Source organism: Myodes glareolus, chromosome 25, assembly GCF_982192425.1.
Source record: "Myodes glareolus chromosome 25, mMyoGla1.1, whole genome shotgun sequence".
In the NCBI taxonomy this organism is placed as follows: domain Eukaryota; kingdom Metazoa; phylum Chordata; class Mammalia; order Rodentia; family Cricetidae; genus Myodes; species Myodes glareolus.
Genome location: NC_142050.1, coordinates 33,071,155 through 33,647,870, shown reverse-complemented (window position 1 = coordinate 33,647,870; position 576,716 = coordinate 33,071,155). Strand labels below are relative to the sequence as shown.

General features: G+C 42.2%; 7 protein-coding genes and 1 long non-coding RNA gene across 22 annotated transcripts; 5 read left to right on the top strand and 3 right to left on the bottom strand.

The window, feature by feature from the left end:
* Positions 1–89,105: 89,105 nt before the first annotated feature.
* Positions 89,106–122,798, top strand: Mtpn (myotrophin). Its single transcript, XM_085683906.2, has 4 exons — positions 89,106–89,391; positions 105,325–105,438; positions 106,153–106,236; positions 119,611–122,798. The coding sequence occupies exons 1-4, from the start codon at positions 89,320–89,322 to the stop codon at positions 119,695–119,697; spliced, it is 357 nt and encodes a 118-aa protein (XP_085540032.1). The 5' UTR covers positions 89,106–89,319; the 3' UTR covers positions 119,698–122,798.
* A 146,134-nt stretch (positions 122,799–268,932) lies between these two features.
* Positions 268,933–281,281, top strand: Fam180a (family with sequence similarity 180 member A). 2 transcript variants are annotated; one of them, XM_085683620.2, is made up of 3 exons: positions 268,933–269,283; positions 279,361–279,461; positions 280,789–281,281. In XM_085683620.2, exons 1-3 carry the CDS (start codon positions 269,208–269,210, stop codon positions 281,131–281,133), a joined length of 522 nt encoding a protein of 173 aa, XP_085539746.2. In that variant the 5' UTR covers positions 268,933–269,207; the 3' UTR covers positions 281,134–281,281. The 2 variants fall into 2 exon arrangements, with proteins under 2 accessions (XP_085539746.2, XP_085539747.2); XM_085683621.2 differs by lacking the exon at positions 268,933–269,283 and adding an exon at positions 269,653–269,768.
* Positions 281,282–287,464: 6,183 nt separating this feature from the next.
* Slc13a4 (solute carrier family 13 member 4) lies at positions 287,465–326,766 on the top strand. The gene is made up of 16 exons (XM_087901870.1): positions 287,465–288,260; positions 293,164–293,292; positions 305,137–305,273; positions 307,156–307,328; positions 307,729–307,783; positions 310,141–310,180; positions 311,670–311,750; positions 314,389–314,576; positions 315,232–315,351; positions 316,345–316,446; positions 317,983–318,084; positions 318,794–318,891; positions 319,104–319,228; positions 322,035–322,196; positions 323,643–323,780; positions 325,636–326,766. The coding sequence occupies exons 1-16, from the start codon at positions 288,162–288,164 to the stop codon at positions 325,771–325,773; spliced, it is 1,887 nt and encodes a 628-aa protein (XP_087757996.1). The 5' UTR covers positions 287,465–288,161; the 3' UTR covers positions 325,774–326,766.
* A 5,869-nt stretch (positions 326,767–332,635) lies between these two features.
* Stmp1 (short transmembrane mitochondrial protein 1) lies at positions 332,636–345,977 on the bottom strand. Of its 2 annotated transcripts, none has more exons than XM_087901871.1 (3): positions 345,429–345,470; positions 334,275–334,332; positions 332,636–333,234 (listed from the first exon to the last, which is right to left on the bottom strand). In XM_087901871.1, exons 1-3 carry the CDS (start codon positions 345,453–345,455, stop codon positions 333,125–333,127), a joined length of 195 nt encoding a protein of 64 aa, XP_087757997.1. In that variant the 5' UTR covers positions 345,456–345,470; the 3' UTR covers positions 332,636–333,124. The 2 variants fall into 2 exon arrangements, 1 of the variants encoding a protein (XP_087757997.1); XR_015736704.1 differs by having other exon boundaries at positions 333,117–333,199; positions 334,279–334,332; positions 345,429–345,977.
* Positions 345,978–353,539: 7,562 nt separating this feature from the next.
* Positions 353,540–421,150, bottom strand: Nup205 (nucleoporin 205). 6 transcript variants are annotated; one of them, XM_085683732.2, is made up of 43 exons: positions 420,946–421,150; positions 418,244–418,386; positions 415,291–415,462; positions 413,358–413,502; positions 412,879–413,038; positions 411,523–411,751; positions 409,767–409,931; positions 402,017–402,192; positions 398,924–399,040; positions 398,617–398,754; positions 398,002–398,152; positions 396,571–396,776; positions 395,151–395,333; positions 391,488–391,538; positions 390,762–390,971; positions 388,260–388,359; positions 387,598–387,735; positions 386,571–386,760; positions 384,896–385,016; positions 382,833–382,914; positions 382,400–382,564; positions 381,975–382,099; positions 379,668–379,782; positions 375,798–375,947; positions 374,993–375,064; positions 374,526–374,683; positions 373,928–374,008; positions 373,268–373,459; positions 372,340–372,607; positions 372,147–372,245; positions 369,655–369,803; positions 368,264–368,455; positions 367,348–367,469; positions 365,793–365,931; positions 363,746–363,908; positions 361,654–361,730; positions 359,417–359,545; positions 359,114–359,240; positions 356,832–356,998; positions 355,953–356,076; positions 355,415–355,543; positions 354,833–354,906; positions 353,540–353,890 (listed from the first exon to the last, which is right to left on the bottom strand). In XM_085683732.2, exons 1-43 carry the CDS (start codon positions 421,124–421,126, stop codon positions 353,738–353,740), a joined length of 6,228 nt encoding a protein of 2,075 aa, XP_085539858.2. In that variant the 5' UTR covers positions 421,127–421,150; the 3' UTR covers positions 353,540–353,737. The 6 variants fall into 6 exon arrangements, with proteins under 6 accessions (XP_085539858.2, XP_085539859.2, XP_085539861.2 ...); XM_085683733.2 differs by having other exon boundaries at positions 363,746–363,872; XM_085683735.2 differs by having other exon boundaries at positions 420,936–421,043.
* Positions 420,963–428,074, top strand: LOC146889491 (uncharacterized). Its single transcript, XR_015736694.1, has 3 exons — positions 420,963–421,091; positions 423,956–424,137; positions 426,271–428,074. It is a non-coding gene; the product is annotated as an uncharacterized LOC146889491 (long non-coding RNA).
* A 2,441-nt stretch (positions 428,075–430,515) lies between these two features.
* Positions 430,516–470,173, bottom strand: LOC146889490 (uncharacterized). Its single transcript, XM_087901745.1, has 4 exons — positions 470,077–470,173; positions 469,668–469,972; positions 442,959–443,077; positions 430,516–431,250 (listed from the first exon to the last, which is right to left on the bottom strand). Exons 1-4 carry the CDS (start codon positions 470,171–470,173, stop codon positions 430,872–430,874), a joined length of 900 nt encoding a protein of 299 aa, XP_087757871.1. The 3' UTR covers positions 430,516–430,871.
* Positions 469,737–574,620, top strand: Cnot4 (CCR4-NOT transcription complex subunit 4). Of its 8 annotated transcripts, XM_085683986.2 has the most exons (13): positions 469,746–469,874; positions 508,639–508,696; positions 509,804–510,068; positions 513,710–513,907; positions 521,411–521,497; positions 522,248–522,349; positions 523,054–523,179; positions 526,567–526,700; positions 537,114–537,171; positions 543,149–543,398; positions 545,000–545,497; positions 572,355–572,567; positions 573,261–574,620. In XM_085683986.2, the coding sequence occupies exons 3-13, from the start codon at positions 509,895–509,897 to the stop codon at positions 573,560–573,562; spliced, it is 2,142 nt and encodes a 713-aa protein (XP_085540112.1). In that variant the 5' UTR covers positions 469,746–469,874; positions 508,639–508,696; positions 509,804–509,894; the 3' UTR covers positions 573,563–574,620. The 8 variants fall into 8 exon arrangements, with proteins under 8 accessions (XP_085540113.1, XP_085540111.1, XP_085540114.1 ...); XM_085683987.2 differs by lacking the exon at positions 508,639–508,696 and having other exon boundaries at positions 469,737–469,874; positions 526,567–526,691; XM_085683985.2 differs by lacking the exon at positions 508,639–508,696 and having other exon boundaries at positions 469,737–469,874.
* Positions 574,621–576,716: the final 2,096 nt, after the last annotated feature.

The following is a 576,716-nucleotide window of genomic DNA, read 5'->3' as shown; positions in this document are numbered from 1 at the left end:
TCAGCAAAAATATCCTAAGAGTTGTACTTAAATTATAGTTAAGTACTTTCACAGATGTCATTTGATGCTAATCACTGACAGGAAAAGAATTAGTCCTAAAGAATTCCTTTTAATTCCCAAAACTCAGTGCGTGGTTGCTTTTGCAGGCAGGGTACTTTTACAGGCATGAAAGGTTCTGGCCACATTTGATGACAGAAGGGAAGAAGGAAGGGAGGATGAAAAGACAAGGCTTCAAAAGCCATGGCAGAAGCCAGGAAAACACAGAGTCTGCTCTGGAAAGAGCAGTCTGCTGAGAACAGATATAGGTCATTGAGAGAAGGGGACCCAGACAGAAGGACCAGTGAGGAACATGTCTGTAGTGTGGAGGAGGAGTACCAGATATAGAAGTGTTGTGATTCAATGGGAAGTCAGTGAATCTATCTATGCAAGACAATTGCCCATGGACATGAGAGATGGCCCAACAGTTAAGAACACTTACTGCTCTTGCCGAGGATCCAGCTCCCAGCACACACACCAAGTGACTCACAATCACCTAACTCCAGTTTCAAGAAAATCTGATGGTCTCTCCTGGCCTTCGTGGGCCCCTGCATGCATAAGACACGTATGAACCCATGTAGGCAAGACACATACACATAAATAAATAATTTTACAATAATTACAGATCTTCAGAACTGACTTTATGCTTCATGGAAACTAGTGTGATTGCAGTGTCCACAGGCTATCTGAAAATGGAGAAGGTCATCTAAGGGAGGTGCTTTGGAGAAAAGTTAATGAAGTGATAAATACCATATTCTCTCTCTCTCTCTGTCTCTATGTGTGTGTGTGTGTGTATCTCTGTCTCTGTCTTTTTGTCTCTCTCTCTCCCTCTCTCTCTCTCTCTCTCTCTCTCTCTCTCTCTCTCTCTCTCTCTCTCTCACACACACACACACACACACACACACACACACTATCATCTCTACCCAAAGCTATTTTTGAAAACTACGTTTCCTTTCCTTCTGGATTTGGATCATGTCAGCCTCTGCCCCTGCATAGCTGCCTATGCAAAGCCTGACTATTTGAGAAAGCCATGTACAGAACACTTAAGGGACCAACACGCTTCTGCAGCAGCTGCCCAGTATCCCCACAAAACAAATAAGTGTGGCTGTTGACAGAAAGCAATAACCCTCCCTACAGCTATTGAATAAATTGCCCATTAGCAGTTCCCAAACCATAACTCACGTCAGATCGTGTCGATTCAACCCTTATGAGTGACGAGAAAAAATCTTATCATTAAATGAAGTTCTACACCATTTTCTTGTTATTTTCTAAAGCTGTTCCTCCCGCAAGCTTCTTCAGGAACTTTGTGAGAGCTGGCAGAATCAAAGATAAGCAAAAAGTTCCTCCTCTCTGTGCAGCGCTCCTCTGAGGCAGGGCCCTCTGGGCCCTTCAGATCTATATTTTAGCATCACAATTTCAATGCAGATTCTTAACTCCCATGTTGAGCAGTCAGGAAAGAGTTTCTGACTTGATTAAAATACTGATACATACATTTTGTACTTAACATTTCTCTTCGATAGCATGGAGCCAGTTAAGTGAGAAGAGAGAGAAGAGATGTTTTAATGAACTTTCAAGTCATGCATGAAGTCTCAATTTTTATTTTATAGAATAACTGCGAAATCTTAAAAGAACTGAGTCTTGTCACTTTTATGTAGCATTTTAACTTTGTTACTGGCGTAGACCTCCAGGCTGATGGGACATATGACCTCTGGTTCTTACGTGGGTGAAAAAGGCGGACCAATGGGGAGGCAGGAAATGGAATGTGGGTTTTGCAGTTCAGCTGCTGGGTGTTCTGAACTCAGGGCTGTGAGAAGATCCTAGACATTTTGAGCCTTGATCTCATGGTCTAAAACAGTGAGAATGACCGTCATGATGAAATGAGCCATAACTATAAGATCTGAAACACAGGAAGAGCAGGCCCTTGGACCTTACGCTTGCTCAGTCACATCGAAATGAGACTAATAAAATCCAGATTAAACAATCTCATCCAGGTCCCTTCTTGCCTTCAAAACAAATCATCCCTGGTCCTATTCCATGAGCCACTCCTACTAACCACTGTGAGTCCAGACACTATCCATGCTGGCAAACAGCCGCAGCAGCAGTGAATAGCTGAGTACACAAGCCAATGTGGAGACAGAAGCAGTCTGCTAGGTTAAATACAATGCTGAGAGCAGGGAGGAGACAAGCAGAAGTGGGCGTTCCTTCTAGCTGCACATAGCCTTCGATTTAAGGAAAAGCAAACACAAGAATACCCAATTGGGAGCAGATGGATAGAGAGAGTAGGGAAAGTCAGTGGGGAATTAAAGCAGGATTTGCACTGCATGCAGCTTAAACAGTCTAAGCTTTGGCATTGCATAAAACAACACAGCCAAAGCACCATGTTAAAAGCATCATCTTCCTATTAGCCACCTTCAAAAGTCAACATCTTTTCCTCCCTTTCTCAATTTAAGCCCTCGTAGACATGAATACAACCTTTGGGTCTGAGCATATGCAACTGAGCAAACACAGACTCAGCTCCATTTGAGTTGGCTCGCTATGACGAGGCAAACTTAAGTGGCAAGGAGGGGAGATGACATCTGCCCCCTACCAAATGCCAGGAGGAGGTCTGAAAGGACTTGAAACAGGTGAAGACCGTCCACTCTGACTCCTAGGCAAGTCGGAGGCCATTCCTTGAGTCTTAGAAGTTCAACAAGAGGAAACATTAACCACAGGTAGCAGCCAGAAGGCCAAAGGCAAGTGGCATTCTAGAGAGTTCACCAAAGAGATTCTAAGAAATTCTAAGTTTTTGCAGCAGTGTTTGAGATTCAAATGACAAGATGGATTCCTGAATTTTTTTTCACTTCTCCGATTAGACTTTTGGGCTTGGAGTTTCTTTTATTTACAGTTTATATATACTTTGTGTTGGTCATTTGCAAAGTGATGAATTGCCAATAAAATCTAATTTGTAGGAGAAAAAATATATTCTTGGTATGTTATTACTATTACAGGCTGGGAGAAGATGAATGTGTTAGTTGTAATGAATTGAGGTAAGACAGTCAGGGAACATTCTTGACACTCTTCAACTTTTTCCTGGTTGGCTTTAAAACGAGTAACTTTTTCTTCCAGTGATCGCTTGAAGTGTGTTGAGATTGTGCTCTGATGTTTTAAGCCACAAAGATACATGATTTGGTTCCTAAAATAGTCCCTAAAACATGTTTTCTAATGACATCATAGGTATACGTATAATAATCTTTCTGTCTCCTTCTTGGGGCTCTGTGGACCTTACCAAAGGCCACGCTCTCAGAGAAGAACCATTCTTCCTCCCCAAGCAGCTACTGCTAAGAGCTCTTCGGTTAAGGGTGAGATGAGGCCTTCCTCCATCCATGCCAGAATTTGGGGTGGCTTGACCTTGTGAGGTTCTTGTTCAGGTAACCGCAGCTACTATGATTTCACAGGTACAATATTCATGTTATGTTCAGAAAACATTATACTGTATTCCTCACAATTCTCTACTTTTTTAAAAAAAAATAACTCTGTAGGTTCAAATATAGAGTAACGAGTTTTATCACAGCACCTTCATACACATATGTCATAATATATTGTTCCCATTCATTCTCCTCTTCCACCCCACTTCCTCCCCAGGCTGATTCCCTCTCTTTAGCTACTCTCCCCTTCTGCTTTCCAATTACATCCTCTCCACTCCTTCTCTCTCACCGCCCAGGAGGTCTGTTCCTTTCCTCTCATTAGCCTTTTTCAAATTCATGACCTACAAGCACACATACACATAAATACAATTTAAGCCTGGACTCAACTTATGAGGAAAAAAAAAAATCCGTCCTCATTTTTCTGGATCTTTCTATTTCACTGGGCATAACAATCTGCAGTTGCATCCATTTTCTTGCAAATGCCAAGATTTCATTTCTCTTCACAGTTGTCTAAACTGTCATTGTAGTCTATGTGACACTTCCTTTGCCCAGTCCTCTGCTAATGGACATCTAGGCTTGTCCCATCTCCTGGTTATTGTGGGGGTGCATGTATCTCTGTGGTATGTTTCCTTAGAACCCTTTAGAGATATAACCAATACTGCTCTTGCTGAGTCACATGGTAGCTCTGTTTCCAGTATTTCCAGAATGTACATACTGGTCTCCATAGCAGCTGCACCAGCTTACATTACACTTCCCTATATGCTACTATCTAGCACTCCACTTTCCTAATGGGTTTGTCAATAGCTGTGTACTGCTCTAATTTCATGGGTCATATATTTGTAGTCTATGGGTTCTGTTTCGTTTGTCTATGTGTAGATTTGAATTCTCTATAGTGAAACTCAAACTTGCAGCCCTGCCTACCATGATGAACTGAACTCTCTGCAACTGTGAGTCAAAAGAAACCCTTCCTTCCTTCTTTAAATTGCTTTGATCGGCTATTTTTAATATCAACAAGGCAAGATCAATAACTAATACAAACTACAAGTGTTTTTGAACAGTGGCTTAGCTGCATGATGGTGGCACACACCTTTAATCCAAGCACTCAGGACATGGAAGCAGGCAGAACTTTTTGAGTTCAAGGCTAGCCTGGTCTATGGAGTTCCAGCGCAGCCAAGGCTACACAGAAAGAGTCTTGGAAAAGCAATAACAACAACAACAACAATGTATTTCTTGGAGGCTTTAAAAAATCGCTTAAAGTGTGAGGATTCTGAGGATGGATCTATGGTTCAGCAATAGGCTTTTACCAAGTGCATGTGAGGTCCTGGGTAAGACCAACAACACAATGAAAAGAAAAAGGAAAGGAAGGAAGGAAGAGGGGAGAGAAGGATGGAGATAAGGAGGGAGGGAAAGGAGTAAAAGGGGAAGAAGAGGATGGGAGGGGAGGAGACCAGAGCAGAGATCCTACATCAAAAAGCCTGAGAACTGCTGCCTAAAATGACTTAAAATCCAGGTCTTCAGTCTGGAAAGATTTTCCTATCTCCATCTGCCTCAGTTTCCTTTATAAACATACCAGCTCTGTGACAGGCTAAGAATCTACATGCTTAACTAAGTCCTCAGATCTCTGTCTCTGTCTCTCTGCCTCTTCCTCTGATTGTTTGTCTTTGTCTGTCTTTCTCTCTGTGTCTGTCTGTCTGTCTCTCTCTGCCTCTGTCTGTCTTTCTCTCTATATCTGTCTCTCTCCTCTCCCTCTCCTCTTCCCTGATCACTGAGAGTTCATTTCAGATTAATGATATAGATGACATGCTGAAGTCACTTCATCAGAAGGGCACAGTTATCAAATACACAGTTTTTTCTAAAATCGTTTCCATTTTAATTCATTTTAGACCCTTTCTGTCCTGCTTGTGAGAACAAAATTAAATTTAGAAATAATTTAAGCTCAATATTTTATGCCTTTGCTCAATTTAAGTTATTATAATTTGCATAGACAATTTTGTACGAATGTTTTTTAATTTAAGATGCTATTAACTTTGTCAAGCAATCAAAGCAACATAATAGCCTAGAAATTAATATGATACTTTTAAAAGAAAGACAGTTTTAAACTGTTTGTGTTTTGTTTCAGTTGTTAGAATGGATTCTGTCTTATAAGAAAAACAAATGACCAATTAAGAAACAATTTAAAAGCATAGAAAAACTAAATTTTGAAATATATGTATAATAAAATAATCCTATTGTACTTATAGTTATAAAATAATTGTATATATAACACATATAATAAAATGATCCCCAGAATAATCTTTTACTAATTTTTTAGTATCTCCCTTTAATAGGCTCTAAGTGCACAAATGTATAACTTACATATCATAGCATACAAACCCTTTTTTAAAACATCTTATTATAGGTGATTTGCATGTGGATGTGTGTCAGGGCATGTGGATGTGTGTCAGGACTCTTTTCCTGCCATGCTCCATCTTACTTGAGACAGAGTCTCTCGCTGTCTGGAGACCACTGATCCATCTAAGCTGTCTGACCAGTGAGTCCCCGGGATCCTCCTGTCCCTACCTTCCCTGTGCTGAGATTAGACTGTGCACCACCATGATCAGCTGCTCTTACATGGATGCTGGGAACCCAAACTCGAGTCTTGATTCTTGAGCACCGAGCACTTTGCCCACTGAGCCATCTGCCCAGCACCCTGCCTGCCTCTACAACATAATCTCATTCTGCTAATGTATTACCTAGAGTCCAACCATGCTTGTGTGTTTTCTCTGTGTCCAGTTTTTCTGCTTCCGAAGCTTTACAATCACTTGTTACTGCTGTCAGGATAAACCTTCCTCCGCTTTTTGATGTAACTGGCCCTTTTCATCCTGTGGTTCTTAACTAAAAAACAATTTTCCCAGAGATCCCTTCCCTAACCACTCAGTCTAAAAGAATGATTCCCCTAGCCCTCTCCTAAAAACTCATCGCCTTCCACTTATTTTTTGTTGTTGTTATTTATTTCCTATTTCTTCGTTTCTTTATCTTGTCCTATTTGCCCATCTACCACCCCTGATAACATAATAAGAAGGTCCTTGTTTACTGCTGCTTCCAGATACACAGTTGTGTCTGGCCCTCACCAAGTGTTTGTGGATGAGTAGTAGATGGACAGATGGGTGGATTTATTATTTCATATTAATCATTTCAATAAAAACCATTTTATTATTCCATCATACAGGTATAATATGACTGTCTAAAATCCCATATTAACAGATCAGAAAAGAGAGAAACTGGGTTCACACAAAACTATAAAACATAGGAACTGTGCCACTGTGGAACTCAGAGAGGCCTAAATTATTTGGGGGTTTGTAAAGACCCCAAGTGTATATTTTTGAGGTTATACTCACTGATCAAACCCACCTTGATACCCTGTGGATTCCCCAGACCCATTCATAAACACAGTTAGGTAAGCACATGGGCTTGAATCTGCAAGCTACAGGAATCATGGTCTTCAAAAGGGCTGTAAACTCCACCACAAGGTTGGCCGCTCTCAGCATGCAGGCAGCTGAGCAATACTTCCCTGAGAATACTGTCTGTAAAACTCATACTTAATAAACAATATTAAACTGCTCACCAGTCCTGCCCCAGGGGTTCCAAGTCCTTAAATGTGCCCTAAACAGCCCTTGCCAGCTCCTGCTTTATCTCCTAGAACATTTTAATTAACCTTTCTCTTAAGTGCCTTCAACACCAAGACCAAGCACCTCCAAAATGTAGCTTCATACCTGCACACACCACTGCCCCCAGAACCTTCTCCTACAGAGGATGTGTGCTTGCCTTCAACCCAGAGCTCTGTCTTTGTTTAGATTTCAAATAAGCTTCTCCAGAAGGTCTGAAAAGACCTCTTGCCTCTCTATTAATAATTTCTTGAAACTAGGATTTTTTTTTCCATTTTACTCTTGCTGCTAAACTAAAGCATAAAAACAACATCATTTTTTATTTATTCTTTACCTCGTTTGACCTGCAATTAAGGTGTCTCTTGGCTAGTTCCACTTTTCTCAGTAGCGCATGACCAGCCAATGCTGTTCTGGTAGGAACTGAAACAAAACTGGGGTGGGCTTTTACACGTTTTTATTAATATTTGTCTTTGATAATTTTATGCATGGATACGGTGCGTTTTGGTTACTTTCAGCCTCACCCTCTCATATCTCCCTTCTACCTTCTCAACACCCCCTTCCAATCCTATTTTTCGCATTTCTGTTATTTTGCTTTGTCTAGTTAACCACAGCCAATTGTGCGAACATGAGTTGTGAACTATGCGTTGGATCCTGGTGATACACAGGAAAAGACGATGACTCCATTTCCCCTAGAATTCACCAGTACCCAGTATCTCATCAGGATGGGCTATGGCCCTGTGAGCAGCTCCCTGAGCAGTAACTAACTCATGACATGTCCAGTCTTGCACAGCCCAGTGCAGGTAACCATAGCTGCTAGGAGATCATGATTGCATCAGCTGTGTCCTGCCCAGAAGATAGCATTTCACAGCCCTTCTGCCTATCCTATGACTCTTACGGTCTTCCTACATTCTCTTCGACAAGGTTCTCTGATCCTCAGAGGAGGAGATCTACGTGTCCTTTTAGGACTGAGCACTCACCTGTCAACTCTTCTCACACCTGGAGCAGCCACAAGTCTCTGTTTACTGCAATTCACTGCAAAGAGAAACTTCTCTGGATGGGGCTAAGTGTAGCCTTCATCTATAGGTATAAATATAAATATTTAGGAGGCAGTTTGGTGCCATGTGTGTTTAACTAAATAAATATAGTAAGTTCCCCTCTAGGGCCAAAGACATTCTCAGCTATGGAGTTTATTTAGTTGGGTTTACAGTACCAAGCATGAATTCCCAGAACAGGTCTCAAATGCAATCAGGGAATGACTGGTTACGAGAATAACAGTCATGCCACTATTGTGCAAGTGGTAATTTTTCTAACCAGGTCATTATTATGGTTCAGAGGCTTCACAACTGGGTAAAACTAGTAATGTCTTCTCTTATCTAGGAGCCTGCATAGTATCTTTGTGTACTATAAAAGAATAATCCACGTGAAGAAAGTTTCCAGCTCAGTTTACGATGTCTTCAGCAAAGGGTTCTAAAAACGAGTTCTGGTGGGCAAACATGAGGAGTAGCAAGCACCTATACTACTTAGGGGTTTGGGGGAATCATTGACCAACAGCTATTCCTTCCCCTGGAGGTCTCTGGGCTGAGTGTGAATGATAGCCAACTCCATGTGCGTCACAACATCCCAGAAGAGGCTCTCCCTGGAGGAGCTATCACCCACATACTACATTCCTGCTGCTTTTAATCTTTCCAGTTTTTAACTTGCAGATTCGTTTAAATTTCTAAGGAAACGGGTAACGATATTTAATTTTAGTTCTATGGCTACAGTGGATTCTGCTGATTAGAAACAGGGGCTTCTTGATGCCGCGCCTTAATCCTCTTTAAACACAGCTCCTAGGGCTCTCTGCAGCAGTAAATGTGAAAAACTAAAGCAGGATTAAAAAAATATATGTGTGTGCTGTGCATAATTATTTGAGTTTTTAAACAGGAATACGAATGCATCCTTGGGAGAACTGAGGTAGCTCTAGTGTAAGTCTTGATTGTTGACTCTGCGTTGATTGTATCATGTGCTAACAATACAAATCACTCCACGGAGAGAAAAAAAAAAACGCCCCTACCTCTCTCTTCTTGAACCTAGAGATAGACAAATACTAAACATGATGGCTGGCTCCCCCTGGCTCTCCTGTTACTTGTCAAAGAAACTTCTTTTTCCTTTCATATTTACTTGCACTTGTAACACCCAGGCAACGAATTGCTACTACCTGGGGCTGCCAACCTTTTGACACTGAAATATGATGGTGCTCTCTAGAGATGTGTTGAATCTCATTCCTAGCTGTGTGGAGACACAACCTGCCCATGGGTTACAGATTGCACACAACTTTTTGACTAACCCCTACGTTCTATAACGGAAAGCCCATGCTTATTTTTATTGCAGTCAAACTCACAGCACAGGGCAGCAAATGGCCTCACTTGCCTTGGTTTAGACATGTCAAATTTCTGCCGCCACATAAAACTCTCCAGGCACAGGGAAACTGAGATAATTATCCTTTCCCCCTTCCCCCCACCAAGGTCCTAGTTCTGTGAAGAAAACGTTTTGAATGAAAAAAGCAGCCAAAGGAGCAGCACATATAGAAGTATATTGTGAAGACAGAACGAAGCAATGAGTAAGCACGGGAGCAGCCCAAGATGGAAGCTGAGCCCTTCACTTACCAGTCATGTGACCTTGGATTACTTAACCGATATCTGTCACTTGCTCTATAAGATGGGAAGAACAGCCTACCAACTATAAAGGTTTTGTGGCAGTTTGAATGTGAATGGCCCCATAAGCTCAAATGATTGAAAGCTTGGTTCCAAATTGTTGAACCATTTAGGAAGGATTGGAGGTGTGGTCTTATTGGAGAAAGTGTCACTGGGGGTGGGCTTTGAGGTTTCAAAATCTCTCTCTCTCTCTCTATCTATCTATCTGTCTGTCTGTCTGTCTTTCTATCTCTATCTCTCTCTGTCTCCTGCTTACGGATCAGATGTAAGCTTTCAGCTACTGCCCCAGTGACACGTATGCCTGCCTTCTCCCATGATGGTCATAGACTCATCCTCTGAAACTATAAGCAAGCCCCCAATTAAATGCTTTTTTTTATAAGTCACCCTGGACCTAGTTCTCTTCGTATCAATAAAACAATAGCTAAGACAGGAAAATGTTTAAAACTCAAGTCAATTAATATTTGTAAAATATTGTGCAAGTGCCCAATAAACAGAAGCTTTAAAAATTATGACATGTGACACACTACCAGGCACGTAGTAGATATCAACATTTATTTAAATTATTATGAGTAGGACCCGCTCTATACCAAATCCTAAACTGTAGGAAATGGTCCTCCAATTCCTCCTACCTTTTTTTCCAAGTCCACAAGCCAGACCATGTTCTTCCTTCTCTTGCATCAGCTCTCACTGACTCAGCCACTCTGGTTTCTATTCTGTGTGTCCTCCCTAAGAGGAGTGGGGAAGACTTCACTCCAACCAACCTTCACCTTCAACCATCTCTCTTGACACCTTGTCCTCTTACACAAAGTGACCCTATTGAATAGGTGGCGGTGCAATAGCAACCATGCTTTCCAAAGTAACTTTTTGAACTTGCTTTCCTTGCACGTCTACCCAAGAATGCAAAAGCAAGTTTTTTGGATGCATCCCAGTTTTGCTCATTAATAGTCACTGTGCATCCACAACTGACTTTGTCCTGTTTGGAACTAAGTTGTTGATACAGACAGATTCATTTGTGCTGGAATGTCTCCCCCTCTTCGTATTTCACTTCCCATGCCCGGGGATTTAATTTTCAAAGGGGACGCTCTGAAACTTTGTGTCTTTTAATCTAGGGAAACTAATCTCTAATGATTGGGACTTAAGGCTATGTGGGAGGGAGCAGAGAATTTGGGAGCAGGGTCATTTCAATGGCATCTCACAAATCATTAGGAAGATGCCTGTGTGGTATATCGAAAGTTCATTTTGCTGAATGTTCTTTTCACAAATGCTGGCTTTGAGATACAAATTCATCACTGATTATTTTATGTGTTCTGATGCCGATTGTATTGGAAAGCTGCTAACAAATGGAGACTTACTTCTCATCCTTGAATGGAAGTGCAAGGAAAGCAAGTTCAAGAAGACACTTTGGAAAGAATGGATGCCATTTCTCATCATGGCATGATGAGAAATTTCTCATGGGGAAACTTTATATAAGAGGACAAAGTCTCAAGAGAAATGACTGAAAGTGAAGTTCAGATTGAAGGAAGATATTTCTATTCCTTGAACTTCACCTTTACCTGGGAGAGAATGAAATGCTCAGCCAAGTGGAAAATGCAAAATGGCCAGAGATTAATTCATCATTTGCCTTTTATTGCTAATCTTCCTCAGACCACAGTAGTCTGGACTTGGGCACTCAATTCTAACAAAACCCACTTTCATGACCTTTTTAAAAAGATGCATTTATTTTATATGTATGTGCCTCTCTCTCTCTCTCTCTCTCTCTCTCTCTCTGTGTGTGTGTGTGTGTGTGTGTGTGTGTGTGTGTGTGTGTGTGTGTGTGTGTACATGCAGGCAGATACCTGAAAAGGACAGAAGAGAGTAACAGCTTCCCTTAAAACTGCAGTTCCATGAGGTTGTCAACTGCCTAACATGGGTGTTAGGAACCAAACCTGGGTCTTCTACAAGAACAGCAGGTGTTCTTAGCCATTGAGCTATATCTTCATCTCCAAGCCTTCTCATATCTTCTTAAGTCTGCCTTTCTATATAACAGCCCATATTTCCAACTCTCCCCTCTCATTAAAATTTAAATGTCCAGTGTCTGACTCCTTCAGGACCTTATTTTAAGGTAAAACTAATTTTAAAAAACAAAACAAACTAATAAGTTGTGTTAACAGGTGATGGATATTAGAAAGCATGTGACCTTCTCATTTGCTTTGTTAGAACCTTAACCCAAAGGCAGACTTCAAGCCCAGTAGGAGCATAGAGAGGAAATTTTTAACAAAAAGCATATATGTTATACCACATTCCCACAAAAAAATTCTAGAGCTTCCCACTGGTAATCAAACGAGGTAGAAATTAAAGCTAACAGTTACTCAACCTTTCCATGGCAAGATCTTTATAAAATACTATTTTATTTTTCACTTGATTTCTTCTTAAGGATTAACTCTATTTAGTTTGGGGTTTAAATTTTATTATAAAAGAAGAATTTTTTTAAGATCAAGGCTGGCCAGGTGTTGTAGCACAAGCCTCTAATGTCATCCCTCAGAAGGTAAAGGCAAGTTTGAGGCTAGCTTAGTCTATGAGTGAGTTGCAGCCTACTCTTCTTAGTGAGGTCCAGTCTAATCTCATTATGTAATGAGACTCTCTTTCTCTCAATTAAAATAACAAACAAACAAAACATCTCAAGGCTACAGTTGCATCAGCCCTTGCTTCAAAACTCATACAAACAATAATGGACCCATAAGACCACCCTCTCCTCTTAATAAATTTGAACACCTTTCACCCACAGCCTTGACTACAGACAACTGTAGAAATTTCAAGTTCCAAAGTTCAAGGTTAATACTATGAACCTCAACAATACTATTGGTAAGAACCAATCAATAATCTATGAACTTTATTTATAGTATGTCTCTGGTATACAACCCAGCTCCTTGGATCAAAAGGCAAGTCATTTTTATTCACCTTTTAGAAACATGAAAAACCAAGATGGTACTCAGACCACTGCAGGCAATTCTTCCTAGAAGAAGTCATCTGGGAGCTTTGAATTATTCCTTCAGCAAAGCCTCTTCTTTCCCCAACCATCAGAGAAGCTGACAGGTCTACCTGGTCATCTCAGTTGAGGCTAGCACTCCCCCTGAAAGGCTAGAATTCCTTAGAAGTTTCTCAGAACAAAACATGAACCCAATACCTGTAATTAACACTGCTTTTTACTCTAGAGGATGGAATGAAAGAGAGAGCATAGTACACATACGTGAAAGATCTATTACATAAATAAGTACATGAAGTAGTATGTTCTCAAACAGATGTACATCATTCTTTCAAAGTTGAATTATATACAACATTTATGAGGGAATTGTGCCCCCCAAATTCCTATGTTCTGAACCCCTGATAACAGAATAAAGTTATATTTAGAATCTTACTGTGTATCCTCAGCTGCTCCAGAATCTGAGAAGTAGACCAGGCTAACCTTAAATTCATAGAGATGTACATGTCTCTTGCCTCCCAAGAGCTGGGACTAAAAACATACACAACTACACCTGTCTTAAGGGGTATTACATTTAGCTGATGCTGATGAGGTAGAGAGGGCACAAATCCATTATAACTGGTGTTCCTCTGGAGACAGCAGTGATGTGATGTACAGATGTAGAGAAAAGTTTTGCAAAAATAAAGTCAAAGAGAGAGGCTCCAAAGAAGTCAGACATAGCGACTCCTCAATCTTGGACTTCTTGCCTCTGAGACTCTGAAAGACTAAGCCTCTGTTGTTTAAACAATCTAAGTAATAGGATTCTATTATGTGAGCCCTAACAAACCAACACCACAAGGGCACACTTACATTCGGAGATGACAATTGCATTTTTACTTTACTTCTAAATACTCGTAACCCTATTGATTTCAGGACGATGTTTCAGTGCCCAGAAGTACCTGTGGTGGGATATTTGCACACTATGTGACAATGTATTGCTGTGATTGGTGCAATAAAAAGCTGAATGGTCAGTATCTAGGCGGAAGGTATAGGTGGAATTCCCAGGGAGAGAAAGGAAGAAGAGGAGGAAATTGGGTGCCCAGGAGATGCCAGCCTGATGCAGAACAAGTAGGGCACACAGAATGGGCTAGAGGTAAAAGCCATGTGATAGAATGCAGATTAATAAAAATATGAGCTAATTGAAGTCATTATTTGGGAGCTGGTTAGTGGGATAAAGAAAGATTCACTGTAAGTACCCTCTCCAAATGCTTGTAAGCCTAAGTGAAATGGTGGGGAGACAACTAGGAAGATGAGCTGATGACATTAAGTATATTTCAAACATTGCCAGACTGAAAGATAAGTAGTAGAAAACAGAACGTGTAAACCCCTTTTCTGATTGGTTGTTACTCTCGTTATTAAATTTGCATTGGGTAGCAAGTTTATCCTTATTTTCTTTGCCTCTGCTGGGGTTGGGGATTCGTGCACCATCTTACTCTTTTTCTCCGTTTCTCCTGCCCCCCTTCTCCTCTCCCCTCCTCTCCTCCTTCACCATCATCATCATTGTTACCATTATTATTATCATTATTACTATTAATCTCCCCTCTCCCAATGGATCCTCCTTCCCTTTCTGTGTTTCTATTAATAGCAGAATAATTGCACAGAAATGAAGACATAGTAACAAACAATCAAAACAAAACCTCATGGTGGTGAGGCTCAGATAAGATGCTCAAGTTGACCAGTTCACAAGCTTTGAATCAATTACTTTAACAAACCTCAAGAAAATCCGCTGTCAACAGCTCACAGATCAAATGATATTTTATTACTTGAGAAACTACAGAGGGCTGGATAATTAATCCCACATCATAAATCCCACATCCCCGTCTTCAGGCTATCTCCAACCAATAGACAGCAGAAGCTGTGTACACATCCCATTTCCCTGACCCTTAGATGAAACAACTTTACAAAGCAGATTATAGACCAAGTAGCTTGCTAAATGTGTTCTATTTCCTTCTGTCTCCGTATCTCCATCTCATCTCAACTAAACTACTTACAGTGAGTTCTTTTCTAAACTGAGGTCTTATTCCAGGAAAAGCCAAATTCAACAGGATGAGGCAGGTCTGGCTTAGAATCCTGGTTCTAGATAACTTACTTCCATCAAACACAATTTCTCATTATTAAATGAAAACAGTTAACAGCGTCTGTGGATTTAAACAAAATAACATATCTGAAGCATTGGGTACCACATCTGGCCAAGGACATACCTGACCTCTGTCAATTCGATGAGCTATGTGACAAACCACTCCCAACATAGTAGCCCAAAACAGCAATGTTGTTTAACTCTCCATTTGACGAGTCAACAGGTAAAACTGGATTCATTTGGATGGCCTTTTTGCTGGCCTGAGTGGACTAACCTGTATAGAAAATAGCATTCCAGGTATGGTATACACCTTGGAAGTTAACTGCTTGCTGGGATGGTCAGGGACATTGCTCTGTACATCTCTATAAGCTAACACAGGCTCCACATCGCAGCTCAGGGGCCCAAGAGCAATGTGAGGATTGCTGATGTTTTGCAAGGATTTGTTTATGTCTTTTCCATTATTCTCTCTATGGCCAAAGCAAATTCTATGGCCAGGCTTAGGAACAAAAGATAGTGAAATACTCCAGTTTCTTTTTGGAAAAAAATAATGCAAAGGTGTGCTCAGATGAAGAGCAGGAACTTGTGGCCATGTTTGCAATCTACCACAGAGAATATGAAAGAGAAAGAGAAAGACTAAAATGAGACAGGGCTTCCATGTGGTGTGTAGGGACCACCCAGTATTAATAGTGTCATCTCCCAGTGCTTTGCATCTTGTTAAATAATTGAAAGACCGATTGGCGGCATTCAGACTGAGGTTTCAGAGAGGCAGTGTTCAGTCTGAGGATTCATAGGGACAGGATCACATCTTTGGTCTGAGGATGCAGTGGAAGTAAGGACTAGTGGTTGACCGCTCTGCTTCTCTGATGTTTCAGCATTTAGGACCAGCTCTGCGGCTTTTTATTTTTTGAGACAACCTCACTATGTAGCCTTGACTGGCCTAGAACTCAGTATGTAGACCAGGCTGACCTTGTAGTGTTAGAGATCTGACTGCCTAAGAGGTTCTTGGATCCAAGGGTACTACCATGCCCAGCACAGGATTTTTATTCCTATTCATGGCATAAAAGGCTGAATGCAAGCTCAACTTAAAACTATAGCAGAGAAGCTGGGAGTAGTGATACAGGCCTTTGATGTCAGCACTTGGAAGGCAGGGCCAGGAGATCTCTGTGAGTTCTGGGCCAGTCAGCTAGGGCTATAGAGTGAAACCCTCTCTCTGTTTTTGTTTTTTTTGAAAAAAAAAAAAGAAAGAAAAAGAGACAGATTGTCTCTCAGTGACAGAAAAGTGATCCTTAAATTGCATTTACTAAGTTTAGAAAGCAAAATGTGTCATTTTTTGTCTTTGATCGGAAATTTTCATTGGAAAATGATAAAGAGGTTTTAGATACAAAAATCTAGTTGTTATGAAAAAATTGTCGTCATCTTGTCATTGCTACTGATTTTTTATTTTGCTGAAGCATGCATGATATGGTGGTTCTGTTGAACTTATCCATATTGGGTTTCATGGTCTAAGTCATCCTGATGAGGATGACTGGCCAGGTCTTTCTCAACAGGGCAGCAGATCTCAATACAGATGGTTGTGATCCACCACGTGGTTGCTGGGAATTGAAGTCAGGAACTTTGGAAGAGCAGGCAGTGTTCTTAACCACTGATACTTGTGTAGAACTCTAGGATAACTCTGAAGCCATTTCTGACAACTCTGAGGCCCTTTCTGAGGTCTCTTAGCCTTAGTGCTTCCCCCTCACTGGGAACCTAACAACTACATATGGACGTATTGGAAAGTTGGAGACTCTCCATCTCCCTGTGTCCTTGTGGATATTCTCCAAATAGAGCTCCGCTCCTAGAATTGGGACAAGATAATCCACAGATGTTCACAGATGTTTTGACTCAGTCCTGGGAAAGGGGTCAAAGTAACCCTCAAATATTTCCTCTTACCTCACCTGATCTGGCAACCGCCCTCCAGTCCTGACTCAGACCAATTATTATTAATAACCCTTTGAATAAGACCATCCTAATAGTTAAAGAACAACCTCCGAGTCCCCCCCCCCTCTTGTTTCTATGACTATTTTACTTTTAAAGTAGCTTGTGACAATCATTCAGGGTCTTTTGGCTTCTCAAATGGTGAAAGACCCTGTGGCGACAGAATTAAATCCTCTTGTTTTTACATCAACCGCGGTGTGAGAGTGGTCTCTTGGGACCACTCCTCCTCAGTAATTGGACTTTAGGGTCCAACACTTGAAAAGTTTTTGCATCCCAATAAACCTAGGCCAACGCAATAATTGGAATCAGACCAAATCAAACCAAATTAGAAAAAAAAAACACGTTTTATGGATAGTAGTGCTCCCTGGTGGCCTTCCAGGCCCTTATAGAGGAGATGGGGAAGGAAGACCAGAAAACCACATGTTTGTTCTCTGGTGGTCAGTCTAAATACCCTGTGGAAGTGGTCATGAACATCTCTGAGGAGGAGTCACCGTTTGGGGACTTTCTCTGAGTTGGAGTCTGGACCCAGACAGCTCCCAGGGGAGGGGACTTGGGATGGAACTTTCTACCCAAACATTCCAGACTTTTTGGATATATGGATGCCAGGGACTGAGGTGAAGCCTTAACCCAAACATTCCAGACTCTTTGGGTATAGAGTTGCCAGGGGCTGAAGTGAAGCCTTAACCCAAACATTCCAGACTCTTTGGGTATAGAGTTGCCAGGGGCTGAAGTGAAGCCTTAACCCAAACATTCCAGACTCTTTGGGTATAGGGGTGCCAGGGGCTGAGGTGAAGCCTTAACCCAAACATTCCAGACTCTTTGGGTCTAGGGGTGCCAGGGGCTGGGGGGTGACACTTCTAACCAAACAATACTGTTGTAATAATCTCTGAAGTTGAGGTCTGTGCCTCCAAAGTGGATATCGAATACATCCTCTAAGAGTCTGTCTCAGAATGTAACCAGCACCAATCCAAGATGTAAATGTTAAATATCTTAGACTTAAACAGCCCTTCCTTTCACCAAAGACCAATTACTTCTAAACCCAAAGTAAATCAGTGCAAGGAAACCAGTAAGAACCCTAGCTTCCTCATGAAAGTAAATTACTTTTCTAAGTTGATTCAGGGCTGTAATTGTTCATCTTAATTTCAGCAATAATTATCTTTCTAAAATGTTTCATAAGACCTCTGCACAAAACTCTTCTTTATGGAAACTTTTCTAATCGAAGAAGAAAATATTATAAGTAACCCCGGGGGGAAAGAGTACAATGGGTTTGGTAAATTGCAAACGGCATTGCTGGATGCTGAACAAAACCTGGTCTGTTCAATAAAGCCCACAGATACTTGAGGCATAGCCCTGAGTTCAAAATGAGTTTGAACGAATCATCATGTTGCCGTAATTGCATTTATTCCTATTAGACTGCTACCGATGCCTGATACTGTATTGGTACTGTATTGGACGCTGTGTATAATTAGGATAAAAGAATTAAGGCTGAGATTGTGCCTCCTAGGAAGTCACTATCCAGAAGAAGGCTGGAGTGGTGGGAACAACTCACGCTCTTTCCTAGCCTTCATCTAGGAATATACACTGAAAACATAAACAAAGCTCTTAAAGCTTTTTTTTAAGAAATGTAAAAGGACCAGACTCAGAGTAATGGGCAAGGTATTCTAACTCTCAAGTACATATACAAAGAACAAGCCAGTCGCCTACCAGGCACACCACAGCTCATTTGGAGATGACCTAAGGGATCCTTGGGTCCAGCTATCCCATATCTAGAGACAACTGACTGCATCGTGAGATGAGACAGTCCTAAAAGACAAGACCCTAGGATTTATCATCCAAACCAAGACACTCTTAACTACACTAGGGCAATCAGAATGATCCAGAGCTGTCCCCAGTTCAGATGACCTCTGTATGGGAGATTGACTTATTAACTGATCATTTAAGAAAGTTTTTTTTTTTTTTCCTGGTGTTATAATCACACCGAGCTACGATAGAGCAGCAAGCATCTCTAACATAGTACAGAACTGGCTTAGCATCCAGTAGGGCCTCAAAGGCTACATACACTTAAATGACTTGTCATGTCCAATGTGTGAGTGTGGCTCAGGGTCACTCAAGCACAGCTCCTCAAATCTGGAAAATAATTGGCAGCTGTTTCTCTTGCAGCCTTGTCCCTCCCTCTAGGTTCCACACTCGTAAAAGAGAAGAATTTGCATTGACACCTAACGGGGTCACTCAGTGAGCCATTCATGATTTGGTGGAGGCACCAAAACATTCAAACGTCCTCCAAGACCGCCATAACTCCGTCCTCTGACCAGTCTATGCAGATGTTGTGTAGCAAGGAATGCATTCTGAGAAACGTAGCCATCTTGTCAATGAGCAAACACGGACTATCTCAGCTATGACATCACTGGGTGGTCCAATTTTATGATGGTGGGAAGCTAAAGGACGGCCTGATTCTGCTGTGCCCCTTGACTTGTTTCACCGACCTTTAAAAGGATCTAACAGCACTCATTTGCATCTTCTAGGGCTCAGAGCTTAAAAGCGCAGGCATATAAATAGCTCCATCAATTATTCCTGGAGCCTACCCTCTGCCCTGGAGCACCGACCCCGGGGGGCTCAGTCAACGGAGAAGGCTGCGCAGTCGTTTTATGCTTCGTTCACTTAACAGACAAGAGAAGGATTAGAATTTTAGTTTTCCTTTGATTATTATAGAATTTCTTTTCATCTAGACACTTGGTGAAAAGAAAAAAAAAAACACCCTCTCCTGCCCTGTGTGAATGCTTATACCGCGGATGACAGTCGGAAGATCTTCCTGGGTAAGTATTAAAGTATTAGAATTTATCTTGTTTGAAAGAGAGCTGACTCACACCGTCAGCCTGATGAGTTTCTTTTTTATTACAGATATGATTATCAAAAGCCAGGTCTTCTACATGATACAAATTGCTATGAAATCTTTACAGCTTACATTCATTTCCCCACTACCAAGCACCGATTATTCTGGTCACACCACTCATATTAACAGCGATCACGGGGGACAGCGTTTTCTATAGTCTTTCTCTCCTTCTTACCTTAAATTCCTAATGATCAGTCCACTTCCCCAGCTCTGTTTACCACCCTTGGTCTTGTACCAGAACTGTAGCCACAGACTTCTATCTGGGCCCCCAGTCTCCAGTCTCACTGGACTCCAGTCAGTCTCACCTATACATCACATTTCTCCTCCAGCAAGCTCCATAGAACATGTCATCCCCCTGGGGCAAATTATTAGTGAGGGCGTCTCTTGCCTTTCAGAGAATGCCTAAGTTGTTTGGCTCTACCAAAACCTGCCGTCGGTCCAACTTCGCCACTGTTGTCTCTTGTTCCCAGGCTGGACCCCTTGGCTGCCCCATTTTACTGCTCCACTTCACCATGGAGCTCTAAACATTTACATTTCAGGGCTCAGACCACTTCCCACTAGAGATGCTACCCAACCTTCCTCCTACACCCCTTCCATGGCCCAGGTCAGAGGTCAAAGTCATGGCTATGTAGATGAAGGGGGAGCCAGTCAAGGAATGCAGGTAACCTCGGGAAGCTGGGAAGGGCCAGGAAACAGAATCTTTCATACAACCTCAAGGAAAGCCACAGCCCCTCTGTCACTGGTTTCAGACCAGGGCCATTCACTTCCCATGTCTGACCTTCAGGGCTACAAAGCAATACTATGTGCTTCCTTCCAAATCGAATTGAAGCCCAACATGCCTCTCTCACGCTGTACTCCCTAACAGCTCCCCTATCCCGTAGGGAACGCGTTTTCTCTCCTGGAGCAGCATTCGTCACGTCTCCTGATGGTCTGGCACGTGGCAGGCTCTCTCCAGAGTTATTAATACTGCTTTAGTGCGGGCATTCTACCCCTCACCAGGACTGAAAGCCTCTGAAATGAGGCTGTGTGTGCACCTACGGCACTTTCCCAGCACAGCACCTGTCAAGCGACTCCCAATATTTTTCTGCCCAAAAGCTTTAATGGCTTTCCTTCACATGCTGTCAAATGAGGTGGAAACATTCCAGCAGCAAAGCCTGCACCTTCCATGGTTTGAACCAAACCTTTAGCTTTCTTTCTCACCTCTTCCTGCCATGTCCCCAAACCCACCCTGAGCTCGCCATCCCCCTCTTCTATCAACGATGCGTTCCGTTTTCTTCTGTTTTGCTCACCACAGCACCGCTATCCCGAAGCCACCGCTCGGCTCCTGAAACGTGGCCAGTTCCCACTGAGACACGCTGTGTGCTCAGAGTCAAAGGATTTTGAAGACTTAATTTAAACGAGGGAAGTGTAAAGTATTTCCACTGTCTCGTTATATTGTAATATTTTGATTATCTGGGTTAAACAAAATATATTATTAGAATTAATTTCATCCATGCCTCTTTTGTTTTCTTGATAGGGTTACTGAAAAACTGAATTATACTTGGCTAATGTTATATTTCTACTGAATGTGACATCGGGAGCTTCTCTCTCCACCATCTCTCTTGGGCCCAACCTGGTCTCCTCTCCAGTTCTGATCCAACCCACAAAGGCCTAACTGTCCTCATTCTTGCACGGTTGCTTTCCTGACTCACGAGCCTCGTGACCAAGTGTGAGCCTCCCTTGTGAGCCTCTCCCACGTCACTTACGTCATCCATCAAGCCCTGTGCTGCCTGGCGTCAGCAGGCATCCGTGGATTTTTTTCCTCGGATCATTTTCATCTACTCGGAACAAGCTCAGCCACAGCTGTCTGTATTAAACTCCATGGAGGGCAGGTTAACAGTTCCCCAAGATGCCTACATCACAATCCCCAGACCTGTGATCTGTCTCCATCCGTGACAAGGAGGGATTAAGGTTGCCAATCAACAGGCCTTTGAATAAGAAGATTATCCTGGATCATCCAGGTGGGGCCAAAGTAATCCAAAGGGAATTTCCTGTTTTGAATGTCCACATTCCCTTTAGAATTCATGTTGAAACTTTATCCACAAGGTGATTGAACTTAGAGGCAGGAAGGTAATTCAGCTTTGGGCCCCTCTCCCCTTGTGGAGGGGATTCATAACTTATGAAAGGTCTGGAGAGACCCTTTCTTCTACCCGAGGATGCAGTGTTAGTCCCTTCTGGGGGTGAAGCAACCACTGCCTTTTTGGCAGCGACAGAATCATCCTTGACAGACACAAAACTGAACTAGTGTCCTGACTGTGGGCTTCCCAGCCTCCAGAAATGTATGACACCGTGTTTGGTGGTTGATTAATTCTCCAGTCTCTGTACAGGGTAGAAGGTACTTGTTGTGGAGGAGACAGGCAGAAAAATCAGACAAAGGGATGTGTGGCAGAAGGAGAAGCCAGAACGGTACTGCTGCTGGCTTTGAAAATGAAAGGACCACCGCATGAAGAATGAGGTGGTCTCCAGAAGCTGCATGGGGCAGGAAATGTCTCTCAGCGCTTCCAGGGGCAGCCTCGGCCTGGCTGCCAGCTTGACCCTATAGAGCCATGGAACCTTTTGTAGTTTTCGGGCCTTCAGAAGTGTGCAGTAATAATTCAATGTTGTTCTGAGCTGCAGAACTTCCCCCATTTTGTTCTAGCACAACATCCCACGATAGCTTAGCATCCATGGCTGCCAGCTTGACCCTATAGAGTCATGGAACCTTTTGTAGTTTTCGGGCCTTCAGAAGTGTGCAGTAATAATACAATGTTGTTCTGAGCTGCAGAACTTCCCCCATTTTGTTCTAGCACAACATCCCACGATAGCTTAGCATCCATGGCTGCCAGCTTGACCCTATAGAGTCATGGAACCTTTTGTAGTTTTCGGGCCTTCAGAAGTGTGCAGTAATAATTCAATGTTGTTCTGAGCTGCAGAACTTCCCCCATTTTGTTCTAGCACAACATCCCACTATAGCTTAGCAGCCATCAATTGAGGTGGTCCACAAACAGCCCTCCAGGGCAGTTACGACTTTTGCTCTATCTCACGGGTAAGCAAATGGAGCCTCAGGGAAGCGACTCAAGGTCCCACCACACCCAACCGGTAATTGGTAAAGCCAAACGTCAGACTGGAGATGCTCTGATGCCAAAGCCTACCCGAGGAATCATTTCAAACCTGTCTCAGTGTGAGTGGAGAAAAGGCTCACAAGAGATTGGAACTAAAGAAGTGAAAGAAACAGCATCGTTATCTCTTGGCTAGACAACTCATGGGAAAGAAAGATTTAAAAAAACAACAAACTGAACTTGTAAAGTACAGAAAGTACGGGCTGTGCTCTGCCATCCCAAAGCAACTAGGCAGCATGTGGGAGCCTCAGAGTTGTCTCTCTGGTGCCCACATATATTTTTTTAAATCTCTTTGTAGGTCATGAGAACCGGGAAAGGAGGGAAGGAGTGAGGCTTCTCTCAGCACACACCGACTCTTTCTCTTGCTTATGTAGCCTCCCTGGATAAGGCAGCAGATCAACTGAAGGAAACAGAGCGCCAGCTGCACCGGGACATCACTTAGCGAAAACAAGTCTGCCTTTATGCCCTTCAGCCAGGCAGTCTCGTGCAGCGGGGCAAATCTTCCCCTTGAAATACCGCTGTGATGCAATAGTTTCCCAGTTTTTTTTTTTTTTGTGGGTATTATTGTGTATTAAAACTTGTTTGCCTGATCCCTATGATAATGTCTGTCTTGGTTCACGTTTGTCCCCAGCGAATCATCGTTGATTATTTTCTCTCTTAAATGCCCCATCCTACACACACATGCAATAATGAGGAGGGGAGCGGGAAGGGAAAATTGGAGAAAAGAGAGAATGAAGGAAAGAATATGAATATGAATACATAAATATCTTACTGACAAACCGATCAGCTCTGCCTGCAAGTTTGTGTTCTGAGTTGAGTCCTGCTCTTCCTTATTGCCGTCACCAGTGCCCAGGCCTTCATGCCTTACATTGGGGTTACACGTGTGGCTTCCTGCTCCTATTCTGCTATCCGTAAATTTGTCTAATACATGGAAAGAATGTGTGCAGGGTCTGTGAGTGGAGCTGAGTGGGGAAACACATGCTTAGCATTCTGGAGTCCCTGAGTTGAATATCCATCCATTACTACTAAAAGAATAAAATATATATGCAAATTCTTCCCATGTCATTTACTCCTCTGTCTACTTAAGGGGGAAAACTGGATTATGTAAATTGGATTTGGGCTAAGTATAATCTCTTTGCCCTGGTCTCTGCCACCCTCTTCTGTTTATTCTTCCTGTACAATGTCACTGCATGGCTAAAGGAGTCCATCTTAGCTGCGTACTCTACCTTCTGTTCCTCATGAGACATAAAGGCTGATCCACTCAGATATGAGATAGAAGAGGAAAGCAACCTTTGGGGGAAGGGTTCACCTTTCAAAAGCTAAAGACTATTCTTTGTATTTTTCCTAGTTGGGGAAGTTAATCAGAATACGTAATGTTCTGGCACCCAGCGAACCAATAAACAATATGTTGTCTATAAGAAGATTTTTAATCAGAAATAAAATTTCCATTCCATCCTGTAAAGCATGATTTAAAAAAAAAAAAACAGCTTGTGTAAAGCTTACAGACGAAAATAATGTAACCCTAAAAAACCCAGTTCCGTTTATGATTACTAATGAGATCATTTATGAGTTCCACGTGTGCGTGTACGTTACGCATATGAGTGTGCACGTGTGTGCACCAGTATGCACACATGTCGACACCAGAACAGGACTTCACGTGTCTTCTTCTGTTGCTCTCCACTAGTGCCTTGAGATGGGGTCTGAAACCGAGCTGGAAGCTCACCAGCTAGGAGAACTGACCAGCAAGCTCTTGGGACCACCCTGTCTCCCCACACCCCGATACTGGAGTTAGAGGTCCGTGCAGCCATGCCCGGTTTTTATGTGAGTACTTGGGATTCGGATTTGGGTCCTCTCGTTTGCGGAGTAAATGTTTTTAGTCACTGAGTCATCTCCCCAGACCTTGAATTCTAAAAATGAGATTGAGAATAAAAGTAAATTTGAAAACAAAGTAGATTGCAGCTCTCAATACAAAAGCTGAAATGGTATTTTATTTAACTTTCATTTTTAACACATCATAGCTGAGACCACATCTCCCTAGTGGTGAAGATCACTACATTATTTTTCTATTTAAAATATGAAGAGTTTCCAAGCAGCGTATGTCACTGACACAAGTACATCTAATTTTAGCCTGCGGGCATCCTTGGACACCTCCTAATTCTTACCCCGCCATTTTACAAACTAATGCCCTGCATATCAGGGAAAACGCTATCCAAAGAAAGAAATGCAACCTGTCCCATGGAAGATTTAAGGAGAAGAGCAACAAGCCTGGTAAGAACCAAGGCATGAAGCTAACAATGGACAGAATCTGCAGAGTCCACTTGTCCTCCTCCTCTCAGATCCTAAGAAGTGATCTTGAAACAAATTATCTACTAGAAGTCAAGAATGGAATGGTGGTTACCAGTCTGGGAAGCGCAAGCACAGAGATGAATAAACAGAGGTTTGCTATGGGAATAAAAGTAAAGAGAAGAAAGAAAAGTTCTAGTGTTCTATAGCAAAGCAGAGAGGTTGCAGTTAATAATTCATTATGTATCTCGGAGTAGCTAGCTACATTTCATTTCAACATGCCCAACACAAAGAAACGTTAACTGTTTGCGCTGATAGATATGGTGATTGCTCCCTCTGGATCACTGCACTGCGCATTGTATGCATGTACTGATGTTCCACAGGGCACCCCACCAATCCATATCGTGTTTATGTGCCAATTAAAAGCATAAAGAAATTGTATAAAAAAGTTGAGTAGGCAGCAGAATGCGCCTCAGAGATGGGGTTCGCCAGAGGGTCACTCCACAGAGATGGGGTTCACCAAAGGGTCACTCCGCTCGTTTCTCTCTTTTTATTGTGTAAGCAAGAAAGTGACCTTGCAAACAGGAGCAAACAAGCTCAGAGACCAAGCAATTCGAGTCTGTCAGCTGCCAGGCATCCAAGGCAAGACCTGAGAGAAACAGAGCCTGGGACACTGCAGGTCCTGCTTTGAGAGGGAGAAGACATTGCCTCGTGAAAAGTTGAGCTCAGGACCATTCTCTGTTTACCCCTGTCTTCCATTGCCATAGAAAGCCCTCTCCGTTTCACTCCCAGAAACAAACTGGGATGGCCATTTGGACTGGGTATTAGAAAGAAACTTTCAAAGATCAGGGGATCACACACATCCCTCAGAGAACAGATTCAAGGAATCTGACGGCTACCTATCACAACCATAGTGGCTTGAGTATGGAAACCCACCTGGAGCAGAGTAGAGAGTTAAGAAAGGACAGACACGTGTACAGAAAGCTGGGGTTAGGCTGACTGTCACACTCTGATGGAGTGGCACCGGTGACCACAAGAACCAGGGACCCGTATACCATAGGGCAGAGGAGTTAGTCCTAGCAGGAGGTGTCTGTGGGCAAACAGTCCCGGGATGTAAGCATCCAGGAGGAGGATGCAGCAATTGCTAGGTTTTACGTACACTGGCCACTTGCACTTGGACCAGAGGAGGGCTTTGCCTTTCCTAATTGACCTGGGATAAAGGTTTACCAACTTCCCATGAGTCTAAGACCTTGGTCTTTGACAAGGTTGTGCCCAATTCAAAAACTTGGTTCACTATTTATACATCCACTCAAAACTTCCTCAGCTCCCCACAGCAACCCTAGCCCAAAAATTCAAACCCTGACATGCTCTAAAATCTAAAATGTTCTGAATTCTGAGGCAACGACATGGCACACTCAACTGTAGATTTCTGTATCAAGCATGATCAACTGGTAAAGGCCATACAAATGTCTAAAATCCAAAACCCTCCCAATCTGAAACACTTCTGATCTGGAGTGCTCTGGGTGGTGCCCAATCTGTATATATACTTACCTTCAATTTCAGGCAATGCAAGCATAGGGAATATCTTTTAGTTGTTTTTGTGACACCTAGCTGCATGTCAACCATAAGACAGATTTTTTTAATACACACTTACTGGTCAAATAATTTGGTAAAGGCTTCTTTTCAGGTTTCCTAAAACATGCGTATGTGATTCTGTCAAGTCCAGCAGCCTCCCAAGAGGGAACAAGAAATAGAGACCAAAATCAAGGAAATGTTAAATTTCATGATGTTAGATTCCATCACCTGAACCTGCTGCCTTTGTTCTCAGACAGCTCTAAATTGCAAATTATTATACTGCTGGAGATGAATGGAGACAGAACGCTATCCGTCTTGTGCTTCTCAAACTGAACCTCTCTTTCCTCAAGGACAATTCGTGTCTGAATGAATCACATTTTTGCTCCGTGCATGAGGCACCCTCTGTGTTCCACGACTGGTGGGGATGAGAAGAGACTTTGAATGAATGTTCAAGTTCGTGTACTGAAATAAGCAGAACAAGTGTTCGAGTTCATTTACTGAAACAAACAGAAGTTCACTTCAGGTTCTTTTGGCTGAGCCCTACATGCTAATGATTTTGGTCAGACCTGTCTTGTTTTTTTTTTTAATTTGTGCAGTATGCAGAACTTTCAAATTACTTTGAAAAACCACTGACTCCATCTGCTTTGTTCTTTTTCAAATAACTGTTAAACAGTTTCCAGCTCATTTGGTTCCTTCAACAACAAACCACATTCCTCTTTCAGACAGGGTTATGTATTGCATGTTGAGAAGTTTGTTACTATTCCTTGAAATGTTTGGATAACCTTCCCTATGAACCCATGACTACACAGAATAAGACTTGGCACCTTCTGAGTGTTTGTGCCTACCACTGGGGACAATCCTATTGTCTCCGCTGCTCTTCTCCAGTAGCAGATGCCAGTCCCTGTAGCCTTTGGTCGCCTGCCTTTCCTCTCTCAATAGGAAGTGTTCAGTCAGTTTCTTGCTCTGAATTTGCAGAGTGTGTCTGTATAGGAAATCCTTCAGCATTATTGGTTAAATAGTCTTAATTGAACTCTCCCAATTAACTAGCTCCCAATTTTTAAAGCAAGTATTTTTTGATCATCAATAACTTTCTGGCCATTTCTGGACTTTCATTTACTTTATGATATTTTAGAGTTGGACAAACTCCAATCTGATATCATATTCACTTCCTTCTTTTTGTTTTTCAGTTTGTGATAAAACTTTTTAAAATTCAGAAAATTTCAAAGGAACAGTACAATGAACTTCACGTACTCTCTTCCCAGATTCAGTGTTTATCAACATGTTACTACATATTGGTGATCTATTTCTGCATGTACACCTATACACACACAAAACCGGGACTACAGATGTAGCTTGAGTAGATCACTTGCCTACTATACAGAAGGGCCTGCGTTCAAAAGAAAATGTTAATTTTTCAATTAGACGCACGTATTTATCTGGAAGGCAGAACACATGCCATGGCGTAGTTGTAGTAGTTAGAGGACAACTTCTGAGATTTGGTTCTCTCCTTCCACCGTGAGGATCAAACTCAAGGTCTCAGGTTTGGTGGTCTGGTGACAATCACCTTTATCTGCAGAGTCATCTCACTAATCCCATAAAAAAAATGAAAAAAAAAAAAAACTTCTAAAGGAAGGTAAAGGAGTAATGATTGATACTTCATCCAAAAATATTTCAACTTGCATCTTCTATAAGATAATCTCTGTTCTCCCAATCACACTCAAGAAAGTAGCGAAATTCTACTATAATAATTTAACATTCCAGGGCTGGAGAGATGGCTCAGCGGTTAAGGGCATTGCCTGCTCTTTCAAAGGTCCTGAGTTCAATTCCCGGCAACCACATGGTGGCTCACAACCATCTGTAATGAGGTCTTGTGCCCTCTTCCGACCTGAAGGCATACATACACACAGACAGAATATTGTATACATAATAAATAAATAAATATTTTTTTAAAAAAAAATTTAACATTCCAGTCGGCCTTCCATGTCCCATACCTACTTAGTCATTACAGACTTAACAATTTCCTTAATGTCTACAAACTTCAACTCCCTTATCGATAAAATGGGATCAATAAACCTACCATGACAAGTAGTTGCTAAATTATAAAATGTCATTCATTCATTCAACAAATATAGAGTACCTGCTATTCAAACCAGATGCTGATGTAGGCGGGGAGAATCAAGTGAAAAAAAGTTGTTGTATGCCTCCTCTGCTCAGGGGGATGAGTGACAAGCTTAGGACAACAGCATGGGCCTTGTGACTATCATAATTCAGGCCAGCAGCTGGATGGTAAGACAGAAAAGTCTGTCAAAAGATATGTGGATTCCCCATACATTTAACCCAAAACATGTGTACATATGTATTATTAATCTTTTGGTGTCAGAACAAAGGCTTTTTTGGAGCCTGAATCTGCAGGATGGATACTCAGCATACCCGGAGGACGAATCATCTCAGACTCCCGGTTTCCACCTAGAAACAATGGAAAGATTCTTGTATGTGATGTTTACAGTGGCAGCTCAATGACAACAATGACATTGAGCTGGGGGTAGCACCATCTTCCACCCCAGCACACAAGAGGCTAAATCAGGAGGAGTGCACATTCAATGACAGCCTGAAATATTTCTATATCTGTATCTATAATTTATATTTATATACATATGTGTGTATGTCATACATATATTTGGACATATATACATATAGATAGATGTAGATAGATATCAAGATCAAACATATACATATCGTGGCTGGTCCAGAGCCTTTCTGAAAAGCCACTGACAATGACACTGGGACTTGTTTCCTCTGCATATACTGGATTTTTGGGATCCAGTCTGTTCGGATACTCACCTTCAGGGACCTGGAAGGAGTGGGGAGGAACTTGAACTTCCCACAGGGCTGGAAGCCCTGACTGCTCTTAGGGATGAAGAGGGAGGAGGAGGAGGGGGAGGGAGGAGGGGGAGGGTGTTGGGAGGAGGGGCGGAAATGAAAACTTTCATAATTTAATAAACTTTAAAAAAAAAGATAATAAAAAAATAAATAAAATTACCTAAGGAAAAAAAAACATATACATACCGATATCAAGTGAAAATTTTGTACTGGTGAAACCAGCAGCAGCAGCAGCACTCCTCACATCCCAAAGCAGGCTTCCTCAGCCACCTTTGCCTCCCTTGGGGCAGAAGACTAACCCTTAAGGGAAAACCCATTTGAGAAACTACAGACCCCAGAAAAGCAATTAGTGCGCTTACTTGGAGAGGCTGTCTCTTGATAAAGAGATCCGAGGGTCAGCTGAGCGGTGTAGTGGACTGCCTTCCTTTCTGCCAGCCCTTCAGCCTTCAATCCAGGGCCTCATCTGCGTACATACAATTGGCGACTTTGTGTAATATATGTCTGAAAAGAAAGACTTCAACATTAAAGGGTAACTTTTCGAAGCCCATAGCTCCTTCCCCTCAAAGAGTTCTTAGGAGAAATGCAGACAGTTGGATAACATTCAAAAAAGAGAGAGAGCTTCCAAGATGTGTTAATAAGGAAGAACACGGAGGTGTTTTAAAGAAGCAACAAGCAGGAGAGGAAACTGAAAGGAAACTAAAGTAGAATAATCTGGGCCAAAAGCTTCAGAAAAGGAGAGGAAAATAAGGCCAGGGAAACCTCCCTACTAATAGGAAATAGAAGAGAAAAGAGAAAGATTGAAAAAAAAAACAAAAAACAAAAAAGGACAGTACCTGAATACAGGGGTTCTGAAATGGAAAGAGAGACCCAGGTGAGTGGAAGCTGTGCTTGACACAATATTAAAAGGTTTCTCCAGTTAAGTCTCAACATTCAAAATGCCGACCAAAACCCGGTAAGGTTTAGTAAATCCTCCAAAGCACATAATCTCGCAGTTGGGGAACAGCAGGTGTGAAGAGAGGAACAAGATCTCATTTGTCAGAAAAAGCCTGAGACTCACCCCAGTGCAGCCTCTGGATATAGGAGAGCACAGCGAAAAGCTAGCTCAGCTCTCCCAGGGTTGTTGGGGGTCTAAGCTGTTTCGTTGTTTTGTTGGTTGGTTGCTCACTTAATTGGTTGGTTGATGGTTTACTGGTTTTGCACTGCTGGGTCTCAAACCCAGGACCTTTTACATATTAAACCAGTGCTCTACTTATATGTTTACATTTAAGCCCCCAGAAAATTATTTTCTACCTGCAGTTCTCCCATACACTCAAAAATAATTGCACATCCTCAAAAGATGACAGTAACTTACATCATCATTCATGGAGTAAAAATTATTTCCTATAATAAATTTCTAAGGAAGTTCCTAGACTTTGTAGCTTAGTAAATTAAGGAAGAAAATCAAAAGAAGGCTTTGAATCCAAAATGTACACATTATTATGAAATGTGTCTTTCCTTCTGAAACCACCACTAGGAGGAAGTCTCTGGACCACAGCAATGCACCTGGTCTCCAGAACTGATAACCCAAACAACTCAACAGACAGGGACTATGGAAGAGGGCATGGGGATGACAAGGAGTGACAAGATTTGTAAAATATGCACCATGCTTTTCTGGATGGTTGACAGATATGGGAAAAAACACATATATCGCAATTCCTACATAGAAAACTAAAAAAACAAAACTAACTCACTATTGATAATGAGGAAAATCAAAATTATACAAATAAGATGCTTAATCTGAGAGCAACGTTTGGTTTAATTGTAAATAAGGTTGATAAAGTCGTCATACTATGAACCACAACTCTTGGTTTAGCCAAGTACCGTAAGGTAACCATAAAGAGTAGGAGTGGGGAGTGTGGTATGGGGTGGGAGGAGCCTCAGTCGCTGTAGCAGGAAGTTAGTGACTGCTACTAAAATCAATCACAAAACTTGATTATAAATGGGATCCCAGGTCCAAGGAGAGATCCCCAGATTGTTCTCTGGACAGAGGAGAGGGTGCCTGAACCGGCCTTGGCCCATAACCATACTGATGAATATTTTGCTTATCACCATAGATCCTTCATCTGGCGATGGATGGCGATACAGACGGAGACCCACATTGGAGCACCGGACTGAGCCCCCAAGGTCCAAATGAGGAGCAGAAGGACGAAGAAAATGACGAAGGACTGCGAGGGATGCCATCACCCACCGATACAAGGGGTCGGATCTAATGAGAGTTTACCAAGGCCAGTTGGACTGCGACTGAACGAGCACGTGATCCAGCCAGATTCTCTGAATGTGGCCGGATTCTCTGAATGTGGCTGGCCTGGAGTCTTTCTGAGAAGCCATTGACAATGACACTGGGACTAGTTTCCTCTGCATATACTGGATTTTTGGGATCCAGTCTGTTTGGATACTCACCTTCCTGGACCTGGAGGGAGGGGGGAGGAACTTGAACTTCCCACAGGGCTGGAAACCCTGACTGCTCTTAGGGACAAAGAGGGAGGAGGAGAGGGAGGGGGGAGTGGGAGGGCGTTGGGAAGAGGGGCGTAAATGGAAACTTTTATAATTTAATAAAATTACTTTCAAAAAAAATAAAAAAAAATAAAATCAATCACAAAACCTCAGCTGAGGCGTGTTGGTCAGATACACGGAGAAAAATATCAATAGCATCGAGTAAACCTTATTAAAAGTGGCTGTCTCTAGGAACCACGGACAACAGCGCCCAGCACATTGTGTATTAATCAGAATTACTTCAGGTGCAAGTGACAGAAACTCAAAAGGAGCGCAAGCAGGGAAATGAATGCTTTTGTTTATACGGCTTAACAAAACATGAATCACCCTGGGTAGGACCCAGATTTTCAAACAGCGTCCAGCCAATATCTACAAGAAACTGGCTCTGACTCTCCGACCTTCAGCCCCGTATTCTTTCCCTGGGACTTGGCTGCATTTTCAGGGCACCTTTTCCACGTCAGGACAGATATGGCACTCGACAGCTCCAGGTTTCTGGTGGGCCCTTGGCATCCAGGATCTAAGCGGGAGACAAACCTTCAGCCCTGGCAGTTCCAGCCCGATCGCCAGGAGAAACTGATATTCATCTGTGCTTGGTCGCTGTTCTAGCTACTGTTCCCATGGCTTTGGTAAATTAATAAAATACCTTACAAGTGCAACGTGAAGGATAGGAAACTTAATTTGCCTTGGGGTTTCCAGAAGCAGTAGCATCCATCCTGGCAGGATGGCAGAGTCACAGTTCTGACCAAAGGGGAAGGAGTAGACTAATATGGGCAGATCAAGAGGCAGAGAAATCAAGCCAAAATCAGAAGCAAACACAGCCTTCAAAGGCCTTCCCCTAGCCACCTACTTTCTCAAGTTAGCCTAAGCTCCACATCCAAAATAGCACCGCCTGCTGGACAGACGGTGTATGAACACACCAGCCCATGGGGAACAAGGCTTAAAAGTCAAACCTTAACAGTCATGTTCCTATCCTTAAAGCAGTCTCCTTGGCTGGGGAATTTGAGGCTATGACTAGTTGGGCCTGGCTCACAACCATCTGTAACTTTAGTTTCAGTGGATCCAATGCTCTCTTCTGGCCTCCACTACAACCAACCTTGCACAGGCATACATGTAGGCAAAACACCCATACACATAAAAGTAAAACAAAATATAAATAGATATCTAACTTTAAATTTTTTATTAAATGAGACAGAAATTTAAAATCAGTAGATTTTGAGTAAAATCTATGATTCTATGTAATGTAGATTCTCATCAAATCGCATAAAAACCTTGTCTCCAAGAAACAAGGATTTGGGTAGACAAAAGCACTTGCCATCAAGCCTTATGACCCGAGTGTGATACTAAAACCCACATGGAAATAGTCAAATCTCTGGAGCTGTCCTCTGACCTCCACAAGAACACCTGAAACATGCACATGTATAGACACACATAAATATATATATACATGAATACACATATACATATTTGTAAAAAGAAAAAGAGGAATGGGTTTATAGGCAGTTACTTGATATGGCGCATGGGCCAACTGCTTCTGAGAGTTGGAGTGGTAAATGGACCTCTGTCAGGTTGGCAAGCCAAGCAGGGTGGAACCAGCAGCCAAAATGGCCGCTCTGGTCCTAGTCATGCCTGCTTAACAGTTTACAACAGTGATTAAAAAAAAATTTCAGATATATAATAAGACTAATTCAGACAAAAATAAACCTCTGAATGGGTCACAGTGTGTTTAAAAAAATGTACATAGGCTTAAGAAAAGAAGAAAATGGGTCTATGCATTTGTAGAAAGATACAGTTTTAAAAAAATAAAGTCTTTAAAGAGACAGTAGAAGTAATATAAAAATATGTAAAGATGGAAAATACACAGAGAGTCTAGATTATGTATATTACTGCATTTTCTTTGAATGATTTGACTGTGAATGAGCTAACTACAGACATTACATTGTTCAGGCTGCTAAGCTAAACCAACATATATCTTCTAAAGGTATCTTGACTTCGAAATTTGAATCTAAGAATATATTACTTTGGAAAGGAAGTTCTGTTTTTGTTTCCACCTGTGGATTCCACCCAGGCTAATGTGATTTGATGGAACAAGACCCACTGAAAAGTCTCCATGTACCCTAAAAATATTTCATCCAACGAACAGCAGGAAGCATTTTGAAGAAACAATGCCCAAATTCCCCAAATGATTGTTTATAAATGTTTGCTTTCATTTAAAGGGTGTTGATTATAAATGATTAATGGTCACAGTCAATTTCTAAAAAAAAAAATAATAAGGGGGATATGATATAAATATGAACATTTTACATTGGTAAAGACTTTGGTTTATTGATACAGATTTAAGGTCAACTTTGTTATATATTTCTACTCTTGTTTAAGGTGCTGTGTCTATCCAGCTCCTTTAAAAATGCAATGCATAACTAAAAATTACAGATTAATAGATAGTGATTTATAATGGCCAAACTTGTAGTCATGCTAGGTTTTCTCGATATACAGAGATAGATTTCAACTAGATAAATAATTGTTAACACTTCAAAGACCTACAGAATATGGCATTTAAAAGGTTTTAAGAACTTAGACATTTCTCAACAGTGAGACTTGTCTGCTTCTGGCAGCACCAGCTACTTCAAAGAAGTTGATGGGTGTTGAAGAAACTTGTTATGGAACTTGCCTTCCGTGTGACAAGCCTCGCCATTTGGGGAACACGTTGCTCTTGCCTGGACTGCTTGATAGTATGCTTTATAAACTGGACATTCCGGACCCACAAAAAATATGACTGCTGAACTTGCCTAAAGAAGGTGAGACAACCCTTCAGGGTTCCTGCTTCATGAGTCTGCCAGACATTCTGCAGGACACAAAAGAAAGTGACTGATAAACTGCCAAGATAGGTGAAACAGTCTCTCAAATTTCTTGCTTCATGGAAAAGTCTACCAGATATTATGGGTCTATAGGCTGAAGATGAATGCCCCAATAGAAGAACTTCGGGTGAGTGTCCAGACAGTGAGATGTCTCTGTCCATTTTAGAGTTTTGGAAGTTGTTTACAATGCACTTCCTGTTTACTTAGGTAATATTATATTCTTCTGGGGCCTTTGACTGAGTTGAAGACAGTTATAGTTATAATTTTCCTTAGTTATGATAAAAGATAAATTAGATATGAAACTTTAGACTCACAAAGAAATACTATAACTGTAATTCTTGCTTGATATCAATTTTGTTAAATGTAATTTTACTATGTCAAAGTTAAAACCTTCCTTTTTATTTAGACGGCAAAGAGGAGATGATGTGGGATTCCCCTCTGTAAGCTATGAATATGTTTCATTACCATTGGTTAATAAAGAAGCTTCTTTGCCCTAAGGCAGTACAGAATATAGGTAGGCAGAAAACCTAAACTGAATGTAGGGAGAAAGAAGGTGGAGTCAGGCAGATGCCATGTAGCTGCCAAAGGAGAAAAATACCAGAACCTTACCAGTAAGTCACAGTCTCGTGACAGATACACAGATTAGAAATGGTTAATTTTAGATATGAGAGCTACCTAGAAATATTCCTGAGCAATTGGTAAATAATTGTTATAATCAATCTAGTTTTGTGTGATTATTTGGATGGCCGGAAAAATGAAAGAACAGTCTCCACTTCCAGGGGCCATGTTATGGAGTTTCTGGGGGTATGGAAGAGGGGAGTTGGGTTTATTATGCTCAATATGCGTCACATATATACATGAAATTCTCCAAGAATGAATAAAAGATTTTTACCAGCTGATCTTCATTACCTTAAGAGGACACAGAAGCTCAGAAATTCTCAGCAACAAATGCCTATTGGAAGGGTAAAGGCATGAATCATTCAAAGTGACTAAACAAGCATTTATCCGTGAAATGTAATCTTTTTTCTCCAAACACAGAAGATAAAGTCTGTTTACAGACTTCAGAAAGTGGACAGAAGTGAAGTAAAAGATGACTCACAATGACCAAAGGACTATAAATAGCAGGCAACAGCTGGCATTTTATAAAAGCTGATGTCATCAATGGGGTTCCCAGCCATGGCTGAGCACTAAGTGGTGATGCCTGAAAACACTCGCCTTCATTTCAGGAGTCTCTCTCAGCCAACAGTGACATTGTCTTCGGCAAATTTTCACCTGTCCTCATTCTCCCATGACCTAAAACATAGTCACTGTCGGGGCTTCCTTTGCTTAGAAAACAGGATTCTTTCAGTAAACCTTGCTCAGGATCCCTGCAAGTGAAACAGGTATCAGTGTTTTGGGTACCACAGAGACAGACATTTTTTTCAGGCCCTTCAACAGTACCTAGTCTAGTCTAAGTAAAATATCCTTAAAACTTAACTCAGGAGCTGAGAGTTGGCTCAGGAAAGAGCACTTATTGCTCTTGCAGAGGACTGGGGTTTGATGTGAGCCACCGTGTGTGCAGCCAAGAAGACAGTCAACCTTCCTTATTGCCCATAGATACCAGTAATAATTTAATACTATATACAGACTTTTTAATAAGACATGGAGTTTTCAGTAAGAAGGGTTATTTCTTAGATTTTACGCCATTGGCTCACAGGTCGCATCCCTCTGTGAGCCCAGTCTATACTGAAAAGTGTTGACAGACCAGTGACATGCCACCATCACCTCAAGAGAGCAAGTTTATCATAAAGCTTTCTGAGGGAAGCAGACAGTGAACAGTGTGGATTTCAAACAACCCTGAAGTAAAATCTGTTTCTTACTAAGAAAGTACAAGTCAGAAGTTGAGACAATCATAAAGTATATCCCCAAAACAAGTACAATCAAACCACTGGAACCAAAAATCATTTTCCTATGCTAAACAGGAGTGCAAACGCTTCACTCCAAATTAAATTTCATTGCTTACAAAACATCACAACTATGAAATGACCAAAGCAGATACAAAAAATTATATATATATGTGTGTGTGTGTGTGTGTGTGTGTGTGAAAAAGTAAACAGAAAGATACTGTGGTATAAAATGAAACATGATAAAGTGGAACATTAGACAAAGGATAAATTAGGAATCTCAAAAAATGATGAAAATAGATAATATTAAGTGAAATACTGTTATAAGGAAATAGCATGAAAATAAGGCCTTATGAAATATAATAAATCCAAGTGTGAAAAAATGAGGCAGTTCTGTAGTTAAAAACAAATAAAAATCAAATTATAAGAATACAAGGAAGAAAAAAATACAGTTAGAAGCAGTTTGAGAAATTCAAAAGCCCTATGATTCACATCCCATTAAAATGTAAATAAAGTCCCTTGAAGCTTGATGACTAATGATTGTTCCCTCCAAACTGAACGTTCTGTTGCAATTTTATGGGGCTTATTATCCCTGACAATTATCCCTCTTTATTGACATTTCACTTTCTATAACTTAAGTTGTCTGCAGTCAAGCATGGTGTGTCTTAAACGAAAATGGTTCCTATGGGCCCAAACTCAGTCCCAGTTGATGGAATTGCTTTGGAAGGATTTGGAATTGCTGCCTTCCTGGAGAAGGTGTGTAACTCTTGGCAGGCTTTGAGGTTTCAAAAGCCCACACCAGGCCCAGTCTCTCTACCTTCTGGCTACTTGTGGACCAGATACAAACTTTCGGTACTGCTCCAGTGCCCAGCCAGCTCCTCACCATGATGGTTGTAGACTCCACTCTTTTGAAACAGTGAGCCCCAATAAACTCTTTCTTCCATAAGTTGCCTTGGTCATGATGTCTCACCACAGCAACAGAAAGGTAACTAAGATACATGGTCAGAAAATATTAAGTAGAAAAATCCCAGAAATAAACAATTCATAAGTTCAAACATCATGTCATACTGAATACCATGAGGTGATGGCACTACCTGGCCTCTGGGATGGAAGTTATCCTTCTTCCCAGTGTGCCCATTGTGTATACGCTGCCTGACTGTTACTTACCTAGGGGATGTCTCAGTGATCGAATTGACCTCCAAAGCTTTAGTGTAGAGACACTGACTGGCAATTGGGGTGTGCCAAAGAGAAAGCTCCAGGACTGTAAGTGCACAGGTGGAAGTTGTTGGCTCTCTAAGGAAAGGAGGGGAAAATGCCAAGATGCCTGGGCTTTCTGGACAAAATGTACTTATGCACAACCTCAACATCATTCTCAGTTTCTGTCATCTCCCTACCTCCCCCAGGTCTTGAGGAATGGTTCTTGAGAATAACTGGTGCTCAACATTACCACATCAACAAACATTTGAAGATGGTTCTCAGCATGACTTCAAGCAAGGTTTTCACACAACACTCCTAACTACTGGTCAGTAAACCCAAAGATTCACATCGTTAACAGTACATACCACTAAGTCCATCAGCTTCTTGGTAGACTGAAGCTTCCAGAGCGACTTGCCTAAAACTCCGCTCTCCTTGAGGTCTGGTTCCCAGCATGAGACACAGAGCCTGAGAGTAATTAGCCACTGAACAGAGAGAAATCTCCAGTCTTACGGAAAGTGCATGCTAACAGTGTCATTAGACTGTCCCTTTCATCTCAAAACACTCTGCCAATTTAATCATTTCTCCACGCGCATCCCAGGATATGGCTTATCTTGGGCTATAGACTGCATGGCGCTTCAAGCTTTCGAGACCCAGAAGAAAGTGGTGGGGACAGAATGGAAATGGGTCAAGGTCACGCATTGCAGTAACCATAAGCCAGGCATCGTAGCAACATAGTTGTCAGTGTTTTTCACATCAGGGTCCGTGAACTTCCCTTCTCGCACTCTCTGGGAGTTGTAGGTCAATCAGATCTCTAGACCTTCTGCCTCAAACCTAATGAGGCAGAAGACTGAGGTGTGACCCCAGAATCTGCAAAACTCCTCACCCTCACCCCTCAGTTTGTTTGTATGCTCTCTGGCAGTGGAGATGCAGTAACGTAGGAGCAAAAGAAATGGGGGAAAGTTGAGCTTAATCAGCCAAAACTGTCTAGTCCAAGCAGGAGCCGTGAACGTAAAGCAAAGACAAAGGGCAAATCCAGCAGTCATGGTGGGAGCATGAGGCTGTAGGCTTGGATATATTTCCTGGACTCAGAGCTTCCTGGAAGAGCTAATCCCCTCTCTTCTATAGGCATGCCTCTGTGGTTATTAAAAGCATGGTAGTCTAACAGGTCACGAATTCTTGCTAATTAAACTGTAAATCTTCTTTTAATTGTTAAAAAAAAAAAACCAAGGACATTAAATTGCAGGCGTCTTAAAGACTAGGCTAACACTGTTAATCTTGAAAACACACAGTAAAGCAACAGATTCTGCATCAGAGGGAGGTAGAGACGGGAGTCACCAACCTGACAGAGTATAGTTGCGTGTTACCAGAACAGTGTGTGCTGAGTGGGCTTAAAGCTTCAACAACAATGAGAGCCTTCTTTCACGGAAAACCTACTCAAAAGGCCACTCATGCCTCAGAGTCATTCCCCCATGTCTGTGCCTGCTTACGGAGAACTCTGGTCAGTCTCTGGAGGAAGTTAAGGCCTACCAGGCCAAGAGAAGCCAGCCTGGATTCTACAAGGTTCTGTCAGAGGTCCTGATTGTGCCCAGCCAGTGAGGGGCGACCTCACACTGTCAATGGATCAGAATGGCTGAGTGCTGGGAGTGTAGATAAGGTTTCCCATTGCAAAATAAAGAAGTCTGCTGTATCCCTTTCACCAGACTCCCGGCTCTGTGTCTGTTGATGGTGTGCCTTCTCACCCCCTCCTCCGAGGAAGATGTATTGGCCCAGCTACAAGTCCCCATCTCATCAGGAAAGTGGAGAGGCCATTGGTTTTCTCACCCTGTCTATAACAAGATAGGTAAAGGCTCTAATTGTGGGGAAGGACCCAGGAAGTTCATACTGCCAGGAGCAAGGCCTAAGCAACAGTCTCACAGTCATTGTTGTTGTTGTTGAGAGAAGACATTTGGGATTTGGTCAGTCTTATTCTTCATCACTGTTTACTTGGTCCGGAGCTGTGGAAAGGAAATTGGAGCATCCTACAGTCTCCTCTGAAATGCCAACATGTCGTTTCCAGGTCCAGCTTAAGAAAAAGACAGCGTGAATGTCTCTGGTCGTAGAGGTCAGGAGCGCCCCATAACCCCTGATTAAGACTGAGAGAGAGAAAAACTTCCCATCAGGACTGTCTCGATCCGTTTCAGAGTGGCTGCTGCTAGGAAAACCACAAGCCGAAGGAAAGGTGTACCAACCGACTTTGTAGGTCGCTGGTCACAACACTGGGTAGAAAGCAGCACCGCTCAGGTCCTCCTTTCAGTGCTTTCAGTGCTCGGGTGTCGCGACCTTCAGAGCTTTGCACAAACCCCTCCCAGGGGTGCCTCTCTGTTCCTCTGAGAGAAACTTTCACGACTTGAATCTGTTTCAGCATCCTGATCTTTTCAGACACAGATAAATACTTACTTCCCTTTCGTAAAACTTTTTTTAATTTTTAAAATTATGCTGTGTGGTGGTAAGCGCGTAGGCGCCGGAGTGCAGTGCTCGTGGAGGCCAAGAGAGAGTGCGGGATTCCCTGGAGCCGAAGTTCCAGGTGTCTCCAGCCCTCTTAGAAGAACAGCACAAGTTCTCATGAACCTTGCCAGAGCTCCAGCCCCAACAGTTAAATACTTCTTTAGGGAGCCTGACCTCATAACTGTTTTCTTCCCTCAATTCCTATCCTTGCTTTCCCCACGTCTTTTACTTTCTCTCCCGCCCTACCCCATTGGACTAGAAACTCTGGACCGTGTACGGAACGACTTCATCGTCTTTGCAATCCCCAACTCTTAGCTCAGTGCCAAACATACGATGATGCGAAAAATGTGGGGAGACCGGCAGATGGAAGAACAAAACAGACAGAACGGTACGGAGACGCAGGTACAGATAGTCAGATACAAGGCAGAAAGGGAAATACCAGACAAAGACATCCAAAGGCGGACCAGGAACGAGAAGAGGGCTGGAGGACCAAGGAAAACAGGAAAATGAAACTGTTGGGGATCTCCAGCTCGGGGGCCCACACCAGGAGAATCTTCTACTTAACCAAAAAGGACAGACCAGTTAAGGTGTTAATGAATCCCAATCTTTAGTATTTCTAGATGGCAAGAAATGGCAGGACAAAGGATAGCACAATCGAGGACAATGGGAAACAGAAATAATTGAGAAGCACAAGTGCTGGCTCTGGAAAACTCTAGAATTATCCAGAACCTGCATTCTCAGACTACAGCAGGGAGAGAGCTGCAAGCTTCCCCGAGCCCTTGCCTTTGTGGAAGCATTCAGTCTCAACTGTGTCGTGAATAAACGGCTTGCCCGTTATTAATAGTGCGTCCCAATCCTTCTTGTCTTGGTGTTTAAGTAAAGGAGAGATGAGTTTAAACAGATTCATTTTTAATTGTGATCTCTAAATCATGCTGTTTACTTGCCTATTGTGGGGCTTTTAGGAGATAATTTAAGCCTTAAAGTTTGCATCATGAGGCGCTTTTTCTGTAGGCATGCCATAAATCTGCGAGATGAGCTGTGATTCATTCCTGTAGGTGTTAGTATGTGATTATGTAAGCACTGCCAATAATGAAGAAATTTACTAGAAATGTGGCAAAGAATAAATAAAAGCAGAAATAGCTGTGGAAGTGTTGCTTCTCTGGTATTATAATAAAAGACGGGTTGTGTGTAGAGAAGTAATTTATACCAGTAATTTATAGCATTTTTCAGACGATCATCCGTCTAATAATTGTGGACCAAATAGGAAAGCCATAAAACAAAAACACAGCCTTCTAAACAAAAATAACTAATCAGGGGTTCTCCTTTTCACACTGTTTCCTCACGACGAGTCGGGTTATGCCCCCACAAAGACACAACCCTGTGAGCACGAAGGCGCACGCCCCACACAGGCATTTCAGCGGCTGCCAGCGCTTTCCCCTATTTACGCAGGAAAGTTCGCGTGGCAGAGGTGTAAGTGATCCTTTGTTTGGCATTTAGCACGGCAGCACATGCAAATGGACTTCGGATGCCTTTGCGGGTCTTTGCTGAAATTCTCTGCGAGGCCCCATAGAGTTCCCGGCACTCGGCAACTGCTCCAGCCATGATGAATTTTATGTAACTGGGAATGAATTAATCTCAAAATGAAAGGAGAGGAATTGAGCCTCCCCCTCGCTGATGCTGACCGTGTCCTAGGCGCTGGAAATGCTTGTTTGTTCATTAGTAACTTTTGCCATATCTGACATGAAGCAGCTTAAAAGAGAAGGGTTTCTCTTGGTTCGTGGTCTGCGTGGAAAGTCTGGCCCAACTGAACACGAGTTCGGGGGGTGGGGGTGCGTAGCTGTGACTGCAGGGACAGTGAAGCTTGCTTGCATTTCAGAGTCGCAAAGCGAGCTGTAACTCTCAAGACACACCTCTCGATCCCTACAGACCTACTTCCTCTTGCTAGACCCCACCTCCTAAAGATTTCACAGTCACCCCAAACAGTGTCACTAGCTATGAACCAAGTAGATGAGCCCGAGAGGGACATTTTACACAAAAGGCTTAACGGTGGATAGAATTAATGAGTGAAAAAGAAAGCCCAGAGGGCCTTTTTCTCAGCTTAGCATTAAGAAGCCTAAACACGTATTCAGGCATGCTTGTATCTTACAGATAGAAATTTTAATACTTGGACTTGATACTCAAATCTGTGGCCCCCAAATGAAATTAGGAAACCACTGCTATAGAACAATCTTAGCCCAATTGATACCTTTCCCCTAAAATATCACAGGAGAACTGTTTCTTATATGATTAAAGTATGTAGGAAGAGTTTTGCACCTGGGGCAAGTATCATCATTCACAAAAACCCAAGAACTAATTATAAAAATTAGAAAACAGAACTGAGGCGGGGGGGGGGGGGGGAGTGGGGGGAGAAGACTTTATACCCAGAGGTACAAGGCAACAATGTGCCCAACGAGACAGACAAGTTCTGATGATTAAAATACAGCACATGCTTGCCATACCACCTGTGCTGAAAATATATTAGAAATAAATGTCATTGCAATTAATAACCTCCTCCCTCCTGCCCGTATTCATCGGGAGGAAAATAAGTAGAAGTTCAGTGACTGTGGAACTCAGAGGGCAGAGCGAGGGTAGTTCTGGAATAAATTCCACGCTGTTAATGAAACTACCAGCGGCCAAAAGATAATATAACGGACTCTTTCTGACAGCAGTTCCCGAAGTCTGACTTCAGCCATCTGGTGTCAGGGGCTGGGAAGAAAACACAGCCCCAGAGCCACCCAGCCAGCTCCACTCACCGCTCCCCACCGCTTCCTAAATGCTAAGTCATTTAACAAGTCCTAATACAGAAAAGGAAAAGATTGCTGCTGTTATAGGAACTAGCTCCTTCAAAATGTCTTATTCATTCCTAAGGCAAATTAAGCTGGGTACCAAAATAGAAGGCAGAAGCAGAAAAGCACTGCCATAGATGTTCTCTCTGGCATCCGCAAACAAAGAGAGGTCTGAGGGAGGAAATCCGGTAAGTCGAAGAGTTTACGTCATTGGTTATCATCGCGGGGTTTTCCGCTTTGCTTTGCACTGTGTTGTTCTATGGCGATCCCATACCTGTACGCAACACATTAGAGGCATTTTTACCCTCCTGTCACCTACCTCTCTTATCTGCCTCCCATTTCTTTCTCCCGGGACTCACTCCTATTTTTATGTCTTTTGTTGTTTGCTTGTTTTCGTTTTCTGTCTTTTGTGACTCACAGAGTGTAATTACGGCGGCACGCTCGAGTATGGCTGTGGGGCTATTAGCTGGAGCGTGCACAAATGCATTGGCTACACCACTGAAGAAACAGACTCCCAGTCTCCAGGCTATTGCCTCCCATAGCTCCTGGGGGCAGCTAGGTCCTACGAACCCTTCCCCCACCCATGATAGAACGTTGATTACACATTATGTTTAATACCTTTATAAAAACAAGCCAGAAGTTCAAGTTTAAAATGACAGAAGCCCTTATGGTAGATAGTCAAAAATAGATCTTGAAGAAATATCACTAGAACTAATACTTTTGTGGCGGGGGGGTGGTGGTGGTAATGGTTTTGATTTTTGTTCTTTAAAGAGCAATGGTTGTACGTAGAATGAAAAAATCCGTAATTGAGGAAAGAGCATGCTCAAAGACTGTTAAGTTGTGAAAAACATGACATTATTAAAAAGGAAAGGGGAGAGTGGGTGAATTCTGTCTTTAAGAGGGGAAAGTCTCAACATTCAGTTAGAAAGAAGAGCACAGATTTTCAGATCCAGGAGTCCATGGGTAAGAGTTCGGACTGTGGGCTCAGTGCAGTGGCAAATCACTGAAGGGTGTGCAGCAAGGACATCATCTGTGCAGTTTCTATGTCAGGGTAATCAACTTTGCCTGGAGCCAGAGCTCAGTGGCAAAACATTTGCCTTACATACACATAACTAGATCTCTAGCTCCAAAGAAGAAAAAGAGAGGAGGAGGGGAAGGACCAATCCCATGGATAGTAGCATGTGAAGGGCTAGTGTGGAAAAATGGAACGATGCTGAACGACAAACAAATGGTAGCACTGGGTTAGGAGAGAAAGCAATTGTAGTATATTTGATAAGTAAGCACCATTTTCTGATGAACTAGAAATGTGAAAGATGGGAGGAATCAAGTACTCATCCTTGGATTCTTGGGCTAATCAATAGGATAGAGGGCCATTTGCTGAGATTAAGCTTAATTTATAGGCAATGTTCCACACCCATTTTAAACCTGTACTTCTTGTCATGCCTGTGAGATGTTCAGTGGAGATATTAAGTGGAAAGTTGGAGTTATGCTGGAGAAGTAAACGGAGTAAGCATCCTTCAGCATTGCATTGCTATTAGAACCTACGGGGCAGATGAGGTCCAACCCAGGAATCGCCGGAGAAGGGAAGTAAACCTTAGAGGGCCAGCTGAGGGAAGGAAGCTACTGAAGGAGCGTGGGAGCAAAGGAAGCAAAGAGCTCTGTCAGCAGAGTGTGCTCCAAGAAAGAAGAATAGCTGTGTGTACTAGATGGTACCAAAAGGGGAAGTCGGGTTGGATTTGTACCTTAGCTTTCATGGCAATAATTTAAGAGATGGTGACAGGTGTCCGATTATTTCAACTTAAGAATGAAGTGAAAATAAAGAAGCCAGAATCATGTCAATTGACTGCCCATATTGTGAGCAAGACCTCTAATCAACTGTGTGCTATTGATAGTTAAAGTTTTAGGGAACCATAACTTTTGTGACAGATTTTTGACTATGTGGGAGGTTATCACACCAACTTCTGCTGTTTAAAGATCCAGTTGAATATCTTAAGAATTAACAAAAGCTTTTGCCTATTCATAACCAATTAAATACCACTTTTGTCTCCATAGCAATACAACCACCAAAATTGTACAAATTGTCTTACAAAGAGTAACAGTAATTCCGCCTAAAGACAACTCAGTGACAAAGTACCTGCCTAGCATAAAAATTAAGGCCCTGAGTTTGAGTCCAGCACCATAGAAAGTAAATCATCACCATCATAATTGGTGTTACTTTGGATCATAATGATATTCTGCTTTTTATTTCCTATGCTTGTCCTCTAATAGGCATGGCAATTTTAGGACTGATAATAAAAATTAACGGATCTTAAATTCATGGGCCTTGCTTCTTTAATTGCATTGCTTGATGTATGGTGGGCAGTCCTTGCATGCAATTAAAGACATCAAGGAATGCCAAGGTATATAAAACACATCGTAGAAACTTCAAAGCTGTGAGAAAGAGGCAAGGTGAGAAGCAGTTTTGTAGAGGTCTACCTCTCTAGCACAGAATACCAGATAAGAACTACTAGCTGACTTTCCAAAATAAACAATTGGTTATTTTACTCAAAAATCCTGTAAGTATAACCAAAGAAGCAATGTCCATGAGTTTAAGAGCATGTTTAAAAGCATTTTTATTGCCTCACAATTACATTAAATCTAATTAGATGGTAGGCCCATATAGCACTACCAATGGCACTAACACCTACTTTCTATGCCTGGCAAGTTGACTCATGCATGGGCATACCAGGTTTTCCAGCTGCTCTGTGGTGCTCTTGAAAGACTTTAAGACACAAACTGGCTTCAGAAATGCCAATGCATCAGGGCCTGGATCTTGTAATTAAGTAAATATGCTATGCACCACAGTTCCTCTCCAGAAAGAGACAGGGAAAAGAACATAAAAGGTATCCCAAAACGTTAGGCCCAGGTGCCATTCAATGTAGGATTCTGCCTCAGGAAGTGGCTCCAAGGAATGGTCCTTGTCAAGAAATGACAAAGAGTCCCTTTGTCAGAAAACAGTGAAGCTTCCTGCTCCAAACATGCCAGGGTTTGGTGACTGTGATGGCTATTCTTGGTTGTCAACTTGACTACATTTGAAATTAAATAAAATCCACAAATGGAGGACACAGCTGTGAAGGATTTTTGCTTAATTTGAAATATGAAGATCCACTTCTACTCCAGATCTTTAAGGTAGGAAGACATGCCTTTACTCCAGACCTTGAGGCAGGAAGATACACCTTCTGCTGAAAGCTTACAAAAGGACATGGAAGAAGGAAGCTTGTGGCCTTTGTCTGCTTGCTTTCGCCTTGCTAGCAAGTCCATTCATTCCTTCACTGGCATTAGAGCCTACTTCTTTGGGATGTCAGCAGAAACTGAAGACCAGCTGAGACACCCAACTTCTTGGACTGAGCAACCACTGGAGTCTTGGGCTTTCTGTTTACCATCAGCCATTGTCATTCTAATAAACCCCCTCTCTATAGATAGAGAGAGATTTATTCTATAAGTTCTGTTACTCTGGAGGACTCTGACTAGTCCAGTGACAAAGGTGAGACTATGCCACCCAAAATGAGGCAATACATAAAGAGCTACAAGAAGATCACACTGGTCTCCCTTATGTTTCTTGAAAGGTATCGTGCTCTTACCACTTAAGAGCAGGCCTGGAAGCTGCGGGAAAAATGCATCAACAAACCTTGTTAAACTAACCATGTCCTCCTAGTTCCTTCCCTAACCAGTCATCCAAAATAGGCAAGGCCCCTTGACGTTATTACATTTTCACACTTGACTACTCTGTCAACCTTAGCACATAAGTTATTGGTTCCACCTCTCTGGGTCTTCGTTTTCTTATGAGAACAACATCCTCTGAAGTTTGAACTAAATAAATTTGTATAATCTTCTCCTGGTAAACTCTCCTATATCCATTTAATTCTTGGTCCCAGTGTGGAGCCCTAAGAGGATGGAGGTGGAACTTTGCCCCCCTACACTAACTATCACTGTAGGCAGATAGAAGAAGGCATAGAGCCAGGCAGCACCAGTTACTCCCCACTGAGGTCCAGAGTTGTCCCTTTGTATAGAGATCAAACTTCTTGCCTGTTGAGTAACAGTAAATTAATAAGGCTCCCAGTTAATGCTCTGAACCCAGCAGGAATACCATTTGGACTCTGGTGTGGCAATTCATCTAGGGCACCAGGAGGCTCATAGTATTTGGTCCCTTGATGCTAGGGAACCCTTCCTAAAAGCTTCATTGACTTTCCAAAGACTGTGGTTGTGCTTTCTCTAATAGATTATTTAATGAACGGAAGAAGAAACCCATCATTATTGTTCACAGAACTAAATAGTAGACATGAAAGCCTCTATGTGTGGGTTTAAATGTGTTTGCCTTGTTTCTCATTTCCTTCTATTACTTTCAGGCCCAAGATTGTTCTAATCTCCAATTTCCCCATCTTTATGGTTTCATCTGCATTGACTTAATTTTCTTTCCTTGGTGCTGGTCACGTTCATCTGTGTGGCTTCTCTTAAAACTCAGATCTCTCTCGTTGATTTACCCTTTTCTTTCTTTTATTTGTGCTATTTGTTCATTTGTATCACAAACATTTATTGAGCCTTTCCTATATCCTAAGTACTGCTAAGTATATTTTTCTTTGTTATTAGTTCACAGAGAACACTGAAATCATTTCAAACAGATACTATTTTTATTTAAGAACAAACATAAAATTCAGTTCTATTCTCAGAACTCTACTCAATTGCTCAGTTCCCTTTGGGGCATTTTAGAGATGGAGTCTGGATCTGTTCCTCTGTCATCATCCTTGCTGTTCCTGGGGAATATCAACAGTTGGATGATTGTGGATTTGGCATTGACCAAATGTAGTCCAAATTCTCTACTGTCTATTAGGTTTGAGTTTAAAACAAGTTTTGCAAATTCTCATATCTACATTTGGTCATTGACTAAATGAAACAATCATGCTTATCTCAGAGTTGTTCGAAGGATCAAATTGGTTATTGTGAGCAAAGTCACTTATGTTGGCAGTCAATAAACGCAGTTCTCCAATACATGTCATTTTACATATATTTTATGTGTGAGAATGTTTTGTCTGTATTCATTGGATCCTCTGGAACTAAAATTACTGATGATTGTAAGTTACAGTGTGGGTGTTGAGGAACAGAACCCTGGGCCTCTGGAGAAACAAGTGTTCTTAACTTCTAAACCATCTCTTCAACCCATATCTTTTTCATTCATTTGTAGATATACAGAGATATATTTATGATCGATAATCTTTAACACTTCAAAGATACAAGAAGGGAAATAATATTACCTGAGTAAACAGGAAGTACAATCAAACAACTTCTAAAAGGTGCAAGAAATGACAGAGTCAATCGACTACCTGGGCAATCACTCAAAGTTCTGTAACATTGGGGCATCCATCTTCAGCCTATAGGCACATAGTATCTGACAGACTTTTCCATTTAAAAGACTGTTTCACCTATATTGGCAGTTTGTCAGTCACTTTCTTCTGTGCCCTGCAGAATGCCTGGGAGACTCTTTCATGAAGCAGGAACTCTGAAGGACTATCTCACCTTCTTTTGGCAAGTTCAGTGGTCATTTTTCTGTGCACATCCACTTTGTACAATATACCATCAAGCAGTCCAAGCAAGAGTAGTTTGTTGCCCAAATGACTAGGTTTGTCACATTGAAGGTAAATTCCATAATAAGTTTTTTTCAATGTCCATTAATCTCTCTGAAGCAGTTGATGATATCAGAAACAAACATGTCTCACTGTTCAGAAAAGTTCAAGTTCTTAAAACCTTTTAAATGCCATATTCTGTAGGTCTTTGAAGTGTTGAAGATTATCCGTCTAATCAAAATATATCTCTATATATCTAGAAAACCTAACTAACATGACTAAAAGTTTGATTATTATAGATGACTATTATTAATCCATAATTTTTAATTATACATTATATTTCTAAATGAATTATATAAACATAATACCTTAAACAATAATAGAAATATACATATAACAAAATTGACCTTAAATTTGTATCAATAAACCAAAGTCCATATCAATGTGAAGTATTCGTTTCTATATCATATTCTCTTTTTTTTTTTTTTTTTAGAAATTGACTGTGACCATTAGCCATTTATAACCAACCCTTTTAAAAGGAAAATAAACATTTATAAATAATCATTTGGGAAATTTGAGTGTAGTTTTCTCCAAACTGCTTCCTGCTGTTTGTTGGGCAAAGTATTTTTAGGATTCATGGAGAACTTTTCAGGGGCTCTTGTTCTACTAAACCACATTAGTCTGGAAGGATACCACAGGTTTTCATCTTCTGTGGAAACAAAAACAGAACCTCTTTTCCATAGTAGCATAACCTGAAACTCAAATTTTGAAGTCAAGATACCTTTAAAATACATATATGTTGGTTTATTAGCCCAACAGGCACCAGAATCAAATACTTTTCAGCAGTTAACTCATTCATAGTCAAAACATCCAAAGAAAACACAATAATATACATAATCTAGATGCAATGGAAAAATTTTAAATGCTGCAGGATCCCTGGCAGCAGTAGGCAGCAGAAATGCTGTAGGTCCCCAAATGGTGGTAGCGGGCCATGTGGCGGTAGACAGCAGGATCTGAGATCAGCTAATCCCAGGCAGAGACGGCTGCCAGTCCCTGAGCAGTGGCTGGTCCCAGGCAGGGAGACACATGGCGAGTGGGCAAGAGACAGAGACATGGATAGGCACGACATGCAGAGTGAGGTTAAATATTTATTCAGGGGGTTATGGAGGGGGAAGGGAGAAGGGGAGAAGAACAGAGAGAGAGAGAGAGAGAGAGAGAGAGAGAGAGAGGGAGGGAGAGAAAAAGGAGAGAAAAGACAGAGAGAGAGAAAGAAGAGGGGAGCAGAAAAAGGGAACAGAGAGAAGCCAAGATGGCGAGGGAGGGAGGGACTGCAGGGAGTGGGTGTGACTTGTCTCTTAAAGTGATGAACAATCATAACACCAGACTCTTTGTGTATATTCCATCTTTATAGGGCTTATTTTTTTACTCTATTACTTTTTAACATTTATTTTATTATTTTTACTCCTTTATGTTTGACTGTCTGTACTCTTTTGGTATTACTTTTGCTGTCTCTTCAAAGACATTGTTTTATTTTAAAAAACTATTTCTTTATATAACTGCCTGTGCCTATTTTCCTTTTTTCTTAAGCCTATGTACATTTTTTAAACACATTATGATTCATTTAGACGTTTCTTTTTGTCTGAAGCTGTCATTATTGCATAATTGTAATCCTTTTTTGATCACTCTTTAACCTGTTAAAGCAGTCATGGCTAGGACCAGAGCAGCCATTTTGGCTCTTGGTTCTACACGGCAGGGGTCCTTTTACCACCAGCTCTGGAAGCCTTGTTTATTACCCCAACTCTGGGAAGCAGTTGGAGCATGCTGCCACCAAGTAACTTGTAGTATACTACCTACAAACCCCATTCAAGTGCTCCATAGCAGGACCTCCTAAAAGAGCCAGCGCCATTTGTGCCACGATCATGAACCAGAAACTGTCTCTTAAAAGAGAGAGCAGTTTTTGCTGCTAACATTGGGTCAGGAATGCATCTCTTAAAGGAGTTGTGCCATTGCTTGCCCCAGCAAACAGAGCATATCTTAAAATATGCAGCTGCCAAGAAGCTCCAACAAGGCTCCTGTTTTTGTGGGTCTAGAAGCCCCTTTTTTAAGCTTTCTTAGGCTTTATGTGGATGAATGTTGCTGAATGTTGTGTACCATTATGTTATCTGAGGCTGTGTTTATATATACTGGCTGCCTAGACTTGAATAATCACACAGAAACTATATTAATTAGAACACTGTTTGGCCTATTGGCTCAGGCTTCTTACTAACTAACTCTTACATTTTAAGTTAACCTATTTGTATCATTTTATATTTTACCACAAGGCTCATGGTTTGTTATCTCTTGCTTCTTGGTCAGCTACTTGGCATCTCCCTGACTGCCTTCTTTCCTCCTCTAGTTCTGCTTGGATTTCCTGCCTTGTTATATTCTGTCCTGTCATAGGTCAAAGCAGCTTCTTTATTAATCAATGGCAATGAAAAATATTCACAGCATACAGAGGGAAATCTCACATCATGTATTTCTTTTAATTATATTCCATTGTATACCAATCCCATGTATATTGACTCTATACCAACTACATAGCAGACACTGTGCTAGATTCTAAGGACACATGGGAAACAAAAATAACAGGAAGCACATTCCCTTAAGCTTATAAACTCTTGACAAAAATTACAAAGAATATAAGAGGTTTTCCTGGTTTTAAAATAGAACACATAGTGGTGGTTCAAGAATATGCAAGTAAGAAAAAGTTAGAAATGATGCCAATTAATTAGGATTTGCATGAAGGCTATTTTGGCCAGACAAGGCAACCCTTTTATGAAGACTCTGTAAACGTATAGGATGGTTTTAGTGGGGTGTTGGTAGAAGTATATCCTACACACAGAGAGAGCCATTTCTTCCTTGGAGATCTGAATACCTTCTTCTGCTGACCTGAAGGGTGTGAGTACCATACACCTTCCTCCTGAAACTGCTCCTGGGTCTTCTTCCAAACTAACTCCCTGCTAATTAAGCTCTTCTTTGTGGTTCTGGATGGTAATTGTGACTCTTAAAGTAGCTTCCTCCTAACACCATATTATATTTTCTCCCTTCCTACTCAAATTGTTCCCTTATTAAACCATCTTGGTTTTTGTTTGATTGGTGTCAAATTTCCAGTCTGCAAGCATATTAATTTATGCCCTGGGTATATAATACTTTCATTGTGTTTTTAAATACAAATACCCTTCATTCATACTATCTCATTTAAAACTGGCAACCATGAGATGTAACTATTACTACTCCTAATACTTTTTTTAAGATTTATTTATTTATTGTGTATACAACATTCCATCCATGTATGCTTGCATGCCAGAAGAGAGCACCAGATCTCATTATAGATGGCTGTGAGCCATCATGTGGTTGCTAGGAAATTGAACTCAGGACCTCTGGAAGAGCAGTCAGTGCTCTTAACCTCTGAGCCATCTCTCCAGCCCACTACTCCTAATACTTTGAAGGCTGAAAAAAATCTTAGAAAGACTAATATGCAGAGATTGTTTTCAACTGCAGGTGCTCTTCCTATGATCTAGAGATTGAAGAATTATTATATTCTGCAAAGAAACTCACAAATTTAATAAAATATAAAAAAAACAACCTTTAGGACTGGAGAGATGGCTCTGTAGTTAAGAGCATTGGTTGCTTGTAACATGAGGGGGCCTGTTTGTTGGGGGTTTTTCTGTCCTGCCCCCCCCCTAGATGTTTAGTCCCAGGAAAAAATCACACTGAGATCTCTATAAGTTATAAAGCTGATTGGCCCTTTAGGTCAGGCTACTTATTAGCTAACTCTCTCATCTTGATTAACCCATTTTTCTGATCTATGTTAGCCATGTGGTTTAGTACCTTTTTCAGTGGGGCAACTTACATCCTGCTGCTTCTGTGGTCTGGGCAGGAGTGGGAGGAATCAGCTTCCTCCTCCCCAGAATTCTCCTGCCCTCCTTGCATCATTTCCATTTCCTGTCTGGTTTTCCCACCTACACTTCCTGCCTGGCCAATCAGCATTTTATTTAAAACATGATTGACAGAATACATACAATTCTCCTGCACCAGTTGCTTTCCCAGAGGACCTGGGTTCAATTTTTAGTACCTATGTGTCAGCTAACAACCAGCTGCAACTCCAGTTCCAGGAGATCTGATGCCCTATTCTACCCTCCATGGGCATTACACACACACGTCACAGACAAACATGCAGGCAAAATACTCATACACATAAAATAAAAATAAGCCAATAATTTTAAGTTAAAAATCAAAACAACCTCTTCCATTTCCAGAATTATTATTATTAGACATATATTAGACTTGATTTCTTTTTAGTCTTAAGTACTTGGATAGTTTCTAATCTATAGGAAAAAGCTGAATTTAAAATTTGAAAGGCAATTTCTCAACTGATTTATTCATTTCAAGGGGTTATTTGGTTATCTATATTCTCAAATACAGATAGGCCAGATTGTTGGCTGAGGTTTCTGTTCCCCCTGGTCCCACAGCCATTCAGTTCCAAAGAAACACACAGAGGTCTACATTAACTATAAACTAGTTGGCCTATTAGCTCAGGGTTCTTATTAACTCTTATATCTTACATCTTAACCCATAATTCTTGTCTGTGTTGCTCATGTGGCTTGGTACCTTTATCAGTGAGGCATTTTCATTTTGCTTCCTCTATGTCTGGGTGACAGCTGCTAACTGCAGCTTTCCTCTTCCCAGAATTCTCCTGTTCTCATTTCCCCACCTCTACTTCCTGCTTGGTTGCCCTGCCTATACTTCCTGCCTGGCTACTAGCCCATCAGCGTTTTATTAAAAATACAAGTGACAGGGTACAGATCATTGTCCCACAGCACTCCCCCCCTCCTTTTTTCAAAACAAGAACTCTGAATTGAAACTCCTTTGTTTAGCTTTTCTTCTGACCATTATCCATAACAACTTGTAACCAACATTCTAAACAAAGGCAAACATCCATAATCCATTTTTTTGGGGAATGTAGGTGAGGTTTTCTAGGCTACTTCCTGCTGATTAGGCGCACTGATAATCTTATGGGGACCTAAAGAAAATTTTGAATTGTGGTCAACTCCTGAATAGATCATCTCAGCCAGTAGTCTTGAAACTGTTCTGGATGCAGAACTCAGAGGAAACTCCAACAGAGGTCCTCTGAAATGTTGGATCATCTGGATCATTTGCTTCTATTGGAGGTTCTTCAGGGGTCTTCCCTGATCAGACCTGATTTTTCTTAGCCCAGAATGAATCCACAGCCTCTCATTTCCTGTTAGAAACAAAAACAAAACTCTTCTCTAAAGTAACATACCTTTTGACTTAAATTTTGAAGTCAAGGAATTTTCAAAATATATATGTTGGATTATTTCAGCAACATTTATAATCAAATATCTTTTAGCAGCTTTTGCTTCTTCCTCAGCCATCAAACAATTTAAAGACAAGACTATAACATACAGTATCCAGACTCTCTGTGTATTTTTCATCTTTATATGCCTTTATTTTAAACTCTATTTCTTTTATTTTTATTTTTAATTCTTGTTTTCTCGAGACTAGGTTTCTTGGTGTATCTTTGGTTGTCCTGGTACTCACTCTGTAGACCAGGTTTTTCTTGAATTCACAGAGATCTGCCTGCCTTTGCCTCCCAAGGATTGGGATTAAAGGTGTGTGCCATCATACCTTGAGCTCACAGAGATCTGCCTGCCTCTGCTTTCCAAGTGTCAGGATTAAAGGTGTGCGCCACTACACCCAACTACTCTCTTTCTTTATTATTTTAAGGATGTTATCCTTTTCTTTGCTCTCCCAAGCCTATACATATTTTTAAACACACTGTAAATTGTTTAGAGGCTTTTTCACCTGAAACTATCTTTACTGTGTCTCTCTTTTTCTGACCACATGAGTCTTACATTTGCTAAGCAATATGACTAGGATTAAAGCCGTGGCTTTGACAGCTGAATCCATTGAAGCCAAGCTATTCCTTGGCTTCCTGAGAGTCTAGCCTCATGGCAGAGATACCTGCCAGAGCCATGTTTATTGCCACAACTCTATAAAGTTTCAAGGTCCCTGCCACCACCAAGAAACAAACTGTCAGCTACTCATAAGCATCATTTAAGTGTTTTCTGGTGGGTCCTCTTAAAACAGCTGCAAGGTTTTTGCACCTAAAGCTAAGTTAGGAAATCTCTCTCAAATGAGAAGCACTTGCTTCTAGCAAACAGAACCCATCTGAGAAAATAATTCCTTCTCAAACTTTCTCAGGTTTTTGGTGGATGCAGTTGTCCACGTTGGCGCCATTTGTTGGCTGAGGTTTCTGTCCTCCCTGGCCCCACAGCCATTCAGTCCCAAAGAAACACACAGAGGTCTACATTAATTATGAATTGATTGGCCTATTAGCTCAGGCTTCTTATTAACTCTTATATCTTACATCTTAATCCATAATTCTTTTCTGTGTTAGCCACATGGCTTGGTACCTTTATCACCAAGGCATTCTCATTTCGCTTCCTCTGCATCTATGTGACAACTGCTGACTGTGTCTTTCCTCTTCCCAGAATTTTCCTGTTCTTGTAGCCCCACCTATACTTCCTGCCTGGCTACTGGCTCATCAGCATTTTATTAAAATACAAGTGACAGTGTACAGACCATTGTCCCACAGCACCAGAAGACTTGTCAAAAGTAATAGATTCCAATTATCACGGTATCCATCAATTCTTTGTGTCTTTTTTAAAATTTACTTACTGAGAAAGGCTTTTCCTCTAGTGTCAGCACTATACATTTAATATAGCTTTAGAAGAGAATTGTAGCCTGGTCTGACTCATATATTACTAGCAAAATTACTAGCAAGATGCAATTCTCAGTTACAAGCACAAAAATGGTCCTACATTTTATCATATAGAAAGCCCATCCATTCCAACACCTATTCTCCCACATGTACATATTTCATCAGAATGGATCAAGCCACTAAAAAAATTCTAGAAATTTTCTCCCCAAAAAATCATATTACATGGTGATATTTTTCTTGTATATTTCAACTTGTGCCTCACATCATAAAAGTAATGGTAACCAATTATAAAGAAGTTTTACTTACGTTTTATATATGCTTATTTCATGCTGAATTTATTTCCATATAATAAATCTGTTTCTCCAGTTTCCTCCAGGTTATCTTTTTTTTTTCTATGTAAAACTTCCTCTTCTGATTTGGGAGTAATTTGTTTCTTTTCAGTGAAGAGCATCTCAACCCTGCAGGGGCAGTTCCTATATGAGTTCGTCCAACCACAAACTCTGGAATGTGTCTTGGGTGCCTGATTCTTCTAGATGATATGTCCAAAGACTAGAGAGAAAGTTCAGCATGCCTTTCCATTTTAAAGCATTTGGTATTAATTATTTCTTTCACTGCTATGACCAAATACCTAACAGAAATGCCTTAAGGGAAGAAAACATTATTTGGGTTCCAAGTCTGTGAGAGATGCCAATCCATTGTGGTGTGAAAGGTACAGTAGAGGGAGCAGCTTTATTCAAGTTGTGAGAATGTATAGAAGCAGCCCCTCACATGGCAGTAGACTAGGAAGTAGAGAGAACTAGACAGGAACGAAGAGAGTAGAACCTTCAGAAGCCCATCTCTGGTGACCCACTTCCACAAACTAGACCCCCACCTCCTAAAGACTATACAGTCTTCAAAGTAGCACCACAAAGTGGGGATCAAGCACTCAAAACAGATCCTGAAAGAACATTGTAGACCTGAGCAATACTTTTTGGCCACGAACCCTGTGTCCAGTCTTTTCGGCCTAGAGATACCTAATGTTCCACTATTGTAATGATAGCATGGTACACAGTTATTGTTGAGTTCTAGGTGCCTCCCAAGCCCATGTTAGTAACTATAAGATAAGCGTGTTTTATTTGTGCATGACGATCACTATGAGGAAGCACACCGTAAACACAAATTTCTGCTGTGCATCCCTGTTATCTGAATGGTGTTCTGAACTCTTGGGTCTGAGGAATTTCAACATTTGGAAACTGCACTTTGTGATGGCTCTCCCTCTGTGGTCGTGAGCAGAGAGAGTCACTTGTACTCAGTGAGTGCTCATTTGTACTCAGTGAGTGCTCATTTGTACTCAGTGAGTGCTCTTCACCAACTGATAAACTTAACAAGCTTCTTCCTCAAAGCAGACCTCTCCTTCAGTCCAAACTACTTGGACAAATTCTGATGTTATCAGCTTTACACATTCTCCTAGACATGAAAGAAAGGAACAGACATGGTGCAATCGATCCTTCATCATCAGAGTTCTGAAAAGTTCCTTGACAACATCCCTGGAGGCCTGAAGCCTTTCCCTGACGTCATCACTGGGGACCTGGAAACAGTCCCTGGGTTTCCTCAAAGAACCAAGCAGCGTCATTTCCATCCTGGAATGCTCTCATTGAGTTCATCGAAGAAATACAGACCAATAAGAGTTACATAGGACACCAGAACCAAACCACATAGAGGGTAGGTAGAATGTCTGAGCATCTTCGGTTTTCTTCATTGGAGTTTGATTATTAGTCTTCAGTCCCTAGTCTGGGTCCACTATTCCACAGGCCTCTGCTTGTTAAGCATGTATTCCTTTAAACATGAAAGTACAACATCTATTTCTAGACAAGGAGAAATAGGTTCTTCTTTCAATTATTTTTTATAAGCCATTGGAATTGGAGTGTACATTTTCCAGTGCTCATAATTCATAAATTCGATTGTTATTGAGGTTCTTGATATATTAATTCTGCTGTTTAATGAACTAGCTTGCTCTAAAGATATTAAAGCTTGCTATTGAGTCTCGCATGGCGTGCTGTGTTCACCCTGTCTCCTGCCTATATATGCATTCGCCCAGAGAATTAACTTATTAAGTCAGAGTCCCAGAAGAGGAAAACATTTAATCCAACTGCTTATAACTTGAAACAAATGTAGTAATTGGCTTGGGCATAGAACTGAAACAGCCAGCTATAATATTAACAGATAACTTGACAAAATGTATGTGAAATGCTGTTATAATATGCTGCTTATTGCTGTATTAAAATATTCAAATATTAGCCAATATGATCATGTTTGCATGCATTTTAAATCAAACATCTGTTTTGCACTCTTTTAGGGAAGGATTTGTATAATTGATTCCCTTCTTTGTTTTGAATTAGGCTAAACAGACAGCAGAAAGCTCACAGGAGCTGTTCAGACACCTGGGGTAAAAACAAAAAAGAGCTCTACTTTTTGATGTTCATTAAAAACCATTTCCCAGAAGTATTTTTGCGGGAACTGTTTGAGGAGCTGCAGCAGTTTGGTTGTTCCAGCAGTGAGGTCTTGTTAAAATGGGAGAGAACAGGCGAAGCCAGGGAAGAAATGGAATTCAAAGAATTTTAAACTAAAATGCAATTTTATCCTGACGCTCACACTATCAAAGCCCTATGCAAGCTTCCATAGTGACCAAAAATCTAATAGGCCATGCTCCCCCATCCCTGACCCACCAAAAGCTCCATCTCTTCCACAATCAGGTTCACAGGGTCATGAGGGAGACTGTCTTCAAACGGGAGCTCACCAAGGCCAGCTGGACTGGGAGTGATGGAGCATGTGATCAAAATGGACACTCTGAACGTGGTGGGCAATGAAGGCTGACTGAGAAGCCAAGGACAATGACATTGGGATTTAATTCTGCTGCATGGTCTAACTTTGTGGGAGCCTGGTTTGTTTGGCTGTTCACCTTTAAAGACCTGTATGGGTGGGGGAGGACCTTGGACTTCCAAGACTAGAGAGGGAGGGGGAGGTGGGGAGGGAAAGATGGGGAGGGGGAGGTGGGGAGAGGGAAGGAAAAGGGAGGCGGGGAAGAGGTAGAAAATTTTAATAAATAAATAAATATAAGCCATGACGATAACTCAACAGCTAACAATACTGTTACGTGAGTGATGTTCCTTTCCAATAAAGGGAGCTTAACAAACTCTAAAAAAAAAAGAAAAGAAAAGAAAAGAAAAGAAAAGAAAAGAAAAGAAAAGAAAAGAAAAGAAAAGGAAAGGAAAGAAAAGAAAAGAAACACCCAGGAACGTTTCTCAGCATTTTGGTTCCCTATACCTAATGGCCTTTATAAATAAAACAAATTTTAAATTTTATATCCAGGAAAGAAGAAAAAACAAAGGCTTTACAGACAGGAAGGAAGGAAAGGAGAGAGAGAGGAAGGGAGGGAAGGAGGAAGGAAGGAAACAAAAATTCTAAATTTGTCTAGAGAATTTGGACATGCACAGAAGGTTAGGTCAAGGACAGAGCATGGTCACACAGTATTACATCTATTATATTAACAATAGATAGGACCAGTTGGGTTAATTATGTAGACATATGCAAGGGGTTCCCCCATGAAAACACAGAAACTCTGCCTTCTACTTAACTTGTCCACCAATTTATTTTAAAAATAGACCACATATTAAGTCACAAAGAAAATCTCAACCAACCTAAAAAATAGTAACTCTAAATCTAACAATCTCATCTCTCAGTACAATGAAATTGGAAATAAATAACAATAGTAAGCAAAACCTATAATATTCAGAAGTATTTAATTTCTCATGAAAAATTTGGTGATCAAGAACAAACATTTCAATTGACTAATAAAAAAGCTTAATGTAAATATTAAGTGATAAAAGCAGCATGCAGAGGAAACATCATAACTATAAATAAGTATTAAAGAAAAGGAGGTATGGGGAAATAGCTCAGTTGGCAATGTGCTTGCCATGTAAGCATGAAGAACTGAACTCAGATCTCCAGAACTCACACAACAAGGGCAAATACACACAGTCGAATGACGATAAAACAGTCACAAATAGCAAGAAAGTAAAAATAATCACAGGATAATGATCTAGCATGCTTTCTGATGCTGTGTTAAACACCATGGCCAAAAGGAACTTGGGAGGGAAGGGTTTATTTGCCTTACACATCTGATCACAGTCAATCTTTGAGGAAAGTCAGGGTAGGAACCACAGAGGTCTGCTGCTTCTCAGCGTGCTCTCCATGGCTTTGCACAGCCAGCACAGAAAACACTTAACCTCATATAAAATAATACATTGAAAACGGTGCAATCATTTTATAGATCAAAAGTTAAACATTTGCAATTTCGTATGTTTTAACCCATCTGAAATTTTAGGTTAAATGGAGATATTCAAAACTATGATAAGGAATAATTATAACATGAGCTAAATGTTAATATATGAGGGTTTTCACCTAAGACCATGATTTTTACTAAATTCCCTGCAAAGAATTTCCTGGAAACCCTGGTCAATACTATAAATAATCACAGTGATAGTTAATATTTGCTCAATCCTATTTCTGGGCACTGTTATCAATCTGTTATACATGTTACCTCATTGGATGCCTCCAGAAGTCTCATGGACCAATATTCATACTTCCAGATTACAATGGAGATATTAAATCTCAGAGAGGTTTGGTGACTTTGTAGCATCACAGAATCCAAACTGAACCCAGAAACTTACTCCTTCCTACTATGCTTATACTGTAAGAAAATAGGTAGACACATATGGAGGATTCAGAGATAAAATTGTATAAAAATCTTACATCTGAAAAATAAATAAACCAACCATACTTACCCGGCAGGGGTAAGTAATCATAAAAAAATCAACCAAAAACATTCTAAACCATTAGAAAAAAATCATAATTCAGTACGTGACTGCCACAATAATGTATCAAAGTCAATGACATCCTCGTACAAGTCATATAGATAGATATCAGTACACACAAACACATGCACACACAGACATACACACGTACATTTTGACATCAGACATGGAGATGCAGAGTTTGGTGTTTGCCCAGCTGCTTTTCAATCTTGCTTTGGTCCACTATTTCCTCACTATGCTCCTTTCTCTGCATTTTGGAACAATTATATGTATGCTGTGCAATTACATGATGAAAAGATGGGATCTGTTTTTTATTTTGACTTTATAGGGGATTACATGTATGTGCACGCACATGTAGATGCATACACATACTTGCAAACATACTATGTAGGAAGGATTGGAAGTGAGAAGATTCTTCATCAGGAAGGTTCTGCTCATTTCTGGTTTAATCTTTCTGTTCATAATCATTTAAATAAATAAATAAATAATAAATTCTAGATTTTAAGATTATTTTATAAATAAACATATACATATTATGCAGTTATCACAACAGAAAGATATTTTTAATATCTAAGAATAAATGCAACAGAAAATCAGCAGTTGAGATGCATGAAAGAAGACTTTAATTTATTACAAAGTCTTATTCTTATGAGATAATCGCCTCTGTGGGAGCAGGCCCAAGCCAGTGACCTTCTCAGGAGCGGGCCTAAGCAAGCGACCTCCATGGGAGCAGGCCTGAATGGCTTCTGGGACTACAGATCAACTTCTGGGATTGCAGAGTAACCTCTGGAAACACCAAGCAACCTCCATGAATGCTAAGCAACCTCTAGAGTAACATAAATCATGGTCCCAACTCAACCATGAGGAAAAACCATCTGAGCCTTGGATCCACTTGCATCTGGAAGAGTGATCACCAGGGACACATCACCAACTACACCAATCAGAGGAAAAGATGGATAGACAAGGTAAGAGAACACTTAGCACCACAAAGAGCAACATGGCACCACCAAAAACCAGTGGCTCCACAACAGCAAGACGTGAACACCGTAATACAGATGAAACAGAAGAAAATGGCCTAAAATAACTTTAGGAGAATGTTTGAGGCCCTTAAAGCAGATATGAAAAATTCCCTCAAAGAAATGGGAGCAGAGACAAACAAAAAATTGGAAGAAATCAACAAATCACTTAAAAACAAGAAAAACAATCAAACAGTTGAAAGAAACAATTCAAGATTTGAAAACTGATATATACACAATAAAGACAACACAAACAAAGGGAATTCTGGAAACGAAAAATATGGGAAAATAATCAGGAACCACGAATGCAATACAGGTGATGGAAGAGAATCCCAAGCATTAAAGATACCATAGAGGAAATAGACTCATTGGTCAAAGAAAACATTAAATCAACAAAAAAACTTAACATAGAATATCTAGGAAATATGGGACATCATGAAATGACCAAACCTAAGAATAATAGGGGTAGAAGAAGGAGAAGAACTCCAAGTCAAAAGCACAGAAAATGTATTCAACAAAATCATAGAAGAAAACCTTTCCAACCTAAAGAAGGATATCCATATAAAGATACAACAACCTTACAGGACACTAAAACAGACTGGATCAAAAAAAATCCCCTTATCACATTAGAATCAAAACACTAAACATATAGAATAAAGAAATAATATTAAGAGCTGCAAAGAAAAAAGGTCAAGTAACACATAAAGGCAGACCTATCAAAATTACACCTGACTTCTCTATGGAAACAATGAAAGCTAGAAGGTCATGGTCAAGCATTATGAAGACATTAAGAGACCATGGATGCCAGCCCAGATTACTATACTCAAAACTTTCAATCGCCATAGACAGACAAAAAAAAAAAAAAAAAAAAAAAAAAAAAAAAAAAAAAAAGATATTCCAGCAAAGTTCCTTTTGTAAAAGGAGATGGTTCCAAAGATTAGGACATGTACTTTCCAGGAGCTTCCCAGGGAGTAGGGTATGTCTGCCTACCACACTGATAAAGAAGAAAAGAATAACATAGAGAAGGAAGGATGAACTGAGAGCCAGGACTTCTGGAGCGCCTCATCTGAGGTCAGAATCATCACCTGACCGGAATGCAGACTCCCAGCCCTGGCTATATATTGGCATGGTAGTTTGAATGTAATTGGCCCCCATAAGCTGACAGAGAGTGACATTATTAGGAGGTGTGGCTTTGTTGAAGTACGTAGGCCTTATGGGAGGAAGTGTGTCACTGTGGAGGTGGACTTTGAGGTCTCCTGTATGCTCAAGTTATGCCCCATTGTTTCAGACACTTCTGTTGCCTGAAAGATGTAGAACTCTCAGCTACCTCTCCAGCACCATGTCTGTCTGCATGCCACCATGTCCCATAATGGACTGAACTTCTGAACTGTAAGCAAACCCAATTAAAGTCTTTCCTTTAGAAGAGTTGCCATGGCCCTGGTGTCTCTGCACAACAATATAAAAACCCTAACTAAGACAACCAGGAAGCTCTTAAGCAGCCTAACACCCACTCTAACCCTCAAATCAGATACATATGCGAATTTCTGAAAACAGACACAACAGAGTTTGTCTGGGGTTCTGGGATTGACTCCAGAGCCTCCCACGCATGCGTAGAACAAATGCTCTACCAAGCTACACTCTAAAGGCCAAGGTCATTTCAGTGATTCCTAGGAAACTCCACGCTTGAGAACCTCCGGAGCAACACTTGGTGATTGCTGAAGACCTCTTCCGGTGGTGGTATTATTTTTGAATGGGAAGGGAGCAGGATTTCCTCTACCGGGCTGACTTCTGCTTCCAGACCCTTTCCCACCAGACACCGCTTCCTCCACCCTTTCTCCCCAAGCTCTTGTGTTAGGAACCAGACCACCGTCTCCAAGCTGTCGGGAGCCAGTGCATCATCTGAATGAGCTCCCATCCTTCTGGGAGACATGAGTTATTGCCAGACTGTGGCACAATGCCCAGCTGACCTGACACCACAGGGATAGCAAGCCACCTCCACTAGCCATGAAACCCCATTGGGTTATACCTGACCTGGTTCAGGAGTTTTCACACAGCCCCTAGGCCTTCCTTTGTGTTACAAATACCTTTTGTTGCCCTAAGTGAATCATCACTGAGAGTTTCCCATGGGTACAAAGCCTATGTAAAACTTGGTTTAGAGGAACCCCAGAAAACCATGGTACCTCAAAATCAAGTATTTGCACCTGGTATTGTATTGTCTGGAAGCTTCTCTCAGTTTGTTTGGAGATATGGAAATCTACTAGCTAAAGTGTCAATATAGGACAAAATAAAGATGCTGGGAGGTGAAGGCAAGGCGCTTCAGTTCACCAAGACTAAGACCCCGGCAGCCGCAGAGGCTAAATTCATTCTCAATGTGTCTCTGAATCTTTATTTCTCGGACCCGTGTGAACCAACACATTCGCGCTGAAGTATTCGCGACACTAGACCCTCTTCCGTCATCATCCCTAAAGTGTGGCGATCCCCTCTCCTTTAGCAGCCCTCCAGAAATCAACCAGAGCAATAGAAAGAAACGTACAAATATCGATAGCACACCTCCAGGTGGAAGTAAGGTCGTGGGGTGGAAGGAGGGAGGTGTACAGAGGGCTATAAAAATTGAAGAGTTAAAACTGAGCACTGTTATGTCCAAATCCACAAGGTACCCGCAAAAGTCAAGAAGGAAACCGAGTTCCCGTATGTAAAAGCAAAGAGCCTTTATTTTAATCAAGTCTTTCTTTTAACGCAAACTCGATCTCTCTGTGAGTCCAATATATTGGAATAAGCGGAGAGCCCCGAGCTCAATTAGAATTGGGTTTTTATAATAGTAAAGGTGGGGGTGAAGGGTCTCTGAGGTTTAGGACCCCTGATTGGCTGGCATTTGTCTAGGGGTGTCCTGGTGAGGTGCGATGACAGGTGGACCTATCTACAGCAGTTGGAGTGTTAGGCATTTCCTTTAATGGTCTGCTCTTCAGCGGTGGTTGGGTTATCTCAGCTTGTGGTTCCTCTGGCAACCAGGTATTGCCTCGGGGTAAACTACTGAGCCTCAGATCTCTTATTAAATTTATCGAGGGCCGTGTTCTACTCTGGCAGATGATAATGGTTGGAAATAAAGAACTTCCTTTGGGTGACCTGTCCATACTTAGCTTATCATGGCTGGCCCCCACAAGCCCCGTAGTTCATACCTGTAATCCCAGCACTTGGGAGCCTGAGGCAAGAATATCTCTGTGAGCTCAAGGACAGCCTGGCCTTTTAACTAAAACTCTGTCCAGAAAGAAAGAAGAAAAGAAGGCAGGCAGACAGGGAGGGGAGGGAAAGAAGGAGGCAAGAAGGGAGAAAACTTTGAGGAGTTACAGGGTTAATTTCGAGTTGAGTAAGTATGTGTATGCGCTTGTGTCAAACTGGGTGAGTGAAAAGTGATGATAATTTCATCATTGAAGAACTAATTTAAAATACTAGCATTAAAAAGTAGTACCAAGTAAGTATTGTGAGTCACTTATTTATGTATCAAAAAGATGATTATTTTACCGCATGAATGCACATACACGTGCATCAGTATGGATCAAATTGATTTATAAATTGCATCTGATAGGGATTCTTATATTAGTCATATGAAATATTAGTAATTCAGTGTTAAAAATTACTCTCATCTATTAACATCTTAAAGAATTAATAAAAGAGTTTTATTTAGTTAAACATATCTATAATGATTATATTACATGTATCCAAATATCATTGATAATTTTTAATCTAAGAGCCTCGAACCCACTGCTTGTCTATCATATATTTGTCTGCTGACAACTGAATCCTATGGCCATTCCTAACAGTCTTTTAACCATACCTGACCAATAAGATGTGGCCTCGTAATGAGTCATAAGCTGAAAGTATTGTCAGGACGCAGCGTATTGCTATGGCACACTTAATATCCATTTTTCCAGCAGGGGGCTCTCTCACCATTAAAAGTACAGATAGGAAAAGTCTGAACTGATACAGCCTCAACAATTCATTTGCTCAAACAAAAATATTACTGAATTCCACCTAACTGCTACACTGTTATTTTCTGGAGATGCAATACAAAGGCCTTTGTCCCCATGGAAATCAGTTCTTGCGGTGTCTGAGTCTTGGCTACCTCCACCACAAATCATCATTGTTTCCAAAGTAAAAGCTGTTATAATGAGAACATCCATTTGGGGAGAGGGTGATTTGGATTGCTGGGAAAGTAAGTGCTTTGGAAATAGCTTTGGGCACACATTACATTTGGCCCTGTGCTCTGTGCTCTGAAATGTGTTGATTCATGAAACTAAAAGTGAGATTGCCTCGGTTCCTCCGGTGCCCTCTTCTGAGAATCAGCCGGTATTAGGTTCTGAAAGAAAACTGATCTAGAAGTCGAAGATTCCTGGGCTAATGACGTCAGGATTCTATGCCTGGGATCTACAGTCCTAGGTGTAATAAGTGACCCTGAAACCATGTTTCAGCTGCAAAGTCTAGTAAAATTGCAGCGCAACGAGAAATTCCAGAAAATTTGAAAACTTTCAGATTTTAATTTTTTTCTTCCAAATGAAAAATTAGTCCTCTGTGCCTTATGGTTAGATCCATCTTACAATGCAGATCATTTGCTTTCATAATAAAATGTCAGTGAGATTGGTGATGTTGTATAAATCACTAAAACATGGTGGCAAAAGTTCCGATCTTTCTTCTTAACTTTTCAGGCCAAGCTATTCAAATGCCAACGAATATGCATAATTGATCTAGGACACAGCATCTCATTCCACAAATCCAATGCTTAGAGCCCAGGAAGAATTCAGGATTGTCCTTATATCATGTAGTGCATACTTAAGACATTGTCTCGGGTTCAGGTCTTAAAGATCCAAAACCAAAGCATCTTGGGATGAAAACTGAATCTTGAGAAGTCACCAATCCAAAGTCCTGCCCAAAGTGAAGGCCGCTTGAGTGCCACCTTTGGAGGAGTACCATCCAAGTGGTGCCAGCACTGATTTCTCTCAACCCTGAAGGTGTCTGCTCCTTCCTCAAGACGTTCTGATCCTTAGGAGCCTAGAGAGAGATCATTTCTCACTGCTTCCTGTTTAGTCGTCTGAGGCCATAAAGAACTGTGCCACAGTTATTTGAGACTGATCATTATAAATCCCAGTTCTCAACTTATCACCCAGTCTCCAAAGGGTATACAGGGTTTCTCTTGACATCTCCCATTGAATTCGACCCTAAGCTTAAATGTGTGCCAAATGTGTGGGATTATCACAGCTTAACCCAGCAAGTATGGAGTACAATGGGATGTACAGAGACCCAACCACAAGTCTATCCATTCCTGTCCCCCTCTCTCTCTCTCAATCCCTCCTCCCACCTCCAGCTAGTGCCTTTTGTTTTGCTTTGTTTGATATTTTTGTCTTCTGAGAAAGGGTCTTATGCTGTGGACCCAGATGACCTGAATTCAATTCACTGTGTAGACGAGGGTGTCCTGGAATGTGGCACTCCTCCTGTCTCAGACTCCTAAATGCTAGGATTGCAGGAATGAGCTTCTACTTCTGTTTCCATTTCTCAAAAAAGCAAACCTTACTTATGGATCAGAATGGACATTATTCTATAGCTGGGTAATTTAAAGCAAAACCACCTCTCATGCCATTTCAGTCTTGTAAAGACTTTTCACTGTAGCCAGTTCCATAAACTAGAGAAAATCAACCGCACTGGGGAGATGGCTCTGCAGATGGAAGTAGTAGCCATGGAAGTCTGATGACCCGAGTTCAATCGTAGGATTGATGCTGAATGCAGGAGCCTACATTTGTATCCTCAGGACCCCTAGAGAGAGATGGGAAGTGGATACAGGAGAATCACCCAGAAGCCCCCAGGCCAACTAGGCTGTTGGTATGCAATGCAGCAGCAGAAAAAAAGAGAGACTAAAGTTAATGTGGTGGAAGGGGACAACTACTCCCAAAAGTTGTCCTCTGATGTCCACATGGACACTGTGGTACCAGGTCAAACACACACACACACACACACACACACACACACACACACACACACAAAATAGGACGCAAAACTGAGAAGGTAAAGAAAATTCATTTGTTTATATCACAGCAACAGAAATCAACTCAGTAGTTTCAAATGTCAGCATCCCCTAAAGGAAAAGGGGGCTCAAGTTAATTGGGTTCGAGTAGATCAATGTATACTAAGCAGCTTAGGGCTTTCTTGGAGATTAATCATTACCAGAAGGGAAATACACTCCAAAGTTGAAAGATAGAACTAAAAAGGATCTTTGGACTCAGACAATAAACATACCAAGAAAACATCCAAGAAGTCTTCATTCAAATCACTTTGATTGATAAACACAATGTGAATGCACTGATGCAAATAATGTTTTTTTGAAAGACCCACTGCAACAATTTCCAAATAATGTTCAGTTCCTAAAACTAATTTTAGCTAATTAGCCATTCTCAATCTATCTAGCCGACCAGACAGGACTGTGTCCTTTAAGACACACTAAGCTGCTCAGCAAGCCCTCAAAATAGCCCTGGGTGGAAAGCCACAAAGTCAAGATTGGCAGATGTGCAGAATTAAGCACCAGCCCCCAGCAGCACACATGCGATGGTCTCCTGTATCTTCTCAGCAGAAACCGGCTGCGTGCTCCCCTACTGTCTGAGCATCAGAAGATGACTTCAGAGTCAAAAATAATTGATAGGTTTTGGTACCTTCAGAAAATTTTTGTCAAATTAGCAACACTCATGCCCCTTCACCCTGGGCGTATTCAATTTGATGAGATCCCAATCTTTCCTTCACCCTCCACTTCCTTTGAAGGCATGAGACACTAAGATAATTGCTAATACTATACCTACTTGACTGGAATGGCTTCTCTTTAGCCCCATCCTCCAACCATTTCCCAATGGGCATCTTATTCACCTCCGCTCTGCAGATGAGAAAACTGAGTGCCGGAGAAGGGAATTCACTTATTGAAGGTCACTAAGCTAGGAGATGACAGAACTGGAATTTGAACCCAGATCTGACATCAATGTTTAAATGAGGTAGTTATACAGAGTATGTTAATCATGAGGAATAAGGCATCTCCATAATGCTGGACTGGAAGAAGAGTACTCAGCCTGGAAGCAACTCTTCCTCTTTTGGACAATTTCCTTGAACCCCAACCAATTATGAATATCTAACTTACTAAACTCTTTGGTGGTTTAAATGAGAATGGACCCCATGGATTCACATATTTGAAAACTTGCTCCCCAGTTAGTGAAACTGTTTGAGAAGAATTAGGGAGTGTGGCCTTTTTGTAGCTGGCATATCTCTGGGAGTGGACTTTTAAGTTTCAAAAGACTCACACAGTTCCCATTACTTCCTCTGTCTCTCTGCCTCAGAGTTGTGTCTCTCAGCTACTGCCCCAGCACCATGCCTGCTTGCCTGCTGCACTGTTCCCACCATGATGAGCCTAACCCTTTGACACTGTAAGCCTCAACTAAATGCTTTCTTTTAGAAATTTCTTTGCTTATGCTGTCTTGTCCCAGCAATAGAAAATAACTAAGACACACTCGTTTACAAAGTCTTAAAATCTTTTCACATTCAATGTTGAGATCCAGATCCATTATCTTTCCTCTACGAAGGTCGCATTATGGATAAGTCGGAAAATCGGGCCCTGTATCGGTTTCACTGGCTAGACCATTGTAGTTACTACTCTCTCTAACTCCACTCCATCAATGCTAAAGTAAAAAACATAATAATAATGCTTCCAACTTCATGAAGTTGTCCTAGGTTGTAAATGAGGATACAATACATCTTAATCTTTGCAAAGTATTATGCAAACCCTATGTATTCTATGTATTCGTTGTGATTGAGTGGTGAATAGTGGCTGAGCAGAGAATCTTGGTAACCCATCCTTTCATGACTAAACAATAATCAGATGCAAACAGAGAAAAGGAATTTTCCAATGTAAATTTTCAAGATTTGGCAAACACACACTGTAACATCTTAAACTATATTGTTCCTATCATTTTATTTTATTTGTTCTAACAAGTACAGCAAACAATGACTTTGCTAAGACTGATTCCCTATTAACCTCGCTAGTATAAAGCACTCAGTTTTTAAAGTGTATATGCAGCAGGTAATAAGCACAGATATATGCAATTGTTTCTTAAGAAATGTTTGTTTTCAATTTAGGCTTTGAAGTAAGGTGGAGAACTAAATTATGTTATTTTAAACGGCCTTGGTCAGGTAAAATTCTCAGTATAGGTAATGTATTAGGTAATAGAAGCATAGTTATAAAAAAAAAGAAAATGAATTTTTATAAGCATTGGACCTGAATTGTTATCGTTTCTCTATAATCTACAATGAGGACAAAGACGATTATGGAGATAAGAGATTGTCACCCATATTAATTGCATAGCATTTTATCTGCAGTTAGACGAACTTTGTTATTACATTATTTTTAATATAGGACTTAATTCTATCTTCTTTTTTATAACCAAGAAATAAGATGCGTGAGTCCAAAAAGATACAAACTTAAAATTTAAATTCTTTCACCTCTTCATATTGTTTTGAGATTCCATGTTTATGAAATACTGTTTAAGGATATGTTTGAGGCTCTTGGCCCCACACATAATCCACATATGGGGTGTCCCACTCAATCTCCTTTTCCTTTATCCTAGTACTGAACTACAATTTTGGAATTTCCTTCACTCCAAAATCTGCAGCTATCTCCTGTTTCCCTCTTATCCACCCAAATCTTCCCTAGCTGCATCCCAACTATCTGCAGATCAAATCACTTCCTTCATTCAGGAAAGGACAGGCAGAAAGAATATCATCCATCTTCATCTTCAAAAGAAAAATATAATCATGGAAACAGGCTTAGCATGTTCCTTGTCTACAAGCAGAGATGCCAAGTGGTCATAAGCAGCCATCTATGTGTGTGTTCATTCATTCAGAGGTTTATGCATTCATCCATACTCCAGTCCCAACTTTGTCTCTCACTGGCTTTGTTGCCTTCAGCGACTTAACCTCTCCATGCATTTTTGGATTTGTGAAATATACAAAATCATTGAATCTGTTCTAGAGGATCATTGGAAGAAGTTATTGAATTAATGGATATGATGTTACATACATGTCTATATAAGTGTGCTTCTTGTTATTACTTCTGCTGTTGTTGGTTTATTATTCATTAAACATTTACTGATCTCTACTAGTATTGTGATGCCAGGCCTTATAGAACAGCATTGATCAAAGGAACACAGAAAATCCTCATGGAATCTACAGAATCTACATAAAGTAGATCATTCCACGGAAGTATTAAGACAGAGAAGCACATACAAGTATGATATAAATACCTAAAAGATGACTATCCTATCCTCACACAAAAAAAAAATCTTGGACCTGCCCACCAGGTTTCTGAGCACCTGCAGTGCTGTTTCTCCCAAGGAAGGCACCGGCTCTGTGACCAATCAGTAACCGAATCCTGACTTGCTCACCTGAGGCCTCTATGTCCTAATGCCATTGATTTGATTCCTGCCCTCTGCAGTCCTGCTTCTGATTACCCTGTTGAGCAACCTCCAAAGCAGCATCATAACACTGCTCCTGGGAAGTCACATCTCTGCCCTGATTGCTCAAAATCAACAGTCTGTCCCCTGTGCCCTTTGTCACCCGTGGTTTAAAGCCCCTCTCTCCTCTATACCCTCCATATATTCTTTTAGACACCAGTGTCTGGTTTTTGACGTTTCCAGCACAGCCTCTGCTACTTGCAGCTGTATCCACTTACTCCACCTCTCTCAATCTTTACCATCTCACCAGTCAAAGGGAAACCAAATGTATCATAGCATTGAGGGGCTTAAATGGGATTAAGCCTTTCAAACAACTTACAGAATCTTAGGACTCAATATATAGACTCATTCATTCAGTAATACTTATTTCCAGGCACTGAAGATATTTATGCAAGAGATAAAGAAGACAAATTATTTCTTCATTGGTAAGGTTTATACCCTATAGTGTATTAGCTACTTTTCTTTTGCTGTGATAAAATCTCATAACCAAGGAAACTTAATGAGAAAGAGTAATTTGTTTTGGCTACAGTTCCAGAGAGTCTGTAATGGCAGGGGAGGCATGACAACAGGTGACTGGAGCTTACGTTTTTCAACCACAAATATAAAACAGAGACAGTAAATTGGAAGTGGGGTAAGTGTTACAGCTCAGAAGAAAAGGTATCCTGGCAGCCGGGAGCCAAGGAATACCACATGGTCACACCACACAACAAACCTCACACAGAGGTTTATTGGGAGGGAACAAACAGGCAGGTGGCCATCTCTGCTCTGGTGACAAGCAGCAATGAATTGAACAGGATACAGGGCTTATATAGAGTTTTTTGGGGGAAGCGGTAGAACTTTGGTGGGAATCTATGTTCAGAGATTGGGCTTTTTAGTCTATAGGGTGGGAGCAGTGTCCAGTAGTTAGGGAAGTTACAGTAGTATGTGGGTGGAGCCTGGCAGTTAGAGGTCCTCAGGGGAGGGGCCTGACGACTTGTGTGACTCGAGGGACTTACAAGTAGAACAAGACTATGATCTCTCAGAGCCTACCCAAGTCACATACTTCCTCCAGCAAGACTGCATCACCTCCCCAACCAGTGCCACCACCATTAGGAACATTTCTTATTCAAACCACCAAAAACAGAGAAAACCAGCTATCAAGTTAATTACAAATTGTAATGAGAGCTATACAAGAAACAATACAAACTGATGAGATAAAACACTTTTTTTTTAACTGTAGATAGAGTGGTCAAGAAAGAAAGAGAATAAGAGGTAACTAGATGTTTATAGAGGTGCTTACTAGGTGTTTACAGAGATCCTGACTTGGGAAGAGCTAACATGCTGGACAAACTTCACTGCAGCTAGAGCATACGAGGATAAGAACTAAGACACATGTGAGGTTGTAGAGAACCTTCTAGCTTTCCACAGTAAGTGATTCGGATATTTGCTGTAATCTGATCTCTCCCTCCTATCACTACCTACAGACCTTAGTTTTGTGTTTTGGATGCCAAAGAACTGTAACTGCACAAAATCTCAGGGATCTCTGCTTTAGGAAGTAGTCTTAACTATTTTGTTATGCAATAATAGGAGAAGGGCAAAGGTTACACATGATGATCTTCAGTTTTCTTCCTTCCCTTGCAGGGTAACTCTGAGGTTCAGCCCTATCTCTGTGTCTTTTCCTAGAGATGACCTCCAGTACCGTGGCTCTATGTTGTATTTATATGCTGTGACTCCCAGTTCTGTTCCCACCTCTCACTTCCATGAGATCTAGCCCACTCTTCTGGCTATTTAATTGTCTAAAATATATGTTCTACAAGTTGGATATGACGTTGGTTGTTTTGAAGAAGACGGGTTGTGGTGAGCAGCAGGAGATCCTTACAATGTCTTGTCTATCAACACTCCCTTGTGGAATGAAAAGCAAGGCTCACAAGACTCACAAGGATCATGAGACACCCCCCGCCCCCAACAAGCACATCATGAGGCCCTTCTTCTCCATCAGATTTCAATCGTTATATAAGAGGCAAACAGTTGACTGGGATGAGACTTCTTAGAGGTGTAGCTTCCCATGAGTCATCCATACAGTGGCGTGGGTGCCTATGAGTTACCCTGGCTCCTGTACGATACCCCATTGGGCCTTTAAGCTGGACTTACAAGGAATCCTCTCTCTCTCTCTCTCTCTCTCTCTCTCTCTCTCTCTCTCTCTCTCTCTCTCTCTCTTTCTCCTCTATCTAGGGTGAATAAATAGAATCCAAGCTCCTTAACCTGGGTCCCCTTTTACCCTTACTCCTGTATAACTCCAGATATACGATCTTCAAACACATCATAAGGGTTGCCACCTTCCACTACATGCGCCTGTACCCTCAGCCGAGCACAAACTATCCCTAGGTCTTCAGAGATCGAGTATTCACTCTTCTCCTTCGGGTCCTGCTTTCAAATACTTCTCTGTTAGAGACATCTCCCCTAGCTCCTCATTTTAAAGAAACCCCTTCTGTTAGTTAGAGTTTCTATTGCTGTGATAAAGCATCAGGACCAAAAACAACTTCGGAGGAAAGGATTTATTTCATCTTACACTTTTAGATAGCAGTCTGTTACTGAGGGACATCAGAACTGGAACTCTAGCAGGGCAGGAACCTGGAGGCAGAAACTGGTGCAGAGGCCATGGAGGGCTGCTGCTTACTGGACTTATACAAAGGGTTATTTATTTGAGGGGGAAAAAAACTTACAGAACACCATCCTACACGACCAGGAAAGGAATTTAGTCACGGGAACCGGAATCCAAAGCGCGTGCACGCGACAGGGGGGGGGGGGCTGCCACTGATTTTTAAAGAGAGAGAGACCACATCCCAGTGGGCTGGTATCTCAAAAACTATTGGCTGAAGGAGCAGAAGGAGCTCCCGCAGCATTTCATCATGGCTTGCTCAACCTGCTTTCTTATAGCATGCAGAACCACCTACCCAGGGGTGGCGCTGCCCACGGTAAGTTGGGCTCTCCCACATCAATCCTCAATCAATAAAATACACCACGGGGCTTCCCATAGACCCATCTGGTAGTGGCATCTTCTTAATAGAGTTTCTGTCTTTCCAATGACACTAGATTGTAGCAAGGTGACATAAGATTGGCACTGAAACCCCTCAGTTTTTCCACCATTCTCACCAATAGCCCACTATTACTTTCTGTGATGACAGTCATGTACCAGAATCAGCACTGTTCTATACAGCGGCCATAAATAAGTCAAGCCACTGGTGGCTTCAGAGCTCTCAAAATGCAGATACCCTAGCTAAAACCCTGAAGTCTTTATCTTTGTTTATTCCTCTTAATTTTTAATTTTAAATAATCATGGGTACATGGTACAGGCACAGCTCTACAAGATCACACATTTAGTCTCCCCAGAACAACAAATACTACCTGAAGTTATCGTGTTCACTTCTGGCATCAGTCCCATGAGGATAAAGACCTGGTCTCCTTAGGAAAGTGGAAGACACACTGAAGATTTTATATAGATTATCCATTTTCTCGTAACAAACTACAACAAATTCAGAAGCTTAAAACAACACATTTGTTATCTTGCAGTTTATGTGGGCCAAGAATCCTAGGTATGGCTTAGCAGGTGTCATTTCAGTGTGGCTCACAAGTCTCAACGTGTTGGGGAGATCTTGGGTTTCCTCTGAAAGCTTGACTGACAAAGGACCTGCTTCCTTCTTACATGATTGGTGACAGAGTCCAGACCTTCACTACTGTCCCAGTGAGGTCCTCTACTTTTGGGTAGCTGGGAGCAGCCTTTGGCTCCTTGCTCCTCCAACATGGAAGCTCGTTTCATGATAGATTGCTTTGCCAACATGTGCAAGAAGAGAAGGAAATGGCTTGTTAACAGGATAGAGGTTACAGTCTCACCTAAACTAGTCATGGAAGTGTATCTCGTCACTTTTGCTGCATTGTTGGTTACTAACAAGTCATTGGGCCGGCTCCATTTTGAACGAGATAACTACTCAAAGAACGGACTGCCTGGAGGGCAGGCTCCTGAGGGTCCTCCTTACGAATCTGCTCAGCAAGGCTATTCTAAAACACATGTGCTAAACGAATAAATAGATGGATTAATTAGTGAATACCCTAATCTATCCTGAGTGAATAATGGTGTCCATGTAACACTTTATTCCTCCATGCATTCAGAATAGCTAAGACAGAGGCTCTTTCCCAGTGAAATCTGTCTTATTCAGGGTTGCTATCACTGTGAAGAGACACCATGACCATAGCAACTCTTTATAAAGGAAAACATCTAATTACAGTTTCAGAGGTTGGAGTAGGAGGGTCTTCTGTCTATGTGTTATTTTTATTGGTCAAATAAAGAAACTGTCTTGACCTTTTGATAGGACAGCAGCTTAGATAGGTGGAGTAGATCGAACAGAATGCTGGGAGAAAGAAAGCAGAGTCAGGCAGACACCATTGTCTCTCCTCTCCGAGACAGACGTAGGTTAGACTTACCCCAATAAGCCACAGTCACGTGGTGATATACAGATTATTAGAAATGGGTTAACTAAGATGTGAGAGTTAGCCAAGAAGAGGCTAGATATAATGTGCCAGGCAGTGTTTAAATGAATACAGTAATTATTTCGGGTGTAAAACTAGCCAGGAGCCAGGTGGCAGGAAGCAGTCCCCCGCTTCAACAAGAGGTTTAGTCCTTTATTGTCATGGCAGGAAGCAAGGCAGCATGCAGGCAGATGCAGTACTGGAGAGGTGGCTGAGAGTTCTACATGTTGATCTGCAAGCAACAGAAAGGAAACTGTCACCCACACTGGGTACAGTTTGAGCATATGAGACCATAAAGGCTGCCCCCACAGTGACACATTTCTTTCAACAAGGCCACACCTACTCCAGCAAAGTCACACCTCCTGATAGTGCCACTCCCTGTGGGCCATAGATTTAAACACATGAATCTATGGGGGTCATACTTATTCAAACCACTGCAAAAATCCAAAGATTCCTAGCAAAATAGGCTGACCTTTACTTGACAACTGTTAGGTGCATGGTCCCTGATGTCAAAATGCTTGTACTTAGCCGTGCATTTCTATACCAGCTGTCTACTTGGTGAGTTAATGAACGTGATAAATGCAGAACCATGCCTGGCACAAGGTTGGCCTTCAAGGTGCATTAACTATCGTTAGTATTACTACTGCTATGGCTAAATTTAATGTGGAATACAAATTTTCTGATTCTGTTACTGTGTAAAGTAACTTTCTCAAAGATGATCACATCCCTCTAGTTTCTTAGAAGCAACACAACCTTTTGCTGATGGACTTAACAAAAAAATAGAAAGTATTTTTTAAAGGGGGTAGGTTACAGAATTCCCGTGAGAGCTGGACAGAGGGGTACAGACTCCTGACTTGTGTCACCATGGCCTAAGGCTTGTTCCACCAACACCCTGCTCCCACCTACTGCACACAGCCAGCTGCCACTGCCTCACATTGCAGTTCACACAGTTCCCATATCACCGACTCCATCAGACTGGCATGTCAAACAGAAGCTGGATTGGATGTAGTTGTCATTTTAGTCTTCTGTGACTGGAGACAAGCTTGCTTTCTTCCCTTTCAATTTTTCAAAACATAAAAGAGCAAATGTCCACTACAGTGGCCAGTAATGATTTCTCCTTGATGAACACTTTTTTTTCAGTAGAAGATTAAAAATTCATTAAGTTCCTGTGGAGTTCTCTCAAAGATTTACATCCATCATTATATTTCTTTTCTAGGTTTAAATGGTAATTATGGAGCTGAAATAAAAGAATGGTCAAAATACTAGTTGTTTGGCAGATTTACTCTGTACTTCCATTTTTTTTAAATGGCTTTTCTTTCACCAGAAAATCACTGTGAAAATATATTTTTCCTCCAAGCCTCCTGCCTTTTCATCACCCACAGACTCTTCTAAGCTGTACATAATTATACATATTTGTGGGACACAAAGTGATGCTTTAATGCATGCATACATTGTATAATGATATAATCAGAGGATTCAGTGCATCATTAACCTCAAATGTTTATTATTTCCTTACTATAAAAGCATTCGAATCCCCTGTTCTAGTGACTTTGAAATACACAAGTTGCCTCCCTTTCAGGAGAGATTCAAAATCCTATCATCTGGATGCTTGGACTTGTCTCACTTTCTGAGAGACATTTTTCATCAGACGCTTCTGAATGGGTGGCCCTGGCTGTCATGATGAATCAGCTAAAGAAGTGACTTCAGATGCCATGTGTAAAGACAAATGGCCTTTCAAAACTGTAGCGCCATTGTACCCACCATGGGGCCTTGCTTATTAAAGGGAGGGACTTGAGACTTTCTGCTTCTACTCTATTGGTAGTATTTTAACAATCTGGGGTGTTTCTTCAGAGTCTGTTTTCTTGAAATCGTGATTACCCTCATTTTTTTTCTGATGTTCCTCGCCTGTAGAAGAGCATAAGTTTGGCAGTTTGATCTCATTGCTTTAAAAACAAACACACACTCACCTCCATATCTAAGGGTTCTACATCCACAGATTCAACCAAGCCTTGATCAAAAATAGAATTTTAAAAAAATAGCCAGGTGGTGGTGGTATGTGCCTTTAATCCTAGCACTTTAGAGGCAGAGACAGACAGATCTCTGAGTTCAAGGTCAGCCTGGTCTACAGAGCAAGTTCCAGGACAGCCAGGACTACATGGGGAAACCCTGTCTCAGGAAGAAAAAAAAAAAGGACAAGCCAAGGAAACCGCTCAGTAAGTAAAACATTTGCTATGAAAACGTAAGGAGCAGAAGAGTTGTGATCACCAGGACCACGTGAAAGCCAGTTAGGCATGGTGGCCAGCCTGGAATTCCAGCACACGGGGTGGAGTCAGAGCAAGCTAAATAAATAGACTAGCAGAAACGGTGAGTCCAAGTTCAATGAGAGACACTGAGTCAATTTATAAAGTAGAGAGCAATGAAGGCAGACACCCAAAGTCAACCCCGGGTCTCCACAATGTACATGCATATACACCTACCTGCCCACACACATGAGGACACATACACCTGAGGCATACCACACACATATATACATACACACACGTAAAAAAACATGCACAGATTTTTTTCACTATTCCCGTAATAATTATGTAGACCACATTTTTATTAGCTGTGATAACAGGCATGTGAAACTGTGGACAACAGCTGCCTGAAGCAGAAGATAACCGTTAATGTGGTTCAACACACAAGCTGTAAAATTAGCTAAAATATTATGAGGGTGGTTTGCGCACTTTTCTGTGGCTCATTTGTGCATTGTTCTCAAGCATGAACTTCATAGATGATGATCTCATGGTTCAATGTCAGAAGCTTGGGCACGCCTGAAAAATCAACCGTGGGAGGACATGCCCAGAGGAAGGTGACTACTATGACATTTTACATAAGGGACTGGAGCATGCATGCATTTTGTTATCTGAGGAAGGTTTTGAAACCAATAGCCCACAGTTACAGAATAACTATACCTTAATCGTTGAGGGGGATGTTGAGGTACAATCTGTGTATCAGGAGGTAAACTCAAGGCATGCTATCTTGGCTACTTAATTCAATTTTGTTTGTTTTAAATAATGGCTCTGCCTCTTTAAGGGCAATAGCTAATGTCTGGAGATAGGACGCTGAGGATGAGAGGCAATGCCCCTGGCAGCTAGTAGGTAGAGCTAGCAATGTCTCTAAACACCACACAGTATATATGACAGCTCCTTGAAACAAGCCATTAGCTCCCCTAAGATACTGGTGATGCTTCTAGATTCCCTTCTTCAGTCCACAGTTCAGCTCTCCCCTTTTTGGCTGAAAGACCTGTCTTCTAACTCCCAGGTCTGTAAAGATTTGTCTGCCTCTGCCTCCCAAATACTGGGATTAAAGGAATGTGCCACCTCCGCCAGGCTTAAAAAGCAAGATTGATCCTGACTGTTCACCCTCATCCTCCTGCCTGGGGCTGAACGAGATGAAAGCGTACTCTGATCTTTTGTGAACATTCTAAAGCATTTGTATTTGTTATGTGCACTAGAACCTGGGATTTTAACAAACTCAAACCCTGTTCCCACTCCTCCATAGTTGCCCGGCCCACTTTTCCCTACTACAGTACTAAAACCAAAGCGAACATCCACATCCACCACTGGGAGCTTGGAGAAGTGAAGGATCTCCCACTGCTTCATTTCCACACCTACAAGATGACACAATGACACAGGCTACTTCAGGAACTGCAGGCCTGGTGTTTAGGTAAAATACTGTAAGAACATTTGACAATCTATAAAGCAATAGAATATATTTAGCGTCATTCTTTTCCTTCCCACCTCCTTTCCATACTTTCCTCTCATGTAGTTAACATATCTAAGCCTCTGAAACAAAGGCACTAGACAAAGTATCAGTCAAGTATTTGTTCACAACACCACAATGTCCTACTATAACATACATTATTTATTTCTCCTGGCCCACCTCTATGTACAGTAAATCTCTTCAGGCATGTCTAGAAGAGCAGAGACCTAGTTATTATACAATTGGACGGTCTTCAAATTTATCAGGGAAAAATACATATTTTGTTTAGAATTTTTCTATGTGGTGCCTAGGAATAGAAAATAAAATGAATCATCATAAAATAAATTTCTCAGGAGAACAATATTATGGTGTGTGGCTGAGCAAAATTTTATATCAAATTGATCAAAGAAATAACAAATAAAAAGAACAAACTCTTATAATATTTAAAACACAAATATGTTCCTTATAAATATATTATACACACTGATGCATTTTTCCTGATTTTAATATTTATGAGACATTTTTATTGGTGACTTGGACAGTTTGCTTCATAAAAACAAAATTCATGGAAATTTGAACTGCTATCTTGTTTTTCCATTAATAAATCTCTCTGAAGCTTCCAGAATCATCCAAACTCTTCCCCGGAACACTGGAGCTCAAAATCTTTCAGTTAGAATTCAGTGCAGAATCTAAACACTTGAAGATTTTCCAAGGAGCTTCATTTTTCTCCATGTCCTATAGCATTGACTAGGAGAAGAACATGTTATAATCATGAAAGAGGGAGCAATCCGAGGTCTCTGCTGTTGAGCATGGGAGGGCATTGATGAGTTGACATGAAGCTTCACGGACACCCATTCTTCTCTCCACATCGTACTGCTCCCCTGGGTTACCTCCCAAAACAAAAACAAGAAACAGCACTTCAGAGGCTATGGAATGGATCAATCTACTCAGAACCAGGCGAATACAGTATTGATTACCCGGCTACACACATTAGTGTCTATTTGCCCACATTTCCTAGTAGCCTACCTATCGCTTTTATGAATTATGCTTCCCCTGCCACATGTGTGTTCTTTAGTAAGTAAATAAAAAAGCAAGACATTGCAGAACTATTATGTTCAAGAAAGGTATGGATATATATGGTTTGCTGTATGTGAGTTGAAAGTCCACTTCATAGAAAGCCCACTTCCCTCCAGCTACAGACTTGTTTGGGGGAAGTTATTCCCGGTTCGTCAGAGCAGCTTTACCTTGTCTCTCTACTGCTACTGTGGTTATGGACTCATGAAGGGAGATGGCTGTTTAATGGCACTCACATGATAGTTTAGTTTCCTTAAAGAGACCTTTAGTTGTGCCCGAGACTCAATTCAGCATGACAAACCTTGCCAGCTATACCTCAGACTTTTAAATCCACCATGTGGTTCTTCAGGGCCCATTTCAGTCATCCTTGTCACCTGTATGAAACAGCTTCACATTTGGCTTTTCAGATATAAGTTCAGGAATGCAAATTTAACATTTTAGAGATAATTTATTCCGACCCAGACTGTACCCAAAATTCAGCACCAGCAAAGGTTAACACTGGCATCTATGTGATTCCACATGGGTGTGGGTTAATAACAGAGAAAACAGTTTGCTTTCTAGTTTATTCAGTTTTCATCTACAGTAATGCATTTGGACCTCTGCCACTTATTTTTCTGTTGCTGTGATGAACACCTGGCCATAAGCAGCGCATGAAAGATATGGCTTAGGGTTCCAGAGAGGGGTCCATGGTGGTAAGGAAAGCATGGTGGGGGTCATCTGGAGCAGAAACTGGATGATCACATTTTGTCATAAAGGAATCCAAGAAAGTCAACTGGAAGCATACTGAGACTGTGTACTCTCAAAACTGTCCCCAGTGATGAGCTTCCTTCAGCAAGATGCCACATCCTAAATGTTCCAGAGTCATCTTAAACAGTGCCACCAACTGGAGATGAGCTCTTCAAATACCTAAACCTATAGGAAACATTTCCCACCAAAACCACTAAAACTCTTAACTCTCCTAAAACCTGAAATTATTAAAATGCTAGATGATCAGGACACTAAGCCTACACAGTAATATATGTGACTTGAAGACAATTTAAGATGAATGAGCAGCTAAAAGCTATATTCACATAGACTTTCTACATGGTCTTAGTGCTAGATCCGCACTGAGGTTGTTCTCACTATGTTGGAAAAGTATCGATGATACTTTATTATCTTTGTTATCTTAGAACAATTCAGCAGGTCCAAATTATCGTCACACTTTGCCTTGACTCTTCACTTGCCCATTTTTACCATTATAGACAACCTAATCCCTGACTCCACCAAGCCTATGCTTACCTTGACCTTTGAGATTAGTGTTCTGTCTGCCTGGAACATTCTGCTGCAGAAAATTGAGTGAGTTTCTCTTTGTCTCACTTTAGATGTTCCCTCTCTGAGAAGCCTTCTTTATTTAACTTCTTTATATAGCTAAAGTTGACTTCCCACAAATGATATTCATTATAACCACACATTCTTAATCTTCATCCTAACACTTAGCCTGACCTGAGTTATCTTAGGAATTTATTTTATTCTCTGTTTCCTCCAAGCATGTCTTAGTTACTGTTCTGTTGCTGTGAAGAGACACCATGATCAAGGCAACTCTTATAAAAGAAAGCACTTATTTGGGGCCTTTAGAGGTCCATGATCGTCAAGGCAGGAAGCAGACAGGCATGGCGCTGGATCAGTAACTGAGCTCTCAAGCAACAGAGAGATAGAAAGGCGGGAAAACAAGGCTTGGTGTGGGCTTTTGAACCCCAAAGCTTATTTTCAGTGGCAAACCTCTGGCAACAAGGCCACACCTACTCCAACAAAGGCATGCCTCCTAATCCTTCCCAAACATTTCCACTAACTGGGAGGCAAGAATTCAAATATGTGAGCCTAGTGGGGGAAGGTGGAGCTGTACTGGCTAGTTTTATGTCACTAGTTTCTCAATTGAGAAAATGGCTCCATAAGATTGGGCTCTAGGGAAGCCTACAGGACATTTTCTTAAAGTGACTGATGGAGAATTAATGTGTTTGCCCATTGTCCTTAGGTCACCCCTGAGATGGCTCTACTAAAAAAAACAAAAAAAAACAAAAACAAAAACAAAAACAACAAAAAAAAACAGGCTGAGCAAACCAGGAGGAACAAGTCAGTAAGCAGCACTCTTCCACAGCCTCTGCATCATCTCCTGCCTCCAGGTTCCTGCCCTGTTTAAGATCCTGTCCTGAATTTCTTCAATAGTCATTGAAGGTGATGAGAAAGTGTAAGCCGAATAAATTCTTTCTCTATAGAGAAAATTTATTTATTGATTATTTATTAAACCCTGACCACAGGCCAAATAAGTTCTTTTCTCCCCAAGTTGCTTTGGTTATGGTGTTTCATCAAGCAGTGATAAGCCTAAGACATGGTCATCCTCATTAAAATCTTCACACAGTGCTTATTCTCAATCCTACTTTCTTCCTGATTCCTGACACAGTGCAGGGTGATGTAGGAGGGTCTTCTGTCTGTGTGTTGCTTTCATTGGTTAAATAAAGAGACTGCCTTGGCCTTTTGATAGGAAAGCAGCTTAAATAGGCAGAGTAGACCAAACAGAATGCTGGGAGAAAAAAGCAGAGTCAGGCAGATGCTATGGCTCTCCTCACCGAGACGGACGTAGGTTAGACTCATCCCCATAAGTCACATTCACGTGGTTATATACAGGTTATTAGAAATGGGTTAATTAATATGTGAGAGTTAACCAAGAAGAGGCTAGATATAATGGGCCAGGCAGTGTTTAAATGAATACAGTTTCCGTGGAATTATTTCGGGGGTAAGCTAACCAGGATCCAGGCAGGAACACAGCCCGCCAGGAGCTGGGTGGCAGGAAGCTGCCCACTGCTCCTTTCACTACAGCAGGGCACTAAATAAAAGTGTGTGGATTATTTGTTCTAAGTCTCGGTTATGTTGAAGAACAAACAGAATAAGGCCTGTTTCATTGCTTCTTCTTGCTCAGTCATTATAGACGTAATGTAATTATCATGGTCCTTCAACTAAATTGAACATATTCTACCATAAATATATAATAAATATAGTTTATTTATAAAATTTAGGAAGTTTATAAAAGTATAAAGAAGAAATCAATTACAAGCCCACAATTCAGGGATGGAATATTATAGTTAACACATTAACTCTCTCTTTCCCCTACAATGGGGAGAGACCAAAAAATCATTATTGAGTAATCAACCATTACTCAATAATGCTCTCATCTGATCTTAGATTTCCTGTCTTTAAAAACTACAATATATTTTTAAACTTCTATCCTGTAGTATATTGCACTGTAATTCAAGAGATAGACAAGAAATACTTGTATTATTGAAGATGGACTGTGTTATTTCACTATGGCATGCAATGCCTGAAATTTTAGTGACGTTCAGTATAAAACATTCCTCCATGATATTACATGTCTATTATGGGTAAAAGTGTTGTTCAGTATAAAACATTCCTCCATGATATTACATGTCTATTATGGGTAACAAGGAAGTCTTCTTGACATGGTTTCTCCAGAACCTGGGTCGATGGTTGCCACTATATCTGGAAAAGAGTACTAGAAAAATGCACAACGGCTATCAAATGCTCAGCTGTTTTCTTCAGTGTTAAATGTTCACAGCTCACTTGCCAGAACTAGTCACAAGGCCACATGTAAGCCCTAGGGACCAAAAAGTGACCTCCCCATAGGAGGAAGCAAGAGCAAAAACTAGTGATAATCAGTTTGCCCTTCTGGTCCTTAGATATTGAGATTATTATGCTTTTTCCCATATGCAAAATAAATGTAAAATGTCTTCTGAGGAAAATAACCCCAGAAGTTTTATGCTATTAGAACATCAAGCTTGCCGGGTAACGTAGCTCAGTGGTAGAGTGCTTTCCTAGCATGTGAAAGGCTCTAGGTTCAAATCCTCAGAACCACAAAAACAAAACAAACAAACCACACAGGGCAGTGGAGCATCAAGCTCAACATCCAGGGTCTCACGGTGGGGATTTTATGCCTTTTGTTGACCTGGAGACAGAGGAACTGAGCAGCAGAGAATCCTTCCCTTGAACCTAGTATGCAGATGTATGTGGGAACGTGATAACCACAATAACCACTCCCATTCAGAAAGAGGAAGAACGGGATAGAGGCACCAATCATAGTCTATGGCTATTTTGCAACCTTGCACAGCTGTTGCAAGTAGCCCCCTTGGGGGAGGGGATGCCTTTTGATTAGGCCCCAGTTCCAATCCATAGTGCCTTCCTCCTCCAGTTTATGGCATGGGCAGTTCTTATCTATACCCTCCTGAAGGGTTCTTTCATGCTCTTACCTGTCATCTTGAGTAAGTATTGGAGTTTGAGCAGCAACTTTCTCAAACTACTTTCTGGAGACAGAGGAAGAGACCCTGGGTCATTTCAAGACTATCCACAGTTTCCTATAAATGTGACCGATAGGTATTTTGGCCTCATTCTCAGAACTTCAGTCAGCTACTTCTACAGTTGATCCAAATGCATTCCAGCCATTGTCGTCCCTTGCTTATTTATTTCTTGTTTCTTCCAGCCTATAGGCTAGCAATACATGTGCTATTGTGGACTGCTGAAAAGTTTCACGGAGATACCACTTTAATCTAGAATGAGATCCTGTCTTCAAGTCTACATTCTAATCAACCCTGTCTCTCTCTCTCTCTGCCTCTCTCTGTCTCTGTCTCTCTCCCTCTCTTTCCTCACTCTCTCACCCCTCCAGTCTCTTCTCACTTTCTCCTCTCATTTTTGCTTATTTTTAATAACTAAAAGTGAAAATCACTTGTTTCTTCTAGTTACTTATATTTCCACATTTTTGGCTCCCTATAATAAATTTTGTTTTTCAAATATTCTATTTTTAACTATGTATACATACCTGTCTCTGTGTGTGGGAACGTATGCATGAGAGCCAGTGACAATGAAGAACAGAAGACATGAGATCACTGGAGTTGCAGGCAGTGGCTTACAAGCTGCCCATACTTGGATGCTGAGACCTGAACTCCCTTCTCCAAGAGCAGTACACACCCTTAAATGCTGAGGCATCTCTTGGGCTCCCTTGCATTTTTATTTGCAAACTAGACAGTTATTTTTACACTGAACTTTTCCTGTACTGTTTTAGATAATCACTATTTCCAACACGGAGAATGGAGCCTCCAGATCCAGCCTCCTCCGCTCCTGCTACAAGTTTATGGGTTACATTATCTGCTCCCAGGCTGCGCCATGTTCCCATGATAGTCTTTCCCAACCTTTTGTTCCTGCGACTATGAGTCAATGTCTTCATGACTTCTGTCCCTTCCGTTTCTGTGTACTAGCTGGTCCTTAAGACGGAGTCATTTATACACTGGTTTTGTTCCAGCCACTTCTTCAAACTGGAAATTAGTTCTGTATTCATCAAGATTGGCTCAGTGCTGCTCCAGAAATCAAATCCAAGTCTCATTGGTTTAAACCAAAGAATTATTTCATTCATATTACATATTCATCATAGGACGGGACAAACTCTGTGGTTATGTTCCTTCAGGACTCCTGGCTGCCGATGTAGTCACTGCCCTGAATGTTGTCTATTGCTACAGCAGAAGGGGAAACTGGGTGCTAAAGTCTTGAACCAGCCAGCCTAAAAGTGGCCTTTATTATGTGTACTCATAGTAATAGTCCAAAATTAGTTACATGACATTACTCAACTACAAAGAATCCAGGAAGAGCAATCATCTCTTGCACCTAGAATGGTATTGGCATACAAAAGGAAGCATTTATAGAATACCATAAAGATCTTCCAACATAGGTAAGTAAAAAAAAAATAAGAAAATCTTTAGAATAATCATTGTGAATTGGAAAAAGAGGGGGGCTATATGACTGAAGTAAATAGTTTTAGAAAACTCTCTTCAAGGTAACATCTGCAAGCAAATCCCAATGATTGAAAAGAGGCAATAAGAATTAGACAGGAAATAACACACATGAAGCCCACAGGCTGGAGTGTGCCTGGCTTTTCCTGAAAATGACAGAAGGCGAGATATGTGGAGACTCAAACAGCAATGGTGGCGGGGAGGGGGCTGTCATGGAATTGAACTCTCCAGGGGAGATCACAGCAAGCCCTGATCTGTGGGGCAGAGAAGACAAGACGTACAGTAGGAAGCTGCTCAGCACTTACAACAAGGAATGCTTCCCTTGGGCTTAAAACAGTGACTCTATATGAAAAAAAAAATGACCTGCAACAGGGTGAAAGTAAAACTGAGATCTTCTACAGGGATCTCTTTTGCAGACAGCAATAACATCTTGGGCAAATGTAGGGGTCAGTGCTGAAATCTCCAAGAAGTCAACCAACTTCAAAGTATTTTGTGAGGCTTTAAAGGTTGGGGTAGGGGAAAGTTGGGACTGGCCGGAGCTGTCGTGACTTTCACGTTTCTGGTTTTGGTGAGCAGGTGATCGGTAAGGTCATTTATAGAACAGGAAGACTAGAGAATTATTGAAGTCCAGAATTTATGCCACAAGAGTCTATTTTAAACACGCCAAGCTTGGGACAATCAAGTGAGACACTGAATGTAAAAGTAGATCACACAGAAGTCTCGTGACGAACCAAGAGCTGCCCTGGCCTGTATCTCGGAGATCTCTCAGAAAGTCTGTGAGGAATCAAAATTGCCTCATCATTTTTTTTTTTACTGAAGCTTTCTTCCAGAAAGAAGCTGTTGTTGGGCATATAGATTCATATTCTCGACCATCAGAGCTAGAATGAACAACACTGTAAGCAGCTGTTAACAATTCACAGGTTTGCTTTGTGATGAGAAGTCTTTTCTCAATTGTTACTAAACGACAGCAAATGCACACATACTCACCAAACAGCATCGTTTTGCTGCGAAATTTGAAGCAAAGGGGGTTAAATAACTTGGGGAAGACACAAAATCTGTCAGAGTGCATCATGTACTTAAAATCCTATGGCTTCCATTCTACTCTGTGCTATCAACCTCTGGACTTTGTAGAACAGAAGTAAACTAGTTTGGTTTAATTATTTACTGGATAATAATATTCTATATGCATAATAGTTTCAGTAAAATTTTTTTTTGCTCAGTGTTCCTGGGTATATACACATGTTTGAATCATTAAGATTATAAAATAGCAACCACCAGGTAATCGTATTATAAGATATTTCAGTCCAATCCTAAGAACACAACTAACTTCAGAAAAAAATGGTTCTGTAGTTATAAATCAATTAAAAAATAAGTGGTTTTTAAACCACACACATTTTTAATGCTAATTATACTGAACATGTTAGTTAGATGTCACTTGCTAGCTAGGAAATCACACACTGAGTTTTAATCCCCATCAGACACTCAGTGTCCCCACCATGGAACACAGTGCACAGTACCAATGCCCTAAATTCACATTGTTGACTTAGCAAGACGTCTCAAACGGTAAAGATTCGTGCAGTGAAGTCTGATGGTGACCTAAGGTCAGTCCTCAGGACCCACAAACTAGAAGAAATGAACTCTTTCCACAAGTGTCCTCTGATTCTCACGTGGAGACAGTAGCACACCCGTGCCCATATACATAGATCTGTACTTTACGCACCGAAGTATACAATTTAAAAAGAAACAAACTGGCATTGTTGTCTCAACTGTGTGTTGAATATTTCCTTCTGGACAAAACTTGCTTGATTCTTTCGTTTTTATTTCCTCCTGGTGGGTAGTGGGTTCACCAATCTCAAACAGTACTGCATAGTTGAGGAAAGAAAGGAGAAAAGGCAGGAGTGGTAATGGGGACATAGGAGAGAAAGGAGGCTAGAGACCTACCCAATAGAAATTCAGTATGAGGCCTCAAGGCAAAACAAAGCAGGTCCTACATGTATACACACACAGGAAGCACTAAGTGGCCTCGGTGGGCTCAAAATGAAAAGAAGTGTGGGAGAGATGACTCAGAGGTTAAGAGCACTTACTGCTCTTGCAGAGGACCCAGGTTTGCTTTCCAGCATGGTCTAGATGGAGGCTCACAACTGTAGCTTCAGCTCCGAGATCTGATGCCTCTCCTTGTCTCCTCAGACACCTGCACACATGCAGTTTGCATAAGTACATAGACTGAAGCAAAACACTCATCCACATAAATAAAAATAAAGTTTTTGTTTTGGGGGTGGGTTTGTTTTGGATTTTTTTTTTGAGAGGGAGTATAAAATTGGGAAGGAAAAGTGGTGGAAAGGACAGAATCTGGGGTGAATTTGATCAAAATACATTGTGTGTATAGATGAAATTCTCAAATTTTTTTTGAGAGTGAGTTGTTCAGTTTGTTTTTCTTTGTTAATGATTTAAATGGGAGAGAGACGGAGACGACCTAAAGTAGACACTTCTTGGCATTATTATAAAGTGAGCTCTCGAAAACTAACATTTTCCCTTCTGTAGAGGACTGGGAGTGTCCTAATCTCACCCCAAACTTTGTAACTGTCCCAGGTTTGGTTCCTGACATTCGGAACCTCCAGGATCTCTGTCACTCAGTCCCTCGGTCCCGCCCACTGGACCACGCCCCTCCTCTTCTCCGCGTTGGCAAGCCCGGACACCGAGCCTGCGCACAAGTGGCCCTCGGAGGTAGGCAGCCCGGGCGGGGTACGGAGCGGGGCGTTCCGTCGAGAGGAAGAGGAAGAGGAAGTTGGAGGCGGGTCCTAGCGGGGCGTGAACCGGAAGTGCAAACGTCCTGCTTCTCGCCACCAGCCAGGCGGAACCTGTTCGGCTGGGCCCAGCGGCTGCAAAAGAACTTTCTCCCGCCCCAACGGTCGTCGCAGCTCACAGCCTCGCCCACGCGGCGGCCCGAGGCGCGTCGTTTCCTCGTGTCCCCTTGTTGGGCGTACCCGCCACTTGTGCCCGGCCTGCCGGCCCAGCCCGCTGCAGTGATGTGCGACAAGGAGTTCATGTGGGCCCTGAAGAACGGAGACTTGGACGAGGTGAAGGACTATGTGGCCAAGGTGAGCGGGGATGCGCGGAGGTGGCGGGACCGTGAAGCCCGGAGCGCGCCGGCAGCTAGGCAGGCGGGAGAGACGCTGCTGCTCGGTGCCAGGTAACCGCCGCGTCGCTACGGCGGCTGTGGCCTTGCTGGCCCCCTCGGGTACCTGGCGCCTTGGTCGCCCCTCTCGGTCGTTAAGAGACCCGTTACTGCAATCTTTTCTTTGAATGGGACAGTTCTCCATCTTGGACTTGCGGGTTACTAAGAAGTAACCTTAGCAGTTAGAATCCGGAACGATTTCTTGAACTTGGGGCCTGGTGGGAATAGGAAGAAGCCGGAGACATTCGTTAACCGTGAAATAAAGTGCTCAAAATAGCCAGAGTTCAATTTCTGAAACTTGGTGTCACTTCACTGTGAAGTCTTAACTTTGGGTGTGGCCTTTTTCCTCCCCTCCACTACACTGTTGTGTGTGTGTTTATTCTCTTCGAGTGATAAGGTTGTCATTTGGCATCTGTAGTGGTTAGGAAATCTGAGGAGTTTTTCAAAGGCATTTTAACTTTGGGTCCTCCATTGATTTCATTTGGAGCCCGTGTGCGTATAGGAAGTGGGACTGCGGTCTACTCATGTTGTATTTGCGGGTAAGAAAATATGATTAAGAACGCCAAATTCAAAGCGAAACCCAAATTAATAGAAACAAATTCACCTTGTGAGGGACTTGAAAAGTTTTAAGCTGTCCTGCCTTTGGATCTTAAAACTGCAACTTTTTTTTAATCTTAAGGAGAACTTAGTAGTTTTTAAAGTGATTTTTCTGGAAGTCTTAAGTTTTTGACCTCTGTGAGCATCTTGGTCGTCTTCCAAAAATGTGAACCTGTGGTCAAGATTTCAATTCAAAGGTGTGAGCCGTGGCATCCTGCTTCATGGGCCTGTGGTAGAAAAGCAAACAAGCAGGTTTATTTAGAGGGTGGGGGTGTTGTTTGTGTTTTGTTTTAAAATAACCACATGATTATACAAGGCTGATAGTCTTTTCTCCCCTTAATGTCATTACAGTTTAGACTTTTCCCATGAATTTGATCCGCTTAGCTGTGTGCAGTGGATGTTTAAGACAGGCTACCTTCTGAACCGCCTTAGCAGTAGACTGAAACCTGAATCACCACCTCTTTGAATGCTGGGTGAAAGAAAACATCAACCAGTGGTGGATCACCACACTGCTCTCTCAAAATGAGTGGCCTTGGTTATTCCTAGCCTGCTCAAACTTAAGTGATTTGAAATACAAAATATTGATGAGACTAACTGAACTTGGTTACAAAATAACATGCTTGAAATTGTTTCTATCTTCTCCAAGTTAAGTTCCTGACTAAACCGTTCAGCCCAGGTGGAAGCTGGGGGATTCTCCTGAAGAGCTGAGGGTTGTCAGAGACTCCGTTGTCGCTTTCTAGTTGGCTCCTGCAGTTCTCCAGCCCACACTCTGTTTTCTTGACTTAGTTTGCCCAACCCCATCCTGGTCATCTTAGATAGTTAGCTGAAGGGATCAGGATTTATTTAAGCATGTTATTTTTCTCAGTGAACTTCCTTCTCTACCTTAATGGTAGACTCTGCATCTTAGACTCTGCTTCACTTGTCTTTTGGTTTACTGGACCATTGTGATGTGTTGAGGGCCTGTTTTTCTCGCTTGTCTGGAGGCTCTGCTCCAGATCCTGCCTTGTATTTCTTGCAGTAGATTTGGCCGTGTGCACTTACATCCTGTTCGGCCAAGTCAGCTTCACAAGTTAGCCTCCAAGCTAACTTCATATTTGCCCTCTTAGCCTAAGTATCACCTCTTCCAGGAAAAAAAAAAAAATTCAACTTGAAAGGGAACTCAGCTTCTTAATGTTGTTTCATTTGCAGGTCACTGTGATGTTGCTTTGTATTTGTCCTGCATTAGGCCCTGAGCCTCTGGACGATAGATGCTATGTTCTTTTTCATCTTCGGATCTCCAGTGTAACCCTAAGGAGTTTCACATATTAAAAGTTTATCTTCCTAGTAGAAAGTTCTCCCTTAGCTATGGCTCTAATAAACTTCACTAGCTATGTGGTAGTGATTACCATCACTAGGTAGTTTATGTTGCACAGTGGTAGAAAGCACTTAGATTTTTTTACTCATTTTCTAATGTATTTTTTACCACCCTCTTCCTTCCTTCCTTCCTTCCTTCCTTTCTTTCTTTTTCTGAGACAGGGTTTCTCTGGATCTTTGGAGCCTATCCTGGAACTAGCTCTTGTAGACCAGGTTGGCCTCGAACTCACAGAGATCTGCCTGCTCCTGCCTCCCAAGTGCTGAGATTAAAGGTGTGTACCACCACCACCCGGCCTACCATCCTGTTTCTATATTCCCATTTTAAGAACGGGAAAAGTAAGTTTTGGAGAAGTTCATTTGACAAGGTTGCAGACTAACCCAACTTGGATTTAAACCAAAGGCTGTCTATATCTAAAGAAAACCCTTTTTTCAAAGCTGTATCAATCTGCTTTGAAGTAGTTGTGGTTTTTTTTTTCCATTTCCTTAGCTTCCTAAGGCTTAGAGTCAACTCATTAAGAAAATACGAGGCTTGATAGAAGAACGTAGTCCTGACTGCATGAAGACAGAGAGGGCTTTTTTATTACACACAACAGTTTAGAAGTAATTAGCATAAAGACAAGTATCTGGTAAATTTACATTCTCATCAGACTGTCTTTTACAGTATGTATCTGTAAGATGATTATTTGGTAGCTTGTGAAAAATTTTTTTTATAATCATAAACTTAGTACTTATGTTTGTAGTTGTGATCATCCAGAAAAAGGTAATGGTGTATGTTAGCTTTAGGAAGAAATGGATAACTAAGTTACTGAAATGTCTATTCGTAATTGCATAAACACTTTTTAAAAAAAGAATCTTAACATTTTCTGTATTTGACCTTTGTGGTGTAATATGTAGATATTATTATCACATCAACCCATGAGTGTAATTTTAGACATTTAGAGGTAAAAATAAGTAATTCACCCAAGATCTTGAAGTTCTTGAGCGGGTAGTAGGAGTGAGATTTGAACTCACTTTCACAGGCTATGAAGGGCTTTCAGAATTCCTTGATATTAACTACTTCACATGCTCTTGGCCTTCACTTCTAAACAGTCTCAGATAACTAAGGAGATGTGTTACTACTGTGTACATAAAAATTAAAGATTGGGCAGGGTGATAATGGTCCCTTGAGTCTATTTAGAGGTAGACTCTACCGTAGCCTTTGAGAATCCAAGATTCCTTCAGTGGCGTGCTGGTGAGGAGTCTGTAGATTCTCCAACAGCTCTAATATGTACACTCTCTGGTTGATGTGTACTTCTGTTTCTCTGGCTCTGAAACACTATACATTAGGTCTCTAACTTCCTTTCTCTGTGGTTTTTCTCCAACCCCCATTCTAATTACATCTGGCTTTGACACTCTAATAGGCTTAGCAAGCAACAGGAGCTCACCATGTGAAGGATTGGATCTCTTGAGTCAAAAGAGATATATCAAGTCTAATCTTTCAAAATTGCAAGACTTACTAGGATCTTTTTCCACTTTTCTAAAAAGAGAGAGAGAGGCCAATTTTAAAGTGGTCCAGAGTCCATCATCTTCTATTTATTGCTTTATGTCAACTTGTTTACTTTTTTAAACATTTTTAAATTAGCAGGGTGTTTTTCTTACAACATTTTATCACTTGCCTGTAAGAAAGCTTTTATCAGCTTTTGGAAAATAAAGGTGCTATCAATGAAATTTAATGCAGTTTAAATATTTATCTTTCTGTTATACTCTGTCTTTTTTCTTAGATGAAATAAAAACAGGATCTTTAAAAAATATACAGAAAACAAAAATTAGGTCGTAATCCTACTATCCTAGTAATCTTAAGAAGTAAAATGAGGTGCTTAGGGAAATGGCCCAGCAGATAAAGTACTTCTTGTCCAAGCCTGAGGACTGGAGTTCAGCTCTTCGGCCCCCAGGATGCAGAAAAAGAATCTCTAGAAAAAGCTGGCTAGCTAGATGAGCTGAATCAGCAAATTCTGGGTTTAAGAGACCCTGCTTTAGTGAATAGGTGGACAATGATCAAGGAAGGCACCCATCAGCTCCTGGCCTACACACACATACATACACATATACACAGGGATGGGGGCATCAAAGTCAGATTACTTCGGACACAGATCTTGAAAATGCGGCAGTTAGGACTAAAAGTTGAAGACCTCTCATCCTAGCCTCTGAACTGTGAGCACAGCTAAGCATTCTAAAGTGGTGTGTATAGTTAATCTCAGAAAAACTTTGGAAATTCATTTACTCGTCCATTTTCTCCACTTAAAAGTTCTTTAAACAATGCTCTTGCTCTTAGTTCCTTAATTTATCTAAACATGCTATATATTGAAATTAGGTACTCTGAAATGGTGTGTGATATTTCATAGTATGGGTATGGTATAATGAATTATTTATGATAAGCCTTTTATTTCTAGTTTATTTTTGCATTAAACAATATTAGGGTGATCATGTTTGTATTTTAACAACTTTTGAGAATAGATCCACATTTTGAGTCTAAAAAGTTTGGTGTCTTTAGGTGCCCAGAGACAATGCACTGTGAACAGCCCTAAATATCACTAAACTCTTTGATTTCACCATTGGATAAGTAAAAAATGGTATGTTGCTTTAATTTGTATTTTGATTAAGGTTGAACACTTTAGGACATTATTAGCTATTTGTATTCTTTCCCTGCTTGTTTTTCTTTTTCTTCCCTGTCCTGTGCTCACCCCTTCTTTGTTTTGAATCTTTTTCTTTAGTCCAGTCTGTCGTGGAACTTGCTCTGTAGCCTAGCCTTGCCTTAAACTGACTAACCCTTTCTGGTCCTACAGTTAAGATGTGTCCCACAACATCTGATTCCCATTTCTTACTTGTACATTTTTTTCGTTTTATAAAATTATATAGTTGGCCCATTTACAGATTATATGAATCCTATAAATTAAGAGAGTTTTTTGTCATGTCAGTTTTGTTCCCAGTGTATCTCTTTGAGTGTAGTTTACTGAATTATATAATATTGTGACTGTCATGATGTCTTAGTTATGGTTATTGTTACTGTGTTGGAACACCATGACCAAAGGCAACTTGAGGAAGAGGTTTATTTGACTTCCATATCCCAATTCACATTCCATTGAGGGAAACCGAAGCAGAAACTCAGCTAGTGCTGGAATCTGGACGCAGGAGCTGATGTAGAGTCCATGCAGGAGTGCTGATTCCTGACTTGTTCCTTATGGCTTACTTAGCCTGCTGTATTTTATAGAATCTAGGACCACCAGCCCAGGGGTGACACCACCCATAATGGGCTGTGCCCTCTACCACCAATCACTAATTGAAGAAAATGTCCTACAACTTGATCTATGGAAGCATTTTTCTCAATTGAGTGTCTCTCCTCTCAAATGATTGTAGCCTGTGTCAAGTTGACATAAAACTAGCCAGCACGCATGGTAATTTTCATTGCTTCTTAGCTGTTGTTAATATTTGTACGTTTATAAGCAAAGCCACTTAAAAGACACCTAATTGACTTGAACATCGACGGATGAATGGATTAAGGAAATGTGTATTTTCAGAATAAAATTTATACAGGCATAAAGAAAAGTGAAATTATAACATTTTCAGAGAAGTGGATGGAACTGTAAGTTATTATGTTAAGTAAGCAAATCTTAGAAAGACAAGTACTATTTTCTCTCATATGTAAACATTTAAAAATGTGTGTAGGCCATGAAATCAGAAGGGAGATCTTGAGAAGAAAGGAATCTGAAGGGAATGGGGGCAAAGATAGGGTAATAGGATCCATATGACATGAATGCAAAGGGAGGAAACTGAGTAAAGGAAGAGAACCTGTGATCAGGGGAAAAAAAAGGATCAGTTAGAACAGAGTATATTGAGAGATGTGTGAAAATCCATGATTCAGATTATTACTTGTGGGGCGCTGACAATTACTTTGTATGCTAAGTTTTTAAATTGTTTTAGAATAAGAACAACAAAAAGTAACATCTAGTCCAACACTTACATAAGGAAAACTTTCATGTTAAAAGCCCTAACTAGGACCTTGCTTCTACAATTGGGACTTCAGTTTGGTTTTTCTAAATCTGAAATGAATATACTTTTTCAAAATCAACTACTGTGTTTTCAAATGAAGTACTTTATACTAATATTCCTTCTATGGGAATATTGGGGGTTTTGTTGTGCTCCATCTGCTTGGTATAAATTTCTGCTTTTGTCGGTCAGCTTTTTAACATGCTACAATGAACTATCTAAAGTATACAACTTAGTATTATGAGAAGTGGCTTAATTAGTTCATGGCTCTCTGCAAGTTCAGGAGCATGGAGCTGACGCTGCCTCAGTTCTGGTGAGGTCCCTGTTGGCAGTGTCACACCACAGTGATGGCAAGATTCAGAGGTGGGATGTGGGAACTAGCCACAGGACAGGGAAGCTAGGCTAGGGAGCTGAGAGGTCAGAGTCGGGCTTTGATAGTTGGCCTCTCCAAGAACTACCTAAATCCCTTCCCAGGGGCAGCACCGAGCCTTAGATAATAAAGTAGCAACCACACACACACCTAAAATTTCACCAGCTTTCACATCACCACCTTGAGAACCAAGCTTTCGGCACATGAACCCTTAGGGAACAAACTACTTCCAGATCCTGTCACTGTGTATATTTGAGTTTTGGTTCATGTGTTTTGTTAAACAAAACTCCCGGCTTGGGCAGTTAGACCAGAATTGCATCTCAGCATCTCTTACAGAACTTTCTTGCTGAGTCTGTGCTGTAGAGTTTTTTTGAACTTCGGGGAGCCAGAGTTAACTGACAAATTCTGACTTTGCAGAATAAATCCTAGTAGACTGTAGACAGAGAAAGGAGAGTGAGAAGTAGGAGAGAAAAATGAGAATTCAAGTTTTGCCTTAATGGCTGCTTTAAAAAAATAAAGAAGGAAACCCAAAAGGTGCATTTATAGATGTCAAGTAGTTAGTATTACATATATATATATATGTATATATATATATATATATAGTATATAGTTTGTGTGTGTGTGTGTGTATTTATATAGTGCTTCTGAGAGCTAGGCAACCCTCTTTCCCCAGAAACATTCAGTGAGATACTATGGCTAGTGGAGCATTTGTCTCATGAGGGGAGTCTTGCAAGCAATTGAAGCCCCTTTCTGATTTGGTGGAGTTAGTTCCCTGCAGTACAATATGAATCTTGATGGAATGTGAAGCCTGGCCCACACCACAACAAAATCCAAGAAATAAATTGCTTTCTCCTGCCCACACAGGAAATGGCGCAAAACCCAAATATGACTAATTGGATGCTTCTGACTGTAGCTGAATATAAAAGCTTAAGCACAGTGAAGGGCAGTAAAGGATGTAGTGCGCAAGACAACACTCAGTTTAGAAAACCACAGCAGTGCATCTCCTGTCCATACTCTTCTTATGGCCAATTTTAATTTTTATTTCTTGACTGAAAGCCTTATTTCTTATGCATTTCTTCAACCTGCTCAGCAATTCTGAGAACTACATTGGTGCCTTGTTAGTGTGTTAGACTTGTTAGTCAATCCAAATGGGCTTCTATTGCTCCTTTTTAGTTGCCAACTCTTCCTGGGTTTTTTGTATTTTTAAAGTCAGAAATCATCTTTATTTAAAATAAAACAAATTATCTTTGTATTCCCAATTATTGTCACAATTATCTACCATACAGTTTAGTTAAATTTTAATTGAATTGGGTTGATATTTGAAGAAGCTAGCCATTCCTTGTTTTCAAAGTTGGTTTGCCATACATACCTCTAGTTGGTTTAAGTGATATTTTTTTTTTCCTTAGAAATAGCCCTTCATATTCAAACTCTTGGTTGTTGTAAACTTGGTGAACTTTCTGCAGTTTCCCATGATTTTAGTGACAATAGTTGTCTACATATCTTGCCAGTTTTGACTTGACTTGTGTCCACCATTTTGGAATTGTAGTTAAATGTTTTCAAAATTTGATGTTTTATGAAAAGTAAGAATCATCAGTAGGTTTTTACTTACTAGTAACCTAAAAGAACTTGTTGACGCTTCAGCCTTCTCATCTGAAACAGGATCATGATGCTGCCAACTCGTATTTTACACGGTTTTTAGACAGCAAATGTGTCTAAAAAGAGCAAATCTTCACTGCATGTTGCAGCTGTGCAATAATATTTGCTATTTATGTTGTCTGTGCAGATTATTTACTAAGTGAAGGCTTAGAGAGAAGGCTAAGGCAAGAAGCTGGCAAACTTGGCTTTGTTTTCATAAATGACCAGTTAGTACATATTTTAGATCTTGTCAGCCATATGGTCTCTCTCTCTGTTGTTGTGCAGAAGCAGGCACAGATAGTATGTAAACAACTGAAGACTTGAATGCGCTATTTGTGTTCCAATAAAACTTTATTTACCAAAAATAGGCAACAGTCTTGATTTGACCCATTAGCCATGGATTACTCATCTTTACATAAGACTGAAGTTGAAAAAAATGAATTCATTCAGTAGACTAAATTTTCTTCTTTATCAAGATTTTGACATCTAAAATAAGTAAGATACATGATAAAATAGAAGTTTTATTTTGAGGGTGTTTCTGAAAATCCATTTCAGAAATCCTTATGGTTTAAAGATACTGAACTGTAATGAAAACCAAAGCATGGAAAGCCATATGTGAGATGTTAAACTAAAATTCTCTAAGCAAAAAAAGCATAGTTTCCAGTGAATTTGAAACTTAGACAAGAGATGTGGGATCATTCTATAAATTGAGCATTAGAAATCTTTATTCACAAATGTGCAAACAGAAATTAACCTACGTTCTTAAACTGAAGGAATTTCTAGAGACTCTTTTCAGCTGTCAAAGTGTTCAGCAAGATATTCTAGAATTCTTTCCCTAGCTCTGGTGCAAGTCCCATGACCTGGTTTGAGTTCTAATTCCAGCAGTGAAAGAGAAGGCTGGTTAGCACAGTTTTCACTGATTCATTCATAATTCAGCAAGTTGAGCACCTACAGTGCCAGCCATTGTATTAGATAAGCGTCAACACAGCAAAAGTTAATACTTCTAAGGATATGTGTTCAGTGGGGGTTCATTTGCGCGTCCAAGAAAACAGCAAATGCAATGACTGTGTGAGTTCCAAACAAGTTGTTTTTCTTAAGTACTTGAAATATGGATAAAACTTACTAGTAGCTTTAACATTTTATCAGTACAATACAACTCTAAAAAAATAGGTGTTATAAGATCCATGATAAATTTGTATTTGCTTCCAATAGAAAGAAAAACCAACACTAAAATATCAGATTTAAATCAGAATTCCAGTAATGAGCAAAGGATGTCCTTTCTTTGAGTACTGTGTTGTATGTATATAGTCAGCACAGCAATATATACATATCGATCCATGTGTTATTTAACTAGGCAGGTAAATCAGTGAAGTGAGAACTGAGTAACTTTCCCTAGCTCTCACAGCTAAGTCACAGGAGGCCAGGATTTCAGCTCTGATCTGAGTCATTCCAAACGAACATTCCTGTTCCTTTCCCATCATTATGCTTTGAATGTGTCAGGACTACCAATGATTGGATGGGGGGGGGAATAAAGTCTTCTTCCTCCCCACTGCTTCCTTCTCTTGTCACAGGTTTATTTACAAATATAACCTTTGTATCTGTAATCCACTGAATAAAATAGCAGATACTTTCTAGACCGCAATTGTTTTCAGAAGGAATTCCAATTATGGGTCACTGAGTTTGTATCTTGTAAATGAAGCTACATTTTTGTCTTTTTTTTTTCCAAACTGAGATAAAACCGTAGTATTTTGCATGTGTTTCTTAATTTGCTAGGCATTTCTTCTTATTATATACACACCTTTAGCCACTAAACTTTTAGTTTTATACCACAAATAAAAGTTTTCTTTAGAACAACTTAACTATTTTAGTTGCAAAATATATGTTTGACTAACAACTTTCAGACCTTGGGGAAAAAAATTAAGGGTCATTTAGCAAACAAACTAACTGTATAAAAGTTAAGGATTTTCTGTAATTTGAATCACTTAACTGGTTATTTTGAACAAAAAATTGCTAAGTTGAAGTAAATGCTTGAGTAGGGGAATACCATTAGAGGCTTAACTTCATAGGTTCTTCTTCAGACCCTTTTTATTATAGGTCAGAAAGGTAGATAGCTAAAACTGTTGCCTTAAAATACTTGACAACAGTTAGGCATTGCATTTCCTTATGATTAAAATTTTTTGTAACACATTGTGTTTTTCACTCTATTAGTACTGGTATATAAATAAGAAAACCCTATAATGTACACATATACCGATATATACACACGAATCCTGAAGTACTTGCTCACCAAATTTTGTAACCTTCATTCTTAAATGTGATTTTTTTTTAATTACTGTGAATAGTAACATTTTTTTTTTCTGTTTTTCCTGTAAGATCTTTAGTAGAAGATCTACAGCCATCACTGCCCACTACGGAAGTGTTCCTTAAGTAGTTTGTCAGTGAACTACCTCTCAGTTAGTAAGCTATCTGAGATGAGTGCCCTGTTCAACTGTAAAGTGATCACTGTGGTCTTGATTTTAACTAGTAATAAGTAGTTTAAGAGGTTATATTATTATATATTAATTGAGCATGTGCCTATTAAATATAGTTGTGGGAATTGCTATTCATTACTTTCAATGAACTTTATGTTATTAAATAATATCAGTAACATTGAAGATTTATAGCTTATTTATATATCAATTAACTTTTTAGAAGGCGGGGGAAAGGTCGGAGATATATATCATACCTTTTTACTTTCTGTTGTCAGTTTTTCAGTATTAGAAAGTTCCAGATAAGGTATCAAAGCTTTTCTCACCTTTTGACTGCATTGCCTTCACAGGTAGATTTGAACCCACTTCTCTGCTGTAGTTTGTAATTCTGGAACTGCTCTACACTCTTAATGTCACTGGTACAGTGATGTAATTCTCTGCAAAATCGCATCCTCAGGTGAAAGTTTTAACTAGTGACGTGGGTGGGGTGAGAAAATAGGGTGCATGTGGGAGAAGGTCGGAAGCGGTGGCCAGAATAGTCATCTTAGAAGGGTCTTACGACCTTAAAACTCTGATCTATTCTAAAGAGACAGGGAATACTTAAGACTGACTGAACATTGGCTCAACTGTAGAATTTAATACATTTGTTGTTTGCTTTCTACTCAGTCAGGTGTCTAGTGTTAATTTACATGCTGTCCTACAAAATTGTCACACATAGCCTGCTTTTTAGTAGCTTTGGAGGACATTAGTCTCTTGTGACAGTACAATATGAACTCATGCCTTAGATCTTGGTTTCACAAACTGCTTATTTGGAAATCAAAGGAAGAGAAATACTTGTTTCTTTTCATCTAAAGAAAGTTATCAGCAGGAGTCAGGTGGCCATTTAATTTCAAACGTTTTTATGTCTGTATTTCTGTTGTACACATGAACCTAACCTAGTGTAGTTTAAGATCCATAGAAAAGATCTGGAGTTAAAGGAGAAATCTGTGCCTCTTAATGTATGCCACACAGGATTGGAGTGGGGTAGTCTTAAACAAACCGTACAGTGTTCTGTTTATATTACAGTAGTTTTTACACATACGCACGCATGCACATGCATACACAGTCTACAGATTTCTATACATGTTTCTATTCCATGGTAAGACCAGCTAAGAAAATAGACAAAGATTGAAGAAGAAGACTGGGAGAATAAACCTGGTAAATGTTGCTGTCTTTGACCTTAGCTGCAGAGAACCGAGGTGCGTGCTTCTTGTCAGTGCTTTCATCAGTTTTCTTGCTGTTGTCCACATAAAACACATGACTAACTTAAACATGTTTAAGCACAAAATTAATATCTCTGCTTTTTGTTTTGCATTCTCCTTTATCATTTGTTAATATTCTTAGTTTTGTGGTGAAGCATGCCTAGAATATGCACAGTCATAAGCACAGTCACAGTAAACTCTGGCTGAGGTCTGAAAGTAATAGCAGTCGTGGTGTTGGAAGTAAAGTTGCAGTCTCCGGCCCTATCTGTGGGCCTTCAGAATCTAACAAGAAGGGATGCAGATATATGAAAGTTAATTCACAGTAAAAGGGAAGCTGCCAGGGAGGGAAGTTTTTGATCATTCTCTTGGTTGAATTCCTATAATTTTGCTGTTCTTAGGACACAAAACTTAATGGCACTCATATTTGCTTACCTCAAAAAGCAGTTAATTCGTTTATTCAGTCAGGACTTCCTGTTTCATTTCAAGCAAATAAAAACTGCCTAACTTACACTAAATATTTGTTGAGTTAAATCAAGTTAGGTAATAGGTCTTTTTCTGGTACCAGGTTTTATCTTTTCTAATCTTTGTCTGTTTTTATAAGTACAATTCATAATAACAGTGCATTTTAAACAACATTTTTACTTTGAAAATATTTTTTTCTATTTTATTTGGTGTTGTGTTAAATCTATTTTGTTGAACCTGTTTATGTCAGATATTAAGTATGTGACCATGGCCACTTGTAGCACTGTCTTTTTGCGAACTGTTTTTACAGCCTTGTGTGCATAAAAGTCTTTCCTGGTCTAGGAGGTGAGAAAGCAGAGAAGTTATAGACTAACATAATAACTGGGGACCTTTACCTGGGAGAGAGAAAAGGGAGCTATAGATGATTTAGATGCAACCACCAACTAAGGCCCACAGCTTATTGCTACCCACATGCTAGGTAGCAGTAGTTGCCTGAAGCCTAATGCTTCTGCACAGAGCTCTTTTTGCACGGTTAAATACCCATCTCTTCACAGAAAATAGGAAGTAAGCACATAATGAAAATTTAAGATTTAAATAACCAGGGGAGGGTTCCTAACATCTCAGAGGGTGTGATTCTGAAAGCAAGCTTTTGGTAATGTCTTCCTCTTCCTTAGAAGACTAATGCCCACCCCAGAATTAGTTGATAAATCTTCCCATCCCTTCTGTTTTCTGAAGTGTGTAGAACAACAGGTCCAAAGACTTCCGAAAGTATTTGTAAGTTTCCTTGTGAGGTCATCTGTAGAGTCTGGGGCTGGCATTTATTTAGTATGCTTTACCCTTCTTCTATTCATGTTTCGGAATGGCTTCGGCTGCATTGGTCTTCCTGAGTCACCTTTTTACTGCTCTCCATGGTGTCCTGCCTTCAGCTTACTTGATGTTCACTCTGACCTTCTTTCTATTTTTTTGTCCTTTTTGCTTTGCTTTAAGTTACTTTTTCTAATTTTATTTTGGTGAATGTAGAAAAGACATTATCTTAAAGACTTCCCCTTTTCTAGTACATTTAATGCTGTATACTTCTCAGTGCTGCTTTTCAGAGAGAATCCTGTATTTTTGGTCACTCACAGTCTTTGCGGTGTTGTCACTTGTCAGCTAGAATAAGAATTGTAATGCAAGTGTGAAGGGATAAAGGAGGAAGTATGAACATGGCTGTTTCATATGTATCTTGCAGCCTTGTATTAAGAATCCAACATGATTCAGAGGATTGTCATTTCAACAAAAGCAGCCTCCTTGGTACTTATTAAGGGTATTTATTTACTGTGTTTCAATATAATGGTCCATACAGATAATACTGATATGAAAAGAAAATAATAATAATAATGGGAGGAAAACTTTATCAGTGATCTCATCAATACCCCTTGTCGACTTGTGTTTCATTTGACTAGAATCTAGGATGGTACAGCAAATCATCTTTATTATTTAAATTTGTTTCTAAACTATATATTGTTAAGCCATATGTTCATATTTCAACCATTCTGCAGAAACTTGCATTAACTTGGCTTTGGATAGTCTTTTAGTTCAAGTATAAATTAATATCAGGACTATTTAGTGGATTTTTTGCTCAGCATACTAGGTTCTGTCTTCAGTGCCACATAAAACCAGGTATGTGTATGCCTATGGTTCCTTCATTCTTAGTGAGTTCAAGGCCAGTCTGAGCTACATGAGACCCTGACTCATTAATTAATGGATAGGATGGATGGATCGATGGGTTAAACCAACACCAATGCTCCATAAAAATGATAGTTAACTTTTATTAAACGTTTTGCTCTGTGTTAAGCGTTATACCGCATGCTCTGTATTTATCCCTGCAGTTGAACCTTAATGTGGAGCGTACAGACATTTTCACTCTAGCTTACTGTTAAGGATCTAAGGTTTAGGAAGTGAGTAGTCTCTGGTCCTGGAACTACACGGAATAGTTGGAACACTGTCCATTCTCCTCCAGGGGTCTTAAGATACTATGTGCCTGTCTTTATATGTATATATTTTAAGTCTATTGTAACATGTTACCATCAGGTGTCACCTATTCCATTCAGAAACAGCTCATATGTACATGGTGGTTCTGTGACAGAACACCAGTGAGGTGGCAGCTGTCAGAAGTTTTTAAATAAACTTGATTTTTAAAATCTATTCTATGATGTGTGCACAACAGCAAAATCATTCAACCACAAAACAACTCAGAAAATCAGGGAATGTCCTCACAATAAACTGTTTGGCTGAATTGGCTTTAAATAAACAGCCTGTTGGAAGTCACTACTTTCAATTGCCATACTAATCTTAACTTACAGAAAGGTTGTTTTATCATCCATTAACTCGGAAGAGGAAATTAATTTCTGGTGAAATTTGCTCTTCTAAAGAGACGGTGTATTTGCTCTATATGTTTGGGGTTAAGTGCTTTGCTTGGCTCATCCTGTTTAATCTCCACAATAGTTCTGTGAAAGCCATGTACTTCAATCTTTCCATCTTAAATTATGAAAGCACATACACACAGAGCATAAATAATTTGTCTAGTGTCTAGTGGTGATGAGGTGTGTATTCCTAACCTACACATCATACTGTAGGAAGAGGTAAGGAAGAAAAATATGATTTCTGTTCCTGGAATTTGCATCCCATTGAGAAAGAAAGAATATACATGTGAAATGTGGCAAAAACACTCTATACCTAAATGATTGCTGTGGTTTTGAGGGAGGGAAAGCTTACCATATCTGTAAAAATGATGTGGATAAGAGAAATCTTGAATTTGCATGGACTTAGGGAATCTATCATACTTGCATTAATGAGAAGGAAGGAAAACACTGATCTAAGTAAAAAGGATGGGAAATTGAGGCGCTTGAAAGCACGGCTGGTAATGGCTATGGAATGTTAAGGCTTTGACGTCTTTATCCAGGGTTTGGTGAATTGACTAATCTAAGCTAAGTGAATAGCATTGTTATTGAGAAAATAAACTTTTAGGTATTTTGCTTCCTTTAATGAAGCAAATTTGAATTAGAAGTATCATGGCACTGTATATAGCACGATACCAAGAATACAGAAGTTGGTCACTAGAAAAGTTAATGTCTTAACACTGCATCCCTGTTATCAAGATTAACTCATCATCTTCTGGTAACCATGCGATGATGAGTTATTGGTTTTGGTTATAGAACACTAATATTTTCAAATCAGGTCATCTCCACACACTAAGTGGTAAGTTGCATTCACTGGAAACCATGCCTGCTTTTGTTCACCTTTGTCTTCCTAATGCCTGGCAGTGTGCTTGCTTTACTGCACCACTTTAGTAAATACCAAAAGAATTAAATGATTATAAGTTTAATTTCTGATAATAATATAGTCATAGAAAATATAAAATCTTAGTACTTGAACTTAGCGGTCTTCTGTGGTTGCTGACTGAACTCATTTGAGGTCATGAAACAGTGGTACATCTCGTTGCGTTTAGCATTATTACTTCAATTGTTTTCAGCCTAATCATGAGTTGAGTGCCATATGTTATTATGCAGACGTGACTTCTTTACATTTTCATTTCACTTTGTAAAAAATAGAGTTTTCGTAAAACTCAAGTTTTTATATAAATTTAAAAAAATCAGATGCCTCGTTTTGTTTCCCTCTTCAGTCTCTTATCCATATAAACATTGTTTTTATTTGGCTGCTCTGACAAGGGAGAAGATGTCAACCGGACACTAGAAGGTGGAAGGAAGCCTCTTCATTATGCAGCAGATTGTGGACAGCTGGAAATCCTGGAATTTCTGCTGCTGAAAGGAGCAGATATTAATGTATGTATTACACATACATTAATACTTAATGGTATATGTATAATAGGTATCATTCTAGAAAAGTCTGTCATGCTTCAAGGAATTCTTTGCTGTAGGTTTATGAGTTACTTTAAATATATAGTCCTACACAAACCATTCTTTTTTAAGTTAATGAACTGTTTACTGTCTCCCCACTTGGCTATTGCTTTTCAAGTTCTAAAGCTTGGCGAGTTACCACTGTAGGTAGTAGATGCTGTCTATCATGTAATAGAGCATAGGACCCGGAAGTGGTAGGCTACACTAGCCTGGACCATGAGATAAATGTGACAAAATCATCAGTCAGGAGTTGTCATCTCCTGACTTGAGCCCCTCTTTAATTTCAGGATTTTAGGAAATTGTTTAGATGATAATAATAGTGAAAGAGATAACTTTTTATCATGTCAGTTGACCCAACTTGGCTGTCTAGTCTTGCCTCCTTATTGGTATTTTTACCTCCTCCTTCCTTTCTGAACCACACTGGTGTTTCTACAATAGTGGAGAAGCTAGGTTGCCAAGAGAAGACACTGTGTGTACTTTTGCTTCTTGATAACTTTTAAATGACTGGAAACTTGTAATTTTTTACAGAAAGAAAAATGGTATTAATTTTGAAATAGTCATAAAAATTCCCTAGTTAGATATAGAAAGAAGATTTAAAAAGAAGAAAAGTAGATAAAATTATCTCTTCGATGTCTACAGGCTCCAGATAAACATCATATTACCCCTCTTCTGTCTGCTGTCTATGAGGGTCATGTTTCCTGTGTGAAATTGCTTCTGTCAAAGGTAAGGTCAATGTTCATTTTATCGCTTATTTTAAAACCCTTATTGCTTTAGAACTAAACTAAGTGTGACTGCAGGAACAGAAATTGCGATCTAGAACAGTGTTAGTTATAATTGCTGGTACAGACTGTTTGCTTCCAGTCTGTGATGGTTAAAGTGCTTGGCCTAGTTTCCTTCTTTAAAAATCTTGTTAAGTAAAAGAAGTCAGCTAAAGTAAGCAAGCATTAATGGCATAAAAATGTTATCACCATGAATGAGTAAATTTGCATCCTGGTACAGGGTGATAGAGCACACTTTAAGTAACAGGGGTTTGGAATTTTACATTTTATTTTCTGTAGTATATACTGAGAAAGATCAGAAGTGCTTAAGAGCTCTCTAGTTTGTTGATATCATTGAGGCAGTGATGAGTCTGGGAGTTTTCTGATGTTTCTGTCTTTGTTAATACACAGTAAGAGTACAGGATCCAACCTTGGGTAGCTAATTACTAGAAACCATTCTGGCTGTGTTATATTCTATAAGGGAAGAAATCTCTATAGAGTAAGTCACCAAGCTTGCATTTTATGACCATACACTGACCCATTTCCATTTGGGATCTTAGCTTACAGCCTGCTAAAAGAAAGCAGTAAGGAAAAAGAAAAAGAAATTAAATTAGTAAGTGTGTACATATAAAGATTTGTCAAGTCCTGATGCAAAATATTTATGTACTCCGTAGAGAATAGTTTTTATTGTAACTAAGACTGAAGGTGGGCTTTGCACATGCTGCTTGAGTTTCAATATAATAGAGAGAACTGGGGAAGGTAAACACTTTTGTCTTAACACTTATTCACTACCTCCTTAGAGCTCTACAGTGCGTCCTTAACACTGGTGTTGAGTTCTACTCTTAGATCCATATCAAAAAATAACTACACATATCTGTAAATGTGTGGTTTTTATTCTTTTATAATAAATTCAATTCATTCTCCCCTTAGCCATTTCTTGAACTACAGATAGAACGTTTTTTCTTTCTAATATACTTGTTTTTCTTTATACGAAAACAAAACAAGACATAGTTATCTTAGAAAGGGGTCAGTCACTGTTCTACATTCTTTAGTGTCAAAATATTATTCTTCAACTCATTTAGACCTGTATTTATTTATAAGTTTCCATTGTTAAAGAATCTTCTACAATAAAGAATTCCTAGCCAGGCCGTGGTGGCGCACGCCTTTAATCCCAGCACTCTGGAGGTAGAGACAGGCAGATGTTTGAGGCCAGCGTGGTCTACAGGAGCTACTGCCAGGACAGACTCCAAAGCTACAGAGAAACCCTATCTCAAAAAACAAAAACAAAAAGCTGCAGTCAGTATTTATATTCTAAGTCTGACTTCCACCAAAGCTGGAATCCTTATAGAGTCTAGAACCGTTCACATTTGTTATTTCTTATGCAACTATTATACTGTTAGCATAAGGATAAAATAATAAGCAGCAATTTAGAAACATTCAGTATGATCACAGCTAATAGAACATAGAAATAAAGAAAATTGTTGGAATCAAAACTGTGTGTGCCAAGTAATAATTTACTCACAAGTCAAATACCACAACCATTCTCTCTCTCTATGAATAAAGAGACCATATATCTCAAGGAGATTTAACTGCCTGAAGGCCTGACAAAATTTAATGGATTCAAAATCTGTCCCAAGATGTAGGTTCAACAGGTGTGTTCTCTCTACCATTTAAAATGCCTTTGGAATTAATCAGAGCAGTTGAGAGGCATGGGACGTACCTATATCTATAGATAGAAAGAGATGCAGACTTATGTTTAATTGCTGAGCTGATAAATTAGAAAAATACAGAGATCCACAGATATCAGGCTTCTATTTCAAGACTGAGATTTAACCACATGTGTTTGCTTCCCAGTTTTTTTTGGGGGGTGGGGGTTATTTGGAGGTTTGTTTGTTTATTATTATTGGGGGGAGGTGTTTCTCCCAACTGACAGAAAAGACTTTTTAAATTAATGAACCAATGCCTTGTAGTGGATCATACAAAGGGGATTCATTAAACATTAGATAAGAAATGGTAGTGAAGTCTTAAAACATAGAAAGCAAAGAGAGTAGATTCAAAGAAAACATTTTCAACTGTATTCTAGATAGGATTTTTACAAAAGGTAAGAGCTGATCCAAGGCTGCTCCAAGCCCAGAGGTACAAAATGTTCACTAAGACCAGAGAATTGGTAAAGTGAGTGTGTGGTATTGACACCCATGAGAGAATAACACAGCATTGAGTGATATAAGGGCCAAGCTCACTGTGCTTCAGCCTGTTTTTATCAAAGCAAAAATAGACTCTGTAATCATGTGTCATTTAGAATTATAATTAGCTCAGTTGAATGAAGTTCTCCTTTTTGCCCTAAAAAGTCCTTACCAGGAAATTCTTTGAATTGTAAGCACTGACTATCAATGCTATAAAAATATAGGCCAGTCTCCTGTAATCTCAGCACTTGGGTAGTGGAGGCAGGCTAAAGAGTTCATGTAGCCTGAGCTACATGAGACCCTAACAAGCATACCATGGGTTAGGGATAGGGTGCCAGTGTTCTGTGCCTTTGCAAACCATGTGGTCTTAGTCATAATTTTGTGATAACAGCTCCATATATTCCATCGAGTAGGAAGTAAAATATCATTTACAAAAACAAGTATTTAGACTGTAGTTTGCTGTCCAGTCCCCACTGTAGCTCACAAGTACTTTGGATTTTATAGTAAGCATCATTTTAAAGCCTTAACTTTAGTGGCAAGGTGGTTCTTCCAAACTTGAATGTGCATCAGCTTGGACTTGTTAACACTTAACCGTTAGAAACAAATGTAGCCAAACAAGAGTTCACAAAACACTGATCTGGGTCTCCATGGATCATTACCAAACTCTTCTGATTCGTATTTCAAGTGCCAAAGTGATCGCATGTGTACAGTATTTGAAGAGGATCGATGGTAAAACCATATATTTTTTACCTCTGCTATTTTTAGCAAATGGGCTTTTAAGGTTAAAAAAAAATCTCAAGAGAAATATTACTAGATTGCCGGTAGCAGCTTTATGATGTTACATTCAGCATTTCTTACATCATTTACCAGGTACTAAATTTTCTACATTATTACTTGTTAAAAATCCCTTATAATTTATATAATTTCTTATAGTTTATATAAGTGATAATAAAGGATTTTTAAGTAGTGCAGTATCCTTGTTTTTTAATCCTAAGGAGAAAAAAAGTCATTTCTAAATCTGTTAGTATAGGGTGTTATAAAAAAATACCCTTAATATACTTACCCTAAAAATACCCTACTTCTGTTAGCGGTCACTATTAAATGTTACTTTTTTGTGATAAACAGATAGTCAGCAGACTACATTGCTTATGTGGTATGCACTGCTGTTAAAAACAATAGGAGCTAGACATGGTGGGTTATCCCTATAATCCCAAAACTCAGAATGCAAGCTGGAAGATCTGAGGCCAGCCTGGGCTGTCTCAAGCAGCCAAAACAAATAAATAAGGTAGGAATAGGAATCCCTTTAAATAAACATGTTACATCCCAGTAACGTAAGTTTCAAAGCACTATATTTTTACTGTATCTTAGATTATAAAAACAGACAGCATATTTAATTTGTTTTCATAAACCATCATTCTGTTACTAATTATATTTAACATTTTGGGAGCTTTATCTTCCAGGAAGACATCCAAAAGAAACTTTGTTTTCCTTTCTTTCTTTGCTTCATACTGTGGCAAAGAACTTACCTCCTTAAGAAGTCTACTTGTAAATGGGGTGGGGCGAGGGAGGAAATCATAGCAATCCACTATGCAATACACCAATCATACAATAATCCACAAATTATTGTACCACTCTAATTTTAATGATTCATGATTATTTGGATCACTCTGTAATCTATTTCTCTCATTTGTTAAGATTTAAACAAAATAGTCTGCTAAGAGAACCGTCTTCTCTGTTAACAAGAACTTTTATTGTTTTTATTGAGCTATACATTTTTCTCCACTCCCCTCCCTTTTTCTCCCATGATCCCCCCATGCTCCCAGTTTACTCGGGAGATCTTGTCTTTTTCTCTCTTGTAGATCCATGTATGTCTCTCTTAGGGTCCTTTTTGTTGTCTAGGTTGTCTGGGGTTGTGAACCTAGGTTGGTTTTTTCCTTTGCTTTATGTCTAGAAGCCATTTATGAGTGAGTACATATTATATTTGTCTTTCTAGATCTGAGTTACTGCACTCAATATAGTTTTTTCTAGATCCATCCATTTGCCTGCAAATTTTGAGATACCATTATTTTTTGCTGCTGTGTAGTACTCCATTGTAAATGTCCCACATTTTCTTTATCTGTTCTTCAGTTGAGGGGCATCTAGGTTGTTTCCAGGTTCTGGCTGTTATGAATAATGCTGGTATGAATATAGCTGAGCACATGTCCTTGTGGTAAGATTGAGCATCTTTTGGATATATATCTGGCAGCAGTATTGCTGGTAGGTTGTTTCCTGATTTTCTGAGAAATCACCATACTGATTTCCAAAGCAGCTGTACAACTTTGCACTCCCACCAGCAATGGAAGAGTGTTCCCTTTACCCCACATCCTCTCCAGCATAAGCATAAGTCATCGGTTTAACAAGAATTTTTATTGTTGTTGTTGTTGTTGTTTAAACTAGCTTATAAGTAAGTGTAGTGGGTCTCCATATGGTACTTTCCTATGTACTTGTTGTAGTTGTCACTCTCCCCTACCCTCTTCTCTCCCTCTCCATGTTCCTTGTCCGCACTTAATCCCTTCCCCACCAGTGTTCTCTGCTTCCACTGTCATCACCTGTGTTCTGCTATTCTTCTCAGCCTTTCTCCCTTAAATTCTTTTTGTTCTATCTTGTGTCCCTTTGTAGTTTCTGGGCCTCTGTACATACGCATTCTCACATACAACAACAGAAAACTGTGAGCCAGGAGCCACATTAGAGAAAGAACATTTCCTGTTCATCTTTCTGAGTCTTGGTTCCATCCCTGGACTTTGCAGTTTCTGCTATTGATATTTCAAACAATGTGGCTTTGCTTTTTTTTTTTTTTTTGGCAGCCTCTTGGGCATAAAACTTAGGTCCATTTCAAGTCCCTCACAGTGTTGTCACCAATAAAGCATCAGGTGTATTTTGTGACTTGAACTGAGAATTAGATATATAAGATTAAGGAAGGACTGGGAATCCTCCCATTGCAGCATAAGCAAATAGGTGAGCCAAAATTATTCACTAACTTAAGCCACAGTTAATGATTATTTGAAACCTAAAAATTTCTGTAGAAGTGCTAACGTTTGGCTTCATATAATATTTAGGGCCTCTGACTCTCAAAGAATCCAACATTCCCTTCTCAGTTGCCTTATTTTAAGAGGAGATTGCATCATAAAGAGACTAGCAAAAATTGACCCAATAATAACTAAAGAACTGTTATGATAGGTTTATTAATCTCATAAACAAATGTACCATTGTAAGTTCAATATTTTCATCCATTCAGCTCTTTGCCGCTGGAGCACATCATATTTCAGATGGTTTCTGCTGGTGACAGGTGCTGTATGTTACAGCATCTCCTTCTCATTCCTGCTTCCCAGGAGATCTGGTTTGAACACATTCTTTAACATCTCATTATAAGTTTACTCTATTGGAACATGGGCCAGTATAAGAGCATAAAATAACTCACAGCTAAGTAACACTTTCAAAGTGCAAGTACTGTTTTTAAAATTTAAAATAGATCAGACCACCTAATTTATCCCAACAATCCTGTGAACTAGGAATGTGGAAAGGGTGGGTTTTATTGTTAGGAAAACTGTACATAAGAGTGAGTAAAGTTACCCCAGGTTCACACAGCTGGTGTAAACAAACTGACATGAGCTAAATTACTCACTGATAATGAGTAAGAATTTAGTTGACTCTTGGCTTTAAAGGCTAAGAAGTATGAACATATGCTACAAATAACTTTCAAGAGCCATTGTACTACATCATCTTTTGTCAAATTGACAAACAGGAGTGACCGTCACAAGGCCACACATTCAAGCCATATCAGGGGTGTGGACATTGAAACTAGCCCAGCTCCAGTGACCCTCTGTAACCGCCACATTACAGCCAAGTAAGTGTGCTGTGTGTGTAAGCTATTTGCTGCACTGTAATTTGTCAGTAAATACTGACTACTAAGGATTGATAGACTTAGCATGCTAGAGAAGACTTACTGCTGCAAGAATGAGGGTCCCTGAAACATGCTTCCTGAAAGACCTTTGTTTCAAGGATCAGCACCTTTAAAACTGAGGCTGTTCCGGCTACTAGAAGAGCTCAGTACTGCATGTCTGGAGAAAACAGTTGAAAGATGATTTTGTACTTACTCCATCCTATTTGTGGGGGGAATCGTGAAACCTTCAAATGTTCTTTTTATTCTTCTTAACCAAAAAAGGTTTAGAGACATTAACATCTAATTTCACAGGGAGTAACGGAACAGATACACATCATTATATCTGCAACTAGAAATGGATAGTAGTCATTTTGTTCAAATAAGAAATAAAATCAAATGTAAGGTTGTGCAGCATTGCACTTACGTGTTTGTGGACAGGGGAGGGCCCTCCAGGCATGAGCTGAGGTAGCTACTTGGAAGGCTTTTGAAATACTTGACTCTTGAAAGCTGAGTGAGGTTGAAGCTAGAGGGAATCATCAGTAAAGCACTTGCTGTGCAAACATAAGGCCCTGAGTTCAGATTCTCAGTACCCACATAAAAGCTGCATATAGCAGTGCTCAGTTGTAGTCTCAGTTGCTGGGAGATGGACATAAGAGAATCCCTAGAGCTCAGTAGCCATCCAGACTAGCCCTTTGGTGAGCTCCAGGGTTAGTGAGAACTCTGTCTCCATAAAATAAAGTAGGACACAGTTAAGGAAGACACACAACATTGACCTCTGGTATTTGAACATGCGTATACATATGTAAAACATACACACACACCAAATTTTAAAAGTTAAGAGTTTGTTGGAGTTGATTAGGTAGGAAGAAAAAAAAGAACAGCTGAGACAATAGCAACAACACTTCGCCCACCAGGTAAATCAAAACTTTGAGCTAGTACTGTACTTAATGTGTGTCATTCTCCATTGCACAGTGAGTATACTGTTTCAGGGAGAGTACTGCAGATGGAGACTCTAGCCATAAAATTCAGAGACATACACTGAAGTTCTGGATCCATAGTTTAAAAACCAGTAGTTTAAAAATCCATAGTTTAAAAATCAGCCGGGCAGTGGCACTTGGGAGGCAGAGACAGGCAGATCTCTGTGAGTTTGAGGCCAGCCTGGTCTACAAGAGCTAGTTGCAGGACATCCAGGGCTGTTACACAGAGAAACCCTGTCTTGAAACAAAACGAAACAAAAAAACCCAATAAATCAGTGAACAAATAAACACAGTGGGATTCAGAGTCTTCATGCACTGGAGTACTCTGAGGGTCAGAGAAAGTAGTGACCGTTCTGTTTTTACTGTAGTGCTTGCTCCCTGGTAGATGTGTACATTTGACCCTTTCCTGTGCCACCTAGATTGTGAAGTAGAAGAAACTCTTTCCCTCTCCTCAGTACCCTACAACATAATAAACAATTTCGATGAAGGGCCAGATAGTAACGTATAATCCCTGTCATGAACCGAGATGACTCACTCATCTCGGCCACCATAGCACCAAAGCAGCCATAAACTACTTACAAACAAGTAAATGGCTGGAAGTTTTAATTAGCAAAACTACATCTGTCACTTAATAGAAGAAGCTCAGTCAATGTTTGTTGAATTAACTTACAAATTGTCTTTAAATTTTTTCCTGAGCGCTGATGATGTAGTTCAGTGGTACAGCACTTGCCTTAAATAAGCAGGTCTTTGAGTTTGATTACTCACACGCACACACACACACGGAGGGGGAGGGAGGAGAGAGTATGTTTTCCCAGGCTTCAACAGATGAAATGATACATCCTGTCTGTGCATTTTACAAGGTTCTGTACTTCCTTATAAGACACACAATTAAAGTTGCAAATATCTCAAGGGAACTATGTCTCATCCTAACATTTTTGCAGAAAAAAAGCCATGGGTAATTTTCAACTAAATATGGCACAGAATACAGGACTTCTAATCAGAAGCTCTGACTGATCCTAAACAAGTTTCTTATCTCTCTGAACTTAAGAACCCCAATATATAAAATCGTTAACAGTGCCCCACTTAAAAACACTGGTGAAAGAAAAAAAGGTAACACTTGTCTATGATATATTAAAAACCCAAAATTACCAAAATGTAAGGGTCATAATAATGTTTAGTATTAAATTAAAAGTCATGGAACTACTACTGTCTAAGCTGTCTTTACATCATGTATCTAGGATTAATATGCAACTTAAATGTGCTGTCAAGTCCTGTACCAGTAAATATAATTTTACAATGTATGTAGTTTACGTATTTGGACAGTTTCTAATGTCACTAAATACCAAATCCATTTTTAGTAGTCTCCAAAATGGAACATTATCTGTAAGATCCTTGGCAATGGTAATATTTAAATACACATTCAAACAGTTAAAAGTTTCTCTGATTTGCAGTATTCTGATACAGTAGGAAATGGTGGCACATACTTAGATTGGATGATAGGAAAGGGAAGTTGGATGCAGATGTTCACTACAGTAAGAGACTGATGTGACTAAGTATATATCCAGCAAGGGTACAGCGTTCCTAAGTATGCAGTTATACCATGAGACAGGCATAATTTTTTTTCATTAAACCACTATGTAATAAGCATTAGTGACTATGAGTCACTGTCCAAGGTGTCAGATTCCAGAGATGACTACAGTAAGGACCCTGTCATAATGGAATGGCGCCTAAGTCTGAAAAGTTGTCTGTTACTCCAGTGAGTAATAAGAGGAGTAGGGCTTGGTTGTGAGTAGCAGAACCTCCCATTACAGGACTCTACACAAGACTGTGTCTCAAAATGAGCTGTCTAATAGTTAACAGTCCAAGGCCCAGCCACTGGCTCTACTTTCTATATATGAATGTCATCAACCACCTTCTGTACCCTTCCAGCCCTGTATAACCTATTATGATTACAGAATGAGTATTGCACCTGCAGGGATTATCTAAGTTTGGAAAGGAAGAAGGGAAAGAGGTGAGAATGTTCTTCTGGGCTTTTACTGAAAGAAAGGAAGTGATGCATGAGCGAGGCTTTAATTATATCAGATGGTGACCTCTAGCTTGAAGGGAGCCTGAGAATTCCATTTCTTTTCAACTCTGAGTAAAGAAAAAACAGAGATAGAGAAGTTTTACTGGCCTTCGAGAGAGCCAGAATATAGAGTTCAGCTCAGTATGATAGACAGCATGCCATGGACAAACAGAAACAGAAACCAACTGCCTGGGATATTTAGAAAGACTTCATAGAATGTAATAACTGAATAGGAGTTAATTATTGAGTAGAGAACAAACAATTTTTTTGTTCCTTTGCATTTTTCAACTGGTGTGATATTTAATAGCAAATAAAGGAAAATAAACGGTTTTCATTTAAGCACCAGGAGTATATAGAAGAACCAAGTGAGTGCATACTCAGACCTCACGGACCCCATGTTCTAAAGGCAGAAATGTTAATTTCAGATAAGCACAAGTACTTCAGAAAAGAAAGAAAGAAAATGCCTCTGTAATGTTAAAAAATTAATTATTTGAGAGAGTATATGTTTCTCTTAGGCCAAGTAGACATAGCATGATTAAATATTTCTTTGAAGATTTATCATCATCCTTTTTGGGGCCTTTTCAAAAATGCAAAGACTAATAAGATTGGCTCCCGCTATCAACATATTTACTGTGGTAAAGGAACTAGCATCTAAGAAAAGATGTCAGATTGATTTTAGAGTATGTTGAATTTGGGGTATTTGTGAGGCTTGATATAAATTTCAAAGCAGATAAATAGGGAGGGAAGGTGAGGCTTAAGTTCAAGGTAGATGTTCAGGGCAGAGATAAAGGAAAACAGATACATTAAACAGCAAGTGTTATGAAAATGTTTTGATTGATTGCTTAGACAAGAGCTCATACGTAAGAGAGGGGGGAACTGAACAAAGAAGTCAGATATACTCTTGAAGTCCAGGGAAGGGTAGAAAGGGTAGCGTTAAAATACCATGTACCACTAACAGCTCTTAGGTCAGCCAGCAGGAGCTGGGAAGCTTAGAGAGTGTCATAAGAATCTTTATGAGGGAACTGAGGTGTCGTTCAAGCCAAAAACATCAATGAAAGAAGTCTCAGATATATGATGAAGACACCAGGAATTGCAATAGGTTTTCTGGAAGCTACAGTGTGGGCTAGAAAGTATTTAGCAAGAAATGAAAGCTAGGTAATGTTGTAGTTTGCTTTCTATTACTTTGATAAGCACCATGACCAGGAGCAACGTAAGGGAGGAAATGTTTATTCAGCTTCCCCTTCCAGGTCACTGCCCATCATCAAGATGTTGGAGCAGGCTTAAAAGCAGGAACTGAAGCAGAAACTGTGGAGGGAGGAACACTGCTTTCTGTCTCCCTGGCTCATGCTCAACTAGCTTTTTTGTACAACTCAGCCCCATCAGCCTAGGAATGATATCACCCAAACCAGTCAAGATAATCTCTCACAGACATCACCACAGGCAATCTGGTCCAGGCAGTTGAAGTTTCCTCTTCCCAGGTGACTCTAGGTGTGTCAAATTGACAAGATTAAGCAGATTGCTTGCGGGGTTTTTTTTTTGTTTTTTTTTTTTTTTGTTGTTTGTTACTTTCTTCATTCTCATTTATGAGGATGCCACTAAAGACTCTTAGGAAGGTGAAGAGAATTGTCAGCATTGTATTTGAGAAAGATCACCCACATACTGTATGCTGCAAGATAAAGAAGTTAAACCAAATAAGAAACTATTGCATCTAAATGTTGAGAAGATGCTGAAAATACGGGTAGCAATGGAGAAGGTAGTTGGGAAATACTAAGATAGGGCAGCCTTAACAACTGGTTAGGTGGAAAGTCTACAAGAAAGGTTCATGGTGTGCTCACATTGAAAAGGAGTGCACGTGTAAGGAGAGATTACAGGCTTGTTTCGGGATATGTTGTCCAGCATGGGAATAAAGGTTGGATGTACCTGAGATAGCTAATGAAAAGACCTGAGCAAGTGTTGCAGGTCTATAATGAATGGGGAATATATGCAGGACAACCAGAGAAGGTGGAAGGAGTTGAGCGAAAGGAAGGAGGGGCAGGCCAAACAGCAGAGAATGTAAAGATCCTGTCTTGAGAGTGGGTGTATTGAGTTAGGAATTTCTCTCTCCTCACTGCTCAGATACATTAACACCCAGAGAACTCAGCATTCAGAGAATAATACTACCTTATTCCAAAGTATTTTTGAAGCAATTTAGTTCAGTTGCCAATTGTGTGCTATGTCTTATTTTTCCTCTTCCTTTTTGTCTTAGAATTTTGTCTTCTACTTTATTGTACCGGTTTACTCTAACAGTAACATAAAGGCTCAGAAGTTTGTTGTTTGAAAATGAACAAGTGAGATTGAGAAGCCCCGAGCTGTTGGGTGTAGCGCTGTACTGCACTCTTTACAGCTCCTTGTTTGGGAGGTCTGCACAGAGTTGCGCTGTGGAATAACAAAAAGGTAGCAAAGGATAGTAGTTGCTGCATGCCACAGTAAGCAGTGCTTACCTCAAATAACTAAACATTGTTAATACATTTTAACTTTGACCATCAACATACACACAGGTTTTACAGACCAAATTTGGCAAATTAAAAGATCCGCAGGGAGAATGACAAAGTCAGGAGGTTATCTAATACTGCTACTTTATGGAAAATGATACACCATCTAAATGTATGAAGAAATCTAGATTCAAATAACTTTAAGTTTGCAAAGCAACAAAATGATAGTATAAGAAAGTGGGAGTCTGAATGAGGAAGGAAGAGGGTGTGTGGTAAGCTCAGACTCCTCTCTCTCTGTAGCAGGAAATCAAAAGATAAAATTTAAAGCTGGTAACTCAAATAGGAACAGGAATATATTATGTAAAGCTATGGAAATTATAACTAAAAATGAATGCACAAAAATGGCTTGCTTCCTAAAGATTACCCAAATTCTCCAGTAACTTCATTAGTCTTTAAAAAAAAACCACTTTCCTTAATATTCTCACCCATGTTGACAAATTGGTTTATTTTTATGTTATTTATTGGTACATGTTTTGAGTAATGTTATTTTTATTTTAATTTATTATTTTAATTTTATTTAAAATATTAGCATTTAGTTGTATCTGACCTATAGAATTGTAAGTATTTTGTCGACTAAATGTTGGCATAATAGAAATTCACTCTAATAGGAACTTTTTGAAAAGCTGTTGGGCTGGAGAGAGAATTAATGAGAGCCTGAGAAGTGGAAGCTAGGTATCTTGGGGCTTTAAGGAGCAGGGATCTTTCAAGTGTATGATCTAGGTGAGGCCACAGTTAAGTGAGCTTCAATTCCTCTTGGTCACCCCCACTGTTCCCCCTAGCTCCTCTCGTGTGTGTGTGTGTGTGTGTGTGTGTGTGTGTGTGTGTGTGTGTGTGTCCCCGTCCGTCCGTCCGTCCATTCCACAGAGTCTAATTGGTGCTGACTATATAGTCTACATATGAGGCCATCCACTAGAAAGTAGCTGACCTACCAGGAGCCATGCCCTGTAAAAAAGACTGTCTCTCCCTTCTCCAGAAACCAAAGGATAGTATGGTTTTGAAACTTAGTCAGTTGGATAAATATGATAAGTAAAAGCTGGTTCACTATTTTTAATGCTGATGCTGAGTTGTTGTGGTGGTTTAAATGAAAATGAGAATGTTCTCCCATAGGGTCATATTTGAATACTTGGTTGCTTGTCGGTGGAACTGTTTTTGGGAGGATTAGGAGATGTGGCCTTGTTGAAGAAGATGTGTCACTGGAGTTTGAGATTTCCAAAACTCACACCATCCCCAGTCTCACTCTCACTTTGGGCTTATGGATCAGATGTAAGATCTCAGCTATTGCTCTCGTGGCATGCCTGCTCTTACTGCTCCCCACCATGATGGTCATGGACCAACACTCTAAGACTGTAATCAAGCCCCCAGTTTAATGCTTTCTTTTATAAGTTGCCTTGGTCATGATGTTTCTTCACAGCAATAGAACAGTACCCAAGACAGTTATTTTGTTTCTTAAAATATCTAACTCCTGGAAAATAATAATGCATTTTAAATTTTTTATCTTACTGTGTATATGTTAGTGTGGACAACTTTCCAGAATTGGTTCAGTCCTTCCACCAAGGATTCCAAGAATCAGAGTATAAAAGGCCTGTGCCACATAGCCACCCACCTCTGGTACTCATTGTTCTCTAGTGTGAGTTCAATTGATGGTTTCCTCCTCTCTTTTCCAGGGTGCTGATAAGACTGTGAAAGGCCCAGATGGACTGACTGCCCTTGAAGCCACTGACAACCAGGCAATCAAAGCTCTTCTCCAGTAATGGATGGATGGACTGATAACTTGGGAAGAATGACTCTCCTGTGGCCTCACACTGCTGCCTGTCTGTCTGTCACTTTCTATCTGCCAGCTTCTTCAGCTAAATACTTTAAGAGGGGTGAGAGGAGAGAGAAATTCATAACAAATCAGACTACCAAGGGGGGAAAACATGTCTTGGAGGAGCAGTGGGGAATATGATCAGGCTTTTACTGGGATTCCTGATCAAACCAGCCTCTTTTCCATTTCTAGTAAAATATACAGCTTATACCCAAGGGAGAGCAAAAATACAGTGTATGGGGATCATTGGACCTTCTCAGCTCCCTAGCTAATTTATTAATTAGTGTGTTGAAGGTCTGATCGTACAAGGCCAACTCTACTTATTGGGCAGCCCTAGCTGTGAGCAGTAGTGACTGCTGTTATGTCAACTTAGGGTGCTGAGATAAGCAATTAGCTACAGCCTTCTGCCTTAAGAATGCACTCTCCTGGGGGTTTCTGGCTAGGTAAGAGCGCTGCTGTGGTTAGTGACCAAAATCTTGAATGACCTTAATATTTCTGTGAAAGCTCAGATAAGTGGCGCACCCCTAAATTGCTGGATGACTAAACTTTGGATTTTCTCTCCCCTTTCACATCAATTTTATGTCTTGTTAGATAAAACTGACTAGTTTTATTTATAAAATGTTAAATTCTAGGAGCCTAAAGGAGGAATCATTCCAGTATGCTTATTTCTTTTTTTTTTCTCCTTTAGACTTAGACATTTATATAACATTGAAACACTTTGAGACTCCTGCTGGTAGTAAAAGGAGATTTAAAAATAAAATCATAGCCATAAACGTGTTAGTATCTTATAAAGAGAGAACAGTTGTCTTAGTACTTACGGATTGTCTTCATTTGCTGTTTGAGTGAATCAGCCTTAGTTGTGTTTGGAGAATGAAGAATATTCTTTGGGATGCCTCTCTGAAACCCATCATGGATGCCGATTTTTTTTTTCTTTAGTGCACCAAAGCTATCACTGGGGTGAGATGCACTATTTGGATAGATGGAACCTCATCCCTTCAAAAACGTGCTCGTTACCAGGTTTCCCTGAGCTGTTGATTGACTCTTGCCGGGCCAAAACTGCTTCACCTCTGTAGTGTTTTTGTTTCTCTTAACAATCATGCATTGCATACATGTGACAACTTCACAATACAGTCTGTGTTCTTAGAATACAGTGCCCTAAAATGGTGTTCTTAGGACCTGCAGAAAATTTAGACTTATCTCTAAATTTTAATTCATGAACAATAAAATGATTAAAATATACCTTAAATTTGATATCCTACATTTAAAGTATTAGGATTTCTTTGACTTGCCATCCATACAGGCTTACAAAAACTATTACAATCTTTCCTTAGCCAAGTCATGCAATAATTGAATGTACCTCAAATTTTTAAAGGGTGGGTGGGATAGGGACTTATATTCACATTATGGATAATTAAAAAACTAATAATGATTTTTTTTAAGGCAATGTAGCATTCTATAGCAGGGTTAAACTATTACCACAAACAGTCAGCCTGGCTAAATAACTTTTGATCAGTTGATGATTGGTTGGGGTGTGTGTGTGTGTGTGTGTGTGTGTGTGTGTGTGTGTGTATTCTCCCATGAACTCTTTTTTATCCTGTGGCTTTTTCACTTTCAACTAGCCTGACCCTGTAATTTTTCTATGTCCAAGAAAACAATCACGAAACAGTAGTTTAAATATTTTGGTGTATTTGGCTAACTCTGCTGTCTTAATGCAACCTACTAGAGTTGGACATCCTACACTTGATCTTAGCCAAAAGGCCACAAAGCTTAGAGTTGGACATCCTGATAGTGGAGGACACTCATCAGTCTGTAATATCAATGTAACGGAACAGGGTGTTTTTGAGACCTTGGTTTTTCACCTCCTGGCATACTGCTATTTTCAAGGCTTGAATTTTAACCCTTTACACAATTTTCGGTTTTTCTTTCAGAGTGTTTTGTTAGAGTTGGCTATTGCAGAGAATATATTGTCTTATCATTCCTAACCTTGGGTCTGCTTTCTACGGTCATTATGGTACTGAAACCATAGGATTCTTTGTACAGTTTATCCTGGTGTTCCTTGTAATGCAGTAGAGGCTGTTTTGCCTCCCCCCCTTTGTTGGCCATTTTGTAAACCATAGCTATGAAGTTATTGCTTGAGAAAATAGCATATAAACATAGACTAGGATAGACTGACCAGGATGGTTTACAGTTTCTTTAAAAAATAAAAGAAAAAAATAAAAAAAACTAGGTTATTTATAATGTATTTCTGAACCACTTGGCAGAGAAATTCATGACACTTAATGTTAATATTTTTGAATAAAGGAAGCTAAAATGTCTGTTTTTGGTACTACACGCATTAATAAAAGGTTAAGTTTTGTCCTCCACTGAAGTACTATTTAACATCTAGAAAAAAAACTGCATGTTCTATAGTTTTATATCAAATCCATTTCATATGCACTGTATCAAATAAAAGCAGATCATTTGCCTATTGGTGGTTAGCGTACTAACAAACCCCCACAGCTTCATGCCGGCATCTATAGATTTGAGTTCTAATACAGCACTTGCATATCCCAGCTCACCGTCTAGAAGCAGCTGCGCACGAAGAAAGGAGTAACTGCAGCATGTGGAAGCTCAAACAAGTAGCCTTCTAGTCATTTCTTTTCCCCGGTAACAGAGCTTCAAATTATGTGTACTTGATTTTTTTTTAACTTCAGCTCAGCTGCTGTTTTCTTCATGTAATATTGTATACTTGGTTGTGTATAGAAGAAGCTGGTAAGAGTGCCCTCCTACATAAATAAGCAATTGCAGTGTTTTGCATGCAAAATTTAAAAATTTAAATTGTCCTGATTCTATTTTGTAAATGGAGAAACAATCAATCTTTCTAAGCAGTATGGAGGAAGACTAATGCTTTGTGCATTTTTGGTATATCATGGTTACACAATGTCATTCCTTTGACACAGTTGGGTTTTTCATAAGTATCCTAGTTCATGTACATCCGAATGCTAATATTGTGTTTAAGTTTCGTGTTGCAAGAACAAATGGAATAAACTTGAATTGTGCTACAGATAACATGTCAGCAACATGTTTATCTCCCAGTCACTGTCGCCTTCATTCCCAGACTTCCTTCAGCTATCCAAAAAACTTGCCTGACTTGAGGTTTTAATCTGATTTTATCCCACTTCTAGAAGAAATAAGTGGAAAAAGAAACCAAATATTAAAGACCTAATGGGTGTAGATTTTACTCTCGTGAAGAGATCACTTAATTAGTCATCTGATTCCCAGTGTTGTTGTATACAAGTCCAGGAACCCTCCTTACTGACTGAGAACAAGACATTGCCAATAGAGCATCAGAGTTATTGATTGATGTTGAAGAAAGTAGGGCCGTAGGGCTATCCTTGCAATCCTTTCCATGGCTCTCTTAGGTTATTGCTTGTTACTTGAAGATTTATATTTCCCAAATTAAATGACCACTCATATGTTTTAGAGTATACTTTTCTGGATGAGTGATCTCTTTGAATCTCAAAATTAGCCACATTATATATGAAATCAGTTTGTTTCTGTTGTAATCCTTGTTGATACCAGAAAACTTTTTAAAGATATCCATTAATAAAAACAAGGAAACAAAAACATTACCAGTGCTAAGATACAGCAAACCCTGTTATTGACTAGAATATAAACAGATACCTGATATGGCTTTAGGTGAATGTGTTCCCAGAAAAATTTTCAGATAATTCTTATTTTAAGGTGTTGGTGGCACACACCTTTTAATCCCAGCACTTAGGAAGCATAGGCAGGTGGATCTCAGTGAGTTCAAGGCCAGCCTGGTCTACAAAGTGAGTTCCAGGACAGTCAGTGCTATACAAAAACCGTGTCTCAAAAACCAAAGAAAAAAGGGTCAAAGTCCATAAGAAGAGGCTTCAATCTGATTAAATGCTATAAAGGAATGGAGCCCCGCAAATAACACTTGAAGGGCAAACTAGTAAATATGGGTGGAAGGCATGCCTGCAAAGGGGTGAACTCAATAACCAACTTGTTTTGTCTTTAGAGTGCAGCTGGCAGAACTTTTCCACTGCACAGTGGACCACACTGCTCTGACTTCATCTGTCTGCAAGATCAGTGCTCTCTGAATATGGTCCCTAGACCACATTGCCCTAACTTAGAAAGTTTGTAGAAATGCAAATTTGTCAAAATCTAGGCTGGGCCTTTGGGGTATTTTGATGTACAGGTTCTTTCAGGGAAAGAACCCTGAAAATAGCCATAGAGAAAGAAAGTATCAAATAGGAAACTCACCAGGCATGGTTTCCCAGAGAAAAGAGAATAGATGTTCGTTGTAAAATGAAATTCTCAACACCCAAAAAAAATCATCATATGAGATTGAAGAGTGTGCTTTGGCTGAAAGAAGATTTAACTGTGAACCTAGGGATGCAATCTGTTAGATGATCCTTGGTTTGTTCTTGTTTTTTGTTTTTTTAAAAAAAAAAAGTATGTCATACCAGTTGTTCTAGACAGTATTTCTGTGGTTCACCAGCCCAGAGTTATCATCTCCACAGCTAAATTCCTAGGACCTATGCTTTATCCAAGCCCCACCCCCTTTTAGTGCAGTCCCCAAAAGGAGAGTATACATGAGTGGTCGGAAAAGACTGTGAACCGGTGTCGCGCTTCCTGCCGTCAGGTCCAGCTGGGATTGCTCTCGCAGCAAGCATTTTATGGCCACCAGTCTGAAGGGCACGAAGGCTGAGCTCTACCCTGCAGCATAGAGAGTGGAGCCCACTACAGTGGATGCGCGTCCACTGCCCGGGATCTCCAGGATACCCACGTTGTAGAATCGCCTTCTCCTCCTGACTTGATGATATCATTCTCATCCAGTGATTTTGCTAAGGCATAAGTCAAGGCTTTTTTACTTCATTGAAATACAGTTGTTGAAAGAAAAAGTTGTCAGCAACTTGAATAGTGCTTGACCATGGCAGACATTCACCCTGTCCTGAGCTGAAGCTGTCAGACCATTACACATTAACATATGAGAGACGTTTTGATTCACTGAGTACAGCTGAAGACTGAATGTTTGAGCCATGACACTACCTGAGAGCCAGTGTCCCTGACCTTTGACCACGAAGCCCCTGCATAAACCTAGTACAAACCCAGATGGATGAGATGGAAATACACAGGGAACTGTCACATTATTTCATTGAGATTCTGACCACCAGGTCAAATGCAGGTCACCCTGCCACTGTGGGATACGCTGAAACACAGCTGTGAAGGACAGAACGGAACAAAAGGTCTACCCAGCCACCGTAGCAACTTCTGTAGGTCAGCTGCTGCCACAGCAAGGACAGTCCTGATCTGTACAGTTCTGGATAGAGCTCTAGGTCACCTGTGGCAGTATTCATAGCAGCAGTGTCTTGTATAGAAGAAAATAATAACTTGTAGCTAATGGACACTGATTTTGAGACTGCTCCTAGGTAACTACATTTTTAAAGAATTTCCAAGTTTTTGAACTGAAAAATGTCAAGGAGTATTGTGTACTTCCTGCCGTCTTCCTAGTGTCTGATAACCATCACCATTCATCCCCGGAGCAAGCTACCAAGTCTGGGTTGCTGTGGCTTGTGACTTGCTGGTCAGGTTTCTCAGATCTGAATCTTGTGAGAGTGGAATAGATGCCTAAGAAATCCTCTAAGGGAATGGCCTACTCACCACTGGCAGGCAGCGAGGGTGGGAACCCTGGGGACTTGTGCTCTAGAGCTCTGATTGTCCTAATGGAACCAAGCAGAAGCTCAGCACTCCTCTTCAGGGAACTTAAAATGCCTCTGGACTCGGGGACAGGACCATGCTTGCTTAGCAAAAATGGTTTCCGGTATTTGCTCCGCAAAACAGAGGGCATGGAGACTTGATTTTCATCTTTTTCCTCCCTCTTATGACTGTACCCTTGCGTAAATCCTGTAGTTTACCTCATCTTCTGTAACTTTAAATGCCCCACGTTACTATAATTCTTCCAAAGGACAACAGTCGATTAAAAACCCCAGTGCAAATGTGGACAGTTCCCACAGGCAGAAGAGCTCACCAGGGCAGTGTTTAATAGTCCAGAGAGAAACAAGTAATTCCTCCCCAAGACAACTGTCCTAATGTGTTTTGGTTGCCCGACACAAGTAGATTATCTTAAACCCTTAAATTCCTCCACATCCAAAGGTTTAAAGGAAGAAAAATATATAAAAATAAGTAAATATGAAGCATCTTTTAAAATGAGTATTACCTCTAAATTTCAAAGGACATGACTTTAAGAGGAAGTCTAGCTGTTCAAACATCAGAGAATTTTTTTTTTAATCTAATCTTTCTCATCCAGGACAATTTCATTTGCTGAAGTATATTTTCTCTTTCAAGATGCTCATTATTTTTTTTTTTTTTTTTTTTTTTTTTTTGCTGAGTCAAAGGTATGTCTCAACAGGCCTGCTCTTAGTACTGAGCAAAAGGAAGGTAGCTGTGGTTATGAGTTTCTCTTGCCGGAGTTATCAGGGTTGAATTTGCCTGGTGCTTCCTGATGTGCTATGTTTAGAGTTTTGTCATGCTGTCAATCAACCCTTGCGATTGTTTTCTAAAACTTCCATTCAGGTTTTGACTCCAGTCTTGTCTTTGAAATTGCCTACTCATGAGAGAGGATATATGTTTTCTTCCTAAGTCTCTGGGCTAATTATGTCAGAGGGGGAGGTGTGGAAACATTCCAAATAAAGGATTCTGGACCACGCACCTTCAAATTGAGCCCACAGCTATGGAGCCGCACTTCCTGTTACCAAACCCAGAGGAAATCCTGGCACCAGTGACCAAGTTACTTGTATCTACAAACACCCATGCAATAAAAACTAGAAGGTTCTCTTTGCTCAGCTCTGCTCCTCTCCCTCCCCTAATGAGTCACAGTGGTCTCAGAAAGTACAATGAGGTCTTCCAAATATCCATGAGATAATACAGCAACTCAAGATACACAGCTACCGGTGACCCCAGCTCCAACCATATTTACTAAGAGGATCAAAAATGCTAAGAGCTCCTGTCCTTGAACCCGAAGGAAGTTCTGTGACCTGATCACAGGTTGGGCACACAAAGCAGAAAGTGATTTTAAGGCTGTTTCCAGTGATGGATTTTGAGAAGGCAGTTGTGCTGGGTTTTCAGAGATCTAAAGGCGGTTTGCTTTCCAGCCTAAGGAAGGCTTCTGAAAGTGTGAAAACTGGAACTGTTCAAAAAACAAGGATGTTGGACCATCTGGCTGACTCCTCAGGTACTTTTGTCCAGAGAAAGCCCTCCAGATCACATCTCACCCAAGTTCTGGGCCCTTACCCCCAACTGCCTTATATGTCTGGGAAATCTTCGCCACCCAGCCACCTACACTAAACATTGCTTGTTTTCCAAATAAAGTGCTTATTACACTTAATTTAGATTCTTGTAATCACCTAAAATTAAAGCCTGTATTAAGTCTTAACTACAGTCACAGTTACTTTTCAGTCATTTCCACAAAAAGCCACCAATGTCAAGCTGAATAAATGTCCCATTCACACTGCTCCCCCTGGTGCAGGACATGGTACTGTCCCAAATCTCAGCAGGAAGTCTTTCCCACCTCAAGGAGTCTTCCATTCAGCCTCACCAACACCCTGCTTTTATTAACTCATCCATTACAGTTTCACTTGGGTCCTCCATAAAAAGAGATTGAAGTCCCTGATTCCAAGACCTCAGACTGTGACCCCGTTTGTAAACAGCTGGGGCCCTTATTGTAAGACAGGTAGGCGTGGCGACGTTATTACCAAGTGAAGGTGGAGGCAGACACTGCAGTGACTCCGCTGTCAGTCAAAGTCAAGGACTGACAGCCACCACAAGAAGTGAGGAAGAAGCAGGGAAGGATTTTAGGCTGGGAACCCAGCCCTGCCAACATCCTCCTCCCTGACTCCCCCCACCCCGCCCCGCCCCTTCGGCACCAGGAGGCAAATTCTTGTGGTGGTAATCCACCCAGGCTCTGACCTTCATCTTCTGCCCTTGACTCCACTGCCCTGTTTTCTGCCTGCCCATAAGCCCCTGCCCGTCATTTTGGACACTTACAGTCTCATGAGAAGCACATAAATTCTCTAAAGCCTTTCCCTGGGCCTGGGGAGAATGAACTACTCTTTGGGACTACCACTGTCCTCATTTTTGTGTCCCCCATGCCTAGACAGTGTCTGGCATTCCGTGGGTGCTCAAATACTTCAGTTAATTTAAAAAAGTACCAGTACCCAAGTGTATGTCCCAGGTCCATCCCAGGTAGACAGTGTCTCCACCTTCTCTGAAAGGATTTACTAATGAAATACCTTTAGTTTCTCTAAACAAAAAGTAGCAAAAGAAAGGGAAAAATTCAGTTTTCTTCCCTAGTAGCCTCACTAATAAGTCATTAGAGCTGGCCTGGCTTGAAGCTCCAGGGAGCCCATTAGTCCTTGGTGATCCCTCTTGGAAGAGAACCTGCCTCCCATGATCAGCCTTCCTGTTTATTAATACATGACAGGCTCGTTCTTCCGCCCATTGTTACCTGGGCTTCCAGAGTCCTTTGAAGGCATAAATAAATGATGGTCAGCTGGTCTGTTTACCCCAGGAGGTTGTCAGTGCTGAGAACTCTTTGACAGCTCTCCTAGACATGATTTGCCACTGCAAATGCCAATTGAGGGAGCCCTGTCTATCCCCCTTCACGGAGATGCTCGGTGATTCAGAGAACCAACAATCAAACAGGACAAGTCTTCAAAGATGACGGCTATGCAGGCTGCTTTTCAAATCATTTCTACCTGAGCAGGGCAGAGGACCTTAGTTCATCAGGTAAATAGATTCTCAATGATGCTAGCACCCAGAGGTCTGGGGGAACCACAGTGACTGGGGTATCAAAGTCAGGCAAGGGGCCCAGATGATGATTGCCCTCCTAACTGCCAAAGCCTCTTTGTGTCCCTACCCACGTCCCCTGCCTTTCTCCAACACTGGGGTATTTCTTTAGCCGTAAGTAACACTGAAGAGACAACTCTCACCATTCACTGAATAGAGGAGATAGAGGGAAAGAGGTATAGGATGGGAAAGTCTAACCTTGAAGGGAAATTAAAAGCCAAAGAAGGGCTGGCAAGATGGCTCAGTAGGTGGCAACATACCACCAAGGCGAAAGACCTGGATTCTATTCCCAAGACCCAAATGATGGGAGGAGAGAACCAGCTCCCACTAGGTATTCCCAACCCTCATCACATATGCACACATTGCACAATAAAACAAATTTTTAGAGCAAAAGAAATATATATTATCAGAAGAGACTCTAGTCGATAAGGGCCAGCAAGAGGCTTTGTTTGCTGTTAAATGCACATGCCACCAAGCCTGCTGCCCTGAGTTTAATCCCCTGGACCCAATGGAAGGAAAGAACTGAGTTCTGCAAGGTATCCTCTGACTACACTTGTGCTGTGGAACACACATACACACCTCTTTGGGGGAGTAGAGAAATGAATAAATGATTTAAATGAAGGAGAAGAGTACAGTAGGGATCAAAAAATGGCACAATTCATAGAAGTAAGTCAAATCTGGGATGGAACTTTAAAAAGAAGCTTTATAATGTCAGGGTCAGGAGACACCATGACCACAGCAACTCTTAGAAAGGAAAACATTTCATTGGGGCTGGCTCACAGTTCAGATGTTTAGTACATTGTCATCATGGTGGGAAGCATGGCAGTGTGCAGGAAGACTTGATGCAGGAGAAGGAGCTGAGAGTTCTACATACAGGTGGATCAGCAGGCAGCAGGAATTGAACTGTCAGCCATTGAGCTTCTGAGACCTCAAAGCCCACGCCCTAGTGACACACTTCCTTCCAACAAAGCCACACCTCCTAATAGTGTCACTTCCTATGGTTCTATGAGGGCCATTTTTATTCAAACCACCACACCATTCTTCCTGATTTTTCACAAGAACAAGATGCTAAAACCCTGTTACCTGAGACAGGATATTCTGGTACTGAGTTGGAAGCTTCCACTCTCCTAGAAGGTTTTCACAGTGCCAGTAGGTGCTATTAATGATCCTGGGAGAGATTAGGTATCAGTGATCTTAATTACTCAATGAACTACAACACCAACCTGACAAATAAGATGCGCCTAATGGTACAATAATAGCACAAATGTTATGAGATTAACCGACCACTCTGCTTGGATTTAAAACCCACTCCCACAGGAGGGAATGCACACTTAGATATTGTAAATGTCGCCAATGCCCATAGCTGGGTAAGCTGCAGACCATAGAGGGGCCGCCACTATTGTTGATGAGCTAAACTGGTATGCACCAAACTGCTCTCTATGTATGTTTAAATCCATAGACAATTCTCCGCCTTAATCAGAGAAGTCTCTCTTTTCAGTGCATGGCAATGAATGCAGAAATTCCTGTTCAAGATGCTGAGAGTGGCAGCTGAATGCTGAGTGCTAAAGAGGACGTTTACACCACCCCTTTTAAGGCTAAGAGAACTCTGTAGAAGGTGAGGCAGAAATAAGAGTTAGCAGACGGGGGGAAAGCTGCAAAATGCTATCTTCAGCCGTTGTTAGCACAATCTCACAACAGCTGGACCTGCTTAAGACGGAACCTATCACTACCAACCACATAGCTCATGGGACTCTACCTCTCTCCCTGATCAACTAGCGAAAGAGTCTGAGGAAAGAGTGGTCATTGTCTTCAGTTGTGTATCAAAGAGTGAGCCCACAAGACTCTAATAGATAGTTTCAAACCCATGGCCATACAGATAGTCCCAGTTAAGATCTGTGGGTCCCACAACAAAACAAAAAGGCATGAACCTGGAAAATGGACGCATAGAGAGTGAGGAGGAAGGATATTATTATATTCTATTATTATAGGTGCGGGAGGGAGATAGTAAGGGGCAGTCAGACTAAACAGAATTTACTATATACATGTATGAAGTTATCAAAGAACAAATTGAATCAAGAAAAAATGTGCGTATACTTTATATAATCTAATTATGTATGCTTTAGCCTGGAGGAGCCAGCCCTCAGGACTCTCAGTAACAAGATTCTGCAGCCTGGGTTCCTTGAGCAAACGGTCTAAACAGAACTTAGAGTTAATAAACCCACATGCCAGCTCAGGGCTTCTCTGCTCATTCTGTTGTTTGTTTTACCTTTTGTGGATATACAGCATAAAATGTACCATTTCAGCTTATGCTTCCCTAGCAGGAAATACATTCGTGAAGTTGTGCAATCACGATTACCACTACCTGTTTCCACAGGTTTCCATCACTCTGAACAGAAGCTCGGCAACCATTAAGCAATGCCCTGCCCCTGGCCCCAGTGACCCATATTCCGCTTTCCTTCTCTCTGACTCTTCCTACACCGGATGCCTATTACAGATGGGACAGTGCAGCTCTTGACCTTTTGTGTCTGGCTTATTTCACTTAGTGCGTTTTCTGATTCATCCAGGTTGTAGCATGTATCAGAATCCCATGCCTTTTATGACTGCCAAGGAGTTTATGTAGATAACCTATATTTTTATTGTACCTTTATCAGCTCACAGACTTACTTCTACTTCTGGCCATTGTGTGAACTTTCTCACTGCTACGACAAAATGCATCTCCAAAAAAAGGGCATTAGTCACTCATGATTGAAGGGGATCAAATCCACCCTGGGAGGGAAGGCATGGCAGCATGGGGCTGAGGTGCCTCATGTCTCAGAGGCACAGGAAGCAGAGAAGGGAAGACAGGCGCTTCACAGGCTTTCTCCTTCTCCTTCTGCTAACCTGAGCCGGCAAGCCTAGGGATTGATCTACCTATGTCCAGGACAGACCTTCCACCTACTCATCCTCTCTGGAAATGCCCTTGCAGACACTCCCAGAGGTATGTCTCTAGTGACCTAAAGCTATTCAAGATGACAAGTGAAGATGAAGTGTCTGAATCCCTCTACAAGTCTTTGAATATTCTAATCACGTTTTAATTCCTTACAATCCGCTAATGAAAACCAGGGCTCAGTGGACACTTGAGGAATACATTTTTAATGAAAGACAAACTACAAATGGGGGATGGGGAGGGGAGAACATCAGAAACAAAGACCATTCAGAATGAAGGAAGTACGACAAAACCAAAAATAGAAAAAGGTGTGGTCTAAGAAATATAAAATACTGCATCTATGAACTAAGACTTTGCCCTAAAACAAACATACCTAGAACAAAAAAAAAATGACCTCTATAGAAAATAATCTTATGGAAACAAAGTAAGCAGTGTAAGAGATACAAATGTTCGAAGTTGAAAGGTCACCCAGGAAATACAAAGGAAGACCAAGGTGAGAAATAGGAAAGAAAAGAAAAGCAGAGATGACGGGAAAGAACTGGCATCTGACACGAAGTGCCTGCCACACAAAGGAGAGCAACAACAGCAGCATCAGGAGCACAGCAACCACATCAAGAGAACAACAGCTTCAAGAGGGTGTCCTAGCTGACGCCAGTGAGCAGGGGCCGCTGAGGGTCAGCTCAGAGGGCGCACACTCAGCCATTCTCCCAGACTGCACAGCGCTGGAGTCTGGCAGGAGACCCAGCTGACTTCCAGAGGGAGGAAAGGAGTCACTCCCTGACATCATACTGAAAGAGTCTGAATTTCTTGTGTCTGTTAAACCAACACTTCACTAAAACTACAAGGAAAATGCTTCATCTCCCTAACATTGTCTCACTCTTATTTCCACATTTAATATTTATGTGTCTTTCATTCATATAGTAATTTTTAGGATGTGAAAATATTCTTTGAATTTTTCTAGAAATGTATGGAGGAAAAGAACTATAGCATTTACATTTATTAAATAATATATTACATGTAGTAAAAAAATGCTAGATTTTTAAATTATAGATTTTTTTCATACAGTATATTCTGATCACATTTCCCCTCCCCAAATCCTCCAAGATCCTCCCCACCTCCCTGCCCACCCAAATCTCCACACCTTTCCATCTACTCTGTCCTTAGAAAACAAGCAGGCAACCAAAATGAGAAAGGAAAGCAAACCCAAGATAGGACAAAGAATAAAACAAGGCCCTGTACATGCTACCACAGCCTCTGTGAGTTTATAGATCTGTCAGCCCTGTTGTGTCTAGAGGGTCTTGTTTGTTTGGTGTCTTCCATCCCCACTGACTCTTAACAATCTGTCTACCTCCTCTTCCCCAGAGTTTCCTGAGCCCTGAGGGGAGAGATTAGATGAAAACATCCCATTGAGGATTAAATGTTCCAAGGTCTCTTACTCCCTGCAAACTGTCCAGCTAAGGGTCTTTGTAGTTGTTCCCATCTACAAAGCTTCTCTGATGATGGCGGATCAAGACACTGATCTGGGAGTATAGTAGGATGTTGTGAGGAGTCATTTTATTTCTACAGTCCTTTATTTTGGCCACCCAAGCTGTGCCAGGCATGGAGGTTCATCTTATACAGTGGGCCTTAAGTCCAGTCAGATAGTGGTTGGTTACTCCCACAACTTCGGTACCACTACTGTATCAAGATATGATGAAGGCAGGCCACCACTGTAGGCTGAAGGACTTGTAGGTGGGTTGGTGTTTACTTTTCTCCTTTGGTGATATGAAGAGTACTGTCTTTGTTAGGGTTTCTATTGCTATGAAAAGACATCATGACCATGGCTACTCTTATAAAGGAAAACATTTAATGAAGTAACTCACAGTTTCAGAGGTTTAGTCCATTATCATCCTGGTGGGACATGGTGGCATGCAGGCAGACATGGTGCTGGAGGAGCTGAGAGTCCTACATCTTAATCCACAGGCAACAGGAAGTGAACTGACCTAGGCATATCTTGAGCATAGGAGATCTCAAAGCCTGCCCCCACAGTGACATACTTTCTCCAACAAGGCTATACCTATTCCAAGGCGACACCTCCTAATAGCGCTACCTCCTATGAGCTTATGGGGCCCAGTTACATTCAAACTACCACATTCCACTTCCTGGCCCCCATAACCTTGTAACAATATCATAATACAAAATGTATTTAGTACAACTTCAGAAGTCCCCATAGTCTATCACAGTCTCAACAATGTTTTAAAATTCAAAGTTTCTTAGGAGATTCATGCAATTTCTTAACTGTAATCCCCTAAGAAATCAAAATCAAAAAACAAATCACATACTTCCAACATATAATGGCATAGGATATGCATTATCATGCCAAAACATAAGGAAAGGATTATACTGAGGAATATTGCACCAAAAACAAGACCGAAAACCAGCTGGGCAAACCCCAAACTCTGCATCTCCATGTCTGATGTCAAATGCACTTTAGATCTCCAACTCTTGCTGCTTTTTTGATTGTAGCACACTTCTTTCTCTTGAGCTGGTCCCACTCCCTGTTAGCAGCTTTTCTCAGCAGGTATCACATGGCTGTGACATCTCTAACATCTTAGGGTCTCCAAGGCAATCCAGGCTTCAGCTTCACACAATGGCCCCTCTAGGCCTCCATGCAGAGACACTCCTGACACACACCTGGCCTCAGTGACTTTTATTAGTCACAGAGAAATATTCCATAACCCCATTCTTCTATCCTTAAAGCCAGAACCATGTGGCCAAAGTTACCAAGTTCTGTTGTTTGCTGAGCTGAAACATGGTCCCCCATTCAATTGCAACTTCACTAACTTTCTGTTTTCAATGGTTTCCTTCACTGCCTAAGCTTACCTATTTTGAAAATCAATCTGTAGACCAGGCTAGCCTCAAACTTAGAAATCCACCAGCCTCTGCCTCTGGAGTGTTGAGATTAGAGCTGTGCATCACCACATGAGGGTCTAAACTTTTCTTTAATTCCTTTTCACGAATTGTTAATTTAGCTGGGTGAGATCTTGCCCTGAGGTCACCACTCCCTTTATTGAAATTTTTAATCTGTTTATCTCCTTGAACACAGGATTTAGCTCCATTCTACTCCCTGTTGCTTCTTTTCTTCTCAAATTGTACATTTTTCTTGTTCAGTTTGCTCCTTTTTATTATAAATCTTCATTAGCATTAACACTAATAACCACTATTAAACACTACCCTGGTGAGCTCTTCTGTTGTCTGTGCTAGACTGTTCTGAGATTTCTTCTGCCAATGGAATTAATCCAAAACTCTTCATTTTAGCCTCAGGAAGACTGTTTGGACAAGGACAAAATCAGCCACATTCTTCACCAAAATGTCACAGGAATGCTCTCTAGGCAACACACTAAAATTCTTCTCCTCTGACAACTCTGGAGCCAGGCCCCACACTTCATCAAGTCACACTCGGCACTGCTGTCTTCCATGCTCCTACTAGTGTGGCCCATTAAGCAGCACTTAAAGCATTCAACTGCTTTTCTAATCCACAGTCCCACAGTGCATATTCCTTCAAACAAAAGCATGGTCAGGCCTATCACAACAATACCCCAGTCCCTGCTACCAACTTCTGCCTTAGTTAGGTTTCCATTGCTGTGAAGAGACACCATGACCTCAGCAACTCTTATAAAGGCAACGTTTAGTGGGGTGGCTTACAGAGGTTTAGTCTGTTATCATCAGGGTGGGACATGACAGCGTGCAGGCAGACATGGTGATGGAGAAGGAGCTGAAAGTCCTCCATCTTGATCCATAGGTGACATAAAAATAAACTGACCTAGACATAGTTTGAGCAAAGGAGACCTCAAAGCCCACCCCCACACACTTCCTCCAACAAGGCCCCATTCCCTATGAGCTTATGGGGGTCAATTACATTCAAACTACCACAAGTATCTTCCAGTACCATGAACATTACTCAGTAGGGATAAAGGCTCTGGGTAGGCACCAGCTCGACTTATGCATGCTCAGTGAGTTTGATAGGTGTTGCCTTCAACCTGACAGCTCTACTTTCAGTTTGTGGACAGAAACAAGTAGCTTTGGCAATATCTAGGTTGCTTGGGGGTTTCCTTTGGGCCCCTTTGGCCAACAACTTAGTTAGATGTCACCCATTCCTGGCACTAAAAGTTTCATTTGGTGACAATAAATGTCTAACTGGGGCTTTGTCTCTTTTGTTATTTTGTGATTCCTTTTACATTTCTTTCATAGATGTATATATTTTAAGAAGTTTCTACTGTAGTGGATTTCCACATGACCCCTCAAACGGCCCTTAGTTTTAACTGTCCTTACCCATATTCCCTCCGTTTCCTGCTCTTCCTTCCCCCTTTCATTTAATCCTCTCATTTCAATCCCCACAACCTCACTGCCCTGTCCATCATAACTATATATTATATTTTACATTCCCTCCCTTACTCCATTCCCTTGCTCTATACCTAACCTCTGTGGCTGTACAGATTGTAGCTCAATTTTTAAAGACTTAAAAGCTAATATCCACATAAAACTGAATCACTTTTTACCCTTAAATTGCTAATAAAATTCTTTGTGGAAAATGAGATATCACTGGGGATAAACAGAATAAAATCAAATAAAGCAACGATACCAAGTATCACTGAATTCTACTGGTATCCCAAAGCTTGTAGGCTAGAGCCTGTCTCTAGATCATAAAAGACGATTCACCTGGATATTAAAGACCAGAAAATCTGATGTGGTTTTTTTTTATGTAATCAAAAATAGATTGAAAATGATTTGAAAGGACTAATTGTCTGTGTGAGTCAATGGTGTGTACAACCACCCAGCACACCACACACATATCCTGGGGTCTCTATCCTTACCAGCTCCTTATCTTGGAAACCCCTCAATGAAAAGATTTACTGAGACCATGTCCTATGTTAGCAAGTCTTGGGAGTGAAGAGGTGCTCCAAGCCTCTGTATAGAAAACACTGGATCCTTTACACCTTATCAGCCTTGATGACTAACATTAAACAGAAATACTATAAATCCTGTTTGAATTTTTTAAAACTTCCTCTCTCTGTTTGGGTTTTCCTCAGAATTTCTATACCTTTATAGAATTTTATTTTCATATCCTCAAACACCTTCCTCATTTCAACTGTTTGTGGATTTAGTTTTGTTTTTTGTTTGCTTAGTTATGTTTTGTTTGTTGATTGTTTTGTTGCTGTTTGTTTTTGTTGTTTGTTGTTTGTTTGATGACTATTCATGCACTCTGGATTCCTTGCATGTAATTATAGCAGCTATGCACAAGATCAAGCTAGCCAAAATTCCAGTATAAAAAGAAAAGAGCTGTTGGCACTCTGTGATTGCTAGGAAAGGGGAAATCAGTCTTCTTCAGGGATGAAGCTCCTGGATGGTGGCCCCTGTTCCAGTGGTTGGCCCTAAGCTTCCGTCAATCCTTCACCTACATCTTCAAGCTGACTCAGATCATTCCAACTTGCTACCTCACTGAGTGTACTCAACCTCTCTCTCCTTGCAGGGCTGGATTACATGTACATAGAAGTGTCATGGTCCTCTGCAGCCTGGTAGCACCATTTGTGTTTTTCCTGTGTTAACCCAGTCATCAGCCTGGGCTGTAGACTGATGACTTATTAGTCCCTGGTTGAGATATATAACTCCTTAATTACTAATTCTTTGCTTAGAATTCTCTCAGTGGTGTGAGGCCAATAGTCTTCAATGTGATATCAGCTGTTCTGTGTGCCCACTGTGATCCACTTGAGCCATGAGTCTTATGACCAGGGTATCAGAGATAGCTGGCAGTAGTTATGTTAACTCAACAAGAAAGCACATCATCGGTTCTGGCCTACCTAACTGGTGTAGGAGGTCCTTGTGTTTATGTGTTGTTTTCATTGTTTGAATAAAGAAACTGCCTTAGCTTTTTGATAGGGCAGAATTTAGGTAGACAGAACAGACAGAACTGAATGCTAGGAAGAAGGGCAAAGTGACAGACACCATGGATCTCCTGCCTGGGACAGACACTGGTTAGAATCTTGCCGGTAAGTCACAGTCAGGAGGCAATACACAGATTAATGGAAATGAGTTAAATTAAGATGTAAGAATTAGCGAATAAGAGGCCAATAATGGGCCAAGCAGTAATTTAATTAATACAGTTTCTGTGTGGTTATTTCAAGGGCTAAGCTAGTCAGGCAGCCGGGAAGAACAAGCAGCCCTCTCCTCCTCCTGTTACAGCTAACAGGCTAAAACTTGTAAGGGAACCCTCAGTGAAGGTGATCCCCCAAAACCCTTCCATTGGATATTTTTTCTATAAATGTTCAAGTGACATCATTAGATGATCTTCTATTTTTCCATTAACCCATCCCCCTTGTCATGTCTGCCAGTCTTAGCCCCTAGTGCTTCAGACTGTCACTATATTTAGTGATAGGATCTATGAAGAGGTAATTAAGGTTAAAAAAATAGGATGCACTGCATCCTGACGTGGCTGGTGTCCATATAGGAAGAGGAGATTAAAACACAAACAAGGAAAGAAGGAAGACTATGTGAAGACAGAAGACAAAATCTATGAACCTCCAAGGAAATCAACCCTGCAAGGCACTTCAGCACCTAGAAGGGAGAGGAAATAAGTTCCTGTGTTTTCACATACCCAACCTGTGGTGTTTTGTCACAGCAGCTGGGCTGACTGATACATCAACTCTTACACAGTTCAAATGATGTCCCAAGGCACTCAAATCATTTTCAATTATTTATTATTCTCTCTCTGGAATGTGTTACCTTAATAAATATACAATAAGTTTTTTTTTTTAATTCGGTATGCCTCCACTACTAGGATACAGTTAACTTGGAACAGTAGAGATTTTTATGTCTTTTTCCAGCCTTTTCACATGGTAGGTACTATGTAACTGTTATTTATAAATGGACTGCTGCCGTGGCTCTCTGTAATGAGCTTGTGTGTGCTCTGCACATATACATGTGTCTAGACAGTACTGACTTTGACCATACAAGGTTTGATGAACTCTACTTTCTAGAAAATAGGCATTTTGATTGAACATTAAAGTAAAAAATGAACCCAATTTAGTGGAGAGAAGGAAGCAGCCTACCCAATAGATAAAACTGTTGATATATACAATAAAGAGTATGCTTCCTAGATTCTGATGATGTATTCATTACTTTTCACATTGCTGTGACAAAATGTGAGACAAGAGGTAACTTAAGGAGGAAGAGTTTATTCTGGCTCACAGTTTGAGGGGACACAGTGCATTGTGGCAGAGACTTTGTGACAGCAGGAGTGTGAGGTGCTGGTCACATTGAGTCAACAGTAACGTTGCAAAGAAATGTGAACATTGGTGTTCAGTTGGCTTTATCCCTTTCCCCTTTTTATTCAGTATGTGGAATGATAAAGCTACATTCGGGGTGGGTCTTTCTTCTTCAGTTTAAACCTCTATGAAAATGTTCACACCGACAAACTCTGAGGCATGTCTTCTAGGTGATATTGAATCTCAGTGAAGATGCAATTAAGATTACTCATCATGGGTGGGAATAAATAACCCTGATTAAGGCACAGGCCTCCTAATCACTCACTGAGGTAAGCGTCACTACTGGTATTCTGATACGCACAGGAGGAACCACGTTTAGCATGGAACAATAACTTCCCTTATCCAGCATCACACACATAAGAAATAGCGAAGTCAAGTGTTAAACTGGTGTATATTTTGTGTCAATGACTGCCTAACCACTACTCTAGGAAGATGAAATCGACTCTTTGTGGGTCTTACCTTACTCTGGGGGTGGTTGGACCACTTCCTTGGGCTCTCCCTGAATAGTTCCCTCAGAGGAACTCATCCATCCTTCCCAGCCCCAGAAGATAATGGAGCTCAACTCCAGCTCTGGGAACAGTAGTCTTCCATTCTCTCCTACGCACTAGACCTCAATCTCAGCTCCTCACGCCAGGGCAAGCAATGTCCATGTTAGCAGCCTTTATCTACTAGCATCTAAGATTGGTAAGCATGGCCCTGACAGAGCCACCATCTTGTCCCAAGCATGCACCATACACTCATAGCCAACATCCAGCCCTGAGAAGAGGCAGAAGCGGGCCCACTTGTGAATTTTGTAAGGACTCTGGGGAAAAAAAAGGGGGGGCTCCAAAATTACTTTGAAACATTCATTGGTAATATCTATAACTAAACTGTCAGTCATGAGGGGTGCCAGTCTTCAAGGCGCTGTGGCTTTTCGGAGCTAATCAGGACTGTTGTTTGACAACTCTGTGCACAACTCAACAGTCAGAGTACGTGGTGGCTAGAAGTGGGAAGCAATACATGTCACGAAATGTGTATCTTCTCACTAATGGACTCCAGGTGAGCAGGAAACTGGGGTTTAGTGAAGTGGCAGACCAGGAGCCTTCCAGTAGCCATGATCTCCCTCACACTATGATTGGACATTGGCAGTTTCCTTGCAAACGAGAAAACAAACTCAGGGAGCTACTGAGCAGGGAGACCCTGCTCGACTGGAGCCTGTTTTCCTAAGTGCAGACGTGAACCCACCACTATTCAGATATGCCTTGTAAGAAGAGACCAGCCCCTCAAACTCCAGAAAAAGCTCCTACCTCGGGGAAGTGAAATGTGTCAAGTCAGGCATGTCCATGGTGCAATCTAAGCCACTGAGACAACAGTAATGCTCCTATCTGGGAAAGGAGGGTGTAGGGTAAATAACGCTGAACTGGGAATGGAAGAATGGCTGGGTGGTGAGTCTAGGGGGTGCTGCCACCAGGGGGTCAGCAAAACCCTTTCTTATTATCAGAAGCTGTTACTAATGTGTTCCCTGGATTAAGGAGGTAGGTAGTCCCTAGGTGAGACTTACGACTGCAAAAGTCTCCTCAAGGTTCTCTGCTAGCGTGGGCTCTGGGAAGCGGTGCGTGGATGTGGTGCTGGGTCTTCCGGCATCATGCGACTGTGGGCAGACTGTGGATCAGCCTCAGGGACGGAGCAGTGTGCCCTGCAGAGACGGGAAGTATGGCCAGCGTCATAAAAATGGACTTCTGCCTCTGATGACCATACACCAGCTACCTTTAGATCTCAACCAAGGCCATGAACCTAAGAAACCATCCATAAAATGGGAATAACATAAAGATCCCACGGGTGGACCATCTGACAGCAAACTGCTCTGGGGCTCACCGGCACTCACCCTCTCTCGTTTCCTAGCTCTCTTATGACACCCCTGGAATCTCCTGGTCTGTAGTTAGGTGTGTTATCCATTGTGCCCCCTGGCCCTCTGCTGACACCCCTGGCATCTAACCATCCCACACTGAACTTCTGTTTTGAAATCTGACTTTAATTTCTCTAGGGAAATTCCAGGTCATGTAGAAAGATACTCATTATGGGTGTCTTTTCAGAGTACCAAGTCAGGGAAGGAAGGCTTGTAGAACACTCATGCATAGACCGACTAGGTTACCTTTGTTTTAATTTCTCTAGATTCTCTTCCAGACTTTAGCTACATGTACACATATTCACAATAAACACCGCCCTAACCTGGGTACCACTCAGCACTGTCGCTCTTTCTCATCAAAGCACGTCTTTGCAAATAAGCTGCCATCTTTGTCTTTTGGGGAAAGTCCCTCGTCAGACTGCTCCTGAGAGCTTTATTCACACTTCAGAAACAGGATGAGTATGCTTGCATGCAAGGGTGGAAGTGGTATGTCAGCCCGACCAGGTCATAGAGTATTCCGATTGCACATTATCTGGGGGCATTTCTGTAAAGTTGTTTCTAGAGGAACTTTGCATTTGAATTCATTTGGATGCATGATCTAAGTGAGTCAGGTGACCCTCCCCAGTGGATAGTCACCGCTCAGCCCATCTGCAGCCTGAAGAAAACAAAGGCAAAGAAGGAATTCATCTATTTTCCCCCTGCCTCATTGCTTGAACTGGGTCATCTCACCCCATCTTCCCTGGTTCTGAATCTGGGATTTATTCCATGATCCCCCCCGGTCCACAGGCCTGCAGACTAAATTATTCATTGTCTGTCATGAGTTTCCAGCTAGAAGACAATAAATCATGAGACTTCTCGCTCTCAATAGTTCCATGAGCTCTTTTAGATAATAAAGTGTGTGTCAGTGTGAGTGTGTATAGAGTGTGTGTGTGTGTGTGTGTGAAGATGGATGTACAGGAGCACGCATAAATAGACAGATGACAGAGAAGGTATATCTTACCAGTTCTAAACCTCTGGAGACCTCATGTGTCTATCCACTAAGAAAATGAAATGTCCCAATCTTTTCCATCTTGTCTGCTTAAATTACCCTGAGCTCCACAGCATTCACCTGTAAGACTGATGCGTGAAGCTATGTTCAGTTTCCTACCTCTGAGTCTCTTTTGCCAAGGGAGGGTCCACACCGCTACACAGTGTGGAAGTCACTAAGGTGGTAAATTTTCAGAAAGGGAAGTTTATTGACGCTCCAGAAACAGGATGAGTATGTTTTGCATGCGAGGGTGGAAGTGGTGTGTCAGCTCGACCAGGTTTAGAGTGAGGGTGTAGAGGTACTCATGGGACAAAACAGCAAGGTGATCGGAGACAAGGGACTGAAGGCGGGGGAAAATTGACGACCTCAGCATGGAAAATTAAATGTTATGGCTCTTCGCAGAGCGATATAAAGAATCCTGGTGACATTCATGCCATCTAACAGTCACCCACGGCACACTGCAAATGCCCAAGTGGAAGGTCGGTATCTCCAGCCAGTTTTAACCAACAGTGCCCTCCATGTTCCCGGCAAACTATGTTGCAGCTGTTACCGGCATGCCCGCTCACCAGAGCTGCTGTCACTAGTAAAACGGACAGGCAGAAACAAAATTAAGTGAGCTCTAAAACTGTGTGTGACGGCACGTAACTCAAAGCAAAGTACAGCTTGCGATTTTGATCCAGGTCACTCCCCAGTGTCCCTTGGTCCCTGCCCCTTCCCTTTCAGTCAGCCTGCTGTGGAAGCCTTATGCCTCTTCTTGGTGTCCAAGAAGCCCCGACCGTAAACCTTAACCCAACGCTAGCCTGGAATGGCTGAACTGTGAGTCAGGCCAGATTCCCGGCCCATCGCCAAACCCTCGTGGTAGGTCCTGTGACCTGCACAGCCGGCTTTGTGCCGCCACATCAGCTGAGCTCTGGGTTGAGGGGTCCCTTGATCACACGGGGGACTAGGCTCCATCTGGCATAGATATCCACATCAGAAGACAGCAGTAGCTGAGGGCACGCTTTCTACTTGAGATTCTCATAGTTAAGGAGCAATCGGGCATTGACCAGATGAGTTCATCCTCAGTAAAGCCCATTGGCTGCTGCAGAACTAAACCCAGGACCCTTTGTTATGCTTCCAATTATGGTTAAATACGAGTGAAATATGAGTTCATCTCTGAGCGTGTCTTGGAAAGTAAAATATATTTTTCTCTTTTTTTACACAAGCAGAAACATTAAAGTATTATTCCTCAGAAATAGTAACAAGAGATGAATCTCTACCTATAGAAAGGGGAAGCCAGACCGGAATCAAAAGATGGCTTCGGGTAATGAATTCAAGACTACGCTGAGCACCATTATCAAACCTCATTCTACTCCCGGAGCGCTTTCCATCCACTGCATGAGAAGGGAGTCTGTTTCTCTGCTCGCGACAGCCTTTATTGGCAATCCACTTTCTGAGTATCATTGTGTGCCCTTCTCCAAGCAGAGAAGAATGATGACTCGCTGGCCAAAGGCCCTGAGGAGTTGTCAGACATCTTGATAAATAGGGATCATCCGTGTTTTCAGTGTTGGACTGCACATCCCAATGCCACCCTTGTGCGATTGTCTGATATATCGACAATGACATCCCAACATCTAGGCAGAGAGCCAAGATGATGAGGGAGCATCCATGCCCTTGCTGTACTGGTCATGCTGCTCTCTCAAGAGCATACAGAGAGGCTTGCTCACCAAACCCTGCTGGTGTCAGTTCATGCCAGCTCCCTAAAGCTAACTGCCAGATTTCCAGAAACACTGGGAAGACTTTCCTATCTCCTTGTTGCTGCAGCCAGCGCAGGCTGGATAGCCAAGACTGGCGTGGGTGCCGGGATTGAGACACAGAGGCTTCTTTTCAGGTGGAAGAACAGCCACCTTTATTTTGCCCAGCAACCGTTTATACCTCTACTCCTTCTGTGGAGACCCACCGGCCAGAAAGAACACACACATCCTTGTCAATTACAGACCACAAGGAAGTTCCCCTGCCGGTCACGGGGAGTGAGGGCAGCTGGATCACAACACCTTGTGAACTTGAAAGTGGCTTGTGTGAAATTGAATTGTGGTGTATTATTTACACCATGGAAATTGGCAGAGTCTATGCACCAGCATTAGTGGCTAAGCATTTACTAACATACTCCATCTATTACCGAGTACTTGGGATTTAATAGCTAACTCAGTGAGGGTTCCAAACTTGAGCCAATTCGTTTGCTTTGTTTTTTGAGACACTGTAGGCAAGGCTGGAACACACTACATAGACCTCAGATTCATTCTCCCCTCCTACCAGAACCTCCCAAGTACCCTTCCTTCAGGCATTAGAGATCTCTACCAGACTTGAGGACAGAGCAGCCAGGTCAGCTGGTAGCAGAAAGTAACTATGGCCATGTCTCCCTGCACATCAGCAGTGCTCAGAGAACCCTGTCAGACTGAATTCAGAGCTGCCTTTCGGGTAGTAACCCCTTAAGATGTCAGAGCCTGTCCGCCATCTAGAGTTAGGAGTCCACCTTGCTGAGCGGGCTTCCTACTCAGTACGATGCTTCCTTCTTCCTTGGATATCTTGATGGATGCAGGGAGTGTATCTTTTCCATGAAGTATTTAGAAAATTCACACACACACACACACACACACACACACACACACACACACACACACACCATATTGGGAACTGAATACAGGGCCTTTCATATTCCCAGCAAGTGCTCCCCCACGGAGCTCTAGTTCAGCCCACAACTGAAATATTCAGTGTCATCTGTTTCTCAGGCTAAGAAAGCAAGTCAAAGTGGGAATACATGCATGAGCCATAACTCCAATGCGCTTTGTAATTCTCCCCCGAAAAGAACAAGAAAAGCAGAAGCAGAGAGGTTAAAAATGTGGGGAACAGATACTAGCAACGCGCCTGGAGAAAATACTTGACCGACAGTGGAGGAAACAATGTCTCCCTGCCCAATACAGAGGGGGAAGTGATTCAGGGACTCTGTAATGCTCCAATACAGAGGGGGAAGCAATTCGGTGACTCTGTAATGCTCCACACAAGTGCTCCAAGAGCTACAACAGCCAGAGGGAGTTAACTATTTTTACTCCATCACTCCAGGAATGAGTTGTCCACGATAAAAGCTGAACATCTGCACTGTGTCAAAATTTCCTCGACCTGAGAAATGGCTACCTCAAGAATTTAGCAGATCCAGGCTAGAGATGGTGCCAGGTTAGAGCTTTGCCTACCATGTGTAAATCCTAGGTTCCATCTCCATTGTGGGGAAAGGAAAGTCCAACAGTTCATTGGAAAGGGCTACTTCCTACATCTCTCAAGATTTGGGGATCTGTGCTGAGTAGGAAACTCTCCACCTCCAGCCATGTAAGTCCCTGCTTCTAGATGATAGGACACTTCACACATCCGGACTCTTAAGGGATCATAACCAAAGAAATGGCTCTCAGTTCAAGCAGCCTAGGGTACCCTGAGCATAGCAAAGGCTGACAGAGACGTGTCCGGCATGGGTGTCCTCAGGGTCTGGTGTGGCTCCCCATGTCTGAGAGATATTCAGTAATCACAATAACTAGGAAGACATCCCAATACCTACACCTGACATCCCTCAACCTTCATCACCCCCAGGGGCTCTCAGAAAGTGGGAAGGGAACGGACTGTTGGTCCCATTTTGTGGTATGTGTCAGACCAGATACAGTAACTTGCTTGTGTTTACAAGAGAGATATCGCAACACTGAAAAGTTTGGGGCTAATAGATACTTGCTAAAAAAATGAAAACACCTCAAAGACTAACAGCAGAGCGTTAATGAGCTAATGAACATGAATGAATCGCTTCTTAATAGTGTACATGGAGCAGAGGACCTGCCTTTGACACTTAGAAGTTTGTTCTTAACACTTAATTAAACACAGTGCTGACTATCCTATCCAAGGAAAAAAGCTAGGTGTTATATTGTATGCGTGACTTTACAAGAAATTAGGGAATGTTCTTTAAGAAAAGTACATTTGATCTACTCTGTTTTGAAATCACTAATGTCTTTGCTTCCCATGTTTGAAGTGAATGTGCCCTGTGTATCTTTAAATAGGTGTTCACAGTTATGTGGTGAGAGACACCTTCCAAACATCCTAGTCAAGAGACACTTTCAAAATATCCTAGTCAAACTGACTTTGTGACTTGGATTTGCTTGAGCAACTCTCTCTCTCTCTCTCTCTCTCTCTCTCTCTCTCTCTCTCTCTACCTACCTACCTGCTTACCTATCAATATCTACTATACACACACACACACACATATATATATGTATACACACACAGACACAGACACACACACACACATATATATATGCATACACACACAGACACACACACACACAGACACACACACACACATATATATATATGTATATATATATATATATATATATATATATATATATATATATGACCAAGGGAGCATAGTTTGATTAACTAGTTCTGCGCAATTCAGTGTTCAGCGAGTGCTTACTGTATGCCAGCTTTGGGGATTATAAGGTGCAAACGAATCTCTTAATAGTCTTGCTTCCAAGGGTCTATAACCAGTCAGTCACCTTCACTTTCAATTCTATTATCTTATATTTGGAACATGTTTTATTATTATTGAGTTCTTTCTTTCTCCCTCCCATAAGCTGAACTATGTGACAGTAGAGACTTTCCTTTGTTTATCTCTGTACCCCACACCCTAGAACATATAAATATTCCTAAACGTTGTTGAGAGAATGCATTTGTTGGAGGTAAGACAAGCATAGGAAGAACTACTGGAGACGTTTGAAACATCCCAGAAAGAATAGAGGACACCGGCAGTAGAGCATTGGTCACAGAGATGGAGAAATATTTAGGGGTAAATCGGACTTGTTGATTTGAAAGAAGCAGAGTATGCGAAACCAAAATGCCTGAATGGCTTCCATCTTACATAGCCGGTGAATGATTATATCTGAGATATGGAATCCCAGAAAGAGAAAACAATATTTGGGTGTAGATACGATAAATCTGCAGCCCCTTTGGAACTTCTAGATGGTGAGGGAACATATGGATCTGGGACTCGGGAGAATCGTCCGTGCTGGAGGCAGTGGTTGGAGAGATAATGGTAACAAGATCGGGGTTAGAAGCCCAAAGAAAAGTATGTATAACAAGAAAAAGATACAACCGATCTTGAGGTACACCAACAAAAAGATGAGGTGTGAAGAAAGCAGAGGCCACCAATGAGATGAGAGGAACCAGGACAGCTATGCTCCTGCATCATGGAAACCGGAGGAACGGAAGAGTTCCAAAGAGGCAGAAGTGATTCACGGGGTTAAATTTAGCAGAGGGGTCAAGGAAGATAATGAAGAGGACTTATCTATTGAGTTTGACAATTAAGTGTTCACAGGCACCTCACTTTCTGTAAAACTGTGTGGGGAGAAGTCAAATGCATTATAACGAAGACTGAATCAGAAGGGCGGGGTCACTAATAAACATAATTCTTTAAGACATTTGAATGAGACGAGAAGGAAAAGGGACATTGAGTACAGAAGAACTAGAATGCTTTGTGTGACAATGTCTTCGTTGATAAGAGAGACTGGCAGGGTTTGTGCTGAGGGTAAAAGCCCGTGAGGACGGAAAGGTTGAAAACAAGAGCCAAGAGATTAAGTGATCAAGTGGAGACGGGGCAGGGAGGACAGAGAGGAGAGGGCGAGCCTCCATCCGTGAAAGGGATACTTCATCTTCTGAGTCAGAGGAGAAACAAGGGAAGACTGGAAAACTGTAGATGACTTTATCAGTGAAAGAGAACGACCTCAAGTTTCCTGAAAAAACAAAACAAACAAAAACAAAACAAAGCAAAACAAACAAACAAAAAAAACCTAGGTGGTCAGAAGTTCAAGATCTTTAATGCCATAATGGCCACTTGTATTGTTTTCATGGGAGCTGAAAGGTCCCCGAAGTGACAAGTGGCTTAGAGCACACAAACTGCAAAAACTCAGTGTGGCTGGAACCAAGCACCCGCTTTCCTCCTGGGGACGTGGAATTCTGACAGGAGCTACACAATGGGCGCCTATGAAACCAGCCACCGATGAAAGCCCTGGGCACTGAATAAATGGAGCCCTCAGGACAGTCACACACATGTTGTCAGATTTCCATTAGTGGGGGAAGTGTGAGCTCTGTGTGGCCTCTCACAGAGGAGGGAAGGAGAAAATCCGAAGGTAGACCCCTTCAGATTCTAGATGCAGTTCCTCCAGGTCTGCCCGCCTCCTGTCTTATGGCTGGACATGTACTCACAGCGCAGGGAGTGACGGCTGCTAGCCATGTTTATCACCCTGGCCTGTGGCTCCTTCAAACCCCATCTCTGTCTGCTTCCCACTTTGCTCCCAACCCCAATAAGTCCACTACCAACCTCCAGAAACACAAGCTAAGAAAACCTCCATTCTTTATAAATTACCTACTTTTAGGCATTTTTGTTATAACAACCAAAAATGGATGAAGAGGTTTCTAAATGTCAAAAACAAAAGCAAAAACAAAGGAATCATTACCGAAACCCCCAAGTAGAGCTTCCCTGGCTTCAGCAGTGGATCAAAGCCTGGAACAGAAGTAAACAAGCCATGGTCAAATCAGTCCACCAGCTACATGTGGAAGTAAGTTTTAACAGAGCTCAGCATGTCCTTTGTTTACAGAGTTTGACAGAGTCTGGGTGCCTTTCAGTTTGTCCTCTGGGGGCGCACGGGTTGGACATTTGGTTCCCAGGATGGTGATGTGAGAAACGGAAGAAGTTTTAAAAGATGGGCCTCACAGAAGTTCTTGGAGCATTGAGAACACTGCCCTCAGAAGAAATTAGTGTAGTTCTCACAGGACACCCACCCTATTACTTCTCAAGGAAATGACTTGTTACAAGAATGAACCTGAGCCAAGAGGCGGTGGCACACACCTTTAATCCCAGCACTCGAGAGGCAGAGGCAGGCAGATCTTCGTGAGTTCGAGGCCAGCCTGGTCTACAAGAGCTAGTTCCAGGACAGGCTCCAAAGCTACAGAGAAACCCTGTCTTGAAAAAACAAGAACAACGAACAAACAAACAAACAAAAAGAATGAACCTGACCCCAGTCTTGGCCTCTGGTGTCAGTCTTTGGGAATGAACCCTTGTGCCTGCTTACTCTCCTGTTGTAAAGTCATCTGTCTCTGGGCATCCCAGGACACCAAGCTGATGGGCGCACTCAGTCTTGGAAATTCAGCTTCCTGAACTATGGCCAAATAAGAAATGTGTGTGTGTGTGTGTGTGTGTGTGTGTGTGTGTGTGTGTGTGTATGCATATATGTATGCATGTGTGTGTATGAACATATGTATGCATGTGCGTATGCATATATGTATGCATGTGTGTATGCATATATGTATGCATGTGTGTTTGTGTGTGTGTGTGTGCTGTCTTCTTTGAGTAGTTCATTGTTGTAACAAAGAAAGAAAGGAAGAGAGAAACTAATCCAGTATTCCTGGTCCCTTTAGTTCTCCAATAAGACTGAGGATTTTTGAAAGAAAAGGAACCCAATAGCTCAGAAAGCCTAGAGAATTCACCAACTGGGCTTCCAGAAAATGCTAGCTGATTCACTTTTGTAGATAGATCCCAGCTTTGCACACTAAGACAAAGTAAAGGACACTGAAGCTAGAGACTGTCTTCTCCTGTTGCCATGTCCACCTCAACCTGGATTTTGAGCTCTTGAGTTTATAAGAGGTTGTCCGTACAGCAACAATAGTCTTTCCAAGGTGCCCCCAAAGTAGGAACTCCTTATCAAATGTGACTTTCTTTCCTGTCTTGCTAGTTTGCAGAAACGTTAACCTTTTACGACTCCTCTGTAAAGCAAAAGCAAGCTTGTGTCATGCTTGTATGAGCTCGAAATACCTGCTGTAAATTTCTCCACTCAGAGTTCTTTGGGAAAGAAAGAATTTCTGGGTTCAGAAGTCAAACTGATTTGATACCCTCCCCCGAAATTCAAATTTATTTCATCACCTAAACAGTGTGTTCAGATCTGGCACTGTGCCGCCTTACCAGCTCTCAGTGATAACATGAACACGATTTCTCCGTGGACGCATCCTGACCCTAGTAAACAGATGAAATGCCCATTTCCTCCGGCTGCAGACAGGCAACTGAAGGACACAGCTCTGCCCTCTGGGGGTCACTTCTTCCCCCTCATCGGAACACGACCAACCTTGTATTTGATTGGGGAACGGGATATAAATCCCCAAGAAGAAACCCTTCCCACCCAATGGACCATTCTCATTCACAGACTGCTCTTTCAGGTTTCACACCTAGAGGGAAAGGCTGGGAGTGCAGGAAAGCACAGAGGGTTCGTGTGACAACTCATAGAATCCCCAGGAGAGCTGCCTGAGGACAGAATACATCTCTGGGCAGTTCACATCTTCAGAGTGGGGAAGACACCTCCCTGTGCTTCTCACTGCCCTTCTGGGTCCTGCCTCCTCATGCCGTGCTATGGACTGGCCCCATGTTTCCCTAAAGACAAGGCTCCAGGGCATCCGCAGTCCTCCCTGGACCCTCACTCGTCACTGGTGCCAGTGCATCTCATTATGCCCATGTGCCTCTTAAAGCGCAGTGCAGATCCATGCCTAAAAGCCCCAGAAGGAGTCTGGTTCCTACCAAGGGGTAGGCTTGGGGCTGACACTTTTTTCAGGCGTGAGATTATTTTCCTATGACGGTCTCCTGATGTCATATTAGCTTCCAAAGGCAGTCATATCCTGTCATCAGTTCCACATGTCCTAGCAAATCAACCCACATGTTAAGTAGTGGTCCTTTTAAGATGAGAACACCTCCGGAAGAGCTCCTATCTAACATGCTAGAGAAAAACCTCACTGTGTGAGTTAGGTTCCAGTCTACTCCCTTGTTGAGACATATGACAACTGGGCATCAAAAACCATCAGCGAAAAGGGAGATTTTTTGTGAGAACATGGGAGGCCAGGTCGATTGAAGAAGACACATTCATGGGCTTCCCTATCCGTTTGTCCCATCTGGACACACTCCTACAGACACACCCAGAAGTGTGCACCACCAATGTTTTGGGTAACTCTAAATCATCCAGGTTCAGAAGGAAGATTAATTTTCAAACTTCTTTCCTTTCAATAAAACTCCCCCAAGAAGAAAAATCCAGACATCAGTCTGCCTTCTCAGATAAACCATCCCCCATGCTGTATTCAGCTAATACAACTCTCACGTCTTCTTCTGGAAGGTTCTAATTCATCCTCTTTTCCCTTTTTGCCTTTCCTTTCTCATTACGTAGTGCAGCTATAAATATCTACACGACTCTTTAGCCAAAGACTCAATCATGGCAGTGGTGACAACTGTAGCATCTCTCCTCTGTGTGGAGCTGGAAAGCCATCGGAAAGCTGGTCCCCGTGCTTCACACTGAGTTGGGACAGTGAGGCAGAGAGGAGGGTGACCGCGGCTAAACCTGGTCTATTGAATAATCAGAGGGAGCAGGAAAGAAAAGTAGCTCGGGTAAGTGCCCCATACCCAAGGTGTGTGTGACCAGAAACCTTTGATATTTCAGGGTTTTTGTTTTGTTGTTGTTTTTGTTTTAGCTTTGCTTGGAATATGTGGAAAAGAGATTTTATAAGGCTGGGCACTATTAGCATTCAGGCATCTGTACTGGTCTGTCCTTGGGGTCCTGACAAGATACCTCCTCATCCTCAGCTGCAGCCACTGAGAACACCCCCTGTGCACATTTGCTATGTTCCCTTTTAAAAGGTGGGCCTTGTCTACCTCCCGTCTCTCTCTTTCTCCTCTCTCTCTCTCTCTCTCTCTCTCTCTCTCTCTCTCTCTCTCTCCTCTTTCTCTTCTGTTACTCTTGTCCCCAGGGATCAGCCTCTACCCTCTTCTCTGCTCTCCTTTCTGCCCCTTCTCTTTCCTCTTCCAATAAACCTCCCATGCAAGTTGAATGTCATGACTTCTCTTCCTATCATTTTAAAATAAATTATGGCAGGCATCCCTAATCCAAAGACTCCGTTAAAGTTTTTGAGGGCTAATGCACAAAAAGTTCTGTATTTTTAGTATATTATGTTAGCTTTGGTGGTCAACTTGCCATGAGTCAGAGACATCTGAGGAGACAGCCTTAGCTAAGGAATTGCCAATGCCAGATGCGGGTGTGCCTTGATTATTAATGGATACAGAAGGGCCTAGTCCACTATGGGTGACACCATCCTTAGGCAGCTGATCCTGGACTATATCTAGCTAAGCATGAGCTGAGGAGTGAGCCAGACAGTGAGTCAGAAAGCAAAATTCCTCCATGTGTCACAGGAATGGAAATACACAGCATATGGCAGTTAGTAAGTCAGGTGGAAACCACCAGCAGCGTGACTCGGATGAAGGTTAATCCTGTCCAGGCAAGGCCTGTAGGATCATCGACTCTGGAAACTCTGCTCACTTTTGCTAATGCAGTTTGGTGTCTCCCCAGTACCTGCATTGTAGTATGTAATCTCATGTGATGTGCATATGGAATCTCATGATTACATCTCAGTCCTATGGGCACATATATCTGTGGGTGGTCAGAAAGATGACTTTTCACTTAGCTATATAATGTTGATATATAGAGTACATGTTTCATAACTAAATCTATTTGTCCCATGAGGACTGTAGACACTTAAAAGCCTGCTTTGTTTCTTTTGACTACTAACTACACACAATTAGCTCACTTAGTTCAAACTAGACTAAAGTCTTTTTGTAGATAGATCATAAGTTTAAACTTACAGCTATGCACAAGGTCAGAGTCACAGATGTCCAACCAAGGTTGCTACATGAAACACCCTAAAAAAGCATGCCAAATCTTCACTTGCCAGTCTGCTGACAAGACCTATGTCTCAAAATTTATCACTGGGCACTGTGCCCCCAGTCTGGTCACGGTCTTACTCCTGTAAACTTGGAACTTCATGTTGCCATGACCCAATGACTCAGCTCCCTGTTGCTTACCCAAGGAATGTGCATTTGACTAATGAGAGGTAACTCTTGTAATTTTTTTTTATCACTTCAACGCTTCTGTACAAAGAAGAGGGGTTTTAGGCTAGAGAAGAAGAAGAGAAGAAGAAGCTAGGAGGAATTAGAGAGAGTATTGTTCTTTTTTAAAAATAATATGATGATGGGATGTCCCGGGCAGCTCGCAGAGCAGCTGCTAGTGGCTGTGGGTCCCCGCAAGATCTCCAGGGTGGCAGCGCCATGCGGCCGGAGGAGTCAGGGTCCCCGAGCGAGCGGCAGAGTCAGGCGGCTGGATGCGGTGGACGGCAGAGTAAACGGACATAAGGCTATACATAAAGCTAAACATTTATTACTTAAAGAAAGGGAAACATAGACAAACATAGAGAGAACAAAGACACATACACACAAACACACACATGAGAGAGAGAGAGAGAGAGAGAGAGAGAGAGACAAAGGAGAGAGAGAAGATGACGGCGAGGGAGGTCCGAAGTGGCTGGGGTGGGCGTGGTTAGTTCTTAAAGTGACCCAAATGAATAACAGAGAGGACAGGAGAACTCGAATAGAAGCAGATGAGCAGTAAATGAATTGATTTGGAAAAGCACAGGTGAGAGTTCATTCGCTTGCCCTCAGACACCCCAAGAAAAAGGCCCTTCCGCTTGCTGTAGCGTTCAGTCTGAACCCTGAAGACAGTCTTGGGACTGGACCCTGAAGGTTCTCATTATTTATGGGTTCTGCTTTGAACTCCTGTTTAAGATCCTGGCTGGACTTCCCTCAATGATGAACTGTGACCTGAAGCATAAGCCAAATAAATACTTTCTCCGCCAAGTGGCTTTTGGTCCGAGTGTTTTATCATAGCAACAGAAAGGAAACCGGAACGCAGGCCATTCCAAAACTCTGGGTTTTGTGACCCGAGTCTCAGCACCTCTGTGTTTAGGCTTAGTGTTGTGTTTGAATCACACACCGTGCTACTTTGGACTGCACCTGGTATACAGTCTGTTAGTCTTCTGCTGCCACTTTAAGAACTAACCACGCCCACCCCAGCCACTTTTGGACCTCCCCCGCAGCCATCTTCTCTCTGGTGCTTGTGTGTATATGTGCGTGTGTATGTGTGTGTGTGTGTGTGTGTGTGTGTGTATGTGTGTCTTTGTTCTCTCTATGTTTGTCTATGTTTTCCTTTCTTTAAGTAATAAATGTCTAGCTTTATATATATAGCCTTATGTCCATTTACTCTGTCGTCCACCGCCTGACTCTGCCGCTCGCCCGGGGACCCTGACTCCCCGGCCGCATGGCACTGCCACTTGCAGCTGCTCCGCGAGCTGCCCGGGACATCCCACCATGGTATTATTTTTAAAAAGAACAATACAGTCAGTCTCTGCTCAGGCTCATTCACAAAGATTCTCTCACAGGTTTTGCTCAAAGGCCCACAGCTAAATGAAGATTTGGACAACCACCAAGATCATCAGAATTTTTCAGTTTACTGCATGTTCTCCCTCATAGTCCCCCAAAAGTCAGGGAGTATCATCTGATTCTTGGTTTGCCAGTCTTTAATGTCACATGCTGAAAACTCAAGATGCTAACTATTATAATCCTGCAGCCCAGAGTCATAAAGAGGTGAATGTTTGTGAAAATCTCCAGTTTTGGTTGAAATCTGTGAGGCGGGATCCCAAATGGCTATGAAGCCTGAAAGTTAGTTTTTATTAGCAAGCTACAAAAAAAAATGAAAAATAAAAATAAAATGTTGGATAAGCAGCCGGGGTGTAGCTGGCTACTCATTGTGCTCAGGAAGAGCTCGCGTTGAGGGCTGAACTGACCAAGGGTGTGAAGTAAACAGAGACACCACTCCAGACTTAGCCCTCTGGCTACATTTCCACTGTGCAGCTTGCTTAGGCACACAACAAAAAGATGCTGCATTTGCCTCAGTCGCTTGGGAAGGGAACCCCTGGAAATGTTGGGACCATGGGTAGAGAAACACAAAGAGCTACCTTGTGTTGTATTTGTAGAGATGCTAGGATCAACTGGGGGATATTTTCTCCTGGCAACAGAAGCTAAGCCATAGACCTCCCGTCAGGACAAGATGGAAATCATTAGTTAGCAAAGTCTCGTGCTGATGACTAACTACTATGCAGCAACTGATTGGTTCTAACTCTCTTTCTTAACCACAAGAACAAAGAAAGAGACTTATGATAAGACTCTTAGGACCAAGTTCAGTGGTGCCTCTGTATCTATTAACTGAAGTGGGAAGACCTGCCCGCTGTGGGTGGTCCTACTCCCTCGGCAAGGTACTTCTTCTTGGAGTGAATGAGAAACAAGAAACCAAACTAGGCACAAGGACACCAGCCCATTGCTGTTTCTTGGCGACGGATACAATGTGGCCACTTTTTCCAAGTTGCTACTGCTTTATTACAGGATGCGCTGACCTGGAACCGTGAGCTAAAGTAAGCCCTTGACTCCCTGCGGGGCTATAGTTAGAGCATTTTATCACAGCCAATGAACTACGGGAAAGTAAACTGAGACAATGAGATAATCAAGTAATATGGAGTCATGATCAACAGACAAAGGGTCACATGAGCACCACTGGACTTTGTCCTAGGGGAATCTGACTACAGTTCTCTTTCCTTACTCTTGTGGGTGAGAGAGTATTTGGAATCAGCTGGTTGCTGGGAAGTAGTTACTAATTAGTAAGGCGACTCGGGAGATAACACTTGCTGTACAGGCTTGGAAACTTGAATTTGAACCCTGGATGCCACAGAAAGGTGAAAGGAGAGGAGGTCTTCTGACCATACACACAACATACATGTGTGGCAAACATGTGACATACATACATGTGTGACATACATGTGACATACATACACATACATACATACATACAACAAGCTCTGGGTTCAGTAAGAGACCCTGTCTCAAAAACTAAGGTGCAAAGTCAATAGAGGAAGACAGAGGACATAATTCCCTAGCCTCTGCATACATAACTGCCCCCGCCAAATAAAATACATAAAAATAAAGTGTTGGTTCTGATTGTAAAAGCAGACTCATACAGACAATAGTGAGAGAAGGAGTTCGCCTTCTTTAGCTATATACACACACACACACGCACATGCACACGCACATGCACACATGCAAACACACACACAATAAATATAAAAATACAGTAAGGAAGACAATGTCATTTAGTAGAGACAAAAAAGAAAACATTAAATACAAAAGCAGATTCACAGATGGTAAGCATGGCCACCAATCAACAGGGGCACAACTAGCTCATCAAAATCAGGAGGAACAAGTAATTTCCCAAATGAAATCTTATGCAATTCAGACGAATCAAATTCAGGTGGATTACAGATCTAAACATGAAAACCAAAGGAAACTTTCAGAAGAAAATACAGTGTTTTAGGATTTGTAGTAAAAATGACACACAAAAGATTGCATAAAGGAAAATATTAATATTTTATATTTAAATGAAAAATGACTTATGACAAAATACAATGGATAAAGCACACATTGACTGAGCATATTTGCAACATAGGTCTCTGAACAAACACTTAGCATCATATATAAAAAGAATTCTCTAATCTCAGATGAGCATTAGAAAACATATCGTTAAACTTGAAGTTAAAGCAATACAATAATCTAGGGTAGTTAAGTGAACTGAGTTCAACTCCCTCTCTCAGTAGAAGTAAATGTCAAAAACACAATATTGAATTAAAAATATAAAACAAAGTTAAATGCTACAGTCTAGAATTTTAAAATCAGTATAATGCCAATTCACATTGTTCATCGACACACAGGTATAATTTTGATAAATAAATGTGTATTAAAATGATAAGAACCACATTGAAGACAGAGCTATCTCTAGGGAGAGGGATTAGGAACAGTTATCTTAAAATGAGAATTTCTGATGTGTCTAGTATATTTTGTTTCTTTAAAAAAGAAAAACCCTAAAATTATACATGGAGGCTGGAGAAGGGGCTCGGTGGGTAGGAGCACTTGCTGTTGAAGCAAGAGGACCTGAGTTCAAATCCCAGCATTCATATAAAAGCCAGGCATGGTCACATGAGTCTGTACCCCATTACTGAGGAACCAAAATGAGGGGCAGATCCCAGGAGCTTAGTGGTCATCAAACATAGCCAAAGCATCAAGCTCTGGGTTCTGGGTTCTGGTTCTCTGGTAAGAGACCCTGTCTCAAAAACTAAGGTGCCAGGTCAATAGAGGAAGACAGAGGACATAATTCCCTAGCCTCTGCATACATAACTGCCCCCGCCAAATAAAATACATAAAAATAAAGTGTTGGTTCTGATTGTAAAAGCAGACTCATACAGACAATAGTGAGAGAAGGAGTTCGCCTTCTTTAACTATATATCCTCCTTCAATTTCTTCAGGAGTATTGTTATCATTTATAAAGAGGTGGTGAGGGACAGGTCCCACGAGGGAAGATGGCAGGTCACTGAGGCCTCAGCAGTCCCCTGGCCAGTGGCCTGGGACTAGGCAAGAGACAGACAGGTAGATAGGCCATGCCGAGAGAGTTTAGGTATAGAGTTTATTTAGTGGGTTATTGGGGGGAAGGGAAGGGGAGAAGGAGAGAAGGGGGAGAGACAGAGAGAGAGAGAGAGAGAGAGAGAGAGAGAGAGAGAGAGAGAACTGGAGAGGAGACTACAAAGGGGAAGGTTGAGAGTGGGCGGGGCTTGTCTCTTAAAGGGACAGCGTACCCAGGTGACAGACCAGGCCAGCAGATTACAAGTATATTATCCATAAGTACAGATTGCCTTTTTTTTTCTTTTTTAGCTACTTCCCATCAGATTAGCAGTAAACAAAAACTCATCATACCTTTGTTTTGTGCTCACACATTTACTAGTTATATAAATTGGCACAATGTTTCTGCTAATACATGTAACAGTTGATGTTGTAGAGTGATTCATTTCCTGGAATAAATGTCTAGAGCTCTACCCTGAAGAACAATAAAATAAAATCTCAGATGCAGGTCCAGCGATGTTCACTACAAGGCTGTCTGTAAAGAAACAAAGGGGGGACTTTTAATTAGTAGACACCTGTGTTCTTCCAGTTATGTAAATATGATAAAATCACACAGAGGAACTGATGCAGACATTACACATGAGACACAATTCTAGATCTGTTCACACGGGACAACATATTGAGTGGGAAAGGGTTACAAAGCAGCAAATACAAGAAGGAGGAAGAGGAAAAATATAAGACAAAGGAGGTCTGGAAAGATAATCTTCTACCTCATGCAACTAAAGAATGGATAAAGCAACCAGGAATGAAGGAAACAGAAACCAGCAAAGTTCCAGGGACCCTGCCATAGTCTTCTTTCTGTTGCCGTGATCAACACCATGGCCAACAGCAACTTGAAGAGGAAACGCAGGAACTCAGTGTAGGAGCCTGGAGGCAAGACCTGGCGCAGTGGTCACGGGGAGGCTGCTATAGAGTTGCTCCCCACAGCTTGCTCAGCCCAGACCAGCTGCCCAGGGACTACACTGCCCACAGTGGGCTGGGCTCTCCAACATCAATCGTTGATCAACAATATGTCCTCACAGATTTGCCTACAGGCCAATCTGATGGAAGCAACTTCTCAGTTGAGGTTCCCTCGTCTCAAGTAATTCTAGTTTATGTCAGGTTGACCAAAAAACAAAAACAAAAACAAAAAAAAAAAACCCTGACTAGACCCTATTTTTAAAAAATCAAATTTTGATGTGTGGCAGAGAGACTTGGCCTAAATTGTACACCACTTTTATACTAAAACCAATCAGCTTTGGCTTTACAAGATAACATAAATTTGGTTGTAAAGATTCACATTGATGATTAGGCTGTCCCCAAAGTAAGCATAACATTTGTGCATGTTCCTAAGAGGTGTCTAGTGCCAATGTGATATGTTTTTATATGATGTACGTCAGCGTGGGTGTGAGTGTCACATGCCCACTGATTTAGTTTCTCTTCTGTTGCTGTGAGGAAGGGAGAGAGAGAGAGAGAGAGAGAGAGAGAGAGAGAGAGAGAGAGAGAAGGGAAGGAAAGGGAAAGGGAAGGCAAGGGAAGGCAAGGGAAGAGAAGGCAAGGGAAGGGAAGGGAAGGAAAGGCAAGGGAAGGCAAGGGAAGAGAAGCCTAGGGAAGGGAAGGGAAGGAAAGGCAAGGGAAGGCAAGGCAAGGGAAGGCAAGGCAAGGGAAGGCAAGGCAAGGGAAGGGACAAAGCAACTTAAATGGGGGAAAGGAATTATTCTGGCTCTCAGTTCAAGGGTACAGTCCACCACGGTAGGGAAATCAAGGTGGCTGGAGATTGAAGCAGCTGGCCACATCCCATCCACAATCAGAAAGCAGAAAGAGACAGCACACACTGCAGATCCTTCCTCATTCTCTGTTTTAGACAATCCAGGCTCCCAGGGGATGGTGTCACCCACAGTAGGCGAGCTTTCCTACCTGGGTTACTGTAATGGAGAGAACTCCCACAGGCGTGCCCCAGGCCTGTCTCCTGGGTGAGCCTAGACCCTGCCAGCTCAGTGACCCCCGACCATCACGCTGGTGCAATAATGTAAAGTGCTTCTTTTCTTCCATGCTCTTCCGTCTGCCTTTTTTTTTCTGTGAACACCCCCAAAACTTCCATTAAGTTTTGAAAAGCAATTTTCCTTTGGGAAAAAGAGCACGTCACGTCAAGATTTGCTAAGGTGGTTTATAATGTCTGGCGTGGAACTGACAGGCTTAAGGTACAAAGCTTTCGTCAAATCCTCTGAAGCAGGGGGAGGTTCGTACCAGCCCTACCTCTCCTCCCAGCTGTCTGCTCTCCTCCCCTCTCCTGCCACTCACCCTAACGTGTTCCCTGATCTAAGAACAAAGGAGAAGCTGCTGCCCTTTAAGGTATATAATAAAAGCATGGACAATAAACAGACCCACCCTCAAAGAAGGAAGCGACCTCAGCTGTCAACTTGAAATCATCATCCGGATGCTTTGCCAGGTCTGGGATGTTTGCAGCTGTCTGGCTCTGCTAAGCTAATTCATTTAAGACAGCTTCCGTTGCTCTTGCCTCCCACAGTTCTCCACCTGATAGGCACAGATCGTAAGAAAAACAAGTTCAGATTTTAAAAATGGTTTCCGTGCCTCCCGTGCCGCTGTCTTCTGCCTGCTCTGAACATGTCCCCGTGTCTCACATGACCCAACATCACCATGGGACAGAACTGCCTGGCTTTGGATTCAGATACCTGAGCTTTGAGTCTGGACTTGCCTCTGAAGCTTCTACATCCGAAGGCTGCCCTGTGCTTTGGAGTCTTCCTAGGTGATGTGTGAGCTGTAACCAGCAGCCCACATCTTGCAGGATTGTATCTGAGGCCGATGGCTGGACGGCCTTTATCTTGTAAGCATCCGTTGCTGCTGGCTCATCTATTTTGCCCTTTCGGTTACTAAGGGGAAGTGCCACACGCACCGTAACTGGTGGTAATGATGGAGACGGGAATCATCAGAGGGCAGAGATGGCAAATGCCAACTGTTGAGCTGTACCAGGCACTGAGTTAAGCAAAGACTTTCAGCAGGTTCATTTGTGTGTGTGTCCCCAGTGGTGCCCAGAGTTTTAAAGATCCTTCTGCCCCCTTTGCCTGCAAAAGTTTAAATCACATTGCAGAAGACCCATAATTCTCCATAAAAGTAATAGCTGTGTTGGGCAGTGGTGACGCACGCCTTTAATCCCAGTACTCGGGAGACAGAGGCAAGCGGATTTCTGTGAGTTCGAGGCCAACCTGGTCTACAATAGCTAGTTCCAGGACAGGTTCCAAAGCTACAGAGAAACCCTGTCTCAAAAATAAATACATAAATAAATAAATAAATAAATAAATAAATAAATAAATAAATATCAGCCGCATTCAGTCACACTCTTACATTTAAACAGCACCTATGTTTCCCACGCTAAGGCACTCCTCCCAACAGATACAAAAGACTCTGAGAAGTCAGAAGTCGGTACTAAGCTATCAGGAAGTCCCTGTGGGTGAAATGAAAGTAAACAGGAAGTTCCTGCACCCTGACAGATGTATTGGAACAAGAGGCTCTGTCAAACACAGAGCAGAGTTTTGCTGAGGGTGATAGGCCTTCCAAAGCAGAAATAGGAGATCAAAACCTAGGGATAGTGTGGGCCATCTGAAGAGCCGTGGTCAGTCCTCCAGGGTGCCCTTGGCACCCAGAGGGAATCAGTAACAACAAAGAGAAAAGAACTGCTTTGCTTCTCATGAGCCCATGTCTGAGAATTCCAGAATGTTCTCAGGTTGTTCAAGTTACTATTTTAGACTGTGGCTTATCCCAGACTGGGACCCCTTTTCCTTTCAGTACTGCTGAAAGTAAAACAAAAGCAAAGATAGGAGAAAGTGATAACTAACAGTCTTCTTGATTTGCTCTGTGGGAAAGCAGCTTGAGAAGAAGAGGAAAAGGGATCGTGGAGGATTAATGGAGTCCTGCAGGCACAGTCCCGACTCAGAACAATTAGCGCCCTCCTGTGGACAGGATGAACAATAAGCGTTCTCCCATGCCGATTAGGGTCCTCCCTTGGACAGGATGGTACTGTGTCAGTGTCTTCTGACTACACGGGGTGAGGGGTAGGGGAGATGCTTTGTCCCCAGGACATCACCTCCCCAAATAAGGTGAAACCCTAAGCCTTCATCAGCCGTAGGGTCCGTGTTCCGTACTTTTCTTGCTGCTGGGCCCAAATCCCTGATTAGAAACAGCTTAAGGAAGGGCTAATTTCTGCTTCCTGTTTGAGGAGATACAGACCATTATGGTAGGATGGTACGGCAGCAGGAGTGTGGGTCACATTGTGTTGCTTCCGGAGTCCAGGAAAAGGGGGCAGAGAGGAAGCGGGTCGGGCTATAAAACCTCCAGACCCACCGGCAGCGATCTACTCAAAAGCAAGGCTCCGCCCCCTAAAGGTTTCACCACCAAGGCAGACATCTCCTGTTCAGACCTTGACAGGGTCCTTGTAGTAATTTGCACAGTGGCCAGAGCGTGCTTTGGGACGAGGGCTACGTACAGGGCTGAGACTTGCTTCATACACAACGCGGCCGTCAAGATAAATGATGATCTGAGTCTATCTTTTTAAAAATCAAAGTGAGCCCACACACAGAAATCCATGGACAAATTGTCAATATTTTAGACAAAGACCAGGTCAATGCTATCAATTTTCTTTTGCCTCAGATTCCATGGGACTCAATAGTCTTGCCCTATCTTGCCCTGTCTTGCCCTGAAACACAGGTGTCTTGTTCATCATGAAACTAGTAGATTCATTTTGAGTTTAGTGAACATTATCTTAAGTATTCTTTCTCTTGGGTTCTGAGATTTAGGCCTCCTCACCATGTTTGGAGTCTGAGATTCTTGCCCCCATCCTTTAATTGTTCACCATCTGACAGTTACCTCATCTGACAGTTACCTCAAGTGTTTGAGGCTTTTCTCTCTCCTGTTAACGTTGGTATAGAGGACAGGCTCCCAGAAGCTGGCTGCTTGGACGGTCCCAATCAGGTTCTGTCAGGAAATCTTCCTGGGCTCCTGACTGGTATTTTTTTTGTCTGGTTTGCTCTTGCCCTGGCCCTGCCTTCATCAGAACCTTCCCCTGCGACCTGATGCCACCTCTTGCCAATGCCATGAGAGCAAGGGGGCAGGTGCTTTGTCCCGTTCTGGAGGAACTGATTCCTTGTGATCGCCTGGCTGTAATCTCATCAGCCTGGAATAACTTGACACTCCCATTGGTCTGAAACACAAGTTGTTTTTCCTTCAAACCTCAGGCCTGAGGTTGTGGCTGGCCTCCTCAGAGAGGGCTGTGACCATGTTGTCAGCTGCTTTTCCATCACACCTCTCGCCAAGAGATTCCCTGAAGAAGCAGCACACGGAGTCAGGGGTGAGGGAGCTGCAGGAGGGACTCCCCTCTCACTGGGAGCTCCCCCCCCCCATTGAAGGAGCCCTCAGCTGGTACAGAGAACCAGACAAGACACCAGTGAGCACTGCAAACTCCAAGGAATCTGTGACACACGGTACCAGTGTTCAGGTGACTGGCAGCCTCTGGTTTTGTCATAAGAAGCCTCAAGACACCGTTCCATCATCTGTGGTGAGCTAGGTGGGATGGAAGCAATGCACGGGTCTGAACAACCCTGCCCCTTAGCAGCCTTTGAACCATGGAGCCCTGGCTATTTCGTGGGACCATCGAGATGTGAGATAGCCACTGAGGGAATGTTTAGAAACACTGAGAGTCCAAACTAATGTAAAGTGTTCTGTTGGAATGAGGCCCGCTTGTTGGTTCTCGGCTGCCCAGCTAGCTTAGACCTGAAATAATCACACAGAAACTGTATTAATTAAATCACTGCTTGGCCCATTAGCTCTAGTTTCTTATTGGCTAACTCTTACATCTTAATTTAACCCATTTCTATTAATCTGTTTATCACCACGAGGTTGTGGCCTACCACCAAAGTTTCAGTACATCTATCATCTATCTCTGGCGACTCCATGGCATCTCTCTTTGACTCCGCCCTTCTTTCTCCCAGCATTCAGTTTAGTTTTCCCCACCTACCTAAATTCTGCCCTATCAACAGGCCAACTCAGTTTCTTTATTCATTAATCAATAAAAGCAATAGACAGACAGAAGGACCTCTCACACCAATGTTCTCTTTCAATAGTTAGCTAGCCAAAAGTGTCTAATAAGAACCTTTCAACATGAACCACCAAGATAGGACATGGTCCCCGCATGACACACAAGGCAGCGTGGGCCACGGTTCTGAGAGGATGCCTGCTGTGGCTGCATATCCTGCAGGAAACATGAAGGTGAATACCTAGCTCCTTTATAGTTAGACTTTTGTGATTGGTGAGAAGGTGTTCCCATAGTAGGTTGAGCAGGTATAGGTCTGAGTGATGTGGTAAGAAAACATTATGCTGTAGACCCTGTTGAGGAACCCTGGGTGCTGTCCTGAGAGAGAGGGCAAGTGATACATGCAAGACAGACTGCTCTCTGGCTCAGGCCTGGAAAAGAGGAATTCTATGTACACTCTGCGTGGAGGACAAGAAGCAGTTTTGGGAACCTAGGATGACCACAAGTCCCCATGTAGCACTGTGACCCAGTGCTGCAGACATCTGCTTTTCCCCTTTGCCTCTCCAGCCACTAAGCCTTCTCTCTGTGTTTCTAAGTAGGAAGACAAGGCCTCTCAGGTCAAATAGTCATTTCTTCTGCTTTCTTTGCAGCTAGGCCCAGGGGAAAAGCTGAGATCCACATATCCAAACTTTGAATCAGACCTTAAGAACCACACAAAGAAGAATCAGAGCATTCCCTAGCAGTGGCCAAGGCAACATCCTTAGATTCGAGGGTCAGGGATGCCCCGTGACCTGGGCCAGAAGCAGAGGTGGTACCAACAGAGGTGCCCAGGGCTCAGTGACATCAAAAGCAGTTGCAAGCATCTCATTAGGCTCTTTTGGACATGTGATTTGGGTTGAAGTCCTAACTTATCTCTTGTTGTTCTTGTCTAATTTCCAAAGCTGAATCAAAGTAAATATTTGCAGACTCCTAGGTACATGGCAAAGCCACGTGAGCTCCCACTGAGAGAGCAGCTACCTAGGCGTATAGAGAGCCTTCACCAGGAGCCAAACCTGCCAGCTTTAGTCTTCAGTTTTTCAGCCTCTGGAACTGTGAGAGAGAAAAATGTCTGCTATTTAAGGCAGCTGATCTTTAGCAGTCTAAGCTGATACCTTCTAGGAGGTTCCTTGGTCTCCCTAATCTCTGATTAAGAAATCAAAATTGGCTCACACCCTCTCCAAGTCTCAGAGGACATCATGGGGTAGGGGACAGAAACGATGTAAGAGCTGGAGGAGGAATGAAGTACTGTGACCATTAACATTGTCTCCTGGACATGGCGTAGCTACCTCACCTAGGAACTCACGAATAGCAGGGGCTCATCCGTACCCCTTCACGGATAGCAAGGGCTTCGTGAGTCCCTCTCTGAGGACCTGTAGGCAGTTAATGGTTTCTGTGGTGTATCCACTGGTAAATGGTCCTTATTTAATTAAATAATCTCCCATCCATGTTCATCCAAGCAACACTAGTTAAATGCAGTGGGACACACACAAAGAAACTAGAAAGTAGGAAGTAGGCTTATTGGGAATAAGAAGTTGTTCTGCAAGAGGTAGGTAGAAGAGGTGATGGTGGCTGGGGGAACATGATCACACACACACACTATATACATATATATATATATACATATATATATATATATATGTATATATATATATATATAGACAGAGAGAGAGACATATATGGAACAAACTTTTTTAAATAAAATAAATCTTACCGTTTGCATAAGAATATTGAAGATTCACACAGATGAACCTTCACCTAGATCCAAGCCAGTTCCTCTGGCTCCAGGACACACGTGACCCTTTGATTGGCAACACAGATCTTTGGCTGGGTCATCAACTTAAAGTGAAAGAATGAGTCCAACTGTCCAGTTCACATGGGGGCAAGACAGACATTGATCTGCACAGGAGGAAGTTGCAAATCTTTGGATCAGAGTTTCGAAGATGTTTACTTTAAGAACATAATCCTCATGTATGGGAACCTTGCAGGGTGGACACCTTTTAGAAGGTGTTCTAGTGCACATTGTCTTGCCATGGATCGAAGCGGTCTTGGCTTGCTGATTCCAAAGGGTACCAGCTTGGACCAGGAAGATGCAGAACATGTCTGGCCATTGATCAGAAAGGCCAGTAAAGTCATCCTGCTTCTCAGAGCTGGTCCTGACCCCTGTCCTAGCCCTGGTAACTCACTGTGGTTCTGGGGAACAGTGAACCCCTACCCCAGGATGTTTGAGAAAGGAGACAGGTAGCATCTGCATCGCCTCTCAACCCTGATGCACAGGTGTGACTTGAGGGAAATGGCAGGAATTCTTTTGGGTCATAAAAATCAATGGAGAGCCACAGATATGTGACTTTTTTCCAGGGAGACCCGAGCAACCATCTCTGTTCTTACCAGATTAGGCACCAAGACCAAAGGAACAATTCCACCCTGTCGAGCTTGATGAACCAATGAGTTTATTGAGGTTACTTACAGGAATGTGGGTGATTGAGAGGCAGCTGAATCTCAGGAAAAAACACCCTAGCATGGGTGGCCTGAAAACTGAACCCCTGTGGTTCTCTGTGTAACTTATAGGCTACTCCATCAAATGGAGTGCCCTGGCCCTCTAAGGTTTGGTAAGGGTTTGTTACTTTTGCATGTACATGTGTGTGCAGAACTATTGCTTCTCAGATGTTGGAGCCCACAGAAGTGGATTTGTTCCACCTTGACCAAAGGTCAGAGAGTTCAGGCTTATTCCTGCTCCTTCAAGGTTATGACAGGAGGTTTGACCCAGAGTGTGAATGCCTACGGGATGCTTGGCCTAAGAGGTGATTGCTGCATGTCGTGGCTAAAGAACAGAGTACCTAACTCAGGATATAGTTACTTGATGTTTGAGGTATTGAAGAGGTTTGTCAGTTTGTTCTTTGTATCACAGTAAAGCAGTCTTTTGCCCTCTTTTCGATTAGAGTCTATAAAGCATTTGAAAAATAAACATGGGCAGATTCAGTCCTCACAAGGTTGCCCTCCCAACTCTATTCTGTGTCTCTGCCCATTTCTTTCGTGTCTCTTTTTTTCCTGCCCAACATTTCTAACCCACACACTCCTACCCTGGAACGTGCAAACCTGTCGAGGCTGGACCCCAATAGATGACCCACCATATGAGGCTCTGCCAAGCACCATCTACCTTGGATTTTGTTATTGCTGTTTGTTTTATTTTGAGGCAGGGTCTCTCACTCCCCTGGAGCACACCAGGTAAGCCTAAAGGATTTGACTTTCTCCACTTCCTCCAGGAAGGAATTTTGATTTAGAGAAAACAGCCATCCAACACTCACATGATTTTGGAGCTGGAGACAGCAATGTGCTGGCTCTCACAGTAGGCAGGGGAATACGTTTACAGTTGGGCATTTCTAATCTAAATGTCCCCAAGATCAAAGCTTTCTACGCACTGCCATGATGCAAGTCGGCAATTTCACAACCAGCCCATGTGATGGTGCTCTGGCTTGTCCTCTATTCTGTGATAAATCTGTGACCAATGGCAACTGGAGGAGGTGTGGGATATTTGTATACTATGTGAAGATGTATTGCTGCGATTGGTGCAATAAAGAGCTGGATAGTCAACAGCCAGGCAGGAGGTATAGACAGAACCTCTGGACAGAGGGAGAACTCTGGGAAAGAGAAGGGCAGAGTTGCCAGTCACACAGAGAGGAAGCAAGAGGTGTAAGATTGAAGAGAGGTAAAGCCACGTGGCAGAACACAGATTGATATAAATGGGTTAATTTAAGTTATAAGAGCTAACTGAGAGCAAGCCTAAGTTAAAGCTGAACTTGTGTAATTAATGAGTCCCCATGTTATTAGTTGTGGACTGGCAGTCCTAAAAATAACTATTACAGGGAGGAAAGGGTTTATTATATCATCGCTGAAGAAAGTCAGGACAGGAACTCAAGCAGAACTGGGACCAGAGGCGAGAACCGAAACAGAGACAATAGAGGAGTGCTGTTTACTGACTCTCTCAGATAGCTTGCTCAGTTTGCTTTCTTAGACAACCCAGGATCACCTGCCCAGAGATGGCACCACTTGCTGTAGACTAGACCCTCCACATCAAAGCAAATGCCCCCACGGAATTGCCTACAGGCCAATCTGGTGGAAGCTTTTCTTCAATTGAGGTTCTCTCTTCACAAATGACTCCAGCTTGTGTCAAGTAGACAAAAGACTAACCAGCCCAGGTGGGTCTGTTAGGATGCAGGTCATCAGTGCTCTAAGTAGACACTGTGCAAAATGGTCTTCCAGCAAGATGTATAAGGTACATCTGAAATATATAAATGACTTTGGACTTATGTTAGGGTTCCCTCCCCAAGATAACTCATGGTGTATCCAGATCCAAATAACCCAAAAATCTTAACCATGACTGGTCTTAAATATGTCAGATAGGCATATTTAGCATGTGTGTGCATGTGTGTGTGTGTGTGTGTGTGTTATACACATGGACATGTTAGATTTTGCTGTGATGAGGACTATAATACAGTCCACAGATAACACAATGCACAGTGTTCTTTCCTTCAGTCCCCACATAGTTAACTCACCCAACATTTTTCTTAGTTTTTGTTCAACTCTCATATGTGTAGCTAATCTATGAATGGAATTCAACTTCCATCCGACAAGTAGAACTCAGCTCTGTCTGAGTGAGTGAACTCTTTCCCTGAGGAGTTAACTGTCAATACAAATACTACTGGCAGATTTGCACAAACTGTGTTCACTGTGCTGAATATATTCTTCTTGTTTCAGTCGGAAGTCAAGGCAAGTATCTAAGTTTATTTATTTATTTTTCTGACATGTATTTATTATACTTGTATGTTACAGGGGAGGAGGACACATGTATTTTCACATGGGTGCAGATAACAACCTGATGAGCCGGTTCTCTCCTTCTGCCATTGGGTTCTGGGGACTGTTGTGGCAAATGCCGTGATCTGCTGAGCCATCTCAGGCACCAGACTTTTATGCTTAATCTGCATTATTAACATTTCTCCTCTACTTTGTTAAGCCCAGACAACCAACAAAACAATGAACCAAGCACTACTTAAGGCATTTGACAATTCTGTGCTCCTATGTATGTGCTCCTACAATGGCCAGTTTGGAGCCATCCTAAGGTCATCAGCTGTGGGGCTGGAGTTGTTTATATAGAACATACATGAGGATATTGTATTGTTTTCCTCCTTCAGAACATAGAACATAGCTTACAGATAATACAGTGCACACTAGTCTTTCCCGTAGATTCCACAGCTAATTGACTTGGGATGCTTTTGACTTTTGCTGGTCATTTAAGAAAAGACACACAGTAGTAAACCATTGTACATACTTAAACCAGAGTGATGACAACAGGGCTGGAAATATTCTCAAGAGAGAAAATGTAAAATAACTGTGCCAACACGTGTGTGGGGTTATCTATTCCATTTATGCATGTACATACGCACATGAATGCATATTCAGGTGCATGTGAGTAAGAGAGAGAGAGAGAGAGAGAGAGAGAGAGAGAGAGAGAGAGAGAGAGAGAGAGAGAGAAAGTGTGCGTTTTTAGGGACAAGGTTAATGTCAGGTGTCTTCCTTTATTGTTCTCTACCCTATTTTTTGAGACAGAATCTTTCAAAGAATCTATAGACTATCTAGCCAAAACCCCAACACCAAGCATGAGAAGCCCCCTTTTGAGTTGTTCTGAGTTGTTCAAAAGACTCCCAAAATATTATAGGCTATTACTGTTCTCCTCAGTTGCCCCAGAAGAAGATAAGTCTCTATTGCTACAGACACCCTGTGCTTCCAACGTGGAACTCAAAGGATCCAAGCTGGATCTCACCTGAAATCTTCTTCCTGAGTACTAGCTTCCAGCAAGAAGGTGCCATGTAAGCTTCCAGAGAGGACCAATCACCGTACGTAAGTACAATGCCTACTCACCACAATGATGACCATCATGGCACAGCAACCTAAGGGTCCAATAATGGCATGCATATCATAACAGCTGTCTGATTGCACTTAAGGCCTGCTCAACAAGAGGGAAGTCAAGCCTGGTACTGGAAACCTGCTCGATTCTAGTGGAGTCATGAATCTTGAAGGAAAACCTACACCCACCATTTTACTAAACCAGCATAATCCCTAACGACACTCTGTTTATCCTTATACTCACAGCTAAGTGTAGTCCTCACCCCTTATCCAGGAAGCTTCTCTTTGCAACAGACAGAGACCACTACAGAAAATTACAACTGATCAAAATGCAGAATTGTAGAATCCAGTCCCACCCGAGACACCTCCGATATAAACCCTGCACCTAAGGCTCAGGGATCACTGCAGAAAAGAGAAAGACTGTAAGAATCAGAGGGCCAGGAAGCCACTGTGAGACTCTGTCTCCTACAAATGATAGGGAAGCTACACCTATGAAAACTTACCCACATGACCGCGCAGACATGACCTGAACAAGGACAACACTAATGTTGAAGGGGGAAAGCCCAGGAGACCTCAACCTTAGACAAAGACTTTTTACCCCAGGGAAAGCATACCAATTGGTTATCCAGTACCAAATGATCAGTCCTGAAAATATACACATACAAGTAATAGTGTGTAGACTGAGCAGTGTGTATTTATATATTTAGGAACACACACACACACACACAACAATTATAGAAAAAGAGTCCAAGAATTTGAAAGAAAGAAAAAGGGAAGGGCATATGTAGGACGGGTTGAGGGAGTAAAAGGAAAGAGGAAAATAATATAATTATATTATAAACTCATATATATATATATATATACATATATATACATACATACATACATACACACACACACACATATATATCTTTAAAAAGAGTGAGTAAATAGAGAACCAAAGCTCACTGATACATCTAGACTGACTGGCAAGCCCAAGGATCCTCCTGCGTCCGCCTCCCCAGTTCTGGCATGTGCTGCAACAACCAGCCTTTGATGTGGGTGTAAATAATCCAGACTTAAGGCCTTATGCTTGTACAACAGCACTCTACCCTCTTAGCCATCCCCCAGGCCCTTCTACCTTAATTGTTACTAAATTATTTTATTATAAATCTATATTTATGGGCTGGTTCTATAAATCTATATTTAAAGGCTAGGTTCACAACCAAAATATAAATCTATATTCACACACACACACACACACACACACACACACACACACGCACGCACGCACGCACACGCACGCACGAGCGCACAGCCCACAAAACGACTCAAAAACTTCCAATCCTCAGAGCATCAGGGCACAGAGGAAGCCCCGGGAGAGAGAGACGCCTCCCTATCCCTATACACAGACTCTCAGAGATGGGAAAGATGGGTGGCAGACTTGGACCAGCTACTCCACCAGATGTTTTCTGTCTCCACAAGCAGTTGCAGCTGTTGGGAAGGATGGAGCCTGGGCTCTGATGCGGCCCCTGGTGTGTTGTGTTCCAGCCCCTCCCACCACGGCGGATCTGACCTCTTTTCAGAGCAGAGAAAGCTGCTGATTGGTTCTCCAGTCGCCCGCTTTGGCTGCTGGTTGCACGGACCTCACTCCGTCTCTGCAGTCACAGCCCAGGCTTTGACAACGTTTCCCATAACTGCAGGTCCGGAAAGAACGACACAGCTGGGGATCATTTTAAAAACAATTAAGGCTAATGAGCTGACTCAGCAAAAGAGCAGGGGGGTGGGGAGAAAGAGGCAGGAAACAGCCTTGGCTAGAGGAGAGTTATTGCCTTGGTGGCTGGTTGAGACCAGTTAGAGAGTAAAATGAGAGATCTGACTTATTAGCAAAGATGAAGATTCGCTGGCCTGACTTTGGCCAATTAACAGGATGTATGTCCATTGAGACTGTGGACAGCCATATTCTTTTCTATACTATTGGTAAAAGGTAAATTTAGTTCAACCTATACTATCAGTAAAAGGTAAATTTAGTTGAACCTCACAGATTTGAATTCACATTCACAGTTGATGGAGGAGGGTTATCTGTCTATTGTGTTATTTTCATTGGTCAATAAAGAGACTGCCTTGGCCCCTTGATAGGACAGAAAATTAGGTAGGCGGAGTAAACAGAACAGAATGCTGGGAAGAAGGCTATGAGGCAGACGCCATGGAGCCAGCCACCAAGTCAGACATGCTGAATCTTTTCCGGTAAGCCACCACCTCGTGGTGCTACACAGATTTTTAGAAATGGGTTAATCAAGATGTGAGAGTTAGCCAGTAACTAACTCTCTAGAGATAATGGGCCAGGCAGTGCTTAAATGAATACAATTTGTGTGCTATTATTTCCGGGGCTAAGCTAGCCATGCGGGAGCCAGGCAGGATGAAAAGCAGGCCTGCCCACAGCCCCTCACTACACACAGTGATCTAGATGCTTAAGGATACTTGTGGCCACATTGTTTGATCTGATAACCCTGGGTTAGATGCAAACTCAAAGTCTCTTTTAAGATAATTTGCTAAACTCATACATGACAGTGCTATAAATCCAGACAAATGAGTACTGTTAAACCACCCAAAAGAGGATGGTCATTCTTTGCTACCTGTTGTTGAATAATCTTAAGGCTATTAAGTGCAAAAGGCGAGGCAAACTGCAGTATTCTGCCACTTGGCTATGTAAAATAATACTCTGGTACACCTAAGTGGACATAACATGTCTTTGGAAGGATATTCAAAAAGGTAGACTCAGCCTCTGAGGAAGAAAACTGATAAAAAAAAAAAAACAAGAAACAAGAAAGACTTCCTAATATATTCACGATGGCTAATTTTGATCATCATTTTGATGGAAGCTGTAGTCCATTTTCTCCCTTGCAACCCAGATGAACGCCCCCCAGACAGCAACAAAAATCCTGGTTTTGCCTGTTAATTCAGAGACATGAGGAGCCCAAGGATGTGGGATCCCCCTCTGTATGCTGTGAATGTTTTTATTACCATTGGTTAATAAAGAAGCTACTTTGGCCTATGGCAGGGCAAAATAAAGTGAGGCGGGAAAAATAAACTGAATATAGGGAGAAAGAAGGCAAAGTCAGGGAAATGCCATGTAGTTGCCAAAGGAGAAAGACGCTAGAACATTACCGGTAAGCCATAGCCTTTTGGTGATATACAGACCAATAAAATGGGTTAATTTGAGATGTAAGAGCTAGCTAGAAATACGCCTGAGCCATCAGCCAAACAGCATTGTAATTCATATAGTTTCTGCGTGATTATTCGGGTCTGGGAGCTTGGAAACAAAAAAAGCAATTTCCACTTACAGACCAAAGAGGTCCTTTGTGGTGGTTTGAATGAAAATGGTCCCCATAGACTCATAGGGAGTAGTATTATTTGTGGCATGGCCTTGTTGGAGTAGGTAAGACCTTGTTGGAGGAAGTGTGTCACAGAGAGTGGGCTTTGAGGTTTCAGAAGCTCAGGCCAGGCCTAGTGTCACTCTCTTCCTGCTGCTTGCCAATCCTGATGTAGAATTCTCAGCTACTTCTCCAGCACCGTGTCTGCCTCATGATGCCATGCTTCCCACTATGATGATAACGGACTAAACTCTGCCTGTAAGTTGGCCCCAGTTAAATGTATCTTAAGAGTTACCTTGGTCATGGTGTCTATTCACAGCAATAAAACTATAAGACAGCCTCTTTAAAACATGGCCGTCTTAATTTCCAGTTCAAAGGAATCACTGTCATTGCTGTGTTCCTGGTGAAAGCATTCCTCCCTCTAGAACCAAACCCTGTAGGCCAAAAGGGCAGAGTGACAGAACCAAGCCTTTGCTAGTGAGTCTCTCAGGATAAGATAGAGTGATGTCATACTTATTTCTACCACTGAACTCTTGGGTCAACCAGTCCGGAGTCAAGAGCTCCTGTTTCCATGAAGAAAAGAAAACCTGAACTATTTTTCACTACTCCCACACTCCCATAGAGGACACACACGCAATCACCCTTGCTACTTTTACAACGTAAATTATATTGCCGTATACTGTTTGTGTAGACTCTGGGAATAAGAGATTGGCCCCTTTTCTCCAACCTCAGCAGGCTTATCTCAAGTGTTCTCTAAGACTCCCTGTCCTGGGTCAGGCACCAGCCTGACCCTCTAACAGAGGGGGAGGAGAACCATAAACAGCTAAAAGCATTAAAAAATATTATTCCCTTGACTACAGCTGGAAGGTAAACAATTTCCAACAAAGGTTACTATTGTTTACCCCATGATATAAAAATGCCTGTGCTGACAAGAGTCCTTGAATTTCTCTCAGTCTTAAACCCTAGGATCAAGGCCAGTGAGACAACTGAATACAGAGAGGACTGCTAATTACCCAGACTCTGTAGGAATGGAGGGTTTGGCCAGTCTACCAGGGACAGAACCAGAGCTAGCTGAGGTGCTACCTGAACACAGAGGAACACGGCAGACTAGAAGTGTGTGGCTATAAATACCAGTCACCACTGTGTGATAAGTGACAGAAACACTAATTGTCATGAGGATTCCCTTCCTTATTAGACAACAAATGCTTGTGTCAGTAGACATTTCTCATCTCTCATTCTCTTACCATAAAAGATTAAGCATTGATAATTCTATACTATAGTGTTTATATTATACAGAATGAGGAAAAGAGTAAATATCATTCAAGAACTTCACTTCTGCAGTAAGAATGATATCCAGAGCAGTAGAAATGATAACCTCAACACTGTTTTTCTTTAGAGGTTAACTATGGCTTAAAGGGATATGCACCAAGGGACAAGGGTAGTCTAGGTTGGTCAGTTTTATTTGACAACTTAGGCAGGCCCAAGAAGCACAGTCTTCCTAGGTGTGTCTCTTAGGGTGCTTCTGGAGAAGAACAGCCTTCAGTGTTTTGTACTCAGCTGATTGATTACCCTCCTATCGTCAATGAACATCATCCAGTCCATTGAACAGAACAAGAGGTAAGAACAGTAGAAATTTCCTCATTCCTTCCTGCATGCTGATTTCAACTGTGATATCCATCCTTTTCTGCCCTTAGACTTGGATTTACGTCATCAACATACCGGTTCTCAGACTTTTAGACAAGAATTCAACTATACTACTCACTTTCCTGGGTCTCCAGCTGATGGAAGGCATATGTGGACCTTCTTGACCTCCGTAATTGAATAATCATGATGATAATAATAATCTGTAATTGAATAATTCTAGATAAATAGATAGATAGATAGACAGACAGACAGATAGATAGATATGTATGTATGTACATATATATACATATATACATATATATTTATCATGTGTTGATTCTGTTTCTTTGGGAATGGATTAGCGCAGCTGGTTACACTATGGACTTCACCAAACCCATGCAGCATCCAAAGGTCAGCCATCAGCTCCTCTTTCCTATCTTCCACTGGGGATTCCCACTGACTAAACTTAACCAGAAGCCAGAAGGCAAAGAACTCTTGGCTAACATTCAAACAGGTCAGCCTCCTGGACACAAAGCAGGAAGAAAGATCACTGTGGGTCCAGGCTCAGGTAGCGGATGGGGTGGGTAATGGCAGCCATCCCCAAAATGCATGTTCTTAAGAGTTCTCACCTTAGGAGCTTGATATCAAGAACAAAAACCAGGAAGTACAGGGCTCAATCTCTATCTAAATCAACTCTCTTTTCTATTATCTAATTTTTCCTGGATCACAATTTCCTCATTTGTAAATAGAGAGGGTTTTTACTGACTACCATCTGGAGGCATCTGTTTTACTGGCCTCTTCAACACAGGGCCTCACTACCCAAGCGATCACGACTCAGGTTTTACACAGGATAATGCTCTACAAAACAGACCCACTCTGAACAATCTGTGCAGACTGGGATCACAGAACTTTCAGTCCAGAAAGCTACCTGTTCTGCCTCTGAGTCCCTGTTTGAAAGCACTGTCTCTTAACATAGTAATCTCAGCCTAAAGAATCCATTTGTAGGGTTTCTCACGTGCCCTTCACCAGGGCACCTGAGGCATGCTCCCCGTGGAGCTTCAGGCATGGTTTGGAAACACTGTCAAGAAGGATGACTCTACATCACAGTACAAGAGGCTATAAGTTCGTTTCCTCTTTAATAAAAACAAGCTATTATTATGTGATAATTATTTTTTTTAAGCAAAAATAAGAACTTTGAGGCCGCCAAGCCACCGAAGGCGTTGCGGCATGGAACTTTTTGCTAAGCAGTGAAATTGCATTCCGAAACATTCGCAAACAACCCAATCAGCCAGGTGTTAAGGCTCTCAACCACAGGCCTCCCAACACATAATCAAGTATCAGTCAGCAGGTGTTTTAAGTGGCGATGGAATAAACAGTTGCCTTTGTGGCTGTTTGAGGGGGGCTACAGCATTAAGACGGAAAGTCTTGCACTTCCGGCAGGCCGACATCCGAGGCACCTCAGCACAAAGAACCCCAGCAATAATCACCACAGGAGAAGGCAACCAAACTGCAGTTTAAAACGCCTTCGGTCATACCAAGGAAATCTGTTTATTTCCTTTATTCCCAGGACAGTCACAGGGTCACCCTTAGGTAGGGTGAGTCTTTGAAAACTCATGGGATACAACCCCTTATCGAGATCAACTGAGAGAAAAGCATATTCAGACTCCATATACCCATTAGGTGTCACAGCTCCGGGGCTTGTCCTACCTGTCTCTGCAGTGTGACAGGGGAAGAGGTGGGAACTCTGAAGAAAAACCCATTACTTCCCCCCTCCTTCCCATACATTCAAAATGGCTTCCCCGTGTTCCAATGGTTAATCTAACATAATCTTATAAGAAACAGTGATGGATTTGGGAGGACAATTTAAGGGTTTATTGATCTCCAAATAAGACTTTTCTTTTTTTTTAAAAAAAAAAAAAGTGTGTTATTTATTTATTTGTTTGTTTGTTTATCATGTATACAACATTCTGCCTTCATGTATGCCTGCACGCCAGAAGAGGGCGCCAGATATCATTAAAGATGGTTGTGAGCCACCATGTGGTTGCTGGGAATTGAACTCAGGACCTCTAGAAGAGCAGCCAGTGCTCTTAACCACCAAACCATATTCCCAGCCCCCCAAATAAGACTTTTCAATTGTTGTGAACAGACACCAAGGCAGCTTATAAAAGAAAGCATTAATTGGGGGCTTGCCTACAGTTTCAGAGGGTAAATCCAAGATCGTCACGGCAGGAAGTGTGGCCACAGGCTGGCATAGATAGCCCTGGAGCAGTAGCTAAGAGCTGGCATCTGATCCACAAGCTGGAAGCAGAAAAAGAGTTAACTGGGAATGGAGTGGAATTTTAAAACCTCAAGTCCACTCCCAGTACACACTGCCTCCAATAAGACCACACCTCCTAATCTTTCCCAGACAGTTCCACCAACGGCGGACCAAGCATTCAAATATATGAGCCTATAGAGGCCATTCTCATTCAAATCGCCACACTGGGTCTGAATGGGTCAGAGATCCAGAAGATGAATAAGCCCAGGAGGCTTCATCTTTCATTCCCATCAGTCCCCGAAACCTGCACGTAACTGGAAATCTCATTATGACTTGTCATTGCCCTCATCTTTCTTCTTCTGCCATGGAATTCATGGGTTCTGGTGAGTGTGTACTTGAGGCTTTTGTATCTGGGAACTGTCGTCTGAGTCTATTTGTAAAGATAGCTAAGTTTTCTTTCATATCGGCTGTGGTTGTGTAAACCTGTAACCCCAGCACTCAAGATGCAGGAGGACCTCTATTTGGACGCCAGCCTGGACTGTATCATGAGTCTGAGACAAACCTGAGCAACTTGGTGAGACACGATCAAAATAATAATAATAATAATAATAATAATAATAATAATAATAATAATAATAATAATAATAAAGTTTCTGAACAGGAATTCCAGACATCTTTGGGCTTTTCTGGCATCCCACTGTCACGCCACACTCTTCTTTCTTCTGTATATGGTCACTCTCTTCTCCCAATGGACTGGAAACTGTTCATCTGGATTAGTCTTCTGCCTATGAGAGGGAGCTCATAGCCCTTTGACTCTTTACCATTGTGGGGTTGCATAGCATTAAGTAGAACTGGAAATCCCTTCAGAATTCTATCACACAAATGACTCAGACCAATTCAGAGGATTCGCCCTCATCACGGTATGTCAATAAAGTTTTCAACTCTCATTTCAAGGAGGAAATAGAAATCATCATGGGAAAGCTCTGGCAATTCTTTGTTTGTGTATATGGCCCCAGAACTGATGGGATGTGTATATATTAAAAAGGGAGATGAAAGAATGGCAGAGAAAATAATCAGAATGCATTATGTATGTATGTATGCATGTATGTATGTACACGTGTATGCCTCCTTGAATGTAAGAATTTCTCCTATGTTCTCTCATGTCCCAACAGAAAAGAGGTTTCTGCTTCCCTCTGAAATGATTCCTCCTGCATCAGCTTCTCCCTCACTTTTAGCTTTGAATCATCCCCTGTTACATTGGAGGTTGGCATATAAGAAACCGATCTATTCCAGATGCTTCATTCCAAGAACCAGTATTCTGGCTGTTAAACCCCCTCACCAACATGCAGTTTTAAAAGCATCAAAAGAGCTAAGACCCAAAAGAGGTTTCGGAGTAGAAAGTCTCGTGTGCTAAGACCTGGAGAAGGGAGCAGATACCCCATTCACCTCAAGCCAGTGGGGGAGCTTTACTGGGATAGCCTGAAGAGATTAATAAATGTCTGCTGAAATTGAGGCATTGAAAGGACTTGGAACCAGCTCATGGCTGAGATACTCAGAGCAGCCCGTGGGCACAAAATATATATATAAATATAAAATATATATAAACTTTATAATGACAACACCCATCAAATGCCAGCGTAGATGGAGGAAATTTCCCAAGGTCCCATTCCTAGATAAAGAGCTACAGACAACCGCTGGGGGTGGGGGGACGGGGTGAGAGAGAGAGAGAGAGAGAGAGAGAGAGAGAGATCAGTTTTCTCTGGTGACAAGCCTCCTGACACATTATTCAACCCCATTCTTATGGTACCCAGGGATGCTTTAGAAAAATTGTACTAATTCACCCTCGCCATTCTCTCCAACAATGGATATTATAGAGTTCCTGTTTTATTATGTTGTTGTGAGTTGAATGGAGGACCTTATATAGACTAGGCAAATGTTCTATCACTAAGCTGCATTACATCTTTACCAATCTGATCATTTAAAATAATCTAAATTAGCTTTTAAAAAAAAAAAAAGATAGGATCTCATCATGCAGTTTTGGCTGGTCTAGAACTTGCTAGGTATCTTGGACTGGTCCTGTTCTAGGACCAGAATCCCTGGTTCTAGGATTAAAGATGTACACCCCTAGTACCAGCCAGCATTTTCTTCATAATCAAGACTATGAAACTTTGGGGCTGGAGAGATGGCTCAGTGGTTAAGAGTGCTTGCAAAGGACTTTGAGTGGTTTCTCATGACATGTCATGTCATGTCATGACCCCATGACAACACACAATCATCAGTAACTCCAGTTCTAGGGGACTTGACACCTTCTTCTGACCTCGTTGAACACACACACATATGCAGGCAAAACACATATGTAGTAATATGACACTGGGCTCTTTGGACTCTTTTGGGGGGCCCTCCACCCAGTTCCCAAAGAAATCACAAATGGAGGCTTATTCTTAGTTATAAACGTCTGGCCTTCGCTTGACTTATTTCTTGCCCGCTTTGCTTCATTTTTAGTATCCTGTCTACCCTTTGGCCTCTGTGTTTTTCCCATTCTCTTACTTCTTTAACTCTTACACTGTGGATTACTGGATAGATGGGTAGCTTTCGCCTGATGCCCTCTTCTTTCTCTGGCTACTACTCCAAACCCCTTCTCCCAGTTTTTCCCACTATACATTCTCTCTCTCTGCCAGCCCCTACCCTTTTCCCTACCTTGATGTAGTTATGAAAAAAGGTTCTAAATATTGTAATTGTAATTCTTGCTTTATAACTGTTTTGTTATATGTAATATTATTATGTTAAAGTTAAAGCCTTTTTTGTTTAAACAGAAAAGGGGGAAATGATGTAGGAGGGTCTTCTTTCTATGTGTTGCTTTCGTTGTTTAAATAAAGAGACTGTCTTGGCCATTTGATAGGACAGAAAATTAGGTGGGCAGAGAAGACAGAACAGGATGCTGGGAGAAAGAAGCAGAGTCAGGCACACGCCATGATTCCCCTTCCCGAGACAGACGCGGGCTAGACTCATGCCGGTAAGCCACGACCTCATAGTGGCATACAGATTATTAGATATGGGTTAGTTAAGACGGGAGAATTAGTCAATAAGAGGCTAGAACTAATGGGCCAGGCCGTGTTTAAATGAATCCTGTTTCTGTGTAATTATTTTGGGTGTAAACTAGCCGTGGAGCCGGGAATACAGCCCGCCACTCCTTTTGCAACACTACTTCATTATTGGCTGTTCAGATCTTTATTAGACCATCAATTACTCAAAAAAAAGGCAAAAAAAATCACAGTTTCACAGAGTTAAACAAATGCAACATAAACAAAAGTAACACACCTTAAAATAATATTCCCAAAACACATATACATAAAATAAATAAATAAATAAATAAATCTGTAAAAAGAGTATGGAACTTCCCACATACGGATGCATAGCTCCCCTATTCCTGTCTTGTCCACTTCTCTGACAGACTATTTGCCTTATCTATAAATTTATAAAATTTACTTAGAGCACATACCTGGTATACATACACTAAAACATTCATACATATAAAATAAAAGAATTAAATTTAAATTATTTAGAGTATTAGTTTGTGGTGTTCATCATGAGTTACTATCCCAGACTTCCTTCCAGCCTTTTCACTTTTTAAGTTTCTTCTTTTATAAGAGATTAAACTTTCCGTCATTCAAGTATCTTCATATTTTCTTCATGATTTCCTTTTTTTAGGATCATACGCTCAGGCTCTTACCACCCATAATTATAAAAAAGAGTTGTCTATTTTCTAATATTTTTTATAACTTCACTTCTCCACTTCACTTGTTGCTTCCTGGGGTCCTGATATTGGTAGCAAAGGTAAAATCAGCATTCCATAGAACCAGATTCTGCAACCTGGTTCACAGTCATTCTCTCACAGAATTGTTGCGATTGCATTTCTGGTGCGGGAGAATTGTCTGTATTCTGTCAATCATGTATTTTAATAAAACGCTGATTGGCCAGGCAGGAAGTATAGGTGGGTCAACAAGACAGGAAGTAGAGGCAGGGCAATGAGAATAGGATAAGGCTAGGGAGGAGGAAACTCCCTTAGCCACTCCTGCGCAGACCACCGAAGAGGCAGCATGTAACTTGCCCAGCTGAGAAAGGTACGGAGCCATGTGCTAACATAGATAAGGATAATGGGATAACATAAGTTATAAGAGCTAATAAGTAGCCTGACCTAATGGGTCAATCAGTTTATAATCCTATGGAGTCCTGTGTGTGATTTTCTCTTTGGGATTTGCCGACCGTGGGGTACTGGGAGGGACAGAAACCCCAACAAGCTGGCCCGTCATGTTACACATTTCCAACTTTTTAAAATATTTAAATGTATTTAATTAATTAATTTTTAAAAAAAAATCTTTTCTCGTTTTATGTACCAATCCCAGCTCCCACTCCCTCCCCTCCTCCCGCTCCCTCCACCTTCCCCCTCACATCACTCCCCACCCACTCCTCAGAGAAGGTAAGACTTCCCATGGAGAGTCAGCAAAGTCTAGCCTATCACTTTGAGACAGGACCAAGGCCATCATCCCCTTGAATCTAGGCTAAGCAAGGTATCCCTCCAAAGAGAATGGGCTCCAAAAAGTCAGTTCATCAAGTACTAGGGATAAATCCTGGTCTCACTGTCAGTGGCTTCACAGAATACCTTAGCCATACAACTGTCACTCACATTCAGAGGGCCTAGTTTGGTCCTATGCTGGCTCCTTCGCTGCCAATCTGGATTCTGTGAACTCCCATTAGTTCAGGTAAGCTGTTTCAGTGGGTGTCCCCATCAGGGTCTTGACCCCTTTGCTCATATTATTGCTCCTCCCTCTCTTCTACTGGACTTTGGGAGCTCAACACAGTGCTTCACTGTGGATCTCTGCATCTGTTTCCGTCAGCTGATAGATGAAGGTTCTATGAAAACAACCAAGGTAGTCATCAATCTGACTACAGAGGAAGGTCAGTTCAGGCACCTTCTCCACTATTGCTTAAGGTCTTAGCTGGGGTCATCCTTAGGGATTCTCGAAACTTTACTTAGTTCTGGGTTTCTTGCTAGCCCCATAATGACTTCCTCAATCACGCTATCTCTTTCCTTGCTCTCCCTCTCTGTCCTTCCCCCTCTTCAACATTCCTTCATGCTTTCCTTCTTCCTCTCCTTCTCACCTCCTCCTAGCCTTCTGTCCTCCCTTCTTCCCCCACCCCATGCTCCCAATTTTCTCAGGAGATGTCTATTTCCCCTTCCCACGGGGATCCATGTATGATTTCTCTTAGGGTTCTTTTTGTTACCTCGCTTTCCTGGGGTTGTGAACTATAGGCTGGTTTTCCTTTGCTTCACATCTAATATCCACTTATGAGTGAGTACATACCATATTCATCTTTCTAGGTCTAGATTATACCACTCAGCATGTTTTTTCTAGTTCCATCCATTTGCCTGCAAATTTCAAGATGTTATCGTTTTTATACCTCTGAGTAGTACTCCATTGTGTAAATGTACCACATTTTCTTTACCTATCCTTTGGTTGAGAAACATCTAGGTTGTTTCCAGGTTCTGGCTATGACAAATAATGCTATTATGAACATAGTTGAGCAGGTAAGCCTCCTACAGGTAGGCTGCTCCAACCCCTCTTCAAACCCAGTAATCTATAAATCCCTCTCCACCCCCAAACCCACCCATCCCACACATTGCCATCATAATGGATATATCTATATATTAGTACTTTATACTAGTTCCATAATTTAGTCAGTCTGCTATTCCGGGGCAATTAGGTTGCTTGCAATTGCATCAGACTACACTGTGATTACCATAACAGAAATTGAACTCTCATTCATTACTTGAATGATGTTTTTATAACACTTTTTTACATGTATTTATTATGTGTGTATGTTTGTGTATATGTGTGTTTAGGAGGACACACAAGTGCCACCTCATCTATGTGGAGATCAGAAGAACTTGGGGGAGCTGGTTCTCTCTTTCCATCATGTGGGTTTCTGGAGCCAAATGCAAGTCATCAGGTTTGGCAGCAAGCATCCTTACCCACTGAGACTTCTCACTAGTCCTTAAATGATGCTCCTAATACGGATTTCACTGCCTGGCCTGGTGGTGCAGTCTTTCATACCAGTGTCCCAGAGGCAAAGGCTGAGAGATCCAGATGGTTAGGCGCCAACCTGGTCTATATATCAAGTTCCAAGCCATCCAGGGTTAGTGTGTGTGTGTGTGTGTGTGTGTGTGTGTGTGTGTGTGTGTGTGTTTCTAAATCCAGACTTTGTCCAGTCATTTCATCATAGTGAACTATATCTTCACTCACCCTCTTGCTCAAACCAAATCCTTTGAACCAATGCTGGCATCTTTACTTTTCCTCAACCTTCAACCCAACCCATCAAGCAAACCCCATCAGCTCTATTCATGGCTCATGTACATCCCATTCTTCTCCTACAGTTCCACTTCCTGAGCCACCGTCTCTCTCAGCTGACAACTGCAGCAGCCTCCCGGTCCCACCCCACTACCATCCATGTCCAGAGAGTAGAGTGTCATTCCGGTCCCACCCCACTACCATCCATGTCCGGAGAGTAGAGTGTCATTCTGGGATGTGGATTATACCGAGCCACCTCCCTACTTAAATGCTCTAACAGCTTCAAGCCCTCACCGAGCTCTAGCAGGCTCTGTCAGCTGGCCCTGGTCCTGCCCATCTCTGACTCATGTTCCACCACTCATTCTTTGCAGACCAGTTGCCAGGCACTGACCTCCTTTCTGGTCCTTAAGTGGGCCAAGCTTGTTCCTAATTTAGGCCCAGATTCCTCACACTTGGCATTTGAGCAGGATAATTCCTTGCAGAGGGGGCTGCCCTAGTCCGTGAAAGATGCTGAGTAGCATCCCTACTCGACACTCCTTAGATGCCAGTCGGACCTCTATATGAATAGAAGATGAGCGTCTCATGGGATGAGTGCGGTTCGGTGGTAGAATGCTTGTGTAGCATGCACAGGACCTGGGTTCAAGCCCATGCACCAAACGCATCCATCAAAAGCCCATACATCTGGCATTACAACAGTGTCAGATGTCCCCTGGGGAACAAAATCACTCCAGTCGAGAACCACTGAGTGAGGACTTTGCCACACGGTCTTCCCTCTGAGGCAGGTAGTTTCCAAGGATAACTTAGCAACCCAGGACCCCACCTACAACAATCTAAGCAAAGCGACTTCCCTAGTAACTCCCTAGCAACTACCCACTTGCAGTTAGTTAGTTTGAAGTCACATACATCCAGGAACTAGAAGGAAAGGAGTAGAGCCAACCAGAACCAGCTTTAGACACATCAACTGTAAACTGGGTCCCCAGAGTGAATTTTTATGACAAAATCCCTATTTACCCTCTTATGCCCTCATCACATGGCTTAGGAATATACGTGATGAAAATTATGGGATGGCATGTGCGGCTGGAGAAAAGGCTCAGAAGTTAAGAGCACTTCCTGATCTTGCAAAAGACCTATGTTAGATTCCCAGTGTCTACATCAGGTGGTGGGTGCCATCAAGCCCACTGATAGGCCTGAGTACGTTCAAAAGATGGGGCAGGAGGAAGGTGGGCAGGAGCAAGGTGGGGCAGTAGGAAGTGAACAGAAGGAAGGTGGGCAGGAGGAAGGCGGGGCAGGAAAAAGGAAGGCAGGGCAGGAGGAGGGCTCGGAAGGAGGGAGGAAGGTGGTATAGGAGGAGGGTGGGGGAGCAAGAAGGTGGGAAAGAGGAAGGTGGGGCAGGAGAGAGGAAGGCGGGGCAAGGAAGTTGGGCAGCAGGAAGGTAGAGCAGGAGGAAGTTGGTCAGGAGGAAGGTGGGCATGAGGAAGGCGGGGCAGGAGGAAGGCGGGGCAGGAGGAAGGCGTGGCACGAGGAATGTGTCCACTTTAGCCTTCAGCCTGGCTGCTTGAGCTATCTGTCCATCTTTAGGCTAGAATTTTCAGCATCTGGTTATCAGGGCTGTGGACCTTGCACCACCAGCCATTTTAGGTCTCCAGTTGACTGCTGGTCGGCTGCGGGACTTCTCAGCCTCCATAGCAGGTAAGCTGACCCCTCCTTATAAATCTCTCAGGGATGCCTAACTCGGTACCTTGGTCTGTTTTCCCCAGAGACCTCTAACCTGCACCCTCAGCTCACACAGGTTAGCCTCTGCTCCTGAAGCTCTTAGGGTGTCTTTGTGGGATTCCTACCGGGAGTTGAGACACAACCGACCGAGAGGCTTTGTGTCTGCTTTGACTCCTCCAGGGCTGGCTCCTCACTGCTGCACCTCACCCGAGTCAACGATCAAATCCTGCCCCTTGTCCTCTCATCCCACCAGACTGTGATGACCTCAGGTACCATAAATGCGATCCTTCTCCCATCTGAAACAACCTCACGCCTCCTTCTCTGCGGGGACGCAGAGAATGTCTGCATCACGGGCACACTGGATTTCCATGGCCTCCCCCTGGTTCCTAGCTTAGTCACTACATCTCGTGGCTGAATCTCCTAAAACAGTGAGGGCTGTCTACTTGTTCTGTCTGCTGAGCACACATAAACGATTTAATATGTCCGTGGACATATGGGGATGTGCAATGGCAAAGTGTGAATTGAAAAGTTATGTACTAAGCACACGAACGTGTCACTGCTTGGCCTCTGCCAGCACGGTCACCGCCTGCGGGTACCTAGGCACCAGCCTGGCACAGTGGGACAACATGTCCTGAGATGAACTGATAGAGCCTTCTACAAGGAACCCAGGTCTACCTGTCAGTCTCCAAGCTGCCCATCAGGGCAACCTCTGGGGAGCTTTCTGATGACGCAGCCCTTGAAGGAGCATATCCCTCTTAAATAGAGGCCCCCAAGTGTCCCAGGGGTGAGCAGACCCAGCCACCTGGGGAAGTGACAGGTCTCTTAGTTAGTGCCCGTGGTCTGAGCCATTTTTTTTAACTGAACATCAAAGAAAGGGTAATGGCCAATTCTAAAAAAATAACAGATAGAATGGTTGCCAGTCTCCTCCAGCTCAAAGGGGGTAAAGCAGAAATTTATTTCATAGATTGTGCGAGTCAGTGTGGAGAGGTCACGGGGTGAATATTTGCCCCTAGCAGGAAGTTTCGGGAGTCTGTATGATGTGGGTCTCTTTTAAGAATCCAGAGGGAAGCTGGAGATGTTGCTCAGTTGACAGAGTGGTTGGCTCACATGCACAAAGCCTTGGGTTCAGTTCCCAGCACCATATAAACCAGGCACAGTGGTGCCCGTAATCCCAGCACTTGGCAGGTAGGAGCAAAAGGACACAGAGTTCCAAATCATCCTCGTCCATGTAGCATATTTGAGATCAGCCAGAACCCCACCAGACCCTGTGTCCAAAACAAAAACACCACCTGCAAAAAGATGCTTGAAGGCAAAGTCGGCACCCCATCAGCACCTCTTTCTCTGACCTTAGTGGCTTTAGGATTATAAAGAGTACCCCAAGCACTAACCGTTGTAAAGCGGCCAACTTCTCAAGGTTGCGGCCAGAGTCCCTGAAAGGCCTGTCTGAGTCTGATAAGGACCCAGAAGGCACCATGTTCCCAAGCTTCAAAAGCAGCCTCCAAACAAAGATCAACAAGAAAATGTATCCCCATTGCAATTTGTTAAAATAAGCAAACCCTGGCATGGGCTCTGTTCTCCTTGCTGTGCAGGAATTAAGCAGAAACCCCTGCTCTCCCGCCTGTTGTGACCTACTTAAGAGAGGCCTTTGTTTAAAATTATACCTTGCTGAAACCACAGGCTTTTCCAAAACCAACAGCGCTCCTCCAGCCTGAGTGAGGTGTGAGAGGGCAACAGAGCCCGCGTTTTCCTTAACGTCAAAGTCCGAGATCTCCCGAAAAATATCCCACCCATCAAAGATCATGAAAAAAATAAATAAATAAAGCCTCCTGTCCGAAGTCCCAAAGTCTCCAGTCTCAAGCCTCCTGGGAGGGATGGGGGCGCTGTGACATCTTCCACTTCCTCCAAGGATCAGGTTGTCCCCTTCGGCTCCCAGGGCTTACCCGCCTCTGACCACTCTTTGCCATGCTTGGCATCACCTTTTCTTCTTTCTTTTAAAATCTGCTTAGTGGTTCACCAATCGATTGACTGACTGACTGGTTCTGTGTGTGTCTATGCATTGATTATTCATGTTCGTGTGTGTGGGTGTGCACATTCCCGTGTGGGGGTGAATGTTGTGTGAAGGCATATGCACACGTTTGCAGATGTGTGTGAAGGTCGGGGGGTCAACCCCAAGTGTCTTCTTCTGTCACGTTTCATCTTGTCTCTGGACACCAGTTCTCTCACACTTATCTGGAGCTACCAGTTCTACTAGGACACTGACTGGTGAGTCCCAGGGATCCCCCTATCGCTGCCTCCTCAGAACTGGGATTAAAAATATCCTACGGGAGTGGGGATACACCTCAGCAGTCCAAAGCCCTTACTGTTCTCTCGGAAGGCCTGGGCTCAGCTCCTAGCAACCAACGGCAGCTGGAAATCATCTGTAACTCCAGTTCTAGGGGATCTGACGCTTTCTTCGGGTCTCTGTGGACACTGCACACGCATTGTGCCCATACACACTGGCAGACAAAACACTCATTAACATAAAATAAAGCAGTGTCATCATGCCTGGATTTTTTACATGAGTTCTAGGTCCTCATGCTTGCATGGTAGGCACTGTGAAATGGTTGCTCCACCATCAAGCTAGTCAGCACATTCATCCCACATCCTGATTTGCCTCACCCCTACTCTTTTGCTCTCTAAACTCCTCTATAGCCATGTCTGGACAAGGGAGATAAAATCAACTGCTAATTCTTATTTCTGCACTTCCCATGGGCTATCTTTAAGTAATTTAAAGGGACAAGATGGGTGTAAATACCTTCATTTGTGTACCACTTTGTAAAATATAGTCCCAGTGTAGGTGGAGTTTTCTATCCCGCCAGCCAGCTCCCAAATAACCACACGGAGACTTAATTATAAATGCTTGGTTGATAGTTTGAACTTATTACTATCTCTTACAACTTAAATTAGTCACATTTCTTACCTATGCTCTATCACATCTCCTGGCAACTCTGCCCTCTTCTACCCCACGCTCTCTTTTTGTCCACAAGTCCCACCTGCCCTTTTCCTTCCTATCTATTGGCTAATTCACTCTTTCCTAACCAATGAGAGTAACACATAGTCACAGTGTACCAAAAGATTGTTCCACAGCATCCCAGAGCCTGTACCAGCCTGTACCAGATGGAGTCCTAGAGCCAAAAGCAAAAGTGGCCACATGCCCCCATCCTTAACCCAGAAACCATCTCTAGTTGATACCTACTTGCAAATAAAAATTTAGCTTTCTCTGGGCAGTGGTGGCACACACCTTCAACCCCAGCACTCAGGAGACAGACGCAGGTGGATATCTGTGAACTTGAGACTAGCCTGGTCTACAGAGCAAGTTCCAGGACAGCCAGGGCTACACAACAGAAGATGAAGTTAATGACATCTTTGAAGGTTCCTTGTCTCAAAATGTTGTGACAGGGCTTTTCCTTTTTTACTTGTGTTTTTTTTTTATTTTTATTTAATCTACATTTTTTCTTCTCTTTTTTTTTTACCCTACAGGTCCTCTGTGTATACATTATATCTTCCTGTGTAATAGGATCCTGAGTATAAGGACAAATGGATCTCTGAGTCTATATCTGTTTCTTGTGCCTTCTCTTGGGTGCTTTTCTTCCAATGTATTTTTGTTTTATCTTATTTTATGCTACATATTTTATTATTATCTTTTAGAAGGCTGTTTGTTTTCTGGGAGACAGAAAAGGGGTGGATTTGGATGGGAGGGGAAGGAATGGGGAGGAATAGAGGGAGAAGAAACCATAATCAGGATATATTATCTGAGGAAAAAAAAATCTATTTTCAGTAGAAGGTAAAAAGAAAATGTGAAGACTGATTATTTAACCCCTGCGTCAGTCACACTATCTTGCTCATACACCTTCTGTTGATCAGTTTTCTTGGTGATTGACACAGTCAGCTTTAGCTGTCAACCTGACCACACCGGGGAGAAGGAACCTCAACTGAGGAACTGTGTCCATCCAAATAGCCTGGAAATCTCTACGAGGCGTTTTCTTAATTGCTAATTGATATAGGAGGACCCAGCCCGCCATGTGCAGTGTCACATTAGACCGTGGCCATACAAGAAAACTAGCTGAATACATGAGAGGAAGCAGACATCCAGAAAAAGCAGCGTTCCTCCCTGTGCTCCCCTTCAGCTCCTGACTGGAGCTCCTGCCCTGGTATCCTTTCACGGCAGAGTACAATCTGTAGACTACAACAAACCCTTCCCCCGCCCAACCAAATATATATTTATATTCCCAGAACAAGCAACATCAGCACCGCCTGGAGATGCTAGTGATACAGATCCCTGCTGAGTTCCGTGCACACATCCGTGTTGGAGCAGTCTTAGCGCAATACAGAAGAGCAAGTCACTGTCCACGTGGCTGTGCACTGAATTTCCAGCGCTGTAAACCATGCTCATGCATGAGCATGGAAGATGTTCTGATGCCGTTGGTGCAGGAAACACCTGTATGTTTGGGGGTTTTGCTTGTTTTTTGTTTATTTGTTTGTTTTTAAAGCTCCCATAGCATTCTAATATGCAGCAAAGTTTGGGAACCCCTGAACAATGCTTCTGCGGATCTGGAGAAGGGTAGTGTAGTAGAGGGGAAAATGGTGTGAACAGATGTGGACAGAGACAAGCCTCAGTAGTCACGAGGCAGTGAGAAGGCCTTTCTGAAGGCGGCAAGGGGCTGAGGAGTGGGTAAGGAAAGGCAGGATAGAATCAAGGGCTTCACGAGCTAATAAGAAACATCCTGCTGGAGGAAATGCATGCCGTTCAGCAAAGCTTGCAGCCACTCAATCCCAGACCTGCCCTGATGAACTTATCCTGATTGCTCCTTTAAAGACCCTCACTCAGATGAGGTCACAATCTGAGGAACTGGGATTTGGAAATCCATCATAGGACTGTGGGGAGGAAAGCATAAATCTGCCCATAACACATCGAAAAATAATACTAACCCATGCAAAATCAACTCCTTCTCCTCGTTACAGATAACCAGAGTGGGATGCATACGGACCCTTTCCTCTGTCCTCTGAGGCTGGTGGTGACCCCACCACACAGGAAGATGTAAAATCAATGTGAGCCTGAAGGGGGCTCTCAGTGCCAGAGAAAGCCAACAAAAGAATTGTCTTTCAATTCAGGTTTCTGCCGTCACCGTAATGACAGTTGGTTTAAATGTACCAATTTACAGAGTTGAGATTTGCAGTCCATGGTGTAATATTCAAAAGCAAATATGTCATCCTTTATATGGAGAAATAACTATCACAGCTGACAGAGACATCAGCAAGCCCCAGGTGATGGAGCAGAAACGAGATAGATGTGAAAGCCGAGAGCGTGTGATTCATCGCCACAGACACCAAACAGCAGCCTGTTGACTGGGGGCGGCAGGCTCACACCTGTGCTCAGGGCAGCCGGGGAGGGGGAGGACCAGGAAGGTGAGAACTGGAAAGATATAAACAAACTCCTTGTTCGTATCCAGCAGCTAGTCCCGTGGCAAAGGTCATGCATGTGGTAGGGGAGACAGGTCCACGTCAGATGATCCTAGGGACACAGACGGAGTCAAGGAAAGAAGAGGCTCCAAGCTGCAGGAGTTTCTGGTGTTCCCAGACAGGGCTCCGCTCCTCTTCGCCCACAACAGGAGGGTCTCAGCTTTACCTCAAAACAGAAAAACGAAGTTGGTATGTGCTGTGGTTGGATGTAGAGTGTTGCCTCAAAGTTCATGCATTCAAGGCTTGGTCTCCAGGGGAATGTGGTAGGACCATTTAGACACTAGGTCTAGGAGGTTGGTAAATTACTAACCATGTGATCTTGAAGGGAAATTTGGGGTCCTGGGCCCATTTTATTTTCTCTTTTATGTTGTTTTGCTTAGTCACACACAGCTACAGGCCCGAAAGCAACTCGCCATGACTGAAGCCAAAATAAGTCTTGTCTCTTTTTAAGCTGACCATGTTGTGTGTTTTGTTATAGTTCTAAAGAACTGGCCAGTCCAGGCTATGAAAAGCAGTGATTCTCCACCCCGTGGGTGGTTTTATTAAGACATACATTTCTAGAACCCATGCTCAGCTTCCAACCCAGCAGGCCGGCAGTTGGGTCTTGTCATGTGCATCTCTAAGAAGTCTCTTGGGCAGTGAGCCACTCTGGGAGAACCACTTTTTTTTTTTAAATGCAAGTTCTTACATAGCTCAGGCTGGCCTCAAACTCTCCACTATGAACCAGAGATGACCTTGAAATTTGGATCCTCCTGCCTCCACTCCTGAGTGCCAGGATGGCAGGCATGTGCCTGGCTCGTGCAGTACTGAGGATAAATCCAGAACTTCTTGTATGCTGGGCAAGCATTACCAACTGAACGACATCTCCAGCACCAAGCATCAGTCTTAGAGAGCTGTACATAAATGTCTGAGAAACGGCTAGCCTGGGTTTGGGTGAAATCTCTAACCATGGCCTGTCATTGTCCGCTCAGAGAGATCACTGCTTGCTGAGGACCCAATCCAATGGCTCTTGTTTTCAATGGTTTTATGCTCTAATCAGATATGGTCTCAGTTTTTGATTTCTTACAGGAGTTAAATCAACAAAGTGATAAGACCTGCCCACCGATTCTGAAAGGAGGGGTGTGGAGAACAGGAAAAAAGCACCTTGTCCTAAGCACTGCCATTTTGACTTCAGACTCCATTTTTGCTTGTCCAGTGAAACAAAGTTCAGGCTCCCAAGCCCTGGAGGAGCTGGGAACCTTCCGATAGCTGACCCACCTCCTCCCTAAACCACAGAGACAGTCCTTATGCATCTTTAGTTCTCTGGAAGCACCATGGCTGTTCCTAACAACAGAAGGAATGGATGAATCTGATTGGTTGGACTGAGAAGCTTGCATCGTATGTCAATTGACAATGGTGAAACATTCAAGGAAGCCCCCAGTCTCTAAATCCTGATTGGTGAGAATTGTGACTATAACTTGGCAACAAGTGTTTGTGATTTTTTATGCTTAAATACATGCTTTAATGGGCATTCTGAGTCATGGTTGAGCACCTGAATCTGTTCTGTGGCCCTGACCGATCAGCCCCCCTCTTCTTCCCCACTTCTTTTGCGCTGCCCTGCATTAAAATCTTGCTTTGTAGTAACCTCTTGTGTCGGCTTGGGTTTATTTGGAGCCTCAGATCACAACATGGAATAAATTCGGTTTTGTGGGTGGCTTGGTAGCTTTGGAACTTCAGCACAGAAACACATTCAGGGTGGGCTAGAGAGGTGACTTAGCAGACAAGAGTGCTTGCTGCTTAGCCGTGAAGAACTGAGTTCAGGTCCCAGCTCCACGGAGCAAGCCAGGCATGAGCTTCACACATACCTGTAATCCCGTGCTATGTGGAGCAAAGACAAGGCGGATCACCAGTGCTTGCTGACCAGCAGCCTAGCCTAGGCTGGGAGAGAGATTCTGCTGCAAAGGAACAAAGTGGAGAGTAAAAGAGGGCACTCAGACACCCAGTGCCTTCCTCTTGCTTCAGTGCACACGCACGCGTACACACACACACACCACCGCTAAGCGGGGAGAAGGGAAGAACCTACTCATTTAGAAACAACATGACCAACTCTGGCCATGTGATGTAAGTAACAAATAAGCAATGCAATATGGAGAATAGAATATAAGAAGATAAGGGGATAGGGGTCTGGTTGGGGACCCCGGGAACAGAGAGGGGACAAACAGCTGGGAGTCTAGCAAAGCCAGATTCCCCAACTCAACCTGACATAAACCACGCCTTCCCACATCCCGTGTTCTGGAAGCAGGCCCGGCCGAAGGCAAAGAAAGATTTCTGGGTGATAAGAGCAAAACACGGGGGGTTACTTCTCGTACATTTAATTTTTTAAATATTTTCTAAAAGATAAATCTGTTTGTTCCCTGGTTGACAGAAATAGTGTTGCAGAGTCCGCACAGCCCTTTGCCTCCTTAGAGAACCCTAGATGTGCTGGCTCTGAAGGGCGGAGCAGCCTGGAGTCGGCTGACTTGGTCAAGTGTGTTAGGAGCAGTCAGGGAAGAGCCCTTACCTTCTTGACACGCCAAGCAACTCGAGACAGCGGAGGCTTCTTAGGCATCGTTTGCTTTGTCCCATAAAAACTGCCCTTTATTCTGACTCGGGAATTGTTGGAAAGAAAAACAACAGAACTAATAAGAAACTGTGGGTAATAAGAGACTAAGGCTTGAATGTAAGAAAGGGTTTGCTCTGCCTTCCGTAAGCTCCTGAGAGGAAAGCAGGAAAGCAGCCTCTAATTGGAGGGAAGTGCTGTTGAAGCCGCATTGGAGAATTAACCAAGAGGATGTTTAGCTTAAAGAAACTAAAGGAAGAAAAAGTCTAGAGTTATGTTTGTTTGATTAAATGTTTGCTTGTTTTCATTCTGGTTTTTTTGTTATTGTTGTTGTTTTTGTTTTCGTTTTTGTTTTGAGACAGGGTCTCGTGTACCCCAGACTGGCCTCCAACTCAATATGTATCTGAAGATGACTTTGAACTAGGGATCTTTCTGTCTCTGACTCTTGACAGCTGGGACTACTGATGTGTGTCCCCATGCCCACCAAGTCTGTGACTTTTGATGTCCATTTGCAGCGGCCCAAATGAGCTTATCTGCAACAGAGCGTGCTTGCTTTAAAAATTCATATAGAACCAGAAAAGAGTCCAGCTAGTCAAAGCAATCCTGAGCTAAAAAAGAATAAGACTGGAGGGACTGTCATCTTAGACTTCAAGATGTTATAGATCTTTAGAAAGAAAAACAATGTGGCACTGGCCCAAAACAGGCATGTAGACCAATGGAGCAACATAGAAGACCCACACATGAGGATAGCCATCACATACTTGACGTGAGGCAAAAACTCAGACTGGGGAAAAGACAGCATCTACAGCCAAGGCTGCTGGGGCAACTGGATGTCCCCAAGCAGAAGAATAAAACTATATGTGTATCTCTCACCCTGCACAAATACTCACTCCAAGTGGATCAAAGACCTCAATTTGAAACCCAAAACTCATACTCTACGAGGTTTGACTATGGTGAAGGACTTTACGAACAGGATTCCCTTTGCCCAGAAGTTAAGGTCAACAACTGAGAAGTGGAACTTCATAAAAATAAAATGCTTCTTTCGAGCTAAGGAAAGAATCAACGGAATGAAGAAGAAACCCACAGAATGAGAGAGAATCTTTGCCAGCTATACATCTGGCAGAGGACTAACATCCAGGATGTACAAAGAACTGAAAAGAGTCAAGGAAGCAAATGACCCAATTAAAATGGGCTCAGACGCTAAACCAAGAGTCCTCAACTGAAGAAATAAAGATGGCTAAGTATTACCTTAGTGTTCCTCGTCCTTTGCAATTAGGGAAATGCAAATTAAAACCACTTTGAGGTTTCGTCTCCTCCCAGTCAGAATGGCTAAGATCAACAAAGCAAGGGATAGCAAAGGCCAGTGAGGCTGTGGGGACTGGGACACTCATTCACTCTTGGTGCGAATGAAACTTGGTGCAGCCACTCTGAAAATAAGTATGGAGAATCCTCAAAAAAACATAAAAATAAGTCAATCAGCTATACCACCCCTTAGCATCTGCCCAAAGGGTTGACATCCTATCTCCACAGATACCTGCTCAGCCATGTTCATTGCTGTTGTGTTAACAATGGTTATGAAATGGAAACAGACTACACGTCCTTCAGCGGATGAGCGGCTAAGGGAAATGCAGTATATGGTTGCTATGGAATACTATTCCGCTGTGAAAAATGAAATCATAGATTTTACACGCATATGGGTGGGCTTACCTAGGAAGATTATATTGAATGAAATGACCCAGACCCAGAAAGACAAATGCTGTATGTTCCTTCCCATTTTCGGTTCCTAGCTCCAAGTTCTCAGAGATAAGTAAAGAACATGAAGTAACTGCAGAAACCAGGAAAGTGTGAAGGGACCACACTTGGGCCGCGGGGGTGGGGGGCTCGCATGGGGAAGAGCAGGATGCAGGGGATATAGAGGAGGAAATGAATGAGGAGAGGGCTCCAACAGGAAAGAAGGAGGGAGGGAGGTCAGTACAGAAGGAGGAGGGGAAATAGCTGCAAGATTGATCAATAAATCCTTAAGGAATCATATTATTTTATACTTATAAAATATAAATATAAAATTATATTTATACCACACAATACATATAAGCATATTTACATATAAACACACACACACACACATACTACACTTAAGGAGGTTCTGCTACTAGAACTGACAGGGCTCCCCACAAGAACCATAGAGTAACAAAAACCTCAGACCAGGAACAAGAAATCCTCTTTAGAATGGTTGGTCGGGGTAGTCCATCTAACTCCTAAAACGATGTAGAATGTGGGTATTGCCCACTTTTGTCCCTCAGAGGCTGAAGGTAGGCCCATATTGCTGAAGACACTGCATACTTATGACATGAGGCTCAGATTATTAAAACTAGATCTAGCCTGAAAGACTTCTTCCTGTGATCTGGTTTCTGTGGTACCAGAAAATACTATGCAAGGTGCTAAGGGAGGGGAGAAACTGATAGTCCTACGCAGTTGTGACATTGTGAGCCACATCCGTGACCCACATGACAGATATCCATAAGGGTGCAACAAGAGGCACCTACATTTGGTGTTAATCCACACCTGTCCAAATGAACTTAAGGCCACCCAACAGGAGGGAAACTATGTCTGGTACTAGAAGCCTAGCAAATTCCCCAGAGCTAGCAAGATTGAGGCCATGGATCTTAGGAAAGTATCTACAACTGCTATTTTGCTAGACCAGCAGAGTTCCTAACTACACTCTAAATCTTCGTATACCCACTGATAAATGTTGCTATCACCCCTCACCAAAGAAGCTTCTTCTTACAGCAAATGGAGGCCAATACAATAAAAGAAAAAAAAACACAACTGGACACAATGCTGAAATCAACAGACTGTGGAGAGCCACAATGAATACATCTATATTACAGCTCCTACCTCCGTGGCTCGGGGAACATTTTAGAAAAGGGGAGGTAGAAAGATTGTCAGACCCAAAATACCGGGAAGTCTGCTGTGAAACAGTCTCTCATAGAAATGGCTGCATAAACATGGCCTCAACAACAGCGGCATCAACAGACATGCCAGTGCAGAAGGAGGGAATCTCGTGGGTGGGTCGCAGCCCTGGACAAAAAACTACAGCCAACTGATGACTGATGAGAGAAAGAGTTAGCATTTCCCAAGGATGGGGTTCCCTAAGGTTGTTCAATGCAAAGGGGTCAACCCTGAAACCACACACACACACACACACACACACATACACACACACACACACACACACACACATACATGCAAACAAGAAAAATTAATTCAGCGGGTTGTATTTATATATTTGTGCACATAAATATATATATATATATATATATATATATATATATATATATATATATATATATATGTTGGCCCCGCACTTTTCTGTGAATACCCACACCCGATTCAGGCGCGCGCTTTCCAGAACCGAGTCCACGAGAATGGACGACTGCCCTAAGGGTTGAAGCACAAAGACACAAGAGACCTGCTCATTCACCAAAGAGTAAATGGCCACTTTATTAAACACAAGTCGGGTATATATACTAGTGGGCAAGGGGGGCAAAAGGGCAAAGCCCCCTCCCATCAGGAGCAGTGGAAGAGGATGGCTGGTGCCAGCGCCCAAGGCGCCTGAGGCCTGAAGCAGCTGCAGGAGGCAGGCGTGGCAGGCGTATAGGGCCCGAGGCTGGAACCTTGTTTACAGGTGGAATTACCATAACAAAAGACAGCCAAGTTCTTTCTAAACTATACCCTCAGGCCGGTGCTAGTGCAGAATCTCCAGGGAGTCAGAGGTCAAACGGCCCTGCGAATCGCCACGAAAAAGGGAAAAAGACCTGGGTACCTACACACATATATATATATATATATATATATATATATATATATATATATATATACATATATATATATATATATATATATATACATATTACAATAATAATAGTTTATGAGTAGGACATGCAATGAGTTGGATTGGAGGGACTTGGAAAAGGCTGGAGGGAGGAAAGTGATGTCATTTAGATGTATAAAAAAATATTAAAATGTTTGGAAAAAGTAAAACCAGTTTAAAATTAGGTGGGGAGAGAAAGAGAGAATACACACATGAATGCAGATACCCTTAAGGACCAGAAGAGGGCGCCGGTCTCCTGGAGCTGGAGTTGCAGGTAGTGTGGGTGCTGGGAACTGAACTCCGGTTCTCTTGGAGCACAGACAGCTCTCTTAACTGCTGAGCTGTGTCTCCATGTTTTCTTAAAGGCAGCTCTGGTTTCAGAGTAAGAGCAGACTGTTGAGAGATCATCTTCCTTCAGAAGTCCATGGGCTCTTCACTGTCTAACATGACCAGTGCTGGTAAGTCAAGGTTTTTCTGAGCTTGGCCGGGTCTGCTCAGGAAATTAAAGCTTCTGGACTGTTTGGATGTGGAGCAAACCCACGGAAGAACAGGATGGTCTGTTCCCATATTTCCATAACCATAACCGGCAGGTTTCATGCTCTGCATGTGGACTCTTAGAAAAGATTGAAAAGGGGTCCCAGAAAGCTATTCTGTGAAGTTCCTACTGGCTGCAATCCCAAGGTCACCTTTGTCCTCTTGACCTGTGGATTCCCTTCCTAGAATCCTGAGTCTCCCTTGACAGTGCCTAGCATCTTCTGCTCAGTCAGCTTTGACTGAGCAGGAAAGAGAAACTGAGTCTCTGAGACACCTGAAGGATACAGAGCAGACTGTGCTAACACTCAACCTGGGCACCTGCAGTGAAGGCTGGATGTCCCCATGCCCAGGTGCTCATAACCTTGAGTCAACCCACAGCCAAGTTTTCCATGGTGCCCCTTATATGGGCAAGCAGCAGACTGGATCCCCAGTTAGGGCTGGGAGCTCCCTTCTTAATAAAACAAATCATCTAGATCCCAAAACTATATCCATACAACCCCTGCCCAGCCTCCACTGTAGGGCTGCCCCCAAATATACTAGAACCCAGAGGTCCTTGAAGTCAGAATGGTCAACAAGAAGTCTTATTTGCCTGCAGATTTCTGATTCATGAGCCTGTCCCACTTACTCACTCCTAAGCCTGAGTGGTTCAAAGGAGAGAAATCTGAGAACTCATCTTATATAACTCTGCCCAAGTGAGCAGAAGCTCCGGGCCAACCCTGTACATCTTGGAGTGCTTTCCTGTGCTCCTTGCCAGCTTCCTAGTCTTGCCCACTGCAGCAGCAACATGGCCCACAGCCCTTTGTTATCGTCTATGTTGGTTTTCAAACGTTCTTTCTTCTCAGGACACGGGCGCTCTCACAAAACTCTAAATTGCACCCTGACTCCAGATTCTAACTTCTGTGTAGACTCTGACACACACCAAGAAGTTAATTAACTGTGTAGCTGATGGAGTATTGTTCAGACATAAGACAGGGAGGGTCTGTCATTTGCTACTAAGGGGACAGGGAGGGATGCGTCCAAAGGACACTGTTGTAAGTTAAATAAGCCAGACACGGGGAGATAAATACCCTCATTTATATGCAGAACCTTTCTAAGTTGAATAAACTGAAGCAGAGGCTAGAACAGTGGTTACCAGAAAGAGGGATGGGAGGAAATGGGAAGAAGTGGATCAAAGAGTGCAGTTTACATCCAGAAATCTAAAGTAGAAGATGAGCTGAAGGAAGGCCTCCTATCTGGTGCTTACTATAGCAAACAATATAAACAATATAAAAAAAATAGCACGCTGTATTCTCAAAGCTTGCTGAACGATGAATGCTGGTGACCTCACCAGGCACACACAAAAGAAAACTAGGCAAGGCGACAGATCCGTGAAGTTATTTGACCGCAGGCATCATTTGACTGTGTACAGAGCCATTGGTCATGTTGCTGTGCCCACAGAGTCAGCCAACAGCCGAGACGGGGGAGAAAGCCTAGGAAGTTCCAAAAGCAAAACCTGAAATTCCCACTCCAAACGCTGCACGGCTACACCAAAGCATGTGATGGACTTGTGAATGCCGCTGCAGCCTCCAGAGTCTCACGGCTCCTCGGCCTCTGTGCCTGTCTCTATTGGGGCTTCCTTGTCCACACATTTCTTGTTCACACACTGTATGATCAAGACCATGATGGTGCCCTTCTTCTCCCCATGGGCAATGTTCTCCCAAATTTGTTCACTCAGCAATTGCTTCCCCGAAACATTGCAGTCTCTGCATAGCAACACAGTGTTTAGGTATTACAAGTAATCTGGAGATTATTTAATATATAAGGGGATAGGCCTAGATTATCTGCCTATACCATGCGAAATCGTGTAGGGGTCTTGAGTATCACCTGTGCAAATCCTACAACCAACCCTTCAGCTACTAGGTATGCAGAGACAGCATGTAGAGATAGCAAAACATGTTGCACACTTCACATATATACATAAAGAATTTCATTAAAAACCAAATAAATTACGTATGTGGCAAGGACTGGAAACTCATTCATGAGAAACATTATTAAGGAGAAATATGTGTTGAGTCTTCCAGCTGAGAAAATATTTAATGAGCTACCGACAGGCAGAAATGGCTCAGCACATTAACCTAAGAAGAAATCATTTTGTGTAGATTCTGTTCTGCCTGTCTTTACCATGTTGCCACAGAGTGCCTATCCATGTGGAAATCTGGGAGGAAGCCCACCTTTCACCCTCTACAGCTGTATCTCTGAACGTGATCTGCAGCACAGACACCCCACCTTGTGGGCAGAGGGTTTAGCTGTGCTGTGCCCCTCTGCACTCTGGCCCCGCAGGGAAGCTAGAACGATAGGAGAGGCCTCTGCAGTCCCTCACCTCCTGCTGGGCTCCTTTCTGGGCTCCATCATCATGATTCACAGGACAGAACAGGGGATCCTGTATTAGCATAGAGACCGACAGCAAGAACTAGGGTCTGTGGGAAATGCCTTCCGCTTTCTCTGCAATTATCATTCAACTGCTTCGGTAAACAACAAAATTGTTCCCCGCACACATCATTACCGCTTACAAGATTAAAATAGTCTAGAGGTCGGGAAGACAAACACAGGCTGGCTAGAGCGTTGGAAATGAATTGCTCTCCCTGGCTAAGACTTCCCTAACCCCTACTTTCCTGGGGGAAAATGGAGAACAAGAGGCCAAGCAAATGTCAAGCTGGCATCTCTGTACCCACACAGAAAAGAAAATTTGTGGAGAGGCAAAAATGAGGACAAGATAGTGCTTGGTGAGGCCTTAGCCTGAGTCAGGCAGGCAAGTGGTCTATGTTTATTCCTCTCCCCATGAACCTCACATGGCCTAGCTGGGATGCCGCCATTTTGTGCACTTACTCAGGCATGAGACCTTAGAATCCTATACAGATCCAGGTCAAGTCCAAAACGAGAAGACCTGGAGAAACTGTCTCACGTTCCTCTCTTTAAACTATGGGTTGTTGCTGCGCAATACTGGAGACGGATTGGACTCTAGGCTTCATGTATGCGAGACAGAGCTATTACCTTTGCCCTGATAAGCCTCACGGGTTGGTATTGTGGGATTGGTGTTCTGACTGTAATACCAATCATCATGATCCTTGGTGGTCTGACCCAAGCCAGGCGAAGACAGGAATGAAGGAACGCATGACAACCATGTGCGAAGGCAACTTGACACATGCTAAAGTCGTCTGAGAGGAGGGAGCCTCAATTAAGATAATGCCTCCGTAAGATCAGGCCAGTAGACAAGCCTCCAGGGTACTTTCTTAATTAGTGATTGATAGGGGAAGGCTCAGCTCATTGTATATGATACTATCCTTGGTCTGGTGTTCTAGTTCTGTAAGAAATCAGGCTGAGCAAGTCATGGGGAGCAAGCCAGTAAAAAGCACTCCTTCATGGCTTCTGCATCAGCTCCTGCCTCCATGTTCCTGCCCTGTTAGAGTTCCTGCCCTGACTCCTGTCAGTAATGAACAGTGATATGGAAGTGTGAACCAAATAAACCCTTTTCTCCCCAACTTGTTCTTTGGTCATGATTTTTGGGTTTTTTTTTTCTGTTGTTGGTTGTTTTCTTTGTTTGTTTGTTTGTTTGTTTGTTTGTTTGTTTGTTTTGGGGGGGCTTTTTGAGACAGGGTTTCTCTGTAGCTTTGGAGCCTGTGCTGGAACTAGCTCTTGTAGACCAGGCTGGCATCGAACTCACAGAGATCTGCCTGCTTCTGCCTCCTGAGTGCTGGGATTAAAGGCATGTGCCACCACCACCCGGCTTGGTCATGTTTTTTTGTCATAGCAATAGAAACTCTAAGGCCAACTATATCCCAGCAGTCTTCACTGTCTGAGTCAACCAAAGGTTCCCTTGAAGAAGCCAACTCATTGCCTCAAACTAGCATTTTCCCCTCTGAAATGTCGACAAAGAATAAGAAAATGACAAGGCAGAGCTAGAGGCCAATTGCACCAGACTACATGAACCTCATGGTAATGGGTAGAGCTGACTAAAAATAGCCCTGTGGCTGCTCCTAGCAAAGATACTTCTAATCCACAGAAACTCTGGTTTACTGTGAGGATGGGGGAACAGTCAAGAGGCGGCTGCAAGGAGGCTCCCTGGAGAAGGGAGACGTGCTGTGGAATATTAACTGAAGATGTGTTACATGCGTTTGTGCTATGGAATATTCATTTAATGACGCAAGGATGTGTTGCATTCTTTTATGTTGTGTTTGTTTAGCTCTGTAAAGCTGTGTTACTTTGCCTGTGAAAAACATGTGATTGGTGTAATAAAGAGCTCATCAGCCAATAGCTAGGCAGGAGAGAGAAATGGGCGGGGCTAGCAGGAAAGAGAATAAATAGACGATATCTAGGTTAAAAAAGAAAAACTGAAGGAGCAAGGAGTAAGAAAAGGAGAAGGAGAGGAGGACACCAGGGGCCTGACAGCCAGCTACACGGAATAAGGATAAAAGAAAGATATACAGAAGAAAGAAGGGTAAAAAGCCCAGAGGCAAAACATAGTTAAAGAGAAATGGGATAATTTAAGTTAGAAAAGCTGACTAAAAAGAAGCCAAGCTAAGGCTGGGTGGCAGAGCCCTAAAGAGTAATAATAATAATAAAAACAAGAGAGAAGTTCAATTGTTTCTGAGGATGTAGATCATATTTCTCATGGCCTGGTCCACTATAATCAATATTGAAAACAGTTATCCCTTAGAATTGCATTTTGGAAGCCATTCTGGTACCTGCCAGCCCACTACATCCCCAGCCATTTTAAGCCTTATCCCTACAAGTCTTCTTGGTCAAGGTAGTACCAGGCCCTGGAGATGATGGAGTCAGGAGTCTGGTCCCCTGACTCAGTAGCTACCTCACTAAGAGCCTATACTGCCTCCCAGGTCACCTTTAAATGGCAGTCTCCTCGAGTCACTACAACTTGAGATGGACAACAAAGTTATTGTTATCACCCCCAGGGAAAGATGTGTTGAGCCTGGGGGTGAAAAATCATAGTAGTACAAGACCATGGTGCAGAAATGTGTACTGAGACCACTGAGGAAAAGTAGGAACTATGTGAGTAGAAAGATGTCAGCTGCGGAGGAGCCAGATACATGAGTACTTGATTAGATAAAGGCTGGGATTAGTAAAAACAAAGCACAGACTACATGAATTAGTTAAGCTCAGAAATACTCATAGTCAAAGTCTGAGCCTCTTTCTCCATATCAAAAGGAGGTGACCTCGTCATCACTTTCAGTACCCCAAGAGCTCTCCCTGGAGACAAGCTGAAGAGAAATTCATCAGTCGAAACCAGGGGGTAAATCAGTTCTCTTCATTTCACTGATACAGTTCTACCCATAAGAGAAAAAATGTCTAGTTTACATCTTAACCAATTTAAAATCAATGTCAATGACTGCTGCTCATGTTTAAGGTGAGCACATAATGTTTCTGGTTTGGCAGCACAAAACGACAAGAGGTACCAGCGCTGTTCTAGTTCAGCAAAAGAAAGATGCAAGAAGGTTCAAAGAGTTAAGTCTGTCCAAAGAGAACACTCCCGGACCTGTAGGATGAAAGGTATAAACACAGAGGAACACAGCTGAGTCAAGAACGGGCCATCGTAACAGTGCTGAATGCTATCTAAAGTTTGGGCACAATTCCCATCAAAATTCCAATATCATTCTTCACATAAAAACCAGTGGGAAGTCCTACATTTCATACGGAAACATGACAGAGCCCACACAGTCAAAACAAAAAGAACAACACTGAGGTATGGGGACTTCTGAATTCAGTTACACTAGAATAGTAACAAAATAACACGGTACTGGCACAAAACCATGTAGACAGATAGGACAGAAAGAGACCTATGCGGCCAAAGCACCCAATTTTCAGCTAGATGCCACAAACAGGCCATGAGAAAAGGTGGCCTCCTTAAGAAATGGTGCTGGGGAAGCTGGGTACCCACATGTAGAATGAAACTGTGTCCCCATCATTCACCTTTTACCAAAATCAATTCAAAATGGATCAAAGGCCTTAATGTAAGGCATGAAGCTTTCCAAACACTAAAGAAAAATAGGCAGGGACTTTATGAGAAGGACTCTCATCATCTGGGAAATAATAGCAAGAACGGACACATGGGTCACACGAAATTAAAAGGCCTCTACCCTAGACAGAAAACAAGAGCCAAGAGACAGGCTGTGGAATGGGAGAAATTCTTTGCCAGGCATACCTGTGACAGCTAATATCTAAAATAGGTAAATAACAAAAGGTTAAACAAGACCAAATCATTCAACAGCTACCATGTTTTGTTTGTCTTGGATGAAGAATCCATGCGTATTTTTCATGATAACGTGTGATATATTGGGTTAGCCTAAGCCTCCTCTTCTAGAACTATGCACATGATTTGCAAAATGTCTGCTATGACTAGCTCTCCCTCTGGTGAGTTCACTGGCGTCCTTCAGGATTAAACCCACAACATATTCCTTTGGGTACCCAGGTCTGGTCAACTGAGAGAAAACGCTGCAGGAGACGCTGGAACCTTCTTGATTCCGAGCATCTTGTATGAGGCAGGGCCCTCAGAGCGACACTGGTGTAAGCAGATGCAAAGATCCACAGCCAGCATTAGGCTGAGCTCCCAGATTCCAGTCAAAGAGAGGGAGGAGCAAAAACATAAGTAAAAAGGGAGCAAGACCATGATGGGGAAACCCAGAGAGACAGCTGACCTGAGTGAGTGGAGCGCACTGACTCTGGACTGACAGCAGGGGAAACCTGTATAAGACCCAACTAAGCCCTCTGAATGTGGGTGACAGTTGTGTGGCCGGGGCAGTCTGTGAGGCCACTGGCAGTGAGACCAGGACTTATCCCTAGTGCTTGGACTGGCTTTTTGAAGCTCATTCTCATTAGAGGGATACCTTGCTCCACCTAGATATAGTGATGGGGGGGTCTTGGTCCTGCCTCCCAGTGATGTGCTAGACTTTGTTGACTCCCCACAGGAAACTTTAATCTCTCTGAGAAATGGATGGGGAGTGGGGTGAGGGAAAGGTGTGGGAGCGGGAGGAGGGGAGAGAGAGCGAACTGGGATTGGTAGATAAAATGAGAAACGATTGTTTAAAAAAATATATTTAAAAAAGAAAAAAGAAAACCAGCTCCAGCTGTGGGCAAGCCTGTAGGTCATCATCCTAATTAGTGATGGATAGGGTAGGGTACAGCCCGTTGTGTGTGGTGCCACCCCTGGGTTCTATAAGAAAGCAGGTTGAGCAAGCTGGTAAGCAGCGCTCCTCTATGGCCTCTGCTTCAGTTCCTACCCTGTCCAGCTCCAGGAGATCTTACACCCTCTTTTGGCCTCCATAGGCACTTGAACTCACATGCATGTAGTCAGACACAGATATGCATGCACAATTAAATTTATAAAAAGAATACATAATTTTTATATTAAGTTATATATAAATATATAATGTTAGGAATATTCCTCAGAGCCTCTCTGTCTGCGCAAAGAACTCCAATCAAGCCAAATTAGACAGAATAAAAAACGTCCACATTTAATAAATGCCACACTCCTGGGTGGATGGGGAGAGCACAGCAGAGATAGGGGCCCACACAAACTCCAAAGATCACGCTTTTCTTTTTCTGGCATGAGCCTAAATACCCTGTGGGAGTGGTTCTGACCGGGTAGGGGTCAGCACTTGGTAGGCTGCGAGTTGGAGTCCAAGTACTTATCAGGCTGGGAATTGGAGTTCGGACCAGGGCAAATCCAGGCCAGGGACTGGGGTGACACTTCCAACTCAATATTACATTCCAGACTCTTTGGATATAGGCATGTTAGAGGGCTGGGGTCTCACTTTTGAGCAAACATCCCAGAGTCCTTGGATATAGGGCCATAGGCTCAAGTCGGGCTACTTCCTGAAGATGTGGGGGTGATGTGGGAGAAGGGGGCTGGGAGTTGGTGCACTCACTCAGCAAGAGGTGTGGCTGGAGTGGCATCCAGTTTGCTGTCATTCTGGAGTCCTTAGGCAGTAGCTTTTTGAGTGAAATGAGAAGACAGGTGGCTAGGAGGAAAAAAAAATAATGTTATTATTGACCCTATGAAATGCGGCTAGTCATGGGATGGGACACAATAACAGATAAAACCAGATTTTAATTGGCAGGTGTCCTTGATCCAGAAGAGTTGGTATCAATGGTAAAGTTCCCAGGAGCACTGTCTGGGGAGCACATTGAGCCCAGGCAGAAAGAGTGGCCTGTAAAATATGCTTGAAACTGGCTGGGGTTAGCAAAAAGGCTCTGGAGACTGTTAGTTTTTTACCAGACCTGATTTTTGATCTAGCAGTAGGACTCTCCAGGAACCTGTAGGAGGAGGGGAACTCACTGAGTCCCAAGTCAATCCAGTCTGGTGAAGAGCTTGGAGGATGGGCATTTTAGATTCATCTTGGTGGGACCTCCAAGATGTTAGGAATATTTCCTAACTGAGCCTAGCCTCTCTGTCAACACAAAAAAAACTCCAATCAAACCAGATTAGACCAAATCAAAAATGCCCACATTTAACGAATGCCCCATTCTCGGGTGGCCCGGAGCATGGTGAGAGTGAGAAAGAAGGAGATCACAAACAAATTCTGAAACCACATGTTCCTTCTCTGGGCGGCTGCCTAAATACCCTGTGGGCGTGGTCCTGACCCTCCCCTGAGGAGGGGTCAGCGCTTGGCAAGCTGGGAGTTGGAGTCCAGACCAACGCAACTCCCTGGCCAGGGGCTGGGGTGATCCTCCTAACTTAATATTACATATAACATAATGATTGTATTTATACAATAAATCTTTTAGCCAGGTGGTGGCACATGCCTCTAATCCCAGCACTCAGGAGGCAGGGGCAGGCAGATCTCTGTGAGCTCGAGGCCAGCCTGGTCCACAAGAGCTAGTTCCAGTACAGGCTCCAAAAACTACAGAGAAACCTTGTCTCAAAATAAATAAATAAATAACAATAAAATAAATCTTTTAAAACTGTATTTGAGGCTTTAAGTTCAATAAGGCCTCCCCTCTCCAAACACACTCAGGTACCCTAGGATTGAAAAGTCGATGGAACAATTCAGAAATAGACTGAAGACAGTGTTTGTTCACCTCATTCAGGCAACAACAGAAGCAGGCAGAGCCTGGGGAGGGAGTGACCCAGGTCTTCAAGGATACTGGGACTGTTGCCCCTTCACATGTCCCCCACGCAGGGAACTCCAAGCACAAGTCCTGGCGTTTGCCTTCCTTGCATGGAAACCGCCCAAGGGAAATTCTGTTGAGAAACAAGTCTCCTGCTCCAGCGTGCAAGGCAACGCCAGCAGAGAATGTGGGGATGCAGAGATCACCTTCTGGGCTGCCGTAGGAAGCCTGGAATTCTGGCCAGAGACTGGGCCTGTCTGTTCTCTGCTGAACGGTGGGGTCCAGCACCTGCCTGCTTTACTGCACGCTGTGGATCGGAAGTGGAGCCCCTGGGGCGTGGAAGCACGCGGGCAAATGAGAGTCTAGAGGCCCGTTGCTGGGTTATAAAGGACTGATACTTTAAGCCCATTTCAAAGTGAAATTCACAATGACGAAACCAGGAACCCGTACCAGAGGAAAGGAAACTAGAGGAGGAAACCGTCAGCACCACTGTCCCCACTCTGAGATCTCAAGGACCTCTTAGGTCTTCAGCAGAGTTTGTAAAAAGCTGAGGAAAGTGTTCATTGTGGCCATCGGGAGGTAACCCCTTGTGGACGCTGGTTGTTCTGCCCTGCTCTGCGCCTGAAATTACAAGGGAACCAATGGGGCCATAGTAGCATGCCCGGAGGGCAGTGGCCTGTGCTCCTGAGTCTGAATGGTGCCCATTTGCTGGAATGGTGCCCATTTGCTGGATGTTGTCAAAGTCCCCGATGCCTCTCTAAGCTCCCGTTTTCCTGAGGGCCGCATGACTTCAGACTTAAAGTCTTGCCCAGAGTGTCGGAAACCCTGCGAGCCTGCTCAGGTTTACAGCTGGAAGCTGTCCCTGCCCGTATCTGCCCATCTTGTTCCGAGGTGAGGACAAAAAGACCCGCAGCCAGCCTGACCTGGGCGGGCCACCGTCAAGAGTCAGCGTGTTTGCAAATGATGAGTGTGACTGCTGGTCAGAACCGAGTCCTAAGCAAAGGCCTGGCCCGGGGTTCAAGACCCAGCATGGCCTTGCCCTTTCAAAGGCTTTCACTGTGCCCTTTTATAAATGAGATTAAGGCAAATTGAACCTGTGTCCTTAGCAATAACCTCCGCCTCTCTGCAGTTCCCCTCCACCAGAGGCTATTCATGAAAATCTCATTAGAGAGTTTCCTCAAGCCGTGGAAATAAAAGACCACACACACTCTCTCTCTCACACACACACACTTGCTAGGGGCTTTCTCGATTACCATCTCAAGTGCCACCGTTCAACACGGGCATTAGAATAGTGGTGGACAAGGGGCCCAGATACTAGACACTTGGCACATGGCTTGACCTTTGAGAACATGGTGACCATTTGCTCGCCATCGGCCCTTTCGGGCACATGAGAGGCAGGATCCCTACGACACTTGCCTTGTGGACAATAAAAGGCAAAGCAAAGCTGGAAAGGGTGACAGCCGCAAGGACATGAGGACCTGCTTTCATTACACAGAAAGGAATAAAATGACTTTGCACAAGGCTGAGGCTCAATGATAAAACATCAGACGGAGATTATCTGGGGTGTCCTTGCTCAGCAGCCTGTTCAGTAAGGAGACCTGCCCGAAGGACTCCTCGCTCTCTGGGAAGCCCGCTCCTTTGTCAGTGTTGAGATGGACCCTACTTCCACAGTGGAGGTTCTCAGAGGTCCCTGTCTGGCAGCAGCTCCTGCTCTCGTTCAAACTCAGACCTCCAGGTTCTACCACAACCACCCCCGAAATCAGAAAAGGGGAGGAGGGGAGGACACCACAGTCTGTGAGTCTGGTGCTACTCAGCTGAGAACTGCTCTCCTGAGAGAAGAGGAGGCTGGGGAGGTCCTGCTTGCTTCAGTACTGGCTGGAATTGCTGGCCAGATGCAAAGGCACCCCCAGCCCAGACCTGTGCCCTGAGGCAGATCACTGAGCCAGAACACAACTGTGGCTTCCTCAACTGTGATGCGCAGTGCGTTTTGAAACTCCATTTCTGCCTAGTTCTGCCTCTTGTTCCCTTGCCAGGTTGAGGGGGTGGAGCATAAGGGGGCACATAGCACCCCAGAGGATCAGAATCGACAGATGACCTTCAGCCAGCCTTCATAAAGTGCTTAAAACTATCTGGTCTTCAGGCAAAACAAAACAAAACAAAACAGAAACAGAAACCAAAAAACTGCTCTGCTCCTTCTTGACTCTTCCCAGAGCACAGCATATCCTGGTCAATTGTTTTGATACAATAGGTATCACAGAACCCGCCTAAGTACCTAACACAGGCCGGATAGAGACACCACTGCTTCTCGGGAAACAAGGTCCTAGGTCATCGTATTGTCTGGTCATGAGCTCCTGCTCCTAGCTCAGAGACCATGCAGGGCCTCATTACTTAAATACACAGTTTGACTTGGGGTTATGCAAAGACAAAGCCACCCTGGGAAAGTCTCCGTTGGGTGAACCTTTTATCAGCCCAAGCATCATTATCTCCAGGACTGCATGCGACACAGCAGGGCAGGAAGGATTTACCTGTTTCTGTTTAAAGAATGCAAGGGTCGTTCGGCTTGAAGGTTCCAAATGTAAGTGTATGTTAAATGTATTCCCCTGCTATTTCACGACCTACCATTAGCAACTGCTCTCAGACACAGGAATGCATGCTCTCTGATACAGCCAGTGAAGAAACAGCCACCCTACAACAGACAGCAGGGAGCCACCAGCGAAGATAGGTACCCATGATGCTAATGACAAGGTTCTATTTGTGTCTGGCCTTCGGGGAGGTCAGTGAGGTTGGTCCCATTTCTTGTGACTCAAAGTCCGTATGGTAGAAGAGGTTTATTTGGCAAGTTAACCAGGAGGAGAAGAGGCATAGATGTGGCATCCACCAGCTCCACTGGTTCCCTTGGCACCCCGGAGTTACTCATTTTCCCCTGCCAAGGAGGGGCCCTGAGCAATTGATCATCTGTCTGTCCGAGAGCCCTCTGAATTCTCCAGCTTCCAGTAAGTCAGTCACTTACCTCCCATGGAGAGGAGGCCACAGGAGCTAGAAGCCAATCGTCTTTAATGAGCCTGGAAGGGTCCCACCCGGGACCAACCTGCTCTCTGCCCATAGAGGCCCCTTTCTTCTGCGCCCCCCAGAAGCATTTCCTTTTGTGCTTCATTTAAATGGCCCCAAAATGGCTTCTAGACCTCCTCCATCTCACAGTGTAAGCTCATTAACACAGTCAGAGAAAAAAATACCAAAACCAAAACATCCTTTCAAAAACTGAGACAGGGATTCCTTATGCTCCGTTTTCATATTCACTCACCTTAGGTACAGCATGGAGCAAGCAGTGCCAACCATCATCCGAAAAAACAACAGTGCCTCCTTGGTAGAGACAATTACTTGCTCAACAGAAAGTCTTCTTAAAACACGTATCTTAAGCCAGATGTTCTTCTAGGTCCTAACCATAATGTATCTTTATCTGTTTTATGCCTATTTTAGCAGAATACCTGAGACTGGGGAATTTATAAGAGAGAGAGGGGTTTCAGAATATATCGCTATCTGTTTCCTGTTTACTATAAAAACTATTTGAGATTGGTTAACTTGAGAGAGCAGGGCAGGAGAAAGAGATACTCTAAAAGTCCTGCTGACTGCAAAGGCTAAGGTCCTGGGACCACCAAAAGCCAAGACTGTTGAAATCCAGGGTCCTCTAGTTCCAGAGTCCTGTCAAAGCAAAACCAACTTCCTTTCAAACTGCAATGCTAAAGGACATCCACAGGCATCTCAGAGAGCACAGCTGGATGAGACACTCCCCCACTTTGCTCATGCAGATGCTCCTGTCCACAGATGCCCAAGGGCAGCTCTCTACACGGTCTTTGTTAATTAGGAAAAATGAAGAGATGTGGATGGAGCATTCAAGGCCAGAACAACCTCAGACATGTGGTACCCACATCGGCCATCTTCAGCACCAGACATAAGGTACCCACATCGGCCATCTTCAGCATCAGACATGAGGTACCCACATCAGCCATCTTCAGCACCAGACATGTGGTCCCCACATCAGCCATCTTCAGCACAGACATGTGGTCCCCACATCAGCCATCTTCAGCACCAGACATGGGGGACCCACATCGGCCATCTTCAGCACCAGACATGTGGTCCCCACATCGGTCATCTTTAACACCACTCTATCTGTAAGCCAAACTCCCCCTACCCTGAAGTGTGAAAGCCTTTAACCTGGACACAGTCATGAATCTTTTGATGGCCAACAAGAAATTTAGGGTCCTCTATGAGGCATGAACACTAACTCCAGAGATCTGGCCCAGTTTCAATATTTCTTTCCTGGTAGGAGCCACGTTCTAACTTTTATTGAACTTTTATTGCACGATTTAAAGTCAGGATTGGTGCAGGAAAGTGGTGCGGGAGAACTGTCTGTATTCTGTCAATCATATTTTAAATAAACGCTGATTGGCCAGGCAGGAAGTAAAGGCGGGAAAACCAGACAGGACGTAGAAATGATGCAATGAGAACAGGAGAATTCTGGGAAGGAGGAAGTTGATTCCTCCCACTCCTGCCCAGATCACCGAAACAGCAGGATGTGATCTGCCCCACTGAAAAAGGTACTGAGACACATGGCTAACATAGATCAGAATAATGGGTTAATGTAAGTCATAAGAGTTAATAAGAAACCTGAGCTAGTGGGCCAGTCAGCTTTATAACTTACAGAGATCTCTGTGTGATTTTCTCTTGGACTAAACAGCTGGGGGACCAGGCAGGACAGAAAACACAAACAAGCAGGCCCCACTCATGTTACACAGGATCTTCAGCATGGCCCATGTATGGAGTATTTTTGATGATGATAAGTATGATAAGTATGATGACTGTGATTTTAACAATGATTTTTATTATGATGATGATATAGTAGCAGTGATGATTTTGATGATGATGATGGTGACGACATTGTGAAGTGGTGATGATGACGGTGGTGATGGAGAACATGCCTTTAGGGGACTGAGCTTCTCCCAAACAATTTCTGAGTTCATGGAGTGCTCTGGGGAACTTGGCTGAGGGAAACCTGATGAGCCAAGGGTACTGTAGAGCAGCATGGTCGCTTATAAGCAGCGCTTTGGCAAGGCTCTCTGGCCACTGCTGCAACTCGTATTGGCCAAAAAGTTATCACAGAGCCGGGGAAGCTCCATTTTACTTCTCTCCTTGGTCCCACCCAAATGGGGTCTTGGCACACAATGTCTCTGCCAGTGCCCATGGCTGCCTTTCTTCCTTGGGGACCATCCCAGTACCCACCTTGTCTTTTGTCATTTCAAGATCCATTTCAGAAGACAGATGCTATTCACATTTCTCATGATTATGAAGAAAAAGAACCTATTCACAAATAAACCAAACAAATGAAAATATTGATTAGATTCCCAGACTGTTAGTAACCTTCATGAGGAAATACAGACCAAGAATAACTGAGAAGGAGCCCCAGTGCTGGGCGTGGTGGTCAGCGTTAACTGTAACCTGACCTAATCTAGAGACACCTGGGAAAGGGGTCCCCAGGCCTGCCTGTTATGTTGATCGCCTTCATTAAGATGGGAAGCCCTACTCACTGAAGGGGCCATTGACTTCTCTACCATCATGGCTGTGCCCTTGAACTGTGACTGGAACAAACCCTTTCTCCCTTAAAGTCCTTTTGTCAGAGTCATTTTATCACAGAAACAGGAGAAACTAAGATACCAGGCATGCATAAAACCTCAACAAGAATGTTCCATCTCGGGACTGGGGAGATGGCTCAGTGGTTAAGAGCACTGGCTGCTCTTCCAGAGGTCCTGAGTTCAATTCCCAGCAACCACATGTTGGCTTACAACCATCTACAATGAGATCTGGCGCCCTCCTCTGGCATGTGGGCATACATAGAGGCAGAATGTTGTATACATAATAAATAAATAAATCTTTAAAAAAAAAAGTCTAAGGCTGGAGAGATGGCTCAGTGGCTAAGCGCACTGATTGCTCTTCCAAAGGTCCTGAGTTCAATTCCCAGCAACCACATGGTGGCTCACAACCATCTGTAATGAGGTCTGGCGCCCTCTTCTGGCCTTCAGGCATACACAGAGATAAGACATTGTATACATAATAAATAAATATTTTTAAAAAAAAGTCTAAAAAAAATCTTTAAAAAAATTAAAAAAAAGAATGTTCCATCTCCTTCCAGTAGACACCTTAGCTGCCTGGAGAACAACACCAAGGCTCTTTATCATTGTCTCATGCCCTTCTGAACTCCTCAGAGAGACCCCTGACTGTTTGCTTTGCTTAATTCCCCTTCATCGGCCTTTGAGATAGTCAAGCAAGAAGAATGCACGAATGTAATTGCATCAATCCCTGTCTCCCTGCATCACTATCATGTGTGGCAAATGCAATGGAGCTTGCACAGCTGATGGTTCATAAGAAGAAGCACCAGACAGTAGCTGTTACCACCCACATAGCCCCACAATCCTTGCCTATCTGCAGCAGTCAGAAGTTACTGGGTTAGGAAGATGTCTGTCGTAAGAAACACTGATAAATGTAAGATAGGCGTGATGAAGCTTGGTTCGTAGGCGTCTTAATTTTTACCTCTGTTGGAAACTGCAAAGAACCCGCCACTATTTTCCCGAGCTCTTGTATTCCGTGACAATTATACTTGTTATTATTTAAATACCCCTGTTTTTATTACTGCCCTGACAAATTGCCACAAACTCGGGAGATTGGAATAACACAAGCTTATTGCTGTGGTGTCTGCGGTTCATAAGGCCAGTGCAGGTCTCACTGGACTGGAATCAAAGCTAATGTATCAGGGCTGCAATTCCTCCCTGGCCCTGAGGAAGAACTCTATTCCAAGCTCCCTCAGATTATTGGACAAATAAATCCAACTCCTTGTGTTCTGGGACAGAGGTCTCTGTTTTGTTGCAGGCTGGGAGGCAAGGCTGTCTTTAGCTCTCAGAGGCCTAGCATAGGTCTTTGTGGGGAGCACCTGCACCTCAGGACCAGCAAGGACGCATCAAATTTGCCTCTGCCCACAACATCTCTGCCTTGAGCTTCTGCCACATCTGGTGTGCCTTTCTTGCTCCTTAAAACCCTGTGTTATCATGATGGGTCCACTAATTCAGATGATCCATGATTATCTCCGTGTTTCAGGGACTTTTATCTCTATTTCATGTTCCAAGTTCCCTTTGCTATGTTCTCTAATCTACTCAAAGGCTTTGGGTTTTGCATGTGGACATCTTTGGAGGCCATCTCTTGGGCACTCCTGTTAATGAATGGCTTTCCTGCTCTGTGCTAGAACAACCCATATTTTCAGCAGGATACAGTAACAAAGAATTGAAACTAGAATGACCAAATTTAGAGACAGGCCCCCCAACCTTAGGAAGAACCAGCAAGGTGCCGAGGTGCCACCATTTGGAGATGGACCACAATGTAATTAACCCAGGCGGAGTTCATAGACCAGAGCAGCCAAACAGGAAGTAGACTGCTACTGGGAGGTTTGACTAAGTGTTGGACTCCCTGGACGGCCAAGTCGGAGGTCCTTCCAACTGTGTGACTTAGAAGAGGACAACCTAGAGCTCCAGATGGCTTTTCCGTGCTCCTATTGGGTGAATTTGGAGTTGGAAGGAGGGCGCTAGGGAAGTCCTCGTCACCTCAGATTGCCTCACTGCAGCGCCATCGCTAACTACAAACATTCGAGATACGGAAACGTGGAAGAATCCTGCTTCCTTTCCCTGTGCTGTGTGTGTGTGTGTGTGTGTGTGTGTGTGTGCACGTGCGCGCGCGCCTGTGATCTTTAACACTAGACCAACTCTTTTCAGCCCCTCTGCCTGAGAGGATGCTAATTACACTGCTACCCATTATGAAGATAAAAAAGTGGTAAGACTGTCAGCTGGTGGAAATACAGAGTCACCCAAGGGCTCCCTCAAGAATGTCACCATGGGGTATGTCATTCAGGGCAGGTGAATGAAGAAGGTGACGGAAAGACCCCATAGCCTGCACAGAAACAATTCAAAACGAATCTAAGCTCTCAGCACCGCCTTCCCTATCATCAGAGGCAGGACAATTGTTCTGGCTTCCTGCACCAAGGGTGCGTATTTCTATTCTATGCCCCACGCTCCAACCCCTTTCCAGATCCCAGAGGCCACTTCTCGTTCTGGCTTCTCTGGCCTCCTTGTGAGTTCTGCTGGCTGGTTACTCTGGTTAGTTTTAATTGTCAATTTGCACCTGGGTGGCGGTACCCAAATTAAACTCTGCCTGTGAAGGTATTGCCAGCATCCCAATCCGTGGACCCGAGAAGGTAGATCACCCTCCCTAATGCAGATGGCACCACCCAGTCTGTGGGAGAAGTGGAAAGAACAAGAAAGTGAGAACTTGTAGCGGCAGCCCTGGCAGCTCCAGAAGATGGGGCAGGAGCATTTTTTCCTTGAGCCAAGGAATTTCAGACCAGCCTGGATGGACACATAGCCAGATCCTGTCTACAAAACTAGAACCAAAAGGTGGAACAGGCAGGAATTTTCTCTTATACTTTCTGCTTGATATTTGGAGTATTGATCTTTTTATGTCCTTGGACTGGTTTCTTGGGCTCTCAAATCTTTGGGCTTTGACATTAGGAACCATCTGTACTGGGTTTCAAGCCTGCCTACAGCAGGAGGCAGGGTCTCTTTACCTCCCTGCATCTCTTTCCCCATACATCCTACTGGATATATTTCACTAGAGGACCCTGGCTGATCTGTGGGTTCTATGCCAATGACGCAGCTTCTCTGGACGCTTATTTTAGCTACAGTTTTCCAGGAGAGAAGCTCTGCAGGTCAGAGCAGGGTGTCCCACAGTGTGGGATGTTCTCCCCTCTAATGCCTTTGGGGGTGGTTTTTAGCAACCAAGTGTGCAACACATTTTGCAATCATTTCAAGTGGCAAGCGGGGCTGTAATGGCACAAGGCTAACAGGCTTTCCTGTGAATTCCCTCAGCTTGGGGAAACGAAAGTGAAGAGAAACACAGCCCAGGGCGCCAGACCTGTGTAAAACCCTGAGGAGCAGGACGGCAGCCTTCTGGGGAATGTCCTCCATTCAGTTCTGCCCTAAAGCTCTTGCTTCTGCCTGGTGATGTGTTGAGTTTGTCTGTCCCAGGATATGCAATGCCGAGACACTCGCATGAGCCTTATGTTCTCACACACACGCCACCACCACCAAGAGCTTGCTGCATGACTTCTGCCATCACATACCTCTCCGGAACTCAGTGTCTCAATTGTCAACAGATGAGTTCAGGTGAGAGTAAGACACTTAAGCAAGGTGACCCTGGCACATTCTCCCTTCCTCGGACCCCGGAAGTGTTACTGCTGTGAAGACGGTAGAAAAGTCTACACATTTTACTCCCAGATACACTGTGGAGAGAGTCTAACTTTTGCCCAATTCTAAGGTTTTTCCAACATTGGTAGGTTCTACAGTAACCTTATAAATGTGATGGCACACGATACTGAAATGTTAATAGCTCTCTACTGGACATTAAGCTCCCCAAAGTTGATTGAGCCTGTCAGGACTCTTCCGTGTCCTCACGACAACCCCCATAGAGTGGGGTGCATGTTCTCAAATGCATTAGAGCAAAAAGCCTAGATATTATGTTTCACCTCAGAGACAGCTCGCTCAGAATCTTGAGGAGCAGAAAATTGTTTTGCTTTGGGGGTTTTTTTGTTTTTGTTTTTGTTTTGTTTTGTTTTTTTGGTTTTGGGGATGGGGTTTGGTGTATGCATGCATGTACATTTATGTATATGTGTGTTCCTTTGTGTTCACATGCATGTGTGTATGATAGTACGTGTGCACATGTGTGCATGAAGTTTAAAGGCCAGAAAACCTCAGGGATCTTTCCTCGGTTGTCATCTACCCATTTTGCAAGAGACTGTCTCTCGTTCACCTTCACAGAAAATACAGCAATGGTTCTCAACCTACGGCCCTTTAACACAGTTCCTCATGTTGAGGTGACGCCCCCAATTCATAAAATATTTTTGTTGCCACTTCCCAACTGTAATTTTGCTACTGCTATGAATCATAATGCAAGTAGTTTTGGGGTAAGAGGTTTGTAAAAAGGGGTCACAACCCACAGGTTGAGAACCAGTGATCTGGAATAACTGAGGGGGGGTTCCTGTCTGTGCCTTTGGGGGGACAGTTTCTGGGTGTGCCTTTGGGGGGACAGTTTCTGGGTGTGCCTTTGGGAGGACAGGTTCCTGAGTGTGCCTTTGGGGGGACAGGTTCCCGTGTGTGCGTTTGGATGGTCTTGATTATATGAACTACGGTATAAATGGAGAAAGGGAGCTGAGCCTCAGAAAGCATCTACTGCTTGCTCTCTGCTTCTTGACTGGATGTGACGTGACCAGTGGCCATGGCTTCTGAGATGGGCTGTGCTTTGAACTGTGCGCCAGAATAGGCCCTTTCTCCCTTATGTCGCTTCCGCCAGGGTCCTTCATTAAAGAAACGAGAGGGGAAACTGAGACATTCTGACCCTTGTCAGTTAAGCTAGCCTGGCTGTGCGGCAGGCCTCAGGGAATGCCCCTTCTCCACCCGCTCCAAGCTCCGATTAAAAGCCTGTGTCACCACAGCCAGCTTTCACGTGGGCTCAAACTCAGTTTGTATATTAGAATCTGACCATCTGGTCAACCAAGTCAGGGAAGAAGAGAAGACAGAAAGGAAAGAGTTTCTCTGTAAGGAAGAAATCCCATGGCTGTCCGGGCTGGAGGAGTGAAGCCGGTTCTGCTTCTTGGCTTCCATTTCTGATTAGTTCTTCTGCAATAACTATATCTGCCCTTCAAGATTCTAATCATCCTTTATGGAGTGACAGGCACACTAAATTGAGAACATGCAAGCACCAAATCCTTCCATCAGCTTTTAGGCACAGAAAAGGAGCTTGGCTATTAAAGGGACAAAGCCACCCTAAGGATAGGAAGACAGCAATCTGGGCCAATCACATCTTTCTGTCATTCATGTTTGCTAGATGTCAGAATGCAATAAGGTGCCCGGAGAGGGAGGTTTGGAAAGGTAGAGAAAATTCTTTGGACCATTTCTAATCTTTCGCTCCCCCTGGACATCCACTAGGGAAAGAAGTCGTCCTTGGCACTTTGCCCTGCTATTGTTGACAGTGGTTCCCCTGATCTAGACGAGGCTTGTAGCTCTTAACACAAGCAAGAGATAGGATATCACAACCACCAGCCGCTTGAGCTCCTTTCTCTCCCCATGTCAGGCATGTGGTTCTGCACACACAAGGAAAGGGGGGAGTGGCCAGCTGCAGAGGCAAGGAGGAGGCCAAGGCCAGGGAAGCCTTCGGTGGGCAATTAAGACCTTTCGCGTCAGGGGAGTGAGGTATGCCTATTGGAGCAGTTTGTCTTGGCCTACAGCTCAAGGCCTGGCTTGGTGGGTAACCCTGGGCCCCCCCAGAACAGCGCCTTGCCCTGAGAGACAGCAGGGACTCTGACCTTGCGGATATGATAGCACAAACAGCATCCATAGCTTTACTGACTAAAATCACCCAGAAAGCTTGCTAAAATTCACATGCCTAGTGCCCTCCCACAGTGGCTTTTGCCCCAATACTAGATTGTTTGTGAGTCATTCAGCAATGAAATGGTCTCTTCGTGGCTTCCTCACAGGCTCCTCAGTCACGGTCTGTGTGGCATGTAAGAAATGGTGATGAAGAAGTGAGCCTCCAGCAGGTCAGCTGCCCTCAGAACTTGGCTTGTAGCTAAACCTACACTGGCAGGAGTGGTGATCTCCTTATTCTGAACAGCCAGCTGGCCTGGCCTCACCTGAGGGGAAACTCAGCTGCGGGTATGTGTCAGGAAGGCTGTGACACTTGAGAACTAGCTGACAATGTGGCCAGGGTTAGATGACTGCCTTTTCGAGCTGGTCTGGTCAGATTTCCAGATGCGGGAGAGGGCCATGTGGGGACAAGGCTCCTCTGTCGTTTACGGTGTTCCACTTTGAACTATCACATTGCTGTGCACAAAAAAAGATGTGTGTGTGTGTGTGTGTGTTTTCACAGACTTGGAGTACATACAATGGCTCTCGATGGATATATAAAAAATATATTTTCTACATATATATATATATATATATAGAGAGAGAGAGAGAGAGAGAGAATGTGTGTGTGTGTGTGTGTGTGTGTGTGTGTGTTTTCACAGACTTGGAGTACATACAATGGCTCTCGATGGATATATAAAAAATATATTTTCTACATATATATATATATATATATATATAGAGAGAGAGAGAGAGAGAGAGAATGTGTGTGTGTGTGTGTGTGTGTGTGTGTGCGCGCGCGCATGCATCTATATCTAACTTTGGGGTTAGTTACTTTATCCTTCCTTAGTTTAAGATAAAACCCTTCATCTTCATAAGCACTACTTGAGTATCTGTGTATTGAACCATGAGAGAGGCAAAAGCGCTGTATTAGTCAGGTTTTTCCAGGACAGAACCGAGAGAATAGATGTTTTTACAAGATTGACTTACAGTATTGGAGGTTGGGTAGTCCCACGGTGACTTTCTGCACACAGGTAAGGCAGAAACTCAGTGGCTACTCAGTCAAAGAAGCTAGAAGCCACATATCAATGGGGACCAATGATGTGGCCCTAAACCAAAGCTGAAGGCCCAGAACCTCCCTGGAGAGTTGCTAGGTGGTCTTGAAGAGTCGGAGTCTGAAGTCAGACTGAGTCCCACGGGCAATGGCCGCGTTGGCAGACCGCTTATTTGGGAAGAAGCATCCCCGTGTGCTACCTGGCCTCCCCTTCAGTCCATCTGTGCCCCTGGCTACTGGATGGTGCTGCCCGTGTTCAGAACTGGTCTCAGTTGTAGTCACAAACAATGAACCAGCCTCAATCCTTTCTGGAAATGTCCTCAAAGACACATCCAGATGTGTGCTTTGCTAATCTCTTAGACATCTCTCAATCTAATCAAGGTGGCAACAAAATTAACCACCCCCAGTCCTGACACTATTGGAACGTACAGGCTCATTAGAGAATTCTGCACTAAAGGGACGAATCTTCACTCTCTCCCAATCCGTTTCTCGCCTGTTCACACCAATCCCAAACAAGTTCACACTTCTCAAATCAAGGCAACCACTCCCATTTAGTCAGTGTTTATTGGTCTACATATTCCAGGTACAGTATACCAAAGATATATAATGAATTAATCAGCGGGAAAGATTGGAAGACAATTTTTGATGTCAATAGTATGTACATAATCCAAGGATCTCTATGTCCAGCTGGGTTTTCTCAAACCAGGACAATGAATAGTGGGTCCTCTCAAAGGGAAAGAAAATGCAGGAACCTTTCTGGGTAATTTGAAATGATTTTATCATGTCTAAGTATAAAACTTGGTTCAATTTTTTTTTTAGCTTACAAACAAATGTGAGGAAATATCTGGAAAAGGCACACTAAGGAAACCTTTTGAGAAACTAATAATATCCAAATTAACAATACCAGCCTAATGATGGTGTTTTACTGAAACCAAGTTAGCAATGTTGAGTTCCATAGTAGAACCTCAGGACTGGCTCTTTCTCTAATCAGTTTTGCGGTTTGTCTTTGTGGTGCAGCGGGGGCCTGTTTACAGGAGAGTACTGCTCAAATTTATTTTATCAATGATTTCAAGGCTTTGTCTGCTGGTCAAGAATAATCAGACCCCAGACTTAACCAAAACTTACAAGCACGAAATTGGCAACTGCTTGCTCCAATGCCGTATCCTCTGATAACACTGGAGAGCTCGTTCATTGAGGGTAAGCTTAACATTGTGACACTCTCGAGTTTGTATCAAATTTCATCTTGTCACGGCTTGTGTTAAGAGAAGAAAAAACCTTTTTCACAAATGTACCGCTATAGTTAGAGAGGGGGAGGGAGAGGGAGGCCAGAGGTGGGGGCGGGGAGTCGCACTGCACACCCTACACTGGGTAGCCTCAGCCTAGCGGAGTAGGCAGGGACTGGAGAATTACAGAACAAAAGGCAAGATTTCCAAAGGCCGTTTACGGACCACTGACGATGTTGGTTTGCTACAGAGCCTGAATGGAAAAAGACTGGAAGAGACTAGAATGCCAAATAGCAGATCAAGAGCTTGCATGGAGACGAGAAAGCCCTCTGGAAGAATTAGGAAAACGTGGTCACCAGAGAAGTGAGTCTTTCACAGCAGGATGGATGGGGTTACAGATGGACCTAGTGACTTCATCTCAGATTCTCCATGCCGGGGCCTGCAGAGAGTGTGGATGGTGCGTGGCTAAAAGCCCTGGCTGTTTTCTTCTTCTTCTCTGTCAACAACCTCAAATACTTTTGTTTCCAGAGCCGGCTTCTTCTTTCCCTTCGGCATTCAAACTCAATCTGTTCACCTTGAACAAACACACACTTGACCTTCTGTACCTCACCAAACACTGACATTCTCTAAATGGGGAAAAAAAAAAAAACCTGAAGGGATGGGGAAGAGATCCTAGTGTCCTGACATAGTCGCTTCCTTCAAAGCAGCACAATGAGACACAAGCGGCCAGGCCATGACAGCCTGGGGAGGATGCTGGCCTTGCTGCAGTCTGTGAGGCTAAGAGATGAAGCTGTCTTACTGCTCCTGACTCAGAGATGTGGAATAAAGCAACAATCACAGTGACCCATGGTCTCGTCGGGACTTAGCAGAGAGAACAGCGAACACCATTTCACAAAACCCCCAATAGCCCACTTTCCGATGACAGTATCCGTAGGGAGGGGGTACAAGGAACATACTTGCAGGGTTCAGGGAGGGTTCCTGGTTTCCTGGTGAGGGGACTTGCAGCATTGGGCACAACCGAGGAAATGTCCAGGAACCCAGGCCATCGACATCTGAGGGAAATGGAAGCTGTTAAGCAAAGGAATGTCCCCTGGGAAGGCTACCAAATCTAGGCTGAGGCATTCGACTCAGCAAGCAGCCTTGGAAGTGTTCTCTATAGAGACCATCAGCCAAGAGAGCAAAGGAAGTGAAATCCAGGATGCTGCTCCAGAAGGGGCATGAAGGGAACAGTGGCATCTGTAATCAAAATGGTAACAAAATGTAACCAAAAGAAAAAGCTTGTTTAGGTTGGGATATCCAGACACAGCATAGAACCAAGATGGGCAAGAATCCCCTTGCACCCTATCAACCATGGCCAGAAAATGTCCAAGACCTAAAGGGGGTGGACGGTTGGTTAAATCTGTACCAAGCCGCTAGGATGGCAAGGTTCTCTCCTCAGTCCCCAGAAGTCACAGGGTTTCTTTGTCAGTGTGAATCAATGATGTGTAAAGCAACCAGGAGGGACAAGGCGAGGCCAAGAACTCAGAATCTACACAGGGCCTCAGACACCTCGGATGTCTTCCGTCTGGACCGTGAAGAGCCATTTGGTCACATCCTAGAGCTACAGGGTCAGTTTTAATGTCCTCCCCCTAGTTTGCAAACACAAGATTCACCATCAGTTTGAGTTCGCCCTTGGGCTGGGTATTTTCTATTTGCTTCCCCTCCCTAGCACTGGCAATAATTAACGCGGACACAGTTGGCCACAGAGACACATTTATAAGGTATCGGACCACTGATTTTGACCTTAATGTTGCTCAACTCAAGCCAACTGCACAAATGCAGCAGATTAAAGCAGGCAAACAGGAGCCCAGCCCTCAGGCAGCTGACTCAGTCGTAGGTTTTTAAAGGTCCTTTTCTCCTAAGAAGAGAGCGCCATCTTGTGGAGGATCAAAGGAGTTAGGCATATGCTTCTCCATAGGCCAGATTTCCTAGTCTCTGCCCTCCTCCTCTTTAATTTCCAGAATATACAGAGGCATTGCATTACAGGAAGCCTAAGAAACTGCTTAGTATTTTACAATGTTGCCAAGTACATACAATGTTGCCAAGCACATACCATGATAATAAAGAAGCTCCCAGACCCCAGAATGCAAACAAAGTGAAAGCTACTTTTAAAGTATGTGCTGGGAATATGAAGTGCTTGCCTTGAAGCAAGCGACCATTTAGGCCCTGAGTGGAGGAATGGAAGGGGAGGGGAGGGAGAGAGAAGGAGGGAGAGCACACACATGGTGGTGCACAGTTGTAACCCAATCCTGGGGAGGCAGAAACAATTGGATCTCAAGCGTACCCTGGCCAGCCAGCCTAGGAGCCAGCTTACTCGGTGGGTGAATTCCAGGTCATTGAGAAACACTATCCCAAGGAAAAGTGGGCGGTGCCTATGAAACAACACCTGACGTCCCGACGTTGTCTTCTGAGCCCCACTTGTACACATACACACGTGCACTTCACAACATATATTCACCGGTACACATAGGAATACACACATACATCATATCACACATTAACAAAGTCTGAAGCGCTCAGTCAAGCCCTTCCGCACAGTGTGCAGGCTTTCCCAACACTGCTCTTAGGGGTGAACTGGCCCTGGTTTTTAGTATCTGCTGACTTTTCTTACACAAACGTTCCCAGTGATGCCACAGCTACAGAAGAGACACGTGCCGTGACCACAGCATCAGCGATGCAGAAGAGACACATGCTGTGGCCGCAGCATCAACGATGCCACAGCTGCAGAAGAGACGCGTGCCATGGCCGTGGCATCTTGGAATGGGCCGACTCCATCATGCCACCAGAGACCACACCTTGTGGTCATCTGTAGCTCACTTTTCAGAAGTCAACAAAAGGGAAAAGCGCTGGGCGTCATGGTTCACATTTGTAATGGCAGCACTTGAGAGGCCTAAGGAAAGGAGGGAGGTTGAGAGTTTGACCCCAGCCTGGGCTACACAGCAAGACTCTGACTCAAAAAAAAAAAAAAATCTACTGAGTGGTGGCGGTACACCCTTTAAAACCAACACTTGGAAAGTAGAGGCAAGCAGATCTCTGTGAATTCAAGGCCAGCCGGGTCTACAGAGTGACTTTCAGAACAGTCAAGGCTACATAGAAAAACCCTGTCTCAACCCCCCTTCAAAAAAGAAAAAACACCAAAAAATTCATTAAAAACAAAAAAACAAACAAAAAGCTCTAGAAGAGGCCAGATCTAGAACCTAAAGATCTAAATTACCAAGCAATATTAGGAATAACAAGCAGAGAAACTGGACCTTCTCACTCATTTAGAGAGACAGGCAGTTCATGTCTTCGATGTCTGTCTCTCTGGAGATGGTTTTCATGAGAGTAGAAGGTGCCAATGTGGCTCTTGGTAAAATTCTTCAAAGCACGCACCTTGATAGATGTGTGACTTTCTTCAAACAAGCTCTAAGAACAGTCCCCTCCCCCATTCTCTTTCTGTGTCTCCCGGGAGGTCCTGAGGACTTTACACGTTGAAAGGACCCATAGTGAGATGGGCAAGCAGTCCTTCAAGCAGGACACTGCCTCTGAGACAATGGTGTTTATTCAGCACCAAATGCAGGCCAGGAAGCAGGCGGAAGATCTCATTTCAGTTCAGCCTTGAAGCCACTCGGGAGAGACAATTTTTAAATAAGGAATGTGGGCCTCCGGGACAGTGAGGGAGCTGCTCTGGGCTATTCAGTGACATCGTGGCCCAGCTGAGGTGACTCCTGGGAGGTCTTCAGAATTCAAAGAGTGTCAGTCTCTGCATACCGCCTGCAGTGGAAGAAAATGAAACACGGTGGAGACGCTTTCCATGTCATATTCCTGTGTGAAATCAGACCTCTGGATTTATGCAGGGTGGCTCCTGTGTACCCTGGCAGAGCCGTGTGGCTATTTCTGTCCCCTCTTCTCTGGTACCTGCATCCCAGGTCTGTTTTCTCGTCTCCATCCTACGCCAGCGCAGAACCAAGTACCAAGGGAACACACCCTTTCTGCTTCAGCTCCTTATTTGGAAGGATGATCTGGCGAGCCCAGAGTCGGATGGTGAGTCTTGAGGGCCAGGATGAGAGGCGTGAAGGAAAACCGGGGCTGCTGGCCTGGGTGCGGGCCAAGTGGAAGCAGGGGATGAGGGAAACCCAGTAAGGGAAGAGGAAGCAGGAGTCAGCTGCGTGGAGTCTTTGAGGCAACCGCCTAATGGAACACATTTGAACCACTGACCACACTGTGAGTGGGTCTTTGGCAATGACGACGCAACCTGTGGTCACATCTGGTGGCCCTGGTATGGGGGACAGAGTGCACAAAATGCGGAGTCAGGGGCCGGGGACCACAGTGGCCCTATCTGCACTAGACCCCCGGAGTTGAGGATGTTGAAGGATCAAGCCAAGTCAAAGGACTTGGTATGCCTTTAGGAGGCCCACACTGGCACTGGCTTACATAAGAGCAGACCGCAGAAGGAGACAACAGCAATTCCAGCAGAGGAGGTTAAGGGGAAACTCATGGGGCCAATCGGGTTGACGCTTAAGTCACTCGGGTGCAGCAGTGCGTGTGTTCTGAGCCCTCCCCAGTTCACCTACAGACGTTCCCTGCCTGTGGGGAAGCAGAGGGAGAAACCTGGGGTGGAAAGAGCAGGGAGCAGTTTCCCATCGTAAGAAAAAAGCCTGGACTGGAGTGAGAACTCATCGGTTAAGAGCACTGGCTGCTCTTCCAGAGGACCTGGGCTGGATTCCTCGGCACCCACATGGCAGCTCACACCCGTCTGTAACTCCGGTTCCAGGGGGATCTAATGCCCTCTTGGAGGTTCCGTCGATATTGGAAATGGATGTGGTGCACAGAAATACATTCAGGCAAAGGCACAGAAAGTTAGAATAATAATTTGGGGGCTGGATGAAAATGTTTTCTTTCTGCCGTGTGTGGTATGATAAACAAGCCTCCTCCAATTTAGAAAAGCAACTTCAAACAGCGTGCGGATTGCAAGGACCGAGTTCACAACTTGAGGTTGTGAAAGAAAAGTTAAGGGTTTTAACAATAGGGGGCGCTGTTCTGCCAGAGACTATAGAAGGACCTGACCCAAGGACTCTACTAGCTGACTACAGCCAGCCTTAGGCTGCGAGCCAAGCTCCTCCTAGGGTCACTATGGGTTTCTTTGGTTTGCTTGTTTGCTTTGCTCTGATTCCGTTGTTCAAAGGCAACAGGGTTTGTTGATGTTTTGGATAAAGAATGTGCCTTCTGAGAAACAGAATTCTTACAGCGTAGAGTGAAAGGGAAGAACAAGATAAGGGAGGCCACATTCCAGTTATACCTCCATGGCAAGAAGCCACGTGCATTTTTCTTTTTCTAGTTTTCTTTGTGACCGTTCTGGCCTTGCATTTCTGCTTTACTCCCAGCTTTTGAAGACAAGGTAGCTCAAGTTGGCCTTGAACTTACTCTGTCTCATAGCACTCAAGAGATAGAGGCAGGAGGATTGATTGCAGGTCATAGAGCCTTAACAGGCCAAGACCGTGTCAGGGCAATCGATCTCAGACTAATAAAGGCAAATTATTTTTTTTGGAGTCATTTAGGTGAAAAGAGGCACATAGCTCAAAGAGCCTAGCCCCTTCTCTGTCTACTGCCCTTGAAAGGTAATGAAGACAAAAGTTTGTGGAACAGTCTGCCTTGTGTGTAGGTCCTTCTGTGCCAACCTCGGGGCAAATGTGCTAGCTTCTGACTGGTCGTCACCTTTCTTAAGATAGGTACAGTCTTAGCTAGCCTGACAGTTGCTCACTGTAGGGCCGCACGCTTTCTAATAAAGTAGGAGACGGGGTGAGCCATGGGATTTTGCTCTTAAGAAGGCTAAGTTTCCACACCTAAGTAGCTGTGGTATGTTGGAACAAAGAACTTGTTTTTGCCTTCTAAGGTAAAGCCAGGGCCGAGAAAGCAGATTGCTGGGGGGCGTGCAAGTTGACACACGCTCCTCAGCCCAGAAGCTAGAAAGGACAGAGAGGTCGTCCAGGGAGGTGAGCATGGACCCTGCCGCCTATCGCCACTCCCTTAGGCTGGGATGGGTCTCTCATCAGTCTCAGAGGTGCTGGGGCCGTCAACACCAGCCCGAAAACCGCCTACGGACGCCTCAGCCTTGCAACTCTCCTTTCCGCAAATGCCAGAATTCCCCGTGTTTGCTGAGTTTTCCATTCCTTGTCCAAACGTTTGGGTGTCTGTGTGCTGAATACACACAGATGCCAGATTCTCTCCAGGGCCAAATGTTGGGGTTGCGCAACACTGAGAAAGAACATCCACACAGTTGAGGTTTCCTTTAGATATTTGGCACTGTGCAAGATGGTGAGTTTTTAATAATAAGGCCTACGGGTGCCCAGGGCTGACTAGCGGCAGGCTGGCGCTCCATGGAAGCCGATTTTTATCTCTAAAGCAGGTGAACATTCGCACAGGGCCGAAGCTCTGTGTCTGAGGTTTTTCCATCCCAGATGATCAAAGCAGGTAGAGCTGGGGCGGGGTTGAGGTCAACCCAGATTGGCCTGCTATCACCAAAGACAGGGAGGTCAAAGGATAGGTAAACTATTAAAAAGCTTTTGAAGTGACGCTAGAGAAGCTTAGATTCCTGCCCAAAGCCCAGCCAACATGGTTAAAGATCAAGGAACAATCGTTCAAGGCCAAGGACACATCCCAAGATGGTTTCTGTGTATGGGGCTGAAGCGCGGGGCCCCGACTACAGCAGACTCACACCAGCACTGGCTGGAGAAGGACCCTTGTGCTGGCCTTGGGTCCTCTGGCTCTGTTTAGGAATAGCTACTCAGCCACAGAACCCAACAGCTGGCAAGATCAGCCGTGTCCATTCATTCTCAGCCTCACAAGAACAAGTTATTTTCCCCAGGTTCATCTAAGTCAGGGCTCCAAATTCTGGACCCAGGGAGCGAAGAGTGATATGGAAAAATAAATAAATAAACAAGTTAGCATGACACTAGTTGGGAAGAGAAAGGGGCTGAGCACAAGTGGGGGGGAGGGGTGGCAAAGAGGACGGTGGATACAGTTGAAATCCATTATGTACACATGCAGGCAAATGTCATGAAGAAGCCCACTGGTTTGGATTTTCTTTTTTGTTTTCCTTTTTAAGTACATATGGGGTGTTCTGCTTACACGTATGTCGGTGCGCCATGCATGTGCCCATGGGAGCCAAAAGAAGGCGTTGGATCCCCCGGAGCTGGAGTTACAAATTATTGTGAGCCATTATATGGGGGCTAGGAATTGAACCCAGGTCCTCTGGAAGAGTAACCAGTGCTCTTAACCGCTGAGTCCTTTCTCTCTCCTCCACGAAGCCCGCTGTTATACAATTAATATGTGCTAACTAAACATATAGATTAATAAATTGATGCCCCAGAGCATGACCCCACACACTCTTAGCTGCAGAGACTGGAGGAGTTTAGAAGGAAATGTAGTCTGAAAACAGCACCGCAAATGGTCCGCGTATGGTCCTCAGATTCAGGGTTCCTATCCGAGTTTCTATAACGTAACTGACGTTTGGACACAAGAAACTGACCTTCTCCAAGAAAGAGTACAGAGCTTCCAACATAGCTTATTACTGAGTGAAAAGAAAATCCCATCGATGACGACAAGAATAATGACAGCCCTGACTTCAGGGGAACATTGTGTGCTCAGAGGGCAGGCCTGGAAGAATGCTGAGGGCTTAGGGGTGTTGTCACATCCTTTGCGAATGGTGAAGACACTCAGGTGTCGGGTGTGGTGTCTGAATTTCTAAAACACCCGTGAAGAAAACCGTGCATGGAGTTTTTAGCGGGCAGCAGGAAAGTACAGTGTTTGGTTCCAGTTGCTGTGAGTTCCGGCTGAGTTTGTTTGTTTGAAGGACCACTTCTGGGTGCTCGAGGAGAAACTAGACACGGTCTCTGCTCTTGAGAAGCTTCTAATCTAGGAGGGAAGAGAAGATGGATACAAAAGCAAGAGCTCACTGTCATCTATGAGAGTGTGTTTGAGTTGAAACTAAAATAGGAATATATGCATATGAGCCGGGAAAGGTGCCCTTGCGTCTAAACAAGAAAATAGAACTTCATGGTGGAGGAGAAGAGGACAGCAGGGTAGACACAGATGGTGGCCTCGCCCGCCACCAAGTCCCTCTCCCATTGTCTAGCAGAACACACAGGCTTCTAGCCTCCCGTGAGGTGAGGCTAAAGCTACGGGATACAATGTGATTGCTGCCATCCAAGAGAAGGACTTCTGAAATGGTTTTTATCTGGTGAAAGAAGGGAAGTTAACTGCTGGGGTCACACCTTTGAGTTCCTCCCAACTTGAGCAAGGGCACGTTGCTCGCTGCCCAACAGACTCTACGCAGCTATACTGCAGTGACCCAGCCTGCCGAGATGCGGGAACACCCACAGACACAGCTGAGCCACTGTGGCAGCCCAGTCCACCTCGAGACGTCTCCTCGTGTGAATGCTTTTCCTGTCTCAGTCGCTGCCGCTTCAGTCTGAAGCTACGAGCTGCTGAAAGCAACCTAAGAATAGAGAGCCAAGGCACAGAAGTGGGAAAACCCCGCGTGCTTTCGAGGAAACACAAATAAGGCCTGATATGGTAGAGCATTAAGTATGACTAGTCATAATTAAAACACACACACACACACACACACACACACACACAAGAAGGAGCACGGAAAGCACAGGAAATGTGGGCTAGGGCCGTGTGTTGTGTGGTAAGTCCTTTCTGGACCAGGTGAGAGGAAATGAAGATTTGGCTGGAAGATTTTCTAAGAACTGTGCTCCATCCCAAACTGCAGACATTAAGTGACAGTTGTGGGCCCGGCCCTAAAAAGTCCCTTATGCTGCTCACTCAAGGTTCAGGGAACATTCCAGAAGTGGGAATGGAAAGTATGTAAGAGTCAGATGAGGTGGTGAAGGCTGTGAAATGTTGTTCTCTGGATCTGATGCAACGATCGTAATCCCCAGTTGTTATCAACTCTGTTGCCTGCATTGGGCCTACAGAGGACTGGCCCTGTGGGCAGTCCTAGAAGGGTGTACTTTGGGGGACCCTACCTCCGAACTATTAGTTATTGACAGACTCTGAGAGAGGGAGAGACGCTGTCATTAGACATGGACCCACTGTGGAGCCTACCAGGGGAAAGGTCCAATTCATGGCCATGCAGCTACCCTGGTTCGACTCCCAAACCAAAATGAATAGGGATGGATGGGGAAAAGAGACTTGTAGGGTTGGGGGAAGAATGTAGGGTTGGTAGAAATGGCTGGGAGTGGGAACAGTCAGCAGAGGCAGGGACAGCAAGGTGGGAGTAGTTAGTATACATGACGTACATCTGCAAGACTGTAGATTAAAACTCTTTATAAAGGGTCTGTGCTTTCAGGAAGATGAATCTGGGTGGTTTGGAAGGTAGGAAACAGAATCCCCGACACCAGTTAGCAAGCTGTGTTAGACATTTAGGAAGGTGGTGGGAGAGTTTGGCCTTGAAGGGGAACATGGGGAAAGGTGGAATGTGCCTTTTATTGCTTTCTCGGTAAAGATGATGTCTAGCCCTAAAAGCAGAGTGTAGCTGGGCAGTGGTAAAGCAATGCCTTTAATACTAGCAATTGGGAGTCAGTGGATTGCAGAGTTTGAGGTCAACCTGGTCTACGGAGTAAGTTCCAGGACAGCCAGAGCTACACAGAGAACCCGTGTCAAGAGAGAGAGAGAGAGAAAGAGAGAGAAACTAGTGTTTAAATTCTTAAGCACAAATATTTATAGTAGTGCTAGTCAAAATGATCAACAATTAAGAACAAGCCAAGTGCCCAGCAACAGGCGAATGGATTTTTTCAATGTGGTATATCTATTCAGTGGAATATTATTTAGCCATAAAAGTTACTGTAGTACTAATGTGTACCACAATACAGGCGAGCCTCACGAACACTCTGCTCAGTGAAAGAAGCCAGACACAAGAGGTTCCCTACTGAGCAATTCTATTTATATTAAATTTTCAGAATAGGTAAATCCACTATGACAGAGGGGCACGGGGTTTCTTTGGAGATGATTAAAATGCCTAAGAGCTGAGAGTTGCACAAAACTGTGAACATGCCAAATGCTAGTGAAAATTAACAGTACACTTTAAACCCTTAGTTTTATGTTATATCTGGGCAAGTCATTGACAATGAAGATCCTCACTGTTCTTAGGAAACACTAGGTAGATGCCCACCATTGCTGTGAACTTACTGCTGCTGGGGCTACAAATATACTGTTGGCCCTTTGTGTCCTTGAATTTCACAGCCATGGATCGAACCAACCACGGATCAAATACATTCAGGAAAGACCATGCGATGGCTCAGTGGGTCAGAGAGCTTGCTGCAAAGACCGAAGACCTAAGTTCAATCACCTGGACACAGATAGTGGAAAGAGAGAACTGACTCCCACAAGCTTCCCTCTTATCTCTACATACAAGTCTTGGCATGGGCACACATAGAATAAAAAAATAACTAAATAATTGGACATGGTGACACCTGCCTTAAATCTGGTACTTGGGAGGCAGGGCCTAGCAGATCACTGGATGAATTCAAGGCCAGCCAGGTCTGCATAGTGAGTTCCAGGACAGCCAAGGCAATGTTAAAAGACTCTGCCTCTGGGGTGGGGGGGTGGATTTAAGGGGAGATGGGTAGAGAGAAGGGAGAAGGGGAGGATTTAGGAGAGCTTGGGGGAATGGGATGGGTGGGATGGAGAAAGGGTGGATATGGGAGCAGGGAAGTAAATATCTTAATTAAAGGAGCCATTTTAGGGTTTGCAAGAGACTTGACTCTAGAGGGGTTCCCAGGTCCAAGGAAAGGTCCCCAGATTGTTCCTTGGGCAGCAGAGGAGAGGGTGCCTGAACTGGCCTTGTCCCATGACCACACTGATAAATATCTTGCATGTCACTATAGAACCTCCATCTGGTGATGGATGGAGATAGAGACAGAGACCCACATTGGAGCACTGGACTGAGCTCCCAAGGTCCAAATGGGGAGCAGAAGGAGGGAGAACATGAGCAAGGAAGTCAGGACCACGAGGGGTGCATCCACTCACTGAGACGGTGGGACTGATCTAATGGAAGCTCACCAAGGCCAGCTGGACTGGGAGTGATGGAGCATGTGATCAAACTGGACCCTCTGAATGTGGCTGGCAATGAGGGCTGACTGCTGAGAAGCCAAGGACAATGGCACTGGGTTTTGATCCTACTGCATGGACTGGCTTTGTGAGAGCCTGGTTTGTTTGGATGCTCACCTTTATATACCTGGATGGAGCGGGGAGGACCTTGAACTTCCCACGGGGCAGGGAACCCTGACTGCTCTTAGGACTAGAGAGAGAGGGGGAGGTGGGGACGGGGAGGGAAAAGGGAGGTGGGGAGGAGATGGAAATTTTTAATAAATAAATAAATTAAAAAATTAAAAAAAAAAAGCAAGACTCTGCCTCAAAAAAAATGGGCCAGGAATGGTGGCCTTCGCTGACACCAAGTGGTCCTGACCAGTGAGTAGCTGCATCTGGGCCAACCAGAAAGTTCCTAAAACTTTAGGTCTCCAAGCTTGGGTCCCAGAGATTACTGTTCAAGAGTTCTGGCATGGGACTGTATATAATATATTTCTTTCTTTAAAGATATATTTGTTTTATCTTATATATGTGGGTATTTTGCATGCACGTGTGCCTGAGCACCACATTAATGCCCAGTGCTCAAGGAGGCCCAAAGAGGCCTCTGAAACTAGACTTGAAGATGGTTGTGAGCTACCATGTGGGTACCCAAACCCTGGTCCTCTGGAAGAGCAGATGCTGACCTTAACCACTGAGCCATCTCTCCAGCCCGGGCAATCTATCTGTGTCTCTAACACTCCCTGGGAGATGTTGCATTATAGCCAAGTTTCTATCCCTCCAGCCCAAGTCATTGTCGAAACTGCAGCCCAGGGAAGGGAGAGCAATTTGCCAATGGCTCGCACAGCTGTGTGGTGACTGTGCCAACGGCCACCTTGATCAGTGGTTACTACAGCTAGACGTGACTCACTCGCTGGCCCAGCCCAGACTCACTGCAACGAGATTCTAGGGAAGCAGCCGGAGCAACTGGGATCTGCAAAGGCTCCGGGAGCATTTCTCATTCTGACACGGGGCCAGAGTGGAAGACTCTGGGCCGAGGCTTCTGCTTCTTTTCATTCTCGCATGCTGGCTACCACATCAAGGCTAAGAACCAGGGCTCGCATATCTGCTGCCTGAGAGAGCAGCTACTGGTACAGCTTCTGGCCAATTTTGGTGGCTTAGCAACTGTGCTTCCCCCAGGAGAAATAAGAGTCTTGTCAAACCAGAGATTTACACTGCACGTTGCAGGGCCTACAAGCTCGCCTGTTTCTCATGACAAAATGAACGCTGAAGAGGAAGAAATCCATGGCCATGAACATACCCTGCCTCATTTAAAGAGCAAGAAATAGCCATTGTACTTACAGAAAGGGGGTGATACAAAAGAAAGCCATGTTTCTCCTACATCTCAAAGTCCTCAGCCATTCAGGCTACTCTGATTTCTAGAACCTTCCTTCTCAAAATGTATTTTTAAAATCTCAGGATTGCTTATGCAAGATCAAGTTCACTGAGTGGCCACTAGATACACAAGCTCCCTGCTAGCTGTGAGTCAGAATCCCAAGGACCCTAAGTCTGAAGTTAACACACCATCTCTGGGTTCACTCGGTGAAGGATTGTGATCCACAATCGCTGAGATGTGGAACCAATGTAGCAACCCATCACCAGGGGCAATAAACCTGGTGCATACACACAGTGGGAGTTTCATGTGGCCATAAATGTAGATTTGGAGGCCACAGTTTTGAGTGAAATAAGCCAAACTCGGGAAGACAAATACTGTATTTTTCCTCTTATATTAATCTAAACATGATCCATGTAATCTATATAATAAAACTATATGTACTATAAATATGTGTATATAGATTTGAATGGCACAAAAGTAGAAGGACTATGGAGGGGGAGAAATGATCTAAAGGGCAGCAAGGGAGAAGGGAGGGTAATGGGGCTGGGGAAAGAAGGATAGCTACCATATGTCCACTCCCAATCATGGAATCTAGATTTATAGATATAGCCATGACATGAAAGCAGAAGAGACTGGGGGTAGGAAGGGACCCAGCAGGAGCTGGGATAGCGGGCAATGGGGTCATCATGATGAGCAAACCATATTGGTATGCACAGATGAAATGTCATGATGAAACGTATTATTTAATATGTTAACTAAAAACAATGTTTTTTTAAAAAAGCTAATGACTCCGACCTGTGGAGTTTTAATTTGGGGGAATGGCTGGTGTTCTTTGAGATGGTCTTGCTGACACTAGGTCATTATCTTTCCCCTCCAGGGTTGGCTCTCCAGGTCAGTTAAAATCCTGAGCGAGTCTGTGATCCTAGGATGTTGCATCTTGTCCCACTCCCTCCCACTTACTCTCTGATACTGAGCAAATCTGACTGGCCTTGAGTCTGTGAGTCGGCTATGACCTACATGGCTCCACCACAAGACTGAATAAGGACTTCAAGGTCCTGACCAAATTCCGGGCTATCTCCTGAACCAATATAAGGCCAAGGCAACTAATGGCAGCGTTCATCTTCCGTTGCAGGGTAAATGTCTTTGATTTCAGCAGCCTCTTGCCCTTTTCTCTTCGCTATTTTACAAACATCTCCTTCTAAAACTGTTCCTTGTCCTTGAGACTCAGCATTCTCTCTCTCCTCCCTGACATAAGCAGACACATAGTAAACTTTAGACAGTGTGGCCACCATCAGAGGGCTCTGCGTGGTGTCCACTGTGACCACCTATTAGTGGGTAAGGCTGACGAGCTCAGCTCTGGAGGTCTTCAGGTTGGAAGTTTGCAGAAGAAGCTTGTGTGCCCTGTTCAGTCTTCCCGAAGACCCAAGCTCAACCCATGTGTCTCTGTGTCTAAGCAACATGCCTCCAACACCAGAGCACTAGGAAGGACATATCTAGAAGTCACCTGACAGAGTAGTGGAAACGCCATCCTGCAGAAATAAAGACACTGCGGCGACAGCTGTGGCCCATGCAAAGGCTCTTTTCCCTAGCACTGTACCGAGGCATAGTATATGCCATGGAAGAGGGTGAGAACCCAAGCTTCAGATGTTAGAGGGCATCAAGGCCTACTTTTTCTATGCATACCTAAAGGAAAGTACACATGCACACATAAACACATGAACATATACACACACGCACACATACACAGGTACACATACACGTGCACACACATACACATGCACACATACAAAGGCACACATAAACACATGAACATGTACACACATGCACACACAGGTACACATACACGTGCACACACATACATGTGTACACATACAAATACACACATAAACACATGAACATGTACACACATGCACACATACACAGGTACACATACACGTGCACACATATACATGTGCACACATGCAAATGCACACATAAACACATGAACATATACACACATGCACACATACACAGGTACACATACACGTGCACACACATACACGTGTACACATACAAATGCACACATGCACCTACACAGATGCAAGCAAATATACCACAAGCATAGTTTCCCAAGTTCACATCCAAGGCATCTAGAATTGGGTCAAGCGTAGCTCCAACCTTGATGCCCTCTTCAAGCTCTTGTCCAGAGCTTCCCACTATCCATTCCCACCACCTGTACCTGCTGGGCCGACTCAGCCCACAGTAGACATTTCTAGCAACAGTGGATTTTGCCAGGAAGATGCCAAGCCTTGTTTCTGTAGACATACCCGTGCTTCTGACAGAACTTCTCCCAAGTCTGTCACCGCAGAGACACACATGTGCCACTAACAGACACTCCATGAACTGAACTTCCTAGAAGAAGTCAAGAAAAGTGGAGATGAAGAAGCTGAGAAGAAAATGTAAAGCACCAGTATTCACCCTGGGGGCGGGAATTGAAGAGGAGGGGAGTATTGTAATTAGATTTTAATAAAAAAATTTAAAAATTACTATTCAGGAGTTCTATGATGATATGTCAGAAAACTCAAGAAGAGCAACATAAAACTGCCTTAACAATAAGACTATTTAGTATGCACAGAATCGGTCAAAAGATTTAAGTGTGGGGAGGACTCCACTTATCATAGAAACCATGGGGGGTGGGGAGATAAACAACCAAAAATTCGTCTTCACATGGGACAAGACTTAAATGCAACAACAAAATTGACATTTTATTTTTATTAACATGCAAAATAATAGATCTCATTGTGATATTTTTACACACGCATATCATTGTACCCTGCTTATCACACCCTCTTCCGCTTTGTCCCTCATCGCAGTCCTGGTCCCCCCCCCCCCGCTCTAAATGCTCCCCCTTTGGCTGTCATGTCTAATCCATATCTGTATCTATAAATCTGGATTCCGTGTGTAGGACTGATACGTGATATTTGTCTTTCTTCCCTAGGGGGAAAGAAAAACCTTGCAAACATCCCTGTAGGAAGCAGAAGGGGACTGGGCAAAGGAAAGGACAAATCATATTATAATAGCACTCTTGACGTGAATTCCCGGATCTATCATGTCAACATAAGTCTAAAACATTATTTTAAAACCCCCTCAGAGTATTCTGAAGAAGAAGGGAAACATTAGCTCACCCTGGTATTTCAGAACTAACATATTCGTGAGAGTTCACTGCCTCTGAGTGGACTGAGAGCGGGCGAGCCTGCATAGGACCAGATTAGGCCCACTGAATGTGAGCGACAGTTGTGAGGGTTGGGCAGTCTGTGGAGCCACTGACAGTGGGACCAGGATTTATCCCTAGTGCTTTTTGGAGGGAAGCCTTGCTCAGCCTATGAGGATCAGGACAATGGGCTATCAGTCAACTGACGTTCCCTGCTTTGAAGCCCCACCCCAGCTGTACTTGGATAAGTAAAAAAAAAAGAAAGGCTGCAGAAAGGGGCAGCCTGACCCCAGAAAGCTTTCTTTGGGAAACTGAATTTCTAAAACCGTATGATAGATTGAGAATGAATTCATGTAAGTCTGACACTTAATAAAGCCACACGACTGGTAGCGATGGAGTCAGGTCCAAATTCCCTTTGAAGTGAGTCCATACGTCCACACCCACTGGCTCCCCAGCTACCTGCACTGTTTAGATAGGATGTCGGAGTTCTGGGACTCTCGGAAGCAACATCTTACTGTTCAGGATCATCTACTACTCGCTAGCCTGGGTGTGGTTAGGACCTATGCCTCAGACACCATCCTGTACTATAAACCACAAAAGAAACACGGAGCTGAGTAGTAAAGCCTAATTACGATATGGTGGCCAGAATCTATCAAGAATAAGCAAGCAATCAGACACAGAACCCAAGAGAAGGAATAATGGTTAGCAAAGATGCAGAGGACAGAGCCCTGTCTGACTAGAACAGAGGGCACACGGCGGCTGTGGAAACAGAAGAGCCATCCAAGCAAAATTCTGTGTAAAAGGAGCAATAGGGAGCTATGATATGCTCTTAAGAAAGAGTTTGGCCAAAGCAACATTTTTTTTTTTTATAAAAATCAACTGGACAAAAAGACATTCAGGGCGTAAGTTACAGGTCTACAGGGAAGCAGCTGGGCTAATCAGGGAGCCTTCCTGAAGAGCGAGCCAGAACGATGGGAGGAAGGGAGAATTCAGGCTGTTTCATTTCTCATTTCAAAAATAATAATCATAATTGCTGCCTTGAGGTCAGACTGGCTATAAGGTCTGAATGTAGGAAGAATTACTGCAACAGTCTATATGTGTCTATAACCTTGCCTGAAAAACTAGAAGTTTCTCTGATAATAATGGGGTAACTAGGGACAGAAATGATGAATGAAGCCAATTACTAAAATTGTGGGGAGCAGGGAGGTGATGACAGAATCTTCTGTATTAAGTCCCACGGGTGCTTCTGGACTTGGAGGGACCCTGACTGGCCTTGCTATTGGCCACCACACTGCCTCCTATTAGCTCAGAGTCGGTAACATTTATATTAGTTTTAAGTTCATCTGCGCATGCGCTAACGAAGTGTGAGCGTTTTCTCTTGAGTTTTTTCTCACTGTTTGAACTCCTCCATCTTGATCAGTTTGCATCCCCAGGACTCATAAATCTGCTCTAGACAAGCGACTATCAAGGGTAACTAGCAGACGGGCCTAACTCGCACCCCGCAAACCCCACGCAATTGCTTGTGTTTGGACATTAGAAGCTGGCCTTTGGCTGAATGCAGTTTTGAATCAGGTGCTTAAATTGTGTAGCATCTCAGCCTTTTACTGAGACCACTACTTGCAACTTGTCTGACTTGGAAGAAAAAGGTAATTCAGGCTAGGAATATTTTCCCAGAAATACACGCCCTGTCCCAAACTGAGTCAACATGGCAGAGGGAGTCCCTGGAAAGCCCTGGCTCTGGAGGGCTGGGGGAATGGTGAAGGTTATTTTTAGGCTGTGATTGGCGTCATGGGGAAAGGAGGGCTGGTCCCCTGGCCTGAGCTCCCCAGCCTGCATTCCAGGAGCTACTGTAAGCTAATGAATGGCCCTTTTCTGTGGGTAAAAATGGACGGTCTGGATGAATGAAGGCTCTGTTGGGGATTTACTGGCTCTGCTGGCATGCCTGCCGCCAGCTCTCCTCCTCCGCCATCCCCTTGCCTTAGGTCCCTTTCTTCCCGCATGTCCTCTTCCTTACCTTTCAGCATCACACCAGATCCACGGCCCTGGCAAGCAGAAAAGGAGCAGGGTCATGAGTTCAGCATGACCCCTCATCACTAGAAGCGTCTGGAGCCGACTAGAAGCGTCTGGAGCCGACTAGACCAAAGATCTCTGACGCTACTGCCCCAGAAATCGGCTCCTCGCATGTCTACCAGTTTTCTTCTGGCTGTACGCAGATGCTCCCCCGTCCATCTCTCAGACCATGTCCTTGTGTTTGAAACGTAAAAATAGTAACATATGCACATAATGTGCTAAGAGATCAGGGGGGCTGGTTTGGGCAAGACTGAATACCTGTCAAGCTGCCAACTTGAGGCTTAGGCATCCAAGAACAGTTGGGCAGCACAAGCCAACCTCGATGGGTGGAGAAAAGAAGAAAAAAACACAAAATTGGGTGGGTAGGGAGGTGAGGGTGGAGAGGGTGGATACGGGAGGAGTTAGGGTGAATATGATGGAAATACATTAATTCCCAAGGAATAAAATTATTATTTTTTAAGAGAAAAAAAATATATCTTAAAGAGGCTTCGCATTTTTCTTATATTTTTGACTGTGAGCCTAGCCTTTCACGGCTGGGCCGTCTCTCCAGCCCACTTCATGTTTTCCTAAAGACTTAAGTTCTGCCTTTCATCTTTGAGCACTTAATTAGTACAGAATGGATGGATCTTTGTACATGATGTGGCACAGGACTCCGGTTATTTATTTTCGATGTGGATGTTGGTTGGATAGTCTAATGTTCCCTACTTTCCTGTTAGTTTGCAAATGCTTGCTTCCATATTGGACTCTGTGATGTTCCTATGAGACTGCTTTCTTCCCGCCCTACCCTAACAAGCCACTATCTCCTTTTTTCTTTTAAGAAAGGCTATCTCTACACAGCCCTAAGTACCTTGGAACCCACTCAGTTGACAAGGCTGGCCTTGAGAGATCTGACTGTCTCTGCCTCAAGGACTAGGATTAAAGGTGCAAAGATGTGCCATAACACCTTTAAAGTGTGACACTAACAACCCACTCTCTTAGTGATTATTTCTTTATAATGAGACTTAATACTTCAACTTTTGTTCTAGAGTGGGTTGTCCTTGGAACCTTGTCTTTCCAAATAAATATTAGGATCATCTTACCCACTTTCTTGAAAACCCATCTTGGTATTTTTAAGGAAAATGCTTTCAATCTAGATCTCAGAATGAGAAAGGAAGACAGGATGTCCAAGACCATGTATTTCCTCCACTTACATATCTTCTCTATGGGTTTTCTATTACTAAAGAGACACACATTTACCTATTTAGAATTTATTTATTTTTATTATATTTATATCTAAGGGTCTTAATTTTTCCCAGGAGTTCCTCTGGCCTCTGTACTCACATGTACATGTACAACCGAAACAGTTAAAATAAATATTTTTTTTGTTTTTTCTGTTTTTTTTCTTTTTTAATTATTAGTAGTAATTTATAAAAATTTCCACTTCCTCCCCTCCTCCCCATACCCTCCCATTCCCCCTACTCCCTTTCCTCCTCCCTCTCCAGTCCTAAGAGCAGTCAGGGTTTCCTGCCCTGTGGGAAGTTCAAGTTCCTCCCCCCTCCCTCCAGGTCTAGGAAGGTGAGCATCCAAACAGACTAGGATCCCAAAAAGCCAGTACATGCAGATGAAAGCAGTCCCAGTGCCATTATCAATGGCTTCTCAGACAGCCCCCATGTCAGCCACATTCAGAGAATCCGGTTTGATCACATGCTCGTTCAGTCCCAGTCCAAAAATAAATATTTTTTAAAAGTAATTAACAAAAGAAAGATCAAGACAGTTCAATGAAAATAGATGAAAATTTAAAAACAATGAAGATTTGAGAAGATATTAATAATTTAAAATACCATTTAAATATAGAATACAAACACAGAGAATTTTGCTGTGACTACCAAAATTAACAAACTTCTGGCAATACTAATGACAGAAAGAAAAAAATTACACCAATATTAGCAATAGAAAAGAAACATACAGCAGCAGATTCACCAAGATTAGAAAAACCGCTCTAGACAAACTTATACCAGTGAACAGAAGCCAATGCAAGGGAAGAAATTAGCAGGAAAATATGAATTATAGAAACTGGTTTCCAATGGAAAGAAAGATTCGATTGTTCCAGAATCACTAAATAAATTGAATTAGGAGTAAAGAAATAAACTTCCTTTTAAAAACTTGCCACCTTTGATAGTTTTAAAGCAGATTCGATCAGACACGAGACTTTACTACCAAAATATTTGACAAACCCTGAGAACAGATGAAGGTTCACTCCCAATTCAGTTTGAGGTTACAAAAATTCTTCATGCCAAAAGTTAAAAAAAAAAAAACGAGAACGAAAAATTATAGGCTAGCCATAGTCTTGAACATGGATGCAAATGTTCACCACAGAGTTTTAGGAAACCACCTGGGTGGTGTGGTGGCTGAGGCAGGAAAATTATCAGGTCAAGTCGGCCTGGGCTACAAAGCCAACTAGAAAAAGTGGGTTATATAAGACTCTGTTTGGAAAATTTTTTCAGAGACTGAGCAAATTATTTATATGTGTATGTGGTATACAGGTTTATATATGTGTGTGTATATATATGTGTGTGTATGTGTGTATATATACACATGTACATATGGCATAAGTATATGTATGTATGAATATACATACACACATTTGTATTTATCATTGTTTTGAAAATGGTTGTAACTAATGTCAGAAGTGGAAGACTGATTCAACACTTGCAATCTCCTGAATCTCTGGGATTTATCATATTCACAAGTTGACTGAGAAAATCCAAATGGTATTTCTCTCAGTTTGGAAGAGGAAAACCTACCCAAATTATATATAATAGCAGTTTGTGGTAAAGAGTTTTGGCAAACCAGGAACCTGATAAAAGACTTCTACTTTTGTCTCTATAAAATGACTCATGGCAAACACACCACAGTGTAAAATAGCAGAGATCAGGGAGAAGACAACGAGGCCCGCTTTCACCACTTCCCAGCTGGAATGAGGAAGCGGGGAAGATGAGAAGGTAAAGGAACCAGGAAGGAAGAAGCACAGTTGGCTTTACTTGTTGGTAATGACCTCACAGAATCATGAGTTCGGGATGATGAAGAGGGATCAAAGGGGTTTATGTTATCAAAACTTCCAAAAATAAACAATATAAACGAGTCAGTGGGGCTTGCATCTGCAAGTCACATTTGGAAGCTTTAATTAGATACAGCTAGAATTCTCTCTGAAGTTAGAGTCATGGGGTTGTGAGCCACCTGGTACAAGTGCTGAGGATCGGACTCAGGTCCTCTGTAGGAGCAGTAGAGAGCTGGTTCTCAACCTTCCGAGTGCATGACCTTTCATAATACAGTTCTTCAACCATGATATCATTTCATTGCTACTCCATAACTGTAATCTTGCTACTGTTATGATTTGTAATGCGGGTGTCTGCTATGCAACCCCCAAAGGGGTCATGACCCACAGTGGTTAGAAGCCACTGCAGTAGAGGCTTCTAACCAGCAGTGAGACTCTTAACTGCTAAACCATCTCCCCAGCCCTCCTTTACTAACTCCCTACGTTCCTTGGTATTTGCCATTCTGATTTATAATATAAGCACCTTAAGTCTATAAACTTCTCCAAACGCCGCTTTCCCCGTATGTCAGTGTCTCATACAGTTAGGCTTACGGGGTCTTTGTTATTTTACAGATAAAATTATTTTGCCTTTCATTGAAAGCATACTGTCCGTGCTCTATCATAAGGTGACACTTGAGTAATCACACGGGAGGAAATGGTGTCCCTTCTCAGTCACTAAGCCTCCCCACTCTTGATGAAGCCATCAACATACTACTAGACCTTTGGAGCTATTTTTCTTTCCTTTTTAAAAAACACTCCTCTGTGCTCACCCCTACACATGCTAGTGTAGTTTCATAATCCTGGGTCGATTGCTTTTCATTTATTTATATAAACAGCTTCATCCAAAACATACTCTTGATTCTCGTTTCTGTCACCGTTATCATGCTTGGGAGACGTGCCCACGTTGTTGGGTGTGAGTCTGGTTGTCCAGTATGGCCCTTGTAGGTTTTCACTCTGTGAATATCTCACAGTTTAATTGTCGTTCTTTCCCAAGGGACACTTAAATTTTCCCATTCAGAGCCATAATGAGCAATGCTGCTCTGAGACCCTGCGGGTTTACGAGCGCACATATGTTTGGATGTCAGTTCATGCACACCTGTGAGTAGATGGGCTAGCCCAAAGGACATGAAAAGAGTTAGCATCCATAGGTACTGGTCACTGTTTGCTAACAGAGCTGTGCTAAGTGACACTGCCTGGTTTCTCCTGATGCGGGAGAATTGTCTGTATTCTATCAATCATGTTTTAAATAAACGCTGATTGGCCAGGCAGGAGGTGTAGGTGGGAAAACCAGACAGGAAGTGGAAATAATGCAAGGAGAGCAGGAGAATTCTGGGGAGGAGGAAGTTGATTCCTCACACTCCTGCCCAGATCACCGAAGCAGCAGGATGTGAGCTACCCCACTGAAAAAGGTACTGAGCCACATGGTTAACATAGATCAGAAAAATGGGTTAATCAAGATGTGAGAGTTAGCCAGTAAGAAGCCTGACCTAATGGGCCAATCAGCATTATAACTTACAGAGATCTGTGTGTGATTTTTCTCTGGGACTAAACAACTGGGGGGCTGGGCAGGAAAGAAACCCCCAAAACAAGCAGGCTCCCCTCATGTTACATTCTCCACATTCCTTTTTTTATTAATTAATTTCTTTCATTTATTTTACCTCCGAATCAGTTTTCCTTCCCTCCTCTCCTCCCTCCTGCATATTCTTATCACATGGAATTAGCTCACTTTAAAGTTTAGCCACAGTATAATAATTCCTTCTGGCATTACCATGATTATATTAAACAGAGTTCATACATTTATCGGGTGGAAGAGAATACCAGCTGCAGCCAATGAAAGCAGCGTATGACGGATTTGGGGAATCCGAAGACTGCCCTGGATAAAGTCCTTGTAGGTGGGCTGTGAGGGAATGATTATTAAATGTAGGTTAAATTACATAGACGATAATCTTCAAACATTTAGCATACAGTCATTTGGAATTCTGGAACGAGAGCATAGAGATAATGGAAAGAAGTAATATTTGAAGTAAGAATTAGCTTAATTATTCCATGAATAAAATGAAAAACGCAAACTCTCAGAATCATAAAGCCAGAATTCCATGAATTCTAAGCAGTAGACATAAGAATGAATCCTCATAAGGCTTTTACAGTAAACTTCTGAATTCTAAAAAAGAAAGAACAAAAAAGCAATCTGGGAGAAAAGAGGAAGTGTGAATTGTGTTTTGAACGTGAAATACTCGTCCACACAGACTCACATGTTTGAACACTCTGTCCCCAGATGAGATAGGCCTGGAAGAGGGACCTAGCTGGAGAAAGTGTAAGGGGAGTGGCTAAGGCCCCATTTCCTGTCTGCTCTCTGCTTCCTGACTCGGGATGCAATGTGACCAACTGCCTCAAGCTCCCACTGCTATGCCATCAAGCACCCCTTGGGCCTGTGTGCCAAAATAAATCCTTCCTCATGTAAATTGCTGCTTATCAGGTATTTGGTCACAAAAACAAGAAGAATGATTGATTGCCTGTGACACAGTGCCATTAATTCTGATTTCACATTTCACATATGCACCAATCCACTCACCCATAACAGGCATCAGGGTGTAATGATACCATGTCTCAAGAGAAGAAAAATAAGAGATCTTAGAAAAAGATGACTTAGAATGCCCAGCTGCTAAAACCTTGTTTCAGGAACAGAGATGAAAGAAATATATTTCAGGCCAAGAAAAATAGACAATTCACTAATATCAGGCTCTCACCAAAACAAAAAGCCAAGGGTTAATAAAATGTTATAGAAGACATGGGAAAAAAGAAAAGAAGGAAGGAAGGAGGGAAGGAAGGAAGGAAGGAAGGAAGGAGGGAGGGAAGGAGGGAGGGAGGAAGGGAGGGATGGAGGGAAGGAAGGAAGAAGAGAAGGAAGAGAGGGAGGGGGAGGGGAGGGGAGGGGAGAAGAGAAGAGAAGAGAAGAGAAGAGAAGAGAAGAGAAGAGAAGAGAAGAGAAGAGAAGAGAAGAGAAGAGAAAGAATATGGATGAATGAATATGAACCAACTATGTCCTGATGGCTTTCTGTGCACTTCCTGGTCCAGGCCTTCACAAAGCTTAGTCTTCAGTTTTTGTGAAATACTCCCATGCCCTTACGATAAGGTCCTTTTCATGTTTAACGGGAATTAAGAAAGAAGAGAAAGAATAAAGCCTGAAGAATCGAGAGAAAGCCTAGGGACAGGGTTCAATGCCTAAGAGTATTTGCTATGCAAGTATGAGGACCTGAGTCTAAAGCCCCAGAACTCACAAAAAGGCTGGGCATGGCTGGGCCTATGTGTAGTTCAAGTGAGAAAGTAGGTCCCAGATGCTCACAGGCCAGTCAGCCTAGATGAAATGATAAGCTTCCAGTTCAGTGTGAGACCCTGACTAAAGGCAGTAGGGCAGAGAGTGATCGAGGACACATGACACACTGATGTGACTTCTGCATGCATGTGTGTGTGTGTGTGTGTGTGTGTGTGTGTGCGTGTGAGTACATACACACATGCATGCACCGCACACATACACACCATACTTACAATGGGAGGGGTGGTAGCATGTACAGTGAGAGACCCTGTTCAATCAACACAGCTCTAAGACTCTGTGTTAGAGTTCCAGGTAGAAAACCTCAATGTGTCATCAAACACTAGTTTTTCTATACGTCCAGTTAATGCAGAGTAAAGCAATTCTGCCAAACAGGACAGCTCAGACTTACCACGAGCCAGCAACCTCCTACACTGGGTATTGTAAACTCTTATACACAATACACGTGACAGATTCAGGAACGAAGACGCCTGTCCCCTCTATTCTGATCCCTATCAGTCATTCGGATGGGCTAATGTCTTACAGCCTATAGTTCATCCTTTGTTGCCTGTATTGGAACACAGCAAGACAAATGTTGTTCCCCACAGCTCTTAGTTTGATGGGTTAGGTCTTCTGAGGGATGCAAGGATGAAAACAAAATACCCAATATGTCAACCAGGGATCTTCATTCTCATGCAGAATTGTTTAGACAGGGTCTCATGTAACCCAGATAGACCTCAAATTCAATAAACAGTTGAAGACCTTTAAATTCTGATCTTTCTGAGAGTTGGGATTACGGATCATATACCACCTGAGCTGGCTGGTCCTATGTCAACTTGAGACGCAAACTGAAAGGAGGGAACCTCAGCTGAGAAATGCCTCCGTAAGATCTGGCCGTAGGACATTTTCTTAAATAGTTATTGGTGGGAGAGGGACAACTCCATTGTGAGTGGTGTCATCCCTGAGCAGGTGGTCCTGGGTTCTATAAGAAAGCAGGCTGAGCAAGACATGGGGAGCTGGTCAGTAAACGGCATCCCTCTATGACCTCTGCATCAGCTCCTGCCTCCAGGATCCTTCCCTATTTGAGTTCCTGTCCTGACTTCCTTTGAGAATGAACAGTACTATGGAAGTAGAAGCCAAATGAGCCCTTTCCTCCCCAATTTGCTTTTTGTTTGTTTGTTTGTTTGTTTGTTTTGGTCATGGTGTTTCATCACAGCAATAGAAACCCTAAGACACAATCCCACCAAATTTTATGTGGCTCTGGAACTGAATCCAGGGCATTGTGAATGTTGGCCAAGACCTCTATCAGTTGAGTAACATGCCCAGCCCCTCCCCTTTATTTGAGACAGGGTCTCTCAGAGTGGCCTTGACCTTGAGATACAAGCATTCTAAGGATTCTCGTTGTGACTGACTCTTGACTGTTTGTTTAGTGTCCAAGTTGCTAAGCCAATACTGTAGACCAGAATGTCTCTAGAAAGACACAAAGAACGTGAATTGGAGACAGAGAATAGTGAATAAAACAGTAGGTGGCTGGGTAGGAGAAGGCTCTGTTACCTGTGAGCCACGCTGTCTAAAATGACCCAAATTGACCCTGAGAACCCATGATACATGGAGAAGTTAGAGCTTACTGATCACTTCCCATTATAAAGAATTTTTTTATTACATCAGTGCATGGGAGAGCAAAAAGGTACCTAGGAAGGGGCTTTTTATGAAACAGCTTTTCAGAACCCCCGTGAAACAACAAAAGGTCTGGTTTCCATCGAAGGGCTTTTGCTCTGTCACATCAAATAGAGACACAGCAGGCCCCAGGGCCACCGCTGCTTCTAATTAAGACCCCAAGGTAAGGCAGCCCATTAGGGGGTCCAGGGCCAGCAGAACATACATTCCAGCCCCGTCTCTAGCAGCAGAAGGCCGATTTGGGCTCAGTAGGCTGTGTTTGTTCTCAGCTTGCATTCAAAGTGGCAGGCCGCACCTGCCTTCCAGACACCCTGCAAGCAAGTTTATTCTGACACCGATTCTCTTGTTCAAACAACCCAAAGCGTGGCGAGCAGATGTTAAATGGAGGAGGAATGGGGCGTGAGGTGGGGCTTCCCTTTCCCGTGTTCTTTTGTGTGTGTGTGTGTGTGTGTGTGTGTGTGTGTGTGTGAGAGAGAGAGAGAGAGAGAGAGAGAGAGAGAGAGAGAGAGAGGATGAGGGCTGGGTTCCATACATGCAGTTATTTTTCTCACATAGGGAAATAGCTTGGGGCGGTGGTAAAAAGAGGACCCCCCCCCCCTTTCTGCCACACACCTCAAAGAGAGAATAGTTCTCAAACCTCCCTGATCATTAGGACCATCTGGAAGGCTTGGGAAAGCGCAGGGTGCCCGCCCCTGGGCTTTAGATTCAGGAAGGCTGGGGCGGAGACCCCAAAGTCAGCATTTCCAGTCTTTCATCAGGTGACGCTGATACCACAGGTCTAGGGACCATGACTGAAGAATGACAACTCTAAGCCAACAAAGAAGTGGGGGTGGGGGGAGGCAAAGAAACACAAGCTAAGCCTCCGACCTGGCCCTGCTGGTGTTTCTGAGGCACAGCTGGCAGACAAGAGAGGCAGCTGTGTTTTGAATGGAGGCTGATCTGTGAGCTGGCACGCCCACAGCAGGCAGAGACGCTTTCAAAACGGCATCCAAGTGTGAAACAACTCAGGCAAAGTGGGATTGGCCTCTGCTCTCTGAAGGGGCCGTGAGCCTGGGTCACCTCCACCCAAGAGCCCTAAACCGTGGGGACTCAGCGTAGGGTCCTTGCTCCTCCTGGCTTCCCTGGCAGAGAAGCTGTGGCACCGGCTGACAGACTGCCTTTTATCTCCCCTGTAGGAAAACCATCCAATGGGGAAGGTACTCCCCCAGCACGGTTCCAAGTGGCCCAGAGTCAGCAAATTCTGTATTTGTTGTGTTGGGCCTGAATGGCGCTGTCTGCCTCCGGTTCTGCTCCCAGTTCGGCATCCCCACCGCCCACTTAGTACTGCCAGAGAAGACTGTGTTGTTAATTGTGGGGACCAGGAGGGTCTGTCGTAAGGTCTGTCCAGCAGAGGGAAGGAATTCTGTACTCAGTTTTTCATGTGGTTTGTCTTTCCCCACTGGCCACTCTCCATCCCGTTCTCTGGGAGACTAGGTTGTGGCCCAGCCATAGCCTCAAGTCTCATCATACCTACTATGAGCCTTGGACAAGGCCCATTACATAACTGTCAGAACCCGATACAAAGGAAAAAATGTTAAGAACCCTCCTTCAAAACAAAGCGTTAGGAAATTCAAGATGGTAAGAGCAAAGTGTGAAACTGAGCGTTTTTTCAGCGCAGTGGGCCCTGTGTGTGGCCATGCTGATGATCCTGCTCAAAGGATCCATGCTTCTAGGCCTTAGCGTTTAGGTGGGAAACTTAGAGCTCCACCTAAGCAGGGTGGCTGCCCCTACTAGCTGGAAGGAGTTTCTCCATTGTAAGCATGCGAGAAGGAATGGGAAGAGAGACGTCAAAATGAAAGTGTGGGCGCAGCCTCAGAGAGCCCTCCCTGGCCACGGAAGAGGCAGGCAGACACTGACTACAGATTCTCGGAGCAGCTTCACGCGGAGGACAGGGTGAGCGGGCCATCTGTACACCTGCAGGCGCTTCAGCATGGTCACCCACGGAAGGTAAACACAGTCGACCTGTCGCTATCAAGGGCAGAAAATGGGAAGCAGAAGTAAAAAGGCTAAGCGCCGTCTGTGGGATTACTGCATTTTATGGCCAAGCTTTAGGGACCTCTGACAATATTTAGAACGAGGGATGGAACCAGAGCCTCCGCTACTCAATGCCATCACCAGCCCCAGTGTTCAGAGTTATGATGTATAAACCGGGAAACCCTACGTCTCTCCCAACTGGATGAGCGTGTGTCTAGCTTTCTTTCCGGTAAAATTCTAGTGGTCTCTGTCCTACCACAAACTATTCTGAAATTCGGTGGCTTAAATTACCCATAATTCTCCTCTATCTCCCAAGTTTGTTGTAAGCCATCCAGACAGGGCTCAGCTATTCAGTTTTCTCGTTTCACAAAGCAGCCATCTGACACTGGACAGAACGGTCCTAAGGACCCACCACGGCTTCCCTCACAGGTCGGGCTTTCCTTTTCTTTTTTTCTTTTTTAAGAAGGGGTCTCTCCTGGCCCTGCCCTTTGGTGGCAGTCACACGGCAACACCAATGGAGCTGTGGGTGCGGCAGAGCTGGCCCCACACCTCTCTGGCCCATAGCAAGGGGACACAGTGGTGGCCTGGGCACAGGAGAGCTGGCCCCGCCACACTCTAGCCACCTGTGGCTCTCCTTAGTTGCAGGCTTCTGGCTCAGAGGCAGGCGGAGAAAGAGCCATACTCTCTCAGGGACCTGGCCACTAGGAATTTGACCATGCTCCAGTGACTATATGGACAACACAGAATGGACCCTTTTGGGGTGGTGTGACCCTTTTGGGGGCGTGTGGGAGGGTGGACATGGGAAGACTGAGGGGTGAACATAATCAGGGTATAATATGAGATTCCCAAATAACCAATTAAAAATAATTTTAAAAAAAGAAATGGTCTCTTGAGGCAGAGGCAGGAGAATCTCTGGGAGTTCTGGCCAACCTGGTCTACAAAGTGAGTTTCAGGACAGTCAAGGCTGTTATACAAAGAAAAATCTGTCTCAAAAAAAATTTTTTTAAAGAAAGGAAGGAAGGAGAAAGAAAGGAAGGGAAGAAGGAAGGAAGGAAGGAAGGAAGGAAGGAAGGAAGGAGAAAGAAAGGAAGGGAAGAAGGAAGGAAGGAAAGAAGGAAGGAAGGAAGGAAGGAAGGAAGGAAGGAAGGAAGGAAGGAAGGAAGGAAGGAAAGAAGGAAGGAAGGATCTCTCTACATAGCCATGGCTGTCCTGGAACTCACCATGTAGCCTCAAACACAGAGCTCCACCTGCCTCAGCTTCCCAAGTGCTATACCATCACACTCAGTCAAATATCTGGTCTCTTGATGGGATGGTTAGGAACTGAGCTCAGATGGGCCTTCCTCTGGAACATCCACAGGCAGCCTTTCAGCATGGGCAATTTGAGACAATGAACTTCTCACATGGCCTCTCAGGAATCTGGGGGAGAACTCCAAGGAACCCAGAGAGTGTTTCAAACCCAGCTGTAGGAATCTCCAAACCCCGAATGTCACTTTTATTGCATCCTGTTTTCCAAAAAAAAAAAAAAAAAAAAAAAGTCCTGGTCACACTTAAGTAAAGAATCCTCACAATGGGATGAGTAAGGAGGATCACACCCATTGCTGACCCATGTGCATGCCGTCAATACTAACAAGAGGCCTAGTTTAGCCTAGTCTCCTGTTAACTTGTCAGGGAATAGTTTGTGTTTAGTGTAAAATAAAATGTTTAAGATAATAGGTTTTATTTTTATATAACTTTCTTCTTCAATTTAATGTACTATTTGATGCCACCATATGAAGTAAGAATCCCTCTATGACAAGTTAAAAAGTAATAATTCACCAGACAAGGCAGTAGAGCATCCTAATCCCAGCACCGGGGAGGTGGAAGCGGAAATATGAAGGGCCCAAGAACAGCCTTGACTGCGCTACTTCAAGGCTAGCTTAGGCCATAGGAACTTCAGTCCGCTAAAATTCCGTTTCTCCTTAAGGATTCAAAGCACAGACTGTTGGGTGTGTTTGTTAATTCAGCATGCATAAACACATAGACACACACATGCAAACACACCTGCAGGCCTCCTTGCCATGAGGGTCCTGTCTTCTCCCCTGAGGTTTGCTCTGTGAAGCCTCAGTCCCTAAAACCAAACCACCCTTGTGACAGGCCACTTCCACCTCTTCCCGCCACTGTCACCTTAGCTGAACCTGCCATTTCCCTGGGTATGCCTCTGCCCCATTCTCCTCAAACACAGACTCTCATTCTCTGCCTTCTCCTAGCTGGCACTGAGTCATACTTCTCACCCACAAGTTCAGGGCAAGCCCAGGCTCTCCTTTCTCACATTCAGCAATGCCCACCATCTATCAACCCCTCCAGAGAAGTCATTGTTGCTCCGACTCCTGACAGCTTCCCTAGAAATTCAACCCCAGATGCCATCATACACTCATCTCCCACAGACCCTGTCAATGACCCATAGGACCCTGCACCTCCACAGTCTTTGTTGCCATAATACCCGTTTCTACTCAATGGTCCTCACACCCAGGGAACCTACTTCAACCGCCTCTGGCAAACCAGAACCTACACTTCTTTGTTTGCCTTTACTACTAAGTCTTCTTCAATTAACCTCACCCATGGGTGTCCTAACACACTCAGTCCCAGAACTCCTCTGCCCATGCCCTTTCCTCATAACCCTTGAGGCATCACTAGGGTTGTTTCTAGCTTTCCATGCCCAAGTGTCTCCCCATTCCCCTCTGATAGGCAAAGTCATTTGAGAAGGAAACCCATGGTTTATGCATGAGGGTTTCTCCCTCGGGGTAGATTGTCAGGCTGGGTTTACAGTGTGTGTCCTAAGGAGGCGTCCTGAAACAATCTACACAAATTATCCCAGGTTGTGGACGAAGAACTGGTTTATCTCCCTCTACCACTCACGAGGACTTCCTCTCAGATCGCACATTAGCAAAACTGGACCCAATGGAAAGAATTTGGAAGCTACACACTGTTTGCCCTAAAGGGATTTGGCAGTGTGTGTGTGTGTGTGTGTGTGTGTGTGTGTGTGTGTGTGTGTGTCAAATATAGCAAAGGCTTGAACATCATCAGATGGGGACAATGGTGGTGTTTTCCTGTCAGGTGACTGTAATTGTAAGTGACACCAACACTGGGCAGAGAAAACCGCACAGGGCAGACAAAGCCATGGGAGTCAGAAAAAGAGTAGGTGTTCCCGCCTAGCGGAGCCGGGACCCTGTGGGAAGTGTGAGGAATGAGGTTGTGAATCCAAGATCCCACACCCGCAAAAAGCCAGACTAATTACCCTGCGTATCTTACAAGACTGGAGCCAGGGAGGAAAAGAACAAGCCACAGAAATTCCCTCTTGGCTCTCACCAGACAATGGAGCCCCTAACGACCGTCTTAAAGTCTGTTTGCCATGCAACAGGCAGTTCAGAGACCGAAAAAAAAAAAAAATCACTGACACGTCCGGGGAGCTCCCTGGCTCGGAAGCCAAGCCAGAGGGTTAGGAACACTTGCCAGTGTTCTGCTCTGGTACACTCTGTCCCTGCCCAAATCTACTGCCAGAATTAGCTTTACTCGTTAATTTCAAGTAAATTATCTCCTTGTCGCAGCTGGGGTTCTTTAACAGAACAGCGGACTTCAGAGTTTGCAGAAGCGAGATGATTTCTGTTCCCTTGGAATTCCCTGGAACACTAAGTCATGGCCCAGAGACCTGAACGAGGCAAGGAAACTTCCAAAGACATCTAAAACAACAGAGTTCCAAGGAACAGCTCTGCCTAAAGGGTGTAAGAGTTGGGTACTAAAAAACAAACAAAAAACTAAAAGTCAGAAAACAACAAAAACTCTTTGAGATACTTATTGAACTCTCTGTGTCTCTGTCTCTCTGAGTTTCTCTCTCCTTCTCTCTCTCTCTCTCTCTCTCTCTCTGTGTGTGTGTGGGGGGGTGGTGTGTGTGTGTGCACACATGTGGAGGCCAGAGATTGCCCTCCTCCTCTGCTCTCCACCTTCCTTTTTGAGATAATTATCCTCATGGAACCTGGAACTCACCAATTCAGTGGGACCGGCCTTGTCAGTGAGCTCCAGGGATCTTCCTGCTTCTGCCTTCATCCACACTAATTACAACTGTGTCCTGCTGAGCCTGGCTTTTAACGTGAGGGCTGCAAATCCAAACGCAAGTCCTTCTGCTTACACAGCAAGCTCATCAGCCCTGCACGTTGAGTTTTTCTGCAACTCAGTTTAATGATTCAAATGCCTATTAGGTGCAGACACTGAAGCGCCCCCCCCCCCACGCCGCACCCCGGGTTCAGAGAGTGACTAGTCTAGGACAAGACTAGCCAGAGAAGTGGTAATAGATGCACTAATCACACTCGTCTTCTAGGAAAAGTCACCTTACCCAGCCTGGTTCGCCAGAGAAGACTTTCAGGAGACTGCTGGAGAGTGATTCAATGCCTGCAGCCACCGCGCTTCTGCAAGGAGGCTCACAAAGAAGAGACACTAGGTTGATACTGAGGCCATCTGTTCCTGTCTGTTCTGTCGCCGTGACAAAACACTGACCAAAAGCAACTGGGGGAGGAAGGGGTTTGTTCGGCTTGCAGCTTACTACTCTCTATCCATGAGAGAAGCCAACACAAGAACTCAAGGCAGACACCTGAAACAAGCCTCAGAGGAACACAGCTCACTGGCTTGCTTTCCCTGGCTTACTCAGCTACCTTTCTGTCGGATCCCAGGCCCACCTGCCCAAGGATGGCACCGCCAGCAGTGGGCTGGGTTCACCTGCATCAGTTGCTGGCAGACATGCCCATGGGACAGTCTGACAGAGGCTAATTCTTCAGTTGAGATTCTCTCTTCCCTAGTGACTCTAGTTTGTATCAAGTTGATAAAAAACCAGAAGATCATAACAACTATTGGCAAGATACACTTTCTTGGCATGGCATCATTATGCCCATTTCAAAGATGGAGGAAGTGAGATGAAGACCTTATCTGCCCTTAGGTGTCCCAGTGAGTTGGGGCTGAGGAACAGTGTCAGGTTGGGGAAGCAGAGCCTCGGTCAGTTTCAGGGAATGTCCCCTGGTAGCAGGGCATCCTGTTCCTGACATTTGAAACTCTGTCTCCTTGAGAAATTTGAATTTCTATGGTGGTTTGAATAAGAATGACCCCCATAGACTCATATTTAAATACTTAGGCAGTGGCATTAGGAGGTGTGGCCTTGTTGGAGTAGGTGTGGCCTTGTTGGAGGAAGTGTGTCAGTAGGTGTGGGCTTTGGGGTTTCAAATGCTGAAGTCAAGCCCAGGGTCTCTGTCTTTCTGCTACCTGTGGATCTGGATGTAGGACTCTCGGCTACCTCTCCAGCACCACGTCTGCCTACATGCTGCCATACTTCTCACCATGATGAAGATGAACTAAACCTCTGAACTGTGAGCCAGTCCCAAATAAATGCTTTTCTTTATGAGAGTTGTTGTGGTCATAGTGTCTCTTCACAGCAATTAAAATCCTAAGATAAGGGGTATCTACAGTACCCTCAGTTATTGAGAAAGGGAAGATCCAGGCTGCTGAGAGCTTCCAAGACAGCCTGAAAAAGACCTAAACTCAGAACGGCTTCCCCTTGGGCTGGAGAGATGGCTCAGTGGTTAAGGGCACTGCCTGCTCTTCCAAAGGTCCTGAGTTCAATTCCCGGCAACCACATGGTGGCTCACAACCATCTGTAATGAGGTCTGGAGCCCTCTTCTGACCTGCAGGCATACTCGCAGACAGAATTTGTATACATAATAAATATTTAAAAGAAAAAAACTTCTTCCCCTTTCAGCATGGCAGAGCCTCCCTGTGTGACACAGGACAGGTTCACAGAAGGGAAGACAGACAACGCAATAGTTAATATTATCAACTTGACAGGGTCCAGAATTGCCTAGGAGACAAACCTCTTGCCGTATCTGTGAAGGAGTTTCTCAAGTGGGCTGAATAAGAGGGGAAGACCATCTTATAAGATGGCATCGTTGCATGGGCTTGGATACCAGACTGAGCACTAACATTTATCCCTGTGTTTCCTAACTGCTGATGCAATGTGACCAGACACTTCGTCCTCCTGCCACCATGATGGACTGCACCTTTCAAGAGTGAGCAAAATAAAGCCTTCCTTCCTTAAGTTGCCTCCTCTGGGTATTCTGTCATAGCAAGGAATCAAGTTATTAATACACATAGCTCAAGGGCAATAGGGATAGGTTTCCTGGGTGGTTAGAATTACAACATGGGAAGAAACAACATAAAGCACTAAATAACTGGACAGTGGCTAAGAGCACACGATTTGGGATCAAATAGTTCTGGGTTCAATTCGTAGCCCTAACTCCCTAGCTGGATGGGAGCCGAGCATGGTAATACATGCCTGTAATCCCAGAACTTGGAAAGCAGGAGCAGGCAAGCCAGGAATTTGAGGCCAGCCTGAGCTACACGAGACCTTGTTTCAAAAACAAACAGACAGAAAACATCTACTGGGAAGGGAACATTCCTTGGCCTCCCAGAAGCTCGATTTCCTCGCTGGCGATGTAGGTGATAACCTTCCCATAAGTCATTCTGAGAGTCAAGTACAGTAATGTGTGCAAACCCCTCATGTACTCAGTGCTTATCCATAAGTTCCACTCATTGTGTGTGTGTGTGTGTGTGTCCTTTTGTATCCCCCATATCAGTGCCTGCACTACCCAAATCAATGAAGATTTGCCTTGAGTTATCTGGATAATTTACTTATCTGGATAATTTACAAATTATTTTGGAGTTAAAGCTCTTTTTTAATGCCAATGCATTTTCTTTAAAATCCAGAGAAAGGAGATCAGCAAGATGGTTCAACAGATCAAGGTGCTTGCCATCAAGCCTGAGTACAATCCCTAGAGCCTGCACAAAGAAGAGAACTGATACCTACAAATTGTCCTCAGATTTCCACGAGCATGGTGTGGTATGCGAGTGTGTATTCACACACACACATACACACACACACACACAAGCAAATGTAAAAAAATAATAATAATAAGATCCTGAAAAGGGAGAGAAGCATTTGGTAGCAAAGGAGAGTTTCTAGGAGGACCAGAGCTAGAGCCAAATAACATAGCCTGCATCTGTTCAGACAAAAGCAGACTTTACTTTATTGGTCTCCAGCCCAGACTCAAGGGCTCAGTTAAGGATGTATCATACCCCAGAAGTTCACACCACTGGACCGCATGGTCAGACGACAGCATCTGCAGTTCTGGAGTGCTAAAAGCAGGAGAGGCCCTTCTCCATCTGTCCATATGGACCCATTCATGTCTTGTGTACTTTGATTGGCAGTTCCACGTTTAGGGCTCTGGCTTAGAAACCACTGTCTTGGGGTCAACAGAGGCAGAGTCCCAAATCGGATGCCCCTTGGTGAAATTGGCTCTTTCCATCCACAGCTGTCACCACATCAGCAGATGAGACTTACTACATGACAACATGGCTCAGCATCTGAAATAAGTATTCCTGTCTACAGCCTGTTAGGAGAGGTGCAAACCAGGACCAGGTGCTTCCCTCCCTGACGGTGGGAAAATAATTGGTCTTGTACTGTGTCATCCCATCAGACAAAGCAGTAAGCCATCGCTACTGTCCCCCGCGCTCCTGACTCCAGAGTTCCCATCTTCACCGGACACGTGTGTCACATGAAGCGACAGCTACACGTCCTTTACCCTTTTAAACTGTAGGACACATTTCTGTCAGCATTTCCATGAACTAGAGGTGGGGTACAGGTTATGACTCCCAAATCCCTAATCCTCATTTACCAGAGCAACTGCCCTGAAAGGAATGATGATCTTCCCAAGAGACACTGAGCCCTTCCCTTTGGCTACAAGATTATTAAAAAAAAAAAAAAAGAAAGAAAGAAAGAAACGGACTCAAAGAAATTAGAATTACCCCCACGAGTCTCATTCAGAGAGAAGAAAGAGGCTGAAGCCCAGAGTAAGCCAGAGGAGGGATTTGTCTCCCTGAAAGAAATTTCACAGGGTCTGACAACTTGTCAGAACACCTTACAGGGGAGACTATCACTAGACCCTGAAACAGTGATGGATCAACACTGGGCAGGACCGCAGACAGGTTGGCCAGGACTGCACAGCTGTGCAAACCTCTGTTTAACTTAAACCTGAAGGTGGGCTTGGGGACTGAAGCATTGCTGGGCCACGGTATTTGTTTCTCTCCCCCATATGTCCACATTAAACAAATGTCCTTTCTCTCCTGGTGACTCTATCTTGCCCCTTTAATTGGCTTGTTGTGGGCCGGTAGCTTGCTAAAGCATCTGCGGCCTGGGCTCTGAGCCTCACAACGACAGCAACACCAGGCTCTACCTCTCCATCCAAGGAGAGAACTGTGCAGGTTCCGTTGCACTCCAAATTCTGTTCTTCCTTGAATTGGAGACAGTCAGTCAACTGTTGGTTGGGTGGCCAAGATTGGGTAGAGGAAAACTCTTGAGCCTCCAAATCTCCTAGGCGCAGAGAGGCAGCTTGATTCATCCCTGATGGAAAATTACAAGGCTTGCTCCAAATGCTCTCCCCATTTGCCCTGTTCTTCTGAACCACCCACCTCCTCTTATTTCAGGGCTTCCTTTGCATTCAAGCTAAATGAGTCCCCGTCCATCATTCGATGCCTCTGAAGCTTCCCCTAGAACTCAACAGTCTCAAAACCCTCTCCCAGGCAGATGTGGGTCAGAAACACCCTCAGGAAACATTGCAGGAAGGTACAGGTTTTCGCCATTGTGACATGCCATTGTCTTCTACAAATGTGTTGGGTGACATTCATAGCTTTCCTCCAATGTTTAAGGCCAGGGGACCAAGGGACACGATAATATATTGAGTTGTTCAGGGACATTTGCTCTTTTAAGGAAAAGATCATTAACCATAAGACTTAAGGGTAGAGTCTTGGGCATCAGGGCAGGTGACAGGGAGGTACTTTGCACCAACAATGTACTACTGGTACCTCGGGGAGCCAGTGATAAACTCCCCTTCTCCCCTGTCCCATATGGTCAGCCTGGGGTCATTTATTTTTCCTCTGAAATAAAAATCTCCCCCTCCAGCTGCTGGGAAGACAGAACAAAGCTGCCAGCTGATTATTATTCAAGAACAAAGCAGAGCATTTATTTGAGCAGGTTCAGGGCCATTATCTCCCCGGGACACAAGCTGCAGTGTGAGCTGCCTTTATCTACCAGCTCCCCTCTGTCCTCAATCCTTACAGAGCGCGTTGTTCCTCTCGCTGGAGCAACACAAAAGGAAACCAGAGAGAGAGAAGCTTGCTGCAGACATGACCTGGAAAACCTTCTTTCTCCTTCCTTCCCAACGACATTAGCATCATCTGTCCTCCTAAAGACCCCAAGCAGATGAGAGGGGACCTTGGCAGCCATCTTTCATTTGTTATGGGAGTAGCACCACACCCTCAGATTCTCTACAGTTGGGCTCGCAGGCATCTCTGCTGCTGAGAATCGTTAAGACTTGCCAGACGAAATACAGGACAGTCGGTTCAATTTGAGTTTCAAATGAGCAGTAAATGACTTTTAGTATATCTTAAATAGCGCGTGGTTAGGTAGCTTTAAAAGTGAGCCACCGTTCATCTCAAATTCCAATTGGAGTGTCCTCTATTATCATGTGCTAAATCTGACAGCTCATCAGCCCCATCTCTCATCTCCATCCATCTCCGGCTGTGACGCAGCCTCCTACTGGCCTCGTGAAGCGGCAGAATTCCTTGGGTATGGAAGAAGATTTGGGGGGGAAGAGGTACAACCCGATAAGCAGAGGAGTGTGTTGAGCTAAGTGATAAGGAGCAGATAACCCCTCACCTGGAGCCACATGAACTGCTTCAGGCCTGCTCACCTAAGGTGACCCTGAACACGTGGGGAACAAATAAATGGGTTTGGTGCTCTCAGATTGAACAGGGGCCATTTCCTCCTCCGTGGGAGCCTAAGAGGGAAGCTTCCCTCGCATTCAGAGGAAGAGGTGGAAAACGCCTACCTCCCTGGGCTCCGTCTGAATACTGTAAGGCTGCAACTGTAAGGATTCCCGAAGCCTCCTGCTCTAACCCTCTGCTTGCTGCTGACTCTCCCAGGAGACTTGGGGCTAAAGGTCTGTGGACCTGCTCAGTCCCAGCTCCCAGAGCACAGACCCCTGCCCCAGCTTCTCTCCCTAGGGTCACTAGGCACACACGACAACTTCCTCACAATCCCTCAAATTCCAACCACACTTCCCACAGCTCACCTCTCCCAGCCAGAAGACTGGCCCTAACACGACATCCTCACCAGAGCTGGACCCCAAACCCGTTAAGAGTCTTAGTCAGGGTTATCATTGCTGTGATGGACACCATGACCAAAGCGATTCGAGGAGGAAAGGGTTTATTTGGCTTACACTTCCACATCACTGTTCATCATTGAAGGAAGTCAGGACAGGAGTCTGGAGGCAGGAGCTGATGCAGAGGCCATGGAGGGGTGCTACTTACTGGCTTGCTCCTCATGGCTTACTTTCTTATTGAACTCAGGACCACCAGCCCGGGGACAGCTCCACCCACAATGCTGGAGCTCCACCCACAAGGCTGGGCCCTCTCAAATCAATCACTTATTTGGAAAATGCCCTACAAGGGTTGCCTACAGCTCAATTTTATGCAGACACTTTCTCACTTGAGGTTCCCTCTTCTCAGATGAGTATAGCTTTTGTCAAGTTGACCTAAAGCTAGCCAGAACAGTAAGCAGCAGATTTCATCCCTGAAAATGACACTTCAATTGGAGACTGAAAAGCAGGCACAAAGCTTCTAACACAAGGAGGAAAAGGTAGGACGTTATGTGGTGCCTGTGCTGCACGTAAAGTTTGGTAGAATCCATTTTGTTGTTGTGTGCATCCAGGTGTAAGCGCATCACAATAGAGGATAACTCTTCAGAATCAATTCTCTCATCACCTTTACTCTGTAGACCAGGCTGGCCTTGAACTCACAGAGATCTACCTGCTTCTGCCTCCCGAGTGCTGGGATTAAAGGCGTGCGCCACCACCGCCCGTTCTCATCACCTTTACAAAGGCTCAAATGTTTCCTCTTTTATTTTACTGATGACGTTTTCAAGCGCCCGAACTCCACAACTCTGTGGCAAATATTCTCCCAAGGCTCACAGGGTGTCTTGTAACTGCGCTTGGGTGCTCGATCTTCAAGGCTCAGTGTGTTTGAATGTTGGTTGGATCCCCCAGTGAGAAGAGGCTCTTCTGTGTATCACCCATCCTGTCGTTTCCCGAGAATGAAGAGAAGCCATACCGAAGCCTGCAATGAGCAGAGAGCTGCTGGGGGGGAGGCCTGCGGTGTGACTGTGATGGTTGGCAAAGCAGAGGATCGGGACCCCCAGCTGCCTTCAGGGAGAAGGTCATTAGGTCATTCTCCCACTCCCTTCTGCCAACAGACGCCAGCCTGTTGCTTAATAGCATACTAGATAGCCAGCGAATGAAAGGTTATCCTCAGAGGCTCAGTCTGTCCATTCATTCATCTGTTTAAAGCCATTCATTGCATTTCTCACATGCCAAATACGATGTAAAATAAGAAATAAAAAACTCAATAAAGAACTATCTTTCCATTCAAAGCATTCCAGACTGAAACATGAAACAGACACAGAAACCTTGAAACGTTAAGCTAAATGAACATCATATTTCAACCACGGTTGACTTTGCTCCCAGAGGACAGTGGTCATATCTAGAGACATCTTTGTTTGTCACAGATTGGGTGAGGGTTCTTGCCAGTATCTAGAGGCCAGGGACACAGTTAAACACCCTCCCACCCCTCAGTGCTTAGGACATTCAGCTCCCCGTGGTGAGGGGTCATCCAGCCCAAGTCAACAGTGCCAGGATGAGAATCTCGTGAGATAGATACCCACGCTCTGGGTTCCCTCAATCATTTCTGTTCCTTTCCCGCCTCCATCACTGCCTGGCTTTCGCCCTTCAGCCAGTTGCTTTACTTCCATAGCTTTAGCTTCATCTATAGCACAGAGTCCAGATCTCTCAGCTCTAAATCTCTTCCGGTCTGAGAGTCTGTGGTTTATTGAGTCCATGTTTGCGCGTCCACTGAACTCTGCTCCCAACAGGAAAACGCTGAGGCCAATGACTCCGCTCTGCTTCAGGTCAGAGAGATAAGCTAACATCCTGTGCTGCTATAGGCATAAATCAAGGAGGAAGCCCAGACACCCTCAAACACCCTGCTTAGAACTGTTCTATCCCAACTGAAGCTTCCCCATCAATACCCAAGAGCCATTTAACTTGCCTCCGGGATCTGAATAAAGGGTTTGAGGGAATGTAGCAGTGGAAATTTACCCAGATGCTGTTTCAGTGATTAGATCCAGCCACAAATGATCCTTCATTCCCTTTGAGGGATCTGGGACAGTGATGGGGCGGGACGGGCCAGCCCAGTGGTGTGGGGCAGTGGACTATGGAGGGATAGTATCTCTGGGTGTCTGTGGGCAGCCTCAAAGGGGACCTCCTGCCATGTGTCCTTGAAGACAGAGTAGACTGGACTCTTGACCACATATTTCAGACTCATCCCTGTTCCCTTTCTCCTGTGATGTTCTCTGATCTTGTCTACCTAACAGGAAGACTTGGTCAGGGCCGGCAGGCAGGAAGATAAGAGCAAAAAGGGGACACAAGGGCTGGGAGAAGGGAGTCCAGAAGCCCCAGAATATAAGACCGTCTCGGTGTTCCAGCAGGGCTAGCTGTCACCAGAGAGACAGGGAAAGGCAGCAGGGGCAGGGTGGCTTTGGCAGATTCCCTGGTTCCAGTGTCAGTAGACTCACTGTCCCAGCTGATGAGTATCCAGGCCTGCGACTGGAATGAACGCCTTTGTGTCCTCTCCACTGACACCCCGGAGCCATTTGAGGTAAACAGTCTGCAAGCAATGAAAAATAAGCCCTTTCTATTCCTTTTTAACAGAGGAAAAAAAAAAAAAAAACAAATCCCAGACACGTTCAGTAACACACCCAAGTTACTTCAGCTGCTAGACTAGAGGGGCTCCATCCATGTGGCTGTCAGATTTGCCTCATGGAAGCCACGGACAATAAATGTTCCCAAGGTAGCTAGACACATATCTTCCATTTACTGGTGTGTGTGTGTGTGTGTGTTTATGCATGTGTATGTGGACATGGCTACAGTGCCCACAGAAGACCAGAAGAGGGCATTGGTTCACCTGAAGCTGGACTTAGAGGAAGGTGTGAATTGCCCAGTGTGGAGGTTGGAAACCAAACTTAGGCCATCTGGAAGTGTAGCAAGCACTCTTAACTGCTGCTCCATCAGCACCTGTGCAGCAGATCTAAGTGTGCAGTTCAGCAACTTTCACATGTGTCTACACTTGTGCAGTGTGCATGAAAACCAACACGCAAGTCATCACCCCCCTAGAAAAGTCCCTCATCCTGTTCCACTCAAGAGTCAACCCCCTTTCGATAAATACCTTTTTTATTTCTATCTTGATAGCTTAGTTTTATCTGTTCCTCACATCATCAATCTCATATTCTTTGGTCTAACATACTTTCTGTGTTGTGGTGACATTTGGCTGCCTTTAGTGTGGGGTGATATTGCATTGTATGAGTGTACTCTGTTACATTTATCCATCCCCTTAGTGAGGACATTGGGGTTGTTTTTAGGTTTGGGATTTTATGGTTATTTACTCTAAAGATAAGAGTTGGGCTGGGACTCAATTGTTGTTGATGGTGATGTTAGCCCAGCTTTAATTCCTCTCCAAACAAAAGCTAATCAAGTCATCCTCTTAAAAAATACGTGAGTCAGGAAGCCGTGTTAGAACCTCTTAGAAGATCTTTTCAGCGTGAAACCCTATGATCACCTCTTTCCTGTCTGGTGGCTGCTGCTGTTCTGTGCCTGCTTGAGCAACATTACAGACGCATTTGTTCTGAGCCCAGTGCAGGGTGCAGGGGAAGGTTAATCTACATAGGAATGGGACCTAAGTACCTGAAATCTCACCAACCAAGACCAGCGGGTTCACTTGAGAATAAGAGACACATCAACTCCTCTTCACTTCTTCAGATGACTTATTCCCCAACAGAAAGAAAGAAAGAAAGAAAGGAAGGAAGGAAGGAAGGAAGGAAGGAAGGAAGGAAGGAAGGAAGGAAGGAAGAAAGAAAGAAAGAAAGAAGGGATCTTCTCCCCTGCTCTATCTGCCCCCAACCAAGAGGAGCTTTAAAAAATAAAGACTTCTTTTGGTTTAAATATAGTTTTTCCCATCAAAACTCAAACTGGCTTCACTTCATCACAGAGACAGGCACAGAGTAACATTGAGGGGCATCTGAGGAAGAATTAGGTTCCCAAGAAGAATTAACACTTTTCGCCTGGAAAGGGGTTAGTCTCTCAAGACTGGATGGTTACTACGAGAATGGGTTGCTATAAAGCGAGCCTGAGACCCCCCTCTCTCCTCCCTTTCTCCATCTCCTCTGTCTTCCCCACATGGCTCCTTGCCCTTCTGTTTCTGAAGTTCTTATCAGAACCAGGTTAATGCTGGTACCATGCTTTTAACCTCCCAGAATCCTGGAACGGAGTTCATTTCTTTTCATCGTAAGTTGCCTAACTTCAGGTATTGCTATGTGGCAATAGCAGAAAATGGGTTGAGTTACTCTCTTGCCTCCGTGGGAACCAGCAGCAGTCTCTCCTGGGGATGTGTGGGGAGAGCAAAGCCCACTATGGAGCCATGGACCTGGCCTCCCTCCAAAGCTTATCCATTAGGCACGCTTCCTGGATCCTACACTGCATCCTACCTCATTTTTATCCTGATACGTGTTTTTCTAATCCCTCCTCCACCTGCTGAGCCTAAGTGTAACATACAATCTTATTCCATCACAGAGGGAGGAATCCCGGGACATGAGAAGGAAACAGTAAACAATCATTTAAATAATACACATATTGTTAAAAAAAATTTTGCTGAAGATTTAGTCTATGAAGGTCTACTAAGCCATAAGTACTGAATTGCCCAAAGTCAGAATTACTACATTCATGGGGCATGATGATCTTATACAAGCACCCATCAAATGCTACAGAGGTGATCTGTGATTTGCTGTGGGATAATGCCTTTGTACACTGTAAAGATTTGTCACTCGTATTAGTTTAATAAAACGCCAGTTGGCTAGTAGCCAGGCAGGAAGTATAAGCAGGGCAACCAGACTAAGAGAATTCTAGGAAGAGAAATGGCTGAGAGTCAGTCATCAGCCAGACATAGAGGAAGCAAGATGAGAATGCCTTACTGAGAAAAGTTACCAAGCCACATGGCTAAGAATTACAAGTTAATTTAAGTTGAAAGAGAGAGTTAATAATAAGCCTGAGCTAATAGGCCAAAAAGTTTATAATTAATAATAGGCCTCTGTGTGTTTTTTTGGGAGCAGGTGAAACAGAAACTTCTATCTACAGTGATTGTCAACTCAGCAGAATCTAGAATTACCAAGGAGACAAGCCCCTGGGCATGTCTGTGACAGATTATCTAACTTAGATTCACTGAGGTAGGAAGACTCATCCTAACTGTGAATGAAACCTTTCCACCAACTAGAGTTCCCTACTGAATAAAAACAAAAAAGAGGGGTTGAGGAGATGGCTCAGGGGTTGAGAATACCTGTTGTTCTTGCAGATGGTCCAGGTTTTGTTCCCAGCACCCACATTCTGGCTCACAACTGTCTGTAACTCCAGTTCCAAGAGATATGATGGCCTTCCTGGATACCAGACACTAACAGAGTGCACATAAGTGTGTGTGCGCGCGCGTGCGCGCGCGCGCGTGTGTGTGTGTGTGTGTGTGTGTATGTGTGTATGCACGTGTGTGTGGCATATGCGTGCACGCACATATATTCAGATTAACACTCAAACACACAAATAAACCTAAAAATGAACACAACAGACAGATAAAACCATCACCCATCGCTCTGCCTCTTGACTGAGATGCATGTGAACTGCCACCCCAGACTCCATGTTTTCCTGGCCACGATAAACCAAACCATGCCCTTCCTCCTTTAAGTTGCTTCTTGTCAAGAATTTGGTCACAGCGGTAAGAAAAGTAACCAACACGCCTACTGAGGTTTTCAGACTACAACCAAAGTACCATGCGCAGGATGTAGAGGCAGCAATTCCACCCCATTCCCACTGGGCTCACTTTTGGTCTCTCTCTCCTTCACCTTCCTGCTGTCCCCCTGCAGCAGCTAGTCCCTGCTCTCCACTCATCTCTGTATTGTGGGCTCGGGAGAAGAGGATGGGGAGCAATGAGACATGGCAGCTAAAGAGCTTTCGCTCAAACCGTGCAGGTCCCTGTACCCCCTTTAGAAGCTGCTGCTTCCTCAACATTATCCCCACACATGCCTGGAGAGTCTTCTGGGGAACCTCGGTTGACCCAGTGCCTCAGTTTCCCCTAGTGTCATGTTGTGTCAAGGCAACATCCCACCCCTCCTGGCTTTGCTAAGGTCAGGGAGGAAATGGTTCCTGGGATACCAAGGGGCAGGTGGAAGGCCTGAGCCCAGGGATCCCGGCGCAACAACAGGCAGACATTGTCTGTAACTGTCCTTTCTCTAAGCTGGACTCGCCCTCAACACATGAAAGCCACATTGTATCATCAGCCAGCCAGTGTCAGTTCTACCAGGACTCTTAAACACCATGGTGTTTTTCTAACCCTCCCACCCTCCACCCACCTCTTGTCCTTGCGGGAACAAATCCTTACCAGGCTTCCCAAATTCAGAAGAGAGAAAAGAAAGATTTGCTTCCATTTTGATTGTGGATGAAAATAAACCAATTGTAACTTTCTTACCCAAAATCGGATTCGGAAATGAACTGGTCCTGGGCTGAATTTGACGGTTAAAGACAAATGTGAAATTGTTTCTGAGGTGTTTTTGGAAATTCACGGACGGCGGCCAGGAGACAAGCTGCTGAGCTGTGGTTATTGGCCTGGCGATTCAAAGCGGGAAATTCCTTACATAACTGGGAGCAGAGACTCCAGCTACTCCCTAGGCTCTCTGTTCCCAGACTGCTACCCACTGAGTCTGACCGTGGCTGCCTGTTCACTTACTGTAAATCACAGCAAATGTCCATGCCGATTCTTCTAGGCCAGAGTTCAGGGGAGAAGATAAGACAGACACTAACCACTCTCTCCATAAAGTGTGCATGTGTCTTCTTCTATGTAACACAGCCAATGAGCAACCAAGATATTCTCTCCAGGGAACTTTCCATTCTAAAATAATCCTTCTGATATCATACCTACCCCCACTTTCCACCTCTCTGACCTCTAACACACACAGAGAGAGACAGAGACAGAGACAGACAGACAGACATAAAGAGAAAGAGAGAGAGAGAGAGAGAGAGAGAGAGAGAGAGAGAGAGAGTAGGCTAGCTGCTACAACAAACACCCCCAACACCTCAGAGAATTAGCACAATGAAAGTTTCCCATTTGCTCACATTCAATATCTGCTGATCTTGCCAAATTGGGCCACGACTAGAAAGGCTTTGGGGAGGGAGGGTTGGTTTTGTTTGTCTGTTTTCTAAATCACCTTTTTTGCTTTCTTTGGGGACAAGGAGCTTGGTATTTCTATGGAACCGAGAGGCTCTTCTTCACAGTTTGGAACATAAAGAACAGATCCCAGAGTGCTTCGTGTGAGCCCCACAAAGTGGGTAGACCTGGTCCAAAGTGTTCATCCAGCCCAGGCATTGGTGGGACTAACCCTTACTCTCCTGACACGCTGCTCTGGCAAGCAGAACTTCCATCAACAATGAGGTGTTGCAACCTCACGTAGACATAGGAGCTGAACTGTCTGAAGGCCTTGTGCACCTGGCAGAGAACACTTTACCCACATAGGCACTGTGGGACAACATTCCAGCACATGCCTGTGTGTAACTGAGTCAGGGACGATGGGGGTCCTGGAGGCTGGCTGACTCATTTGCTTTGGAGGTTGGTACTTCAGATTTCAGCTCTGCCTCTGCGGTCAGACCAGGTTACCTCACTGATGGGTTTCAAACAGAATCCAGAGGTGCTGGCTGCGTAGACAAAGAGGGAGGATTCAGTAGACTCAGACTCCGGGTTCCAAGCCTGTAGTTGGAAGCTAGTTCAGGCATTCTCACTGTTCAAAGCGTGTGACTCCTTCCTTATATTCATCTGCTCGTTCAGTCAGTACTTCCCCTACAGACTGAGTGGGTCTATTCATCTTGTCCACCAACCCTTCCCTTGGCTATGCCTCTCTCTGTCCAGGTGGCTGATTTCTGTGCACCACGTCACCAAGCTCTCTTGTCTCTGGGCTGCCAGATGGGTCAGGATATTGGGAGGCAAGAGGTGGAAGGCGAAAGACAAAAGCCTGGAGAGGGAGCATATGTGACGGATTATCTAGATTAGATTCACTGAGGTAGGAAGACTCATCCTAACTGTGAATGAAACCTTTCCACGGACTAGAGTTCCCTATTGAATAAAAACAAAAAAGAGGGGTTGAAGAGATGGCTCAGGGGTTGAGAATACCTGTTGTTCTTGCAGATGGTCCAGGTTTTGTTCCCAGCACCCACATTCTGGCTCACAACTGTCTGTAACTCCAGTTCCAAGGGGTCTGATGGCCTTCCTGGATACTAACAGAGTGCACATAAGTGTGTGTGTGTGTGTGTGTGTGTGAGAGAGAGAGAGAGAGAGAGAGAGAGAGAGAGAGAGAGAGAATAGCAAGACTGAAGGTTGCCCAGCTTCAGAGCCAATCGGAAAACATTCAGGGAACTCTGTCCCCATGGGGTCCTTTGGACAACATCTTGCATGTTTACAAAATAAACTCTATGAGAAAACAAGGTACCAGAAGCCAGCAAGTATCAGAACCGGGAGAACTAACTTCTTAAGATGTGATCATGTGCTGGGTTAGCTCATAAAGGACATCCAAGAGCCCACTGTTAGCATTTCAGATCCTTCCTTGCTGCTTTGTAAACCATTTGGTAACTTCAGATTGACTTTGGTGGAAGTATTTTCACCAAAGAAATTGGCAAGCAACTTAGAGCTTCTACCCCCTCCTTGATAACTGGTGGACCAACCCTCCACTTAAGGGTTCTCAAAACAGAAGGCTGAGAGGCAGGCTAGGGGATTCATTTTGTAAGCAGAATCTTATAGGCTCAGGCTGAAACCCCGGCTCCCCTAACAGGTGACCTTAGGCCGATTCCTTGAGCCCTCTGAGCCTGTTTCTTCAAGTGTACATAGTACCTATGCATGGAATACTTAGTGTGTAGCAGGTATTGGTCTCAATGCTTCCACACATTCATTCATCAATTCCTAGTAGCAATCCCTGGAAAGGAAACTCTCAGTCCCCCTCTTCTGCAGAGCGGGCTATGGAGGCAAAGGCAGTTGGGGACTGCACTAAGATCTCATAGTGACGGGCAGAGTCACAAGAGCAAACAGCCTGACCTGAGAGCCCAGCCCGGCTTCCAGCTCTGCACTGACTGACCTCACACTACAGAGGACTTCAGTTTGGTTAACTGAGATTGAAGGATGTGATGTGAGACACGTATGAGGCATTTCAGAGATTTCTGTACTGTGTGTGTGTGTATGGGCGCATGTGTGTGTGTGTGGGTGTGTATTACTGTTAATACCGTATAGTAAATTAAATAAGTAGATTTAGATTTAACTACACCTGTTTCTCTGTCTTTAAGGAGGTTGATAGAATTTGTAATTACATCTGGGACTGGTATGTCTGCGAGGAGCTGCTGCCCCCATCGCCTGTTGTAAGCATTGACCGGTGAACACAGGGAAAGAGTCTAGCTCAGAACCCCAAACACACTAAACACCGAGGGTCATTATTCATATTAGTGACATCAGTGTCTTTCACCATAAAGCAGGGAGCTCCAAAGGACGTAAGGGAGACCTCATGGTGTCCTCTCTGGTAGCCTGGTCACTATCTCCACAGGCTAGAAAATCCCAAAGGTAGAAGATCCTTCCAAGTTTTTCAAGCTTTAGTATTCTCCTCTGGGGGTCAGAGGAGGTGGGGAAATGGCACTTAGCTAAGGCATGTCTACAACAGTACTTACATGTGCCTGTACATGTTTCGGGGGGGGCAAGTGAGCATGCACACGTGTACACGAGTGAGATCCGTGTCAGGTATCTTTCTCAGCTACTTTCCACCTTAATCACTGAGACACCACACCTGGAGCTCACCAATCCGGGTAGTCTGGCTGGTGAGTGAGCCCCCGGGATCTCCTCTCTCTGTCTCCCCAGCTCTGAGGTTGCAGACATGTACAACTGTGCCTATTTACTTCATGAGGACGGAGGGGATCAAACTCAGGCCCTCTTGCTGACACAGCAAGCACTTTATCTGCTGAGTCAAATCCCCGATATTTTTTAAGTGATCATGGGAAAACATTCCCATTTTGATAATCAAATGGCTTTGTCCCTGATCTGGGCACAGCACAAAGAGGTTCGTGGCCTCAGGGTCATACTGTACTCTTGGTCCCCAGTGTTAAAAAGTAGTAGAACCTTCAAGATGTGGGGGAAGGGAGGTGCTGGCTACAAAGTAACTACATCATTGGAAATGATTAATGTAGCTCTCTAGGGACCCTAATCAGTTACCTTGAAAGGTTTCTGCAAATACACAGAAAGCCTGACCTTTGAAACTCTCTGGATTCCTGGATCTCCAGGAAATCTCTTCCATACCAACATTCCCCATTGGGATGTCTTCTGCCATCAGATCCTAACCAGAACTATGCAGAAGCTGGTGTCAGGCTCTTGGCTCTCCAGAAGAATAAGTTAAATCGACCTCGTTTCTTTATAAATCATTAGCCTTAGGGATTTTGCTATAGCAATGGGAAGCACCTACTACAAGCATCATGGATGTGAATGGGAGCTCTCCCTCAGCCTCCCGTGTTAGCATCTGTGTAGTTTCACAAGGCAAAGCTTATTTTCCATGCCACCTGTCCATTTGTGCCCCTCATTCACATCCCGCCCACTCCCCACCTACCCAGGAGCTAAGAAAGGTGCCGGACCCCAAGATCCACAGGTCTGTCTGTGGGAAGGGTAGCAGAGACACTCCACCCCAGTACTACAGTGACTGTGCTGTCCTGCAGGCAACTCTGAGCTTCACCAGCCCTACTGTCTGGCAGGCAATCTCCCAGCTCTCCTTCCAGCCCTCAGTCCTGGCTCTGAAGTAGTATGTGTGGACAGGGGTGGCGGGGCGGGAGGGGGGGCGAGGGGGCAGGGTGGAGGGGTGAACAGCCAACTTTTTGCCGGGCTCTCTAACAAGTTCCGCGGGTCTGTTTGTTAAAGAAAAATTCCAGTGGGCGCATCCAACACATGGAACTCAAGTACAGAAATTATATTTATCCAGCCCACTGCCAGAGAGATCACATGCCCTGTGAGTCACTCCAGATGTGCTGAGAAACAGAGCCTCTGTGTGGAAGCCTGGTCCCCAATCCCAGGGAGACTTAGGTTAGGAGAGGTACCAACTTCTGTCCCACCCAGGAGGCAGCATCCGCCTCCACCCTGTGGAGCCAGGGAGAGGCCCTTGCTGTCCTTCTAGACAAGAAAGGCCAGTGAGAACTCTGTCATTCCACAGAGAAGAACTCAGGGGCCCCCTGTAGCTCCCGGGGTCCCGCGGGATTAGAGGGTCCATTTTTCTGCCTTCTGGAAGATGCCCTGGAAGGCCCTGATGCTGTTTCTGCTGTTCTCCGGCACCCAGGCTACTGAGTCCCGCAGGTGGAGCAGGGGTGAGTGGCGTTTATTCATGCTTTCTCTGGGGCTCATTCATCTCTCTTGAATAGGATTGTGGCTATGGAGTGGAGGTAGAGGGAGGGAGGAATCAGAAGCCCTGTTACCACTTTGTGAACTATCTTTGCCAGTGCTCTATGCATTCTGGCTTGCTCCTTCGTGGTAAAGGTGATGGGAAAAAAGACAGAGGAAAAACATCAAAGCAGCCCATTCGAGACCCTGGTGGAGGTTGACCCTTACTGCTGAGGCAGAAAGAACACTTGATTGTTTCAGAGAATGGGGACAGGTCCCCCCCAGATCCCTGCTAGAACTTCTTGGACCCCTGAGAGACTGGTCAAGTTCAGCTGCCTGTGTGTCGGAACGGTGGCCTCGAGATGAAGGAGGCTGCTACCTGAGGGACTACAGCAGAGTTCCCGGTCACGCTGGCCAGGAATGAGGTCTCCAGGCTGCCGTGGATGCATTTTTTCAAGCTGCTGGGTGGCAGGTGAGAACAAAAGAGCCTGTGTGAGCACCCTTGCAGGGTGTTGGGCTCCTGCCACCTTCATCCCGTCACCACGGGAAGAACAGGACCTGTGCAGAAGTTTTCTACTCATGCTGACATCTTCTCTCGGGGCATGCCACTTCTCGGAAGCGGATGGCATTTTTACTCTGCACCCTGGGTCTGGCTGTGCTTGGCAGGCACTGGGAGTGTATCAAGCCGGCTCGTTTATCGCTATCGGGAAATGACAAGCTGGGAGTGCTACCCACCCCATGTCAGTCTGAAGGGAAATCTTTCCGCCGCCTGAAGTCAGCTGAGTTCACGTACCCAGGAAGACCTGGAAGAACGGTATTTCCTCAGAAGCTCTTTATAGAGGCCCCAAGCGGGATGAGGATTGGCATGTGACAGGGGTGTGCCCCTCCTTCTCCGATACAATGTCGGGGAAAGAAAGAGTGGCCTGTGCTGCAGCATCTGCAATGGTAGGGAGAAAGCCAGGGCACTTACCTTTTATTTTATCCTCCTTGTGCTTAACCCTGATTATTAGGGACTGGCCAGGCCTCTGAATAGAGCCAGGGAGTGAGTATTGCTGAGATGTAAATAACACAGACTTCTCTCTCTCTCTCTCTCTCTCTCTCTCTCTCTCTCTCTCTCTCTCTCACACACACACACACACACACACACACACACACACACACCTGCCTGCTCATCGTGTGCGCAATCACATGGGGATGGAAAGAATAAGAAATCTTAGAATTGGATTCTGTCACTTTTGTCACACCAGGAGCACAAGTCAACATGCCTTTTCAAAGGAGACAAAAACATCTACTCTTCTGAAGGCATAGACTGTCCGGAAGCCAGGACGTGTGACAAGGCTCCTAAACATACCAGCTACCTCAGGAGCACTCCTGCAAGGACTCGGAGATTTCAGCTCTGCCTCTAACAAGCCAGCTGCATGATTTCTCTGGCAGGCCCCTAACTTCCCTGGATGCTGTTAGCAGGTAGCATCTTAACAAACCTCAAAACTTGCCTTCACGGCGTTGGTTTGAGGGACATATTCAAAGATATGCTTCGAAAATGGTGAAACACTAAGTGTCCGTGGCTATATCACGTAAAAAACATTATTCGTTAATAAAAAAAAAAAAGTTGAGGCTTTTAACAGAGGTTTGCTAGCAATATCTGAGGCTCTTTGGCGAAGGCTTTCCCAGCAGGGCCTCAGGCTCTGTCTATAAAGGATCAAGGCCAACAAAAATGACCAAAAGGCCATTATGGGACAATGATTTGGAGGGCTAAATTTATGGTTCAAGACTGTGTTCAGAAGCAACAAATGGTGCGGAGCCCTTCCAAGTTTCATCAAAACTCTTCCACGTTGTTGGCTTTTATTTTTCCTGTCTTGAATACTTTTTTCTAATTACAAAAGGACATAGTCTTTGTCACTTTTAAGTGAGCTCAGCTAAGAAGAGCGCTTTCCATGCAAGCATGAGAACCTGGGTTACCCCAGACTCCATGTAGAAAAGATGGGTGTGGCCACCTGTGCTTGCAATCCTGGTACTGCAGAGACCGAGGCAGAAGGAACCCAGGGTTCACCATCCACCAGCCCAACTGGTGAGTTCCAGGCCAATGAGACACACTGACTCAAAGAAGTGTTCCTGGGGATGGCATTCTCAATGCTGTCCTCTCTCTCTCTCTCTCTCTCTCTCTCTCTCTCTCTCTCTCTCACACACACACACACACACACACACACACACACACACACACACTAAAACAAATCATGGTCTCCACAGACACAGTCCCTTTTACGTCTTCTTACTCCAGCTGAGAACTGCCACCCGGCTGTCAGTGAATTCCTTAAAAAGAGTTTGAGGGAAGCCCTTCTTATTAGACTGTCTACCTCTACCCTTGTCCCCACACCCCCACCACACCCCCACTCTCTCTATGCAAAGAATCCCACAAGGAGTGTGCCCACTACCAGGGTGCCTTCTCCCCCTTCTCCTACCCTCTCCACAAGAACTGTTCTCTAGGATTCCCTCAGCTTCGGAGATTCCACAGCAAGATCCAGGACGGGCCATTCCCTCCCTCCCAACATGATGAAGCAGTGACTCACCTATGGTTACTGTGGTTAGCAGGGCCAACTTGAGGACATTGACCTACACACACACACTCCACGTCCCAACATCTTGTCAGAGCAATACTTGAAGGGAGAGGACTTCCCTGTCTTTAAAAAACTGTAAAATCAATACATAATAACCAAATACCATTGCTATGTTATTTTAAAGTACATATAAGTTATTTATATTTTCTTACGTGTATTTGTATATATATATATTGTGTGTGTGTATAAATAGATAGATAGATAGATAGACAGACAGATAGATAGATCCATCCATGTACATGTGTACCACTGTGTACTTGTGGAGGTCAGAGGACAACCTGTAGGAATCAATTCTCTCCTTCCACCTTGTGTGTCCTAGGGACTGGACTCAGGTTTTCACGCTTGATGTCAGCACTTTACCTGCTGAGCCACCACCCTACCTCCTAAAGTATTTATTTATGAAGCAGTTTGGTAAGGAAGGCAGCCCCCAGGGTTAGTGGGATCTCACTTTCAGGTGGGTGTGTCTTTGCTCTTGGATGCCCTGCTAGGTAAGGGCAATGAGTGGCAGGAGTTGATGCTGATCACTGCAGCACCGGTCACCTACCACTCCCTGCAGGTAAATGTTTGCAGGGGAGGAAAGCAGAAGGTCTGGGCTTGGGGGGACAAGGCCCGAATCACGCTGCTAGAGACTGAGTGGATGTGACTTCGTGACTATCTGAGATCAGTCCCACGACCTTGTTCACTTGCCATCATTCCATCCCCCAGTTGCGGAGCTTTCTAGTCAAGACAGCTCCCCTCCAACGCTGTCCCACAGGAACCTGGCACAGAGGCTATGACTGTGGCTTTCTCTGAACAGCACCAATTTTCCAAAAGGCTGGTCCAGGAGTCAAAAAGCGAACGACATCAGAATCTGGCAGAAGATCTTTCGTAAGCAAGAACATTTCCCTTCCACACCCAGAGTCGCTTCAAGGATTCATTCACAGTGGAACTGTGCTTTGGTTCAGTGTGAATTGCAGCCTGCAGCCTTTCCAGCAAGTTCTTTGGTGCAAATATATAACTGAGTGGACTCCAAGGGAGCACTGCACACACAGGAATGAGAGCAGGAAGGCAGAAGACTTTTGAACCAGGATTATGACAAGTCAGAGGTCAGATCCCACCATGAGCCAGCTTCCTCCTCAGGCGCCTTTTGGCTGCACTCTATGCCCCAAAGTCTGCGCAGGACAAAGCATGGGGAGATAGCAACTGCATTAACAGAGATAAATGCAGATCGGATCCTTCTGAGCTACAGCAGGGACTCGGGAGAGATAAGGGCAAGGAGTGTGCAGACCAAAGTCAATACTTCTTCTTAGCTAAGACCAGACCCAAAACTCTAAACGATGAGAGAATCACTCTCTTGCAGAGAGAAAGGTTTTGTAGAGCACTCTGAGAAGAGCCAAGCTCGGTGGGAGAGTGGGCAATGTGTCTCTATATGGTATCATTTATCCACTCAACAAACAGTGATGGGCCAAGGCTAGGTACTAGGAATACAATAATGAGCAACACAGAACAGACAGGTTCCATTCCGTCATGGAGCTGACATTCTAGTGGAGGGGGGGGGGGCAAAACACAAGCATGTGAATTAAAAAAAAAAAACCAAAAACCTGTGATTTGATGGATGGCGATAAAGTTAGGACAGAGGTTAGAGTGTGTACAAAGGCTTCTCGTCCTAAAGGTGAGAGTCACAGAAGGCCCCTTTGAAAGGAAAACCACAAACAGCCTAAGGGGGAAAAGTGGGAGTCTTGCAACCTCAGTGGAGCTTGGGGGCAGGCAGAAGAAACAGATATACAAAAGCCTTGGGACAGAAGTTTGGCAGAAGTGCTTAGAAACAGTGAGGTTGTTTGTGGCCAGAGCCACGTTGCCGGGGAGGGGGCGGGTAACTGAGAGATATTAGCCCCAAGCTGCAGGTAAGCAAAAAGAGCGCTTAAATCCCCAAAGGAAGTTCCAAGAGGAAGGAGGGTCTGCCTAGAAACCTAAAAACTGAACATCAGTCCAGCAGTCAGTGTGGCCAGGAGATGGGTGAAAACACAAGACTGAGACCAGCATTCTGTTTTGCTAGTAGGCCGGGGAGAAGAATAGGCACCTGGGGCCAGGGGGAGGGAGAAACACATGGAAAACGCAGCCATGTGTTTATGGAGCCTTATGAGACCCAGCAGAGAGGAGAAACTGAATCGCTGGATCTCTCTTCAGAGAGGCTGCGTGCACACAGGAAGAATGTGGCTCACTAGACTGTAGAAGGTGGTGTGTGTGCCTGCGTGTGTGTGTGTGTGTGTGTGTGTGTGTGTCTGTGTGTGTGTGTGTGTGTGTGTGTGTGTGTGTGTGTGTGTACAAGAATCGGGTGACTAGCATGCGGGAGGAGCTAAAGGTGGGAAGAGGTTGTCTGAGAAAGTGTGAGGGTGGGAGGAGACAGGAAACCCAGGGACTGCTGGACAGCATCAGGGTCTAAGAGAGGGGGTGACTGAGATTTTAAAATACAGATACTTAAAGGAGTAATGTCCCCCCCAAAACAGGCAGATGTGCAGCCTGGACAGGGGGCGCGGGTTGAGCCATGGCTTCGCAGGTGAAGGTGCTTGCCACCAAGACTCATGACCTGAGTTCAATCCCTGGACCTCGCATGATGGAAGGAGAAAATTCACTCCCATAAATTGTCTTCTGACCTCCACATGTGTGTGATTCATTTAGGGACACGTTTTATGCCAAACACATCTCTCCTATGATTATTGAGAACTGAAGACCAACGGGGCTTGGGGCAAATGAACATTGTCTACCTGGGTCTGTGAGGTTGGGCTGTAGAGCCTGTAGGATAATTATTATACTCTCTCGGGTCTATCTCAGCCTGCAGGATAGTTAGCATACTCTCGGGGCTATCTCAAGCAAATTGGGTGGTCCCTGACTTCTGAGCATCGCCATCTCTAAAATGAGACTTACTTCTCTGTAGACGCAGGAAAGACACAGCCTGCTGTCGGGCACACAGTGGATGCTCTAGAGTTCTTGCTAATACACAAGTGTCTTGATTTAGTAGCTTCTGTTTGAGTTGCAACCATGTCTCTCAACAGAAGGCAAGGATGGGACTTGCTGCAACAGATGGATCCTGTTTCTAAAGTAGCTTGATCCACCGGGCACGATCAGAACAGGTGAATCCTTTGTTCTGCGCTGGTAGGTCCAATATGCCATAGACACTCATTTGCCTGTAAAGGGGGTCATCTCTGTTCTCAACCCCAAGGCCAGCCTGTACTGCAGCCTTTTAAGCAAGCAGACCAGTGAGTCCCAGGGAGACGGGCACAGGGAGAGACCCTCGTGAGGATATTCACACTCCAGAGAGATGCTTAGTGATTGGGTTGGGTGTGCAACGCTAGGGAGAAAAGTAAGCAAGCAAGTAGGCCAGGTTTACACCCCACAAAATGTGCACAAGGCCTGTGAGTCTGAGCAAAGCTTCCAGCAACCTTCGTGTCTGAGACCCAGTGGTCCAGGGAATGCGGGGCACTCTCTCTATCACTTTCTGCTGTCTCCATTTCCTCTTCTCCCTTCCCTCTGGCGGGAGGAGCCAAGCCTGATAGTGGTCCAGGACTACCTTCTTGCCAAGTTTACTCTGCCACACAGTTCAGGGATGGTTCACAGTGAACAAAGGGCTAATGGTACAGTAGCATCCGTAAGTCGGGGCTGCTGCTTTATTTAGCATCTGGTTGTTCTTTTAAGTCAGTCCTATTGAGCTTCCCTTCTGAGCCTTACACAGTATGTGGAGCAGAGGGAGCAGAAAACTCGCTCCCTATCCCAGGAACCGGTAATCCAGAGAGTACTTTCCAAGTGGGGAGACAGCAAGGCACTAAGTGGGCAGAATGGACAAGAAAGCCTCAGAGGTAGATGCATGCCATGGGGTGCATGGGAGAGGGTTCCTGGGGAAACAGGGCTGTCACCCAGCGATATGAGAACAAGACTCATTTCAAGCTTTGTATACGTTTCTCTCAACCCCAACCGGCACTTGTTTTGGCCATGGGTATTTTTGGCAGGATTCAGTCTTCACCATTATGGACAACAGCAGCTGGGGGCAGGCACTTGTGAAATTTCCAGTGTGGGAAATGGGAGAAGGAAAGGAAGGAGAGACCTAGCTTTAAAATACCTGTGCTCCTGCTGAAGAGTTGTATTAGTGAGCGCTGGGTTTGACTGCGAGACCCTGCCTCAAAGAAGAAGGTGGAGGAGCAATAGGGGAAGATTCCTGAACTCCACATGCATAGACACATATACAAGTGCACGCGCGCACGCAAACACCACACACGTGAAAAGGAAAAGCAAGATATTTGTGCACCCCGCACAACTGCCATCCGCGTCTGGAGGGCTGTGGCTACTTCTGATGCTTGTCACCCACCAGTATCATTGTTGGATATGAGAGCAGCAGCTGTGAGGAATGACAGTGGCCATTGGCAAGCTCAGTTTTGAATGGGAAAGTGTGTTCTCCTTGACTCTGAGAGTGAGGGGCTCCCTAAATAGAGCAAGCACGATAAAAGATGTGTCCTCAGGAAAGGGACTAAGTGAAGAATGCCCAGGCCTAAAACTACAGTAACTTCCCTGGGGAGCCCTTGGAGAGCCCATGATGACAGGGAAGAGAGAGCCTCAGCCTATGACATTGCTGTCCTCCCCTTCCATCTGCAGGAGGGTGGATATTTTTATGAGACTGACACACTGCCTACAGAACTCACAAGGCATTTAAAGGTAGATATTTTAAATTTTTCGGTAAGAAAGAGGTTCTGGAGCTAGGAAAAAAAATGGTTCAGTAATGAAGAACGTTGATTATTCTATCCTAAAACCTGGGTTTGATCTCCAGCACTCACACTGTGCCTCCCCCATCTGCCTATAATTCCAGCTCCAGGAAATCCAACGCCCTACGCTTGCTTCCTTGGATGCTGAATGCATGTGGTATACACAAAAACAAGCAGGCACACACATACTCTCAATAAAATACATAAATACTTTTAAAAAAAGAAAGATATGGCAGACGACATGGAAGAATTCGCAAGAGCTGACAAGGACACCTCCTTCATGAGGACAAGCTCTCATTGTAGCAGAGGAACCAAGCAAGCTGCCAAAGGAGAAAACCAATCAGCAGTTGTACCCAACTGTGGATAATAGCGAGGGCTAGAATAGCAAGTTTTCCCTAGAGATGAAACAGCGGTACTTCTGTCTTGGTTGTAACCAACGGCCCTCTAATTTGACTTACATTCTGCTCAGAGGGAGGAATCCACGCCTGCTGCTTGTGACTGCTGAGGCCATGCACCCTAGAAGAAACCCTACTACTGACACCACACTAAACCAGTAGAGTTTCTAACTGTACTCTAAATACTTACCCTTACCCCCACTGATAAGTGTAGCTCTCGGCCCACATAAAGAAGCTTCGGTCTGTAACTCTGGGAGGTTAGTAAATCTCAGGAGATAAACCCTAAATACTTATGAACAACACTAAATGAAATCACCAAGTTGTGCTTATAAATTTATATATACATATATATATATATACATGTATATATACATACATACACACACACATATATATATATATATATCACTTATAATTAAAGATTAAAGACCATGAATTTGAGAAGAAGTTGGAAGGAACATGGGAGGAGTTGGAGGGAGAGAAGAAGAGGTGTTGATGTAAATACAGTGCTCATATAAAATTCTCAAAAACTAAATGAAAAAAATAAAGATGCTCTGGGAGAATTGGGGAGTGAAGTTTCCCCGTGGTCCTAGCGTGAGTCCGTCTCCTCCGTCTTTTCACACGGGTATAAAAGAGAAGTTCATAAAGGGGCAGTGGGAGATGGTCAGACGGTGAGGTGCTTGCTGTGTAAGCGTGGGGACTCAAGTTCGAATTCTTAGCACCCATGTAAAGGCCAGGCATGGCGGCAGGACCGTGTAACCCCAGAACTGTGGGATGGGGACAGCAGGATCCCTGGGGCTCCCTGACCAGCCAATCAAACTAAAACAGAAGCCCCAGATTCCGTGAGAGACCCTGTCTCAAAATACAAAGGTCAAGACATGACTAAAGAAGATATCCAAATGCCAACCCCAAGCCTCTACAAACAAGTGCACCATCGCACATGTGTACACACATGCATACACACAAACACACAGAAATGTCTCGCTCCTTGATCTATGCCAAGTACCCATGTTTCCTTCCCTATGAAGAAGACAGAAACCAAGCCCACACCCTGCTGGGACCCTTACTTGTGACTTCCAGGCTCAAATAGGCACATAGAAGCACAAATCACATTCACCCCAGTCCAGAGGAACTTGGGACAATGGTCACGAATGAGCTACTACGAAGGCCACTTCAGCAAAGCTGTCCGCAGCCACTTTGGATGGGAAGCAGATTTCAACAATAGACTTTTCAGGAAGGGCCTTTTTAGCCGAGATCTTCGTTTATCATGTCTGCTGGAAATCATTCTGGAATGCCTTACACTGCTCTGCCTTCTTTAGCACATTTAACATAACTTAGCGCCCTGAACACAATGAGACATTTTACTGGTGGCTCGGGGACACGGCATGTAGCAGGGCAGCCACCAAGGGCTGTGACGAGTATAGTTACACAGCTTCAGGGGGCCACCCTCACAGCCCTCTGGTTTCTAGATTCCTCTCTCTGGTTTTCTAAAGGTCACAATCGTTGTCTACCCACAGGCATGGCGGTCATGCGTGACCTGTGTCTGCTGCATCAAGGGGCTGAGCAGGTGGCAGGGGCTGTCTGATCCAGTCCTGAAGATCTGGGGTCTCCATTATCATCTTGTTTAACAATTTTCTGCTTTTTCCTTCACGCCTCCTAGTGAAGGAGAAATCCTAGCACGTTCCTAGTGCTTCCAATCCTGCAGCCCATCAGGAACCCACCCAGCTTCCTCCAGCTTCCAAATGTGTCCCTGCCTTGACTATGCAGTAATTGCCCCATTAAATTAGCTAGCCCTTGTGGGAAGCTCTGCACTCGCCACATGGTCCCATCGAGCCCAGCGTTAAGGTCTTGCAGCAGCCTGCTTCCTTTCCTTTGTCATCTGTGTAAGGACCCGTGGCACTTCTCCTTCAGATGCCTGGGTTAACCTGAGTCTCTGATGATAAGGTTGCAGGCCAGCACTTACGGACTGACTGTTTTAAGCACTCAGGTATGCAGTGTGTTAGGCAATAGTTTTGGGGTCTCCCTTGTGGGATTAGGGAACTCTCATTTTCTCGCGTTCTCCTATTTTGCCTCATCTGTTTGGTTTTAACCTAATTTCCTAGTACAAACACAGCCCGAGCAGATAAATGTTTTCCAGTTCCTTGGCTGCTTCTGACGAGCTGCTAGTCTGGCGTATCTGGGAGCTCTCTGAGACACAGAGACCTGTCACCTCCCCGCACCTATGTCCACCCACTTTCAAAATATACTTGAGGGCTTCCCTCAAGCTGGAGTAGAGGTGGCCCTGTGCCTGCCAGTCCCACAAGTCAGTCTCTTGTCCCTTCTAGCTGCGCTCTTCCCTGCTGCTCACCGGCCAAAGAGGTCCTTGTCATTGCCATTGAATCCGATCCTGCAGACCTCCCTGGAGGATGTGGAACTCCTGTATGAGGTAAGCAGAGGGAAGGCCATCCACCCAAGTCACCCAAAGACATGCATGTTCTTTCTCTGAGAAGCGGTCTGCCTGGGCCTGTGGGGTTTAGGCAGGGAATGGCCTAAACTAGTTCCTGGAGGGGACAAGTAAGGGACTTCTTGAACCACTTTATCTTTTCCATGTGTCCTGACAGAAATGCCAGTGTTCAGTGTTCAGTTCAGGCATAAGGAAAGGTGGGGTTTGTCCCATACCCATAGGTACCACAGTCACACCCAGGCACTGACTGGAAGGTCCTAAGCAAAAACTTTAGGCATCACACATCAGGAGTGTCCTGGCAAAGCCACACCAGAACCCAGGCTCTGTCACATCTCTGAGGCTTTGCCCGCTGTACAGAGATGCTGGCTGGCTGCTCCAGAAACTCACCTAAGTTTCTGGAAGCCTGTACTACCGGACAGGCTTCCTTCTTCCATTTACACCTGCTTCCCTGAGAGCCCACTCCTCAAAACCACCGGGCGCATTTCTTGATTAGTGCTAGGAGCTTTAACTTCAAAGTCTGAACTTGAGTCCATTGGCCAAGAGTCTCGGACCCTGACTCTCAACTATTACAAGAAGTTTTAGTGTGTGACCCCAAATTCCCTTCCAGCTTTGATGCTTCTGACACGGTGAAGTCAGGGAGGAGATTTCAAACACTGTCCCGGGCAGCAAACTGCCATGCCTGGCCTCTACTAAGCCTTAAAAATGGGATTCACAAATCAATGGTTCAGGGGACAATAGTGTCATGGAGGGCAGAGGGACAACAGGGAGTGTCACGGGCAGCAGAGGAGGGTGGAGGAAAAGAAGGACATTTAGAATTTGGAGGCTTTCCATTCCTGGAGTATTTACTAGGTTCCTTGTGAAACAGGGCAGGGATGAAGGTGATAGATACAGCCCCTATTCTCGCAAGTCGGTGAGATAGGACATCTCTGTATCCCAGTACCCCCAGCACAACCCTCTGCATCCTTGAAATTCCCAACTTCTGGTTACAATTTATCTGTGGTGGTCAGAAGACCCAGGTAAGAGAAGATGGGATCAGCCAACTAGATGACGGCATTGTCGTTCACATTTGCCCAAATCTGTCCTGCATATTTCTCATGCTGTCCCAATGGAGCAGACACTGTAACTGGTCATTTTACAGAAAAGAAAGGTGAGGCTCAGAGGAGTTAAGAAGGAAGCTCAGAGCTGGGCCCAGGTCCCTTGGATTCTAAGCTCCTCTTATGGCTGCCTCTCTCCATGTGACTAGTGATCCTCACTCTGTCCTTAACAATACCTGGCTTCATGGTTTTCCTTATCCCATCTTTCTCCACAGCTCTTGCTGGCTGAAATGGAGATCAGCCCAGACCTGAAGATCTCCATCAAGGATGAGGAACTAGCCTCCCTGAGGAAGGCCTTGAACTTCCACGCGATCTGCAATAACATAATCCCCAAGCACATCCCAGATATCCGCAGGCTGAGTGCCAGCCTGGCCAACCACCCTGGAATCCTCAAGAAAGAAGATTTTGAAAGGACAGCACTGACCCTGGCTTACACAGCCTACAGAACAGCTTTGTCTGAAGGGCATCAGAAGGACGTCTGGGCTCAGGCCCTCATTAGCCTTTTCCGGGCCTTGAGGCATGACTTGATGCGGTCCTTGGGTGCTGGAGTGTCTCCCTGAGAGCCTGGTGGCCCATACCAGGACCCTGAAACATGGACAGGCACACACTGTCTTCCAGGTTATTCATCCTTTACTCTACTCACGGAGTCCATGAAGAAAATTTGTACTGCCCACACAGAATAGCAAAGATAAATGAATCATCCCATTACTCTTTCGTTTCTTGTTGCTTTCTGACATATATTATTTCTGACCTATAATATAATGTTATCTGAGCTAAAAGAAAGAACTATATTGAGATTTCAAGATACCTCCAGAGGCCAACTGGTCTACCTGGTAATAAGCAGAAATCTAAGATATACTTACCCACACACACAGAGCAAGAACTGAGGATGGGATCTGGACATGACAGGAAGATGGTGGACAGAATTTGTTGGTTCTAAGGGACCTGTGCTTAATGAACATTTCTGGCAGATTCTATGGTAAATATTTAAAAAGTAGAGATACATTCAAATAAACACACTGTTGTTTAAGAAGGATATACTTGGTTTTTCTCAAAGTCGTGGAGAAGAATCAGTCAGAAAATCAGTAATGTGGTGACCTACATGGCTTGATTAATCTTTTCTGAAGTTATTCTGAGACAGGAGAAATAGGAAGGCCATGGAAGTGCTAATAGTCCATTCATGCCCCGTCATTTGAAAATGGAAGCCAAGCTAAAGCACATAATGCCCTCCTAATGAAAGAGGTGGCACCTCTGTCCTTGTCTGTCCTAAAATACTATAGTATTGTCAGAGATTTTGGTGTTCAGATAAAAATCACTTTCAGACAACAGATTGTTTACTTTCAACTGCTGCACTTTTAAATTTCAAAATGTTGGGTCAATATCTATTATTTATATTAAATAATTACTGGTTGATATTTAAACTATACATATGCAATGTCTTTGGCCCTTGTTTGATATTTAAATTATTTAGGACATTCTAACAAAGGAGGCAGAGAACTCTCAGGTCCCTTCTATTCATGAAATGACTGTAATCAGCTAACAATTGTGAGGTTCTACAGGGAGCTTCCTGTGTCTGTGGAGTCCTCGCCCCGGCTCACACACAAGATCCAGGGAAGTGCTATCCATCCTGTGTGGGATCCTGGGTTCTCCACTGTCCCCTCACATCCAGGTCATTAAAGTTCACTTTTCACTGTTACCCATACACTTGCCCCTTCAGCTATCCTTCTTGAATGGCCTGGTTCTAAACAAGGTAGACTTCTTAACATTCTGGGCTGAGGTCATAGGCCATGACCTGTGTCAGGGAGTGAAGCACCCGCGTTCTGGAAGGCTTTACCCCAGCACAGAGATCTAGCTTCTTTCTCCTTCTGGGCTCCAGCTGGATTCTGGGGTCTATATTGCAGAAAGTCTGATATTTGAGTGCGGGTATCTGTTGGGTGACATTCTGGAAAAGGTATTTTATAATTGCCACTTAAGCACAATGAGTTTGGACGTCCCAAATCTTCTAGGTGAGCTTTGCCTGCATGTTCCAGCTGCATGATCTCTCTGTAGAAGGCCTAAGGAGCCAGAAGAAGATGGCTCACTAGAACAAGCATGGTGTTTCATCCTCAGCTAGGGTGCAGGAAGAAGGTACCGCACCAGAACAGGCATGGCGTTTCATCTTCAAATTCACCTGCTCAGGCAGTCACCCTTGGTCCTGCTCTTTCTCACCTGAGTATTCTCTTCCTAACTCCCAAACCATTTCTAACAGTGACTCTCTCTCTCCCTCTCCCTCCTTCTTCTTGCCTTTTCCCTCCCTGTGTGTGCATATGTGTGTGCGCATGTGCATGCATGCAGTGCATGGATGTGCATGTGGGGAGGTTACATAGAGGTTAGAGGAGAACGTCAGGTGTCCCACTCTAGCAGTCTCTGCTTTATTCCCCTGAGACAGGGTCTCTTACTGCACTTGGGCTAGGTTGGCTACCAGAAGCCCCAGTAATTGTCCTATCTCTACAACCTTCAGTGCTGGGGTTACTGGGGTTCATGGTCACATCTGGATTTTTACATGGGGTGTTGGAGATTTGAACTCAAGTCTTCATCTCGCCCAGCAAATAGTCTTACCCATGGAGCCATCCCCAGCCCTCATACTGTTTTTGTTCATGCGCATTACACGGTCTTTGACGTTCTGCTTGCCTCTTTCTCTAATATAGTTGGCGTCTCTGATGTTTCAACAGTGGGGTCCCGCTATGAATATTTGGAGGGGGGTAATGTCTCCAGCCTCTTCTAGAGGCCCCCCTCTCCTCCCCTCTCAACACCTCACCCCACCCATACTGCTTCCTTTGTTTCATTCAGCTATAACAAAGGACAGCATGCAGACATGCTTGGATTTTGCAGAGGTGAACCCATAATCCGTGACCGACCTTCACTCTGTGTAGTTTCCTGGATGTGAAGTGAGCAGCGGGCCAGCAATATCTCAGTTCCTAGATACTGTGCAAAACCCTCAGAGTAGCTTTGCTCCCGGCCGGAGACTACACCAGATTCATACTCAGGTGCTAGCGGAAGACTGGGTTGGCTGCCTACCATATTGTAAGAGCAGCAACTTGTGGGGAGGAGAACTGGAGACAGGTGAGGAGGGAAATTATTTCAAGAAACGCTGGGATCAATAGTAATTCATTCACCCAACACATGCACGTGCACACACACACACACACAAATTAAAAGCATTTTATATTCATAAATTGGAGCCTAAATTTACGTGACAATCAACGGCTGAAAAAAATGTGAAAAGGACATGACCTTTTCAAGATAAACGAAAACTTCATTTTCAAATTAACTAGATTTTTAAAATAATTTTTATTAAATTAATTTATTTTTTCAGCCCAATCATAGTTTCTCCCTCCCTCCTCTCCTCCCTGTCCCTCCCCCTAACCCCCACTATCCTCCCCCACTCTGCCTTCTTTCTCTTCAGAAAAGAACAGGCTTCCCCTGTAAATCTGCGAGCCATGGCATAGCAAGTTACAGTAAGCTTAGAAACCGCCTCTCCTATAAAGGCTGAGCTAGGAAACCTGGTAAGAGGAAGGGGTTCTAAAAGCAGGTTGCGGAGTCAGAGACAGCCCCAGCTCCCACCATTTCCTAACTCCTGTCCCCCAAGAGGACCAAGCCATACAGCTGGAACATTTGAAGAATGCCTAGGTCAATCCCACGGAAGCTCTCTGGTTGACAGTTCAGTCTCTGGGGGCACCTGTGAGCCCTGTTTAGCTGATTCTGCAGGTTTTCTTGTGGGACCCCTCTGGCTCCCATAATTCTTCCTCCCCCTCTTCCACAGGACTCCCCAAGGTTCACCTGTTTGGATGTGGAGCTCTGCATCTGTTTCCATCCGTTGCTAGAAGCCTCTCGGAAAATTGGCTTAGGCACCATTCTATGAGTATAGCAGAATCATCTGGAATCATTTTATTGACTTTTTTTCCAGTCATTTTTAGTTCTATCCTAAGTCTCTGGGTCCTGACCCTCCAGGCAGTGCCTGGGGTGGGTAACCTCTCATAGCATGGGTCTCAAGCTGAACCAATCATTGGTTGATCACTCCCATAATTCTGCACCACCTTTACCCTAGTACATCTTGTAGGCAGGACAAACTGAAGGTCAGTAGTTACATGGCTGGGTTGGGGTCCCAATCCTTCCAGTGGAAGTCTTTCCTGGAGTAGCTAGATGATGATGATGATGATGATGATGATGATGATGATGATGATGATGATTGAGGTATATATTTTTCTCCTCTCTCCTCCCCTCCGCCCTCTCCCATGGTCCCCATGCTCCCAATTTACTCAGGAGATCTTGTCTTTTTCTTCTTCCCATGTACATTCAATCCATGTATGCCTCTCTTGGGGTTCTGTTTGTTGTCTAGGAAGTAACTAGACTCTTAAGCATCACTCTATTCTGAATGAAGACAGACTAATTTTACATGCAAAAAGTTTTATAACATTGACTTCACTGATACATAAAATCAAATAGTATGTTACAGTCCAACAAAATAAACCCTCCCCCCAAATAATAACCCCACACTTGGCTCAGTGAAGAACAGAGGCAACGGGGGTAGAAACAAAACCGCCTGCTTTGCCTCCTTCGTGCCCATCCCACACGCACACGACAATCAGATTTGCTTACAGAGCACTTGCTGAGGAGACGAGTCTGACATGGCCACACTGTCTAGAAGCTGCCTGTGCAGCTGAGATGCACACAGCCATCTGCATCTCTGGGGTCACAAGGACAAACCTGTCACAGCTGATGCTGTGTTGCTCTCACACCTCACCTGAATCTAATGAAGGTGTCACATCTGGGATCACTCTGTCGAAGGCATGTCATCAGGTGGACTAGCATGAATCGAAATCCCAGCTAAATGACTTGGTAATGTCCCCTGTTCTCCCAGCTTGTCTTAATAGATTACATATCCTCCTTTCTTTGGGGTTAGCCAACACAACCTGAAACCTGCCACCGCAGCCGTGTTGACGTTTCCAAACATCCATTTATCTGCATGGTGCTTTCTTATTATTGGGGGGGGGGGGGGGTAATGTGTAAGGCTCAGAACCAGGACCTCCTGCCCCCTGGGCAAGTGCTCTGCTACCGAGCCATGTCAGCAGCCCTCACACTGATGTGAACGGTTTCCATCTTGATGGACTGGGACTCGATGACCTTTGAACAACTCTTTCCATTTCTCCCCACACCTTGGCCACTGCTCCACTTTCCATAAGAGTTTGACTACTTTAGCGGGGGGGGGGGGGGGGTGTTGGCTCACACCTGTATTCTCAACACTCGGGAGGCTGCTGCAGGAGGATCCCCATGAGTTGGAGGTCAGCCTGGGCCACATAGTATGGTTCCAAGCTACCCTGGCCTAGAGAGTGAGACTCTGTCTCCAAAAGGCAAAATACATAGTTTGAGAGTTTGACTACTTTAGGTACCTTCTTCACATGGAATCTATCCGGTACTCCTTAACACTGTGTTGGAAAGCACTGTCTTCAAATGGGCAACTGATAGGCCAGGGGAACTCCTGGCCCTAACGTGCAACTTGCCTTGCTTCACTTTAGTCAACAGATTTCACGTATGGTGTATTACAGTTGGCCCAATGGCATTACTAAACTCTCTGGAATCTTTGTCACCTCAGACTATGTCATGGAGGAATTTGAAACGGCTCCTGGGTTTGACAGATGCTGACTTCTACAGCTGTTTATTATTATCCAGTCCCTCTCATCTCTGTAACCAAAACATCACAAGCATGTGGCCTTGTTTATTCTGCATTCCCAAACTGTCCCAAATATGAGGCAAGGATACAGAAGATGATGTAGTCCATCTTGGACATGCAGGTAGAGATGACTCATCATAACCCGCAACACAACAGCTGGATGAGTTCAAAGATCTGTCAGTAGTTTCTCTGACCCTGAAAATCAAGGAGAGCAGGTTTGGTTGGACCTCTTCTTTGGGCGCTCTACTCTTAGCCCAGGGATCACTTCAAGAGCTCTGGCTGCAGAGTTCAGAGGTGAATGCTCGCAAGCCACGGCTCTGCAGCCCAGGTCAAGGTGATCTGACCAAAAACATCTTGTAGGAGATGTCAGGGTCTTCCCTTTCTCTTTCTCATCTTATTTCAAATCTACATGTCCTTTCTGAAAAGGAAAGGAAAAGAGGCTGACCATTTCTCCAGATCTGTAAGCAGGAGAAATTCCGGATCTAACTATTGATGAGGCTGGTCCCCATCGCCAGCATGGGTCTGCGTTCTGTCTCTGCCCTGTGTTCCCTTCAAGGAAGATTGCCTGCTTCCTTTCCTTGGTAAAGAGCCTCGATGAGTTTCATGAATACCCACTCCAACTGTCATCTAGACTTTTCCAGAGCAGAGGGGAGCCACTCCCCCCTCCCTCCCCACTCATCCCAGGGCCTTTCCTCCAGGCCAGTTCTTCCTGCTGGCTCTGACCTTTCTATCCCCTAAGTGTCCAAGAAGCAAACTTTGCCTGAAGGGAAGTCTTAATACTGTTCAGTCCAGAATTAATGTCCATATTCTCCTGCCACCAAATGTGTTGTCTTCCCAGGGTGGTGAGCGAGTGATTCTCCCAGGAAAACTGGGTCCCATGCTCAGAAACAGTACAGCGGTGCTTGGGGAGATGGGATTATGCTCAGGGTGCTGATCAACATCCAACCCCTGGGATGTTTGCGAAATGGAAAAAACAAGCTTCGGAAGCCGCCTGGGTTCTGCCAAATCAGCAGGCCCCTGCTGTGACCAATCAAGAGCTGCCTTCAGATGCAACGTTGGCTCATTCTTTTCAACTTGCCGGTAGGCTTTGAGGAATGGGCGGAACAACGGCCCTGAGCCTGCTTCCCATTGGTGCAGGAAAGTTAAAGGTGGGCCTCCAGCAGGTCTTAGGACTCTAACAAAAAGGAATGTCTTGGAGATTCTTCAGGCCTGTTTTGGAAATCCAGACTCCAGGAAAGCTATAAGTAGGAGCCCACTTGGAAGGAAAGACATCCAAGCAGAGTTAAGGTGTCAGGTCCTGGGCGACAGCGCTCCCCTCACCCTTCCCCAATCTGAGGTCTACACGTGCCTCAGACTCAAACCGGTGCTTGCTTTAAGGGAAGGGGCTACCAGATTTTTACCAACAGTCGGCCAGGTCGGAGGGAAAACAGCAACTGCCCCCAAACAGGTCACCAGCAAGAAGAAAAGCAACTGTTTTTATTTTTTGAAGCCTTCAATGGTTCTTCACAGCTGATCAGCAGCCGCAAGCACATTGCTTGTGAGGGCTTTTGCTGATGCCTAGAATGGAGCCACCCTCTCGTTAACCACAGAGGGAGCACCCACCGCCCCGGCACAGAATCCCTTTCCAGCTCCTTTTCGATGGCCATAACACTATGCTGCTCCACCCTACCTAAGGCCGAAGGCAAGGAGCCCAGCTTTATGTGGAAACTGGGTACAGCCACCCTGCTTTTCTGCTCCCACAACCGAAGAGGACTGACCCTTGGAAGCCAGGGAAGGTGTGAGACGTCTTCTCGGATTAGGAGCGGTGCGTAGAGCGGTGCAGAGGAGAAAGCCAGCCGTCGAGGTCTCCGTCAAGGACTCAGTCCAGACAGGTCCACCATGGGCTTGCTGCAGGGCCTTCTCCAAGCAAGAAAGCTGCTATTGGTCATCTGTGTGCCCCTGCTGCTGCTGCCTCTGCCCACCATCTACCCCACCAGTGTAAGTAGCAGCCTGCCTACCCCCGCCAGGGCATCAGAGAGAGTCGGGGAGCAGAGGAGGGAGGTCTGTAGAGAGTGAACTGTTTGTGGGGCACCCCAAGAGGACTTCATTATGATTGAAATCATCTTCATTTGGATGAACTTGTTGTACTTCTCCACCAAAGTACTTTCTTCCTTAAAACGACCGTTTCCATCCCCCGTCTCAAGAAAGGACCCCCCAATTCTGGCCTCCACAGAGTGGGAGACCATAGCTGAAATGGCTGTCGTGTTGCAAAAAAGAGCAGGAGCTGTGGTTCAACCCACAGAAAGGACAGGCCGGGGAGCCCCTATTTCTCAACCTGTGGCTATTATTATGTGTCACCAACTAGAGACACAGATAGTCCTTCACTGTCTATCCAGAAGGGGTGGAGCTGGGAGGAATCCTGTCTAGAGATCATGGTGGTCTCCCACCACCAGACTATGCAAATGGCTATCCTGAACCTGCTATGCAAACTTTGGGAAAGGGAGTATTGAAATTGGAAGCACAGGTTAGTCGGTTACTCTTGTCCTCGGACTATCTGGAAATTTCTGTGTTTTCCTTTCTGCAAAAAAAAAAAAAAAAAAAAAAAAAAAAAAAAAAAAGACAAGAAAACAGAAATGCAAGCCCCAAAACTCTAGCCCATGGCCTAATTTTAAAGTTTGGAAGCAAAGGCACTGAAACTGTTCAATCAGTCTCTTGAACCTTGAACCTTCACGGTCTCCTTTACCTTATTCCCCTCTCTCCTCACATGCCTGGTGTGCGGCGGGGGGGGGGGGGGGGGGGGGGGGGGGGGGGGGGGAGGTGTGCAGGGGAGGAGGTAGCCCACCTCCAAGCTGTCACTGTCCTTGAGACTCTAGAAAAGAGTAAGGCAGGTTAGCTACAGGAATATCTCCCACACTGTTCTCTGGGGGATGGGGGAACCAAGATGAAATTTAAAAAGTTGAACAGAAGGGATCATCACGGTCTTGTTAAACACAAGCTGACTTAAATCTTCAGTAAAATAAATACTTCAGCATGCCAAGGAGGCACCAACCAACTCTGGTCTGGGATTAGCAGACAGTGATGGCCAATGACTTTTTTTCTTTTTCTGGGCTGTGTAACAGTTAATTTTCTGCTTTGTTTAATTGATTGTTTTGAGTTTTCTTTTCCTGGTATTTTTCTCCCAGTGTCAGGTTAGTTTAAGGAAATGCCCTCTTCTACTGAGCAGTATGAGGAAGCCCTGCCTGCCCACCTCCTCACTCCCCCACCCTCCTGACAGCCTTCATCCTTGGGAACTTTAACTAGTGCCCACAGGAGACATGAACTAGAGACACCATGCCAGTTATATCTCCCGGCTACCTTCCACCCCTTGCATGCAACTCTGAGACTCTGATATTAGAATCCTTAGAATTCCTCGACGGAATCTCTTCTTCTAGGCTCCCCTTGAGAGAGGCTGCCGAGCACCTGGGCAGGAGCCCTTAGCGTGCAATCTGCTGATTCTCCCAAGTGATGAGCCACAGCCACACTTTAGGGGCCGTCAAAATGATTTTTTCTCTCTACTCACCCAATTCTTTAAAGTCTGGACTCTTTGATGTTCCAGAAGAGGGTAGGGCTGGGGATGTGGCTGTGAGGTACAGCAGTTGCTTAGCATACAAAAGGCCCTAGACTTGCTCTTCAGCAGAGAATCACCAAAAAGGACATTCTTCTGAACACTTCGGTGTCCCTAGCGGAAGCTGCACCCCAATCTCTCAAAAGAGATTTTTCAAAGTGCCCCTGAGTCACTGGCGACAGCAGAGGAACGGACTTCAAGTCCCTTCTAGTAGAGCTTGTGTGAGATATAACTGAGGGGTGTTGAAGGGTGAACTTCCTGGAGAAGGAACCCAAGTTAAGGTAGGAAACTGACTTCATAGGGAAAAGCCGCTTTGAATGCTTCCCCGTTTATTGTCTGTTTGGTTGTTCTGTTTCTTTGTTAGGTTCTGAACAGTGTCTTGCCATATAGCACAGGCTACCCCAAGCTCACAATCTTTCTCCTATGCTCAGCTTCTGTTCTGATTTTAGGCAGGGAATGAAAAGAAACAAGCACTGCCCATTAAAGGCATTCCTGACCTGAATGCTCACGTGGGGCCTGGGGGTTCCAGAGCATCCACCCCCCCACACACACACCCAATAAGATAAGAGAGACCTGTTAGCTGACTAAATTTATCCATGTCCCTGAGTCTGGTCAGATGCAGGAATTCTATAGAGTCCCAGGGGTATCTAACTCCACAGTCACCTAAAAGTGGAGAAGACTGGGAAATAGCATAAGGAAGTTAGTGTGGATTCCGGGGGCAAGCTAAGGAGAGAAAGTCCTCTGGAAGTGTCTTCTGTCCTTCTACTCTAAAAGAAGCTAGACAAAAGCGACAGTGGGTTGCTCTGTTCTCAACTCCGAGAGGTCTATCAACGTCTCGTTATGCTATTGACAACCGAAAAGTTATCTTAACCTACCTAACTCTTCCCTGTTCCAATCCAATGGTGCATAGCAGAAAGAAAATCAGTCTGTTGCTCTCTCTCTCTTTCTCTCTCTTTCTCTTTCTCTCTCTCTCTCTCTCTCTCTCTCTCTCTCTCTCTCTCTTTCTCTCTCTCCTTTTCTCACTTAAATCGGGGCCCTGTAAAGTAACCAGGACAAAGTTGTCCCAGTGAGGGACAGACAACATTCTGCCCCTTTATCCTAACCTTCTTCTTATCTCTTTACCACAAAGAGGAAACGTGGGCTAGAGCTTCATGTCTACAACGAGGAGGCCGTTTCTCTAAACTGCATCCTTTCCCCAAAGGTATCACTTCTAGCATGTTATCAGCAATTCTGAAAGCTGTATCTCTTACCTCAGCCTTTGCCCTTAGAGGAAATTTCTGTGGGTGCTACAGTCAACAGTGGGCTCACTTCCCATTCCTCACCCCAGCCTGCCTTAATCCATGGCTATCTGGAGGGAGCAAGGTCCCTTCCAGCAAAGCCAGCTATCGCTGAGCCCGGAACGGAGCAAGATTTGTCAGGTTCCTTGTTGGGCAGGCAGACTGGGCTGGGTCATACCTGCATCCTATGTAAACCCTGAGGGAGTCTCAGCTGGCTTGGGTTCTCTGTATAATTGTCCTCTGTGGGCACTTTGGAATGTTGCAATTATTAAGCTCTTGGAAAGTGACGTCCCAAGAGAGAGCCTCCTAACCTTCCTCAGGACCAATCACACAATCAGCCCTGCTGGTACCAATCATACAATTCCTTGGCACCAATCACGCAATCAGCCCTGCTGGTAGCCAAGGCTAGGAACAGCGGTGTTTTTATAAAGTTGTGTTTATCTACCTTCTGCACTCTTTGGTACACAGTGAGGTTTTTGGTGAGTTGAGGAAAATACTGGTAAATTTCCAGATTTCCCACCCTGCCATCTCCTGCAGATGGTTAGCCTTCTATCCCCTCTATAGAAGGATATTTCTGTGGCATCAGGCCATGGGCGTGGCCTCCAGGGACAATGAGAACCTTTTGGGATTGTCATAACAGGGGAGAGTCTACTGATGGCTAAGCAGGAAGAGACAAATGATGCTACCGGGCTCAGTGCACCACACGGGAAGGCCCAAGAGCAAAGAATGAGCCCCCCTCAAGTGTCATTAGAGCCAAGGCTGAGAAACGATGTGTCCATTCCCCTTCCTCCAAAATGAGCCTCAGTCTAGGGATTGCTGCCTGTCCGTACCCCACCCCCACGCAGTCAACACCAGACCCCTCCCAGAGAAAAGATTCCCCCACTCATTGCTAGTACATGGTCCAAGCTCAGGCTGAGAATTAAAGGGGAAAATAGCCAACAGTTCTTGCCTAGCAATTCGTTGAATTAAGCCAGATGTGGTGGCAGGCCTCTAGTCATGGAAGCTGACTCAGGAGGATCACTTGAACCCATGAGTCTGAGACCAGCCTGGCAGCATAGCTAGACCCTGTCACTCAAAAACAAAAACAACACAGAACAAAAACAAACAAACGAACAAAAAAACCTACCTAATCAAATTGCTTGAAAAAATATTTTAAAATAAGGAGATTTAACTTTACTTACTTTTAAGATAGTGAAGCCTGTTTTTATTTCAATGGAATTTTTTTGAGGGGTGGGGAAGTTCAAGACAGGGTTTCTCTGTAGCTTTGGAGACTGTCTTCGAACTAGCTCTTGTAGACCAGGCTGGCCTCGAACTCACAGAGATCTGCTTGCCTCTGCCTCCTGAGTGCTGTGATTAAAAGTGTGCACCACCACCGCCCAGCTTCAAGGGAAATTTTTAATGTAACATCAATATGTAAATCCAATAAAGCTGGAGACAGGGTGGACTCAAGGCCTTGCTGGCCTCCCTAGAAGAGTCCTGAGGTAGAAGCCCTCCCCAGAGGCAATGAGAACGCAGTACGGAAGCCACCTTGTAGGTTATTTTTAAATTTCATTTCTTACCAAACCACTTCCTTTCAGTGGGCACAAATCAGATGCCCCAAAATTTTCATAGAGGGTAGACCTGGATTGAAGGTTAGGATGGCTGACCCCAGACCCCACATGTAAATCAACCATACATACACTGATCTATCTTCCCCTACCCCAAAGAGCCTCCAGTAGCTGAACAGCTTGATCAAATATGCACCAATTAAAGCTTTGAACTCCACTCTATGGTTTGTGAACTTGGCCCCAAATGTTGTGCTCAGAATCAATCATCACTCTCTATGGCTTTAAGAATCATCAGAGCTGGGACTCTATCAAAGTCCAGGCTGCACGTGGATACAAGAGCCAACCACACGCACAGCACGCGTCCTTCCGGCGGGATCTCAGTTGTCTATTGTGTTGGCCCTGGGTCTCATCGGGAGTCTCCATGACAACAGTGACTGCCCCAGTGACTAAGTACCTCTTTCCTCCCCTTCCAGGAGGCCGCGTGTGCTTACGTGTTGCTTGTGACCGCCGTGTACTGGGTGTCCGAGGCGGTGCCTCTTGGAGCAGCAGCCCTCGTACCTGCCTTCCTCTACCCGTTCTTCGGAGTTCTCCGATCCAGTGAGGTTAGACCACTTATGACCCAACCCTGTACTCAGGTCTGCGGGACCAGTGAAGGAGGCCTCCAGAGCACAGGAGATGGGCGTTGATGGGGGGGGGGGGGCGTCCTTACGCACAGGAGGAGCTCCCGGGCGCCAGGCTTTGCGTCTGCTGATCCAGGCACTGAATTCTTCCCCTTCTTCCCTTCATCTTCATTCACCCCCTTCAAAGTGCTCAAAACTTGGCGCTTTGAAGCCTTCCCTGACCAAACACAGCCCATTGTTCCTTACATGTGAAGTTTTTGGTTTTGATTTTTTTGTTTGTTTTTAAGACAGGGTCTCATTCTCTAGCCCTGATTGGCTTGTAACTAAGTACATAGACCCATCTGACCTGGAACTCATAGAGCTCCACCTGCTTCTGGCTCCCAAGAGCTGGCGTTAAAGGCATGTGCCATCCTGGCTTTTAGGAACTCTACAGTTTGTGCCTATAGGAGACAGGGACTGATCTTTATCGGTGTCTTGCGTGCCCTTCAGACTGCAGTCACACAGACAGGAAGCAGGGCCCCCATCTGCTGGGCTCACAGGAAGAAGGGACTGAGCTGTTGACAGGGATTTACTATGTGTCCCTGTGCCCTGGCTTCCTTCTTCTCCCTTTCTAAGACAAAAGCACCCATTTCTGGTCCATCCTCCCCAGCTCCAGATCACTGCGCAATCTTTTCCCCTGAGCAGCCCCTCTGTTCACTTTGCAGTGTTCAGCAAAGCTCCCACTGCAAATCGTTGCTGGTAACAACTCGGGATGTGACCAAACTTCAGGGCAAAGCATACCTTTTTTAAAAAAGATTCATTTATTTATTATGTATACAGTGTTCTGCCTGCTTGTGTGCCTGCAGGCCAGAAGAGGCACCAGATCTCATTATAGATGGTTGTGAGCCACCATGTGGTTGCTGGGAATTGAACTCAGGACCTCTGGAAGAGCAGTCAGTGCTCTTAAACTCTGAGCTATCCCTCAGCCCCCTGCTTTTAAAAAAAAAAATGAAAACAACCTGCAGGATGGGAGCCAGGTAAATAGTGTTCCTCCTTCGCTATCATCTGGCTCCATCAGGGCAGTGGTTCTCAATCTGTGGGTCGTGATCCCCTTGGGGTCGAATGACCCTTTCACAGGGTTACATGTCAGATATCCTGCATATTAGAGATTTCCATTGTGATGCATAACAGTAGCAAAATTACAGTTCTGAAGCAGCAATGAAAATAATTTTATGGTTGGGGATCCCCACCACATGAGAAACTGTATTATAGGGTCGCTGCATTAGGAAGGTTGAGAAGCACTGGTCTAGGTCACCTAATGAGGAAATTGAAAAGCAGAGTTGGGCAAGTCAGGTGCACCGGAGGACAGCAGGGAACGGGCGATTGAGTCTGCCTAAGACTCGGGCACAATGTTAGAAGTCGCCTCCATTCTTCAATAGAGAGCTCTCAAGAGTTCTAGGAAAGGGTGTGGATGACTCCACTCTACACAGCAGGAAAGAGACTTAGAGAGTAAAACTGACCCCGCTCATACAGGAGAAGGTAGTAGACTGTATCTATTAGATTTCAGAGCCTGGAATCTTGTTCACTCTACCATGCAAAGACAATTCCTAAAATAGATGGGCCTTCATAGTGTTTCCAATTGCTGGGAACTGCAGGTATCCCTGTCTCTGTGTTGGGAGTAAGAAGGAAACTGGCCTATGGGCTGCTTTAGCCTTGAACAACAGAACATTCTTGAAGTTCCCTTGATGGTTGTATTTGGTCACCAATGGAGAGCATCTCTTTCTACGGGATGAATTTGACCTTCATGATTGTATATGGTCACCAGTGAACAGCTTCTCTCTCTATGGGATGTTCTTGACTAACCAATTTTTGTTAGTTTGCTTTCGATTTCTTTTTCTGTGAGTAATCATAACCTGAGGATAGAATTCCCAAACTGTGAGCAAGTTTTTGTCCCTACAGATATGTGTATACATGGATACAAGAAAGAGTCACATACAAAAAACAGTCAGTGAGGCAGTTGCTCCGCCTCCCCCCTCCCTTTCCCCCCTCCTCGTGTCGCCCTTCTTTCAAGGGTGAAAAGAGAGATGTGATGGATTTCTTGTGTGTGCCTAAAAGAACAAACAACCTCAAAGACAACTTTTCTTAGGAAAAGAGTACAAACTTGTTCTGCATATTTCTCCTTAATATTGAGGACCCAGAACTTCACTGGGAAGTTGGGGGGGGTGCTGGAGGGGAACCAGGTATCCTCCAGGTAAACCCAACAACCCAATATACTATGGAGGTGTTGCTAGGCAACAGCTATCCAAGCCCTGTTCCTCTGTGTAGTCAGGAAGGCCAACTTAATAGGGAGACTCTTTGGAAGCAACAGTTTGGGGAGGGATCTTTTAACTTGAAAGGAATGGCCTTTCATGTGTGATCAGGTATTGCTATTTCTGGGAGGGTGGGATTAAGAAGATGTATTTTATCATTTGAGTCAAAAATCTTACTCCATCTGTCTTCAGTTGTTTTTGACAGGTGGCCATATTGAGCAATTGTGCATCAATGAGCAGCTTAGTCCAAATACAGTCTGTCAGGTTGACCTTAGTTCAGATTAAAGAAAAATGCCACCAAGATAAAGGACATGGGTTCTAGCTCCTTGTGTGCCTGAAGACTCAGCCATTGCACCCCCTCTAGCTGTACCCTTATACATCATGGCTCACTCATCATCAGGGGAAAGCTAGGCTGCTCTCCTCCAGAGCCTCCAAGTCATCCACACGTACCGTTCCTAACCCAACTCCTGCTTGACCATCCCCTTGCTGAGACTTGGGCGGTCGCCCCCATTTCAGAAGATTCTTTGAAATTTCTTCACTTTTAAAACCTATTACTCAGGGCCAGGTGGTGATGGTGCACACCTTTAATCCCAGCACTTAAGAGGCAGAGGCAGGCGGGTCTCTATGAGTTCTAGGTCAGCCTGGTCTACAGAGTGAGTTCCAGGACAGGCTCCAAAGCAACACAGAGAAACCGTGTGTGTGTGTGTGTGTGTGTGTGTGTGTGTGTGTGTGTGTGTGTTCCTATAACTCAATTACGCTCTGACAAATGTTTCTGAAGACCTCACCTAAGAGTAGTTCCCTTCCCTCTGAGCTAACCTGTTTTCTCCTTTTAAGTGGTGTATACCAAAGATTACTTTCTGTAGACATGTGTTGTCTAGGACTTGTAGTGTCTTGTGGCCTGCATGTGTCCCAGTGCCCTCAGGTTGTGGTTCTCACTTCCTGTGCTTCTTGGAGCTAAGAGCATGACCTCAATGTGAAGGAGAGCACATGAATGGGGTCGCTGTGGCCCTGAGACTAAGGCTTTTGTCCCTCATATCATTCACTCAGCATTCTGAGTCCTAGATCTTCCTTTCAGGGTGGTACAGTGCCCAGAGGTGACAGAAGTAATCACGTCATTTCTGCCCACTCGAGTCTTATTTCTGGTTCCTGAGTTCCCACTACCTAAGGCTATTTATAGTCGTCAGCGCTCTGGAGAAAACAGAAGCCACCCAATAAGAGAACGGGACAGCTTTAGCTATAGAGATAGGCTTGGAAAGAGATGCCTTTGTCATGAGGAGCTGCCTCAGCCGGGCTGCTGAGACATCCGTTGAGTTGCGGCAGCAGCAGGAACCCCAGGGGACACTGGGTGTGAGCTCTGTGAGTCCAACAGCCAGAAAACCGGGGGGGGGGGGGGGGGCTGATGCCATAAGTCCCAGCGGAAAATAAGATGAGAGGCCCCAGTTCAAGCAGCAGAGCCGGGGAAAGGGGTTTCTTCCACCTTCTCTGTACCCTCTGCCAGGGTCCATGGAACATCACCTCCAGGCACTGCGTTATTTAATCTTCTCTAAGGAGCCATAGTTTCCTACCTTTGTTTTATGGGAGCAAACAGAAGTTCAGAAATGTTAAGTAACTTCCCCAAGGTTGCACAGCTTAGTAAGCAATGGAACCAGGACTTGAATCCCCGGGGGCGGGGGAGGGGGGTGATTCTAAAACTTAAACTTCTGACCTCTGGGCCATTTGTACCAAAGGCTTCTGCTGAGTTAGTAAATGACGGGCACGGCACAGCATTCTGCACCAGGAGCTCTTGCAGAGGTGAGTTGGCCAGAGCATCAACGATCTGGAACCTGAGAAGCCTAGGGAATGAAGAAATGGTTTAGGGAGACATTGCTTCTGGCTTCTCTGTCTAGCATGGCAGGCTCAATCCAAACTAAACAGCCAAAGGGCTAGAGGGAGCTCCCATAATGGATACCATGTGGAAGGGGAAACTCTGGAACAGGTGGCTGTGTGTGGTCCTCAGATTCCTGTTCCAAAAGGTTTGAGCCAAATGATCATCCCATCAGGGACACTAGGCTAGAAGTGGACTTTCCTGACGTGGCAGGTGATTGGACACTATGGTCTCCTTGACTTTAGGATTCTGCCATTCATTTTTTTTTTTTTGAATAGGTCTTCATACATAGTCTAAGTTGACCTCAACACCCAAGCATTCTCTCCCATACCTGCCTACAATCTTGCCAAGAGCATCCCGTGATACTGGTCCTGGATTTTAGGTTCATTTTGTTTGTTTGGGCTCGACTGTAATTGTTACTGGCATCATATCTGTCTTCAAAGCCTTCTCACCCCTTACTACTGTGTTGCTTGTGATGCTGACAGCCTGGGCACAGGAGCAGTGCCACTCCGGTTAGCTGACATCCTCTGTGCTTAGGAGGAATGGCATGCAGAGAGCCCACCAAGGGAACAGGCAGGGAGGCAGGGGTGGCATGAGATGTATCGTGGGACCATGGGAGGAGCTTGGATCAATTTCCTGGGAAGCCCAGGCACAGAAATTTCTTCTGATAGTATTTACATGTTCCCTCTGTACACTCCCCCTCCCTCATCTTCTGCCCCTGCCCTGCAAGCCACTAGGCCAGCCTCACTGAGATTCAAGCTCCTGCCAGGACAAGAGAGACTGGAGGCAGCTCCCACTGGGATAGCAGCCGTGTCCCGCTGGAGCCTGATGTCATGGCTCTGATTCCCTGCTGGCTCCCAGTCTTTCTGACCCTCTGGATGCCGCCTGCTGTACAAAACCTGGCTTTCTCTGTTTGTGCAACGCTGAAGCCACTCCCCCACCCACACTCTCAAGGTCAGAAAGGGCTGACCCTCCTCCTGCACGCAGGCCCTTTGCCTCTGCTGCACAGGAAAGCTGACCCTCCTCCTGCACGCAGATCCTTCAGGGATGTGGGCTGCACCTCAGGTGGGCCATCTGCCAGAAGCTCAGCCTGCCCATCAACCTCAGCTGAACTTCATATCAGACCGGATATGGAAGCTGTAGACCCTGTAGCCTTTGAAGCTAAGTTCTTGTTTCTGTGGGAGGAACAACTTCCTCTGAGCCATCACCAGACCAAACTTCATGCCTGGCCTCAAGCCCAGCCCCTGCCTCAGCCTTCCCACTCTGTGTGCTTTGCAGAGTCCTACGTCAGAAAGTGGAGTTGTGGAGAATAAGGTCAAGACCTCCAGCCACATGGGAGGCAGTTTGGCCAGGTTTGGGGTCTCCCTGGGTGTCCATCTAGGGCTTCTTGCTAAGGTAGAGTGTTAAAATAATTTTTAAAGTATTTATTATTTAGTCATTTTTATTTATGTGTATGCATGCAAACCTGGATGCGTTTATGTGCACTGCATTCATGCAGGTGTCCTTGAGGCCAGAGAGAGTAAGATCCCCTGGAGTCAGAGTTATAGGCAGTTATGTGAGTGCTAGGAATCGAACCCAGGTCCTCTGGAAAAGCAGCAAATGTTCTTTATCACTGAGTCATCTCTCCAGCCCCCAAAGAATATTTTTTATAAGCAACAGTACCTTTTTTCTCCTCTTTTTTCTTTTCTGGGGTCTTTCATTTATTTCTTGAGGAGCTGGAGTCTTACCATGTAGCCCAGGCTGGCCTCAAACTTTCCATCCTCCTGCCTCAGCTGACATTACAAATGTGTGCCACCAGGCCTGCCTGATTCAATACTTTTTCTTTAAACCCAATCTTAAGAGACTCAATATACGAAACAGGAGAAAGAGCAAGGCCTACTCAAATAGGGACGGGAGCCTGAGGTGCCAGTTACTTGGACCTCCCTGCTCTCTTCCTTCCCACAGCTATCCCTGAAATTAACTGCAGCAGCAGATGCATTTGAAAACCAATGTTCCCTGGAATAAAGATCCACTGATGAGAAGGAGCCCCTACAGGATATTCTCAGCATAGCGGCATCGCTGCCAGGGAAAGGCAATCAGAGAGGCAGACATGGCTGGCCTTTGTGTCCTCCTTAGACACTAGCCAGAGTAGCATGATGTCCCTGGTTTTAACAGGACCCAGTGTTAAGGAGAGCTAAGTCAGAGATCCAGTTCTGGGTCTGAAGTTGTAGATGTGTCCCCACTGTGGCCCCCAGACTGTACGCCCCCTAAAATAACTACGAATGCAGTCCAACATAAAATGTAAAGTGGAGCTGGGGAGATGGCCTCGGGAGTGAGAGAACAGTCTGTGAAATTAAGAGGACCTGAGTTCAAATCTCCAACACCCATGAGAACTCCAGGTGTGGCTGCAGGTGTCAAGGGCTGCGCCTAGTCCCATGGGCCGAAGAGAGGTGGATTCTGAAAATGCGACAGCTGGCCAACCAGGCTAAAAGAGCATGCTTTAGGCTCAATGAGAGTTTTGCCCACATTGTAAAACCTGCCAGGGTGGAAGTACCTACCCCCGTGGACATTGTGAGACCCTTGTGCTGTTCTGAGTGTGAAAGGGCCTAAACGGCGCCAGCTTACACACAAGAACAAGGAGTCAGTCCTCTGTCTGTCTGACTCCCATGAGGATGGCCCCCAAAGAGGTTCAAGCCCACATTCTTTGTGAGAAAATCAGCAAGATGAAGTTGATATCTGGATTCCCATTCTCAGACATCTTGGAACAGAGCCATAATCTCCTTCCTCCTGTTTAAAAAAAAAAAAAGTCAAAAAATAGTTAAAGTAATACTTCATAGTCCACCACACACACACACACACACTTATACATTATACATAAGGGCTATGTCCCAAGTCTCCCTGTGGTTGCCTAGAAACAAGGAGCATTAAACACGAGATGTATTATGTTGCCTGGTGCCCTGCAGTTTTGCCACTGAGGACCAGAGTTCAAATGTCCTTCTGGGGTTTAAGCCCCCTGCCACCTTTCCATCGCTCCAGTCCTTGCTGTAGGGTCATCATTAAACACAATGAGCTCCTTGAGCACAGGTGCCACAGGATGGCAGTGATTCTAATGACTAAGATAGCCGGTGGATGACTAGTGGGAGACTCACATATACCGAGTGGATCCACTGGGCCTGGGGATAGCGCACATCTCGAATAGGAGGCAGGAGATTTCACACTGCTGCTGGGAAGAGTACAAGTCAACGTTTAGGGATTGTTTATTTCTGGAATTTTCCAACCACTGTTAGCTTTGGGTCACCAAAATCACAGAAAGCTAAAACTGCAGATCAATGGAAGTGGCGGTGTCCAGGGAAAGGAATATTTAAAGCTCACCACCTTCAGCTAGAGTCCCCTGCAGTTCCCTGACAAAGGACTAGTTAACAGGCATCCTTTGGCCTTTGTCCCTCAATCCAAGGCCCAGCCAGTAGCTCTTTCAAAGGTCCCCCTTGTCCCTCTCTGAGGAAACGTGGATGGATCTCTCTTCTGAGTCTGCCCTGTCTCTCCTGTTTTTTCTCATTCCTTTCCCCTGCTTGTGCTGGCAGACCGGAGCTCCACCCCTCACTCCCCAGTCTGCTGAGCACTCCTCAGGGCCCAGCTGCTCCGGCTAGCTCAAGGTCACCAAGGCCCTGACGATTAGTGAGTTAAGTCGCTCTGCTATTACCACTTCCCAGGCCTGAGTGACCTGTTAGTTAGTCTGAGAGCCTCTAGCTCATGGGTGAGATGGTTGGGTGTGGGGTAGGGGTAACAGCCAGCGGCTGCTCTCCAGAATGCAGGCTCCTCAACCATACCCCTCTATGATGACACCTTTTCTAGGGGACCCATCTCTTCTAAAAGGCAGTCTCCAAATACTTACTCGCTCCCAGGAAAGCCAGAGAGCTGAAAGGCAGAGGAGGCAATGGCTGCCCCCACACTCATCACAAATCCATGTGCTGTCTGCCTGGGAGAGGTGCCCTGTTAGACCCTAGTGCTGCTTATAGAGAACTCCACCAGGTTCTGCTACCAGCTTTTCCAAGCCGGCAAGTATTAGAACTTGGGGAAGGGACAGCTGAGGACATTTGTCCCGATAGAGGACACTGCATGGTCTGAGAAGAGAGAAAGAGTCTAAGATGTGGGCAGGGAAGGGAGACGCAATGCTGGTAGCAGCTAGTGAGGTGTGCATGCCCCTGTGTGGGCACTGCTGGACTGGGAGTCGGACGCTGTACCTTGGAAGGAGACTGGGACAAGGCAGCAGCTCTAACAGAGTCAGGAAACGGGTACCACACTTTAGAAAACGGTTAAGATAATCCCTAGGAATCTGGAGACTTGGAGTTGCCCTGGTGGGACTCTAAATAAGCGAGGTCTTATTGTGGAAGAGAAGTCAGTGGGCTGGAAAAATCACAGACACTGCCACGGAGCAGGACTTTCATTCACCGATGTGAAGGAGCAGGCAGCCCTGTGGCTTAGCTCTGTGCAGGAGCCAGATCCATATGCCGGTCGTCCCAAACCAGGTCGGCTTTGAGTAAAGTTTCTAGGAACAGGAAGAGAGTCGCCACAAGTCCCGGTTGTTATGTGGCAGGCCATGCTAGCTAGGTTCGCAGCTGGCATCTAATCGTGGCAACAACTTTCCAAGGTAGGGATTTACATAACCCTGCTTTTCATTGAGATGAAAAGAAAAGAGCCGGGAGGGGTTGCGTAATCTCCCTAGGGGGGCTGACTCTGGAATTCTCGCTCCTCCCACTTCGCTGAGCAACCTCTGGGTTTGCAGCCTCTATCGAGAGAGCCCCTGGCTCACGTACAAAAGGTCAGGGAGGACACCTGAATTGATCGAAGCTCATCAGACACTCAAGAGGAAACATCACAGAGCCAGTGACACACTGAAGCGGAGCGTTTGATTGGCACCAGGCCTCAGCAGTTACAGCCAGTGTCAAGACTGTGGCTGGGGATGAAGGTTAGGAATGTGTGCCAGCCTCGGCTTTCTGGATACTGAATGGCCCGCTCGCAGTTGGTTTCCGGCTGGTCCACCTCATACAGCATGGTACCTAGTAGATTTTAGCTTCGGCCATGCTTGGATACCCCACCTTTGCCCTCACACTGTGACTTCATACGGGTTCCTCAACCTCTCTGAGTTCGCTCATCTTAAAACTAAACACAACCAGTGTATGTCCGCTAGGACTTCTGCGGGGCTCAACAGAGAAAGCAATTGTGAATTGCGAAGCACCTGGAATGTAGACGGTCCAACCTACCTGATGGTCCTCCTCTTATTCTTGGGTGGGACCCCGAGAGAGTAGTCCCACCTCCGAGGAGCACTGAGCCTTCTAGAAGACATCACAGATGAACTGGTGTTATGGAATGGCACATACCAAAGTAGCAGAGAACAGGCGGTTGTCACCAACCTCCCAGGAGAAGAATTACAGTCTCATCAACTCTTCCGTGGCAGGAAGCAAGGGTCACAGGGTAGTACACGGATCATTCCCCATGACTTCCACGTCGTATGTCTGTTGTGGGGTTCCCTCTCGGTAGACAAAGGAAAATTCAAGGCTGTCCCAAGCCAACTCACAAAAGCCTGGGGAGGAAACTAGAAAGGTGCTGGCCTCATGGCAGCTATGGCTCCATAGCATCCCAACCACGCTCACTCCTCCTGGGAACAGTGTCTTCCCCAGGGAAGTTTCGAACTACCCATAGTAGAAGACCTCCTATGGCCCCAGGGAGAATTCTTGAGCATGGTCAACTGAGGAGAAAGCTTTAGGGACAAGAGCTAGGTCAACCAGAAGCACAGGGTTCTGCCAGGAATTGATCACAGGCACCATACCAGGAAAAACAAAATTCATGAAATTTCCAGGGGTAAGGGGAGAATAAACAAAGAGAAATAGAGTAGGCACCGTTGTTGTGGCTACGAAGTTTGTTTGAACAGAGTTTAAACTGAAGGAGTCTATCGTGAAAGCGGCAGTCTCTTTCCCCAGCTCTTCCTCACGTTTTCCAAGTCAGCCTCAGACGCCATGCCTTTCGCCTATGCTACCCCCACCCCACCCCCACACTAATCACCATTTTCCCACTGAGTCACTGGTTTTAGACATTATTAAAGACACCTCCCATGTGGCAGGTAAGAACTGTGTTCTCCTACATCCCCACTGTGGTTCCCTTCATTCTCCAATAACTAACTATATGGGAGGGGTGGTGGCTGTGGGTACATACTACCACAGTGTATATGTGGAGGTCCTTGCCTTCTTCCTTGTTTGAGGCAGGGTCTCTCTTGTCTCTGCCCCTCTAGAACAGTCTGGCTGACGGGAGAGCTTCCTGCCTCCGCCTCCCATCTCCCCACAGGACCACTGGGATTACAGATGCATGTTTTTTTTACATGGATTCAGGGGAATCCCAGTTCATAGCATCAGGCTGGCTGACACTGATTTTACCAACCACGCCATCTCCCCAGCCCCCCCAACTTCTTTTAATTCAGTAACCGAAAGGAAACTCTTAGTGTGGTTATATAAATGTCATTGACTTCTAATCCCACATATTTTACTATATTTAAATGTCCTTTACTGCACAATTATTTTTCCTGAAGTTAAAAATGTTCTTGTTTGGTCACTCTGACAGACATTTTTAAATTTAAAAGTTCAGCTCCTCACTCTCTGCCATGGTTCTTCCAACTATGTGATTATGATTGATTGATTGATGTATTGTTAATTTATTATTTATTTATCTACTTTTGCATGTTATTCCACTATTGGTAATCCAAAATTTTTACTGAGAGACTGAAGAGATGGATGTAAAAACTTACCAAACCTCAGCACACACCTCAGCCACCACCCCAGCCTTGCCCCGAGCGCTCCACAATGTACGGAATTTTTGCACCAGGTCTGAACTTGGCTTTGAAGTCTGTTCCAAATGTAGAGCCAGGGATGAAGACAGAATGTTCTGAGTGAGAACATACCAGAGCATGTGATGAGAAAGGGGAACACCGGGAGTGGGGAGGTTCCACAAGGAACGGGGTGGGTGTGCGGGGGAGACCATGCGGATGAGAAGGAAATGCTAACCAAACTGAAGGATGAAATATTAATTTAGTCTATAATTTTATTCTTTCTTTATTCATTTTTTTTTTCTTTGAGTGAAACAGAAAAAAAAGGAAGGCCAACTGTAAAATTCCTTTCAAGAATTCTATCCCATGGAGCGTGGCAGCACTTGGCTATAATCCCAGCACAAGTCTATGCTATTGCATCCTGTTTTAATAATTTTTTAAAGATCAAAATAAAAATACATATGAATGTGTGTTAATTTTTTAAAACTCACATTCATAAAATAAATTTATTAAAGAAAAATTCACATTAAATTCAAACTTCTACAGGTGGAGACTATTGGCCACATGGAGTTATTATTGGGGGGGGGCTGAAATGGGATGGCCTTTGTGAAGAGTTTGATATGGTGATGCCCAAGATCAGCCGGTGCTTAGGAGCTAACCCACCATTTTAGCTAGTGGTGGAGGTTAATGGCAGAGTGTTTGTCCGGCGTGGGAAAGGCCCTGGGTTTGATCCCAGAACTGCAGGACGCTGAGGGGAGGAGATAACCAGGTATTGACCTCACCTCCCTGCTTCTCCTTCACCAGCCTCTGGCTCTCAGAACACTCTGTACTGGCCATAGCTCTCTCCCAGCCCGTGGCTGACCTCGTCGCTCTCCCTACAGGTGGCGGCTGAGTACTTCAAGAACACCACACTGCTGCTGGTGGGTGTCATCTGCGTGGCGGCCGCCGTGGAGAAGTGGAATTTGCACAAGCGCATCGCCCTGCGCATGGTCTTGATGGCGGGAGCCAAGCCAGGCATGTGAGTCACGTGTGGGGCCGGGGGGAGGGGTGGGGGTGGAGGTGGGGCGGGGCCTGAACCGCAGCAGGATGTGTGCTTGCCTCCTCTGCTAATGAGGAGATGACATCAGAGTGATGGACACTGACCTCCCGCATCCGTGGGAGAGATCCGGTAGCCGGAATGCAGATTTGCACAGTAGCCCTGAGGGCAACTCTCACCCCATCTAAGGCATTCACTTCACCCCTGAACTGTAAGGGCAGCAGGTTTGCAGCACCTGAGGACCTTGGCAGAAAAGCACAAACTGGGTCAACAGAAACAGTTTGCCGGGTTTAATTCCCCCTGTAGGTTAGGGTACACACTGGACCGAGAGGTGGGTGGCTTTCCCATTGTCATTTAAGAAGATATGGGCGTCTCTTTTCATGCACCGACGTTGCTGGTGGTGCTTCAGACCACAGACCCATCAGGCAGGCAGTGTCTCTCCACGTCCTCGCATCCTCTCTCTTTCTCCTTCCACTCCGCCTTCAAGAGGCCTGCAGAGGAGAGATCCTCACCCTCACAGAATATATGGGGGTGTCAGGGGTACGGTTTTGTGGGATCGGATGTCCCTTGTTCGTCTTCCCTTTCTCCGGCGCCTAGTTCGGAACTCTCCACTGCATCTTATGTGAGCTGCCTCGCCAGTCCCAGGGGCAAATTGTAAATCGGCATTCATTTCCAGTATCGGTCTTATAGGCTAACATGTTGGAACTCTAAAGTATGTTCCTGTCTCCCAGGTTGCTAACGGGAGTTGCTAACTACAGCTTAATCCACGCAGGCCCAGCAACCATCTGCCCACTCAGCTTCGGGGGCATTTCTTCCATCCTGTTGGGATCTTGTGGCTCCTTTGTTTTGGTTTAGCGTTGTTTCTTTTGTGGTACTGGGTGAGGGGGTTGGTGGAATGAATGAAGCAAGCCGGGGCCTCGCCCTGGGCAAGCACTGCAGCCCCGAGCCTCATCTCTAGCCCCTGCAGAGCTCTCGAAAACTATACTATCCACAAGAATTTTCACCCATTTGTGTTTCCCTTCTTCCCTATTTACCACACTACCCAAGGAAGTTTGCACCCGCGTGGCATGCTGCCAGTTGAGTGTGCAAAACATTCCAACCATGTTGCTGTCAGTTCACACAGAACACTGGCAGGACTCTACCCTACTTGGGCACAGTCCACATATGTGCTGCCCCCGATTGTGCAAGGTCATCCGAAATATAAACAAAGCCACTTTTGTGTCTCCTTACCTAATGACAACTAGCGCCGGGTCTGCATAGGCACAGCTTGCCCTGTGCTTCCAAGTCTAGGGGAAATAATCGGAAGGTTATTTTCGCTCTGTGTTCCTCCAAGCTTGACTCTTTTAGAGGCCAGCTGGGACACGCACACAAGCGGGGATAGAGAACATTTTGTGGCTTTGTGGCCATTCTTGCAGCTAGTTGGTGCTGAGACAGTAGCTGGGACTGCCCCGACTTTCATCTCTGTTTGCTCCCAAATCACTAGGCTGACTAACACAGAGCAAGGCATACAGCTGTGCCCTAGACTCCCTGGCCGCAGGGAGAAGGGAAAGAACCCCCTTGTCCGTAAGAGACACATCACAGGGCTCCACCTAATGCCCACAGAGCAAGAATAACAACCAGTGAGTCCATACCCTGGGACCTTTCTATCAAAGCTATCCTTTCCTACTTTAAAGTTTTTTTTTTTTCCTGGCCATGGTCACTGGCCACAAAATGTGAATTGTTCGCTGGACCACTGCGGAAATAAAGATTTCTCTGCAGCCAGCATTGGGAGCTCGAAGCTGGCCAGGTCATATAGGCCCTGCGGGTCATCGGGGCCCAATTGCACAGCTGCATGCTCCGCCCCAATCGCCCCTGCCCTCCACAGGCTGCTGTTGTGTTTCATGTGCTGCACCACCATGCTGTCCATGTGGCTCTCCAACACCTCCACCACCGCCATGGTGATGCCCATCGTGGAGGCTGTACTGCAGGAGCTGATCAACGCCGAGGAGGAGCAGCTGGTAGCGGGCACCTCCAGCCCTGAGGAGGCGGAGCTCATGGGTACAGTTCTCTGGAGCTCAGCTCCCCCTCTGCTCCTCCGCCCTCCTCCCTGGATTTCTTGCCAGTCTTCATAACAACACTGCCCAACCTGGTGTCCATGCCCTCGTCTTCATTTCCCTCCTTTGCCCATGACAGATGCTATAACCCAAGCACCCTTTACCCATGGACACTCTCCCTTCCTACTTTGCTCACCGGTACCATCCCTCTTCTCTTTGTCCCAGGTGCTCAAGCATTATTGCAAAACTCTGGGATCTGTCTACATCTACACCCCCACTGTACTAGAGAGAAGGGGAGGGGATTATCTACCACACCTCTGTTCCTGTCCTGAGCTCCTGGACTTCCACATACAGGGTCCACTCCTACCTCAGTTTTCAATTCCTGTGTTTCTCTACCACAACAGGTCTTGATGTAAACAACAGACAAACATCTGTGGAACTCATCTTTGTCAACGAAGAGTGAGTATGACTTCCCTCCTCCCAGACAGAGCTTCTTGGGCCCATCGGAGAGGCCAGGAAAGATAGGACCAAAGGCTTCTCCTTTAGATATGGTGTACCAAGCTCACCATCTTGTCTCCATCCATAGACTCTACTTCTCAAGATATTGAGAGCATCTCCTTTAATCCCAGGATACTTGGGGATGAGGAAGAATAAAAAGATGTTACATCTGAGTAAATGTGGGAGCTGCCCTGTGGCTGCCAAGAACAATTTCACCTGCACTGATGCGCTTAGAATACCAGTTGGTGGCGGACAGTATGATGCTCTAGAAAGCCAGAAAGCCAGGAAAAGAGAAACATGTTCTGCAACATTTATGTGTGTGGAGTCTATCCACAGCTGACTTCCTTCCAGAGCCTATATACAAATACAGCTGTTATGGGTATTCCAGAGTGAACACTACACATTTAAAAGTTGTATTTTGTGATGGGTCTTTGTAATTTTCCCTTTAAAACTAAAAATAAACAAACACACAAAACAGAGAGTTCGCTCTGAGTGAAGTCAACCTGTATAGCTGGACAGCCACAGAGGGCGCCTGGCAGAAGCATCATCTTTGCCTTACCCCTGTCTTCCATCATGACTTATATATAGCCTTGCTGCCTTTCACCTTTGCTGGTATCTTAGGCAGATGCCACAGCTTTCCTAGTCCTTTCAGAGAGGCAGAAGGCTCTCGTTTTCAGATCCTCAGCAGTCTAGCCCTGCTCATGTCAAATCTCTCAGCTCTCTCCAAAACGTCTCTCCTCTCCTTGAGCCCACACCTGCTCCCTCTGGGCCTCCGCTTGCAGAAGAAAGAGATGAAAGAGAGGAAAGGAACTGACCTTCCATTGGCCCCCACCCCATTCCCTACTGTCTTCTCACTCTGGTGCTTCTGCCGTCTCCAGAGTTGGGGCAAATGCAGGATACAGAAAAGACCAAAAGGTAAAAACGCTCCAGGTTAGAATCCTGTCTGAGATACAGTCCCTAGTTGTCACTTGTAAGTGCCCACCTTCAGGGTTCACAGGTCACCCCCTTGAAGTGACCTCTTCATGACCCAGGCCTGATGGCTCTTTGCTCTTGGATGGCCACATAGCTCCCTCCTTGTCAGTGTTCTGATGGTTCAGCTTCTTTGTTTCCTGTAGTCACTGTTTTCTCAGCAATGCTTTTCAAGATGGCTCCAGTCTTGCTTCTTCCCGTGTGTGCCCTCCCTGAGAAGATGGGCATCATGCCCAGTTGCACACAGGCTGCTCCTATGACCACAGTAACTATTCTCTCCGGCCTTTCTGACTCCACTGTATCCGTACCAAGAGTCTGAAACAAAAGCTCATTTGTCCCTAGTCCCCCAGAATCCGCTGTGCTCATGGAAGTACGGGTACTTGGTGCTCTTCCGTGTGACCAGTGCCTCCCCTGCCTTCTGAAGCGATCCTCGCTTCCCCCTTCGGCCAGTCTAGGAAGGAAATATGAGTCCTTCATGTAATCTCCAAAGAACCCTTTACTGTAATCCTCTTCAGCTCCTACTGATGCGGCCTTGACGCACTGATGATTACCGGACTCTGTGTCCTGTGTGTCAGTGCCCAACACTGTCATCTGCCTTCATGGTGGGTGAGTCGGTAGGGCCACAGTCCTCTCAACTGTCATAGACTATAAACAGCTACTGAGAACTCCATGTGTCAGGACTTCTGATTGTTCCCATCTTCCTCTGTCTTCAGGGAAAAGACTGGGGAAGCCACAGATATGGGAGGGACTCAGCGCATACAGCTAAATGTTTCCTCCCTGAGGTGCAGCTGCAGACCCAAAATTCTTCCTCCTCTTTTTTTCTCCCCTGCCTGTCCTTCCTGCTGTTGTCACCTCAGATAGCATGTCACACATTTCTGTTTCTAGATCACGGCCTGCTTGAGGCAGCTGGTAAGGATACCGTCAGGGCAGAGGGTTTCCAAGGAGACAGTGAGAGACCCACGGGCGCCCACTTCTGACATCCTAGCGCTAAGTGGTGGTGTGACTAGATGCTGGTGGCCTGGATCTGTTACGAAGGTTGATGGTGTCATAAAGAATGAAGCTCAAATTTAAGTGCCTGCGCCCAATCAGAACTCCGCATCTGTTATTATTAGGGGTGTTGGTGTCACTTCAAAGAAAGCTGCTGGCCCGTCCCTGGGAGGAAGCAAGCCCCTGTATTCTTAGAGCATCTTAGGAGTCAGGGGACTAGGGAAACATTGGTCCTCTTTGGAGGCTAGAAAACTGGAGTCTAACCTTAAGACCCGTGTACCAAACACTGAGCACAAGGAAGAGCACCCTTCTCGCCACGCTTGCTCCACTTGGCTTTCCCTGATTCTTTTGCTTCTTTTCAGCACACCAACTGCAGACTTCACCTCTCTGATGCAGAACAAGGTACGGCCTCGGTTCCTCCGCCCTGGGCTTTGACGTCACGTGGGATTCCCTCAAGATAATTGAGGCACCGAGATGCCTGGTAGCTTTTTCTATAGACCAGCAGCCTCGGTCGATTAAGGCTCTTGAGATACTCACCCAGGCTGGACCCGAGAAGGGCCAGTGGAGCTTCAGACAAGGGTGCGGGTGGTTCTGAACCCCAGCTCTGAGTCCTGAGTACTAAGCAAGACAAGTTAAATAAGTAAAATACAAGTTAATCTTTTTCATGGAAACCAAAATTCAGACGTTCTGATTTCAGGAGTCATGTGTTCAAGCTCAGGATTGTATTCCTCTCACCAGGGTTTCCATTTGCAAAATCTTAATACTAAAGAGAGCAGGGTTTACCCGTCTGCTGCTGCTCAGACTGGAGAGCAGGGTTTACCCGTCTGCTGCTGCTCAGACTGGAGAGCAGGGTTTACCCGCCTGCTGCTGCTCAGACTCACCCTCTCTCCATGAAGATTTCACATCTCTTCACAAGAAGAGTGACTGAAGCTGGGCGGTGGTGGCGCATGACTTTAATCCCAGTACTCAGGAGGCAGAGGCAGGCAGATCTCTGTGAGTTCAAGACCAGCCTGGTCTACAAGAGCTAGTTCCAGGACAGGCTCCAATGCCACAGAGAAATCTTGTCTCGAAAAACCAAAAGAAAAAAGAAAAAAAAAAAGAAAAAGAAAAGAAAAGAAAAAAATTGTAACTGGCCAATTAAACTGTGCAATTTTTTTTACTCACTTATTTATTTTGGTTTTTTCAAGATAAGGTTTCTCTGTGTATCTCTGGCTGTCCTAGAACTCACTCTGTAGACCAGGCTGGCCTTGAACTCACCTGCCTACTCCTGCCTTCCTGAGTGCTGGGATTAGAGGCATGCGCCGCCACCACCTGGTTCTGTGCAATTTTTTTCTTAAAAAATTTATTTAAAAGATTTTCTGTGTATGTCTGTATGTGTCTGTGCATGTGTGTGTATACATGTAAGTACAGAGATATACAAAGTCTCAAAGATGATTTCGGATCCCCTAGAACTGAAACTCTAGGTGGTTGTGACCTGGGTGCTGGGAACTGAACTCAAGCCCTCTGCAAGTGCAGTCATACTCTTAACTGCTGAACCTTCTCTCCAGCCTCCAAACTGTGGATTTCACTGTGGTAGATTATTTCTAATGTTTCGTGGTTTTGGAAAGGATAGAGTTCTTCATCTGCTAATAAGCTCCCAGAAGCTCGTCTTGCCCGTAAGGATAGACTGATGATCCCAGGTTTCAAATCTTCTTCCCCTGGCTGGATGGAACCTGTGAAGATGGATCCTGACCCTGGGTAGGGGTGCCCTTAGGAATGCCCTCTCAGCCTTCTGCTCTCTGAGTCCCATAGTGGCAAGCCCTACGGTAGCTCTGGGACAATCAAGTGGTACCTCTCCAGGCACCTGGACCACATGCTCTTCCTAACAGTATGATGGCTTTTGTCCCAGCAGAACCTAAATGGTGTGCCCATGGTCACCAAACCCGTCCAAACAACAAACCAGCAGCAACCAAAGAGGCAGCATTCATCACAGGTAACTGAACCCTATATGAAATAGCTTATACCTCCAAAAGGTGCTGGTCCTGATGTTGTCATTAGTGAGTTGTCATTAGTGCCTGACATATGTGTCTGACGTGTGTGCCATGGGAAGGAATTGCCTGAGCTCACTGGACAGAACCAAGAGCCAAAATGAGCCACTTTCTGGGTCACAGGTTTTCAACTGTCAGTGCTTAATGTTGGTAGAGATGAGGTTCAAGTGATTCTTTGAAGGCACTATAAATATTTTTTTATTTCTAAAGTTACATTTATTGTGTGTGTGCTGTGCATACATGTACACATACAGGAGTATGCAGGTACAAATGTGGAGGTCAGAGGACAATTTGGGGGAGTCTGTTCTCTGCATCTACAGTGTAGGTCTCAGGGATCTAACTCAGGTCATCAGGTTTGGAGACAAGGGTCTTAACCCATGAAGCCATTTTGCCACCAGTTCCCACAGTAAATATTCTCTCTGCTTTAACCCATGAAGCCATCTTGCCGGTTCCCACGGTAAATATTCTCTCTTAGTGTCCTGAGGATATAAGCACGTTTTGCAGATTTGCTCTTCTGCACAAATGAACCTTCTCCTGTTGCTGTAACTGTGAAACAAAACACAGCCGATGCTGAGGCTGGCCTGAAGAGGCATTGAGCACCTATAACCCTTGATTTCAGACTTCTTTTATGCATCACCGGTCTCGGTCGTTTTACATCTTCACTGCCTCCATTAATAAATGCCACCATTTATGACATGTTTGTTCCGTGAACATGTACCAAGTCCAGCGCTAAGTAAGCATTTTCTCCACTGTCCTGGCTCGATAAAGTAGTGATTTTGAACTTCGTTCTTGCAAATGAGGCACAGCAATGAAATCAGGAGTCAACAGTGGGGTGCTGGGAAAGCACAGCATCTCGATTCCAAGCCAGTGTGCACACATAGTTAAACCCTTGGTAGACTTTCGGCTATGAATTGGAAACCTGTTAAAACCTACAATTAGTTCATGTATTCAGGTTCATAGTTGGATTTTTTGTTTGTTTGTTTGTTTCTCTTTACTTGTTTGGGGGGTCCGCCACCAAGTTTCTCAAATAATCACATGGAGACTTACTCTTTCTTATAAATGCCCAGCCTTAGCTTGACTTGTTTCCAGCCAGATTTTCTTAAATTATTCCATCTACCTTTTGCCTCTGGGCTTTTATCTTTCTCTAGTCTATATACTTCTCTTTCCTTCTTACTCCATGGCTAGTTGTATGGCTGTGTAGCTGTGTGACTGTGGGACTGTGTGGCTGTGTGGCTGTGTGACTGGGTGGCTGGGTGGCTGTGTGGCTGTGTGACTGGGTGACTGGGTGGCTAGGTGACTGTGTGGCTGGGTGGCTGTGTGGCTGTGTGACTGGGTGGCTGTGTGGCTGTGTGGCTGGGTGACTGGGTGACTGTGTGACTGGGTGACTGTGTGGCTGTGTGACTGGGTGGCTGTGTGGCTGTGTGGCTGTGTGTCTGGGTGACTGTGTGGCTGTGTGACTGGGTGACTGTGTGGCTGTGTGACTGGGTGGCTGTGTGGCTGGGTTGCTGTGTGGCTAGGTGACTGTGTGGCTGGGTGGCTGTGTGGTTGGGTGGCTGTGTGGTTGGGTGGCTGTGTGGCTGTGTGATTGGGTGACTGGGTGGCTGGGTGGCTGTGTGGCTGGGTGGCTGTGTGGTTGGGTGGCTGGGTGGCTGGGTGGCTGGGTGGCTGTGTGGCTGTGTGGGTGGGTGGCTGTGTGGCTGTTATGGCTGGATAGCTGGGTGGCTGGGTGGCTAGGTAACCGGACCCTGATATTCTCTTCTCCTTTTCTGACTCCTTGATCTCCTCTTTCCAGATTTCTCCTCCTATTTATTCACTCTCCCTGCTAGCCCAACCCATCCCTCTCCAGTCTAGCTATTGGCCTTTCAGCTCTTCATTAGACCAATCAGATGTTTTAGACAGGCAAAATAACACAGCTTCACAGAGTGCCACACATCTTTGCATCAGTAAACAAATATTCCACAGCATAAATGAATATAACACATCTCAAATTAATATTTCACAACAGTTAAGGGCCATGAGAAGCCTGGCAAGATGGCCACTTCCAAAAAGCAGTTTTCCTATGACTTGGCCAGCTAATGTTTGCACCAGGCTTCTCCAAGTCTCGTGCCGCCAGGCATGGTAGTGCCTGACTGTAGTCCCAGCACTTAGAAGGTAGAGGCAGCCAGATGAGGAATTTAAGGCCAAGTTTAGCTACATGGTGATTTTGAGGCTACACTGGACTAATTAACCATGGGCCAAAAAACACTTTAAAAATGAAAAGAATTAGCAGGAGAATGAGAGGCCCCAGCCTGGAAGGGATGGGGGCACCTGCCTCTTTAGTCCATACTCAACCAAGCAAGACTGAGAAGACCATGCCAAGACCAAGGCTTATGTGCAAAGAGGGAGGGGAAAGGCCAAAGGCAGGAGAGAGGGAAGAGTGAGGCAGGGAGGGGGAGCTCAAGTGTATCATCTTCTCTTCACGAAAGCAAGGTTCTTCTGTAACTCAACGCCTGTCCACTGAACCACTATGCCTCCTGCCTCTCTGGCTTCATGTCCTGGCTAGCCCATGCTAACCGTGGAGATTCGCTGATTTTCCTTTGGTAGGAGAAGCCAGGAGTCCTGACCCCCAGTTCCAAGAACCAAGAACCGAACAGGAAGAAGTACAGATCCCACCACGACCAAATGATCTGCAAGTGCCTTTCTCTGAGCATCTCCTACGCCGCCACCATCGGCGGCCTGACCACCATAATTGGCACATCCACCAGCCTCATCTTCCTAGAGTATTTCAACAAGTAAGTCCTTCACACACTCAGCAAGTAAGAGCCCTCTATTGGTCAGTATGCGGCTAGGTGCCGGGCAGAGCCAGGGGCAGAGCCAGAGCCAGAGCGGAGCGGCTGGCATGCCAGTGGAGGAGGGTAAGACCAGTCCGGGATTCTGCTAGGGAGCTTTTCCATCTGCAGGAAGGCCATGGGGCCACCTGGATGATGAGGCAAGAAAAACTAGATGGAAGCTTTCCAAAGAACATACAGCAGTGTGAGGGCTCTGAGGCAGGAGGATGGAAGGGAGAGGAACAGATTGGCAAAGGGATGGCAAGACCTACAGAGAGCTTAGCCAGCACCAGGAAGGCTGTGAGAAGCCTTCAAGGAATTTGAAGTAAGGGTGGATGTCAGAGGTATAGTTTTGAAAACTCATTCTGGATGGAAACTTGGAAGAATGCAGAATAGGGGGTTTAGGGAGCTCCTTGAGGTCTCGGGAGGAACTGCCAGTGAGAAGGAGGAGCTGGGTTGAGTCTGCACAGTTCTAGGTAATGTCTGATCAAGTGTTATTATAGTTTCCTCCACTCTGGGCCTGCTGTGTGTCTCCTGAAGGAGCTCTTGGCTATCACTCCCAGATAGCAGGTGGAAATAGCATGTGTTCCTTACCCCTGCCCTGGTCTTCCCCCTCCAGCCAGTACCCGGCGGCAGAGGTGGTAAACTTCGGGACCTGGTTCCTCTTCAGCTTCCCCATCTCCCTCCTCATGCTGGTGGTCAGCTGGTTCTGGATGCACTGGCTCTTCCTGGGCTGCAAGTGAGTGTTCGGGCCCTGCTGGCCAAACACCAAGGTTCTCCCAGAGGCTCTGGTGCGAGCGGGCAGGCCCAGACCCAACGGCCTGTGCTCTGGGGAGGCAGGGGACGAGACTGAGCTGAACATTGCCTCTTCTGGAGACTCGAAGATTTCATGAACTCTGCACTTCTCTCTCAGAGCACGATGAGATGGTTTTAATTCTCACCACTTGGCTTGCAGACCTGTCTGGTTTATCAGAAGCCTGGAGAGTGTCTGATGAAGCTTCATTGCCCTCAAGTCACAGAGTAACCTCAACTGCTCTGAGGGAGAAGAGCCTAAGCTGCCCTGGTTTTCATTCTCTAGACAGGAGTGATTTCAGTTTAGAAGTTTATTTGGAATGTGCTCGTCATTTCTCTCAAAATGACAAGTTGGACTTGACCCCTGTGATATTATTTCTAATATTAAACTGCTTAGTAAGCCTTCTCTTAATAACCATCCATCTACTCTAAAATTTGATCAACCTCAAGTGCAAATGGGGAAAATACATATGATGTTTCCTTAGTAAACCGCCTAATGGAACCCATCATTCTTTACTCAACTTAGTGTCAAACCAGCGATGGCTGTGTACAGCAGGCCAATATTGTAACATAAAACTAGTACCTACCTTTACCCAGACAAATCTTGTCTCTAGGCAAATAAGTGTGTATGCACACACACACACACACACACACACACACACACACACACACACACATCAACACTCCAGCTCTACTCCCATACTCGGGTGTATGGAAACAACTAGACATAAATACCCAGCTACCTCTGTAAGACATAATCCCACACCCCAGCTATGTCCGGATGGATATAACCGAAGGCCAGGGTAGGGCCTAAGAGGGGCTGGGTAACTAGGCAGACAGAAGCTGACAGGAGAGCGGGCAGCGTTGTGTGAAGAGGAGATGAGTGGTATATCTGACCTCAGAAGCATATTTTACCTTCATGCTCACTCTCCCTTCCTAGCTTTAAAGAGACCTGTTCTTTGAGCAAGAAGAAGAAGACCAAACGGGAAGAGCTGTCAGAGAAGAGGATCCGGGAGGAATACGAAAAGCTGGGAGACATTAGGTAAGAGCTACCATTCCCCTTCTCCCTGTCCAGTGCCAACAGTGAGGGGAACCAGCAGCCTTGGTCCTGACAGTCCCCCACACTGGCAGAACTTTCCAACACTCCACATCTAAGCATTCAGATGGTGCTATTTAATGTCAGAGCCATGCTGGCCCGGTTTTCGGTGGCCACCCTCTTCTAGTGAGGCAGCTGGCGGAAATTCAACAGAAAGAAAACACAACCACTGATGGAACCTGCGAGATTCCTTGCAAAGTCAAGGGTCTTTGCATGTCTCAGATGGGCCACAGTAGGGATCTAGCTGTGGGGGCCTCAGTGCTATTAGAGCATAAGACACAGACTTGAAGATAAGAGGTCACTACTAGGACATCACTACCAGCTTGACTAACACTTCTGTCAATTTCCCACAGTGCCCCGATACAGCCTTCTGCCCAATGCATATTATATGTCCTCTCTCAGAGTGTTCCCTATACAGAACTTTGAGTAAAAAAAATTTCAGATAGAAATGATATTTTTAAAGCTTTAATTTATAAAAGGAATAAATGTTCATGGCATGCCATTTATAAAATATAGGAATGTGTAAGAAAAAAGTAAAATGGACTTGTATCCTTGTTTTAATTGCTAGCATAATATATTCCTTTCGTGTGTGTGTGTGTGTGTGTGTGTGTGTGTGTGTGTGTGTAAATTATGTGATTAAGCTGGATTTACAATTTCAATTAACTCCAAAGGCTGAGGCAAGAAGGTAAGTTCAAGACTGGGCAACTTAGACTATTTCGAATAAAGCCAAAGTGAGCTGGGAAAGTTAACTCAATGATAAAGCACTTGCTAGGTATTCATGAAGCCTTGGGTTCAAACTTCAGTACTACAGGCTACGCATATTATAATTATGTGTATACATGCATGCCTAATGTATATATTTTATAACGTTCATACTGAACGTAGTTGTATACGCTCTTTTCACTTAACCTTCTGCTCGGATTATGTCCCCATGTTGTTCATTCTGCCATGGCAACAAGACAATTACTGGTTGGATCTCATTTTAATGGTAATACCAAAATGTACTCGCTGTCACAGAACCTCATTGGATAAACAACACTGTTGATTCCTTCTCAATAGGTAATAATTCACTATGCATTGCCAGTTATTGTCTCGGGTGAAGGGAATAACCAAAATTAAAGCTCCTAAGGTGTGTGGTGAATTTCCCTAAAACACTGGTTGGTAGCAGAGTGTGCTCCCACCGGCCGAATCTGAGGATGCTCACTGTATGGCGCTCTCCTGAGAGTGAAGATTAAGCTGTCTTATTCACAACACCGCTGTGCCCTCTCCCTCCCACCTACATTTCTCCAGGAAACATGGCTTCTGCTGCCTCTAGCATCCCTGTCGGTTTGTTTCCTAATTCACTGCCAGCCAGTCTAGTACTTAAGTAGTATCTGTGTTTCATGTCGTCAGTGTTGGCGGTCTGGATAGCAGCTTCCAGAAGCCACGTGAGAAAGCTAAGTTCCTGGTTCTTGAAGCGGTTCTTCCTGCTTTCTTTGACAGCTACCCTGAAATGGTGACCGCATTTTTCTTCATCCTGATGACAGTGCTGTGGTTTACCAGGGAGCCTGGCTTTGTCCCTGGCTGGGATTCTTTCTTTGAAAAGTAAGCAATACGGTTTCCTCCTGAACCCCATCCTCACTCATCCCTCAAGCTGTAACCACAGGTTACATAAACCCCAGGAAGCATTTTGCCCCTTGGGAAATCCATGCTTTCTAGGGAAGTGGCAGTATGGAGCCGGGAAGAAGGCACAGTGCTGGAAGTCCCTGTCTAGGGTTGCAACCGGGGGCTGCCATTTACCACGTAACCTTAGTCAGCGTACGGAAGCACGCTTGGAGCCTCACCCATTTCCCAGATGCTGAGCATGTCAAGGGGGAAACCTCTATAAAGGACTAGCTATAATGAGACTGTGGCCTCAGAGCCCTGTGGAGGAAGAAGCCACCAGGCGAGGTACACATAGGGTCTCAGGCCACCACTACAGATTTATAAGCTCTCCCAGCACCAGCGTTGAGGCGTGGTCCTCCCAGGAGAGAGGCCCGTGCTTCATTATTATCTAAAGAACTCTGATCACTCAGTTCAAGCATTACTGGCCGTCACGTCACACTAAGACACCTCCCTTAGGGAGGCTGCCTCCAGACATTAACCCTCCCTGTAAATGCACCATAGCACAGCCCAACAACCGGCAAACAGGTTGCGTCACTGCTGGATTGTGTCCTGTGAAGAGGTGCTCTGTCCCCACAACCTGTCTTGAGACTTGTGTTGCTCTCGAGGATTCCTGACTCTCCTCCCGCTGCCCCGTGTATCTCTTTGCTAGGAAAGGCTACCGCACAGATGCCACGGTCTCTGTATTCCTTGGCTTCCTGCTCTTCCTCATTCCAGCGAAGAAGCCGTGCTTTGGGAAGAAGAGAGATGGTGAGAGAAGGCTCAAGGGACAAGGTCGGAGGTGGCTTTAATCAGAGAATACCAAGTCAGAATGGTCAAGAGACCTTCCGAGGCCCTTCAGACTCCAGCCCAGATAGCTAGCTCCCAACCCTTGCAATTTCCATGTTAGCTAGACTCTTCTTCACAAACCGTCATACTGCCAGGGTTTTACCTGCCTCTGTTTCTTCCTATCTGTGATTCAGGGGCAAGCCAGGAGCCCACCCAGGGGATAGAGCCCATCATCACATGGAAGGACTTCCAGAAAACTATGCCCTGGGAGATTGTCATCCTGGTGGGAGGAGGCTATGCCCTGGCATCTGGCAGCAAGGTAATAATTCAGTTCTCTTCTTGGTCAAATATTGGTCCAGAAGCTTCCTAGGAGTCCATTACAACCCTGAGGGGGAGACTAGAAGTGACCAAGGGGGAGTACAATGGTCACCAAGTCACTAGGAAGGACGGCAACATGGGAGAGCAGACGCTGGCTTCTCCCTGGCCATCTTGGCTGGCGCCACAAGTCAGCACAGACATTGATACCGCCTTTGTAACCCCCACACTGTCACAAGCAAAAGGAAGTGGGGATTTTATAGGCATCTCCTTTCTGGGGTCTCACTGACAGGAGGTAGGTCACAAATGTTCATAGAGAGCCCAAATGACAACTCAGTAGGTTGTCCCTCGGACCGTCTACATACCTAGGCTGAGCCTCCCAGGGAATCTTAGCAGAAGCTGATATAGGTCTGCTTGGCTTCCTGGCTGAGAATGCTCAGCATGGGATCATTTTAGTGAAACTGGTAAGAAATAATTGAAGCTCTACTACCATTAGCCCTCTGTGAAGGAAAGAATCCTGGGAATTAATCAGACTGGGGTTCAGACTGCTTCTCCCTCCACTTTGGCTCCATGCACTATCCTGCCCCAAACTTGGTATATTTTCCACCTTAGAATTTATTTTATGTTTATGAGTGTTTTGCCTGCACGTATGTATGTGCGCCGTATGTGTGCCTGGTGTCTGGAGAGGTCAGAAGACATTAGATCCCCAGGAACTGGAGTTAGGGTTGGTTGTGAGCTGCCAGGTGGGTGTTGGGATCTGAAACCAGGTCCTCTGCAAGCATAAGTGGTTTTTGCTGCAGAGCCCTCTCCAGCCCCAACCTGGTACACTGTTGACTGCCCATTCCTTTTGGGCCTCAATACTATCTCACCATTGGCAGCCAGCCAGACTCCTATACAGGGAGGAACCTCAGGGGACACTGAGGCCAATTTCCTACCCACTGAGTATTCGTGCCAGGACATCATCCTTGCACGCCTCCACTGACTGGGCACTCCCTATACCAAGAACAGTTATTCATTTTCCAGCCAAGTTGTTCTTTCTTCTTTGTGTGTCGTCACTGTTGGTTCTGACTGTTGTCTAGAATTCCAGGTAATAGTTATCAATGTAACCAATAGGTTCTATTAGACTTTTCCCCCCAGCTAAAAGTCCCTAGCTCCTTTAACCGTTCTCAGAGGTTACATACAATTTCCGGACTCGCTCAGGACTCACTGAAGTTTTCTTCCGCTGTATTTAAATATGGTCCCGGGGTGGTCAGTCTATCGGTTAATTATATTAGCTAGCCCTCCTCTTTCCCTGACGGCAGCATCGGCCTGTAGTTGCTATGCAGAAAAGCATAGGAGTTTTTCTGGGGCTGCCTGGGCACATGTGTCCACATCTGCAATGAAATTGCAATCACTTGCGGCTCTAATTCTTTGCGTTAGCGGCCACTATAAACCTTGGTCCTGTTCAGCCACCCCATGTCGACATTTCTAACTCTGTGCTCAGAGTTTTATATTGGCTTTTATTGCATTTCCGTTATTCATTTGGCCTGGACATTCCCTGGCATTACGTATTCTTCTTTCCATCAAAACTGTGTATAAATTATAGACACCACGGTCCTGTCCCTGTAACTCCTTCTGACTCGGCTAACTTTGATACTAGAGCGATTCGGGTAAAATCTGTGCCATTCCTACTGAGTTTGAAACTATTTCAGAGTTTTGACACAAGTAAGGAAACTCCAGTGTAGAGCATCTTCAGCCAAGTCTTTTTAAAAAAGAAAAATGTCCTTTGTTATGCTTCTTCTGACTTGGCACCATAATTTATCAATTTATTTCGAACTTTAGTATAAACAATGTGTTGGAAAACTAGTTATCCTACGTTACTTTAGTTTATAAGTACTGCTTGGATAACATCCTAAGTAAAACTCAATCGTTTCCTAAAATACACTGTTTATAACTCATCTGCTAACTCTTCCAGCCTTTGTACCATTCTCTTGGTGTAATAATGTGTTAGAAGAAGGAAGGGTGACAGCTGCCGGAGGCTGTGAGGAGCTGTATGAATTATTAGCCAACACCAAGTACTGTGTGGGCCGCTCTCAGAGCCCTCCACATGCCTCAGTTACAGCAGAGAGAACTGTGAAGGTCTCTGGTCATCACTTGTCTGTGAGCTTGCCGTGGTGTGGTGAGAGTTCCCAGGAGATCCATGAGCTCTCGATGACTTTAGCAAAGAGGAGCGAAGGGAGCTTGCAGCCCAATCATATGGGAGTGGTCCTTAAGCTTGATGGATTGCGAAATAGTCCACCTTGCCTCCTGCCCACTCTCCATTTCTTTATCACCTTTGCAGTTTCTGGGATGCTCTAGGAGGAATCTGAGTCTGTCAGTCACAGAGAAGAGAGAAAAAAATGCATATGGTGACCTGGGATGTTTAGTACAGGAACTCGATAATGTCATTGGCCATTAATTAGGAGAGGAAAGATAACCCTCACCATTGCGAGGGGGCTGCACGGAGTGAGGTTGTCAGAGGGTGGAAGAAGGATGAAGAGTAACCCTGATGTGCAAAGCTGGGGGTAAAGACCCCCAATTCTGCCTAGGGAGGATCTTGTGGCCAAGGTGGGTGGCTCTAAACGTCCCATGACCAGAAAACCCAAAGATAGAATGCTGCCCATTTTTAAGACATTTCTGAACTATTAAATCGATCTACTCATGAACTCAGTGTGGCTCTGGAGAGGCCAGAGAGGTCGGATGAGGCCTGGTAGCCCTTCCATGGAGCACTCCCGCCCCCTCCGGAACTGGCTTTTGCTCCTTCCTTCTCACCGCCCCACCTCCTCCTGCAGAGCTCCGGCCTCTCCACGTGGATCGGGCACCAGATGCTGTCTCTGAGCAGCCTCCCACCGTGGGCTATCACTCTCCTGGCGTGTGTCCTGGTGTCCATCGTCACAGAGTTTGTCAGCAATCCAGCCACCATCACCATCTTCCTGCCCATCCTGTGCACCCTGGTGAGTAGCTGAGACTCCTTAATGGCCAGACATGTGCCCCAGGGCCTCAGTGCCAAGCCTGGCCTGGGGAACTGTTCCTACAGCTATTCCTCTCTCACCGCCCACCACTTTCACTGGTTGGTGTTCAAACCATAGCTTAAGTAGTGAATGTTTTTAAAAGGACAATTAGTAAAATAAAGTTATACATTAATATATCAATAGTTTAGAAACACTTTTCAAAAACAGCAGAATTAATTTCTTTGAAGGCAGCCTGGGCTGCATACTGAAGTCATCTCAGGAAAACAATACACAAGACCATAGCTTGAACAGGCACCACCTCCAATATCAGCCTGACTCCAAAACCTCAGACTCAGCAAGTGTCGAAGTCCCCAAGGAAATACACCTGATTGAATGCTGCCCCTGGAAGCGTAGGGCATGAGGGCCCTACCAACCTACACAAACCCTTCCTGCTTCATGGAACGGCAGCTCTCATGGCTGCCCTCTGCTCAGATGTCTCCATCTGCCTCTGCCTGCCAGTACTGGGAGGGATGCTGAGATGAAATCCATGTGCCACGGCGCCCTTCCGGACCATTTTCTTAAAACACACCAATACTGAAAGCAAGGCCATGGGTTCAAATCCCAAAGAGAGCAACTAAACTATCTTCCAGGGTGGGAGAGCCCCTCAGACCTACACCCCAACGGTGAGGGATTCTTGCTTCAATTAAAGCCACTTTAATTGAGATTTATTCAAGAGATTTTCTTTTTTCTTTTTTTTAAATTATTATTTATTTATTATGTATACAATATTCTGTCTGTGTGTATGTCTGCAGGCCAGAAGAGGGCACCAGACCTCATTACAGATGGTTGTGAGCCACCATGTGGTTGCTGGGAATTGAACTCAGGACCTTTGGAAGAGCAGGCAACGGTCTTAACCTCTGAGCCATCTCTCCAGCCCCAAGAGATTTTCTTAAAGAAGGGATTTCTTAGCTAAAGAATGAACTTCAAGAACCAGTTCAATAAGATGTCTCTTCCCAATAAAAAATAAATTACAAAAATGGGGGGCTGGAGAGATGGCTCAGTGGTTAAGGAGCCTGCTCTGACTACTCTTCTAGAGGACCAGAGTTCAATTCCTGGCATCCACAAGGTAGCTAATGACTGTCTGTAACTTCAAGATCTGACACCCTCACACAGACATACATGCAGACAAAACACCAATGCACATAAAATAAACATAAAGTATAAGATGTCCTTCCCCCACCCCCACCCAAAGCTCAAACATCCATCCTTGGAATTGCCTCAGAGTTTCTGCCCTTGTGGGAAAAAGCATGTCCCAGCGGCATGTCCCAGGGCAGGGAACTAACAAGAACATGCCCCAGAAGATGGTATCCAACACCACGCCACCTTGAGAGCACAGGCCATGCCAACCTCTTCTCAGAGTTAACGTCACTGTGAATTTTTCTCCTCTAGTCGGAAACGCTGCACATCAATCCACTCTACACCCTGGTCCCAGTCACCATGTCCATCTCCTTTGCTGTGATGTTGCCTGTGGGCAACCCCCCCAATGCCATCGTCTTCAGCTATGGGCACTGCCAGATCAAAGACATGGTGAGCTGTGGGTGCCCTCTGCCAGGCTCCCACGAGGGCAGGGATGGTTCGCTGTGTGGACTTCTCCCGGAATCTCTGATTTCATAGCAGGCTCCCAGCACTCTCTGGTGTGTGGAAAGACCCATTCCTATTAAAGGGCTCTGGGTTGGCCTGTAAGTTCCAGGGACAGCGATGGGCTTTCCCTAACTCTCATCTGGAAAAAAGCAGGCCCGGGGATAGAGAAAGCTACCAGGGCACAGGCTTTGGCCTCATTCCAGAAGGCATCAGCTGGCACAAGCCTTCCCTGGACAAGTGCTGATTTATCCGGAGACCATGGAGTATGAGAAACTGCGTGAGCCCCGGTGAAAGGTGTCTTGTGAGAACAGGATCCTTCTGTTCAGTTCTCGCCCAAGGGAGGGAGCCCTGAGGCAGCAATACAAATTAAAATGTCTCCTCCCCAGACTGGTTTCCAGCTGGGTCCCAGGAGGTTGCTGTGCAGAGACAGTCTGTGGCTGCCGTTAGTGCTGGGCATACCCACATTCCTCTCTCAGTCTATAATTACGGCTGATCTCAGTCCTCAAAGCTGACCACAGTGCGAGGAGATATTAAACCAACTCACACAAAGCACGGAGGCCCAACGGTCTGAAGCAGGGTCCAATCACCCTGGCTGAGGCGCAACTCTTCCCCTCAGTGGCCACACAAGTTTTGGGTGGCTTTTTCACCATTAAAATGGCTCTTCATGGGGTGACTTCAGGACGGGAGATCGTGGCCACTCCCCTCCCCCTCCCTGCATCACCCCTAGGCTGCTCACGCTGAGTTCTGCCTCAACTCTCTTGCCTCCGCTTCCCCTGTGTGGCTGACCCCTTACCCCTTGCCTTTACGTTATCAGAGACAGGACTAGAAGACAGGAAGAGAGCCAGTGTCAGGTTCCATTCCTAGCTTGATGCTAATTTAAATCTCCAGTTTCTTCACCTGCTCAACAAGATGGTACCAAGTAGGTACTTCTGTGGTCCCTTTCCGTTCCACGGGACCTGAATTTAGTACACAAGACCCCCTCCACCATCTGCTGGAAAGCATGGGCCACGCCTCACACAACAGGGTGCAGGATGACTGAGAAGTTCAGGTCCTAGCCAGAAGGCTAGTGGTGGGTTTTGAGCAATTTTCCAGTGTCCATTTTCCCCAGCTAGAGGACCTGCTTGGGTCCCAGTTCAACCAGCCACCGACCTTCACATCATCGGCCTGTGGGTCGAGGCTGTGGCGGAGAAATGAGGCCTGTCAGAGGTACACTTGCCTTTAAAGGAAGAAGCAAAGGTCGCCGGGAGGGCTAACAGGTCTCTGTTACTCTCCTGGGGGGTGGGGAGGATTAGGCAGAGGCAGCTACTTCCCTAAGTAACCCAAGGTACTCTATGTCCCTCAGTTGTGTGTGTGGGGGGATGGTAACAGTGGCAAAATACAGTCTCTCCTACATTCTTAGTGTAGGTGAGCACTTAGGAGGTTCTGCATTCCGCTCAGGAGATTTGTTTATGCTAAATATATTTCCCCATCACTCTGTTACACAAATAACAACACTCCTCAGACCTGGTTTCTCAGGTAGCTTCGCAGACCTCCTAGGCTTCTACTTAATGACGAGAGAGTGCTATAGGCAAGAAGGTGATTCTTATCCCTCTCCCTGCCCCCCATCGCCTTTCCCGGCCCTGCCACAGATGGGTACATCCTGAAGAAGCAGAGCAGAACTAGCGCAGTCTAAGCAGCTACTGGGAGTAATCAGAACGGCACAGGGGCGATGCTAAGGCTGGGCCTAGGAAGGGCTCACTGTGGGGCAGTCTGGCTACTGTTGGCTCAGAATGACCAGTGTTTTCTGGCTTTTGTCCCGCAGGTGAAAGCTGGCCTGGGAGTCAATGTCATTGGCCTGGTGATAGTGATGGTGGCCATCAATACTTGGGGAGTTAGCCTCTTCCACTTGGACACTTTCCCGGCCTGGGCTAAGGTCAGCAACATCACCGATCAGACCTAACGCAAGTGGACAGTTAACCAGCACATCCAGAGCTGAGCCACAGGCAACTGAAGCCAGCAGGCACGCACAGCCCAGACCGCCCAGAACCGTATGGAGGACATCCCTGTCACCAGATTCCTCCACCTGTCACCAGATTCCTCCACCTGCCACCAGATGTGTGGGTGTGTCTCCTTCCCAGCCTGCCTGCTTCCCCTAGAACCAACTCTCAAGAAAGCCTATAACTGCTCTCTCTCTCTCTCTCTGTCCAGCCCTAACTCTTCCTGAGACCAAAAAACACTGCAAGCCTTAGTTCCCCGAGGGGAGCCTCACAAACTGACCGGCCACACCAGGTTTTATGCTCCCTGCCCCTGCCTAGGGATCCGAGATAGCAGAGCACTCTGCCTACACAGACCACGAGACCTGTGACCCCTCTTCTGCGGGAAAGCCTTACCTAGTGTTCTCAAGCGTTTTTACCTATGTCTAGGAAAAGGTAATCCTGGAGAGGTCCTCATTGTGGCAACCTGTACTTCCATCAGTTTTATTTGCCTAAGTCTCTCTTTCTCTTTAGCGTTTCCCCTTTCCCTTGGCACCAGATTTCTGTAAAGAAATAGCATGCCTCTTTAGGAAGAGGTTGGCCTTATCCCATCAAAGGTAAGAGGAGGGCAAAACAAAACAAAACAAAGTGAAATCAAATCAGCATCTCTATGCACTGTCGTTAACCAGAAATGCTATTGCCTTGTGAGTGTGGTGAGGGAGGAAAAAGGTTCGAGTCTGTCTTATGAGGGAGACCAAACCTCCTGTTAAGACCACAGTATTATTGATGTTATACTTGCTTCTCCATTTAATGACTAGTTTGTTTCTGAGAACACCAAGTTCCAAGTAGTGCCCAAAGGCCCTGCCAGGCCTTCCTATGCATCCCTGAACCTTTGAGGGAAAGAGGTGTTTTGGGTTCTTTATAATGTATTAAACTCTGTTCAATAAATGTTTCTGATGGGGAAAAAAAGCCACTGCAAAGCAAGGTCTACTCCTTCTGCTGGGGAACCGTGTTCGGTGCCCTTGCTGGAGAGCTAGATGGAGACCTCCATCCCTTCTGTTTGTGCTTCTGATTTCTATCGGTTGCTTGTTAAACCGATCTTTAAGTCCCCTGCAGTACTACACTGCTATAACTGATTTAAGTTTACTACTGACAGCAGTTTTCTTGGGACACTATCTGTTAAATCACACATGTAGCTTGCCACGCATCTGAGTTGTGAAGTCCCCTGTGTGCCAGTCAATGCTTCCAGGCGCCACAGAATGTGACCGGCCAGGTTTAACCAGGAATATGACCAGTTCTACCTTACTAACTAGCACAGCCAGTATTTGGCCAATCACAACAGTGAGGATTTCACAAACCTATACACAAGGCCAATAGTATAGCTGGCTTGACAGCAATGGCATCCCAAAGCAATTTGCTTCAAAGTGTTTTTGAGACAGAGTGTTTCTCCTCTTGCTGGGACGGCTCATGACAGTTCTGAACCATTACAGAACTCCTAGACCCTGGGTTAGATAAGAAAAGTACTGGTGACATGATTCAGGGAGTATAGGAGGTAAAAAGAGAAAAGTTGGCTCAAGCAAGCATACTTGGAATGGCTTGGCCACCTTCCGCGATCTGAGTCTTCCTCGGGGAAAGCAATGGGCCCTCCCGCAGCAACTGCTGCCGGGGTCTCCATTAGCAGCCGCCTTCAACCATCACAGCCTGACGTGACTGTGCTCAGAACAGCACCCTCTTCCCTAACCCAGATTCGGGCCAAACATGACTGCCTACCTCGACAATGGAGTGGCAGATGTGGTTAACTTCCAGGCGTCTAAGAGCACTTCACTTCCGGTCCGTCTCTTGGTAGGATTTGATTTTTATTTTCTAATATCACACAATAGCTGTGAAAATACAATCACCTTCCAGATGATGAAACTGAGACAAGGATATTAAGTATGGCTGAATCTTATTCTTGTAAGTTGCATATCAAATCTGCTCAAAACTGCCTTTGAAATCCCTTTAAGTCACTCATGTCATAGTCATCTTCGGTTATCAACTTAACACATCTGAAAGAGGCACCCTCAAGTGAAGCATTGTCCCCATCGATTGGCTAGTGGGCGTTTGTCTATACAGCGTTTCCTTAATTGCTAATTGGCATAGGAGGGCCTAGCTCTCTGTAGGCTGTGCCTTCCCTGGGCAGATGAACCAGGGCTGTGGAAGGCGGTTGAGCAAGCCATGGGAAGCGAGCCAGTGAGCAGGACTCCTCCTTGGCCTCTGCTTCAGTTTCTGCCTCTAGGTTCCTACCTTGAGCTCCTGGGTCCCCTTGATGATAGACTGCAACCTGTGAGCAAAATAAACTCTTGGCTCCCCCAGTTGCTTTTGGTCAGTGTTTCCTTACGGCCACAGGCAGGGAAACTAGGACCCAGCAGCAGTGAACACGAGGATGATCTCCCACACTTGGCATTTACACGTCACGAAGACTTAAATCCATCGCCGTGGTTTGCAAAAACCTCCACTCATCCTTCCACGGAGGATATGTGTCAGCTATACACAGACGCATCCATGGGACATGAGGGACTGCAGCATCTCAGACTTTAGGGGGCCTGGAGCCAATCCCCCCCTGAACACCAAAGATGGCACAGTTAATTTCGCATGCAGAGACGCTACTGTTGGTATCTTCAATGCTAAAATCACTGTCAGGACCACAAGATGCTGAACCCCAGCGACGCAAAAGGGCTGAAGCTCAGTGAGCATGGAGAGAACACTGTATCTCACACTGTATTTTCTGTCCCCGCCCTGTGTGTCTGCACATGTGAGACGACACAACTCACCAGACCTTTCCCACTGTCCAGCCACAGTGGCAGTGACTCAGCCAATGCTCCGCCCTGGGCTCTTTTTCCATAAGATCCCTCCCAGGTCTTTTTTTGCTCCCACTGCACCTTATAAAACTGCCATCCGTTACGCAGGCCCCCTTACTTGGCTGAGTATGTTGCGACCAGACTCGGGAGTATATACTGAACCCCTAAAATTCTAAGGACCACAAACTCCCATAAAGAACAAGCAAGATCTTGAAATATTTTCCCTTCACTGCCCTGTTCCTTTCCATAAGGCAAGGCCCCAAGAGCAGGGAAAAAAAGAACTCATTGATAGGCGTCAGGAGCAAACCCAAGGCTGGGAGCTTAAGAAAGGCTTCATGTGCTGCAGTACAGTATAGTGTTCTTTCACAAGGAGGACCTTTAAAGTAACTTTTAAAATGTGGGAGACCTCAAGAACAACAAACACCAGCACCGTATCCAGGGCGTGATTTACCCGGTGGAAATGAAAACATTACACATGCGGACGTGTGCACCGTGACCAGCAGGATGACGAGGAAGAGCACACATCTCACTTTCCTCTGCAGCTGTGGGAATGAAAATCGAGTTAGAGAAAAAGAAATGAGATTTCTCCTTTCCATCAGAAGTGAGTATCTGCTTAACTCCATAAAACGCCAACACAGAAGTCTAAAGATACCGCTGCGATGACTCGGAAAACGTCACCCTTTAAGAATTATTAAACATTGGGTGGCTTTTTTCCCTAGGTTTACAGTCTGAGGATGTGTCTTTCAAGGTTAGTGTACCGATTACATTTCCAACAATTACGCCAGGTGGTGGTGGTGCACACCTTCAATCCCAGCACTCTGGAGGCAGAGGCAGGCAGATCTCCGAGTTTGAGGCCAGCCTGGTCCAGGACAGCCAGGGTTACAGAGAGAAACCCTGTCTCGAGAAAATAAATAAATATGTGCATACACAATACATACATACATAAAATAATTGCAACAATCCTGAAGTCTTCTATCTGGTGTCGGAGGAAGCTGCGGTGGTATTTTGAATGGCTCTCTTACACTCATCCAAGGCAAAGTTTTCTTAAAATATATCCCCAGAATTTCAAGTGTTTTTTTAGATGGAGACGGGGAGGGCCATCTCCTGGCGATGGGTCTTCACAATCACAACCCCAATCACATGACCCCCACATTTCTAATTTCTAATCCCCGCCCCCCACAACTCACAAGAGTTCCAGACTCTCAGCATTTATGACATTGGAAATGTCATACCCAAGAGCTGAGCTGCCTTTCACTGCTACAGAACAGAAAGCCAGGGCTGGGGCTGTGACTCTGCAGCAGAGCACTGCCCAGCATGTGCACGATCACAACAGAACACCAGGAGACTACACCTGAAGAGCAAACTTGCGACTAGTCGATATTTACCGCGCACCGATTTCTATGGTGGAGCAGAAATTAAGGCAGGTCCCCGTACAGAAACAATCCTATCAATGCAGCTAAGTGTCACTCCTGAGGGAAGCCCTCAGACCCCAAGAGTTTGACTATGTAATATAATGTAAAAAGGCCTTGGGACTGAAGAGATGGCCCAGTGGTTAAGAGCACTTGCTGCTTGTCCAGAGGACCAGGGTTTGGCTCCCAGGAGCTGGAGAGATGACTCAGCAGTTAAGAGCACTGGCTGCTCTTCCAGAGGTCCTGAGTTCAGTTCCCAACAACTACATGGTGGCTAACAACCATCTATAATGAGATCTGGTGCCCTCTTCTGGCATAAAGTCATACATGCAGTCAGAGTATTCATACACATAAAATAAATAAATCTTTAAAAAAAAATTATGGGAGCTGGAGATATGGTTTAGAGGTTAAGAACACCAGCTACTCTTCCAGAGGATCTGGGTTTAATTCCCAGCACCCACATGGCCACTCACAACTGTCTGTTACTTCACTCAAGGGGATCTGGCTCCCTCACATGGACATACCTGTAGGCAAAATATCAATGCACATAAAATAATAAATGAATTATAAAAAAAACTTCCTAAAAAATAATATGGGTAAGTCTTTCTTTATATAAAGATCTTAGCTCCTAATATCTCAAGGCCCCATCATCTCCAAAGCAGCTACCAAATAACAACGCTGTCATGATGGTTTTTCTTTGCCAGCAGCTTGCTAAGTGAGCCTCTGGCCAGCATTCTGAATATCCTCAAAGCTGACAAACCTCTCTCCTGCTAAGGACCTAGTCATTTACAGCTAAATTGTGTGAGCTGGGCAGCACAAGGGCAGGGGATACCAGACAGTGTATATTTTCATTACCCCCTAAGAGACTAGCCACAGAATAACACCACACTCTACGTGACTCATGAACATGTTCAAAAGTGAGTGCAGAAACACAAAAGCAGTGTGGCCCAAAGCAGCATGTTTCGACTAGTATCTGCTATTTATTGGATAGTTCGCAAAGCACAGCCTAACAGAGCACATACATCATCTCAACTGTTTCCCATGAAACCCTCCTGAGGAAGGTGCTACAAAGTTTCAGAAGAAAACACCACTTGCCCACTCCCCACTGCTGGGGAGAAGTCAAACAGTGCTTTGCTCTTCCTCTGTCTCCCACCAAAGGATGTGACTTTTACAGGGATAAAATGCATCTCCAGGTAGGGGCGCCATATTCTGACTCCCATACGGGGTCAGTGTCACCCCTTCTGCACACAGGTGTCTCTTAAGTAATCCTTGCAGCTGCTGTCCACTAAAATATCTCCAGAAAAGCACTGAGAGAGAAGCTGCCCAACGAGCCCTCTGAAGCAAGACACTATCTTTATGCAAACTCGACTTTTAGGGCTCTATCTTATAGCTATACTCTGGGTGGAAATGGCCAGCAGGTTCGTTGCTATCAGCACGCCAGCAAAAGAACAATCTAAACATTCATCTGTAGCACATTCAATTGTGAGATATCCATTCAATCGAATCTTACATAGCAAACAGAGGAGTTAGGTTCCCTGTTCTTAACATACTGACATGGAATGCATTCCACTAAGAATAAAAAAGCAAGTCAGGCACAGTGGCGCACACCTTTAATCCCAGCACTCGGGAGGCAGAGGCAGGTGGATCTCTGTGAGTCTGAGGCCAGCCTGGTCTACAGGGTTAGTTACAGGAGAGCCAGGGCTACATAGTGAGACCCTGTCTCAAAAAAGCAAACCAATGAAATAAACGAAAAAGAGAAAAGAACTTTAAAAAGAGCAGCCGGGCATGGCGGTGTACATCTATAACCCTTGCACCCGGGAGGCAGAGACTGGAGGGTCAGAAGTTCAAAGTCATCCCTGACAAATAAAGCGTGGGCTTGACACTGTGTGTCAAACAAACAAAAACAAAAAGAAAGGAAGAGCCAAAAGGCAAAGAGTAGCATGTAAAAGAAAAGAAAAAAACAAAGCCACAATGTGCTCAGACACACTCTCGGGGGTACCCAGGAAACTGACAATGGGTATCGCCTGAGGAACTGTACCTGGGAACAAGACGGACTCTGGAAAGAGCCTTCGCAGGAAAGCACTTTCATATCATCTCCCAGGGAACAGTTAGTTACCTGTTAGAATATTCTTTACTTAAAAAGTTATGGACGAGACAGACACCGTGGTGCACACCTGTAGTCCCAGCACCCGGAGGTTAAGGCAGGAGGACTGTTTGAACCCAGGAGTTCAAGACCACCCTGGGTAACACAGGGAGACTGTTTCTGCTGGGCGCAGGGGAGCTCCAAATGTGCCACGGTCCCATCTTATCGCATACTGGGACCGTGCAGAATTTCACCACGGTTTCATTTTATCACACATCCAGACCTTATTTCTCTGTGAGGGAATTGCTATAAAGTCAATACATAGTTTAAAAAACTAACAGTCCTTTACCAACAGCTTCTCACTTTTCCACCTGTCATATAATGTCGACTGGGTCTTTGGACAGCAGAGTCAGAGCAAACACATCATTAAGGAAAAACACTCAGACTAAATAGACTTAACTCTACTCAGACAACAGTAAGGTTGCATGTTTTAAAATTTCCAAGTTCTTACAGAATTCAGTTTCTTGGTTAATGAAAAGCAAATGATTTATTGGTTAAATTATCAATCATGGAGCTCCTTGATAACAAAATAAATGGATAATTCACCAGAAACTGGCTTGAACGTAGGTTTTAATTACTTTGACAACAAAATTTAGTAACAGACATGTAACACACTCCTATTATAACTGCTAGTGAAATCAGCTGTCCAAATCCATTCATTCTTCTCTTGACAGCAGGTGGTAGCTCCCAGAGGACAGGTGGCGAGTACTAATAAAGATTGTGTTTGCTAACCTAGCACCATATTCCAGTCTTAGGACTCAGAAGGAGCTGGACGGAAGTTACAGAAGGAAGGGAAGCTGCTGGTAACCTTGACTTCTGGCCCCATGTTGGTTCTAAGGCAACAGGCAAGGTCTGAGGCTGAGGAGGAACACAGCTTTGGGGTGTGGCTATGAAGGAGGCAGGCCCCTCGGGAGGGAACTTGGGTCCAGAGCGCAGTGCTGGGCAGGCATCAGGAACTAGGGGGTTTCTTCTTGGCTTCCAGGTCCTTTTTAATTTCTTCAAGTTTTTTGGCCAGGTTTGGCATCTTAATAAGAAAAAAGGGAGCATTTAATTTAGCATCTACCTAACCAATATTCCTTCACATCTCTTCTTTTAATAATGCTTTGCAAGGTTTAGGCTTCCCCTGGAGGAGACTGGCTCAATAGTGGCATTTCTTTGCTTCACACCTGCATACAAAAGCTATCGGTGTTAAGTTTATGTTCCTTCCCTGAAAGCCAGGCCCACCTTCTCCCTTTACATACATACCCGGCCCTTCAACCCAGTATCAACTGAAAGATATACATCTATATGCAACAAATGATAAAGTAATAAAGTCCCCTGGTGTGGGAAGTCCTTCTGCATATGTGTTGCTTTTATTGGTTAATGAATAAAGCTGCTTCAGCCAGTGGCTTCGCAGAGTAGAGCAAAGCGGGAATTCCATGCAGATAAAAGGGGAAAGAAGGTGGAGTCAGAAAGACGCTATGTAGCTGCCCGAGAGAAAGATGTCCACATACTGGTACCAGTAAACCATAAGCCTTGTAGTAAAATATAAAATAATAGAAATGGGTTAATTTAAGATGTAAGAGCTAGCTAGAAATACGCTTAAGCTAACAGACCAAGTGGTGCTTTAATTAATATAGTTTCTGTATGATTATTTCAGGTCTGGGCAGCTGGGAACGAACAAGCAGCCTCCGTCAATAGTCCCTAACTAGAGATTCTAAAAATAGGAATCCTTCTGTCACACTAAGATCTTTAGTACAGAAGAAAATACAATCCCTTGTCTTTTAAAACACCTTTTAGGATTCCTATCCAGTTGTGACACCCAGTTTTCCACCCCTCATCCCTACAGGAAGGCTGATGTAACTCCCTACTCCATCAAACTATCTTCCTTACATGAGCCACACTCCAATAAACCCACATCTACTATTCTCTTGTGATGATACGGGGACATACATGCTTCTGTGAGTTCAATTATTTTTTCAACAAACAGAAAAACTTTCTATAAAATTAAGGATTCATTCTTATGGACCTCATTTATGCTAGTAGGCAAACTCCACCTTAAGGGAGAAAAATAACTATGAAACAGGTAGAGGGAGCAAGAAAGATGTGAATGTGGCTACTTACATCATAATTCTGAGCCAGATACATTCCAACGACGTTGCCCAAAGTAAATCCAAGCTGAAACAACAGAACAGGAGAGTTATACTGCAGAAAAATCCATCGTGAGTCTGCAACCAATGCCAACACACGGGCTATATCTCCCCAAGATACATGGCAGGTGGATGTTCAGGTGCTTGGTGTAGGGCTGCATACTATGATCACAGGAGTCACATTTTTCTTCTATGAAACAATCCCACACATATATGCCACACACCAAAGTTAGAAAGCCCAGAACAGAATAAATGGTGGCTGTGAGTAAGTTTCCTTATCTCCTAGAAGCCTCCATGAAGTCCTGAATGGAGGTCTAGAGACCCAGGCAAGGTTCTGATTCTGTTACCGAATGCCACTTGGGTCCTGCCAGGCCTCCTTAGCCTTATTCCCCAGGGAAAGGTGAGTACGATATCTACCCATTTCACAGCCCCACAATGCAGGACAATCAACAATCAGATGCGACAGGGAGTCAAGTCAAAGAAGGAACTCAGTTTAGTACTGTGAGCATCAGCTTATACACGTTAAGTGACATTGTGTGATGTGGGGGCACCTCCGGCCAATGAGAGACAGCCAAGCCCTCCCTCTGGTTGGAGCGGGTATCTACCTAGATTTTGCTGTCTCGTTCTCACTGGGTAGCTTTGAGACTATCCTTCAAACTCGAGCCAGGCTTTTCTCTGTCCTACTGGCCTCAAGGTACAGGTCCTAAGATAATTTTGGCCCAACATCTCCCCCTTTTTGTTTTATATCCCATCCTCCTACCTCAGTCACCAAGCCAGATAGAATACAGATCAGGGCCACCCCTATCCAGAGTTTTGGCCTGGATACCCTCAAATTGAGAGTTCATCCATGAGGTGAGATGTACCGAGCCTATCATAATGTACTCAAAGGGCCATGAGTTGTACTTGTTGTATCTGCTTTTGGAATGCTTGTTTCAGCCTTTGGAAAATGTATGGGTCAAAAAGACTATCAATAAACAAATAGTCATCGGCCCAATTAGGGAAGAGATGAGTGTGGTAAGTCATGGGGACCAATTAAATCAGGTCTCATAGTGGGTCCTTGACTTAAATGAATCAGTATCTTTTCTTAACTCATTTAGGGTTCTTGTAACTATCCTGGAGGGTCCACATAGAAGCGACATTCTTCCCCAAGTACCCTGCCAATTCCTCCCTGTTCCATAAACAGCAAGTCCAAGCCTCTCCACCCTTACTAAGGAATCCAAAGACTTTTATAAATAATGCAATGCAGTCTCTGTCTTTTCTAAGTTCACTGTCAATTGTGAGCAAATTATTCCCATTTCTTGTTGTAAAATTACCAGGGGTGAGGTGCCCAGGGCAATCCCCACCACCCCCAGCCCTATCAATGTGGTGATGGCCAGGACCCATTAGAGGCTCTTATGCCTTTGGGCCAGGAATTTTTCTTGCATGTGGTAAAGCACTTGAGGGAAAATTAATGCAAGCAGGCAAGTATCATTATGCTGAATGATCAGTAGTTCAGACAGGCAGGGAGTAACCCCCATCTCCTGGCAGATCCAAAAATACCCGTGACCTTTGGGCACCTCCATGAAGCTATTAGGCCCATTAGCCACATCACAAGTGAGGCTAAGAAGAGGGTGTCTGGTGTACGAGACACAAGCTGCATTTGACATCTGCCAAAGGGGAATAGTCAATCCGACATCTCCCCCATTTTGGGGTTTTCCCATCTACAAATATCAGCCGTATCTAGTATTTCATAACAGACATTTACCCCAAAGGCTTCAAAGTAGGGGTTAGTGGCTGCAAGCAAAGCCAACAGGCCTCAGTGGCTTCAGGGTGGGTAAGGTTTAAAGCCATAAAGGCCATCTTAATGGTCTCCATCAAAGAAGGTGAGGCTTCTAATCCCCTACATCTCTAGGAGGCTTGGTGAAGGAAACCTTAGGGGTAGATGATGGGGATGGGGGGTTGATGTATGTAAAGTTGAGGTATATACAGACATGTTCCCCATGGGCATTAGCTTGGAAGCAGGCCCCAGTAACCGAGGAGGGTCCTCAGGAAGAATCTCTATTCAAAGCATGAAGATAAGGCCATGGTCATATCCCTTTTGGTATAGCCTTAATCCTCACATCTTCTCAGATAACCAGGATAGGTCCCTCTTCTTCCTCTGATCTGTAAACCTTAGTTATCAGAGGGTTACATATAAATCAAGTGCATCTTCCATATAGGGGTTCCAGGACAGGGGTACCTGGGAGACCCTGGAGATCATTACATCTCCATGTTGTTTTATCCAATGTCCAGTTCCAGTTTGCTCCCATCCCCAGGAAGAACAACAGTAATCAGAAGAGCCTCCCGCTCCCGCAGTTTCTAATAGCTGAGGCTCAACTATGTTCACAGCAGCATTGTTTGTCACAGCCAGAACCTGGAAACAACCTAAATGTCCCTTGAACAAAGAATGGATTAGGAAAATGTGGTACATTTACACCATGGAGTACTACACAGCAGAAAAAATAATGACATCTTGAAACTTGCAGGCAAATGGATGGAGCTAGAAAACATCATATTGAGTGAGGTAACCCAGACAAGAAAGACAAATATCATATGTACTCACTCATAAGTGGTTTTTAAACATAAAGTGAAGAAAACCAGCTTACAAATCACAGTCCCAGAGAACCTAGACAACCTAAGAGAGACATACATAGATCTAATCTACATGGTTAGTAGAAAAAGACAAGATCTCCTGAGTAAACTGGGAGCATGGGGACCATGGGAGAGGGTTGAAGGGAAGGGAAGAGGCAGGGAGGGGGGACAGAAAAAAATGTATAGATCAAAAAAATAAAATAAAATAAAATGAAAATAAAGGGACTCTTAGAGTTGAGTGTCTCCATATTTCAAAAGAACAATAGTGGTCTGCCCAGGGTTATTCACAAAAGCAGCACAAGACAACTTGAGTTACTCGGAAACTCAGATCACAAGGGCAGACAGAACAGGAGACTCTGACACATGGCTGGGCAGAGCACAATGCCAAGGGCGGGGACCAGCGGGCAGGACACTAGAGGTCTGTGGGAACATGGCTCCCACTCAAGGACAACAGGGACAAGAACAACTTTTAGAGAGCTGGAAATGCTTATCCCGCTGGGTGAGAACTTTCCTGAGAATTTAGAGTACTCTACACACAAATGAGAAAGTTTCTCAGCTCTTACATTTTAATGAAGGTAATTCTGTTTTTCCCAGTGACTTTTTACTTCAGAGTTCCCAACTGCAGGCTAATTTCTAACTTACTACTTTCAAAGCGGCATCTACCTTTTCCCCCATCATTTTGTTTAAACAGTGTTGCTTCTGCTCCATCTCAATAGAGAAGTCAAACAGAAGTCAAAACTGCACTTACTACGTCATCAATCACACATGAGCTATCTACCTAATTTTCCACCTAGATGCAGAGAGACAAGGATACTGATGGGGTCCTGGAGAGATGGCTCAGCAGCTGAGAGCACATACTACCACTCTTGCAGAGGACCAGAGATCAGTTCCCCTCACTCAAGTTAGGCAGCTCACAACCGAGTCCAGCACCAGGGAACCAACCTTATTCTGCCGTCTGCGGGCATCCACACCTCAGTGTACACACTGCCACCTCCAATAAAAACAGTAAAATAAACCCTACAGGGGAAAACCACAACTGGGTCTTTCCTCTACTTAACCTTTGAAATATAAACGAGGCTACCTAGTTTCTAATCGCTGACCATTTTCTGATGCTTTTTAAAAATCATTAGCAACGTGGCACCAAGAAGCAGAATTACTTTTTTTCCCCCTCTAGTAGATTGAAACCATAAGCTCTTGAAAACCAGAAAGATCGTTAAATTTGAGACAAAATTTAAGAGCAAAAAATTTTTTAAAAAATCCCTTGACGATACTAATCCTAATATCTAACAACAGGAAAATGGGGCCGAGAAGATGTCAAGAAACGATAGCACTAGAACTCTGGTTGTCTGAGCCATCTGTGCCTTCAGGTGAGCCGCTCAGCCTGCCCCAGCTTTGCTGAGCCTCCTGGACTCTTAAAATAGCCAAATACTGACTTAAAATTCTTGGTTCTTACTATGTATGTCTCAAAATAAACACAGGCTAGCTAGTGTGGCTCTATCTTGGCAACGTCACCAAGCACTGGAGCACAAGAGAAGGGAACAGTTATTTTAAAACACAAAACAAAACAAAACCCATGGGCCTCTATAAACAACACCCTGTTCCAGCTTCAGAATACTACCAGATTCTGACACTGACAATAAGAGATTTCAAACACGGTTCGTACACAGCACAATCTGAGAAGGGTCACTCATTCAGAGACAGGAGGGTCAGGAAAACATGCACGTTGTTCAGCAGCTGACAACAGGCAGCAACAGGTAGGAAAAGTTAAATCTAAACGTGACCTCTGGCCTCTTACGTTCACATGTACAGGCAAGCAGACCTGTATATATCCATGTGTACATACACTACACACACAAAATAAATAATTTTAAATGTCTGCCTTTCAAATAATACCATCAAAAAGAAAGCACAAACCAGAGAATAGAATTATTTGCAAATCAGGTATCTGTTAGCATTTGTATCTAAAACAAAGATCTTTCACAATTAAGTGACGGAGAAACACAGTTCAATTTTTAAAAAAAATGGGCAAAAGCTTTGAGTGGTTTTCTCCAGAGGAAGCACACAGTCAACAAGCCCATGAGATGTCTGACATCAGTTAGTTGTTGAGGAAAAGCAAATTAAAACCATGAAGAACCATGACACATCCACTAAGATGGCTTTATTGAAATGAAAAACAAAAACAAAAACAGAGGACACGCAGCCCCCACCCCGCAGCACAGAACAGCAGGCACGACTTCAGTGAACCAATGTGGTAGAGATGGGAAGAGAATACACAGAGGAGAGGTGCGTGCTGTGGAACTAGAACAGGCAGATAAAGTGGGGCCTGCGCAGCCACTGAGGCCATGCCTAGCTCCCGGGCCCTACTGCAGCCTATGTTGATGTCTGTGGCCCATGATGCCACCAAGGGCCATTCAGATGTCCGTGGCCTATGCCACCAGAAGTCATGGTCCTACTGCAGCCAGGGTCTATGTTGATGCCTGTGGCCAGTGTTAACACCAAAGGTCATGCGGATGTCTGGAGTCTGGGTTGCCACCAGGGGCCATACTGATCTGAGTGACTTGTGCTGCCACCTGAGTCCATGGTGATTTCCAGACCTGGGTTGCTGCTGGGGGCCATGTCTGGGTTGGTCTGAGGCCTGCATTACCACCAAAGGCCATTCAGGTGTCTGTGGTCTGGGCTACTGCTCGAAGCTATGTAGCATAGTGCTGGCTGGCCCGGGCCTTCACTGGTCACAGAGGGCTAGCCCTGCTCCTCACAGGCTACCACATGAAAGAGTTGGCCACAGCAGCAGTGTGGGCAGTAGTGGGAATGCAGGGAAGCTCACTGAGGGAGGGACAGTTCAGCAGAGACCCAGGTTGATCAGTTCAGCCACCACCGAAGCCCAGATCCAGGGCCACCTAACACCTACCCCATCTATGAGCTGCAAGAGCACATGAAGGGGCAGGTCCTACAGAACCACGGCTACAGATCTCCGCGACAGCCCCAACAGCAGGACACCCGAGGACACAGGGACAGGAGATAGACCAGTGACTGTCTGGGTTGGAGAGGGGGTGAGAAATGAATCCTAACATGATACAGCTCCGTTTTTATACAAAACAAGACAGATGATGGCTACACAATCACTAGGCACACTAGAACCACCAAATTACAGACATTAGATGGGAATTTTTTGTCTCAAAGCCATAAAACAAAACAGAGAGAGAGAGAGAGAGAGAGAGAGAGAGAGAGAGAGAGAGAGAGAGAGAGAGCGCACTAAAATCTGGTAAAATAATGTCAGCTACCTGGGATGAAATAGAAGAAACCAGAGACAACTTCACGGTTTCCACACTGGACTTTGTTAGAAAGAATGAAATGCCAGAGGAGCAAACAAAAGCCAGTCAAATAAATGGTACAGCCTGCACTAAGAAATCTAAAAATATTCTCCATGTACTTTTTTTTTTTAACACATGAACAGATAGGCCCACAATGCTTTATCGCACCGAGTGTAAAAAGAACAAAGACTATTCCAAATCGGAGGCAGCTGCCATTTGCTCAAGCTCTCCTTCAGAAAGCTGTTGTGTCTGGAGGTCAGCAAAGGAAGCTACAGCATTTATCCGGGGAGGGCTCCTGGCACGAGCCCAAAGTGGCTGACAAGTCCAAACTATGACTCACCAAATTATATTTTCAAAAATAACATAGCCAGGCCCACACTTACTGACAAGGGTTTAAGGATCTATAAAGAAGGTTCAGCGGCTCAGAGCATGTAACTATTCTTGCAGAGGATGAGAGTTCAATTCCTAGCACCACATCAGGCAGCTCACAACTGCCTATAACTCACCAGGGAATCTAACACCTCTACACACACACACACAAACACACACACTTAAAATAACAAAAATATTTAAAAAAAATATTAAGCGACCAGGCGGTGGTGACGCACACCTTTAATCCCAGCACTCGGGAGGCAGAGGCAGGCGGATTTCTGTGAGTTCGAGGCCAGTCTGGTCTACAAGAGCTAGTTCCAGGACAGGCTCCAAAGCTACAGAGAAACCCTGTCTCAAAAAACAAACAAACAAACAAAAATATTATGCAAATATAGCTACACGCTAGCATTGAAAAGGAAGCCTAAAAATATTTGGTCTACGGTGAGAACATCTATATCTCAAAACTATACATTAACTAACTAGAATCAATAAAAAGAGAAGTTGATAACAGTATTTAAAGCTTATTTATTTTTATCTGAATGGGTGTTCTGCCTACATTTCAGTGGTGCCCACAGAGGCTAAAATTCCAAGTAGTAGTGATGATGAGAACCACTCTGTGTGTGTGCAACAGATCAAATGCGCACCCTTTGGAAGAACAGCCAGTGCTCTACAGCCAAGGTGTCTCTCCAGCCCTGGGAACAGTACTCTTAGAAAGAAGACATGAGAAGGCCTTCCAAGGAGGCATGTACCCATGCCACCATTTCTGTGTCTTACTGTTTTAACTTGATGTGAAGACTATCACAAGAAGTTTAGTGGCTACTTCAAGCAGTGAAAATATCCATATTCTATGCATCAAAATAAAACCCTGCTAGGCTAGGGATAAAAACTAAAACCCTTCTGTGCTTCCTAGAAAAGCATTTTCTTAAGAGGTGAGCTACGGCTGGGTGCAGTAGCACATGTCTTTAGTTCCAGCATTCAGGAGGCAGAGGCAGGCGGATCTCTGTGAGTCGGAAGCAAGCCTGGACTACAGAGGGAGCTCCAGGATAGTAAGGGCTATACAGAGAAACCCTGTCTTGGAAAACCAAAAGAGGTAAGCTATGTTTTATATTCAGTAATACTGCTTAGATTATAAACAAAAAAAGAAAAAGAAAAATCATTAACTCCTTAAGTATGCCAACATTCAACAGGGGCTCCTGAAAATCCTCTGGGAAGGATGTACTTGTCCTTCTCAAAGAAGTTGGTGCAAATATTTAACTATCTTATAACCAAAAGTAATAATGGGGCTGGAGAGATGGTTCAGAGGTTAAGAGCACTGACTGCTCTTCCAGAGGTCCTGAGTTCAATTCCCAGAAACCACATGGTGGCTCACAGCCATCCATAATGAGATCTGGTGCCCTCTTCTGGCATGCAAGCATCATACATGGAAGGGATGTTGTATACATAATAAATAAATAAATCTTTAAAAAAAAAAAAAAAACAAAAACCAAGGGCTGGAGAGATGGCTCAGGGGTTAAGAGCACTGCCTACTGTTCCAGAGGGCCTGAGTTCAATTCCCAGCAACCACATGGTGGCACACAACCACCTATAGTAAGATCTGGTGTCCTCTTCTGGCCTGCAGAACACTGTATACATAATGAATAAATAAATCTTTAAAAAAAAAAAAGATTTGCCTTGTAGGGGGAAAAAAATCTTAAAAAAAAAAGTAATAAAGAAGTGAAAAGGGAAGACCTAAAATTAATGAAGGGACCCATTCCAGGGCACCCCACACACTAACATCTGTAGCTGTTCAAGCTGGTTATTCAACTGCACAGAACCCACCCCACCCCCGACACTCTAACCCCCTAGACTACTCAGTGCCTACTGCCATGTAAGGCCACAGACAGTCCACCCCACTGTACTGCTTAGGAATGACAAGGACAAATGGTACACATGCAATACATACACAGTTATTTCCTAGTGTTTCCCATCCACAGATGGGCCCAGCAATATGAAGAACTGACTGTAACTGTCTTAGTCACTAAGTATTGACTAAGACCCTTGCATGTCCCCGCACTAAATCCTTATCAGGGAGGGAGGATAGGCAGCAGCATGTCGCTCAGGCTGGAGAGCCCGCCTAGCTCACAACCTCAAGTCCACAGCAGCCAGCTAGTGCAGCAGCTCCCAGAGCAGAGTGGAGAGAACTCACCGGGCGGCACTGCTGAAGGAGGCAAGCCTCGCTGGTCACACGCAGACCTTATGGCCTACGTGAAAGGAAGCACCTGCCTCTTTCATTAACTCTTACAACCTTATAAAACTATTATTGCCCAGATCTACGCTGGGAAAACTCAAGCACAGAGCAATGAAAGATCCTGGGCAAGACTACACAGCAGGCCTGGCCTGGAAAATGGCTCCGCAGGTAAATGCCCTTGCCACCAAGCCTGGCAACCTGAGTTCAATACCCAGAACCCATATGGAGGAAGAAGAAACAACTCCTGAAAGCTGTCCTCTGACCTCTTCATGTGCATGCCCCCACAGCAGAGACATGTGCAGAGACAGATAGAGACATATATGCAGAGATAGATAAATAGACAGACAGATAGACAGATGTGATTTAAGAAAGAAATTTACTGTACAGAAGATGCACCTACTATATCACATGACTTTAAGAAAAGATTACATAAACAAGTGAATATACATGTCAAGCATATGATACCAACAATGAAACAGTTTTAATGAATAAAATGAATAAAAGAAAAAATCAAAGATTATGTCAATGTTTCAAACGTGGGAGTTAAATGTGGGGACAGGATTGGGAACGCAGGAAGGAACAGTCAATCCAGATGAGTAGGGTCTGAGAGAACGGTGAAGAGACGGCTGGCAGTTGACAGAAGGATCTGGAACACACAGAAAAGGCCTCAAGGTAGTCAAGGAAGCTGTCAGTGAAGACTGGAAGGTGACAGCTTGATAAAGAACGCATTCCCTAAGGGTAACAGAGAGAGCACAGTGGCACAAGAGCTTGAGCTGGCTTGAGCTGGCCACAGCAACCAAGAGCAGAGGGAGGCAGCCAGGAGAAACAGCAAAGATTAGAGAGGCAAGGAGTGGCCCATCTGCTGCACCCAGATACGTCCACTCTCCGAGAACAGTGGCCAGTCGCCCTCACTCTGCAATTACGAGTTTTAACACGACAGAACCCAGGCAGTACAGTACACAGGCCCCAAAGCTGAAAGGACACCGGTGAGGAAGATGTGAGTTAATGGCTGCTGGGGGCTCAAGAGGTACGAGGGTCAGACACTGTAGTAGGTGCCGAGAACCGGGTACGAGGGTCAGACGCTGCAGCAGAGCCACAGGTGCCATGAATCTAGTACGAGGGTCAGACACTGTAGCAGAGCCACAGGTGCCCTGAGCCGCCACCGCAGGGCTCACAGTCGAGCGCCCATCTAAGTGTTCCCTGAAATAACTACAGCCAAGCTGGGGGCAAGGTGTGAATGAAGCGTGGAAAGAGGGCTGATGAGTGGCAAGGTGTGAATGAAGCGTGGAAAGAGGGCTGATGAGTGCCCATTTTAACCTGAAGGGAAACGGACACTCGAGCAACACAATCATATGCACAAGTTTTTCGATACCCCCCTAGGCAACAACCGAGGACACATTTCAGAGGGTTACAAAGTGTGCCGCGGAAGGTCACAAACTGAGACTGGGTTCCTTCACACCCAACCCTCTCCAAATTCCCATTTCTGATCCTGACACAAGATGGGGCAGTATCTCTAGCTCTAGTAAGTGCTATCGTTAAAGTGTTTATGTATTTCCTCCTTTTGAAACCTCACAAGGTGCAAACTGAACCACAGAAAATTTAAATGATTTGCCCAACCTCCGTCGTTTAACAATAGGGTACAAATTCAAGTGTGATTCTGAAGTCTAAACTTTTTCCCCCCAAGACAGGGTTTCTCTATGTAGCCCTGGCTGTCCTGGAACTCTCTCTGTAGACCAGGCTGGCCTCGAACTCAGAGATCCACCTGCCTCTGCCTTGGGAGTGTTGGGACTAAAGACGTGCACCACCACTACCCTGTGATGGGATCTAAACTCTTAAGCATTAGGCCATGATGGCCAGTGTTTCCTAGATGAAAGGGTTAATGTAAAGAGCAAGATCTGCAGAAGTTAACAGTGTTTGACCAAGTCTACAACATGAAAGTAGATTCCACCTCTGCCCACCATTTTTCCCCAACAGAAGCAATGAAGGGGAGACAGACCCAGGACAAGAGAACACCAGTGACTGGGTACCCAGTTACACCTGTGCTAAGCATCTAACGGTCGGCTTCAACATCTCTCCTTAAATGCTGAAAAACTTGAATTCCCAAATCAAAACCCACGTTAGTATAGGGCAGTTTAGTCCCACACCAAATACACCACCCATTCAGCAAAAGCACGTAAAATGTGGTTGAAACTGAATTAATGTTCTCCCTAGTTAGCAATGAGCATCGGATGCAATGGAAGGGCCGGTCATATCATCTTACACTAGTTGGCTGATACTGCTTTTAAAAGCGATTCCTAACAAGTAAACGACAGTTAATGACTCCTAGCTCCTCAGCTAACACACAGTTAGGACACTGGAGAAACCCCCAGAGGCATGAGAGACGCAGACTTGTCTGTGGGCCAGTTTATGCCAACAATCCAGTTTGGGCTAACTGGATTAAGAGCAACTCCTTCCCCGAGCACCAGGTGGCCACTGACCATGGGAAAGAGAGAGGACATCTGCTTTATTAGAATTAGAGGATGAAACACTAAGTTGGAAAACTTGCATGTGAGAACTGGACGGGCAACTTCTCCTGCCATCCTCAACGGGCAATTTTTGAAATACCTGATGTTTGCCAGGAAACGTGCTCATTCAAAACGGAGAACTGTTTTTGATTTTCATTTTACACTCCCCTCCTCAAAAAGAGGAATTCTATTAAGAGCTACTTGTAGATCAATCTGCCTCATTCGTCAAAGCGTGCAAACTGTCCAGGTCTGAAGAGGGCTCCGTGAGTCTCTCGCTCCAGTCTCGTGAGCTGGCTGACTAATACATGACTTGTGACAGGCACTCTTAGGGCCTCAAAACTGCCAACTATCAGGCCGAGCATGGGATGGGGGTCGGGAGGAGGAGGGGGGAGGGGGACAGGAGGCAAATCATTAAGGACCTCTCTGACCAAACTTTTACTAACTAGGATTACGCAATGAGCTCACAGTCAGTGGCTTTGAAAACGCATCAATCTCCCCCCGACACCTCAAAGTTTTCAGAACTTGAATGACGGCACAGAAACCCACGGAAAGGCTCAAAGGACTTGGGACAAGGCAGGAGGTGAGCCGCGCGAGCTACCCCGAGGGGCGACCGTCGGCTCGAGCCCCAAGTTCAGAGCCGTACACCGCCGACCCGGGACCCCCGAGAGGACGAGGCGACCGATCCTCGAAGGCTCCACTCACCAGGAACTGGAGCATGATGTCGGTAGGGAGGGCGAGGAGGGTGTGAAAGGGGCTTCACTCCAGCTCCGCTCCCGTACTCCTCCCCAGCGCGAGGGCGGAACCCGCCGGCAGGTTCCGGTTTACGCCCCGCCCCGCCCTCTCTATGCCCGGAAGCGACTTGCGGTGCCGCAGCGCCCCCTGACAGTCATCGCGAGAAGCAGTGCAAGCCTAGTCTTAGAACTAAGGCCTCTGTAAAACTGAGGCCCAGGAATTGAAGTTCTTTTAATCACGCTGGCAATTGTGACAGCACAGTCGGACTTGGGGCTTCCTGGCCTACTCAACCAAGATGAGGGTGAGGTGGCGGGTCCCATGCCAGGTGAGCAGCTGACTCTTTGCAAAGAGTCACGCTAGTCGCCCCCACAGTGGACTCTCAGACGGAAGCGGGGGGGGGGGGAAAAGGGCCCATTTTTCAAAAGCCCACAGATGTGCTGTGCTGCCTAATTCAGCGCAGTCCTCAGACCCATGATAGAGGACGGAGAGAGATCTTCGGAGTCTGGCACAGCTGGATCGAAGTAGCGATTGCTGGCAGCCACCAGCAACTGCCTAATCTATCTGAAGTTCACTAATGGCCTAAGTGGAGCTTGCATCAGCTATACGTATGTGGAATTGAGCTATAGGAGCCCTCCTCCCAGTCCATCCACTCTGGCCCTGTTTACTGCTGGTCGCCTCCTTCATACACAAACACAAGGAGAGCACCATTCGCACTTTGCTCTCAGTCTTCAAATTCAATTTCATCTGCCTAAGTGAAACTCTGGTTTCAAATAACAGAAAAACAAATCTGAAGCTGGGTCTATTGGTGCATGCCTATACTCTCAGCACTGAGGAGTCAAAGCAGAGGACTTGAGGCAAGTTCAGAGTCAGCATGCTAGACACGGCATGTTCTTAAGTCCATCAAAGCTAGACAGCAGGATCGTGTCTTAGAAAAATAACCAGGAGGGCTGGAGAGATGGTTCAGTGGTTAAGAGCATTGCCTGCTCTTCCAAAGGTCCTGAGTTCAATTCCCGGAAACCACATGGTGGCTCACGACCATCTGTAATGAGGTCTGGTGCCCTCTTCTGGCCTGCAGACATACAGACAGAATATACATAATAAATAAATAAATAAATAAATAAATAAATAATTAAAAAAAGAAAAGAAAAGAAAAATAACCAGGAAAACAAATTATATTAGCTTAAGCCAAATGGGAGTACATTGCACAGATATAGAAAAAGTATCATGGATATTCTAAGATTTATTAGTTTTATGATTGCTGTGCCTGCATATGTGAAGATGCACCAAGTGTGTGCCCAGAGCCCTTTCAGGTCAGAAGAGGCCATTGGATCCCCTGGAAGTGGAGTTGTGGATGGTGGTTAGCCACCATATGGTTACTCAAAACTGAACCTGGGTATTCTGGAAGGAAAGTGCTCTTAACTCCCGCCCCCAGTCATCTCTCCAGCCCTCTATCAGAAGTCTCTCTCCGTCTCTGCTTTTCTCCATCCAACTGCTTCATTGCTTCTCTCACTCTCCCTCCTCCTCCCCACTCAGCTCTGCTAAACTGACAAAAGATCTGGTTAGAGAAAAACAATTAGATAAAATATAGAGATTATACACCATCAAGGAAAAGATGGATAGATTTGGCATACTAAAATGTGTAAAAATTGAGAAAAATAACCTAGTTAAGTAAATATCTGCAGAGAAAATGGGGGGGACATTCTCAATTTACTATATAATTATTTCCTACCTTTAAAAAATGATAACCCAGTGTAGGTAGTTTTATATCTTGACACAAGCTAGCGTCATCAGGAGCCTCAGTTGAGAAAATGTCTCCTTAAGAGCCAGCTGTAATGCCTGATGGTGATGGCACACCCCTTTAATCCCAGCACTCTGGAGGCAGATGCAGCTGGATCTCTGTGAGTTCAAGGCCAGCCTGGTCTACAGCATGAGTTCCAGGTCAGCCAGGACAACACAGAGAAACTTGTCTTGAAAGAAAAAAAAAATGCATTAGGGCATTTTCTTAATAAGCAACTGATGAAAGAGAACCCAGCCCACTGTGGGTGGTGCCATCCCAGGGCTGGTGGTCCTGGGTTCTATAAGAAAGCAGATTAAGCAAACCATGAGGAATGTGTAGTAAGCAGTATTCCTCCATAGTCTCTGCATCAGCTCCTGACTACAGGTCCCTGCCCTATTTGAGTCCCTGAACTGACTTCCTTAAATGATGAACAGTTGTGTGGAAGTATAAGCCATATAAATCTTTTCTTCCCAACGTGCCTTTTTGTCACGGTGTTTTATCACAGCAATAGAAGCCCAAAGTAAGACAAGTTGGTACCAGGATAACGGGGTATTGCTGTGACAGACCCGAGTATGAGTTTTGAGAACTGTGGAAGGACTTGGGAACTTTGTGCAAGAAAAGCCATTGAGTCTTCAGTGCTCAGTGAGCTGCTCTGTATGACTTGGAAGATAAGAATGTTGAGGGCAATGCAGACAATGGAGGATTGGCTTGTGAAGTTTCAGAGGGAAGTTTAAAGATTCTCTCGGGGCTGTTTGCTATTTTGAATTAAGATGCTGTGGTTCTGGTCAGCAGAGACTGAAAATTATCCATGATTAACAAGACAGCATCGTTGAAGTGAAACCTTTGCTTTACTGGGACAATTGATGCTAGTTAGCTGGAGCTGAGAAATTAGCAGTGGTTGAAAATAGACCAGCATCAGCTGGGCTTGGTGGCGCATGCCTCTAATCCCAGCACTCAGGAGGCAGAGGTAGGCTGTGAGTTTGAGGCCAGCCTGGTCTACAGTGTGAGTTCCAGGACAGCCAGAGCTACAGAGAGAAACTCTGTCTCAAAAACCAAAAGTAAATAAGTAAATAAACAAATAAAATTAAAAAAATATACCAGCACCAATCTAAGCTTGAGGGAGTTCACAGTCTCTGGACCGACATCTAGAGGGCCTGCATGGGACCGACCCATGGGGGTGACAGTTGTGTAGCTTCGTCTGTTTGTGGAGTTCTTCCTAGCAGTGGGATCAGGACCTGTCCCTGACGCTTGAGATGACTTTTGGGAACCTCATGCTGGGATGCCTTGCCCAGCCTTGAATCTGGGGGATTAATTTTGATTTAAGGAGCCCACAGGAGTTGAGAGACTTTGAACTTTTAAAAGAGATTTTGGATTTTTAAAGAGATTGGGTATTTTAAACTGGGTGTGGTGGCGCATGCCTTCAATCCCAGCACTCAGGAGTCAAAGGCAGATGATCTCCAAGTTCGAGGCCAGTCTTCTCTGCAGATTGAGCTCCAGGACAGCTAAGGCTACATGGAGAGGCGAACAAAGGGAGAGGGAAAGGAGAGATTGAATATTTTAAAGAGACTAAACTTTTTAATGTAATTAAATTTGTAAGGACTATTGGACATTAAAGTTATTTATGTTTTATATTATGATATTAATATTAACGTTCCATCCTGGGGCTAAATGAAAAAGGAAAGGTTCTAACTGAAAAGTGATGTATTTGTTTGTCAGGTTGACAAGGGATCAATTGCACTGGCTAGTTCTATGTCAAACTGACACAAGCTAGTCATCAGAAAGGAGGGAATCTCGATTGAGAAAATGCCTTCATAAGATTCAGTAGTAAGGAATTTTCTTAATCAGTGATCAATGGGGAGGGAGGGTCCAGCCCATTGTGGGCAGTGCCACTCCTGGGCTGGTGGTCCTGAGTTCTATAAGTAGGCTGAGCAAGCCAAGCTGAGCAAGTCAGTCATTAAGCAGCACCCCTCCATGGCCTATGCATCAGCTCCTGCCTCCTCCTGAGTTCCTTCGATGATGAAAAATGATATGGAAATATAAGTCAAATAAACCATTTCCTACCCAACTTGCCTTTTGTCATGGTGTTTCATCGCAGCAATAGAAACCCTAACACATCCAACAAAGGGGAAAAAAATTAAACATACAAACAGAAAGAATAGCTATAATAATGCGCACAACCCAAACCAACCGAGACACCACTTTACATCCATCAACGATTGTTTATGTATTTTTTAAGTGCAGCAATTAGGGCTGGGGAGATGGCTCAGTCAGTAAAGTGCTTGCCACGCAAGCATGAGGACCTGAGTTCCAGTGCTGGGGAGACAGAGACTGAAAACTCTGGGGTTTGCTAGCCAGCCTAGCCTAAACCTGTGGGTTCCAGGTCAGTGGGACACCGTTTCAAAACCTATGACATCCAAGACTAATCTTGACTCTCCACTCAGACACACACATTATCGGTAACAATCAGAGGTGTTATCAGTGGTGTGGAAAATACAAGACCTCTCACCCTGTGGGTAAGAGTATAGTGGGGAAACACTAAGAAAAAGAGCAATGTCTAGCAAAAACAGGGCTCTTACCCTCTCAAGCAGGAGTTCCACTTCTGGTTACATAATGTGCAGAAGCCTCTTACATGGCATGTGTCTCACCAAGGAGATATGTATGTGTGTGTATCTATGTGTATATATATAAAATCAGCACAAAATACTGGGACCTAGATGTCTGCGGATCCCATTACAGCATAAGGCAGAAATCAGAGTGTTTGCACAACAGGATACTATAACCATTCAATTATAAAAATGAAAAACTAGCAAAAAGCATGCTGCATGAAAAGCAATTTATAAGTTGTTTCATAATGTGCCAAAACAGATAACTGTATTTTGCTCTGCAAATTAATACTACCTAATGCCTGTGAACATGCAGTCAGAAGTAAAAAGCATGGGTCGGAAGAAGCAATGAATTAAGAAGTGACTTCCGGGAGGGAAGCAAGGAAGTAGGCTCACTGGGTCATTTTCTCACACAGGGCCTGGAGCAAATGAGTCTCTACAATCCACTGTGAGCATCTGTGTAGGTGTGTGCCTGTGTAAGCAGAAGTCACAGAAGGGCATTGGGGGTCCTGTGCTATTTGTTACTTGCCAGCTTCTTTCCACCAGGAGCTAGGATGACAAAAGGCTAGCAAGCCCCGGGAAGCCTCCTTCCTATCTCTGCCCCCACAGCACTGAGGTTATTGGCACCTATGTGCAGCGGTTCCTGGGTCCAAACTCCAGCAGTCATGCTTGGAGAGCAAGGGCCTGAAACTGAGTTAAGGTATAAAATTAGGTGTATAACGTCAAAGACCGGATATCCAGGTTTGTTGTCCTTTAAGAAATTTTTAATTGAAATGGCATGCAGTTTTTAAATATTCTAATTGAAAGGATTCATTAAATGATTAAAGGTTTCCTGGACACAGATATTCAGTCTGAAAGTATCACCCCACAAATTACTTACTCCAATGGGAAACGACCTTCATCTCACCAAATGATCACAGGCCACACTGATGAGATACGCGGCAGGCATAGTATCACTGTGAAGCTGATTCTGGTGGAAAATATTCAACATGAATCTAATCAAAAGACAAGAACATATGCTCTTTCTAAACAGCCAAAACCTGTCAACTTTTCCTCTTAGGAAAAGGGGAGAGGCAAGGTGTGATTAGATGAGGAAGATACATATACCATATGGTTCTCTTTCTCTCTCTTTTTCAAGACAGTTTTCTGTGTCCTAGAACTCACACCTAACTTCCTGTGGTTCCTAATCGGATCTTAGGGTTTTTTTAAAAAAAGTTTTAAACTAAATTTTAAAGACAACTGAGGAAATTTGGATATGGAAAGCATGTAACGTTTTGCATTTTATAGTAAAAGGTCTGAAACATGGAAATGTTTCTGGTTAGGAATCATTTGGGCACAGAGACAACTGAAGAAGAAACCCAGAATGCATACACATTAAAGAGCAAGCAAATGTGTACACCGTTGACAACTAGCGGTCTAAGTTACAGGGAGGCACTCGCCACACTCTGCTCCCAACTCTTCAGAAGGTCCAAAATTTTCACAATAACTTGGGGAAAGTGGTATTTAGAAAAGACTAAATTCAGGCCTTGCATTGCACAGATAAACAGTCTGTCAAAGCTACAATAGTAGTAATTATGAAGAGAACATGCCTTTTTGAATCACCAGTTCCAGTATACTGATTAACACAGGGAAAATGAATTAAAAGCCCTACATTAGCTTAGTCCTTTTTGAGGCACAGAAAGCCTTTCCTGTAAATGCTAAAACGATAAGTCAAAGTACCTAAAACCTGCTTCTCTTCCCTTTGCTTTGCAGAGAATCCAGATAACCTTTCTTCCCAAGCCTTCCTACTTCTACCGGCTACCCTCCGCTGCATGAAGTAGCAATTCTGGTCAGCAGTACTGCTGATGCTAAGTGATGCAGAGTGCTGATACACTCCCTCCCACACACTTTCCCACTGCCCTGCTGACCTCTAAGTCAGTCCCCTGCACTCCTGGAAGAGCTGCAGAGAACAAAAAGGGAATGCTGGGCCAGTAAGGGGGCTCAGTGTGTAAAGGCACTTGCCACCAAGCTCGCTAACCTGGGACCCTAAGGTGAAAAGAAAACCAACTCTCCAAGCTGTCCTCCGAACCCTGTGCAAGCTGTCCTTTCCTTCGGGAGCTTCTTAGGCGTGGATGGTCAGTAAGTTCGCATCTAGTTATCTGTATGTGGGTACACTCGTGCCACCATGCACACGAGGACAACATGCTAGAGTTCTCTACCTCCACCAAGTATGTTCCAAAATTCAAACTCAGGCCATCAGTTTTGACAGAAAACCCCTTTATGCATGGAGCCATCTTGCTGCTGGCCCAATGCTGTGTTCTTGGTGACAATGGGCTGGAGGGAGAGGTCAGTGGCAGAGCATTTGCTACCAAGAGTGAGACCCTAGGTTCATCCTAGGATCGTAACAGGCAAAATAGGGCCAGTGCAGCGGCAGGCAGGGGGCTGGCATTTTGCACCGAATTATATGCTCCCTCATCGCACTAGGACTTGTGCCGACTAACAGGGCGTTTTCTAGTTATCGCTATTCTGCAGCTGGTGGGCAGCCAACCACTTTCAAAATCTAACAATGACCAAGTCTTTTAATGAAAATGCTTAAAGCTGGAGAAATTTTATTGTGAGATTTTAAAACAAAAGACATCAACTGTAACACTGTGGACTGACAGCAACGCTCTGACCCACGTGAGAGCCTCAGCCCTCCTGCAGCCTCTCCTGTAGAAGGTTAAGAGTGTAGCGGGGAGGGAAACTGCACCTCAATGGTGGACACGGGAGAGCAGTGATTATGCAACCTTTTCCTCGGTGCTAACCACACTAATGAGAATATAGGTGGATGATTAATTTGGAAACTGTCACACTCCTTTCAAAGAAACCAAGATGGATTGTGCTGTCATTTGAAATGCAGGAAAGAAAGGCAAAAGCTAACTTTGAGAGATGGTGCTATGTTTTTGAGGCATTGCTGTTTGTACAGCATGAATGTGGCTGTAGTTCATTATCCACTCTGCTGCAGAGACCTGAGCATCACAAAGGCTCAGAACAAACTGTGCTTTAACTGTGTGTTCAGAATCTCTCTAGGGGAAAACCATGAATATCAAAACATTTTTATGTCAAAAGACTGACCGTACATTTGTTATTTTTTTAAAAAGTATTTTATTGTTCACAAGTGAGGGTGAAATAAAGCAAAGGTTTACAGAAAAGATGTCCATATATCAAGAAAGAAATAGCAAAATATCTTTTGGTCATAATTTAGAAATAAAGTCATCTATAAAAAGGAGATGGTTTTCCTCGGTTCATCTCTTCCACAGAAGAGCATAGGCATGGCTCTCAGCTCCTTGATATCCTCAGCAGGCCACGGATGCGTCTGACAAGGGCCTGTATGAAACTGTAGCGGGAGCGAACTTTGGAATATAACCCTTCAATGTCCAGCAGTTTCTTTTGTAGTGATTCTCCAAAAGCATTGATGGCATCAGACTGAAGCTGGAGGTAACACAGACACCTTTTATTATTACATTGCTTTCTCTGGTATATCATTCTGTGTCTTTCCACTTAAAGCACTACGTGGTTTATATACGTGGTCTTTCGTATATAAAAAAAGGTGGGCGTATACTTCAGGGGCAGACTAGCATGTGCAAGGACGCCCACCTCACCCACACATAAATTCACAAAAGGCACTTCCCTAACATAAAACACTATCAGATTTTTGTAATGGGGTACCAAATTAATTAAAAATTTACATTTCTATCTTAGAATGTTTTTATGGTTTTTATTCCTGTACAAATATATATAAATTAAATAGCAATATATATTAAATATATATATCTTAAATAGCAACAATTGTTGATGCTGATAAACTAACAGACATATAAAAAATAGCTCCTAAAAGTCATACCAAAAGTTATTAAGGGACTAGAGAGATGGCTCAATGGTTAGGAGTACTCACTGGCTGCTCTTCCAGAGGACCTAAGTTCAATTCCCCAGCACCCGCACGGCAGCTCACAACCATCTGTAATTTCAGTTCTAAGGGACTTGATGCCCCTTTGTAACCTCTGTGGGCATCAAGAGCACACATGGTACACAGACACACGTGCAAACAAAACACCCACAAGTAAAATAAAAATAAGTATTTTATGTTGTTGAGTAAGTGCCAGGCTAGTGATGGGTAAGCTGTTAAGAGCACTTGCTCAATTTCCAGCACCCACATCAGGTCACCTCCTCTAACTCCAGTTCCAGGGTATCTGAAGCCTCCTTCTGGCCTACTAGGGTACCCAGACACTTTCATACACACATAAAGAATTCTTTAAAACAAACAAAAAAAAAACGAGTGTCTTTAGGAAATAAAAAGAAACTTTTACTTTCTATTTTTATCAACAAACTAGGTTTCCCTTTTACAGAGAAAAGTATACGAGGACAGAACCTTACCTGGTCTATATCATGTTGGCTCACTAAAGCCAGCCCACTTCTGAAGTCCAGGTTGGGTTCTGAGGAAAAGGAATCTGGAGAGGAGAGGCAGAGTGAGGAGCTTAGCAAGCATGCATCTACTGCACAGCAGAGGGACCCACCAACAGCGGCACATGGCTCAGCTTTGAGCACTGAACGCCTGGCAAGCACATCCCATTCCAGGACAGCCTTTCTTTAGGAGTCTAATGCATGTTCATCCACCCCAGAGCCATTATGCTCCAGAATAATTTCCCAAGGGCAAAAAGTAAAACACAAAAACAGTTGTGTTGATTATTTAGCTCTCCAGCCCCCGATTCCAAGTACTCTGAAACACATAAAATTTAAGGTCACTTGGAGTAGTTAGTGGTGTGCATCCACAGTCTAGTTACTCAGGAGTCTGGATCAACTGAGTCCTGGATTTCAGGGTCTGTCTGGGAAATAAAACAAGACCTTGCTGCAAGCAAGCAAGCAAACAAACAAACGAAAATAGAAAGAAGTAGCTGGCTTTTCAGGGCTGAAAACTGTAGATGCATTCCTGGCTCACTTGTTTTGAGAGCAGCTTACCTTGTAGTCTTCTGCTTTTAAATAAAGTCCTAGAGGCAAACAAGGAGTCTTGGGAATCCGTTGGGGTGCAGTGTAACAAGTAGTACTCCAGATGGCGCCAAAGAATAAACAGGCAGGTCTCTATGATAACTGGAGTCAGATTAAAGAACAATCTCATCATGTGTATTTTACAAACCTGTTTCCAAGGGGAGGAAAGAAGAGCCTGTGCTTGATTATGCACCATGAACGCTCTCACAGACAGGGATGAAGTTCCACTGAACATGCTTCCAGAAAGAGCTCCAATGTGAACTATGGCAGACAAGGCCCACAGGCTACTGTGTCAGCAGCCTCTTGCCACACAGAAAGCATCTGCAGATTTATAGCACTCTAGAAATTGAGAATAAAAATAACAATATGGAACTACCTCAGGTGTCCACTGGTCAAAAAAGAGAGGCCACAAAACAATAATTATGTCCTTTCCAAAATGGTTTTGGTAACTCAAAGGAAGCACTGCCACACTTTAAGGTTTGCACTCTGGGCTGTGGTTGCAGAAGGATACAGGAGCAGAGGGACAGCAGCTTGGCACGATTATTAATCAGCTTCACCAGACGCCGTCTCGCTAAGACACACTTCTGTGCAGTAGAGATTTTATCAACACCAGCAGGCATCACAGACTGGCACAACTAAGTAAAAGAAAGAGTATAAATTATAACAACTTAAACAAAATAATATACTATATTATATATATATATATATATATATATATATATATATATATATATATATACTATATAATAAGAACTGTGAAAACACTCAAATGTATTTATATAGCTTTGTGGACAAGTTTATCATCCAAAAACTGAGAGTTAAAGAAGCAGTCAATTCCCACATGAATGTTTACCTGCTGTCTTTGAAAATCTGTTTGACAGACAGACACTGCCAACCCACAAGTGATCCCCCAGCACTTAGTGTCCTATTAGATGAAAATAAACAGCCCTTTCAAAGCAGTAGATAAAAAGGCTGGCATGAATTAGTTAGCTTCAGGAGAAAGTAGAATGGTGGATATGTCCAGACATGAAGTGATCATGGCTGACATGCCACCCCACCTCTTTGGAACTCAGTACAACATGAAGATGCTGAAGACAGACCAAGTTCTACTGCAAAAACATTTGAAAAAGGAAGCCCCATTTCTCTGCAGCTTTGAAGAGATTACTGGAAGCTCTTTACAGGGGCAGCCACCCTCCCATTTTCTTGAGAAGGAGATACTTGGCTGTTTCTGAAATCAAGAGGCCTATGAAGTGCACACAAAGGAAAATATGCAGCTCCTTTGGTAGCACTGAGTCTATCTTCTTTACTCCCAAGCCCAAGCCTCATACCTGGGCCCTTGTTGGTACAGCAATGACTTTCCAAGTCCCACAGCTCATTACAAGGTTCATACCTCTTTTATCTCATCTGGGGGAAGTTGCTCTACATTCTGTAGCTTGTTGAGACTGCGTCGGTGGCTGTCATAATAGCTAAAGAAATCACTGGCACTCTGTTTCAGCAGGTAGACAATAATGCCCAGGCCAGGCAGGCGCCAATATGGAACCACTGGAACCTGGGTATCTAAGAGGTAAGAGAAAACAGTGTTCCACTTACACACATTTTCTATAGATTCCATTTGTTTGTTTTAAAGGGGGAGAATATGAATGCAGTCCTCTACTACCACAAATGACACAGTGAGTTGGGGAACTCACAGGGGTTAACATACCTGGAGTTCAATGGATGAGCCTCACCCTGGGAAAATAACCTTCTATGAGTTCTATAACTTCTATAAGTCATCTGTAAAAATTACAGATGCTCTATAATTTAGGACATGTAGGTTATGATTAATAACAACCCAAGACCACAGTTAAACACTACTGCTGGAGCTGGAGAGATGGTTCAGTGGCGAAAAGCACTGGCTGCTACTCTTCCAGGGGTATCCAGTTCAGTTCCCAGCACCCACACAGTGGTTCACAACTGCCTTCTGATGCAGAAGATCTGATGTCTCTCCTGGCCTCCAAAGGTACTGCACACAAATGGTACAGGCAAAACACCCATGCACATGAAATAAAAAGCGATCTCAAAGTTAATAAATAAATAAACACCCCTGCTAAAACACAAGTCATTAAGGGCTACTGTAGTCAGGTACATAATTACCACTGGAGTCCTTGAGAAGGTAGAGAATACAGCTAGTGGGCACCCTTTATTAGGTAGAAATCAAGGCTTTATAAAAATTACACAGCCACCCAAATATACAAACCACATATACTTTTCAAAGGCTTATGTATATGAGTGTTTTGCCTTCATGTATGAATGTGCACGTGTCATGCCTATGGATGGTGCGAGCCAGCATGTTGGGTACTGTGAACTGAACCTGAGTCCTCTTCAAGAACAGTGTTATCTGCTCAGTCCCAGTCCAACCCTCCCCCCACACACACACTTTTAGGGGTTCTTGACCCAAAGTGAAACAACTTGCACCTCATTCAATGGTTGCAGTTACAAGTATTTACCTCTAATCTGCACTGTTCTGGTTGCTGAACTGACAGCTTTAAGTCATTCTTCCAAAGAAATACTTGAAAAATTAACTGGATTCCATTTTAACCTGTCTCACTACAACAGCTCCCTCTGGGAGCAAAACACAGCAATTTACTTTTTACTTGGCTACTTTTTAGTGAGGGTGCAAAGAAACAGTTTAGGAATAGCCTGGAGGGCCATTTCCTAGGAACCTGGGTGTGGAAGTGATCAGAGACCATCCACCTGGCCAGTATGTAATTAAAACTTGCTTCAAATTTGGCTTAAAAAAAAATAGCCTGGGGTAAATAGGAAAACACTGTCTCAAAGAACAGAAAGAAAGTCACTGGTGGGTGACTTTAAATCAAAAGGGGACAGGATTCCTAAACATTCTATACCCAAACTAGTTAAGCTACCTGGATTTCTTGCAGCAAATAAGACTCCCTGGAAATCACCAACTTCCATTATTGCTAAACCAGTATTCAACAGCTTTGTCTTTTGTGTGATCCACAGGATGGTAACCTGACCTTCGCTATTGGCTTGTGAAGACAACAGAGGCTAAGTCAGCCTATCTGCACCTAAAAATTTATTATCACGTGACAAAAATGTGGAACATACACGACCCACTTAGACACTGAACCACTGAATTCAGCATGAACTGGCTCAGCATACAAAGCTAACTTACTGAGTGATCATACATTCCACCCAGCTAGCTTCCTCTTCAATTCTACGGATTTTCTTTGAAGTTTCTGGTATTATTCAAAACTACACTCTCTTACATGGCTTTTCTAGTTTTAGCCTTAAAAATCCAAAGACTTTCCTTATTCTCTGTGCTTCTGGCCTCACACACAGATCTAAAATGGTGCCCCCGCCACTTTCTTTAAAAAGTCATTTTAAACCAGGCGGTGGTTTCACATGCCCTTAACCCCAGCACGCAGGAGGAAAAAGCAGGTGGATCTCTGAGTTTGAGGCCAGCCTGGTCCACAGAGTGAGTTCCAGGACAGTCAGGGCTACACAGAGAAACTCTGTCTTGAAAAACCAAAAACCAGGGGGGAAAGTTATTTTAAAAATTTCCCATTAGTACTTCATCAGGAATAAACTGTCTCACTGGAGGCAAGATGCAGAGCTGCATCCTACTCCTATGGGTGCTGTTCCTGAGATACAGTAAACAAACCCCCGGCTCACCTTGCCGTGGTCCGTCTCTGTTAATGGTCTCTGAAAGGCTAGGGGTGAAGAGACACACAGCATTCTGGAAGGTAGGGGAGCTCTGGAGCATGAGTGACTGGCAATATTCCATTACATTGGCACAAATCTACAATGGAAGAAAAGAAATGACTAAAATGTTAGCATAAAAATTCCCCAAAGTCACAGAAATTTAGACCGCAGAACAAGGTCATAAATCAATATGTAAAATTGCATACAATTGTTATTTTTATCAAAATTTCCAAAACCATAAAAACTCCAGGTCCAATTTTCTTCCCTTCTTACCTGCTGCATGGCCAGCTCAATCTCATCTTTCTTGTTCACCCGATCTCCCTCCACATTATCGTCCTGAAATTTAAACTGCCGCAGTCGGTCAGAGCCACCAAAGCGGCTCAGCAGTCCTAAGCACTGGCGCTAAGGAAAGAAGAAACACTGTTCACTCCGGGATGAAGAAATTTAACATTAGTTACCTCATTTTACTTGAGGTAGAAGGGGGAAAAAATTCAGTGGGGAGTGGAATTATTCTTGAAATCATCTGATAGCTTATTTCCTACTAAGACAACTAAGGTAAGCTTGCTAAAATTCACCGTTTTTCAAAGGGAATTTTTTTCCCCCACAAAAGATCCCCAATATAACCTAAATGTCTCTTGAAGAAAATATACCTATATAAAAATATTCACTAATCCTTTCTGAGACAGTTATAAAAAGAAATACAAGCTAATGAACAAATGCAAACTGCAATAAGAAGGCAATGACAAGACGGTCAGTAACAAACCCCATAGTCTTACAAGGACTCAATCTTAAAGACAGTCAGTAACAAACCCCATAGTCTTACAAGGACTCAATCTTAAAGACAGTCAGTAACAAACCCCATAGTCTTACAAGGACTCAATCTTAAAGACAGTCAGTAACAAACCCCATAGTCTTACCAGGACTCAAACTTAAAGGTGTGACTCCATTTTCTGGGACTCCCTGAGAGGTTAGGAATTTACAGGCAGACAACATGCAAGTGTAAGGGCCTGGATGGCTCCTCAGCAGGTAAAGGCCAAGCCTGACAACCTGGGCTTGACCCCTGGGGCCTATGTATGGGAGGACAGACTCCCTCCCATAAGTTATCCTCTGACCTCCAGGTGTACACAATGACACATGTGTGTGCATATACAAACACAATAAACAAAGTAATAATTTAAAAAATTTAATGTAAATATTGCCAGCTTAAGCACTTTCCCCTGTGCTTTCTGCTTTTACAGATAAAAAAGACCTGTTCCAATATTTCCAGAGGCCACCTCAAAGGTCTTTTTCTCCCTTTTGATGAAAAAAAGAACAAAAGGTGAAAACTGGGGGGAGGGTGTTATGTCCTTCTGGGAAGTTATTTGAACACATAATTTGAACGGGTACATGAGTCAGGACTAGGGCTTCAAATTCAGTGCCTTGCACATGCTAAAAAAAGCACTCATCTATTGAGCCCTGACATTTTTTTTAAAAAAAAAAAAACTTGGAAAAATAGATTATGAAACAGTAACTGGTTAAGAAGATTATTATATAAAAATGGAATGTAAAGTCTTATATGTAATTATTTTACAGCTAGTAAGGGGACGATGTGTAGGTCAAAGCAGACCAGTAGGCTCTTAAAAAGTCTTTGATAAAATATCTAATTGATGAATTAATACATTTCAATATGCTAAAAGAAGATTATAGGCACGAAGAATTTCAGGATAAACTAGTAATAATACACACAAAAAACTTTTTTTTTTTTTGGAGACAGGGTTTCTCTGTAGCTTTGGAGCCTGTCCTGGAACTAGCTCTTGTAGACCAGGTTGGCCTCGAACTCACAGAGATCCTCCTGTCTCTGCCTCCCGAGTGCTGGGCTTAAAGGTGTGCACCACCACTTTTAAAAAGGCAAAGCACTTAGTAGATAGAGGCAAGAAGATCAACAGTTCAAGACTGCCTCAAAAAGTCTGCCCCAGAGCAGGAGGGTGGGGTCAGCTGTCAACTGTAGGAAAACAAAATGCCACAAAAAAAGTGACACAGCTTTGTAGACCCAGCTGGAAGCAAAGGGATGAGGACTGCTGCAAGTTCAAGGCCAGCCTCGCCCACACAGAGTCCCAGGTCAGCCAGGCCCACACAGCAAAAACCAACCAACCAAACAAGATAGTAAGATTATTTATGGATACCCTAAAACAAAAAAAAAAAAAAAAAGAAAGAAAGAAAAAAAAAGATAGTAAAATTAACAGTTGCTCATAGCTTACTCATCAACAACATTTAGTCATAATAACAAAACACTGAACATTAATATAAAACCCTGTGACACAGTTGTGTTAAAGCCTCAGCAGTGTTCCAGGAAACACTGGAAGAAGAGCAGGGCTAAAGAACGAAATCTTCACCTACAGTAGAAAGTCGAGGTGATTCTGGGAACATCAAGTAACTGAATGACACAGGTCATTCAGAGCCATCAAAGGACCCAGGAAACAGCGGAAAGGGCAGCATCTTAAAACGACCGTTTCAAGAAATAAGTCAGTTACCTGAAATCTTCCAATGTGTCCCTGGAGCTCCATTAAGGATCCTTCATTTACGTCAACATCAAGTTCACTTAACATACCTGTAAAACATGGACTACGTGTAATGTAGTCTAGTGTTAAAATAAAAACACTATAGAGTGCTTCTGGAATTTATAACCTCTACATGCATGAGCAGATTCTTGCCATCAAAGTTTTGAAAAACAGAATTTTCCAAAGACTGAGCATCTTTCATATATTAGCAACACTAGCACAGGGGCATCCACACAACTTAAAACCTACGAAGGGACTTTCTAAAGTATTTTAACAGTTTAAGAAAAACCTTTACTTAAAACTTTCAGGAGGAGAAGAAGGAGGGAAAATTGTGGTCAGTATGTAAAATAAATGAAAAAAATCCAAAAGAAAAAACCCTTCAAACTTTCTAAAATCAGAAATCAGTACTTCCTAATAAGCAAGAGAGCTTAGACTTACAAGCGGAATGAATCTAACCTCCTCCCCGTAACAATGAGGCGGAGGAGGAGCTGCAGGACAAGCTCTGTGTCCGCTCAGGACCTGGCTACTCCCTCGGAAGCAGCAAGGAGGAATGAGGATAAATACACAGAACACTTGCAGACCCTAAGCATACTGAGGGGAAGTATGCTTGGGAAGATCAGGAGGAAGCCCTTGCAATACCTGCACTGCACTGTGGGATGTAGTAGAGGCAAGAAGAGGGACTGTTCTGGAGTCAAACTCTGACCTCCACCGCTGAGAAGAAAGACCCTGAGTCTCCTCAGAGCAGCAAGGCTCCAAGTCTTCTGAGAGGAACTGTACCCAGTCTTAATCAACTCTCCCACCCAGAGGGCTCAAATGCAGACGCAGCCACAAAGAGGCAAAGTGCTAGAGATAGGAGACCAGGGGTTGCCTCACAGAAATGAGGAAGTGTAGTTAAGTGCACAGGCTCAGAATGCACACTGTCTGGGGCTCTGCAATAGTTCCATGCTTCAGATCCCTCACCTGTAAATAACAACACTAACAGTCCAACCTCCTGAGAGCCTTGCATACTTGAATCAACTACCACGCTGGGGAAAGCAGTGCCCGCCTAGCACATAACTAAGGAACATGGTTATCTCTGGCATTGCATGTGCTGAGGAGACAAACCTCACCACCTGTGCTATCGTTCAAGATCAGTGTCAGCATCAAGAAACCTTAAATACGGGCTGGAGAGATGGCTCAGAGGTTAAGAGCACTGACTTCTCTTCCAGAGGTCCTGAGTTCAATTCCCAGCAACCACATGGTGGCTCACAGCCATCTGTAATGAGATCTGGTGCCCTCTTCTGGCCTGCAAGCATACATGGAAGGAGTGTTGTATACATAATAAATAAATAAATCTTAATAATAAAAAAAAAAAGAAACCTTAAATACGAGGGGACCCAGTGAATAAACTTTCTCCTTCAGAGAAGAGACCTGCAGTGAAAATTTAAAACGCCAAGACTGACTTTAGGGTGCTGGCTTTAGAATTTACATAGTGTAAAAATTATACTTAAGAATAAAAGTGACAAAAAAATTCATCATTTCCTAGCATTTTTCTTAATCATGGCAACCTTTTAATAACTAATTTTTCTATACTCTTTATTTTATTTTTGGTTTTTCAAGACAGGGCTTCTCTGTAGCTTTGGTGCCTATCCTGGAACTAGCTCTTGTAGACCAGGCCTGCCTCTGTCTCCCAAGTGCTGGGATTAAAGGTGTGCACCACCACCACCCAGCTTTCAATAAGCTTTTAATCCATTAAATCCATGTAAAATTCTTCTAAACCGGCAAATCGAAGGGTTTATCACCTCGCATGCTGCTATCCCAACACATGCAGTGCAGTGTTTGCAAAGCTTTTTACCAAATACAGGTAATGACATCCTGATGCTTTTTAATTATCTCCTTGAACTTTTTGATTATTTTGAGTATATGGTTGATGTAAGTACAAACTTATTACTTAGTAAAGGTAGTTGAATGTCACCGGTACCAAGTTCAAGTCAGTCACATGGTAACTGCAGAGTAATAAAAACGCCTCTCTTCAGTCTGTGCCAGTCTGTAGAGAATTAACTTGTGCTCAACACATCCAACTCACCAGGAAGTGCTGCTTTACTTATGATTCCTGTCAGCAGAGCTAATTCCTGCAAGGAGCCGGCACTAACATCATGACAGCGCAGAATTGCCTGGATGGTGTCGGAATGCGAAATGAGAAACTGCAGCACCTGAGCGGCCCAAGATGGAGGAGGAAGAGAAGAAAACTGCATCATATGTATAATTCATCTTTTCAGCAAGGAACTGTTTGCAATAAAGAACAAGAGAAGCAGCTGCTTTCTCATCTTAAACAGCTCATTTCCTCACAAAGCAAAATATAACCATGCCTTACCACAAAGCTGAACTATTCAAAGTTTGTATATTAACACAGCGGAGCTAGCTGTAGGAGACCATGACTCAGAAACACTGTGTAAAAACATCTATTTTACTTTTTTTACTTTATTTAAAAGGAATCGAGAGAATTTCATATTAATGGGCATAAAATGGTCATTAAACTCAAGATGTCACTCTTTGTAAGCCTGACTTGGGTGGCATGCTTCAACCATAAAAGCTCGTTACTTTTGATGTAGCAAGAACCAAAGTGACAGAAATTCTTCCGTCCAAACTTCTTTCTGCCTTTGTTATTGTCTGGAACACTCCTGAGACACTAAATCCAATTCCAGGGAAAAGTGGAGGTATGGGAGTCTGCAGGCAGAAGTGGGGGAGGATCACTTAATCTAGTAAAGAAGCAGTCAAGGGAACCCCGAGTTTAAAGAATGGGCTCAAAGCCATTCTGAGTATCAAAGGATGTCCCTTGGGCTGCTACAGGGCAAATAAGGCATCGCTATAGAAACCACGGCTACTACCTGGGGAGGCAACTCTGACTGCAATGTAGGAAAACATAAAATATCAGAAACAAAAGCATCTCATTACCTCATGCTGTTAAAAAAAATCACATATAACTGTAATACTTTATTTTATACTTTTTATTTTTGTTGGAAACAGGGTCTCATAGAGTCCAAGAAGGCCTTGAACTAGCCACATAGCTGTGGAAGATCTTGAACTCTCGATCCTCCTGCCTTACTTCCTAAGTGTTTGGATGACAAGAATGTACAGCCATGCCCAGTTTTAGGGGTTTTGGTTTCATTTTTTTTTTTTTTTTTTTTGAGACAGATTTTCACTGCATAGGCCAGGCTAATTCATGATCTATAGCCTCAGCCTCCCTAGTACTGGACTTACAAATACACACTACTATATAAGGCGTGAGGCTCCTCTTTCGCATTTTCTATAGACCTTGTGGTGGTTTGAATGAAAATGACCCTATAAGCTTATATGTTTGAATACTTGGTCCCCATTTGGTGGAACTGTTTAGAAAGAATTAAGAGATACGGCCTTATAGGAAGAGGTGTGTCACTGAGGGTCTGGAGGTTTGAAAAGATAGACACCATTCCCAGTGTACTCTCTCTCTGCCGCCTACAGATGTGAGTTCTCAGCTGCTGCTGTGGCCATGCCTCTGCTCTGACATCGTGGACTCTAACCCCCTGAAACTGCAAGCACAATTAAACCCTCTTTTGAAAGTTGCCTTGGCCTCGGTCATGTGTTTGATAAAGCAATAGAGGTGGTGCACACCTTTAATCCCAGCACTCAGGAGGCAGAGGCAGGCAGATCTGAGAGTTCGAGGCTAGTCTGATCTACAAGAGCTAGTACCAGGACAGCTAGGGCTGTTCACAGAGAAACTCTGTCTCAAAAAAAAACAAATAAAAAAATAAGAAAGAAAAGAAAAGAAAAATGAAAAACAACTAAGACAGGCCTACTATACCCTCTCTAAATCCCTGGCTAAAATACATCTTAAATGTCATCTTATTCCTATCAAAATAACTGCTTACTTTTCTACAGAAACAAATTTCAATCTCTTGTTTTCCACCTCAGGATTCTATAAGCAGCTACAGTGCTCACTCACACAAGATCACAGAAGCTGATCAGATGCTCTATACTCTGCTTTGCCACTAACAGGATGGACATAACTTCACGTGAGCTTTCCATCTTCAGAATCTCTGCATTTCTAAATGTAGGTTCTGCATTAGCGGCTTCTGTACAAGTGTTCACCTTACCTGTCCTGCTGCCTGCAAGTGCTGGGCTATACTCGACGTGAGGATGACCTGGCATAGCTGGAGGGCTGGAAGAAGAATCTGCCGGTATCGGTCTACGGGTGTTGGGATGAACATTGGGGGGTCTCTCATGCCAAACACGCTTGATTCATTTCAAACAACAAGGAGAGAGCAACACTGCATTTAAGACAGGGTCTTAAAAATTCATTATTTTTACATGCTATATTATAAACACTTATATGTTAAAATCGTTAGACAAAATAAAATGGGTGGAACAGAAGCAGAACACAAAAAGATGTTTTATACAGATAAGGGATTCTGTGTCAAGATCTAAAAGTATTTAACTCAAAACTCTGTTTACAGACAGAGAAATAGTTAACTTTCATGTTTAAAACATGTAGTTTAGTATCAAAATATCCCTTCTCCTGAAACAACACAGTTCTGTGTTTAGCCTAAATAAGCTTAGACACTAATTTGCCAATGGGTTTTCTTTGAGTTTAAGCAATAACTAAGCTTACCTTAAGTAACTGTTATTGCTAGGAAGATATGCTGACTGCCTGTCAATGCTTCCATCCTGTACACTGTGGGAGGGGGAACCAGAGCCCATGGGAAGGCTCAACTAGTAAAAGTTTTTGTGTGACTTACACACATGACAACCTGATCTCAATCCCTAGATCCCACACTGAAAGGAGAGAAGCAACTTTCAAAATTTGTTTTCAGACCTCCACACACACTGTAGTGCCTGCAATCCACACACCCCCCAAATAAATAAAATTAAATTTAAAAAACCAAACTGAATGATTGAACTGACATCTGCTGAAAAACTTGAAACTTAAGGTTGGGCAGTAGTAGTGCACGCCTTTAAACCCAGCACTCAGGAGGCAGAGTTAGGGGGATCTCTGTGAGTTCAAGGCCAGATTGGTCTATAACAAGAATTCCAGAACAGCTAGGGTTGTTACACAGAGAAACCTTGTCTTAAAAACACCAAATCAATCAAACAAACAAAAAAAAATCCTGAAACTTTTCTTCTCTGTGATTTTGTTCCTTATACAACCCAGGTTAGCCTCACGCTCACAACCCTCCTGCCTCAGTCTCCCAAGTGCTAGTCTTACAAGCAGACATGTACCTACCAACAAGGTTTAAGTGTACTATTATATTTTAGAAGGCCCCTAACTAAATACAAGTATCTATGGAACTCATATAAAATAAGGCTAGCAAGGTAACACGGGCTAAGAGAATTCTCACCCTCTGTCTCACACAGCACACTACTCCTCTGGAATGGAAAGATGAGGTCCCACCCACTTTTACTATCTTGGGAACTTCCACTTACAAGGAAACGACAAAGGCATGCAACACTCCCTAACCCTTAGGAAAATTATCTTTGTGATTTCCATTATTCCTTTACAGTCCTTTGCTAGGAGAGCAAACAAGCTGGCCCGTGTGGACACTTACCCATGCGGGTCCATCTCTGAAGTGTAAACAAGCTGGCCCGTGTGGACACTTACCCATGTGGGTCCACCTCTGGAGTGTAAACAAGCTGGCCCGTGTGGACACTTACCCATGCGGGTCCACCTCTGGGCGCATGTCATACACCTGGCACTGTGCTAGCCTCACGATCACCCCAGACCTTAAGAGCTCCAGTGCGCCTTGCTGTAACTTAGCCACTCTTGTGAGAAACGCCTGCGAAGTTAAGAAAGGACGCATCAGTGCTGAAATCATGTCCAAGGGCCTCACAGCAACACAAGACACTCATACACATTCTTTATTAATCACTAATGAGGGGAAATCCTGATTTGCCTATAAAAACACATTATACCTTTCTCCTAAGATATTTTATGGGAACTCAAAGGTAAATATTGTACATTTATACTACTGTACATGTATTATTGTTGCAAATCGTACATTATTATTATTATTATTATTATTGTGAATTATTCAATTCAAATATAGTTTACGTCAACAGGTCAGCTGAGTTTGCTGTGCTCACTTCTAGTGTCTTTAGTAACTAATCCCATGTGTGGTATATTAAGCATTTAGCAAATATCTAGGAATAAATGGATGAAGAAATAAAGACTCTAAGACTTTCACGATTGTGACATATGTAAGAAGTTTAACATGGAGAAATTGCAACAGATCTGGAGGGAAGGAAATGACAAAGTAGACACTACGTTTAAGTTGCTGCTCCCTTCCCATGAACCCTGGCTTTCATGTCACTCTCAGGAGCATCCTGAGCAAGCAAGCAGCAGGATATAACCCTCAACCTTCACAGGATAATTCCAGCACATCTTCACACACAGAAAATGCGTTCCTAGCACAAATTCCTAGATGTCAAGCTCTTAAAATAACAGCAGCTTATATAACAGATATACTCAGGGTGCAGCAGGAGCCCCGTGGAAAGCACAGCAGCCTTCCGATACACACCTCCGGGCCCTAAAGACGGCTGCTGACCTACTGCCAATGTCCACAACCCTTACCATTTTGGATTCATAGGTATAAAGTGCTTTTAAGAGAGGAGGCTGTGGAGTCAGCAAGCTCTGCAGAGTACGGTCATCTTCCACCAAGCTATCCACAAGGACCTTCAAATAGCCACTGTTGGAAAGGTACAAGAGCCACTGCTGCTGCTTGTCCACAGAGACAATCCGATCAAGAAGAGCCAGGGCCAGCATCTAAAGGAAGAATGAATCAGAATCAAAGGCCCAATGTATTAATGGCTACCAAACCACCGACAGCCACTGCCTTTACTTGAGGTACTAAGAATGTTTTCTTATTAAGAATGTCTATAATAAAATTTCATTTTTTTTTTAGAAATTAGAAACTGTATGTAACTAGAGTCTCAATTTCTTGATATAAAGAGAATTTTCAGTTTCAAATTTTAAATCTGAAGCAAAACTTGTATTAAATATAATTTATATTTTAGCCAAAACCAGGCACTACTTGTTTAAAAGAACAGAAAACTAATTTTTGAAAATGTATGTGTGCATGCCTGTGTGAGATTACAAGCACCATAAAAGCCAGAAAAGGTATTGGATTCCCTGGGATTGGAGTTACAGACATTGTGAGCTGCCCACTGCAGGTGCTGGGAGGTGAACTCGGATCTCCAACAGCAGTGAGCACTCTTCACTGCCGAGCCACCTCTCCAGCTCCATGTTTTCTTTTAACTGTTACTTCTAATTCTAAATTTTTATGTATTATTTAGAGGAGTCTTAGAAAAGTATTAAAAATATATGTAAACTAATAAACACAGTTAAACCCATTTTGATCTATTTCCTCCCAGTGTTTTATTCTATATATAAAAGTACTTTAAATTTTTAAGCATAACTGAAGGGTTGCTCTCTAGTTTGTATTTTATTCTATTTCTTACTCTAGTTTGTATTTTATCCTATTTCTTAAGTGTTTTTTTCTTCCATGGCCTTGAAATAAACCACATAAGTGCTACAGGATTGTCCAGAGGGATGAAATCCTCTCAACGTGTCATCAGGACGCCACGATGCTTTCCTGAAGAGAAAATGCAAGCTGCCTTCATAAGGTATCATCACATAAAAGAGAACACAATCATGCCCAGCAGTAGACAGGCCAAAGATCTATTAGGCAGGATTTTTGTTGTTTCTATCCATGTTGTTCTACTTGCAAACCTCAAACTTAGCATAGGTAATTAAGAAGAAATTCTGAGTTAAGCTTCCACACAATTAAAAACACAGAGTAACAAAACAGAAGCTACAATCACAGCAAATGAGCAAACTCACTATAAAATAATATAGAAAATAATTCTCCACCTGCAATATACATTTTAAAAGTTGATTCAGTATACACCTTCATAAATGCACAATACTTGTTCAGTAGCAGTTCTAAACAACTGCTATTTTACCCTTCCAATCTCGTGGCCATCACAAGCGTCTCGACAGACCACTTCCATGAGGGCAGCACCATAACTTTCAATGATAGCCATATTTTCTCGTTGTAATTTACTAAACACATCTTCGGGGGCTGTCAGCCTTTCCCACATGGTTTTCTTAGCTACAAAGATTAAAATAGAAAAAAATCCAGTAAAAATCAGTTCAGCAACTATATCTCATATCCCATAACAAAAGAAATCCATTACTATATGCATACAAAAGACCAGATCAATGAGTTCAGACGAATGAACTTTAAGAACATATCATGCATGCACACTAATAACACTCATAATGTATGGTTCTTTCAGAAAGTAAAATTAATTATGGATCCTAAGAGAATTGATAACTTGTATTTACCCTGCTAATCAATCTGCTTTTATAGTTTGTTGCCATCTTTGAGGATTTGGCAAAGAAGAAACAGATATGATATAGAAAAAAATATCACTCAAAAAGGAAAAACAGAAAGTTTTAATCTTTGGGATTTTTTTTGTTTTGGTTTGGTTTTTTTTTTTCAAGACAGGGTTTCTCTGTAGCTTTTGAGCCTGTCCTGGAACTAGATCTTGTAGATTGGGCTGGCCTTGAACTCACAGAAATCTGCCTGCCTCTGCCTCCCGAGTGCTGGGATTAAAGGTGTGCGCAGCCACCACCTGGCAATCTTTGGGGTTTTTAAAATTGAAATATTTATTAAAATTAAAAACATTATAAGGGCAATTTAAATATATTGTCATTGGTAGTATAAACATATATTTCATTAAGAGTCATACAAACCTTATAAAACTTTCATAACCAAATAAAGCAACAGTTTTTATTTCAAACTAATTTCATGATTTTCCTCCTTAGTTTCTGAACTACCATCTTTTTTGTTATTTTTCAAGGCAGGGTTTCTCTATCCCAGAACTTGCTTTGTAGACCAGGATGACCTCAAACTTAGAGATTCACCTACTTCTGCCTCCTGAGTGATGGGATTAACAGCATATACTACCATGCTCAGGTCTGAACTACCATCTTGAACCAGGCACACAACACACACTTGTGATCACTGTACAAGACTGTGAGTTTGATTAGCCTGGGCTATACAAAGATCCAATCTGTACAGAAATAAACTGTCATCCTGATGACTGTTCTAAGTGTGCTATAGACCTTCACCTAGTGGTTAACTAGTGTTTGCCACTTTGACTAAAGGAATATGAAAAATACATTTATTTATTTATTTATTTATTTATTTATTTATTTATTTATTATGTATACAATTTTCTGTCTGTGTGTATGCCTGCAGGCCAGAAGAGGGCACCAGACCCCATTACAGATGGTTGTGAGCCACCATGTGGTTGCTGGGAATTGAACTCAGGACCTTTGGAAGAGCAGGAAATGCTCTTAACCTCTGAGTCATCTCTCCAGCCCTGAAAAATACTTTTTTAAGAGAAAAATATGGGAGTTATTGAGAATGAATAGTCCCAACTACATCTTTTTTTTTATTTAAAAAAGTGTCTGATTATTCAAAAAGATTCTTTAAACAATTTCTTTTTCTTGACCTTAAAAATACCTGCATACAGGGGCTGTACAGATGGTTCAGAGGTTAAGAGCACTGACTGCTCTTCCAGAGGACCTGGGTTGATCCCCAACACTTACATGGTAGCTCATACCCATATGTAACTCCACTTCCAAGGGATCTGACATCTTCTGGCCTGGGACACACTGTGCACAGATACACAGATATACATCCAGGCAAAACACCCAAACACAGAAAACTTTTATACACACACACATATACTACGGAGGCGCTACGCCTCTACAAATCTACCAGTGGTTGTTGCTATCTTCTAAGGTACCACGCACGAATGACAGCCACCACAGAATGAGGAACTGTATTAAAGGGCTGCAGTATTAGAAAGGCTGGGAACCACTGCTTTAATGAAGAAATCCTACCTGGAATTTATGAAAAACAATCTTCACACTAGTATAAAATACACACACACTACAGATGAGCATTTGTACTAGGTAAGACCATTTGTATATGGCCATGAAAAAAAATCTATTAAAATAAAACTGCATACTGCTTCATATGGGAATTTTACCATAAATCTTCCTCTTGAAAAGTAGAGACATATGAGAATTTTGAGACAGTATTTTTGTGACAATAATGTATTAGAATTTTTATGCCTATGAATAAGGAACTGCTTACAAGTTATGTTCTTCCTATAGTAAGTACGCACTGTGGTGCAAGAAGAAAGGAGACACTGTCCAGCTCTACAAACAGTGCACTGCAGCTCAAGTATATAAAACTACACAGCACCTGAGACTCTTACAAACTAAACATACACCCCAGCTTTATAGCAATCTAACGGTTATGTCAAGATTACTAATAGTAGTTGTACTGAGTCAAAAGATAGAGAACTGACTTAGGTTTCAGAAGTTATCATCTTAAAAATAGAAGAGACTAGATTAGAAATCAATCTAACTTTACCAGCTTCTAATGTGTCTGGCTCATCTGGTCTCTGGGCAATCTGTAAGTAATAAAGTAGAGAGCCGTACAGGTGAGTCCTTACACGCTGGAAACCACCACCTAGGAAGACAAAAACATGCAGTCAAGTGAAAACTTCTTTACCAATCAAATTCAGAACAAAATTATAATGTACAGAAGATGTAGATGGAAAAACCTGTCTTCAAAATAAAGTCTAGCAGTTTCTTCAATATGATGTGAAGTGAAGAATCTCCAATAGAAGCAAAACCCATTGGCCGGTTCTCTGTTGCAGGAGGTGAGGTCAAAGAACTATCAAGCATGAACATGTAATGGGCCTCGCCAGGTCCTGAGACCAGTGGCTGCTTCTGTTCTGTGCGTACAGCCTGGCTAAGGTGAGCGGTCAGGGTGAACACAGCGCCGGCCACCACTGGCATTAACTCCTGTGCTGCTTCATCATCCAGCACCTGAAAGTGCCAAGGGGATCAGAGTGAGACCCAGCATTCATCACACCCGTTACCAAGCCTCACACACACCAGGCTTTTCAACTGCCTGAACAAAACAAGAACTGAGCCGAGCGGTGGTGGTGTACACCTTTAATCCCAGCACTCATGAGGTAGAGACAGGTGGATCTCTGTGAGTTTGAGGCCAGCCTGGTCTACAGAGCAAGTTCCAGGACAGCCAAGTTACACCACGAAACTCTGTCTCAAAACAAACAAACAAATAAATAAAAACAAAAAGAAGAATGTAAGAACTTTCAAAAGAAAAATATTAAACAACTGTATGTACCTAATTCTTATCAGAATTCCATGCAGATGTTTTTGCTCTGAAATACACACCCATGGTCTTCACCATTGGGATCATAATCAGTATTTCGGCAGTGGGATCTGCCCATGCCTCTTTTTACAAAGCTTCCTGAAGGATTATGTAATACTCTAGCTCATAGCTCCTACTGTACAGAATTCACCTTTCTCAGGGAAAGCTTTCACATCAGTATTATAAACTCTAGTTTGCTTCTAATCTAAAACCAAGAAAAAATTATATTTAAAGGCAAATGTATATACCTATACTACACACTCATACATTTAAACCTTTAGTCATATAAAATAACTTAGAAAGTAAATCACCTTATCATGTACATCTTGTAAAATGTCACGAATAATCAGCTGTCGATCTTCTGCCTGAATGAGCTCCTGAGGACAAGCGGTTAGTATAATCTCTACTAGCTGCCTCCACGATTCCAGCGCATGTCGCTTTGCATGAAGACACTGCAGCAACTTGTTTCTTCCAACAACATACTGGAGAATAGTGCTGATTTCCTAAAGCCATAAATATTGAAACTGGTTAACACTCAGGGACACAGCACCTGTTTTAAACAATCTCCTATTTTGAATACTGTCATTTATTCAGAAAATTTACTTAAATTACACTTATTAATTAATATTGTGTAACCTTTAAAACTTCAATATTAAAAAATTACAAAAAGACAAAAGATTCCGTGAAAGTTTAATCCTATTTCATTTGTTGTGTGTGTATGCCACAGGAAAAGTGCAGGGCTCAGCAGACAACTTCTGGGAGTTCATTCTTTTCTTCTATCATGTGCGTTCTGGAGAGCAAACTCAAGTCGTCTAGCTTGACAACAACTTGAGTCTGATTACCGAGTCATTTCATTGGCCCTCCATGAGAGCTTAATGCTTAAGTAGTTTATTAATCACATATGCATTTATTGCTTTTTAAGCAAGCAACTTAAGTAGTATAAATAGCCAAAAGTGTCCAACAGAGCTCACCTCCATCAGCAGAGGCCTCTGTCCTATGGCTGCCATACCCTGAAGAGCATTGACTTCAGCTACGAGAACCCTATGAAGAAGCTAAGTAATTAGAGAGAAAGAGAAAAACAATATCATTAGATGTCAGTAGGATAATACGCAGCAATCACTATAAACCACCCTAACTGGAAAAGGTCCAGGTATCTCTGGACAATTGGACCGCAGCGGTACGGTCCAATGTGCACAGAGACATTAGCCATCCCCCTCCTTCCACAAAGTAGTACCAAAGGGACTCAGGCAGCAATTTAATGCTGGGTGACTCAGGATCGTTCTCACTTTGCTGAGGATTAAACCATTCACTTGGTAGAAAACTAAAAAGTGAAAACTACTTTGTAGTCTTAGCTGGGTGGGAAAAAACCTAAAGGAAAGTCGATGAAACCTCTTAAAGAAAGTAGGGGCATTTATTGGGTTTTATTCCTCACTATCAGACAAAATAGCGCAGTAAGCTAATAAGAGAAATCAGTTCCATGGAAGAATGAAAACACACACACACGATCACACTTTCCCGACAGTGGAAGTCTGAAGCACTGCTACTGACGCTCTTTGACGGAACCCTCACCTTGACATTGCAGATCGTCTGTCCCCGTAAATTCTTGTGCTCACAGTTGGCAATGACTTGCTCAATCTGAGCACGGTCAAAAAAATCCAGCTGCAAAGGCTCAGGAATCTCCTGACTGAAGTCAATCGAATCAAGAATACTTAGAATCTTTCGACGGACTAGAAACAAGAAGGAAATGAACTGTACTCGAGGCATGAAAGAGAGAATAAACCACCATAGAGAGTCACTTTGAACATGCTATTCCCTGAAACCAAAAGCCTTGCTGAAATCTAAACCTGCCTTATTTCTGATATGGCCACTCACTAAGATATTTTCCCTCCGCTTTGTAAACCCAAGGCAACTGACAGCAAATAATCCTTGACATAGCTTTTTTATGTAGGCCCAGGCTCTAGAGATAGATGTAAATTATCTTACGGTTTTTAGCGATGTAATGTGTCTATAACATACTACAATTCCAAGGGCTTCACCTTTTGTGGCAGTGTCAAAATGAAGGAATCCAGAGACAGACCTAGTTTCGTCTTCCATTCCTCCTTCACCATCTGTTCGAGCATCAATAACAATAGATCAGAAAAGGAAAAACACACTTTGAAATTACATTTACTTAGAAATGGCAAACAGACTGTATTTTATTTCTGGTTCAAAGAGCCTTTTGTAAATGAGTAATTAAGATGCAAAGCCTATGAGGACTAACTAGCAATGCTCACTAACTCTTTTCATCCCTATGGGACTCATCCATAACTCTGAAGAGGATAATTAGAATTTCAAAACTGGCAAGACCTCATCATACTAAGGAAATGATTAAAAAGAAGTTTATGGCTCATTTGCATGTATAATACACGTTGAACTAGCTCCGGTCAGGCTAGCTCAGTGAGACAAATGTCACCACTTTGTATAATTTGTGACTTGTAGATGCATTAAGAGGAAAATAAAATTACATCAAAGGACATTTTTGGGCTTGGGTGGGGTCTTTTGTTTTTTGTTTTCCCCTTTTCTTTTTGAAATAGTCTCTCTACCTGTCCTGGAACTCACTATATCGAGTACTCTGGCTTCAAACTCATAGAGATCTACCTGCCTCTCCCCGTGTCTCCCAAGTGTTGGAATTAAAGGCATGAGCCACCACACCTGGCCAAAGGACAATTTTTAATTTTGTGTTTTAAGGGTAACTATACCAAAGCCGGGAAGAACCAGCTCTGTCTCAAGTGCCACTCTAAATGTAAGCTGTGCACTCATCAAGAGCAATCAAGACACCACACACAGAGTATCAGCACTCACCTGAGTACGGCTTCACTGGCATGTCATCCAGGAGAAGGTGCAGAAGCCTCTGCGTATGTGACCGCTGGCGATTCAGAGAAGTCACTCTTAGTTCTATTGAGGCAGTCTTCATAAGCCATGACATTTGATTCAGCATAGAGATTTCATACTCTGGAATTTAAACAAATACATTTCATTTCCCATTGTTGTAACAAACGATCAGAAAATTCCACAAATCACCAGACACGTTCTCATGAAAGTCAGTAACATAAAATAAAATAAGATCAGAACATAAAATTATGAAAGAAAAAAATGACACAAATGAAAAAGAAGTTATTCTGTGTCCACGAGAGATGAGGAGAACAATACGATTTTTATTAGTGCCAGATGTGGTATATGTCTTTACTCTCGGCACTCAGGAGACAGGATGGCTGTGAATTCCAGGCTAGCCTGATCTACATCGCAAGTTTCAGGCCAGCCAGAGATACATAATGAGGCACTGTCTAAAATAAAAAAAAGGTTATTACCAGACTAGTTTCACAACAATTTTATAAGTCTCCCATAATTTAATATTAATGCCACTTTCTACTTTGTTTTTAAGAGTAATTTTCAAGTATATAACAATTCATAAAAATCATAATTTTCATTCCATAAAACACACTTAAACTCACATTACATAATCTTATGATATATGATAAAATAGCTGGTAAAGCTCTTGCCTTCATATATAATCAGGGCTATATATTCCATATATAAAAGAAACTTAAAGCGGCTGGAGAGACGTCTCCATAGTTAAGAACACTTCCTACTCTTCCAGAGGACCCTGATTTAAGCCCCAGCACCCACAAGGCAGCTCACAACTGCCTATAATTCAAGTTCCAGAGAACCTGACACTCTTCTCTTCCGGCCTCCATGGATTCCCACAGGCACATGGTATATATAAACACAAAGGTAAACACACATATATAAAATTTAAAAATAAATCTTTCAAAAGAAGTTTTCAAATTTAGTATTATTATGCTTTGAAATAGTCTTGCAATATATACCAAGGCAAGTCTCAAACACAGTCCACCTGCCTCAGCCTCCTAATGCTGCAATTGTAGGCATGCATGACCATTCCTGGCTCAGTATTTTTATGCTTGATGGATCCTATGCTTTGAAGTACTAAATGATGGTAACGCAAACATAACGACCAAGCAATAATATTAACAGATGTCCGTCTATCCTGGTTGTTCTTCGTGTCAATCTGACACAGGAACCACAACTGAGGAAGTGCCTTGTTCAGATCAGGCTGTAGGCACGTCTGTGAGGCATTTTCTTAGAGATTGAAGTGGGAGGGCCTGGCCTGGTCCATCAGTGCAGGATGCCACCCTGGGTTCCTGGCCTGGACGGTGTAAGAAAGTAGGCTGAGCAAGCTAGTTAGCAGTGCTCCTCAAGGTTTCTGCATCAGTACCTGCCTCCAAACTCCTACCGTGAACTTCTGCCTGACTCCTCTCAGTGATACAGAGTGGGACCTGACACTGTAAGATAAAATAAACCCTTTCCTCCCCAAGTTGCTTTTGGTTATGGTGTTTACACCACAGCAATAGGAGCTGTAACTAAGACATAGGCCATGCTAAGTCAATCTTTACAATACATATATCATAAGCCAGACAGTGACTATTCTTTTGTATATACTCATGTATAAAATTTTAAAGTTTCTATAATGTTTTTGTATAAGCAAAACCTCAATTAAAAATGAGAAAATTATAAAAAATATAAAACTGTCAATTAGATAATTCCCAAGGGTCTTACAGTATGCTGAGAAAATGAGAAAATTGACAATTACTAGCACTAGAAATGTGTAACAGAATGTATGGACCTCCGTTTCAAACCATGACACTATAAGGTAAGCTTCAGGCCTATACGACAGTGCAGGTCTGTGGGTCCAGTCACTCAGGAGGTTGAGGCGGTGGAGAACCTCAGGAGGTTGAGGCGGTGGAGAACAGCCTGAACGCACAAACTCAAGACACCCTTGGTTTGGCTGTAACACGGCTCAGGAGATAAGAGTACCTGCACCAGGCCCGACTACCTGAGACTGATCCCTGGGACCCGTGTGGCAAAAGGAGAGAACCACCTCCTAAAAATTGTCCTTCAACCTCTACAGGCATGCTGTTGTGCTAAATATAATAAAAAATAGTAAGTTCTACTATATGTGTAAAAGATTAACACAAAAACATGGAGAAAAAAGTTTGCAAATAGTTCAGCAGAAGAAAATAAAAACAAGCAGTCGTGGTGCATGTCTTTAATCCCAGCACTCTTGGGTAGAGGCAGGTGGATCTCTGTGAGTTCAAGGTCAGCCTGGTCTATAAAGTGAGTTGAAGAATAGGCAGAATTATTAAACAGAGAAACCCTATCTTAGGAGAGGGAAGGGAAGGGAAGGGGAGGGGAGGGGAGGGGAGGGGAGGGGAGGAGGGGAGGGGAGAGGAGGGGAGAGGAGGGGAGAAGGGAAAAGAGAAAAAAAGAAAGCCAGGTGGTGGTGGCGTACACCTTTAATCTCAGCACTCAGGAGGCAGAGGCAGGGGGATCTCTGAGTTTGAGACCAACTTGATTTAGGACAAGTTCTAGGACAGCAACTTCCAAGACAGCCAGGGCTACACAAAGAAACCCTGTCTTGACAGACAGACAGACAGACAAGACACACGCACGCATGTGCATGCGCACCAACCAACCAAAGAGGCTGGGGAGATAAGACCTCCTGCCTTCATGAACATCAAGCATACACATATGATGCACAGATATACATGCAGGGGAAAACACAAACTTGGTTTAAATTTGTTTTTTAATTTTAAAAAGGAAAAACAAGTTTGATAAAGCTTAAATTAGGCTAGAATAGTTCACAGTTATATCAATAAACTATAATTTCCTTTAAAATTACTTTTCAAAGTTTTATTTTAAGACAATTTGACTAGTTTCGAATATATATAAGACACAAATGTAAATCAGAAATTTTTCTAAGAAATATTCACTCACAAGCAGGCAAGACGTCTTAGCAGGGAAAAGCACTTGCCACACACGCCTGATGAGCTGAGCTCAAACCACAGATCTGACCCATGTAAGAGTGGAAGGAGAGAGTAAAAGTTGTTCTCTGATCTCCACATGTGCACAACCCCATACACAAGTAACACACACACAGAGGAAGAGAGAGATAAAGAGAGAATATCCAATTTCAGTGAGCTTATCCCTCCAACACAGCCTTTAAGTTTTGTTAGTAAAGAACCAAATTCCCTCATTCAGATTATACTCGTGTATTTTACACTAGAAGTGAAAATAGGAATTTCTCAAGCAGAAATTACACACACACCCAGAGTACCAGTAGCAAGGAAAAAATAAGGTCCACAACCTGCTGCTCTAAACTGTGTGTTAATAAAGCCAGGCAACAGCAGGGTAGACATCAGTTACACAATCTGACCAATCCTAAACTGAAAACACAAAACCCAACATGTTCTAAACCCCAAGATTCCTAAGTGCCCACAAGCATAAAATTCTACGTCTGACCTCACATGACAGGTTGCAGACAAAATGAAGGCACACTAAAAACCTGTGGTAAAATGAACTTAAGGCTATTCCTATAAGGTTTGCACACACACATGAACTTTGTGTTAAGAACTGGGTCCCCAGGATCCCTTAGATGTATGAACTACTCCAAAATCAAGGACTGGAGTGGGTCATGGTGGTGTACACCTTTAATCTCAGCTGAGGAAGAATACATCAAAGGCCAAGCTCAGGTCCAGATAAAGATCCTATCAACCAACTCATCTGTCAAATATTCAAATTTTGAAACACTTCTTATTCCAAGCCTTTCAGGTAAGAGTTCTCATCTTATAGTAATAAAGTAATATAATGTCCTACCTTTGTTAGAGAAAGGAAGATGTTGTAACTGAGAAAACAAGAAATCCTGGCTGGTTCTCAAGTACCTCATAGTAGGACCAGATGTATCAGAGCATGCACATAACTGATATATCACCTAATAAAATAAAAGTTCTCAGTCAGTATTGATTTCAAAATAACAAAATATGAGTGTAAAAAATTAAGATGCATTAATAATCTGAGCAAATGGAAAAAATCACATATATAAAAAAGGTAAGCTTATACTTAAAAAAACTTACTTATGTATTTTATGTTTATGAGTGCTCTCTATCCATATGAACACATATGGATATGTGATCCCCTTATAGATGGCTGTGAGCCACCATGTGGTTGACAGGAAATAAACTCAGGACCTCTGGAGGAGCAGTCAGTGCTCTTAACCGCAGAGCCATCTCTCCAGTCCCATAAGCTTAGATTTCTAAATCCAGGTTCTTGGTGTGCCAGCTCAAGAATACACACTGAAACACAGTTCAAAGTACTGACATTTGCAGACTTTACAAAATTACATGGCCTATAATCCCAGAACCAAGGAAGCTAAAGCAGGGTAATCATTAGTTCAAGGCCAGCCTAGGTTACATAGCAAGGCCCTGCATTCAAAATAAAAATAAAGAAGTTTTATATGACAAGACTAAATCTTGAAATCATTCTAAACATATTTATTAATATAAACACAAAATTAATTAAGCTTTAATATTTTAATTAGTAGTAGTACTACCTAGTAGTCACTTCTGAAAAATCATAATTATTTTATCTCAACTTCAAAAAACCCAGTAAAACTTAGTAGAATTGAAACAATCACTATTTAAAAAAATTACAAAGTAGTTCAACAATGAATCAATGTGTCTGAAACATGCAACATGACTTGAGAAGCAGAGTCACTTTACATGGGTTGATGAGTTTGAATTAATACTAGCAATACACTTCCGTATCTATAAGAAGAGTATTATCCTAGCCAAATCTGAGGTCGCTGGTAATAATAGTCTATGACTATCTTGGCACAAGCATAGGCTATGACTAAACAGAAACTATATGAAAAGTTGAACCCAATTTATCATGTATTTTATTCAAATAAATAAAACTTCATAATAAAATAATTAAGAAAATTTGCGAACTTCACTATATTACAAATACAAGCTCTGAATACAACTTTAACAAAATAGTAAATTTGAGGGGGAAGCATTTATATCAATCTAACAAAAACTGAGATCTGATAAATATACAAAGATCTCCATTATGTACATGATTATCAGAAATATCTAAATAGACAAAATGTCATAAACATGAAAATCACTCAAAATAAACCAAGAGTCCATATGTTTTTAATAACAGATAATAATTAAGTCAGTGGTCAAGTAACCAGTCCCAGCTCTTTGGAAAGCTGGAGAAGACAACACAACTTGAACGTACCAATCTGAATCTCAGCTGGCAGACAAAGCAAGAGTCAAATATGTCTCTTAAAAATACACATCCCTGATGTAGATAATAAGCTTTTCAACTACTTCTGCATATATATCAGATTCCATAACACTGAGCTTCAATTACTTCAGATCTCTCATTAAAAGAAGATCTAATTCAGATTCAAAGAAGCATGAATGTTTGGGAAAACAGAGGACAAAAGTGGATACTGAAAATCACAAAGATAAACATGAAAATAACAAATAAGTCTCCATTACACTGGAAGAATAATCTTACTTTTTAAGCCATGAAATGTGAATCGTAGTGCTCTTAAGTTGAGGAATTAGTCATGAATTATAAAGTCTAGTTCTCAGAACACTTGTAAATTGAGTAAAACAAGACACAAACACAAGGAAAAGTTCTCGCGAATCTGACCAGATTCCGCCATCTCCACAGCTGAGGACTCCCTTCTTTATAGGCTTCCTCAAAGGTGGCGCTTGTACTGACAGACTATGCCTCAGCGATCCATTTCACAGATGGAAAATTCAACACCAGAGAAGCTACATAGCATGCCCAAGCTGGCTCAACCTGCCAGGGGACACAGATGGCGACCAGGGATCTTTTGACCCAAACCCACTCTAGATCCCCCAAAACATACTTTAAATACAGCACCACTGGTAAAATCCACCCAAACACCCCATAGTTCTCATTTCTCCCACTGTCAGGAGCTGCACATCTGTAGGATTTTGTTTATGCCTCGTGGATTTTATTCATAAATAAAGACTGGAGAAATTGTTAAATGAGCTCATTTCTATCCTAAATGCCCCTCCTCCATCTATGAACTCAGCTGCCCAAGTTTCTGTTGAGTTCCTCACAGTGCTATCCACTACGTACCTGGTAGCACAGCTCGGCCAGCTGAGGATACTCCTGCACAGCCACAGGGCCAGTTCTCCCTTCTGTCCCTTTCTCCAGGATGTTGAGGATGGCGTGCAGGCAGGTCCGAGGGCAGCCTAACACTCCTACACGGAACCAAAAGGAAATGCAAGTTTTCTCAGGGTTTCTGCATCATAAATCTGGGACTCTCTTTATCACAGTCTAATTTTAGAAATACATGCTCAACTGTGAAAGTGTTACAGGAAATACTGATACAGGAAATTGACAAATCTCAGTTCTATAAATCTTTGATCCTAATGTCTGACCTATAATACTTTTCAAATATCATTTTCTAAGTGAATTGCCCTGTGAACCCAGAATTTAATAAATGAAAACTTACACCCAAACACATAAGAAATAGATGCCCATGTGTGGTACAGCTATACCTGGGTCTTGCAAGTTCGTAGTACTGATAGGTTTCTTCAGTTCAAAGCCCAACAGGTAGAGAGCAAGATTGGGTGGATTGCGTTCTAGAGATGTAATGAGAAGATTCAAGATGTGGATTCTCGTTTCGTGGCGGATTGCAGCTAACTTCTTTTCATATTCTGAACCTGAATACAGAAACCACAGAACAAAATCACAAATCAATGGAAGGAAAGCACACCAAATTTTAAAAAAGCATGTACTCAAAACCCTAAATCTATTTAATTCTTGACTGACCACTACATTGCTTTGATTTAAACAATCTTAAAACTCTTTATTTATTCTAGCAAATTCTCAATTTCTCTTATACCAGCACCAGATAAGTGTTTCAAGGTTTTTCTCTTTATACCTCATATGTATATAAAATAAAAGCACATCTGTTAATCAGAGCCATACCCTCTTCAACACGAACAAATTCTTCTGTCTCTTCACTATCCAAGCACTCTACAAATCCAGCCATCAGCTTCTGGCTCACACTCTGAAGTCACAGACAGAAAAATGATGAATTAATAAAAACTCTACACATTAGACAACCAACACAGCACATCTATTCACCTGTGAAAACAAAGCCAAATCTGCCCCAGTACTTAGGCTTGTTTTGTTTTTAGTTTTATGTGTATGGGTATTTTGCCTGCATGTATGTCTGTGCACCAAGTGCATGCGTGGTGTCTAAGGAAGCTAGAAGCCAGAAGAGTAGCCAGATCCCCTGGAACTGGAGTTACAAACAACTATGAGCTACAATGTGGGTCCTGAGACTTCAACCCTGGAAGAGCAGTCAGTATTCTTAATCACTAATCTCAATTCCTCTCCCCTCCCCTCCCTCTCGCCCCTAGATTTTAGTTGCTTTTAACTAGAAGAAAACTTAGCTATTTATATTGCTACACATAATCAAAGCAGACATAGTGGCATGCACCTGTAATCCAAACACTAAAGAAGCTGAGGTAGGATGATCCTAAATTTGAAGTCAGCTTGCTCTGAAGAAAGAAAGCAGACCAAGTGCAGTGAGACACCTCAATCCCAACCCCTGGGAGGCAGAGGTAGACAGATTTGAGTTCAAGACTCACCTGGTCTACACAGTGAGTACCAAGGTTACTTGGTTCAAAAAATAAAAAGAAAAGAGAAAGAGGGAAACAGAAAAGAAACCTGGCAGGAAAGAGTATGCTCTGATCAGGAATGATAATTTGAACTTAATTTAAAGCTCAGCACAGTGGCTCACACTGTGACCCAGCACTTAAGAGGGATAGGACATGGAAGGTTCCTAGGTTCGAAGCTAGTCTGGACCACATAGCCAGACCCATTCTCAAAAAGAGAAAAAGAGCCAGATTCCAGAAGCCACATCTGCACTCACAGTAGCTCTCAGCCTTGGTACTGCCATCATTCCAAGGGTACTTACAAAGATGTGAGGTCACTTTCATTTGCTACAACTGAGTGTACTACTGACACAGGGGCAGGGAACCCAGTAATGTGAAAAGTCTTATAAGAACTACAGCCAAATGATAATCTGGGGGCTCGTGAGACGGTTGAGTGAGTGCGGGTGCTTGCTGAGCATAATGAATTGACTTCAAATCCCAGAACCCACATGGGAAAAGGAAAACTGACTCCTCTAAGTTGTCCTCTGACCTCCAAACCCACTTCTACAGGCCTTGTGCATGGAGATTCATTCCCTCTCTCTCCCTCTCAGACACAAAACAAATAAAAACTTAAAAACAACAAACAAAATAAAGATCTATTTCATCTGAAGTGGTAAAATGGCTCCTATTTTAAACACTGCTGAGGAGATCCAGTAAAGGCCTGTACTTTAGTTAAGTACAGCCTCCTACAGACACTAGATGCTTGCAGTAACCCACCAAGGCCAGCACAGCAGCTAGAGCTCAGAACCCACCATGTCAGGCAGGAGACCTCTTCAGTGGAGCCTGGACCAGCCAAGGCTCCCTAACACCATTTCAAATGAGAAAAGGAGAAACTCAACTATTAGGAACAGAAGAAAAAGGAGCATTTGAGCTATATAGAACACAGGCCCAGAGTTAACCTCTCCCCAGGTGGAGGCAGGAGGATCACTGGAGTGACACAGTAACAGTCTCAGGAAGAAGAAAAAAAAGATCCTTAAAAACACTCTATAATAGCAAACATAGCACAACTGTGGATCACCAGAAAACCACAAAGGTAATTAGGCCAGCACATAGATGCGGCTACAAGATCAATGTCTTCAAATGCTGAGAGTGATAGCTATTTTGTAGACGACATAGTCACATACTAGAGTGCAAACACTCAGAGCACACCGCAGAGGGTATTATGCTGCAAAGGATTAACTTCAAAGACAAATCGCAGTCAAGTGCATAGCTAGTTCCTCACCTATCTCTTATGAATGCACTTACTCTTTGAAGATCATTCCACAAACAACAATACAACTCATCCAGACACTATAGCTGCTAGAATGCATGAACAAGAGAATCAGTTACCTGGTCATGTGTGAAATCGCCAACCAATTTGATCTGAATGTTGGAATTGCAAGAGATACAGCAGAGGATCTTGGCACTTTCAAATGCCAATTCAGGATTACTGTTCCCATGATAGAGATACCTTCAGAAGAAAACATTGAAAAACAATGTGATCAAGCTTGGCTTTTCACTGTTGTCAGAAAAGAAAATTTGGGGGCTTGAAAGATGGCTTATGGCTAAGCACATTTGTGGAGGACCTGGTCTGGCTCTCAACACCTACATCTGCTTACCTCAAACTCCAGTTCTAGAGGATCCAACCTCAACTCTGACCTTTGCAGGTGCACATATGCAATGTGATACCCATAGACACAAGCAGGCACACACAAATACACATAAAAATTAAAAATAAATAACTTAAAAGAAAAAGAGAAAGAAAACTTAAAGTCTAAGGTTCACCTACAATATAACACTTTCGGGCAAATGAGAGAAAAGTGTTCCCCTTCCAGCTAACAAAAGAACCTCTAACAAGTTGAGTAAGCTGAGTCATGCCTTCCAAAATACCTGTGTGAAAGTCTTAGTCTACAAATGACTATTTGAAAAAGGGTCTTTGTATATATAGGAAATCAAGCACCCATAAGGTGATTAAGGAGGATTGTGCTGGCTACTTTTATGTCAACCTGACACAAACTAGAATCATTTTGGAAGAGGAAACCTCAATTGAGAAGATGTTTCCACCACACTGGGCTTTGGGCAGTCAGTGATTTTTCTTGGCTGACAGTTTATGTGTGAGGGTCCAGCTTACTATGGGTGGTGCCACCCCAGGGCTCATAGTCCTGGGTACTATAAGAAGCTAAACAAGCCACAAGGAGCAGACAGTAAGCACCATTCTTCCATGGCCTCTGATTAAGTTTCTGATTCCAGATTTCTGCCTTGAGTTCCTTCCTGACTTCCATCAGAGATGGGAGTGTGAGCCGAGAGCTGCAAGATAAAAAACTTTTCTCGGGCTGGAGAGATGGCTCAGAGGTTAAGAGCATTGCCTGCTCTTCCAAAGGTCCTGAGTTCAATTCCCAGTAACCACATGGTGGCTCACAACCATCTGAAATTGGGTCTGGTGCCCTCTTCTGGCCTGCAGGCATACACACAGACAGAATATTGTATACATAATAAATAAATAAATAAATATTTTTTTAAAAAAAACTTTTCTCAAGTTGCTTTTGATCACACTGTTTTATCAGAGCAATGGAAAACGTAACTAAGACAAGGGAACAAGAAGACTGCCCTCACAAAATGATATGCGGACAGAAGCACTTCCAAAGATCACATATGAAGCCAAGGTAAGGGATTGATTTTACAAACTATGCAACACCAAACCACCAGAATGTCAGCAAATGTACGTGTGTAAATCCATGTATAGGACTGGGGTGGCTCTCTATCCCTATCCCTCAAATACTGAGGTTCCCTACAGAAAACAAACTCTGTTCATTTTGAACCTAAACTTTTAGGACACAGAATAAGCTAGGAAGAGGAAAAAAAAAAAAAGAAAAGGCATGATAAGGCTCAGAGTGAATGAAATAAAGGAGTAAAATTAGGTAAGATTAAATAATCTGTGATGTATTAAATATGCAACAAAAAAGAGATAATAAAAACTGGAGAGCCACTCTGTCATTCTCTTGCTCTCCTGACAAATGTACCTTACCTGGCAATGTTAACCACATTGTCGGCCTTCTTAGTTCTGGGATTAATTCCCTGCAAGAGCTGTTCCAAAGGAGAGACGATGAGAGCCAGCTGACTCTCTCTCAGAAGGTCCATGAAAAGGTTCTCCTTTTGAAGAGTGAGATTGAGAAGTGCTAAGCAGTGCTGAACTGCTTTTTCCAGGTGTTTCTTCCCTGTAATCCCAAAGGAAGTTAGAATCTAAATCAATCTTGGAAATGAGAAAACAAACTTAAAAGGCAGGTTTTAGTTTCAAAAAGTCCTTGTTTTTTACAAACGTTTAAGAACACCCACCCAGTTATTTCTGTGGCCCAGGCTACTCATATATTAGCTTCTCTTTTTCTCTTTTCCGTGATCCTCTAGAGCAGTGGTTCCCAACTTTCCTAATGCTGCAGCCTTTTAGTACTGCTGCAGCCTCATGTTGTAGTGACCTCCAACCATAAAATTATTTTTATTGTTACTTCAAAACTGTAATTTTGCTGTTATGAATCATATTATAAATATCTGACATGCAGGATATCTAATATTTGATCCAAAGGGAGTCATGGCCCACAGGTTGAAAACCACAGCTTTAGACATTGCTCTCTGAATGGGGTAATGTGAGCCCAGTGACCATTTGACAACACCTATAAACACTCATACTGTTCTAACTAGGAAGGTGTAACTGGAACCCAGTAGACAGAAACATATAGCACACAGTACAGCACCCACAACAGAGCGACCAAAACTGTCAATAGTGCTGAGGGAGAGTAAGAGACCGACTTCAAGTAAGACGTAGCACAGGATTCAGATTCAGAGTTAAGCATGTTAAAGATGTGAAAGCGAAAGAAACATTTGAATTACCTGCAGAAGACCCTGCAATGAGACAGTAACAATGAACCAGTCTCAGTAATTCAGTCTGTTTTCACTCATAATGACTCACTGGAAATACCACTGTTGTTGAAGAGACTCTTACACTACAAAAGGCAAAGATGTCACCAGTTCTGAAGTCACACAGACTTTCGGGCACATACCAGGGAAAGGTGCGTAGGTATCTAGCTGCTTAACTCCTTCTTCCAGTAAACTGAGAGCAAGTTCCAACATCGGCGACTCATTCAGAAGATGATACATCAGACTGAAGCCAGGTGGCTTATAGGCTATGATTTCTTCTCCTAAATAGGACACAGTGCAACAGATGATGAGCCAGCATTGGCTTTAAACTACTTAATACTCATGTGTGAGTGTGTGTGCGCGTGCGCGTGTCTGTATGCACACGTGTGTGCGTGTGCATGTTCAGAACATAACTCTGGAGTCAGTTCTCTTCAACTGTAAATTCCAGGGATTTAACGGAGACCATGCAAGTGCTATTACCTATGAAAAAACAGTGAGTGTCCATCGCACTGGCCCCTCAGTCACTTTTGTTAGACTCTCTGCTTCTGTGAAATGTGTATCACTGTAACTGAACCAGGATGAACTCAGGGGAGGCAGGCTAAAGCTGCGCCAGTGACACAAGCCGCTGAGGGCATCAGTCCAATGAGAAATGGAAGGAACTATAACCTGAGTACTGAGTAAAATCCTATTTTCTCTATCACAGAACATGATTAAAACAGTAAAGCAAAGATTAAATTCTAATTTTAATCATAAATTTTAACTAACATTTATATACATAATCAGTAAATCAAACTCTGACAATTACCTTGTAGCTCCACAAACTGATCTACAAAATCTTCAAGCTGAGGCTCATAATCTCTCAGCAGCTTATAAAATACTTCCAAGACAACCTCAGCAACTTCCCACTACAGGGGGGGAAAAAATCAGCAATCATGAACGGTCCAAGGTGGGAACTGTCAAGTTTTCCATTCCCTCCACTTTACCTCCAGAAAAGAGACAAAGGCACTAATCTACTTTATGAATTTATGCAAACATTCTTAATTCACATTGTCATCTGTCAAAGGACAACAGGTTGGCTTTTTTACAGATAGAACATGTTTTAGATGTTATTTAAGAAGTGTCTCTTCAGTCAAAGTTTGCGCTCTTTTACAAGCTTAAGGTACTGAGCATCTGACCATGTTCACTTTATAATTACACAATATCATATTTCTATAAAGTTCAAATAGTTTGCATTTTCTCTAGGAAGCTCATATGAAGCACAGCACAGTGACAAAACCCTCAGGCCACATGGGTCAGACCAGGGTTCTCTGCCCAACAACCAGTCAAAATGCCCCAAATGCCCCCATAACCATCTGACTGTTAAAGATGAACGTAAAATAGTTTACAAGGAAGGACACGTAAGTACAGCTATATACTCAGCAAAACTTAAACTTTGCTTTAAAATCCATTGCAGAGAGTATTTTACTACCTCTTTACTTTTGTGATGGTGGAGACTGAGCCCAGGCTGCACACACAAGCCACGGCTCTCCCTTACAGCACAGCTGCAGCCCTTACACAGAGGTCTGGTAAGGGCTCTTTTTTAAATGATTGTTTTGAAGTCATTAAACTACACAATTTTATCAGGGCTGAGTTTTAGAATGGGATTACACTCTGGCCTTTTTGGATTTTCAAAAAAAGGCATTATCACCTCACAGATTTGAAGATTGTTTAATCTACTACCTCTAAATGCTATAGTATTAATCTCAACCTAAAGTACTGTTGTCATGAGAATTCACTGTCTTAAGATGTAGTTACCTAAATTAAACTAAAGAAAGTTTCAAGTAAATAACATAAAAATTGACAAAAAAAATTCAGGGAAAAAAAAAACAGGAAGTGGCAAAGAAAGCAACAATGTTTGCAGGGGAACTCAGATGGGCAAAAATTATCTGGAGAGCATGTGGGTGACTAGAGCTGCAAACACTGTGGTCATGAGTCAGAACATTCTGTGAAAAGACTGTGATGAGCACACATGCACTGCTCGTCTGAAATGACGTTTAATGAAGCAAGGCTGCTATTAATATTTCATCAGATCAGGACATTTATGTTAACAAGGTAATTCTAGAGATTAAATAAAATGTATCCCCTTGTATTTATTATCACTAAAAAATAAATTATAAAGCAAAGAGAACTTCAGTTTCTGTGACTAAATATTACATCATCACATGCCCCCTGGTGATGAACACGGAAAGAACGAGACTACGCCAGGTATAGATTTAAGGAATGGATACTATGCAGTCATCTAAAGGCCATTTTATAAGTGAACCTTCATAATTACTTGAAATCTCCATGATACTATATGACAAACAATACAAAGTAATAAGGTATTTTTTCTAGTGTTATTTAAATGGGTGTATAAGAAAAAATAAAGACAAGAAATAATTATTTTTCTTTTAGTAACAGAGCTGGGGGTGATAAAATTTCTTAAGTTCTTAATTGTCCAATATTAGCATGAACTGAGTTCTTTCTATAATTATTAATATAACAAAACATTCAACAGGCTAAGCAAACAACAAATAAAGCAGAAACATCCCTATAAACTGTATCCAAGGACACTCTGTGAGATAAACAGTATTATACTCTAAAGGTGAACTACATAAGAACCTGGGAGGGTCTCTTACATAGCTTAGTGGTACCTGAGAACAGAGTCCTATGTTCAAACCCTGGTCCTTGACCTTGGGCAAGTTCCTTAACTTTGCTAAGCCTCCCTCTGTAAAACTGGAACATTAGCAGTACCTGCCTCAAGGTAATACTAGGATTACATAAACCGATATATACAATAGGCTCGGTGGGGTCTAACAGTAGAGCCGAGATGAGCAGAAACATCACTGCCTCAGCATTCAGCCCCGGTAGCTAGGTGACCAGTTCACACCACAGCTTCCCTCTGGGTGAGAATTAGCAAGTCAGCTTGAGTTGATACAAATCCTAATCTAAATATCCCATTTGTTTCCAACAAGGGTGAAAATAGGTTTTAGTTCAACTTTAGTTAAAAATCTGCTCAATGAGATACGATGAGATTTTTAATCTCAAAAAAGTGCTCAGTTAAGGACTGTGAACTCCTGTCAGAAAACTGTCATTGATCATTAAAGTGTGTTGATTTTAATGCCCAAATTTATTTGTAAGACACATGAATAATCCAAGGTATTACAGAATTAGGACTATAAATTTTACTAACTTCCAAGAGTCGAACTGAATTTATATTCCCTTACACCTTGGTTGAAGGAAGTGACAATGAGTTCAGAGGAGAGAAAGGGTTTGCTCTGAACATAACCTTTTCAGCTGCTCTCCGGTAAGCTCGCGTACGGAATCTGAGAAACACAGAATCTCTGAGGAACTGCAAGTAAGGGTCAAAGCCAGGCGGGCGCAGGCCAGCGCCCAAATTGGAAGGGAATGAGCTCTCCACCAGGGTACTGATCAACTGGCAAAAGGCCCGAGTCAAGGGGTATTCTTCACAACGTGACTCTATTTCATTGAGTTCAACCTTTAAAGAAACGAATAAAAAAAAAAATAGCAATACAAATATGAAATACAAAGCATTTTGCTAACACTAACTCATTGATAATGATATATCACCACACAAAAAATTAACAAAGTACTTCCTACTTAGCAGAAAAGACAAAGTATATCAATCACATATTATCTCAGCCTTGAAATAAAGTTTACACGCTTTTTTTAAAAATAAGGAGACAGCACACCAACTGGTTATACATGAGTGACATTATACAGACTGAGCACATTACATTTAGGAATATACATGGCTATACATATATCTTCTGAGCACCCCACACATACCAAGGGACATGTGTGCCTAGGCATACACATGAGCATACAGGAAATAAATAGTGTAATGATAAAGAGTTCTGTCTCTATTTCAGCACTCTAAAAGTAAATATATTCAATTTAAAAATTATAGAAATTTAATAGTCTACAAATAACCTCTCACAATCTTATTTTGGCACTAATGTAAGTAAAAATGAATGAATGCAGTGTTGGTTACCTCAATACCAATAGCTTGCCTCTGGCTTGGAACCCTGACAGTCTGCAGTATCTGGAAGGAAGAAGAAACGCATGTCAGGACCATCCTTGTTCATCACTAAGCAGTAATGGCACTGCACAGTTATACGTCTCACCCACCATGCCCATAGGCACCACTCTATCTATAAGAAGTGATCACCGAGGAGTCCCTGACCAACTTCAGCAGTTCTGGCAGACAGAATTATAACAAACAGAAAGCTGTAAAGATCTAAGAGACAAAATTCACTTTTCTCAGCAAATTCCTCTCAGATATTCTGGAATTTGCTCTTGAAAAGAACTTAGAGAGAACCACACCCATGTTTAAGACACTCTGCTCACAATCAGTCATACATAATCAAGAAATAGCTTGAGAAGAGGCAAGTTTGTGATCAGTTCTTCCTGACCGCACCACAGGCCTTCAGTGCTCTATGGTAGAATAAACCACACGTATTCATGATACTTCACTCGCCTGACAGTTAAGGGGCTACTAGTATGTAGATTACAGACAACAAGAACAAAGAGTAGCTGACTTTTAGAAAAGAAATCATTCACTGAGATGTCAAACACCATGCAACCCTAATCCTACCCTTCTGTGGTGGTGTAAATGGACGGAAGTCGAAAGAGTTCCTGCTATGATACTGCCACTTCTGCCCAATATGAGCTTTTATGTCCACCAGGGAAAAGTCATCCAGCCGCCATGAAAATTTCTGTAAAATTTATCAAACAGCTGGATGGATCTTTAATGGCTAAAGCAATGAAAACAGAAAGCTACTTAAATACTTCACTTTGGGCAGGAAAGGCACAGAGGAAAAGGAAGAATATAGAAAACATGAATATCTATTTCCATCATTTAATGGGTAGAGATATGTCAGAAGGCTGGTCTAAAGACAACCATGGCCAGCTGCATTATAGTGGGCCACGTAAAATGGAAAATACAGCTGGGCGGTGGTGGTGTACGCCTTTAGTCCCAGCACTAGGGAGGCAGAAGCAGGCAGATCTCTGTGAGTTAGAGGACAACCTGATCTACAAGAGCTAGTTCCAGGACAGGCTCCAAAAGCTAAAGAGAAACCCTGTATCAAAGATTTAAAAAAAAAAAAAAAAAAGATGGAAGATACACAAACAGTCTGGACTATACATACTATTTTGTTTTCTTTAAATTTTTTGACTGTAAATGAGCTAACTACAGTAAAACATTTTATTATGAAGGCTGCTAAGTTAAGCGAACATTAAGTTTTCTTGAAATAGAAATTTGAGTCTAAGGATGTATTGATTTGGAAAAGAGGTTCTGCTTTTGTTTCCACAGAACACAAGAATCTAAGGATTGCTTCCAGATTAATATGATCTGATCACACAATACCCCTTGAAACAATGGCCCATTTAATACAGCATCCACGACAGCTCCAGGACTGCTAACTGAGATGAGTCAACCACACAGGATACCCCAATCCAGATTTAACCATAATTCTCAAGATCCCCATTAGATTAACGATGCCCCTAATCAGCAAGAAGTAATATAGAAAACTACAACCAAATATCCCAAAATATTGTTTATAAATGTTTGTTTTCATTTAAAGGGTTTTGGTTGAAAATGATTAGTAGTCATAGTCAATCTCTTTTGAAAAAAGAGGGATACAATATAGAAATGATGAAAAAGAAGGTAGATTATTGAATCTATGTTAATTCAAAAAATTTTTAATCTCAAAATACTTTATACTGGTATGGATTTTGGTTTATTGATACAAATTTAAGGTCAATTTTGTTATATTGTATGTATATTTTCTACTATTGTTTAAGGTATTATGTTTATGTAGCTCATTTAAAAACATAATGTATAGTTGAGAGACACAATTTAATAGTCATCTATAATAGTCAAACTTATAGTAATGCTAGATTTTTAAGGTAATACAGAGATTATTTCAGATAGAAAATCTTCAAACACTTTAAAAACCTACAGAATATGGCATTTAAAATGTTTTAAGAACTTAGACTTTTCTCGAGAGTGAGCCACGTCTGCTTCTGGCACACCAATTACTTCAAGACGAAGATGAGCATCGAAGAAGCTCCTTATGGAGTTTGCTTTCAATGTGGCAAGGCTAGCCATTTGGGTAAGAAACTGCTCTTGCCTGGACTTCTTGACTGTATGCTGTATAAACTGGACATGCAGGACCCACAGGAAAATGATCACTAAACTTTGCCAAAACAAGGCAGGATGGTCCTTCAGAGTTCCTGCTTCACAGAAGAAACTGCCAGACATTCTGCAGGACACAGAAGAAAATGACTGACAATCTGCAAATATAGACAGGACAGTCTTTCAAATTTCCTGCTTCACTGAAAAGTCTGCTAGACACTATAGAAAATGGATGCCCCAACATTATGAGAGAACTTTGGGTTCTAGGTAGTCAGCTATCACTGTCATTTCTAGAGTTTTGGAAGTTGCTTACAGTGCACTTCCTAGATACTTAGGCAATATTATATCCTCATGGGGTCATTGATGGAGCTGAAGACTAGATAGTTATAATTAATATAGTTTATATATAATTATATAGTTTTGTTCATTATGATAAACAATAAATTAAATATAAAACTTTAGACTCATAAAGATAGGACAGATAGAATTTTTCCCCCTATGACAGGGTTTCTCTGTGTAGCATAAGCTGTCCTGGAACTAGTTCTTGTAGACCAGAATAGCCTTGAACTCATGATCTGCCTACCTCTGCCTTCCAAGTGCTGGGCTTAAAGGCATGCGCCACCATTGCCTAGCTTAGAATATTTTCTTTAATTCTGCCAAATACAAATAGACTAAATACCATAACTTTATATATATTATATTCTCACTTGATAATTGTTTTATATAATTTTACTACGTTAAAGTTAATTAGACAGAAAAGGGGAAATGATATATCCTGTGAATACATTTTATTACCATTGGTTAATAAAGAAGCTTATTTGGCCAATAGCAAGGCAGAATAGAGCCAGATGGGAAATTCAAGCAAAAATAAAGGGAAAAGGAAGGCGGAGTCAGAGACACCAGCCTCAGGGGAAGCAAGATGTGAGGTAACAAGCCACGAGCCTCTTGGTAAATATAGAGTAATAGAAATGGGTTATTTTAGGATGTAATAAGCCTGATGCCAAGCAGTGGTGACACACACCTTTAATCCCAGCACCAGGAAGCAAAGGCAGACATTTCTGTAAATTCAAGGACAGTCTGGTCTACAGCCCAATCTAAAGAATGAGTTCCAGAACAGACTCCAACGTTACAAAGAAACCCTGTTTCAGAAAAAACAAAAAACCAATAATAATAATTATAATAAGCCTGAGCTAATAGGCCAAACAGCTTGTAATTAATATTAAGCCTTTGAGTGGTTATCTGGGAACTGGTAGGCAGGAGAGGAAGTTCCAGTTACAGTAGTATCTCACTGACCTTGGGAAGAAAGATCTTTAAAGTTACTGGAAGAACCTATCTTCAGAAACCTAGTAAGGTTGTGAACCACAAGAAAAGAACCCAGACTGTTTGTTTTTAATGCTATGCTTGGCTCCCAAACTTCCTACATGGGAAAGCCCTGGAACACTGCTCCAATCAGATGCTCTTGCTTCTACAGTATAATCATTCTCCAAATCATACAAATGAGAGAGTTCATGGCACTACCTGAGTGTATTCCAACGACTGCCAAAGTGAAGCAGCAATTTCAGGAGACTTCCCAAAAGCTGCAAGTGTCTTCAGTAGCTCAGCTTTGAGAACTGGGGGGATACTGCACTGCAGGAGCCCCAGAATCACCACGACAGGCGTCCACTGAGGATGCTCACAAAGCGCCAAACGAGCATTTTCACTCTGAGATTTGAACACAAAACAAGAAAGTTATTTTGTTTGTCTAGTTTGTCTAGGATTTTCTGTTTGGTTTTATGAGATATAAGCTGTCTAGACTGGACTCCACCTCCACTGACTCAAGCCATTCTCCTAAACAGATGTAAATAGAAGAACCTACTACCAAGTCTGGTACATTTAATACATACTAAAACCAAGAGTCTATCATTTAACTTGAAGCCTACTGGTAGATTAAATTAGATTACTCATGGAAGGAATGGAAGATAAATTTCAAAGAATTTCTTTGGCAGACCGGGGAGCAGAAAATACTACTATAAACAGATAATCTGTCCACTAGGGTGACATAAATCTTAGGCACTTTCAAGTCCTTTCTAGAACAATACAGTTTTATGACACTAAAATGTATCTGATTCATGAATGAGTCAACAAATACTTTTCCTGAGGAAAAGAATGAAAAATATTTTATAAATGATAAAACTTTGCTTTATTTCAATAAGGCATTACAATAAATTTTATATTTAATGCACAATAACACCAAATATGATTAGAAAATCAAAATCTAAAAAATACATTTCTATATTCCAGACAAAATGTCAACCTGAGCAGTTCAATTTGCTCTGGTAATCAACGATTATTTCTAAGTTGTGAAAATGATTAGATAACTGTGACTTTCTTTTAATGAAAACTATTCTTGTTGTACAAATATATATCAATACACGTGTCTATCTCAGAACCACTACTAAAATTACTTTCTAAAACCCTGGTTCTCAACCGTCCTAATGCTGTGACTCTTTATTACAGCTCCTCAAATTGTGGTGACCCCCAACTATAAAATTATTTTCATTACTTCCTAACAGTAATTTTGCAATTAAATGTAAATATACTTGTGTTTTCCAACAGTCTTAGGAGACCCCTGTGAAAGGGTCATTCAACCCCCCAAAGGGATTGCAACCCGGTTTCAGAACCACTGTTCTAGAAGGATGCACACACAACTGACTCTTACTTTCCTCTCTTGACTACTTTCTTACGTGTTCAGGCTATAATTTTCAAATTAAGACTGTGCTAGTGAACAGAACTAGCAAAAATTATATCCTCTAAAGTCTAGAAAACAAGAACATAAGGATGAATGCTACGTATGTGTTAAATGTATCATGACATTAACCACTAAAAGAAAATGCTTGGCCACTTAAGATGTCACCAGGCTACAACATAAAACAGACCATTCTATGGATGGACTACCTACCCAAGTAATGATAGTAGATGTTAGCTGCAGAAAAGCAATCAGTCCATCTTGCTCCTTCTGGGTGATACCACGTGAAGGAAGGTGACGGTACTGGACACTATCTGCACTGGGCAGGTCCTTTCGGAGATGTTCATGGTAAAGCAGTAAGGAGTGAAAGAAATGCTCCCAGGATACAGGACTGCCGCCCGTTCCCTGAATGTTTTCAACTGAGAAGAAAAGCAACATAGAGTTTTCTTTTTAAAATGGCCTCTTTGGGACTCAAAGGTAGAAGTCTGTCTACCGCATGAGAGCCAGCAGGGCAAAAGGCTAGTCCTCTATGAAAGGTCCGGCAGTTTGCTTGGAGTTCAAGAATAATTTAATTTATAATAACATTAGTCTGCCGTTGTCTTCTGCCCTAAATCATCAGTGTTGCTCTGCCCAGGTAAGTAGTATACTGAAAGGGGTCAGAATCCTTTCCGATTCTTTCTTGCCCAGACCTAAGGATGGGGTAGAGCCCAAAGAAAGTGCCTTTGTATGCCATTTACCCGCTTCCTACCCAGAAGTTCTCAGTGCTGTAAACGTAAGAGAACTGCTACTTTTTCCAACCAAATAATTCACAAGTGATGAGCTTGAGTGCTCATAAAAAGACAGCTGTAGCACAGATCTATGAATTATACTATTCCACTACATACCAAGCACTGTGGGACAGAGAACCACAAATAAGAAAAGCAAGCCCCGACAGAGTAGCCAATATGCTGGCTTGGGAGACAGGGATGTCTGTTTTAATCATGACTCCCCCAACTTGTCACCAGGGTATTTTAAAACTTAACTTCTCTAAACTCATCTTCTCCACAAACACACAGCAGATATTTAGTTTCTTTTCCCTTTTAGCAGTATATCTTGCTTAAGTCTAAAATATATCTGGCTTAATTAAGTCATTCTAAAAATTAGTAATAAGAAAATAAGTATTGATGAGGGCAAATTACAAAAATCAAATTTAGCTAGCTATGCATGACGACTTATACCTGTAACTCTAGTAGTCCGAAGGCTGAGGGAGGAGGATGGTGACAGGTCTGGGGCCATCCTGGGCTTTCGACTGAGTTCTAAGACAGCTTAGGCTATGGAGTGAGACCCCATCTTAAAATAAAGTAAAGCCAAACAAAAACCAAACCTCCACTGCAAGGAAATATACTTGGTCTTATATATCAGATGTGTTCTTAGAGAACAACATATATGGCTTCAGACTTGTTACACTTAACTGTATTTAACAAGATAAATGGCAAGATCCCCCAATCTCTGAGACCATAATCTCAGTATTACCACGCATAAAAATCACCAGTGTAACTCTTTCCCTCGGTATTACAAATGCAATTTATACCTATGGTAGGATCTACACAGCAGTATAAGAACACAAGAGCGTAAAAACAAATCTGGCATGCAGACTGCTCTTACCGTGACTGCTACCATTGACTTTGAGCAGGCTAAAACAGTAGTGGGCACACTGAGGTCCGTTGGCCAAGCCTTGGAGCATTTTTAAATAAGGAATATAAATAGTTGGCGGCAACAGGTCACCCATTTGTCTAACAAACTTTGACAAGACAACCTAAAATTAAGAAAAAAAAGTTTATAGAAAATGTACCTTAACTTTAAGGTAACATGGACAGCTAATAAAAACCACATAAAAACTAAAACAAATTCAGCACTATGATTTAATTCATTGCCACAAAAAAGTAACTGCTATTTTATTTATGAAAAACTTAAATATAATAAATATATTTCTTAAATGAAGTGATGATTTCTTTTTTTCTTTCTTTCTTTTTTTTTTTTTTGGTTTTTCAAGACAGGGTTTCTCTGTGGCTTTGGAGCCTGTCTTGGAACTAGCTCTTGTAGACCAGGCTGGCCTCGGACTTACAGAGATCCACCTGCCTCTGCCTCCCGAGTGCTGGGATTAAAGGCATGCACCACCACGGCCCGGCTAAGTGATGATTTCTAAATAACTTATTACCTGTGTTCAAACCTCTTCAATGGCCAAATCAGAGAGTAAAAATAAAAAGCTCTAAAGCTCACCTGACGCTGAGGGGGTCGCTGATGAGCCACTCCCAGGTAGGAGCCCATGATCGTTGGAGTCTGCAGAGGCTCTGAGGGACACCAGTATTCCAGAGCAAGCTCCAAATGGAAAGGGTTTTTTTTATATAGTTCACCAATCTGCAGAGAATAAGCAAAAACTATAGAGAAATGTTTACAACAAAAAAATTGCAGAAATAAAAAAGCACCTTAGTATTGAATTCTGCAAAAATTTTCCAAGGTTCAAGAAAAATAATGGAACAGAAAAGAGATTAAAAAAAAAAATTATCTCTCCAGCAGAATGACTTACCAGGAGCATTAAGTGTTCCAGGTCCCTCCTAAGTGAGATAGGGGGCTCGTTTCCCATCTGGATACTCATGTGAATCATTCGAGCATCTTCATCCGCCCGATTCTTCAGCTGCTTCACCTTTGTATGTATTAGACAAGGCTTAATGCAAATATCTTATGCATTGGTTAATAACAAAATCAAGAAACTAGGTAACTAAGAGTAACAATATATAAGAAACATCACTTAAACACCTGTATATTTTAGCAATATAAAAATACAATAGGAACTTCACTAAAATACTTAAGATTATAATATCTTAAGTATCACAGGGAGCCAGAGAGATGGTTCAATAGGTAAAGATACCTGTGCCAAGCCTGCCAACCACAAGATGGTCGAAAGAACCAACTCCTACAGGCTGTCCTGATGTCCACTCCTCTCTATCCTGTCTATTATAACATGCTCATGGCCATATACATACACACACACACAATAAATAAATAATAAAATGTAAAAAAAGAATTTTCCACTTCACAGAAATTGAATTAATTAGTGTTTCTCAAGAGAGACATCACTATCATTTGGCGTAGACCATCTCCAGTGAAGTATTATCCTAAATACTGAATAAAACTTCATAGCCCTAGAACTACTAAGAACATGTTACAGTGATGTAACAAGCAAAACTCATAACCCAGCAAGCAGGCTGTGAACATTACACTCTGGCTAAAAATGTGAACTAATGCTAATGAAACAAGAAATTACTTTGTTCAGGGGGGGAAAAACACATTTACAGCTGCAAGTTTCACTATTCCTTTCTCAATATTAAATAGAAAATAGGTAAAGCATGGAAAGACTTGAACAACAATTCCAGCTAATTACTGATGAACAAATAGAGAGGTCTCTTCCATTTTCACAGACCGCATTACTAAGATAGGCCACAGTGAGTGCTTTAAAGCAAACCTCAACATTAAAGCAATCCAGTGAAGTATATTCTCTGACTCTGAGGATTTGACTAGAACTAGTGAAAGAGAAATGACTGGAAGCGTCCTAAGTATTTAAAAATTAAACAACACTCTCTCTGTCTCTCTCTCTCTATCTATCTATCTGTGTGTGTGTGTGTGTGTGTATGTGTGTATGTATGTATCCCAATAAATTAAACGGGGCCAGGCAGTAGTGGTGCACGCCTGAGGCATGTAGGTCTCTGTGAGTTAGAGGTCTGCCTGGTCTACAAGAGTTAGTTCCAGGACAGGCTTCAAAGCTAAAAAGAACCCGTCTCAAAAAAGCAAAAAACAAACAAAGAAACAAAAACCTTAAATAATCTTATATCTATTAAATAAATTATAGTATTCAAGAATTGGGTGATTAAATTGTTTCCCTTGCCCAAGACATTTCTGACGTTTATACCACAATTCCCTCAACTTTCACCTTTTCAGACAATCATTATCTCTCCATAATCAAATACTCAAATAGATATTAAATAGAAATAATTTCAACCTTAACCTTTCTAAGGGTTCCTTTCCCAGATATGAAATAAAAGCACGAGCAGGCTTCTTCCCACTTCAAAACTGTTTGCTCACCTTTGTCTTTAGAGTTGCTGGAGTCTCAACTTACCTGTTTGTTCATCCTGACTATTCTAGCCCTTCACTGAGCTAACCTTAGCCTAAGGAAACCCACTGTCATTTACTGCCTGATCTGCGAGGAAGTGCTACTGCAGTCTACACTTTTCTTCCTATACAAGTTGTCTTCCGAGCTGGATTATAAAGTCTTTGCTATGAGGAAGAGAGTGCCTTACTCATTTGGCTTCTAAGTAATTCTTTTCTCGGTCTTTTTCTCTTTTGAGAAGAGGGGTTTAGAGTGCTCCATGTACACGATCTAGCCCTATCTGTTTGCTTCATACCTAGCACAGTACCTGCACTGTGAGAAACACAACGAAAGGTGCTGAGCTGACAGGTCCGTGCCGCCCCATCTGGCTATGTTCATTTCCTCATATGTACATCCTTACATGTATGCTGAGGTTCATCTGCATACCACGAATTAAAAGTCTAAACAATTATCTATAAAAGGAGATTTTCCACTATGCCTCTTCCAAATCAGGTATAAAATACTGTAGTCCCATGAAATTCATGAAGAATTGGTTCCAACACCACCTGAGGACACCAAGAATCTAGATACTCAAGTCCCTTATACAAAATAACAAAGTAGTTGAATACATAATACATACATTTTCCCATATACTCTTTAAACCACTCAAGATGGCTTAAAATACCTAACATAAATAATACAAACAGTTGCTATTCTATATTGTTTAGGAAATAACGGGGGGGGGGGGAGTCTATATAGTTTCAGCACAGACAATTTTGTTTTAGAGAGTTTCTCTGTGTAAAAGTCCTGGTTAACCGTCTTGAAACTCTTGGTAGACCACCTAGAACTCATGGAAATCCACCTGTCTCTGCCTCCAGAGTGCTGGGGACCAAAGGTATGAGCCACCATGCCCTACTTAGACACAATCCTTTTGAGTCTGAAAATTTCAAGTCAAAGCTGGCTGATTCTGAAGACATAGAACACATGAACACATGGAAAACCAAGACTATTAGCAAGGCACATTCACCACTAGGGTACCTTCTGCCCAGGGTACTAGAAATTAACAGTAATCACCTACCCACAGAGGGATTTTCATCAACCTACTACTTCTGTGTTCTCAGTGTCCAATGCTCCTTCTGGAAGACATCTTTCCAGTTAGAAAGGGTTATACCGTGTCACTTTACCATCCAAACTGCACTTGTAATACATCACTGCTGGATCTTAGTCTGCACTGACTTTATTAGTTGAAGTTAGTCAAAACAGTTTTAAACTGTTTTTCTTTTTCCTTTTTTAATATTTATCTTTGTGTTCTTTTCTTTTTTTTAAGATTTACTTATTTATTGTGTATACAGTATTCTGCCTGCCTGTAGACCAGAAGAGGGCACCAGATCTCATTACAGATGATTGTAATCCACCATGTGGTTGCTGGGAATTGAACTCAGGACCTTTAGAAGAGCAGGCAGTGCTCTTAACCACTGATCCATCTCTCCAGCCCTAAACTGTCTTAAAAAGCTCATTTTATACTGTTATACTTACTTTCATTGGCATAAATGCAAGGAAGTCTGTAATGAGATTATGGGTTCTGCGAATGTAAAATTCTTCCTGATAGAAGTTTTCGGACAGCACCACAGACTCGGTGAGGAACAAGAAGACGCTATCGGCAATGGCAAGTTCAGCAATTGCTTCATCAGCTTCCGTGAACTCGGCCAGGGCTAGAAAGATTTAGAACATAAAAAGCAAACTGAGAAAAAGTCTTTAACTCAAGTTCTATCCCATGACAATGCTAGAGGCTCATATTTCAGACATTTTTCCAGCTTCCTAACCGGTGCTATGCACAAAATGGGATTATACAGAATTGTCATGAACTCACAAACTCCAAATACTATTGAAAAAGTATGTCTTAAACACATGAAGCTGGGTGCTGTGGTGCACAACTTTAGTCCCAGCACTCAGTAGGTAGAGGTTGGTGGATCTCTATGAACTCCAGGCTAGCCTTGTCTACGTAGCAAGCTGCAGGCCAGTCAAAACTACATAGTGAGAACTTGTCTCAAAAAAAGAAATAAAAATAAAAATAAAGGTGAGAGAACATGTTCTTCCTATGAGTGACCTCTGACCTGTTAGTTAAGAGATGGATAATGTTAACACTTAGGTAGTCAGAGAGCTCTTATGCAAGCATTAGCATCCTAAAGCAACACAAGAGCTTTAATTCTACTGAATCTCCAGGGTCATACAGGAACAATGGGAAAGGCATGAGTGAGGACCAAAACCTGGACATGACTGATTTCGTTACTCTACTCATCAGGCAACCTACAAATAAAAGCTTAAATCACAATTCAAAGACGTATGCTAGCCTACCTGGGATTTTTTTCAAACATTTGGATATTTCCAAGCTGTCCATACAGACAAAAATGAGCCTTACCATGTACGGTCATCGACTGACACTTCATTTCAACTACAATGGTCAATTTTCCACACATTCTAAATTACAGAAATTCCAATTTAACACTTTACCTTTAAGTGTTTAATATGCAACTCAAAAGACACAAAAAAAAATAAAAAATTATATATAAAAAAAACCATTATCATATCTTTCAAAACAATTCTTCAGTTTCAAATATAGATGGTCAAACACAGCTGTGTCATCCAAGCTGTGAAATGTCTTGATTTGGTTTGGAGTTTTATTGTTTTGTTTGGGCTCTGTAATTTTTTGCACATTGTTTGAACTGGGAACTAGATACAGTCTACAAACTGCAAGTAACTAACACACCACAGCTACCCCTATGTTTCATCCTTTACATGCTGCGGTTTTCCATGTGACATGGTGTTGCTTTCAGTGGCACCTGTCATCTTGTCCACTCTGAAAATGCTACAACTTAGTAGAGTTTCATTTAGAGGTGTTGGTAAGATGTCAAATTAACATGGGGGCAGAAGAGATGGCTCTGAGGTTAAGAGCACCGGCTGATCTTCCAGAAGACTCGGGTTCAACTGGCAGTACCACATGACAGCTCACAACTGACTGTAACTCCAGTTCCAGGGGACGCGACACCCTCACACAGACAAAAACACCGGCAAAACACTAATATTCTGTAGACAGAAGTTTCTATAAGGTTAATATATATTAAATATTTGTCACATTAATGATAATATAGAGTACTAACTCTAGAAAAAGGTTTCATCTACCTTCCTGTACATGATTTTGGGTTTGAGCCTCTATCAGTTTTGTGCAGTGAACCATGAGCATGCCTAACAATGACCTTTGAAGTCTCCAAAAGGAGCACAACGACAATTCCTCCAGGACTATGATATCACCACTAAGATGAAAAATATCACCTAAAGATCAGCTTTGGACTATAAACTGCTCAGAACAATGTCATGGTGGCTAGCTGAGATGACCCAGCCTAACAGACTACTCTAGCCAGGAATTTAGACAAGCCCTGCACTTTCCCATTATACAGAGATGGGACAATAAATGATACAGATACCTCTCCCAGGTCTTGACAATTAACCCTAAAATTTTCTCTTCAAGATCCCCTAAAGATACCATTGCCCCCAAATAGCAGGAAGTAAATTTAAAAATACAATGTCTACATTCCCAAGGGGTAGGGTAGGTGGGTTTTGGTCATTCAATGGATTATGAATATTTGTCATTTTTAGGGGGATTGGTTATAAATTGTTATTGGTAATGGTTAGAAAAAAAGCTAAACAAAGGAAAATTAGATTCAATCTTCTTGTTTTGAAAAAAGGGAGGGTAGACATAAGATAAAAAGGTATACTATTGAATCTACTTTTAAAAAGCAACTACTAGCTTTAAATGTTTTATACTGCATTAGATTTTTGTATATTGATGCAAATTTGAGATTAATTTTGTTAGAATATACTGTACATACATTTCTACTCTTGTTCAAGGTACCTATACAACTCATTTAACAACATAAAGCAAATTTCTAGTCCTTGAAAATTACTACCAACTATTTAGGATAATAAGAAAATGCAGGTTAATAGCTAATCTCCTATTATAATCAAACTTGTAGTCACATAGAGTATATTTTCAAGGTCAAACAAAGATATATTTTAGATAGGTCACCTTCAAACACTTCAGAGATCTACAGAATATGGCATTTAAGATGTGTTAATAACATAGGTTCTTTTTTCGTTTTTATGACAATGAGACATATCTGCTTCTGGCAGTACTAATCTACTTCAGGGAAGATGACAGGCATCAAAGGAACTCCACATGGAGTTTGCTTTCTTTGTAGCAAAAAATAAGCCACTGGGCAAGACAGTGCCCGTTGTTCAACTGCTGACAGTATGCTGTCCTAATTAGACAAGCAGGACACAAAAGAGAGTGACTACTAAACCTTGCCCAGACAAGTCCTTCAAAAACCCTGTTTCACAGAAAAGTCTGTCAGATATTCTGGGCTTGTAGGTTGAAGATGGATGCCCCAACGTTGCAGAAGAACTTTGAGTGGCTGTCCAGGCAGCCAGCTGTTTCTGTCATTTCTTACATTTTTGGGAAGTTACTTACTCAGTTAATATTACTTCCTTCTTTGGTCTCTGAGGGAGTTGAAGACTAGATAATAATAGTTAAAGTTTTTCTTGTCTACCTGATGCAGAAAACAAGTTATGATAGAAAGTAAATTCAGTACAAGACTTTGGACTCACCAAGAAGGGACAGATATGGAATATTTTCTCTGAATTTGTCAAATGCAAATGGACTAGACATTGCTGAGACTATTTATTGCCTGTATATATCGTATACAATCATTGTACTTATTGTGTATAGTTTTTCTTATGCTTTCTTTTATTTTAGACAAATAAAGGAAATGTAGTGATTTTTCATTAGTATTTTAATAAATAAGGCTTGACTGAAGTTCAGAGAGTAAAACAGCTACACTGGTTAGCCATACAGACCAATCAGTGGTGACACACACCTATTAATCCCAGTAGCCACAATAGTTAGCCATAGAAGTGATGCAATGGTGGCTCACGCCTTTAATTCCAGCATTTGGAAGGGAGGTAGGTTGATCTCTGTGAATTCAAGGCTAGGCTGGTCTACAGAGTGAGTTCCAGCATAGTCAGGGATACATAGAGAAACCCTGCTTGGAAAAAAAAAAACAACAAAAAGACTGAAAATCACTTTAAAACTTTAATTTTATGACAATCAAAAACTAGGGAAAACCTGCAATGTAGTTTATTCTGTCCCACGGTCCTAGAGACCAAATACATACTCTGCTGCTAAGTCTATTTTCAGTGTCCTCTGTAAGATTAAGAACACATAAGAAAAAGAGTCTCATTAAGAGGAAAATGAGTTAGTTGGTTTTCTTTCCTATAAGTTCCTCTATGTAGCCCTGGCTAGCTTTAGACTGCAATCTGTCTGCCTCTGCCCAAAGAGTTGTGCATATAAGTGTAAGGGTAAGACTTGTTTCTTTTTGAAGATTTATATTTTATTTTCAACTCTGTGTATGGAGGGCTAAGCACTGAGTGCAGAAACCCAGAGGCACTGAATTCCTTAGAATAAGCTGCTCCAAATGGCTGCTGGAAACTCGAGTCTTCTACAAAAACAGCACAACTCTTAATTACTGAGCCATCTCTTTAGTCCTTGTTTGTCTTTTAGTTTCATTTTATATTTTGAAATAAATTCTATATACCCACCCATAGCATTTGAACTAGAAAACAAAGTATATCATTCTTGAAAAGAAGTTAGCATTAAAAGTACAAGGGTTTAGTACTGCATTTTCTCAGATGTGTCAATACACTTTGCTCTTATTTACTCCCCTGCATCTCTAGTGTTGGTTCCCTTCCTGCCCTTACTCCATCTGTTTTCGTGTCAAGTGAATTTCACTACCTATGCCACTGCCCTTAAGATTTGTTTGTCTGCACAATTCCTTCTACTTTCAACACACACACGCATGCACAACGTCCCTAAATGCTTTCATATGAGAGTTTGTGATATTTTGCTTATCATAATAGTCAGTTCTATCCATTTTCTTACAAATGTCATGATTTTGCTTTTCTTTATGGCTGAAAAACAATCCCATGGTCTATACAGCACGTTTTATAAAACAACATTCTTAAACCCTTATAACTAATAGTGATACTAATATTTAAAAAAAAATCATTAACGAGGGCTGGAAAAATGGCTCAGTGGCTAAGAGAACTAACTGGCTGCTGTTCCAGAGCACCCAAGTTCAATTCTCAGCACCTACATGGTGGCTCACTTCAGTTTCAGGGGATCTGACACACCTGTACACAGACATGCATGCAGACAAAGTATCAATGTACATTTTAAAAAAAAAAAAAGGTAACAACTCAGTTTAAAATACTCAGGACGGGAATAAAGTTGAGTAGCGAGAACATGCTAAACAAGCCCAAAGCCTCAAGTTCAGCCCTGAGCACCAAACAGAGAACCATAACAGTACTGACTGCTAAAACTGATAAGAATATGACCATGAAAAACCTAAGAAGTTTAAGGAGCGAAAGACCTGGTACTAGAAACCAGGACCATAATTCCTAGGCTATCCTTACACATTACTCTAGGGCACAATCTATTGTGCCTCTTAGGATTGGGAATAAAAAGCTGGAGAAATGTCTCAGTGCTAACAGCACTTGCTGCTCTTTCAGAGGGCTGGAGTTCAATTCCCAGCACCAAGTCAAACAAAACCCAACTGCTTGTAAGTCCGGTTCCAGGGGACCCAAAACCTGCTTTTGGCTTCTGCACACACATGCACATATATACACAGACATACACACATATGCATAAATAAATAAAGATTAGGTATGAAAAATTATGGTATAAAAATATGATCATCATGGTTAGCAAAATGGATCAGCAGGTAAAGTCACCTGCTGCCAAGCCTGATGACCTAAGTTTGATCTCTGAGACTCGCAAAGTGGAGAGAAGTAACTCCTACAAGCTGTTCTTTGGCCCTGTGTGAATACATACACACTCAAATATAAATGCACGTACACAGAAAAAATAATTCTTTATAAAAAAATTCTGATTATAATACACCAACTTAAAGTTGGTTACTTTTGTGTCATAAAAATACTAAATTAAAGAATTAGAAATGAAAAAGATGTAATATATAGGTAAGAAAAGATATTTGTAGACAAATATAAAAATCTAATCAGTTATCTACTCACTGTAATTTTTTTTTTAATAAACTGTACAAAGAAGACTCCTAACAGCAGAGACGGTTTCTGCAAACCCCTTGGAAACAACGTAATACTGATGGACATAATGTTGTAAAATGATGTGACCGATAGGATAATGATACCTACTGAGACACAGGCTCTGTCTCGGGGACGTTAAGGCTGGGAAAGTGGGTGAAGTCGCACCCTAGCATTGGTGAGTCAGGCTCTGGGTTCACTCAACTGCCAGTATCAGAACAAAACACTGACGTGGGTGTAAAATGTCAACTTGATTGGAGTTGGAATCAGAGAGACAACTCTGGGCATGTCTTTTGAGGACATTTCCAGAGTGGCTTTCTTGTTGTTTTGATTTGGTTTGGGTTTGGTTATTGAAGCACCATCACAACTACATCCCTGACTGGCCTGAAACTCGCTTTGTAGACCAGGCTGGCCTTGAACAAGAGATCCACCTGCCCCTGCCTCCCAAACACTGGGACTAAAAGTGTGAGGCAACCTGCCCTGACTTCAGAGGTTTAGTTGAGGAAAGACCCACTTTGAATGTGGAAGTATCATACCACAGCCTAGGAAGAAAAGATAGCAAATTGGCATGTGCCACAGTGCCTCCCTCGAATGGACTGCAGACAGGCCGCCAGTTTTTCCCTCCTGCTGCCGTGCCCTATCTGCCACAACTGCATCCTCATAAGCTACGGGAACCAAAGATACCCTTCTTCCCTTAAACTGCATCTTGGTCAGTAACCAAAACATAGACACCACCAAGGAATCCTACAGAAGTGACATTTTCTTGTATTTCAAGTTACAGTGGAAGCACAGCTTGCATTTGACAAGGGAAACCACTTTAATCATAATATCATGAAAGTAGACAGCAAAATGGGATGCCCTGTATAGTAATACAGCTCTAAGACAACTCCCCTATCTATGCTTGACTGATCCAAATATCTCCTTTCCAACACAATGAATTTACAAAACTAAATTTTCAGCTGGATGCAATGTGGAAAAGCTTGTGAACAAAATCAAGATGAAAACGAAAAAAAAAGATTTTAAAAATAGCAATTAGATGGTGGTGGTGGTAAACACTTACTAATCCAGCACTCTGAAGGTAGAGCCAGGAGGATCAGTAGTTCAAGCACACCCTCAGTTACACAGCTTGGGGCCAGCCTGAAATACATGAGACCCTGTTTAAAAAGAACTAGGAATGTAGCTAAGTGGCAGAACTCTTACCTAGCACACATGAAGAAGATTCTCAATTCAATCATCAGCACCCAAGAAAGAAACAAAATCAGTGTGACTCGGCCTGCTGGAATTTTCAACTTTGAACTCTTACTCTGAAGGCTAAAGAGCTCTGCCACTAGGTCCAAGAAAGGGAAGTAACCTATGAAGTTCTTCTCTGAGACAGCGAAAAATGGTGAGTCTCAGGACTACTTTACAAGGTTTTGAGGGGTTTTTGTTGTTGTTTTTAAGATAGTCTACATTGCCCTGGCTAACCTGAAGCTCACTCTGTAGATCAGGCTGACCATGAACTCACAGAGATCCTCCTGCCTCTGCCTCTCGAGTGCTGGGATGAAAGTGCTAGCACAGGCCACTGTCCCGGGCTTACAGACTTTTATCAACAGAACACATTTACACATGTTCTCTTCCCAATTTAAAATATGATATTTGAAAATAAATACCCGTGGGGCTGGAGAGATGGCTCAGTGTTTAAGACCACTGGCTGTTCTTCAGGTTTCATTCCCAGCACCCACGTGATAGCTAGAAACCACTCCTAACTCCACAGGACTCTTGGGTCTCAGGGAACATATGACACACGTGTGATATACAAACATATATGAAGACAAAACATTCGAATACTTAAATCTAAAAATTTTTTTTAAAGATTTATATTTATTATGTATACAGTGTTCTGCCTGCATGTGTCCCTGCAGGCCAGAAGAGGGCGCCAGATCTCATTATATACATGGTGGTTGCAAGCCACTGCTCTTAACCTCTGAGCCACCTCGCCAGCCCCACACTGAAAAGTTTTTAAAGGAAGATAACAAAAATCTTGCTAGGTGTGGTGGCTCAAGCCAATTATCTCAAAGTTTCATTAGCTGATGATACATCCCTTCTCCTAACAATAACAAGATCACCTACAATTTACCTGTTACATCAGGTAGCTGGGATATTCCCCTCAGTGCCAGTGCCCAGGCAAGTCTAACAGTGGCCTGCAGCCCAGGAAGCTTCCAAGGCTGTGAGTCCTGGAGACGAGAATGAATTGTTGCAATGTACTGTCTCTCTGTCAACAGTGGAAGCTGATGAATCATATCTGAAAACACAAAAATAGACCACTTCACCAAACAGAACAGAAATAAACTCTCACTTCTGATACACAGGAATATCTACAAGTCAAAAACACTCAGCATTTTCAAAAGGAATTATGACTAATTAACATTATTATTTGACAAAACAAAATCCACATTACAGTGAAGTATGATACAAACAAAAACTAAAAGGAAAGATAACCCTAAATTTTAAGTTAACAACTTTCAATTATTTTCATAAACATAGCATAAATTAGAAAAAAGAGGCACTCTTTTTTTTTTTGTATATAGGAATTCTAGGGCCAGGCAGTGGTGGCACACGCCTGTAATCCCAGCACTCAGAATGCAGAGCAGGCAGATCTTTGTGAGTTCAAAGCCAGCCTGGACTACAAGAGCTAGTTCCAGGACAGCTAAGGCTGTTACACAGAAAAACCCTGTTTTGAAAAGCAAAAGCAAAAACAAAAACAAAAGAATTCTAAAACATAAGTAAATTAAAACATAAGTCAATGCTCTCAACAGATAAAATGAATTATTTACTTCACAAAAAAAAACTGTCAAAGATTTTGTGTTTTCACCTAAGTTTTAAAAATGTGAATATGAACAGTGAAATTAGGCACGTGTACTCATGAACTCATTATTATCTATCATGTAAGACAGCCATTTCAAAGCTCAAAAGAAACAAATTTCATAGGAACAAAACCAAGCATGGTGGCACACACTTAAACCTTTAATTCCAGCACTCAGGAGGCAGAAGCAGGTGGAACTCTGTGAGTTCAAGGTCAACCTGTTCTATCTGAAGAGTTCCAGGACAGCCAGGAACATACAGAAAGACCGGCCTCAAAATACAAAACAAACAAACAAACAAAAACCAAAAACAAAGCACAGAAACGACTACCACCAAGGCTCTTTACTGTTGCTATTTAGGAAGCAAACGCAGCGCCTTGTGCATGCTAAGCAATCTATCTCAGCCTCATGTATTAGTAAATGCAACATATATTTAAAATGTTTCAAACATGACTGCATTGCACAGAAACAAAGAGGCAAATTTATATTTTGGAAGTTAAAAAAGGGGGGCAGGGGTTGGGGGAAGGCAGTGATGGTGCAAGCCTTTAATCCCAGCACTTGGGAGGCAGAGGAAGGTGGATCTCTGCAAGTTCAAGGCCGGCCTGGTCTACGAAGTGAGTGAGTGAATGAATCATATATTTAAAATGTTTAAAACATGACTGCATTGCACAGAAACAAAGAGGCAAATTTATATTTTGGAAGTTAAAATACTGTTCTTGAATGCTCTCTTGACAATTTAAGATTTGACTTTTGAAAACAGATGTGTTGCTGGGTATGACTGCATATGCCTGTAATCTCAGCACTGACACACTAGAGCAAGAATATCAGGAGTTCAAAGCCAGACCAGCAAGATGCTTACTGCCAGACCTGGCAACCTAAGTCTACCTCCTGGACTCATATGGCAATTAATTCCTCAAAGTTTTCTTCTAACACACAGACGCACACACGCCAACACATACACACACCCTGGATCACACAGTGAAACTCAAGGAAAAAGGCAGCTTTAAGAGGTATAAATATAAAATGCAATACCATCTCGTTCCTCTGTGCTCTGTTCTATAAAGCTGGTATCAAAACAGTAGAGAAGAGCCATAAGGAGAGCCAGATTCACTGCATCCAGAGAGCCGTTAGCCTCAACCGTTACTCTTTCCAAATGTCCAATAAGGAGGAGGGTGTCATCTTTGGCTAATGGTGACTGGCAAGCCCAGGCAAAAAGACTTTCTGCCAGAGACTGCCTGCACTCTTTGATGAGATCAGAAACCTACAAGTGAAAACATGATTGTGATATAAATTTTATCAAGCCTGGTGTTACAAAAGGTAGACTATCTCCCATAAAAGTTGACAAAAACCGCTAATTGGAATCCATGAGTGATGTTAAAATTATTAGAATTCGGAACAAATTCTAGGGTTTAGTCCTCTCTCTTCAATTCCTTAAGAAATTGTGGTGACCAATTCTTTCAACAATTCATTCCAGAAAGAACTAGACAACACGTAAACACTGACAGAGTAACTGGAATAAATACAAACCAATTCAATAAGCAGAACAGTCTATACACTTAAAAAGCAGTGTCTGCATCAGAGTGGTTGCTCATACCTTGACTTCCAGAGACAGGTTGGAGGCTAACCTGTTCTAAATAGCAAGTTCAAGACAAGTTAAATACTACCTAGTGAGATCCTATCTCAAAAAAAGGGGGGGCAGGGGTTTGGGGGAAGGCAGTGATGGTGCATGCCTTTAATCCCAGCACTTGGGAGGCAGAGGAAGGTGGATCTCTGCGAGTTCAAGGCTGGCCTGGTCTACGAAGTGACAGGACAGACAGAAAAACCCTATCTCAAAAAAACAAAAAACAAAACAAAAACTTCTGTTTTATGGGGTTGGAGAGATAGCTCAGTGGTTATCAGCACTGGCTAGTTTTCCAAAGGACTCCTAGCACACACAGAGGCTCACAACCTTCTATAACTACAGTTCCAGGGGATCCTCTGCCCTTTTGTGATCTCTGCAGGTACTGCACACAAATGGTGCAGACATATAGGCAGGCTAAATAAACACACGCACACATTCAAATAAATAAGTAAATATAAAAGGGGGGGAAGGACCGGAGAGATGGCTCAGTGGTTGAGAGCCCTGTCTACTCTTCCAGAGGACCCGGGTTCAATTTCTAGTACCCACATCATTGCTCATAAGTGTCTGCAACTTCAGTTCCAAGGAATCTGACACCCTCACAGAGACACACAGGTAAGAAAATGTTCAATGCACACAAAATAAAATAGATGAATCATAAAAAAGGTAGCAATGATGATGATACAACGCAGAATTTTCTTCTGCATACATAAAATGAAAGTTTCATATTTGACAAAGATTCCCATTAAATCATTCTACAAAACCCTTGCCTCTTTGCGGTGTTTCTCACTGCCCAAACCTCTCTCTCTCTGTAGTTTCTCAAACTCGTTATTCACATCAATCTGTGACACCAAAGTAAGGACTTTGTAAGTCAATCCTTGTTCCATCAGCTCATCTGTAAAGCGTGTTGTCATGGAAACCAACTCTGGACTGTAATGAAAAGAAATAAACAATATATGAACAAAAATACTGTCTTGACAGCAGCCTATTACTACAAACAACCAGGAAGAATTAGTTTTGTTCTTTTCACCCTCCTCAGTCAGTTCAATAAGGCTCTAAGTGATTTCTCACGTGCAAACAAGGCAGGTTTAAACAAACTCATCACTCTGCAAAGAGCAATGCAGTGTATTACTCACCTGAGGTCAGTTTACTGAAACTGGATACACTAAGGGGAAATTGTTATTTCCAAAATTCAAATTCAAGAACTTTTACATTAACTAACCCCTTAAGTCCCAAAGGGCAAACAGACCTGAGTTCCAATGTCCACGTCTTCCCTCGTCTAGACTGTATCAGGGTTTTGAGAGAATTTGCAATGCACCGCTTTCCATCCCAATATAAAAGGACAGCTACCAATCCTCGGGTGAGGCCAGGGAAGTGCGGCTGCTGATGTTCTCCTAGAAAAGGAATTGATTGTTTAGTAATAAAGTTCAAACATGTTTGAACTGGAACACAAATCCTTACTCCAAAATTTATTCAAATAAGCAGAGTCTCAAGAGTTAAGCGGACTCGGAGGACCCCTGCTCCCTGAATCATTCCTGACATAGCAGACTCAGGGCCACCCACCATATGCTAGGACGAGCGACAGCAAAAAGAACAAGAAACCATCACTTTCCAAACTCAGTTTCATCTGATTTCCTACACTGCGCCCTCTTTTCTCCACTCATATGAACTCTGGAAATGTTCTCAAGTTTCCTTTCAAGTATCCTCTAATCTGCGCCATCTCCTGCCAAAACCTTCCTACCTCTTTCCTACACCGTGACACTGTGCTCCTTCACACACAAATCTTCTCAGAGTAACTAGAACATGGTGATAGAGGGTATGTGTATTAAATTAGCCTTCTGGGCTGGGAACCTGGTTAAGTGGGTAGTGTTTGCCTGCCAAGCTAAGGCCCTGGTTCTATCTCCAGCACTGCCAGGAAAAAAAGCAAAGTTCTGAAATGAATTTAAAACTCAAGTGCATCAAGACAACATCCCCACACACAAGGGAAAACTATCTTCATCCTCTTTGAAACTACTGTTCAATTAAGATGTCTGTATTTCCTTTGCATGACTTCCTTGTGATCACTAATGAACTGCATATTTTATGGAAATACTGATCTTTACATAGTAGCCACAAACTAATTTTTTTTTCCAAACAGGGTTTCTCTGTGTATCTCTGGCTGTCCTGGAACTCACTCTGTAGACCAGGCTGGCCTCAAACTCACAAATATCCGCCTGCCTCTGCCTCCCAAGTGCTGGGATTAAAGGGGTGCGCCACATCAACCTGACTTACAAAATAATATTGAAGTTATCTGGGGTGACATATGTCTGTGCTAATCCTCTAGCAGTACCTTACTACTGTGATGAGAATAAAATCCACACATCTGCCCTTCCTACACTAGCCCCCGTTCACCAGGTTCCAGGCTCAGGATCTTCCCTAAAGCATGTATTTGTTCAGACCTGAAGCACACGCTCTTTGTACCTCTATCAGCCTTCCCCAAGGAGTCCGCGTGGCTGGCATCCACAGGTGACTCAGGCCTCGGGTCAAATGTCCTCACCTTGGAGAGGCTTTGACTAAGCCCACTAATCAGACTATCTTAACAGTCCTGATATCCCTATGCCCCATGCCCACCCAGTTTATTTTCTTCCTAGTATTATTGTTAAAATTATCTAATTTTTCACTTAGTCGCCCATCATCTACCTAGTCTCCTCCAGAAGACACGCCAAACAGCAGTAAACCTTGCCCTCCTACTCACTGCATGATAGGACTTGCCTTGAGCCATGCAATTCTAGAGATGCAACTTAATCTTTGCTAGTAAATTACTATGTCGAGACCTACCTTAAGGCAGTTCATCAACAACTGGGATCACTAAGCTTGTCCTTTAATCCAAGATAAATTAAATATTTTGAATCATTCTGTCAAATAAATGATTTCTTTAAAAAACAATCTGCTAGACAGATGGCTCAGCAGTTAAGAGCACTTACTTCCCAGCACCCACAAAGTGGTCCACAATCACCAGTAACTCAAGCTGCAGGATCTAACACCCTCTTCTGACCTCCCACAGCACTCGAATGAGTATGCATAAAATAAATAAATAAACATTTTAAACCCATTTGTTACCCCAGCATCAAATTCTAAGTCAGGAGTACATACCTTCATGATTCTGTACTACGTACCAGAGTTTCACCCAAATGTCAACTTACCAGCAAGGAGAAGCTCAACAGCTGACAACTCCCCAATATCAAAAAGGTCACTGATGATAAAAGCTTCTTTAATGAGCTGCTCAGGGAGAAGTCTGGTTCCTTGTTGCCCCTGGATGGCAACACCCTCTGTACTGGCTTTCTGAACCTTCTCATGCTGTTGAACATTTTTTGGCTAGAATGATAAAATTATAATCAAGCAATGAAAATAGTATATTGGAGGCAAGGTCCTACACGTGCTCCTAGCAGAAGTCTTTTCACGATGATGCTGCCTGGTTTGCCATGGCAACATATACCTCTAATCCTAACACTCAGAGGCCAGGCAAGCAGAGTCAAGGCCAGCCTGGGTGAAAACAAAAAATAACACAGCCTGGTAGCATACCACACTGAAGTGTTTCTTATCCAGTCATCTAGAACTGGAGGGTATGAGGCAACACCTGGCACCATCTTCAACTTTTTAATCCAGCACTACCTTCTCAAAACCTTCTACAAAGTTAGAAAACCCAGAGAAAACACAAATAACACTACTCAGTTTCCACATGTCCAAGTGACTTTTCTAGTTACATACCAATAATCCAAACAGACATATAAACTGTGTTAAATAATGAGCAATAGCATCACTTTGTAGAGTTAAGCATAGATTTTATTTGCTTGTGTGTGGTGGCGGGAATGTAACCACAGATAAGCAGACAGTAGGCAAGTGCTCTAGCACTAAGTTACCCCATTGGCTCTCCCGAAAGACTCCTTGACTGTAATATTTACAAAAGACACAGAGAAGTCTCTGCTAGATAACAAACTGTCAAAGTTTAGATCCTGAAAAACTGCCTGGATCATTTAGCACGGCAACTCTACCAGAGAGAAATGGCACCAAGGTAAGTTAGGTAACTTGTTTGAGATCATGGGGAAAGAGTCAAGACAGAAGATTCAGCAGAGCTGACTCCCAGCTCCTTCTACTAAGGAAAATCACAAGAAAGACAGGCCTGGTGGAACAGGCCCACATCCCAGCTAGCTACTCAGGACAGTAGGTCCAAGGCCAGCCTAGGTAAACTGAAAAGACTGTTTCAAAAATAAAAAGACTGTTAAAAATAAAGTACAAAAAGGGCTGGTAATATAGCTCATGGTAGAATGTTTTCATAGTATGCACAAGAGCATAAGATTTAATCTCTATGAACATGCCCCACCCCAAAATACACACAAGCAAGAAAAAAAGGAAAAGCAAAAGAATGAAAAAGCAAAACGCCAAACTGCCAAACCAGTGAAATGGCTCAGTGTATTAAGGGACTTGCTGCCCCACGCCTGGAGACCCAAGTTTAATCCCTAGAACCCACAGTGAAAAAAGCAGACTCGCCGGGCGGTGGTGGTGCACGCCTTTAATCCCAGCACTCGGGAGGCAGAGGCAGGCAGATCTTTGTGAGTTCGAGGCCAGCCTGGTCTACAAGAGCTAGCTCCAGGACAGGCACCAAAGCTACAGAGAAACCCTGTCTCGAAAAACCAAAAAAAAAAAAAAAAAAAGAAAAAAGCAGACTCAACCACCAGAAGTCATCTCCTGACTTCACTCATGCACTATGTATATACACACCCACACAAGATAAATGTTTTTTTTTAAAAAAGCAGTAACTCACTTCTTGTAACACAATGTTTTAAATCTTACATGATCATACTAGTACATTAAAAAAACAGTCAGATATGACTGCTCATGTCATGTCAATAATCTCTGCATTCCAGAGGCTGAGAAAGGAGAATAAAAGCCAACCTGAGCTACACAGAGTTCCAAGCTAGCCTTAGATACAGAGAAAGCTGATTATTCTTATGAATTACCTCAAACAAACAACCAAAAATTGCCCAGGAGCAAAGCAAGAAGTTTGTAAACTCAAATCCCTCCACTGCAGTCCCTTCCTACTTAAGAAGGTGTCAAGATACAGTGACTAATGATGTGTAAAAAATAATTAATTCAGCCGGGCAGTGGTGGTGCACGCCTTTAATCCCAGCACTTGGGAGGCAGAGGCAGGCGGATCTCTGTGAGTTCGAGACCATCCTGGTCTACAAGAGCTAGTTCCAGGACAGGTTCCAAAGACACAGAGAAACCCAGTCTCGCAAAACCAAAAATAAAATAAATAAATAAATAAATAAATAGAAAATAAATTGATACAGGGTCTCATAAAAAAATAATAATTAATCCAGCTAATACAATTTACATTGTACTATGGAGACTTAAAATTCAGAAGGGTATCTGGAAATTCATAATCAGTGAAGGTCAGGGTACTAGGAGAGGCAGAAACTGTAAGGCACCAGCATTTGTGGGATATACTGCATTTCCTAAATCATCTTTAGTTACTACACTTACCACTTAGCTGGAGATAAATTCAATAGTAAGTTCCATGAAAAATAAAAAGACAATAAACTGTTTGGGAAAGGAGCATTTTGAAAAAGTGTGAATTGCACAGCACAGTTTAAGTACCATGTTTACACACTGAGAGTTCACTTGTCTTTTTTTTCTTTTTTTTAAAAGATTTATTCATTTATTTATTATATATACAGTATTCTGCCTGCATGTGTACCTGCACCCCAGAAGAGGGCACTAGATCTCATTACAGATGGTTGTGATCCACCATGTGGTTGCTGGGAATTGAACTCAGGACCTCTGGAGGAGCAGTCAGTGCTCTTAACTGCTGAGCCATCTCTCCAGCCCCCTTTTTTTCTTTAAAAAACAAACAAAATTGTGTTGGTTGAGCAGTGAAATCCCCTGTCACGCTGTCTGAGGTCAAGCCCTGGGTCCCATGCACTAGAGAGAACTCGTTACTAAAGTTGCCCTCTTCCCTCCATCTGTGTACCATGACATGCTCATGCCCACATCCCACATAATAGATAAATAAATGTGGAAGATAATCACTCTCCAGATCTAATTTAAAAAAAAAAAAAAAGCAAATCTAGGAAGCAAAGAAGAAAAATTTCCTACTGGGTTTTTGAACAGTGAGATGAAGTCCGGTTTGTGTTTCTTCAAAATCATGTCCAGAAGGTGGACAGCTTCAGGTTGTCGTCTCCAAAGAGCATTTACGACGGTATGCCAAATGTCTTTGTAGGGTCCCCATAGGCTTGCAGCTTAAAGAAAAATAAAACCATCATGAAATAATACATGTCATCTACATATTAGTCACACTCACATCTACTTTTTAGTACACAATTACCAAAGGAAGTATTAATGTTCATTCTTAATATAAAAAGATACATATGTTACATACATACACCAGCCAAAAACATAATAGTACAGTTCATTAGAATTCTTTGGCAACAATATAAACTTGCTGTCTAACAAGAATTAAAAAAAAACAAACCTAAAGTGGATTGTCAGTCAGCTGAACTTGGCATTTAACATAGTAAATAAGAGAGTTAGGACTGATCTAGGTAGGTCAAGCCTGCCTAAACCCAGACAGACTACTTATTCAAAAAATCACAGCAAGGGGAACCATAGGCTATAAAATAAGACAAACAAGCCGAGCCTTTTAAGTGTTGACAAGAGGGACGAGGGTAACTCTCACTAGTGGAGCACGTGCTCAGCGTGTGGGGGACCTTGGATTCAGCCCAATGTACACACAAACACAATTAAGTTTAGGAGACTAATAGAACTTGTGAACAGGAGAGCCTGGGACCACAAATGTATCTTGGCAGTGGGAGACAAGCTTATTGTGCAAAAGGCCTGGCTCAATCTCCGGGATCAGAACCACTGTGTCAGGCCTTCTGTGTGAGCATGTGAGAGAATAGGAGTTAACACATCTCAATCTTCCTTAGCAAGTATCATTCAACTCCCTGCTTTGCTTCTACTTCAATCCCGTTTGCCAATCTTTTGATTAAAAGTATAGCTTTTTGTCAGCTAGATGTAGTGGCACAAACCTACAACAAATACCAGCTATGTGGTCAGATGAGGCAGGAGATCTCTGGAGCTCCTGAGTGAGATATGCCTGGACAGCACATCGAGATCCCATTTCAAAACAAACTGTAACTTGTCAGGGGACCCTCTTCAGTGATAAAGCTACCATAAGTACCCATGGACACATACTGCTACCGCCATCAATGCGTTAGCGTGCAGGTTTGCCTACGGGTCTTTTCTGAATTTTATTAAAGAAGTCAATCGACAGGGCCTAGTTACAGCTAGACACACTGACAAAAGTCACTTCTGAGCCTACCAAACTGACAGCCCATGACCCTGGTAACTACTCTCAGGACCATTTTCTTGACCTTCTCTTTGTAAAGGTAAAGGACAGCATAGGTTTGAGCTTTGGATTGCAGCACAGACTAAAAAGTTTGAGCAGCAATATGAGGCTCAAAAATCAAAAAGTTCTATACTCTAAATCAGGGTTGCTCAACTAGTACACTATATGCAATTATACCCCCCCCCGGCAAAAAACATACAGTTTTGGTCTCAGCTATTAAAACAAGCGGGGTTCAACCTGTAGTTTGTGACCCCAAAACAAAACAAATAAAGTCAAACCACAAACATATAACTAGCAGAGTGGACAATGATATTCCAGGGTGCGGGTACTGGACTAGAAGTGTTGGGAAGCCAAGGTAATAGGTAGGTAAGGCAGTAATGGAAGCTACCCTAAGGTGAGGACAGTAAAACAGGAAAGGCCTATAGGAGTGGAAAGGAATTAGAACTGGCAACTGAGTGGGTATAGGATACAGGGAAAGTCTCAAAACTGACCCAGGGTGGCTCAGTGTAGAACTCAAAGCCCTGGGTTCAATCCCTATATCCCTGTTAAGGGGAGGGGGGGGGAAGCGGAGTTTCAAGCAAACTGGAAAAAGTCTTATCACAGAGATTTCAGAAACAACTGCAAAGCTGAAATGCTGAGGCAGGCCTGGAGCTTCACGCCTGTAACCTGTACAGCACTTGGGAGACTGAGGGACCATTTGTTTTACTGACTCTTAAGTTGCACTCATGAATCAAGTATTTATATCTGTTTTCTGGAGTGCCACATCTCACGCAGAACGCTTGACATCTACGTCCTCCCTGCTAATGGCCAGCAATGTGCTCCAGGAACAAGTCAAAAGCCATCCCTTTTTCAAACATTTCTGGGGGTTCGAATCACCAAAGGATGACCCATCCCAACCTTTCCATAGCTCCGTCACTATCCGGGTCGGCAGTTGCGAAGGTGAAGGAGGGGCGACACCCGCAGGGTCGGGAGGTGTCTGCTGAACCCCTGGCACCCCCTTGCCGGGCACCTTCAGTAAGGTGCTCGCAGCTTGCACAACGTCAGTCCCCACCCTGTGCCCGCCCGGCCCACAGCCTGCTTTGCGCTTCCTTCCAGCCTAGGCTCGGCCGCAGTGCCCGAGACTGGAGCCGTACCCCGGCGAAAGCTGCGCTGCACACGCACGAAGGACACGAGGTGGGAGGAAGCAGGTTCAGGGCCGCACGCCCGGCTCTCCGCCTCCACTTCCAACACCCATCTCCTCCCGGGCAAAGCGGCAGCCGCGCCGCGCGCCATTCAAACTGGGAGGCGCGGAGCTGCAGGCCAGAACGCTGAGAGAGCAGACGTCGCGCACAGACCGGCGCCCGCACTCCGAAGAGCCTCCCCGCGCGGACGCTCCCTCCAGACCGGCCCCGCCCTGCCCCGTGGGTCTCTGCGGGTCCCCCCATGGCCCTGCGCGCTCACCCGAATTTACCGCCAACAGCGCCGCCATCTTGGAGGAGGACTGCCGGAGCCCTCCTGCCGCAGGGAGGACCCTGGACCGGAGGGCCTGCCCGCGGCGACGCCTGAACAGAAAGGCGCCCCGAATCCCCCTGAGAACGACGTGCGGGGCTCGAGCAGGTGTGTGCAAGACTCCAGACTCGGCTCTGACCCATAGTTATCAATTCTCACTCAAACCATTCCCGTTCAAATAAGGCGAGGGCAGCCGGTTCGGAGACTAATCGTGCACTGCATCCTGGGACTTGTAGTTTATTTCTAGTGAGACGTGAAGTTAGCTAGTATGAAAAACGTTCATCACCGGAATAGTTTAAAAAAAGTTCTTCGAAAGACGCCTACCTATGGTTTTATAAAATTCTTAAAAACAAATCATTACCTTCATTTCAATTTAAATTGTATTTGACTCTCTTCCTTACCTTGAGGAAGTAGAACGAAGTGAGTCTTAAGTGATTATGGCATTTCTATTTAGTAAGCATATTGTGTAGACATAGTCACATTGGATAATGAAATTTTCAGACATCTGCAAAATTAGAATACTATCTGCCCGATTTAAAAAATGTCACCCATTTGCTTCCTCATCCCCAAAAGATTATTTTGAAGTAAATTCCAGACACAATTTCATAATAACCAAGTGTTTTTCTACCTGAACGACCAAAAAAACTAAACACACTTGTTAAATTTTTATTTGCTAACTTTTATGTTTTTATATGTGTTTATTTTTCCAGTACTGGGGATTCAACCTACGGCCTGGCTCATGTTATACCCAAAGCCCTTTTTAAAACTCTTTTTTTATTATTTTACTTTAGGAATATGATGTTTTGCCTGCCTGCATGTTAAGTCTGTGTGTGGTGTATGTATGTGCCTGGTGCCATAAGAGGTCAGGAGAGAGCTTCAGATCCCAGAACAAGAGTTACAGATGATTGTGAGGGGCCACTGAGACAGATTAGAGAGAACCGCTTCTTCCTTGGCATGTGGGTGTGGGAGTGAATCACTGTTAAGTATTATTAAATACTATCGAGTAACTCTTTAAAAAGCTCAACAACAATTTTATTAGAATTATAGAGAAAAACAGTACAGGTTTAGTGAAAGTCCCAGCAGCCACCAGGAGAGACGGAGAAAAAGTTTCTAGGGAAAGGACATAGTGGCACACACCTTTAATCTCAGCGTTCAGAAGGCAGAGGCAGACGGATCTCTGTGAATTCAAGGACAGGCTGGTCTACAAACTGAGCTCCAGAACACCCAGGGCTCTGTTACACAGAGAAACCCTGGGGGGGGGGAGGGGGACTGAGAGGAAGGGAGGGAGAGAGGGAGGAAGGGAGGAAGTGAGGAAGGGAGGGAGGAAGAAAAAAAAAGAAAGAACATTTCCAAGGATGGAAGTGGGCTAGCGAGTGGGGAAAAGAGTCCAAAAAAGCCCACTAACTTCTAAATGCTATTAGAATTGCTATTTCCGACTCCAGCTTTCGTTAAGTCTATTGTAAAATCCGTGTAATTTTCTATGAATGATTGCAACTGTCAAGAATGGACTTTTTTGACAGTTCTTCACTTATACTTGGGAGCCTTCGATGGAGAGCTCTGACCCAGCAGCCTTTTACTGGCAACTGCCCAGACTGCCGATACGGCAGCCCTACTATTTTGGAGGTGTACACTCACCCTAAGGATCCTCTAGCATCTACACACCACTGAAGACATGCTCCTGTCATGGTCACTCCAAACATCCTGTCCTGGCCTTTGAATGCACCGTAATAAGAACTCTAAATGACCCGGTAGTCATTTTCACCCAGGCTACAGGAGGTGCCCTCTTCCTGGTGTGGGCTCATTAGAGGGGTTGGGATTGATACAGATCATAAGTCCTTATGTGCATGAAGGGTTGTGCCATGAATGGTGCAAACACCCCTACTGCATATCCTTTCTGGCTATATAAACAGACTGGCTCTCTTTTCAAGTCATCTGGGGGGCACCCTTTCCGTACTGCCCCTCTGTTGCATCCTTAAGACCTTCTTTAATCTTTCAGATCAGTATGGCATGCTGAGCTGGTAACATAAAGACAGGACAGTTGCAAAGGTGGCAGGGGCAGGAAATAGCAGCACCAGCAGCACTTTCAGCAACAGAGGTTCCCCAGGGGAATAGGACACCAAAATCCTAAGATGTGACCGAGACGAGAATGAATGGTGGCAGTATAAAAAAGTCAAGAAAGGATGGACCCTCAATGCTCAAGATAGAAGCCCATGAAGAACCAGAGGGGATGGGAAACTGTGGGCTTGTCGATGGAAGGGAAAGGTCTAAGGAGCTGCTAAAACTCAAGGGCCTATGGTCCTGAGGCTCTCAGTCTGAGTGCTGAAATACATTGTCAATGACTATGGACCTGATACCTAGACCCAAGAGCTGTGGCCCTAATAGACACTGCTTACTGCTGCTTCCTGGTGCTGCTTGCTACTTCTAGAAGCCAAGAATTACAGTAGTCACTAAGTGGCAGAAACATGGATGGTTTGGTGGTCAGTATTGTCAAGTACACAGAATCTAGACTCAGCTGTGAGAATGCCTGCGGATGGTTCTTTCGATTATGTTTATTGAGACACGATAAAGGGCCTCTGTGGGTAGCACCGTTCCCTGGCTGAGTGGAGAGGGGGAGCTGAGCAGCAGCATGCATGGATTCCTCATGCTCTGCTTCCTGATGACGGATGTAATATCCGTGGCTTCAAGGTCCTGCTGTCGAGACTCCCCAGCCATGATAGCGTGTACCCTTGCACTGAGAGCGGAAATAAATCCATACTCTCTTGAGCAGTGTTTGTCAGAGTGGTTTTTTGTTGTTGTTTTTTTTTTAATCACCACAACAGGAAAACAGACTAAGATGGAGGGGAAAGGTAAGAGCAATAAGTCTCGAACCAGAGTACTTTGAATAAGTCTCTAACTTCTAAAATCTGGAGCAATAAGTGTTTACTTCCAGGACCTGAAGCTATAAACTTCTGATCTTCTGCTCTAAATCCTAGGTCTTGGATCCTCAAGCGCTACAAACTGTCACACTGAAAGAACTCTGCCTTGCCCACTCGAGATTCCTATGTGGGAACAACAGGACTCTTACCCAAGTGTCAAACCATTCTTAGCCACAAAAACACCAAAGTCAGAAACATGAGAGTCATCCCGTGAGTCTCCTTCCTCCTCCTGGGAGAAGGTAATTTTGAGTCGCATACCGAGGCCTTTGCCACTGTTCTGCATATCTGAATTGCCTTTCCCTTCCTTTCCGGCCTGCTCAGAGGCACTGGCAACCTGATCACAGCACTTCTTCGAGGCAAAGGGTCTGTGTTAGTGGAAACTGTGCAAGGTCATCCTCAATCCCTCCCTACTGCCACAGCTGTCGGGCTCCTGTCCTGGTCACCCCATCACCCTGTTTTACCTCTCTGTGTGATAGTCCTAGACCCCCTGACACTTGCCTTCTCACTAAAACTATTAGCTTATTGGAGACAGTGGGTATTAAAAGGCTGCCTCTGAGAGACCCTTGCCCTGGGATACTAGCAATCATGTGGGGGAGAAGAAAGTACATTCACCTTAGATCCCCCCATCCCAGGGACTGAACGATCATAATGAAGCAAACGGGCCGTGTGAAAAGACGACTCTCCGTACACTGGGCTCTTCCAGTCCACCCTTACCTCCCCAGTACTGCTTATTTCCAACCCATCTTCCATCCTGTAACCCGCCTCTTCCTGAAACCCTTCCTCTTCTCTTTACTCCCCATCTTCTTTCTCCCTGAATGTCTGCTGATATGGTCTTTGTAGAGCATCCTTTCTTCATCTTGTTGCTCTGCTTTGGCCTTCAGGTCTCAACCCAGGCATTACTCCATTACCCCATTACCTCACCCCATTCCTAACCCAGGCTGGGTTAAAATTCCCTCCCGTGCTCTCCCACAATGTATAGTTTTTTGTAACTTCTTCCTTCTGGACAGAAATATCCACATAGAGGAGTGCCCAGTAAATAATGAATAAAAGTTTCTCAGATGAGTGGAACTGAGCAAAAGAAAGCTGCTATTTTCCTCCTTATCATTGCTGGGTCTCTCTTTGTAGCCCTCTCTAACTGCCCTGGAACTCACCAGGCTGGCCTCAAACACATGGAGATCCACCTGCCCCTGATTAAAGGCATGTACCATTCTTCCTGGTCTTATTTGTCCCCCAAAGCTCATGTGTTGAAAACTTGTTCCCCACTGCAACAGCATTCAGAAGCAAGGCCTTTGGGACTGACTGGGTAGTGAGAGCTCTGATTTCATGGATGAATTAATTCAGTTTTGGGCCCGTGGCTTAATATGTTTAGGAGGCAAGACTTGGTTATAAATGCAAGCCCTCTCTCAGTTTCCTGGACACCGTGAGGAAAGCAGTCATGCCCCACTACACACCCCCACCATGATGTTTTGCCTCCCCAAAAGCCCAAAGCAAAGGAGCCAAGTGACCATAGACTAAAGTCTTTAAAAAACTAAAATAAAATAAATCTTCTCACTAATTTTGTTGCCTTGCGCATTTTGTCACAATGACAGAAAACTAATAAAAATCCATTGCCAGAGTGCACTACGGGTTTATTAAAGACAGGTTCATAAGCAGGTCTCTCTCTCTCTCTCTCTCTCTCTCTCTCTCTCTCTCTCTCTCTTCTCTCTCTCTCTCTCTCTCTCTCTCTCTCTCTCTATTTTGGTTTTGTTTGTTTTTTGTTTTTTTGGTTTTTTTTTTTTGGAGACAGGATATTTCTCTGTATAGACTTGTCTGCCCTAGAACTCCATTTTAAACCAGACTGGCCTTAAACTCAGAGTTTCACCTACCCCTGCTGGGATTAAAGGTGTGTGCCACCACGCCTGACTGTGAAGATAGTCTCTTGAGAGTATTTGAAAACTCTAGAATTAGGATGATGAGTTAATACCAGGTTGTCCCGTGTGGCTATGAAAGAGGTGGGCCACACCATATTTACTCCTGTGTCAAATCTCTGGTCCCAACAAGGGTATGAACCATAATTACTTAGCCTAAAACAAAACACTAGGTTGTGCAGAGTAAAACTTCCATTTTGAAATCAATTCAAATGATCCAAAAGAGTCTGGACTGGAAGCTGCAGGGATGGCTCAGCCGTAGCTCAGAGCCCTGGCTGCTCTTGCAGGGCCCTTGGGTTCAATTCCAAGCACTCACATGGAGGCTGACAATCCGCTGTTACTCCAGTTCCAGGGAATCACAAGCCATCTTCTGGCCTCTGTGGGCACACATGTGGTGCATGTACTTACGTGCAGGTGAAATACATATACATTAAATAAATAAATTTCTTTTTCACTCTTTTCCAGGTGCTCAAGATGTTGAATAAAGGACATGGCGGGCCCTCCAGCGTGAATTTCTGGATTTCTCTGAGTCTTCCGGTGGGAGCTATGATCGACCATGCTGGCAATACCATGTCTGTGAAGGGAATCAAGGGATGGCTGGACAGACGTCCTCCTGCTGGCGGGTGACATAGTGATGGACACAGTTAAAAAAGGCAAATCAGAGCCAGATGTGGTGGCACGTGCTTTTAATCCCACCATGATGGAGGCAGAGGTAGGGTGATCTCTGTGAGTTTGAGGTCAGCCTGGTCTAACAGGTAAGTTCCAGGATATCTAAGAGTGTTACACAGAGAAGTCCTTGTCTCACAAAAGAAAAAGAAAGAAAGAAAGAAAGAAAGAAAGAAAGAAAGAAAGAAAGAGAAAGAGGCAAACCATAGCTGAGAAAAGAGTCCATCCAGCTATGCTAATTGGAAAGATAGAATGTTTCTTTATTTTGGAGATATTGCAGATGTCAACCAAGGGGACACAGATCAGCTACAAAGGAATGTACAGATCTGTGGCCCAAAACTGCATCCAAGGCAGGCAGCACTACATGGTTCTCTAGTGCCTTTATAAAATTTATCCATTAAAAAGTCTTTACTCAAAACAAAAAACTCTCTTTTTTTAAGAGTCTGGACTGTGTCCTGGGAATAGCATGGCTGATGTAGGAGGTCCTTCTGTCTATGTGTTGCTTTCATTGGTTAATAAAGGAACTGCCTTGGCTTGTAGATAGGGCAGAACTTAGGTAGGCAGGGAAGACAGAATTGAATTCTGGGAGGAAGAAAGCAGAGTCAGAGAGATGCCATCCGAGCCTCCAGGGTCAGACATACTGAATCTTTGCCAGTAAGCCACTGCCACGTGGCAACATACAGATTACTAGAAATGGGTTAAACTAGTATGTAAGAGTTAGCCAATAAGAAGTTAGAGCTAATGGGCCAAGCAGTGATTTAATTAATACAGTTTCTGTGTGATTATTTCAGGGCTAAACTAGCCATGCGGCTGGGATAAACAGGTGTTCTCCTTGCAAAAACTGGGCCTGGACAGGCAGAGTGTGGACAGTGGCAAAGGGGGTGCTTCGATCTACAGATAAGGAAAGAGCCAAACATTCATCCTGAAGGTAAGGAAAACGTTCACAGTGCAGCTGTTTCTACAGGAACAAGGAAGCATCTGGATTGAAATGAACTGCTGAATTGTCCGGGGCATGATGAAAACTCAAAAGCAAAGAACAAAAGAAAGAAAAAACATAAAGTAACTAAGTCAGAGAAAAAGAATTCTGGACTAACACAGAGCAATCCGCTGTGTCCTTCCTTTTCTTTCCTTGGCTTAGGGTGACTCTTTGACAGTGTGTATTTTGTGCCTTCTCTTCCCATTTCCCAAAGCGTTGAGGTGTCAAGAAGAGAACGATAAACAATGGCAGCCATTGGGTGCTGGTGGAGTTGCAGAGACACCCCCAAATTCCTCTGAACCTAACTCCTAATTCACCAGTGACTTTGATATGTGAAAGTGAGCAAGGTTTTTGACTTCCCGAGCCTAAGTTTCCTAACTAGTTGAAATAGAAACAATTCTTTCCTTGAGTTGCTATGAGGATTCAGTGAAATATGGCTTTGGAATAAAGCACTTAAAAAGTATTCTTTGCAGTAGGATATTGAGGATAAAGCATTTTTCTTAATTGAGAAAAAATGAAAGGGGGCTATTGAATAAAGATGTATCAATTCAGCACTAAGCATCAATGAATTCTGTCGCTGGAGTTTGCATGACACTCTAGTTGCAACCATATGATTGAATTGTGTTACACAGCTCTATACATTTTCAAGTAACACATTGAATAAACACAAAAGTAGTGATAAGGCTAAGGTGAATGCTTCTAAAATGAGAAGATCTGGAACTCAAGAGCAGAATTTTGCATAGTTTTATCTTTCCATCTCTTCTGGGGTTGGGACTCTGTGATAGAGTACTTGCTTTGAATGTGCAATGCCCTAGATTCGATCTGGAACAACACACATGTGCACACGTGCTCACTGACCATCTGCAGCCATAAGCACAATAACTCAGAAGCAAGTCAATTTGTTTGTAGGATCAGAGGTGGAGGAAGTAGCTCTGTGATTAAAATGCTTGTTCCGCAAGTACAAGAACTGAAATTCAGAGTCCCTGAACCCACATGAATGCTGTGTGGTACAGCAGCCAACCTGTGATTCCAACTATGTTAGTCAAGGTTCTCTAAGTTCATATCTATATATATAGTGTGTGTGTGTGTGTGCACGCGCGCGTGCGCATGTGTGTGCATGCGTGCGTGTGTGGAGTTTATTAGAGTGATTTAGAGGCAGTGGCCCATGTAGTCTAACAATGGCTCTCTCCCAACAAAAAGGCCCATAGTGGTTCAGTCTACGAGACTGGGTGTCTCAGCAGCCCCAGTCTGGTACTAGAGTCCTCGAGGATTCCTATGAGAGCAGCTGATCTTCAGTCCTAAGACTCCTAAGAAAAGCCCATCGCAGTGGAATGCTCAGCAGCAGGACAGATGAACTTGCCAGTGAGAGTAAGGACAAGCAGGCAAAATGCAGAAGCTTTCTCCTTTCATGTCATTTTATGTGGGCTGCCAGCGAAAGGTGTGGCCAAGATTTAGGGCGAGCTTTCTTATCTCAAATGATTTAGTCAAGAAAACACTTCACAGGCATGCCCAGTCACTTGAGTTTTAGTTGATTCCAGATGCAATCAACTGGACAACCAAGATTAGCCATCACATGAGCCTTAGAGGGTAGAGATAGGGTCCCACAGCAAGCTGGCAAGGGAGAAGAGCCGTATCATTGAGCTCTGAGTTTGATCTTGTCCCATTGAATAAGGTGGAAGAGAAATCCAGGATTATTTCCAACATCAATCTCAGGCCTTTATCTTCACATTCACACGTGAGAACACACACATGCTCACACACATATGCCCATATGCATACAAACATGGATACACATAACTACATAAAGATGGAGGAAATGGGAAGCAGAAAGAAAGAAAGCAGGGTAAAGAGGCTGGGACTGAACTCGGTGTCTTGCAAATGATGAGTGTGCACTTATAATCAGCATGAAATATATAGATGGGATGCTCGTGAGGACAGTCACTGCTGCTGCTCCAGCACTGCCATTCCCATCCTGTTGCCACCCCAGCCTTCTCTACTTGTGATTGAGGTCACAAATGAACAGGAAAAAAATTAAAGAGAAGATATGTTTTCGAGCCCAACGCTGTGCTATTAAGGGCAACACACAGAAGACGACCTGCTTGGTTACATCGCCAGAAAGAGTGTGTCAAGTATGCGATATGCAGGTGTGATCTGCACCAATCACAACACAGATAACTTCCAACCACAAGCCTTATATAACGACCAATCACAAACACTGATTTTCACAAACCACAGGCGCTCTTTGGAGTCGGGAATGTCAGGAGTGTAGCCCCCTCCATGCAATATGTGTAAAAGTAGTTACAGAGTGAGCAGGGCCACCTAGAGTTCTAGGATGTCTGGAGACAAGTCTTCCAAAGCCAGGGTACTTTCCCTGGGGTGCTAGAGACTGGAGTAAAGCCTCCAGAAACACAACAAATGGTCAGTAGCTGAGGCAGCAGTATTCCTGGCATCTGAAAGGCAGTTTCTTCACAGTGTCTATGAAGTGTTCAAACCAGCTAGGACACGGTTAAAATAGTCAGGGGGCTGGTTTGTTAACTGCTTAGTGTTCACGGTAGCCAGGCACTTCCGTGTCCTCTGGGGCAGGAGCTATGGGTCAGTAGCAGAGTGCTTGGCATGCTTATGCCCTGCCCTGGATTCTAGCACCAACAAACCAGAGATCTGTGAACTGTATGGATTGTAATTTGCAAACCTGCATTCTCTGCTGTGAGTTTGCAGAATAGCTCCTGTCTTAGTCTTCCTAAGTAAGGACTTCATGACAGGGCCTGGATAGAGGGCTCAGTGGTCAAGAACAGTCACAGATTTGTCTTGAGAACTAGAATTGGGTTCCCAACAATGACATCAAGCCACTTATGACAGCCTGTAACCACAGCTTTTGGGGATCCGGAGTCCTCTTCTGGTCTCCACTGACATTAGCATGCATGTTTGCAAACACATGCAGACACTCACATACTCACACATACAATAAGTGACATTAAATTTTCTTCATAAAAGACCTTCAAAAATATAAGCTAAATATGGGACAAAGTTTAATACCGATAAATATTTAAAATTAAAACTGGCTTTTTAAAAAAGAAAGCGAGGACATGTAATTGTTATCTTTATATGCAATCTTAATTTCTTGGTGGAAGAAGGAATTTTCGGATATTAATTTCAAAGAATCTGGATTAATGAAATATTTCTGCAAGTTTTTGTTACCTTTATTATATGCTACTGAGTTCAGCTGCGACTGTGATTAAACACAGGCAGGAAAGGAAATGTAATTCCAGACAAACCCATCCCTGGCAAAGGTTGAAAATACTCAGACATTCCCCCAGTGGTGCTTTGCAATGCTTTGTATGTTGCATTTTTTCCCTTAACAAAGACCCTAGTCTGCAGCCGGCACGATTTCACCCCCTCAAAAGTCTCTGAACAAAACTGTCTGGATTCAGATCTCTATTTTTAACCCCCTTGAAAACTCCCTTGAGTAAATCACTTGATCTAAGTGTGTGAAATGCGCTCTGAGCTCAGAATAGCTAGACCATATTAGAGTCTCTTCAGGTAAATTCAGTGCATTTATTAGGTTCCCCACTAAGGAAAACAAATGAAAAAAGGAAAGAGGTTTAGTACTAGTGACAGATGCATCCCCACATAACCACACACCCATGCCTCTGTGAAATGCTAGTATAGAGAGCTGCAGAGAAGGCTCAGCAGTTAAAAGCACATGCTGCTCCATCGTGAGGCCTGGAGTCTGGATTCTTGGACCCACAATGTCTGTAACTCCAGTTCCAAGGGATCTGATGTCCTCTTCTGACCTCTGTGGGCACCTGCACACATAAATGCACATATTGTCATAGGGATGGGCACACATATACACACACCTTAAAGAGTAAATAAACAAAATAAAACATCATAGAAATTTAGATAGGAAGATGGGAATAAGACTCCTTTTGCCTCTTTTTTTCGTTGAATGAGTAGAGGAAGGGTTTTCAAGAAGTGAAGGAGAGAGGGGAGAAAAAGAATGGGGTAAAAAAGAAACAAAAAGAATACTTTCAGGGGTTTTTCTTGAATTTACAACTCCCCCTAACCAATAATTTAAACTCTAGCTGGCTTCTTGGATTGATGTGGAGTTAAAGCAAGGAGCCAAAGTTTTGTCACAGGTAGCTTAGGATTCATGGGGCAATATGAACAGCTAATGGAAGTGGCCAGCCACAAAGAAAAGTTGACCAGGTAACATAACAGAAAAATGTGTGTGATCTTCGTAGGATCCTTCTGCAAGTGTAGGAAGATAAGGCCTACAAGGCCAAGAGATGAGCCAACCTGGAGTCTGGCTGAGGGCCTAGCAACAGGCGCTGTCAGAGGTCCTGATCATGCCTGGTCAATGAGAGACGACCAAGCAATGTCAATGGATCAGAATGCAGCCTGGGTGCTGGGAGGAGGGAATATAAGGCTCTCCCCACTGATGAATAAATAAGTCTGCTGTTTGCCTTTTTACCTGGTGTCAATGCCGTTGATGCCACGCCTTCTCACCCCCTCCCCCAAGGGAGCCATTAGGACCCAGCAACATGCTTGTATTGTCTCATTTTTCCTCACAACAGTTCAATAAATGACCATTTCACAGGTAGGCAAACTTTGGGTCAGACAAGTCAATTGGCCTGTCTAAGACCATCCAGGAAGTAACACAGCTAGACACAGCCTACAAGATCCAATTGTAAGGTCAGTGTTCCCTCTAAAAGAAGAAAGCGGAAATCCTTTATAAGTGATGCTGGTATTATCTGTGCATTTAAGAAGCTCTAGAGTCTAGACCACGCTTTCATATTTCCACAAAAGTCTCTTTTAAATCTTCTACTAAAGGCTAGCCTGAAGGGGAATAAAGAGAGAGATTGCAACACTGACTTAAGCAAAAGAGGCAAGAAAATTACCATGCTCACGGTACTGCTAGGGGTGTGGCTCATTGGTAGAGGTTAACTAGCAAGCATAAGTCCCTGAATTCAGTCTCCAGTAAGTTCCTCTACAAGCCCCCCAAGCTGTATTCTGTTCTAAAATGTTTACCTTTCTCATGAAAGGTAAAAGAGGAAGTCGTCTTTCTAGTTAAAGAAGAAAGACAGACAAAACTGACAGCATCGACATTATGGAATTATTATCCCATTATCACATGAACTAGTGCTTGGTCTTGTATAGTAGTATCTAATACTCATCACGTGGGTGGTATTTTTCATGTCATATTCTAGATAGTGTTCTGTCTGAGAACCTCAAGCTCATTTAATCTTCACTCCTTAAGAGTCAAGTGATGCAGTTGACATCATGTGGTGAAACTCATGCAGAAAGCTGGGCTTCTCAGGATCTCTCAACTGTAGGCTACATCTCCTTCTTAGATGCCTGCCAAACTCCTTCTGAGAACAAGGAGACCTCCATGTGACCTTGGTTAGAAGTATCTCCTGTTCTGTGTTCTCATAACGCCTTTCTCTCCCGCCATCAAAACACTCCACATTTTATTCAGGCACATAGTCACATCTTCAACGGCCTGTCTCTATGGGCTCCAAGTTATGGAAGCAGATTCTGTGCCCATCTCATTCACCATCATATCCAAGCACCTGACTCAACGCGTGGACCACAGTCCTCAATGTGTAATCTATTAAGCTAATTAACAGACAAATATTAAACTCTAGGACGTGTCAAAATTCTACAGTTAAAAGAAAGTTGAGCACACAGTGGTTGAATAATTGGAGCAAGGTCACAGTGGTAATAGGTAGCAAAGCCAGGATTAAAACCCAGGTCGTCTGGCTCCAGAGTCAATGTCCAGAACTACTAAGCGAATAAATGACTGAATGAATGAATGACTTACTGAACGAATGCAAAGGAAGGGAGAAAGCAACCAAGCAGAAAGACATTCCAACAAATGTGGAGGCTCTTGACAGCTTCTCTGAGGCTCAGATTGGTCATTTTTCACTGGCCTTCCCCACTGGAAAGTTGGTAAGCATTAGAATTGCAGCTCCGCTGAGCGAAGCACCACATACCTCTGCCTTTACTTGCTTTACTTTTTTGTTTAGAGTTACAAATGGCTCAAGGTGGAAATGATTGTCTACATCTTTAGAAAAGAGCTTAAGATTGGGCTGGAGAGATAGTTCAGTGAATAAGAGCACTAACTGTTCTTCCAGTAGACCTGAGTTTTCAGCAACCATCTACCATTGACTCATATACATAAATAAATTTTTTTGAAACAAACAAACAAACAAACAAACAGACCTTGATCCTCACAGCATTGCTAGATGTCAGTAGAGTGCCAAATTAGAGGACAAAGGCAGAAAGGATTATTTTATTTACAAATCTGAAACATCATCTTGTTGGGGGCAAGTTTTGAGGTCTTTTTCTCAAGCTTCACTCGGCGTGACAATCAATCAACTTCCTGTTGCCTGTCTATCAAGATGCAAGGACTCCCAGCTCCACATTTGCCTGCCTGCTGCCATGCTCCCCGCCATGATGATTATGGACTGAACCTCTAAAACTGCAAGTGAGCCATCCCAATTAAATGTTTTCTCTATAAAAGTTGCCATGGTCATGGTGTCTCTTCACAGCAATAGGTTTTACTTCATGGCTTTTTACCTCTCTTCCATCTTGTGCCTCCTGTTTCCCAAGTGAGAAATTGGGATAAGATCTCACAGAACTATGCTCTCAATGACAGAGCAAGAGTTAGCATTGTTCACGATGAAGCTAGTAAGATGCTTCCTGAGTTTCATCCCCAGGACCCACATAAGAGAAGGAGAAAACCAATTCCATAAATGTCTGTCCTCTGACCTCCACATGTGTGCCTAAGCATGTAGGTTATCTCCTGATACTTTTTCACAATATAAATAAATGTGGGATAATCTTTTGTACACTGTGAAGATGAGTCTTAGCCAAGGTACCTTCTGATTGGTTTAATAAAGAGCTGAATGACCAATAGCTAGGCAGGAAGAAGTTAGGTGGGACTTCCAGACAGAAAGAGAAGAACAGGTGAATCTAGGAGAGGAAACAGGAGGCATAAAATGGAAGAGAGATAAAAAGCCATGAAGTAAAACTTAGATTAATATGAATGAGTTAATTTAAGTTATAAGAGCTAGTGGGAAAAGCCTAAGCTACAGTCAAGTTTTCATAATTAATAGTAAGTCTCCATATCATTTTTTGTGAGCTAGTGGCTCAAAAAAAAATCCACCTACCAAATAAATGCTAATTTTTTCCCAAAGTTACCATTATTGCTTTTTTCCCTTTTATTTTTTTTCTCACTGGAGGCTCTGAAACCTTCTTATAGTGAGTGTTTAAGACACCACAATATGGAGTATTGATTCTGGACCCACAGATGACAAGTATTTGCTGAACAAGTAAATTACATAAAAGTGGGGATGCGGGTTCTTATTCAATGTCTGTGCCCTAAAATACTTCAAAATGCAAATTAGAACTGGGGTACAGCTCAAAGGTACAGCACTCACTCAACACGGTAAAGTCTAGATTTAACTCTTAGCACCAAAGGAAAAGAAAAGAAAAACAAGGCCAGCTTCTCTAGAAGGCCAAACCGAAATTACAGATCTTACTTTCCTCCCAAAGTCTTATGGCAATGAAACTGATAGAAAAGATCAGAAAATATTTAACTTTTAAACCAAATGATCTCTGAATAGAGTGTTTTTTCAAGGTCTTTCATATGAATCATAGATTAGTACATTGTTTGTCAATGCCTCTGGATTTCCCCTAGTAGGAAGAAAAGAAAAAAAAAAAGGATCCTATTTTGGTACCATACTGAGGCTCGAGGGAAAAGAGTTCCTCCCAACAGACTACCTCTTCAGAGGTAAACACTGTGATGAACTCCCTGTGTACCCTTCTGTAATCGGTGTTTGCATGTATGATTGTTTTCACAAGCATAAATAGACCATACACCCACTTCTGACCCATTCCTCTTCCATATGTTTTCGGGCCAGTCTATATGAACCTGCATCATTCTTTTATGCAGCTGCATAGGACTCTATTGTATGAAGATGTCACAATTCCTTCAGCCTGTCTACTATCATTCGACATCTAGATCTTATTTTTGTCATTAGAAACAAAATTTAAAAAAAAAATAAACCTACGCCCACAGACCATAAAAATTAGGGTTGGTGAGGTGCAGGCCATGCGAACCAGAAGAATAGATAGGCTGTCTGCGTGCCCACAGAACCCTTCCATACCCTCAGTTCAAATCCCAAAGACCCAGCTCACGGCCACTACTTCCCCGCCCACCCCCACTGCCATGCCTTCACCCCCACCTTAGCCTGATAACTGCTGTTCAGGTGTAGGCCATGCCAGTCAGACAAACTGACAGGCGAACTCAGGGAGAGACTCACTGCTGGGCTAGAGGTCATGCCAGCCACAAGCACTCCAGCCACCAAATCTGGCAGATCCTTCCTACTGAACCAGAGACAACACAAGCCACCGGAACTCCATATAGTCAGCCCACTCACAAACCTTCTCCACTCTCTCAGTGTCCACTCAACCCCCACTCCCCTTCTCATCACCGTGCCCCACCCCTCCCAACACAAGCAGAGACCCCCTGCTGGACCAAAGGCCATACTAGCTTCCAGAAGTCCATTTCCCAACTCAAAGGAGACTTCCTGCTGGACCAGGGGTCATGCCAACTGCCAGAACTTTAGGCCAAAAAGACTAGAAGATGAAAGAGGAAACAGAAACAAAGAAACAAACCACTCATTCAACAAAGACAAATTCAGAAATCAGCACCTAGACCTATAATTACCTCCAAACACAGATGCCTAGACACCAATGTAAGAACACAATCAACAACAGCCAGGACAATGTCACTAGAGTCCATTTATCCTACTACAAGTCTTGACTATTCCAACACAGCTAAAGCACAAGAAAATGACCTTAAATCCGAATTTATGAAGATGATAGATGTCCTTAAAGAAGAAATGAATAAATCCCTTAAAGAAATCGAGGAAAAAATAAATTGGAGAAATCAATAAACCCCTTAAAGAAAGCCAAGAAGAAAAAAAAAACAGTTGAAGGAAATGAATAAATCCTGTTCGAGATGTGAAAATGGAAACAGAAGCAAACTGAGGGAATTCTGGAAATGGAAAATCTAGGTAAGTGAACAAGAAGTACAGCTATACGTATCACTGACAGAATACAAGAGATGGAAGGCAGCCCCTCAGGTGGTGAAGATACGATGGAAGAAATAGATACATCGGTCAAAGAAAATGTTAAATCTAAAAAATTCCCGACACAAAGCACCCAGGAAATTTGGAACACTATAAAAAGACCAAACTTAAGAACAATAGGAATATAAGAAGGTGAGAATTTCATCTCAAAAGCCCAGATAGTATTTTTAACAAAACCACAGATGAACAATTTCCTAACCTAAAGAAGAACAAGCTTATAAAGGTACAAGAAGCTTACAGAACACCGAATAGATTGAATCACAAAATAAAGTCCCCTTGCCACATAAAAATCAAAACAGTAAACATACAGAACAAAGGAAGAATATTAAAAGTTGCAAGGGAAAAGGTCAAGTAACACACAGAGACAGACCAATTAGAATTATACCTGACTTCTCAACAGAGACTCTAGAAGCCGAGGACCTGGACAGACGTTCTGTAGACTCTAAGAGACCAGAGATGCCAGCCCAGACTACTATCTTTCAATCAGCATAGATGCAGAAAACAAAATATTCCATGAAAAAGTTACATATAAACACTATCTAAACTCCAGCTCCAGAAGTTCTGAAACCTTCACACAGATACACAGGCAGGCAAAACATCAAAAAAAATAAATAACAACACCAACAACAAACAATATCTATCCACAAATGCAGTCCTACAGAAGGAAAAACTCCAACCTAAGGAGGTAGTTAACACAGGAGATAAGTAATCTCACTCCAGTAAAACAAAAAGAAGGGAAACACACACACTACCATGATGTGGGATGCCTTTCTGTATGCTGTGAATATGTTTTATTACCATTGGTTAATAAAGAAGCTGCTTTGGCCTGTGGCAGGGCAGAATATAGCTAGGTGGGAAATCCAAGCAGAGATACAGAGAAAGAAGGTAGAGTCTGGGAGATGGCATCAGCCATTAGGAAAGTAAGATGTGAGATAACAAGTCACGAGCCTCATGGTGAAATATAAGCTAATAGAAATGGGTTAATTTAAGTTGTACAAGCTAGTTAATAATAAGTCTGAACTATTAGACCAAACAGTATGTAAGTAATATTAATCTTCTGAGTGGTTATTTTAAAAGTGGCTGTAGGACCAGGCAGGATGAAAAATCTCCAGTTACACTACCACCACCAACAACAAAATTACAGAAATTAACAAGCATTGGCCATTAATATCTTTCAATATCAATAGACTCAATTTCCCAGGTTAAGACACAGGTTAAGAGAATGAATACAAAAACAGCATCTATGCCACATAGAAGAAACATAACTCAACATCAAAGATAGACATTATCTCAGAGTAAAGAGTTGGGAAAAGATTTTCTAAGCAAATGGACCCAAGAAGCAAGTTGGGGTAGGTATCTTAATATCTATCAAAATAGACCTCAAACCAAAATTAATTAAAAGAGAAGCGGAAAGACACTTCATACTCATCAAAGGAAATATTCTTAACATCTATGCCCCAAACACATGGGTAGCCACATTTGTAAAAGAAATATTATTAAAGGTGAAATTACACATCAAACTTCACACGTTAATAGGGAGACATGAATATCCATTCTCACCAATGGGCAGGTCATCCAGACAAAAATTAAAAAAAGAAATAATGGAGTTAACATACATTATGGGCCTAACAGACATCTACAGAACATTTCACCTAAACGCAAAAGAATACACCTTCTTCTCAGCACCTCATGGAATATTCTCCAAATCTGACCATATAATTGGTCACAAAAGCAAGTTTCAGCAGATACAAAAAAACTGAAATAACCACATGTACCCTATCAGACCACCACAGGTTAAAGCTGGCTTTCAGCAACAACAGAAATAACAGAATGCCTACAAACTCATGGAAACTGAACTTTTCTCTACTTAATGACTACTGGGTCCAGGCAGAAATAAAAAAAGAAATTAAAGCCTTCCTATAATTCAATGAAGATAAAATGCAAAACATATGCAAACTTATGGAACACAATGAAAGCAGTGCTAATTCATGATGCAACATACAACAAAACTATAGCCAACATCAAATTAAATGGAGAGAAATGTAAAACGATTCCGCTAAAATCAGGAACAAGACAAGTCCACTCTTTTCATATCTATTCAATATAGTAGTTGAAGTTCTAGCTAGAGCAATAAGACAACTTAAGGAGATCAAGGAAATATAAAGGTAAGAAGTCAAAGTATCATTATTCGCAGATGATATAATAGCATACATAAGAGACCCCAAAAATTCTACTAGGGAACTCCTACAGTTGATTAAAAAAAAACCTTCATTGATGTGACTGGATACAAAACTAACTCAAAAAACTCAGTAGCCCTCCTACATACAAACAACAAATGAGCTGAGAAGGAAATCAGGGGAAAAAAACCCTTCGCAATAGCCACAAATAATATAAAATGTCTTAGTGTAACTCTAACCAGGCAAATGAAAGAGTTGTATGACAATAATTTCAAGTCTTTAAAGAAAGAAATTGAAGAAGGTTGGGAAGATGGAAATTTCCCAACCTCATGAATCAGTAGAATTCACGTAGCAAAAATGATCATCTTACCAGAAGCAATCTATAGAGTCAATACAATCTCCATCAAAATTTCAACACAATCCTTTATAGTCCTTGAAAGAACAATACTCAATTTCACATGGAAAAACAAAAAATCCAGGATAGCTAAAACAAAAGAACTTTAGGAGATATCACCATTCCTTATTCTAAGCTGTACTAACAGAGTTATTGTAATAAAATTTATGTGGTATTGGCATTAAAAATAGATAGATTAATCAATGAAATCTAATCAAAGACCCAGACATAGATCCACACACCTATGGACACCTGATTTTTGATAAAGAAGCCAGAAATATACAATGGAAAAAAGAAAGCATCTTCAACAAATGGTTCTTGTCTAACTGGATAATTGCATGTAGAAGAGTGCAAATAGATCCATATCTATCACCCTGCATGAAACTCAAGTCCAAGAGGATAAAAGACTTCAACACAAAACCAGATACGTTAAACTTGATAGGATAAATGGGACCTCATGAAACTGAAAACTTCTCTAAGGCAAAGGACACTATCAATAGAACAAAAAGGCAGCCTACAGAATGGGAAAAGATTTTCACCAACTCCACATCTGACAGAGGACTAATATCCAAAATATATAAAGAACTCAAGAAACTGGACATAAATAAACCAAATAATCCAATTAAAAAAATGGTTACAGCCCGGGAGTAGTGGTGGTGGTGCATGCCTTTTAATACTAGCACTCAGGAGGAAGAGACAGGCAGACCTCTGTGAGTTCGAGGCCAGCCTGGTCTACAGAACTAGTTCTTGGACAGCCAGGGCTACACAGAAAAACCCAAAGAATGTTCACTTGAGAGATCCAGGCCCTGATCTGTAGCCCCAACACAGACCCCTAACGGCTAGGATGCAAGTCCTGGCCCAGGGAAAGAAACAACCTGAAAAGGAGTCAGGAGTCTCGGGAGTTGACACTTTGTTCGCAAACATGGAGCAGGAGAAAAGTCTCCGAACCCTGAAACTAGGAACAAAAGAATGCACCAAGTTCCTACATTCAGGACATGCCAAAGATATTTGCCTTGGCTCCAAAATTAGGGTTAAAAAGGCAGAGAGAACTAGAAAAAGAAACACAGTTTGACCTCAGAGATGGAGCCATTTCTGCCCCTGACTTGAAACCAGCCAATCCCTGAGCAGGAAAAATGGACCAATCAGAGCTTCAGGCAGTGCCTGGCAGTTGGGAATTTCCCTCAGACCTAGAAGGCACCTTACCTCATTGGAGATCTGCCAATTCCAAGCCTGGAAACCTGGAATTTCCCCTCAGGCCACTAGGGGGTCAGCCAATCACAAGCCCTAAAACTTGAAATTCCCCCTCCCCAGCCTCTGCCCCTATATAAACCCCTGTTGTTTTTTTTTTTTCTCTGTTCTGGGTCCCTCTCCAGATCTGTTCATGGTTGCTGCTGATGTTGTTGCTGCCATTGCTGCTTTGGACAGACGGTGGGACCCAGTTAACTCGTGAATAAAAACTTTTTATTTTTTATTTTATTTTTATTTTTGCATCAAAGTCAGTCTCACGGTGGTGATTCAGGTGCCGGAATTCAGTAGTAACACAATTCTACACAACTGTGCTCAACTATGTTCATAACAGCTTTATTCATAATAACCAGAAACTGGAAACAATCTAGATGTCACTCAACCAAAGAATGGATAAAGAAAATGTATTACATTTACACAATGGAGTATTAGTACTCAGCTGTTAAAAAAAATGACATTATGAAATTTACTGTCAGATGGATGGAACTAGAAAAAAAATCATCCTGAGTGAGGTAATCCAGATCCAGAAAGACAAACATGGTATGTACTCACTCATAAGGAGAAACAAGCTCTAAGTAAAAAATAATCATGCTATATCCATAGACCCAGGCAGGCCAAGTAGCAAGCAGGGCTCAAGGGGTTGCATGGATCTCCCTGGGAAGAGGAAACAGATTTTTTGGGGTGGACTAAAGATGGGTGGAGATGGGAATAGCAGGGATGGGGGGAGAAATGGAGGGAGAGAGTACTGAGAGAGAGAGAGAGAATTGCAATGGGGGGCATTTGGGGGGTGAAGTAGAAACCTATTATAATGGAAACTCCCTAGAATCTATGAGGGTGACCCTAGTAAGGACTCCTAGTAAAGGGGAATACAGAGCCTGAACTGACTATCTCCTGTAACCAGGCAAAGCCTCCAAAAGTGGACTGGAACACTGACCCAGTCACAAAACCTTTGCCTTACAATCTTTCCTGCCTGCAAGATGTGCTAGGGTACAGGTGGTGCAGAACTTGTGGGAGTGGCCAACCAATGACTGATCTACCTTGAGTCCCATGTCAGGAGAGAGGATCCATGACTGACACTGCCTGAATGGCCCAGAGACCTAAAAAGAAAGTCAATGAAATGATTCCTGATGGTATTCTGCTATACTCATAGAATGGTGCCTAGCCCAACTGTCATCAGAGAGGCTTCATCCAGCAACTGATGGTAGCTGATGCAGAAACCCAAAGCCAAATATTAGGTGGAGCTCAGGGAACTGCAAGGAAGACAGGGGAGGGAGGATTGTAGGAGCCAGACGGGTCAAGGATACCACAAGATCATGGCCCACAGAATTAACTAACCAGGGTTCTTAGGGAGTCACAGAGACTGGAAAGACAATCAGGAAGCCTGTATGGGTCTGACCTAGATCCTCTGTGTATATGGTATGGTTGTGAAGCTTGGTGTTCCTGTGAGACTCCTAACAGTGGGAGTGGGGAGTTGTAGAATATTACCTGAAGATAGGTTACATTCTTTTATGCTATGGAATATTTATTTAATGATGCAAAGATGTGCTGCATTTTTTTAATGTTGCATTTGGTTAACTTTGTTTAACTCTTTGCCTGTCTAAAACACCTGATGGGTCTAATAAAGAGCTGAATGGCCAGTAGCTAAGCAGGAGAAAGGCCAATAGCTAGGCAGGAGAAAGGATAGGTGGGCTGGCATGCAGGGAGAATAAACAGGAGGAGAAATTTGGGAGGAGAAGATTGAGGATTGAGAAAAGGAAGAGAGGAGGGACTCCAGGGGCCAGCCATCCAGCTACGCAGCAAGTCATGGAGTGGGATGTAAAGAAAGGTATATAGAATAGAGAAAGATAAAAACCATAGTCAGAAAGTAGACAGGAGAATTTAAGTTAAGAAAAGTTGGCTAAAAATAAGCCAAACTAAGATTGGGCATTTATAAGTAATAATAAGTCTCCATGTATTTATTCAGTTGCTGGATGGCAGGGCCCCCAAAGAACAAAAAGAGTAATAAATAATAAACAAAACCCCAACAACAATGGGGACTGATCCTGACTCTTTTGTCTGCACTTGGAACCTATTTTCTCTTATTGGGTTGCCTTATCCAGCTTTGATATGAAGTTTGTGTCTAGTCTTATTCCAATTTCTTACTCCATGTTCAGTTGATACCCTGAGAGGTCTGCTCCTTTCTGAAGGGAAATGGAGGAGGATTGAATTTGGGAGAGAGGGGAAGTAAGAAGAGGGATTGGGAGGTAAAGAGGAAAGGAAACTGAGGTCAGGAGGTAACATACGAGAGAAGATAGATAGATAGATAGATAGATAGATAGATAGATAGATAGATAGATAGATAATAAATAAATAAACTTAGGATTGGTAACATTATGAAAACACTGAAAAGGAAGGCTTTCTGAAACCTTATCTGGACTTACTTCTAATTTTTAAAAAAATACATAGTAATTTAGAGAAACAATAAAATGTAATGGAAATTAGAAGTTTGCCTTATGCAAAAGAATACTAGATTTGGGTGAATAAATAGATCCACTTACCAGCACAATAGTTTAAGAAGGATGTACAGTGTTCGGAGAGCAGAATGAGATTGCTGAAGACAAGCAACTTTGGCTACACACACAGAGATTTTTTTTCCTGATTCAAACAGCCCTAAGCCCTGAAAAGGTATAGAATGCAAAGACGTTTGTTATAAAAAACACACAGGTTCAAATAGTATTACAAAGAATGCCAGGTGAAGTGGAAGGTAAATAATGGCAAGAAAATGATAAAGGAACTAAGGCAATTCATGATGAAAAAGAAATGTGTGTGTGTGTGTGTGTGTGTGCGCGCGTGCGCGCACCCATGAAATTCTGGAGAATTGCCAACTGTGATGGTCCCAAATGGAGGTAAGCATAAGGCCATGTAAAACTCCTTTGCAAATATGGTTTTGTACCTTCTGATGGTTAATCTAAATTGTCAACTTGATATGCTCTAGAGTCTCTGGAGAGAAGATATTTTGGGCATGCGCACAAAGAATTATTTTGGTGACGTTAGTTGAAGTGGGAAGAGCTGTCCACTGTGGGTGGGACCAGGGGTATCGGACCATTTAAAATAGAGAAAGTGAGTGAGCTGGAGTGCTCATTGTTCTTGGCTTTCCTGACTATGGATATCAGGTGACCATTTGCCCTCAGGCGCCTGCCACTGTGATTTTTCTTCCATGATGGACTGTAACCTTGGATTGTGAGCCAACATAACCTTCCCTCCCTTAAATTGCTTCTGCTGGGTTTTTTTTTATTATCATTATTTTAAATCACAGAAACCAAAAAGTAACTAAGTCAACGCTGGTCCTTCCATATACTCAAGCAAAAGATTTTGAGGCAGATCAGCTTTGGGAAGTTGGGAGCGATGAGGTTAAATGTGTTGGGAGGCCCTGCTGGTCAGAGGTTGCCACCTTCTCCAGGCCTGGCAACATGGAGGACTCCTTCCCCAGCGTGTCTTCCTGCTCTCTACCTGCCCTTATTTGGAGGATGTCTCTAGGTCCAGATGCCTGACTTATCTCAAGCATGACCCTTGGCATAATTTCCTGCAAGCACACTTCCCCCGTGGGCCACATGGTAACTAAGTAACATGCTCTAGCTCTTTGCACAGGGCCGTGCTGCGCTAACCCAGCTTTATGATAGGAGCGTGTTACATAAGATGCAATTTGGGGCTTGTCCCCAGGCTTCCCAATTCTATATATTTCCTATATTTTGGAATGCAGTTAAGTTGCCTCAGTGAAGTCATACTCCGGAGGGCTGTCTCTGTCATATCCTCAACCATTTGAACTGTTCCCCGTTTCTGCTCCCTCCACCCTCGTGGGCCAGTGGCCGACCATCCAGAGGAAGAAGGATACTCACACAAAGTTGGTGGTATGTGTGCATAGTTCCATCTACTCAGGAGGCTGAGGCTGAAGGGTCACTTGAGCCGATGAGTTCAAGACCATCCTGAGCAACATAGCAAAACCCTATCTCAAAACAGATGAAAATAAGCATGAGCTACGCTATGCAAATAGATACTCTTTCTAAAACTCAGACTGAATGATTCAAGGAGGAAAAGACACCACATTTTGCTTGTAGCAATATAACAGTTACAATGGTGCCAGGGGAGCCCCTGAACAATGTAATGGATGTTGCTGATGCCAGGGGTATCTGTCCTGCTATGCAGATCTAGCTGCCAGCCTTTTGGTTCCTGCATGATTCTTAAACTCTGGTTCGCCATTTCCCAGACAATTTTTTGGACCATCTAGTATCTTTCCAATAAATGTATTTTCTACTTGTGTTTGTCAAGGTCTTTGTTGTTCTTGGTATTGATTAATACAGTGGACAGGCAGGCAAGCGGGCAACTGTGATGAGACCTAATCTCTTAGAAACAACCAATACTTAGAAACCAATACTTAGAAACCATAAGCATGTGCAAAGAAGCTTATGAAGCCCTACTAGTTTGTAAGCTAGTTAAAAAGAATATAGTTTTAAAGGAACTGGTCCCAGCGCTTAGGAGGCAGAGGCAGGTGGATCGCCAAGGTTGAGGCCAGCCTGGTCCACTGAGTAAATTCCAGGACAGCCAGGACTACTCATAAAAAGACTGTCTCAAATAAATAAATAAATAAATATTTTTAGAAAAAGCTTGAACAGAAGCTTAAAGTATCCACATTAGTGAACAATGCTGCTCCCAGAAGGTTTGGGTAAATGACAATCTCATTGACAGGCACAAGTTACCTCTCTATGGTTTATTGGTCAGGGAGGCCCCAATATAGGCTATTGCTATTGCTCCTGGTTGTCCATCATAAACAGATGGTAAAACACTATTTTCTGAAGACAGCACACAGTAGTTTCAGGACACATAAAAATCAGTCTGAAATGAACAGAAAACCTGTTCTCATAGCTTTGGAAGGTGCTATGCAGGATGCAGGGGGAGAAAATACATCAGTGATCTTATCAAGCACTGGCCCCTGCAGGCTACAGTGTTGACCTCACAGGCAGGATGTGCATCACTGTTTATGGGAGTAACCGAACTGCTCTCCTGACTGGATCTCAGGTTTACTCCACAGGCAGAAATTCATGTCTGGTCCTGTAGCCATGATTAAAACCATTAGCTAGGGAAACCATAGTCCCCAGGTTGAACCTTTTGATGTTCTTTTTCTAAACTGTCATGTTGTCAAACTGCCTTCTAAATATTTATGTTTATATCTGCAGATCTGTGCTACTACCAACAAGAGAAGCATATATATAGAAGCATATATATGCATCTATATCTATATATATCTATATGCATATGTATATGTATCTATCTGTCTGTCTGTCTATCTATCTATCTATCTATCTATCTATCTATCTATCTATCTATCTATTTGGATTTTCAAGACAGGGTTTCTCTGTGTAACAGGCCTAGGTGTCCTGGAACTAGTTCTTGTAGACCAGGCTGGCCTCGAACGCACAGACATCTACCTGCCTCTGCCTTCCAAGTGCTGGGATTAAAGGCATGCACCACCACCACCCAGAAGAAGCTTCTTATTGTAGTGGTCAATGCAGAGATTCATTTCCATTTAAAGTACTACAAATAAGTGACTGCAGTTGCTCAACCAAAGATACAACATCTATAGCAAACCAACCCAGAGTCTCTGGGACCATTGGGATGGGGGACAGAAGAATGTAAGAGCCAGAGGATGGGAGGAGCGCTGAGAAAGGCTGTCCTCTGGACCTGATGTGGTCATTGTACATATGGACTCACAGCAGCTGGGATCACTTACCCAAAACCTGTACAAGATCAAGCGAGCTAAAAATTACAGCGCAATGCTAGGTGTGGTGGTAACACATACCTCTAATCCCATACTTGGGGAGCAGATGCAGGAGAATCTGTGTGTTTGAGGCCACCCTAGAATATGTAACATGTTTTAGGTCAAACCAGCAAAGGTCACATCATGAGATTCTGCTTTAAAGAAAAAAATCAAAATCAACCAAAACAGAAATTCCAGCATAGAGGAGAGGTTCCTAAGGCCTCATTCTATTGGCAGTTTGATGGCTGCTGGGAGAGAATCACTTTTCTTTAGGGGTGTGGCTGTGGGTTGGCTCCCCAGTATCCAGTAGATACCCCCATCCCATGCATATGTTGGATTCAGTGGGCTAAAAATAAATGGATGGATGGATAGATAGATAGATAGATAGATAGATAGATAGATAGATAGATAGAGGCAGATGAACAGACGGACAGATGGATAGGCAGGCAGGCAGGCAGACAGACAGACAGACATTATAAAAAGAAGACATGAAGTTGGGAGGGAGCTGATGGGGGTTCTGGAAATTTGGTGGGAGTGTGAATTGGCTAGATTGAGATATATTGTATATATGTGAAAATTTTTCAAATAATAAAAAAAGGAAGAGGCACAGGGCAAAGATCCTCAGAACTGGGGCCTTAAGTAGTAGCATGACCTTTAATGGGAGGCTATAGACTTAACTTTTCAGGGAAATTCAGAGACTTGAAAAAGCAAGTTAAAGTGAAGTACAGGCCAGGTGTGATGATGGGTTAAGCCTTTAGTCCCAGAACCCAGAGGAGGCACAGGCAGGAGGAGCTCTATTAGCTCCAAGGCCATCTGATCAACTTACCTAGAAGGAGCTACACAATGAGACACTACGAGTGAGACCTTGCCGTACCCCCACATGCACATATGCTCCAACGTGTGAGAAGAATGAGGAAGACAGACTTGATCCCCATAGGCTGAAAGGTTGAATGCATTTGGACGGGCTGGGGGACAAATACACACACACACACACACACACACACACGCACACACACACACACACACCCGTACCTGGGTAACTACCAGGAAAGTTGCAACCTTTTTTTTTTTTTTTTTGCCGTTTGACTGGGGAGAGAGTGGGTTTTTTTCCATTCCCAAACATATTGTTTCTGCAAGTGGAGGAGAGCAGTCAGGCTGGGGCTAAGCCATTCTTTATGACTAGGGGCTACTACCCCCACAGCCTGATTTAATTCCTCATGACCCAAGACCATGACCCAACAAAGTGTTCCACATGCTCCCCCATGTCTTGCTCGCATAAAATCAGAACAGATCCTCAGGAGAATTACGCCACCAAGACAAGGAACTCTTCTCATGTTTGGACAATGGTCACATGGACATCAAACTGTACTGGTGTCAGTGGTGACTTCGAGCTCAGTGACAACCGTGCTATATTCTCTTTGGCAAGTAGGCAGCCTTTTGAGGTCTAATGAGTTTTAACACTTCTTTGCTCGGCATTATAAAATGGGAGCACAAAATCCAAAGATGGTCGTTGGGAGCGGTGGTCAATTGATGTGCTCTTGCTTTCCCCTTATTTCCAACACCCAGATATCCTTCCTTTTGAGGACACCGTGCCACATAAGTCAGGCTGTAGGGGGCAGTAGCCCCTACAGTTCATATGGCATGGTGTCCTCAAAAGGAAGAATGTAGGTACCACATACGGAAGGATGCCGTTCTTTCTTTACTGTGTATGGACTATGAGCTATGCATTTCACTAATTTATGAGGCTGACTGATTTTGAGTGGTATGGTACATAAATCATATGGCACATGGGATTATCAGTCTGCTACAATCTCCGCAATAGATTCTCCTCAAAGCACACTTGCATTGGGTAACTATGCGACTGACGGTAGTCAAACCACGGAGAAGCAACTGTGACAGTTTGAATGCAAATGGCCACCAGAAGTTCACAGAATGTAGGAGATTTCCTGTCCCAGTAGCTGCTTCCAAATTACCACACTGAGGCTTATAATACTTATAAATGCTCAGGCTTGTTGCCAGCTAATTCTTACGTTTAAATTAACCCATATTTCTACTTATGTTTCCATGTGACTCATGGCTTGCTACCATGTTCTACATGTCCTGCAACTGGCTGTCGTCCCCAGTGACTGGCCTGACTCCACCCTTCTCTCCCAGCATTCTCCCTGGGTCAGGCTGCCTTGTCAAATCTCTTCCTGCCCCGCTATCAGCCAATCAGCTTTATTATTAACAATGAGTGTAATCCACAGCATTAGCGCATGGCACTATTGGGAAGTGTGGCTGCATTGAGGTAGGTGTGGTTTTGTTGGAGGATGCGTATCACTGTGTGGACAGGCTTTGGGGTTCTCTTTGTGGTGTGGTAGCATGTGATCTTACCTTTTCTACTCATCTTTTCCTCTAATAGGTGTGGTTGGGGCTGTCTGAGATTCTGTAGAATAATCTTCTAAGTGCCAGTGAATCCAAAGCTAAGATGGTTTTCCTCATGATACAGTCAGTGTCCCAGTTCTAGTTACCCCATTGGTTATTCCTGTTCCTGGAGATAGCTCAGTGCTCCTGTGCTTTGGTCTGCTCCCTTAGAGTTTGCTATCTCAGGCCCACTTTGGCCTAGGCTGCTGGCTTTGATCTGCTTCTGTAAATCTTGGTCTGGATTTCCTCTTGCAAAAGTCCCTGGCTTGGAGTTGGACCTGTCCTAGTGGCGATCACTGACTCTGGTTCTGGTTGCTGGCTCAGTCCTGACGACTCCCAGGACTGGGTTTGCTCCTGGCTTCTGCTCCTGGTGGAGTTTGTTCTCTCTGTGTCTTAGGTAACTGGTTCAGTCCCACTCCAGTTCCAGTTCCGGTGGAGGTCGCAGACTCTGAGTTAGGTCGTTGGCTCAATCCTGGTCTACCAGTGTCCCAGGACTGGGTTGGCTCCCGGGGCTGGATTTGCTCCTGGCTTCTGCTCCTGGTGGAGCTTGTTTCCTCAGGCCCTCTCTGTCCTAGGAGTCTTCAGTGATTCCACTCCTGTGGAATTTGTCGCCCAAGGTGGAATTCCTTGCCTCAGGGCAATTTTGGATTAGGTTACTGCCTTTGACCTGTATCTGTAAATCCTAGTCTGGATTCCCTCCTGCAGAAGTCCCTGGGTTGGAGTTGGACCTGAAAAGGTTTCTGGTTCTGGTTTACTGCCTGGGAGGTTCTAGGTTCCAGTGTGCCCGAACCACAGAGGAACTACTTACTTTCTCAGAGGTCTCAGACTCACGCTGAGACCTACAGGGGTTCTAGGTTCCTGCCTATTCCCTTTGATGTCCCAAACCAATGCCCAAACCCACAGAGTCCTGGCTCAGGTCTACTCTCTCTGAGGTCCCAGACTCGTGCCTGGCCCCTCTGAGATCTCTGGTTCCTGCCTATTCCCTTGGAGGACTCAGGTTCATTCACGCCCAGGCTGACAGAGGTCCTGGCTCAGGCCTAGTTCCTGGGAGGTCCTAGACTCTAGCCCAGACCCTCTGGGGTGTTGGCTTAGGTCTACTCCCTTGAAGGTCCTGGATTCACATCTGGACCCTCAGCATTCTCTGACTCTGACTCACTCGCTCAGCGGTTACTCCCTTTTGCCTGGTGGAGTTGGTTACTCCCAACGATCCCGGTGGAGATCGTTGGCTCTGGATCTGGTCCCTGGGTCAATCCTGATCCGCTCATGTCCCAGGACTGGGTTTGCTTCTGGCTTCTGCTCCTGATGGAGCTTGTTCTCTCTGTGTCTTGGTTCAATCCCACTCCAGTTAGGCTTTGGGGTTCTCATATATGTTCAAGTAGAGTGAGTCTTTTGCTGCCCCACCAGCCAGCTCCCAAATAACCACGAGGAGACAATATTGATTACGAAAGCTCAGCCAATAGTTTAGGCTTGTTTCTAACTAGCTCTTATTACTTAAATTAACCCATTTCTATTCATTTACTTTCTGCTTCGTGGCTTTATTACCTCATCTTCGTACTGTCCATGCTGCTTGCTTTGCATTCCTGGCATCTCTTCCCTTCTTCTTCCCAGCATTCTCTCTGCCTTGAAAACACTGCTTAACTATTGGCGGTTCAGCTTTTTATTAAACCAGTCCAAGTGATATATCTTCAGGGTACAAAAAGATTATTCTACAACACTCAAGCCATGCCCAGTATTTCTTTTTTCTTTCTTTTGTTTTTGTTTTTTCCTTTTTTCCTTGATTTTCTTAAACTATACATTTTTCTCTACTCCCCTCTCCTTCAACACTCTCCAATGGTCCCCATGCTCCCAATTTACTCAGGTGATCTTGTCTTTTTCTACTTCCCATGTAGATTAGATCTGTGTAAGTCTCTCTTAGTATCCTCATTGTTGTCTAGGTTCTCTGGAATTGTGATTTTGTAGGCTGGTTTTCTTTGCTTTATGTCTAAAAACCACTTATGAGTAAGTACCTATAGTTGTCTTTCTGAGTCTGGGTTACCTCACTCAATATGATGTTTTCTAGCTCCATCCATTTGCCTGCAAATTTCAAGATGTCATTTTTTTCTGCTGTGTAGTACTCCATTGTGTGAATATACCACATTTATTTATCCATTCTTCAGTTGAGGGGCATTTAGGTCTTTTGTTTTTCGAGACAGGGTTTCTCAGTAGCTTTGGAGCCTATCCTGAAACTAGCTCTTGTAGACCAGGCTGGCCTCAAACTCACAGAGATCTGCCTGCATCTACCTCCCTAGTCCTGGGATTAAAGGCTTGCGCTACCACCACCTGGCTTATTACTGGGTCTTGAGGAAGGTTGTTTCCTAATTTTCTGAGAAATTGCCACACTGACATCAAAGGGGCTGTACCAGCTTGCACTCCCTCCAGCAATGCAGGAGTATTCCCTTTACCCCACAACCTCTCCAGCATAAGTTGTCATCAGTGTTTTTGATCTTGGCCATTCTTACAGTGTAAGATGAAATCTCAGAGTTGTTTTGATTTGTGTTTCTCTGACGACTAAGAATGTTGAGCATTTCCTTTCAGACATTTTAGATTCCTCTGTTGAGAATTCTCTGTTTAGGTCTGTATTCTACTTTTTTATTGGATTATTTGTTCTTTTGATGACCAATTTTTTGAGTTCTTTGTGTATTTTGGATATCAGCCCTCTGCCTGATGTGGGGTTGGTGAAGATATTTTCCCACTCTGTAGGCTGTCGTTTTGTCTTGTTGACCATGTTCTTTGCTTTACAGAAGCTTTTCAGTTTCAGGAGGTCCCATATATTAATTGTTTCTCTCAGTGTTTGTGCTACTGGGGTTATATTAACGAAATGGTCTCCTGTGCTTCAAGTGTACTTCCCACTTTCTCTTCTATGCAGTTCAATGTGGTTGGCTTTATGTTGAGGTCTTTGATCCATTTGAACTTGAGTTTTATGCATGGTGATAGATATGGATCTGTTTTCATTCTTTTACATGTTGATATTCAGTTATGCCAGCATCATTTGTTAAATATGTTTTCTTTTTTCCATTTGATATTTTTTGCTTCTTTGTCAAAAATCAGGTGTTCGAAGGTGTGTGGATTAACATCCAGGTCTTCTATTCGGTTCTATTGGTTCTCCTATCTGTTTTTATGCCAATACCAGGCTGTTTTCAGTACTGTAGCTCTATAGTAGAGTTTGAAGTCAGGGATTGTGATGCCTCCAGAAGTTTTTGTTTGTCTGTCTGTTTGTTTGTTTTTATTGTACATGATTATTTTGGCTATCCTGGGTTTTTTGCTTTTCCGTATGAAGTTGAATACCATTCTTTCGAAGTCTTTGAAGAATTTTGCTGGGATTTTGATGGACATTGCATTGAATCTGTAGATTGCTTTTGGTAAGATTGCCATTTTTACTGTGTTAATTCTACCTACCCAAGAGCATGGGAGATCTTTCCACTTTCTGGTGTCTTCTCCAATTTCTTTCTTCAAAGACTTAACGTTTTTGTCATACAAGTCTTCCACTTGTTTGGTTAGAGTTGTTCTGAAATATTTTATGCTATTTGTGGCCTTTGTGAAGGGTGATGGGTTACTATTTTTTTTTAGTTAATCTTGTATCCTATTACATTACTGAAATTGTTTATGAGTTGTAGAAGTTCATTGGTAGAATTTTTGGGATCACTTATGTAAACTATCATATCATCAGCAAATAACGAGAGTTTGACTTCTTTTCTGATTTGTATCCCCTTGATCTCCTTTTGTTTTCTTATTGCTCTAGCTAGGGCCTCAAGTACTATATTGAATAGATATGGAGAGAGTGGACAGCCTTGTCTTGTTCCTGATTTCAGTGGGATCACTTTGATTTTCTCTCCATTTAGTTTGATGTTGGCTGTTGACTTGCTATATATTGCCTTTATTATGTTTAGGTATGTTCCTTGTATCCCTGCTCTCTCCAAGACTTCTATCATGAAAGGATGTTGCATTTTGTCGAAAGCTTTTTCAGCATCTAATGAGATGATCATGTGGTTTTCATTTTTCATTTTGTTTATATGGTAGATTACGTTGAAAGATTTTCGTATGTTGAACCATCCCTGTATCTCTAGGATGAAGCCAACTTGATCATTGTGGATGATGGTTCTGATGTGTTCTTGGACTTAATTTGCCAGTATTTTTGCATCAATGTTCATGAGTGAGATTGGTCTGTAATTCTTTTTCTTAGTAATGTCTTTCTGTGGTTTGGGTATCAGAGCAATTGTAGCCTCATAAAAAGACTTTGGCAATGTTCCTTCGGTTTCCATTGTGTGGAACAATTTGAAGAGTATTAATTTAGTTCTTCTTTGAAAATCTTGTAGAATTCTGAGCTGAATCCATCTATCTGGTCCTGGACTTTTTTTGATTGCTAGACTTTTGATGACTGTTTCTATTTCTTTAGCAGTTATAGGTCTATTTAATTTGCTTATCTGGTCTTGATTTAATTTTGGTAAGTGATATTTATCCATTTCCTTTTGTTTATTTATCCATTTCCATTTGTCCATTTCCTTTAAGTTGTCCAATTTTGTGAAGTACAGGTTTTCGAAATATGACCTGATGATTCTGTGGATTTCCTCCATGTCTGTTGTTATATCCCCCTTTTTGTTTCTGATTTTGTTAATTTAGATATTCTCTGTCTGCCTTTTGGTTAGTTTGGATAAAGGTTTTGTCTATTTTGTTGGTTTTCTCAAAGAACCAACTCTTTGTCTCATTGATTCTTTGTATTGTTTTATTGTTTTCCTTTTTTATTTTTCAAGACAAGGTTTCTCTATAGCTTTGGTACCTATCATGGAATCAGCTCTTTTAGAGCAGGCTGGCCTCTAACTCACAGAGATCTGTCTGCCTCTGCTTCCCGAGTGCTGGAATTAAAGGCGTGTGCCACCAGTGCCTGGCTGTATTGTTTTCTTTGTTTCTCGTTTGTTGATTTCAGCTTTCGATTTGATTATTTCCTGCTGGCTAGTTGTCTTGGGTGAGTTTCATGCCCAATATTTCAGTTCACTTCCCGTTGCCTGTGCAAGATGTAAAACTCTTAGCTCCCTCTCTCCACTACATCTGCCTGCATGCTGCCATGTCCCAGCATGATGGTAATAGACTGAACCTCTGAACTGTAAGCCACCCAGTTAAGCGTTTTCTTTATAAGCCTTGCCATGGTCATGGTGTCTCTTCACAGCAATAGAAATCCTAAGACAGCAATGTTTTCTTTTGATGCAGAACTTGTATCTAGGGAAGACATCTTCCAAACACAATGTCAGTGTAAATACAGCCTCATCAAACTAAAAAGATGAGGGAATTGACAGCAGATGTTTATTACAAAAAAATGTTACAAGAAGTTCTTCAAGCAGAAGTATGATGTCCAGGAGAAACTTGTATGTATACAAAGATTTAAGAGGTTTCTCTCCTGCCCACCAATTCCCAAATAACCATTCTGAGATTTAATATTGATTACAAAATGTTTGGCCAATGGCTCAGGCTTGTTACTGACTAGCCCTACATATAAATTAACCCATTTCTAATAATCTGTATATTACCATGTGCCCCGAGGCTTACCAGTAATGCTCTGGTATCTAACTCTTTCGACGGCTGTTTGCATCTCCCAGACTCTGCCTTCTTTTTCCCTGTATCTTTGCTTGAATTTCCTGTTCTGTTCTGTCTGGTTATTGGCCAAATCAGCTTCTTTATTAACCAATGGTAATAAGATGTATTCACAGAATACAGAAGGGCATCTCACATCAGGGTAACATGAAGGTAAGTAGAATTTTTTTTCTTTTCTTTTTCTTTTCTTTTCTTTTCTTTTCTTTTTCTCTTTTTCTTTTTGGCTTCGAGACAGGGTTTCTCTGTGTTGCTTTGGAGCCTGTCTTGGAACTAGCTCTTGTAGACCAGGCTGGCCTTGAACTCATGGAGATCTGCTTGCCTCTCCCTCCCAAGTGTTGGGATTAAAGGCATGTGCCACCACTGCCTGGTCAGAACTTTTTTTTCTTAAGAGATAACTGATGTCTGTATTAGGATTCTCTCAAGGAACAGAATTAACAAGATAAATATATATTGCAAACTAGCTTTATTAGATTGACTTACATGCCTTAATATGGATAGTCTAATAACAGTTACACTCTGGAGAAGCAAGAAGTCAATAGCTACTTGGTCCAGAGTGTAACAGTAGTTGGACTACTCAGAACTCACAGAGATCTGCCTGCCTCTGCCTCCTGAATGCTGGAATTAGAGGCAAGCACCACCATAACCTGGCTTCAAGTGTCCTTTTGTTTATTAATTGGTTCACTACTGGCTGGCAGTCCCTAGGTAGATTCAGGATAGGGGTTGCTTATCAGAAAGGCCAAGGTAGGATTAGAGGGCTGGGACTTTCAGTCCTACTTCTAATCTCTGGAATGGGGGTTGAAGCTAGAGGTTAAACTGACTGGTCAATGATTTAATCAGTCAGGCCTGTGTAATGAAGCCTCCACAAAACCATAAAGGACAGGGCACAGAGACCTTCCAGATAGGAAAATGCACTGCTGGAACTAGAGGAGGGCACAGGGTTTCCAGTGTTCCATCTCTCCTCCTATGTACCTTTCCACGTGCAACCATTGTAATGGCCTCTATCTAGAGCAGTGGTTTTCAACCTTCCTAATAGTGTGACCCCTTAATACAATTCATGTTGAGGTAACCTCCAACCCTAGAATTATTTTCATTGCTACTTCATAACTTTAATTTTACTCCCTTTTTTAAAAAAATAATTTATTTACTTTTATTTTACGTACATTGGTATTTTAGCTTCATGTATCTCTGTGTGATGGTGTCAGATCTTGGAGTTACGGACAGTTGTTAGCGGTCATGTGGGTGCTGGGAATTGAACCTGGGTCCTCTGGAAGAGCAGAGGACCCCATAATTTTGCTACCGGTATAATCATCATGTAAATACCTGATAGGCAGATGGTCTTAGGCGACCTCTGTGAAAATGCTCTTCATCCCAAAAGGAATTGCGACCTACGTGTTGAGAACCGCTGCTCTATAATCAACTGGAGAATGTAAGGGTGGTGTTTGCCTGAGTTCTGTTAGCCACTGTAGCAAATTAAGCAAACCCAAGGAGGCAGTTATGGGAAAGCCAGTTAACAGCAGCTGTGTAGGGTCTGTGATTCACACCTCAAGTTCAGAGGAGTCTTGTAATACTGGAAAACTGGAAGTTTCCACTGCTTTCATGTAGACAGTATCAGAACTGGGTTGAAACCAATCACACAACTGGACGTCTGGATGTTTTCTGTAGGGGTTGGGGGATGGGGAGCTGCTGGCATTTCAGGTCACACAAACAGTGTTGTGAGAGGGTAGAAGAAACCGAGTTTGTTGATTCTAGAACCTCTAAGTAACAATGTATTGAGGACTTATGTAAAAGGCATGACAGAACAGCACAGAGAATGGTGAAGAAAATGTTAAAAAGTCATCTCTTATTTGTCGTTGTAGGGCTAGGGATTAAACCCAGGCCCTTCTGCCTGTAAATTGGATGTGGCCTTAGTGGACAGTGAAGGATTTACAGAAATCAGACCAGCCTAACAAAGTTTTTTTTTCTTTCTTTCTTTTGTCTTTGTTTTTTTAATACTTTACAAGGAAACAGCCCTCAAGGTGGAAATTGCATGCGGTGCCACAATGATTGTATCAGTGTTTTTGGGGGGTGCTGTTCTCCTTGTGGTTTGCATTTCCATCATGCAATTCCCACCATGCAATGTGCCTAGTCCTGATTGGTGGATGTTTGACTCTAGCCAGGGACTGGATTTTTAGGGCGCAGGCTCTGTTGTACGCCCATGGAAGATAAGTTTGATGTGCTGCACTTGGTCATGTTATTCCACGTGAGTCACTAGAACCAGTTCTTTTAAATGGTTTTATTAGAGATTCTTTTCTGATCTTGCATTGTGGAAAATCTCTGAATATTTTCCTGACAATGGCTTTTCCGCTACATGAAGAATATGTCCTACCTCTGAGCTACACCTTTGGACAAGATTCTTTTTCTTTTTGAATGATTTATTTGTTGAAATTTTGTGTTTTGTTTCTTTCAAGATAGGGCTCCTCTGTGTTACAACTCTGGCTGTCATGGAACTTGCTCTGTAGACCAGGCTGGCCTGAAACTCAGAGATCCATCTGTGTAATTATTCCATTACACTGTGTGAATGAATATATGTCTCTGTGATTAGTTTGATAAAGAAGCTAACTGACCAATAGCTGGATGGATAAAGATTAGGAGATACTGGCAGACAAAAGGAGAGCACACAAAGAAGAGGAGGAGGACTCTCAGGAACGGCGAGGAGATGCAGAGGAAGCAGGAGATAAAAATTTGCCAAACTGAGAAAAGGTACTGAGCCACATGGCAGAGTGTAGATATGGGTTAATTTAAATTATAAGAGCTAGTTAGTAATAAACTAAGCTACTGACTAAGCATTTGTAATGAATAAAAGTCTCTCTGTTTATTTGGGAACTGGTTGACAGGACAGAAAATTCTGCCTACATCCATCTGCCTCTGCCTCCTGAGTCCTGGGATTACAGGTGTGCACCACCACTGCCCACCCAAAAGATTTATTTTTTATTTTTAATTTCTGTGTGTGTGTTTGAGAGTGGATACCCCTGAAGGTGGAGTTACAGATGGTTGTAACACAGGTGCTGGAAACCAAATAGGTTCTCAGGAGGAGCTGCAAGAGCTCTTAAATGCTGAGTCATCTCTCCAGCCCCAAGAAATTCTTACATTGCAGTGAAGTAGTGTAATATTAAAGGTAGACCATGATAGAATAAAGATATGTTAAAGATATAAAGCCTAGGACACTTACCAAACAAAAAGAAAAATAAGTCTAACAAGCCAGTTCCAAAGATGAAATGCATAATAAAATATGTTCAATACAAAACAAAGTTAGAAAAGAGGATCAAGAAGGAGAAAGAGATTAGAAGAAGGGGAGAGAAAGAGAAAGAGAGAGAGACAGAAGGAAAGAGGGAGAGAGCCAAATAGATTATTAATATGGTAGATTGAAATCCAATGATGATTATACTAAATATAAATGATTTAAACAGTCTAATTTTAAAAGTATGTGATTATCACATTAGAATAAAAAAATGAACTCAATATATGCTGTCATAACACTTGCTGCTGTTTCTTCAACCAGGATCCCAGAATAAATACCTATGGTTTCTTTATTTTTTTTAACCTTATTGCATACCTTATTAGGCATATTGAATCAGTAAAAACCAAGGTCTTTCATTAGTTCTGTGGTGTTCCCAGACATACTATTCAAATATTGCCTCATTTCCATTCTGTCTTTTCTCCTTTAGTTATAAAAACTATATTATACCATCACACTGAAAAATATGTATCTCTTATTTAGTTTTATATTGTATTTCATTTTGTTTCTATGAGTCTCACTATAGATTAATCTACTATCTAGTTCAATAATTTCTTTTCAGCAATGCCTAAATGGTAAAACCCATAAAATGAATTCTTATAGTGCCTAAATGGTAAAACCCATAAACTGAATTCTTATTTTCAGCGACTATCAGTTTTAAAATTCCCAGTTATGGTTGAAAAGTTAGCTGAAAAGTTAAGAATGCTTACTTCTCTCACAGAGGACCAGGGTTCAGTTCTTGGCACCTACATGGACGTTCACAACTATCTGTAACTCCAGTTCTAGGGACTCTAATGCCATCTGCTAGCCTCTGTGGGCTCCTGCACATGTAAAGTACACATGAACTGAGGCAATCAGACACACATATATGAATAAAAATAAAAACTCTTACAAACATTATAGTTGAATGTTCTTCAACACTGAGAAGCTACTCCGAAAATATTTTTATTTTATTTGTGTTTGTGTATACCTCTGTATGTACATGCACCCATGCATGTAGATACCCATGGTGGCCAGAAGAGGGAGTTAGATCCTCTGGCACTGTTGTGAGCCACCTGGCATAGATGCTGGAAGTAAAACCACTGTCATCTGCAAGAGCAGCAAATGCTCTTAACAGCTGAGTTATTTCTCCAGAACTATGTAATGTCACTTAAAATATTATTTATTTTGTTTATTTATTTATTGTGATGTCACTTTTAATAGTTTCTGGCCAGTCATAGTGGTACATGCCTTTAGACTCAGTACTTGGTACTTGAGAGGCAGATGGATCTCTATGAGTTCAAGGTCAGCCTAGACTATGTCATGAGCAACTGTCTCAAAAAAAGTTCTAATTCTTTGAGCAAATGTTCAAGGGTGAACCATTTTTAATATATGAAAAGATGAAATCTAATTGCTTTGCATTCTCTCTTTAAAATTGGTCTATGTTTTATTTTTTTCTAGTCTATTTCTATCTTTGTTAGTTTTCCTTTGGTTTTTGGAATTTTGTTTTGTTTTACCATATATACAGTGTTCTGCCCAAAGAGGGCATCTCATTACAAATGGTTGTGAGTCACCATGTGGTTATTGGGAATTGAACTCAGGACCTTTGGAAGAGCAGCTGGTGCTCTTAGCCTCTGAGCCATCTCTCCAGTCCCCTTGTTTTCTTTTGTTTTGTTTTCTGTTTTTTTGTTTTGTTTGCTTGTTTGTTTGTTTGGTTTGGTTTTTTGAGACAGGGTTTCTCTGTGTAATCTTGACTGTCTTGGAACTCACTCTGTAGGCCAGGCTGATCTCAAACTCACAGAGATCTGCCTGCTTCTGCCTCCTGAGTATAGGGATTAAAGGCATGTTCCACCACTTCTTGACTTTCCTTTGGGTCTTAATTTCATGTTGCCACAATTTATTCTAGGCATTTTATCTTAAACTTGGATATAATTTAACAGCTAGGTAGGCTTCCACCGGAAAATTTGTGTTTGTGAGCCTGGTGGTGGTGGCACACACCTTTAATCACAGCATTTGGGAGGCAGAGGCAGGTGGATCTCTGTGAGTTCGAGGCCAGCATGGTCTACAAGAGCTGGTTCCAGGACAGGCTCCAAAGCCACAGAGAAACCCGGTCTTGAAAAACAAAACAAAACCAGACAAACAAACAAACAAACAAACCAGAAAAGAAAAAGAAAAAGAAAGAAAAGAAAATTTATGTTTGTATCTGTGATGGTTTCAATAACAATGGCCTCCATAAGTTAATATATTTGAATACTTAGTTCCCTTTTACTGGAACTGTTTGGAAAGAACTAGGAGGTGTGGCCCTGGGGGTTGGGCTTTGAGGTTTCAAAAGATGTGCTGTTCCCGGTTAGCTCTCTCTGCCTCATGCTTGTAGTTCAAGATGTAAGCTCTCAGCTACTGCTCCAGCCATCATACCTGCCTCTGCCATGCTCTCTACCATGGTTTTCACGGGTTCTAACCCTCCAAAACTGTAAGCCCCAAATAAAACTTTTCTTTTATAAATTGCCTTAGTCATGGTGTCTTATCAAAGCAACAGAACAGTTCCTAAAAAGCCAGCTGTGGCGGTACACATCCTAAATCCCAGCACTTGGAAGGTAGAGAGAGGTGGATCTCTGAGTTCGAGGTCAGCCTTGGTCTACAGAGTGAGTTCCAGGATAGCCAGGGCAGAGAGAAACTCTGTCTCGTGGGCGGGGAGAGTTACTAAGACACTTTCTAACCGTTAGATGGTGTTGGAATTGCCGAGTTGATGCCCTGGTATTGAATCCTTCCCCCTACTCTCAAAAGTGGCACATTTCAGTTCCCTAGTGGAGGTGAGACACTCCCATCTCCAGCAGGTGTGGAATCGGTGTCTGCTCCCTTAGGCTTGGGTGTCTTTGAAGTCACTCTGCTTTTCAGCTAATCCCTTTAGATTAGCAACTGACCCCCCACAAGAGAAGGGCACCCTGTCTTTGGTAGTCAGGACTCTTCACCTTTGGCCTCTGTCCCAAGACAGGCTGCCTTTCGGATCTTCTTTTATGTGAGATCAAATGCCCCCCGGAGAGAAAAGGATTCAAGCCACCCTTTATGCTCCAGCTCCTCAACTCAAAGCTTACTATACTATAGTTTTGCCTTTTATGATTTTTAGTAAGTTTTTCTAGTATTCGTCCAACTTCTTTTTAGCTGTTTGTAGTGGAAGGATAAAAGAAAATCCTTTCTGAGCCTCCAAGAAAGAGAAAGTGGAGCAGAGAGAGACTAATGTGTGTGGCTCTTGATATTTCATCTTTCCCCCATTATTTGATAAATAATTCTTCAACAAATAGTCGTTCATCATCCAGCTTCCATGAGAAGACTCCGCTCCCCGGAAATTCTGATGTAGAACTCGCCATGCTTTGATTGTTGAATTATTGCTAAATGTGACACCAGGAGAGGCTTGGCACACGCTTGCGTATCTGGGCTTGCTCGCCTGTACTTCGCCTCTGCCATCAGAAAAACCTCCCTCAGAAACATGCAGCCTCCTCACACACACAAAGAGATGTCAGATGACTAAGCCCAGCTGTTATTGGTGCTATCAGTGTGTGGGACCAGACAATCCCGACAACCTGGGTATGGACAACCTTCCTCAACAGGCTAATCAAAGACACAACAGCGGACCACGTGTGGTGGTGGTGGTGGGCATGGAGATAGATCTCTGTGCTGTCCAGGCCAGTCTGGTCTACATAGTGAGTTCCAGGACAGCCAGAGCTGCGTAATAGAGAGACCCTATCTCAAAATACAGAGCAAAAAAGCAACTAACTAACTAAATAAATAAATAAAACCAAACCAAGCCCCCCCCCCAAAAAAAAAACCAGTGAAAAGCAGAAAAAGATTTCTTTAGTGTGGACACATTGGGAAGAATAGAGAGGTCCAGTCCGTCTTGTAGGTTCTAACATGAAGTTTAGGTTTAAACAGAAGACAAGTGATATAAATAGTGTTGAACTAGAAGTCCAAACATCAGGAAGGAGTTGCTCCAGACACCACTCTCATAACCACAATTGATGCAAAAGCAAGAGGATTTTATTCTGTCATGACAGGGCCCTTCAGGTTCGGGATATGAAGAACCTCCGATAGCTGTTACAGTCCATCTTTTAATGCAAAAAGCCACAGACGCAAGGGGGGGAACCTGTAGATTGCTTTCCAACTTATTGGATTGGCTTATTTAAAAGGTCACTAGCAGTGATTGGTCTATTCCAGGGCAGGAGAATAGCTGTGTGGTCAGGTGAGATAAGGGAGAGCATCCGTGGCCTTCCTGACCGTATTCTAGTGACTAACTCAAACATCAGGAACTGAGTCAACATCTGTGGGTTGTCTTTGCCTTAATTCCCAGAATGGAGTTATGTTTGAAGATTATTCACAAGGATACAGGAGGATGAGCAGTTCAGCATGTGTGTGTGTGGGCGACTGTCCCGTTTCCAAGAGAGAGTGAGTGTAAGGTTTTAGAAAAATGTCTTAGGGTTGAGGGGGCTTACAAATGCATTTAGAATCTTTCAATAGCTAAGCAGTCCAAGTCAAGGTGTAGTCCTGCCTATTGCCATTATCCTGGTTCCTGGTTCCTTGTAAATTGGTCTTAAAAGTTGTTGGTGTAAAATCTCTTTCCTAGAAATAAGTTCCTTTCTGTGGCTGACACCAGGGCTTTTCTTTCTCTCAGTACCAGGCTCCTGGAAAATTCCAATTTCTTAGGGTTCACTGTTCCAACAGTCTGGTAGTTAAAGGGAAGCACAGGGGATATGTTTGGACTATCTTTATTCCTGGAGTTGTAGAGATAGCTGAGTGGTTAAGAACACTTCCAGAGGACATGTTCACAAGTGGTGCACAGACATACATGTAGGCAAAATACCCATTCCCGTTAAAGAAAGAGTGTTCTCGTAGCTTCCAGGGTGGTTACAAGCAGCTTGAAGCAAATCACCCAACAGACTCAGCTTTGATCCATTGATTCCTGGCCCTGAAGACCAACAGTTGCGTGGTAGAGAATAGATGACCATTGCTGTAAGTCATTACACAGGGTTGGATATTTTGTGACCCAACATTCTTGTGGCTAGCCACACACACAGCCTCCCAAGAAGCTGGCTCAATAGAAAAAATTAAAAAGGCTATGCTCAGACTATGAGTCCCAGCAGCTTCTCTTTTCTGAGGGCCATTTCTTTAACCAAAATGTCCTTGCCATTATATGATTCCCTAGGTACTTGCTACTACCCATTCCCTACATGTAGTTAAAGCAGTTCAGTAAGCGAGCAGGAGTGTGAGACTCCGTGGTATAGCATAAATAATAAAAACTCAGAGATGGATATTGGTGTTCAAGCTGAAGAGCAGAAGAGCAAAGCGGCCAAGGCACTAGAGGGCTCTTACCTCTCCCAAGGCGCAAACAAAGGGGCAGTCCTGCCCTCACCATGACTACAGACTGCAAGGTTCTCCACTAAACCTCAGACTACAATGAGCTCTTGCCTCCTCTCTGCCCAGCCATATCACTCCTGTCTCCACCTCCCTAGTGTTGGATTAAAGGCATGTGACCCCTAAGGGCCGGGAGCACCTTTATGTGAGTTCTGGTTCTCTTTTTAGACTGATTCAATCTCATGTAGCCCAGGGTAGGAGTTGTATTTCTTTTCTTTTCTTTTATTTTGGCTTTTCGAGACAGGGTTTCCCTGTGTAACAGTCCTAGCTGTCCTGGAACTAGCTCTTGTAGGCCAGGCTGGCCTCAAACTCACAGGGATTCACCTGCCTCTGCCTCCTGAGTGCTGGGATTAAAGGTTGCCCCACCAGGGCCCGGCTAGGAGTTGTACTCTTAAAACCGATTCTTGTTAGGCATAGTGGTGCATGGAGGCAGAGACAGGGGGATCTCTGTGAGTTCCAAGACAGCCAGAGCTATATACTGAGAGCCAGGCTCAAAACAAACAAACAAACAAACGACAACAACAAATCAAAAAACACTTCCCCAAAGCCTTGATTCTCCTTCTCCATTTAGCCACTATCAATTGCTCATAGCTCCTTGGCCAAGGCTGGGACTTTGTGTCCACCTTCCCTCCCCACGCTGGGCTTTGGTTCAGCCTGAGCTTGCACAGGGCTTGTGCATGCTGTCAGAACTGCTGTGAGCTCATATGCGCCTATTAGGTCAGAAAGAAACTTTTGTAGTCATTCACTGCCTCTGGTTCTTACAGTCTTTCTGTTCCCTTTTCCACAGTGATCTCAGAGCCTTGGGGAAAGGGGTGCGATATAGATGTTTCATTTAGGGTTGATCACTCTGCACTTTCCTATCCTCTGCCTTCTGGACAGTTGTGGGTCTCTGGGTTAATTACCATTTGCTGTAAAAAGAAACTTCATGTATTATTTTATCTATATACAACATTTTCTCCTCTCTCTCTCTCTCTCTCTCTCTCTCTCTCTCTCTCTCTCTCTCTTTCTCTTCCTATTTCTCTCTTTTGAGACAGGGTCTCATGTAGCTCAAGCTGGTCTTGAACTTGCTACACACTGATGGATAATCTTGAGTTCCTGACCCACCTTCTTCCGCCTCTCAAGTGCTGGGGTTACACACATGCACCACTGTGCCCAACCATATCTCATCTTACAGCTGTCTTTTTACTTTGGCTGTGGCCCTACACTATGAGGCTAATGGTACCCATGGTAATAGTGAGAACCCTTGGCATTTTGTTTTTAACGATTAATTTACTATGTATACAGTGTTCTGCCTGCATGTATGTCTGAAGGCCAGAAGAAGACACCAGATCTCATTACAGATGGTTGTGAGCCACCATGTGGTTGCTGGGAATTGAACTCAGGACCTCTGGAAGAACAACCAGTGCTCTCAACCACGGAGTCATCTCTCCAGCCCCTGTTGGCAAGTTTTAAAGAAAATGTTTTTAAAATTTCCCTACTAAGTATAATATTTGCTATGAGATTTTAGAGGACTAATGAAGTCCACTAAAGTCCTTTCATTTCTACTTTGTAAAAAAAAAAAAATCAGCTGGATGGTGGTGGCGCACTTCTTTAATCCCAGCACTCGGGAGGCAGAGGCAAGCGGATATCTGTGAGTTTGAGGCCAGCCTGGTCTACAAGAGCTAGTTCCAGGACAGGCTCTAATATTACAGGGAAACCATGTCTTGAAAAAAACCAAAAAAAAAGAAAAATTATTCTTTAAAAATTATACTGAAAACTTTTTCTGTATCTATTATAAGTGCATGCATTTCTCCCTTCGATCTATTGGTGCAGTAAATTAAACTGCATTAATCTCCATAATGAGAAAAGAAGTTGACTAAGAGAAGGATTATGTATTTCTTGAATGACTGGTAAAAAGTAGCTGGCAAAAAACGTAATTTTAAAAAATCTTGGTATTTTTTTGCTTGTTTGTTTTTTGAGACAGAGTTTCTCTGTGTAACTTTGGAGCCCGTCCTGGAACTCACTATGTAGACCAGGCTAGCTTCAAACTCACAGAGATCTGCCTGTCTCTGCCTCCTGAGTGCTGAGATTAAAGGCGTGTGCCACCACCATCCAACTTTGAAATTCATTCTTGACACTGAAGTTATACGAAGCGTGATCCTAATTAGTCTTAACAATAAACACCCTGCCAGGCGGTGGTGGCACATGCCTTTAATCCCAGCACTCTGGAGGCAGAGGCAGGCAGATCTTTGTGAGTTCGAGGCCAGCCTGGTCTACAAGAGCTAATTCCAGGACAGCCTCCAAAGCCACAGAGAAACCCTGTCTCGAAAAAAAAACACAACAAACAAACAAACAAACAAAACCCCAAAACAATAAACACCCAGAGTCAAATATCAAGGGTGAAACCTGAAAGATCAGAGAAGCAGAGCAGCCTGCCACTAGAGACTTCTTACCTCTACTAAATCCTCAGATCGAAAAGGGGAGATTCTGTTTCTATGAACCCTTAGACTGAATGGGGGCCAGATCCTGTGGCCACCCACCTTATGTTCTTGTTTCCACCTCCCTAGTGCTGGGATTAAAGATACGTATCACCACCGACATTTCTAAAACTTTGACAAGAAGTTAACAATTTCTAGTTAGTTCATTTGTTGTCTCTCTCTTTTTGCTTTCAAATCCTAAGATAAGCGTGCATACTTAAACCTGTACTCAACTTACATACTCACTAAATGATTGAGACTAAAATTAGCAAATATCAATAAAACTCACAGTTAGAAGGATTTGGGGGAAATAAAGACCCCCAAACAATGTGACATTAGCATTTATTAATATTGAAGCAATCCGATTTTTCATTCAGTACTAGTGACCAAATCCAGCACCTTGTGAGTGATGAGCGATCTACAATCATTTCTTTGCATGTAGTAAGGTTCATAACTGAAACCACATTCCAAGAATATGATTGAAATACTGATTTATTTTAAATAACCATATGTGAATAATTTACAAAAGTGCACACCACCTTTTCACAAACATGCACACATGCACACAAGAAATAAAAATTTAAAAATAAGCTTATTGGGTTCACGTGGGCAATCACTATTCTTCTGAAGTACTGCACCTTTCTTTTCACATGAACTTGTCTTCCTACATTCCACACATACTATTTCAATCATCACCATTTCCTTCCTTCCTTCCTTCCTTCCTTCCTTCCTTCCTTCCTTCCTTCCCTCCTTCCTTCCTTCCTATCCAAGGAGCCCTATTGACAAGGTCATTTAGTCCAGAAAAATCTAACTCATTCATGACCACTCCTTCATTTCCAGTTTATCAATTTTGTTATTTCAGTCCTCAAAAATGTATCTTGAATTTATAACCTTTTTATGTCTTTTTTTGTCACCACAATCAGAGTAACCATATGGATGACTGAGATATTCTCTTAATTAGTTGTTCCAATTTAATTCTTGTCTTTCTCCAATTCAGTCTCAACATAGCAGAGTGATCTATTTTTGAAAATGTATAAAACTGATTAATAAAAATAACCATAAATCAATGCAACAATTTCTGAAGAAAGTTATGTTTCTTCTCCTTTCCCTTCTAGTCACAATTCTCTCAAGACTCTAACTACACATTACATATTAGATGTGTGTGGCTATTTGAATGTAATTGCCCTCCCCCACAAACACATAGGGAGTGGCACTATTAGGAGGCGTGGCTTTGTTGGAGTGGGTATGGCCTAGTTAGAGGAAGTATGTCACTGTGGGGGCAGATTTTTGGTTTCCTATGCTCATAATAGGCATAGTGTTTCAGTTAACTTCCTGTTACCTTCTGATCAAAATGTAGCCTGCCCCATGACTGCCTGCAGATCACCATGTCCCGCACCATGATGATATAGACTGAACCTCTGAACTGCAAGCCGCCACCTTGCAGCTTTTACATGTTTTTCTTTATAACAGTTGCTGTGGTCATGGTGTCGCTTCACAGCGACAATGTGCATGAATCATGTGATTTTTTTTTCTGTGATTTTATAGAAATGTATTCTTGGGTTTGAAGAGTTGGCTCAGTAGTTAAGGGCACATACTAGTTTTTCTACAAAAATGGGGAAACCGTTCCTCATAATTTTATGTGAATAGCCACTTTATGTCCCTGATGACTTTTAAATGTCCCATCACAGGTGAAAGTCCGGTTTATGAGTATCTGAATGCAACTTATATCCAATTATCTAAGGTCTATATTGTTTTTACAAATGAACACAGAGTTGTTTGTGTTTTTAGTTCCAACAAATAAGGAATACATTAGGAAACTATCATGGTGTAACTAAGGATAGACTGGTTTTGTCCACCAGAGGACAAAAACACACCCACGTCTGTTCGTGTTTACAGCTTTCATATATGTGGGGATTTTGTTCTAAATGCTAGAAAATGATGAATCTGTTATATTTTTAGAACAATCATGTTTATGGAAACACTGATAATTTTACTATATATTAGTTTGTAACTTTTTTACTTTTAGCTGTGAAGATTGAACTCAGGGCTTTCACCAGGCAGGTACTTTACCACTCAGCTACGTCCCCAGGCTTTAATTATGATTTTTTACTTTGAGACAAGGACTTATAGCACTATGTCCAAATGTGTGATTCTTTTTAATTTTTTAAATTCTTTTTTTTTCTGGCAATTTCATATGCATATACATAGGTTTGGGTCATTTTCATCATCCCCCCCATTAACCTCTTTCATCTCTCCCCTACACTAACCGAAACCCTGTCTGGTTCCCCTTTTTTGGGGTAATTATTTTTGAGAAAAGGTATCTCTCACTATGTAATCCTGGCTGGCTTTGAACATGCTGTAAAACCAGGTTGGCTTTAAATTCTTAGAACGCACAGAAATCTATCTGCTTCTGCTTCCTGAGTGCAGGGATTAAAGGTGTGAACTACAAATTTAAGACCACCCCGGGTTACATAAGGAGCCACTGTATAAAATTAAAAAAAAACTTATTTGTTCGTTTCACTATTTTGTTTATCCAGTGTAGAATTCTAATATATATGTATATGTATATATATATAATACACAGTATATATACATAAATGATCAGATTTTAAAAATATATGTGCCACCTGTATGGAATATTTAGACATTTAAGTCCCTAAAGATGAATGCAAATGATTTTCCAAGCTTTTCAGGTAATCATTTAATATGATTTTGTAACTTCAAATTCAGTTAAGTATGAGTTTATTACTAATTCTTCACTAAAATTATTATTTTTTTTCTTCACTAAAATTATTGACCCTAACCGGGCGGTAGTAGCACATGCCTTTAATCCCAGCACTTGGGAGGCATCGGCAGGCGAATCTCTGTGAGTTCGAGGTCAGCCTGGTCTACATGGTGAGTTCTAGGTCAGCTGGAACTGTTGCACAGAGAAACCTTGTCTCGAAAAACCAAAAACCAAACCAAACCAAAAACCCAAAACTAAACAACAACAAGAACAACAACAAAAACCCACAAAAACTATTAACTCTGAGTGAAAATGGAGCCATAGAAAAATTATTTTAAAAAAATGAAATGAGGGCTTCTCACTAAAAGATTCCGATTTTAAAACTTCAATTTCTTTCCTTAGTCTGCCCTTTTCTATTTTAAATCCTTTCTCCCGCCTTTTGCTTTCAGGTCTCAAGTTTGTCAGACCACGCACTACCACTGTGGTATATCCACAGTTGTATCCTATATATTTCAATCCTGGATTTGAAAATTTGTTTCCTTTCACTTCTCCAAACCCCAGCACGTGCACACACGCTGGGATGGGAACTGGAGATTTGTGCTTTGCTCACTGTTGTATGTTCCCAGCATATGGCACAGGGCTAGGTACCAAGGAGGAGCTCCGTATTTGTACGAATGGGTAAAGAATATACAGGCAATAAACAGAATCGACCGCCCCGGGAGCGCCACCAACAACAGAGTTCTAAGAGGCAACCAGGTAAGCGCTGTACATTGACCGATTTTGCTATTTAGGATTTCTTGGTGCTGGAACTGGCTGGCTGCGGTTGCATTACGTTCTTTGGGACGTGTTTATTTGTGCAGTTTGCGAGCCTGACGCGCACAGCTGTGCAGGCTGGACTCGCAGCCCACAGGAGTGTGCAGTAAAGTCCGCATACTGTTCCGCATCAGCAACACACGCTGCTCAGACGGCACGAGTTCTCTTGGGAAATAGGCATCTGGCAATTCAGGATATTTCTTCACTGGCGATTTTGCCGAGAGGATGAGATCAACCCTGCTGGTGGCAGGAGGCGCAAAGACCGGGAAACGAACGCTCACTTTTCCAAACAGTATCAAGTCCTCACTCTAGGATCAAATCCCGCGCTCTTGCAATCCTCAACCTGATTCTACCTTCACTACGCCCCCGTAGGATACCTAACTATGGAGGGCGGGGCAGATAAGACACGTCCCTTCTCCCTCCAAATCAGTTAAGTTTCGTAGAGTTTTGGTTTCCTTCATTTCAGCAAGCATTAATGAAAACCGCCGACCACATGACACAGTAGCCACACACGCCGGCAGAGGAGGAAGCAAAACAAGAAGAAAGCCGGTGCTCCAGGAGCCACGTGAGGTACGAGCTCCGGAGCGCCCTCTCCAATGATGACTTCAATTCCCGGCCTGCCCCGGGGCGCTTGCTCTCCGAGGACTACAACTCCCAGGGTGCAGCGGAGCAGTCCTCCGCAACCTCCCACTCGGTCGCTTGCCGCTAGTCCCGCCCCTCCCCCGCCCCTCCCAGCCGGATCGGCATGCGCCTGCGCACCGGAGACCGGAGGAGTCTTACCCTAATGTAAGATGGTGGCCCGTCTAGCTGTGGAACCCACCGAAAGCTGAGAGTCTCTCTCTCTCTCTTAGCCGTAAAGGTCGGACTCACTGAAGCAGTCAGGCCCGGTTCTGAAGAGTTTTTTCGCCGACTCTGGTTCACTGGTCTCCTGTGAGGACGCGGCAGCGCGTGGAGTCGGCTGAGGGAAAAGCGAGGCAAGACAGGCGGGTGAGTGTCTGCGGGGCTGGGCTTAGGGGAAACCCGGGGCTGACCGGCTACGAGAGAGCGGAGGCTTCGCTGGGACTGTGCAGGCCGCACCCCCCTTTCTCCCCACCCCCCGCCTCGCCTTCACCCTCCTCCTGCTCCGGCTGCCTCCTCCTCCTCCTCTTCCTCCCCTTCCTCCCTCTCCCCTCTACGCCACAGCAGTTACCACCAGGAAAAGGCAGCCGGGCTGGAGGCAGCGCGGCGGCGGGCGCCGGCTCTCCTTCGAGAATTTCTTCAATTGAGGAGCCGAGAGAGCTTCTCATCGCCAGCTATTCCCGCATTTTTCTGGCAACAGTGTCCTTAGGTCTCGGTCCTCCTTGGTTCCCCAGCCCCCTTTCCCCTCTGACGTCCTTTCCAACTGGCCCTGCTCTCTCAAGCCAGAACCATCCTTCTACTCTGACCGGTGCTTCTGCTTATTGCCCACCCGTCCTGCCTGGTGCTTTTTTTCTTTTTCTTTTTTCTCTTTTTTTCTCCCCTCTCCACTGATGTCGCCCTGGATCTAGGCTCTGCCCCCCTCTAGTGCGTTCTGTCAGCCCCCAGTCAGTCTGCCAGACCCGAGCTGATTCCGACGTGCCGTCTCCTTTTAGTCACATCTGTCATATAAAGCCACCCCGTGAGTATCGAAATTATGTTGCCGCTCCGTTGCTCCGTGTAACCCACCTGTTTCTCAACCTTCTTGCGAAGAGTCGATTCCTTCCCTCTCTCCTGTACAGAGCCTTTACACACACACTTCCAGAAGAGGGGAGATGCCCCTTGTTGTTCCTTGAAAAGTAAAGGAAGTTGGGAAGTGAATGACGGGAGGTAGGGTACTGTTAGGGTTAAGAGAGAAGATCTTTCTGCAGGCTACTCAGGAGAGAAATGTTTTGCATTGTGCGATCTTGCTGTTGCTCCTTCTCTCTGTTGGACCATGGTTTTTTACCCTTCTTTTCATTTTCGGCCTTCTCCATGCCACCCAGCGTTCTCCTGAATTGCCTTTCCTCAGGACACTTGATGTGGACGCTGATTATACCCGTAAAGAACAGCTTAGCATTTCAAAACAAGACGAGTCTGGCACACACACATAGAATTCCTCCGAACACTGCATGCAAATACAACTGGTATTTTGATTATATGCGGGTAGCGGATTCCTTTTGAGAATAGATTATTACCTACGTCATATTGATGTTTAGGTTAATTGATAACATCTATTTGTGATTGGGGTGGAGATTTCCTCTCTGGCTACGTGTAAATTGACTCTTGATCTGGGAAGTTCTCTCTTTTGACATTTCTAGGATAGGCGTTATCTGTCTAAGTTGTATGGAAAAATACATTGAGTTTGTATGCAAGCAAGAAGTTGATATTTTTGGGGGTAAACTTAAATTCCTTACTTTTTTTTTGCCATAGAAAAGAAGTCATAAAGCTGTGCACATATAGTAGCACTTAGCTGTTATCTCCTATAGTAAGAACAAGAACTGCAAGAGCGAGGGTGGCTTATAGTCCATAGTTTAGTGAACTAGACAAAAATTGAGATGTTTAGTTTGTATAAAAAGAAGCCAGAGCCTTTGCTATAATACACCACGGTGAAAGAAGAATTACCAGAAAAACAAATAGGATTATGTAGGTCAGATACACACATGTCATTTTTGAACATAACATACTGTGTTCTTAAAATATATGTAGCTAGGTGGTGGTGGCACACACCTTTAATCTCACACCTGGGAGGCAGAGACGGGGGAATCTCTGAGTTCAAGACCCAGCACTCACCTGTAATCCCAGCACTCGGCTTTAATCCCAGCACTCTCCTGTAATCCCAGCACAGGAGACAGAGGCGGATCTCTGTGAGTTCAAGACCAGCTTGGTCTACAGAGCAAGTTCCAGGACAGCTACACAGAGAAATCCGTTCTTGAAAGACAATGTTTGTTTTGCAGTGTATATGTTTTGCTTTGTTTTATTTTGTTTTGTATGTATACACACCCATAGTGTGTGAAAGTAAAGTCACAATAACAATCTCATGTTGCAGTTTATCTCTTATTGGAAAAAACAGTAATACTTTACATGTAAATACAAATGTGGTTTCTCTAGACACTTTTGCATATTACTCGGTTATTGTAAGTTTTACATATTTTACCTATAAAATTTTGAGTATTCTTGCATTTGGTGTTACATTCTGTCATTGTGAAAAAGTCTTTAAAAAATGTTAACAGTGGTTCGAAAAGCTGCTCATAAAGCTTGCTTCTTTCTGTTTTTTGTTTTCCTTTTCTTTTTTCTTTCTTTCTTTCTTTCTTTTTCCCCCGAGACAGGGTTTCTCTGTGTAGTTTTAGAGCCTGTCCTGGAACTACCTCTTGTAGACCAGGCTGGCCTCGAACTCACAGAGATCTGCCTCTGTCTCCTGTGCTGGGATTACAGGAGAGTGCTGGGATTAAAGCCGAGTGCTGGGATTACAGGTGAGTGCTGGGATTAAAGGCGAGTGCCATCACTGCCTGGCTTCTTTTTCTTTTTTATTCTTAAGTCAGGGTTTTTATGTAGCTCTGACAAGCACTATAGATCAGACTGGCCTTGAATTTGTAGAGATCTGCCTGCCTTTGCCTTCTGAGTGCTAGGTGTGCCCTCCTGAGTCTGGCTAAAGCTCCTTTTTTTTCCTTTTAGCTACCTAAACCCCTATTTGGCAAAACTGAATAAATTGCTGTTTTTCTGAGACTTGGAAGCATTTTATATTCCTTCCAGAGCTTATCTTTCCTTGAGGTTTTGTTTTTTTTTTTTTTTTTAAGAAATAACTTTTGATTTAGTTTATCAATACCTTGTCTTCAGTTTCAAGTAAAAATAGATGCTGGTAGAAAGCTTGCCACTTTGAACAATCTTGTCTAGATACTCTTGGCAGTCGTACTTGGCTGCATGTAAGCAGTATGTTCTAAGGAGAGGACTGTTTGTCTTATAGAAGGGGTGATTGAGTTTTTAATACATTTTCTCTTTTGTAAAAGTATTTGGCTCACTAAATATCTTGGTTTTTTTCCCCCCCTCTGGGGTCATTAAATTCTTCTAGCCTTTTGAAATAAAAGTGAATTTATTGGAATCTTCAGGATGTCTAGAGAAGATGTAAAAGTTCTTTGGCACATTGATAGGAAGTAAACTGAATTTTATGAATGTTTTTGTGTAGATTTGTAACATTTTCAACATGGTAGCTTCATACTTAATGATTTCCTTTGATAATTTGAAATTCTTTCTGCCAAGTTAAATAATTGAAGTCTTCAAATGAATTGTTTGTGTAAGATTTTTAACATGAGTTACTTAAAGTTGACTTACCATATAATTTTCCAGAAAGTTGCATAGACAAACCTTTAATGTGATTATGATGAGAGACAACAGTCAAACAGCAAAGTATAAAATAAAATTGTTTTGTGGCATTTATTTGTCAACTTCATTTAAATTAAAATGCTAGAGATAACTTGCAACCCATTACTTTGGTTTTGTTCTGAAACAAGGTCTTAATTCTGTAGCTCAGACTGTCCTGGTCTGTGTAGCATAAGCTGCCTTGAAACACAGGACCACCCCGCTCCAGCTTCTTTAGGCTGGAGTTACAGGGGTGAGCTACCATATAAACAGTCCTGGATAGCTCAGGAAAAGATAGAAGGTGTTGCCGAAGGATGAGTTAGTTAGCATTAGGGGAGTTTTACATTTATTTTTGTGGTACTAGGCTGGAACATGGAGTCTCCTGAATGCTAGACAGTAGCTTTTAGGGAGTTTTATTGTAAAAAGGATTTTGTCTTAAGAGAATGAAAAAGAATTCATTTAAGCAGTTTGGTTTTAAAAGCTTTCCTTTTTTTTCCCTCTCTACTCCTTGTTTTAAAGTGAAGATACACTCTTCATTTTAATGATTTTTTTTAAAAAAATATGACTGCAAGTAATACTGTTTTTGTAGAATGTGTGAGGTAGGTTAAATTTGTGAAAACTTCAATCTCTGCTAAAAATTTAAATAGTTCTGTCACTACCTAATATTTCCTTGACTTTTTGGGAAGGAAGTTATAGTGAACTAAGTTGGTTTTGAAATAAAAACAGTAGGGAAATAGGTTATAGAGGTTTTTGCTGTTCTAGAAACAGAATAACTAGAATGTACTACATACATTTCCCAAAGGATTTCTTAATCTAAATGGAACTTGTAAATGGCTTTCATCCCACAGGAATAGGATGTATCAGGTAAAACTTCCTAACACATTCTAACATTTTATAAACTGTATCTTCCCTTAGATTTATTGGGAAACATCCACAAATATCCATTCTTGAAAAGAAAGTTACAGTAATCCTGGAAACTTAAAGATTTAATGTATTTTTTTTCAAAAGTTGAGACTACATGAATTATGATAGCATAATATACTTCTTTGATCAAGTTGTGGGTATTAACACATTTTATTTCAAAATTTTGATTTCATTTTATAGACTTTAAATTTTGTGTTTTTTTGTGTTTTTTTTTTTTTTTTTTTTTTTTTTGAGACAGGATTTCTCTGTGTAACAGCTCTGACTGTCCTGGAACTCCCTTTGTAGACCAGGCTGGCCTGGAACGCTCAGTGATTCTCTTGAGTGCTGGGATTAAAGGCTTTTGCCGCCATGCCCAGATAGTTTTGTAGACTTCTTTAGTTGAAAGACTGTGGAGTAAAGTACCAACTTTTTCAAATGTAGTAATGTAGTGAGTTCTCCCGCGTTATTCTTTCATAATTAAAAAATGGCTGTCTCTCTGTGTGTGCTTTTGTTTGTTCATACAGATTCATGTGTGTGGGCATGCCGGAGAACAACTTCAGGTGACAACTTTAGGAATGGGGACAGAGTTTCTCATTGACTTGAAACTCACCATTTAGGCTAGATTCGCTCTCCTTGAAAGCATAGGGTTCCCCAGCCTTTGTCTAACCTGGGCTGGCATTTCAAGTGCATACCATGTCCAGTGAGTTTTGAGACTAGAACTCAGATCCTCAAATTTGTAGAACAAAAGCCATGGAAGCCATCCTCTCCCACCCTGGTTCTTAAAGTTTTGTCGGTTTTGTGTTTGTTTGGTTGGTTTGATGTCCCAACCACCCCTCCCCGCACCTGCCCCAGTTGTTTATGAGCGATTTCAACATTTTTTTGACCCCTTATTTTTTTGTTTTGTTTAGTTTTTCAATACTAAGAAGTACATTTCTGGCCTTGTCTATATGAAGCAAGTATATTATTACTAGTTAGCTATATCTTTGTTGTATTTTATTTGCTTGGTTTTCTGTTGTCAGAAGAGGAAAGCCTAAAATAAAGATGTATGAGTTTAAGGCAATCTGAAATGATTTTCTTTTTTATCTCAGTATATTTGTGAGGATGGCTTCTTTATTATTAAGCTGTTTATATAGAAAAATTCTCTTTTAAGCTTTACTTGCACTAAATGATAAGTAGATGATGTATTGTTACTAGGGTAAGCCTTGCTATTTGAATAGCATGCGTGTTAGATATCACTTCAGAAACTTATTGTGTGGTATGGTTACTAAAAAACTCATCTCTTAAGAAGTTAAACAGTTAGTGGAATAGAACTAGGAATCTAAATGATCAAATTGAATGTTTGCAAAACCAGTGTGTAAAAACAAAGGTCAAATACCAGGTGTAGTGGTGCATACCTTTTGTCCCAGCATTTGGGAAACAGGCAGGCAGATCTGAGTTTGAGGCCAGTCTGGTCTACATAGTGAGTTCCAGGACAGCCGGAGCTACACAATGAGACCCTGTCTCAAAACAAACAGAGCAAAATAACAACAAAAGGGTATAGGTGGGGAAAAACCCCCAAACCAAACTTAAAACCCAGTGTAATTGGAAAAAAAAATACCATTACTTAAAAATAGTAGTTTTTGTATTACTGCTTGTAGAAGGGATTAGCAAATGATGTAGAAAAAGCAGTGGTTGAATCTGAATGGTAGCTATCTAATGACGTAGCCAAGGAGTGAACTATTTCCTTAACAGTAACAGATACCTTGTCGTTAAGCCAAGATTCTGGAAATTCTTAAGCATGTTTTTCTGTCTCTCAATAAGATGTTATTTTCATGTAATTGAGGAACCTATTTAATTCATTCCCTGTTTGGGCATCAGATGTCTTTAGATTGTGAACTTACTGACTTGACATTGGCTGACTTAGGTTATTGAACCTTGATTGTAGCAGCTTTTTCTCTATTTTAAAAAACTAAAATTAGTTTGCTGCTTTCCATATTTTACTTGACTTTTTTTTCTGATTTTTTTAAAAAAATTTCAGCAGTTGTTTATACCATTTGTACATGCTAAAATTGAATAAAAGTGTGTAATATAGACAGTATTGCTTTGGTGGTAAGATTAATTTTACTTTTCATGGAGATTCCTCATTTTGATGACATATATTCCTCCAATTTACTTTTAATAACTTGCAGAAAAGAATATAGATGGTGCAAACTCCCTGTCAGATTGGATCTTTCTAGAAACCTTTCTTTTATTGTCAGTGTAATTCTAGATATTTGTTGGGTAAATAAGTTAATTACAACCTAGGCCTGGTAGTGCAGGTGAGACACCATGATCATGAATTCAAGGCGTGCGCGTGTGCTGCTAGTATAGACCTGTGATGTCTGTTCTTAGAGACTGACTGGGGCTTCCATAGTGAGACCCTGTTTCAAAAACCAAAGCAAACCTTTTGTTTGCTTCAGACACATTGTGAGGTGCCAGTGATCCATTACATCAGTAACCCCCTGAAAAAAGGTATTATAATGTATTTTGTGTATATTATTTAAAGTGAAATTAAGATGGTATTTTATTATTGTTATTTAATGGAAGGTGGGGAATCTAAGGTTTTAATTTAGAGCTTATATGTGCTAGGAAAGCATTCTTTTTCTTTGATATTTATTGAGCTCTACATTTTTTCTCTACTCCCCTCCCTGCCTCCCCCCTCCCCCCTTCAGTTCTCCCCCAAGGCCCCCATGCTCCCTATTTACTCAGGAGATCTTGTCTTTTTCTACTTCCCATGTAGATTATATCTATGTAAGTCTTAGTGTCCGCATTGTTGTCTAAATTCTCTGGGATTGTGGTTTATAGGCTAACTTTCTTTGCTTTATGTTTAAAATCCACCTATGAGTGAGTACATGTGAAAATTGTCTTTCTGTGTCTGGGTTACCTCACTCAAAATAATGTTTTCTAGCGCCATCCATTTTCCTGCAAAATTCAAGCTGTCGTTATTTTTTTTCTGCTGCGTAGTACTCCATTGTGTAAATGTACCACATTTTTCTTATCCATTCTTCGATTGAGGGGTATTTAGGTTGTTTCCAGGTTCTAGCTATGACAAACAAGGCTGCTGTGAACTTAGTTGAACACATGTCCTTGTGGCACGATTGAGCATCCTTTGGATATGTACCAAAAAATGGTATTGGGTCTTGAGGAAGGTTGTTTCCTAATTTTCTGAGAAATTGCCACACTGACATCCAAAGGGGTTGTACCAGCTTGCATTCCCACCAGCAATGCAGGAGTGTTTTCTTTACCCCACAACCTCTCCAGCATAAGTTGTCATCAGTGTTTTTGATCTTGGCCATTCTTACAGGTGTAAGATGGAATCTCAGTGTTGTTTTGATTTGCATTTCTCTGATGACTAAGGATGTTGAACATTTTCTTAAGTGTCTTTCAGCCATTTTAGATTCCTCTGTTGAGAGTTCTCCGTTTAGGTCTGTACTCCATTTTTTTTATTGGATTATGTGATCTTTTGTTGTCCAATTTCTTGAGTTCTTTGTATATTTTGGAGATCAGACCTCTGTCTGATGTGGGGTTAGTGTAGGAAAGCATTCTAACCAGACCAAATCCTTTAAAAAAAAATGAAGCCATGCAGTGCTTAATTCTAGCACTAGGGAGGCAGAGACAGGTGGATCTCTGAGTTCAAGGCCATCCTGATCTATATAGCGAGTTCCAGTACAGCCAGGGTTACACAGAGAAACCCTGTCTTGAAAAACCAAGAGAAAACAAAAAAACAAAAATCTTCATGAACAAAAATTCATCAAATAGGAAGTAATTATGAACTGTGATATAGCTGTCACTAAGCCTCAGAGATGACCACAGCTCACAGTCAATTTGGTTTCATCTCTGCCCCATTCACTTTACCTTTTCTCCTAATACTCTTGACACTGCACCACTTGGATGAAAATCCTAATCATTACATTATTTCTTTTTGTACTAGAACTCCTTTGACATAATCAAATACTTTGAATTTTAATCAGATCATGCAGTCAGCTTTTCAAATAGTTGTGCATATTATAGACCCACATGCTGGATAGTGACAGTTTGCATTTGTCTTGATAAGAATACTTTCTAATAGTAACCAGCACTGTCCGAGCAGTGTTCAAGCAATGTATATAATACATAAAGTTGAGTCCATTGTCTTCACATCAGAGTTGTAGGCGTGAGGCTTCATGAAGAAAGTGGGACTTAAATAAAGAATATGAACTCATTGTCTCTTCAGAGCATCTCCAGAAGAACATTCCATACATTCCATGTGGGGGATGAAAGCATGAGCAAACACTTGGTGAGGGGGATGTAAGAAGTCTGATCTTTCTGGAAGAAAGTGTTAATTTGGATTGTAGCAGATTATTTTGTATAAGTAAAGTAGAGTTGGTTTATGAAGTATATGTTTAGAATCAGATTGAATTCAGTCTACAAAGAGATTAGGGACCCCCCACCTCCAAAAGGGTCAGGAGTTACATGGTGGTAATTTTTAGAAGAATAATTTGGGGTTAACGGCTTAATTTTGTTTGAAGTATTAAAGATTAGTGGGGAAGCTGTTCTGAGAAACATTAATGAAGGTGGTATTGCCTTTTTTTAAAAAAAATTATCTTTATGCATATATGTGTATGTCTGTATGTATATGCTAAGTGTGTATGGTACCCAGAAAAGGGAGTTGGAGCTCTTGGAACTTGAATTTCAGGTGGTCATGGCCTCCTGATGTAGGTATTGAAAACTGAGTTCAGGTCCTCTGCAAGGGCAATGTGCCTGCTTAAAGGCTAAGCCATTCCTCCTGTCCCAGAGTCTCTTTTCTTCCTTAAGCCCCAATGTGACATCATGTTTAGATTGGAACACAGGACTGAGGAAATGTGTTGTTCTTGTCTTTTATAATAAAGTGAATATATTTTTTTTACAAGGTCATTCCCTTACCTGCTGCTAGTATAGCCAGCCTCATGTTATCTAGACTGGGGTGCAGCCCAAGTCATCTTTGTTTTTATTTAATTTATTTGCCAGGCGGTAGTGGTGCATGCCTTTAATCCCACCACTATGGAGACAGAGGCAGATGAATCTCTGTGAGTTTGAGGTCAGCCTGGCTTACAAGAGCTACTTCCAGGACAGGCTCCAAAGCTACAGGAAGCACTGTCTTGAAAAACAAAAAACAAACAAACAAAAAGTTTTATTTATTTTGTATACAGTGTTCTGCCTGCATGTAAACCTGCAGGCCAGAAGAGAACACTAGGTCTCATCTGGGAATTGAACTCAAGACCTCTGAAAGAGCAGTGCTCTTAACTGCTGAGCTGCAGTCCCTGGGACTATAGGCCAACATTATTGTGGCTAATATAGAAGCAGTTTTCAGTAAGGAAGTGATACATGATCACACAAATAACCTAAAAAAGAAATTCAGTTTTTAAAAACAATTTTAGATATTCATTCATTGGGTAATAGTGAAGAAAACATGAAACATTAAGATAGTAAAAAGTAAAGCATGTTTCTTTTTTTGACAGTCTCCCTTTGTAGAGCTACAAAGTGTGCTGAATTTAGAATGATCCTTCACCCTTGTCTCCTGTGGTGTTGGGGCTACAAGTGTGTGCCACAGTGCCTGCCTACTTTTTACAGTGAATTTTATTTTATCTGCTTCTGTGTGTTTATTAGTATAGATAAGTTATGAAACTGCTTATACTGAATAATTACACTCAGGAAATATTATTAGATATCTTTAAAGTTTAATAATGGCTTGATGAGGCAGAAAGAATGGCAGAAAATTCTAATGAATAAGGACATTAAATATTGAAAACTCCAGCTTCTCTTAAGGATGAATAGGTTTTTTTTTCTTTTTGAGACAAGGTTTCTCTGTGTAGCTTTGGTGCCACCTGTCCTGGAACTAACTCTTGTAGATCAGGCTGGCCTCGAACTCACAGAGATCCATCTGCTTCTGCCTCCCCAGTGCTGGGATTAAAGGTGTGCGCTACCATCACCTGGCTGGGATGAATAGGATTTTAAGGTCAGCGAGACGGTATAAGGACATTATGAAATGAAAATTTATTCTTTGATTTACTTTGGTATGCTTGGTTTTACAAAACTACTCTTGGAGGTTGAGGAGATGGCCTCGTTGATAAAATGGTTGCCATCCTTATAAGCATTAGGACCTTAGTTTAGATCTCTAGCACCTACTTGATAAAACAAACAAACAACCCCCCCCCCAAAAAAAACAACCAACCAACCAACCAACCAAAACAGCTGAGTATGTTGCGCCCATATAATTCCAGCTTAGACAGAGAAAGGAGCATCTTTGGAGTTTGCTGAGTCTCTGAGCTTTATATTCATTGAGAAACCGTGTCTCAGTGAATAAGTCCGAGTGACTGAAGAAGATGCCAGTGTCCATCTGTGATTTCCACATGTACATGCTGAAACATGTGCACATATACATGAACACAGGCCAGTGCTGCATACAGTTTTTAAAAAATCAACCACCTTTGTTTTGGTGTGTGTGCTTGTGTGTGTTTATGTGTATGTGTTGTTGCTGTTCTGAGACCCTTGAAAATATTTTATTTAGTTTGTTGACCTTCATAAACCAACTTTCTTCAACTATTGTGTATTTCTAGACAGCATTCTTCATTTTGTCAAGGAAATTTTCACATTTTAAAGTTCTTTCCCCTCCCCTCCTCTCTCTGTCTGTCTTGCCATGCTCATGCTTGCAAGTGCTGTACTATTGAATTATATCCCCTGTTCTTTGCTTCTTTTTCCCCCTTTCTTTCTGGAGATAGGATCTTATGTATCTTAAGCTAGCCTGAAAGTCACTTTGTTTTTGTTTGTTTGTTTTTGAAACAGGGTTTCCCTGTGTAAGTGTCCTAGCTGTCCTGGAACTAGCTCTTGTCGACTAGGCTGGCCTCAAACTCACAGGGATTTGCTTGCCTTTGCCTCTCGAGTGCTGGGATTAAAGATGTGTGACCCTGCCCCACTTTGAATTTTTTTAAGCCCTTTATTTATTTATTGTGTACTTGTGTGAGCCTGTACATTCCATTGGGTGCATTTGGAGTTTAGAGAACAGCTTTTAGGAATTCTTTCCCTCTACAGTTTGAGTTCTAGAGGTCAAACTTATGGCATCAGGTCTGGTAGCCAGTCCCTTAGCTTCTGAACCTTCTTGCCAGCCCCTGGAAAGCTACTTGAACTCCTAATCTTCCTGCCTGTGTGCCACTATGCCTAGCTCATTTTATGTTTTTTAAGTTTTATATCTTTACTTACTTTTATTGTATTAATGTTTTGCATTACATGTACGTCTAGTCACTAAGTGTGTACCTGGTCTCTGTGGAGGTCAGAATAGGGTATCAGATGCCCTGGAACAGAAGTTACAGGTGACTGTGGTCCAGTGTGTAGTTGGGAATTGAATCTCAGTCCTCTACATGAGCAGCCAGTATTCTTAACTGCTGAGCCATCTCTCCAGCGCCTTTACTGTGTTTTAAAGTGTATGTATATATGGGATTCTTTTAGCTTTGTAAATGGTAGATGAATAATAAATGTGTTTGCTTTTACTTTTTGATTCCTTCAATATCTGAAATATTCTCATGCTGTATTTAACTTACAAATCTCAAAGTTTTCACAATCAAGGCTAAGACTCTCTGAAGCCCAAAGTGCTTAAAATTTTAAATTTACACTTTTACCAGTCATTTTTTTCCTTGCTTATAAAAGATTACCTAATGCCATGGGTGTTGTGGCATTTGTGTAATATTAATAATAATAAAAACCAAGATGTAATGTAGTACATTATTGAGAAATACAAGTTGATTACCCCTAACTTCAAATTCCAAAATGCTCCCAACTGAAACTGGAACATTAACCTGATAACCATAATGGGAAGGTCCATACCTTCCTCACATGAGAAATCACAGTCAAATGGCAGATAAGATATACTGAGACTAAAAGTTTTTCTTAGGATATCAAGTCTTTAAGTTTAAGGTTTATATGAAATATAAATGAATTTCATGTTTACAGTTATGTACTGATCTTAATTTTGTACCTGTCCCATTTTATACACACACATACTCTAGACTCTCCTCCAATCTTAACTCTAAAGCACTCCTTCAAGCATTCCAGGGATATACAGCCTGTGATCTGCCTGACACAGCTCTACCTAGAGTGCCTTCGTGTTTGCAGTGTGTCAGAGCTCGCTATCTTGTCATTGTTTTCAGTTTTGCTTTCTGCTGCAGGGTCTTGCTGTGTAGCCCAGACTGATGTCAAACATGCTGCTTCAGTCTCTATGGTGCTGGAATTATAGGCATGTGCTACCATGTCTAGCTGGCAGAGCTATTTTGACTTTTTAAAATTTATTTATCTATATTATTTATTTTGTTAAACACAAATCACTGTTTGCCTTCTCTTTGGGGATTTTTTTAAAGCATGTTTTCTTTTTAATAGGTTTAATTTGTGCAGGAGAACCTTTGTGTGTCTGTGATTGTATGTGTGAATGTATGTCACATATGTGAGTGTCTGCACAGGCCAAAGAGGAGCTGGAGTTATAGGTGGTTGTGAGATACTTGACATGTATGTTGGAAGTCAAACTTGGGTACTCTGAGACTAGGAAGCACTCTTAGCCACGTACCCATGTCTCCAACTCCATGACTTATCTATTAATTTCAAGCATATAGAAAACATTGCTACACCCAGGCATTTTGCAAGATAGGTTATTTTAGGGGAAACTTTTATCTGTTAAAAAAATTGTCTCACATTAGCAATGAAGACTAAGACATCATTATTTTTCTTATTTATAATTTTTCTTTTTTTCTTTTTGATACTGGGGATTCCTTACATTGACTGAAGTGTTCTGCCAGTGAACTACATCCCCAACCCTATTCCTTTCTTTTTATATTACTGAGTCTAGAGCTAGGAGTGGTAGGTCATGCTTGTTGTAATCCAGCCATCAGGAGGCAGAGACAGGAAGAATGTCACAAACTTGAGGCCAATCTGATCTGAGTTTCAAGCCTATAGAGTGAGACCTTGCTTAAAAAAAAAAAACACTTGGAATTCAGATCTAGAGAGATGGCTCAGTGGATAAAAGCATTTTCTGCTCTTCCAGAGGAGCTACTAGGTTCTCAGCACCTGCATCAGATGGGTTACAACTACCTGTAACTTCTCCATACCTCCATACTTCCTCCCCCAAACACACACACACACACACACACACACACACATACATATTTATAAATATAAGCAAAGTTTATAAGTAAAAACAAAATGTTAAAAAAATTTTGAAAATCTTGTCATGATACTAAGGAAAATACTGTTTTTAAGTATTTGAGATAAAGGACTAACTTGATTTTTTGTTTGTTTGTTTGTTTGTTTTGAAACAAGGATATCGTTTTCTAGCTCTGGCTAGCTTGGAATTTACTATGTAGATTAGAGTCTTGAACTCACAGAGATCCACCTTCCTCTGCCTCCCCAGCGCTGGAAATAGGTGTGTACCATCATGCCCAGTCTTAGATGTTGTATGTTTTTTTGCCTATCTGTACATTTTATTTACTGTGTGTATGCTGGTGCCTGCAGAGGTTAGAAGAGGTACCAGATTCCTTGAGACTGGAGTTACAGGTAGTTTTGAGCTGCCCTGTGGGTACTGAGAATTGAACCTGTGTCTTCTGGAAGAACAGCTCGTGTTCTTAACTGCTGAGCTTTTCTAGTCCTGAAAATTATTTAATAGTTGAATATTATATTCAGCTAGTCTGTAGTTTTCAATGTGAGTCCTTTGAACTCTTTGCTTTTATTCATTGTTTTTGCAGGTACATGCTATATTGGATGGAATCAGACAGTGTGGATCTTGGCTCTACCACTTAAAGTCACTTCCTGACCTAGGACAGTTACTTTACTGAGTCTCAGTTTTATCATTCATAAAAGACCTAGGGTTATTTTGCACAATAAATGCGTTAATTTATTAAAATGGTGTTCAGTATATAGTAAGCTCTGTATAAAGGTTTGTTGTTAGAATACATTTGAATCAAGAAACTTTCAGTTTTGAAGTTGTCTATGTATTCAGTACACTTTTTTTTTGTCTAGGAACTGGACATATGTTTTCAGTAGTTATTTGGCCAAATGGAAATACAGGCAGTGTGTTTGAAGAATAATCATAGTACTGTCTTGCTTGGATTCTTTGGAATCAGGGAGTAATAGAAAGCAAAATTGAATAGACAAAATAGAAAATGATTATCAAGTGTTTTGAACTAAGGCAGTGATATATAGTTGTGGCTGATAGAAGAAATCATTCTTTTTGTTGATGGAGTTTTTAAGTCAGGAGTGTATAAAATATTATTCAATGGAAAGGTTTGGTTTGTTTTCTTTGTTCAATTCTGAAGATTGAACCTAGGGTATTCTACCACTGAACTACCACCCCAGTCCTACAAGTCCATTTTAATGTCCTTGTGGCACAGAATAACTTGACTTTGTATGGACAGAGGCTATTTTTTCCTTTGTTCACTGATATATCAAGAGATCTAAGTAGAATCTAATAGTAAACCCTGAATTTCTATCAGATAAATAAACCTTAAGAGACACTGAGGGCTGGTGAGGTCGTCAGGCTTGTTATTTAAGGAGGTTAAGGCAAGGAAGCTAGGGACTTCAAGGCCGGTCTAGCTATATAGCAAGTTCCTGGCCAACCTGGCCTATGCAGTGAGAATTCTAACTCAAAAAAAAAAAAAAAATAAAGAAAATGAGATAAAGAGGTGCAATTTTAAGGGCTCCTGTCTTTCAGGGGTATAGGTAAAAAAAGTTGAAGAGGTAGAAAGAAGATGGAGAGGTTGAAGTCTTGGGTAGAAAGGAAGAGATTAATGTTCCATGGGTTACTCCCATGAGAGAAATCGAACATATGAATAGGAAGATCCAGAATACTGTTACTGTGAGAAACAGTAAAGTTTCAAGAAAGAAGAAAGTTGGCATAGTCCAATACAGTTTAAGGAGTAGACTAGGAATGGAAATATAGATTGTCAGGAAGTTAAGGAGGTAGTAATGAAGACTGTTGTAACAATATTCAGTCATGAAAATGCTAAGAAAGCAAAGTAGAATAGTATTCATACTTATTTTCTATGTACCTGAAAAATTTCTATTCATTGAAGAAGAGAAACAAAGCAGTTTGTACTGAATGTTCTTAGGTTTCTTAGTACACTATGAGAGTATGGTTGAAATTCAGAAAACCGGGAGGAATGTGCGCAGGATTAATTTGTTTAGAGTTGTGAAAGATATTACTTGAATTAGTGGTAAAGAAAGTTTAAACAAACCCAAGGAACACATCTACACAGGAGGACTACAGAGGCAGAGTGAACATGTCCAGCCAGCAGTGAGAGTGAGGATGTTTTTTGAGCCAATAGAATTAGGCAGTATAAGAAGGTTACTTTCCTAAAACTGCAAGAAAGAATTGAAATTTGAGCAGAATTAAGTACTAGTTTAAAGGTTTTCCCCCCTATTTATTATTTTTATGTGTGTGGGTGTTTGCCTGCATGTATGTTCATGCATTATCTGTATATCCTAGGACTGGAGTCCAAAGGTTTTTTTTTTTTTTTTTTTTTTGTTGTTGTTGTTAGTGTTTTGTTTGTTTTTTGTATTTTAAGACAAGGTTTTTCTGTGTAACAGTCTGTCCTGGAATTCATTCTGTAGGCTAGGCTTGTATCAAACTCACAGAGATCCACCTGCCTCTGCTTCCAGATTGCTGGGATTAAAGGCATGCGCCATCACTGCCCTGCAAAGGTTCTTAATCTAACGGTGACTTGAATGTAGTTTAAAGCATTGGCACCACCTAAGAATTTATTAGAAATACAAAATTCTAAAGTCATAGTGAATCAGAATCAGTATTTTTGACAAAATATTTAAGCAATTAATATGTATGCTATTGCATATGTGTTTGATAAGCTTTCATTTGAAGAAAATTAGACAAATGTACAATACATGAATTCTAGAGCAGAGAAATCATAGGTCAATGCAGATTGCTTTCGGTCCTATGTTAGTAATCTAGTTCATATGGAGACCAAAACAGATTTCTTGAAGAAATGAAGTCAGTAGGATGTAATGACCCAATGTGGAGAGTGGTGGTGAATGCTGAAACAAAGATTGTGGATCAAATTTTGACACTAGGCAACAGAAAAGTGGGTGGGCCATTGACAGAAAATCAAGCCTGGGTGGTATAAAGAGCCAAGATTCTTTATTCTTAAACTCTTAGAACTATTTGTCACAGAGAATAGGCATAACAACAATTCTGGAAAAAAAGTTTCAAAAAAGAAATGAAAAAAGAATTCTTATAATTCAAAAACCTTAAAATAAACATCTGCTTATTTATTTCATATTATCTTGATTTTTTTAAAAAAATGTGAACTTGTTTTTAGTAGTTTAAAGACAGTTCTTATACTTTGGACATTTATTATATAAATGTCTTTCATATTTCTTCATCATTTATTTTGAAAGAAATTTTCCCATTATAAAATCTATCAATCTCAAGTTAAAATATTGAAACATTTAAGATTATTCCAATGCTTACATGTTAGATTGTAAAGGATGAAATTGTTTGACTTTACTGAGAATGTAGATTGCTGTAGTTTAATACTCTGGTACTGCCCAAACTAAAAAAAAGTTTTTACATATTTGCATATTCTTGATGAAAGAGTTTCATTCCTAGGAATTGATTCTGTAGATATTCTAGCTTTGTGTCAGTTAATCCACAGACAGTCGGTCAAATTTGCCAATTGTACTGGTATTTTCAGGAAAATGTTTTTTCTAGTAAGTATAGTCAAAGTTTCATTATTTTCAGTTTGTTTTTTCTCTAATTCTTTAAAAGGTTACTTTATATTTTATTCCCAGTATTTTTATTATTAGGATTCTTATGTCAGTTTCAAAGTGTGTATAATAGGTTGGTGAGATGACTCTGGGTAAAGGCTCTAGCTGTCACACCTAGCTATCTGAGGTGGATCCTGGGACTTACATGGTAGGAGAAAATTTGCTCTGAAAGTTCCCTTCTGACCTGCATGCATGTACTGTGGCAGTTGCAAACAAGCACATAAACTAAAGCTATTTAAAAATTTTTGAAAAAAATAGGGCCTGGAAAGGTGACTCAGTGGTTAATAACACTGGGTGCCCTTGCAAATTCAGCTTTCAGCACCGATATGGCAACTCACAGTTGTCTGTAACTCTAGTTCCTGGTGAATCAGTGTCCTCTTCTGACCTCTGAGGGCCCCTGCTTGTGTGTGGTGCACAGACATACATTCAGGAACATACACATAAAAATAAAATTAATTAAAATAAACCAAAACAAATGATGTTCTCAATTGAAAATAAAATAAAATAAAATAAACCAAAACAAAGTGCATATATTGTACTAATTTTGCTTTTTGACTAAAATTTAGCCTTTTATATCTGATGGGATGCTTTTATTAGTTATTGAAGAGTATCAAAAAGATTTGGTTGTCAATTCATCCTAACATTATTTTAAAGAATGCTTGCTTGTAAACCCAGGACCATGGCTTATTTAAGTTTATTAATACGTATAATTTTCAGTAAAACATTTTACAGGGGCTGGTGGGATGCCTGTGTGCATAAGATGCTTGCCATGCAAAATATGAGATTGGGAGTTTGGATCCTCAGCACACACAGATCCAAAAAGCTGAGTGTGATAGTGTAAACCTGAAATTTCAGTTAGGGGTGTTTGTGAGCCACCATGTGCTAGGAACTGAAATCTGGGTCCTCTGCAAGAGTAGTAAGTGCTGTTAGCTGCCATGCCATACTTCCAGCTCCATTTAAGTTAAGTTAAAAAAGTAAAACAAGACAAAAACAAAGAACTGTGAAAAATAAATGTTAAGGGCTGGTAAGATTGCTCAGCAGGTAAAGGTGCTTGCCACCAAGCTTTCTAACTTTAGTTTAATTGCTGGAGCCCACATGGTGCAAGTAGAGATTGACCAACCATGAGTCTTCCCATAAATAAAGTAATTAAAAAGCTATAGTTAAAAATGTTAGCCAAATGTGTGAAGTCATAGATGTACTCTAGTACCTAGCAGCTATAGACAGGAGGGTTTGGAGGTTGAAGTTGGCCTCTGTTCTAAAGTAAGTTCTAGGCCAATATAAGCTACATGTTTAGACCCTGTCTCAAATAAAAAAATTAAAATGACTAGAGAAAATATTGGCAAATATGTTTGTTGGTATATTAGTAATTCAAACATGTCTATAGGGATTGTTTGTATCACATCTATTAGTAAAAATATTCACACATGTTAATATAAACATCTGAAATTACTATAAATAAATGTGATTTTAGTATATCAGAATAACGTACTTATGTAAAATATCAGGCTTTTTTTCTCTGCTTTAGATAAACATATAAGTTTGGTAATATCAATGATTTTATTTATTGTTAAGCAAAATAAGTTTTAGGGAATATATGAATGTGTGTGTTAAAGGGTATGGACCACAGGATTGAAAACAGAAAGATCAGTTGTAAGAGATCTTTTAAATTCTGTGTGACCATGCAACGGAATATGTTATGCTAACAAGAAAAACGAAGTAGGAGTATAGAATTTCCAGTGTATGTTAAGTATAAAAGTGCAAGTTGAGAACAGTGTACTAGTCCTTAACATTTTTTGTTAAAAGTTTATTTTATTGTTTTCTGTCAATTTTCTTTTTTCTTTTTTTCTTTTGCCTTTTGCTAGTAATTGTTTATATTGTTTGAGACATGCTTTGAATATGTAGCTCTGACTGGCCTTAACTGCCCTCAGACTATAGTTGTAGCCTCCTGGCTGTACTTTAAAGCAGTAACTTTTTAAAGTCACCATAGCATTAGTATTTTCTACTTGTCAAAATACACACACATACTTTGAAAAGTGAAGGATATAAGATAAACCTACAAGCATCATTTTTAGCAGTTACTTAATACCCTTTATAATTGTGATGGGGAGGCAATGTGGTTATATATATTACTATGTTTGTTGCCTGGTCTCATGGCTGATCTGTGGATATCCTGGTGACCTCTTCCCTCCTCATAGTTGTTTAACTATTTCAGATTTCTGTAACTATAGAGGTTGATGACAGCCTACTGTGTAAAAAACCTTCCTCCACTGAACTTTGTTTTTAGACATATCTTCCATTTTTCTCTTTCCTGTCTCTCTGACCTCCAGTAGACTTTATGAACAGATTATCTTATGTGTAAAGTTAAATTAATTTATTGGTAACTATAGCAACATTAAGTCTTCTCCATTTTTATTTTATGTGTATGAGTGTTTGCCTTGCATGTATGTATGTATGTGCACTATACCTGCTGCCCATAGAGGGCAGAAGAGGACTTGAAACTGAGAAGCTAGAGTTAGAGATGGACATGAGTTCCCATGTGGGTGCTGGGAATTGAACCTAGGTCCTCTGCAAGAACAAGTACTCTTGATCTCTGAGCCCTCACTTCTAGCCTCCCCTCATTTTTTATAGATTTGCTTCATTTTATGTGTATATGTGTGGCTCAATGTATGTATGTGTACTACATTCATGCAGTGTCAGAAAAGGACATCATCTGGTGGTTGTAGTTGCCCAGGGTGCGTGGGAAAAGAACCTTTGTTGTGGGCAAGAGTAGCAGATGCTCTTAACTGTTTAGTCATCTCTCCAGTTCCTCTTCCCCATTCTTTTTTGTTTGTTTTTGTTTGTGTTTTTTTGGAGACAGGTTTCTCTGTAGCTCTGGCTATCCTAGAACTCAGTCTGTAGACCAGGCTGGCCTCAAACTCAGAGATCCACTTATCTCTTCCTCATGAGTGCTGGGATTAAAGGTGTAACCAACACTGAATGGCCTTCCCCATTCTTATTAACCAGATTTGTTTTTTTTGTTTTATACTATAAAATGAATATTTAATTTGTTCATTCAGTTTTTAAAAATATATTTATTATGTATACAGTTAGCTAGAGGAGGGCACCAGACCTCATTATAGATGGTTGTTGTGAGCCACCATGTGGTTGCTGGGAATTGAACTTAGGACCTTTGGAAGAGCAGGCAATGCTCTTAGCCGCTGAGCCATCTCTCCAGCCCTGTTCATTCAGTTTTTAAGTATCTTTTATTCTTTTCCAATTTCCTACACATAAAATGTATTTTGATCAACCCCCTGCCCACCACCCCCACACCCTTTTCTTACCCTCCTCCTCCCACAGAGCATTTTCTTCCTAGGTCTTCCTTAGACTTTTATGTGCACCCTCTTGTATATATGTGTGCCTGTGCCCATCCCATAGGATTTAATTAGGGCTGCTTGCATGAAGATGGGTAGGGTATTCAAAGAATTTAAAGCATGAAATTGTTTGCTTTTGACTTTCCTTTGGCTTTGATAAAGGCCAATTTATCAACTTAATTTTATATATTCCATTGATTTCTTTTTTACTTTAAATCTGGAAAATACAAGTCAGTTTGGATGCTCTAAATTGAGGCCTTTGTACTGTCTTAACCCAAATTTTAACTCCTTTAGATTGACTGTGAGAATGCAGTAACTGCACTCTAAACTGCTAGGCAAAATTGAAACAGCCAGCAGTTCTTTTAGTTAAACTATTATCTTAGACTAAATATCCAGATGTAAAGTTATTTGATTGGAGGATATTATTACTGATGTAGATTTTTGCATTGTGTTGATTTTCAGATACTTATAATGTCTTTGGTGGCATATATATATATATATATCCACTTCAATTTTAGAGCTTTCTTTAGAATTATATAGCACTTTTAAGATGCTTTACATAAAGTAGCAGTTTCTTAGAAATTTTGAAATGAAAGTCGCTTATACTTATGCTTTATTGTATTTTAGGACTTTAATAGGAATAAGACTTCAGAAGTAAGATACATATATGTTGGTTTTTTCCCTCTTGTGGTTTTGGGGATAGAACCCAGGTTCTTGGTCATATTAGGCAGGTGCTGTAACACTGAACTGTAGCTCCTGGGTTGAGACAAGTTGACACTTAATCAGAGCATTTATTAATAATGCAGCCTTCTGTGCTATGTATTAATGTGTTGAGTCAGAACCAGTTTAAAAATATGATTAGCATAATGAGATATTGTGTTCTTGGAAGGAAAGCCTGAAGAGTATTACTATTCTACTCTTACAGAAGACATTGTTCTTTTGTCTTATGCCCTTCTATAATCTAATAGAATGATAGGCTATTTTTATCTGCAATTTCACACACTACTTAAATCTGTCTTTGATTGAGAACAGTTTAAAAACAATTGCTTTTTATCCTTTGCTAAGTTAATATGTTTTACTGGGAAGTAAATAGAAAAAGGTATTTTTGTTCTGCTTAATAAGTTTTTATTTAACCAAGATTGTTAGTAGAACTCTACCCTGTAACTGTTGTTATCTTAAGATTTTATTTTTATTTTTAATTATTTGTATATGTGTGTGTCTGTGTATGAGTATATGCACATGAGTGCAGGTGCCCCTGGAGTTCAAAAGCAAGTATCAGGTCTCCTGGAGCTGGACTTATAGGAGGCTCTGAGCCGCCCAGTGTGGCTGTTGGGAACCGAACTCAGGTCCTGCAAGAATATGCATGCTTTTCATCACTGAGCATCTTTGTACTTTCTCATTGTTATTAGTGTTGGTGTTCTCTCTCTGTGGTGTGTGTGTGTGTGTGTGTGTGTGTGTGTGTGTAATATGTGTGTAGCTACATGTGTTATAACTCACTCATGTATGCAAGTCAGAGAACAGCTTTGTGGAGTTGATTTTCTCTTTCCATCTTAATGTAGATTTTGAGGATTGGACTCAGGCTGCCAGACTTACAAGTCAAGCCATCTCTCTGCCCCTCCTTATTGTTTTTTAATAAGGCTTTTTTTTGCTTTTGTAATTCATCAATTGTATATTTAAGTTTTTCTTTCTATATGTAATTTCTTGTAGGACCAATTATATATTAATAGGGTTAGTTTGAAAGGGTTCAGTGCTACGGAATACTTTCTGCAAACATGACCTTTTGTACTGAGGGTCACTGGAGGTGTTTTACATAGACATAGTCTCCTTTGGCTAGGTGTAAGGACACTCTCTGCAAAGCACTAGTGTGTTGGTTAGTGAGTGACATTAGATAGTTTTGAAGAAATGAAGCAGTTAATTGTGTGCTCAGGGACGTATAGAGTTCAGAGATAAGGAAATATCGGCTAGCAATTTTGAAGGCTCTTTGAAGGCTTATCTCTTTGGTTCTTTATCTCTTGGTAGTTTTGCATCTCAAACATCATTTTTATCTAGGCTGGCAATGTAGATGAGTGCCTGTCCTTAGCAATCACAAGAGCCAGGATTCAGCTCTCAGCATTACCTCCTCCAATCCAAACCACACACATATACAGCACATCAGTTGAATGCCCTGTGAGCTCTTTTTCACACTATTCTACCATCATGATTTCTTTTCTGGTACTTATTTCCAATTTTAGTTCTAGTTGTGAAAGTGCTAATTTTAGATATGTCACAATTTTTATGAAAATAATTAGCCAAGTGGTTCTTTAACAATATTTGTAGACTCTCAGATTTGATTTAAAAATAAAAAAGATAGTGTCTTAAAAGCAATTTATTTCCAGTAGTTTGAGGGGGAGGGTCTCTGAATTTTTTGGCTGAGTATACCAACTTTTAAAAGCATTTTTATTACATTTATTTATATGTATGTAAGTGTGTATGTGCCAGGGTGTACATGTGGAGACTAAAAGACAATTTGTAAGAGTGGGTTCTCCTGCCATGTGGGTCCACAGGGATCAAACTTCCGTCTTTATCTTGGCAGAAAGCATCTTGTCTACTAAGCCATCTTTTATCCCTTCTAACTTTTTTTTAGTCAACCAGAATCCTTTCTGTGTTTCCACATTTTTCCCACTTTTACTGAAGAATGCTGCATAGGAGACTGATGTAAATGTTTGGACCTATAGATGTAGGGTATGTCCCAGAAGACTGTCCTCCCTCCTCAGTGTTTTAGTTTCATTTCTGTGGCTGAATAGAGATTTCAGTTCTAATCGATCCAAATTCTAACAGAGTAGGTTTAAGCCTGTAGCTTAGTTTTGTTTAAATTTGTGGTCTTACAGTAAAGTAAGTTTTGTGTTAAATTTGTTTTGGCGTATATATACAACTGCATAGTCCACACCTCTGTCAAGATTAACAACATTCCTATCACTTAGGATGTTCCTCATACTGCCTCCCACTCAGTACTTATCACCCAGATTGTTTGCTTCTTTCACCAGAGTTTAGTTTTGCCTGTAAAAGGGTTAAATTTGTGACTGGTTTCACTTACTGAACATAATTCATGTCACATTTATTAATACTGTGTTTATTATGTTTTTTTTCCTCAGCAGTTTTTTGTATTCTATTGAAAGATTTGTTTATTCATTTGTATGATGGATATTTGTTGTTTTTTCTCCATTTTGCTGCTATGAAAAGATGTCTATGGACATTTATATATAAGCCCTTTGTGAATCATGTTTTCTTTTTCCTTGGGCTAGTATCTAGGATTAGTATTATAGGTCATGTGTTAAAAGTATGTTTTGAAAATTTTCACAAAACTGTTGTATGGGGCCATAGTGATAAGAAGTGTGTGGACATGAATCAAAAGACTGTGATAGGCTCAGGAGGTGGATTATTGGACAAGAGTACTTGTACAAGCTTGTGGACCTGAATTCAAATCCTCAGCACCTACATAAAAATCTGAAAATGACCATATGTGCATCTATAACCTCAGCCATTTTGCAGTGCAGAGACAAGAGGATCACTGGGGTTTGGGCTCCAGGTTCTGTGGGAGACTGTCTTAAGGGAATAAGGCGTAGAGCCAAAATCAGGACACCTAATCTTCTCCTTTGGTCTCTGTGCATGGGTCATATGCCTACATATGCACAGGTACACACATACACATGCACATGTGCATACATGCATCACTCATTTTAAAAAAGGCTGTTTTTTATAAGTGCTACATAAACAATTTTCTTTCAATTACAAATTAAATTCATGGAAAAATTTAAGATAGCAAAATAAAATAATCACAATCATATTTTTACTCTCATTCTTAAAGAATATATTAAAGATCCAGTGTGTTGTGTAGGACTCTATAAATGAAGAAGACATGGTCTAAACTAGTTTAGACAGAATTTGCAGGGAATTGCTTAAATCAGAAAGTCTGGGCAGTGTCAGTCATTCTTAAAGCTTTAAAATACTATATATGTCTGGCTCATATTAATACTTTATCAGCTTTTAGGTCTCTTCTTAACTCTTTGTGTTCATTTAGGTGAGTTGAAGATATCCCTGTATAAGTGGAAACCCAGATGTAACATGAAGGGCCGTCTTGTTGGGGTTTCTGTCCCGCCCAGTACCCCACAGCCGGCAAGTCCCAAAGAAAATCACACGGAGTCTACATTAGGTTATAAACTGATTGGCCCATTAGGTCAGTCTTCTTATTAGCTCTTATAACTTATGTTACCCCATTATCCTTATCTACGTTAGCACATGGCTCAGTACCTTTTCTTTTTTTTTATATTTATTTATTTATTATGTATACAATATTCTGTCTGCATGTATGCTTGCAGGCCAGAAGAGGGCACCAGACCTCATTACAGATGGTTGTGAGCCACCACGTGGCTGCTGGGAATTGAACTCAGGACCTTTGGAAGGGCAGGCAATGCTCTTAACCACTGAGCCATCTCTCCAGCCCCTCAGTACCTTTTCTAGCTGGGCAGCTTACATCTTTCCTCTCCGGTGGTCTGGGCAGAACTGCTGAGGGAGCTTCCTGCTTGCCAGAATACTCCCAGTCTCTTTGGTCCACCTCTACTTCCTGTCTGGCTTTCCTGCCTATACTGCCTGCCTGGCCAATCAGCGTTTTATTAAAATATGATTGACAGAATAGATAATTCTCTCACACCACCCAGAACATAACTCGTTGTTGTTGTTCTTCTTTCTCCATCATGTGGTCTGTTCTGCTGGAGGAGTTTTTTTTCTTTTCTATCTTTACTGGTACAATATGCTAATTTCCATCTATGTCTTTTGAGTATCATGTACAAGTTTATATGCTTCCTTTTCCATTGCAGTCACTGAAAGTTTGGAATTACTTCATCTATGGTTCTTTAACCTCTTTTTACCTTAACCTGTCTAGGTTTAGAAATCAGAGATGCTGCTATTGAGAAAGTCTTGTCATTCCTATGCTATGATTTAAATCCAGGGTCTCACACATGTTAGACAAATGTTATTAATTTATACTCTTAGCCTAGGCATGGAATTTTTTAGATTTATTTATTTATTTATTTATTATGTATACAGTGCTCTGCCTGCATGCATTCCAGCAGGCCAGAAGAGGGCACCAGGTATCATTACAGTTGGTTGCTGGGAATTGAACTCAGGACCTCTGGAAGAACAGCCAGTGCTCTTAACCACTGAGCTATCTCTCCAGCCCTAGGCATGGAATTTTAAAGTGACATTATTGCAATAATGCAATAATTCCATTCTAATTTACTATGAGAATAATTAGAAAATTTCTACTATTTTTTTAATAAGCTAAAGTCAAGGGAGAAATAGATATATGGAAATTAAGGCAAATTTCTAGTCATGTTCTTCATGGTTTGAGACTAAGAAAATGTTTCTTTGTCCAGAGTCTACAGATTGCTTCCAAATGTGAAGAAATGTATCAAGCATAACTAATTGTCTTAGTTACTGTTCTATTGCTGTGAAGACTCCATGATCTAGGCAACTTCTAAGAGAAAGCATTTTAATCCCAGTACTTAGGAGGCAGAGGCACACTGACCTCTGTGAATTCAAGGTCAGCCTGGTCTACTGACCAGAACAGCCAGGGCTGTTGCACAGAGAAACCCTGTCTCAAAAAACCAACAACAAAAAACATTTAATTGGGGACTTGCTTATAGTTCCAGAGGGTGAGTTGATGACTAATTGTAGGGAGCATGGTGGTAGGCAGGCAGGCAAGTGTGGTGTTGGAGCAGTAGCTGAGATTTCACATCTGGTCCCCAGGTTGGAGGCAGAGAGAACTAGACTGGGCCTGGTATAGGCTTTTGAAACCTTAAAGCCCATCCCATGTGAGACTTTCTCCAACAAGGCCACAGCTCCTAATTCTTCTAAAACAATCCCACCAACTAGGAATATAGCATTGAAACAATGTGCCTATGAGGGCCATTGTCATTCAAACCACCACAGTAATCAGTCTGTCTGTCTGGGATTTATTTTTTGATTGTGTATGTATGTGCGTGTGTGGGTATGAACATGTGAGTGCATTTGGCATCAGAGACCAGAGAAGGTGGCATTGGATCCTCTGGAGCTGAAGCTACAGGCAGCTTTTGAGTGCCCACTTGGGTTCTGAGAACTGAACTCAGTCCTCTGAAAGAGCAACAAGTTTTCTTATCTGCTGAGGAATCTTTTCAGATTTGTATTTTATTTTGCTAAGCTAACAGGTGACTTTAAATTTGACAAAGTAGAAAAAAAGTATTGTATAATTTATGTAAAGCATCAATATTTTCTGTCCTTCCTTGCATTCTCAAAAATCCTATTTTGTGTTTTCTTGTGATGTTTAGATTTTTTGAAAAGTTTACATATTTACACTATAGTCTGTTAACTAATGGAAGATGACTGAGTGTGATGGGAAACTAATGGCAGCATGGAGCAGAAAGAGTTCCACAGTAGTTTGCTTAGCTATGTTTAGATTATGGCTGCTAAGGGTTTAAATCTCAAAGTACCTGAAATTTGCCTGTGTAACTATAATGAAGGCCATTGAGGATACAGTTAATTCTCCTCAAACATTACCAACATGTTAGAAATGTCTGGTATTATATCTGGTATAGTGAACATTTATAGGATTAGCTGTTTTATTTATTTTTATTTTTACTTTAAGGTGTTTTGAGATAAGGTCTTTATTCCAGTCTGACTTTGAACTCATTGTGTAGCCAAGGTTAGCCTTAAATTCTTTATCTTGTGCTTCTGAGTGCTGGGATTATAGGCATATGCCGTCATGTCTAGCTTGCACTTAGCTACTTTAAAAATGAATTTCAGTTCTCTAAAAATTCATAGATGAGGAAAAGTACAAGTAGATGCTTAGGTGATGGCCCCATTTGTAAATTACTTGTTAGAACCTGAGTTTGATTCCCAGCCCCATGTGAATAACCTACCATAGTATTGCACACTTTTAATCCCAGCACTGGGGAGATGAAGAAGCTGGATCCCTGGATTTTACTTACCAGCCAATCTAGCCTGTTTTTGAGTATTAGACCAACCAGAGACCCTGTCTGAAAAAAAGGTGAATGGCGGTTGAACAACACCTGGAGAAAATACACCCTCTGAAACATTACATTTCTTAATAGTTAAAGCATAGTAACAGACTCATTTGTATTATGGAGTAGCATGTAAATTACATAGATTTTTACAGTAGATCTTAAATCTCCATACCTCTTTCTTCTGTCATTGGATATAGATTATAGGGAAGGTTGAAAATGTTTATACATTTTATAAATTCCTTATCTTTATTTAGCATAAGTGAAATGCATATGGAAATGATACATGCTTGTAAAATGTAGTGTTTTTCATTTCGCTTTATTTAAAAAGCATGATATACTGACACTAAGCAATTTAATGAGACTAAATACATTTAGAGACACTGTTCTTTTCAAAGTATCCTGTGTGCTCTGTGCATTTGCTGTTGTAAAATATGTATACATGTATACTCCTGACATAGATGGCATGTATTTTCATTATAAGAAGTTATATATACATAATTTCATTTTTAAAAAATGGCAGTGGTGATTTGATGGTAGAGTGTGGGAGTAGGTAAATCCCCCCCCCTTGTCCACAGTTTGTTTTTTATAATTATATAAGGGATCAGGAGTGTTAGTTTAGTAGTAGAGCACCTGTCTAATTTATGGGAGATCCTGGGTTTATCTCTAGCACTGAAAAAAAATTATATGAAAAATTTAGAAAGGGTACATATTAGATCAAGTTGCTGTTACAAGGAGACTCCAAAACATAGTAGCGTAAAGAAGTTAGTTTATTTTTCTTTTACCTAAAAGTCCATAGGAGAGGATTAACAAGATTGGTTTGTTCTCAGCAAGAGCCTCTAGGAATCCCTAGGTTATTATTGAGTGAGCTTTGCCGTTCTCTTTGAGATTTCACTGTTAGTTAGGCCCTTTCTTTTCTATAGGCAAGAAACTATGCACTTAAGAGGATCTGGATGTTGTACATATATTTTCAGTTACATCCTTTTGCTTAAACTTAATTACCTAATGTGATTAAGCATCTTGTCATTTTTGTTTGTTTGTTTGTTTTATGAGGCAAGATTTTTCTGTGTAGCCCTGGCTGTCGAACTCATTCTGTAGACCAGGTTGGCCTCTAACTGCCTGCCTCTGTCTCCTGAGTGCTAGGATTAAAGGTGTGTGTCACCACTTTCTGGCTTTCTCTGTCTATTTGAAAAGATTATTTTCATGGTATCTAGGCATTTCCTTTTATATATTAAATTTACTAACATGCAGTTTCTTTAGTATTTTTTAATGCCTTTTAAATTTGTTATTTGTAATAATGTCTCTATTTCTCCCTTTCATTGGTTATAAGTTTCTGAAATATTGTTAGTGATAGAATTTATATTTGGCCTGAATTTAGAGTGTATTAGCGTATATATTCATTACCATGTGAAAAGGTTATCTTTTTATCATTAGTGTGTTTTGTGTTGTGTTTGTGTGTGAGTGGGCACATCTACCCATATATGGCCTGTAAGGCCAGGGGAGGTTATTAGGTATATTTCTTAATTGTTTTCCATCTTATTCTTTTGAGGCAGGTACTCTGAACCAAATCTCAGTTTCTTTATTTTCACTACACTAGCTAAAGAGCATGTCTGTCTGTCTGTGTCTACCATTGGTGAGGTTACAGGTTGAGAGCTATGTCTGTCTTTAGTATTAAGGGATTTTAGTCTTGTCTTTAAATTTACTTTTTAATTTCTTGAGATGGATACTGTTTTGTTCTGATTTATTGAGGTCGTTCATAATTTTGACTTAACAGAATACTTGAACTTCTAGGAACTCTATAGTGTGATTTATTTGGTTTTGCTAGTGTTGTGTTTAGAATAGTTTAAACCTATTAAATTTCTTTATTAGGATTTTAGTATTAGATTTATTGTCTAGTTTCCTCTAGCTTTATTTATCTCTGCTTCCCTATTGTTCCTCATCCGCTTCTGTCATTTTAGCTACAAGTACAAAGAGCTGTGTGTTTATGTTTGTTTAATACAATAACATTTTAGCTTTTTTAAGGGAACATGATCTTATAAATCTAACTTTGTAACTAAAGCAAACTTTCTTGAAGGGTTGTCCTTTGGGTTATTAGAAACATCATGCAAATTCTATGGATATGGATCTCTGCTTAGTTAATATATCTCTGCTCTGTTGAAATGGGATTTTTTATTTTTCTTCAAGACAGGGTTTCTCTGTGTAGCCCTGGCTGCCCTGGAACTTACTTTATAGACCAGACTGGGAAACAGGACATTTTTAAAGATTTCTTTTTATCTTTTAACCGTGTCTGTGTCGTGGTATTTGTTAATGTGAGTGCAGTACCCACTGAGTCCAGAAGAGGACATTATCCTTGAGCTGGAGTTACAAGTAGTTGTGAGCTACCCACTTCCATTCTGGGAAAGAAATGTGGGTTTTTTGTAAGAGCTTTATATACTCTTAACCACTGATTATCTCTCTGCAATCACCCCCCATTGTGTTTTTTAATACTTTTAGAAGTATTGCAAGTGTTAACCACTAATTTTAATAATTTGCCTAGTCTCGGATCATTGGTGAGATAATAAAATACTGATGTTCTAGTCACTATGAAAGTTTAGGTTATTTATTTTTTTAATTTTGATAGTATAGTTTTCAGATACTTAGCAGCTTTTTATTATAACTGTTTATAGCATGGTTTCACTCTTTAATTTTCTCCATTAGTAGTCTGTAGTTTTTATAATAATGTAATGGAATATGTCAGTTGTATTACTTTTTTTTAACATAGGAAGACTAATTACATTACAAAAAGTGGTATTATAAATACTTGTAACTGGCTGGATATTGGTGGTGCACACCTTTAATCCCAGCATTCAGGAGGCAGAGAAAGGCAGATCTCTGTGAGTTTGAGGTCAGCCTGATCTACAGAGCGAGTTCCAGGACAGCCAGAGCTCCACAGAGACCCTGTCTCAAAAAAGTCCAAACCAAACCAAACCAAACTTTTAACTAAGTAACTAAATATCACCTTTATTTTAATTGTTCACATTGGGTGTTTGTTCTTCATTCTCCTCATTTCTTTCCACTATTTTAATACAAACCATTTCATTTCCTTTTTAGTTAAACCTAGTATTTTCCTTCATTATTTCAAACTCACTACTATGTTTAACTATTTTTTTCTTGTTAAAACTTGTTTTCCAGACCTTTATTTTCCTGATATTTTATTTCCCAGACATTCAGGATAAAATTAAATACTAAGACATTTAAGGGGCTTAAAACACAAAGAAGCTATTAATCCTTTTAAAATAAGGAAAATCCTGCTTTTTAATTTCCTACTCTTTCTATTGTGGCTCAGTAAATTCTAGAATGTTAACAGTTTAACAGCATTCAACTTAAAATAGTACTACCAAAAATATTCTGTTCTATGCACAACTAATTCATTGTTCTGTCAGTAAAAGATTTTCACCATGCCAGGCAGTAGTGGTGCACACCTTTAAGACCAGTAGTTGGGAGACAGAAGCAGGTGGACCTCTCTTAATTCAAGGCCAGCCTGGTAGCCTGGTCTACAGAGTGAGTTACAGGGCAGCCAAGGGTACTCAGAGAGACCCTGCCTTGAAAAACCAAAAGGGGGATTTAAAAAAAAAAAAGGAAAAAGAAAAGAAAAGAAGGGAAATGAAAGAAAGAAAGGAAGAAAGAAAGAGGAAAAAAGTTCATCAAACCAATATTCATATATACAAAATCAGAATTTTTAAATAATATCTAGGTACAGAAGCACATATCTATGCTCAAAGTACTCCAGAGGTGAAGGCAGAAGAATTGTTAAAAGATTGAGGCATGCCTGGGCTACTGTATAATAGAGTCTCTTAACACCAAAAGAAAAATTTCCCCAAAAAAATAATAGCCAGGAGTTGTGTCTACTCCTGTAATGCCAGCACCTGAGAGTCAGAGAACTGACAGGTCTATACATAGCAAAGCAGCCTCAAAAACCAAACACTAAGGCTACACAATGCCCTGGGCTAGTTTGATCCAGTACATAGCCTTGTCTGACCTGGACCTCACAGCAGCCCTGTTTTAGCCTCTGGAAAGCTTATAGGTGTGTGCCTATAAGCTTATATATAGGTCTGGGTTCTTCCCTTCCTTCCTGACAACCCTCACCACCTCCACATGACTCATTAGTTGCCTGCCTTCTCATTGGTCTCAAAAAAAATCCTCCAGGCTTCAGATCTCAAGTATTTGTGACTATAGTCATTCGCCATATTTAGTATTTCTTCTGAAATTAAATCTATTGTGTCCAACACTGCTGATAGATTGTAAATTGAAAAGAAATAATGCAGTAAGGACAATTTCATAAGTCTGGACTAAGGGAAAAGCTTGTGATATCTGGATAAATTTGAAGTACAGGGTTGGGTTCATCCTTAGACTTTTAAATAGGTATGCCCTTCTGTCAAGTTGTTTCCCTGGAATCCACCTATTATTTTTTCAGAATTGAAAATAACTGACGGAAGGAACTCTTTTCTCTTAGTTTGCACAATTGTGGTAGAGAACAGTAAATGCCACACTCTATTCATCTTTCTTTGAGTCTATGCAGATTTGCTTTTATCTTATTAATAATACCTTTACCAGGCTTTGCCTTTTTTCTTTTTTTTCTTTTTTTTAAGAGAACTCGTAGCTGCTTTCTGAAAGAATATTAATAGGGAGCCTGTTGGTGCTGGGTTTTTGATTTGTTTTGTTTTTTGTTTGGGTCTCATCATTCATTTTATTCTTGTTTGTTAGCTGTGCTTAAGATTTAATTTAATGTTTTTTTTTCTGTTAGAAAGCAAGTATTCATTTCTAAAAGTTCAAAAATAAAGGAACATTTAAATGGAAGCAGATTATCTCTGGCCCTATGATTAAATGACAAATACTAGTTGTATGCATTTCTCCTGAGTCACTCCTTGAGGATTCTCATCCCTTCATATATAGTCTGCAGTCTGTGTCTGTGGTAAAATAGACACATTCCTTAAATTCAAATGGTTCAAAGTTTAATGTTCTTTTAAAAATTATCTTTAAAAAACAATTTGGATACTGAATCAGGGAAGTTGTGACTTGTCTCAGGGCTCACCGTAACATTCTGAAGAGGGAGCTAGTTTTATATACTACAGCACAGAGCATGCTGAACAGTAATTTTGGAATCTCAGTTGTGCATTTGTGTTAGGAATACTTTCAGTTATATCTGGTCTCGTGTTTCTAGTAGAACTGCTTGCCAAAAACAAAAAAAAAAACCACTCGTTGTCTTTGCCTTTTCAGAAGTGTAACATTACTGGTCACGGCAGTCCATTTTCCTCACAGTTGTGATAATATGCTGTGAAAGATGGAAGTTTTGAGTATGTCTTGTATGTGGCATAAAATTGTGAATCAGTAAAATTAAGGATTATAAGCATTTGATTGTTATGTAAAACCTGCCAAGTTTGGGACTGGAATAAGTTCAGGGAGAAATAACACATGGCTCTTTTGGGTATATGAACACAGAGTTTGGGTGCATGTTTTAAGAATTGAAATGTCACCCTGGCGGTGGTAGTGCATACCTTTAATTCCAGTTCTGGGAGGCAGAGGCAGGTGGCAGTTGGATTTCAGTGAGTTCCAGGCCATCCTGGTCTACAGAGTGAGTTCCAGGACAGCCAGGACTGTTAAACAGAGAAACCCTGTCTAAGAAAACAAAAAACAAGAGAGAGAGAGAGAGAAAGAGAGAGAGAGAGAGAGAGAGAGAGAGAGAGAGAGAGAGAGAAATGTCTATGTACTCTTTTCAATCAGTAAAATCTCAGTTGTGAGTTGTTTAAAAACTGCTATTAGAGAAGAAAACCATGAATAGTTTGCATAAGAAAGAACATAGATTGGGACTGAAGAGATGGCTTAGTGATTGAGAGCACTGACTGCTCTTCCAGAAGAAGCAAGGTCAATTCTTAGAACCTCCATCCCCCCCACCCCCGCAAAGAAGCACAGATAAGGTAGGTTCAAGTTTCTAGTTTCTAGGCTTCCTGTTTCTTTCATGTTCTCACTGCTAGCATTTATGTCATTTACCCCTATGAGTTCATTATATAATCATATAAAATTTTTGTTTTATTTATTTTGAGATAGGGTTTCTGTCTCCTTGACTGTCCTGATATTCATTGTGTAGACCAGGCTATCCACAAGCTCAAAGATCCACCTGCCTCTGAACCAGCACACCTAGCTATTTAGAAAACATTTTAAATATAAAACTTGTTATTCATTACTTTCAATTACTTTCAATAGCCTTTTCATTCATTTTTTGATATATGTAGATTCATCTTTATTATGTCACTCTTGTTCAAGTACAAACTTTATTAAAAATTTTATGAACTTTTGATTGGCGTTGTTAGCATTAATTAACATTAGTTTCCTTCTGTTGTTTTTCCATACTCTTAGCTTTAGCTGATCATCTGCCTGTACCTCCCCTTACCTGTCTCTTTGCCTGTGTTCCCTTTCTTGTGCGCTTATGTCCCAAGTGCTCCTTCTACTTTCATATCTCATATGTTCTGTTAATCCTTCTCACCCATCTTCCTTAAAGCACCCCCTATGAGCCTCTTTCTGGTTTCCTACCTGTGTTCACATTCACCTCCACATAAATACATGATTATGTAAATTAGTTAGGATGTACATATGAGAGAAAATGTATTTACCTACTTTCCACTTCCTGCTCTGGCTGTTGGAACTTGTAACAATCCTCCTGCTCCACCTCCCGAGTGCCATCTTGGTCCTTAAAGCTATATTTTAATTAACAAACCTACCATTTTTCATTAATGGACATTTAGCCCATTATTTACCATAGCAAAACAGTGCTCCTCATACCCGACTTCTCATACAAATTTGTAGGCACAGGCTGCTTGTTTGTTTTCCAGCTGGCCAGACCCAAAATAGTCACATAGAAACTGTATTATTTAAACATTGCTTGGCCTATTTTAAGCATATTTTTGGATAAAAATATCTTAAATTAACCCTTTCCTATTAATCTGTGTATTGCCACCTGGCTGTGGCTTACCAGGGAAAGTCTTAGCATCTGTCTCCTTCGGGCGGCTCTCTGACTCCACCTTTTCTCTTCTGGCTCTGCTTGAAAATCCTGCTTTGCTCTATTCTGCAGTACAATAGGCCCAAAGCAGCTTCTTTATTAACCATGGTAATAAAGCATATTCACAGCATACAGAGGGAAATCCCAAATCACCTCCCCTTTTTTGTCTAAATAAAAAGGAAGGTTTTAACTTTAGCGTAGTAAAATTATATATAACAAAATAGGTATTAGGCAAGAATTACAATTGCAATATTTATTTCTATTTGACTTTTATTATAACTAAGGAAAGCTATAATTATAACTATATTTTTAGCGCCATTAAAGACCTTAGAAGGCTATAATATTACCTAAGTTAACAGAAAGTGCATTTAAAGCAACTTTTAAAACTTTAGAATTGGCAGAGACATCTTGCTGCCTGGAGAGTCACCCAAGGCTTTTTTGTAACATTGGGGCACCCATCTTTTGCCCATAGTACCTATATGCCCATCTACAGGCCCATAGTATCAGGTAGACTCTTTTATGATGCAGGAAATTCAAAAGACTGTCTCACCTCTATTGGCAGTTTGTCACTTTTTTTTTTTTTTTTTTTTTTGTATCCTGTAGAATGTCTGGCAAACTCTTTCATAAAACAGGAACCCTGAAGGATAGTCTCACCTTTTTAAGGTAACTTTAGCAGTTGTTTTTTTGCGGGTCCTGCATGTCCAGATTTTACAGCATGCCATCAAGCAGTCCAGGCAAGAGAAGTTTCTTGCCCAAATGACCAACAAACTCTTTAAGGAACCTCCTTGATGCTCATCATCCTCCTGAAGTAGATTGGGGCTGCCAGGAGCAGATGAGTCTCATTGTCATGAAAAATCCTAAGTTTTTAAAACATTTTAAATGCCATATTCTGTTAGTCTTTGAAAGGTTTGTAGAGTGCCTGTCCATTTGAAATATATCTCTGTACATTAGAAAACCTAACTAACATGACTACAAGCTTGACTTTTATAGATGATTATTAACCTTTATTTCTTAATTATACATTTCATTTTTAAATGAGCTGTAGAAACACAGTACGTTAATCAGGAGCAGAAATATACATATAATAAAATTGACCTAAAATTTGTATCAATAAACCAAGATCCATACCAATGCAAAGTATTCATCTCTATAGCATATCTCCCTTTAATTGTAAACAAATGTTTATAAACATTCATTTAGGGAATTTGGGTACATCACCAGAAATGGTCACCCATTTCTCTAAAGTAGCTATAATGATATGGAATTAGTAATTGTAGAGTGTTACGTGTTTGCACTTTAAATTTTACCATCTTTACAGTTGGACTTCAGAGTGTATTAGTTTATTTTGCTCTTCTACCTATATGTTGTTATTTACTAGCTTTTTTAGTATTACCAATTCTTAAGACTCGCAAGGTAGCTGCCAATACTTTATATGTTATTCTTTTTATTTTTACTTTTATCAGGTTCTTTTCTCATTGTCCCTTTTTAAATTTTTGACTGTCTTTCTGGGATATTGCCCTCCTTTGGCAGAAATATTTTTTAAAACAATTTTTTAAAATTTAAATTTCTATGTGTAATTTTACTGTGTGTATGTTTGCTTGCTTGTATGCACCACAAACTCTATGTTGTCAAGGGACAATATACAGAAGTTGGTTCATCTTTTCTACCAGATGACTTCAAGGGATCAAAGTCAGATCTTTAGGCTAGGTGATAAGCACCTGTATTCTCTGAGCTATCTCACTGCCCCTGTTTGCAGTTTTTTGAGGTAAGTCAATTCCTAGAATTTTGTACTGTGTTATCCAAGATCATATATCTAGTAGTGGAAAAGGTGAGGTGGAAATGAGCTCTTTTTCTTCAAATGTCAGATTATCCACATATATTTTACGATTTTTGAATAACACGTGGTAACCTACTTCTGTGGAATCTGTCCATTATACCAAAAATATTCAGATGAAGTTGCTTTTGTATTATCTATTGTACTATCTCATGCTACTTTGTCTCTTCTTTCTTTCTCAGTTTAAAAATCTTTAAAAATTAAAAATATAATTTTAAAGAAACCTTGAAAGTGTTATTTAATTTTTTTTTTATTTGTAGAGGTACACTTTCTAGAAAGATTTGGTATTTCTAAGCCCCAATATATTGTTGCCTTCTCAACATTCAGTAAATTACTTCACTAAAATGCAAATGATGTGTAGTTAAGAAAAAGTCTTTCAGTTGGGCATGGTGGTGCATGCCTTTAATCCCAGAACTCAGGAGGCAGAGAAATGCAGATGCATTGACTTTGAGGACAGTCTGATTTACATAGTGAGTTCCAGGACAGCCAGGGCTGCATTGAGAGGCCCTTTCCTTCCCCCCTGTATCTCCCCTCCCCCCAAAAAAAGGACAGAAAAGAAGAGGAAAGAAAACATCTTAAAGCCACAGATATGAGAAGTATACATGGCAGTCCTTAATTTCAGGTTACTTTCCTATTGGTGGACACTGTGTTGAAGCCTATTTTCTAGTTTTAAATGCTCACATTACTCAGCAGAATTCTATTCTGCATCCCTGGTTTTAATATAGAAAAAATGACTAATTCATATTTACAAACTAGGAATATCGGATTGTTTATGAATACATAACCAGTTCTTTCTTATTTTAAATTTTAAATTTGAAATAAAATTGCAGACTTGTAGGAAGACATTTCAGGAACATATCATATCACATGTAGTTCCTCTGAATTTCCAGTCAATTTTCTTTATGTAAAAATAGGAGTGTACAGCTTGGCTGCCCCATATTGTATGATAGAAAACAAGACACCATTTAGTCATCAAAATCGTCAGGCATTTTCTCAAGAAAATGAAAACAACCCACCTAGTGGTTTTGGACACTTAAATTTAAAAAGTAACATTTTTATATCAATTCAGATAGTAACAGATTTTTCTAACAGAAGATGTCTACTTCTATTGGTTTTTTTTTTTTTTTACTATGTCAACATCCTTGTCTTACTTTCTTAGTGAAATTAAGTTTATATATACAGGTCTTGTTATGTAAAGTAAGAGTAATTCTCCAACTTGTTCTTCTTTTTAAAATTTAAATGAATAGATCTCTTTCTGTGTCAACTTACAAAAATTTATTAAATTGCTATTTCTCTTTCTCTCTTTCTCTCTCACCAGGGTTTCACACTGTAGCCCTAGCTGGCCAATATCTGGCTATGTAGCATAGACTCACAGTATTCTTGTATCTTCCTGTCTCCACTTCACTCATGCTAGAATTATAAGCATTCACAGCTTTATTTCTGTATCTTAACTATTAATGATTTACCCATTTCTGGATGCTATATTGGCAATATTTTCCTCTTTGATATAATGATTGCTGAACATAATATAATGCTTGTTATATGGGTGTGTGTATGTAGAGGAACTTCTTATACAGGCAGTATATTGAATAAAAGACACAGGCTTTTATTTATTTCTTCATTATCTATCTACCTATCTGTCTGCCTTTGGCTGTCTGTCTGTCCATTTTTTTGAAGATTTCATATGTGCTCTTAAAGGCCAGAAGAGGGTGTTGAATCCTCTAGAACTGGAGCTGTGGATGTTAAAGAGCCACCAAGTGGGTAATGTGAACTGAACCTAGAATACTTGCTTTTAATTTTGTTTTCTTCTTTTTGTGTTAGTCAACAATATCTTTTTATGCCTCTCATTTTGGGTGAACACGGCTTAAGTGGGCAAAGAAAGCCTCATCTGTTTATTTTTCCAACACTTCAGCAGTTTATTATACCAAATAAGTTTCCAGTCACCTTTGGGTGCTATTTTATTTTATTTATTTATTTTGGTTTTTGGAGGCATGGTTTCTCTGTGTGTCCTGGATATACTGAAACTCTCTGTGGAGACCAGCCTAGCCTTAACTCAGAAACCCAAGTGCTGGGAATAAAGTCCTCTGCAACCCCCCCCACCGGTGTTATTTTATTAATAGTATAAATTAGATATGTACCAGTGTTTATTATTTATAAAATGACTCGTCCCTACCTGGGACACTGTCTGTACCAGTGTTTCTTACTGCTTATAAGATGGTGGCACATTCCTTTAATCCCAGCACTCAAGAGACAGAGGCAGGTGAAACTCTGTGCATTCAAGGCCAGCCTGATCTACAAAGTGAGTTCCAGGACAACCAGGGCTGTTACAGAGAGACCTTGTGTCAAAAAAACAAAAACAAAAAAAAAACAAAAATGGGGGAAAGCCCATTTAATCTGTATTGATTTATATGTAGTATGATTTCTGTTAATAATTAAAATATTGTTTATTTCTATTTCTTCATTTTTTTTCTTTTAGTTTCTTTGATATTGTCTCTGCTTTTGTGAAGTAAGAAGTTCCAGCTTCATAGCAGACAGTTGAGTACTGATAGGGCTAATTGTCACATTTAGCCCTTAGATGAGTCAGTTGTTCTCTCTGCTCTTCAGTGTGACCTTTAAAATCATTTTGTTCAATTGTGTGTTGTTTCTAAACCTTTGTGCTATAGGACTGCATCCAGATGTAGACTTGGTTGCAGCTTTTCCATTTTCAACTGCATGTAGTGATTGCAACTCACCCTTCATCATAAAATTATTAACTGTGGTTTTCAACTCTCCATAACTTAAAAAGAATTCACATTTCACAAAGCATGATTGGGTTAGAAAGATCTATATTAATATAATTATATATGTAACTATAAGTGATTAATTTTTTAAAAATTATTCTACTGTGGTTTTTTAAAGGTTATTTATTTGTTATGTATATAGTGTTGGCATCAGCTCTCATAGATGACTGTGAGCTGCTATGTGGTTGCTGGGAATTGAACTCAGGACCTTAAGATCAGTCAGAGCTCTTAACCTCTGAGCCATCTCTCCAGCCCAAGTGATTAAATTTAATTTTTATCAGTTCCTTTTGTTAATTGTGATACATTTTGCATATCATAATTGTTATGTCCCTTATTAGCTTTTAAGTGAAAGATGCATAGTCAAGTGTGCATAGCTTTGAACCTTTTAGCATTGTTATTGTTATTATGATGATGATGAAAGAGGATGATATTATGACAGAGAATGAGTATATCGGCATGCACATGTCACGGTGTATGTGTAGAAGTCAAAGGAAAACTTTATGGACTTGGTTCTCTCTCGTGTGAACTCTAGTGATTGAGCTTAGGTCAGTAGGCTTGTGTACAAAGTGTGTTCACTCACTGAGTGAGCCATTTCATTGGTCTCAGGTTATTTTAAAACTGAAGGTCTTTATTTTATATTTTTCTAAAATGTGTTATAAACAGTGTTTAGATCAGTATTAAATGTCTTAGCTGGAAAAAATGGGAATTCTTTTAGTTTTCTGTTGCATTTGAAACCTAATATAATGCCAGTTTTTTCTTCATATGTGGAAAACTTCTGAAATCTGTCCTGTGATTATAGCAAAAGTTAGTATTCCTGTAGTAAATGGTATGTATGTTTTTGATTTTTTTTTTCTCATGCAGGTCTTCAGAGGTCTACATTTTAGCTCTCAGTGCTGAATTTCCTTCTCCCTTAAATTATTATAAACTTTGCTGCTGTTTAACAAGCGTGAAAATGTCTCGCAGTCCTGATGCAAAGGAAGACCCTGTGGAATGCCCACTTTGTATGGAGCCCTTAGAGATAGACGATATTAACTTTTTCCCTTGCACCTGTGGCTACCAGATATGCCGATTTTGTTGGCATCGAATTCGCACTGATGAGAACGGGCTTTGTCCTGCGTGTAGAAAGGTAAGTGCTTCTAAACAACTCTATTTTACTATCTGGATTTTTTTTTACTGTCCAGTATTAGCTGCATAGTTATTTTTCCCATAGCTGTGAGTGATTAGCTTTAAAACAAACTATTCAGTTGTAAATTCCATTCCAAGCCCCCTCCCCTGGAAGTTGCCTCATTTCAGACTCCACCCCTTGAGAAAGCCCATCAAATGATGACCCCTCCCCAGAGATGCTCAAGACCACTCCCACAGGATATTTACCCCACCCCACCCCCAGAACAAAGAAGTCTTCCACCCAAACACAAACATTGTGTGATCTTTAAGGTGTAATGAAGTAGAGAGAGTACACTGGACTAGGAGTCATGGTCAAGCGTTGCCTTTGTTGTGTTAACTAGCAGTGTTGCTTCTGTAAAGTCTCATAATTTCTCTAGCCAAGGAAACAGACACAGTCTTGGTGCTTTCTTATTAAGAAGATTTGTAAAGAACCATTGACTTTGGATATGATAATATGGAACTTAAAAAAAATATGTTCTGTATTAATATGTGGGGTGATTCACACTAGTTTTCTAGTACTTAAATAGGAAAGTAATTCACCAGAGTTAGAAAGCAGAGAGGGGCATTCTGACACTCAGCCTACCATTTACGTTTTCATTCAGTTGTGCACCCTAGTCCATGGGATGATGCCGGCCACATTAGTGTGGGGTATTTCCCCCCCAGTTAGTCCTATCTGGATACAGTCTTTGAGACATTCCCAGAGGTGTGTGTGTGTGTGTGTGTGTCTAGATGATTTTAAATTCAGTCAGATTGACAATGAAAATTAATCATCACATCTTTTCCGGGATGTTTATACTCAGTTTTAAGTAATTGCCATCCATTTATTATTATTAGTAATAGTACTGATAACTGAGTCTTTAGTACTTATTTGTGCAGGTCATATATTTTAATCACTTTTAACCGTCTTAACTCCCACAGAAGTTCGAGTTAAATGTGCTTCTCATTTTACAGTTGAGAAGGCTGGGGCTAATGGTCATATGGTTTTGGAGCAGCTTGGCTAGAATTCAGAACCTGGCCCTCTGATTCCATATTTTTGGTCCACCAGTGACCTTGATATTAGCTGTTGGAGTGAAGATACTATAAACCTGAGAAGGAAAAGACAAAGACACACAACAGAGAGATTGCTGATATTTTTTTGAGGACACAATGATAAATCTTCACATCAAATTTTAGGATTTTTTTGTACTTCATACATAAGGATACTGAGGCTTAAAGACTGGTTTGTTTACGGGCACATGACTAGATCATGTTAAAACTAAATTTGAACTCTTGATCCAAAGTCTAAGTATTTACGCTCATCTTTCTTCCTTTTAGACTAGGAATGTATTTAAGATGATCACTCTAAAAAGATGTGGTCTAAGGACATAGCTCAATAGGTCAAGTACTTACTGTGCACTCCTGAGACTAGAGTTCGATCCTGAGCATCCATGTAAAAGTCAGGCATGTTTCTATGACGCCAGCATTTGTGGGATAGGGAAGGAGCCCTAGAGCTTGTTGGCCTGCTAACGTAGCCATCTGTGAACTTTAGATTCAGTGAGAAAGTCTGTCTGAAATAAATGAGGTAGAGACTTCCACATGTACACCCAAACAAGCACATAAACTTAATATTTTAGCACATAGTAGGATTTCATTAAATATTTCTTGATTATAATATATAAAATCCATATTTTGTTGATAGAACTACCAGCAAATCCTTTGATATTTTTTAATGTATTTAACATAATTTCTTTATTGAATCTTTGGGAGTTTCACATCATATATCCCAATTCCATTCACCTCCCAGTCCTTCCATATCTTCCCCTCTCCCCAACAACAGCTCTCAAACAGATAGTAAAAAACAAATCAAATAAAAACAAAACAAGCAGCAAACAAAAAGAAAAACAAAAGAGCCAAAATAGCAAAAACCCTCTTTGATCTTCCATCTTTCCTGACTCTCCAACACCTCTTCATTCATGCTGGTAACACTGGGAGCCATGGTGTGTCACACAGTACCACCCTTTTGTCCAGTCAGCTTTACTAGCAAATATTCATTGCAGGAGTCACTGGTTCAAGGCCTCTGGTTTCTGGTACACCATCTCATCACTGGATCCTCTCTGGAACTCCTCTTGGATATCCCATGGCCACCCCAATTTGGAGATCGTGCGGGTTTTGTTCCACAGTACCAGTCCCTTCATGAGCTCCAGAAGGTCCAAGATGTGGTGGATGTTAGGGTGGGCCAATTCAAGGGCCAGCTGTTTGAGTAGTTGAACTGGTCAGTCCAGGCCGCTGAAGCTACCGCCCTCAGTTGAAGGGGCAGAGTCAGTCCCCGTATACCCATGCAATCAGTTTTAGCTCTCCCCCACCTGTGGCGAGGAATAGGACCATCTTTCTCAAGTGTGTGTGTGGGGGGCGGGGGCAGTTCTCTTGCTGTAGGGTTCAGTGAGGGTCAGAGCCAAATATCCTAGGCCTAGTTCAGCATGGCTCTCTGATTCCATCACACATGATTCCCATTATCCCCTGAGACTACATGAGCAACAGATATCAACACAAACCCTAGCTGCAGCAGGACCATAACCCCAACCTGGATAACATCCTGGCTCCGGATGGGACTATAGGCCATCAGGATGGTTCTGGTGGCGGCATGGCTCCCAGACATGAACAAGGCAATAGGTTGGAACCCTAGCTTCCAGCTTCTGTGTAACCTTTGGTGGCTGCTGTGCACAAAGCCAGAAAAGGTCTTAGACATCGTCCTCAGGAGCAACAGGTCTGGATGTCACCGTTACCCCAGGTGGCAGTGCAGGTTACTCAGAGCCGCACAACCCCAGTGACAGCATGCCCCTTGGACATTAACTTGACCTCAATTCTTGGGCATTCACATGGCTTTTGATGGTAACAGAAACCTTGGGCATTAATACAGACCCTAACTGCAGTAGGGCCAATGACCCAGCTTTGGCCCCAATGCCACCCTGTCATTGAGTAGCAGCACATATCACTTTGATCTGCATGACCCTGGCTTCAAGCATGTTCGTCAACTATCAATGTAGTCTTTGGTGGCTAACCTGACCCAGGGCATCTACATGGCTCTTGTGGCAATATGAACTTAAGCACAGATTCTGGCTGCAATAGGGCCATGGACCTAGACATGGTCACTGGTAGCAGCCTGGGTCCGGAAGTCACCATGACCCTAGTTGACTGTGTGATCTACTCAGACTGGCATGATCCTGGCAGTACTGTGGCTCTCAGACACCCACAGGGCCCAAGGTTGTGGCTCAGATTCCAGAAATTCGCATGACCCTTGTGACAACAGGAGCTATGAACATCAGCACAAGCCCTGGCTACTGTAGCCTTCAGCAACAACCTGGGCCCAGATCTTTGCTGCCTTTTACACAGTGTTTTAGAAGCACTCTGTGCAAGGTATAACACCAAGATTGATTGGTTGATTTTTGGCATTTGTGCTAAAAGTGATCTCTGCTAAGCTTTAAAAAAAAATAAGTTTTAGAACATTTAACTTTTATTAAATAAAAATATTTGAAAGCAGTTGAAATAGAAGAAACTATCTGTCTTATACCTGCTGCTCAGAATTGGATATTAGTGCTAACTTTATCTTGTTTACTATGCTTATAGCCATATCCAGAAGACCCAGCAGTTTATAAACCACTCTCACAGGAAGAATTGCAAAGGATAAAGAACGAGAAAAAACAGAAACAAAATGAGAGAAAACAAAAAATTTCAGAAAATCGAAAACATTTGGCTAGTGTACGTGTGGTACAAAAAAACCTCGTCTTTGTTGTAGGTCTGTCCCAGCGCCTAGCAGACCCAGAAGTAAGTCCTCTTCTGCTCTCAGTGTCGGCATGAAGTCTTCTGTGTTTGCCTGTCTTATGTGAAAGTAACTGATACTGATAAACTGGAAGAATCCTCTGAAAATAATAAGTCTTGGGAGAAAATATGAATAATAATAATAATTTTTAATAATGGTTAAGAACCTGTGGCAAATTGTAATCTTAGGCATGCCTTCATCTTTCTGGGCTTCAGTTTCTATTGTGAAACTAGGGGCTTGATCTGAAAGTCCCTTTTAGTGCTTCTGAAAATAACGTTCCGGTTGTCCTTAGGGTTAACATGAGTTGTGAGTACTGGGTTTTTTTTTTTTTTCTTTTCTTTTTTTTTTTTCTTTCCCTCTTCTGTAGCTGTGTAGACCAAGTAATTGGAGACACAGTTACTTTAATGAGCTACCCAGGTAGTCATGTGTCTGCCACAGTGAATGCGTAGAGGTCAGAGGACTTTGCAAGCTCGGTTCTCTCCTTCTGCTGTGTAGGTTCTGCGGCTCTAACTCAGATCCTCAGTCCCAACAGTGAATGTCTTTACCAGCTGAACCATCTCTGAGCCATTTTTGTCCCCAAGTAGTAGCTCTTGTTCATGCAGAGCTGTTGTAGTTTATCATCACTCCTTTACTTTGTCATTCTAAACCGGTTTTATGGAAAGGAGAATTTGACGTAAGTAAAAGACCAAGTTTTTTTGTGGTTCAATTCCCTAATGTCTCTTTTTCTCCTCCTTCAGTTAGTCTTTTCAAAGTTTCTCTGATTTCATACTTTCTTGCGGACTTTGGATATACATCTGCTAATTTTTAATTTTGCACTATACCATGAGGTGCTGGCAAGATTATTGGGAAGGAAAATTGAAGCTGAGTATCAGCTAGAATGTTTGCATCAGTAGGAAAGCGCTGACTCTGGGTAGTCTTCCAAGAAAAGTTCTTGAAAACCGTTTGAGGTACTGTTCCTCATGGTGCTGGAGATTAGTTCTGTAGTGGAGCACTCACTTGTCTGTTGGCCTACAGCTTTTTCTAACTGTGGCAAATAGCTGGTAAGTGGGGGAAAACTTAAAACAAGATTTATTTTGATGCATAGTTTCTGTCTGAGATTTCATTTAGCTGGCTCTATTGCTTTAGGCCTAAGGTGATATAGATCATCCTGCTAGCAACTGAGTGTGAAAGAAAACGCTGCTCATCTCATGCAGCCAAAAGGCAGAAAGACAGACAGAATAAGAAACTGGGAACAAGATACCTTTCAAAGGCATACCTCAGTGACCCACTTCATCTGCATTGACCCCACTTTTTATAGTTTCTACTACCTGCCAGTAGTCCATTCAGGTATGAATCCATTAGCAAATTGATCATTGATTAGGACAAAGCTTTCGTATCTACTAGCTACAGACCAAGCCTTCAGTATATGATCATTTTGGTAGGAGATAGAGAGGGAGGTAGGGGTTAACTTTATATCTAACCATAACTGAACCTGCTGGCTTTTTTTTGTAAAGACTAAATATTTACCAATTGATGAGTTTATATTAAGACCTTAAAATTTCTTCAGATCAGTAGAGGAGAATCTCAGAAAGAACCTATCATGAGCATTAAAATTGATGCAACTCAAGAATTACTAAGATCTGGGCCAGTAAGATGGCTCAGTGACCTGAGTTCAGTCCCTGGATCTCATGTAATTTAGGTAGAAGGAGAGTAGTAACTCTACAGAGCTGTCTCCTGACCTCAACATATGTGTGCCATCGTGTATGTATACTCCCCCATCCTGCCCTCTACAGCCACTACACACAAATATTACTAGGAATCTAGGTCCAAGGAACTTGGCAGTAGTGTTTACATCTCATTCTGGAGACCTATGTCTTTGCAAAGGTGTTGGTAAGAATTCATACCTGTGGTCTGAACATTCAGAATGGTTAAAACAAGAAGACCATGAGTTTGTGACCATCCTGGCTATTTAATGAGTGTTGGGCCATCCTGAGCTACAGAAGGAAGGTCCTGTCACAAAATAACAAAGAAAAGATTTCAAGCAAGCAAAGGACTTCAGTAAGAAATATTGAAGAAATATTAAGACCTGCAACTCATCTTCAGCAGTCGTTTCTTCCATCTTGTTTGTAAGCTTCCATTTTTTGCTTTCCTGAGAGACATACTCCCACCTCTTTTGTGACCACTTCTCTTGAACAGGACTAAACCTTTGCCCTAATGTGTTTTTGTCCCTTTCAGCTCTGCCTTTAAAACAATGTTTTAGCTCCCCCACCCCCACCCCCGTGTGTGTGTACCCTCACATTCATGATCTGGAGGTCAGAGGATAGCTTTGTGGAGTTGGTTCTTATCTTTGACCTTTATTTTATGTGGGCTCTGGGGTAAGCAAGAGCTTTAACCTGTTGAGCTTACCCTCTCTGGCTTACTTCTGTCTTCTTGTTACTTTTTGCTAATCTTACAGATTACTTTTGTCTTTCTGAAATTGCTATTTCAGCAACTTGCTGGGACTTTGATTTTGATTTTAGAGCTTTTGGGTGTGAATTTACCTTTTGTTTTATAGATCTTTAGTTTAGCCAGCTCAGGCAATGTGGAGCAACATTTAGAAGTGGATTGATTATCAAGTGTATTCTTTCATTAGTAAGTAGAAAAGAATCTTAGAAGCTATGGTAATTGGATGATGATTAAGAGGTAATTTTTATATATATCTATGTATTATATATGTATATTATATGTATTATATATATATATATTAAAGTCCTAAAAGTGTAGTTTTAAAATAACTTTTGTATGTCAGAAAAACTTATATCAAGATCAGTTATCAAGTGTATTCCTTTATTAATCAGAAGAAAAAAATTTCAGAAGCTATGGTAATTTGATGATTAAGAGATAATTGTATCTTAAAAGTCCTAAGATTTCAAGTTTGTGGAGATAATCATTCTTATTAAAATTTGTATTTTGTGAATGCTATGTTTGATACGGAAGGTAAATTAGGTAGTAAGCCAGACATAGACTGCTTTTAGCAAGTTTATAGGTTAGAGAAGACAGAATTGAAGTGCTCACACATTCCTGAGCATTATGAAAACAGAAGTAGGGACTGAAGAGATGGGTCAGCATTTCAGAGCACTTAGTGTTCTTGCAGAGGTCCTGGGTTTGTCATCTTTTAACTCCAGTTCCAGGGAATCTAACATTCTTTTCTGAGGGTACTACATGAACATGGTGAGCATACGTATAAATGCAGGCAAAACACATATGCACTTAAAAACCTCCCCAAGAGAAAATGATGAAGTTCTGCTTTGAGAACTAATAGTATCAGCTGTGCAGCAGTAAGATCAGGTAGTGTCCCGGGTATGTAGTAGCTCCGGAGAGCACTGAGGAATGTGGCTACTAAAGCACAACCATTTCATTTTATAAACGAGAAACTGAGGCAAAGATATTTGAATGACTTGTTTATTGATAGATCTTCTATTCTGGTGTATTCTGTGGTGATGTTTGCTTTGTTAGTCCATTTATTATCCACTACGCAACCTTTCAGTGCCATGTTTTTGTTTTTCTTAGTGGTGTCCATGAATGCTTGACTATGTTTCAAAAAAATGCCTGTTTTATCAGTAGTTTAGGCAAAAATTTAGAGTGTTCATGTTACTATGTAATGTGTAAATTCTTTGAATTTCCTTTGCCATAACAGCCTATTTCATATCAACCATTGGTTATTCACTAACACTTAGAAGCCTACCAGTATTATTGATATACATATTCAAATTTTGCTTCTCATTTTGAGACCATCTGTTGCCCATACTGGCTTTGAGGTCCTGAAAATCCCTCTGCCTCAGACTTCTGTTATGAGCTACCACACCTAGATTTTTATGTAATTCTTTTCACTTAATGCTCACACAATTCATATTTTCATTTAAAACCCATTGAGTACCTAAACCATGCCAGCTCTGTGTAAGACACTGGACATATACAATATATAAAACAGCACCTGCTTATTTGCAGAGGTAACAGTCTTGTGTGAGGAGCACTGTGTTGCACATTAGGATAGTAGCAGACTGTTGCAGGGTGTGCTTGTCTTTGCTATCTTTGGGCTAAAGTGTTTTCCTAATCAGGGAATGTCCAAGGGTTTCTAAAGAGGAACCTCTTTATGCAATCTGATTTCTTTGTCTGGAAGGTTAGAATTCAATGGTGAGAAAAGTGGTTGGAGCAAGTTGAATGGCATATAATTTTGAAAGGTTTGCCAACAATTCTGAGTTTGTATTTTACTCTAAAAGCAGTAGAAAGCTGTTGAATGATCTCAAGAATGATGTGCTTGATCTCTGCTCTGGAAATACATTCTGACTGTCATATGGGCATGTCAGTTGTAATTGTATCCCTATCGTATTTTGTCATGAAGGTGTTACGTCCAAATGTTTACCAGAAACTGTTTCCATAAATCAGATACTCAACTCTTCAACTCTAAAAGTGGTTCATGCCTACTTTTAACAATCTAATACTATATAACATGTCTTCCTTTTTGTTTTGTTTTGTTAGATCACATTCATTTGCATTTTAGTATGAATTTTTATATGATACAGAGTACTTGAATCAGAATATTTTGGGGAAAGACCTGTATCAATAATTTGCCAAAACCCACAAATTACTTCCAATGTACAACCAGAATCCAGAACCACTACTCTTAAATGAAACATTACCTATTCTTCCCTTCCTCTCTTCCTCCCTCCCTCCTTCCCTCCCCCCTTCTGTCCCTCCCTCCCCTCCCTCCCTTCTTTTTCCTCTCCTCAGTTTTGTTTGTTTTTCAAGACAGGGTTTCTCTGTGTAGTCCTGTCGTGCTTTGTAGACTAACCTCAAACTCCTAGAGATCTTCCTGTCTCTGACTCCTAAGTGCTGGAATTAAAGGCATTGCCGCCACCACCACCTGACTACCTATCTTTTTCTTAATGACTTACTTTCACCGGACTAGTCAACAGCATTTGGCACACAGGCACTACTACTTTGTAGATAATGGTTCCCTGAGTTTGCCCTTGCCTTTACTTCTATAAGCCTGTACTCTGTCCCATTGCCAAACAGATTATATCCTTCAATATTTGTATTTCTTACAATATTCTTCTGCTTTTATTAATATGAGTAAAACTCTAATTCCTTACAAGGGACTGCATACTACATGACCTTATCACAAACTACCTCTCTGGCCATATATGCCACAGTTTTTCTGTTTTACTGAAAATAACACAGGTTTCCTTGTTCTCTTCTGTGCCCTAAATCCTCTTGTATCAGGCGGGATGCCTGTATTCCAGTTTCTAGGAGACAGCATAGGTTTCCCAGAAGTGAAAAAAACCTCCATAGCATATAACACCTTTTTTTGTTTGTTTTGTTAACTCTGTAGACCAGGCTGACCTTGAACTCTGAGATGTACCTGCCTCTGCCTTTCAAGTGCTGGTGCCACCACACCAATCATATGTAATGCTTTCAAAAGACAAGGATGAAAAAATCCATGAGACAAGTCAAGAAGTGTACATATGAATAGGATACTTAGATAAAAAACTAAAAGTATGAACAAAATCCCAAAAAGACATTCCACTTTCCTTGAAAAGACTTATGAACAGGAACAATTCAGTGTTTTAAATATCACTAATACAATTAAAAATGAATTCTTGATGGTATAAACTCTCTCTGTATATTTCAGAATATATATCAAGGAAAACAGTGATGAAAAGACCCTTTCTGCATGTCAGTGCTTGGGCACAGCTACTCTAGAACCTACCTACCTGTGTTCTTTGCCATTTTAAGCCAGAAGCATTATTATTACTTTGGAGTTTACAATCTCAAGTCTTAGGTCTGTCTTAGACCTATTGAATATGAATTTCTTTTTTAATTTGTCTCTCAAATGATTTTGCATTAATATTCAGTTTCTATTGGAATAGTGTTTTATACTACAAAATAACCTTTCATCTAATTTGTAGAATCACTAAATATAGCAGTTAATGATGTAGATTATTACAGGTGGTATATGTATTGATAATGTAGTGCCATGAAATGATGTGATTTCTGCAAAAGAACTAGTAAATTATACTCTTCTTTAATTACATATCATCTGTAAATTAAAGTATTTTGAGAAAATACTTTATATATAATATGAAGATTATTCTGACTTTCCTTAACTGTAAACAGTCCTCATAGTTATATTCATGTATTGTAGGACGTTCAGAGGTCTAGGGGACCACTGTTGGGCAGGACTAGTTTGAGCCATGGAAGAATCCCTGGCTTCCTTCCTCTGAATGCTTGGAGTGTTTCCCTCTTTCTTTACCGTCTCTCCCCAGTTAAAACTTCCGCTGATCTCTAAAGTGCTCCGCCTGTGCTTCCTTCATTGAACTGCTACTATATACCCACTTATGATCAGAGCTGCTGCCTTGGGAGCCTGGTAGCTGAAATTCCAGCCAGAATATTGAATGCTGTTTCAAATTCTACTGACTAGAAGAAAACCCCCTTTCAAACAATTTCCTTCTCCATCCTTAAGCCCTGAAACATTCTGGGCATGAGATTTCGTTTCATTAGCTACCATTGTTGATTTGTCAGTTAAGGAGTCTGGGTAGGGGGAAAAAAAGTGGAAAACCATTGTAGTCACCTTTTAATCCATTAAAACTGGCTGTATATAATCTTTTATTATAAACAGTCAAAATGTAGTGAAATTAGTGTGTATTAAGTTGGAAACTGTTAAGAATTAATGGCACAACATAGACTGTTCATTGGGAATGAGGTTACTGTCTGTAAATTTCTAGGAGAACAAAATTTAATGTTGAGGTAGCTCCAAGTCGTGGGAGAGATTTTGTATTAATCAAGGTTATGGAAGTTTGTAAGAAAATCTAAAAGAGCACTGTAGTAATGACAGAGTAACAGAGGTTAGGGAGAGGCAAGGACAAGAAAACACAAGAAGTGATTAAGGCACTGGAGGAAGAATGTAAATGGATTTTCCGGATGTAACTTAGCAGCAGAGATTGTGAGGAGGGAGTAATCCATGAGACAATTACAAAATAATGAGTTTACTAACATAGGAAATTATACACAAACTGTATAACAAATCATAAAGCACAGAAGGTTGAGGGGACGCTATTAATATATTTGGAATTTATAACAATGCCTTAGTATAATATCCAATAGGTTTATGAGACATAAATGTCATTATTTATGTCTGTTCTTTGTCTCTCTGTTTTTGTATATAATTTTGATCATTATTGCTTCATGAAAATCATTTATTAGTGATAATACAGTTGAATTCTGTGAAGGTAAGATCCCATAAATAATTGATTAGAACATAGGAACGCCAAACTTCTTAAGTCTCAGTTCAATAAAAGGATAACTCTTAGACTCTTAAAATATATTGTGAGTTAGCTTCATAAATGCACTTAGGAGGTAGTTACATTAATTAGAAACTTAAAAAATTACCAGTGTGCTTTTCACTTACAAGGGATGGTGAATGTCCCCATTATAAGGATAAAAATGATTAAACGGGGACAGTTTATGCCTTATTTCTTCTTCTTTTATAGGTTTTAAAACGACCAGAGTATTTTGGGAAGTTTGGTAAAATACATAAAGTTGTCATCAATAATAGCACATCATATGCAGGCTCACAGGTAACTCATTATAGGGATTTTTGCCTTTCCTCCCTATGGTCTGGGCTTGACCTGGGCTGTCAGAAGGAAAATTTTGCTTTCTGTAGTCAGAAAGCTTGAGGGTCAAAGGAGTTATATATGCAGTGCAGTGACTTCTGTTGGTGGGCTGGGGGAATTTTTATGTTCATTTGATCCCTCAGGACTTAGAGCAAATGGCTTGATGGAATATGAAGGAAATAGAAAACAAAAGTTTATTGAAGGGATTAAGGGGTGGGGGTGGTTACCACGCAACCTGATAATTAGATAATGATTTATAATCAATATTAATTTTAGATATTGAGAACTTAATAGAGCAGCTTTGTCAAACTGGCATTAGTTAACAACTTGCACAGATCGCGTTTATTATTGAGAGCCTTTACTTTAATACAGTGTCTTTAAATCTGACCTTTTAAATTTTTTGTAACTTTGATGAGCCTGTCAAGTTACTTTTGAAAAATGAGGGGTGTGGGGAGAAAATAAAATATACTATTTTATTTATGTATGTTATAATCCAGTTATAGCCAGGTAAAATTTAAGTATGAGCGCTTTTAAAAAAAAACTAATTAAAGGAATAGCATTATAGCAAAACTATTCTAATTATTGCCATTATTATTAATAATGTCAGTAGTAAAATAAAAACCTGTAGAATTCTTAGGCAGGTTGCAAAAGAATTTTATTTTCCAGTATTAATTTGAAACTAATAACAGTGGGATGGGATGTGCTTTGCTTTAGGGTCCGAGTGCCAGTGCTTATGTAACCTATATCCGGTCAGAAGATGCTCTCAGAGCAATACAGTGTGTCAACAATGTGGTAGTAGACGGCAGGACACTTAAGGTAATATGTTTCTGTTGGTTATTTTCTGTTTTTTAAGAGGAAGGGGTAATATTAAAAAGTAGAGGAGTATCTGATATTTAAACAGTAACTTTAAAGGCATTTAATTTAAAGATTGTTCTTTTGCTTTCTGTACCAACCTGTTATACACAAATTATTTAGTATTGAGTAGTGTTCTGTTTTATTTTATTTACTGGGTAGGAATACACATTATTTAGGGATAATACTTCAAGATTTCGATTCATGTTTTTCTTATTTTATGAAAATAGTACTGTCCTCAGAAACAGTTAATAGTTGTGATTTGTTTTTACTAAATACCTGATCTTTGGTTTATGTTTGGGCAAATACTCCCACCAATGCAAATGAGAAAAGGATGGCATCGTTAGAAAGAGAAATTTCCCTTCTTCTGTACCAAGCTACTTAATAAACACGGAACAGACTTTTCTTTGACCCTGATTCCTAGAGAAAAAGATCTGAATTTGCCAATTCTGGAAAGCATTCACTTAGATATTTTCTCTAGATAATCTAAGTGAATGTCTACATGAAGTTCACCAGTAACAGTTCAGCTTCATAGTGTTCTCGGTCATGTTTTGTTCTGTCTGTGTCTCATTTAGGTGAAGTAATAACATTAGTGATGGAAATTGATATTGTGGTATCAATTCATAATTTTGAGTGTGCTTTCCCTTGCTCTGCTTTTCTTCCTACAGGCATCTCTAGGGACAACAAAATACTGCAGTTACTTCTTAAAGAATATGCAGTGCCCAAAGCCTGACTGCATGTATCTGCATGAATTGGGAGATGAGGCAGCCAGCTTCACAAAAGAGGAAATGCAGGTAGTAAAACTCATGTGAATTACCAATTTAGTACAAAAGGAATTGCTTTTAAAGTTAAAATTATGGGTGAACACTAAGATTTGAGTTTTTTAAAAGATGGTATTACTTTAAAGTAGCATTTCTAAAGTATTTCTTAAGATGTCTCTTATGTGGAAATGGTTCCAATAAAAATGAGTCTGGTCAGCTAAGTCAGAAAGCGACATTAGTATATCAGCATGTGTTCTAGAGGTTTTAATGTGCTAGCATATATTGAAACGGGAACCTAGCTGGCCGCAGGAAACACTTCGGGGTCCACCTTAAGGAGAGTGTCAGAAATAAGAAAGCCAAGGAGTTACAGTAATTATTAGTTGGGTTTTGTCATTGTTGCTTTTGTCTGTTTTGGTTCAACTTCTGCTCTTTATAGAATATTCTAGAAAATAATCTGTCCAAATGATGCTGATACCATTTTTAAATAGTGACTCTCCTTTAAAAGTGTCCACAGAGTAGTCAGTGTCCTGTAAAAGGTGACTTGAAGGCTTAATATCCTATCTTCTTTTTTACCTTTCCTCTTCTCCTGTCTCCTTTCAATTTGTAGTATAAACATGCTTTTACAAGTAAAAATGTTGACCATACGACCTATTAAAATGAGGATTATACCAAAGCACAATGCTGCAGTTCCCTTTTGTAGATGAGGACTTCAGATTGTTGCTGTGGACTTTTGCAGGAATACTTCTCATTTAGAAGGTGGGGGGCATTCATTGCTACTTTTTATTCCAGGTCATAATGAGCTCCTTTAAAGGCAGATTGTATACAGCATGAAGTTTTGTCTCTTTTTGACTTGGAGTAAATGCAGATTAAGTCCCATTATATTAAACATCTTGGTGACTTTTTACAGCATTGTCTTTGAAATTTAAAAAAAAACTGTTTAAAATAATGATATTCAATAGGGCAGACAAAATACATATTTTTTCAGTTAGTATTTTAAAAGGTTTTGTTTTATTATAAGTGATTTTTTTCTTTAAATGAAACTTTGTTTTTTGAATGTGTGTGCATGGGTGTGTGGAAACCAAAGGTACACATAAAATGTGGCTCTTCACCTTAATTTTTGAGGGTCGATTTGGTTGATCTGAAACTGGCTAATCAATTATCCTACTATCTTCTCCATATATACTCTGTTTTTTTCAGGCACGTGCATGCACGCACGCGTACACACTCGGTCCCTAACTCACGTCCTTGTGTTTGTACAGCAGCATTCTGCCCATTGAGTCATCGCCCGAGCTCCTGGATTAACCTTCTCGAATGAAAACTAGATAGAAACATTTCAAACTGTCTTTTAAGTAATGTCTATATACCCAAAACTCACATGTTATTACAGTGAAAATTTGTCTAAGGATTTCCAAGTTTATCTTATGTAAATCTGTTGTTCAACAATAGGAGAAAAATGCACGTGGTAAGATTTTTCACTGCCAGAATGAACTGCTCCATAATCACTAATGTATCAGGCTAAACTATAATAGCACATGAAGTATTGATTATAGAAAGGATTTTTCTAGGTGGTTCATGTTTTAAAGATATAAAATTTGCATCTAAATATATTTTTCTTATCTTAAAACTCATTCATCCTGGGTTTTAAGATTATTTGATAGTTTTTAATGCTAAAATATTTCTCAGTATGGAAAGAAAATTTGAGAAAGTTATATCATTACAAAACCCAAAAGCCATCTTTGTTACTATATAACTCAAAATTGAGTAAGCAGCTTGTGTGTCAGAGTAGGGAGCAGTGCCGTGTGCTGTGCGTGCTGCAGCTGTCTGTGCTAAGTTAGATGGCACCACCCTCACTTCATAGTTTGATTTTATTTTATTCTGTTGCATTTTTATTTTGCCACAGTTAAATCACAGTTTTAAAATAGTTGATATTCCCATTGGTAAGAGAAATGTCCTTTTATTCAAGACACACATATAGGTGGTTAAATGCTGCTCAGAAATATTTCATTGCCATTTGTTTTGTTTATGGTTTGCTTCTACAGTGATACTTGCCTGGTTTCTCCTGTACCATTTGTGACATTTCCTTCTGATAGAAAGCTATCCCAAAATACAAGAAGGAGTGTTTTCTTGAATATACAGTGGGTACCAGCAAGGTTTTCCGTAAAGGCCAGTCTAGTAAAGTATTTTAGGATTCCTAGGCCGTGCGGCATCTGTCACTGTGCTCCACTATCCCTGTTGTACAACTTCACTCTGACTTTGTAGCAAGACAGCCTGTAGACCATAAATAAATGAATAGTGAGACTGTGTCCCAGTAAAGCCTTTTGACAAAAGCGACTGTCTGCAAACTGTTTATTCCTGGTTTAGAAGTTTAAGACATTAATTTTTATTTTGTTTTGGATAGGGAGAAAATAGCAAATGAAAACAAATTAGTGACATTTTTACCTGATGTTAAGATAAAGAAAAACGTAAGAAAACTGTGAATTCATTGTGCTGTTGATCTCTTAATAAAACCAAAAATCTGTTGATAAATTTTGTTTAATCATCAAATGTTCTGGTTTTCTTTTCTTTTGATTGCTGTATCAAACAACATAACCAAACGCAATTTATGGGAGAAAGGGGGATTATTTTAGCTCACGCGTTGTTGATCTTTGAGGGAAGTCTGGGCAAGAACTTAGATGCTACTTACTTTCCTACTGATCTGTTTATATACAGCTAGTTTTCTTTTATAACCCAGGAATAGTGTCCACAGTGAGCGGGGCCAGGCTATCCTACATCTATTAACCATCAAGATAATCCCCAGCGGATGTGCCCACCGGCCACTGATCTGGGCAATTCCTCAGTTGACATTCCTCTAGGTGATTCTCAGTTGTATTCAGCTGACAGTTAAAGCTAACTAAGTAGCGACCTATTAGATGACTTAGTTTTATGAAAGAAACTGCAAGTAATTTAAATTTTTTATTGTATTTATTCATTTGTATATATGTGTGTGTACATGTGCATATATGTGTGCACATGCACACATGCCACAGCACATATGTAGAAGTCAGAGGATAGCTGTGGGGTTCATTCTCTCCTACTGTACGTGTTTTCCAGGAATCATACTCAGGTTGTCATGCTTGCCAACAAATGCCTTTACCCACTGAGCTAGCTCAGTGCCCTCCTGGTGCATTGATGTAGTGAAATTGTTCTCTACATATGGTTCTAATGGAATGATTTGGTCTCTGGAGTATCTGTAGTGTGTGTAGCTTGACTGGAATGACTTGTTGGTCTAAAAGTTTGGTAGCATCATCCTCAGATTCTGATTCTGTGAGAAAACTAATGTCCTCTTTACTGTACCTTTAATAAATAAAAAGTAGCTATGCGTTTCATACCAGAACTTATATTTTTGAATCCCACTGCAGTTTTTATTTCTTCTTTTATTAGGCAGGTAAACACCAAGAGTATGAACAGAAGCTACTGCAAGAATTATATAAATTAAATCCCAATTTTCTTCAGCTATCTACGGGTTCAGTTGATAAGAATAAGAACAAAGTGACACCATTGCAGAGGTATGATACGTAAGTACTGACTCAATACTGATACTACTCTAGTCAGATGTCTTTCCTTCCTGTTTGTCATTCTTTTCATTGTTATGTCTTTTTAGACTAAATTCATAACAAGACCTGTCATTTATACATCATCTTCAGCTATATAGAACTGTCATGTAATAGTTTCTGAGTATGATATTTATTTTATTTTGTCTTAAAAAACAGAGTCTTATAGAGTAGTCTTTACTGACCTGGAACTCACTATGTTGACTAAGGCTAGCATTGAACTTACAGAGATCCTCTTGCCTTTGCCTCCTGAGTCCTGGGATTAAAGGTGTATGTTACAAGGCATAGCTAAATTTGAATTTCTATTGCTCACTGCTCCCTGATAACACTTAGCTTTTTGGGGCCTTCACTCTTGGCTCTTATTTACAGACAGGAACAACTTTGCATGCTGAAAGGAAATCACAGAGCTAGGTACAGTGCTCACATCTCTAATCCTAGCACTTAAGAGGCTGGTGAAGGGGAGTCACAAGTTTAAGGTCACTGTCTGGGCTAAAGAGGAAGTTCTTGGCCTTCTCAGACTTTAAAAAACAAGAACCCTGTGTTGCGTAGGGAATGAAAAGCTCTTGCCACCCAATTTAAGGTCTTTTTCATAACACTATGGAGAAAACATATTCTGAAAGAGAAAAGGGTCTTCACCCGAAGTGGTGTGTGTTTGTGTTATAAGTGTGAGTGGTTGTTTAATCTAGGGGATCACTGATGTTGCATCCTATGAGGACAGAGCGTCACATATTTGGAGTCTTACCTTTGGGAACAAGCAGTCTTCTTGTCTTCAACCTCTTACATGGTCTGGGTGGTAGAAATTGAGTGAATGTTTAAACAAATTTGTAAAATTTAATACAAAGCCTCATGATGATTTAATGATCTTTATGTCTTAAACTGTTCTTTGCTATAAGTTGTCAAATATTGTAGAGTTAACTAATAACTTTGGGATTTCACTGTTTGCTACCTGAATCGTCTTTAAGTGATGTGTTTTGATGTCTAGCTTTAAATAGTAGAGTTCTTGTCTAGTAAAATAACCAGCTTTCAAGTGTATCAGTAAAATTTACACAGATTATTGTCAGAGTCTTCCGTGGAACATATTATTGTGTTTAAAATTTTAAAGCTGCTATCTATTCCCTTTGATGCTGAAGATTATTTAAATATTAAAGACTATTTAAATGTGTTCATTTCTTATACACTTACACATAGTGGGTGTGCATATGTATATAGATATATAAATAGATGTCAACATAAAACATATAATCACTGTATATTAAATAATGTTAAAGTTAGAAATAAAGCCTAAATTCAGCCATATCTTTTTTTAAATATATTTTTATTTATTATGTATACAATATTCTGTCTGTGTGTATGCCTGCAGGCCAGAAGAGGGCACCAGACCCCATTACAGATGGTTGTGAGCCACCATGTGGTTGCTGGGAATTGAACTCAGGACCTTTGGAAGAGCAGGCAATGCTCTTAACCTCTGAGCCATCTCTCCAGCCCCAGCCATATCTTTTGATTTGAACAAATTGACCCTCTACTTTGATTGTTTGTACTACCCTTTCTAGATGACAAACCAAGTGCTACTGCTCATTACCTACCACGTCTGTGGTATTTGAAAAAGAATGAGATTATTGTAGTAAACATTTCTGATATACTCAGCATTTACTTACATCATTGGTCTTATTAAAATAGTTTTTCTGCATGATTAAGTTGCTTTGAATGATGGACTACAAGTACTGAAATGAAAGCAGGAAACAAGGAAGCCACCAACTGTAATGCATAAAGGATGGGTATGTGCTATAAAATGTAGATTGAGACATGGTGCAACAACTGAAGATTATGAAAAGAATAGTACCTTGTTGGGCTATTGTGCTGTGAACACTGAGTAGACCTAGTGGTAAGAATCACATTGCCCAGTATGACTTGATGTGGCTCATGAAGATGTTAAATTCAGACTAAAGTGAAAGGAAGATGCAAATGAAAATTTGATGTGCTAATTTAATCTTAATAGTCCCGTGTGGCAGATATTGTCATTATTACTTCAGATAAGAAAACTAAAAGAGAGCTAAGTGTTAACAAGTATTCCATACAAATGTGCTATAGAGACCAGATTCCGACCAAAATCTGTCACTTTAAAGACTAGATTTATCTTACTTTGCTATCATTTAAAACTATGCCAAAATTTTAAAGGAGAAATTGCTAGGAAAGAATTTAATATCAGTTATATTTGTTTTAAGTGAAACCATTTTGTCTGAACATCTCTGGGATACCGGAGTTTTCTTTCAAAGAATTGATAGTGTTTTAAACTTCCTTTAACCACAGATAGAGGGCACTAGTCTACTGTCTAGTAAGGTGTTAACAGGAAGACATAAGAATTTATCAGTTTTTACCTCATGAAGAAGTGTGTATTGTTGTCATCCCCATCTCCATCATCATCGTTGTTATTGCCATCTTTTTGTGTGTGCTATGCAGTTTACAGCTGACTGCCATCTCTAACTCCCCTTTGAAAGAACTTGGCTATATTCTTACTGAAAATTAAATGTGCTCTGACAGACAGGTGCCATCTGAATGCCTTAGTAATTGAGTAGATTGTGAAGAATTAGTGCATTAATCCTCTTCTCTGGATTTCTTGAAATTAAAAATCATAAAATGTACCAGGCGATGGTGGTTCCCGCCTTTAATCCCAGCATGAAAAGCAAAGGCAGGAGAATCTCTGAGTTCGAGGCCAGCCAGGGCTACACAGAGAAACCCTGTTTTGGGGTTGCGGGGAGGGAGATGGTGTAGTGTAATATAATTTGTCAAAAAATGTACAAGATACTCTCTAAGAGAACTTGGCAAATCATTAATAGGTTGGTAAGTATTAAAATATGTATGAACTCTGAAATTTTATGCAAAATTCTATGTGCCCATTGTTTATATATGGAGGCATTGCTATGCTGCTAGCTAGAGAAGGCTAGAGGTGAATTTATGAATAGTAGAGGACAGTGATTCTCAAAAGTATAGACAGGAGCCACAAAAGTGACCTTCATTTTGTGGATCTCCAGAAAAACTTCCCTTTATTGTAGACAAATGATTTACAATCTCCGGTTTTATTTTTGAGTAAGTCCAGAGCTGTTTATTAGTAAGTAAATGGGTAAAAGTCTGCTAAACTAGGATACTTCATTAAAATTGGTTAATTTCTTACATTAAAATTGGTTTGGTTTTCTGTTATGAATTCTGTCTTTATTTCTTTTCAATCCCTGTCTGATTCTGATTTATTTGTAGTTACTGCACATGTGCATACATAGTGGATAGCTGTTAAGTCACCTGGGGGATGCTTACCCCATTTAAGTTGACTATAGTTTAAAAAGTTAATAGAGCCACTGATCTAAAGGATTTGTTTAAAAAGTTAGATGGGAGTAATGGGTCCCCCATTTCATAGTAACTAGTACTAGAGACTCAGTGGCAATAGTGAGATACTTTATGACCTTGCTAGATAGGGTACCAACTCAGACAAAGTAACAGGCAGGCTAATTATATACTCCCATTAGGTGCAAAACAGTTATTCTTATATCCCTAATGAGGGTCCTTTCCCCCTCTTCACCATTTGCTGAGTACTGCAGGAGGTGCAATTTTCATGTTATCTACTTTTTGTTACCCATTCCCTTCAATGCATATACCTAGTCATATAACATACTATGGCCTGTACTTTTCCATCCTGAGATGAAAGTTTATTGTGATGTCTGAGCAATCAACACAAACAGATCTCCTCCAACAAAACTCTAAGCATGAATGAAAGATAGCTAAAAGGCCTAGACAAATAAGCACTAGCTATTTGGACAGGGGACCCAATACCCCCTGCTAATCTAAACTCCAAGGTCACTTGAAACACTTTTATATTAAAAATGAACCATTGTAGATTCTTTCTCACTGAATGAGTCAGGATAGGGATGGTTGAGGTAGGATGTGAGAGCCTGGGCAAATGGCTCAGCAGGTGAGGTACTTGCTACAAAAGCGTAAAGACCAGAGTTGAAATCTCAAGCACCTGTAACCTTAGTGCTGACAGTTGGCGAGGAGACACTTGATTACTTGTAAACAGTTCTGAGTTTTATGCAAAAGTAAAAATACAGATTGTAAACCATGTAAAACATTTGTCCACAGTAGAAGAAGAATGATTTCTCAACATCAGCCTAGCTTCAGATCCATTAAGAGAGGCTGTGTCTCAAGGAAATACAGTGAAGAGTGATAAAGCAGACCTTCCAAGTTCTTCCTTTGGCCTCGATGTATGCACATGGGACCACACATAAGTAAATACACAAATAACATGTTTTTAAAAGAGAAAGTTCTTTGGGTCCTTTATTTCCAGAAGAGAAGGTACATCAAAAAAGCAATTGTGGCTCCTCCCTGTTCTAGAGACAGCCACTTCTTTTTGTGTAGTGCCAGCCTCGTTCCAGAGACATGATGGTGAAGGTCGGAGTGAACAGATTTGGCCGCATTGGACACTTGGTTGCCAGGGCTGCCTTCACTTCTGGCAAAGGGGAGATTGTTTCCATCAGTGACCCTTTCATTGACCTCAACTACATGGTCTACGTGTTCCAGTATGACTTCATCCATAACAAGTTCAAAGGCACAGTTAAGGCTGAGAATGGGAAGCTTGTCATCAATGGGCAGGCCATTACCGTCTTCCAGGAGCGAGATCCCGCCGACGTCAAATGGGGTGATGCCGGTGTCGAATATGTTGAGTCTACCAAATATGTTGTGGAGTCGACCAGTGTTTTCACCACAATGGAGAAGGCTGGGGCCCAGTTGAAGGGTGGGGCCAAAAGGGTCATCATCTCCGCACCTTCTGCGCATGCCCCCCATGTTTGTAATGGGTGTGTACCATGGCAGGTATGACAGTTCCCTCAAAATTGTCAGCAATGCTTCCTGCACTACCAACTGCTTATCCCCCTTGGCCAAGGTCATCCATGACAGCTTTGGCATTGTGGAAGGACATGCGATCATAGTCCATGCCATCACAGCCACCCAGAAGACTGTTGATGACCCCTCAGGGAAGCTGTGGCAAGATGGCCGTGAAACTGCCCAGAACATCATCCCTGCATCCACTGGTGCTGCCCAAGGCTGTGGGCAAAGTCATCCCAGAGCTGAACGGGAAACTCATGGGTTCCTACCCCAGTGTGTCTGTCGTGGATCTCACATGCTGCCTGGAGAAAGCTGCCAAGTATGAAGACATCAAGAAGGTGGTGAAACAGGCATCCAAGGACCTACTAAAGGGCATCCTGGGCTATACTGAGGACCAGGTTGTCTCCTGTGACTTTAACAGTGACTCCAACTTTTCCACCTTCAATGCTGGGGCTGGCATTGGCTCTCAATGACAATTTTGTAAAGCTCATTTCCTGGTCTGACAATGAATTCTGCTACAGCAAAAGTAGTGGACCTCATGGCCTACATGGCCTCCAAGGAGTATGAAGCCCGCTCTGGACCACCCATCCCAGCAAGGACACAACAAGAGAGAGGCCTCGGCTGCTAAGCAGTTCCTGTCCTAACTCAACCCTTGACACTGAGCGTCTCCCTCACAGTTTCCATCCCAGACCCCCAGAATAACAGAAGGGGCTTAGGGAGCCCTACTTTTTTGAATACCATCAATAAAGTTCACTGCACTGCCCCCCCCCAAAAAAAAGCAATTGTGTGTTTAAGTTATCTTAAATATATAATATCTTTTGGAAAGTTAAACTTCATTACAATGATAGAATGAAGAAATGAAGACTTTACTCACTGTGTAGGAAGGCTTTCCACATCTTTAGATGTCTTTCAGCTTCATTATTAAGAATAATTCTTAGCCTTTAATTCCAGGCAGAGACATGAGTTCAAGACCACACTGGTCTACATAATAAGTTATAGGACACCAAGAATATGTAAAGAGACCCTGTCTCAAAGAGAGACACCCCCAAATTAATTCTTTGTTAATGCCTGTAGAAATCAAGGCATTTATTTTCGCTTAATGTTAAGTAGGTCTAGAGGTTATGAGGAAACCAATTAAAGCATTTGCTCATCTATAAACGCTTCAGGTTTACTGAGGCATTTGTTTTCTTGCCTGCAAAGAGCTAATTGTGCCACTTAAAAGTTGGCCGTATTTTAATAGCATAGTAGTATTTTAAATATTGATGTGTATTTAAAGCCTATACAAAATAAAATGCATTTTGTGAAGATAAGTTTTGTATGTCAGTAATTTAAGTATATCATTTGTGGTATCACATGTAAGTATCTCTCAAGATTTTTAAAACTTTGGTAAACATGAAAAATTAAAGTGAATATATGTAAATAATCTTATCTAAATATAATTAAATATATTCATGTAGAAGCAGATTATATATGCATTTGTGTATACAGCAACATGCCATTTAAAGTTGGAATGGTCTATTGGCATTTTTATATAAATTTACCATATATTTAAAATGTAACTAAAATACAGTATTTTGTTTTTTTTTTTTTAGTAAATTTTATTAAATTATAAAAGTTTCCATTTCCGCCCCCCCTCCCAACACCCTCCCACTCCCCCCACTCCCCCCCTCCTTTTTGAATTTAATAAACAAGGAAACTAGATCCTCAACTTTTTCTATCCCATTTTCAGTTCCCCCAAATGAATTTTTGTTTGGTTCTTATATTGTATAATTGTCTTATGTTCAAGAATTTTTTAAAAATCTCAATCAAACTATTTTGTGGTTTGGTTAACAACATTGTCACTGAGGAAGAAAGGGATGTAAAATCCTAAGCATTGACTTTTGACAAGTTAGGGGAGGGCAAAGATCACACAAGAGACTCGGCTGTATGACCTACATTGTTTGATTACAGATAGTTTTGAATTGTGGTTACTATATATTTAAAATAAAACATAGAAATTTACCAGTGACTCCTTATAAAATTCAGTAACTTGAGAGACTTAGGAGACTTGACCACTTTTTGCTGTGTTCCTTCTCTTTAGTTCATTTGTTAGATCATCAGTAACCAGGTATCCCAGTCTGCTTTTTGCTGCTGAGATAAACACCATGAGCAGAATTTTGCAGCTGTAGTAGAAGCTTATGACTTACGACTTTCATGAAGGAAAGTCGGGACAGGAGGAGAGGCAGGAATTGAAGTAAAGATCATGGAGGAATGCTGCTTACTGGCTTGCTGTCCATGGCTCAATTAACCTGCTTTATTATACAACCCAAGCCCATCTGTCCAGAAGTGGTACCACCTACAATGGACTGGGTCCTTTTGCATCAATCATTAGTCAAGGAAATGCTCTATAAACTTTCCTACAGATCAGTCTGATGAGTTATTTTCTCAGTTGAGGGTCCCTCTTCCCAGATAACCCTGATTATGATCAAATTGACAGAAAGCTGACTAGCATGCCAGGTGTTTGAGCTCAGACTGAGTCAGAATCTCTGGAGATAATGACATTAAGCTTTATATTGTCTATTTTATTTGATTGGATAAATAAATTTATTCAGATAAACATTTATATAAATATAAAATTTATATAAGTAAATTTAAATATATATTTAGCTTTCAAAGAGTTCAGGTTAATTTAAAAATAGTTTCTCTTGGAATAATATTTGTTAAAAAATAAAGGCTTTTTATGAAAATCTTTATAAATTTTATCTATAGGGTTTATACATATTTTTCTGGACATAATGGTTATTTGTGTGTATGTGTTTTTGCATATGAATACATATGGTAGAAAGAACTGACGCCAGCAATCTGTCCTTTGTCCTTCATGTTCTGCTTACACATATACTTGTGCATACACACACACACAAATGTTGCTGTTAAGTATTGCTTATTCCCATTGCTCTCTGTCTTCTGGCCTGTTTCCTGTCATTATCTTTGTTAATTTGTACCATCTTTTTGTTGGAACTAATAAGTTTTCTCTTATATGAAGTCATTTGAAACCTGTTTCCACCTTTAATGCTCTTCTTTTCCATTTCTCCTCTTAGTGTATAAATCACTTAAACAGTTTCATAGCTGATCATAGTGTGCAGTCTGTCAGATTATCTAGTGTGTCTCGCAGCATCTCTGTAGAAGATATGCTTGGGATTCAGGTTGGGTAATAGGTTGTTTAAAGCAAGTATTTGTGTATTTCTGTGGACACATTTGAGTAGTAATACTTTTGTCCATTTTCTGAAGTAAGTGGAATTGGTTATAGAAATTAATTAGGTTAGTTTTAGGAATTTTTATTTTGTCTTTGAATGAGATACATTAAAACAAGCTTCAATATGCAATTTCTCTTAACCATTGTACTATGTTTTCTATGTATGAAGATAATTGTTATTTTTGTTAGAAAAAAATTGTTTTCATTAAACTATGTGTAATGTGGGCCTTCTTGTTGGGGTTTCTGTCCTGCCTGGTCCCCCAGCTGTTTAATCCCAGAGAAAATCAGATAGAGTTCTACATAAGTTATAAACTGATTGGCCCATTAGCTCAGGCTTTGTATTAGCTCTTATACTTATATTAACCCATTATTCTTATCTATGTTAGTCACATGGCCCAGAACCTTTTTCAGCAGGACAGGTTACATCCTGCTTCTTTGGTGTCTGGGTAGGACTGCAGGAAGAACTTCCTTCTTTCTAGAATACTTCTGTTCTCATTGCCCTGCCTCTACTCCTGTCTGGTTGTCCCACTTATACTTCCTGCCTGGCTGCTGGCCAATCAGCATTTATTTAAAACATAATTGACAGAATACAGAATTGTCCTGCACTGCTCCACCCCCCTTTTTTAAACAAAGGAAAATATCCATAGTCCATTTTTTTTTAATGTGGGCATAGTATTCCAGGCTACTTTTTGCTGGTTGGGGGGACTGATAATTTTATGGGGACCTAAAGAAAATTTTGAATTCTGATCAAGTCCTGACTGGAGTATCCTGTGAGGCTTGATCATCTCAGGCAGCAGGTTTGAATCTGTTCTGGATGTAGAACTCAGACATCTGGGCAATCTGTTCCTACCAGAGATTTTTCTGGTGGTCTTCCTTGATCAAACCTGATTTTTTTTTTTTTAACTCAGAATGAATCCCCAGCCTCTCATTTTCTGTGGAAACAAAAGCAAAATCTCTTCTCCAAAGTAACATACCTTTTGACTTCAATTTTGAAGTCAAGGTATTTTCAAAATACCTATCTTGGATTAATTTAGCAGCATTTATAAACCAGTATCTTTTAGCAGCTGTTGTTCCTTCCTCAGCATTTAAACTATTCAGAGAGGGCATAATTACATACAGTATCAAGATTCTCTATATTTTTTATCTTTATGTGGCTTTACTTTAACCTGGTTTTATTTTTTATTTTTACTTTACTTTTTGAGACAGATTCTCTGTATATCTTTCACTGTCTTGAAACTCCCTCTGTAGACCAGGCTGTCTTTGAACTTACAGAGATCCACCTATGTCTGCCTCCCAAATGCTGGGATTAAAGGTGTGCACCACCACACCTTGAATTCACAGAGGTCTGTCTGCCTCTGCCTCACAAGTCTTGGGATTAAAGGTGTGTACCACCACAACCCAACTACTCTCTCTTTTTTATTTTAAGGACTTTAATCTTTAGCTTGCATATATTTTTAACACACTCTTAAACATTTAGGGTTTTTTTTAAACTTTGAATCTTTCTTTTACTGTATTTCTCTCTTTCTGACCTCATGAGCCTTAATTTGCTAAGCAATATAGAGAGGATTAAAGCCATGACTTTGATGGCTAGATCCAGCCCATTTCTTAGCTTTTTGAGAATAGCAAAAGGTTAAAGTCCTTAAAATAAAAATTTAAAAGCCTACACTTCCTGCCTGGCTACTGGTCAATCAACATTTATTTAAAACATAATTGATAGAATACAGAATTGTCCTGCACCAAGTATGTGTCATTTATCTTGTTTGAATGTATAATATACACACTTGCCTTCTCCTCCTTAGATAAGATTAATAATGGTAGAAGTAGTAAAAGAAATTTATGGTTTCTAAGTGCCTGTAGAGAACATTTCCATACTTTTTGTCCTCTGTCAAACATGCTGAAAAGTAAGTTAATCACTGTTTGCTTTTGTCGTTTTTTAACCTCTCCCATCAGCCGTTTATTTCAGCTTTAAGTTTTGAGGACTAATTAGAGCGTGAGTTTCTCTGGGGGAAGAGAAGGTTGAGGCTTTCCCTTACGTGTTTTGAACCCTTACTATCTTACATAAGATTTCACATTATAGTGTTTCAAAAGCATTGTTCAGATGACAAGGTGTTTATTCTTAACTTTGGGGGAATTTTTTGTGGGTTTTGTTTGTGTGTGTGTGCATGTGCGTGCGTGCACGTGTGTGCTTGTGTCCGTTGGTGTATGTGTGTGTGTGTGTGTGAGTGTATTTTTGTTTGAATGATTTACTCTCCTTTTACTCAGTTTGTTTTCTTTTACAGCCCCATTGACAAACCTTCAGATTCTCTCAGTATAGGGAATGGGGATAATTCCCAACAGGTAAGATTTAGATAAAATTTCTTTAATTTATCTGCTGTAACCTAAAAGCAAAGTGTTGTATGCAAGTAAATTTTTTTCAAATTGGAAAAATACTTTAAATACTGACACAATTTAAAAATACCTTGATGGACTGCCTTGTTAAATGTATAATAGCATCTTTTCTTCATAGAATGTATAGAGCATGTTAGTCTCTTCTTTCTTTTTTTGCTTCACATCCTCTCTAGCATGAGTTGTCACTTGTGCCATTGATCATAGCCATTCTGACAGGTAAGTGTAAGATGGAATCTCAAAATAGTTTTGATTCATATTTCCCTAATGGCTAATGGCGATGATTGTTTCTTTAAGTCTCTCTCTCTCTCTCTCTCTCTCTCTCTGTTTCTCTGTTTCTCTCTATCTCTTTCTTTTGTCATTCATTTTTTATTTTACATCCCTACCACAATTTTCCCTCCTTCCTCTTCTCCCATTACCTCCTGCTACCCTCCCACTCCATCCCCCAATCCACTCCTCTGTTTCTGTTCAGAAAGGGGAAAGCCTCCTATGAGTATCAACAGAGCTTGGCATATCAAGTTGTGGTAAGACTAAGCATCTCCCCTTGTATTTAGACTGGACAAGGCAACTCAGAATGAGGAATAGGTTCCCATGAGCCAACCAAAGCATTATGGTCAGCCCCTGTTCCTATTGTTAGGAATCCCACAAATAGAATAAGTTACACAACTGTCACATATATGTAGAGTGCCTAGGTCAGTCCCATGCAGGTTTCCTGATTGTTGGTACAGACTGTGAGCTTCTTTGGGCCAGGTTCGTTGTTCTGTGGGTTTTCATCTGATGTCCTTTACCCCTCTGGCTCCTACAATCCTTCCCTCTCTTTTGCAGGATTCCCAGATCTCGGTCTTATGTTTGTCTGTGGGTCTCTGATTTGTTTCCATCAGCTACTGAATAAAGGTTCTCTAATGACAATTGGGGTAGTCACCAGTCTGATCACAGGAGATGGCCAGTTCAGGCTACATACCCACTATTACTAGAAGGCTTAGCTGGGGTTATCCTTGCAGATTTGTGGAAGATTCACTTGCATGAGGTTTCTGCCTGTCCCCGAAAAGCGCCCTCTTTCCTGTCATCTCTTTAAGTACTTTCTTGCCGCCCCCCCCCTCGCAACCTGACCCCTCAAGTTCCCATTCCCAGCAGTCTCCAGTCCATCCAGAAGATCTCTTTTATTTTCCTTTCCCAGGAAGATCCATGTATCTATCCCGCTTTGTTAACTAGCCTCTCTGGGTCTATGGATTGTAGCGTGGTTATTCTTTACTTTACAGCTACTATTCACGTATGAGTGAATACATACCATGTCCTTCTGGGTCTGCATTACCTCACTCAGGATGATTTTTTTCTACTTCCATTCATTTGCCTTCAAATTTCCTGATGTCATTGTTTTTAACAGCTGAGAATACTCCATTGATTAAGCATCCCACATTTAATCTGTTCTTTGATTGAGGGGCATTTAGTTTGTTTTCAGATTTTGGCTATTGCAAATAAAGCTGCTATTTATATAGCTGATCAAGTTTCCTTGTGGTATGATGGAGCATCCTTTGGGTATATGCCCAAGAGTGGTATTGCTGGGTCCCAATTTTCTGAGAAACCGCCATAATGATTTCCAGAGTGGCTGTACAAGTTTACACTGCCACCAGCAATGGAGGAGTGTTCCCCTTACTCTGCGTCTTCGCCAACATAAGCTGTCATTGGTGTTTTTGATCTTAGCCGGTCTGATTTTCATTTCCCTGGTGGGTAAGGATGATGAACGACATTTCTTTAAGTGTTTCTCTGCCTGATGAGAATTCTCTTTAGGCCTGCACTCCATTTTGAAATTGGGTTATTTGGTTTTTGATGTCTGATTTCTTGAGTTCTTTATATGGTTTGGAGATCATCACTCTGTCAGATGTGGGGTTGGTGAAGATTGTTTCCCATTTTGTAGGCTGCAGTTCTATTGATGATGTCCTTTGCCTTACAGAAGTTTTTCAGTTTTATGAGGTCCCATTTATTGTCAGTTTTGGAGTCTATGTTACTGTGTTCTACTCAGGAAGTTGTCTTCTGTAACAGTGCGTTCAAGGCTGTTCCCCACTTTCTCTTTTGTCAGGTTCAGTGTAACTGATTGTGTTGAGGTCTTTGATGGACTTGAGTTTTGTGTAGGGTGATAGATAACGGGCCTATTTCCATTCTTATATATGCCAACATCCAGTTATGCCAGCATTATTTTTGAAAATGCTTTCTTTTCCATTGTATAATTTTTGACTTTATTAAGTTAGTCTCTTCTTAATCAAAATTACTTTGATAACCACATACAACTGTAGAGTATCACAATGCACCAGCATCCTTCAAATCGACTTCAGTTCTTGGTTGTTTTGATCCTATATAAATGGTTTAAGCTAGCTTGCCTTCTGAATTTTTACTTTGGAGTTGTTCCCCCATTAGTATTCCTTTTCTTTTTGCTAGCAAGTGTGGTTTTTGCTCACTGTATATTCCCATAACAACAACTACACACACACACACAAACACACACACACACACACACACACACACACACACACACATCGATACACAGAAACTTGAGCAAAATATAAAACTTTGCTTAGCTCTGTTGCTTTGATCTGCTGCTTTGTCCCATTGAACTTCCCCTTGGGAATAAGAGTTGAGTAGGCATGGTGTGTGTGTTTGGGGTGGGGGTGGGGTCAACAGCCCAGACTTCCAGAAAACAAGCTGGGTGTAGCCAGCTCAGTTTATTTTAGGAAGAGAAATTCTTACATCCCCTCCACTCGCCTCGGGGAGGGGAAGCAGCAGCAATGGCATCAGGGTCTCTCGTGGCAGCTGGAGACTGGTTAAGGTCCTCTTGTCTCACATGCACAGCAGCTGTTGCTAGCAGCTCCCTTGACTCAATTTGGGGAAGTGATTTACTGCATTCTCAGATAGCCGGTTTAGTCCAGTTTTTAGCCCTTTGAGCCTGGGCAAATAGCCTCCCACAGAGCTTAATAATAATAAGAAAACACCAAGTTTGCTCTCATAGCCAGGCCTTCACTCATTTTTATAGACAGTGTTGGACAGCTCATTGTCTCTCTCTCTCTCTCTCTCTCTCTCTCTCTCTCTCACACACACACACACACACACACACACACACACACACACACACTGTGGGGGGCATGTTCACAACCCACAGCTCTTGTGTGGAGTTGGGGTGACAACTTGTGGGAGTCAGGTCTCTCTTCCTGCCATGTGAATCCTGGGAATCAAACTCAGTATGGTAGGCATATTTATCTACTGAGACATCTTTCTGGCCCCATTCATCTTAATATTTTGATTTGTTTTTCATAGTGGGGTCTTTCACTGAGCCTGGAGCTTACCTTGGCTAGCCTAACTAACCAGCTGTGCTCTTGGGGTTCAACATGTCTTGGCTTTCCCGGCACTGGGTTCTATTCATGTGCTTCCACACCTGTCTTTTTTATGTTCTCATGTTTGTGGAACAAGGACTTTTACTGAGTCATTTTTCTGGCTCTCCATACACCTTTGTATTTTGGTAAAATTACTATATTTTTAATCTCTTGTATAAAGAATAGCCATTTTCCCACAATGTAGGTAAAAAACTGATAAAACTAAAATGCAATATTTTTCTAAAGTTTTTAGTCACAAATTGTGTAAAATAGCTTAAAGTCTGTGCCTTTGTATGTTTTGAATTGACTTTTTTTTTTTTGAGGGTGGGGGGTTTGAGACAGGTGTGTCAGCTCTGGCTGTTCTGGAACTTTGTTGACCAGTCTGACCTTGAACTCACAGAGATCCACCTGCCTCCCAAGTGCTAGGATTAAAAGCATGTGCCACCACTGCCCTGCATACATAATTTTTTAAAAATGAGCTAAAAGTAATTGGGGCTGGATGCTTTTGCAGAGGACCTAGGTTTTTTGATTCCTAGTACCAATATGGTGGCTCATGACCATCCTACCTCTAGTTCCTGGGGATCCAATATCCTCTTTTGACCTCTGTGGATACCATGCACACATGTGGTGTATATATATACACACAGATACACACAGGCAAGATGCATATTCATACACATAAAATAAACCTTAAAATTTTTTTGTTACAAAGGAAATTAAAAGTAGTTACAAGATCTAATCTTTATCATATAATCAGTTTTGACATTTTTCTTTTTTTATTTTAAGACAGGGTTTTATTTACAAGCTGGTTTTGTAAATAAGGCTGACACTGGCCTTGAGTTTCTGATTCTCTTTACCTAAACCTCCCAAGGACTAGACTTACATACATATATAACATGCCTAACAATTTTCGCAACCAAAATACTATATTATTTTTCAGATATATCTAAGAATCATAAGATTTTGTTCTCATCATCATATTTTGTTCACCTCTTGTTTTGATACTAGATTTAGAAAATTCTGTTTTAGAAAATACTTTCAACAGTTACTAGGTACTCACATTAAAAACTGAGCACTGTAGTATATGTCTGTAAACCCAGCATTGGAAGGACAAGGACTGGAGGATTCAGCACAACTGCCTAGATAATCTTCAAGTTCAATAAGAGACCTTGTCTCAAAAGCTAAAGTAGAACACATATAGGAAGATACCCAGTACAGATTTCTGACTTTTGTATGAATTTACACACATGCACATATAATCATATAAATACATACAAACAAACCAAAAGAAAAAACACAACACCTTCTTCATACACACAGAAACCCCCACAAATAAACTTATAAATTTGAACTGAAATGTTTGTCTACGACAGGAATTTTTTTGTTTGTTTTGGTATGGTGCTGGCAGTTGAACCTAAGACCTTACCTGTACTAGGTAAGGGTACAGTGATATATTCCCAACTCTAAGAAGTATGTAAAAGTCTTTTTTCCCCTGTTGACTTTCTATTAGTATTGAGTTGATCAAACAGCATATATTGGAGTCATCTCAGAATACTTTTTCATGTATGAACATTGGTAATATTAAAAAAAAACTCGAATAATCTCAGTTATCTTTTTTTTTTCATTTTCCCAAGACAGTCTGTATAAATAGTGCACAGGTAGAAGATGAGAGGTATGTCACTGTCCCTCAGACCATGGAATTAAATACCTCAGAGACAATTAGGATTGCATCTTGGAATAAACATGGGGTTTTCTTTTTTCCTTTTTGTTTGTTTGATTAGTTGGTTGTTGTTATTTTTGAATTTTGCTTTTGATGCTGAGGTTTGAATACAGGGTCCTATCCATGGCTATACTCCTAACTCCAGAATTATTTTTTTAATAATTGATTTTTTGAGAAAAGCTTGGTTAGATCTTCCTTTATTTTGACTAAAAACTAATAAGGGGCTTGAGAGATGGCTCAGAGGTTAAGAACAATGGTTGTTCTTCCAGAGGTCGTAAGTTCAGTTCTCAGCAACCACATGGTGGCTCACAGCCATCTATGAAGGGATCTGGTGCCCTCTTCTGGCATGAAGGCCATACATGCAGCCAGACACTGTATAAATAATAAATAAAATCTTTTTAAAAACCTAAAATACTTAAAGTCATCTAATTTGCAAAAGGATGATTTTGCATGTTGTTGTTGGAGCCAGTTGTTCTCTAACCACCAGTTTGAGCATTCCTGATCATTTGTCGTTACTCTTAAAGGTCTTTACTCTCGAGCAGTTGCTATTGAGCTATATAATGAAATCCTAGACATCACTTACTTGGAAGGAGTTTTGGGGAGTTGGAAAGAAAGTACAAGAAGAAAAAGTGTAAAAGAAGATGAGACTGACTTAGTCTTTTCAGGAATTCTTTTTTAAGTACATGTATAAATTAATGAATTGCTTGCTTTTCTCAAATTCCACACTTTGATTAAAAGTCAGGTGTTCTGGCTTAGAGACCACTGTTAGAAACCATTTATTGCAAGTGTTTTAAATTGTGGTTTATTAAGATACAAACTTACCTTGACTTCTTCCTCTTTCTTTTAGATATCTAACAGTGATACGCCTTCACCACCACCTGGTTTATCAAAATCCAATCCTGTCATCCCCATCAGTTCATCTAATCACAGTGCACGATCTCCTTTTGAAGGGGCAGTAACAGAGTCACAGTCATTATTCTCAGACAATTTTCGTCACCCCAACCCTATACCAAGTGGGCTTCCTCCTTTTCCCAGCTCTCCACAGACACCCAGTGATTGGCCTACAGCTCCAGAACCACAGAGCCTCTTCACGTCAGGTGTGTAATTAGTAATCAAATTCATAGAAATTGACAGATCGTTGGGATACATTTTGGTTGATATACTTCTATCTTGTTTTCTATCAACTTTCTTTTTTAAAAAAAAATGTAAATTATTTAAACTACATGGTGTAGGCATATTAAAGAGGTCCGCAATAGCCTGAAGAGAAATATAACAAAGGTTTATTTATTTGGGAAAACTCACCGTAAGGGTAGAGACCCATGGTCCTCTGTGGACTCTGGGGCCACACATGCTTTTTCATTTGCTCTTATAGTTCCTCAGACCACGCCCAAATGGGCCAGTATCAAAAAGGCTATTGACTGGTGAAATTCCCATAATACCTTCCCCTTTTATCTAAATAAAGGGTTCTAAGCCCAATACAAAACTATATACAATAAGAACAAATATCAAATATTGTCCAGGGAAAAGATGTAGCAAAAAACATGCATAAAAATTAAAACTACAACCAGCATGAAAAACATCAAGCAAGGGACATATGCTAAATGTCTAGTCTAAAGTAATTAGCAAATAAAGGAGCTTCTACATAACATAGTATTAGATATTATATTGCCTAGAAATTACAGTGTTGTAGAACAGATTTATCTAGAAGTCATTTGTTATGTTATTTTCTCAAATTAAAAATTCACTGTGTGGCTGAGCATGGTGGCACACACTTTTAATCCCTGCAGAGAGGCAGGCTGGATCTCTTGAGTTCCGGGACAGCCAGGACTACACGGAGAAACCCTGTCTCAAAAATCCAAAGGGACGCGGGGGCGGAATAGAAACTAAAAAAAATATTGCTTTGGTAGTAATTTGGGACTCAACTTTTTAAGTCAGATTTATGCTTATGTAATACAATTTAGAATCTTCTCCTAATTGTCTAATTGACAAGTAATTTATTTAGTATTAAAAACTAAATTTTGTCCCCTTTCTGCTACTTTATTTTTAAATTTTTTGACATGGTTTATATTTGTATGAGAGTTATGCTTTTATCCTTTTGAAATTATGTTCACCTGCAGATACTTTGATGTCTTTTACTACATCACATTCAGATGAAACTAGACTGAAGAATCAGCCAGTCTTAGTGTGTGGTGAATGGCTAAGCAGAGCGTTTGGGATTAGAAAGCAGAGAGCACACCATTTTTCTTTTTACTCATTTAAATTTTTTATTAGACTGAAAGATGGCAAAAATTCATAACCACAATAGCACCTGTGATGTAGAAAATTAAAAATATATAATTAGGTTTTTAATTTATCTTAGTATATAATATAAGTCTTACTAGTTAGGAGCTTTTAGACTATAGTACCTTTAATAACATATTGGCTGGTTTTAACTATGAATGGATGTAATCTGTGTAGCAAGGCGTTTTTCTTCTGATCAGCACTATCAGTCTATCATTCAGCTTTTTAACTTCATAATTTAACAGTGAATCACTGCTGTAAATTTGTGAGGTCCTCTGAAATTAGTGATCTTGCATATGATTGGTTTCTATTGTAGTTTAGTGTGTTTAACTTATATTGGTAGACTGTAATGTAGGATGTTTAATGTGCACTGTGAAAACAGACTTTTTATATTCATCACTATTTTTATTCTCAACAGAAACAATCCCAGTATCATCATCTACAGACTGGCAAGCAGCGTTTGGCTTTGGTTCTTCTAAACAGCCAGAAGATGACTTGGGGTTTGATCCCTTTGATGTCACTCGAAAAGCCTTAGCAGACCTAATTGAGAAGGAACTGTCTGTCCAAGATCAACCTTCCCTGTCTCCCACATCTCTTCAGAACTCCTCCTCACACACTACAACCGCCAAAGGTCCAGGCTCTGGATTCCTGCATTCTGCTGCACCTACAAACGCCAACTCTCTTAATAGTACCTTTTCAGTCTTGCCACAGAGGTTCCCTCAATTTCAGCAGCACCGAGCAGTTTATAATTCGTTTGGTTTTCCAGGCCAGGCAGCCCGCTATCCTTGGATGGCCTTTCCACGCAATAGCATCATGCACTTGAACCACACAGCAAACCCCACCTCAAATAGTAATTTCTTGGACTTGAATCTCCCGCCACAGCACAACACAGGTCTGGGAGGGATCCCCATAGCAGGTAGGTTCTTTTGAAGCCTCTGAGAATATGTGTATTATTCATGTCTTCAGGTTGCTGGGTTGTTAGGGTTGCTGGGTAACAAGAGTACACAATAGTGTTAGAAATTTCTATGAAAAAACTTACATCTTTAACTTTTTTTTTTTGGATTGAGTGAATGCCTTGTAATATGGAGCTTTATAAGGATGGTGGAGTATTATACCTACTTATTGTTTGGAAGCATGTATTTAATAGGATAATTTCCAGACCTTCAGATGATATGTAAACACAAAAATGAAAAAGAAAAATTGGGCTCTGAAATTATGGTGTTATAAAGGCCAACACCATAGTAAAAATATCTTGTGTTATATTCTAAAAGTAAAGTGGTTAAATTTTTTTTTAATCAAAATTAATGAGAGCATGAGGGATAAAGCCACTCTAACTGCTATATCAATTGCTTGTTTTGACTGATACATACATGCACACATCACTGTGCCATATGTGCATTTAACAATATTTGAGAACTTCAGTTATCAATGCTTTATAACCATATTATGTCACAGACGTACTTTTGTGGAAAATTGTTTAGGAGAGATTTTATTAGTTGACTATGTTTTTATTTCTGAGAACAATAAATTTGGATGAATAAGGTAATAGAAGTTTGATGCCAGGGGACTTCTGGTTTTATATTGCTACCCTTGAAGGTTTCAGAATTTGGGGGCTTTAAGATCCTATATAATAGTTTTAAATGAAGTATCTTGGAAAGGAATCATTCTGAGTAACTGTTTTCATTGGGCCTTAGAGATGATGTGATAAAGTTTGTTTCATTCTGGTTCTTTTCAAGTAGTACAGAATACTTCTCACCCTGTTGTGTACTTATACAATTGTTTTCATCTCTTGCCATGACCTTTAAGGTCTGTCATGGCATAATGTCATTACAGTAGTATACTTTCCCCAGTAAGGCTCTCATGCTCTTGTTTCCAGCAAGTTGACAGGTGCACTTAGAACCATCAATAGTCACTTCCTTAGAGCCAACAGCATTTCATGTTTTAAACAAGTAGCTAGGTCTTTGTTGTTATGGATATAGTAAGGCTTAACAGTTGAAGTAGTGAACTTAATTTACACATATTGGAGAATACCTGCTGTAGTGATTTGTTCATTTGATGGGGTTCATGGTATTTGGTCATTGAATTATACTAGATTGTAGGGAATCCAGAGTAGCATTTTTCAGTCCTTTCCTTGTGATATCCACTAAGTCTTAATTTCTACATGCCTTTTCCTGTTCTTCCATTCAACATAGCATACTAGAATGTAATTTTGTTCAGGTTTACTTTGTTTCAATAATTTAGAGAGAAGACATTTTCATTTCTAGTAATGTGCCTTTTAGCTGATCTTAACGTTAAAAGTTAAGGTCCTCTTAAGTATACCAAACATTTAAAAATATCGAGCCAATTGTGATTAACAATTTCAGGTCCTTTTTGCCCTTTTTGCCCAACAGTGCAACTAGGTTATGTGGGGAATACAAAAGTAGAGAAAACGGGTGCTATTTCAGGTAGTTGATAATGTACTTGAGTTAAAAGTGGGAAAGTGACTAACATGTAAGTGTGGTCCTGAAATCTGAGAAACAGTGTAGCTCATCATTGTTGGAGAATTTTTTGAAGAAGAGAAATTAATCTGTAATATGGTATCTTGAATTTGGGTAAGCAGCAAAAGAGAAAGGTCTTTTACGTTGATGGAAACCTCCTAAATAAAGTCATAGAGACAGATACTGTGTGCCACTAGAGTAAGCAGAACTGTCCTATGTAACAAGAGATGTTTTTTAAATTGTAGGGATCAGGTAGACAAGATGAGGAACTCTGGAAGAGAAACAGTATACATGATATTGGACTTTGGTTTTAGCTGTACAGACTTGGTACCCTTGTTTGACTTACTACATGTCATTTTTTCTAGGCTGTCTGTTCTTCCTACTTCTGAGTTGTTATTGTTCAGTAGGACCCAGGAACACTTCCAAATGTTTCAAACAAGTAGATATTTTGGAATATCAGCAATGAGATATCTCTAATTTGTTAAGTGTAGGCCTTTTTGTTTTAGTTTTTTTTGAATCTTCACCTAAATTACATAACTTTATTTTTAAATTTTTAAATAGCATTTAATTATAATCCTATCATTTGGTTTTTTCCCCCTCCCTTTGCCTAAACTCAACCACAGAACATTGAAAACTTTTTTCAGAGATGCTAAAAATGAAGTCACCAACTTTAATTTTGACTCATTATTGTATTCACTGTGGGGTAGGGAGAGTTATTCCAGATTTTCAATACTTGGCTATGCACTCTTGTTTGGTTTTTAAATGGTGACATAACTAAACTTGTTATTAGATTATTTTAAAGTACTGAAGATTAGAGAAACAGTTTTAATTTACAAAAAAAATTAATTAAAATTGTTAAGAGTCATACCAGAATCCTGTTAGAGCTAGTCAATATTTGGCAGATGTCTCAGGATGTCTTAGAATAGTTACAGAATTTTCAGCTGATGATTTATGACTTTCAGTGACATGATAAATGACAAAAGAAAACATCCGAAATGCATCTAATTTGAAAGCTTACCTAGGAATTACCTGTTTCTCACTTCCCAGAAGTGTTTGAATTGGATGATTGCCAGGAATTCAACTTTGCATCCTCTAGTCTTTATCATGGTGGCCTTTTCAGCCGAGCTGTTTGTTAGTGCTTCACTAGTGGAGACTACACACTGTTTGTGGGGCCTCCTAAAGTAGTCTTCAAACTAATTCAATTGTAGGAAGGAAAGGTACACACACATACTTGTTCTTCAACTATGAGGAGAAAAATAGGGTCCTGACCTGTAGGAACAAATCAGAGTTGACAGCCACCATGCCATGCAGAAGCCTTATCTGTTTACTATATGTTTGTATTTAAATTTTTATTTTTGTTTGTTTCAGTTAATTATAAAAACACTGGTATATCTGAAACCTATCATGGGCAGTACAGTTGCCAGAGGTGTGACAGAAATTCAGTTTCCATTCCTTTGTTTCACTGAAAATATTTTTGTGCTTTAAATTGGCTATTTCTTTCAGTACTTAAATGTTTTTAGCAGTGTTTTCTGGGCATGTGAATCTGGTTTACTAAGTCCAGAAGATAATTGAAATTTTTCTGTTGAGCAGTTTTGATTAGTAAATAAAGAGAAAGGATTCATTTAGATATTTTTTATTATTAAAACTGTGTATATTTGTTCTAAAAAGTGACTCTCTTTGTCCAGTTCCTTCGTTTTATGATTGTCAAGACTGTATTCCAGAAAACTTAAATAAGTTAAGGTTGCATGTTCAGTTAGTATCAAGCTAGGGTCACAGCCCCGATCTCAAAATCAGTAATGGAAGTGGTTCTGTGGTGCAACACTGATGCTCTCCTGCACAATTGAAGACCACTGGCATGTGCTGCAACTTGGCTTTCTCCCGTAATTGACTTCTGCTCTCACATACTCGCAAATCCTTTTTATTTTTTTAAATCTGTGATATTTCCTCATGAGACAAATTGGCCCATGTCAGGAGTATGATCCACATAAAACAAATACAAAGAAAGTAGAATGGCACTTACTAACTTGAGACTCAGTCTCTTGCTTAGGTCCTTATTAGTGCTGATGTTCTCACCAAGAGATGGATTTTAAATTTGCTTTGGCACAGCTTCCTGTCATGCTCTTGAGATGTAAGAGTTGGCTAATTGAAATAACCTGTTTTATGGACTGAAAGACTCTTTCTGTAGTTTGTCAGTTAAGCTGTCTTTCCAAATGTAATTTTGCAGATTTATTTTTCAAAGAATTTATTTATTTATTTTCAAAGAATTCTGTGCTAAAATGTTTTATTACATAATACTGAAACTTATTTGGAAAAGTAAACATTAGTAAGTGTAAGTCTGTAAGTGTAAGTCTGTTGTTTCACGATATTACTCAAAAAATTTTGAAATTATTTAGGCTTTGGATTTTTCATGTTTTTCTTAATTCAAATTCTACTTACCAGAAAGCATTTTTCTTTAAATTTTCTTTTTATAGTAACTGTTTTCACAGTGACTATTGAGTTTTGTGTCATGTGTAAAGTAAGTTACTTGTAGTGAAGTAATTACCAATTACATTTAGGAGAACTGGTCTCATTCATGTATAGTTTTCTGACTAGATGTAGTCATCTTACTTTTCAGTCAATTGGATCATTGTACTATTAATGTTTTACTATCTTCTAATTACTTGAAAACTACATAGTAAATTTCAGGTGCTATATGTTAATTTTATCAATTAATGTTTATATCTATTATTTCTTTTTCCCTAATATACGACTTACGCCTTTGAAACATGAATTTATAATTTTCTTCTTTTAAAATCAGTTTTTTCTCCTGTAAGTCAAGGCTTAATTTTTTTTTTCAAACAAGTACTTACTGATAAGGAATATCTATATAAGGGTCCAATTGGCTTGGAAAAGAATGGCTTTCCTGGTCTTTAATCTTTTCTTTCTTTTTATTTATTTTTTGTGGTACATTTGTAATCCAGATTTATTACATTTAATTTTACCTTAAAATAAGGGTGTGTTTAGTTTACGTTTTAGGTACTTAAGTTAATATTTAAAAATTCATGTCTTGTTTCACACCCAGATTCCAACCAGTAAGCATGTATTTTATATATGTATCAATATTCCAAATATTGAAATCATTTTTAAAGGGACTGTTAACAAATCTAGTCACCCGTAACTAGACCATGACTGACTTTTCCACAGGGGAAGAAGAGGTGAAGGTTTCGACCATGCCACTGTCAGCCTCTTCCCATTCATTACAACAAGGACAGCAGCCTACAAGTCTCCACACTACTGTGGCCTGACAACAGAACTGAAAGGAGAGGATTAGACTCTGGGGTGCTTGCATGGGCAACTGGATTTTTGCATGATTTCTTTCTGATTTTGCATTTAATGTATACACCCAAAAGAGCCAATATAAACGTTCCTCATGCCTACAACTAGCGTGTACCTCATAGTTGCTAAAGTATTTCTTCATTAGGCCTTTAACATAATTTAATAGCATAATAATTTTGACATTGTTTCTCATGAGTGATACGATTTTTTAACTCATACAAATAAACTTACAGTACTAATTAAGATCCCAGAGGAGATTAGCTAGACCTGTTCTTATTCTATTATTGGAAATAATACAAAAGTAATGGTAGTTCTATGTTTTTTGGTTTGTGAAAAAAATGGTAATATTCTAATCTACTCCTGAAATTTTTGGAACATTAAGATAATGTTTATTGCATTCTTTGAGTCCTTGAAAAGAAAGAATACATATAAAGCAAAACCGGTGGTGTCATTTAATGCTCAGAAAGATGTTGTCAGCCATTGTTTTTAGTTGCCTAGATTTATATCATATATTATGCATTACATGTATACAAACTGTTTTGTTCTTCTTCATTTGCACATTTGCACTTTTCTTTTTGGATGGTTGTTAATTCTGCATAGATGGTTAAAAGGTAATTATTATGGCCTAAATGCAATATAATCTCTTTTCTCATGCACTGCCTAGTATACCAGGAAATGCCTCAAAAACAGAATTTCAACTTGTAGTTGACTTATTAGAAACTTGAACATGGGGTAAACATTGTATGTAAGTAGTAGCCATAGCAGTGTAACATTTTTATTGAGCAAACAGTAGTTCTAGGTCTGTTTGGAAATTTCTTTGTTAAATAACTGACATGTGATGAAAGTACTTGGCCAGAATAAAGCTTACAATAGAAGAGAGAAGTTGGGTGTCCTATAAAATGAGACCATATAAGTTGTAATCGATGACCTTGGATAATCAAAGAACAATGGAGTACTTTATAAAGGCATAATGTAAAGTGATGTTTTGATAATGCAAAGCTTCTTGAAATAGTCTCAAATATGATAATAAAAAATAAACTGAATTTAGTTCTACGCAGTGGACAAAAGCTAATTTTAAAAATATCACCATAAATGCCTCTGGGGAGAAAAAGAAAACCAGACCTCTTGAGAGTTAAAAGAAAAGTTTAAAAAATATGCCTTAATTTGTTTTTTAAAAAGAAAACAATATGAAAAAGTATTGTGAATGCCAAAAATAAATCAAACTATTATGTTAAATATAAAAATTTAACATAATATTAATAATAAAACATCTTATTTGAAGATGTTGCTAATGTTATATAGCATTGGCAGTTTTGGGATTACTTTTCAATATAAAATATGGTGACTTCCTGTTACAAATAACAATAAATGACTTCATCCTGAGGTATAGTGGAGTAAAGTGAAAATTTATTTTTAGTTTTTTTTTAAATTGGTTGAGTTCATAGAATTGACCTATTCTCTACTCATTTAATTTGTGTTTTTAGAGTTCAGCATAAATATTAATCTCTAGCTTGCATTTAAAAGTAAATTTGTAGCAACATTATAAGAAAGCTACTGTCTTAGAAAATACCAGTATATTACTGTATGCTTATTAAACATCAGCCTTTAAACATACCTTGATCAGTTATGACTTTGCTAAGTCTGCTGTGGGGTTGGAAATCTGGTTCCTGGTAATGGTGCTTACTAGATCTTAGCTTTCTCCAACTTTCAAGTGAGCCTTTTGTTGGCTCTGTTTCCTTACAAGGCCATAGAGGGTGACTAGCTCCTCTTCACTCACTTCCTTGTGTTGTGAGGGGTGCTGCTGAGCAAAGCTGCTTTCCTTATCTTTCTCTGTTCTTTTTCATTCTAAATTTGTAAAGAAAATTTGTCCAAAGTTTTCCCAGACTTGCCCATAGTCCCTGATAAGTGTCCAAGGCTGTCTCCTCCCTGCCTGTATTCTCTCCCCTTTTTCCTGCGACATAGCTGTCAGATCAGGAAATGTTTCCTGGGCAATTAAAATTCAGCATTATAGCTTATGTTAAAAACTTACTTTTAAGTTGTTTTATGTTCTTTTTTATGATTTCTAGACCGTATAAAGCCTCACATTTTTGTTTAATATGTATTTTAAAAGTCTTTAAACATTATGATTTATACTAAAACATGGAAGAAATTATGTGGTACATGAAAGTACTATTTTAATATGGTAAGCAAATTTAACAAAATGGTGGAAAGAATGAGGAGTTCTAAGAGTTTCGGGTTTGTCAATACATTCTTGTATGATGAATTTTACACTAGAGGATACTATTAATTTCACTTCTTTGACCATTATAAAATGATTAGTCTTTTTCTTAACACAGGGATTTTTAACTTGGGAATCCCAAACTCTTGGAAGGTATATGTGAAATGGTGGGTTTATGTGCATGAACTTATGTTTGTTGTTTTTCTAAAGAAGAGCCATAGTTACTAGATTGATAAAGAGTTTGATTACATTCTCCCTCTCCAAATGGTTTCAAATACTAAGAAATGACTGCCTTCAAATGCCTTCATCCCCTGAGGGAAATGGAGTCCTGCCCCAGTTGTCTTTTAGCTCTGGGATGAGAAGTGCTCTTTTATTTTCTCAGAGATTCCAATAGAAAAATTTTGATTAATGATGATTGCCTTTTCATTTAACGTGTATTTTTCAGGTGATACTTTGGCACGTTCGCCCTCATGTTTCAGCATAGCGTTAATTATTTTTGTTCTGTAAGCTAGGTCTTGAGGGACACAAGGTTGAATAAGACATACCGACAGCAATCTAATGGCAGATTTACTTCACATTATTTTTATCAGCTTGACCTTTGATACTCTTCGTCACAACAGCCATAGCATTCCAGACTCATTCTATTAGTTTATTAGATTCATTCCATTACTTGCTCTAAGAATGGCAGAGTGTTTAATACTGATACCTATGTTCTAAAATGTGTACTGATTTGGAAGGAGGTTAAAAAAATAGATAAGACATATTCATTGTTCTGTTTTATATACTTATATTTCAGCATCCTGTAAATTGAAGATATTTGTATGTTTCTTTGAATTAAGCAACTTTAATGCAATTTGTCTGTGCATACTTGTACTGACATAGTTTACTTGTATGGTATTGCACATACCTTTAAAACTGACAGAATTTTCTTCTGCCCTGACACAAGTTTATAGGGAGGTACAGCCAGACACAAATTCTGCAAAAAGCTTAGAGAAAGGAAAGAATTGTAGAAACATTTGAAATACCACAAAATTGAGCACTGCTATATTTATGTAAACATGGGTGTGGGGACTTTACTTGTGTTGGTTTGTAAGATTTTAGATTTTTTTTGATCATGAAATTTTCTCAATTCTGTTTAATTTTCTTAAAAGATGAAAATATAGTTGCCTTTTTTAAATTAAAAGAAATAATCTATATTTTATGAAATAGACAAAGTCACATATCTGGTGATAAGCCAGTACATCTGCTGTTAATGCCATCTCTCTCCCTTTTTGAATGAACACTCACTCTGTGCCTCCTTGGGTTGGGTGAATAGCTGTAGTGTTTCCAGATATTCCCATGAACGTGTTTAGTGAGTAAGCCAAACACTGTGCCAAATTTCAAAGTAAAATAACAGGAGCTAGAAAATGAGCATGTTTTTGAGCTGATGAAGGTTTTATAAAAAGTGGGATGTTGTTACTTTTGAAGAGGACTTACATTTCAATGAAAAGGAAAAGTTGGTGCAGTAAAGGAGAAGGACTGATCCACTGACCAGAAGGACCAGGAAGTAGACATGACTGAGGTTTAAGTTCAAGTAAGCTAAACCCTGGGAAAGGAGGAAGAGAAGTGTAATTAACTCATTATGGTGGGGGTGGGTACTGTAGAATTTGGGCATGGCATAGCAACATGTAGCATTTGAAGAGGATTAATTTGGTTAGGTATTTCATTGAAGTTAGGACAAATCCAATTTCAGGATGCCATTGTTGGCCAGTGAAAATTGGACTAGACTATGTTTGGCTAGGTCTTTAGTGACCTTTTAAAACCAAAATTGCATGAAATGGTCCAAGATAGGAGCTATTTTTTTTTAATTATTCTCTCATAAATGACATCACAACTGTAACCTCCCTACCCTTCAGTCCTTGAACCCCACCCTTCCCCAGATCCACTGTTCCTCCATTTCTCTTCAGAAAAGAGTAGGCCTCCAAGTAATATTATCTGGACATGGCATAACAAGATGCAGTAAGAATAGGCAAATACCCTCATATCAAGGTTGGACAAGGAACTCAGTAAGAGGAAAAGAGAGGAAAAGGGTCCCAAGAGCAGGCAAAAAGAGTCATCAGAGATACCCCACTCCCACTGTTAGAAGTTTCACAAGAACTCAAAGCTAAATAACCATAGCATGTATACAGAACACGCAGGTTCTGTGATTGCCACTTCAGTCTCTGTGAGTCCTGCTTAGTTGATTCTCCTGGTGTCCTTGACAGCTCTGGCTTCTACAGTCCTTCCTCCTTTACCTTTCCTGGAGCTCCACAAGCTCCACCTAATGCTTGGGTGTGGGTCTCTTCATATGACGAGCTAGATTTTAAATAAAACCAAACCAAGAGTACAGGATTTTATTGTTGTCATTCACTGAATACTACCCTGTGTTTTGGTGTGAAATCTAAAAATCATTGAATCACCTTCCACATCACTCACAACATAGTCTAACAGAAAATACTATACCAGCCTCCTTTTGACTATAAGATTATTAATTACTGTTATTATTCCAGCTGGCCTCAACATCACTATATCACTGAGTGTAACCTGGTATTTCTGATCCTTCAGCCTCCATCTCCTGATTTCTGAGTCCTGGGATTACAGGCACGTGTCAACATACCCAGGGTTTCACACTTTCCCAACTGAGGGCTACATCTTCAACTTCTCTCCCCCTCTCTATTTTCTAAAAGACAGGATCATATGATGTATCCCAGGCTGGCCTCAAATTTACCATCCTCTCTTTATCTCAGCCTCTGGAGTGTTGGGTTTACAGGTGTGCCCCAAGCTGAGGAAGAAAATTTGTGAGATGAGGTTTTCTTTAGAGAAGGCCAGTCTGATCTCCATAGTCAGTTTCAGAACAGTCAGGACTACATAATCTTGCAGTCAAGAGGAGGCCAGTAAAGCATTTCCTGTCAACCTGTGGTGTGAGTGATGTGGAAAGGGATTTCACGACAAAGAACAGGGTGTGTTCAATGGATAACACATAGTGAGATTATGGTTAGTGTGATGACCTCAGTGCTAAGTAATGGATGAAAAACAGAGAAAGAATGGTGGATTGTAAGATTGGAAGGACAGCTAGCTGTTGTTACCCCTGTATGGCCTCTACCCTGTTTTCTTCTTGTCTTTTTGAAGAATAGGAAGTTGATCTGAACTGGAGAGAACTTGGTGTTGCCTGCAGAATCTCAAGCCTGGTTTCCTATAATTTGAAATTATCTAACAGCAAACTTCTTTGAAAGAATGGTAGGAGAACATGAGAGTAGTGAGGAGAGCCTAGAAAAGCCGAGGTTGAGACAGGCAGATTTGAGGAGTCTCTGTATGTGCAAAGGCGTGATTGTAATGTTGGTGTCAGAAAGAATTGGGGTGGGTGGATGCTGGATATAGTGAGTCTGTTAAAGAACCATTGTTAAACTAGAAGCAAAATAGGAAGTCCCAGCATAGGCTTTCCTCTTAAGAAGGCAAAATGTTCACACAATTGGATTATGTTATTCTGTTCATTGGAGTGGAATAGAGAAAATTTATCAGTCTCACCATAAAGGACAAAATATTTTGCTAATTTTCCCCAATGAGATTATATTTTAGGTACAAATAAAATCTACAAATTTGGGGGCTAATATACTTTTGGTTCTTATATTTTGTATACTTAGGTTGGTAATCTTACTAAAAGTTATTGAAGTATAATAGAGCAGGAATGAAGGTGTGTGTGTGTGTGTGTTTCTTCATCTAATTAGTGGCAGATGTCTCATTTGGAAGCAGCCTTAGTTTTCTGGCACATGAGTATTTTTTAAGTTAACTAGGTTTGCTTCCATATGTGTAGGGTGAGGTGTCAGCTGTTAAACAGTACTGCATTTGTGAAGCCGTGCTGATTAAGAAGCCACTGCTCTTGACTAGTCTGTGATTTGCTTTTAGGAGAATTAATGTTACTACCACCTAGTTAAACTAACTTGACAAAAACAGCCTAGGAAAAAGGGTTTATTTTTGCTCACAGTTCCAAGTTACAGCCCATCCATCATTTGGAGAAGTTACAGTGCTTGTGACAGCTGTCAATATTTCATCATCGTCAGGAAGCAGAGAGGAAGGAATTAATCATGCATGTTATGCCCAGCTATCTTTCTCCAGTTTTACACACCCCAGCACACAAACTCAGGAAGTGGTGCTACCCACTTTTAGGCTGGGTCTTCCTGCATCAGTTAATGTCATCTAAATATTCCCCTGTAGATGTGTCCATTGGTCAAACTGATCTAGACATACCTTCTGAAAAAAATCACTCCTGAGCAATTCTAAAAAAAATCACCTGAGCAATTCTAAATTTTCTCAAGTTGATAAAACTAACCATTACACCCATGTTACATTGCTAGTCATGGGGGTGGGGACCTACTCTCCACCTAGAATTGAGGTAAGCCTAAGCAGTTTAATCTATGTGAGTTGGCCAAAGTGCCCTGAGGTTCTGTAAAAGAGCATAGAATGTTGACCTTAACAAGCCAGTCCATTCTTCTTAGCTTCATCTTGCCCACACTTCCTAGAAAGTTGTTGATTTCACTTGTAGCCATTTCACACTGTTTGGATTATCCTAAAGCTTCCCAGAAACTCCAAACCGACTTTAGAACAGTGTTGCCACACCTGCTTCTTAGTCCTCACATCCTTCATTGTGCTGGTAAATCCAAAACCATTACTCCCGAAATTCCCGTCGTATAATTTATAAAATAAAGTACCCATGCCTTTCTTTTTCATAGAGTCAGGTTCATGTAAAGTAGGATTAACTATTTAAATATGTACAGGGTACAGGCCTAGTACTGCCCTTTAATTATTTCATTGTTAGTGAGAATTTTGGCCCTTTATTGTTGGGGCATTCTAACAGTGGCTATATCCACATTCCATATTTTACCCAGTAAGCTGAAAGGTAAATAAATATCAAACTTTAAAATACTCATATCTCTTCACTGCTTCAACTTAAGCTTTGACAGTTTTCATTTCCACCCCCCAAGTCCCCTTCTGCAGAAAAAATAAACCCAAAAAGAACAAGGAACCAAAGCCTGGATCCTTGATTTCTTCTAGGAACACCTTACTGTCTTCAGGATGCTTAATTAGCATCATGCAAGAAAGGCTTTCCTTAGCTGAGGTGTAAGGTATAACATTTGTTCTCTGTGTGTGCATGAGGCTCTGGGTGTAGTACCTGTCTGTACTTGTCGGCTGTATCTAATTGTCAAGGAAATCCTCCACCTGGTAGTTATAGCAGAGAAAGTAGTCTCATGCTATTCTTCTGGGACTTCTCATATCCTGATGTGTTTCATCTCATTCATATATTTGGGATTAATGCCGTCTTTTAAAAATATTTTCTGACTAATTTTATTTCTCCCAAATAAAGACTTTTGTATTAAAATCTTTAGTGCAAAATTTTACTACTAAATAAGACCATCCCATGTCACTCTTCAGAAAAATCTTTGAAAAAATAATTTTTGAAGATTTATATTACAAATGACCTCTGATAGATAGCACAGTCTTTAGCAATTCTCCTTGTAAGAATCAAATAATAATCCAATCTCAAAAGGATTGTGAGGAGGTGTTTTTTGTTTTGTTTTGGTTTTTGTTTTGTTTTAGTAGTCACATTCAGACAAAATTTAGATCTTTTTAGTCCTCTTCCTTTTTTTTTTTTAATATGCACAATTCACTGGTGAAAAGAACGTTAAGAGTCTGAATTTTCTTTCATACCTACAACTCACTGGAACAGAGAACTTAAAGATTCTGGATGTGTTTCCTCACTAAATGTTGTGTCTTACAGTTTAACTATTCTAGAGGTTTTCTCAAGGGTTTTTCTGCTCAGAGTCAGTGAAAATGAAGGCTTTCAAAGTACCCATGGACCTGCAGTTATCACATGGCCTATAAGCTGTCAAGTCAACTGTGGCCCAGTGATCCAGGAGGAACTTTAAGAAGAGGGGAGAAGTTTGGCCTTTCAAGTGTTCTTCATGTAGACTTCATTATATTATTGTCAATGTCAGAACTAAAAGATTAAAAAGTGGTGAGATTTAATATATGCACTTAGGACCAACACACACTGCTGATATCTCTAATACTATGAAACAAATAATCCAAGAACTATGTAGTGATGGCTCTAAGGTGTATTACAGCAACACTAAAGGTGTGTTCTCTCTCAAGTTCAAGTTTGAAGAAGAGGTACTCTGTGCTATACCTCTTAGACTCTTAGCTGCTTTGCTGGCTTTTTCAATCGAGGACATTATGCTTTAGCACCGAAACAGAAAAGACTGTACAAGAATTTAAAGATGGTAACATCAGCATCTCCAAGAGAAGGTCAAGAACGTTCTCTCCAGTCAACTGTTACAGCCTGCAGCTGTGTATTTCCTGATACGGCAAAATGTAATTCCAGTACTCAACTCCATATTTACACTGAGCACAATGGTCTGGAGCTTCACTGGGATTTCTTGAAGCCTCGGCACATTACATGTGTTCTGTTGCCAGAAGTCTGACTCCCTGAAGCTGTGTGGTTGGTTTTTTTTCTTTTGTTTTTACATCTATAAGTTGACTACCCAACTAAACGAAGGTAAACCAGGCCCTGTGTTATGAAGTCATCAGCCAAGTAGGAACATTTTGCATTCACCTAAAACTGTTAGGTTGCATGTTATTGTTTCATCTTATGTTTTTGCTATTAAAATAATACATTTTATTAAAATTCATAGTTGTAGCAATTGTATAAGGTCCTGTGTTTGATCTCCAGTTCCCCCTCCCCACCCTCCACAAAGAAAAACCTACCATCATTATGAATTAAGGCTCTATCTACTTTTTAAAAAGATTTTTTTTTATTTTATATATATATAGTGTTCTGCCTGCAGGCCAGAAGAGGGCACCAGATCTCATTATGGGTGCTTGTGAGTCACCATGTGGGTGCTAGGAATTGAACTCAGGACCTCTGGAAGAGCCATCTCTCCAACCCCTCTGTTTACTTCCTAATGCCCATTAAGGAAAGAATGTCAGGTTCATTTCCTTACCCCTTCCTTCTAAATTTGTTTGCTAATAAACCTTACTGTGATCTTCACATGGTCCCAATCAGTCCTGCTAGATATAAACTCTTAAAACCTGGTATGTTGGTCTTTGTTACTGTTTTGTTTTGAGACAGGTTCACACTTTTTAACCCTGGCTGGCCTGGAGCTTGTTCTGTAGATAAGGCTGTCACTGAACTCACAGAGATCTGCTTGCCTCTGCCTCCTAAGTACAGAGACTAAGGCATGAGCCACCGCACCCAATCTCTCAGTGTATTTTTAAATTTACTTGAATATATTGCTAAGATAAACATGTGTTTAAATAATCCTCAAATGTACAAGTTATGTTACAACAATTCCAGATTTTAATTTTTGAGCATCTTATGTGTCATTCTGGCAGCTTGTGCTCACATCTTTACCTTTTTCTTTCTTTGGACAAAGAATCATTCTTGATCCATGTAATTTACCACAATTAGTGGGGAAGTCACAACTATATCTTCTAAATTTATTTATATTTTACTTTGAAACAGGGTCTCATGTAGTCCATTCTTGCTTTAAATTTACTTTGTAACAAGATGACCCTGAATCACCATCTTCTGAGTGTTGGGTTACAGGCATGTGCTAACATGTCTGCTTTTATGTAGTGCTGGGAATCAAACCCAGGGCCTTATATAAGTTAGGCAGGCACTCGTCAACTGATCTACATCCCCAATCCCATAACTAGACCTTAATGTTTGCTATTTGTGTGCTTTTCCTACTGAATTCAGATGTCCTAGATTTTCTCTATCAGAAATGCTAGTTGTCACTCAGTGTGTTCTGCTAGCTGGAGGCACTCTGCTCCCCTGTCCATTTATTACCAGGATGGATTTGGATCTTTTAAATGATCGTATTCTTTTCTTCCTTTCTCTTTTGAATTAAAACAACACATTGAACAGAAGGCATAGTCTGGGTTTGGAAACTGACTGAAGAGCAACCACTGCATTGTTAAATGTTGAACCAACAGATTTTTGACATTGGAAAGTTTTGTGATTCAGTTCAGGCAAGTTTTTAAGACATTCTTTAAAAATCATGTAATATTTCTAATTATTTTCTTTCACTAAAACATTAGTTCTAATTCAGTGTGACGCTCCAGAATATCTGAAATAAGAATTACAGTTTCTGACTTATATTTAAAATGTATTCATCTAATCTTCCTTCCCTCTTCCCTTCCTGCCTTCTTTTGCAGTGAGCTTGAATATTGACTGAGAATTGGTTCTGTCAAGACCATCTCTGGCAATCTGTTCCAAATTCAACTATAATAAATCATAACTAAGGATGAACATTTACATAAATACATAATCTTAAGTGATTTTAAAATAAAGTCTTTTTAGTGGACTGGTGGTAAGCATAAAAGTCTTTGAATTCATCAGAGTCTTTTGAAATGCTATCCTGCACAGGAGGACTGGCTCTTGCGGACTGGAGAGGATGCAGTCTTATTAAGACAGACTCTGTGTGTGTGTGTGTGTGTGTGTGTGTGTGTGTGTGTGTGTGTGTAATAAAAAGTTCAGTAATAAAACTACATGTCACAAGCATATACATTGACATAGTAGTCAATACCAGGTGATTGTGTTGTTGAAGAATTTCTCTGTTCTTCATATTAAAATAATCATTTGAAAACTGGAAAGGTTTCCTTTTACCCTAGTAATTAAATAAGAGGAAGGAAAATCAAAATAACCTTTAAAAAGCATCAGAAAACCTATGTGCTTAGAGCTGCTTTTTGTTCACTGCAAAATTAGAAGTTAAGTTTCCCCTGCACTCCTTTCCCCCACAATGCATAGCTTTCTCCATTCCCTGCATCTTCCAGTTGATGAGACTACATTGATACATTGATACAGCACTATCACCCAGATTCCACAGTTTATAAGAGGACTACTCACGCATGCTGTTGTACATTGTACAGAATTAAACAACTGTAAATGACATATGTCCATCATTGTACTGTCCTGATATTCCTCTGTATTCTGTCTGTTCATGCATCCCCCCACCCCCACTAAGCCACTGGTCTGTTTACTTTCCCTGTAGTTTTCCCTGTTCTATTTTTGTCTTCTTTGGAATAACATTACCCTTTTCAGCTTGTCTCTCTTCACTTATTAATATTACATTTCTAGTGTTTTTCCCCTTATAGCACACATTGCACATAATTACTGAAATTTCAATGTGTACATGTTTGTTTCAGAAAACGAGTGCTTGTATCTCAGCCAATCTCAAACCTTAACAGATACCTCTTGGTTTGCAAAAGTTTTGCATCAAGAAACTCGTGGAGGTGTATGAGTGGTCAGCTGAGCTGCATCTGTCATACTGTAACTATACCCATTATATTCTGTCTTCATAGAAAGTAGTGATCGGGTTCTGAATTTTTTTAAATGAAATTACAGCAAAGTAAACCATTCTAATGCCTCGAAATACTTAAGCATGCAGCTCATAACCAAGTTATGAATTTGCCTTAATTAAAATAATATTTTGGAAAAATGAGTAATTTTAGTTTCATTTGCGATTTTGTGAGTTCATAGGCCCTTAAGATAATTCTGTGCTTGTAAGAGGTGTCCTTTAGAATTGGATGAGGCTGACTGATCTCACTGTTAAAATAAAAGTGAACTGTATAATCAAAATGCAGTAGATACAGCTTTAGTGATTTAACTTCTAGATCATTGGAAAATCTCTTAATTATAAAAATTGTGAACATCAGAAATCTTAGAAATTTCAATAGAAACTATTGGGAATCGCTGTAAAGTCAGCAAAGTGTCTAATCTGAATGCAAAACTGGAAAGAAACTTGTACCCCAATTTAAAAAAAAATGTTTTTTCAACACTGAACAATTAAAAGCTGTTGTTGACTTTATTGGGAAGAGACACTCTTCTGTCATTCAACAGGGACATGAGAAGCAAGCAGAACAGTGTGACTATTACGAGAGTGTGGGAGCAGGGTGGACCCGGTTGACATTCATTGCATGTTTGGGGTCATGCTGCTCCTGGGGCCTACAAAGCTTGAACTACTTTGTGTGAGAGTTTGGCTGTGGAATCATGTAGTCAGAATAAACCTGAATTGTGACCTACCTCTTCCTTACATTGTTAAGATCTCCCCCATAACTCCAACTGCATGTTACACTTTAATTCCCTTCCCAGCGCCCTACCACCACCACCACACAGGTGTTTACAGTGTTACTGCTTTCCATTTTACTGCTTATTTGATGTGCACAGGAAAAAGTTCTGTATATACTGTCTATATGTATATATAGATATAAGTAGATAAATAGTGTTGATCTTTCTTAACTTAGACACAATTCCTAAAGCTTCTATAAAATACTGGAATTTTCAGAATTCTTTTTACTGGTAAGCTGTTAAAGAACTTTGTTTTAATAATTAGGAGTTCTTTATGGCAACTTATAATTGCAATTTTTTTTCTCAAAATCTTTTCATCATTTCCCATTTATACCGTTTCAGTGCTGTTTTGCAAATCCACAAAGGAGGTTACTGCTTGTTTTCTGTCTTTTGGATGTCGATCCGATTCTCAGTTCAGCCATTCACATGTAACTTGATACCCAGTTTTCTCTGTAGCTCTCTGTAATATATGTTACTTGACAGTGCCTTTCTTAAATTGAGCTTATATCTGATGGTAGTAATTCCAGGTGGTCAGATAATAGATCTGCCTTGCCATGAAAGCCATTCTTACTGACAATACTTGTCCTTACATTTGTGTTTATATACGCATCTAAAAAGGGGGTAGCTGAGGCTCAGACTAGTTAACATTGTGGTTCGACCAAGGTTGTACTATTTCTGATTTAGATGTGCACATCTGCTTAGGTGGTGTTTTTAGACACTCTGTACCAGTTTGGTTTGTTGTTGTTTTTTGTTGTTGCAGCAAGGTTTCTTCATGTAGCTCTGGCTGTCCTAGAACTCGCTCTGTAGACCAGGGTGGCCTGGAATTCACAAAGATCCGCCTGCTTCTGCTTCCTGGGTGCTGGGATCAGAGATGTACGCCACCATACCCAGCTGTACGAGTTTGTTTGTTTTTTTAAAAAAAAATTCAGATAACATGAGTCTGATAAGTAAATCCATTATGCCTTTTCCTGTGCACATTACTGGATACTTAGGTTTTCTTTTTTCTCTCCTGTACTCTCCTGATGCATTTAAAAAAGAAAAAAAATAGGAATGTGTACATGATAAATTTTGTGTGATTGAATTTGTTCTAGAGTGAATTCTTCTATGTCCCCATCTTAGAAGTTTGCCTTATGAAATGACTATATAATTATAAGATGACAGCTGTGTTATTAGCAACTATTTTAATTTGTGTAAAGAATGTAGTAATTTTAAGATATGGTTTTCACTCTTGATTCTGACACCTGTACAACTACCTCTTTATTTCCATATTTTGAACTTCTGTACATTTTGTTAAATATATAGAAAAATGCAGAGTTAAACAATCCAAACAGTGTGGCAGAGACTAACATAGTATCTAAAGTTCTGCATAAATTTGCCTGGACTCTGTTGGTAGCCATGCTATTTTTAACCATCTTTATTCCAAAGGGTAATCATTCAAAACAGCATGGACCGTTGAATTCAAGATATACTATAGTCCAACAACCTAAGGAACCTATACCAAATGAATTACTTTGATTTGATTGGTTCATTATGGAAAATCTTTTTGGCTTTTATTGGCTGCTGTATTCTACTCTGTTTGGGGGCTGGTATGTCAGAGGGGAAGAAGGAGCTAACTGGAAGGCCTGTGATGTGAGCAGGCAATGTAAGAGGAAATAAGTCATGGAATATAGGAAGGAAATATTTCTGTTTGAAAAATAGTTGTCAGTAGAAGACACCCCCATGACTACCTGCTCAATTTCAAAATAAGTTTAACATCTCGAATACGTCAGTTGGAAGGGGGCTATAATTCTTGACAAAATCTTGCTTATTTCCCAGAGAAATGTGTTGAAACAAAAGCAGAACAAACAGGTATTAGTATCAGTCGTTGAAGAACTGAAGTGTGCAGTTTCTGCAGTTGGCCTCTTGCTCCCGTGTGGCTTGTCTGTCAAAAAAGGCTCTGCGGTCTCATCTGTGAGGGCTGGCATCCTGGGGTATATTCGCACCTAGAGAGCCTTTTAACTGCCTCTGTATCTCCCTTTGTCATGTTACTTAGTCTGTCCTTTTGGTTAGGAGAGCCCATTCTTTCCAAAGAGGGTGGGGTGGACAGGAATGAAATGACCACTAAAAAAAAATCTTTGATCTCTGCCTTTTCCTGTGGCTCAATGTTAGTGACCTAAGACTCAGCAGATGCTTCTCCTGTTTTTTCCATGATTCTACACATGGCTTTTCCTTGCCATTAGCATGCATTCGATCATTATGGATTCTAATTTTAATCCATAAGAATTAAAATATCTTGCGTTACAGATAGCTCATAGATGCCTATTTTATCTTGTAGATCTTTTCAAATATAATCTTATCAGATACTCTTTATGCAACTGACTTTTTTATATGCCATCTCATTTCCACTTCCTTATTATTATTAATATTTATGGGGCATAGCTAGAATGACATTTTAGCAACTTCTGTAGTCAGTGAATCATTGCTCCCACATGGGGACCACCTTCACCCATTCTTTTTCTGACCTGTTTTGGAAAAGGTATTGTTGAGCATCCTTCATTCCATTGCCTAGTAAGGGTTGATACTATTTGCCAAACCAAGGAGGAGCTCAGAGTCTGGTAGGAAAGAATAAAGTGAATGATTGAAGCACACTGTGGCAGTGGTAGAAATAGTCAGGATGGTTGCCTTCTAAGAATGGAATCTCATCGTTCTTTACTAAAATTGTAAATCCTGAAGGGTGAATTTTGCAATGAGTTAACTAATCCTCTTGTTGGGCAGAATGAGGTTCTCTTCCTCCTTTACTGTCTTGGGAAAGACATGTAGGAAGATGCTTTATCAGGTTTTTTTCTCTCTTTCTGTTTCTTCAATGCAGGGTTTCTCTGTGCTGTGTAGTCCTGGCTATCCTGTAACTTGTAGGCCAGGCTTGAAATTCACAGAGATCCAACATCTGCCTTTGCCTCCTAAGTGCTGGAGTTAAAGGGATGTGCCACCACCACTCAGCCTTAGAGCAGATTTGGACCTTGAGATGCTAGAGTGGTTGACTCTCAAGGTCTAGCATGACCCCACATGGCCTGCAATTTTGTCATCTGTTTTGGGGAAATCATAGTCTGACAGGTGGTCTCCATGTCATCTTAGGTGTGTATCGTGTGTGGTCTTTGTGTTTCCCCCAGGGCTTTCCCTAATTCAACCTAACCCTAACCTGCTTCAGAGTGCACATTTTGCTCTTGTATATGCATGTCTGTGTGGACTTCTTGTTTCATCAGCCTCTATAGATTTCCTAGACAGATCGGTCTCTATGTCTGTCTCTCCCTGTTCTTCTCCCTCTCTCCCTTCCCTCCCCTCTGTGTCTCCTTTATTGAGCTTAGTGTTTATATCCCCCGTTTCAGGTTCCTTCTGATCCTTTCTGTGATTATTTCCTATATAGATGAAATAATCGTTGCTATTAAATTTATAATTTGTTCCCCCCCCACACCCCTTTTTCCAGATGGGTACTTCTAGATACCCTTGCTGGCCTGAAACTCACTTTGCAGACTAGGCCAGCCTCCTGAGATGATAGGTGCACACCATGATCCCCATCAATGTTTTCCTCGTTTATGTTCAGGTTTATACATGGACATTCTTCATGTATCAGTCACCCGGACCCCTTATTCTCATGATGATCTTAGTTTCTTCCAAAATCGGCTTATAGTTCTTGACAGGCACATTCTAGAACAGAAAAATGCCTAGCAGAAAAATGTAAAGCACACCTGCTTATACCTTTTAAAACTTACCTTTGTGGGTGCATACCAGCCTCTGTTCTTCCCAGAGGCTCCTTCCACCTGCCTCTGATGCTGCCTGGGCATCAAGGATCCCATCTGCACAGTGTCGCTCGCTCGCTTCCTTCTTTTGCCTCATGGTGCCTGTTTGTTTCTACCACAGAACTTCCTGTTACGTGCTCTGGTTAGGCACCTTGTCTGTATCTCATGCATGCTGCCAGGACTAGCACTGGTTGACAGTGAATTTCACAGAAATGAATACTTTCAAATTATACTGAGTCTTGGTTACTGTTGTTGACCTTTTTTAAGTTATGTATCCTTGGATAAATTCTTTAAAGGACTAGAGGCTATTCAGCTTCTCATTTGTGAAATGAAGCTGCTATGTAACTTCACTGAACTCTTAGCCCTGAAATAGTGACCTGGAGCAGAGTGATGGAGCGGTGTCTGGAGTAGAAAACCAATACACTGTGTTTTACAGATCTTGGCTGCTGTCCTTTATTCGTACCAGAATATTTGCTTTTTTAAAGAAGCCCTTCTGGCCATGTGTGGTGACATACACTTTTCGTAGCAGCGCTTGGGAGGCAGAACTGGACAGCTTTCTATGAGGCTAGCTTGATCTACATAGTGAATTCCAGACCAGTCAGGGGTACATGATGAGACCATGTCTAAAAAAAGGTGGGGGGTAGCATTTCCTATTTAAACAATACACATGTACTGGATTTTTTAAAAAATGTATATATGTTAAAGTGTTTTGGCACCTGAACTGTACTGAAGGCATCTTCGTGACTTGTTTCTTCCTTGTTTACATCGAGGGAAGCTTTTTGGGTACCCAAACCTCCACCTGGCTTCCGAGAGATTTCTTGTTTTTTTGAAAGAACCATTTGTTTATTGCATAATGCACATAAAAATTAAATTTTGTTAGGATCTTCAAGTCTGATCTTGAAATAAGGGGAAAGTGCAAGATACCAAGCTCCATGACAAGAGTATTGTTCCCACAGTGTGTGTCATCTAGAAGGGTTTGGGTGAGAGAGAAAAGGGGCAGATTTTGGGGAGACAGAATAAAAATTAACTGAGAGATCCAGAAAGCATTCCAGTGAAGTAGACTGACAGGAACTAACGTTTACAAAGCAGAATGCTTCCTAGCTGACCCCACGTTTTTCTGCTTATGTCGTTTCTGCTTCCTTATTCTGGTGTAAGCAAAATTTAACTTTTAAATATTTTGTTAAGGCACCTGACATTTCCTCTTTAGAACTCTTGTCATTTGCATTCTTAGATTTTTTTTTTTTAAATCTAAAATCTACTTTCAGGACTGTGGTGAAACCCTTTTGTCTGTGCCCAAGCAACTCCGCTCTGCCATTCTGTGGGTCTTGCTTTATAATAAACATAGTCCTAGAAATTTGAGTATAACCTCTATCATTTAAGTGGAATATTTTTCAAAAATTGATTGTATTTATGTCTGAAAGACAGCCATAGTTTCGTATTAATAAATTACAGTGATTTTTGCAGCAATCCTAAACAATATTTTTATATAAAACCTCTAATATGATAACTTTTTTGTTCCTTAAAATTTGGCTTGGGCATAGTTCAGTTATATTTGAATCACATGAAGATGGGCTGTTGAAGTTTGAGGGAGTTGGGCTTTCACACAGTAAATGCTGATGAGGATGGATGTCACGCCCAGACTCGTGATGCAGTGTGATGTGCAGAGATGCGGGGCCGCCTCCCATGTCCTGACGGAATTGTGTGATGTAGGAGCCTTTGATTGTGCATGTTGAGAGCAAAGGAAAAGAAATGTATGCATATTTGGGGTTTTTTTGGGGGTAACCGTGAGAAAGAACTTGAAGGCTGAAATATAAGGTGAATTTTAGGACTGCTTTCTAACTGGGACTCACAGGGTTCAGGCCACTCTTTCAGAATAATTTAACTTGAAATATGAGTTCTCTGGTCCTATCCTCTGGTCCCAGTACTGCATCTGGTAGATGAAAACTAAGAATTAGGGCCAAGTTTGTGAACCAGCTGATCCTACCTAAGTGTAAAGGGCTGGAGGACTTGGCATATCTGTGGATTCAATTGTGTCAAACTGTCTTAGTTGATAAGGCCTGTGTGTTTACAGATAGCCCTGCCAGCACTAATTACATACTTAAAAAAAAAGTCAGTATCATTTTTACCATAAAATATATTTAGTGGCTTGATCTTCTTTGTACCTTGCTTGGTCTTTTCAAGTTCTGCTTGTGTGATTCCTTTCCATGTTTTTCTCACCTTTGCAATGATTTGGCCATGGGCAGACATGCTAATCAGGTTGGCCACACAGCACCTCTGTGAGCACAGTGACTGTTATGGCTAGGTTCCTAAGAGACCTGTATACTTGCCCAGTTCCGGCAAGTTAGAAATCTGCTGCCTTGCCTCATTGGGAAGTTTACTGGTGACCAATAGAGAAATACTTGTTGGTCATTAAGTTGCACCCTATTGAGTCAGTGTGGTCCTAGTGCTGATACTGTTTGGAGAGGGAATGTAGCCTTAAAAGCAAAGGAGTCCCGTTTCCTTGCCCTAATGGGAGACTCTGCCCCGCCTCCCTCCCATGATACTTGGAATATCTATAGACAGATTGGATTGTCACAGCTGGCATCTGGAGGGTATGGTGCTGGTAAGCATCCCACAGTGTGTAGGACAGCTAGCCACATGAGGATTGTAGTGCAGTGCCAATGGCTGCCAAGCCAGGGTGTGGCTCAGTGACAGAGCACTTACTATAGAAACAAACTTGGCTGTGTTTCCAGGGATGGAGTTACTAGAGGTCTACTGTCAAAAGGAATCCAGGTCAAGTTGTGAGGGTAGAGTATATGGAACTGTGTTGATGAGGTTGGTTGCCTTTGTCTGCACAAACACTCAGCAGTAGAGAAGGTGTTAAGTAAACCTTTCTCCTAAGCTCTATAGAATATGTATCCATTCCACAAGCTAAGGCTGTGGGTCTTGTCTTGTATAGTGCCCCTCCCCTACGCATCCTCACTGTAAGCCACACATTATGTATGCTCTGAAACTCCCAGAATGTTTAGGCACATGCTTTGTTTTGGAGGGGGGAGAGGAAGGAATGTTGTTTGATGTTTTTCTGTAAAGATTATTTCCCAAGCTCTCTTATATTCAAACTATCCTGAGTTTATAGTTTCCTGTTGTTTGTGTGCCATAAACCAGAGATGACTGACTTTGGGTAACTCTATAGCAGAGTTGTATTATTTCGCAATCAGGTGAACAAATAGCCTTTGATTAAAAAGAAAGAAAAAGTGAGTTTTTTTTTTTTAAAAAATAGTTATTGGTTGGCGGCAAAGCTGAAATGTAGGGTGCAGGGCTCTTTGCTGCCTTTTGCAGCATTGTTACTAGCTTCATGGTAAGTTTTCCCGAGTGTGGTACTCAGTAAGTGAAGGTAAGTGTTCTTTGTTTTGCTTTTGGCAAATATAAAGTAACAGTCAAGAAAATATTATGAGTGAGGTAAGGAAGAGAGAAGCCAATCATTGATTTGGGCATCTCAGTGACCTGAACCACCCAGACCAGCCAGGAGGAATTACCATCCTGTAGTCCTTCCCATAGTTACACAGCATCTTTTTCTTACCAAGGAATTGAAGGTTTTGTTTCTCAGAGTTCAGCTTTGCTTCTTAGAACAGCTTTCTAAGTTTATTCTCCCCTCAGTTTCACTGCTTTAGAAGCCATACTGTGTCTTACCCAGCAAACCTTCCTGTAATTGAACACATCCTATGATTTCAGGTTTTTTTCAGGGAGATCTTGTTTATGCGTAGTACAAGCTATGGACCTAGAGCAAAACACTGATTATATTTTCAGTTAGAATGTTTCATGCTCGGGATTGGTAGGTCCTGGGGGTATTTAGTATAGTTGATAGAACGCTTGCCTAGAATGCTGGAAGCCCTGGGTGTGAGACCCAGCATCATGTAAACCTGGAATGCACTTGTACTTTTAATACTCCAGAGACAGAGGCAAGAGGATCAGTCATCCGTATGTATATAGGAAGTTCAAGGCCAGCCTAAGATGCATAAGACCTTGTCTCAAGGAGGGGGGCTGGTTCTTGGAGCTTGGGGGTGTTGCTTATTGATAGAGTGCTTTTCTAGCTCACATACAGTTCTGAATTTAACACAGCACAGGGTGGGGGTGGTGTCTTGGCTAAAAGGCCAGCCTGTTCTTTGAGGTGTGTTATTTCTGTGTCCTGCCCATCATCCATGATAGATGGGCTAGTGATACTCCTGTTTTCTGTTTCTTTCTAATTGTGGACTTTGTAGGACCCTTAAATGTTTGACTCTTAAAAAAAAATTCAATTAATAGTCTACACAAAGTAGACCAAGAGAGATATTGATAATAATATTTTTTTCAAATATATCTCTCTGTCTGGTCTCAAGTTACTAAAAATGAGTTCTATAAATGAGGACAGCTTTTTTTCTCTTTTGGGGCAGTCCTGCCATGTTGCTATGGTTCCCCTGCCCCATTCACCTTGGGTATTACTAGCTAGGATTCAAGCATGCACTGCTAAGACTAATAGTAGAAAATATCCCTGTCTGGTTTTTATCTATTTACCTCACAGAGTTTTGATGATCAAATGAAATCATTAACAGTACACTGCCTTGTAAGTTATATGACCCAATGCAAAAGAAAATAATGTGCAGGTGTAAGAAGGATAAGGCTTAGGAAATAATACCAGTTGTGAAGTAAAGTTTGAGGACACTGCCCCTGCCCCCATTGTTTTGTTTACCTAGTGTAGAGTGTTCTTCATTTCAGTCAGGTTCAGAGATGAGCTTTATTGCCTTTAGTTGTGTTTGTCTTCCATAAATGATAGTACCATGAGATGCTACATTTGCTGAAACCTAGTAAAATCTGACCAGAGGTCAGTGATGAGGTGAAGCAAAATTTGAAGAGGAAATTCTGAACTTATCAAAGAGCATAGACTGCCTGATGAATCATTGTCACTGTTGATATTATCCTCCATGTTGATTGCTGATCAGTTCTGTAGACGGAGATGTTTTTGCTTTTCCAAAGCTATAGTTGGTTATTTGATTCATTCTTATTTTCAGTAAAAAAGTAATTCTAAGGAGTTGTTAGATTTTACCTTCCCAGCCCCAAGTATTACATATGGGTTCTGAACAATAGTAAACCCCAGTTTAAACCACAATTGATACAAACCCATTTTACATTGGTAGCGACTTCTATTTGACAATATCCATAAAAGACTCTGAAAACCATAGTCTTAAACTCTGTGGAGCTGGAGAGGAGTGTAGAGCAGAGCTGAGAGACGCTGGGGACCAGCTGCACCAAGAGGTGCCAGCCCCTGCTTGCTGCTCTTCAGGGAAAATATCCTTTCCAGATTCAGAAGTCTTTTGATTATCTGATTATATGATCACGCCCCTGCAATGCAATACCAGGTTTATAATCAGGAGAACTTGGCTTTCTTTTACTTTTGGCTTATGTTTATTCTCAATAAAATGACTTTCTTCCTTTTAATGGACCCAGAAATGAGCTCCTATAGTGAATTGACAGGTTTTTTTTTTTCTAATAGTGTACATCAACTGAGCTGGCTAAATAACCTCACATCATGAAAGTTTATCATGTAGTTGGTGCTGGCTTGTCACTGGAGCATTGAGTCCTGCAGCTGGATTACTGATTTGTAAACTTGTAGTAGTCAGGAGGCCCCTCCCATCAGCCTGAGAAAGCTTCCTGTCCCTCACTTGAAGGCCCTGAGCTCACAAGCAAAGCCCTAACCCAGTTTGTAGGACGACCCATTAATGCTCAGTAAAGAAAGAGTAATTCCTCTCCCGCTTAACCACCAAAGAACAGCATATGTTTCTAACGTCAGCTTTTTATTTTTTTTATCTTTCATTTTTTGTTGGTAAATCTCCCAGACAACAACAGTTCTGTAGAGAGTTTAAATATGAAGGAATGGCAGGACGGGCTAAGGGCACTTCTACCCAACATTAACATCAACTTTGGTGGACTGCCCAATTCTTCTTCCCCCTCCAACGCCAACCACAGTGCACCAACGTCCAACACTGCCACCTCCGACAGCGTGAGTTGGGACAGCCCTGGCAGCTGGACAGACCCAGCCATCATCACAGGTAACTTTCTTGCTCCCTTCAGCTCCACCCACAGCCATCAGTGGGGGCTTTTTGGTTTTGCACTAATTACATCAGAACAGGGGTCTCTCCGACATGAGTCATGAGTTCCTTTCACAAAGCCTGATTCATTCTTAGGGTCATGGTGAACCAGTCAGCCTAGTTGTGTGCCTCGGTTGCTCCTTTTGGTGTAAGTAGGTGTTACTAGTCTGGCAGCATGCGTGTATTTTGTAGGCCTCAAAGTACAAAAGGGTCTAACTGAGCCATGTTAAGAGAAACATACTCCACTCTTTATAAAGCTCCCTATATAAGGCTGTCCTTGTTCAGATCCCTGTTGGAGAAGGGCAAGTGCAATAGGGAAATATGCCATTTGCTTCTGGGGATCCTGGGCTTCTTTGGGGGAGGATGTTGGGGGATTTTTGGTTTTGTTTTTCCGCTGTTCCGCCTCTGAAAGTGAGGGAGTAAGTTCATAGTTGAAGAGTGTTTATGCAACAGTAAATCTTGGTCATTGCTGGAAAAGGGAGAGGGTGGTTAAAAGAACATTTTTTTTTTTTAAGTTTCAGTTGGAAATTTAAAATTGTAATTCTTTTATTTCTTGGGTAAATAAATCACTCTTTAAAATTTAACTGAGTACCTTGGTTTGTAAGTTTCCTTACAAACTCACCGTTTTCTTTTTGTCTCCTGTTTCCTCTGTAGGTATTCCAGCATCTTCAGGAAACAGTTTAGACTCTATTCAAGATGACAATCCTCCACACTGGCTAAAATCCCTTCAGGCCCTCACAGAGATGGACGGCCCCAGCGCTGCCCCGTCACAGACTCACCACAGCGCCCCCTTCAGCACACAGATCCCTCTGCACAGAGCCAGTTGGAATCCTTACCCACCTCCTTCAAATCCTTCCAGCTTCCACTCCCCACCCCCAGGCTTCCAGACAGCCTTCAGACCCCCCAGCAAAACCCCTACAGATCTGCTACAGAGTTCAACACTGGACCGCCACTAAGCAAAGAGGGAGTTCAGAAGGGCAGGATCTGTCCACCCTGTTTCTCCCTCTCGGCCCACTCACAGCTCCCTTCTCATCTCTTACGTTCTGAAGAATCCAGTTCCTGGTCATTTTTTTCTCCCTACCCCCAGATGCGATGTGCTCACAGCGTCTTTACCATCTTTTGTTTGATTGTAAAAGTTTCAGTTGATCCAGCATTTGAGTGAGTGACACTGTTGAATGGTTCTGGGGAGGAAATGCCTTTTTAAGCAGAGGAAAAAGAAAATCAAAAGGCAGTCTCAATACTTAGAAAAATATTGTGTGTCTGTCGCTCATAATAATGACATAGTCTGCTTAGCAGAAAATGACGATTAATCTATAGGAAAGGTCAAGTAAATGCGTTATCAACTGCAGACTGAAAACCAGGCTGGCTTGAATGAGATTGCTAAATGCATGGGGGAAAGCAGTGGTCCTGGAATCCATCTTGTATTCAGCTTTTCACTATTGCAGGAAAAAATGCTTTTCATTTTATATTCTTATTGAATTGATGGGGAGGACTCAATTGTTCATTAAGCAAAGGGAAGTTTATTGGTAGTGGATGGCAACATGAATTATCTGTAGGATCTGGCCTACTGCTAAAGAGTTTATAAAGAGGGAGAAGTAAATTTTTTAAAGAAAAAAAATTTTGGCTTTAGATTTAAATTCAGATGTTTTAAAGGAAAAAAGTATTCACAGATTTAATACCTATCCATAATATAAGAGCTGAATTATAAATGATTTCCTCAGTCTTTCTCCTCTGTCAGAATCTTTTTTTCTTTGACCATAAGTCCACCTGGCAGGGCACTCTGAGCCAGCACTCTGGGGCCATCTGATCACCAACAGGAGCAAATCTCTGACCTCTTTGCCTGCAGCTTTTACTTAACCCTGTAGTTTCTGGACGTTTGTGCAGTATTGAAAAGACAGGAGAAAAGAAAACAAACCTGGTTATAACCTGATGCTAAAACTAAAAACAAGGAAATGTACCTCTTTCTTCAGAATTAAAACTAAAATCTTAAATAAAACAGAAAACTTGATGGTGACTATCGGGTGATTCTTGGTTTTGTTTTTCCAGTTTGTTACTTGTGAATTTGAAATATTTTGTGATACAGTACCATTTTGAGTTTCCACTAGATTTTACATCTTCAACAACCGAGGATGATTTTGAAAGAAATAGAAAACAAATTACAGGTTTTTTTGTCACTCACTGATAGTTTTAAAGATCACCAGCCTTCTTGCTGGCAGCAGTTCCTTTTCCAGTGGCTTTCATTAGCCGAGACCTCTGCCAGGCTGCTAGAGATGCAGAGCAGGCCATCCCAGCTGAGAGGCTGCTTGCCAAGAGAGGATGGGATCATCTCTAGGGAGACCTGGCAGGAGCATCAGGTGTCGATAGCATCCTCTTACCAATTACAGGAAAGAGATACAGAAGCCCTGCAGTGGGCAGTCAGACACGCCTGTTATGGGTCGGGAGACACCCACTATAGGAGGGGAGATGGGATGCAGTGTTTCCTCCCAGAACCCGGGGAATCCGAACAGTTTGTCTTTTTTTAGACTGCACCCCTTTGACAATCTTGTTGCCCAAAGGGAATCTTCTAGAGGACAAATAGATGTATATGATTACTTCGTGATTGATTTGTTTTCTTAATCTACTTATCTTTGCTTTTACTTCATTTAAAGAAAGCAGGTTTTTTGATTTGTTTTGTTTAATGCATTCACACCTATAATCTTAGCACTCAGGAGCCTGAGACAGGATTGCCATGAGTTCCAGGCCAGCCTGGGATATGGAGTGAGACCCCGTCAAAAGAATTAACAAAGTAAAAAGAAAACAGTATTGTAGATAGTAAGCAGTATATTCTCAAATATCACCACAAGTACAGGTTGAACGAGAATAGAAAAACAAGTTTTGTAAAATAACCAAAATGTTGTAGCGATATGAAAGAGCTTTGTCCTGTGAACTTTGCTTTAGTTTCCAGAACCTACTTGGTGTAACACTGAGGAAGCACAGGCCTTTTCAGGAAGCCAATGGGGGGAATCCTGCAATCAGTAAAGCGGTAAAAATGCTGCTTTTTCTGTGAAAGGGAAATTCTTCCATGCTGTAATTGTGTGTTTAATGGACCATACCTACCCTATAAAGGGGTACCACTGTTTAAATAGCAGTGGCCTGTGTGCCTACCACAGTTAAAATCAGCGTACAAGATTGTAGCACTTTGGGCACCTCTGTCCCGCTGCTGGGCCTTTAGTCACAGCCCACAAACACTATCAGTCATTACCTTCATTTCTCTGTCAGACTTCCCTTTCTTCCCTTCTGCCAACTGTTACATCCCTAGACAACAAACTGTTTAGTTTTTAAAAGCTGAATAACAGCAGGCCCAGCAGTGGCAGGAGAACAGTGCTCAACCAGATCAACTAGAGTCCCTGGGTCATGGTTTAGTGTTAGCTTCTCCAGTAGATTTTGAAAGCCTACTTAGGGAAGACGATGAATGGGTCGGGTCACAGTGAGTCCTGGAGATCAAACTCAGCAGTCATAGTACCTGCTGTGTCTGCTGTGTAAGGCCAGCCCTAGATGCTTGGGGCTCACTGTTGTCTGTGCCGAAACTTGCTTCACTGCCATCTCCTTTGGTAAATTAAAAGCACAGGACTTAGGGGTGGGGTGTGTGTGTGTGTGACTGATTAAGACATGGACGGCTTGGACAAAGTCTAAGGAATATAGAAAGTACCTGGACCAAAGTGACAGGCAGCCTGTGCTTACAGAGGCAGTGGGAGCTGTGGTATGGGCTACTTCACTGTGACTATCTCAGTCATGTGGGTCTGGTGTATCTGAGTATTCTTAAGGCCTTTCTCTTCCTGGGTCCTCTTTCTCTTATATTCCGATAATTATTCTCCAACCTTTTCTCCTCCAGTTTCATACTTTGCTGAATGGTGTATTTTAGTAATTTCTTGAGAAAAGACAGGAAAAAAAAACATTTTCACAATGTGTATGTCTGAAGTTAATATTTTACAGTTTGGGTGGGTGGCCCAATGAATACAGGATTCTAAGTAGGTGAAATTCTTCCCTTCACAAGTTTGAAGGCTTTACTCCATTATCTTGCTCTCTGCATTACTGTTGGAAAGCCAGCTAAAATGCAATCTGCTTTTCTCC

Bases quoted from the DNA above. Each gene is read 5' to 3' on its own strand.
- Mtpn (XM_085683906.2), top strand. From the start codon at position 89,320: ATGTGCGACAAGGAGTTCATGTGGGCCCTGAAGAACGGAGACTTGGAC. The intron at 89,392-105,324 runs GTGAGCGGGGAT...TGCTCTGACAAG, and splicing joins TGAAGGACTATGTGGCCAAG to GGAGAAGATGTCAACCGGAC. The intron at 106,237-119,610 runs GTAAGGTCAATG...TCTCTTTTCCAG, and splicing joins TGAAATTGCTTCTGTCAAAG to GGTGCTGATAAGACTGTGAA.
- Fam180a (XM_085683620.2), top strand. From the start codon at position 269,208: ATGCCCTGGAAGGCCCTGATGCTGTTTCTGCTGTTCTCCGGCACCCAG. The intron at 269,284-279,360 runs GTGAGTGGCGTT...TGTCCCTTCTAG, and splicing joins GTCCCGCAGGTGGAGCAGGG to CTGCGCTCTTCCCTGCTGCT. The intron at 279,462-280,788 runs GTAAGCAGAGGG...CTTTCTCCACAG, and splicing joins ATGTGGAACTCCTGTATGAG to CTCTTGCTGGCTGAAATGGA.
- Slc13a4 (XM_087901870.1), top strand. From the start codon at position 288,162: ATGGGCTTGCTGCAGGGCCTTCTCCAAGCAAGAAAGCTGCTATTGGTC. The intron at 307,784-310,140 runs GTGAGTATGACT...GCTTCTTTTCAG, and splicing joins CTCATCTTTGTCAACGAAGA to CACACCAACTGCAGACTTCA. The intron at 318,892-319,103 runs GTGAGAGAAGGC...TCTGTGATTCAG, and splicing joins CTTTGGGAAGAAGAGAGATG to GGGCAAGCCAGGAGCCCACC.
- Stmp1 (XM_087901871.1), bottom strand. From the start codon at position 345,455: ATGAGCACGTTTCCTGGCAAACATCAG. The intron at 334,333-345,428 runs GTATTTCAAAAA...CTGTTGTTTCAG, and splicing joins CGTTTCCTGGCAAACATCAG to CTTGGATTTACTTTGGGCAA. The intron at 333,235-334,274 runs GTAGCCACATTC...TTGGTTAGGTAG, and splicing joins GGCTCAGAATTATGATGTAA to ATGCTAAATTAAATGCTCCC.
- Nup205 (XM_085683732.2), bottom strand. From the start codon at position 421,126: ATGGGTCAGAGCCGAGTCTGGAGTCTTGCACACACCTGCTCGAGCCCC. The intron at 372,608-373,267 runs GTGATTTACTTT...TGGCACTTTCAG, and splicing joins TACAAGATGTACATGATAAG to GTGCTGGATGATGAAGCAGC. The intron at 368,456-369,654 runs GTAAAATAGCAG...TTCTTCCTTTAG, and splicing joins ATGGCCACGAGATTGGAAGG to ATGCTGGCCCTGGCTCTTCT.
- LOC146889490 (XM_087901745.1), bottom strand. From the start codon at position 470,173: ATGAGAAGCTCTCTCGGCTCCTCAATTGAAGAAATTCTCGAAGGAGAG. The intron at 469,973-470,076 runs GTAACTGCTGTG...GGGGGTGGGGAG, and splicing joins CCGGCTGCCTTTTCCTGGTG to AAAGGGGGGTGCGGCCTGCA. The intron at 431,251-442,958 runs GTAAGTGGATCT...TTATGTGTGCAG, and splicing joins CTTCTTAAACTATTGTGCTG to GTGCCCACAGAGGTCAGAAG.
- Cnot4 (XM_085683985.2), top strand. From the start codon at position 509,895: ATGTCTCGCAGTCCTGATGCAAAGGAAGACCCTGTGGAATGCCCACTT. The intron at 510,069-513,709 runs GTAAGTGCTTCT...CTATGCTTATAG, and splicing joins TTTGTCCTGCGTGTAGAAAG to CCATATCCAGAAGACCCAGC. The intron at 521,498-522,247 runs GTAACTCATTAT...GCTTTGCTTTAG, and splicing joins CATCATATGCAGGCTCACAG to GGTCCGAGTGCCAGTGCTTA.